This window comes from Grampus griseus (assembly GCF_964374135.1).
Source record: "Grampus griseus genome assembly, chromosome: 19".
NCBI lineage: Eukaryota > Metazoa > Chordata > Mammalia > Artiodactyla > Delphinidae > Grampus > Grampus griseus.
This window is the reverse complement of record NC_139013.1, coordinates 42,722,098-43,298,813: the sequence shown is the minus strand read 5'-3', so window position 1 is coordinate 43,298,813 and position 576,716 is coordinate 42,722,098. Positions and strand designations below refer to the sequence as shown.

Below are 576,716 nucleotides of genomic sequence, written 5' to 3'. Positions count from 1 at the left end.
ACTTGGACCCACAGTGGGAGCTATGGAGGCAGCTCAGACTCTGGCTTTGCCAAACCTCCATGTGTTCGTGCCCACAAAGCTCACAGCTGCTAAAGCCAGACCTGTCCCAGCAGCAGGAGCACTTGTCCTTTTGGCTGTTTCACAGGTGGTGAATTTAGGAGACCGTCTGGGGAGGTGTAGCTCTGTGGTTTGTGCAGCTGTGAGGAGAGATTTCAGCTCTTCCTCCTTAGTCACAGGGCTCCTGGGGCTCAGCTCTGATTTCAGCCCCACCTCTGCTTGTATTCCTTACACTGGAGTCTGCTCCAGAGGTTGCTAGAGCACAGGAGGAGCCCATCAGGCAGGAAAGAGCCAAGGAGGCAATTAGGGTGAGTGGGCCACCCGGGCTGGAGGGTGCTAGGGTAGCGATTGGAATGCACGAGCCCATCAGGCGGCAGTCGGGGTGAGTGGACTGCCCAGGCAGGATGGTGCTGGGGTAGCGAGCGGTGGGGGAGGGGGGCGGTGCAGAGGAGGCGATGCCAGTGGCATGTGAGCCGGCTACTGTGGGAGCCCTCCCTGATTGCCCATGGAGGCAGGGGCCAGCATGTGAGGAGAGAAGCTGCAGTGGCGCCCCCCCCCCCACCTTTGCACGTCACTCAATAATGGCACTTTTCTTCTGTGGCCATCCGGGCTTCCTCCACGAGCATTTCCAGTTGCAGAACTCCTCACTCCCATCCCCTTAGGCTGTCTCCTCCCAGCCAACAATGGTCCCCTCCCCGGGTCTGCTCTCCAAGTCCCATGTTCCAGCACCCCACCCCTGTGTGCACTGGCAGACACCCTTCTCAGGCTGGGGTGTGCAGGACTGTGGCACTGACGATCTGTGTAAGTCTCAGCTTGTCCTGTCTGCCACAGGCCGGTTGCTGGTCTCTCCTTCGAGCCTCTGAAGCTCCTCTTCTGTCCCCGCTGATCTCCCTGCCAGGGAGGGAGCTTCCTGAGATGCGGGAACCTCTGCTCACTTCCAGCTCCCCGCCAGGGGTGCAAGTCCTGTTCCGTTTCCTCTCCTCTTCCTCTTCTCTTCTTCTTTCTTTCATCCTACCCAGTTACGTGTGGATCTTTCTTGTCCTTTTAGGTGTCCTCTGCTAGCGATCAGCAGGTGCTCTGTTAGAATTGTTCCATATGTAGATGTATTCTTGATGCGTTTGTGGGGAGATATGAACTCCACGTCCTCCTCCTCCTCCACCATCTTGGAAAGTCTTGATGCTTTTTAAAAGTTTTCTCAACATGAAAAAGTCTGTATGAGCCTTCTTTTTTTTTTTTTTTTTATGGTACGTGGGCCTCTCACTGTTGTGGCCTCTCCCGTTGCGGAGCACAGGCTCCGGACGCGCAGGCTCAGCGGCCATTGCCCACGGACCCAGCCGCTCCGCGGCATGTGGGATCTTCCTGGACCGGGGCACAAACCCGTGTCCCCTGCATCGGCAGGCGGACTCTCAACCACTGTGCCACCAGGGAAGCCCGAGCCTTCATTTTTTATGGTTTTAGAATAAGAATACTCTTTTAACCTTTTCACTTAAAAATATTCATAATAATGAGAGCACACATAATGTTTAAGCTCAGTAAGTTGCAGGTGGCAGCAAATATATGAGAATCAATGAGTGTAAAGGAATATTTGAGATCTTGTCTCAAACTCCTCCTTTTATACCTAACATCGTGGACAGCACAGAGTTGAAGGAAAGACCACCCCCACATGGTTGGTGAAAGGGTGTTAGACCATAAAATAAATTGATTTTTTGGTTTTTGAGAAACTGAGGAGAATCCTACACTGGATGGAAGACTGGACCAAATCATTTCTAAGGTCCCTTCTCATGCTTTGAGGATATTTTGTGTTAATCGTTTGGCTACTTGAATACCTGTAAGTATAAACACAATTTGCTTGTTTTGAAATCTTTACAAAACAAAATAGAATATCACTCATTCACTTATTTCAGTAAACCTCCCCACTGTTAGAGAACAGCTCTTCAAAATAAAATATAGCAAATATCACATATAATATACAGCAAGAATATATAAAGTACAATAAGAACTCCCTTAATTTGGGCTCTAGTTGCCTTGGTGGTATGCTTGGTATTACATTATTCATTATTAGAAAGCCTAATCTTAACTCTAATTAAATTCAGAATTCCAAATATCAGAAGGATGGTGAGGTTAAAAGGTTAGACATAAGCACCTTTATCATTAATTCTTTGAAAAACTTCATGATAAGAAATAAAAAAGGGGCATGATGCTTCTATACCTGAACTGTTCACACTATTCATTATTGTCTTAGATATTTTTATAGCAAACTCCAAGAAGATACCTTCTTTATATTCCTGAGGTAACTCTGTCATAATTTTATTCTCACCCATCTGTCAGAGGCATAGTTGTCATTTCTACAGTCACTTCAACAATAGATAGTAAACTGATCATATCCACCAATTTAAAGCATAGAAGAATCTGGTTTACTAGTTTTGCTCATCTAGAATGTAATTAGTTTCTTTAGAAAGCTTCATATTCCTCAATATCCTTGTCATCCTAGATGCCATTAGTTACTATTTTAAAATTTTTATTTAGTCTGTATCGCTTCCTTAGAAACTAAGACTGTTCCCTTGACCATGAGTTCTTTGCTGCCTAGCATGTCTTTTTATCTTGAAATCTTTCACCATGTTATAGTCAAAATATTAGGAGCCATTTTGACTACTTATAGTTGAGAAGGGCTCCTGATCTTAGGTAGGGTCAGTTATCTTTCATTTTAATCATTTCCCTATTATTCTTCATTAAAATGACAGCTGTGAATTCTGGCCTTTACCAGCTTCCTGTATTTCCATCAAATAACTTTTATGATGGATTGTTAAACAAAAACTGAGCAGCAAGATGTTTGTTACAATTGAATGCAAACTTGGTTAAACAGTAGTGAAATTAAATTGTTGAACTGTTTCCTTTGCTTTTTACAGGAGGAAGAGTTTATTAGTCCATTTCATTTTGCAAATTTCCAGATTTCTCTGGATTTTCCTTTAATCTTTGTATCATGGTAGGTGATAGATTTCTCTTATTTGTTCCACCACCTGGAAGCACCTTTGAAAAGAAGTATTGAGTAGCCTTCCTGACTCTTCAGATTTCATCCTAAGACCCATTTAGCCTATGACTTTTGATCCTCTCCATAATAAACCAGTCAAAATCCATATCCACCCTCTAAGAAGTCTTAAGATTTCTCTGTGTCTTTCATTCACTCTGAAGCTTAGCTATCATTGTTCGTTTTCATCATCCTTCTTGCTTTACTTGAGCTGTCAGCACCTGTGATGTATTGATCTTTATATAGGCATGGATTGGGATAATCTCATGTAACTGGCATCTTTAAATAAACTCTATATTGTTAAAATGTATTTTATATTTGTAAACTTCAAGATAGGTTTTGGTTAAATGTAGAATATGTTTATTTCCAACATCCTTACTACTGCCAAGTATAACACAAGCTCTGGATTCTTTATAATGTGCACAAAGATGAGAAATACTCTCTTTTTGCTACTACAGTAATTCTGAAGTTGTAAAACTTCAGTCCTGACAACAGTTAAAATACACAAACACTTATATGTACATCTCTGATTTAGAAATAAAGACCTAAGAGGAAAAGGAGTTGGTATGATATAGGTCAAGAAATTTGCTGCTAGACCTGGATTTTTTGGATTCTGATGTTGGTTTTTCATGTAGATTTTGGTAGAATATGTTCCAACATTCCATTCTGAATATAATCAATATAGTCATAATGTATAAACAGGCTTTATGATATAAGTATAACATGTGACTTGCCATACTTTGTCATACCTATAGCTGAACCAGCATGGTACTCAGTTTCCAGAAGTAATGCCAAAGTATATTTGTGGGAGTCACTAGTTGTTCACCACCCTTCAAATCTCAGAAAGTTAGAGATTTCTAGGAGCCCTTATAACTTACTATGGATCTGACGTTCATGACCTGTAAATTTTTTTTCTAATTTATCAGGTCCTACTACTGCTTTTGGGTAATGAATTAAGTTTAGGAACCATAGTTATTACATAAATTTACTTTACCTTACTATATGGGTTTGTCCTAGATTCTGAAAAGTATTTTTAGGGAACATTTGGAAGATGATGGGGGATATTTTCTTGCTACTTCTATGAAAATTAAGATTAGAATTACTGATTGCCTCATTTTGTCTAGTTATTTCAGAAATTCATCATTTTAAAGATATGATTACTATTTCACTTTAACAAATAGGTAATTTGTTTTGAGTCTGGCTCTTCCATTTTTGTCTTCATCTTTTATGTTACTCAGTTGTTCTGTCTCTTCAGAGAATCTCCCTAAGAATTTTTTCCTAACTACAGATTATTGCTGCTTATTTTTCATACTTTTATTTAGAACCAAATATTAAAATAATTATGGAATTGTCCTAATTATGACATTAGATTTCCATTCTATTATTATTGTCATTCACATATTCTAATCATTAAATGAGATCTCTGCACTCTTTTTGTATTATTGTAATCTACTTCCTATACTATGTAGAAAAAAAGCAAGCAAGTATTCCAAACTTTGAGTTACAAAATGTAACACCATTTAGATCATTTGGAAAACTTCATCTACTATTTATCTTCTAATCTTTTCATCATAATTTGAATTCACTGAGTTATTGTTACTTTATAGGGATGTTGACATTTATTAAAGGTATTCATAATAGAATCTATAATATCTTTCAAATTGGTGTTCCCATTTAGATTTCTGAAGCATCCCTGAGTTCTACAAATATCTCTAAATGCCAGTTTAAAATGTTTTCTTTTTTCTTCCCAACTCATTTACTCCCATACTACTCTATCTTTTCCGCAAAATTTTGATGAGAAATTTCAAAAGAGTCGCATCTTTTCCTTGTGCATAAAATCTAGGAGTAGGATATGTGTTCCATTAACTTAAAAAAAAAGAGTCAATGCTTAGTTTAGACACTGATAAAAAGGGAAAGTAATGTAGGGTTTAACTCCATTTCTCATAGTTTTTCTATTATTATTCCTTTCACCGTAGATGACGATTCCTTATTCTTGGCTTATTAATCAAACTCTAACATACGGTATGATGAGCTTTCAGTTCACTTTCTTTTGCGCTCAGTTCATTACAACTGCATGTAATCAGGCAATATGTGACCGAAATGAAATACTGGGACTTCAGTGTCACCTTTACAGACTCTGTCATGTAGAAATCAGCCCATGATACTTTTATTTTCTTGGAATCTATTCATTATCACAAGAGGTTTTTAAAATAATAAGTCAGTATTGCAAAATACCTCATGATGTCCAAATATTCTTGCTCTCTCCATTCTAAATTGTCATTAAGTAAATTCCAAGTTTTATGAAAAGCCTATATGGTTTATTTGATAAGGATTATTTAGGAAAAATTCGGGTTGCTAGTAATCAGTTAGTCATCTTTCTCTTCGCTCTTTACATATGAATTAGCAATGAGTTTATAGTTTTCATGGAACTTATGCCAGGCTATGTAACACAAGGTTTCAAATTCTGTTACCTTGAGAATGTGGAAGTAGAATCTTTTTGTCTGTCAGTTTTTTGTTTGTCCTTTCATAATGGGTTTAACACTGGACTCCAAGATTAATTATGGGTGTTCCATAGTTTCATTCTTGAGACTACTTCATACAAAACTGTAGATTTAAATATAATTACATAAATTGTTCTTTACAATCTCCTTATTAACCCTTTAGGTTTATAGTTTTTTTCAACTTTTGGGTGCAATTGCTGGTGTCTTGTATAATGTTCTTAATTTTCTTATTATTAACCTTTTTACAGAAAGTTAAGCAAAAGAGCTATTTAACATTCCTACCAGATCTCACTTTTTGTGCTTTGTAGTGTCCTATCCCACTCTCTTCTGAATCTATTTTTAATTCCTTTTGATTTCCTTTAACTGCCATATTGAGCATTATTTTGTTTTGGTTTTTTGTCTCCTATTTTAAGTCTGCTTTCCTTGATGATTAGCATATTATGTCCTTTCATTCTCCCCTTTTCTATTTCCTATACAGTTTCTTAAATTCATTTCTCATTTATTCATTTCATTTATAATATTCTTCATTTTAACTGTATGCTTTTCAAAAAGTATACAGTTGTAACTGCAACCCTCCTTTACATCATAAATTTGATTAATTTGTGACTACAACCTCCAAGTTTTTTCCTGCCTTTAAATATGCTTTCATTTATCTTTAGAGGTTAAAAACTCAAGATTAAAGACAAGCCATGGGCAACTGATAAAAGGGAATTTATGCCAATTTGGGAGTGGTGAAAATTGGGCTAGCATTATGGTTCCTCCTAGAGCTACTTGGTGGACTTCGTTAACCCAAACAGTTATTCAGTGCATCACTTATACTGGCACTTATATCTGCCTGTGCCTTTTATCACAACTCTTGCTCTTAAAACTGAGTTGCTTTGACTTGGAGGCTCATTGTATATTCCTCCATAAGCATATCTCAACTCCTAAAGATTGCTTAAAAGGAGGAAGGACTAGAGGTACCCTAGTCATGACAAGTGGTTCAGATCTGAAAGATACACACAATTCGAAATGCTTCACTTCCTTTCTAAAACACATTTATGATCTCATTAGAAGTGGTTTCACTGAAGCAAAAATGCTTAGGTTTGCATCTCTCCATTGTTTAAGGCTAACTCTGTAGACTTGGTATCACATTATCAGTGTTCTGTCCTTGAACCATAGCAGATTGTGCTCCAGAGTCACCTAGCAATATGTTCAGCTTCTTAGCTGTTCACGTCTCCTCTTATCCTACATTTTATTTCAGGTGGGCTATATCATTTAACAAGTCTTGTTTATTATTACTTTATAGGTTCACTTTCAATTTGCAATTATAAAATAAACATTTTCGTTTACAAAAAATGTATTTACCCAGATATTTAAAACCATACTGATAATTGGGGTTTATTTTTCCAAAGAGTAAGAATTCTTGAATAAAATTTTGAGAGAATGAAAACTGAAATTCTACAATTCTATATTTATATAATACCACTCTCATGGACAAACAGAAAAGTGGAGAGAGAGAGAGAGAAAAAATAGCAGCTTTTAAAAGAATAAATGAGAAGAGTAAAGTCTGAAGAAAAGACAGAAATCAAGAACAGTTATTTCTGTCACAGTTAATCTAAAGCCTTGTAAATAAAACTGAGGACAGTTGATAGATTAGAAGAATAAAGAACAGAAATAATATTTTACAGTAGGATTAGTTCACTTGGAGGGTACCTAGTGCTTGTGGAAAGTGTAAAGGAGGTGGAAGAGAGAAGGCATAGAGAAAACACTAAATTATCTTTCAGCATTTTAAATTATTTCTGCAGATCCTATTACAGTAGAGGGTTGAAAAAAGCCTACAGAACAAATCATAAGAATTCCTGTATCCAGCTGTCCACCAACCACTAAAGAAAACTGGGAGAGGCAATAAAAGATGTATTCACGTCCCATTCATCACTATGTCACCATCAGATGCAGATGATGTTTAGCCGCACTGCAGAGCTAAAATTTGATACAAATTAGCATGTACTTCTGGATTTCTGATATTTTCCCTTCCACCAATTCAGAATAACTCAGGCTTTTCCTCTTATTTTCCTAAGGAAAACATCATCTGATACATTTTCTTTTAGACAAATTTTCAAAATGTAGGAGTGAGTTTTTGTTCTTGCACCAGAGTTAATATTGAGTTTGTGGTATAATTTTTGAAAGGCAACACCTGTTCTTCTATTCCATTGCTTCCTCTAGCTTTAGTAATAAAATGTCACAACTTCTTGGACATGTTCTTTAAACTGCCCTACTTTCATTCTTAGTATTTTGAGGGGACCAAGCAGAAAGCAATAAACTAATGGCAGAATTGAGTGTAAGCTTCAGTATAAAGTATGTAAGGTGTGTGTGTGTGTGTGTGTTTTGAACCAGAGACTGAACCATAAGCAAAAATCATCAGATGATGAGTATAAATGTCAAAGTTGAATAAGAACCCTATACCCAAGTAACAAGTTGAGTTACTAAGCAAGAGCTATTTGGGATAGTCTAATGGGCAAGAATAGAATTATCTATGTACCAATTTTCCCATTCAATTCAATAATATTGCTTTCATATTTACAAAACTAAAACTTGAAATGACATTTTTGCTAAATGAATGCTTTTCCCTTACTATCCAAGGAATGCTCAAAGCAAAATTTTGAGAGGAGAGGTCAGAAAAATGTCATTGATATAGTCTCACTCATCACATGGTTAAGGCAACAATAACTTCACTGCTTGTACTTCAAAAACAGTTTTTATAGAGCCCTTGAATTACTTTATTAGTAAGTGGTTTCTCTCTCATTTTTGTAATAAGTTCTATTCCAAAAGCACAGAGTAGGAAAAATAATTTAAATATTTTATACTAAAGAACATGCCATAAAATTAACATTTTCTGAAACATGTCTGTGATCTCCTGGAAGAAAACCTATGATAAATGTATTAGTTCATCATTTTTTTTTTCTAATTTTATTCCTTGTTGGCTTCTTCCTTTTATCCACATTTCAATCTTTATTCCGTCTGGTAGGAGTATGGATGTCTATCAAAACTTTAATTCTCAATCTTACCTTCTATCACTTCTTTTTAATTATCTTTTGGTTAGTAATCTATACGTTATGCCACAAGGAAATTGTTGTATCCAGTATTATGGCAGTAAGGAATATGGGAGTCACAAAGATCGAAGCATTAATTGTATTTATTCGTTGGTCATTGCTCCTATGGAAAAGCAGAAATGTTTAAAGGCTTGCAGATTTCTAAAATACATCTGTGAGCTCATTAAATACAATGATTTCCATATTTGGAATGCTCCATGTAAAATCCCTTTGAAAATACCATGCCAAGCTAAATGTTTACTATACCATGAAAATTCGATGATTTGATAATTTACATAAAATGGCCCACTTAAAGAAGATCTTGTATTTCAAGGATAGGAGGGGTTGTTTTTATTACTATTGAGAAATAATTGACATATAACATTAGTTTTAGCTGTACAACATAATGATTTGACATTTGTATATATTGCAAAATGATCACTATGATAAGTGTAGTTAACAACCATCACACGTAGTACAGTATTTTTTTCTTGTGATGAAAAATCTTAAGATCTACTCTCTTAACAACTTTCAAATATACAATAGAGTATTATTAGCTCTAGTCACCATGCTGTATATTACATCCCCAGGACTTATTTATTTTATATCTGGAAATTTGTACCTTTGACCTCCTTCACCCATTTTGCCCCCCCCCCCATTTTCCCCAAATCTGGCGACTACCAATCTGTTCTCTGTATCTATGAGTTTTTTTTTTAAGTTTCTTTGTATAAGTTGAATTACGTTGTATTTGTCTTTCTCTGTCTGAATTACTTCACTTAGCGTAATGCCCTCAATGTACATCCATATTGTTGTAAATGTCAATATTTCCTAATTTTTGATGGCTGAATAATGTCTATATATATATAATATATATATAAATATATATATATTATATATATATCACATTTTCTTTATCCTTTCATCTGATGATGAACACTTAGGTTCTTTCCACATCTTTGCTATTGTAAATAATGCTTCAGTGAACACTGGGGTGCGTATATCCATTTGAGTTAGTGTTTTCATTTCCTTTAGATACATACCCAGAAGAGTAATCACTACATTATATCATATTTCTATTATTTGTTTTTTGAGGAACATCCATACTCTTCCAGAGTGGTTGCACCAATCTAAATTCCCACCAACAGTGCACAAGTGTTCCCTTGTCTCTGCATCCTTGTCAATACTTGTTATTTGTCTTTTTGATGATAGCTGTTCTAATGGGTATGAGGTTATATCTCCTTGTGGTTTTGATTTGCATTTCCCTGATGGTTAGTGATGTTGAGCATCTTTTCATGTACCTGTTGGCCATCTGTATATCTTCTTTGGAAAAATGTCTATTCAGATCCTCTATCCATTTTTCAATCATATTGTTTATTTTTGTGATTGAGTTGTATGAGTTTTTTAATATATTTTGAATATTAAACCCTTATCAGATATATGATTTAAATATTTTCTCCCATTCAGTAGGTTGCCTTGCGTGGGAGTTTTAGAAAGTGCTGTATACTGTCGTTAGTGTGTCATTCTATATGCTGTCCCAAAATATTGAACACAATATCTAGGATATTTTTAAAAAGACTGAATAGAAGAAACATGCAATTTTGAGATACGTAGGCTAATGCAATAAATCAGGTTATTCACAAGTATATTATAAAGTGAGTAAAGTTGGTAGGACAAATTTTCTGAGCCTTAAGTTTCCTACCTGCTTTTACCTTATTTATTTATGTGAAAAGGGACATTTCTAAAACAAGATTCTGACTTCCAATCCTGACAATTTGGTGGATGTGTTAACCTGAAAACTACTATCAAATATTTCTGGGTAAACTATTTAAAAAATCCTTTTGAATGCCTAAATGGGTTAATATGAAAGTAAGAAAAATTATATTCCAGGGGCCCAAAACAAAGATTATAAAGAAATTGAGTAAGCATGAGCCAACATGTAGCTGCCTGGAGCAGTTTGCCAGTCTCAGTACCCAAGAGTTTAAAGTTTTAAGTGCCATGTAGGACTGGGAGCTGTGAATGGCACAGAATTGTAGCTAAGATCACCATATATAAAAGTGAAATCCTCTAAGACATCTCAGGTGAGAGGGAGGACATTAAAAAAAATCTTCTTTTGGGGACAGTAAGAGCTGAAGAAAAGTTGTCCAACTAGCCCTGGGCTCTGGATTAAGAGGATGAGGGGAGAGAGAAAGAAACAGAGAGAAAATAAATATCTAGTTTCTCCTTAGTATCCATTGCCACAGACCTACCCTCATTTTGATTTGGGATCAAATTTACCTTGCTTGCATTGTTCAGGAATTCCCAAACTAAGAAACTGTCATAAAAAGTCAACCTAGGCTGGAAAGATCCCTGTAGCACCTATAAAAATCAAAAGCAAAAATTTTGGAGAGACATACCCTCATCCAGGGATTCCCAAAAACAGAACCCCATTAAAAATGAGCGCATAACCCAAGCTTAGAAAATAAAGAAAGTAGTCCATCTTAAGAATCAACAGACACAACATAGCAGTAGCAGATGCTCAAGAATTTCCAATAATAGCATTATTAGAGAATATAAAATAACTGTTCTAAATACTTAAAGACAGAAATAATGGAAAACATGAGAAAAGAACAGATAGTATCAAATATCCAGGCAGATTTTTAAAAAAAGAACTTATAGAGATAAAAAATTAAATTGATTTTTTTAAAAGATTAAGTTCATTGAAATCAAAAGATTTATGTTCAAATACAAAGAGTCTGAAACTTCAGAGACAAAAATAATTTCCTTCTGTGTTGAACAGTGAGATTCCTAATAGACACTTTTTTTTTTACTCAAACCACATGCCATTTTGCCAATGACTTCTGGATCTTATCCATGGGACTCTCATAACCTCTGAGAGCTAACTTACTGAGTTCTAGCAAATCCCAAGCCGGCATGCCTTGTGTTAGTTACACTGAATAGCCTCTTCAAAGTAAACCACACAACAGTGATGTTGATCCTGTTAGATTAAGACAAATTAAAAATCTAATACATAGTTTTGCTGTCAGGTCCTAAAGGTCAAAGGTCAATATAGTATATTGCAATAAGGCTATAGGTTACCCATGCCCCAATATTGTATCATAATAAACCAAATAGGGATGAAACATCCAGCAGTAGCCCATAAATCTATTAGCAGTGAACTGTCAATGTCCTATATACCAGGGTAATTTGTTAATTCAGAGCTGCGTCTCTTTTTTCACTAGACCTTGTAAACTCCTTTCTGAAATATCAATAAACCATCTGCTTTGACTTGTTAATCAAAAGACTTTATTCAGTCCAAAGCAATTTTTTCCTAATAAAAACAGAGTATTTATCTCCATGGCTATAAAAGAGGATTGTTTTCAACTGTTCACTTATAGTTAAGAAGCACATTTAGTTTGGATTGATTTCCAATGCTTCAGTCATATCTTGTCACTTTCCATTTCTTACACACAACATCTCAGTTTAGCCATTTAGGAAAGGAAAAACAGTCAAATTCTGAATGTGATACAGAGCCAGTGCAAAAACAGGGGAATAAGTTTGAGAGAGAAAAGAATTCATCCAAAATAATTGTAGATCAACGTTTTAATATCACCATTTCCTTCTGTTTGCAAATTTCCTTATCATTCTAGATAGAGTATTTACACTAGCCACTGTTTCTGCCTTAACTGAGGTTCCAGATGTTTGCCTTTTAGTTAGTGTTGCTCTGTTCTGAGTCACAGGGCAGATAATGTTTATCTATAATAGAAACTTTGTATCCTCTCTTAAGCTTTATTGTGCTAGTGTAAAATAAAGTCAGTTTCAGTGAGGTGGGATCATAGCATGTGAAGATCTGCAAAGCTACCCCAGAAAATTGACCCCCTTTTCTCCCAGCCCACCAAACTGAGATAAAATGAGTATTTCTGAGGTATCCGTGGGGATATTCTCAGTGCTCTGTGAATGAGCATCTTGAGGAATCGTCACGCTTCTTGCACCCTCTGTCCTTGGAGCTTACTGCCAGCTGGCAAATGGAGCACAGTCTATGACCTCTGACCTTGAATCAGCTCCTCTTGGACTGTTAAAAATGATGTCTGGGGAGAGGTCTGGGTGCTTGAGTTATTACTGGATTCTGCCGTCTTAAAAAACAAAGAAGAAACTCATAGGTGTTCTTAATGAGCAGAGGCCTCAAAGGTAGCACAAATCATGGTGCATACTGAGAATTCTTTCTCAGGGGCACAGCTTCCTTTCCCACTGCAAGTCCCTGAGAAAAGGAAAAATACACAGCAAACAAAAAGTGTAATCAAAATGCCTCAAGTGTTTTACAGACTTGTTTTGATTCTTTTTATTTAAATATTCCTTGGTGAGCCACCATCTCATTTTTTTATGTTGGAGGTGGCATCATAGAGGCAAGGGAGGGGACAGTCCTATTCCTCTCAACCTCCTTTATCTCATTTTTACAGAGTGGAGAAAAGAAAAACATCTAAGCCTTTAATTCAAGTCTTAGGCTCTTTTTTGAGCCTAAGAAAGGAAATGTGAGAGACATATGAAATTTTATGGCCATAGCAATGGGTTTCTAACCTAGCAAGTTTTCTCAACATTTTAATTTCATTGATTTTGACATTATTCCCGTGAGATTTTTCTCTTAATACTATTTCCATAAAAAGTGTGAACCACATCCATTAAAATTAACTTCCCCTCAGGCATGAAATTTTACCAAAGTAAATATTAACTAATTTTTACTTAATAATAATGATTTCATTTATTGTCTCCTAGCCTTCACCCCAGCATTGTCTTCTCACCTAATTCACATCGTAACTAGGAAAGATTATTCTGTTAATGTTCTCTACACTGTAGTGTTCTCCCCAATGTAGGTTATTTTCATGAGGACAAGTAGAGACTATTACTGGAAATCTTGGTAAATACAGCCCTTCAGGTATGGTTGAGTGACACAATCTTTGTCTGTATGAGAGGAAATAATAGATTCTCTGACTTTAATATTGAGAAGCATAAATTGGGTTGGAATGAGAATGGGAGTACCAGGAAGTACAAGAAAATTGAGCACATAAATTAAAATGTGTTAAGCAACACAATTTTTTTTTAAAACCCACATTGTAATTATCAAACTCAATGTTGTAGATGCCCAGAAGCTTCTTATTGAGGATTAATTTATGGACTCAAGAGTAGTATTTGGGGGATAGAGAGCAGATCATGCATGATACAATTATATGTAGAATTCAGAATCAAATAAACAGCCAATTCATACAATTCATCCCAAAGCAAAATACGCTTGGCCTGAATAACTTGAATTGACCATCAGGTAGCTGGGTTGTTCTCTTTTAATCTTACTGGCTTTCTCTTTTTCCCTAGTAACACAATAGTTTGGATTTGGTGTTTGTAAAATGTTTCATAGAAAGTTTTATAAAGAGGGCAGTTACAGAGCGGGAAGAAAAAACACATTGGTTTAAAGAGGCAGAATCCCATGAGGACTGGGCAGCACAATTGAAAGTCATCTTTTTTTTTTTTTTTTTTTAACCAGCGACGAAGATTCTGAGAGGATGAGTAGAGTGCTGGGAAGTATTATGGTTAGACTGGGTTAAAAGATGAAAGACTGTGCAGAACTTTTATGAAAATGACTAAGTAATAGGTAGAAACAGATATTAAGGAAATAAAAATTGATTAAAATGTTCCTACCTGGCAAAGTAGTAATTATATGAAAAATTATATGGCATATAACTGGAAGGAATATAGTTATGTGCTTCTGTTTCTTTCAGCATGACTATACAAGAAAACTGTGTTGCATTTTGAAGATTCTCATAAAGGAAATTAATGAAACTATATTTTCAGACAATGAAGAGTTAAAAGAAACTAATATTTCAGTCAGGTTTAATAGAAGTTACTGTGTGAGGCTTGGCTAAGCAAAAGCTAAATGAGAACTGGCCATAAACATTTAAAATTTCAAGAAGAAATATAAGGTGTCTAACATGCCACTGAGGGTTATATATGTAAGAATAAAATTGTTTATCATTTCTTCCTAAACATTAAATTTTAAGCTCACCATTAGGAAATTTTAACTAAGATTCATTAGGCTAAGTTTTAACTATGTTCTATAATGTTTACCCTTACCATTTATCTTCATCTTATAATCTTTGATCTCACAATTCACTGAATAAAAAGCCCTAATTAGTACAGAAAAGATAAAATGGTTTCTGTTATTGGATAGTTTCTCATTATAACATATCTTTATCTTATTAATGAGGTGAGATTGTCTTGATTTGTATCTTTACATTTCATATTTTACACATATAGATACAGATCTCCTAATCATGTTTTAAAATAAGTTTACATTTAAATAGAAGATTAGAAAGGGAACATATTTTTTTATGTGCAAAGTTTGCCGCTATATTTGCTTACCCATTTAAGAAAGATCATTTTGAAACTATGAAAGTTTGCTTTGCATTTCTCCTTACTTTTACCTAATAACATTTTAAAGATGCAAATTATACTGGTAACTTTTGTTTAGAAGACAAATACTTCCCTTAACTCTTCTGTTAAGTAGTAGTTACTTTATGACTAGCTGGTCAATTGTCATTATATAAATAAAGGTATCTCTCCAGTTATTCATTTTTAATATACATATATTCAACAGGTACTCAGTGAACTGGGATGCTAATTAGAAATGCATTTCTGACTCAGCTAAATTAGAGAGAGAATTCAGGAATTTACATTTTAAACCAGCATCATAGTTGATACTTATATAAATGATCTGCAGACCAGTTTGTGAAAATTTACTTTGACAGTTAAATATGCTTTTAAAAAGTAAGATATGGAGTTTGGCTTCTAGTAGTAATGGTAGACCAAGTAGTTTGGACCATCTCCCCTACTGAGAACAATTAGAAAAGCTGGGTGAAATTGAAACAAAAAATCTGTTTAAGACCTTGTAATACTAACAATATAGTGGAAACGTATGAGACCAACTCAGAGTTCATTCAGGAGAGATGAATCTGGCATTTAGAAGTGCTTTTCCCCCAGAGGTGTCTGCCATTTCCTGCAGACCCAAATATCTGTCATTTCTAATAAAGATGGCTAAAAGGCTGAGAAGCTAAGTAGAGATACTCAGAATCATGAAGCCTGTGGGAAAACCTGGAGTTCAAGCCTACACAGAGGGGAGTAATACCTGATTAGCTCTAAGAGGAAGGATGAACCTGAAATAGACCAGCCTACCCAGGGACTGAAAACAGGCTTCACATTACTTCAAATCTTGATCTGATTTAGATGGCACAAAATTGCTAGTGCCCTTACCCACTCCAAGAAATAAAGTTAAGTCTTTTATAGTGGAAGATAAAATTATCCTAGTCTGTCAACTGTCTCTCTGCAATTGTTTACATACACTTATTGGTGCTCAGTCAACATAAAAAATAGGCACAGGAAAAGGTAAAACCACCTGATGGAAAATCAAGAGAAAAAACACCTAATAGAAAGAGACTTATACAGATGAGTCAGATAATAGTTTTTAGACAGAGATGTCATAATGAATATGCTTAATATAGGAGCTTTCCATGTATTCTAATATTAATCCCTTATTAGATATGTGATTTCCAAATATTTTATCCTTTTCTGTAGGCTGCATTTTTACTCTGTTGATAGTATCCGTTGATACACAAAAGTTTTTAATCTTCATGAAGTCCAGCTTGTTTATTTATAATTTTATTGCCTGTACCTGTAGTGTCATATCCAAGAAATCATTGCCAAATCCAGGGTCATGACACTTTTGTCCCATATTTCTTGTAAGAGTGTTATAGTTTTAGCTTTTATGTTTCAGTCTTTGATCCATTTTGAACTCAAAATTTTGGGATATGGTGTTAGGTAAGGGTCTAACTTCATTCTTTTGCATGTGGATATACAGTTTTCCTAGCACTGTTTGTTGAAAAGATTGTCCTTTCTCCCACTGAATGGTCTTGGCATCTTTGACCATTGTATTAGTGAGCTCAGGATGCCAGTGGCTTAAACAACAGAAATTTTCTCAGAGTTCTGGAGGCTGGAAGTCCAAGATCAAGGTGTAGCCTGGTTGGGTTCTGGTGAGAGCTTTTTTCCAGGCTTGCAAGTGGCTATATTCTTGCTGTGTCCTCATATGATAGAGAGTTGTAGTGTTTCTTCTTATAAGGCACTGAGTCTGTGAGATCAGGGATCTACCCTTACGGCTTCATTTAACCTAAGTCACTCCTTAAAGCCCTATGTCCAACAGTCACATGAGAAGTTAGGGCTTCAACATATGAATTTCAGGGGCATACAGTTCAGTCCATAGCAAGCATATATGTGAGGGTTTATTTCTGTGCCCTCTACTTTATTCCGTTGGTCTATATGTCTGTATTTTAGCCTGTACTACACTGTTAGGATTACTATAGCTTTAGTAAGTTTTGAAATCATTAGTGTGAGTCCTCCAACTTTGTTCTTTTTCAAGATTGTTTTGGCTATTAGGGGTCCCATGAGATTCCATATGAATTTTAGCATGGATTTTTCTATTTCTACAGAAAACAACATTGGAATTTTGATAGGTATTACATTGAATCTGTAGATCACTGTGGGTAGTGTTGACATCTTAATGATATTAACTAGCCAGTCCATGAACATGGGATGCCTTTCTTTTTACTTATGTCATTTTTGATTTCTTTCAGGAGTGTTTTGTGTTTTTGCTTTTACAAATCTTTCACCTCCTTGGTTAAAATTCATAAGCATTTTGGATGGTATTGCCAATGAAATTATCTTAAATCCGTTTTCAGGTTGTTCACCATTAGTGTATAGAAATGCCACTAATGTTTGTTTGTTGATTATATATCCTGCTATTTTGCTCAATTTGTTTATTCTATCTTTTTTTTTGTGGAATCTCTAGCATTTTCTACATTTAAGAGCATATCATCTGCAAACAGATAAATTCACTTCTCTGTTTCCATTTCTTTATCTTGCCTAATTGCTCTGACTAGAACTTCCAGTATTATGTTGAATAGAACTGGCTAAAATGGGCATGCTAGCCTTGCTCCTGGTCTTAGAGGAAAAGCTAATAGTCTTTCACCATTGAGGATAAGGTTAGCTGTGAGTTTTTCATATATGGCTTTGATTACATTGAGGTAGTTTCCTTCTATTCCTAGTTTATTGAGTGTTTGTTTTTTTTTTATCATGAAAGTATGTTGAATTTTGTCAAATGCTTTTTCGGAATCAATCGAGATGGTCATGTGGATTTTTTCCCCTTTGTTCTTTTGACATCATATATCAGTAGTATATTCTGTCAATTTTTTCCTTTGAATGGGCCATAGTTTCCTATTTCTTTGTATTCCTTATGATTTGTTGTTGTTGTTGAAAACTGGACAAAAACTGAATCCTATAATGTAGTAACTCTGGAAGTCAAATTCCCCCTCTTCCCCAGGGTTTGCTGTTTGTCTGTTTTTGTTGTTGTAGGCTGATTCTGTGTTGGGGTCAGACTGAGATGTAAACTTAAGGTCTTCTTCTTAGGTCTTTTCCCCTGCACCTTTCTCTGGGCCTATGCCATGACTTTCTAAATTCTGTATATACAGTTCATTTTGAATTTCCTACTCCTTAAATATGTGGCTTCCAAAGGGAGAAAAATACAGAAATGAAGGGGAAGAAAAGTATGTGAGCCCTTTAAATCACTGGCAGTCAATTCACATGGAGGTAGAGGGGCTTACAGCAATGGCTGCCTGAATCTGCATCTGTCCTTCCACTGTCAGGAGCAGCAATCAGAGCTCATGTCCCCAATATTTGGAGGACAGGTTCCTTATTGCCCACCATGACTCTCACAAACTACGTACAAGCTTCTCTCTGGGACATGTGCAAGGCTGCTTGCCATGGGACTGGGGAGTGGGGGATGGGTACTGCGACTGTAATAAGACCTGGCCAAAATTAACTGCTGTTTATTGTTCAAGCATTGATTTGGAAGTTATAAGCCTTCAAATAGATTCCATAGTTCCAAAATAGTTAACATCAGACATATTCTGTCACTGCAGTTGTTTCCTAGGTGGGGAGAAAGATTCCTGGTAGAGTATTTTTTACTCACTATCTTCCCAGAATCCTCTTGCCACAGAATTCTTTTTTTAAGACCTTATATTTTTTAGAACAGTTTTAGGTTCCTAGTAAAATTGAGAGGAAGGTACAGAGATTTCTCATATACCCTCTCCCCACGTGTATAGCCCTACCCCATTATCACTATCCCCCACCAGAGTGGTACATTTGTTACATCTGATGAACCTACATTGCTACAGCATTATCACAAAGTCCATAGTTTACACTAGGGTTCACTCTTGCTGTTGTCTATTTTATGGGTTTGGTCAAAAGTATAATGATATGTATCCACCATTATAGTGTCATACAGAGTATTTTCACTGCCCTAAAAATCCTCTGTGTTCCACCTATTCATTCCTCCCTCTCCTTCCCCTGGCAACCTCTGATCTTTTTACTGTCTCTGTAGTTTTGCCTCTTCTAGAATATCATATAATTGGAATCATGCAGTGTGTATAAAGCCTTTTCAGATTGACTTCTTTCATTTAGTGATTATCCATTTGAGGTTCTCCATATCTTTTCATGGCTTGACAGCTGATTTCTTTTTAGCACTGAATATTCCATTGTCTGGCTGTACCACACTTTATCCATTTGCCAAAGACTGGCTCTTGGTTACTCCAAGTTTTGGCAATTATGAATAAAGCTGCTATAAGCATCTGTATTACAAATTTTTCTGTAGACATGAGTTTTCAACTCCTTTGAGTAAATACCAGTGAATACAATTGAGGGGTCATATGATAAGAGTGTGTTTAGTTTTGTAAGAGTCTGCCAAACTGCCTTCCAAGGTGGCTGTACCATTTTGCATTCCCACTAGCAATAATGAGAATTCCTGTTGCTCCACATTCTTCCCAGCATTTGGTGTTGTCACTATTCTGGATTTCTGTCATTCTAATAGGTGTGTAGTGGTATCCAGAAGTCTTTTTACACCTCAGTATATAGTAATTCCTTTTATTTCAGGATGGCAGCCTTTCTACTGATTCACCTCTCTCAAAAACTGCCTGGGATTTCATATTAGATTCTGATCAACTCTATATTTGAAAAACAACACCCAAAATTCTTTTTAAAAAAAATTTCTTGGATTATAGTTGATTTACAATGTTGTGTTAGTTTCAGGCGTACAGCAAAGTGATTCATTCTTTTTCAGATTCTTTTTTCATGTAGGTTATAACAGAATATTGAGTAGAGTTCCTTGTGCTATACAGTAGGTAATTGTTGGTTATCTATCTTATATATAGTAGTGTGTGTATGTTAATCCCAAACTCCTGATTTATCCCTCCTTGCCACGTTTCTTCTTGATAACCATAAGTTAGTTTTTGATATCTGTAAGTCTGTTTCTCTTTTTTAAATAACTCCATTTGTATAATTTTTTAACTTAGATTCCACATATAAGTGATATCATATGATATTTGTCTTTCTCTGTCTGACTTACTTCACTTAGTATGATACTCTCTAGGTTCATCCATGTTGCTGCAAATGGCATTATTTCATCCTTTCTTATGGCTGAGTAATATTCCATTGTATATAAGTACCACATCTTCTTTGTTCATTCCCCTGAAGATGGACATTTAGGTTGCTTTCATGTCTTGACTATTATAAATAGTGCTACACTGAACATTGGGGTGCATGTATCTTTTTGAATTATGCTTTTCTCCAGATATATGCCCTGGAGTGGGATTGCTGGATCATAAGGTAGCTCTACTTTTAGATTTTTAAGGAGCCTCCATGCTGTTCTCCATAGTGGTTGTATGAATTTACATTCCCACCAACAGTCTAGGAGGGTTCCCTTTTCTCCGCGCCCTCTCCAGCATTTACTATTTGTAGACTTTTTTTTTTTTTTGCGGTACGCGGGCCTCTCACTGTTGTGGCCTCTCCCGTTGCAGAGCACAGGCTCCGGACGCGCAGGCTCAGCGGCCATAGCTCACGGGCCCAGCCGCTCCGCAGCATGTGGGATCTTACCGGACCAGGACACGAACCTGTGTCCCCAGCATCGGCAGGCAGACTCTCAACCACTGCGCCACCAGGGAAGCCCTATTTGTAGACTTTTTGATGATAGCCATTTGGACCAGTGTGAGATGGTACCTCATTGTAGTTTTGATTTGCATTTCTTTGATAATTAGTGATGTTGAGCATCTTTTCATCTGCTTTTTGGCCATCTGTATGTCTTCTTTGGGGAAATGTCTTTTTAGATCTCCGGCCCATTTTTTGATTGGGTTGTTTTTTTTGACATAGAGCCACATGAGCTGTTTGTTTATTTTGGAGATTAATCCCTTGTTGGGGGCTTCCCTGGTGGCGCAGTGGTTGAGAGTCCGCCTGCCGATGCAGGGGACACAGGTTCGTGCCCCGGTCCGGGAAGATCCCATATGCCACGGAGCAGCTGGGCCCATGAGCCATGGCCGCTGAGCCTGCGCGTCCGAAATCTGTGCTCCACAACGGGAGAGGCCACAACAGTGTGAGGCCCGTGTACCGCAAAAAAAAAAAAAAAAAAAAAAAAATCCTTTGTTGGTTACTTCATTTGCAAATATTTTCTCCCATTCTGAGGGTTGTTTTTTTGTTTTGTTTATGGTTTCTTTAGCTGTGAAGAAGCTTTTTAGTTTAATTAGGTCACATTTGTTTATATTTGTTTTCATTTTCATTACTCTAGGAGGTGGATCAAAAAAGAGATTGCTGAGATTTATGTCAGTGAGTGTTCTGCCTATGTTTTCATGTAAGAGTTTTATAGTGTCTGGCCTTACATTCATGGTCTTTGGTCCATTTTGAGTTTATTTTTGTGTATTGTGTTAGAGAATGTTCTAATTTCGTTCTTTTACATGTAGCTATTCAGTTTTCCCAGCACCACTTACTGAAGAGACTGTCTTTTCCCCATTGTATATTCTTGCCTCCTTTATCATAGATTAATTGACTGTAGGTTTGTGGGTTTATCTCTGGGCTTTCTATCCTGTTCCATTGATCTATATTTCTGTTTTTGTGTTGGTAGCATACTGTTTTAATGACTGTAGCTTTGTAGTATAGTCTGAAGCCAGGGAGCCTTATTCCTCCAGCTCTGTTTTTTTTTTCTTTCTTTCTTTTAATATTTATTTATTTTTTTGGCTGCTCTGGGTCTTAGTTGCAGCACGTGGGATCTTCGTTGCCACATGCACTATCTTCATTGCAGTATGTGAGCTCTTTAGTTGTGGCATGTGGGATCTTTTAGTTGCAACACACGGTATCTTTAGTTGCAGCATGTGGATCTAGTTCCCTGACCAGGGATCGAACCTGTTCCCCCTGCATTGGGAGTGCGGAGTCTTAGCCCCTGGACACCAGGGAAGTCCCAACTCTGTTTTTCTTTCTCAGGTTTGCTTTGGCTATTTAGGGTCTTTTTTGTTTCCATACAAATTTAAAAATTTTTTGTTCTAGTTCTGTGAAAAATTCCATTGGTAATTTGATAGCGATTGCATTCAATCTTCAGATTGCATTGGGTAGTATACTCATTTTGACAGTATTGATTCTTCCCACCCAAGAACATGGTATATCTTTTCATCTGTTTGTGTCATCTTCGATTTCTTTCATCAGTGTCTTATACTCCTCAGAGTACAGGTCTTTTGCCTTTTTAGGTAGGTTTATTCCTAGGTATTTTATTCTTTTTGATGTGATGGCAAATGGGATTGTTTCCTTAATTTCTCTTTCTGAGAAATTAGGAAATAGGAATACAAGAGATTTCTGTATATTAATTTTGTATCCTGCAACCTTCCCAAATTCTTTGATGAGCTCTAGTAGTGTTCTGGTATCATCTTCAGGATTTTCTATGTATAGTATCATGTCATCTGCAGTAAGTGGTAGTTTTACTTCTTTTCCAATTTGGATTCCTTTTATTTCTTTTTTTCGCTGACTGCCATGGCTAGGACTTCCAAAACTATGTTGAATAAAAGTACTGAGAGTGGACATCCTTGTCTTGTTTCTGACCTTAAAGGGAATGCTTTCAGCTTTTTACCTTTGAGAATGATGTTAGCTGTGAGTTTGTCATATATGGCCTTTATTTGTTGAGGTAGGTTCCCTCTATGGCCACTTTCTGGAGAGTTTTTATCATAAATGGGTATTGAATTTTGTCTAAAGCTTTTTCTGCATCTATGCAGATGATCATATGGTTTTTATTCTTCAGTTTGTTAACATGGTATGTCACACTGATTGATTTGAGTATATTGAAAATCCTTGCATCCCTGGGATAAATCCCACTTGATCATGGTGAATGATCCTTTTAATGTATTGTTGGATTCAGCTTGCTGATATTTTTTTGAATATTTTTGCATCCATTTTCATCAGTGATATCGGCCTGTAATTTTCTTTTTTTGTGGTATCTTTGATTTGGTGTCAGAATGTTGGTGGCCTCATAGAAAGAACTTGGGAGTGTTCCTTCTTCTGCAGTTTTGGCGGTACTTTTTTTTTTTTTTTGGTAAGATTGTTTTGATGTGGACCATTTTTAAAGTCTTTATTTAGTTTGTTACAGTATTGCTTCTGTTTTACATTTTGGTTTTTGGCCCTGAGGCACATGGGATCTTAGCTCCCCAACCAGGGATCAAACCCGCACCCCCTGCATTGGAAGGCAAAGTCCTAACCTACTGGACCACCAGGGAAGGCCCTTCTTCTGAAATTTTTTGGAAACGTTTCTGAAGGATAGGTGTTAACCCTTCTCTAAATGTTTGATAGAATTCACCTGTGAAGTCATCTGGTCCTGGACTTCTGTTTCGTGGAAGTTTTTAAATCACTGTTTCAATTTCAGTAATTGTGAAATCGTTCATATTTTCTGTTTCTTCCTAGTTCATTCTTGGAAGGTTGTACCTTTCTAGGAATTTGTCCATTTTTTTCTAGATTGTCCATTTTATTGGCATATAGTTTTTTGTAGTAGTCACTTATGATCCTTTGTATTTCTGTGGTGGCCATTGTAACTTCTTTTTTATTTCTGATTTTAATGATTTGAGTCCTCTCCCTTTTTTTTCTTGATTAGTCTGGCTAAAGGTTTATCAAGTTTGTTTATCTTCTCAAAAAACTAGCTTTTAGTTTCATTGATCTTTTCTAATGTTTCCTTTGTCTCTGTTTCATTTATTTCTGCTCTGATCTTTATGATTTCTTTCAAAGGGTTAGGGTTAGAGTTAGGGTTTTAGGGTTAGTTTTCCTTTAACTTTGGGTTTTGTTTGTTCTTTTTTCTCTAGTTGCTTTAGATGTAAGGTTAGGTTATTTGAGATTTTTCTTGTTTCCTGTGGTAAGATTGTATTGCTATAAACTTCCCTCTTAGAACTGCTTTTGCTGTGTCCCATAGATTTCGGACCATCATATTTTCATTGTCATTTGTCTCTAGGTGTTTTTTAATTTCCTCTTCGATTTCTTGAGTTATCCATCGGTTGTTTAGTAGCATGTTGTTTAGCCTCCAGGTGTCTGTGCTTTTTCCAGTTTTTTCCTTGTAATTGCTATCTAATTTCATGCAGTGTGGTCAGGAAAGATGCTTGATATGATTTCAGTTTTCTTAAATTTATTGAGGCTTGCTTTGTAGCACAGCATGTGATCAGTCCTGGAGAATGTTCCATGTGCACTTGAGAAGAAAGTGTATTCTGCTGCTTTTGAATGGAATACTCTTATAAATATCAATTAAGTCTATCTGGTCTAATGTGTCACTTAAGGCCTGTGTTTCCTTATTGATTTTCTCTCTGGATGATATCTCTGTTGATGAAAGTGGGGTGTTAATGTCCCCCACTATTATTGTGTTACTGTTGATTTCTCCCTTATGGCTGTTAGTATTAGCCTTATATATTGAGGTGCTCCCATGTTGGGTGCATATATGTTTACAATTGTTATATCGTCTTCTTGGATTGATCCCTTGATCATTATGTAGTGTCCTTCTTTGTTTCTTATAACAGTCTTTATTTTAAAGTCTATTTTGTCTGATATGAGTATTGTTACTCCAGGTTCTTTTGATTTCCATATGCATGGATTAATACCTTTTTCCATCTCCTCACTTTCATTCTGTATGTGTCGCTAGATGTGAAGTGGGTCTCTTATACATAGCATATATACATGTCTTGTTTTTGTATCCATTCAGCCATTCTATATCTTTTGGTTGGAGAGTTTAATCCATTTACATTTAAGGTAATTATTGATATGAATATTCTTTTTTCAAATTTTTTATTCTTTTTCAAATTGTTTTCTCATTCATGTTATTATAGAATAATGAACAGAGTTCCCTGTGCTATACAGTAGGTCCTTGTTGGTTATGTGTTTTAAATATAGCAGTATGTACATGTCAATTGCAAGCTCCCAATCCATCCCTGATCCCTGTCCCCCACCCTTCCCCCATGGTAATCATAAGTCCAATACAAATATTCTTATTGCTATTTTGTTAATTGTTTTGGATTTGTTTTTGAAGGTCTTTTTTCTTCCTCTTTTGTTCTCTTCTCTTGTGATTTGATGTCTACCTTTAGTATTGTGTTTGGATTGCTTTTTCTTTTTTGCGTGTGTATCCAGTGTAGATTTTTAGTTTGTGATTTCCATGAGATTTTTTTTTTTTCGGTACGCGGGCCTCTCACTGTTGTGGCCTCTCCCGTTGCGGAGCACAGGCTCCGGACGTGCAGGCTCAGCGGCCATGGCTCATGGGCCTAGCTGCTACATGGCATGTGGGATCTTCCCGGACCAGAGCACGAACCTGTGTCCCCTGCATCGGCAGGCGGACTCTCAACCACTGCGCCACCAGGGAAGCCCTCCATGAGATTTTGATATAGCTGGCTATATATGTAAAGATTGTCTCAAGCTTCTGGTGTCATATTTTCAAATGCATTTCCAATATCTTGCATTTGTACTCTCCTCATGGTTGCTGGGTTTGATATCATATTTGTGTGTCGATGATTTCCTACCTTTATTTTATGTTTGCCTTTACTGGTGTGCTTTCCCATTCATAATTTTCTTGATTTTAGTTGTGCCAAATCCCTTAGGATTTGAAGTAAAGACGGTTTTGTGGTGCTGAATTCTCTTAGCTTTTGCTTGTCTATAAATCTTGTGATGTCTCCGTTGAATCTGAATGAAAGCTTTGCTAGGTAGAGTGTTGTAGGTTTTTTCCTTTCATCATTTTAAATATATTGTGTCACTCCCTTCTGGCCTGCATAGTTTTTGCTGAAAAATCAGCTGATAACCTTATCAGGATTCCCTTGTGTGTTATGTGTTGCTTTTCCCTTGGTCCTTTTTATATTTTTTCTGTCTTGAATTTTTGTCAGTTTGATTAATACATTTCTCAGCATATTTACCCTTGGATTTATCTTGTTTGGGACTTCCTGGACTTGAGCAAGTGTTTCTTACGTTAGGGAAGTTTTCCGCTATAATCTCTTCAAATATTTTCTCTCTTCTCCCCCTGGGACCTCTATTATGTGAATGTTGGTGCATTTAATGTTGTCCCATAGATCTCTTATACTGTTGTCATTTCTTTTCGTCCTTTTTTTCTTTATTCTGTTTTGCAGCTGTGATTTCCATGATTCTGTCTTCCAGCTCACTTATCTGTTCTTCTGCCTCAGTCATTCTGCTATTGATTCATTCTAAAGTATTTTTCTCTCCAGTTGTTGTGTATTGTTCATTTCTGTTTGTTTGTTCTTTAAATCTTCTAGCTTTTTGTTAAACATCTCTTGTAATTCTCGATCTGTGCCTGTGTTCTTTTTCCAAGATCTTGGATCATCTTTACTGTCATTACTCTGAACTCTTTTTCAGGTAAGTTGCCTATTTCCACTTCATTTAGTTGTTCTAGTGGGGTTTTATCTTGTTCCATCGTCTGGAATATATTTCTCTGCTGTCTCATTTTGTCTCACTTTCTGTGTTGTGGTCTCCTTTCCACTGGCTCTTGGATCATCGCCCCTCTTGCTTCTGGTGTCTGCCCTCTGCTCGGTCAAGTAGTCCTGAGGCTTGTGAAGGCTTCCTGGTGGGAGAGACTGATGCCTGCCCACTTGTGGATAGAAATGGGGTTGTCCCTCTGGTGGGCAGGCCTGTGTCACAGGGTGTGTTTAGAGGTGGCTGTGAACTCTGTATGGCTTTAGGCACCCTGCCTGCTGGTGGGTGGGGCTGTGTTCCTATCCTGCTGGTTGTTTGGCCTGAGGCATTCTAGCACTGGAGTCTGTAGGCTCTTTGGTCTGGCAACATCTTGATGCCAAAATGGTGACCTCTGGGAGAGCTCACACTGATCAGTATTCTCTGGGGCCTCTGCCACCAGTGTTCGTGCCCCCACAGTGAGCCATGGCTGACCCCTGCCTCCCCAGGAGACCCTTCAAGATTCATTGGGAAGTCCAGCCCTGGCTCCTGTAGAATTATTGATTTGTGCTCAGTCCCAGTATATGTGAAATCTTGTGTGTGCCCTCCAAGAGTGGAGTCCCTGTTTTCCCCAGTCCTGTGTAGCTTCTGCACTCAAGCCCTGCTGGCCTTCAAATCCAATTGCCCTGCGGGTTCCTCCTCTCCATGCCAGATCCTCATGCTGACACCTGACGTGGGGCTCAGGACTCTCTCTCATGGGATAATCTCTGCAATATAATTCTTTCCTTGTTTGTGGGTCACCCACCTGGTGGTTATAGGACTGATTATGTTGTGAAAGAACCCCTCCCACTCTCTCCCTGTGGTTTCTTTTTTGTCTTTGAATGTAAAATATGTTTTTTGGTAGGTTCCAGTCTTTTTTTTTTAATTATTTATTTATGGCTGTGTTGGGTCTTTATTGCTGCACGTGGGCTTTCTCTAGTTGCAGCGAGCAGGGGCTACTCTTCGTTGCAGTGCACGGGGTTCTCATTGCGATGGCTTCTCTTGTGGCAGAGCATGGGCTCTAGGTGCGCGGGCTTCAGTAGTTGTGGCACACGGGCTCAGTAGTTGTGGCTCGCGAGCTCTAGAGCGCAGGCTTAGTAGTTGTGGCTCACGGGCTTAGTCGCTCCTCAGCATGTGGGATCTCCCCGGACCAGAGCTCGAACCCGTGTCCCCTGCATTGGCAGGAGGGTTCTTAACCACTGTGCCACCAGGGAAGTCCAGTTCCAGTCTTTTTTGTTGATGGCTATTCAACAGTTCGTTGTGATTTTGGTGTTTTTGTGAGAGGAGGTGAGCTCAAATCCTTCTGTTCCACCATGTCTTCTGGAATTGAGGGGCTCCTTTTAGCTTGGATGCTTGCTGCCTCTTTCCTCAGTGTGTGCTGGCCGTTATCCCCTTGAGTGGTACAGACATGAACGATGTACATAGTGGTGCGTGATAAAATGGATGACATAGTACTGTAATTTTGTGAATGTCTTATAATTCCAGGGAATAGTTTAAATAGAATTTCAGCTTTGGGTGCTAGCGGTGAAGTTTAGGGCTTCTTCCTTGAGTCTTAGAGAAGTGTGTCGTTCTCCTTTTCTGGTTTACAAGACCACGGTAATGTGTTATATTACAAAGTCTCTTCATTTTGGGAACTTGTTTTCAATAATGCTAGTTACTGGTATTAGCACTAAAATTGAAAGAAAGTATAAAATAGATACAGGTTGTCCGATGATGATGAACAAGTGTACGGGGTGTGCAGGTACAGTGGCCCTTGTGCACACCTGGGACAGCAGGGGCAGCGCTTGACACCTGCTCGTGGGTCTTGTAGCGGCGGCCTGTGCCTGCCCCTGGAGCCCATGATGGTGGCAGCAACTCACCTGCCCCCGGTGCTGCTTTGGGCGGTATTGTTGCCTGAGAGCGCTCACAGGGAGCTCTTATGGTGGTCTCTCCTCTCCTCATGTGCCCCACAGTAATGGTGCCTTGCCTCTCTGGTGGGTACACCCTCAGTTGCCACAGTCCAGCCTCTTCAGGCTGTCTCTGTGCAGCCATCTCCAGTCCTCTCTGTGCACTGGGATAGGACCCAGCCCCTAACCCTACCGACAGATGACTGTGTCAGGCTGGGGAGTGCAGGGCAGTGGTGCTGACCTTCTGTGCAGTTTACTCTCCATTTTTCCTTCCACAACCCAGTTGCTGCACTCTACTGCTAGGCTCCAAAGCACCCCTCTGTCCAGGTTGATCTTCCCACAGATAAGGAGACTTTCCTGGGTATGGGAACCATTTCTCCTTCACAGCTTCCTCCCTGGGGTGCAGGCCCTGTCCCAATTCCTTCTTTTTCTTTGTCCTCTTTTTGTATCCAGTTACATGGAGGTTTTCTTGGCTTTTTTGGAAGTCTGAGGTCTTCCTTCAGTGTTCAGTAGATGTTCTGTGTGAATTGTTCCACTTGTAGATATATTTTTAAAAACTAATTAATTTATTTATTTTTGGCCGTTTTGGGTCTTCATTGCTGCACACAGGCTTTCTCTAGCTGTGGTGAGCGGTGGCTACTCTTCGTTGTGATACATGAGCTTCTCATTTCAGTGGCTTCTCTTGTTGCAGAACACGGTCTCTAGGTGCTCAGGCTTCAGTAGTTGTGGGTCGCGGGCTCTAGATTGCAGGCTCAGTAGTTGTGGCGCACGGGCTTATTTGCTCCATGGCATGGGGGATCTTCCCGGACCAGGGATGGAACCTGTGTCCCCAGCATTGGCAGGCAGAGTCTTATCCACTGCACCACCAGGGAAGCCCTGTAGGTGTATTTTTAATGTTTTTGTGGGAGAATGTGAGCTCCCTGTCCTACTGCTTTGCCATCTTGATCCTCTCCCACCCCAACAATTCTTTTTGAGACATGTTCTTCTCTCCACACTTGAATTAAAGATACTCGGGTGTGCATCACATTCTTACGGGACTATGCCTTTTATATTTCTTAAAGTCACTGTTTTCCTCCCATAGAGATGATCTGCAGGGCACCTCTTCAGTTCTTCCAGAGGTCTTAAGAAAAAGTCTAATAGCCATGCCCTTGATTTGCTCTTTACTTGATACCCTGGGTTTGGTCTTCTCCCTGAAGCTGTTTCTTAATGGCTACAGCTTTTATTTGATAAGAAAATTTTATTTTCCAATCCTGAAATGTCAGGGCACTTTGTAGTCTCTTTAATTCTGCTTGCAAACAGACCACTTTTTTTCCTGAAGTAATCTCTTTCTTGTATAATCTGACCAGGTACAGCTAGAAACAAACATTTTGTACGTTTAACATTTTCCCTCAAATTCTACTCCCCAAACCTTTTATTAGCTCCCCCAAGTTTATTAAATAATTTTTTGTCAGAAAATCCCATGCAACATTTTTACAAAATGTTTTGCCATTACATGAGTCATTATTTTCCTAGTCTTCCTTAATCATTTCCTTGCCGTTTTTATAGCTTCTTATTACAGTTTCCGCACTACCTGCTTCCTGGTTTCAAATCTACTCTTATATATTTTAGGTTTTTACTACTGGAGCACCCCACTTATATCTTAACCATCTTCTGTATCTGTTCACTTTTGCCACAATAATGCCCCTGATTCAGTGGTTTAAAACAAAAATAATTTATTTCTTCTCAGACATCTTGGGAAGAGTTGATAGGCTTAGCTTGGCTCCAAACTGGAATTTGAGTAAAGGTCAGGTTTTCTTCCTTGGACCACCATTATAGTCAGGGGATGTTCTTAGGATGATGGTAGAAGCATGGGAAAGTTAAACTGAACAAGCACATTTTAAGTCTTTGTATGCAGTATAGCTACTAACATCTCAAGGCCAAAAAGAGTCCTATGACTGAGCCCAAAGGCAAAGTTCAGGGAGGTACTCTGCCTCTAGTGGAAGGAAGAGCAGTCACATGACAAAGGATGTAGATACTGGAAGGGGTGAAGAACTAGGATCAGTAATACAGTGTACCAAATAATTTAAATACTAATTGAAAGAAATATATGAATGCTATATTAAGATCATATAAAGTCATTTAAAAATATTAGTTATAAACAGTGACATTTCTTGACAAAATAATTCACCTGGAAGCTAAAATAATTCTAAATAGGTATGTACCTAATAACATAGCCTCAAAATATAGAACACAAAAATTTATAAGACAGAAGGAGAAATATGGAAATTCATTATCACAGTGGGAGATTTTAACACACCATTCTCAATGACTTTTAGAATATGCAGACAAAAATTAATAGAAGGAAAATTTGAACAACTCAGTTAACAAACTTGATTTATTTATCTTGTATGTAAAACTTCAGAATGCATATGACAGTTACATAATACCCATTATTAAATATTTTTTGTTGAAGTATAGTTGATTCACAATGTTTTATTAGTTTCAGGTATATAGCAAAGTGACTCAGGTATATATAGATATATATTCTTTTTCAGATACTTTTCTATCATAGGTTATTACAAGATACTGAATATTAGTTTCCTGTGCTATACAGTAGGCCCTTGTTGTTTATCTGTTTTATGTATAGTAGTGTCTATCTGTTAATTCCAAACTCCTAATTTATCCCTCTCACTCCCTTTCCCCTTTGGTAACCATAAGTTTGTTTTCTGTTTCTGTGAGTCTATTTCTGTTTTGTAAATAAGTTCATTTGTATATTTTTTTAGATTCTACATATAAGTGATATCATATGATATTTGTATTCCTCTGTCTGACTTATAATACCCATTATTTTTAAGTACACACAGAATAGTCCTGCCACACAGATATTATCAAAAAATGTCAAAATGTTGAAACAGTACAGATTTTCTCAGATCACTATGGAATTAGACTAGAAAAGAATATCATAAAGGTAATTAGAAAAGTCTCATATGTTTGGAGATTTTAAAATATACTGTTAAATATCCCATGTCTCAAGGGAAAAAAATCACAATGGAAAAATAGAGAATATTTTTAGTGGAAAAATAGAGAATATGAAAATATTACATATCAAAACTTGTAGGAGTATAGCTAAAGCATTCTTAGAAGAAAAATTTTGGCTTTAGATGCATATATTAGAAAAGAAGAAAAACTGAAAACTCATGACCTAAGCATCCATCTGAAGAAGGCAAAAACAAGAACAACTTAAAACCAAAAGAAGCTACAAGAAAAAAAATAAAGATAATGAACAAACATTCAACAAAGGCAAAAGTTGTTTCTTGATATAATTAAAATTGATCTTTATTCCCAGGCAAGACTCATCATAAACTCATCGTTTCTTTGAAAAGGGCATAACTAACCAAATTCAGGAATTAAAAATGAGGAACCTTACTATATATTCTAATTCACTATTTGGCAACCTATAGTAATATTAACAGTGTTCTCCTTGTGACATCACTTTTCATTGCATAAATAATCTATAATGCTCATGTATATAATTTAGAAAAAAAGATAACAAAATAAAATATAGTCCCACTACTTAGGAAAAAGTGTTTTCAATCCTAGATGCACATTGGAATCACCTAGAATGCATAATTTAAATATCAACACCTCGGCCCCTTAGAGGACCAATTAAATCAGAATTTCTAATTGTGTCCCTACATCAGTTTATTTTTTAAATTCCCCTATTGATTTTAATATGCAGTCACATTTGTGAACAACTGATATAGAAAATGATAACATTTTGATGATGTCCTTTCAGTCTTTTTGCTTACATAGACATATACTATGGAATTTTTATATAAATAGGTTCTTACTAAGCATGCAACTTTGAAACCTTTTAAAGTTTAAAATCTAAATCATTTAGATTTACCAACATGTCATAAATATCTTTCCATACCAGTGAATATATTTCTACCACTGCATTTTTAATAGTTACATAGTATTCCATTATATGGATTTATTATCACTAATGTAACTAATCCACAGTTATTGGGCATTTAAATATTCAATAGTATAAACACAGTGCTAAGAGAATATCCTTATAAAAGTGCTTTTCACACATCTATAAAAAACACTCGTTAAAAAATCATTTATTCAGATACTTTCGTACCAGTATAATGCAAATAATTTGTGACAGTTGGTAACTAAATTTTCATCTTAGATGCTCACCCAGGCATCATGTAGGTTATTTCCGTTGAAAGAGATGTAATATCTTTATCATACTAACTATATCATCTGTAACCCAGTGCCTGATATACAGGAGGCACACAAAAATATTTGTTGAACAAGTGAATAAATTTAATTCCTTGGAGTTACCTCGAATTCCTAGAGTATGTGGACCAGTCACATTCAAAAGAAAGATAACTTGGGAGCAAATCCAGTATGCAATGCCAAACTTGGAATCTGTGACCTAAAATCTTTTACTTTCTAATTAATAAGTAAGAAACAAAATAGTTATTGAGATCTTTGCTTAGTTAGCCATGACACTTTAAATACGGCCATTTCAGCATGTACATTTTAAGCTACCATTTATTGAATGTTTTATATCCATTATCTTATTTAATCTTCCCAATCACCCTGTATAGTGAATACTATTATTATCTTCATTTGAAAGGCGAGGTTCAGAGAGGTGAGGTGATATACTTTAGGTCACAGAACCAGCAAAATTCAGAACGAGGAATTCATCTCTGGTTTGTCTGGCAGGAAAAAAAAGTACTCTTCTTTTTAACCACTGTACCTCCTAGGTATTTTGGCTTTCTGATGCGTTGGAGTATAATAATTTTTGGTGTTGCAATAAAAAATAACATCCTTACAACACTAATACATGATGACGGAGAAATATTAGAAAATTCAGATAAGCAAAAAGAATACAAATTATACCTAAACTAATTCTGTTATCCTTTGGGGGGGCAGTCCTTTTTATCAATCTGAAAGAAGTACTTCACACTTCTGAAATTATTACATTCCCCATCATTCATTTTTGTTCACTGTCTATAATCTTACTTTGAAATTTGGGTACTTGACATGCATGGAAGAAGCAGGACAGCATATATATTTTAAACTGACCATTGGCTATTTCTTCCCCAAGCATTCATTCATTGATAATTCAATCATAGATTTTTATTACACTCCTGTTTTGTTCCATACATTCTGCTACCTTTTGAGAATACAACAGTGATCAAAAACAGACATGGTCCCTGCTCTCATGGAACTCTCAGTGGATATGAAGTGTGTGACATGAATTAAAAATGACATAAATAAAAGTAAACCTGCAACTGTAATAAGCACTATGCAAGAGAAGGATGTGAGTTTGTAAGAAGAGAATTTGACCTAGTCAAGAAAGGCTTTCTTGATGAAATAAGTAAGCTGATATTTGAAGGAAAGGTAAAGTAAGGAAGGAGGAGCCTTCCAAGGAAAGGTTATAATATTTGCAAAGCCCTGAGAAAAAGGAGACCTGGAAAATGAGGAATATAGAAAGAAAACTGGCATGGCTAAGGATACAGAAAGCAGCTGGAGACTGTTATATAAGATGTGGCTGGAGTGGAAGGTAGGACCTTCTAAGCTATGCAAAAGTCCTGAGGCAGGATCATACCTGGTATACTGAAGGATCAGCAAGGATTCCAGCATGGCTAGGGTAGCATAAACAAGGATGGTAGAAAATGAGACTGGAGAGTCAACAAGGTGCCAGATAGTCTTGTAATGCTGCTCAATAGCAGTTTCTGCCGTGATAGAAATGTTCTGTATCTGCTGTCCGCTGATAGCCACTATTCACTTGAAATTGAGCACTCAAAATATAGCTAGTACAATTGAGGAACTCAGTGCTTAGTTTAGTTTAATTTTAATTTTAATAGCCTCTAGCTGCAATGATGTCCAGTATAGTGGCTGTTGAACACTGGAAGTGTGGCTAATGTAGCTGGAGAAGTTAATTTTAAATTAAATTAAATTAAATTAAATTGAAATAGTCATGTGTGGCTACCATATTCTATAGTGCAGCTAAAGCCTTCTGGCCTTTGGGTTTTACTCTGAAATAAATTTAAATTGCCAGAGGCCTATAGCCAAATTTGTATTTTGTTTTACTTTTAAGCAAAGTAATGAAGTTTTCTTTTTTGATAGGATAAATGAGAAGTGAAGGTTTATGAAAACCTAAAGAAATACATCATTTCCTTGGCTCTCATTTTAAATTGATATCTTGAGATGTATTGTACCTCAGAAGGTGAAATGTACGTAATTAGAGCATATCTAACTTCTTCTTTCCTGCCTCAGCTTAAATGTCTCATTGTCATTAAAGCCATCCCTGACCCTCTGCCGATGAGGTAGGTCCTCCCAGTTAACATTCTCATAGAGCACTGCTCTTCCTCTTCATATCTTGCCATATGTTAATCTATGTAGATATTTGTATAAATATTTAATATCTTTACCACAACTCCTAACCACATATAAGATTATTATTTAGGGCAGGAACTGTGTCTTATTCACACTGATTCCACAGCACATAAAATCATAGTAGGCCCTTAATGAATATTTGATAACTGAATAAAGAAATGGATAACTATTCAGCAGTCTTTTCTCTACTAAACTGATCCATCTGCTTATTTATCCATACTATCACCCCCCACCTCTGGCCATGTAGTGTTAGGGACTCCCCTTAACCGTTTATTCATCCCTTAAAACTATCGATAAGTGTAAGTTTCAATACTATCCTAATCCATTAAGCAGTCTTTATTGAGAGACCTTTTCCTACCCAATAATAAGGAATTTAACCATCTTAGAGTAAGACCCAAAAGAATTTGTAAAAAGGTAGCTTGGTGACCTCTGTAGCTCAGAACTGAATTACTCTACAGTAATAACCCACTGTCTGTCCCTCAGCTTTCATATAAATGATAAGAGTCTATTTTAAATGAATTGCCCATTTTGAGACAGAGTAGTAATGTATATGACAAATGGCAGTTGTCTCATGGCCTTTCGCTTAGCTAGCTTTACACAATTCCATCATCATTAGGTTACTTAAGGATGTATATGCCCTTCTGTTGAGGTTGTCTTTGGGATTCAGTCTTACCAAGAACCCTCAGTTCTAGTTCTGCAGCACCTGACACTGACTTTCAGTTACTTTGGTCCGCAGTGGGACTGTTTTCTGTACTATATAAGAGAGTTGGAGGACTGTCGGAACATCTTAGTATAACTTCTGAATTGTACTAAGAAATAGAAACTTACCATTGAGCTATTTCCTCTCATGAAACATACAGTGATACTTAGGCCTGAAGTGAGCAACCAGTGACCTGGGTTTCACTCTTAGCCTGCCTCCAACTCAGTGTGTCACCTTCAATGTACTTAATCACTCTGTTCTTCAACCTAGAACCTGCAAAGAGAATCTGTCCTAATCCCTACCTTTCACAGTGATATTAGAAATAATAAAATAATTCACCTCTGTGAAGCACACTAAAATCCTACAAAACCAATTCTATGCAAAGATTGTTAAATGTGTATGTATAGGATTGCTGGTGTTTCGAGCCAGGAAAAACAGTAGCACCTACTCAGGTCACCACCACAGGAGGCCTCTTAAAAACAGGTTGACTCAGCTATGTGATGGCTTATGATTTTTATTGATACATAGTTCTCTGTTACTGACAAAAGAAAAACTGTGAGTCTGGAAGGAAGAATTAAAAGTAGTAGCTTCTTAGGAAATTAGTGCTGCAATGAACTATGACAGTTTGTTCTTTAAGCAGGTCTGGCAATTACCCTGGAATTCTAGGCCTTCATATTTTTTCCAAGTGTTTTTCTTTATGCTTCATCATTCCTGATGAAAGGAATGAAATAGTTAAGAGAAAAGCTACAGGTTGTTCTGAAAAGATACCAAGTTTCTCAGAGAAGTGGTTATCTTTGGTGGTGCTCTGACCAACAGTGCTGAGAGCCACACTGGTCCAGTGAGTAAAGCATGGCTTTTTTGAGTCATAATATGCTATACCTTTTCTATTCCCATTGCTGCTTCCAGGATTTATCTCCTGCCCTGGCAAATCATAACACACACACACACACCCCATCCCTGTAAATCATGACACACACACACACACACACCCCATCCCTGTCCAGTGCACCCAGTTGTGGGGGGAGGTGGCAAAAAAGACAAAGTCATTTATATAATGTGTCTCCCTGCTGAGCCCCTAATGGCCGAAGCTTTTGTTCTGCATTCAGTGGCTGCATGTGATGGGCAGGAAGCTGCAGTCTCCCTTTGTTCCATGGCCTTATTCAGCAATTTAGATCCATCATAAAAATCAAATATGCATGTTGCAATTGCCTTGCCTACAGCAGCTTCAATTTTCACCTTTCTTTAATTTGAACTCCACAGGGGAAAAAAGAGGAGGAAGGGAGAAAGGGAGAATGCGGGGGGGGGGGGGGGATTGTTCTGTGTTTTTGCTTAGTGGACTGTGAAAATAGGCAGTAATGAAAAAATATATTTTTAATCTCATAGATGCATCCCATTCAAAACAGCACATACCACCAAACCAGGCTGGTAGAATCCCTTCTGAAAATGCCCTCAAACCATACCAGTTAGCTAAGGCTCCAAAACTGGATGTGAAATGATGGGAAAAGAGAAAAGCATCAGAGTATTACAAAAGAGTAGAAACAGGCAGACTGTCTTTCAGGCTTGAGGAGTCATCCTTTTCAGAGAGGTGACACTACACCACTTCTAATTATGGCCAAAAAGAATGTTTTATGTTCAGCTGACAGCCATGAGTTTCTTTTGTAAAAGAAATGATTTGGGGAAAGGGTTCATAGAGGGAGTGAGAAAGAGATTACATTTAAATATATATTTCCTCTCCAAATAAAAATGAACACATTGACAGAGATGTTTTTGTCCACTTATTGATTTGCACACTATATTTAAAAATTTCCCAGGACTTCAAAGGATGTGCTCCCTGGGGTTCAAATAAATTTGCATCAGCAGCTTTGATATTGATTATTCAGAAAAATACAGAAACCCTTTACCTATTTCATTATTAGACTTAAGCAATGGCTTTACAGAGGGGTTCGTGCCCTAATATAAACAATATGGCCAATATTTATTCGATTTATTAAAAAAATGAAAGATCTGAAGAACTGTGCCTCTTTATGCCTGGTTTCACTTACAATATAGATTTTTAAAGGCTCAAGCTAAAGTTGAAGCCGACCAGTTTGAAGATTCTCTGCCTGTTCTTATAAATGGATCTTTTTTAGGGTAATTCCAGGGAGATTTGCTGGAGGCAACATTAGACAGACACTGAATATAATATAGCATGGATGCACACTAAGAGTGATCTTGGGGATCATTCAAGGTTGAAAAGCTTTTGATTGTCTTGAGTGGAGCTTCTTCTGGAAGATGTACTGAATGAGTCTGGGATCAAAACCAATTTCACAAGTTTGATCCAGTTGTAATATGGAAATCTACCAGATTCTGCTATGACTAATTAGAGATGTGTAAAGAGGGTTTCTCTTTCCCAACATTATTGATTTTCCTTTCAAACCCCCCAGTTTCACAGAGAAAAACTCTGGCATTTAAAAGTCTTCAATTTACTACAGTTCACTGATGCATGTAATCTTTGCTAACTGCATCCCATTTTCTCTGAACTTGGTTTTTCAGGCCCTCTTATGTTCTGGGTGTGTTTTAGATTTACTTTAGGTTTTAAGTGAAATCAAAGATGCACCCAGGACACACGAGCACTGAGAGGATAAATTTAATATTGAATTTTTTTTAGTTGTAATTTTTCCCTTCCCTCCATTGGAAATACAGGGAATTATCCATGCCCATAAAAAAGTGTAATTTTAAAAAGTGGATTCTACACAATTTAAGCTTACATATGAGTCAGGGGATTTATGTCTCCAATCTTATCTGTCCTGGAAAAAGTGAAAAAATTAAGATGGCTAATAGTACTTGGAATTTAAAACATTGGAGAAAATCTGTGATTGAATAGCATAACTCAGGCAAAAGATATGGCTGTATGCCACCTCAACTCCTCTCTCTCCACCCCATCTTTTAACACTGCCCCATATCTTTTAGAATACTGTGAACAGATATTATACCCTGTAACTTTTCATTAAAGTCCGGGTCATATGCTGGCATTTTATGTTTTCAACTTCTCTCATGAGGAAAGATGCTAGATAGATGTATCAGATGATAAACATTGCATATTGGAGAGTGAAGCCTTTTCTCTTTGAATTTAAGATAATTTAATATATAAGGTGTATCTTTTTTTTTTTTTTTTTTTTGTGGTACGCAGGCCTCTCACTGTTGTGGCCTCTCCCGCTGCGGAGCACAGGCTCCGGATGCGCAGGCCCAGCGGCCATGGCTCACGGGCCCAGCTGCTCCGCGGCATGTGGGATCCTCCCAGACCGGGGCACGAACCCATGTCCCCTGCACTGGCAGGCGGACTCTCAACCACCGTGCCACCAGGGAAGCCCTAAGGTGTATCTTTAATTGAACATTTTCCTCTCCTCTTTCATATGGGAACTTTTTTTGGTCCTTAGCTCTCTCTCCTTAAGAAATAAATTGTAGAAGGCACAGAGGTAAAAATTTTTTGACTATTTTCTTGACTAGTCTTCCTTTTCAGGGCACCTGGTTTACATTTCAGGTCATTCCAACTACGAACATTATTCTTACCTATGCTTTACACATAAATGTTAGATTTCTTTTCCCTCAAGATTTGAGAGTCCTCAGAGTGCCTCTTTCCCCTCGGTATTAAATCCATGTTGAACTAATGACTAGTCCCAATATATACAGTCTGTGTGTGTATATATATAAAGAGATTTTATATAGGTAGCCTGTATATAGAGCCTGTCTCTATATATACAGTCATGTAAAAGTTGAGGGTACAGCCTCCAGAATTATACATTCTCTATTCCAATTCTTTTCCATCCTTGACCAGCTCTATGACCTTGGGAAATTTAGGCCTTAGTGTCTTCATTTGTAAAATGAGTATACGAAGATAATAGCACCTAATTCATAGGATGGTGAGACTTAAAAGAGATTCTGTAAAATGTTGTTTCAGGTTGGGTTCCTAGGGAAGCAAACTCTCAGGTCAAACTTAACATTCAGGTTGTTTATTATTTATTAGGAAGTGCATTTTGGATCAACACCTGTGGGTAATGAGCTGTACTGCATCCCAACAAAGACCTCAGCCAACCCCATAGGTAAGTTTTCTCAGTGAGAGCTGACAATTGAGGGCTGTCTTCTTTTAGGACTCCCATCAACTGGTGAAATAAGTCCTTCATTCCTGAGGGGGGTCTGGGTGGCATGTTACAGTGTCTACCAGAAGTATTTAGTAAGTGTTCAAGAAATATTAGTTATGTAGTAGTAACAGTGTATATTTACCTACTAGACCATTCTTATTTTTCATGATCCCAAACGCTTGCTCCCATTATATATTTTAATTACAAGAGGCAGTATAGTGTTGTGGGAAGAGCATAGCTCTGGAACTGGAATTCTGGGTTTGAGTCCCATTTCCCCAACTCTTTGAATAGTGCCAGGCATGTGATATACGCTCTTGTGCTTATTGTTATTACTATTTTCTTTCTTCTCTTAAGTTAGACATGTAGGTACTTTGGAATCAGAGAATTCTTGGTAAAAAACCCAGCTCTATCACTTACCAGCTGTTTTGATCATGGGCATGTTATTTAATGTGATACTCAGTTTTCACATCTATAAAATAGAAATAATGATGTCCTTCATAGAATGCACCAAGAATATGAAGGAATTACGAGCCTGTGCTTCAGTTCCTTATCCGAAATATGGGAATATCTTACCCTTGGGATATTGTGAAGATTATGTGAGCTCATATATGAAAAGCACGTAGAATGATGCCTGACACGAGGTACACATTCAGTTAAGTGTTAGGTATATGACAACTGTATAAACCCCTCTACATAGTGCCTTGCATATGATAAGCACTCAGATATTATTTTTGAAGTCTGTCAAGGATGTTTTCTTTCTTCTCTCCTTTTAGCCTTTATTTCCTATTTCATCTGGCCTGCTGTGCCTTTCTTTTTGATTATTCCTTTCCTCTTCCCTCACTTCCTTAAGGTTTTTGGATGTTATATGTGGGTCAACATTGAACCATATCCTCTAACAACTTTAAAAAAGTTAAATTTTTTGTTCTTGAGACAATAAAGCTGATGAGTGATTAAACATTATCTTCAGGTACAGGAAGGCTCTTGCTACAGAAGGGATGGTTGCCCTTCCTTGTGCATCTTCAGGACAGAAGAAGAGAAATAGACTTAAATGTTGCATAAATACAATATGGATGAACAAAGAGAATGATAGAATCTCCAACCCTAAGAGAGGCTAGACACAAAGAATATTCTCAATTTACCTAGAATAGCTGTGTACATGTGTTCCCAAAGAAAAGAGAAGATTCTTTTTTTCCTATGCATAATGAAAAGGTTATTTTTTAAATTTTTAATTTAATTTTTATTTCATATTGGAGTATAGTTGATTTACAATGTTGTGTTAGTTACTGGTGTACAGCAAAGTGATTCAGTTATACATATACATATATACATTCTTTTTCAGATTCTTTTCCCATATAAGTTATTACAGAATATTGAGTAGAGTTCCCTGTGCTATACAGTAGGTCGTTGTAGATGATCTATTTTATATACAGTCATGTGTATATGTTAATCCCAAGCTCCTAATTTATCCCTCCCCCCAACCTTTCCCCTTTGGTAACCATAAATTTGTTTTTGAAGTCTGTGAGTCTGTTCTGTTCTGTAAATTCCTTTGTATCATTTTTTAAGATTCCACATATAAGTGATATCTTATGTTATTTGTCTTTCTCTGTCTGACTTCACTTAGTATGATAATCTCTAGGTCCATCCATGTTGCTGCAAATGGCATTATTTCATTTTTTATGGCTGAGTAATATTCCCTTGTATATATTTACCTCATCTTCTTTATCCATTACTCTGTAGGTGAACATTTAGGTTGCTTTCATGTCTTGGCTATTGTAAACAGCACTGCAGTGAACTTTGGGGTGCATATATCCTTTTGAACCATGTTTTTTTTCCAGCCATATGCCCAGGAGTGGGATTGTTGGGTCATATGGTAGCTCTATTTTAGTTTCTTAAGGAACCTCCATACTGTTCTGTATAGTGGCTGTACCAGTTTACATTCCCGCGGACAGTGTAGGAGGGTTCCCTTTTCTCCACACCCTCTCAGTGTACGTGAAACCTTGTGCACACCCTGGAGTCTCTGTTTTCCCCAGTCCTGTGGAGCTCTTGCACTCGAGCCCTACTGGCCTCAAAGCCAAATGCTCTGGGCACTCCTCTTCTCAATGCCAGACCCCCAGGCTGGGTAGCCTCACATGGGTCTCAGAACTCTCAGTCTTGTGGGACATCCTCTGTGATATAATTATTTTCCAGTTTGTGGGTCACCCAGCTGGCAGGTATGGGTTTTGATTATATTGTGAAAGCACCCCTCCTACCATCTTGTTGTGGCTTCTTCTTTGTCTTTAGATGTAGAATATGTTTTTTTTGGTAGGTTTCAGTCTTTTTTGTCAATGGTTCTTCAGCAGTTAGTTGTGATTTTGGTGTTTTCGTGAGAGGGGGTGAGCTCAAGTCCTTGTGCTCTGCCATTGTGTCTCTAACCCCTTGGGAAGATTCTAATGAATCTCCTTCTAGCCCCACAATCATTTGATTCTGTTTTTCCCAAACATTTTAACTATAAATATTACCTGCTAGTGTGTACCTTGCTTGGGCTATATTCTGTTGTCATACTGTCCTTCCTGGTTTCATAATAGCTGATGCCCTTTATAAACATGTCAGAAAGGATCTCAGTTTGGCACAGCCATCTGCTATTTCTAACAACTTATAAACGTTTTCTCTTTACAGTAGTGTGTGATAGTAAATAATAAGGGAGCCATAACTTTCTTTTGCACTCCAGCAGAAATAAATAGCCTGAATAAATTCACCTTATTTATACACAGAGGTTTTTTTTAATTATGTTTAAACACTGCCAAGTGTTAACATTTTACATTAAATTGTTATGTTGACAGGAATTTGATAGTATGATTATGGCCTTTACAATCAATCATGTAGAAAATCATCTTAATTAAATAAACAAAAACTTAAGGAAAAGGAACATTTTGCTTGAGTTTATTCCATAGGAATAAGAGGAAGAGTGGCACAAAATAGAAGCAGACATCTGTGGAAATAAAGGAGAAAAATCTGCAATTCTCAAAATCCTAGACTTCTCTTTTGAGGATATTATCATGTAAAGATCTAGGAAATACACATCTTCAAACATATCCATATATATATATATATATATATATATATATATATATGGGTATGTATATATAAAAGCTGTATTTTGATGGCAAAGCTATCATCTTCGTCATACTTTGAACTACTGTAGCATCTCCTACCCAGGAATCTCAAATTCCCAGAAATTCTATACATAATAGTTATTACATGTTAAATTGTATGAATCATAGACCTTTTCTTCATGCAAGTCCCTGGGAGTGTACGAATTATATCTCATTGTTTTTAGAACTTTTTCCTTGGGTTCCTCCTGATTATCTCCACTGAAGAGAGACCTGTGCCCTGTTGGTAAGTTTTTTAGAGACTTCATGGCACAGGAATATTCTCAATTATATTTTGTCATGAAGACATCATTCCTCAAGAATTTGAGGAAGCTAGATGGATTGTGGATGTGAGTGTGTGTGTGTAACGCACGAAAAGTTTATTTTCTTCATATCTCTTGTGCTTGGCATGTAGTTGGTGCTCAATAAATAATAATAGTTGAGTGAGTCCATAAACATAAGTTGTTTTTTTACAGTTATTCTTTTGAAATGCTGTATTTTTATTACATCAATGTCCAAAAGAGTTCTGGAATTGCCTTCAGACCCTGCAGTACAGTCTTTTGAATGCACTCTTTTCATATCAGTTAACATGAACTGAGTGCCTATGATGTGTGTGTGTTTATTTATTAATTTATTTATCATCATGATTTCACCCATCAGTAGTTCATTTATTTATTTATTTATTTACTTGATACTGGGAAGTTTCTGTTGTTAATATATATATTTTTTTACATCTTTATTGGAGTATAATTGCTTTACAATGGTATGTTAGTTTCTGCTTTATAACAAAGTGAATCAGTTATACATATACATATGTTCCCATATCTCCTTCCTCTTGCGTCTCCCTCCCTACCACCCTCCCTATCCCACCCATCCAGGTGGTCACAAAGCACAGAGCTAATCTCCCTGTGCTATGCGGCTGCTTCCCACTAGCTATGTATTTTACGTTTGGTAGTGTATATATGTCCATGCCACTCTCTCACTTTGTCACAGCTTACCCTTCCCCCTCCCCATATCCTCAAGTCCATTCTCTAGTAGGTCTGTGTCTTTATTCCCGTCTTACTCCTTGGTTCTTCATGACATTTTTTTTTCTTATATTCCATATACATGTGTTAGCATACGGTATTTGTCTTTCTCTTTCTGACTTACTTCACTCTGTATGACAGACTCTAGGTCCATCCACCTCACTACAAATAACTCAATTTCGTTTCTTTTTATGGCTGAGTGATATTCCATTGTATGTATGTGCCACATCTTCTTTATCCATTCATCCAATTATGGACACTTAGGTTGCTTCCATGTCCTGACTATTGTAAATAGAACTGCAATGAACATTGTGGTTCATGACTCTTTTTGAATTTTGGTTTTCTCAGGGTATATGCCCAGTAGTGGGATTGCTGGGTCATATGGTAGTTCTATTTGTAATTTTTAAAGGAACCTCCATACTGTTCTCCATAGTGGCTGTACCAATTCACGTTCCCACCAGCAGTGAAAGAGTATTCCCTTTTCACCACACCCTTTCCAGCATTTATTGTTTCTAGATTTTTTAATGATGGCCATTCTGACTGGTGTGAGATGATATCTCATTGTAGTTTTGATTTGCATTTCTCTAATGATTAATGATGTTGAGCATTCTTTCATGTGTTTGTTGGCAATCTGTATATCTTATTTGGAAAAATGTCTATTTAAGTCTGCTGCCCATTTTTGGATTGGGTTGTTTGTTTTTTTGTTATTGAGCTGCTTGTAAATTTTGGAGATTAATCCTTTGTCAGTTGCTTCATTAGCAAATATTTTCTCCCATTCTGAGGGTTGTCTTTTGGTCTTGTTTCTGGTTTCCTTTGCTGTGCAAAAGCTTTGAAGTTTCATTAGGTCCCATTTGTTATTTTCGTTTTTATGTCCATTTCTCTAGGAGGTGGGTCAAAAAGGATCTTGCTGTGATTTATGTCAGAGAGTGTTCTGCCTATGTTTTCCTCTAAGAGTTTGATAGTTTCTGGCCTTACATTTAGGTCTTGAATCCATTTTGAGCTTATTTTTGTGTATGGTGTTAGGGAGTGTTCTAATCTCATACATTTACATGTAGCTGTCCAGTTTTCCCAGCAGCACTTATTGAAGAGGCTGTCCTTTCTCCACTATACATTCCTGCCTCCTTTATCAAAGATAAGGTGACCATATGTGCGTGGCTTTATCTCTGGGCTTTCTATCCTCCTATTCCATTGATCTATCTTTCTGTTTTTGTGCCACTACCATACTGTCTTGATTACTGTAGCTTTGTAGTATAGTCTGAAGTCAGGGAGCCTGATTCCTCCAGCTCCGTTTTTCTTTCTCAAGATTGCTTTGGCTATTCGGGGTCTTTTGTGTTTCCATACAAATTGTGAAGTTTTTTGTTCTAGCTCTGTGAGAAATGCCAGTGGTAGTTTGATAGGGATTGCATTCAATCTGTAGATTGCTTTGGGTAGTAGAGTCATTTTTACAATGTTGATTCTTCCAATCCAAGAACATGGCACATCTCTCCATCTGTTTCTATCATCTTTAATTTCTTTCATCAGTGTCTTATAATTTTCTGCATACAGGTTTTTTGTCTCCTTCGGTAGGTTTCTTCCTAGATATTTTATTCTTTTTATTGCAGTGGTAAATGGGAGTGTTTTCTTGATTTCACTTTCAGATTTTTCATCATTAGTGTGTAGGAATGCCAGAGATTTCTGTGCATTAATTTTGTATCCTGCTACTTTACCAAATTCATTGATTAGCTCTAGTAGTTTTCTGGTAGCATCTTTAGGATTCTCTGTGTATAGTATCATGTCATCTGTAAACAGTGACAGCTTTACTTCTTCTTTTCCGATTTGGATTCCTTTTATTTCCTGTTCTTCTCTGATTGCTGTGGCTAAAACTTCCAAAACTATGTTGAATAAGAGTGGTGAGAGTGGGCAACCTTGTCTTGTTCCTGATCTTAGTGGAAATGCTTTCAGTTTTTCACCATCGAGGACGATGTTGGCTGTGGGTTTGTCATATATGGCCTTTATTATGTTGAGGAAAGTTCCCTCTATGCCTACTTTCTGCAGGGTTTTTATCATAAATGGGTGTTGAATTTTGTCGAAAGCTTTCTCTGCATCTATTGGGATGATCATATGGTTTTTTTCCTTCAATTTGTTAATATGGTGTATCACGTTGATTGATTTGTGTATATTGAAGAATCCTTGCATTCCTGGAATAAACCCCCTTGATCATGGTGTATGATCCTTTTAATGTGCTGTTGGATTCTGTTTGCTAGTATTTTGTTGAGGATTTTTGCATCTATGTTCATCAGTGATATTGGCCTGTAGTTTTCTTTCTTTGTGATATCCTTGTCTGGTTTTGGTATCAGGGTGATGGTGGCCTCATAGAATGAGTATGGGAGAGTTCCTTTCTCTGCTGTATTTTGGAAGAGTTTGAGAAGAAGAGTTATTAGCTCTTCTCTAAATGTTTGATAGAATTCGCCTGTGAATCCATCTGGTCTTCGGCTTTTGTTTGTTGGAAGATTTTTAATCACATTTTCTATTTCAGTGCTTGTGATTGGTCTGTTCATATTTTCTATTTCTTCCTGATTCAGTCTTGGCAAGTTGTGCATTTCTAAGAATTTGTCCATTTCTTCCAGGTTGTCCATTTTATTGGCATAGAGTTGCTTGTAGTAATCTCTCACAATCTTTTGTATTTCTGCAGTGTCAGTTGTTACTTCTCCTTTTTCATTTCTAATTCTATTGATTTGAGTCTTCTTCCTTTTTTTCTTGATGAGTCTGGCTAATGGTTTATCAATTTTATTTATCTTCTCAAAGAACCAGCTTTTAGTTTTATTTATCTTTGCTATCATTTCCTTCATTTCTTTTTCATTTATTTCTGATCTGATCTTTATGATTTCTTTCCTACTGCTAACTTTGGGTTTTTTTGTTCTTCTTTCTGTAATTGCTTTAGGTGCAAGGTTAGGTTGTGTATTCGAGATGTTTCTTGTTTCTTAAGGTAGGATTTTATTGTTATAAACTTCCCTCTTAGAACTGCTTTTGCTGCATCCCATAGGTTTTGGGTCGTCGTGTCTCCATTGTCATTTGTTTCTAGGTATTTTTTGATATCCTCCTTGATTTCTTCAGTGATCACTTCGTTATTAAGTAGTGTATTGTTTAGCCTCCATGTGTTTGTATTTTTTGCAGATCTTTTCCTGTAATTGATATCTAGTCTCATAGCGTTGTGGTTGGAAAAGATACTTGATACAATGTCAATTTTCTTAAATTTACCAAGGCTTGATTTGTGACCCAAGATATGATCTATCCTGGAGAATGTTCCATGAGAACTTGAGAAAAATGTGTATTCTGTTGTTTTTGGATGGAATGTCCTATAAATATCAATTATATATATATATATATGATATAAATATCATCTTGTTTAATATATCATTTAAAGCTTGTGTTTCCTTATTTATTTTCATTTTGGATGATCTGTCCATTGGTGAAAGTGGAGTGTTAAAGTCCCCTACTATGAATGTTTTACTGTCGAATTCCCCTTTTATGGCTGTTAGTATTTGCCTTATGTATTGAGGTGCTGCTATGTTGGGTGCATAAATATTTACAATTGTTATATCTTCTTCTTGGATCGATCCCTTGATCATTATGTAGTGTCCTTCTTTGTCTCTTCTAATAGTCTTTATTTTAAAGTCTATTTTGTCTCATATGAGAATTGCTACTCCAGCTTTCTTTTGGTTTCCATTTGCATGGAATATCTTTTTTCATCCCCTTACTTTCAGTCTGTATGTGTCTCTAGGTCTGAAGTGGGTCTCTTGTAGACAGCATATATATGGGTCTTGTTTTTGTATCCGTTCAACCAGTCTGTGTCTTTTGGTGGGAGCATTTAATCCATTTACATTTAAGGTAATTATCAATATGTATGTTCCTATTCCCATTTTCTTAATTGTTTTGGGTTTGCTATTGTAGGTCTTTTCCTTCTCTTGTGTTCTTGCCTAGAGAAGTTCCTTTAGGATTTGTTGTAAAGCTGGTTTGGTGGTGCTGAACTCTCTTAGCTTTTGCTTGTCTGTAAAGGTTTTAATTTCTCCATCAAATCTGAATGAGATCCTTGCTGGGTAGAGTAGTCTTGGTTGTAGGTTTCTCTCCTTCATCACTTTAAATATGTCCTGCCACTCCCTTCTGGCTTGCAGAGTTTCTGCTGAAAGATCAGCTGTTAACCTTATGGGGATTCACTTGTGTGTTATTTGTTGTTTTTCCCTTGCTGCTTTTAATATGTTTTCTTTGTATTTAATTTTTGACAGTTTTATTAATATGTGTGTTGGCATGTGTCTCCTTGGATTTATCCTGTATGGGACTCTCTGTACCTCCTGGACTTGATTAAACTATTTCCTTTCCCATATTAGGGAAGTTTTCAACTATAATCTCTTCAAATATTTTCTCAGTCCCTTTCTTTTTCTCTTCTTCTTCTGGAACCCCTATAATTCAAATGTTGGTGCGTTTAATGTTGTCCCAGAGGTGTCTGAGACTGTCCTCAGTTCTTTTCATTCTTTTTTCTTTATTCTGTTCTGCAGTAGTTATTTCCACTATTTTATCTTCCAGGTCACTTATCCGTTCTTCTGCCTCAGTTATTCTGCTATTGATCCCATCTAGAGTACTTTTCGTTTCATTTATTGTGTTGTTCATCGTTGCTTGTTTCATCTTTAGTTCCTCTAGGTCCTTGTTAAATGTTTCTTGCACTTTATTCTATTTCCAAGATTTTGGATCATCTTTACTATCATTATTCTGAATTCTTTTTCAGGTAGACTGCCTATTTCCTCTTCATTTGTTAGGTCTGGTGGGTTTTTATCCACTCCTTCATCTGCTGTCTGTTTTTCTGTCTTCTCATTTTGCTTATCTTACTGTGTTTGGGGTCTCCTTTTTTCAGGCTGCAGGTTCGTTGTTACCGTTGTTTTTGGTGTCTGTCCCCACTGGCTAAAGTTGGTTCAGTGGGTTGTGTAGGCTTCCTGGTGGAGGGGACTAGTGCCTGTGTTCTGGTGGATGAGGCTGGATCTTGTCTTTCTGGTGGGCAGGTCCACGTCTGGTGGTGTGTTTTGGGGTGTCTGTGGACTTATTATGATTTTAGGCAACCTCTCTGATGATGGGTGGGGTTGTGTTCCTGTCTTGCTAGTTGTTTGGCATAGGGTGTCCAGCACTGTCGCTTGCTGGTCGTTGAGTGAAGCTGGGTGCTGGTGTTGAGATGGAGATCTCTGGGAGATTTTCGCCGTTTGATATTATGTGGAGCTGGGAGGTCTCTTGTGGGCCAGTGTCCTGAAGTTGGCTCTCCCACCTCAGAGGCAGAGCCCTGCCTCCTGGCTGGAGCACCAAGAGCCTTTCATCCACACGGCTCAGAATAAAAGGGAGAAAAAGTAGAAGGAAAGAAAGATAGAAGGAAAGAAAGAGAGAGAGAGAGAGGTAGGAAGGAAGAAGTAAAATAAAATAAAGATAAAATAAAATAAAGTTATTAAAATAAAAAATAATTATTAAGAAAAAAAATTTTTTTTAAAGAAAAAAAAAGGGGACGGATAGAACCCGAGGACAAATGGTGAAAGCAAAGCTATACAGACAAAATTTCACACAGAAGCATACACATACACACTCACAAAAAGAAGAAAAGGGGAAAAAATCATATATCTTGCTCTCAAAGTCCACCTCCTCAATTTGGGATGATTCGTTGTCTATTCAGGTATTCCACAGATGCAGGGTACATCAAGTTGATTGTGGAGCTTTAATCCGCTGCTTCTGAGGCTGCTGGGAGAGATTTCCCTTTCTCTTTTTTTGCACAGCTCCCGGAGCTCAGCTTTGGATTTGACCCCGCCTCTGCGTGCAGGTTGCGGGAGGGCGTCTGTTCTTCACTCTGACAGGATGGGGTTAAAGGAGCAGCTGGATCCCGGGACCCTGGCAGTGGCAGGCTGCACAGGCTCCCTGGAAGGGAGGTGTGGATAGTGACCTGTGCTCACACACAGGCTTTTTGGTGGTGGCAGCAGCAGCCTTAGCGTCTCACGCCCGTCTTTCGGGTCCATGCTGTTAGCCGCGGCTTGCGCCCGTCTCTGGAGCTCCTTTAAGCAGCGCTCTTAATCCCCTCTCCTCGCGCACCAGGAAACAAAAGAGGGAAGAAAAAGTCTCTTGCCTCTTCGGCAGGTCCAGACTTTTCTCCGGACTCCCTCCCGGCTAGCTGTGGTGCACTGACCCCCTGCAGGCTGTGTTCACGCCGCTAACCCCAGTCCTCTCCCAGCGCTCCGACCGAAGCCCGCGCCTCAGCTCCCAGCCCCCGCCCGCCCCGGCAGTGAGCAGACAAGCCTCTCAGGCTGGTGAGTGCCCGTCGGCACCGAATCTCTGTGCGGGAATCTCTCCGCTTTGCCTTCCACACCCCTGTTGCTGTGCTCTCCTCCGTGACTCTGAAGCTTTCCCGCTCCGCCACCCGCAGTCTCTGCCTGCGAAGGGGCTTCTTAGTGTGTGGAATCCGTTCCTCCTTCACAGCTCCCTCCCAGAGGTGCAGGTCCCGTCCCTATTCTTTTGTCTCTGTTTATTCTTTTTTCTTTTGCCCTACCGAGGTACGTGGGGAGTTTCTTGCCTTTTGGGAGGTCTGAGGTCTTCTGCCAGCCTTCAGTAGGTGTTCTGTAGGAGTTGTTCCACGTGTGGATGTATTTCTGGTGTATCTGTGGGGAGGGAGGTGATCTCCGCGTCTTACTCTTCCGCCATCTTCCCCCTCGCTCCCTCCATTTATTTTTAATTATAGCAATTGACTGCCAATCTTCCATCTGTTAGTAACTGAGTGCTGAAAGGGGACAATGAAAAATAAGAAATGGTTCCACTCCTCCAAGAGTTATAATTTAGCAATGTATGTACAAATTAAAATGTATGTACAAATTCTATTTGTAGAAGTATCTGAGTGAGTTTCACGAAAGAGATAGCATCTCAGCTGGAACTTGATGGATGTGGACAGCAGGCACAGTGAAAATTGTAAGCAAGACCCAAAAGCAGAAAAGCATTTAGTTTGGTCAGAGAATGATGAATAGTAGTTAAGCTAGGAAAAAAAACAGGGAGGTAGATCTCTGGAGCCAGAATCCCTGGGTAAAAATCTCAGTAGTGAAACATATTATCTGCGTTCTTTGACAGGTGACTTGAACTCTGTGTCTTGGTTCCTCATCTGTAAAATGGGGATAATATTTTTACCTACCTGACAGGGTTGATCTGAAGAATAATATGTGTAACCACCTAGAATAGTGCTGGGCACATAGCAAGTACTATGTAAGTGTTAGAAGATGAGAGAGTGGAGAATCTTCCCTGGAAGCCACTGAAAGTTTTTGAGCAAGAGGGCAAAAAGATAGGAGTTATGCTTTGAGAAGATGATCTTGGTGGTACTGTGCATAATTGATCATCAGAAATACATTAGTTAAAAGAGAAGGGTCTTGGAAGGAGAAATGAGGGCTTGGACTGGGACACTGACTGAGGGAATGAAAGAGAAAAGATGGATGCAAGAGAATCATAAGGTCCCTAACGACACATGCATACTAACTTCTAAAGCTTTTGAATTGAGAGTATCTTTGTTTTTGAAACAATCAAGAGTCATTTGGAAATAACTCTAGTGATAAAGGTGGGAGATTTTTAGTTATATAACAAAAAAGATGAATTTTAATAGTAGTTAGGTGGATTTTGTCTATGGCTTCTGAAACTGATACTCAAGGCAATTCCAGAAGAAATTTGCTAGAAAACAAAAAGTGTATAGTACATTTATCAATGGAATAGATATGTAATTTTCCCCACTGTAAGGGAAAATCCTCACTTGGTTGTATGAATGTTAGTGTACTTATTTAATCATCAGTAATATTGTACATAATTTTTTAATGAAAACATTTAATAAAGTTTAAAAATAAGTCATAATTTATTATGATAATTTCTTGCATACATTCTTATAGAATGAGGATAAAAATACTTAAAGGATAAGGACCATAATCTGGCCTTTTATTCATTTTACTTACCATTTTCTGCTAATATATGTACCTCTTGGATGTTACCACATCTTGTTGATATTCTTTCTTTCTGTTAGTATTTGTTTTTATATTCTATTAAAAAAATACCAGCTACTTAAAATAGAAAAAGGAAGGGAGGGTGGGCAAGCCAGGATTTGTCAACTTTAGTAACGACGGAAGCTGGAGATGAGACTTCTGTTACACTTGGGTGATCTGAAAGGCTTTGCATAGCTGTTCAAAGATGCATTCTTGCACTGCCATTTTCTATATTCTATTGCAGTCCTGATAACATTGGGTTTATTAAGGGTCTCTTTACCATATTATTTGCCTTTGTGCAGTTCACTAAATGTTGTCCTCTGTGCTGATTCTATCAGCTTTCTCACTTTACACCTGCCCTGGAATGATGATAGAGGGCCGAAAGTTTCCCTGAAAGAATTTCATATGAAACATTGAACACTATGTTTTACTTAAGACATCCTTTTCAGGTAAATGAACCACAATGCAAGTTTTTAAAGTTAAATTGCCACAAGTGTTTCCAAGATAAACATACAACTTATAAATCTTTAAAAATTATCAATTAATGAATACATAATGGGATATACATTTGCATGATAATCCACAAAATACAATGATTAATAATGAGCAGTCAGGAAGGGCTCTTGTGACTGGAGACTACACCAAGAGCGGGGTTCTTTTCCACCAGATATGTCCAAGGAACTCGACATCTGTTTTCATTTCCCATAGTGAAAAAAGGTTTGAAACAATGTGTGATATCCTAAAAAAGAAACAGAACTCCTTGATGAATTAAGAGCAGAAATCTGGATGGAAGTCATTGTGAACTGTAATCTCTGCCTCTGGTTGAAAAGAAAAGACAGTAGGAAAATCCTTCAGTCATCAATTTAACCAAAAACGTCAAGACTGCCATTGGAGATACTGGAAGGAACTGGGTTCTCTTTGTCAATTCCAACATAGGATTTTCTTATTGATATTTGTTACCTAAGCCTTATTTTGCAAATGAAAACATAAAAAAAAATCATTTGGCAGCAAAAATGCCAGTAATTATTTTTGAAACATAATTGCTTCTCAGCTTAAGGTTAACCATTTGCTACCTGTATCTTCTGCCAAATCCAAATATAATGGGTTTGCCAAGCCCAGTAGTGGGAGATTGAGCGGCAAGAGACAGATTCAGGCTGCTGATTCTTCAGTATAACATCAGGCCGGTGAAACTGGAATGGGATGGAACCCATGATGGGCACATTCCAAATTCCTAGGTAAATCAGCAAAGGAAACATATGAACATCCAAGAGTGTGAGATTGAATTCTCAGCCCTGGATGCCATTCTCTCCTTGAGTACTCAGAAAATTCAAAATTAACTCTTGGTTATAAACAAAAAAAATTACCTGCTCTGACTGACTGGTTTTCATTTGTTAGCTATGGTGTCTTAGTCTGTTTGGGCTGCTAAAACAAAACACCATAGACTAGGTGGCTTATAAACAGCAGAAATTTATTTCTCACAGTTCTAGAGACTGGGAAGTCCAAGGTCAAGTTATCAGCAGATTTGGTGTCTGGTGAGAACCTGCTTGTCGGCCTATAGATGGCTGTCTTTTCTCGGTCTTCACATGGGCAAGAGGTGTGAGGGATTTTTCTGGGGTTTCCTTTATAAGGGTACTAATCCCATTCATGAGAGCTCTGCCTTTATGACCTAAACATCTCCCAAAGGCCTCAGCTTCTAACACTACCACATTGAGGGAATAGGTTTCAGCATACAAATTTTGGGGGAACACATATATTCAGTCTCTAGCACAGGATGTTATCTTGTAGCTATTCAGGGCAGCAAACTTGTACTAGTCTGAAAAGCAGAAATAAAAACTTCACTTTTTTCAGGGACATTTCTGGCCAATGAAAGTAAGAACTTTACTGTCTGTTAGAAATGGCAATAAAAACTCCAAAACTCTTTGAAATAACACATGTTGTTACTCTTCTACATTCTACTGACTGTCCTTCTTACCAGTGCTTTGAAAGGAATTTGAGCAGTAACTGGGCACAAAACCATGCCAAGAATTTAAATTGAGCTCAGGGCCTTCAAGCAAACAAGACTCCTGATAGCAAACAGAATTCCCTGGTTTATAGGTGTTTTAATATAACTAGTTGTTATGCAGAATAACCTCCTGTGGGATACTGATTACTGAAGTATATGTAAGCACTTGCTACACTGTGAAGCATCACCAAACGTATCTCCTTTAGGATTGTCCCCTTCCCATTGACGGATATAGTGGTCATTCATTCACTCAACAAATGTTTACCAAGTGCATACTATGTCCCAACTACTTTTTATAAGTAGTAGATAAATAGTAATGACTAAAACATAAAATTTTATGCATAAATATGTAAATAAAACAAAAATATGTAACAAAAATGAATTAATAAAGAAGTTGAGAAAGTGTTAAGTGCTGTGAAGAGAAAAAGCAGGCTATTGAAATAGAGTGTGAGGAAGATTGTGAGTTGTGGGCAGGGAACAAGGAGAAACATTTTAAATAGGTTAGTCAGGAAAGGTCAGTCTGAGGATCTGATAGCTGAACCAGAGCCATGGGTGTTGAGAAGTCTGCCATAAATTCCAGGTGGAGGGAACAAGCATTGTGAAGACTCTGTGACAGGAACAAACTTGGCTTATTCAAGGAATGACAAGAAGGCCAAGTCATATAGTAAGTAAAGATCCTTGGAACTTGTAATCTTATAGCCACAGCATGACAAATGAATGAGAGAAGATAGGAAAAGCTAAAATCTCTTTACTTATAAATTTTTATTTTTGCATATGTCCTTTCATAGCTAAAAAGACAAGATGAACCATTTTAAAGAACAGAATTATCTTGACTGTTTTACCACTTTCCCTTAGTGTCCTTAGAAATCTTTGCCTTCGAATACCATGCCTCCATTCCTCCTTCTTTGACTATTCAGAAATATTCTCCCCAATGATTACATTTGATAAAATTTACAGAGAAAATAGAGATTATTTCTTTTATGCCTTTTCATTATAATCTTATCAAAGAAAATGGTGGAGAGGAAAATGCTGAAGAAATACATACTATAGTAATTGTATCTTTTGAAACAAATTCTGCCTTTGTTATAATAGATTCAGGCCATTATGTTCCATTAGGTCAATGTCACATGTGAATTTGGGTAGGTTATGTAACCTCTCTTGAACCCCAGTTTCCTCATCTATAACATGTGGAGGTTGATCTCATAGGGTTGTAAGGATTACATGAGATCATGCACACAGCGTGTTTAGCATAATACTAGGCACATAGAATAGATCATGTTTATGGAGCACTTACTGTTATCATGAACATCTTCATTCCTTCCAGTCACCTCCCAGTAAACCTTTTCTGCAAACTTTTCAAGGAGCCCCAATAAACTTTTATGTTGGCTTTTCCCTCAGTTCATGCCACTGATCAAATATCTTTCTCTTCAGTGTCCAGCTGAAAGAAATTGTATATTTATGAGACCATCTTTTGGTAACAAAAATGCCAGGAGCCAGTGGTCTACTAAAAACCTAGTATAAATTCAGGCTCCTGTCAAGCTCCTGACAAAGCCTATACACACGGTATAGCTATGCCAAGGATTCCAGAGCATAGGTGAAAATGTGTGAGCATGTAGCCCTTGATCTCCTGAGCTGCATTTGGCAAGTCTCTGGTCATTCATTCATTTCTGTCTAGTTAATGACATTCCTGGCATATGGAGATCATATAACACAGAATGTGTTCATACTCCACCTGCAGAAACCCACTTTGTTCTCTACCTGAAGAAAAAAAATTGGCAACCTCTGCTTTTTGTTTCTTTATTGTGTAATTTTGAGTACAGTTGTTCTATCTTTCTCTTCTTTCCCTCCCTCTCTCCCTCTCCCTTTTTCTTTTCTTTTTTCCCCCTCCCTCTTCTCCTACTCTCCCCTGACTCCCTCCTCTTTGCCCACCTCTTCCATCCTTCCCTGTCCTTTTCTCCCTTCCTCCCTCCCTCCCTTTTCCCTCTTTCTCGCTCTCTTGCTTTTCTAGTAAAGGGAGAATAGAAGAACCTTTGTGGGGTTGGAGGTAGTCATATAATAGGAGAAAACTAACATCATCATCTGAACTGATTCTAGAAGTTTTCTTGAAACTCAAGAATAAGTTTGTTTCAGTAACGCTAATGTTACCATGGTCCTCTGAGAATACCATGACCATTCCCACTGTCACATTTTAGCATCTGCTATTTTCCTTGCCTAGATGCTTTTTTCTCTTCTCTTCTTTCATCCTGCAAGACCAATCTTAAATCTCACCCTTCCAGTAAATCTTACTAACTCTGGACTTGATTCATCTTTGTTCTTCCCCCCACTATGCTGTTAGATACTTTTTGCTATTTAATTCATACTATTGAGCCTTGCATATAAGTTTAAAGGCTTGTTTCCCCAGTTTAAGTTTTTTTTAGAGCAGTGATCATATCATAGACATTTTTAGTTTCTCATTGTTTCCATTTCTCCCCACCCAACAATGATCATGCTTTTTTTTTAAATTTATTTTATTTTTATTTTTGGCTGCGTTGGGTCTTCATTGCTGCGTACGGGCTTTCTCTAGTTGCGGTGAGCAGGGGCTACTCTTCATTGTGGTGCGCGGCCTTTTCATTGCAGTGGCTTCTCTTGTGGAGCACGGGCTCTAGGCACTTGGGCTTCAGTAGCTGTGGCGCGCAGGCTCAGTAGTTGTGGCGCACAGGCTTAGTTGCTCCGCAGCATGTAGGATCTTCCCGAACCAGGGCTCCAACCCGTGTCCCCTGCATTGGCAGGCGGATTCTTAACCACTGCGCCACCAGGGAAGTTCTGATCATGCTTTTTAAAACACCTGAACATTCCTCCTTCCAAGGAAAAGGCCATGTTAGCAAAGTTGCAGACCTTTTGAACTGAATCAAAGACAACTGTATATTTTATAGCATCATAGATACTACACAAGGCAAAACTTAGCTGTTCTTGTAAGAAACCTATCTATAATACAATAACAGACTGAGTTCAATTAGAATGCCTCAGGGCATACCTCTATACCCTGTTTCACCCCAGATTTTCAAGTGAGTTTAGAACATCTGAGTCAGAGCATCTCCAGAGTCAGTCATCTCTGGAGAAGTCATGCCAACCCCCAAATAAATTAAAAATCCTTGAAGAAAAACTAGTTTTTTTTTTGTTTCTCCTATTATATGTGTTTGATCCATTTATCTTCTCATTTATACCACCACCAGAAGCTAAAGAATGAACACCAGTCATTCACGTTTTAAATTTTTTGTTGATAGGTTTAGTGATTTGGCTAGAGAAGATAGGGAAAAGTCTGGAGTAAGAAGAAATTTAGAGACTTTGATTCTCATTTATCCATTCCTTCATTTCATCAGTTAATGACAAACCATAAAAACAGATTAACACTTAAAAGGAAGATCACTGTATATCTTCAGAAGGAAATAATACTTGTTGAAGTTAAAAAATATGGGAGATTTTAAAATAAAGAGGATGGTAGCTAGTAAGCTTTATTAGATAAACCAAAGAATATCATTGAAATCCTGAATAAACAGAGGAAGATATCTCTTCTTGGTAACTGCATCCTGCGGTGTAAGTTTAGAAAGGAAGAAGTGAAGACAGTGCTGAGTGAGGTGCCATGTATACCTGGATGTGCGCTATTAAAAGAGGTGCTTGATTGCTCAGTAATTGCAGGGCTAGGATCTTGGGGAGGACTTTGTCATCCCTCCTTGGCTGACACCAGACGATAGTGTGGCTCTGTGATAAGAAACAGAGGACTAGCGTCTCCATGGTAACTAACTGAGCTCTATATATTACACCTCATTACAAATGAGGATAGATAGTAAAAAAAATAATATATTAACACAAAGAGGGAATATATATGTGTGTGTGTGTGTGTGTATGCATGTATTGTGTTTTCTATCTAGAAAGTGAATAAAATAAAAATGTGATCGCATTGAAGGGACAAGGTTGATAGGCCTTTTTCCCCATTGCTGCAGGTAAATATTTCATTTTTCAGTTCCTCTGATGGTTTTGTTCTGAACCCACCAGCTGTAGCTTGAAAGATTAATGTTGGGCAGCAAAAGAACCTGAGAAGAGGCAGAGAGTGAATAGAAACCAGCACCAGAGAAGAAAGAGTACTGCCTGGCCTTTGGGACAAATAAATAAGGATTTACTCAAGTCTGCTAGTTTCATCCCCATAGCAGGAAAACCTGGAACCCATTAGAATGGAAACCTGGAGACTTTTGAAATATAATGGTTCTTAGAGTTCCAGCCTTGTATGGACTAGTGACAGGAAAAAAGAAAAAAAAAGAGGAAAGGAAAACCAGCAGTTTCTTTCTAATTTTCTCTTCTGTAGGTATTGATTTTACTTTAACACAACTAACTTTACTGTGTCTCCTCACATAAGACCATTACACCTATGTGTAGATCTTTATAAGGTTAAACACATCTCCTGAAAGCTCAGCCTGTCTGTGTCATGAAAAAGACCAAATTAAAGAAGTCATCAGTGAGTAAACCATTAACACGAGAAATAAAAAGTTTTGATTCAAGACACAGAATGCAAATATTTGGTCAGAGAACAAAGACCCAGGAGCTTTTTGCAACTATTATATTAGCTTTGATGTATTACTCCATCTGCCTTTAAATGAATGAGTTTAAACTCTGAAAGAAGGATCTTTGGTAGCCCAGCAGGGATGTTTGCTGATCCTTAAGGTTAGTTCCTTCCCTGCCTGTGTCTCTTTCTCAACCACTTTAACTTCTGAACAGGTATTTGGGTCATTGCTAGAAAGGGAATAAATGTATTTTTGAAACAAAATAGCTATTTCATTTAATCTAAGTAACACAGTTTTCTGCCTTTCAGTCCTTCCTACTGATTTCTTGCTCTTGTACAAGACTTGTGAAAACTCTTCATTAGACTCTTCCAAGGTAGAGGTGACAAAAGAAGGGGGGTGGTGTTGGTATATACCCGAGAGGAATCAAAATATATCTCCACACAAAAACTTCTACACAAATGTTCATAGCCAAAAAGTGAAAACAGCCTAAATGTCTATCAGCTGATGAATAGATGACTATATGTGGTATATCCATACAGTGGAATATTATTCAGCACTGAAAAGGAAGGAAGTACTGATACATGCTACAACATGGAACGTTGAAAACATTATACCAAGTGAAATAAGCGAGTCATAAAAGACCACCTATCATATTCCATTTCTAGAACATTTCAAGAACAGGCAGATCTATAGAGACAGAAAGGAGAAGAGTAGTTGCTTAGGGTTTGGAAAGGGGCATGGGGAGGTGAGGGTGACTGCTAAAGGTTACAGGGTTCCTTTCAGGGATGATGAAAATGTTCTAAAATTGTGGTGATGGTCGTAAAACTTTCTGAATATACTCTAAGAAAACATTGCACTGGACATTTTAAATAGGTGAATTGCATGATATATGAAATATATCTCCATAAAACTGTTACAGAAATAAAGGATCTAGGTGGAGCTGAAGATAGTGATCTATAACTAGGATGACCATGTGTCCTGATTTGCCCAGAATTGTCCCAGTTTTTGCCAGTTGGGCCCATGAATTATTAACAGCCCTGCTTTTCCTTTCAAAACTGTCCTGTTTAGATGGTAAATTATATGGTCATCACATATATAAAACCAGAAGTACTATGACTTTCTTCAGTGTGTCCTAAAGTTACCTAATGAAAATATCACTTGGGGTTCCTATTAAAAGTAAAGATTCCTGGGTCCCTCTGATGGATTCTAATTCAGTAGGTCAGAGGCGGAAACTGATGTTTCTAATAATTATCTAGTGCTTCTTATAAATTTTTGGCATTCACTTTTCTACTTTTTATAAAAAAAAGAAAAAGAGCTGACCTAATTACCTTTGGGGGCAAATAGAATTCCAGGGAGGTATGAGAAGGCTCTGCAGGAAACTTGCCCGTCACAGAAGGGTAGAAATGAATTCTGGCTGTGATGAGGATCAAGAGAGCAAAGGGAATAGCATACAGCACAAGTGATACTTCTAAGAAATATCCTTTTCCTCTTCCTTTTATTTTTAAAATAAAATATATGTAACATCTATTATCCTGTAAGAATGAATGAGGACAAAACTAGTAATGGTCCACCTGGAAGTTTGATCTCCAAAGTGGCCAAAGGTAGAGGAAGGTGTGTTCCAGGAAGGATATCCCTGGGTACTGCTGTCCTACCTCAGAACCTGATATCCACTGCCTTCAGTCAGACCCTTCAGGCTGGTTCCATTCTACAGCCCTTGACTCAGAATTTTATTGCTGTGAACCCTTTAGCACCAGGCTCAGAGACAAAAAGAAGAACCCTCAGGTGAGTCAGAGGTCTCAGAAACATAGGAAAATGCAAGAGACTTGAGCTTCAGGACAATTGTTTTTAATTGCCATAGACTGAAGGTTTATGGCCCCCCAAAATTCATGTGCTGGAACTTAATCCCCAGTGTGATGGTGTTTGGAGATGAGACCTTTGGGAGGTGATTAGTAATGAGGGTAGAGCCCTCATGAATGGGATTAGTGCTCTTATAATTGAGACCCCAGAGAGATTCCTTATCTCTTTTGCCATGTGAGGACACAGTAAAAAGACGGCTGTCTGTGAGTCAGGAATTGGGGTCCTCACCAGACACCAAATCTTCTGGTGCCTTCATCTTGGACTTCTCAGCCTTCAGAATTGTGAGAAATAAATTTCTGTTGTTTATAAGCCACCTAGTCTATGGTATTTTGTTGTATCAGACTGTGCAAACTAAGACAATAAAGAGGAACAAAGGAAATAGTTTTTTTTAAATCATTATGAGCACTGGGGTATATAGCACAATGTGAACCAAACTTTGATAAAAAGCAGTGTGATAATATGCATTTATATAAATGTATATTATTGAATATTTGAAATTATTTGTGATTTATCATAATGCAGCATTAACTTCTGTTTAAAATATTTAGTCTTCATTGCATGTTGTTCATATGGAAGACCTATTCACAGATTTAAAGTCTGAAATGAAGATTGTGCTGAAGAAGCCAGTGTATTCCCACATGTGCGAAATAGTCATAAAATGTCTTAGGGAGGAGGAAAAAGTCATTATGAACCTGTTCTCTCATTTGGCCAGATTGCTTTAATTCTTAGCCATTTTTGCTGCTTTAATCAATTAAGAAAAAGCTCTCCTGCAGATTCAGAACTTAGAGGAACACTCCTCCTTGCTCCTGTCCATGTCCAAGCCTCTTTATCTCCAGGGAAGAGGTTGACATCTGGGGAGATTTCTTTGTTTCACTTTGTTCCAGCAAACTGTTTGAAATATTCAGGCCTTTTACTGGAATTTCAGAGTCTTCTTTCTCTCTTAGGTGCTATCTAAAATTTTTCAGTGGTTTAAAAAGTATTCCTAAAATGTTTTTTTTTTTTAACATCTTTATTGAGGTATAATTGCTTTACAGTGGTGTGTTAGTTTCTGGTTTATAACAAAGTGAATCAATTATACGTATACATATGTTCCTATATCTCTTCCCTCTTGCGTCTCCCTCCCTCCCACCCTCCCTATCCCACTCCTCCAGGCGGTCACAAAGCACCGAGCCGATATCCCTGTGCCATGCGGCTGCTTCCCACTAGCTATCTACCTTACGTTTGTTAGTGTATATATGTCCATGCCTCTCTCTCGCCCTGTCACAGCTCACCCTTCCCCCTCCCCATATCCTCAAGTCCGTTCTCCAGTAGGCCTGTGTCTTTATTCCTGTCTTACCCCTAGGTTCTTCATGACATTTTTTTTTCTTAACTTCCATATATATATGTTAGCATACGGTATTTGTCTTTTTCTTTCTGACTTACTTCGCCCTGTATGACAGACTCTAGGTCTATCCACCTCATTACAAATAGCTCAATTTCGTTTCTTTTTATGGCTGAGTAATATTCCATTGTATATATGTGCCACATCTTCTTTATCCATTCATCCGATGATGGGCACTTAGGTTGTTTCCGTCTCTGGGCTATTGTAAATAGAGCTGCAGTGAACATTTTGGTATATGACTCTTTTTGAATTTTGGTTTTCTCAGGGTATATGCCCAGTAGTGGGATTGCTGGGTCATATGGTAGTTCTATTTGTAGTTTTTCAAGGAACCTCCATACTGTTCTCCATAGTGGCTGAACCAATTCACATTCCCACCAGCAGTGCAAGAGTGTTCCCTTTTCTCCACACCCTCTCCAGCATTTATTGTTTCTAGATTTTTTGATGATGGCCATTCTGACTGGTGTGAGATGATATCTCATTATAGTTTTGATTTACATTTCTCTAATGATTAATGATGTTGAGCATTCTTTCATGTGTTTGTTGGCAGTCTGAATATCTTCTTTGGAGAAATGTCTATTTAGGTCTTCCGCCCATTTTTGGATTGGGTTGTTTGTTTTTTTGTTATTGAGCTGCATGAGCTGCTTGTAAATTTTGGAGATTAATCCTTTGTCAGTTGCTTCATTTGCAAATATTTTCTCCCATTCTGAGGGTTGTCTTTTGGTCTTGTTTATGGTTTCCTTTGCTGTGCAAAAGCTTTGATGTTTCATTAGGTCCCATTTTTGTTTTCACCTAAAATGTTTTAAAAAGGATTCCTAAGTAGTTGAGGGACCTCCAGGGTGAATATTACCATTATTAAATAAAACAAAGTAAGCTTCTATAGTTTTCTAAGCTACTGCTTTTTAATGGAACATTCCATGTGTGCCTTTTAGGCTCCAATATGACATTGATATGTTAACTCATCAGATCAGTGTGGTGATATTAATTATCACAGGAATATTTAGATGCCCAGGTCTGGTGCTTCTGTATGATTGGACATACATCAACTGGAAAGGAAAGCAGAAGTTTAACATTGTCCAAATGACAAATATTTGGAAAGTTTTAAAAAGTTTTGACCACAAGGATTACAAATTTTAGGATTACAGTGATGCAGATTTCCTGGATCCTGATAAGCAACAGAAATGAATTTTAAAAAAATTTTTATTTTATATTGGACTATAGTTGATTTACAGTGTTGTGTTACTTTCAGGTGTACAGCAAAGGGATTCAGTCATACGTATACATATATCTATTTTTCTCAAATTCTTTTCCCATTTAGGTTATTACAGAATGTTGAGCAGAGTTTCCTGTGCTATACAGTAGGTCCATATTAGTTATCTATTTTATATATAGTAGCATGTATATGTCAATCCCAATCTCCCAATTTATCCTCCCCTCCCCTCTCTCCCCGTTACCATAAGTTCGTTCTCTAAGTCTGTGAGTCTGTTTCTGTTTTGTAAATAAGTTCATTTGTATCATTTTTTTTTTAGATTCCACATATAAGCAGTATCATATGATATTTCTCTTTCTCCGTCTGACTTCCTTCACTTAGTATAGTAATCTCCAGGTCCATCCATGTTACTGCAAATGGCATTATTTTATTCTTTTTAATGGCTGAGTAATATTCCATTGTATATATGTACCACATCTTCTTTATTCATTCCTCTGTAGATGGACATTTAGGTTTCTTCCATGTCTTGGCTATTGTAAACAGCACAATGAACACTGGGGTGTATGTATCCTTTTGAAACATGTTTTCTTCATATATATGCCCTAGAGAGGGATTGCTGGATCATATGGTAGCTCTATTTTTAGTTTTCTAAGGAACGTTCATACTTTTCTCCATAGTGGCTGTACCAATTTACATTGGTAAACCAACAGTGTAGGAGAGTTCCCTTTTCTCCACACCCTCTCCAGCAATTATTGTTTGTAGACTTTTTGAAGATGGCCATTCTGACTGGTGTGAGGTGATACCTCATTGTAGTTTTGATTCGCATTTCTCTAATAATTAGTGATGTTGAGCATACTTTCATATGCCTCTTGGCCATCTGTATGTCTTCTTTGGAATAATATCTGTTTAGATCTCCTGCCCATTTTTTGACTGGGTATTTTGTTCTTTTGAGGTGCATGAGCTGTTTGTAAATTTTGGAGATTAATTTCTTCTTGGTTGCTTCGTTTGCAAATATTTTCTCCCATTCTGTGGCTTCTCTTTTCATTTTGCTTACGGTTTTCTTTCCTGTGCAGAAATTTGAGTTAAATTAGGTCCCATTTGTTTATTTTTGTTTTTATTTCCATTACTCTAGGAGATGGATCGAAAGAGATCTTTCTGCGATTTATGTCAAAGAGAGTTTTGCCTGTGTTTTCCTCAAAGAGTTGTATAGTATCCAGTATTACATTTTGGTCTTTAATCCATCTTGATTTTATTTTTGTGTATGGTGTTAAAGACTGTTCTAATTATATTTTTTACATGTAGCTGTCCAGTTTTCCCAGCAACATATATTAAAGAGACTGTCTTTTCTCTGTTGTATTGTCTTGCCACCTTTGTCATTGATTAATTGACCATAGGTTTGTGGGTTTACTTCTGGCTTTCTATCCTGTTGCATTGATCTATATTTCTGTTTTTGAGTCAGTACCATACTGTTTTCATGACTGAAGCTTTGTAGTACAGTCTGAAGTCAGGGAGACTCATTCCTCCAGCTTTGTTTTTCTTTCTTAAAACTGCATTGGGTATTCACTGTCTTTTATGTTTCCATATGAATTGTAAAATTTTTTGTTCTAATTCTGTGAAAAATGCCACTGTTAATTTCATAGGTATGGATTGAATCTGTAAATTGCTTTGGGTATAGTCATTCTGACACTATTTATTCTTCCAATCCAAGAACATGGTGTATCTCTCCATCTGTTTTTGTCACCTTTGATTTCTTACATTGGTGTCTTATAGTGTTCTGAGTACAGGTCTTTTGCCTCCTTAGGTAGGTTGATTGCTAGTATTTTATTCTTTTTATGCAGTGGTAAATGATATTGTTTCCTGATTTCTCTTACTGACCTTTCGTTGTTAGCGTATAGGAATGCAAGAGATTTCTGTGTATTAATTTTGTATCCTGCAACTTTAACAGATTCATTGATGAGCTCTAGTAGTCTTCTGGTAGCGTCTTATGACTTCCTATGTGTAGTATCATGCCATGTGCAAACAGTGATAATTTTACTTATACTTTTCCAATTTGGATTCCTTCTATTTCTTTTTCTTCTCTGATTGCCATGGCTAGAACTTCCACAATTATATTGAATAAAAGTGCTGAGAGTGGACATACTTGTCTTGTTCCTGATCTTACAGGAAACACTTTCAGTTTTTCACCATTGAGAATGATGTTAGCTGTGGTTTGTCGTATATGGCCTTTATTATGTTGAGGTAGGTTCCCTCTATCCCACTTTCTGGGAAGTTTGTTTATCATAAATGGGTGTTAAATTTTGTCAAAAGCTTTTTCTGCATCTATTGAAATAATTATATGGTTTTTCTTCTTCAGTTTGTTAATGTAGTGTGTCACACTGATTGATTTGCAGATATTGAAGAATCCTTGCATCCCTGGGATAAATCCCACTTGATCATGGTGTATGATCCTTTTAATGTGTTGTTCGATTTGGTTGCTGGTATTTTGTTGAGGGTTTTTGCGTCTGTGTTTATCAGTGATACTGGCCTGTAATCTTTTTGTGATATTTTCGTCCGGTTTGGATATCAGGGTGATGGTGGCCTCATAGAGTGAGCTTGGGAGTGTTCCTTCCTCTGCAATTTTTTGGAAGAGTTTGAGAGGGATTGGTGTTAGCTCTTCTCTAAATGTTTGATGGAATTCGTCTGTGAAGCCATCTGGTCCTGTACTTTTGTTTGGTGGAAGTTTTTAAATCACTGTTTCAGTTTCAGTGCTTGTGATTGGTCTCTTCATGTTTTCTATTTCCTCCTGGTTCAGTCTTGGGAGGTTGTATCTTTCTAAGAATTTGTCCATTTCTTTAAGGTTGTCCATCTTATTGGCGTATAGTTGCTTATAGAAGTCTCTTATGACCCTTTGTATTTCTCGGGTGTCAGTTGTAACTTCTTTCTCATTTCTAATTTTATTGATTTGAGTCCTCTATCTTTTTTTTTGATGAATCTGGCTAAAGGTTTATCAAGTTGTTTAGCTTCTCAGAGAACCAGCTTTTAGTTTCTTTGATCTTTTCTATTGTATTCTTAATCTCTATTTCATTTATTTTTTAAATTTTAATTGGGGTGTAGTTGTTTTACAATGTTATGTTAGTTTCTACTGGACAGCAAAGTGCAGTTCCCTGTGCTATACAGCAGGTTCTCCTTAGTTATCTATTTTATGCATATTAATATATATATATATATGTCAATTGCAATCTCCCAATTCATCCCACCACCTCCTTCCCCACTTGGTGTCAATGCGTTTGTTCTCTACATCTGTGTCTCTATTTCTGCCTTGCAAACCGGTTCATCTGTACCATTTTTCTAGATTCCACAATATATGCATTAATGTACAATATTTATTTTTCTCTTTCTGACTTACTTCACTCTGTATGACAGTCTCTAGGTACATCCACGTCTCTAAAAATGACCCAATTTCGTTCCTTTTTTATGGCTGAGTAATATTTCATCGTATATATGTACCACATCTTCTTTATCAGTTCCTCTTTAGATGGACATATAGGTTTCTTCCATGTCTTGGCTATTGTAAACAGTGCTGCAGAGAACATTGGGGTGCATGTGTCTTTTTGAATTATGGTTTTCTTGGGGTATATGCCCAGTAGTGGGATTACTGGGTCATTTGGTAGTCCTATTTTTAGTTTTTTAAGGAACCTCCATACTGTTCTCCATAGTGCCTGTATCAATTTACATTCCCAGAAACAGTGTAAACGTGTTCCCTTTTCTCCACACCCTCTCCAGCATTTACTGTTTGTAGATTTTTTGATGATGGCCATTTTGACCAGTGTGAGGTAATACCTCATTGTAGTTTTGATTTGCATTTCTCTAATTATTAGTGATGTTGAGCATCTTTTCATGTGTCTCTTAGCCATCTGTATGTCTTCTATGGAGAAATGTCTATTTAGGTCTTCTGCCCATTTTTTGATTGGTTTGTTTGTTATTTTGATATTGAGATCCATGAGCTGTTTGTGTACTTTGGAAATTAATCCTTTGTCCGTTGATTTGTTTGCAAATATTTTCTCCCATTCTGAGGGTTGTCTTTTCCTGTTGTTTCTTTGCTGTGCAGAAGCTTTTAAGTTTAATTAAGTCCCATTTGTTTAGTTTTGTTTTTATTTCCATTACTCTGGGAGGCGGGTCAAAAAAGATCTTGCTGTGATTTATGTCAAAGAGTGTTTTGCCTTGGATATCCTCTAAGAGTTTTATAGTGTCCAATCTTACATTTAGATCTTTAATACATTTTGAGTTTATTTTGTGTATGGTGTTAGGGAGTGTTCTAATTTCATTGTTTTACATGTAGCTGTCTATTTTTCCCAGCAGCACGTATTGAAGAGACTGTCTTTTCTCTATTGTATATCCTTGCCTCCTTTTTCATAGATTAGTTGACCATAGATGCGTGGATTTATTTCTGGGGTTTTTATCCTGTTCCATTGATCTGTATTTCTGTTTTTGTGCCAGTACCATACTGTCTTGATTACTGCAGCTTTGTAGGATAGTCTGAAATCAGGGAGTCTGATTCCTCCAGCTCCATTTTTTTCTCTCAAGATTGCTTTGGCTGTTAGGGGTCTTTTGTGTCTCCATACAAGTTTTAAGATTTTTTGTTCTAGTTCTGTGAAAAATACCATTGGTAATGTAATAGGGATTGCATTGAATCTGTAGATTGATTTTGGTAGTATAGTCATTTTCACAGTATTGATTCTTCCAGTCCAAGAACGTGGTATATTTCTCCATCTATTTATGTCATCTTTGACTTCTTTCATCAGTGTTTTATAGTTTTCTGACTACAGGTCTTTTACTTCCTTAGGTAGGTTTATTCCTAGGTATTTTATTCTTTTTGTTGTAATGCTGAATGGGATTGTTTCTTTAATTGCTCTGTCTGATCTTTTGTTGTTAGTGTATAGGAATGCAAGAGATTTCTGTGCATTAATTTTGTATCCTGTAACTTTACCAAAGTCATTGTTTAGCTCTAGTAATTTTCTGGTGTCATTTCTATGTATAGTATCATGTCATCTGCAAACAGTGACAGTTTTACTTATTCTTTTCCAATTTGTATTCCTTTTGTTTCTTTTTCTCTTCTCATTGCCATGGCTAGGGCTTCAAAAACTATCTTGAATAATAGTGGCAAGAGTGAACATCCTGCTCTTATTCCTGATCTTAGAGGAAATGCTTTCATTTTTTCACCATTGAGTATGATGTTTGCTGTGGGTTTGTCATATATGGCCTTTATTAAGTAGAGGTAAATTCCCTCTATGCCCCCTTTGTGGAGAGTTTTTTTTATCATAAATGGTGTTGAATTTTGTCAAAAGTTTTTTCTGCATCTATTGAGATAATCATATGGTTTTTATTCATCAATTTATTAATATGGTGTATCACATTGGTTGATTTGCATATATTGAAGAATCCTTGCATCCCTGGGATAAATCCCACTTGATCATGGTATATAATCCTTTTAATGAGTTGTTGGATTCTGTTTGCTAGTATTTTGTTCAGGACTTTTGCATCTATATTCATCAGTGATATTCGTCTGTAATTTTCTTTTTTTGTAATATCTTTGCCTGGTTTTGGTATCAGGGTGATGCTGGCCTTGTAGAATGAGTTTGGGAGTGTTCCTTCCTCTGCAATTTTGGAAGAGTTTGAGAAGGATTGGTGTTAGCTCTTCTCTAAATGTCTGATAGAATTTACCTGTGAAGCCATCTAGTCCTGGACTATTGTTGTTGCAAGATTTTTAATCACAGTTTCAATTTCATTACTTGTGATATGTCTGTTCATATTTTCTACTTATTCTTGATTTAGTCTTGGAAGTTTATACCTTTCTAAGAATTTGGCCATTTCTTTCAGGTTCTCCATTTTATTGGCATATTGTTGCATATAGTAGTCTCTTAATGACACTTTGTATTTCTCAGGTGTCAGTTGTAACTTATAGGTTTTCATTTCTAATTTTATTGCTTTGAGTCTTCTCCCTTTTTTTCTTGATAAGTCTGGCTAAAGGTTTATCAATTTTGTTTATCTTCTCAAAGAATCAGCTTTTAGTTTTATTGATCTATGCTGTTGTTTTCTTTGTTTCTATTTAATTTGCTTCTGCTCTGATCTTTATGATTTCTTCTGACTTTGGGTTTTCTTTTTTCTTTCGCTAGTTGTTCTAAGTGTAGGGTTAGGTTGTTTATTTGAGATTTTTCTTGTTTCTTGAGGTAGGATTTTATTGGTATAAACTTCTGTCTTAGAACTGCTTTTGCTGCATCCCATAATTTTTGGGTCGTTGTGTTTTTATTGTCATTTGTCTCTAGGTATTTTTTATTTCTTCTTTGGTTTCTTCAGTGATCTCTTGGTTATTTAGTAGCATATTGTTTAGCCTCCATGTGTTTGTGGTTTTTACAGTTTTTTTCCTGTAATTACTTTCTAATCTCATAGTGTTGTGGTCAGAAAAGATGCTTGATATGATTTCAATTTTCTTAAATTCTCCAAGGCTTGATTTGTGACCCAAGATGTAGTCTATCCTGGAGAATGTTTTGTGTGCACTTGAGAAGAAAGTGTAATCTGCTGTTTTCAGGTAGAATTTCCTATAAATATAATTAAATCTATCTGGTCTGTTGTGTCATTTAAAGCTTGTATTTCGTTATTAATTTTCTGTCTGGATGATCTGTTCTTTGGTGTAAGTGAGGTGTTAAAGTCCCCCACTATTATTTTTTTACTGTCTATTTCCCCTTTTGTAGCTGTTAGCATTTGCCTTATGTATCGAGGTGCTCTTATGTTGGTTGCGTATATATATTTATAATTATTATATCTTCTTTTTGGATTGATCCCTTGATCATTATTTAGTGTCCTTCCTTATCTCTTGTAACATTCTTTATTTCGAAGTCTATTTTACCTTAAATGACTATTGCTTCTCCAGTTTTCTTTTGATTTCCATTTGCAGGGAATATCTTTTTCCATCCCCTCACCTTCAGTCTGTATGTGTCCCTAGGTCTGAATTGGGTCTCTTGTAGACAGCATATGTATGATCTTGTTTTTCTATCTATTCAGCCAGTCTCTGTCTTTTGGTTGGAGCATTTAATCCATTCACATTTAAGGTAATTCTTGATATGTATGCTCCTATTACCATTTTCCTAATTATTTTGGGGTTTTTTTCTTTTAGGTCCTTTTCTTCTCCAGTGTTTCCTGCTTAGAGAAGTTCCTTTAGCATTTGTTGTAGAGCTGGTTTGGTGGTGCTGAATTCTCTTAGCTTTTGCTTGTCTGTAAAGTTTTTGATTTCTCTGTCGAATCTGAATGAGATCCTTGCTGGGTAGAGTAATCTCGGTTTTACGTTTTTTCCTTTCATCACTGTAAATATATCATGCCACTCGCCTCTGGCCTGCAGAGTTTCTGCTGAAAAATCAGCTAATAACCTTATGGGGATTCCCTTAAATGTCATTTGTTGCTTTTCCCTTGCTGCTTTTAATATTTTTTCTTTGAATTTAATTTTTAGTAGTTTGATTAGTATGTGTCTCGGAGTGTTTCTCCTTGTGTTTATCCTATATGGGACTCTCTCCACTTCCCAAACTTGATTGACTGTTTCCTTTCCTGTGTTAGGGAAGTTATCGACTGTAATGTTTTCAAATATTTTCTCAGACCCTTTCTGTTTCTCTTCTTCTTCTGGGACCCCTATAATTTGAACGTTGGTGTGTTTAATGTGTCACAGAGCTCTCTGAGACTGTCCTCAATTTTTTTCATTCTTTTTCCTTTATTCTACTCCACAGCAGTTATTCCACCATTCTATCTTCCAGCACACTTATCCATTCTTCTGTCTCAGTTATTCTGCTATTGATTCCTTCTAGAGTGTTTTTAATTTCAGTTATTGTGCTGTTCATTACTGTTTGTTTGCTCTTTAGTTCTTCTAGGTCCATGCTAAACGTTTCTTTTCTCCATTCTATTTCCGAGGTTTTGCATCATCCTTAGTATCATTACTCTGAATTCTTTTTCAGGTAGACTGCCTATTTCCTGTTCATTTGTTTGGTGTTGTGGGTTTTTACCTTGCTCCTTCATCTGCAGCATATTTCTCTGTCTTCTCATTTTGTTTAACTTACTGTGTTTGGGGTCTCCATTCCGCAGGCTGTAGGTTCATAGTCCCTCTTACTTCTGGTGTCTGCCCCCAGTGGGTGAGGTTGGTCCACTGGCCTGTGTAGGCTTCCTGGTGGGGGGACTGGTGTCTGTGTTCTGGTGGGTGCAGCTTGGTTTCGTCCCTCTGGTGGGCAGGGCTGTGGCAAGGGGTGTGTTTTGGGGTCCCGTGTGAGCTTAGAATGACCTTAGGCAGCCTGTCTGCTAATGGGTGGTGTTGTGTTCCTGTCTTGCTAGTTGTTTGGCATGAGGCATCCAGCACTGGAGCTTGCTGGCCTTTGGGTGTAGCTGGGTATTAGTGTTGAAATGGAGCCCTCTGGGAGAACTCTTGCTGATTAATATTCCCTGAAGCTGCGAGTTCTCTGGTGGTCCAGTGTCCTGGACTCGGCTCTCCCACCTCAGAGGCTCAGGCCCGATCCCTGGCCAGAGCACCAAGACCCTGCAAGGTGCATGGCACAGAAGAAACGGAAAGAAAAGAAAAGAAAATGAACATACAAGATCCCAAGACAAATGGTAAAAGCAAAACTAAACAGACAAAAACACAAACACACACACTCACAAAAAGAAAAAAATTTGGAAAACAAAAAAGAGAGCGACCGAACCAATAAACAAACCCCAAAATGAAAACAAACACTAAAAACTAGACTAACAAAAATAAAAAACCAAAACCAAAGCAAACAGAGGAAGCATACTAAAAACAGGTAAAGAAAGCATACAAGAAACACAAAAATGATAAAAAGTCAAAACGAAAGTTGAAAACAAAAGGGAAAAATACAAAACAAAGAAGTAAAGTAAAAACAGAAAAATGGAAAATATAGTTAAAAAGAAGATAAAACATAAGCGAAAGAAAGGAAAAGAACAAAAAGGAGAAAATGCAATATAACAAAAAAGTGCTGTAAAAATAGAAAAAAGTATTAAAAATAAAAGCATAAAAATAAAAGTAAATAAAAAATAAAAATTCAAAGAATAATAGAAGAGCATACAGAAGATAGTGCTGCGGGAAGATGCTGAGTTCACGTCTCCCCACAACTGGGGCGCTTGCAGGCCTCTGGTGCAGACCCAGATGCCCAAGGAGATGGTAAGAACCCCCAAGTGAACCGCTGCCCCACGCAGCTTGAGGGATCTTGGTTTACGAGCCGGGGGTTGGGGCGAAGTTCCTGCCTTTGGAGCTCTGAGTCTGAACCACTAGACTAACAGAGAACCTCAGACCCCAGGGAATATTCATTGGAGTGAGGTCTCATGGAGGTCCTCATCTCAGCACCAAGACCCAGCTTTACCCAAAAGCCTACAAACTCCAGTGTTGTAAGCCTCAGGCCAACAAGCAGTAAGACAGGAACACAATCCCATTCATAAAACTGAAAAAAAAAATGACACCGCAAAAAAATATGTCACAGATGAAGGAGCAAGGTAAAAACCTACAAGACCATATAAATGAAGAGGAAATAGGCAATCTACCTGAAAAATAATTCAAAGTAATGATAGTGAAGATGATCCAGAATCTCGGAAATACAATGGAGGCATGGATTGACAAAATATAAGAAATGTTTAACAAAGATCAAAAGAACTAAAGAACAAACAGAGATGAGCAACACAATAACTGAAATGAAAAATACACTAGGAGGAATCAATAACAATAACTGAGGCAGAAGAATTAATAAGTGAGCTGGAAGAAAAAATGGTGGAAAAAACTGCCAAGGAGCAGAATAAAGAAAGAACAATGAAAAACATTGAGGACAGGGCTTCCCTGGTGGCGCAGTGGTTGAGAGTCCACCTGCCGATGCAGGGGACACAGGTTCGTGCCCCGGTCTGGGAAGATCCCACATGCCGCAGAGCGGCTGGGCCCGTGAGCCATGGCCGCTGAGCTTGCGCATCTGGAGCCTGTTCTCCACAACAGGAGAGGCCACAACAGTGAGAGGCTCGTGTACCGCAAAAAAAAAAAAAAAAAAAAAACATTGAGGACAGTCTCAGAGACCTCTGGGACAACACTAAACGCACAAACATTCGAATTATAGGAGTCACAGAAGAAGAAGAGAAACAGAAAGGGTCTGAGAAAATATTTGAAGAGATTACAGTCGGAAACTTCCCTAACATGGGAAAGGAAAGAGTCAATCAAGCCCAGGAAGCAGAGAGAGTCCCATACAGGATAAACCCAAGGAGAAACACTCTGAGACACATATTAATCAAACTATTAAAAATTAAATACAAAAAAAATTAATTACAAAGAAACAGTATTAAGAGCAGCAATGGAAAAGCAACAAATGACATACAAGGGAATCACCATAAGGTTATTAGCTGATTTTTCAGCAGAAATTCTGCAGGCCAGGAGGGTGTGGCAGGATATACTTAAAGTGCTGAAAGAGAAAAACCTACAAGCGACATTACTCTACCCAGCAAGGATCTCATTCAGATTCAACAGAGAAATCAAAAGCTTTTCGCACAAGAAAAAGTTAAGAGAAGTCAGCCACACCAAACCAGCTTTACAACAAATGCAAAAGAATCTTCTCTAGCTGGGAAACACAAGAGAAGAAAAAGATCCACAAAAAAAAGCCGAAAACCATTAAGAAAATGGTAATAGGAACATACATGTTGATTATAACCTTGAATGTAAATACATTAAATGCCCCAACCAAAACACACTGGCTGAATGGATACAAAAACAAGACCCATATATATGCTGTCTACAAGACTTAGGAACACATACAGACTGAAAGTGAAGGGATAAGATATTCCTTGCAAATGGCAATCAAAAGAAAGCTGGATTAGCAGTACTCGTATCAGATAAAATAGACTTTAAAATGAAGTCTGTTACAAGAGATAAGGAGGGACAGTACATAATAATCAAAGGATCAATCCAAGAAGAAGATAAAACAATTATAAATATTTATGCACCCAACATAGGAGCACTTCAGTTCATAAGGCAAATGCTAACAACCATGAAAGGAGAAATTGACAGTAACACAATAATAGTTGGGGACTTTAACAGCCCACTTACACCAGTGAAGAGATTATCCAAATTGAAAACAAATAAGAAAACACAAGATTTAAATGAAACAATAGACCATATAGATATAATTGATATTTATAAAACATTCCACCCAAAAGTGGCAGAATACAGTTTCTTCTGAAGTGCACATGGAACATTCTTCAGGATAGATCACATCTTGGGTCACAAATGAAGCCTCAGAAAATTTAAGAAAATTGAAATCGTATCAAGCATCTTTTCTGACCACAACGCTATGAGATTGGAAATCAATTACAGGAAGAAAAAAAAACTGCAAAACATACAAATACATGGAGGCTAAACAGTGCACTACTAAATAACCAAGAGATCACTAAGGAAGTCATAGAAGAAATTTAAAAAATGCATAGAAACAAATGACAACGAAAGCACGATGACCCAAAACCTATGGGACACAGCAAAAGCAGTTCTAAGAGGGAAGTTTACAGCAATTCAATCTCACTTCAAGAAACAAGAAAATTTTCAAATTAACAATCTAACCCTACGCTTAGAACAACTAACGAAAGAACAAAGAAAACCCAAAGTCAGTAGAAGGAAAGAAATCATAAATATCAGAGCAGAAATAAATGAAATAGAAACGAAGAAAACAATAGCAAAGATCAATAAAACTAAAAGCTGGTTCTTTGAGAAGATAAAATTGATAAACCCTTAGCCAGACTCTTCAAGAAAAAAAGGGAGAAGACACAATCAATAAAATTAGAAATGAAAAAGGAGAAATCACAACTGACACTGCAGAAATAAAAAAGATTATAAGAGACTACTACAAGCAACTATATGCCAATAAAATGGACAACCACGAAGAAATGGGCAAATTCTTGGAAAGGTACAATTTTCCAAGACTGAACCAGGAAGAATTAACAAATGTAAACAGACCCATCACAAGTAATGAAATTGAAATCATAATTAAAAATCTTCCAACTAACAAATCCAGGACCAGATGAGATGACACCAGTCCTTCTCAAACTCTTCCAAAATATTGCAGAGGGAGAAAACTCCCAAATGTATTCTATGAAGCCACCATCACCCTGATACCAAAATCCAAAAAGGACATCACAAAAAAAGAAAATTATAGACCAATATCAGTGATGAACATAGATGCAAAAGTCCTGAACAAAATACTAGCAAACAGAATCTGACAACATGTTAAAAGTGTCATACACCATGATTAAGTGGGATTTATCATAGGGATGCAAGGATTCTTCAGCATACGCAAATCAATCAATGTGATACATCACATTAAGAAATTAAGGAATAAAAACCATATGATCATCTACATAGATGCAGAAAAAGCTTTTAAGAAAATACAACACCCATTTATGATAAAAACTCTCCAGAAAGTGGGCACAGAGGGAACTTACCTCAACATAATAAAGGCCATATATGACAAACCCACAGCAAGCATCATACACAATGGTGAAAAATTGAAAGCATTTCCACTAAGATCAGAAAAAAGACAAGAATGTCCACTCTCTCCACTATTATTTGACATAGTGTTGGAAGTCCTAGCCACAGCAGTCAGAGAAGAAAAAGAAGTAAAAAGAATACAAATTGGAAAAGAATAAGTAAAACTGTCACTGTTTGCAGAAGACATGATACTATACATAGAAAATCCTAAAGATGCCACCAGAAAACTACTAGAGCTAAACAATGACTTTGGTAAAGTTACAGGATACAAAATTAATGCACAGAAATCACTTGCATTCCTACACACTAACAACAAAAGATCAGACAGAGCAATTAAAGAAACAATCCCATTCAGCATTACAACAAAAAGAATAAAATACCTAGGAATAAACCTACCTAAGGAAGTAAAAGACCTGTAGTCAGAAAACTATAAAACACTGATGAAAGAAGTCAAAGATGACATAAATAGATGGAGAAATATACCACATTCTTGGATTGGAAGAATCAATACTGTTAAAATGACTATACTACCGAAAGCAATCTGCAGATTGACTGCAATCCCTATCAAATTACCAATGGCATTTTCCACAGAACTGGAACAAAAAAATCTTAAAACTTGTATGGAGACACAAAAGACCCCAAATAGCCAAAGCAATCTTGAGAAAGAAAAATGGATTTGGAGGAATCAGTCTCCTCAACTTCAAACTATACCAGAAAGCTGCAGTAATCAAAACAGTATGGTACTGGCACAAAAACAGAAATGTGGATCAGTGGTACAGGATAGAATGCCCAGAGATAAACCCACACACATATGGTCACCTAATTTACAACAGAGGAGGCAAGAACATACAATGGAGAATAGACAGCCTCTTCAATAAGTGGTGGTGGGAAAACTGGACAGGTACATGTAAAAGAATGAAATTAGAACACTACCTAACACCATACACAAAAGTAAACTCCAGATGGATTAAAGACCTAAATGTAAGACTGGACACTATAAAACTCTTGGAGGATAACATAGGAAAAACACTCTTTGACATAAACCACAGCAGGATCTTTTTTGACCCACCTCCTAGAGTAACGGAAATAAAAGAAAAATAAACAAATGGGACTTAATGAAACTTAAAAGCTTTTGCACAGCAAAGGAAACCATAAAGAAGACAAAAAAGACAACCCTCAAAATGGGAGAAAATATTTGCAAATGAAACAACAGACAAAGGATTAATCTCTAAAATATACAAACAGCTCATGGAGCTCAATATCAAAAAAAACAACAATCTAATTAAAAAATGAGTGGAAGACCTAAATAGACATTTCACCAAGGAAGACATACAGATGGCCAAGAGCCACATGAAAAAATGCTCAACATCACTGATTATTAGAGAAATGCAAATCAAAACTACAATGAGGTATAACCTCACGCCTGTCAGAATGGCCATATCAGAAAATATAGAAACAAAAAATGCCGGAAAGGGTGTGTTGAAAAGGGAACCCTCCTGCACTGTTGGTGGGAATGTAAATTGATACAGCCACTATGGAGAACAGTATGGAGTTTCCTTAAAAAACTAAAAATAGAACTACCATATGACCCAGCAATCCCACTACTGGGCATATACTCTAAGAAAACCATAATTCAAAAAGAGACATATACCACAATGTTCATTGCAGCTCTATTCACAATAGCCAGGACATGGAATCAACCTAAATGTCCATCGACAGATGAATGGACAAAGAAGATGTTGCACATATATACAATGGAATATTACTCAGCCATAAAAAGAAATGAAATTGAGTTATTTGTAGTGATATGGATGGACCTAGAGTCTGTCATACAGAGTGAAGTAAGTCAGAAAGAGAAAAACGAATACCGTATGTTAACACATATATATGGAATCTAAAAAAAAAAAAAATGGTACTGATGAACCTAGTTGCATGGCAGGGATAAAGATGTAGACATAAAGAATGGACTTGAGGACACAGGGTGGGAAGGGGAAGCTGGCGCGAAGTGAGAGTATCATGAACATATATACACTACTGAATGTAAAATAGGTAGTGGGAAGCAGCATCATAGCACAGGGAGATCAGCTCGGTGCTTTTTGATGACCTAGAGCGGTGGGATAGGGAGGATGGGAGGGAGGCTCAAGAGGGAGGGGATATGAGGACATGTGTATACATATGGCTGATTCTCTTTGGTGTACAACAGAAACTAATACAGTATTCTGAAGCAATTATACTCCAATAAAGATGTATTAAGAAGAAAGAATAATTTAAAAAAGACAACAACAGAACAAAATGAAAAAAGAATATTAGTAGTAATAATGTTTTCCTGTGGCCTCAGCTGTCAGTGTCCTTGCCCCCACAGGGAGTCACAGCCAATCCCTGCCTCCCCAGGAAGTCCTCCAGTACTTCTAGGCAGGTCCCTGGATCTGCTGTGGGCACTCTGGGGCCAGCTCAGACTCTGATCTGGCCTTACCGCAGCATGTACTTGCCTCCAAAGTCCACAGCCTCAGTTGTGGGAACACTCGTTGTCCGTTCAGATATTTCACAGATGCACGGTTTACCAAGCCGATTGTAGACTTAATAGGCTGCTCCTGAGGCTCCACAGAGATTTCCCTTTCTCCTCTTTGTTTGCACTGCCCCTGGAGCTCAGCTTTGGTTTTGGCCCCACCTCTGTGCTTTAGGTGGAAGGTTACGTTGTTTATTTGAGATTTTTCTTGGTTCCCGAGGTAAGATTGTATTGCTGTCAACGTCCCTCTTAGAACTGCTTTTGCTGTCTCCCATAGGTTTTGGACCATTGTGTTTTTGTTGTCACTTGTATCTAGGTATTTTTTGATTTCCTCTTTGATATCTTCAGTGATCCATTGACTATTTAGTAACATATTATTTAGCCTGTATGTGTTTGTTTTTTACAGTTTTTTTTTTTTTGTAGTTGATTTCTAATCTAGTAGCATTGATGTTGGAAAAAGTGCTTGATATGATTTCAGTTTTCTTACATTTACCGAGGCTTGTTTTGAGGCCCAAGATGTAATCTGTCCTGGAGAATGTTCCGTGTGCACTTGAGAAGAAAGTGTATTCTGCTGCTTTCGGATGGAATGCCCTATAAATATCAAGTCCATCTCTTCTAATGTGTCATTTAAGGCCTGTGTTTCCTTATTGATTTTCTGTCTGGATGATCTGTCCATTGGTGTAAGTGGGGTGTTAAAATCCCCCACCATTATTGTCCCCCACTGTCGATTTCCCCTTTTATGGCTGTTAGCATTTGCTTTATATATTGAAGTGCTCTTATGTTGGGTGCATATATATTTACAATTGTTATATCTTCTTCTTGGATTGATCCAAGTGTCCTTCCTCCTCTCTTGTAACAGTCTTTATTTTAAAGTCTATTTTGTCTGATATAAGTATTGCTACTCTAGCTTTCTTTTGATTTCCATTTGCATGGAATATCTTTTTCTCTCCCCTCACTTTCAGTCTGTATGTGTCCCTGAGTCTGAAGTGGGTCTCTTGTAGATAACATACATACAGGTCTTGTTTTTGTATTCATGCACTCAGTCTATGTCTTTTGTTTGGAGCATTTAATTCATTTACATTCTAGGTAATTATTGATGTGTATGTTCCTGTTGCCATTTTCTTAATTGTTTCGGATGAGCTTTTTCTGGTCTTTTTTTTTTCTTCCCTTCTTCTTTTGTTCTGTTATGGTTTGACTCTCTTTAGGGTTGTGTTTGAGTTGCTTTTTCTTTTTTGTTTGTGTATCTATTTAAGTTTTTGGTTTGCAGTTCCCTTGAGTTTAGATATAGCAGTCTGTATATGTACAATGTTGCTTTAAGTTGCTGTTCTCTTAAGTTCAAATGCAGTTGCCATTTCCTGCATTTGTGCTCTCCTATTCTGATGGTTGCCTCTTTTGATATCATATTTGTGTGTGGATGATTTCCTCCTTTTACTGTATGTTTGTCTCTACCAGTGAGCTTTCTCCACCTAGAGAAGTTCCTTTAGTATTTGTTGTAAGGCTGGTTTGGTGGTGCTGAAGTCTCTTAGCTTTTGCTTGTCTGTAAAGCTTCTGATTTCTTCTTCAAATCTGGATGATAGCCTTGCTGGGTAGAGTAGTCTTGTTTGTAGGTTTCCCTTTCATCACTTTAAATATATTGTGTCACTCCCTTCTGGCCTGCAGAGCTTCTGCTCAAAAATCAGCTGATAACCTTATGGGGATTCCCTTATATATTATTTGTTGCTTTTCCCTTGTTGCTTTTAATATTTTTTATGTATTAATTTTTTTAGTTATGTGTCTCAGGTTCCTCCTTGGGTTTATCGTGTATGGGACTCTCTGTGCTTCCTGGACTTGGATGACTCTCTCCTTTTCCATGTTAGGGAAGTTTGTGGCTTAATCTCTTCACATATTTTCTCAGGCCCTTTCCCTTTCTCTTCTTCTTCTGTGACCCCTATGATGCGAGTGCTGGTGTGTTTAATGTCCCAAAGATCTCTTAAACTGTCCTCATTTCCTTTCATTCTTTTTTCTTTATTCTGCTCTGTGGGGATGATTTCCATAAATCTGTCTTCCAGCTCACTTATTCGTTCTTCTAGCTCAGTGATTCTGTTATTGATTCCTTCTAGTGTGTGTTTCATTTCGGTTATTTTGTTGGTCATCTCTGTTTGTTTGTTATTTAAATCTTCTAGCTCTTTGTTAAACATCTCTTGTATCTTCTCGGTCTATTCCTCCATTCCTTTTCTGAGATCTTGGATCATCTTTACTATCATTACTCTGAATTCTTTTTCAGGTAGATTGCTTATCTCCTCTTCATTTAGTTGTTCTTGTGTGTTTTTATCTTGTTTCTTCATCTGTAACATATTTCTCTGTCCTCTCATTTTATCTAACTTTCTGTGTTTGTGGTCTCCTTTCCACAGGCTGCAGGATCGTAGTTCCTCTTGCTTCCAGTGTCTACCTCTTGGTGGGTGAGGTTGGTCCAGGGGACTGTGCAGTCTTCCTGGTGGGAGGCACTGGTGCTTGCCCTCTGGTGGGTAGAGCTGGGTCTTGTGCCTCTGGTGGGCAAGGCTGTGCCAAGGGGTGTGTTTTGCAGTGACTGTGAGCTCAGTATGACTTTTGGCAGCCTGTCTGCTGATGGATGGGACTGCGCTCCTATCATGTTGGTTGTTTGGCCTGAGGCATTCCAGCACTAGAACCTGCAGGCTGTTGGGTGGGTCTGGGTCTTGGTGCCAAAATTGGGACCTGTGGAAGAGCTGATGTCAATCAGTATTCCCTGGAGCCTCTCCTACCAGTGTCCTTGCCCCCAAAGTGAGCTGTAACTGACCCTCGCTTCCCCAGGAAACCCTCCAAGACCCCTAGGTAGGTCTAGCCCAGTTTTCTATGCAGATACTCCTCTGTGGTGGGTCTTCATGCACATGAGACCTTGTGTGTGTCCTTCAAGAGTGGAGTCTGTGTCCCAAGCCCTGTGGAGCTCCTGCACTCCAGCCCTGCTGGCCTTCAAGGCTAAATGCTACGGAGGTTCTTCCTCTCAATGCCAGACACTCAGACTGTCTTGGAGGGCTATTTTTATTTGAGAACGTCCCTGTGTAACTTGCATGGGTTTAACATTTTTTGGTGCAAGGGCTGTTTTTAGTATGGATATCTACCACCTCTTTTCTCAGTGTATGCTGGCCATTATCCCCTTGATAAGGGGGTGTGACATGTTGTGGTGTCCAGAGCCTGTACTGGATATTGAGCAGGGCCTTCCATTTGCTCTGTGGTTGTCACTGACCTGTCAGGGACAGGGTGTGCTCCCTAGTTGCTGGAGTAGAAGCCCCCAGATCTGTTTCTTAGCTGTGTTTCTGATCTGCAGTACAAGGTAGGTGGGATTGGAGCCCTCCCACTGGGAGAGAAGCCACTGAGTATTCTTCCTCTGGAGGTGTTTACCTGTAAGTGTGCTCTGTTGTGTCGCCTTTCACCCGTTGTTAGAGCTCTCAGATTACACTGTTGTTGGCGCTGCTCTCAGCCCCATCTTAACTGTGAGTATGCCTGCAGTTGGCCCTGGCATCTCTCCGGCATAGTTCTCAACAGTCCACCAGTGTAGATCCACTGAAGTCAGGTCCCAGGATTGCAATAATCATGGATCTGGACCTGCTATGGGCACTTTGGAGGCAGCTCAGACTCTGGCCTGGCCCAATCCCCACGTGTACATGCCCACAAAGTCCACAGCTGCTAAAGCTAGATCCGTCTCAGCCGTGGGAGCACTCATTGTCCATTCAGATGTTCTGCAGGCGCTGAGTTTACAAAGCCCGTCTTAGGGGTGTAAATCCGCAGTTCACTCAGCCACAAGAGAGATTTCAGTTCTTCTTTCTTAGTTGCACCGCCCCTGGGGCTCAGCTGTGGTTTCAGTCCCACATGTGCTTGTGGGCCAGCCACAGGCATCTGCTCCCGAGGGTGCTCCAGAGTGCATGAGCCTGCCTGAACAGGAGTGGGCAGAGTAGGTGGCGCCTGGGGGCATGTGAGCCTGCCCTAGGAGGGTGGGGGTGGGGAAGGCAGTAGCTGGGGGCTTGTGAGCGCCCCTGCCCCAGCGGAAGCCCTTCCTAATGCCCACAGAGGTAGGGGCTGGCGCGTGGGGAGAGAGCCTGCATTGGTGGCCTTGCCCTTTGTCTCTCAACAATGGCGCTTCACTTCTATGGCAGTCCAGGCTTCCTCCACGAGAATTCCCAGTTGTGGAGCTCCTCACTCCTGTCCTGTCAGGCTGTCTCCTTGCAGCCAACAGCAGTCCTCTCCCTGAGACTGCTCTCAAAATCCCACGTTCCAGCACCTAGCTCCCATCCGTGATGGTGGACACATGTCTCAGGCTGGGGCATGCAGAGCTGTGGCACAGACCCTCTGTGTAGGTCTCACTCTGTCCTGCTTGCCACAGACTGGTTGCTGCACTCTCGTCTGAGCCCCTGAAGCTCCCATTCTCCCCCAGCTGATCTCCATGCTGGTGATGGGACTCCCCTGGGTGTGGGAACCTCTCCTTCAGCTCCCCGCCAGGGGCACAGATCCTGTCCTGCTTCCTCTCTCTCTTTTCCCTTCTTTCTTTCATCCTACCCAGTTACATGGGGAGCTTTCTTGTACTTTTAGGTGCCTAAGGTCCTCTGTTAGTGTTCAGCAGGTGCTCTGTGAGAATTGTTCTATTTGTAGATGTATTCCTGATGCATTTGTAGGGAGAAGTGAATTCCATGTCCTCCTACACCTCCACCATCTTGACTCTAGAAATGAATTTTCTAGAAGAAAAAACTATGATGAATTCCAGGTAACTGATTTCAGATGAGATCCTTAAGTAATAAAATACCATTAGGTTTAGTAGACTCACAAACATGAGACTACAAAGGACTCTGAGATAATAGGCAGATGACATCAGAAACAGAAATACTATGCAAGACCATGACCTTGAATTTTGGTTAGAGGAAGAAGGTGAGGACATTCTAGACACTGAGGGCTACAACCAAGACAAATAGTAGCAAGGCAAAACAGTTTTTAAAAATAATTCTGATGTATATTGGGAGGGACAATAGTGAACTTAACATCAGGAAATAACAATTTCTAAGATTTTATTTGTTGCTTCTGATCTTGATCTAGTACTTGAGTTCTACGCTTCTGTTAAGGTGCTTAGTAAACCCCCACAATCAACCAAGGGCCAGGCTATGATAAGGGTTTCCATTTTAAACAGATTCAAGTAAAATTGAACCGGAAAAAGAAATAAAGTTCATTTAAGGCACTGCTGTGTTTTTAGAAGGACCTGGGTTATGGTGGAAGAGCAGAGTAGCAGTAAAGAACAAAGGCTCAGATATCAAATAGACATCATTTCCTTCGCTTCCTTACTATGTGACTTTGGCTGGGGCTATGACTTCACCGATACGACCTTTGATAGACCTACAGTTAGCTTTAGTAGATATCACCAGTTTTCGAAAGCCGTTTTACTATCCTATACCCCCACCAGCAATGTCTTAGAGTTCCAGTTCCTCCACACCCTCACCAGCATTCTGGTGAGTCTGTTTTATCCTTTATATTTAGCACTTTCTGTGTCCTCTTTAAGAAATCTTTTATAACTCAGTGGCTTTATTTTAAAGTTTTTATCTTTAATTCACCAAAAATTTATTTTAATAAGAGATATGAGGTAAGGATCCAAGTCAGTTTTTTCCCAAATGCTCTTTCACTTGTCCAAAAACGTTTCTTAAAGACTTCCTATTTTAAATGCCACCTTTAGGGAATTTCCAGTCACAATGACTTCTTAAGTTTATGATATGAAACGCTCCAACACTTGGCGATGTTCAATAAAATATTAAAGCATCAAAAGACAGAGGTAAACTTCGAAACAAATCAATATCTCTGTGGACCAAACATAGAATAGAAAAGCAAAATGGTAAGTGGAGCTGAAGTCAATGTCCTTCTGTGTTGTGGATTTAAAAAACAAAAGAGCAGTATTTGCCATGAGTGTAGCTCCTGTGAGATAAGGAGTACTTCAGGTGCTCCCTCTGAACCAGGGATGTGAATCCCAGATGACAACGTGAATTGAGGGGCTGGAGTAAGCGATCTTTTCATGAAAGAAGTCTGGGGGGAAAAGTTTCTGGTCACTATGTTGGGCTGTGCCTTTCAGGAAAACTCAGGATACATTTGGAAGATGATAAATTCCATAACCAGAGCAGAACCAAGCTTCTTGTGAGCTTTGTGACAGCATCAGGGGTATTCCCCATATCAACTTCCTGGGGTAGAAATCCTAACATGCCGTTATCAGACATCATTCTCAACTGGGGAATCAGGATTTGGGTGGAGGTAAACATAAGCCTACCTGGTTAGGGATTGGATTGAACACTGAAAGAAGAGAGGTGGGATAGAAAATAAACCTCAAAATAGCTAAAAATTCCAAACAGAGGAACAAGTTTACTCATCTGAAAGAAACCAACCAAATTAGCAATCACAATATGAATTCACTCTAAACAGAATTGATTTCTTAAGGTAAATATATTTAAGGTGCTCAAGGAGGTAAATAAGGAATAATTTCAATAAAAAACAAAAGATGAAGAATGAAGAAATCACTTCTAGAATGAAGACGACCACAAAGCATAAATGCAAGAATGCAGTGAAGTGATTGTGAAACAACAGAAGGAAATAAAATATTGGTTATAATTAAAGAAGTAGAAGAAAAGAACTGGATGAAGATAACATTGAAGGGAACACAGAGTGAGTTAACATTCATAAAAGCAAATAGAAGATAGAAATGAGAAGATTAAACATTAAATAAAAATGAAAAATTAGTTTAAAAGAGTTTGAAGGAGAAAGAGGGAGATACAAGATAAAGGAGTTCTAACACATGCATGACTGTAGTCCCAGATAAGAAAGCAAAAAGAAAATAGAACAAATATTTAAAGATATAATTTAAGAAACACTCTCAAAATGAAAGTTCTTAATCTATTTCGTATTGAAAGGGCCACACTCTTTATGTTGGACAAAATTGACCCAAAATGAATTTTACCCTAGTAAAGTTATCAGATTCCAAAAAATAATGAACGAAAATAATGAACGTATCCTTCAGATAGTCAGGCATAAAGTTTATGTCACTTATAAGGAGAAAAAATATCAGGCTTACATCAATGACTTAGGTTGTGTTCCCTGAGAAGCAGTTGCTAAGATGGAGTTAGGAGTGCAAATAACACCTTGGAAAGGAAGAGGAAGAAGCTCAACTGGGCAGGGAGAGAGAGGGGATTAGTCTATGATATTGACCTGACTGAGTCTTTGTCAGCCCTATGAGGGGCTCCAGAGCAAAGATCTCCTATTAGAGGATTCCTGCATTTGTCGGGCATTGGCTAGGCACTGGTACCACCACCTAGTCCAGTCATTGCTGGGAGTGCCTGAGAAGAATATGCATGCAGCTACTGCTGCTTTGCTCAGTCATTCCCCAGGCACTGCACTGGGAAAAGCATGACCTTGATTCAAAAGCTGCAGCAGACCCTGCTGAAATTAACAGCTGGCAGTTGTCAGCTGACCTCACTGGGCAGCAGATTCTTTCATAAACAAGAATCTAAGCAGTGCATCTCCATGCCCGGCACGGTTCACCTTTTGTATTATGCCCATGAATAATACAAAGCAGCTCCTCCAGGGCTCCAGTGGGCCTCTATTCCTAAGGGGAAACTTAGAATAGGGAAATTAGCAGGATGAACTACAACCTCACTGTTACAAGTTGGTCTCAGTATTACAACGGGTACACATTGTCTCCAAATTCCACTTTCATTCTAAGTTCCTTTCACCTTCAGCTACCAGCTCTGCTTGTTTCACTGACTTGCCTGGTAGGGTGACCTCAAACAGATCCTCATTGCTGAGGGACCTGGGTCCTTGCTAACCATACTCATCTCAGGCTAAGGATTGCCCTTGACAATTAAGTCACATTTGGGCAAGAAAATACCAAGAGATGCCCAATTGTGTTACCTGAATTTCACACATGTTCCTTTTTGCCCCACTGTGTAGCAGACACCCTATTTTCTTTTGTTGTTCAAGGGGTCATTATCACCCTGACAAGGTGGTGACTCCTCTTACAAGGAGCCTAAAGTACTCATGTTGCAGCTGTAGCTTGTAGCTCCAGAATACCAATTTGAAGGAATTCTTGCTATATCTCCTGATGAGAGTGTTCTCTCTTTGAGGACCAGGACCTCTAACTCTGTGGAGCCCAGATTTGTGGAGCTGGGAAACACAAGCTCCCCTGGATTCGTGAAAAGTGATGGTAAGTGGGAGCCCCTCCTGCTTCCACTCTTTGTCTCCTGGATGCTGTGTCCTACTGAGGACACAGGCACCACATAAAGGTCTCTGATTCAGTGTGTATACCATGATCTAGAGGGTGGCTCCCCATCCTTGAAGGGTATTGCCTTTGAGGTATTGCTTTAGCTTTACCATTCAGCAGTCTTTTCCAATGATCTATATTAGGTTGGCAGCTTCTAGATGGTACAATAAATGATACAACAGGTGGATCCCATGGACCTACTTCTACACTCCCTTTATTGTAAAGTGGCTTCCCTGGCTGGATGTATGTTGTGTGGGATTCCATGCCTATGGAATAGGTATTCCTTAAGCCCTTAGATAGTAGTGCTGGCTGAGGCCCTGAGAGAAGTAAAAGCAAACCCACATGTGGAATAGGTATCATCAATTCCTATGAGAAAAAACAAAAACAAAAACCAGCCCGCCCTTCCAGGATGAAATGTACTCAACATTACATCTAGTGGCTGGTCACCATGTTGAAGGCTCAGTATTGGTGTCTGTTGCTTGCAACTTGCACATTTAGAGGCAACAGTAGCTATATCAGCCTTGGTTAGAGTCTGGGATGCTGGCCCCATGAATAGCCTCCATCTCTGCCACTCTGGTAACTTTATTCATAGGTCCATTGAACTGCATGGCCTATGACAAAAATGGAGTAATATTAACTCATCAAGTCATTTTGTTTACTTGGTGGTTTAATGCTCTTTCCATGATTGATGCTTCCTGGTGAATGCTACTGTGTGATACAAAGATCTTTACACTTCATGTCTACTCTCATAGGCCTATCCATATGCCTTGTCCTAGGGCTCCTTGTCTTTCATTCTTACCTTTCAGATCCCTGACCAATAGGCCAGGCCATTTGTCACTGCCCATTAGTCCATACATATTCTTACCATAAGCCACTTCTTCCATACAGAGTGAATGACCACTGCCTGAAGCTCTGACCATTGGGAAGATTGTCTCTCTCCACTGTCTTTAAAGTTTGCCCTTGAATGAGGCTGTAATGCAACTACCATCCATTTTGGGCTTGAGTTTAGCCATTAATTACCTCAAAGTTCAGGCTTTATCCACCTCCTTCACATGCTTTACATAGGTGTATTGTATATGGGTGTATTGTACATGGGTTGTACATATGCCATAGATATGAGCAAGGGAGGGCGCTGGTGAACTATAGTGGATGATATGGGGGTCTGGTCTACCTGCTCATGCAACTTAAGTGTATCCTTTGGTACTGCTCATGATTATCCTTTATGTCCTATTTATATCTTATAATGGATTACTAGTAGGCCAAGTTAACTTTATGACTTGGGTTCAGCAGTTCTGGATATACAGTCACTAGGTATCCTGTGGTCATATATTCGATCTGTCAGGTTCCAGTATCATGCCGGAAGGTGTTTTTTAAAAATCATGTAATTTTATGCTACAGCAGTCATGGTTGCTCTAGGACCTCAGGGTCTACGTTGTGATTCTTCCCCTAGATCTTGCTACAAACACACTGCACCCTTTATCACAACTGATACCTACAACACCCTATGGTCTACTGGACTGTATGACTCAAGTGGCTGAGCCACTTGCACTACAGCCTGTACCTTCTACAGAGCTCTTTCCTGTTCCTGGACTCATTCAAAACTGGCAGCCTTCTTTATTACCTAATGTGTGGGCCAGAGCACTATTTCTAGTCATAGAATATGTTACCTATAGAACCTGAAAAGGTCTAATAGGCATTGTACTTCCTACAAAGAATGACAGCTTTTCCTTTTCCTTTCCAGCTTTTAAGACCTATTTCTTTCTCTCACCTAATTGCATCAGCTACTCTATAATACTGCAAAATAATAGTGGTGAAAAGTGAACTGCTGAAAACTTCTTGGCTTGGTACATTTTTAGGGGGAAGAGTGGCTCTTTGATAATTAAAAAATTTTTTTCTTTTTCTGTGGTACTTAATCCATTTAGATTTGCTCTCTCCTCTGGAGGTACATTTTCATGATTTTTTCCTAAAAATTCATCCATTTCAATAATATTTTAAATATATAGAGTTAAACAAAGTAATTTGCTTTATATTTCCTCTGAATCTGTTATTTCCCCATTGTTGTTCTTTCAGTTTTATTGAGATACAATTGACATACAGTACTGCATATTTTAAGGTGTATAGCATAATGACTAATATTCATTATAAAATATTATTTCCCCATCCTAATTTTTATATTTATGATTTCTACCTTTTTTCTTGTTTAGACAACTTATTAGCTAAATGGTGTGTTGGTGCCCCCTAATTTCATTTTTTTTTTTAAACTTTTTATTTTATATTGGGGTATAGCTGATTAAGAATGTTATGTTAGTTTCACACGTACAGCAAAGTGATTCAGTCATACATATACATGTACCTATTCTTTTTCAAATTCTTTTCCCATTTAGGTTGTTACATAATATTGGGCAGAGTTCCCTGTACTATACAGCAGGTCCTTGTTGGTTATCCATTTGAAATATAGCAGTGTGTACATGTCAATTCCAAACTCCCTAACCATCCCACCCACCAACCCGTACCCCCTGGTAACCATAATATCGTTTTTTCAGTCTGTGAGTCTGTTTCTGCTTTTTTTTTTTTTTTTTAACATCTTTATTGGGGTATAATTGCATTACAATGGTGTGTTAGTTTCTGCTTTATAACAAAGTGAATCAGTCATACATAAACATATGTTCCCATATGTCTTCCCTCTTGCATCTCCCTCCCTCCCACCCTCCCTATCCCACTCCTCCAGGCGGTCACAAAGCACCGAGCCGATATCCCTGTGCCATGCGGCTGCTTCCTACTAGCTATCTACCTTACGTTTGTTAGTGTATATATGTCCATGCCTCTCTCTCGCCCTGTCACAGCTCACCCTTCCCCCTCCCCATATCCTCAAGTCCGTTCTCCAGTAGGCCTGTGTCTTTATTCCTGTCTTACTCCTAGGTTCTTCATGACATTTTTTTTTCTTAACTTCCATATATATGTGTTAGCATACGGTATTTGTCTTTCTCTTTCTGACTTACTTCACTCTGTATGACAGACTCTAGGTCTATCCACCTCATTACAAATAGCCCAATTTCGTTTCTTTTTATGGCTGAGTAATATTCCATTGTATGTATGTGCCACATCTTCTTTATCCATTCATCCGATGATGGGCACTTAGGTTGTTTCCATCTCCGGGCTATTGTAAATAGAGCTGCAATGAACATTTTGGTACATGACTCTTTCTGAATTTTGGTTTTCTCAGGGTATATGCCCAGTAGTGGGATTGCTGGGTCATATGGTAGTTCTATTTGTAGTTTTTTAAGGAACCTCCATACTGTTCTCCATAGTGGCTGAACCAATTCACATTCCCACCAGCAGTGCAAGAGTGTTCCCTTTTCTCCACACCCTCTCCAGCATTTATTGTTTCTAGATTTTTTGATGATGGCCATTCTGACTGGTGTGAGATGATATCTCATTGTAGTTTTGATTTGCATTTCTCTAATGATTAATGATGTTGAACATTCTTTCATGTGTTTGTTGGCAGTCTGTATATCTTCTTTGGAGAAATGTCTATTTAGGTCTTCTGCCCATTTTTGGATTAGGTTGTTTGGTTTTTTGTTATTGAGCTGCATGAGCTGCTTGTAAATTTTGGAAATTAATCCTTTGTCAGTTGCTTCATTTGCAAATATTTTCTCCCATTCTGAGGGTTGTCTTTTGGTCTTGTTTATGGTTTCCTTTGCTGTGCAAAAGCTTTGAAGTTTCATTAGGTCCCATTTGTTTATTTTTGTTTTTATTTCCATTTCTCTAGGAGGTGGGTCAAAAAGGATCTTGCTGTGATTTGTGTCATAGAGTGTTCTGCCTATGTTTTCCTCTAAGAGTTTGATAGTTTCTGGCCTTACATTTAGGTCTTGAATCCATTTTGAGCTTATTTTTGTGTATGGTGTTAGGGAGTGATCTAATCTCATACTTTTACATGTACCTGTCCAGTTTTCCCAGCACCATTTATTGAAGAGGCTGTCCTTTCTCCACTATACATTCCTGCCTCCTTTATCAAAGATAAGGTGACCATATGTGCATGGGTTTATCTCTGAGCTTTCTATCCTGTTCCATTGATCTGTCTTTATGTTTTTGTGCCAGTACCACACTGTCTTGATTACTGTAGCTTTGTAGTATAGTCTGAAGTCAGGGAGCCTGATTCCTCCAGCTCTGTTTTTCGTTCTCAAGATTGCTTTGGCTATTCAGGGTCTTTTGTGTTTCCATACAAATTGTGAAATTTTTTGTTCTAGTTCTGTGAAAAATGCCAGTGGTAGTTTGATGGGGATTGCATTGAATCTATAGATTGCTTTGGGTAGTAGAGTCATTTTTACAGTGTTGATTCTTCCAATCCAAGAACATGGTATATCTCTCCATCTATTTGTGTCATCTTTAATTTCTTTCATCAGTGTCTTATAATTTTCTGCATACAGGTCTTTTGTCTCCTTAGGTAGGTTTATTCATAGATATTTTATTCTTTTTGTTGCAGTGGTAAATGGGAGTGTCTTCTTGATTTCACTTTCAGATTTTTCATCATTAGTGTATAAGAATGCCAGAGATTTCTGTGCATTAATTTTGTATCCTGCTACTTTACCAAATTCATTGATTAGCTCTAGTAGTTTTCTGGTAGCATCTTTAGGATTCTCTATGTATAGGATCATGTCATCTGCAAACAGTGACAGCTTTACTTCTTCTTTTCCAACTTGGATTCCTTTTATTTCCTTTTCTTGTCTGATTGCTGTGGATAAAACTTCCAAAACTATGTTGAATAAGAGTGGTGAGAGTGGGCAACCTTGTCTTGTTCCTGATCTTAGTGGAAATGCTTTCAGTTTTTCACCATTGAGGATGATGTTGGCTGTGGGCTTGTCATATATGGCCTTTATTATGTTAAGGAAAGTTCCCTCTATGCCTACTTTCTGCAGGGTTTTTATCATAAATTGGTGTTGAATTTTGTCAAAAGCTTTCTCTGCATCTATTGAGATGATCATATGGTTTTTCTCCTTCAATTTGTTAATATGGTTTATCACATTGATAGATTTGTGTATATTGAAGAATCCTTGCATTCCTGGAATAAACCCCACTTGATCATGGTGTATGATCCTTTTAATGTGCTGTGGGATTCTGTTTGCTAGTATTTTGTTGAGGATTTTTGCATCTATGTTCATCAATGATATTGGCCTGTAGTTTTCTTTCTTTCCTACCTCTGTGTCAGCAATCATCCTGAATTAGAAACTTCATAAAGTCCTCTCAAGGGTTTTCTGAGTCTGTACCTTTCCCTTGGTCTGTACAGTGACTTTCTAAATTCCCCTTTATATGTGGTTGCTTCTGAATATTCTAGTCTTTAAATGTCTGGCTCCACAAGGTGGGAGAGACAAAAATGAAAGGGGGGAAATGGACCCACCCTTTAAATCTCCTAGAAGCCACTTAGCTGAAAGGGATGGGCTTGCAGCAGTGGTGGTGAGGGTTGCAACAGTGGCTCCCCATCTCTTTGTCTATACCTTGGCAATCAGAGGCAGAAATCAGCAATCGGAGCATAGATCCTTGATACTGGAGGACAGGGTTTTTATTGCCTACATTGGCTCTGGCAAGTTACCTGCAAGCTGTTCCTTGAACATGTACATGGCTGCCTGCCACTGGTTTAGGGAGTGGGCAATGGGTAGCTGCTACTGAGCTAAGTGCTGAAATTGGCCTAAATTATTGTAATTTACTGTCCAAGTCTTCCCATGGAAGCTGCAAGCCTTTTAATTGACTCCAGAGTTCCAAAACTTATATCAAGCAGATTCTTCCAGGACAAATGTTGTCTAGGTATGGAGATTAATTCCTGGTGCTTCCTACTCCACCATCTTACCATAACTCTCCAGTTCTGATTCATTTTTGTTTAACCATTCTTCTTTCCATATATCTCTCTATTCTCTCATTTTTATTATAAACAGCAAGAAAAAATTAAGTAGTAATCTCAGCAGATTGTTTGGAAATCTCAGGTAGGTCACCCAGTTCATTCAACACATATCCTGCTTTCCATGTTAATGAAGGCAACAGTGTTGCTAAGCTTTCTGCCACTCATTAACAAGGATCCCTCTTTTTCTATATAACCACTAACATGTTCTTCACTTCTTTTGTGCCCTTAATGGCAGCATCCTCAAAGTCCATATTTCTACTAAGAGTCTATTCAAGGCAATTTAAGCTTTCGCTAACATGCTCCTCAAAACCTTTCCAGCCTCTGCCCACTGTCTGCTTCCAAAGCCAAGGCAGCACCCCAGTTCCACAGTTATGAAAATCTGTATTATTTATCTATTGCTATGTAACAGATTGTCCCAAAGCTGTGTCTTTTTAACAATCATTTATCATGCAGTTTTTGTGGGTGAGGAATCTGGTGTGGCTGAGCTAACTCCTCAGGCTCAGAAACTCTTATAAGGCTGCAATCAAATTATTGGCTGCTGCTGCAGTCATCTTAAGGCTCAAATGTGGGAAGATCCACTTCCAAACTCACTCACATGCTGTTGGCAGGCCTCAGGTTCTCTCACTGGCTATTGGCTAGAAATAATCAGCTCCTTGCCATGTGGGCCTCTGCAAAAATCAGCTTACAGTGCAGCAGTTGGTGTCCCTCAGAGTAAGTGAGGGAGAAAGCAAGAGAGTGAATATGATGGAAGCTAGAATTATTTGTAATTAAATCTTGGAAATAATATCTCATCACTTTTGCCATATTCTTTTGGTTAGAAGAGAGTCACTAGGTCCAGCACACACTTAAGTGGAGAGGATTACACAGGGGCATCAATACCAGGAAGCAGGGATTATTGGGAGCTATTTTAGAGTCTAGTTACCTTTTTTTATTATAAAGTATTCCTTTTACTTTAATCCTTTTTTGCTCTGAGTGCTTGTTCCCCACGATCTTCACCAGTAAGGTGTATAAGCAACTTTGGCTGTAATATGTCAAGTTTTTAGTTTAATTTCTTTTAGGAGAGGTTGTGCATATTTCGTGTAGCATACTACTAATGAATAAATACCATTAGTAATTTATTTTTTCTGTTCATATCTTTGGGTAATTTTCTCTTGTGTTATTGTTTTTTAGATTGTTTTATTATTATTATCATTATTATTATTATTATTATATGAGGAAATTAGCCCCTTGTCTGTCTTGCGTGTGGTTAATATCTTTCTCATGTTGTCATTCATCTTTTGATTTTGTTCATGAGGTTAGTGCCAAGTAGATTTTTTTTTAAGTATAGTTGATTTACAATGTTGTGACAGTCTCTGTTGTACAGCACAGTGACTCAGTTATACACATATATACCTTTTTTTTTAACATATTCTTTTCCATTATGGTTTTATTTCAGGAATTGGATATAGTTCCATGTGCTGTACAGTAGGACCTTGTTGTTTATCCATTCTAAATGTAATGGTTTGCATCTACTAACCCCAAACTGCCAGTCCATTCCTCTCCGTCTCCCCCTCCCCCTCGGCAACCACAACTGTGTTCTCTATGTCTGTGAGTCTGTTTCTGTTTTGTAGATAGGGTCATTTGTGCCATATTTTAGATTCCGCATATAAGTGATATCATATGGTATTTGTCTTTCTCTTTATGATTTCCTTCACTTAATATGATAATCTCTAGTTGCATCCATGTTGCTGCAAATGGCATTATTTTGTTTTTTTATGGCTGAGTAGTATTCCATTGTATACATGTACCATATCTTCTTTATCCATTCATCTGTCGATGGACGTTTAGGTTGTTTCCATGTCTTGGCTATTGTGAATAGTGCTGCTATGAACATAGGGGTGCACATATCTTTTTGAATTATAGTTTGTCCAGGTATATGCCCAGGAATGGGATTGCTGGATCATATGGTAGTTCTATTTTTAGTTTTCTGAGGAACCTCCATACTGTTTTTCATAGTGGCTGCACCAACTTACATTACCACCAACAGTATAAGAGGGTTTCCTTTTCTCCACACCCTCTCCAGCATTTGTCATTTGTAGACTTTTTAATGATGGCTGTTCTGACCAGTGTGAGGTGGTACCTCATTGTTGTTTTGATTTGCATTTCTCTAATAATTAGTGTTGTTGAGCATCTTTTCATGTGGCTCCTGGCCATCTGTATGTCTTCTTTGGAGCAATGTCTGTTTAGGTCTTCTGCCCATTTTTTGATTGGGTTGTTTGTGGTTTTTTGTTGAGTTGTATGAGATATTTGTATATTTTGGAGATTAAGCCCTTGTTTGTGACATCATTTGCAAATATTTTCTCCCATCCTGTAGGTTGTATTTTGGGGTTTTTTTGTTTGTACATTTGTTTTTTATGGTTTGCTTTGCTGTGCAAAAGCTTGTAAGTTTGATTAAGTCCCACTTGTTTATTTTTGTTTTTATTTCTATTGCCTTGGGAGACTGACCTAAGAAAACGTTTCAATTTATGTCAGAGAATGTTTTGCCTGTGTTCTCTTCTAGGAATTTTATGGTGTCATGTCTTATGTTTAAGTCTTTAAGCCATTTTGAGTTTATTTTTGTGCATGGTGTGAGGGTGTGTTTTAACTTCATTGACTTACATGCAGCTGTCCAATTTTCCCAGCACCACTTGCTGAAGAGACTGTCTTTTTCCCATTTTATATTCTTACCTCCTTTGTTGAAGATTAATTGACCATAGGTGTGTTGGGTTATTTCTGGGCTCTCTATTGTTTTCTGTTGATCTGTATGTCTGTTTTTGTGCCAGTACCATAATGTTTTGATTACTGTAGCTGTATAGTATTGTCTGAACTCTGGGAGTGTTATGCCTCCTGCTTTGTTTTTTTCCCCCTCAGTATTGCTTTGGCAATTCTGGGTCTTTTATGGTTCCATATAAATTTTTGGATTATTTGTTCTAGTTTTGTGAAAAATGTCATGGGTGATCTGATTGGGATTGCATTAAACCTGTAGACTGCTTTAGGTAGTATTTCTATATTAATAATATTAATTCTTCTAATCCAAGAACATGGGATATCTTTCCATTTATTTGAATCCTCTTTAATTTCCTTTATTAATGTTTTATAGTTCTCAATGTATAAGTCTTTCACCTCCTTACTCAGGTTTATTCTTAAGTATTTTGTTCTTGTTGCAATTTTTTTTCTTTTTTTTTTTTTTTTTTGCAGTACACGGACCTCTCACCACCGCGGCCTCTCCCACTGCAGAGCACAGGTTCCGGACGCGCAGGCCCAGCGGCTGTGGCTCACGGGCCCAGCCACTCCGCGGCATGTGGGATCATCCCGGATGGGGGCATGAACCCGCGTCCCCTGCGTCGGCAGGCGGACTCTCAACCACTGTGCCACCAGGGAAGCCCCGTTGTTGCAATTTTAAAAGGTATAGTTGTTTTTACATTTGCTTTCTGATATTTCTTCGTTAGTGTAAAGAAATGCATCTGATTTCTGAATGTTAATTTTGTGTCCTGCTACTTTGATAAATTCATTTATTATATCTAGTAGTTTTTGTGTGGAGTCCTTAGGGTTTTCTGTGTATAGTATTATGTCATCTGCATATAGTGACAGTTTTACCTCTTCTCTTCCAATTTGGATACCTTTTCCTGTCTGATTTCCTTTTCTTGTCTGATTGCTGTGGCTAGGACTTCCAATACTATGTTGAATAGACGTGGTGAGAGTGGGCATTCTTGTCTTGTTCCAGATTTTAGTGGGAAGGCTTTCAGCTTTTCACCATTGAGTATTATATTGGCTGTGGGTTTGTCATAAATGGCTTTTATTATGTTGAGATATGTTCCCTCTATACCCACTTTGGTAAGAGTTTTTATCATGAATGGATGTTGAATGTTGTCAAATGCTTTTTCTACATTTATTGAGATGATCATGTGATTTTTGACTTTGTTAATGTGGTGTATTACATTGATTTGTGTACATTGAACCATCCTTATGAACTTGGGATGAATCCCACTTGGTCATGGTGTATGATCGTTTTTATGTGTTGTTGGATTTGGTTTGCTTATATTTTCTTGAGAATTTTTGCATCTATATTCATCAAAGATATTGGCCTGTAATTTTCTTTTTTGGTGGTATCTTTGTCTGGTTTTGGTATCAGAGTGATAGTGGTTTTATAGAATGTCTTTGGGAGTGTTCCCTCCTCTTTGATCTTTTGGAAGAGTTTGAAAAGGATTGATATGAGTTCTTCTTTGTGTATTTGGTAGAATTTGCCTGTGAAGCCATCTGGTCCTGGATTTTTGTTTGTAGGGAGTTCTTTTTTTATTTATTTTTTATTACAGATTCTATTTCATTTCTAGTGATTGATCTGTTCAAATTATCTATTTCTTCTTGATTCAATTTTGGTGGGCTTATGTTTATAGAAAGTTGTCCATTTCTTTGAGGTTATCAAATTTGTTGGCATATAATTGTTCATAGTATCCTCTTATGATTTTTTTAAATTTCTATGGTATCAGTTGAGATTTCTCCTTTTTCATTTCTTATTTTATTTATTGGGTTGTCTTTCTATTCTTCTTGGTGACTTTGGCCAGAGGTTTGTCAAATTCATTTACCCTTTCAAAGAACCAGCTCTTGGTTTTATTGATTTTTTCCCTATTTTTCAAAATCTCTTTATAATTTTTTTCCTCCCTGATTTTTATTATTTCCTTCTTTCTGCTGACTTTAGGTTTTGTTTGTTCTTCTTTTCCTAATTCTTTTTTAAATATAATTCAATGATTTTTACTTTATTTATAGAGTTGGCCAAAAGCTAAACGTTATTTTATTTTTTTAAAGTTTTTATTTAATATTGGAGTACAGTTGATTAACAGTGTTGTATTAGTTTCAGACACACAGCAAACTGATTCAGCCACACATACACATGTATCCACTCCTTTTCAAACTGCCCTCCCATTTAGGTCATCACATAATATTGAGCAGAGTTCCCTGTGTTATACAGTAGGTCCCTGTTGGTTATCCACCTTAAACATAGCAGTATGTACATGTCAATCCCAAACTCCCTAACTATGTAATTCTTTTAGGTGGTATGTTAGGTTGTTTATTTGAGATTTTTCTTGTTTTTGAGGAAGGCCTGTATTGCTGTGAACTTCCCTCTTAAGAACTGCTTTTGCTGCATCCCATAGATTTTGTATGGTTGTGTTATCATTGTCTGTTGTCCCAAGGTACTTCTAAATTTCCTTTTTGACTTACTGGTTTTTTAGTAGCATTGTTTAGTCTCCATGTAATCTTTTTTTTTTTTCTCATTTCTTTTTGTATGGTTGATTTCTACTTTCATGCCACTGTGATCAGAGAAGATGCTTGAAATAATTTCTACACTCTTAAATTTGTTGAGGTTAGTTTTGTGCCCTAGGATGTGATCAATCCTAGAGAATGTTCCATGAAAAGAATGTGTATTCTGGTTTTTATTTTGGATGTGATGTCCTGAAAATATACAGTTCTATTGTATCACTTAGGATCTCTGTTGCCTTATTGATTTTCAGTCTAGAAAATCTGTCCACTGATGTGAGTGGGGTGTTAACATCTCCTAGTATTATTGTATTCCCATCAGTTTCTCCCTTTATGTCTGTTAGTATTTGTTTTATGTATTTGGGTGCTCCTATATTAGGTGCATATATGTTTACAAGTGTAAAACAGTCTTCTTGTATTGATTCTTTTACCATTATATAGTGTCCTTCTTTATCTTTCTTTAAGGCCTTTGTCTTATTTTATTGTTTTGATTCAGTATTTGTCATTTTTTTTAACTTTAAAAATTTTTAAAACTTTTTATTTTATACTGGAGTATAGCTGATTAACAATGTTGTGATAGTTTCAGGTGCACAGCAAAGTGACTCAGCCATACATATACATGTATCCATTCTCCCCCAGACTCCCCTCCCATCCAGGCTGCCACATAACATTGAGCAGTGTTCCCTGTACTATACAGTAGTTCCTTGTTGGTTATCCTTTTTAACTCTAGCGGTGTGTACATGTCAATCCCAAACTCCCTAACTATCCCTTCCATTCACCCTTCCCCACCTCTGCCAGTAACCGTAAGTTCATTCTCTAATTCTGTGTGTCCATTTCTGTTTTGTAAATACGTTCATTTGTATAATTTCTTTTTGGATTCTACATATAAGTGATGTCATTTGATATTTCTCTTTCTCTGTCTGAATTACTTAACTCAGTATGATAATCTCTAGGTTCATCCATGTTGCTGCAAATGGCATTATTTCATTCTTTTTTTAAGGCTGAGTAATATTCCCTTGTATATATTTACCACATCTTTCTGCATTCCTTTGTAGATGGGCATTTAGGTTACTTTCATGTCTTGGTGGTTGTAAACAGCACTGCAATGAACTTTGGGGTGCATGTATCCTTTCGGACCATGTTTTTCTCCGGATATATGCCCAGGAGTGGGATTGCAGGGCCATATGATAACTCTATTTTTAGTTTTTAAAGGAACCTCCATACTGTTCTCCATAGTGGCTGTACCAATTTACATTCCCACCAGCAGTGTAGGAGGAGTCCCTTCTCTCCACTCCCTCTCCAGCATTTATGGTTTTTGGATTTTTTGATGATAGCTATTTTGACTGGTGTGATGTGGTATCTCACTGTAGTTTTGATTTGCATTTCTCTAATCATTAGTGATGTTGAGCATCTTTTCATGAGCTTCTTGGCCATCTGTATGTCTTTGGAGAAATGTCTATTTAGGTCTTTTGCCAATTTTTCGATTGGGCTTTTTGTTTTGATGATATTAAGCTGCATGAGCTGTTTGTAAATTTTGGAGACTAATCCCTTGTTGGTCACATCATTTGCAAATATTTTCTCCCTATCTGTGGGTTGTCTTTTCCTTTTATTTATGGTTTCTTTGCTGTGCAAAAGCTTTTGAGTTTTATTAGGTCCCATTTGTTTATTTTTCTTTTTATTTCCATTAATCTGGGAGACGGATCAGAAAAGATATGGCTGTGATTTGTGTCAGAGTGTTCTGCCTATGTTTTCCTCTAGGAGTTTTATAGTGTCCAGTCTAACACTTAGGACTTTAACCCATCTTGAGGTTATTTTTGTGTATGGTGTTAAAGATAGTCTAATTTCAAAAACTAAAAATAAATAAAGGGCTTCCCTGGTGGTGCAATGGTTGAGAGTCCGCCTGCCAATGCAGGGGACGTGGGTTCGTGCCCCAGTCCGCAAGGATCCCACGTGCCGCGGAGCGGCTGGGCTCATGAGCCATGGCCACTAAGCCTGTGAGTCTGGAGCCTATGCTCTGCAACAGGAGGGGCCACAACGGTGAGAGGCCCGCATACCGCAAAAAAAAAAAAAAAAAGATGGTCTAATTTCATTTTTTTTTACATGTAGCTGTCCAGTTTTCTGAGCACCATTTGTTGAAAAGACTGTCTTTCCACCATTGTATAGTCTTGCCTCGTTTGTCATAGATTAATTGACCATAGGTGCGTGGGTTTATTTCTGGGCTTTCTATCCTTTTCCATTGATCTATAGTTCTATTTTTGTGTGAGCACCATACTATTTTGATGACTGTAGCTTTGTAGTATAGTCTGAGGCCAGCGAGCCTGATTATTCCAGCTCCATTTTTCTTTCTCAAGATTACTTTGGCTCTTCGGGGTCTTTTGTGTCTCCATACAATTTTAAGATTTTTTGTTCTAGTTCCATGAAAAATGCCATTGGTAATTTTATAGGGATTGCATTGAATCTGTAGATTGCCTTGGGTAGTATACTCAGTTTGACAATATTGATTCTTTCAATCCAGGAACATGGTATATCATTCCATCTGTTTGTGTCATCTTCAGTTTCTTCCATTAGCATCTTATGCTTTTCGGAGTACAGTTCTTTTGTCTCCATAGGTAGGTTTATTCCTAGGCATTTTATTCTTTTTGATGCAATGGTAAATGGGATTGTTTCTTTAACTTCTCTTTCTGATCTTTCATTGTTAGTGTATAGAAATGCAACAGATTTCTGTGTATTAATTTTGTAGCCTGCAACTTTACCAGATTCATTGATGAGCTCCAGTAGTTTTCTGGTAGCATCTTTAGGATTTTCTATGTATAGTATCATGTCATCTGCAAACAGTGACGGTTTAACTTCTTCTTTTCCAATTCCTTTTCATTCTTTTTCTTCTCTAATTGCCATAGCTAGGACTTCCAAAACTATGTTGAATAAAAGTGGTGATAGTGGGCATCCTTGTCTTATTCCTGATCTTAGAGGAAATGCTTTCAGCTTTCCACCATTGAATATGAAGCTAACTGTAGGTTTGTCATATATGGCCTTTATTATGTTGAGGTAGATTCCCTCTATGCCCACTTTCTGGAGAGTTTTTATTATAAATGGGTGTTGCATTTTGTCAAAGCTTTTTCTGCATCTATTGAGATGATTATATGGTTTTTCTTCTTCAGTTTGTCCATGTGGTTTATCACACTGATTGATTTGAGGATACTGAAAAACCCTTGCATCCTTGGGATAAGCCCCACTTGATCATGGTGTATGATCCTTTTAATGTATTGTTGGATTCGAATTGCTAGTATCTTGTTGAGGATTTTTGCATCTATGCTCATCGGTGATATTGGTCTGTAATTTTCTTTTTTTGTAATATCTTTGTGGTGTCTATGGTATGGTATGATATCTATGGTATCAGGGTGATCATGGCCTCATAGAGTGAGTTTGGGAGTTTTCCTTCCTCTGCAATTTTTTGGAACAGTTTCAGAAGAATAGCTGTTAGCTCTTCCCTGTTTGATAGAATTCACCTGTGAAGCCATCAGGTCCTGGAGTTTTGTTTGTTGGGAGTTTTTTAATTACAGTTTCAATTTCAGTGCTTGTGATTGGTCTATTCATATTTTCTAATTCTTCCTGGTTCAGTCTTGTGAGACTGTATTTTTCTAAGAATTTGTCCATTTCTTCCAGGTTGTCCATTTTATTGGCATATCGTTGCATATAGTAGTCTCTTATGATCCTTTGTATTTCTGTGGTGTCAGTTATAACTTCTCCTTTTTCATTTCTAATTTTATTGATTTGAGTCCCTTACCTTTTTTTCTTTATGAGTCTGGCTAAAGGTTTATCAATTTCGTTTATCTTTTCAAAGAACCAGCTTTTAGTTTGATTGATCTTTGCTATTGTCTTCTTTGTCTCTATTTCATTTATTTCTGCTCTGATCTTTATGACTTGTTTCCTTCTGCTAACTTTGGGTTTTGTTTGTTCTTCTTTCTCTAGTTGGTTTAGGTGTAAGGTTAGGTTGTTTATTTGACATTTTTATTTCCTGGTGTAAGATTGTATTGCTGTAAACTTCTCTCTTAGAACTGCTTTTGTTGTAGTCCATAGATGCTTCCATTTTCATTTGTCTCTAGGAACTTTTCGATTTCCTCTTTGGTGTCTTCAGTGATCCATTGGTTGTTTAGTAGCTTATTGTTTAGCTTCCACGTCTTTGTATTTTTTGTAGTTTTTCTTTCTTCTAGTTTATTTCTAATCTCATCATATTGTGTTTGGAAAAGATGCTTGATATGATTTCAATTTTCTTAAATTTTCTGAGGCTCACTTTGTGGCCCAGGATGTGGTCAGTCTTGGAGAATATTCCGTGTGCTGTTGAGAAGAAAGTGTATTCTTCTGCTTTTGGATGGAGTGCTCTATAAATATCAATTAAATCCATCTGGTCGAATGTGTCATTTAAGGCCAGTGTTTCCTTACTGATTTTCTGTCTGGATGGTGTGTCCATTGTTGCAAGTGGGGTGTTAAGGTCCCCCACTATTATTGTGTTACTATCGACTTCTCCCTTTATGATTGTTAGTATTTGCCTTATATATTGAGGTGCTCCCATGTTCGGTGCATATATGTTTACAATTGTTATATCATGTTCTTGAATTGATTCCTTGATCATTATGTAGTGTCCTTATTAGTCTATTGTAACAGTCTTTATTTTTAAGTCTATTTTGTCTGATATGAATATTGCTACTCCAGCTTTCTTTTAATTTCCATTTGCATGGAATACCTTCTTCTATCCCCTCACTTTCAGTCTGTATGTGTTCCTAGGTCTGAGGTGGGTCTCTTGTAGACAGCATATATACAGGTCTTGTTTTCGTATACATTCAGCCATTCTATGTCTTTTGGTTAGTGCATTTAATCCATTTACATTTAAGGTAATTATTGATATGTGTGTTCCTATTGCCATTTTCTTATTTGTTTTGGGTTTGTTTTTGTAGGTCTTTTTTCTTTCCTTCCTCTTTTGTTCTCTTGTGGTTCGATGACCATCGTTAGTGTTGTGTTTGGGTTGTTTTTTCTTTTTGTGTGTATCTATTGTAGTTTTTGGGTTTGCTGTTCCCATGAGGCTTTTACTTTTTATTTTTTAACATTTTTATTAAAATATAATTCCTTTACAATGGTATGTTAGTTTCTGCTGTATAACAAAGTGAATCAGCTATACATATACATATATCCCCATATCCCCTCCCTTTTGCATCTCCGTCGCATCCTCCCTATCCCACCCGCTAGGAGGACAATAACCACCAAGCTGATCTTCCTGTGCTATGCAGCTGCTTCCCACTAGCTGTTACATATTTGGTAGTGTATATATGTCCGTGCGTCTCTCTCACTTCGACCCAGCTTACCCTTCCCCCTCCCCGTGTCCTCAAGTTCATTCTCCACATCTGCCTCTAATTCCTGTCCTGCCCCTAGGTCTTCAGAGCCATTTTTTCTTTTTATTCTATATATATGTGTTAGCATATGGTATTTGTTTTTCCCTTTCTGACTTACTTCACTCTGTATAACAGTTTCTAGGTCCATCCACCTCACTACAAATAACTCAATTCTGATTCTTTTTATGGCTGAGTAATACTCCATTGTATATATGTGCCACATCTTTATCCATTCATCTGTTGATGGATGCTTTGGTTGTTTCCATGTCCTGGCTATTGTAAATAGAGCTGCAACGAACATTGTGGTACATGACTCTTTTTGAATTATGGTTTTCTCAGGGTATATGCCCAGTAGTGGGATTGCTGGGTCGTATGGTAGTTCCATTTTTAGTTTCTTAAGGAACCTCCATACTGTTCTCCATAGTGGCTGTATCAATTGACATTCCCACCAACAGTGCAAGGCGGTTCCCTTTTCTCCACACCCTTTCCAGCATTTCTTGTTTGTAGATTTTTTGATGGTGGCCATTCTGACTGGTGTGAGGTGATACCTCATTGTACTTTTGATTTGCATTTCTCTAATGATTAATGATGTTGAACATTCTTTCATGTGTTTGTTGGCAGTCTGTATATCTTCTTTGGAGAAATGTCTATTTAGGTCTTCTGCCTATTTTGTGATTGGGTTGTTTGTTTTTTGATATTGAGCTGCATGAGCTGCTTGTAAATTTTGGAAATTAATCCTTTGTCAGTTGCTTCATTTGCAAATATTTTCTCCCATTCTGAGGGTTGTCTTTTGGTCTTGTTTATGGTTTCCTTTGCTGTTCCAAAGCTTTAGAATTTGTTAGGTCCCATTTGTTTATTTTTGTTTTTATTTCCATTTCTCTAGGAGGTGGGTCAAAAAGGATCTTGCTGTGATTTACGTCATGCAGTGTTCTCCCTGTTTTCCTCTAAGAGTTTGATAGTGTCTGACCTTACATTTAAGTCTCTAATCTATTTTGAGTTTATTTTTGTGTATGGTGTTAGGCAGTGTTCTAATTTCATTCTTTTACATGTAGCTGTCCAGTTTTCACAACACCACTTATGGAAGAGGCTGTCCTTTTTCCTTTGTGTATTCTTGCCTCCTTTATCAAGGATAAGGTGACTATATGTGCATGGGTTTATCTCTGGGCTTTCTATCCTGTTCCATTGCATTAATCTATATTTCTGTCTTTGTGCCAGTACCATACTGTCTTGATGACTATAGCTTTGTAGTATAGTCTGAAGTCAGGGAGCCTGATTCCTCCAGCTCCATTTTTCTTTCTCAAGGTTGCTTTGGCTATTCAGTGTCTTTTGTGTTTCCATACCAATTGTGAAATTTTTTGTTCTAGTTCTGTGAAAAATGCCACTGGTAGTTTGATAGAGATTGCATTGAATCTATAGATTGCTTTGGGTAGTAGAGTCATTTTCACAACGTTGATTCTTCCAATCCAAGAACGTGGCGTATCTCTCCATCTCTTTCTATCATATTTAATTTCTTTCATCAGTGTCTTTTAGTTTTCTGCATACAGGACTTTTGTCTTCTTAGGTAGATTTATTCCTAGGTATTTTATTCTTTTTGTTGCTATGGTAAATGAGAGTCTTTCCTTAATTTCTCTTTCAGATTTATCATCATTAGCATATAGGAATGCAAGAGATTACTGTGCATTAATTTTGTATCCTGCTCCTTTACCAACTTCATTGATTAGCTCTAGTAGTTTTCTGGTAACATCTTTAGGATTCTCTATGTATAGTATCATGTCATCTGCAAACAGTGATGGTTTTACTTCTTCTTTTCCGATATGGATTCCTTTTATTCCTTTTTCTTCTCTGATTGCTGTGGCTAAAACTTCCAAAACTATGTTGAATAATAGTGGTGAGAGTGGGCAACCTTGTCTTTTTCCTGATCTTAGTGGAAATGGTTTCAGTTTTTCACCATTGAGAACGATGTTGACTGTGGGTTTGTCATATATGGCCTTTATTATGTTGAGGTAAGTTTCCTCTATGCCTACTTCCTGGAGGGATTTTTTTGTTTGCTTGTTTTTGCGGTACGTGGGCCTCTCACTGTTGTGGCCTCTCCCGTTGCGGAGCACAGGCTCTGGACGTGCAGGCTCAGCGGCCATGGCTCACAGGCCCAGCCACTCTGCGGCACGTGGGATCATCCCAGACCGGGGCACGAACCCACGTCCCCTGCATCGACAGGTGGACTCTCAACCACTGCGCCACCAGGGAAGCTCCCTGGACGGTTTTTATCATAAACGGATGTTGAATTTTTTCAAATGCTTTTTCTGCATCTATTGACATGATGATATGGTTTTTCTCCTTCACTTTGTTAATATGATGTATCACATTGATTGATTTGCATACAATAAAAATTCTTGCATTCCTGGGATAAAACCCATTGATGATGGTGTATGATCCTTTTAATGTGCTGTTGGATTCTGTTGGCTATTATTTTGTTGAGGATTTTTGCATCTATGTTCATTATTAATATTGGTCTGTAGTTTTCTTTTTTTGTGACATCTTTGTCTGGTTTCAGTATCAGGGTGATGGTGGCCTCGTAGAATGAGTTTGGGAGTGTTCCTCCCTCCACTATATTTTGGAAGAGTGAGAAGCATAGGTGTTAGCTCTTCTCTAAATGTTTGATAGAATTCACCTGTGAAGCCATCTGGTCCTGGGCTTTTGTTTTTTGGAAGATGTTTAATCACAGTTTCAATTTCAGTGCTTGTGATTGGTCTGTTTATATTTTCTATTTCTTCCTGGTTCATTCTCGGAAGGTTATGCTTTTCTAAGAATTTGTCCATCTCTTCCAGATTGTCCATTTTATTGGCATATAGTTGCTTGTAGTAATCTCTCATGATCCTTTGTATTTCTGCAGTGTCATTTGTTACTTCTCCTTTTTCATTTCTAATTCTGTTGATTTGAGTCTTCTCTCTTTCTTTCTTGATGAGTCTGGCTAATGGTTTATCAATTTTATTTATTGATCTTTGATATCATTTCCTTCATTTCTTTTTATTTCTGATCTTATCTGTATGATTTCTTTCCTTCTGCTAACTTTGTGGGTTTTTTGTTCTTCTTTCTCTAATTACTTTAGCTGTAAGGTTAGGTTGTTTATTTGAGATGTTTTTGGTTTCTTGACATAGGATTTTATTGCTATAAACTTCCCTCTTAGTACTGCTTTTGCTGCATCCCACAGGTTTTGGGTCATCACATTTTGTTGTTATTTATTTCTAGGTATATTTTGATTTCCTGTTTGATTTTTTCAGTGATCTCTTGGTTATTTAGTAGTGTATTGTTTACCCTCCATGTTTTTTTATTGTTTATAGCTTTTTTCCTATAATTGATATCTAGTCTCATAGCATTGTCGCCAGAAAAGATACTTGATACGATTTCATTTTTCTTAAATTTACCGAGGTTTTATTTGTGACCCAAGATATGATCTATTCTGGAGACTGTTCCATGAGAACTTGAGAAGAAAGTCTATTCTGTTTTTTTGGATGGAATGTCCTTTAAATATCAGTTAAGTCTATTTTGTTTACTATATCATTTAAAGCTTGTGTTTCCTTATTTTCATTTTGGATTATCTGTCCATTGGTGAAAGTGGTGTGTTAAAGTCCCCTACTATGATTGTGTTACTGTCAATTTCCCCTTTTATGGTTGTTAGCATTTGCCTTATGTATTCAGGTGTTCCTATGTTGGCTGCATAAGCTTTACAATTGTTATATCTTCTTCTTGGATTGATCCCTTGATCATTATGTGGCGTCTTTCTTTGTCTCTTATAATCGTCTTTATTTTAAAGTCTATGAGAAATGCTACTCCAGCTTTCTCTTGATTTCCATTTGCATGGAATATCTTTTTCCATCCCCTCACTTTCAGTCTGTATATGTCTGTAGGTTTGAAGTGGGTCTGTTGTAGACAGCAAAGATACGGGTCTTGTTTTTGTATCCATTCAGCCAGTCTGTGTCTTTCGGTTGGAGCATTTAATCCATTTACATTTAAGTAGTTATTGATATATATGTTCCTATTACCATTTTCTTAATTGTTTTGTGTTTTTTATCGTAGGTCTTTTCCTTCTCTTGTGTTTCATGGCTAGTGAAGTTCCTTTGGCATTTGTTGAAAAGCTGGTTTGGTGGTGCTGAATTCTGTTAGCTTTTGCTTGTCTGTGAACGTTTTAATTTCTCCATTAAATCTGAATAAGATGCTTGCTGGGTATCGTAATCTTTTTTTTTTTTTTTTTTTTTTTTTGCGGTACGCGGGCCTCTCACTGTTGTGGCCCCTCCCGTTGCGGAGCACAGGCTCCGGAAGCACAGGCTCAGCGGCCATGGCTCACGGGCCCAGCCGCTCCGCGGCACGTGGGATCCTCCCGGACCGGGGCACGAACCCGTGTCCCCTGCATCGGCAGGCGGACCCTCAACCACTGCGCCACCAGGGAAGCCCGGTATCATAATCTTTGTTGTAGATTTTTCCCTTTGATCACTTTAAAAATGTCCTGCCACACCCTTCTGGCTTGCAGAGTTTCTGCTGACAAATCACCTGTTACTCTTATGGGGATTTCCTTGTATGTTATTTGTTGCTTTTCCCTTGCTTCTTTTAATATTTTTCTTTGTATTTAATTTTTGATAGTTTGATTAATATGTGTCTTGGCGTCTTTCTCCTTGTATTTATCTTTTATGGGGTTCTCTGTGCTTCCTGCACTTGATTGACTATTTCCTTTCCCATAATAGGGAAGTTTTCAACTACAATCTCTTCAAATATTTTCTCAGTCCCTTTCCTTTTCTCTTCTTCTTCTGGGACCCCTATAATTTGAATGTTGGTGCATTTAATGTTGTCCCAGAGGTCTCTGAGACTGTCCTCAATTCTTTTTTTTTTTTTAACATCTTATTGAAGTATAATTGCTTTGCAATGGTGCGTTAGTTTCTACTGTGTAACAGTGATTCAACTATACATATACATATATCCCTATATCTCCTCCCTCTAGCGTCTCCCTCCCACCGTCCCTATACCACCCCTCCCTATACCACAGGTGGTCACAAAGCACCAAGCTGATCTCCGTGTGCTATGTGGCTGCTTCCCCCTAACTATTTATTTTACATTTGGTAGTGTATATATGTCCATGCCACTCTCTCACTTTGACCCAGCTTTCCCTTACCCCTCTCCGTGTCCTCAAGTCCATTCTGTACATCTGCATCTTTATCATGTCTTGCCCCTAGGTTCTTCAGAACCATTTTTTTTATTCCATATATATGTGTTAGCATATGGTATTAGTTTTTCTCTTTCTGAAACAGTGCCATTTACCATTGCAACAAAAAGAATAAAATACCTAGGAATAAACCCACCTAAGGAGACAATAGACCTGTATGCAGAAAACTGTAAGACACTGATTAAAGAAACTAAAGATGATACAAACAAATGGAGAGATATAGCATGTTCTTGGATTGGAAGAATCAACCTTGTGAAAATGACTGTACTACCCAAAGCAATCTTCAGATTCACTGCAATCCCTATCAAAATACCAATGGCATTTTTCATGGAACTAAGACAAAAAATTTCCGAATTTTCATGGAAACTCAATTCTTTTCATTCTTTTTTTTGTATTCTGCTCTGCGGTAGTTATTTCCACTATTTTATCTTCCAGGTCACTTATCCATTCTTCTGCCTCAGTTATTCTGCTATTGATTCCTTCTAGAAAAGTTTAATTTCATTTATTGTGTTGTTCATCATTGTTTGTTTGTTCTTTAATTCTTCTAAGTCCTTGTTAAACGTTTCTTGTATTTTCTCTATTCTATTTCCAGGATTTTGGATCATCTTTACTGTCATTACTCTGAATTCTTTTTCAGCTCGACTGCCTGTTTCCTCTTCATTTGTTTGGTCTGGTGGGTTCTTACCTTGCTCCTTCATCTGCTGTGTATTTCCCTGTTTTCTCATTTTGCTTAACTTACTGCATTTGGGGTCTCCTTTTCGCAGGCTGCAGTTTCGTAGTTCCTGTTGTTTTTGGTGTCTGCCCCCAGTGGGTAAGGTTGGTTCAGTAGGTTGTGTAGGCTTCTTGGTGGAGGGGACTGACGTCTGTGTTCTGGTGGCTGAGGCTGGAACTTGTCTTTCTGTTGGGCCAGACCGCTTCCAGTGGTGTGTTTTGGGGTGTCTGTGAACTTATTATGATTTTAGGCAGTCTCTCTGCTAATGGGCGGGGTTGTGTTCCTGTATTGCTTGTTGTTTGTTATGGGGTGTCCAGCACTGTAACTCGCTGGTCATTGAGTGGAGCTGGGTCTTAGCGTTGAGATGGAGATCTCTGGGAGAGCTTTTGCCATTTGCTATTATGTGGGGCCGGGACGTCTCTGGTGGTCCAGTGTCCTGAACTTGGCTTTCCCATCTAAGAGGCTCAGGCCTGGCACCTGGTTGGAGCACCAAGACCCTGTGAGCCACACGGCTGTGTTTTATGACTGGATGGACATTGAGACTTTTACTGCTGTGGGTGTTAGGTTCCCTTTTTATTCCTAAACCTTTATGTCTTCTGGTCCCTTGAAGGCTGAAGCATAAGGAGGGGGTGAATTTCCTAAAGCAGAGGCTGGTGGAGGCTGTTTGCGCTGAGCAGGAGCTGGAGCTGGAGCTGGAGGAGGAGCAGGAGTGGGAGCTGGAGCTGGAGCCGGAGCCGGAGCTGGAGCCCGGATGGGAGCTTTAGCTGGGGTGAGAATATCTGCTTCTGGTGTTGCGGCTGCCCCACAAGGTCACCGAATTTCCCAGGAGGTTTTGATATAGCAGTCTATATATGTACAAGGTTGTTTTAAGTTGCTAATCTCTTTCCTGCTTAGAGGAGTTCCTTTAGCATTTGTTGCAAAGCTGGTCTGGTGGTGGTGAATTCTCTTAGCTTTTGCTTGTCTGGAAAGCTTTTGATTTCTCTGTCGAATCCGAATGGGATTCTTGCTGGGTAGAATATTGTTGGTTGTAAGTTCTTCCCTTTCATCACTTTAAATATATCGTGACACTCCCTTCTGGCTTACAGAGTTTCTGCTGAGAAATCAGCTCTTAACCTTATGGGAGTTCCCTTGTATGTTATTTGTCGTTTTTCCCTTGTCGCTTTTAATAATTATTCTTTGTCTTTAATTTTTGTCAATTTGATTACTATGTGTCTTGGCGTGTTTCTCCTTGAGTTTATCCTGCCTGGGACTCTCTGCACTTCCTGGACTTGGGTGCCTATTTCCTTTCCCATGTTAGGGAAGTTTTCAACTATAACATCTTCAAATATTCTCTCGGGTCGGTCCTTTCTCTCTCTTCTTCTGGGACCCCTATAATGCGAATGTTGGTGCGTTTAATGTTGTCCTAGAGGTCTCTTAGGCTGTCTTCATTTCTTTTCAATTTTTTTTTTCTTTATTCTGTTCAATGGCAGTGATTTCCACTATTCTGTCTTCCAGGTCACTTATCCGTTCTTCTGCCTCAGTTATTCTGGTATTGATTCCTTCTAATGTATTTTTAATTGTAGTTATTGTATTGTTCATCTCTGTTCTTAATTCTTCTAGGTCTTTGTTAAACATTTCTTGCATCTTTTCGATCCTTGCCTCCATTCTTTTTCCAAGGTCCTGGATCATCTTCACTATCATTATTCTAAATTCTTTTTCTGGAAGGTTTTCTATTTCCACTTCATTTAGTTGGTTTTCTGCAGTTTTGTTACTTCATCTGGGACATAATCCTCTGCCTTTTCACCTTGTCTATCTTTCTGTGATTGTGGTTTTCATTCTGCAGGCTGCAGGATTGTAGTTCTTCTTGCTTCTGCTGTCTGCCCTCTGGTGGATGAGGCTATCTAAGAGGCTTGTGCAAGCTTCCTGATGGGAGGGACTGGTGGTGGGTAGAGTTGGCTGTTGCTCTGGTGGGCAGAGCTCAGTAAAACTTTAATCTGCTTGTCTGCTGATGGGTTGGGCTGTGTTCCCTCCCTGTTGGTTGTTTGGTCTGAGCCAACCCAGCACTGGAGCCTACAGGCTCTTTGGTGGGGCTAATTCCAGACTCCAGAAGGGCTCATGCCAATGAGTACTTCCCAGAACTTCTGCTGCCAGTGTGCTCGTCCTCCCGGTGAGGCACAGCCACCCCCCGCCTCTGCAGGAGATCCTCCAACACTAGCAGGTTAGTCTGGTTCAGTCTCCTATGGGGTCAGTGCTCCTTCCCACTGGATCCTGGTGCACACAAGACTTTTTGTGTGTCCTCTAAGAGTGAAGTCTCTGTTTCTCCCAGTCCTGTTGAAGTCGTGCAATCAAATCCCACTGGCCTTCAAAGTCCGATTCTCTGGGGATTCCTCCTCCCGTTGCTGGACCCCAGATTGGGAAGCCTGACGTGGGGCTCAGAACCTTCACTCCATTGGGTGGACTTCTGTGGTATAAGTGTTCTCCAGTTTGTGAGTCGCCCACCCAGTGGTTATGGGATTTGATTTTATCATGATTGCGCCCCTCCTACCATCTCATTGTGGCTTCTCCTTTGTCTTTGGATGTGGGGTATCTTATTTGGTGAGTTCCAGGGTCTTCCTGTTGATGATTGTTCAGCAGTTCGTTGTGATTCCAGTGCCCTCACAAGAAGGAGAAGCCCTTCATTTTAAAGCCTATTTTGTCTGATATGAGTATTGCAACTCCCACTTTCTTGTCATTTCCGTTTGCATGAGATATCTTTTTCCATCCCCTCACTTTGAATCTGTGTGTGTCCTAGGATTTTGTTTTTTTATCCAATCTGCTACTCTGTGTCATTTGATTGGAACATTCTGTCCATTGACATTTAAGGTAATTATTGATGCATCTGTATTTATTGCCATTTAAACGTTTTGTAGTTGAATCTATGTTTCTTTGTTCCTTTTTCTTTTTGCTTTTCTTTTTGTGGTTTGATGATTTTCTTTTATTTGATGCTTGTGTTGTCTTCTTTTTGGCTTTTGTGGATCTGTTGTATGTTTTTGATTTGTGGTTTCTCTGTTTTTCAAGTATATTAACCCCTTCCTATATCTGCTTGCTTTGGACTGATAGGGTCAAACACACTCTAAAAAAAACAAAGGAATCTACAGTTTCTTACTCTCCTTCCCCATATTTTATGATTTTCATGTCCTTTCACATCTTCATGTTTATCCTTTTGCAGTTCTTTGTGTTCTTCATCGCTTTCACAAATAGGTTTTTTTTTCTTTTTGATCTGTATACTGGCTAATTTAAGTGATTTACTTTCCAGTTGTGATTTCCTGCTTCCTATATCTTCTTGCTTCTTTTCTATTTAGAGGAGAAATATTTCTTTCAATATTTCTTTTAGGGTAGTTTTAGTATTGCTGTATTCGTTTACTTTTTGCTTGTCTGAGAAATTCTTTATTTCTCCTCCTATTCTAAGTGATAATCTTGCTTGGTAGAGTATTCTGTGTTGCAGATTTTTCCCTTTCAAGATTTAGAATATGTTTTGCCACGCCCTTCTGGCCTGCAGCACTTCTGTAGAGAAATCAGATGACAACCTTATGGGGGGTTCCCTTGTAATTAACTCTTTGTTTTTCTCTTGCTGCTTTTAGAATCCTCTCTTTAACTTTTGCCATTTTTATTATAATATGTCTTGTTATAGTTCCGTTTGGGTTCACCTTGTTTGGGACACTCTGTGCTTCCTGTATCTGGATATCTGTTTCCTTCTTTAGGTTTGGGAAGTTTTCAGCCGTAATTTCTTCAAATATATTTTCAATCCCCTTTTCTCTTTCTTCTCCTTCTGGAACCCCTATTATGTGTATATTGGCATGCTTTATATTACCCCATAAGTCTCTTACATTGGTTTCATTTTTTTATTTGATTTTCTGCTTTTTTTTTTTTTTTTTTTTTGTGGTACATGGGCCTCTCACTTCTGTGGCCTGTTCCGTTGTGGAGCACCGGCTCCGGATGCGCAGGCTCAGTGGCCATGGCTCATGGGCCCAGCCGCTCTGTGGCATGTGGGATCCTCCCGGACCGGGGCACAAACCCGTGTCCCCTGCATCGGCAGGCGGACCCTCAACCATTGTGCCACCAGGGAAGCCCTGTCTGCTTTTTTGATTGGGTAATTTCCATTATTTTATCTTCCAGATCACTTATACTTTCTTATGTATTATTCATTCTGCTATTTATTGCCTTTAGCTCAGCTTTCATCTTGGCAAATGAATTTTCTAAGTTTTCTTGGCTCCTCCTTATAGTTTCTAGTTCCTTTTCACACTAATTTGCATTTCTTTCAATAGCCTTTCTTAATTCCTTCAGTATCTTCATTACCTCCGTTTTGAACTTTGGTGTTTATTAGACTGAAGAGGTCTGTTTCACTGTTCCTTCAGTGGAATTCTCTTGGTCTTTTTTTTTTTTTTTGGCCATGTTGGATCTTTGTTGCTGCACGTAGGCTCTCTAGTTGCAATGAGTGGGGGCTATCCTTTGTTGTGGTGTGCAGGCTTCTCCTTGCAGTGGCTTCTCTTGTTGCGGAGCATGGGCTCTAGGCACGCGGGCTTCAGTAGTTGTGGCACGTGGGCTCAGTAGTTGTGGCACACTGGCTTAGTTGCTCCACAGCATGTGGGATCTCCTGGACCAGGCTCGAACCCACGTCCCCTGCATTGGCCGGCGGATTCTTAACCACTGCGCCACCAGGGAAGTCCCTTTCTTGTTCTTTTAACTGGGAGTGGTTCCTTTGCTTCTTCATTTTGGTTTTATTTCTCTTCCTCTGTGAGTTTAGGAGAAATAATTATCTACTGTAGTTTTTGGAGGGCTATTTATACGTGGGAATGTCTCTGTGTAGCTTGTGTGGGTTTAGTATTCTTTTGGTTTGTGAGCTGTTTTTGGTTTGGATGCTTGCCATCTCTTTCCTCAGCTTATGCTGGCTGTTATCCCCTTGATAGGAATGAGCAGGTGCACGGCGCATGCATGCTCCTGGGGAGGCAGGGGCAGTGGTTGCCACCCTGTCACAGGACCCTCGGTGGTGGAAGCATTCTGCACCCACCTGTGGAGTCTGAGATGGCATCAGTGCCTCATGCCTGCCCCTGGAACTCATGTAGGCGGTGCCCTGCTGCCTGAGAGAGGGCACAGAGAAAGAAGCTCCTATGGTGGTCCCGCTCCTCTCCTCCCACGACCCCCCACAATGGCGCCTTGCCTCTCTGGTGGGCCCAGCCTCTTCCCTTACTCCTCAGTTGTGCCACACCTCACCCTCACCCCCTCAGGCTGTCTCCAGGCAACCAACCCCAGTCCTCTCACTGGGTCTGACCTCCGAATCCCAAGCCTCAGCACCCAGCCCCCGTCCGCCTCAGCCGAGGAGCGGCTCAGGCTGGGGGGTGCCAGGCAGCAGCACCAACCATCTGCGCAGGTCTTTCTCTGCTTTGCCCTCTGCAGACTGGTTGCTGCACTCTCCTCTGAGGCTCCGAAGCTCCTCCTCTGTCCTGGTTGATTTCCCTGCCAGTGAGTGGACTTCTCAGGGTGTGGAAAGCTTTCCTCTTTCATAGCTCCCTCCCAGGGGCATAGGTCCCATCCCGATTCCTCTCTTTTTTTTCCCTTTTTTCTTTTGTCCTACCCAGTTACGTGGAGATTTTCTTACCCTTTGGAAATCTGAGGTCTTCTGCCAGCGTTCAGTAGATGCTCCTTGAGAATCGATCCACATGTTGATGTATTTTTGATGTATTTGTGGGAGAAGGTTAGCTCCATGTCTTGCTCCTCTGCCATCTTGATCTAATCTATTTGCCAAGTAGATTTTTTTTTAATTTTCATGTAATCAAATCGATAAAGTAACTCTGTTTTAGTAGAATCATACCCTTGAAAGTGAAATCTATTCATGTTATTTCTTGGTAATTTATCTTTGGTATTTCACTATCGCCTTTTACTGGATAAATTTGAATCTTCTTATTCTGGCGTATAAGATTTTTTAATTATCCCACTCCTACTTAACTTTTTTCCTTTTATCTGCTGAACAAACTCCTTTTGAAAGTCCCCCTGAAGTTCCATGTTCATGCACATCAGCATTTTTGTCTGACTGCTTTACCTGGGCAGATACATAAAGGCAAGTCCTCTGTTAAAGGCAATTTTGTAAGCCCAGGGTCTTGTACAGTATCTGACATGCTTACTTTGTTGATTGAATAAATGATTGAGGTGACCAGAGAACAGTAGTTCAAAAACAAGCAAAACATAACCATCATACTATTACCTGTTCTGTTCTTCTAATTTTCACGTTTTCCAAGAAGACAGCATAGTGTGCTAGTACAGTTTATAACTTTCACAATGCCCATAGTTATCTGAAACAAAATGCTAAGCAGGTTTCTGTGGCAAAGAAAACCAGCAGCTGAAGAATTCATGTCCCAATCTCCCTGACAGCTAAGTGTGGCCAGGTGGTTAGGTTCTGGACAGTAGAATATAAGAGGTAGTAAGTACAACTTAATACTTTTAAAATGGAAGGAGCATGCCCTCCCCCACTTTTCTCCTTTCCTGCTGTGAGGACAGGAACTGGAGAAGCAATCCTACACTATATGATGGAAGCTGTGTGTTGAGAATAAGAAAGCAACAGGGGAGAAGGAGTCAGGGTATCTGAGACGATGGCCCCACCTTCTCAGCCCCACTGCTGCTCGTGCTTGAACTGTTACGTGACACAAAAAGTAACTGCTACCTTGTTTAAACCATTGTTATTTTGGCCTTTTTTACAGACATCATATTTGTATCCTAGGTAATACAGTGCCCTGGGGTATCACATCCCATCCCTGGGATCATTCCCTGCTAATCTTCTGTGACAAGTTGGTATCAGACGGTTAGGGAATTAGAAATGTGGAAAATTTGGATCAAGGAAATGGTAAGGATATAATAAAATTGAAGGAGGAAGAGGAGGAGAGAGAGGAACAAGAGATAAATGTCAGCTGAGTTCATTTTTGAAAAGCCACTTGTGATGAGCTAAGCCTGCTCTCCATGACTATGGTATAGAGTCACTCAGGAACCTTTTGAGGACCAGACAGGGATACATGGCAAATGAACATCCCAGAAGAAGAAAATGAAAGGAAGATGGTATGAAATAATACAAGGAAACACACACTGAAAGAGAAGGCTGGGCTCTAGTCTGTGGCAGTAATTTAATGAGGCCTAAAGCCTATGATTGTTAAAATAAAACAGTCAAAAATACCAATGCAGGGGGGAAAGGGCAAAAGACACAGTCCTGGCAAAATGGACCCTGGACTCCCATTTCAGGCACCTGGTTCCCATTAATCTCTTATCCCAACAGACTCTTACAGAGCCTCCTGCCTCTCCCTAACCTTGCCTGAGCCAGTATGTAAATTAAACCAACAGCTTTAATCTTTATAACATTATAGCAGAAGGAATGAAGATAGTAAAAGTCTAGGATGGAGCCAGAGTCCGTAGGATCCAAATATGTAGTAGCAGAATGCCCGAAGTAGGGAACCGGGACAAAAGAAAGAACTACCATAAAACCAGATTTTATTTCTTCTTTGAACCCCTATCTTCCCTTTACCCCTTTCCAAAATATGCATACATAGGTCACGTTAAGAAAACCCTTTCCAGTTGGCCTTTTTCCAAGACAAGGGTACAGCTGGGCCGAAGGGCCACATGTTGAAGTTATTAATATGCCTATGCCCTTCTCCCCCGCCGAGTTTACTGATCAAAGGCCCTGCCAGAGCAGCAATGGATAGCCTCGAATAATGGGAACTGAAATTCTGCTGAAGAAACCAGCTTTGCCAAAACACACTACCTTTTAAAGTGAAACATTCCATGCACATATTAACCTGATTACAGAAAGGAAGGGGGATCCTTTTTCCTTCTGTACCCTGCTAATAATTTTCTGTCAAGTCTGATTTGGCTTTAGCTGCACTCCAAGTTCTTGTGATGTGCCCCGATCACCAGTAAACTAAAAACAGAAGGTGCTGCACTAACTCTGAGACAGGATACTCTGTCCATGAATTCAGACGCTACAGAATTCAGTTCCTTGCCAACAAGGAAGGCCAGTGAATTTGCAGTCTCTGACAACCAGCAGCCTGCCTCTGATTCACACAGTCGGCGAAGGAAACACATGGAGAAAATGGTGGAAATAATTAAGGGTTCTTAGAGTTAACAGAAGCATCAACTCATTACATGGGGCCCCTGCCTCCAAAGGGAGTAAACCATTGTGCTTATTAGAAAAAACAACCAGTAACAAAGCGTTTTAAAGTCTCAATCACTTCCAGCTCCAGGTTGAAGAACTGGTTAGGTAACAGAAAAGGGAAACAAACCAGATTTTAACAAAGCAATATCATTTTTCTGCCCGACAGACAAAAAGAAAGGTTTTATTTTTATTTCACTGTATTCCAGGATAACCTGGTACCTGCACAGCTGAGAAAATTTTGTCCCCAGACAGGGTATCAGAGATCTCGATATTATGCAGCTGTCCAAATAGAGAGCCAGTCCATGAAGAGTCTGCACATGATGGTCAGCTTTCTTTCAGACACATCAGAGGACAGTTCTTGTTGGAGGATAGTCAGATGCACTACATGGCTTCTTTGGGAGCCTTAAGTACTAGAATGTGGCAGATTGCAAACTCTTCTTCATGTTTTACAATCTCTCAAATTCCAAGCTCCTTTGCATACAGTTATAAACATAAAGAAACACACAGACTTCTCTGGGAAGAAATATGTCTTATAAGGAGGATCTCCTCTGTTGCCCTAGGCCTCATCTTTGCACGAACTAGAAGGTGTGGAGCAGTTGCTATATCCTGGAGAGGGTCCAGAAATGCCCCAGGCAAATAAGAAGTAAATAAAGGGCAGCAATGGTCTAAGCTAGTCATTTTCCATTTGTATTTGGCAACTATGAAAATTATTTGCTAATAAAGACCAAGGAAGATCCTTTTCAGTGATGTCCTGCAAGACTTCAGGCAGGTGTCCTGTCAAAACACGTTAAAAACTCAAGGAGATTTTATCTGAAGGGGCCACTGGATAAGTAAAGCTCTCCTGTAATTAGACATGATATTCCATTGTCCCTAGTATACCTGCTGGCTTCCTTTTTTCTTTTTTTGGTATGTTCTCCTATTGTGAAAGCTAAGAGATTAACCCAGAGTGGATGTCCTAGATATCTTGCCTGGGTTTGGTGCTCCTATCGACAGCCCTCCGGCTATTTCCTAGAGTCCTGAAAGATCTGTTGCTTTATAGATTAGAATATCATATTAGCACTGGGGTTTACATTCTCTTCTTGGGCAATCAGAGGAGGCCATATTCTAGATTGACACTGTTCATAATTTCTTACAGTTATGGTAGAAAAGACAAGAACATGGTGGTTACTTAAAAAATTTACACTTGACCTTTGAATTTCACTTGTATCTAAACAAGGAACGACCTCTGATGGAATTCACAAACCGTATTAGTCAAGAATCTGCAGTGATTCACTTCTCGGCATTCGGTAAATAAGAACATGGCTTTAAAGTGCTGAGTCCAAACCTAAAACTGAATAAATCGGGGTGCTTTGATCTGTGTGCTTATCTTTATAAATTTTAGCTGTAATGGTTATAATTAGATACCAAAATGTAGGAAATCATTTGTAAATTCTTGCTAGAGAATCACAGTTTCTTGTATGTTAATATAGGCAGTCTTTATATCTAATGGACCTTTAAATTAAAAAAAAAAACAAACTAGGACATAAATTACTCTTTAAAAAGAAAGTTAAGAAGTGAAGTTTCAGAAAATATTTCCTTCAGTAGATTTCTTTCATTTATCTTTATCACACTATGCTATGATATGTTTTACCAAAAGAACGTCTACCAAAAGGCTTGAGCAGCATGACTACCTTACTTGAACTTTTAACTGTAAAAATATATAGAAGAAGAAAAGTATATTCCTCAGTGTATTGTAAGGAAGGGTATTTATAACCAGTCACTGGAAATGGGATCCCAAACCACATACTTGGAAGGAAGGGAGGAAGGAAAGAAGGAAGAAAGGGAGGGAGGGAGAGAAAGAGAAGATGGAGGGGGTAAGGGGAGAGAGGGAGGGGAGAGGAGAAGAAAGAAAAGAAAAAAAAACAAGCAAGCAAGCTGAGGAGTGTGTACGTGTAGTCCTCATCATAAAAGGATTTGATACAGCAAGCTGAGGAGTAGGCAAGAGATTGGAACTGGATGAAAACAAAAGATATCATAACGGGCCTTTAGGAAAGAGGATTAAGTGAAGTATTCTCAGCTATATCGGTTTTAACTATTGTATAAAATGTTCTTTCCTTCATATTCCTAGCATTAAAACATTACTGAAATTATTAAATTTTTACTAAATTACTAAACATATTACTAAATAGGAGCTTCCTTCTGATTGTCTCAATTTTTCCTCCTATGAGTATTGCCATCCAGAAAAGATTTTCTGAGTGTTTTCTAAAAAGCACATTGTAAGTCACTTATAGCAATCTGAAAGAACAAAACACTTTAAGAAAAACCTTGGAACTGTTTTTAAGTTCTATAAGTGTGGCAGCCACCTCATGATTCTGGGCACTTGTCAGTGGATTTACTTTGCCATTATATCCAAGTGATATGGGTGGGAGTAAATTGTCAGGTTTATGGGAGAGAGATGCCTTCATCACCAATAAACATCAAGATCAAACCCAAAGTAGGTCAGTGACACACTTTTAAGCCGCATCAAGTCACCTGTTTAGGTTCTGTTTTTCCCAGAACCATAGTGACTTTTTCATCACTAGTTTGTGATGAAACTCATTATGGTGTCACCGTACCAAAATACTTAAAACCAGGGATGTGAGCTGGTACTGCACATCCCAAAGAGGTAAACAGTGGCTACAAAAGAAGCAGCATTTGCATCTAAATCTCTTCTTCACTGGAGTAAACCTGAGATGAACCCACTTTCTTGGCCCACTGTAATATTAGGCTCATTTAGTATAAGATGTAATTTTTCTTTTGTTGTTCATTGTGTTTTAAATAACACTTAAAACACATTTTGTAAAAGTAATATACTTTGTATAAAATTCAAACAGTAAAAAGGAAATAAAATGAAAATTAAGTCTCTCCCATCTTTGACCCCCCAGTTCCTCAAAAGCAACCACTGTTACTAGTATCTTTTGAATCCATCAGAGATACTCATTGCACACACACACACTGTTATACATTTATATGTATAAAATAAATATATTTGTTATTTATTTCTATATATAAACTCTATTATGCAACCTGTATTGCATCTTGTATATATAAAAATCCATTTTACTGTGGAAAACATACACATATTACAGAGAAGGGCTTAAAATACTTAAAAGTACAGTTTAACCAAATCATATAAAGGAAAAACTTATCACCCAGGTTAAGAAATAGAACCCCAGAACTCCAGAAACACCTTCCTGTTTCCACATGCCCCTTTCTCATCACCACCTTTAGTAGAGATAACCACTGTCCTGGCTTTCATGGAAATTACATTCTTGCTTTTCTTTAAAGTTTTACTTTGTAAGTCTTGATCTATGAATAAAAGAGTTTCCGGTATGGGGTCTTTCCAAAAAGGGCTGCTAGAATAATGTTTTTGTACCACAAGCGAGTACCTGTTGGTGAGTTTCTTTAGGGTATACAAATAGGAGTGGAATTGCTGTGTCATATGTCATGCATATCTCTGTCTTTACTGTATAATGCCAGAGTGTTGTCCAATTTACAGCCCACATTAGTTTTTAAGAGTTTTCAAAATCAATATCAACACTTGGTATTGTCAGATTTTTAGCTAATCTTGTGGATATGTAATAGTATCACGTTGTGCTTTTAATCTGTATTCCCCTGATTACTGATGAGATTATCTTTTCAGATGTTAATCGGCCTTTTGAATTTCTTCTTTTGTGAAGTGCCTGTTGAGGTTTTCTGCCCATTTATCCACTTGTCTGTTGTTTTCTTAATGACTTTAGTAGGAGTTCTTTGTATACGGGAATACTAGTACTTTGTTTAGTTACACATGTTGCAAAGGCTTTCTCCTCCTCTGTGGCTTACATTTCATATTCTACCTAGTGTCTTTTGATATGCTGAAGAAGTTCTTAATACAGTCAAATTTAACAGCATCTCCCTTTCTCATAAATGATTTTTTAAAAAGAAATCTCTACCCTAAGTTCATGAAAATATTCTTCTATATTATCCTCTAAAAATTTTATATTGTTTTGCTGAAAGAGATTTTAGGTCTATAATCCATCTGTAGAAAATGATGCTACAGAGGGGTCCAGATTCATATTTTTTCACCCATGGATACCCAGTTTTTCTAGTATCTTTTATTGAAAGGACCATTGTTACCCTACTGCTCTGAATGTTGTCATAAGTTAAGTATCCATATATGTGTGGGTCTATTTCTGGGCTCTCTATTCTATGTTCTATTTGTCCATCTATGCATCTATTCACACTGTTTTAATTACTATATTACAAGCCTTTATATCTGATAGAACAAGATATTCTACGTGTTTATTCTTCAAGAGTGTTATGGTTCTTTTTGGTCTTTTGTATTTCCATGTCTTACACTGTTCAGGCTGCTATAAAAAAATTCCACAGACTGGGTAACTTACAAACAGAAATTTATTTCTCCCAGTTCTGGATGCTACAAGTCCAAGATCAGGAGGCCACCACGGTCAGGTGAGGGCCCTCTTCCAGGTTGCAGACTTCTTGTTGTATCCACATGTGGCAAATGAGTGAACTAGCCCTCTGGGGCCTCTTTTATAAGGGTACTAATACGATTCATGAGGGCTCTGCTCTTATGACCTAATCGCTTCCCAAAGACCCCCACTGACTAATACCACCACCTTGGACATTAGGTTTTCCACTTATGAATTTTGGGGGGAGACAAAGATTTAGACCATAACACAACATAAATTTTAGAATTAGCTTATTGAATTGGCTACAGTACAGCCTATTGAGTTTTTGATGGGTATGATATTGAACCATATACATCAAATTAGAGGGAATTGACAATTTTGATAAAGAAGAACAAAGTTAGAGGACTTACAGTACCTGATCTCAAGACTTACTAAGAAGCTATAATAATCAAGACAATGCAGTGTTGATTTGGATAGGTATAGAGATCAGTGATACAGAATAGAGTCCAGAAATAGTACCACACATATATGGTTAATTGATTTTCAACAAAGATGCAAAGGTAATTCAATGGAGGAATGATAGTCTTTCCAACAAATGGTACTGGAACAATTCGACATCTATATGCAAAAAAAAAAAAAAAAAAATAGAACCCCAAAACCCATGCTTCACATACTATACAAAAATAATAACTCAGAATGAATCATAGATTTAAATGTAAAATCTAAAATTCTAAGACTTCTAAAAGAAGATGTAGGAGAAAGTCTTTAAAAGTCTAAAGTGACCTTAGATTAGCACAGATTTCTTGGATCACAGAAAGTACATACCACAGAAGAAAAACTGACAAATTGTCTTGAAATTTAAAGCTCTGGTCTTCAAAATACAATGTTAGTAAAATAAAAAGATGGATGGCAAATAAGCACATGAATAGACAGTCCAAGTTATTAGTCATAAGGGAAACACAAAATTGCAGTGAGATACCAGTTCACACATTTTAGAATGGTTGTAATTTAGAAAAACTGACACTACCAAGTACTAGTGAGTGTGCAAAGCAAGTGGAACTCCCATTGCTGATGGGAATGTAAATTGGTATTATCATTTTAGAAAACCGGCAGTGTATTAATTATCAATTGCCACATAAATTATATACACTTAGCTGTTTAAAACAACACACGTGTGATATCAGAGTTTCTATGACTCAAGATTCTGGGCTGAGCTTTACTGAGTCCTCTGTTTAGGGTCTCTAACAAGACTGCAGTCAAGGTGTCAGTCATGCTTGGAGTCTCATCTGAGGCTCAAATGGGGAAAGATCTGATTTCAAGCTCATGTGGTTGTTGGCAGGATTTAATTCCTTGTGAGCCATCAGATTGAGAGCCTCAGTTCATTGTTGGCTGTTGGTTGCCCTCAGTTTCTTGCTAATGGGCTAATTCATGTGACATCTTACTTCATCAGAACCAAGAAGAAAGAGAATAAATAGAGGAAGTCTGCTAGCAAGACGAAAGTTAAAATTTTATGTAATATAATCATGGAAGTGACATCCTTTCACTTTTGCCATATTCTGTTGGTTAGAAGCAGGTTCCACCTACACTCAAGGGAATCGTATTACACAGGGCATAAATACTAGGAGGCTGGAATAATTGCCGCTATCTTAGAGTCTGTCTACCAGAGGTATCTTCTTATAAAGTTATATTTTACATTTACCATATAACCCAGCAATCCCATGCCTAGGTATTTACTCAAGAGAAAATAAAACATATGTCCACACAAAGATCTGCACATGAATGTTTATGGCAGCTTTATTAAAAATTGTCCCAAACTGGAAAAGACCCAAATATCCATCAGCTGGTGCATGGGTAACTAAATCAGGGTATAGCCACACAGTGGAACACTATTCCATGAAAAAAAAAAGGAACTGTTGACATATTTAACAACATAGATGAATCTCCAAAGCCTTATCCTTTAGTGAAAGAAACCAGACACAAAAGGCTACCTACTGTATACTTCTGTTTATATTACATTCTTCGCTAAAAGGTAAAGCTATAGGGAAAGAAAACAGATCAGTGGTGCTTGAGATGGGGATTGGGAGAGGACTGACAACAAAGGAGGGAACTTTTCAGGGGTAATGGAAATATCCTATATGTTGATTTTTGGTGGTGATCCAACATATACATTTGTCAAAACTCATAAAACTGTACACCTAAAAAGGATGATTTTTACTGTGCGTAGATTATACCTCAGTAGATCTGACTTAAAAATAAGTCTGTAGCACTCAAGGATTTTTTTTTTTGAAGGCGCTAGAGTTTGAGGTTTGGCTAGTGGGTGTATTTTATTTTGCTAACGAAGTTATGAAAATTAAAAACTTAAATGTTTGTTTCTCTTTCTGAATGCTGATTTTCTCCTCTATGGCAAGAATGCCTTCTCAATTTATAGACCATTTATTGAACTGATTGAACATTCAGCTCTTCCTGTGTCATATTTTGAATATTGACTACAAATGCATAAATACATGAAACTTAAACAAAGAAATTAAAACCATTCTTAACACACAAAAGCCTAATGGGGATCAGTACTTTCACTTGCTTCATGGACAATACAAGAAGTATAAAGGATTTTAACTCCATTTACCCTCTTCTGACCTAAATGCTAATGTTGTGTATTTAAATTCTATGTATTTTAAAAAATTACACAGCTATTTTTTATACCATCAGTATTCATTTATTGTTATTATTAAGAAGTAATTGGCATACTTTTTAGGTGTGCAACATAATTGTTAGTTTTTAGGTGTGCAACGTAATGATTTCATATATGGGTATATTGCAGAATGACTACCAGGGTAAGTTTAGTTAAAATCCATTACCACGCACTGTTACAGTTTTTTGTCTTGTGTAAGAACTTTTAAGATCTACTATCTTAGCAACTTTCAAATTTACAATACAGTATTGTTAACAGAACTATAGTCACCATGCTATGCATTACACCCCTGGGGCTTAATTATCTTCTAACTGGAAGATTGTACCTTTTGACCACCTTCACTCATTTCACCCACTCCTCCAGCCTCTAGCAACCACCAATCTGTTTGCTATATCTTTAAGTTTGGTTTTCTGATTCCACATATAAGTAGGACCTTATGATATTTGTCCTTCTTTGACTTATTTTACTTAGTATAATGCCCTAAAGGTTACCATCCATGTTGTTGCAAATAGCAGGATTTCCGTCTTTCTTATAGCTGAATAATATTCCATTGTATATATACATAACATTTTCGCTATCCATTCATCTGTTGATGGACATGTAGATTGTTTTCATGTCTTGGCTGTTGTAAATAATGTTGCAGTGAATAGGGGATGCAGATATCTTTTTGAGATAGTGATTTCACTTCCTTTGGATTAATACCTAGAACTGGAATTGTTGAATCATATGGTAGTTATATTTTTAATTTTTTGAGGAACTTGTATACTGTTTTCCATAGTGGCTGCACCAATTTTTAAAAAAAATTTATTGGAGTATACTTGATTTACAGTGTTGTGTTAGTTTCAGGTGTAAGGCAAAGTGACTCAGTTATACATATACACATTCTTTTTCAAATTCTTTTCTCATATAGGTTATCACAGAATATTGAGTAGGGTTCCCTGTGATATACAGTAAGTCCTTGTTGATTATCTGTCTTATATATAGTAGTGTGTGTGTGTTAATCCCAAACTCCTGATTTTACCCTCCCCCCACATTTCCCCTTTGGTAATTTTGTTTTCGATATCTGAAAGTCTGTTTCTGTTTTGTAAATAAGTTCATTTGTATCGTTTTTAAAAATTAGATTCCACATACGAGTGATGTCATATGATATTTTTCTTTCTCTGTGTGACTTACTTAGCATGATAATCTCTAGGTCCAGTCATGTTGCTACAAATGGCATTATTTCATTCTTTTTTATGGCTGAGTAATATTCCATTGTATATATGTACCACATCTTCTTTATCCATTCCTCTGTCGATGGACATTTAGGTTGCTTCCATGTCTTGGCTCTTGTAAATAATGCTGCAATGAGCATTGAGGTGCATATATTATTTCTACTTATAGTTTTCTCCAGATATATGCCCAGGAGTGGGATTGCTGGATCATATGGTAGTTCTATTTTTAGGTTTTTAAGGAACCTCCATACTGTTCTCCATAATGGTTGTACCAATTTACATTCTCACTAACAATACAGGAAGGTTCTCTTTTCTCCACACCCTCTCCAGCATTTATTGTTTGTAGACTTCTTGATCATGGCCACTCTGACCGGTGTGAGGTGATACCTCTTTGTAGTTTTGATTTGCATTTCTCTGATACTGATGTTGAGCATCTTTTCATGTGCTTTTTGGCCATTTGTGTGTCTTCTTTGGAGAAATGTCTATTTAGAGCTTCTGCCCATCTTCTGTTTAGGTTGTTTGGTTTTTTGACATAGAGCTGTGTGAGCTATTTGTATATTTTGGAAATAAATCCCTTGTCAGTCACTTCATCTGCAAATATTTTCTAGCATTCTGTGTCTTGTCTTCTCGTTTGCTTATGGCTTCTTTCACTGTGCAGAACCTTTTAAGTTTAATTAGGTCCCTTTTATTTTTGGTTTTATTTTCATCACTCTAGGAGGTGGGTCAGAAAAGATCTTGCTGTGATTTATGTCAAAGAGTGTTCTACCTATGTTTTCCTCTAAGAGTTGTATAGTGTCCAATTTACATTTAGGTCTTTAATCCACTTTGAGTTTATTATTGTGTATGGTGTTAGAGAATGTTCTAGTTTCATTCTTTTACATGTAGCTGTCCAGTTTTGCCAGCACCACTTATTGAAGAGACTGTCTTTTCTCCAGTGTATATTCTGGCCTCCTTTGTAATAGATTAATTGACCATAGGTGTGTGGTTTTATTTCTGGGCTTTTTATCCTGTTCCATTGATGTATATTTCTGTTTTTGTGCCAGTACCATACTGTCTTGATTACTGTAGCTTTGTAGTATAGTCTGAAGTCAGGGAGCCTGATTCCTCCAGCTGTATTTTTCTTTCTCAAGATTGCTTTGGCTATTTGAGATCTTTCATGTTTCCATACAAATTTTAAAATTCTTTTGTTCTAGTTCTGTGAAAAATGCCATTGGTAATTTAATAAAGATTGCATTGAATCTGTAGATTGCCTTGAGTAGTATAGTCATTTTTTCAGTATTGATTTTTGCAATTCAAGAACATGGTATATCTCTTCATCTTTTGGTGTCATCGATTTCTTATCTTACAGTTTTCAGAGTACAGGTCTTTTGCCTCCTTAGGTAGGTTTATTCCTAGGTATTTTATTCTTTTGGATGTGATGGTAAATGGGATTGTTTCCTTAATTTGTCTTTATGATCTTTTGTTGTTAGTGTATAGCAATGCAAGAGATATCTGTGTATTAATTTTGTATCCTGCAACCTTACCGAATTCATTGATGAGCTCTAGTAGTTTCTGGTAGCATCTTTAGGATTTTCTATATAGTATAGTATCATGTCATCTGCCAACAACGACAGTTTTACTTCTTTTCCAGTTTGGATTCCTTCTATTTCATTTTCTTCTCTGATTGCCATGGCAAGGACTTCCAAAACTATGTTGAATGAAAGTGGCAAGCATGTGCATCCCTGTCTTGTTCCTCATCTTTGAGGAAATGCTTTCAGCTTTTCACTGTTGCATATGATATTAGCTGTGGGTTTGTCATATATGGCCTTTATTATGTTGAGGTAGATTCCCTCTATACCCACTTTCTGGAGAGTTTTTATCATAAATTGGTGTTGAATTTTGTCAAAAGCTTTTTCTGCATCTACTAAGATGATCATGTGGTTTTTCTTCATCAATTTGTTAACCTGGTGTATCACACTGATTTGCAGATATTGAGGAATCCCTGTGCCCCTTGGGTAAATCCCACTTGATCATGGTGTATGATCCTTTTAATGTATTGTTGGATTTGGTTTGCTAGTATTTTGTTGAGGATTTTTGTGTGTATGTTCATCAGTGATATTGGCCTATAATTTTCTTTCTTTTTTTTTGTGGTATCTTTGGTTTTGGTTATCAGGGTGATGGTGGCCTCATAGAGTGAGTTTGGGAGTGTTCCTTCCTCTGCAATTTTTGGAAGAGTTTCAGAAGGATAGGTGTTAACTCTTCTCTAAATGTTTGATAGAATTCACCTGTGAAGCCATCTGGTCCTGGACCTTTTGTTTGTTGGGAGTTTTTTAATCACAGTGTCAATTTCAGTGCTTGTGAATGGTTTGTTCATATTTTCTATTTCTTCCTGGTTCAGTCTTGGAAGATTGTACCTTTCTAAGAATTTGTCCATTTCTTCTAGGTTGTCTGTTTTATTGGCATATGGTTGCTTGTAGCAGTCTCTTATGATCCTGTGTATTTCTGTGGTGTCCATTGTAATTTCTCCTTTTCCATTCTAATCTTATTGATCTGAGTCCTCTCCCTTCTTTTCTTGATGAGTCTGACTAAAGGTTTATGAATTTTGTTTATCTTCTTAAAGAACCAGCTTTTAGTTTCATTGATCTTTTCAGAAAAGACACTGGACAGATGTGATGAGATAGATGTCATCTAGTGAATGACATTAGCTAAGGCTTTAAATATAGAGGGAAAAGTACAGGGTGTGTTTGGAAGGTAGACTGGTGTTAGTGGAGCAGATCATCTGCAGATAAGCATAGTGGGAAGGGTACCCTGGAACAAATCTTGAGAATTTTGAAAGCAGGTAATGAGTTAACACTTAAGTTTTTCACTTATCATGGATGTATTATTATATTACCAATTTAAAGTAGGATCAAATTTCTACCAAAATAATAAACATAACAAACAAATATAAGTTGACTTTCACACGAATGACTAGTGTCTGCTGAGGCCAGATTTTTAGCATTCTTGTGTGTTACTTATAAGGTAAGCCTTTTGAGTGCAATGAATTCATCTCAGAGTAAGAACCACACTTCCAAGTTATTGGATTTCCTTGAGCCACATTTAGTTAGCCTGAAAAATGGTCTGCGTGAAGGACGTCATTGAAATAAAAGTGTTTCTTTTTTACTTGAATTACCTTTATGAACAGTGATAACCCTTATATCAAGGGGGAAGAGCTGAAATAGTGTTTTATTGTCAGTCATACCTCTGCTTCATGGGCTGACTTAAAACTTCAAAACCTAACAACTGGTTTTTCCACTCTATGTGGCATTATGGCAAGGCAAAAAGTGGCCAAAATTATGCATTTACCTACATTTCTTTCACTGCTCATCACTGTGATTAAGCAAAAGGATGAAGCAGTTTCAAACTTTGATCCTAAGAGTGAGTCAGCATCCGTCATGTTCAGGGAAGTGTGTTGGGGAAATCAGGCTCCTAAGTTAATCACACCTTTTGGGAAATTTCATAAGCATAGGTAGCGACTTAGAAAGGTATGCAGGACTCTTACCATATATACCTAAAAACTATATTTGACTTCTACTTTCAGCTGAGATGGAGCAATAGAGACCAGATGTACCTTTCCCAGCTGAAACAACTAAAAAGACAAGACAAAATGTATTAAAGAATGGTTCTTGAGACACTGGACACTACACAGTGAAGAACAGTGATCCCTGAGAGATGAGAACCAAATAAGGTAAGCCCTTTGATTATCCCACCCTACTGCCTTAAAGTTACAACTTAGGGTGAGGAACCTAGGTGGAATCCAGCAGACTCCCTGAGCTGAGGAGATAAAGGTGAGTCTGGGGAAAGCAAGGCAGCTAGAATTTGCAGGACAGAGTACCAGAGAAGAGAGACCTCTGGAGATCTTCACAGGGTCCTCCATGATTATTCAGCAAAGTGCTGACCAGTGCATGCATGTTAGGAAACTACTTGAGGCTGAGAAAGAACCAGCCCAAAAGGTAAGAGGGAACAGCACCTGATGCACATACAGGGTCAGAAAAAGTTCATGGAACATTTGAGTAGAGTTCTCAGAAGTTTTGTTCTTCAGTAATGGGGAATAATTGGCTCTTGGTTAGTGTGCTGGTCCTGCCCAACAAAACTTAAAAATAAGATATGAAGGGGTCAAACAGTTTTTAAGTAGCTTAAGCACATCCCAGAATAAACTGGAAATTTTTAGGAATACAAAAATATCCAGCTCTCAACAAGGTAAAATTCACAATAACTGGTATCCAGTCAAAGATTAGTAGACTTTTAAAGAGGCAAGAAAACACAATTCATAATGAGGAAAATAATCAAACCAACTTAGAACTTACATAGATTAGCAGAGGATGACAGTAAAGCAGTTATTTTAACTGTATGTGATATGTTCAAAAATTAAGTGGAGACATGGAAGGTCAAAAATGAAACACATTCATTCCCTGTATGGGCTACCAAAAAAAAAAAAGAAGCACACAGAGTAAAGAGTGCCCTGCCTCCGAAAAAGAAACCTCACCAAACCAGAGCATCAGTAAGCTATGAGTTAACTTAAAATGATCTAATACATATATAATTGGAATCCCTGAAGGTGAAGGGGAGAAGGAATGAAGCAGACAGAAAAAAAAAAAAAAGATTTGAAGAAATAATGGTTGAAGAATTTCCGATTTTGACAAAAAGTAGTACCTCACAGATCCATGAAGCTCCACAAATCCCAAACACAAGAAACATAAATGAAACTACACCAAGGCACATCATAACATGATGCGATAAAACTAGTGATAGAGAGAAAAAATCTTAAAAGAGGAAAAAAGTACATTAAAAAATAAGGATGGCAGCAGACTTCTTATTAGAAACAATTCGAATGAGACAACAGTGGAGCAACATCTTTACACTACTAAAAGAAACAAGTTCAGCTGAATGCAAATCAGACTTTGAAAAGTATTCAAACAACATCAAACTTAGAACCATATAACAAAGAAATCAAAGGCAGGTACTGTATGATAATATCCTATCTACAGGCAAAATGCCAAAGCTTCATTTATATGTTATTGTCCTCAGAGAAGAGGAAAAATGACTCACCAGTCATACTGCATAGCCTTTACCAGCCCTCTCATACCAGTACCAGCAATCTTATTTACAGTACCATCACCGTTTCTGATTAAAAATGGAGAAAGTTCACAGAGCCGTAGCTTCCTAAAGCCTGTGTCACTGATGAGTTCATATATGCAGAGGCTATACTCAAGCCTTTTCTCTGGGCTAATGTAGTTTTTACTCAGTTGTTCCCATGCCTCTTCCTGATGTTTATTTTGCAGGTTACTAGAACAATAGTATTTTTAAAAGCTCTTCCCATGTTTTGGGGTAAAACGATCCTCTTGCTGCATTCCTTTGGTGATTTCCTCTTTCAATTTTGTTTCACGTACAATTCATTCACTCTCACAGTCTCATTTTAGATACTGCTGCTCCCAACCTGTGTATTCAAACCACCTCAAAACAGGCAATGGCAGTGAGCAGATTGTCACAACCTACTCCATTTACTCTATTATGTAAACCCAGACATTTAAGTGCTCACCCGCCAAGGCATGGTGAGGCAGGAATGTCTATTCTTGCAAACAAAAGCAAACTATAAGCCATCCTTTTCTCTGACCAAATTAATCACTAGAAGTTGGACGTGGGAAGACTGAAGCACAGATTCAGTACAGTCCTCCTGTACAACTCATGAGCAGAAACACCCTGAAAAATCTCTACACCCTCTGAGATATGTACAGACAGGGAAACATCAGCTATAAACTTATGGCAAAGGCTTGATGGGACTGACTTATATAACTTATGTAAGTCCCCAAACCCTCTGTGAAGTAAAGCAAGGGTTAGAAAGCTGTGATTCCAGGACTTCCCTGGTGGCGCAGTGGTTAAGAATCCACCTGCCAATGCAGGGGACACGGGTTCGAGCCCTGGTCCAGGAAGTTCCCACATGCTGCAGAGCAACTAAGCCCATGCGCCACAACTACTGAGCCTGCACTCTATAGAGCCCCTAAGCCACAACTACTGAGCCCACGTGCCACAACTACTGAAGCCCATGTGCCTAGAGCCCATGCTTCATAACAAGAGAACCCACTGCAATGAGAAGCCTGCACACAATGAAGAGTAGCCCCCGCTCACCGCAACTAGAGAAAGCCCACGCGCAGCAACGGAGACCCAATGCAGCCAAAAATTAATTAATTAATTAATTTAAAAACAACAAAAAAAGCTGCGATTCCAAGAGACCTACAGCAAAGAAGTGGAGAGTTAATACTGACAATAATAGGAGCAATAGATATTCAGTACTCAGTATGTACCAGGAAATGTTTGAAACATTTTACAGATATTAACTTATTTAATCTTTAAAAGAAACCCGTGAAGCAGGTACCCTTATCCTCATGTTACAGTGGGAGTAATAATGCAATCCATGTTACAGTGGTGGAGCCCCGTCAGTCTGACTCGAGCCCGCTCTCTTGACCACTCTCCTAATGCTGTGTGGGGAGAAGGAACACTGGACAGAGGCTGAATGCACGGTCAGTGCCTTCTCCCCTCACTCATTACCTCACTCTCCTGACCAGCTGGGATCAATGTCACCTACTCTGCCTACTTTATAGATCATTTTGAGCAGCAAGAAGTAATTTTACAAAACTTCACAAAATATTTTAAGTGTCAAGCCAATAGAAAGCATTACAGAGGGGGTCTAAAAGACAGCAGCAATGTGTAAGGGGGCTTTTGGAAAGAGCAGTGTATTGAGCATAGGAAGGCAAGGCAGAGTGAGTGTCCAAAGCAGCTTTTGGTGTTACGGAAGCAGAGAATGTCTACTGATGCCTTTGTCACTTGCTACTCTTTGTTGTTTCTTAGCACTCATTTCTCAGGCCAAGGGATCTTGCCCCAAGAGTAAAACAGTTCATCTGAAAGCTTGCATTCTTATATTAATAAGGGATCCCTAAATTGGATTAAACAGTCTCTTTGGTCCATATAGATAAGAAATGAAGCAATCATAAAGGATAAAGAACAAATTTATTTTTCATCTGGAATTTAAAAACTCGAGAAGATAGCTTGAGAGGAATCTAAGCTAAATGATAAAAGACATTTAAAAAATATATGCCCCTAGTTAAGAAAAGAATGAAAGAGGGAAGGAGGAGAGGAAAAAAAGGAAGAAGGGAAGAAGGAAGGAAGGAAGGAAGGAAAGGAGGGAGGAGGGAAGGGAAGGAGGAAGGGAAATACCCACCATCTTTGCTGTGAAATAAAGGTAATGGAAAGCTTTGTCTATTTTAATGGCCCTGAGAGCACTAATTTTGCAAGTTTTGCCAGAGCCTTGGCTGGTCCACCCCCAGCAGAAATGTACAGAGACTGAGCAAGCACATCTGTCCTCCTGTAATTAAGGCTGCAGAGCAGCAGGTGCAAACTTCTCATCCTTCAGCTTGACTCTTAAACTGCTTGTGCTCTTGTAATTTAAAGTCAAAACTTGTTAAAAGTGAGATTTGTAAGGTCATTAGTCTATAACAGGGGCTAGGCACTCCAGACATTTCTTTAAATCAAAATTAGAAACAGCTACCCTACTAACACATATCAGCCAGCCGTACTAAGATGTTGCCGTTTCACATTTTCCGGTGGGCGGGGGGGGGGGGGGGACTATTAATTCCAAGGAGACTAATAGCCACATGAACATGATATTGAAGCCAGACTGGAAGAGTTCTTTTCCCTTTAGTATAAAGCTTTTTCAGTAACAGAAAGAGTCCCTTACCCAGCCCTCTCTCGATGTAATTTAGGTGCTTATTTTCTTGTTAAAAATTTATCTTAAGAATTTGAATTGTAGTCACCTTCTTCCAAAGAGCTGAAGCAGCAAAACCTTGCTGCAAAACTAGTTCCATTTAAAACATTTCGGTGTGATCCTGCCAGACCCTAAAATAATTATAGCCTAGAAAGGCAGATGTGGCTTTGGGTCTGAACAAGTTTTATACTGTACCTTTTCATGGGGTCAGAAGAAAGATCAGTGACATAAGTGTGTGCCAAGAAAACACATTGAGGTAGAAGCCATCTGCTTCTGCAGGAACACCCAAAAGAAAGGTACAATGCCTGGGGAAAGAGCAGGGTTTTATTAGGGACAGTGATACTACTTGTTTGGCATAGAGGTTCCAGCTACCAGTGAGGGAACCAACTTTTCCTTTCTGAGCTCTAGTAATGCCTGTACCAGTTGTAGAATTCTTTGAAATGTTGAGTTAATAGGGTCACTGCTGCTTCTTGAATGCCTGCTGCAGGAACTAAGAAAAAAGACTTGGTGGACAATGGCTGTCTAAGCCAATAGAAGAGGGTTTCAGAGCTCAACCTCTGGGGTAGAAAAGACCCCTGTTGGCTGAGGGCAGATGCTGCAGACCTTGCAAGAACACAGCTAGCTTGCAGTGCCATCCAGGCCTACTGCTAGAGTTGTGTAAATTATTTATGGGCTTTGGCTATAAATTAGAGATGAATGGAAGGCCTTTGGGCCTGATCTTGAATGTACTATTAATGAATGTCATGCATTTTCTGCTGTAAGGGAGGGTTTTTGGTAAGAGGACCAAGTCCTCTTGTATATAGGAATTACTAATGCTATTACTGTTTTGAAGACTGTTCTTATCTCAAATTCTGCTCTAACAGGGGTTTAAAAAATCCTTTGGTAGGAAAGGGAGATGTAGTCAATCATCCATTTAATTCAACTCACCTTTCATATCCTTCCGTCATAAACACTGGATCTAATTCCCATTTCAGAGAAGTTAAACTTACCTCTTTCCTCATCATCAGCAAAACTTCCTTGCTTGTGGTTGTCCCAGGTATCTAAAATTCTCATATAAACATCTGAATTAAAAGTAGAAATGCTATTAGGGCTCTTTGGGGCCAAACATCATCCAAGCTGTCAGGCTTACCCTTCTCAAATAAGCTAGTCAGCACCATCACCAAAACTTCCTGCACTTTCATGAGTACCAGGAGATACAAGGACACTTAGAATTACCAAAGAGCTTGTGTACCTCAGAGTAAGTGTCCCTGGCCACACAACCTCAGGATACTGTTCAGACTTACACCGTGCCAGCCATCAACCTCTTTCTCACACATGCACACACAAACTCTGGTGACAGAGACAAGAACTTTTGCTCATATTTTTTTTAATGTATCACAATGAGCAGGAAACATACTTGATGAAATATTTTCAAAGGAGTATATTCAATTACCATCTACAATCAACTTAACTATGACAACAAAGTTTTTGTGACAAATTTTTTCAGTTTGAAAGTTCCATGTGGTTCTGTTAGTCTCCATGTATTTTGGTACAGTTCGAGATCAGCATTGTTACAGTAACAAAAAAGCTAACAAGACTACATTATAGAAAAACACCAAGAACATCATTTTTGGTTTCACTTGCTCTATTTTTTTTTTGTTTTTTTTTTTTGTTGTTTTTTTTGTTTTTTTGTACACTGCAAAGGCTGTTCATATACCTCTTCACCTCAGGGTCACGTTCATGTATGCTTTCTTTCCTACCCAAACTTGCCCCCCTCCCCTCCGAAGAAAGTAAACAAACAAACAAAAAAACTAGTCAAAGCTTTGTTTCACAGTGGGCAGTATCTCAGCGCCAACAAACAACCAACTCAATTTATGCTTCTATTTAAAATGTTTTAATTTAATTTATTATTTAAAAAAAAATATATGTCCATGAACATCAAGTGCACTGGCTTGGGTCTCTGCCTCTCTCTCCTGCAACTTCCTGCCATGCCTGATAAACTCAGGTTTAAACACGTGCTGTCTGTGTTACCTTATTTTCAATTGTGTAAAACTTTGGCCACATTCATCTCTTTAAATAGCTTTTAATTAAAAATAGAACTTCCTAAACTTTTCCGTGTGTGTATGTGTGTGTGTGCGCGCGCGCACGCATGTGTAGGTGTGTGTATGTGTTTCCTTCTTAAGTTTCTTTTTGGAGGATGGAGGAAATAACTCCCATTCTGTGGGCCCATTTGGTGCTATAACTGATTGGTGTCTGGCACCAACCCACACTGTGGAGATTCAGAAAAAAAACAACCAACCAAAAACAAGAAGTATCAATGGAGGTGAAGAACTAATTCAAAAAGTAATTTGAGATAGCCTATTCAGCTACGGACTATGCAGCAGACAGGAGTAAATTCTCCGAGTGGGACCGATCTAAACAGTTGAGCGTTGTCGTGAATTCATGCTTTGTAAATGATACTGGTCACAGCCATGGTGGATGCCAGCCCACAGACATCTAACTAGCTCATGTTTGACCTCTAAGCTTCACCATCACCGACTGCTTTGCTACTTCTAGGTTAACGCTGAGAAGAATTTTTTTTTGAATGAACGTATATGTGGGCGGTATACTTGTAGAGGAAAGCATTAAGCGTGCAACCCACTCCAGGTTGAAACACTCACATAACCCCACTGAGGAACACTGGTGGGTGGAAGCATGCTTAGTCAGTCTACCCAACCACCTTGCTATTGCCGAACACACCCACAGGTCGAGGCATGGCATAACAAAAACACTGACAGTCACTCTGCCTCACAGAGGGAGGATGGCATGGTAGCTCAAAAAAAAAAAGAAAAGAAAAGAAAGGAAAAAGAAAACACTTTGGGGAGGGGTGGCAAAATTACAAGGAAATGAACTTAAAGTTGAGGGGGGGAGGGAAAGGGATAGAAATTGCACTATTACCAAACAGTTACCATTTTTAAAAACAAAGTTTTCAGAAAAGACCTAGCAGAATTTGACAGATAAAACTACTGTTAAATTGTTAATTGGTATCACATAGAGAACCAAAAACAAAAACAATTTTTTTCTATATGATACAGACACAGAGTAACATACAACAGTTAAATGGCAAAAAATATATATATATATATTTCATAGAGTTACAAACAAGATAAAATAATGGAAAACAAAAAACTGTACAACTTCAAAATTTAAAAATGTTCATCTCAAACACGGAGAAATACAAGAATTCTTGTTAAAAGAAATAGCTTGTTAAAACAGCAAATGTTTTGCGTACTTGTTTTTGACACCTTATGCTATGACTGGATACTGGTATGAATAGTTAGATGGTATTCTTTAGTACTTCTACTTAAAAAAAAAAAAAAATTAAAAAAGGAATTTGCACTGTGCATCAGTCAGCCTAGTTAGAAATATATACAACAGTTCAGGATCTACTCTTTCATTAAACTAAAAACAAATTCATAAAAATAAAATAGTCCCGGCTAAAAAAGAAAAAGAGAATAAAAAGAAATTCATTTTCAGATCTTGGAATGCTCCAGTCTTTTTGCAAAGTCGATGAGTGGCTTCAGCCCTGGGGAAGAAGCCTGAAAGGTGACCAGATGGAACCTGCATTCACAGTCTTCAAAGTTCCCTTTTGAAACATAAGGAAGAGAATGAAGGGGAGAAGGATTTCACACTTTCGGGGTAAGGGGAGATTTTTTTCTGTTGATGTTTGGCTATGAAGGTGAAACAGCAAAGCATCTATTTGTCTCCAAAATCTACATTATAGCAGCACAAAGGTTTCCTTTCAAAGTTCAGACCGCTTTTTTAAGATGAGAAAGGGTGTATGTTGCGTTGTGTTGTGTGTTACAGGAATACGGATATTAACATAAACACAAGTGCCTCACACACAGTTCCTTTTTTGCTCTCTGTACGTACATTGCTATCTGCTTCTTTGTTGGCTGCGCTCTGGATCACTCGCTGCTCAGACTGCCTAACACAAGGACAAAACTTTGAAGTAAAAAGTGTGTCTTTTGGTATATAGAATTGTCTTTAACAGCTGCCTCTCTGCTTGCAGAAGAAGCACATAACAACCTGGGAATCTTCTGTTTTACTCTTTCTTTTATTAAACTAAGTCTTGTTTATTTAAATCAGAAACAAATTCTCAAGTAACAAGAACCCTTTCCCTTTTTTCTGCCTCAGCAGTGAAAGGGTGTGTCTTTGGATTTTATTTAAAGCATGAAATTTCTTTTTCTGAGAGAGGAAAGAAAACAAAACAAAAACACAGAAACCAAACCCCTAACCAAAAACTTTTTTAGAAAAGAAAAGCACACAGCCCAATTACACAAACCAAAACAAATGCTTTAGTTTAGGAAAAGAATATTTGAAGCATCTACCAAACAAGGAGGGGAAAAAAAGGGTGAAAAGAAAAACCAAAGGAAGGATAAATAAAAAATAAATGTACAAGGCTAACAGACATAGGTAACTAGAATTATATGCCTTTAAAAAGTTTCAACTCCCCAACCAAAAATAATCTGTGAGGATCCTAATGACCCCTAGAACCCTTTGAAATTCTTTCTTTAGTTTTATAAAATAATTCTGCAGCTACCCTCTAAGAAACGAAGGCAGCTACCTTAAGTGGGAGATTATAGGGTGGGAGGAGGAAAGAGAAAGTGGAATTAAGGGACAAAGGGGAGAAAAGCTTAGGTGAATCAACGGATTGCAATCTATCTGCTAGGAATGAACAAGACAACATCAAGTGAGGAGCTGTCAGCTGGACCATACAAAAAGCTAAATGTACACAAAAGGGTTTTTTTTTTTCCTTTTAAATCTACCATACTGCTTCAGTTCATTTCCAATGCAACAATCTACTCAACACCAAAAATGGTCATATCTATCATAAATACAGAAAGTCAGTTTTTAAAACTTATTTTTTTAAGCTACAAGTCCTCAACACTCTGTGTGTGGGTTTGTTTTTTTTTTTTTTTCTGAAAGTGGGAGTGCTTAACTTTTCCCCTTGAAATTGGCTTCAGCAGAAAAGCTATTCTTAAAATCCCCAGAAAGCTAAAGCAGTTCACATTGTTTTTCTCAAATACTTTCTGCCCGTTTTTAAATTAACAAAACAAAAAATCTTTTCTGGAACGAAAACAAAAACCAACCCCCCCCCCAAAAATAATATATATAAAACAATGATTCTGAAAACAGAAAAAAGTGTGAGCCATTGACCTGAGAATAAAAAGACATTACATTTCTTTTTTTCTTTTAGCAAGCCATTGGTATCTGAATGCTAAGATAGCAAGAAATTTAAAACTGTAACAAGGTGGACTGCTTTCCCATACAGTGCATGCCGGGCTCCTCTGTGCTATCAACGTGGGGCATTTATTGAAAAGGGGCAAATATACAAGGGGTTTAAGCTCCAAAGACATAGGGAGGCCCTGTGGACTTGTTTCCCAGACCAATAGTACCTTCAAAAGGACACAATGTAACAAGGTTAAGTTTTTTCTTTTTTCTTTTTAATATTAGAAAAGAAAAGACAAGAATGTAAAATCACCGGCATAGATAGGTATATGGGAAAACAACCCACGCTTTTTCTTCCTTTTTTTTTTCCTTTTTTTTTTTTTTTTTTTTTTTTTGGTTAGAAGCTTTGGAATTGCAGTTAGTCTATTTTTGAAATTGGTTTGTTATTAATTTTTTTATTTAAATTCATTTGTTTGTATTGTTCATCTTCAAAGCTTACAATCTGAAGGTGTCCGTTCCTACACTGGTCAGACCACTGTCCTTGGGGCAGCTGGGGTCTTTGGGACCCTCCACCGGGCTCGCCGGTCCGTCGGACTTTTGGCTGAGATCCGTGTCAGACTCCTCCGAATAGTCGTCTGTTGGCATCGAGGGCTGAACCCCTGAGGTGCTGCATGAACTTGAGGTAACCGTTGAAGATGAGGAGAGAGGAGGAAAAGAAGGGGGCTTCGCGGCCGAAGCCCGGGAGACCACTTGCGGCCAAGACTTCCTGGAGGCGTGGGGGGAAGCGGAGGACGAGGAGGGGGCGGCGGCCGACAGGGGAGGGGGGCTGTCGTTTGAGTGAGCGGCAGACTGCGAGGTAGATGCGGTGCTAGGATCGGGGAAGCAGGCAGAGTGAGGTAATAAACTAGGGTGCTCTTTGGCGTTTCTTGCTGCTCTCGTGATTGTTCTGTGTTTGTGCAAGGCCGACTCGAGATGTTGACTCAGAGCTTCCTCCCCACAGAGCGCGCTCTCGCACGCCAGGCAGTGGTACGAGCCGCCGCCGCCACCGCCACCGCCGCCGCCGCCGCCCGTGGGGACGTGAAGCACCATCTCTTGCAGGTTCACCACAGACTGGCCGAAGAAGCAGAGGGACTTCAGGTGGCTCCTCGCCGCCTCCTCGTCACTGAAGCCCGCCTGGCACTTGCGGCAGACCAACTTGTACTGCACCTTTGGAACAATGAAGGGGTCGTAGAGGGAGTCCGCACTTTTGCTTTCTGCTTCTGGCTCTTCGGGGGGTTTCGGCAGGAGGGGGGACACCTCACGGGGTGCGTTTTTCTGCTCTTCTGGTCTGGGGGATTCTTTGGCAGGGTCTTTGTCTGGGGAAGCAGCCCCCTGGGGGACTGGGGTTTGGCTTGCTTTGGGCTGCTGCTGCACTTTTTGCTGCTGCTGCTGCAGCTGCCGCTGCTGCTGGATGGCCTCCTGCAGACTCTGCTGGTATTGCTGGTACTGCTGCAGCAGGGAGCCCGGGGACAGCCCCATCAGGGCCTGCGACAGCGCAGGGCTGTAGGGGAACAGGCCTTCCATGCCGTACATAGGCTGCAGGTACCCGCTCTGCAGGGCGCCGGGGATCTGGGGGGCGTAATAAGGAGAGAAGCCTGGTACAAAGTAAGGGAGGAACTGGCTCGTGAGCAACGCTGTGGGGTCCGAAGTCAAGGCTGCCTGCAGGGCCTGCAGCTGCGCAGGGTCCACTGCATACTCCATGGCGGGCAGCGGTGCTGAGATCGTGGCTGCGGCTGCCGTGGGGGCCTCTCCTTTCTCTTTCTTGGGGACGGGCAGGGGTTCCCCTTTCCCTTTGTGTGCCTTTTCCTTCTCCTTTCCCTTCTCACCATCTCTGTCCTTGCGTTGCTGTTGCTGCTGCTGCGGCGGGAGCTGCGGCGCGGGTGGCGGCTGGGCTGCTGGCGGCGGCGGCGGCTGCGCCTGCGGCGGCTGCGGTTGGGGACTTGGCAGAGGGGCCGTCGCCGCGGGGGCCTGTGCTGGCGTGGGGGAGCTCAGCGACGCCGAGGGTGGTTTATTTGGTAATCCAGACGTGGGGAGGCCGGGGGAAGGAACTGTTGTGCTGGGCAGACCCATCAAGTTCGGTTTAGGAGATGTTAAAGCTGAAAGGAGTGGAGACAGAGAAATCACGTGTCAGTCTGGGGTGCTGAGGCTAGTGCTAAAGATGTTTCACCTGTGTCACTGGCACAGGGTCTAAGAGCTCAAGGTTTGAACTTGGAGGATCCTGTTGATCCAACGGCTTTCCCGCCAGGCCCAGGTTGGATAGCCTGTATTCTAATCCGGACCCAGCCCTGGGTCAGCTCCCATACCAGGTAAACAACTTCCAACACCTTCCTGCCCAACGTGCCACACCCATCCCACTCGGTCATGTTTTCTCTGCTGCGCTCCCAACTCTGCCCAAGGCAATTAGTCTGGAGGCCCCCAGACAAGCTGCTGCCAGCCGGGACCCATCGGAACCGATGGCCTTCATCAAAAGCCCCACAGAAATAGTACAGTCAAGAGGCCCCACCAGAAGCTGTCTGCGGACGACAGCAAAAGCAAGAAACCCGGCCAGACACCAAGACCACCTGAACAAACACAACAGGCTCTACACATGTGCCTCTCTGACCTCCACTGCTGCAGGTGAATGGATGTGTTTAGGAGGGCACAGAGAGGAGGAGCAATGGGAAGAAATGGAAACAATCCATTCAAGGTAAACAGTGGCACTGCTTTGGCTCAGCTGATCTGCTTTAACAAATCTGCTGAAAAATGTAACCACCTAGGAATAGGATTCTGTAGTCCACCGGAAAAATGAGCATTTTCTTCTCCTGCCCCTATCTGAATGACATACGGGAGGATTAGGACTGCAGATGCTTGAGAAAGCAGCCATAGGAAGAGGTGAAGAGCAATGTCAAAGTGCTGGCACCAGCAATTCCTAAGACATCACAACCTACCCCAGGCACCACTGCTTACGGGTGGCAGACCATGTCACCAGGCGCACGCAGGACACAGCCCCATCCTCAATCACACTCAGGCCTAATCTACCACTACCTGTAAAGCCTTCACCCAGCCCCAGAGCCTGACCTCCTCCCTGACCCATATCTCCTGGGTTAAATCTTTTGTTTCAGGGTGATGGAGGGCTGCTGCTGGTTCATGAAGACTAGCAAGGTGGCGGTGAAGGACAGCACTGACCACATCCAAGACACTAGACGGTATGCGTCCCTCCTCTTCAGAGGACACCAAAATGTACTACTTTATCTGGACCACCTTCAGCAAGAAAGCTGGGGTGGGGTTCCAAACAAGTCACTGTCTTCATGAGAAAAAACACTCTGAAGCCCAAGCCAGGTGAAGACAATGTTGATTTCTAGCTCCAGTGGTGCAGTATTCCCTGGGCTATCACGCTGCACTAAAAAAAAAAAACTCAGATTTCGGGTGAAGAGAACAAGGTTGCCTCAAGTTGCCAGTCCCAGCAAAAACAGGCATTAACTTTTGGATAGCCAAGGAGGATGCCTCCCTCAGCATCACATAATATCATTAATTGACTCTTCCAAAATGGCAGAAAGGGACCACTGAAATTAAGTCATCCAATTTCCTGAATGTACTTACGGGACTGAAATCAGAGGAGAAGATGTGTCTGACTTAGAAAAACTCAGTAAAGGCTTGTTGGTTAAAGTGGCACAAAGCAGATTATGAATTCCAACTCGGGACATGGCTTTGTCTATTTCTAGGCAACAGGCTTGCTCCAAGCGTTAGGCTGGAGCTGTAGGCAGAGCCCAATGACCAGTGGGGCAGAGAAGGAAGCGCCTATTGATCTCCCCATCCCTCTGGCATCAGGCTTCCAGAGAAGAACTGACTTCCTCTACCTTGAACTGACAGTGCACAAGAGAGCTTCAATTTTAAGAAACATGTACTGAACTTCTGCTATTTACCAGGCTCTGCACTAGCCATGTGAGATAAAGTAGCTCAATACATTCTCACAATAATTCCGTGGCTTTGGTTTTCTTATCTGTAAGATCAGAACCAAAGAGGCCACTTCATCCCCCTGAGGCTGAGTCACATACTCCTGGAGTCGGACTGACGAGCTATGGACTGTGGCTGACACACATCTGCCGTGTGATATCGGGCCTATTAGTTGACTGCTTGGAACCGCAGCTTTCCACAACAGATGGATGTAGGGTTTAAATGGAAGCTCATACGGAAAGAGCTTACCATCGGGCCTGACGTATTAAACACACGTTCTTTCTTTCTTTCCTAATTCCAGATGCAGTGCTCCTGGGAGCTGCGGTACAGTCAGACGGTGGTAACTGGGGCGGGCCTGGCTGCTATGAATGATTAAGAGCTGATCTGTCTTCCTACCTGGAGTCCACTCTAAGTGCTCAGAACCTGAGTAGCACTAAACATATACCTGTTGACTGACTGGCTCGTATTGGGTGCTGTGGAAGGAGTACATAGCACTGGGAGCCCGGCTCCTACCCTAGCTTGTTGAATGGTCTTGACCTCTCTGGGCCTCAGTTTTCTCATCTGTAAAACAAGGGGAATAGATCAGACATTTTGATTCTAATATTTTCACATTATTATGAAATGTTGGGCTTTCCCAAGCCCCTCTTCCAAGGTCCTGGGCTGCAAGTGAAGTTCAGTGCCCAGCCACTTTCCATAGTCTCTTTCTTGGCTTATGTCTAGCTGACTTTAACATCATTCTGTGACATTACTTGCCAACACATGTAAGCAACGACTTCTACATCTTAATGCTTTCTTTTCTTGTTCTTCTCTTTGGATAAGAAACTGGGATCTGGAATGAGGTAGCCCTCACGTTCTGTAGAACACTGCTAAAATTATAAAACTTGGATTTAATTCAACCAGAAACCAGGGCTGCTCTGGGAAGCAGCAGAACCACTTCCACCCCGGGAAGAGGGCCATGTTTTGAAGGTAAGGAGGCACTCTGAGGGGCTCTCCTTTGGTGAATGTGTACTGGTCAACACAGGCTGTGGAGGGACCCGCTAACTTGTGCCTCCGTCTCACAGGATCCTGGAGGTGAAAGTCCAATTTAGGGAAGACAGCTGGATTCAGAGAAGACGGGTGAGGGCAGAGGAGGAGGAACAAGAGAGGTACACAGAAAGAACTGCGGCACTCCCTACAAAGTGGAAAAATAACTACCAAGTACGTGACTCTGAATTAGAAAGGGAAATGGGCAGAAGAAAACGAAGGGGTGTTACCATTAACATTTTTGTCTGTCTAAAGGACTAAAACATGTCATAATTCAGAACCACAGTGCCCAATACGAGTTCCTGGTCACTGCATTCCAGTACAAAGGCAGTCTATTTAGAAACCAGGGACTTCCCTGACGGTCCAGTGGTTAAGACTCCGTGCTTCCACTGCAGGGGGCACAGGTTCGATCCCTGGTCGGAGGACTAAAATCCCACGTGCCCCGTGGTGCAGCCAAAAACAAACCAACCAACAAAAAACACTAACATAACACTCTATTTCTGACTCGAAGAGAACCCCAGGAGTAAGGCTCTACCATATGAGAGCATCTTCCTGGTAGCATCTCCTGCCAGAGCACGTCTCTGAAAAAGGAGGTGGGACCACAGGGGAAGGCAAAGAGTTGATTTAAATTCTCTTGAACCCAAATGTTTTATATTTTCAACAGATATCGAGATGGCATCTGCATTTCCCCACAAGGACTGAATGGAAGGGTCTATAATGGAAACTGCTGTCTTGAAAATACCCCAGGATCTAGTACGCCAGAACCCTGAAGTTGACGCCTATCACACACACCCTGGTGGTGGTACTGAACACCAGGCACGAGAATGGTTTCAGGAGACTGTTCCAACCACAAGATCCCCATCCTTGAACAGGCAAGTCAAAGAGTCGTGTACACTCCAGCTCTAGGGAGACTCAGTGGAAGGGACCTGAGGTTTTATTGCTGTTAGAGAACTTGAAAAGGGAAGCTTCCTATCAGGCCAGCACTCAGAGGTTTTGTGTGATAGCCATAGAAGAAGCGCTAATTGGGCGGCTATTTAATACTGGGAGAATCACCAAGAGCAGAACCCACCTGTGTTGGATGGAGTAAAGCCTGGCAAGGAGGGGCTGTTGAGGCCGGGGAGCAACACGGGAGGAATGCCCTGGATTGCCGGATATGCCGTAGGAAGGTTGAGAGCCTGAAGAGGGGCGTTGTCAAACATCCCTTGCTGCTGAGCTGCCAGTCCGAGGACCTCATTGGCCTTTTTAATCCGGTCCAACTCTTGTTGAGCCATCAACTGACGTACAGTGGCTGGGTCAAAGTATTCTTTCTCCTTGTCCAGCTGGCTTCCAATGGTGTCTTTAACTTTGGAGATATGCTGTTGGGAAAAGATATGGTCACGTACAGACAGCCGAGCGCTGTACTTGATGCCACACAAAGTGCACTCTGTTTTGGGTCCCTCGTAACTTGTTTGGTTTATACCAAAATGCTTGGCCATGCTTAACTTGGACTTCTTTTCTTTTGCCCGGGCATTCTGGAACCAGACCTGAACCACTCTCTTTGGTAGTCCAATGTCATTGCCCAGGACTTCACACTCTAGCATGGTGGGTGTCCTGTAGTCATTAAAGCATGACTTGAGGACCTTCAGCTGCAGATTGGTCATCTGAGTGCGAAAACGTTTCTGCCCGGGCCTATCCCCACTGTCTCCAGATTTGCCTGCTGACCCACTTGCACCAGGGCTTGGGGAGCAGGGGTCTGCAAGGCTCGAGGTTTCACTGTAGTCCACTGTACCTTCATTGTCATACTCCTTGCTGTAAAAGCTCGGGGCTGGGCTGACCAGACCGGATGACAACCGATCTTCATACTCGGACATTGCCATCATGGCCGCTTTGGTCAACCCTTCACTGGGCGCGGAAGAGGATTTGGTTTCAGTTGCTATTCCCGTCGCACTGTCGTTATCCGCATTGCCCTCGTCTCCAGTAGTGGTATCTGTGATCGCTGTGTTGACTGAGGAACAGTCGTCGTTGTCCAGCTTAGTTTGGTCAAAGTTTAGATTAACTGAAGACATGGAAGGGCTTTCAAAGTCTTCAATCCCTTCCACCTTGATGGAAGAAGGGCTAAGAAGAGTTCTAGGAGACAACTCCATGGTTTTGCTCACAGGTGAGAGGGGAACACCTTGGCCATCACTACTGCTTGGGGGTAGGTGGGAAAAGCTAGTTCCATCAAAAATATCTCCTTTCATCTGGAGTCCCCCATCGCAGTCTAAGAGCATTGCAGACAGAGTTAGGTTGTAGCCAGCTCTCTTGGCTTCATGCCAATGACGGGACCGGATATGAGCCTCCAGGGCAGTCTTGGCTTTGAAGAGCGCTCTGCAAAAAGGGCATCTCCTGTGGGCCTGCGCTGGGCCCACAGCCCTGAACTGTCCTTTCCTTTCCCGGGCTCGGGTGTTCTGAAACCAGACTTGTACCACACGTTTCTTCAGACCCACCTCATGCGCAATGTGATCCAACATCTTTCGAGTTGGATTGGAGTCCAAGAGATACTTTTGGTAGAGAATTTCTAGCTGTTCTGGTGTAATAGTTGTCCTCAAACGCTTGTCTCTCTGAGGTTCTTCTCCTCCCGTCCCACTGTCGTTTTCTCCAGGGCTGGCACTGGCCTTTTCCTCCAGCTTCCTCTTGAGAGTGTTCATCGTGGAGGTGGGAGTTGAAGGGGAAGTGGCCGAGCTTGCCGGAATCTGAGGTATGGCCCCAGAGAGCAGCTGGCTTGCCAGCAGTGGGTTACTCGGGTCAAACAGCATGAAAGGCATATCCAGTGACCTGTCCAAAAACTGGGGGTGGATGAACTGGTTCTGTGCGCTCAGAAAGTGAAGCTGCTGGTGCTCCTGCCAGTGCTCAAACGACGGGAACGCCAGCTTGCACTGCTCACACTGGTAGGGGATTAGCTGCGGAGGTAGGTTGGCCAGCTGCTGAGGAGTTGACGTGTGGAGGGGCTTAAGGGGCAGGTGGGAGAGCTGGGAGGGACTGGGGCTCGACTGGGCCAAGGGGCACTGAGGGGGGGGCACTTGTGGAGGAGGCTGGGGCAACGAAGCGGGGGACGTCAGCTGCGGGAGCTTTTGCTGGGCTGCATTTGTCTTCTGCTCGGGCTGGTCTTGCTGCTGCAGCTCTGCCTTTGGTTGTCCTTGCTTTTCTTGGGTCTGGTTTGGCTGTGCACTGGGAGGTTCAGCCTGCTTTGGTTTCTCATCACTCGCCTCTGGTTTTGAACTGAAGGTGGCCAGTTCGTCAGCCTCTGATGTAAGCTGCAAGAAAGCAGCGGAAGCTGTACTGGCCGTTGGTGCCGGGGTGCTGTAAGCCTGGGAGGGCATCGGGGTGCTGCACGAGGAGCTGGTGGGCGTCAGGATTTCCATGGCGTCCATGGAATCCTCGTTTTGGCTGTCATCCTGCCCCTCCTCGTCCTCATCCTTGTAACACAGCTTCTTCTGGTGCTTGATGAGATCAAAGATGCGCTGAAACACCAGGCTGCATTTTTTGCACTGGTAGTTCAAGTTGCTCGTTCGAATATACCTATCATTTGTAAGTTCCCGCCGCTCTCCATCTTTGCCCTCTCCCTGATTCTCGTAATTTTTCCTGGCCTTCTGTCGGGCGTTTTGAAACCAGACCACTATGACTCGGGTTGGAAGGTTCAGTAAATTAGAGAGTTGCTCAAATTCATCGTCCTTGGGGTAAGCGTTGGCATCAAAGAAGTCCTGCAGGACCCTCAGCTGGTAGTCAGTAAATCTTGTTCTTGAAGACCTCTTGCTCCCCCAGTACTCCTGCTTCTGAGGTTCTGGTGAAGGGGGCCGAGAGTCGATCTTGAGCTCCTCCAGGCTGGTGATAGGAGGATTGCTGAAGTTGTAAGGGGAGTCCTTGTTACGCTGCCGCTCTTTGAAGAGAGTGTTTCTGAACCAGTGCTTGATCACTTTCTGGGGCAGCCCAGACTTGTCTGCCATCTCTTTGATCTGCTCTTCACTGGGGGAGTTGTTAATGTCAAAATACTGCCGCAGGACTCGGAGCTGGTCATCGGTGATCCTAGTGCGAGGCCTCTTGTTCTGTTGCTGGAGGAGACTTGGATTGAGCTGATGCTGGTAGAGCTGGGCCAGGTCCGCAGGCAGAGGCTCCACAGGTCCAAGCTGAGGGGGCAGCTGGGCCGGCAGGGTCTGCAGCGGCATTGTCTGCATCATCAGTGGTGAGAAGATGGGCAGCTCCATGGGCATGGAGAGCTGGGTCAGCGGCACGGATGGCTGGGCCGGTGCAATCGTGGGCGAGGTGATGGGTGGCGCTGACACGGGGATGGCTGGGGTGGAGGCCGGCGGGGGCGGCGCTGCCGGAAGCGGGGGCGGCGGCGGGGGTGGGGGCGGAGGCGGCGGCTCGGGGGTCTGAGGCCTCAAGGGGTACAGCTTGTCGTAGTGCTCTCGGTACTGTTTGGCAAATCTCTCCAGCTGTTTAAAGGGAAAGTAATTCTGGTGAACATGCTCTTGATGACTCTTTAAAATCAAGATGTTCGAGAACAACTTGCCACAGGAGTCGCACTCGAGCTTTTCCGGATTCTCCCCCTGCTCGGTCTTCCCGTTCTTCTTCTGTACCTTCTGCTTGTTCTCGTTGTACTGAATGACCAGCTCAAAGCCGAAGTTCTCCAGCAAGGCCTTGGTGGCGTTCCCTCTGGCATCCGAGGCGATGCGTGGAGGGAGCATGGAAGGCTCACAACTACCCCCTGGGGCCAATTCTTTCTTCTCTTTGGCCTTCAAGGCATCGGGAAGTGATTCCTTTGGTCCCGAGTTGCCCTCTCCCCCCTCGGCACCGTCCCTCTCTCTCTGGCTTTCTTTTTCCTTTTCTTTGATGACCAATTTGTTTTTCTTCTCGATGTGCTGGCTGGGCTGTAGGAGTGCAGAGTGACTCTGGGGCAGAGAGAGCTGGCTCTGCTGCTGCAGGACCTGCTGATGGCCCTGCTGCGGGACCTGAACCTGAGCCTTCAACTCTTCCAGCAAGCCTGGGCCCGCCCCCGTCAGCGTCAGCGCCCCGCTTGTCACTGGCAGGCTCACCTCGGGGCTGAGCTGGAACTCGGCGCTGGGGATGTAGAAGGGGAAGAGGAGATGCTGCTGCTGCTGCAGCTGCAGCAGGGTCTCCGTGGCCATGGGGAAGTGAGGAAGGAGGGTGGGGCTAAACAGCTGGGACTGGATCAGGGCCGCCTGCTGCTGCAGCTCCTGCTGCAGGTGAGCTTGAACTTGGGCCTGGGCCTGGGCCAGGGTCTGTGCTTGCTGCTGCTGCTGCCTGGATGTGATCATATCTGCCAGCTTCTTCCGATTGGCTTCCTTGGGCTCTGAAGGGGAAGCAGTGTTGGCACCGCTGGGGTTCCCCAGGGGTGGCATGCCTGCACTTTCAGCGGACACTTGGCTCAGTAAGCTGGAGCTTGGAGCAGTGCCAGCACTGCTCGGATTGGTGGTGGTAAAGGTGTTACTGCCACTGGTGCTCACAGGACTTGGGGTGGAGGAGCTCAGGGAGACACTGCTGCTGTTCCCGGTGCCATTGCTGCTGCCACTTGCAGCCTCCAGCTTGGCTGCCCGGGCCTTGGTTTGATGCAACACAGACCTCATATGGATCTCCAGCGTGGAACTCTGGCTATAGGCCACGTTACAAGTGTTACACTTGAAAGGTTTGTTGTCAGGGCTGCTGGTGGGTTCTGGCTGACCAGCTGCCGATTCTTGAAGGGCTCTCTTCAACTTATGCAGGTGGGAGACAGAATTGTAGTGCACTAGCAGGATGTTCTTCTGAGTGAAAGATTCCTTGCAGACGGTACACTTGTAAGGGCGAGAAGGGTCTAGAAATTTTTCCATGGTGAAGTTGGGGCCTTTTCTGAAAGGGAGAGCTCTCTTTGGCTCTGAGCCCGAGTCTTCTTGTACCGACCCAGAGTCACTGCCCGTCGGGCTCTGTTTATCCTCCAAGTCACTCTCTTCTTCCTTGTCTTCCTCAACGATTATGGTATGGTCCTCGGCCAGGGTGGGGTCTCCCATTGCCAGGAGGTCTCCATTGGCCAGAAGGCCACCATAAAGCTGTTGGATGTCGGCCTCACTCAACTCCAGGTGGCTCGTCTCGAGGTGTTTTTTCAGAGCCTGGAAAGTTCGGAAACTGCGCTGACAGAGACAGCACATGGTGGCAGCTCTGATCACGTGGTACTGAGAGTGGAGCTGCAGCTTTTCCACGGTCTTGAAAGCTAGGCTGCACTGGTTGCAGCGATACTTGTACACGTGGCGATCCGACACGGGCAGCTGAGGCCTCTTGGCGTGAACCTCGTTGAAGTGCGTCTGGAGAGTGGCGGAAGTTTTGAAAACCTGGTTGCACCCCTTCTTCCAGCACAGGAAGCCTGAATCTTCTCTCACAGAGCCTGGGTCAGCGGGAGAGGGTTTCACATCTCCACTGTGTTCTGTGCTGGCAGAGGGCAAGATGTTCTTTCCCAGATCATCTGAGGTTTCTGAAAAAAAAAAAAAAAAGCCCAGTGATAAAGAAGGCTTAGAGCTGTCTACCCAGCAAGGCCTCATGAACAGAGTCTCATGATGAGGGAAATAAATACCCAACCTGCAGACACACACTCTCCACAGAGCCCGACACCGCTGAGAGCACGTGTTATATAAGCAGGTGCACAGGAACAGAGAGGAAGAAAAGGAGATACAAAATGTCTCAACTGCTAGTAGGCCTATACCATAGCACAAATCTGCCTTTTAAACAATATTTGTTTGTTTCAATTTCTCAAGAACTGGCTTGAAGGGATACCCCCTTTACATGGATCTGAATTATAGAATATGTGAATTCATGCTGTCCTAAGCTGTGGGGAATTTGCAAGAATTGCTATCCACTGTAATATAAGAAATTTTGGGATATATATATTTTTAGGCATTAAATTTCTTGTTATAATGTGACTTTGGACTGTCCTCTCTATTCAATAAGCAAAGAACATTCAAGTGGCCAATTATGAAAACACATTAAAACTTTTCTCTACAGTGAGATCATCACCCGTAAATATTCTGACCCTTTTTTGGGTCAGCTGTATGCTGCCTAATATGGAAAAATCACAAGGGAGACACGGTGGGGCAGTAGTGTGGTGTAACTCTTCCCAGCTTAAACCTCAGCTGCTGACAAGGTGTCAAAGATGTAGGAGAGACTCATAAACAGAGGTCTAAGGCCCCATCCAGCTAGCACCCACCGTGGGGCACCAGCAGCATCTATGCCCACAACAGTGTTCTTTCCAAATGCACCTCTCCGCTGCCTCCCATAAGGCACTCCTGGAAGTCTCAGAGAAGAGCTCTGTGCAGAGATGACAGCACCTAGAAAGACAACTAATCCAGTGCCCTGAGGTCACCCATGTGCTCCACAGGTCCCTAATAATTAAGTCCTCAGAGAGGGAGTATTTGATGGCTTAGGGTGGTAAGTCATGGGTCTACTGGCTGACTCTCTGGTTAGTCACTTCCTCACTGTATAGTCAAGGGGACAGATGTCCACCAAAACCCCACTGGTTCTCACCTGCTTTTCTCACTTCAAACCATATGAAGTGTGTACACAAATACATGCCAAGAACCAGAGCATCAAGTAGCTGACAACGGTGCCCCTCATCCCTTGAAAAGTTACATTCAGCTTTTAGGAGTATCGTAAAGAATTCCTGGCACTCTTGCTCCATGAAAATTTTCGCCCCAGGTTTCATTTTGTTTACTCTTCTCAGGGGTCAAGAATAATGACACTAACCAGGCTGCTTTCCTGCCTCCTCCAAACTGGAGTTCCCGTCCCGATCTGGAACAGCCGCTGGGAGGAACAGGCTGCTGGGCATCACCATCTCAGGGGTAGTCACCTGAAGAGCAAGCGGTAGAGAAGCGAGGAGAGTCAAAGGGCGAGGAAAGAGACACAAAATAGGGAAATGTGTCAAAATTATTTAATAAGCAAAATTAGCCTTCACCAGTGTAAAGCTGGAGGTGTCACTTTTCATAGCTCACTGAAGATTCATGTTTATTAGACAAAGCTCACATCAGTCAAAAGCGTTTCTACGGTTACATTCTGGACATAATTAGCAGTGCACACTTGAAGAATAATCTTATTATTAATATTTTTCCTTTATGCAGAATTTTGACTTTGATCACTGACAATGTTTTGTCATGGGCTGTGAAACTTCTTGTGCAACCAATTAGGTAGATAAGTTGAAAGGCCCACCTTAAGCTGCTGAAAACATAATAAGGGCCCTAATTAAATCATACCTAGTAAAGTACACTGTAATCTTGAAGCAGGGAGCATTGTAGTACTGTTTTCAGAATGTATTCAGGCAAGAAGAGGAGGGGAATAAGAGCGAAGGAAAGGGTGAGAAGAAGAGAAGGGAACAAAGGAAAGGCTAAGGACACGCAGACACACTGGCAGATTTTTCCAGGAAACAACATTTTGTAACCCTTTACAAGCTGAGATCAAGTGCAAATGAGCATTTCTTATGACTCACTTCAGTCAGGATTTCTCCTGGGGTCTTTGCCTGAGGTACACAGCATCAGAGGGGACTTCTGGCCAGTGTCCCAGCTGCAGAGGGTGCCCCGCACCCTACGTTCTACAACAGGGCAGCCCCACCTTGGCCACGGCTGTTGTTTCCCAATACAGCAACTCCAGAATTAGCCTGGGTCAAAAGAGCTACAATTTAAGGTCAGATCTTTCGGCATTTATTTCTCCAGGCTTTCCTGCCATCTGGCCGCAAGCTTGTCCAAACAAGTTATCATCTGCCCTCCATTAACGTGATAGGAGGCCCTCAACATCCAACGTAAGGCTAAAAGGTTCTTCATTTAAGAAGCAGCAATATCCCTTTGCCTACTATAGGATGGGAAGGTAGTTGGCGATGATATTCCCAAATGAATTAGAAATCGTTCCCTGTTTGATGACAGCCTGAGAAGCAAACTGACCCTGAGGTTACAGGAACAGAAACTTACAGTCACCACTAACCTTTCTACATGGCACGCAGCCCCACCTGGAGGCATTACTTTCCCATCAAACACAACTATTGAGATAGTATCTTCACTTGCTGTTACAAAGATTGGAACGCCTAGATTACTGTTCAAAATTAAATATTTAAAATAAATTTCTATTAATTTTTAATGGTTCGAGGATCCTGGCCTTGCTCAAAATCACTGCTGACGTGTTCACTAGAATCATCAGTGGTAGGTTCCACTCCTCCTAAAGGAAACTCAGACAGCTGTCCCCATAAATCCAAAAAGGTAACTCCTCAATACATTTCAGGGTATTAGGATAATCTCAGCAACCCAGATGCCCGTAGGTGCAAAAATTAAGCAACAGGCACTACGAAGAAGGGCTCTGAGGAACCCTGCGTTTACGAAGAGCAGGTGCGTGGCAGGTGAATGTGACACAGAATCCCTGCTCTCACAGAATCTACACCCTCACACAAAGCTCGCCAGCAGCTGCTTACGGCTAGCTGTGGATGAATCGTTAGGAATGGAGCGGAGATGGCCAAACTCATTCCATCTATTTTCTTTTTAATAGAAAGCATTTCTGACCAGTGTGGTTGGGGAGTCCAGCGGGAATCCAAGAAGTGAAAGGTCACCGATTAATTTATAGTCCTCAACCGAGGGGGAGCACGAGGTTGGGGGCAAGAGGGGGAGAAAGGGAAAGGAAAAAAGACTCCCCCCCACACCTCCTTTCTCGGCTGTAGCTGCAGGATCAGTCCTTTCCTGGGATCTTTAGGAATTATGAAAAATGAATCATGAGAAGTGAAAAAAAAAAAGCCCTACAGAGTAAAAAAGAATAAAATTATCTAACACCTCAGCTGCACATCATTATAGAAAACTGTGGGCTTTTTATACACATTACAGTAAGGCAGACATCCCCTCTAACAGACTCAGTACGACGGATCAGTAATTGTTTTCATACACTTTAATTAGAAAAACTCAGATGGCTATGAATAATAATGGAAAAGAGAGACTTTTGCACTTGAAAGGTTGAAGTCAATCAAGTGTGAATGACGGCAAAAAAGAAAGAAAAAAAAGACACCAATTCATCAGCCCTCTGTTGTCTCGCCGCGACTTTAATCATAATTCCTGATTGGGATTCAAGAAGGCAGTAAGCAGCGGTTCTTTGTCTGCCTTCACCTTCCATCAATTAACTCTCCCCAAAATATAATCATCAACCTCACATGCTCCTCTGCATCTTAATCTGGGCCCCCAAACCTGTAAGTCTTGCCTCACACGTGTTTACGTAATTACTTCTATCTACCTGCATCTTCTCATCTATAGTGTTACCCAACCTCTCCCTGAAAACAAACAAAAATGTTGGGTATATAAATTTTTTTTTTTTTGCTGTACGCGGGCCTCCCACTGTTGTGGCCTCTCCCGTTGTGGAGCACAGGCTCCGGACGCGCAGGCTCAGCGGCCATGGCTTACGGGCCCAGCCGCTCCATGGCATGTGGGATCCTCCCGGACCGGGGCACGAACCCGTGTCCCCTGTATCGGCAGGCGGACTCTCAACCACTGCGCCACCAGGGAAGCCCTATAAAATCTTAATGGGCAAGAAATGCCCAGAAAGCAAAGAAGAAGACCCCTAAAGAGAATCCTAAGGATCTAGAAATTCTGGTGCGGTCTGTCTGCGCATGGGTCTGAAGAGAGAGGTTGCGATGGAAGCCTCTTTGCTGTGCAGGACGCTGGAGGGCCCCACGTCAGCTCTCGGACACTAATGTTCCCGTGTCCGTGTCCACTACTCCCTCTCCTACCAGCTTCTCAAGCTCATCACTCAAAGTTACCACGCTTTTTTGTAAAGAGCCAAAAATACGGTCCTGCCAATGGCTCTCTGAGGAATTCTGCTCACGGAAGAAAATGAAAGTTGGCCAAAGGCTGAGTTCCTTCAATACTTGCCTTGGCACTCCTTGTTTCCCAATCGTATCTGGCTGCCACACAGTGTGGAAGGTTGAGTCTATCCCAGCCAGCCTCTGATGGACGGCTGAAAGTCCGTGGGAAAGGCGGTCACTCAACAGTGCTGGGCAGAGTTCTGTAAAGACCTTCCCTTTCTCTAGGAGCGTCGGAGCATGCCAGTGTGTGAGAGGACAAAACCTGGCCACAGCGTCGTAAGCAGAGCCGCCCCAAACGTGTCCAAACCACAGAGACCCTCGGAGGACTAGATGCCGCCAGCAGCTCCCCTGTCCCGACAGCGTATGCGGCATTACACATTCACTCTCTCTGCCCCAAGCCCTCCCATCCACACACTCAAAAGCCAAACAAAAAGTTTTAGGTTTGGCCAAACAATAGTACACAATCAGTCTAAACACCTATGCTTCCTACACTGACACCCATGTAGATTGATTCTTCCAATAATCTTCCACCCATAAACACTGAGTATGTTAAGTTACATTCCCCCATAGTCTACTCATTAATATATAGAGGGGACCTCAGACTATTAAAACAGACTTTGAACCAAAAGTCAGAGTTTTTCTGGTTAGAAAATTCAATTGCTTAGAGCCATTACTGCCTCAGAACTTGAGTCTCTCAAGCTCGGCGGCCATGACCACGCAAAGCAGCTCTGTGGTGATGATCTGGATACCACATGTGCTCCTCTCAGCCAAGTCAAGCATGCAGAGTTGACGGAAACGTAGGAAGAAAATATCATTCGAACAGGCGCAGTACCTTCCTAACAAGTAAACAAGTCTCACATGTAACAAGGGAAATGTGGAGTTCTGCTCTGATGCTGAAAATCTTCAAGTTCAAGCAATTCTCACATATGACGATAGAAACAGAAGAGCTCCATGCCGGTACTAAGAATCTTCACACTTAAGCCATTCCAAAACAACTTAGTTGATGAAAAGGAAGGGCCTCAAATGACTCTGCTCATCCATTCATTTGACCATCATTCACTAAACTTTGTACAAGGTCCCCGTGCTGCACGCTTGTGAGACAGCAAGACCGGGTCCCTGTGTCCAAGAAGCTCACATCCAGAATAATTAACCTTCTAGAGATCATAAACTCATTAGAAAATCTGATGAAAGTTGCAGCCTCCTAGAGAAAATACTTTTAAAACAAACTATCGTAGATAATTTCAGGAAATCACAGGCTCCCTCGAGGGAAATTCCGGGATTCAAGTTAATTGCCCTTGAACTACTAGGAAAGGTGACGTGGGTTTGTAAATACCTAGTTCCTACCTCCTGTTCAGTTCACCATTATTTTGGATTATGACTTAACGCATTTCAAGTTTCTATGAGGTGAGTGGGCCCGAAAGCCCCAAGGACACACCTTATAAAACCCAGAGTCTTAGATGTGGGTCTGGTCCCCACTGTGACATCTGGGAGGGGCCGCTGATGTTGACTCTTTTTCGATAGAAGAAGCTGGAATTATAAGGAGCCCTCCCCACTCCTTGCTTTCTCTGGGTCATGGATATGAAATGACCAAATACCACAACTTGAGCAGCCAAGGGGTGTATACACTTTGCTGAATTCTGAACGGGACTGCTCATGCAAATTCACCTCTCAAGGCCACCCTGTCTGAGGTTAGAGCAATGCAACCAACAAGTTCCACATGCTGGAAAGCAAAGGTACTTTCTTAGAGCGAGTACTGAACTTGGTTTCTCTGAGACCTTCATCCCCACAGCCTTGGCATTGCTCACCTGAGTAGAGCTTCTTTCTGAAAGGCTCTCTATTCCAAGTGAAAGTACAGATTTGCCAAAACCTAGACTCCCAAGGAGACTCAAATCCTTCATATTTCAGTAAAAAAAAATCAAGAGAATGAAGAAACTCAGGTGGAGGGGAAAAAAGAGGGAAAAAGCCTCAGACACAGGCCTTCCTGGCACAGACCTGGCCGGTCTCTACACCTTGTGAATGAGGCATTGGTCCTGTTCAAAAAACAAGCATGGAGTTAAAAGCCAACCGCTTCCAGAACTGAGCATTCTAGCTAGTGGGGGACCCAAAGTCGACGGCGCCAGTGAGGGTCTGGCTGCTCACTTCCTCCCCTGACCTCGATGGCTGCCAGCTGGTCTCTGCACATCTGCAGCCAGCAAGCCCGGCAACTCACGGCAGCAGAGAGAGCTTCAGAGGTTTTTCCCTCCTTCCCTTTACTACCTTCCAAATGTGCCAGGCTGGGCGCTGGACCACGGAGTCGAGAGGGCTGTTTCTCTCTTTGTCTCGTTTCCCTTCTAAAATGTCTTCCTATGTCGTTGTCTATATTTTTTGTTGTTTTTTTTTAAACCTAAAACCCAAGAGGAAGAATTGTAGGGCCATATTAACAATTCATATGGGCCAGAAACAAATGCAGCCCTGAACCAGATTTTAAAATCTAAGAATGAGAAAGACTGAAAAAGGAGGTAGGTGGGAGAACAGGAAACATATGAACAGTTCACACACACATGCGCATGCGCGCACACACACACACACACACACACACACACACACACACAGTGAGTGAGGGAGAAAAAAGCTGAGAAGGGGACTGAATTGGAGAGAAAAGCTTCATTAGACTTGGAGAGGCAAGCAGTGGCAGTATACCAAGGTCACTTTTAATTTAGACCATCTAATTGGCAAACAGGCTCCAAATGGCTATCACCTCACAGGGCTTGGAATTAATGAAGCCCGATTATTTTCATTACCCTCCTCTGAGATGGAGACAAAGTGAGAGCTGGTACCCAAGTGGGTGTCACAGCCTCAGGGCCGCTGGCCACCCGAGAGCCCCCAGTGCAGGGGGGCCAAGCAGCCAGACTGATCTGGAGACTCGGATGCACAGGCACACGATGAGCAGAGACAGACGCTGACCGAAAACATCACAGGAGACAGACAGCTGGGGCGGGCTGGGGGTGGAGGGGACCTGCAGGCAGTGCAGGTCCAGGGGCAGCCAAGGGGAATCTGTGCGTGGACAAAACGTACAGAATAACTAAGGGAGTGAAGACGAAGGGCTAGAGAAAGAGGTGTTCCTGGGCTGCTCCAGAGCCAACCCCCTTCTCTGCCATGAGGTCATACTCTGTTAAGTGACTGGGGAACAAAGACAGTTTCCCCGTATTAGTGCTCCGGGATCCCAGTGGTGTGTCCTGCCACTTAGAAGGACAGTGATCAATTAGAATAATTTAAGACTACTGATATGCATTGTAGGTGGTCTTTCCCATTCTCATTTAGGGGCCAGAAACCTGTCCCCTATGCCCTCAACCCTCCTCGCCTAAAACTGTGAGACAAAGGAGGGCACGAGCAGCAGCCCCTATATCCCCACCACCAGTTCGGAATCTCGGACTTCTCGGTAAATAGGTGAGAATTCTATGGAACTGACATCGGGGGCGGGTCGCTCAGTTGGGTCTGGAGGGGCACCTGTCTCACCGCCTTAAGCTTTATAGATTTCCGTCTTTCATATGACATGTGTAAAGACACCGTTTGGAGCTCTGTTTCCAATAGGCCGAGCAGAATGAAGTGGTATGGGTGCAGTTTCCATAGCGGAGGGCCAGAGCTGCAATTGTTCCCAGTGGAGAATATTTTTCAAGCCCCTTCATCGGTAAAAAGAAGGGGGCCCATGGAAGACACAGATATGAGATGCAGAGCATAAGCAAGCAACTGTTACCATAGCAACAGACATATTAGACACTGCAGGTTCCTGAAAGCTGTCTGATAAGGTATTATTAAATGAAGCCTCCTCAAAACACTCTCCATTTACAACTGAACGGAAAGGCATTGTAGAGAAAGTAATCTATTTCCATTTATCAGGGTGGAATTTACTTTTAGAGAGACTGAAACCCAATTCAAGCCAGATCCTGGGCCCTTGGACCCAAACAGCAAAAAGTATTTCCCAGAATTTATAGCTTTAGCTACCCTGGACATACCCGGTGTCTGCCAGGAGCTGTCTGTTTGGTGGATCTTGCCAGGCTCTCCTAGTTTGCAGCCAAAGGCAGTGAACTCAGTCAATCTGGCAAGGAAGAAGATTCACTCCTCTCACTGCCATTCATCCCAGCCACTCAAGGATAAAGCAGACATAACTTTCTCCTCTTGGAGGATGAATGACTGAACACTGACCATTCCTTAATGATATGGTTTAGGAAATGCAGCTCTGATTTGAGGGGCATTTCTCAGAGTTTCCTGCTCTAGTTGGCCAGGAACAAACAGATGTATCATCAGAAAGCCTAACCAATACTTTCCCTTGGCCAATTTTCTAATAAAATTGCTGTAAAATATCCTCCAGGGGCATGATTCTAACCACAGGTTCATTATAAACACTTAGTTGTAAAACAATTGCAAATTTCATATTAACACCAAACTTTTCAGAGGAAGGACAATGGCAACTATTTAATTTGTCAGGGCAGAGACCAAGATCAGCAGTCCAGTCCTCAAATAGGATGCTGGGCTCACCCCAAGGTATGGCCACAAACGCCCCTCTAACCCTGGTTGCTCATCTTTTCCTGCTGATGCTGCTAAAGGGTCGAGGTGGAATTGCTTCATTTAGCTCAATGCAAACCATCCTCATGACTTGAGAAACCAATTCAATACTGACAGCCATGCAGTAACTCCATCTTCTCATGCAAAGACAGGGTACCAAATCATCCTTATATACACCTTTAAATCGAGTGTAAAACCCTTATGATTACATTTCCCACAACTTTCAACTGTATTTCTGAATCCATTAACTTTCTCTTGTTGCTAGCAAATGAACTTCCTATAGTCAGCACATTTCCCACAATTTGCACATTTTTTTCAGAAATATTTAGAAAACAGCTCCATTGTCTGCTATGGGCAAATGAGGTAGGTACACAGGGGTTCCTGTACAAGGTGCCAAGCACAGCCCCTTTAGGGAGTGTGTTTCTCCTCCGTAATTATGTTCTTCGGGAGTCTTCTCAAATAGGGTTTATTAACCTGTTTCCATGGATGGATTTTAGGGTATCCTTATGCTCTCTGGCATTGTACACACAATTTTGAACATGGAGAATATTTGAAAGAGTTCTTAATAGTAGTTGTCAAACTTTAGTGTGCACAGAATACCCAGTAAGGCTACTGAACCGTTTTCACCAGCGTCTCCAAAAAAAAGGTTGAGAATCACTGCTTGAGTGGGTAACACCCAGAAATATCTTAGGGATTGGTACCCAAGCAAACACAGCAGTAACATCCTCCTCTCAAAGACTCTGTTGATAAATGAAGAAGATTCATAATGACCACCAGACTTGCTACTTTGAATGTACCATACTGTTGCTGTTATAAAAGTATGACAAACAATGGATATTTGAAATGTAATTTATATAGTAGTCCCTAGGGATGTAAAAATGAAACTTACTGTCTGATGTAAACCAATCATACAGATTACTACAGGCTCACATTTCCTAGACCAGACTGATATTAAACAGGAGAAATAATCACCAGAGCAGAAGGACGATGTATTGAAAATGCCACCCTCCCCACATCTCTTCCTGTTTCTTCAGGCTCCCATGGTTCCAGGCCATCTGTGGGAAGTATGATGAGGCCTGAGGGAAATCCCCCTTGTTACTTCCAAGGCTGGAGAGAATTCCAGGGGAATTTGTAACAGAAACCCACCCATCCACAAAAGGAAGTTTCCACTTAGAACCTTTCAACCATGTTCACCAGTCTGTCTATTTGAAAATACCCATGGAAAGTGCATTTACACTTGAAATGAAACTCATGCTAGGTCACCTTAGAGCCTGCCATTGGCTGCTAAGGTCCTCTTGACGCATCATCAAATGTATGTTCCTCACAACTAAACATCATTTACAATGTTATTCATTAATTTTGCGTAACCAAGTGGAATGGGAAATGCCTAGAGGTTACACATCTGTGACCTGCATGGGAATCTTCACACGAAAAGGCAATCAAATTAACTTATTACTCCACTGTTGAAGGAAGTTAGAGGTGAGAATTTTTCTCTTTGGGGGTTTTTCCTCTAGTGATCAGGAAAGGGCTTTCCAGCAGCCCAAGCATACACAGAATGCAGGATACTGGTATCGCCTGTAGACGTTTGAAAAGTTTTCTCATTACATTAGATTTAAATCCTTATACTAATCTTTTGGGCCATGTTTACAGTGGCCACTTAGAGCCATGCCCCGCAGGTGTAGCAACATCATGCTCAAAATGCAAAGCCCTTGTTCATGACTCGCCACGTGCTACCCAACTGAGCACCTTCCTGCTTTGAGAATGAAAGCATCCACTTGAGAAACTCCCACGTCACAGGGCTACATTCTGCGAGTTTGCCACTTGCAGGGGCATCAAGTCAGCTAACCTCTCTGAGCCTCAGTTTCCTCAGCCGTCAATGTAAACGTGTCAAACTCTTTAAATAAAACAGAGTGGTTGTGAGGATGAAATGAGACATAATGAATTTAAGAGCAACCTAGAAGATGACCTGCTCAGTAAAGGTTTGGAGAATCTGAATAACAACTTCTTCATGTAAATGGTTAGCTACTCTAGGCCTCTGCGTCCTGAGGGGAGAGAGGAATGATAAGGCACGTTGAGAAATGCGTATGTATTCAGCCCTTTAGGCCACAGTCAGGCCAAGTCTAAGGTGAACAAAGGTCACAGAACTATCTTTGACATTTCCAACTCTGCACTGGCTCTCGCATCCAGCAACAGAGTCCTGTCCATGTTGCTGCATCACCTTTGACCGCTGGGGAAAGAAAAGCCCCGAGGTCCTGCTCCCAGCTGCCTTACCGTCATGATGAGCTTCTCCACGCAGTCGGGCGCCACACTGTGGAGGTGGGTGAGGTGCAGCTGGAGGTGGATCTTGTTGTTGAGCATGTCCTGGCACAGGGGGCAGCGGAGCATGGGCTGCACCGAGTGCTGCGTCATGGCGTGCACCCGCAGCCGGTTGACATCGGCGTTGCTGTACTTGCAGTAGGGACACTGGTACATCTGTGGGGAACACACAGCCACCCCTCCGGCTGAATCTTCAGTTCCCACCGCAACTGTGTCCGCCCCAAGCCCGCCCACCCGAGACTCCACTCCCCCCCTTCCCCCCAGTTATGTGAAACACTCCCCCACCAGCACAGCCCCTTCTGGCCTCACCTGCTCCGGTTTGGTCTCCTCTGATGTTTTTGGTCGCTTTGAAGAGAGAGGAGACTCTGAGCTACCTGGGAAGGAGATGCGTTTGGAGGTTGCAGGAGAATCTGTCAGCTCCTTCTCTGCTTGGCTTGATGATGCTGGAAGAAAAAGCAGAAGATGTAATACAGCAGCCAGACCAGGCCAGCTCCCAGAGGGTTTGCGTTGGGTGAAAATCAACATTCATTTATAGCACAGGATTTTCTTGAAACACCAAAATTAAAGTAGGATGAGCATCCGGACTGATTTATCAGGCATGCTAGAAAAGAAGCAAGTGTTTCTTTTTGTCCCCCATGAATTTCTGTCACTACACAACTTTAACAACTGAACACTAAGAAAAAAAGGTACAGAAATGGACTAAAAGGCTCTGAGTTGGATTAAGCTACATTCAGTCTATTCTGACCTCCCCCAATCAAGACACAATCTGCTGGCTTATGAGGGTGGGTGGGAAAGTCTCACCAATTGCTTTGCCAACCACGAGTCAACCCAAGTACCAGACAGACTCTGCTTTCATGGATGTAATAGATGATGTGCTTCCAACTTTATTGTCACAGCTCTTGAAATCACAGCACAGCACAGCACATCACAGGAGACATGATAAATGGGACGGACCCGAGAAAGGTTTACACGGACATCTGCATACAAATGCATGCAAAAAAGTCCAGTGTGGCTTCAGCAACTTGCTTCTGGGGAAGAAGTAACTGAAGAGTGGAACTAGATAGGGCGCGACTCCAACTTCTAATCGAGCCAGTGCTCCAGACACAAGAGTTTACTCAGAGTGGGTGGTTCAGAGGGAAAGTGTCCTCTCTGCTTGCCAGAAACATGCCCTCTGCACCCCACTCCACCAAAACAACAAAACACCAACGAGGAAGGAGAGTCACATGAGAGTGAAGCAGCAAGCAGTGAGCGTGGAAGTGTTGGCGGAAGGAGTTCTCTCAAGCATGGAAAGGGATCTGGAAGATTGTGATGAGAAAACAGCTGGGCTGAAAGGGTTTTAACAAGGATGAATAAGCAGGGCTCCTCCAGTATAAACACAAATCTCCAAATGGTCAGATGTGGTCATTCCAAAACCTGGTCAGTATCTTAAGGCTGGCTCTCTCACTTGTTTTGGATGGGAACTCCATTTTTCAGCATTTTGCTACAAGTGGTGAGAAGAAAAATCCTGAAAATGGTAGTGAGACAGTACATACCCACTGCCCTCCCTACCTCACTGAAAAATCATTTGACTCAGCACTGAGGTCACTGGTTTAGAAAGCCTCATGTTTACTCTTTGGTCAAACTGCTTTCTGTCTCATCCAGCCTAGTTCCCTAGCGTGTGTTTCCAGCCTTGAAATCTGTTCTGACATGGATACCCAAGATGCTGTCATTACAGGTGTGTGCTTTAATAAACAGTTGTAAAAAATCAATTTTATTCATTAAAATCGTAAGGCCACACAATAATTTTGGAAAATAAAAATGCAAAATGCAGGAAATATTCCAGGAAGTGGATGCTCTTCCCAGAATGCACATCTTCTGATCTTTAACCCCAGTATCTTGGTAACCTGGTCTACATAAGTTTGTAGAACATCTATTATTTAAAAAGTACAAGGACAAGCATATTACACACGGACTCCTCCTCCTCCCAGCACACATTCATAACAGTACTTTAATCTGTCTCGAATCGACTTCAAACCCATTTTCTTCTTAATGGGAGTTATTCATTTTCACTTGAAAGGTAATACATGACGGCTGGATATTTAATGTGATGGACTGGCTGCCGATTAACTAGGTGCTGTATGTGACATTCTAGTCTGGTTCCCACGGCCCACTTCCCATCTCCCAGCCCCCGGCAGACCTGATCCCGCGAAACCTTGCGTCGCAGGTTTTAGACCTCGGAGTGTGATGGGCCCCCTGCCTGAACACTCCCACAATAGGAGTCTTTTAATTAATGTTTTGGGGATGTAAGATCTTCCTGCCCCCAGAAGGTTTCTTATTCTCCATCGTTTTTCATTTTTGCTTACTGGTTGTCTTCTATATGTTAGCTCTTCTATAGCTTTTCAAAGGCATTCTAAAGATGGGGTGGGTGGAGACGTTAGATGATACTTCAGATGCTTATTTGTTAGAGCCATCCTCCACCTTCCCCATTTCCACCTCCAATCTGTAGGATTAGGTTAGGTTCAGGGCTTACGGTTAGGAAAGAGCTGCTCTCTGCTCCCCCTTCCCCTAGGGGCAAGCCAAGATGCAGATCCTATTCTAAACACCCATCCCCGTCTTTTTGTTAGTCTGCCTGACCTGAAACAACACTTGCTTTTACAGGACCGTGACACTGCCTTGTCAATGCCCTCAACCTGCCTCCTACCCCCCCTCTTCAGAATGATTTTCAACCGTGCAGTTGCTCAGCAGTGTGGATGAACGAGCGCGGAGGCTGAGACCGCCCGACTCATCCACTCCCTGGAAAGCAAACCCGGTGTAACCCAGTGCAGCATTAGCGTCCTCACAGGACCGGAGTCCACCCTCGTCCTTCAAGGCTGAACGCATGATGAATGGTGACGAGGTTGCAGAGGTGAGAATTCTCGTTTCAGAAGCCACTATTCTTTCCCCCTGCATGGAGAGGGGGGACTTCTATTACCTTTTTTTTATTTTTCATACTCTCAAATTGCTCTGTAATTCTAAAGCTTCCTTTGTGAGCTCAAGCTAAGGAGCTGTTCTAAAGCGTTTTAAAAAATAAAATCGGCACTTGCTCACTCATTCCTCTTTCCCTGGAGTAACACAACAGCTCTGCTATGATATGAAATACTGCATCCACTAGTGTAAAAACTTCCGGGGCTCATCTCCCTTCTATCTGGGGCAATCTGCATTTTTATTAGATCAGATCTGTCTAGAAGTGGACATTAGCCACCTGCAGCTCGCTAGGCTTCTTCTCTAAAGATAAGGCCGTGCCTTTCCTATATCGGAGTCTGTTAACACCCAGTTACAATCCCATTGTGCTTCCCTGGGTGATGTGAGGACTGCTCCAAAGAGTTAGGTTAACGAGGCTGACAGGCCCCTCCTAGCTTGACCCCAGACATTAAAACGTCAATCCCTATGAAAACATGGTACCAGAGATTTTATAAAATTTCTGTAGATGGATAAACAGTTGCGCAAGTTCTCCATCAGCAGGCTAGAAGAGGGTTTACTACTGACAATGACAGTCTAAGGTTTTCTCAAGCTTCTTCTCTCTGAACTTCAAAAGGGCCAGACTCCCAAAATCAATTCCTACTTTAGTTCTGTCACTAGCATACATTGTAGGCATAAGTAAATGAGGTTGTACGAATACCAAGAGGGAAAGTACTGTGGTTTTCTTTTTTGAAGACTTTTCGAAACTCTGACTTAAATTCCAAGAGCGATGTCACAGTCTAGAAAACATTATTACTTTTTAAAATTAATTACTGATCAGTTTAAGGCCATTACGACGTCACAGTAGTGAAACACAAATAGATGCGCTCCAGAGACAAGCCATAGTTTAAACAGTGCCTGGAACCACTGGATTATACTGGTAACAACTTCAAGGGTAACTACCTGTAGTGGCTTTTACAATAATGACAAAATGAACTGGAAACAATCTAGATATTTTACAACAGGGCACGGTTAAGTAAACAATGGTACCGCCACTCTATTGAGTATCAGATGACATTACATATGATAGCTATGAAGCAATATGGAAAAATCCTTGAGAAGGTTAATCAGAAAAAAATAAGATAACATATGCATTATAACATGATACAGCTTTGTAAAAAATAGGTATTAGAAAAAAAGACTGGAAGAAAATGACTGCTGTATTTAGGTGATAGCATCACGGACCATCTCCCCATTTTCTACGTTTGTCATGTAGTTATATTATTTTTAATACTATAATTAAAGAGTTTAGCATTTAAATTCCACTGTCCATGAAAAGGTTGATATTTGGATCCATACTGTGCAAAACATCAGGTGGTATTTTTACTTTGCTGGTTAAAGCAATTTTTCCTCATTTTGGCAGCTATGCCATGTGAAAATATGTGTTAAATCTCAATGAATCTTCCACAGGCAACATGCTGGGCTCCTGGCACTTCAAAGGGTTTAAAAACGTGGCAAGGAATCATGCGAGTGCCATCGATTACATACTCTGTAAAGCGAGGCAAGAGGGATACTGGGGCAATATCGGGGAAATGCAGGGTCAAACCCCAAGCGCAGCCCGACAGGATGTTAGCTGCAGACTCCTCGCCACGCAAACTTTCTAAGGAGTGGACAAACACTTGCTCAACTTGTTAGAAGTTCAGGTTGCCCCACTGAACTCGCTGGTGAGGCAGGAAAAGGACCGGCATGGCCTGGCTATGGAGTACAGAAAATTCGAAGTCAGCTTTCTGGGCCAAAAGCCACCATTCCACCTTAAACTGTGATGGGTTGGTCACTATATCTGACGAAGCCAAGTACTGAGAGGCAGACCTGATTCATGACTCTCCATTTCATTGTTCCTCTACATTCCAAGCAAAAGAAATTTCATTTCCAAGGGAAAGACACAGTAGTCAGTGCATGGCTTCCTCAGGAAAAACAAAAATCATTTCTGTGACGTCAACTTCCAGATATCCTTTGTTTTTAACATATTTGCTTGGGGGCATTTAACCTCTAAAAATAATTACTTAAAAATTTTCCCCTCTTGTCATATTAATTAGAGGGAGTAGGGAAGAGAAGAGAGCCAATCTGAATTCATGCCAGTTTTGTTTACAATTTTCAAGAAGAGGTTTTATTATGTTCTAAGCATATAGAATAATTAAAACAAGCCTAGTAAGGTTTCAGGTAAGAGGTGACTAACTGTAAAGAACAGGTTAAGGGGACTTCCCTGGTGGCGCAGTGGTTAAGAATCCGCCTGCCAGTGCAGGGGACACAGGTTCAATCCCTGGTCCAGGAAGATCCCACATGCCACAGAGCAGCTAAGCCCGTGTGCCACAACTACTGAGCCTGCACTCTACAGCCTGCGAGCCACAACTACTGAGCCCACGTGCCGCAACTACTGAAGCCCGTGTGCCTACAGCCCGTGCTCTGCAACAAGAGAAGCCACTGCCATGAGAAGCTCACGCGCCACAACAAAAAGTAGCCCCCGCTCACCGCAATTAGAGAAAGCCCATGTGCTGCAACAAAGACCCAACGCAGCCAAAAATAAATAAATAAAAAGTAAATTAAAAAAAAGAAGAATAGGTAAGAACAGTATAATTTAGGGGGCTTATCAAGTGGTCAAGTATGGTAGAAACACAGTCTCTTTAACTTCACCTGATAAAACCACTTTTCCTAGAACAAATTCTCACCCAATCCCAATCCTCACTAATAAACTAAAATCTGAGTCACTGAAATTTTGGTGACAGAAAACTTGAGAGCTGTACTTGCAATACCATGTACTGCCAGCAGACTTAATGCCAACACGTGCCTCATTTCTCACCTAGTGATGTGGTCATACAACTCTGAAGCGAGGGAAGGCAGGGAGTTGCTGCCTCCTGAGAAAGAAACCTGAAGAAAACTTGGAAGTGAAGTAGAAATGGAACCTTAAGGTACACAGTTTTTGGCTTTCCCTAATCATTTGCCAAGACATCAACTTCCCTCCATGACAATCGAAAGTACTGGAAGTTTCAGTTCCATGAGCAAAACTGACTTTCTCATCACTCAACACACCATTGGTGCTGTTGGCATGGTGGACATTCTCTGCCACAGGCCCGCCTTTGGCCAGAGTCCTCCCTTGGGGAGATCCTGGGCATGCGCTGAGCTGTCCACATTACTGGGAAGTTTCTTCTGCGTTTCTTCTCTTCATGGCATAGTGGCCCTCGGAAGTGGTGTTCACCAAGATGCTGACCCCCCTTCCTTCTGGGGACCCCAAGGTGAGCTCACTGAAGGCCTGGGATGCTGCCTGACATGTCATCCTTGTGGAGCGGCCAAAGGCAGCCTCCAGCCCCACTTCTCAACCATCAGACTCTGAGCTAAAGTACCACTGACAGCCCCTCCATCTAAACTTCCATCTCCCAAACCAGCAACATAATGGAGGAGCCAATTAAATGATTATTAATTCATGCTACTTTCCGTAAGCCAGAGGTTCTCATCGCCTTGTGTTCCGTAAACCAGCTTGCCACCTGCCCCAGAAATTTACAGCAATCTTTTATCTCCATTGACTAAGGAGAAAAAAAAAAAAACGTTCACACAGCTCCATACTCAGTGCTTGAGTTGGGATAATGACCCCAGCACGATAGTCACAGAAGCTTCACCATATTGGAAAGTGGTCATTCAGCTCATAATGAAAATGAGATGAAAGGGGCAGTGAGCCCTCTCCATAGCCCCTTCCCCTCAGCTTCTCAGAGGCCCGACACTCCCCTCTAGAAAGCAGAGATGCACAGTTTCCAGAGGGTCAATCTGTGCTCTGGACTCGTGACCCTCTGTGATACTGTCACTGAATGTGGAGCTGCTCTTGGCATCTGCTTGCAATTCCCTCCCCAGAGGAGAGGCTAAGATTTCGTACTCGCATCTCCTGCAGAGCTACTGCACTTCAGAAGTGGCCAGAGAGCTGGCTAAATCCTCTCCCTCCCTACGGAAAGAAACAGTTCGTTTAAAGGGTCTGCTCGGCTGCCAACTTGGTCGCTAAACATGCACGGCTCTGCCTCTCACCAAGCACTTAAAGATGATTCAAAGAGGAATCGGGGAGTCTGTGCACGGCGAAGGCGCACCCAATGGGGTCTCTACACCCTTACACACCCAGAGTCCAGCCCCATGAGGGTAAGAACCTTCTATTCAAAACACAGTCCTGGTTTCAGTTAAGTGCAGGCTACACTGCTCCTGCATGTCTCTTGAAAGCATTTTGTAGAAGTACTCAAAAAGGAGAAGAACATGCCTAGGTAGGTAGAGCGAGACACACAGGCCTCATCCACTTACCAGACATGTCTTCCTGTTTCCATGAAGGATTTCAAAGAAAACTTGAGTTATACTACAGATGGGTATTACTGATGCTCGGGGAATGGCTCATTATTTTTCTCCTCCAACTCAAAGATGAACCAGATAGGTCAGCACTTTGAAAATCCAGAAGCTCGTCAGTGTTGTTTCTGTTGTTGTTATTAGTTTGCTTTTTATTTGGAAATATAGATTCACAGGAAGTTGCAAGATTAGCACAGAGAGGTCCGTTTCCCCTTCGCCTAGGTGTTTCTTTTTAACCAGGGTTTAGATAAAGATTGCTGGGTTTCTCAGATGGAGAGATATACCATGTTCTTGGAGTGGAAGGATCAACACTGTGAAAATGACTATAATACCCAAAGCAATCTACAGATTCAATGCAATCCCTATCAAACTACCAATGGCATTTTTCACAGAACTAGAACAAAAGAATTTCACAATTTGTATGGAAACACAAAAGACCCCGAATAGCCAAAGTAATCTTGAGAAAGAAAAACGGAGCTGGAGGATTCAGGTTCCTGGACTTCAGACTATACTACAAAGCTACAGTCATCAAGACAGTATGGCACTGGCACAAAAACAGAAATACAGATCAGTGGAACAGGATAGAAAGCCCAGAGATAAACCCACATACATATGGTCACCTCATTTTTGATAAATGAGGCAAGAATGTACAATGGAGAAAAGACAGCCTCTTCAATAAGTGATGCTGGGAAAACTGGACAGCTACAGGTAAAAGAATGAAATCAGAACACTCCCTAACACCATACACACAAAAAAACTCAAAATGGATTAAAGACCTAAATGTAAGGCCAAGACACTACAAAACTCTTAAGAGGAAAATACAGGCAGAACACTCTATGACATAAATCACAGCAAGACCTTTTTTGACCCATCTCCTAGAGAAGTGGAAATGAAAACAAAAAAAAAAACAAATGGGACCTAATGAAACTTAAAAACTTTTGCACAGCAAAGGAAAATATAAACCAGACAAAAAGACAACCCTCAGAATGGGGGAAAATATTTGCAAACGAAGCAACAGACAAAGGATTAATCTCCAAAATATATAAGCAGCTCATGCAGCTCAATATCAAAAAAGCAAACAACCCAATCCAAAAATGGGCAGAAGACCTAAATAGACATTTCTCCAAAGAAGATACACAGATTGCCAACAAACACATGAAAGAATGCTCAACATCACTAATTATTAGAGAAATGCAAATCAAACCTACAATGAGGTATCACCTCACACCAGTCAGAATGGCCATCATCAAAAAATCTACAAACAATAAATGCTGGAGAGGGTGTGGAGAAAAGGGAACCCTCTTGCACCGTTGGTGGGAATGTAAATTGATACAGCCACTATGGAGAACAGTATGGAGGTTCCTTCAAAAACTACAAATAGAACTACTATATGACCCAGCAATCCCACTACTGGGCATATACCTTGAGAAAACCATAATTCAAAAAGAGTCATGTACCACAATGTTCACTGCAGCTCTATTTACAATAGCCAGGACATGGAAGCAACCTAAGTGTCCATCAACAGATGAATGGATAAAGAAGATGTGGCACATATATATATAATGGAATATTACTCAGCCACGAAAAGAAGCGAAACTGAGTTATTTGTAGTCAGGGGGATGAACCCAGAATCTGTCATACAGAGTGAAGTAAGTCACAAAGAGAAAAACAAATACCATATGCTAACACATATATATGGAATCTAAAAAAAGAAAAATGGTTATGAAGAACCTAGGGGCAGGACAGGAATAGAGACGCAGATGTAGAGAATGGACTTGAGGACACGGGGAGGGGGAAGGGTAAGCTGGGACCGAAGTGAAAGAGCGTCAAGGACATATATACACTACCAAATTAAAATAGATAGCTAGTGGGAAGCAGCCACATAGCACAGGGAGATCCGTTTGGTGCTTTGTGACCACCTAGAGGGGTGGTATAGGGAGGGTGGGAGGGAGATGCAAGAGGGAGGAGATACGAGGATATATGTATACGTATAGCTGATTCACTTTGTTATAAAGCAGAAACTAACACACCATTGTAAAGCAATTATACTCCAATAAAGATGTTTAAAAAAAAAAAAAAATCCACCTTCCAATGCAGGAGATGCGGGTTCGATCCCTGGTCAGGGAACTAAGATCCCACATGCCACAGGAAAACTAAGCCCGTGCGCTGCAACTAGAGAGAAGCCATCGCACCACAACTAGAGAGGAGCCTGCACGCCACAACAAAAGATCCCACGTGCCACAACTAAGACCCGATGTAGCCAAAAATAAATAAAATAAAATAAAACGGGGAGTTTCATACAAAGCAGAAGGACAAGGACCTCCAGATAAGTGGAAAAATCTGGCAACAGGATCTTCATTCCTATGCAGTAGCCGTGGGCTGGAGCCGATGCCCCGTGCCCTCTGGCTTGCCCCACCCTCCCCTGATACTGGGCATTCCTTCATTCCGTCTGCCAGCCTCTATGTGTTACACTTAATTTGGGAGATGGGGCTCGAGGAGGAGACAGGAGCGAAAAGAAGAATCTTAGAAAGGGCAGACGGACTGAAGAGGAGGCTGAGGAAAAGCGAGTAGGAGAAGGAGAGGCATCCACAGGGGCCCAGAGGCTGGAAGCTGATCCCAGGAAGGCTGCCCCAGGAGGAGGCAGGGGCTGTCATCCCAAGAAGAATCAGTAGCTGAACCTGGGAAAGGAAATCCTTGTTTCATTGCCTGAGTTCATTGTCTGCTCCCTGACACAGAGCCCCTAAATCCCCTGAAATTTCCTGGGTGACAGGAGTATCTTTTGTTCCAATGAGGTGACTCTGAGTGGTCACCAGAAAGACCAAGCCGTGGTTAGAAGCTTGGGATCTTCAATCTCACCTCCCACCCTTCAGGAAGGGGAGGGGGTTGGAGACGGAGTTAATGATCCATCATCCCTACTTGATGAAGCCTCCATAAAAATCCCAAAATTTTAAAAAATTCCAAAAAATTCCAGGTTGGCACACCCCAACTCCGTGGGGACGGAGACTCCTGCGCTCAGGATCCTTCCAGACCTTGCCCTATGTGTCTCTTCATCTGACTGTTCATCTGTTATCTTTTATCATACCATTCGTTAAATCATAAGCTGGTAAAAAAAAAAAAACAGAACAAAAAAACATTGCTGGGTTTTTGATCACTCTTCATCATGACCACATGTCTCCTCCTCTCCCACTCCTGCAATCCGGGATTCCATCGGCCAAGACCAGGACTCGTGCCTCTTCTACACACTTCTGTCTTTTAGGAAAGCTCAGTTCCCTCCTCACGCAGCGGGGGCTCAGGGCCTTGCCAGCCGGTTAAAGGAGACGTAAGTCTCAAACTTCACGCACGTCACAGAGGTCAGAGCACCAACATTCTCAAACTCAACTGTGAGTGAGAAATCCCCTGGAAGGCTTGCTAACACACAGAAGGCAGGCCCCACCCCCCTAGCATAGGTCTGATTCAGAGAATCTGCATTTCCAGTGAGTTCCCAGGTGATGCTGGTGGTCTGACCACATTTTGAGAACCGCTGTCAGAGCCAAAGCTTTCTGTAATTGGTAGGAACCATACCACCTTGTGGCTGGACTAGAATTAAATAAGGGGGCCTGCAGGCGTGGGCGGATCTGGCCGTCCACTTTCAAATGACTCTTGCTGAAAATGCTATTCTCATCATCTACACTCGGGGACAAAAGCCAGGCCTGGTCTCAAAGCCCGATGTTTTCCCCCTCAGGCCAAAGGTGAAAGATTAAATATGGCTGTCCCTCAGGGAACCTGCCTCCTCTAAACCAACACAGACACATTTTCAAAGCCAGAAATTCAGAAGGAATAACCTCTACGTGTTCTGTTAGCAGTGTAATCCAGAATAATGACAGACTGCCTTGCTTATGAAAGTCTCGGTCTTTCCACGTGTCCTGGAGAACCTCTGTAAAAAGGACGAACACCTCTGGGCTCTTTCCACTTTGCAGGAAGAGAAAGCCTCTTTTTGGTGCTGGCTTCCCAGGTCTTGGCACCTGCAGGCCACACCAGCCTGAGGCACCCTTTGCTTCGGCCCTGGGAAGAATGCAGAGACCCACACCGGCCCCTGTGTCCGCGAGTCGGCACTCTGGGAATGGGGGGTCAGGCCGTGCTTTCCCAGCGAGCAGCCAGGGTGCGACGGTGGGCCCATGCTGAGTGCTGGCTGCCGCCGCTTGTCTGCAGCTTCGGGGAAAAAAGTAGTGCTAAGTCCCACATCAGAGGCATCAATCTGTTGTACTAATTCCTTGTTGAAATATGCATAAGGCTGCTTAACTACACTGATTTGCGCTCCCAAAAGGCCATCCCGCAATTCAGTTTCAAGATACCTTACTCCCTCTGTGTCAGGTTTATGAATGAACCACCAGTCAAAACAGAGCCACCAGCCACCACTTCGTTTAGACCAACATCCGCTGTCGGAGTACTCGTAACTTCTAAACGTTGGGCTGCCACCCAGAAGCCAGGGACCAAAGGGGCCAAGACCCAATTCTTCACTTCGAGGTATCAAATCAGCCTGCCTGCCTGTGGCCTCTTGTCAGCTTCCCCAGAGTGTCCTGTCTTCCCCTGCAGAGCCCCTGAGCTGTGCACAGATGCCATCTGCAGCTGTGGTCACAGTGCCCGGTGAGGATGGGGCGCAGTCGGCGGGCACCTCGGGGTCTGCATTATCACTCTGCCCTCTGGCTTCATTACAGGATTGTGACAACCGTGGACTTGGAAAAAGCTAGAACAGGGAGAACCTTAGAGACACTTGAATTAACAGAAAAAAGTACAGAGGTGCGAGATGTAGGTCAAAACAAGAGGTGATGTGGGTCATGCTGGGACCAGGCTGCAGTTAATTAACAGAAGCTCATCCATCAGCTCCAATATTAATTAGGTTAGTCAGAGCCTCTGAGCCCCGCACAGCACAGGCTCCCAGAGACCAGGCGAGAAGGGTACTCTTCCAGGGTTTCCTCCACTCCAAACCTATCTTCATAAGATACTTAACGAAATTTTAAGAGTCAAATGGAACTTATGACAATAAAAACATGCAATCTGGGTCCAGCATGGTGACAGACACAAAGAGCCCTGCCCTTCACTTCTCCGCACCCTTACAAATCAGCTCTTCCCCAGGACCCACCGAGGATTGCTCTTCGCTCATGCAGGTTAGCAGGAGCGTGAGAATCTGTAATGGGCGAGAAAAACGTCACTCAGGTCCCCGGAAGGGCTGGAAAATGGGAATGACTCTCCACTTTCCCCTGCAGGTTTCAAGTACCAAGCAGAATGGAAAGGTCTCCTCTTGGAGTTTGGAAAGCACCGAGGGGGAGCCCCACACCGAGTAATGTTTACGTCAGCATTTCTCTCACCACCACGCTCCAAAGGCTGTGTTTGCTCACAGCCTGCAAAGGCCCAAGACGGCCCATGTGTGTGAAGGGGCGGGGGAGGCAGTTCGGGGGCACCACTCCTCCGTAACTCCTGTGTTTCCCTGGCCAAGTTCTCTTTACACAGAGACATCGCACCCCCTCCCCCCGCTAAGGAACACAGCACATGGCTTGCAGGGCTGCCACAACCTGGCTCAAGTCCCGGCTGTGTGACCTTGAGCGTTTCAGTTGACTACACTGGACTTTCAGCTTCCGTGTCTGTCAGCAGGAGGACCGCGTCTACTCACAGGGCTTCTGGGAGGCTAGCAAGAGAGATTAGGCACACGAAGCCCACCAGGGTCAAGCACACAGCGAGAGCTCAAACATTTGTTGCTATGGTTTCATTTTTAGAAGTGTCTCTGGGAAATAATACAGGTGCACGTGCGGCCACATAACCACAGAGTGAGGGGAGAGGCCTGGTTTCAAGGACACGCAAAGACACCCTAAATTTGCCTTTTCTGTAAATCAACGCGGAAGCATTCTACTCACCCCATGGGTTTAATATCTAAAAAGCAGAAAGTTGAATAACTTGCACTTTAAAGTGTTTATGGTTATGCTGTTTTACCAACTGATTGCTAATGAAACATCCAAACAGTATTAAGCACTTACTAGATGCTAGCGATTACAAAAATGCATGAATGTGGGGTTGGGGAGAGATGCATAGGCAGAGCACAGAAGATTTTTAGGGCAATAAAAATACTCTGTACGATATTATAGTGATGGTTCTATGTCATTATACATTTGTCCAAACCCACAGAATGTACATCAAGAGTGAATCGTAAGGTAAACTGTGGACTTTGGATGATTATGATGGATCAATGTAGGTTCATCATTGGTTATAAAAAAAAAAAAAGTACCATCCTGGTAGGTGATGTTGATAATGGGGGAGCTATGCGTGTCGGGGGCTGGGGAGCAGGGCAGAGGGTATACGGGAAATCCCTGCGCCTCCCTCTCAAGTTCGTTGTAAACCTAAAACAGCTCTAAAAAAACCAGTCTTTTAAAAAAACAAAAACAAAGATGAATGAATGCCACATGGCCCTGACCATAAAGAGGTGACAATTCTGTTTGACAACTAGAGAAACAGGATTTTCAAGTCTTCTCCAATCTTCGTATAGTAAGAGAAAGCTACCAGGTCATGTGTTCTTCAGCTTTCTAATCGGGGGGATATACCCCTGACCCAGAGGGCAAATTGCACTTTGATCACAGATCTGACACCTAGGAGTTCGATGAGTTTTAGTTCTCTAGCTGCTAGATAAAGATAATGTTGGACCCAGGAAGAATGTGAGAGCCTAACAAAAGTGCTCTGATATCCCCTGAGAAAGGCGCCATAGTATTTTTTTTAGACTTATGATCATGATTCTGATAACAGAGGTGCTTCCCCCAACAGCACAAAAGCTAAAACTGAAACAAAGCAAGAAGATCAACATGGCCGTGTAACAAGAATAATATGCAAATCTATAAGTTATTTTCTACAGCGATGAAAAATAATTTGCTCCTTAATCTACATTTTCACTGCTCCCTATCTATACCTTGATGATAATTCTCATTACACTGTTACCATAGTTATATGATTGCATATAACATCCTTTCTAGAAAGTGAGTTCCAGTTACTTTTTTTTGTATAACCCATATCTGCATTAGATATCTGCACAAAAAATATTTGCTCAACTGATGTGGTGCCTATGTCTCTTATGACTTAAATATAAATTCTCAAGGCCAAGATGGCTGAATTACTGGAATTCGGGCAAGTCCAGATACATGCCATACCCTGTATCTATTTTTGCTTCTCAACATAAAAATAGTTCAGATAGTTTGTTTTCAATTGTGAGACAGAATTCTGCCTGCAGTGACTTAAGCAGCCAAGTTATACTGAAAGTGGCCTGGAACAAAAGGAGCGTGGGGAGTGGAGGTGGGGGAAGGGAACGAGTGGACTCTGGAAAAGCCGACTTAGCCACACACTTCCCATCTGTGTGTGAAAACGTAAAACCAAAAATGCATTCCATTGGCAAGAACGGGAACAACAGAGGGGCCAAGCAGGCCAGGCTACCAGCATTCCCTCACACGTACCCTACTGCAAAGACACATCTACCTTTGGGTAAGGTAGAGAGATGGAACCAAGTCCGAAAGGACACAGAATTAGGCCAAAATGATTTTCGTAGAGGCAGTGAATGGCCTGGTTTCCAGCAAACAACGGGGCTGGGACATGGAGAGCCACTCAAAGACACCCTCGTGAGTCTCCAAAGATTGATGTCCTCATCACCGGGCTCTGACAGCTCAGTGACATGGGGCCCAGTAACAGTGGACCAGGTGAGAGCTTCAGTGTTCTGATGCCCCACCAAGAAAGGCCGTGTGGTACTATCTAACCTTCATGGAAGAAGGCTAGGGGGCCCACGGGAACTCTCCAGGCTCCTGGCCCACGCTCTCTCCACCAGCCAGAGACCAGGAACATCCTTGCAAGCTATGAGCATTCTGACCTTAGAAATTAATGTTTTCCAAGATTCTACACTACTGTACAACTGTCCCTCCTCCAATCATATTTTTAAGAAGTTCCAGAACTGCAAGAACCCATTTAGTCCAAACCTGCCACTTGACAGACTGTGAAACTGAGGTCCAGAGACCAAGTTCGCGTGGCTTATCTCAGTGGCAGGACTGGGCCCTGAGCCCTGGGCTTCTGCCTTCTCATAGTGCAGAGTGCTTCCTCTCAGCACATGCCTTGTCTTGTCTTTATGGACTCAGTCTTTTCAAAAAAGTATTGTTTCAGCCCCTTTCCTTTCTCCGCCACAGATTACATTTCAGGCACTCAGTTCCCCATACAATGGCATCGCTATTTATACAAAGCTGTAAACAACAGGGAGAAGAGGGGGAGGGGCTGGTAATAGATTTCCACCAGGACGTTCCTGACCTGCTTTTTTTCAACCTCAGTAATTAGAAAGGCAGTGGGTCTGCAGGAATTATTCATACGCAGCAAGAGCCATACACTATACATTTATGTTAAACATGTCAAACCCGATTGAAATCATGCCTGCCAGCACCATATTCCATAAACACACTTTTCCCTAACAGTTGCCCAGACCTTGCCAGCCCATTAAGACGTCCTTTAATAGCAGTCTTCCATAGATTCAGATCAGGGATGCTCTGCTGCACTAATTGCTGTGTGTTAGGTGAGCATCATGGATTTAAAAAAAATTAATAAAATAAAATCCCTTCAAGCTATTCCCCTTGAAAAGCAGTGCTCAAACTACAATTCCAAACCAAAATTTTACAAAAATACAAACATGGACATCAGTTAGGGATTTCTGAAGCATTATGTTGTCATTTTAAGTTGGAGTGTTGCCCCATCTTTGTTTGTTTGTTTTTTAAAATCCCAATACCCCCCAGGTCATCTTGTCTCAAATTAGCTTAACTAGACCCAGCCTAGTGCTCCGTGGCTAGAAACCATGGCGGCTACAGGATTTAAATAACCATCTTGCTATGATTATTTGCCAAGGGTTCAATTTTTTCCCCTAATTATTGGTGATAAAGCATTACATTAATTGTATATCACTTAATTTATAGCAATTAATGATTGACTGGATAATCACTGCATTAATTATTGTTCAGTTGCTGACACTGGGGGCTCTTCAATCTACAACACACACTTTTAAATCCACACTGCTAAAAGAGAACAAGCGATCGCTTTCACATTTTAAAAGAGAAAACCGCAAAGTTGGATGGTGGAAATGGCTGTGCATTAAGGAAGAGGCTTTGAATCAAAGACCCTTTCCGCACCCTCTGCTGGCCCACAGGAGCACTTTACACTTGCCTTGAGTAGACGTGACCCGAGGTGTCTACTAAGGACTCGTCCATGTGCCACCACGTCCCATTGTGGAACCCAGGCTGCAGCTGGTGGGTGTCACTTGTCTGTGTTCCAAGGCTCCCAGGGGCCAAGGTCATTGGCTAACTGGTGGGCTTCCTGACTCCAAATATAGAGAGTTCTTTCCACTTCACCAACCTGCTTTCAGACTGAGCATGACGCTGCCTTACTACGAGTCATGTTCGTGGCTGACAGTCCCACTCGTTTCGAACATACAGGTGGCAGTCGTGTTACTGTTTTCCACTGCACAACTTTAGGAGGGTGCTGTTCTCTACACTCAGAATGGGGGTGAAAATGGGATCAAGTGATTAGACTGAAAAAGTCCATTCTTGGAGAGATGTATAATGAACTCCTAAGAGCTTGGGCTCTGTCCTAAGAGCATGTGGAAGAGCCAGTACGCAAAGCCGAACCTGCTCGTATGTCTTTTGGCAACTCGCTCGAGCTCTCCCAGGCTCCATTCACTCATCTACAAAATGGCGGGAGGGGGGACAAGGGGGTGGTTCCTTCCAGTATCTGTTTCATGGCATTGGGGGTGAGAATCAAGTGGAATAATCGTATATAAAGCAGTGCTGCCCAACTCTTCTTCATATGGCAGCACACACAGAAAACCATAGCTAATTAGTATCAACAGATGAAGTCGCACTTGCCCCTGGCTGGAGCAGCCCCTGGCTGGAGCAGCCCCTGGCCTCCGCAGGCCAACCCAAGGGCTATGGAGATCAGTATCTGTGACCATTCATGGCACGTTGGCTGGGCAGGACAGGTGTAATCTGGCACGCAGTTACAGCTCGACGTAGCCAGAATAATAACTGGAAAGTACAATGAGAGCCGCAGACACATTCTTTCAAAGTTGGTTTTGCTCCTGCTGAGTATCTCTAGCTGCACTGGCCAATATGGTAGCTGCTAGCCACAGGCTACTGAACTTTAAATTCACTGAAATTAAGTAAAATTTAAAATTGAGCTCCTCAGTGATGCTAGCTACATGTCAAGCACTGAATAGCCCTGTGTGGCTAGTGGCTGCTGTACTGTACAGTGTAGATGCAGAACATTTTTATCAACACAGCACTGACCTATAGTAATACTGTCTGATGACCATGGGTGTTCCTGAAATACCCAGTAGAGGTGTGCGCTCCCTGAAGGCAAGGCCTGTAACCTCAAGGAACTTGTGATCAGTGGAACTCTGCCCACTGCCCCGCGTGTGGCAGGGACCCAACCACTGACCATGGGATTGATTCTCTCATGCATCAAATCACTATCCTGCTTGTCTTGCTGCCACTCAAGGTAAAAGACCTGCCTCCTAAATAAAAGAAGCCCAAAGAGGGTCCACTGCCAACAGACATAACAAAGGAAATCAGGATAACCAGGGCACCTACCAGGCACCGGTGGGGGACCACGGACACCTAAGGGGACAGGAGGAATCCCCAGTGACCAGCTTGCGGGATCTTGGTTCCCAGGCTGGAGGTCAGGCCCGAGCTCCTGTGGTGGGAGCTCCGCGTCTAAACCGCTAGACTAACAGAGAACCTCAGACCCCAGGGAATATTAATCGGAGTGAGGGCTCCCAGAGGTCCTCATCTCAGCACCAAGACCCAGCTCTACCTAACTGCCTACAAACTCCAGTGCCGGACGCCTGAGGCCAAAGAACCACTGAACAGGAATACAGCCCCACCCATCAAAAAATAAATCAAATGACAAAAAAATATGTTACAAAGGAGCAAGATAAAAACCTACAAGACCAAATAAATGAAGATGAAATAGACAAACTACCTGAAAAAGAATTCAGAGTAATGAGAGTAAAGATGATCCAAAATCTTGGACAAAATGGTGAAAATACAAGAAATATTTAACAAGGATCGAGAAGAACTAAACAGCAAACAAACAGTGAAGAACACCACAATAACTGAAATTAAAAATACTCTAGAAGGAATCAATAGCAGAATAACTGAGGCAGAAGAAGGGATAAGTGAGCCGGAAGATAAAATGGTGGAAGTAACTGCCAGGGAGCAGAATAAAGAAAAAAGAATGAAAAGAATTGAGGACAGTCTCTGAGCCTCTGCGACAACACTAAACTCACCAACATTCGAATTACAGGGCTCCCAGAAAAAGAAGAGAAAAAGAAAGGGAATGAGAAAGTATTTGAAGACGTTATAGCTGAAAACTTCCCTAACATGGGAAAGGCAATAGTCAAGTCCAGAGAGTCCCATACAGGATAAACCCAAAGAGAAACACACACCAAAACACATATTAATCAAACTGTCAAAAACTAAATACTAAGAAAAAATATTAAAAGCAGCAAGGGAAAAGCAGCAAGTAACATACAAGGGAATCCCCATAAAGTTAACAGCTGATCTTTCAGCAGAAACTCAGCAAACCTGAAGGGAGTGGCAGGACATATTTAAAGTGATGAAAGGGAAAAACCTACAACCAAGATTACTCTATCCAGCACGGATCTCATTCAGATTCAACAGAGAAATTAAAAAATTTACAGACAAGCAAAAATTAAGAGAATTCAGCACCAGCAAACCAGCTTTATATCAAATCCTAAAGGAACTTCTCTAGACAGGAAACACAAGAGAAGGAAAGGACCTACAATAACAAACCCAAAACAATTAAGAAAATGGTAATAGGAACATACACATCGATAATTACCTTAAATGTAAATGGATTACAATGCTCCAACCCAAAGACATAGACTGGCTGAATGGATACAAAAACAAAAACAAGACTTGTATACATGCTGTCTACAGGAGACCCACTTCAGACCTAGGGACACATACAGACTGAAAGTGAGGGGATGGAAAGAGATATTCCATGCATTTCCACATGCATGTGGAAATAAGAAGAAAGTTGGAGTAGCAGTTTTCGTATCAGACAAAGCAGACTTTGAAATAAAGACTATTACAAGAGACAAAGAAGGACACTACATAATGATCAAGGGATCAATCCAAGAAGAAGATATAACAATGGTAAATATTTATGCACTCAACACAGGAGCACCTCAATACATAAGGCAAATGCTAACAGCCATAAAAGGGAAAATTGACAGTAATACGATCATAGTAGGGGACTTTAACACCCCACTTTCACCAATGGACAGATCATGCAAAATGAAAATAAATAAGGAAACATAAGCTTTAAGTGACACATTAGACAAGGTGAACTTAATTGATATTTATAGGACATTCCATCCAAAAACAACAGAATACACTTTCTTCTCAAGTGCTCATGGAACATTCTCCAGGATAGACCATATCTTGGGTCACAAATCAAGCCTTGGTAAATTTAAGAAAATTGAAATCGTATCAAGTATCTTTTCCGACCACAATGCTATAAGACTAGATAGAAATTACTGTAAAAAATACAAACACATGGAGGCTAAACAATACAGTACTAAATAACCAAGAGATCACTGAACAAGTCAAAGAGGAAATCAAAATATACCTAGAAACAGATGACAATGAAAACACAACAACCCAAAACCTATGGGATGCAGCAAAAGCAGTTCTAAGAGGGAAGGTTATAGCAATACAATCCTACCTCAAGAAACAAGAAACATCTCAAATAAACAACCTAAACTTACACCTAAAGCAATTAGAGAAAGAAGAGCAAAATAAAACCCAAGGTTAGCAGAACAAAAGAAATCATAAAGATCAGATCAGAAATAAATGAAATAGAAACAAAGAAAACAATAGCAAAGATCAATAAAACTAAAAGCTGGTTCTTTGAGAAGATAAACAAAATGGATATACCATTAGCCAGACTCATCAAGAAAAAAAGGGAGAAGACTCAAATCAATAGAATTAGAAATGAGAAAGGAGAAGTAACAACTGACACTGCAGAAATACAAAGGATCATGAGAGATTACTAAAAGCAACTATACGCCAATAAAATGGACAACCTGGAAGAAATTGACAAATTCTTAGAAAAGCACAACTTTCTGAGACTGAACCAGGAAGAAACAGAAAATATAAACAGACCAATCACAAGCACTGAAATTGAAACTGTGATTAAAAATCTTCCAACAAACAAAAGCCCAGGACCAGATGGCTTCACAGGCAAATTCTGTCAAACATTTAGAGAAGAGCTAACACCTATCCTTCTCAAACTCTTCCAAAATATAGCAGACGGAGGTACACTCCCAAACTCATTCAACGAGGCCACCATCACCCTGACACCGAAACCAGACAAAGATGTCACAAAAATAGAAAACTACAGGCCAATATCTCTGATGAACATAGATACAAAACTCCTCAACAAAATACTAGCAAACAGAATCCAACAGCACATTAAAAGGATCATACACCATGATCAAGTGGGGTTTATCCCAGGAATGCAAGGATTCTTCAATATATGCAAATCGATCAATGTGATACACCATAGTAACAAGTTGAAAGATAAAAACCATATGATAATCTCAACAGATGCAGAAAAAGCTTTTGACAAAATTCAACACCCATTTATGATAAAAACTCTCCAGAAAGTAGGCATAGAGGGAACCTATCTCAACATAATAAAGGCCATATATGACAAACCCCCAGCCAACATCATTCTCGATGATGAAAAACTGGAACCATTTCCTCTAAGATCAGGAACAAGACAAGGTTGCCCACCCTCACCACTATTATTCAACATAGTTTTGGAAGTTTTAGCCACAGCAATGGGAGAAGAAAAAGAAATTAAAGGAATCCAAATCGGAAAAGAAGAAGTAACACACTGTCACTGAGATGCCATGATACTAAACATGGAGACTCCTAAAGATGCTACCAGAAAACGACTAGAGCTAATCAGTGAATTTGGTAGAGTAGCAGGATGCAAAATTAATGCAGAGAGCTCTTGCATTCCTATACACTAATGATGAAAAATCTGAAAGAGAAATTAAGGAAACACTCCCATTTACCATTTCAACAAAAAGAATAAAATACCTAGGAATAAACCTACCTAAGGAAACAAAAGACCTGTATGCAGAAAACTAAGATACTGATGAAAGAAATTAAAGATGATACAAACAGATGGAGAGATATACCATGTTCTTGGACTGGAAGAATCAACACTGTGAAAATGACTCTACTACCCAAAGCAATCTACAGATTCAACGCAATCCCTATCAAACTACCAATGGCATTTTTCACAGAACTAGAACAAAAGAATTTCACAATTTGTATGGAAACACAAAAGACCTCGAATAGCCAAAGCAATCTTGAGAAAGAAAAACGGAGCTGAAGGAGTCAGGCTCTCTGACTTCAGACTATACTACAAAGATACAGTCATCAAGACAGTATGGTACTGGCACAAAAACAGAAATATAGGTCAATGGAACAGGATAGAAAGCCCAGAGATAAACCCATGCACATATGGTCACCTTATCTTTGATAAATGAGGCAAGAGTATACAATGGAGAAAAGATAGCCTCTTCAATAAGTGGTGCATGGATGGACAGCTATATGTAAAAGAATGAAATCAGAACACTCCCTAACACCATACACAAAAATAAACTCAAAATGGATTAAAGACCTAAATGTAAGGCCAGACACTATAAAACTCTTAGAGGAAAACATAGGCAGAACACTCTGTGACACAAATGACAGCAAGATCCTTTTTGACCCACCTCCTAGAGAAATGGAAATAAAAATAAACAAATGGAACCTAATGAAACTTAAAAGCTTTTGCACAGCAAAGGAAACCATAAACAAGACCAAAAGACAACCCTCAGAATGGGAGAAAATATTTGCAAATGAAGCAACTGACGAAGGATTAATGTCCAAAATTTACAAGCAGCTCATGCAGCTCAATATCAAAATAACAAACAACCCAATCCAAAAATGGGCAGAAGACCTAAATAGACATTTCTCCAAAGAAGATATACAGATTGCCACCAAACACATGAAAGAATGCTCAACGTCATTAATCATTAGAGAAATGCAAATCAAAACTACAATGAGATATCATCTCACACTGGTCAGAATGGCCATCATCAAAAAAATCTACAAACAAGAAATGCTGGAGAGGGTGTGGAGAAAAGGGAACTCTCCTACACTGTTGGTGGGAATGTAAATTGATACAGTCACTATGGAGAATGGTATGAAGGTTCCTTAAAAAACTACAAATAGAACTACCATATGACCCAGGAATCCCACTACTGGGCACATACCCTGAGAAAACCATAATTCAAAAAGAGTCATATACCACAATGTTCACTGCAGCTCTATTTACAATAGCCAGAACATGGAAGCAACCTAAGTTTCCATCGACAGATGAATGGATAAAGAAGATGTGGCACATATATACAATGGAATATTACTCAGCCATAAAAAGAAATGAAATTGAGTTATTTGTAGTGAGGTGGATGGACCTAGAGTCTGCCATACAGAGTGAAGGAAGTCACAAAGAGAAGAACAAATACCGTATGCTAACACATATATATGGAATCTAAAAAAAAAATGGTTCTGATGAACCGAGGGGCAGGACAGGAATAAAGATGCAGACGTGCAGAATGGACTTGAGGACACGGGGAGGGGGAAGGGTAAGCTGGGAGGAAGTGAGAGAGTAGCATTGACATATATACATTACCAAATGTAAAACAGATAGCTAGTGGGAAGCAGCCGCATAGCACAGGGAGATCAGCTCGGTGCTTTGTGACCACCTAGAGGGGTGAGATAGGGAAGGTGGGAGGGAGATGCAAGAGGGAGGGGATATGGGATATATGTATGCATATAGCTGATTCACTTTGTTATACAGCAGGAACTAACACACCATTGTAAAGCAATTATACTCCAATAAAGATGTTTTAAAAAAGAATAAAATAAATGTTAGGAATGAGTGAATGAATGAGTAAGTAAGTAAATAAATAAATAAATAAATGGAAACCAGGAATCCCATTCCAATGTAAAAATAAATAACACAAAATATTTTAGTAAAGCTTATCCATTCCTGCAGCAAACCCCAAAGTCCATAATCAATAGCTGAGAAAATGCCAGTTATCCAGGTCCATTTGAAATATTATTAACCTGCATCCTGAGCAGCCACTAATCAACAGGACAAATTGTGAAATCACTATTTATTTATTTGCCGGGAGGAAGCACTCCCCAACACATTTAATCAGATAGGAACAGCTCAATTTAGGGAGTGAATGGAACCAACGCAGACAGTTTTTATAAAATACTAAGGATCCCAAAGAAAGCTCAGGAGAGGTTGCTGGCACCTAAATCGATTCCAAGATCAAATCGGCCCAAGTACCTTAATAAAGGCTGTCATTACACACTCAAACAATACAGACAAAATTATGCTTCAGGTCAAAAGAGGATCGCTTGCAGAAGTCAGGGAAGAATTTTCCCCTCGCCCTTTACTACTGTGCAACTGGCAAGATGCATCTCTGAGTTATTCATTCCCCCGCTCTCTCTCGTACAGATAAAGATTAAGTATGTTCCCTGAATGACTGAATGAGAAAGTGGAGCCTTATTAAAGACACTGGATTTTGGGGGTGCTCACTTTAAGTCTTCATGTAGTCTCCTGACTGCCCGGCATGTCTGCCAGTGCTGTGAGGACACATTCCCACTGAATTATAAACACTTTGAATGAGATTTAATTGAACCACCCCCAACAAAGCGTGCTGTAACCTGGTGTAAGGATTAGAGTAACACATACAAAGTGCCCGGCACAGAGCCTGGCACACAGTAAGAGCTCCGCAGACGGTGCTACTTCTTGTTGTTCTCTCCGTGTCCTCAGCACACAGAATGCAGGAAACACGCGCCACGTGCCACCTGCACAATCCCATGAAATCCTTCTATGTCGGTCCCCTCAGCGTCTCAAAGACACTGCCTGGCAACAGCTTTACATTCAAATGGGAGGACCCGAAGAGAAACTGCCACTAGGTTTCCTCATTTTACTTAACTAAACTGAAAACAAACCCAAAAAATCCCTCCTGATACAGAGTTACTATATGCCAGGCACTGTTCCAAGCTTCCCATATTCAAATAACCCTCACAGCAATGCCATGGAAGTGGGGGCTGTTCTTAATTCCCATCTCACGGGAGAAGACTGAGGCACGGAAAGGTACCTGCACTGAGGTCACAGAGCTAGTACACAGCAGAGGCAGGATTAGAAACGAGGCACCCGTGGGCTTCCCTGGTGGCACAGTGGTTAAGAATCCGCCTGCCAGTGCAGGGAACACGGGTTCGAGCCCTGGTCCGGGAAGATCCCACATGCCACGGAGCAGCTAAGCCCGTGTGTCACAACTACTGAACCCGTGTGCCACAATGACTGAAGCCCGCATGCCTAGAGCCCGTGCTCCGCAACAAGAAAAGCCACTGCAATGAGAAGCCCGCGCACCACAACGAAGTGCAGACCCCGCTCGCCACAACTAGAGAAAGCCCGCATGCAGCAACGAAGACCCAAAGCAGCCAAAAAATAAATAAATAAAAGAAAAGAAAAGAAAAGAGAAAGAAACCAGGCACCCACATTGTGAAAACAAAGGACGGATTGGCCTGGAAGGTGACTCAGTCTTCAAACCGTGTCTGTGAAATCCTCTTCCCCAGCTCACTTCCTCCAGGCAGATGTGTATTAAACATTGCTGCCTGCAAAGTCTGTTTAGATCTCGCCATCTTAATATTACAGCAAAGTCTGGGATCCTGATCCATGCGAAGCAACACAGGACAATCCTCCCCACACACTGAACGGCCTTCGAGCGTGGCCCTCCATCCCCTACTCACTGGTCCCACCTTCCAGATCTTCCTAGGGAGCTAGCTCACCATGGCCCTCAGTATTAGCTCAAGCAAAGGCCTCTGGACACCACAGAGCCCAGTTCAAAAAGGGGCCATGAGCAGCACAGATGGTAAAATTCGTCCAGTGTGCCCGTCAGTCACTCAGCCACCAGGATGCCCAGGAAATGCAGGACAGCGACACATCACCTGCAGGGCCGGATCCCTACCAATACTTAGAAGCTGTTACACTCAAATTTCTCTTTTCTAGGCTGAACAGCCCCAATTTCTTTCAGCGTCTTCTCAGAGGCAGCATTTCTCAGCCTTCAGTCATTTTCATTGCTCTCCCCTGGCCTCTCTCCAAGATTCTGTATCTTGTTTAAATAGTAAAGGCCAACAGTGAACATGATTTAAGAACAGTCATGCCTCGAAAAGTAACAAAGGCCCAACCAGTATGGACTCCAGAAGGTAAATATTTCCTCAAAAAACAACAACAACAAAGTATTACAATATTAATAATGGAAGGCAGTAAGAATTCGGTTGACCAAATAAAATAATTTCTGTTGCTTGTCATATCATTTCCTCTAATTATAGTCGTGGTTTCTGGGAGACTTCTCTGTCCCAATAAGTCTTCTCAGAAATGGCCTTGCTAGCACTGACATATATACACTACCAAACGTAAAACAGATAGCTAGTGGGAAGCAGCCGCATAGCACAGGGAGATCAGCTCGGTGCTTTGTGACCACCTAGAGGGGTGGGATAGGGAGGGTGGGAGGGAGGGAGACACAAGAGGGAGGGGATATGGGAACATATGTATACGTATAACTGATTCACTTTGTTATACAGCAGAAACTAACACAACATCGTAAAGCAATTATTCTCCAATAAAGATGTTAGGAAAAAAAAGACTTTGCTCCTCCTCAAAAAAGACCTAAGCTTTTCTTCTCAGTCTCAGCAATTCTTTCCCTTGATACAGAAATCCTATCATCTTGCGAGAAGGTCATTCGCCCCTTCTCTCAACACCAGCTTTTCCAGAAATAGCACTTCCTTTCCTGACTTCTTCAATTTCTCCTGCTTTTGGTAAGACATCCTCCTGCCTGGCTGTGCCGCCTGCCTCCCCTTTGAGGCCAAGGTAGGACACCATGAACACGCAGAGCTGCCCAGGCCCCCAAATGCAGGATGAAGCCCACCCTGCACTGCTGACTCCTTAGAGATTCAGGGGTGACACTGATCCAGTTCCACACAGCAAACCCCTCCGTGGGGCTTGGGAGCAGGTGGGACAGGGCCCTGGACCTTCCATGGAGGAAGAATCACATCAAGGGCAAAACAACAGCGGGGAGGAGGTGCTAAAGAAACGTGACCGCAACACCAGCAGCCCCTAGGACAGGGCCAAACACCTGGATGCTCGCTCGATAAACAAGCTGGTTTGGGGGCCATTTCAAACAACTTTAAAAATTCCTTAATATAACATAATAGGAGAAGGAAGGTGACTAATGAAAAAAAGCGAAAATGAAGTCCATCTCCCACCGACACAGAAGCAGCCCAGCTGTTCTGGGTGGATTAAGGATGCTGCGGCCCCCTGACCTGTTGGCCTCACTCCGCCAGGGGAGATGGAGGGCAGCCACACAGCCTACCTGTCCACTTGCTCTGGTCCTTCTCGCCTCCACTCTCCTGGTCTTTAGCAAGCTCCTCGGGATCAGCAGCCGCTTCACCGGGCCCTTCAACATCTTCAATGGCTTCTTCTGAAAGAGAAGAAAAACAAAATGTCAAGGATTAAAAGTAGACAGGAGATGAAGGACTCTTGCCTCCTACTGCAAAGAAGTACCAACCACAAAACACAGGCAGCCAATGAGTGTCCCGCCTCCCCTCCCAGTGGCCCCTGAGAGGCCGACCGCACTACGGACATGCGAGGTCTGGGTAAGCGGCGGGGGCTTTCCTTCCCCACTCGCTGGCGTGAGACCACAACTTGCTCTAGGTGTGCAGAAACCAGGTATTTCCAGATGGGTTCTGAATGCCCCATTTGAGCTTTTCTCATTGAAAAGCCAATCCTGTTGAGGAAATAACTCCATCTGATTACCTGAAATCGCATGCAAGTCTTTTCCACTTGCAAACGCAAAGAAGGAGCACAGGTTTGCTTCTTGCCTAGCTCCTACCACACTGCGAACTGCCATTGAACTAGACTAGACCCAATCTTTGACCCCTCATAAGGCCTCTCGGTGCCTGTGCACCTGCCAGACCGTGGCGGGAGGTTTTTACAGTCATTCATATTCTGAAGAGTCACAGGGTATCAGCGATACGATTTCATCAATGTGAAGAGGTCTAGAAAACAAACATCTGTGGGCACGCCAGGCATCAGTGGCGAGAAGCTAGATTTGTAGAGAAAGGGAAAAAAGTTTATATCAGAATCATACACCTCCCTTTGAAGTCATTCCATTCTTTACCCACCACTGGCTTAAAACGAACCAAGGAAATTCTCTCCAGCTCAACACACAGTGCTTTAGTGAAGGGAGAAGAATGGTCATTTCCAACATTAGGTTACTCACGACGTAAAATGCCACTTGCTTGCCGGAGTGGGAATGAAGAGGATAAGATTCTCTGGATGCTGAGGGAAAGGAAGTGAGACATTTCTCCCTTGATCTCCTGGCCCTCTGGATCATTATCTAAAACATTCATTAAGAATGGGCTAAATGAATGAATAAGGCAGGCAAACCAAGGTGGGTTGATGATTAAATTATTAGGAGACTTTGAAGAGCACAAATTCCTGAGTGTAGAGACACTGAAACCAGCCACCCACGTCTGTCACCCGAGGCCAGCGCTAGACCAGATCCACGGGACCAGAGGTGACGGTCCAATCTAGGTCCATGAACTTGGAATTATTCCAACATCACCCTAGGTCCCTCTAGCCCCAACTCTACTTTTCACCATTTCAAGGTGTAATACCCTCTGACCCTCCAGAAAATTTCTAAATTTCATCTCACAAAGGAAGTAAAAAGAGTTCAAAGTAAATTGACCTCAGAGGGTATATAAAACACTTGAGGAAGAAAGTATCTATGTAGACCCAGATTTTCCTAACTCTTCCCAAAAAGACACTGGAAGACCAAGAGCTGGAAAACGGAACTAGGGATTAAGGAACATGTCTTCATTACCACCAAGAGGGGATGTATGAGGCAGTCATGGGGAACATGGGTGAGAGGAAATACTGCTTATTTTCCTCTCCAACTAAGAGGCTTCCACAAATAATTTCTATGTTGCCTTTCTGTCTCACTGCACAGTCAAGTTAACATCAAGTCTCCCCACCCCTAGTTCAAACAGAGAAGAATCAGGCAACCTGGTTTGAAGTCAGTCAGATATACAGCACCATATTAACACGGTACATCCTTTAGTGGAAAAAAATATATATACGAAGGGTTAGTTGAGCTATAATAAGCAAGTTACACAATACGCTATATGTACCGTCTTAATTATGTCCAGGCAGGATGTTCAATGCACATTTTTAGGCTTTGGATAAAACTATTCAACACTGTAATTACAAAATCCATCTTTGAAAGGTTATACCAGCATTCAGTCAATCAATATCAAATTGAGTCTACCCAAAGTAGCTAGGTCTCTTAAAACATACTCAACTGCCCCAATATATCCTATGATACAAAATATCTGTATGTATCCATACATTAATCAAATGTGATTATACAAAGAGATGATTCAACGGGCCCTCCTCTCCAGGACACACACACATTATCACCCTAGATGGAGAGTCTGACACCTACAAGATAGGGAACACTCTGATGTGATGAACAGTGTCTGAGGGCGCTGCTCTGCAGAGGACGGAAAAAACTTACCCACTGGGAGGCTAGCTCCAAGGCCAGTGCCTCTCTCCTACGTATTATGTGGGCTGCAGCCACCCAAGCAGAGAGTTAAGAACTCATGGTCATTCTGGCATTGACCTCAGTTCTCTGAACCTTCCTGAACAAATCTATCCAGAGACAGAGACTGAAGAATGAGCATATGATTCATGCAATGAGCAAGGAAACCGCATGGCCCTTTGTGACTATTCCCAGAGCCCTCGTTCTATGAGCCTAGTTGGGTCTTTGCTTTCTTCCCTCCCTGCCCTGCTATAAGCAGAAAAGTGAAGGCAGCTGAGCTCCAGTGAGAGGGCAGAGGATAGAGGCTGACTCCGGAACTTCTTTTGCTTCTCTCTTTTTCTCCTTTTTTTCTTAAAGATTTAAAAATAAAGTCCTCTTTAAGTTTTTAGATTTAATATTATCATTTCTGATATATTAAACACCAAAAAGCTGTTACATGCCTGGTGGAAGAAGAAATGATCGAGAAACTCCTGGACAAGCCAGCTTCCTTCACAAGCAGATCAGTGTCCTCGCCCCCAGCTAGAAAACCAGGTCCCCTTCAGCCAAGCAGGTGCTCCCCTGCAGTTCCACACGTGACCTATAGGTGTCGCCCTCTGCATGGCGAGGCCTGGAAGGGCAGCTAGCTGCAGGAGGCAGACAGCGTCTGGGCCGCCTAACCTGAGCATGTGGAAATAATACACGTCTTCAAGTGAACTGTCTGGTCCCGGGGAAATAAAATAGGACATTCATAAGCAGTTACACCATCTGTCTTGATACCATCATCATCAACAGCAAGAGGAAAAAAATAGCTCTTTAAAATGGATGAAAGCCCAGGCTGACAGTAACCAGAAAACTGTGAGCTCTGAATACCAATAAAGGTAGAGATACGATTCAAAAACAGAGATACAAACTATGAATTCGTCTGGACAGCTTGGGCCCACAGTGCTCTGTAGGTGGGGTATGTTTTATTGGTCCCCAAAGCCTCCTGTAACCTCACTAAGACCAGGGCCTTGGGCAACCACGGGCAGGGCCTGAGTCTCCCCACGCCAGAACACGTGGGAACCAGGGGCAGGATGGCGTCCAGCTCTGAAACACTCTGAGCTCCCGCGGCTGGTTAGGTGGCCCACGTCCCCTTTAGGAATGTAGATTTGATACCCACGCGCTCACAGAGCACAGAGCAGAGGGGACCACAGAATGCATTTTCTCCCCCCGTGAAGTCAGTGGCAACTGGCTGGGGTCATTACAGAAGTCTGGGGGGTTTTTTCCCCTATAATATCAGCTACTGACAGATGGTGGGAACAAGTGAAGACCTGATGGACGACAATCCGGTTTTATCTGGAAGATCCTGTTTTTCCCTCAGAAGACAAAGTTACTTCCCTTCCCCAAGACAGACAACAGCCACTGTGCCATTTTTAAGGCCAAAAAAAAAAAAAAAAAAAAATCAAAACCCTCTTCTCCCCAAAGAATTGAACACTATTTCAGAACCCAACCGGAACACACCAGGAATGCGTTCTCAGGGGCGCAGCCAGGGCTGGGGTGAGGAGGTCATCTCTGCTCCCCACGCCCGGCCGGTTCTAGCAGGAAGCAGCAGAGCCCGCACCTCTCCGGCCGAAGGTCTGTTCTTCAGGACACTCCAGATGAGGCGCCTCACACCACCCCCACCGCAGACTCCTGCTTCGTGGCTACACCCCACAGGAGCCCTCAAACTCGGGCACCCCTCCTGTTGGGCTTTATTTTCATGGTAAAGGGTTAGGGAAATAGAAGCACATCTTGAATAATTGTGAAGTCTGGTGTCCCTTCTGCCTTCAACTTCCATGTAAAAGACCGGCTGAAGGCCTTTAAAAAATCTATTTCCATCACCACCTCTTTTTTTACAACTGCTTCTCCCATACAGCGCTCACTAGCACTCGCTCATGTCTCCTGGTTAAGGGCAGAGCCCTCAGGTGTAAGAATTTCAGCAGATAATACAATTCTAAAAGGGAAGGATTCCTAGGACAGCTTAGGTTTTGGGGGTGATGATACCACAGCTCCAGAAAATTTCCCTTCAGTCAAGGTGGTTTTGCTTACCCCAAACGCAAACTGTTCTCTTAACATACCTTACACTTAGCACGTTGGTGAAGGTGACTGCATGACTTCCCAATTTGTGGTGACGTCGGCTCCGGAAGGAGGTGTGTGTGCCAACTGGCAACCCCATGGGGATTTGCAATGATTTTATGAACAACCTGGAAATTGGTCTGTGGAAGGAGCACGAGGCAGAAGCGAAAACAGAGGTGGCATCAGTGCAAAGTCAGCACCCGCCACCACCGCGCACACTCCGAGTGCGTCACCCAGAAAAAAACGCGCCAGTTGCTAAAAAAGGATACTGTTCACCAAATAACTAGGGCTGAGGTCCGTGTCCGCTGGGCGTACTTTACAAGTCACTTATAGACGTGAAGGAAGGGGAGTCCATCAATGACTGAGATTAGTCCTAACTGTTCCTAACTCTTAACGGGATAATGTGGACTAAGTTAAACCTTCCCCCACACCTGGCAAAGCCCCCCACTGGGCTTCGAGGGCAGAAATTTGGAAATTCTCCTAAGAACCAGGGTGTCCGTACCCAGGGCTCAGGCGACCGCGTTACTTAAATAATACGCCAGTCTGGGATCCCTGAAGAATGAAATTGTTCTTTCCCTTTTCTTTGCGGGGAGCAATGTTTGAGGGCGGGGGGCGGTAAGCTAAAGTGCGTTTGCCTGTCGGCAGGCTCAAGAGCTGAGAAACATTAGCTGTCATGAACCACAATCAAAGCAGGTTTGAAATATTTAGCAGTGGCTTGGAAAATGCGGCAGTGCAGCTCTGACAGGCGAGATGTGCACAGACACCCACTTTCCATTATAATGGAAATATCAGGCCTGTTCTGAATATGTATAACCCAGAAAAATGTATTGATTTTTCATTCGGCATTAAAAAAAATGAAATAGCCTGCAGCTGTCAAAAGCCTTTTGTTAAAAGCTCATCTTTCCTGGAATGAGGTTTACCAGAAACAAGTTTTAATTGTGTATCGGACTTCTTCTTTGAAAAACAAAATAACCAATCTGCTTACTTTGAAGATAGGGTTAAAGCCCTTCCTTTCCCCATTTTCAACCTAATTAACCAAGGACAACCGCGAAGTGGGCGGGAAAGGCCCGGCACACTCTGACCAGCAGGGACACGGAGGGTGGCGGCTACTTTTCAGGAGCCTCCATGGTGGTGGCGGAGGGATTCCACGACCGTGTCTTGTTTCCTTGTTCCTGTAACTAGAGACTCACTGTAGGACACCTTGGCCTACATCGGCTGTCCTCTTGCAGTGCTGACCGTAACAACTGGAGAACGAAGGCCGAACAGTCCAGCTTGTCCAACCCTCTTGGCCTCTTGTTATCCACAGGAAACCTCTAATGGCTGGACGTACTTCTACGAAGTATGTATGCTTTACTTTGCAAATAGAGGTCAAATCAAATCCTACAATATGAAAGATGACAGCTAAGGTCTAGATCACTTATTTTGAATAAGATCCAGTGCATTAGAATTCTGCTACAAGAGTAACTTGTAACAGGATGTGATCTGCCATGGTGACAGAGAGACGGCCCTGCTGCCCCCAGCTCGTCACCCTAGTTCTCCTTCCCTCTCCAGGCCGCAGAGGGAGAGGTGAATGCGCTTGTGGCCACACCCACAGGGGTGGGCCGCTAACTGTGCTGGTCTCCCTCGTGACACTTTGGCAAGTGCGGTCTCACTGAATGGTGACTGCAGGTCCTATCAGTAGGTGACACTCCATGTGCTCTGGGCTATACCACAAACACACAGTGACTCCCAGACTCAGGACGCAATAATCTACCCCGCAACACTCTCAAACACACTTTCTCCCATGTTAATGCCGCGGTTTTGCTCCACCTTGTCTTTCCAGCCCCGATGACGTGGCTGGAAACTGCCTGAGACGTAGCTTCGAGCCATTAGGTTTTCTGAGTGACACTACCACAGCCCCAGAAATTCTCCCTTAAATCAAGGTACTTTTTGCCGACCACAAATGCAAACTGTCCTTTTAACACACCAGTCCTTAGACTTAGCATCCTGGTGGAGGTGACCACACGTTCTCACCATGCACATAAAATAGGGAACTTATACGCCTCCCTGGGAGTCCTTTATGGGTAATCCTCTGAATATTATTTTTAATTGCTGGCAAACACTGCCCATTCCGCTTCCTACATCCTAACAGGGTATAGATTAATTGAAGAAATAGTCAAATCACAACATGAAGGGCCCAGGATCCGAGTCAACACTGGTGAGCGGAACACTATGAGATACAACTCTCACAGTCCCGGCAGGAATCCTTGCAGGGGTGAAGGATGAGGGCAGGAAGGTGGGGCAGGCAGGGGCTCCAAGGCTGGGGCGCTGCTTTGTGCATCAGAAGTGTAATATTTTCCTACCTTCTCAGGATAAGATGCCATTTCTTCCCCAGCAGACATGAGAACTCCAGTGCACTAACAGAGTCCAAGGCATTCGGTGAAAAATATGCTCTCCAGGTGGATGACAGGCACTCTGACCTCCTGCACTCCCGCCTGCCCGGCCTCTCCAAACCCTCCCACAGGTCTGGGGCACAGAGCACGGGACAGGCAGAGGTGGGTCTCCCCCTCCAGGTCGCCCTTGTCTCCGGCATTTCCCACTTCCTCACCCGCCTAAGCTCTCCACCAGGCCAGGCCATCTTGCTGGGGACTCTTCCCCACCAGCTGGAGTGAACGGTCAGGGGTTAGCCTGGTAGCCCCACAGGGATCTCCTCACCCCAGGGGATGTCTGTTTGTTTTTTTTTTTTTTAAATGTGACCAAAGTGCTAACCAGTTGTTTGAAACATAACTGCCCTCTTGAAGATGTCATGTATAAAGAATTTCAGTCCTCTGAGAGGCAAGAGGGTGTGAGCGGGAGAGGAACAGGGGACTTGGAAAAGATCAGACCCACTCCCACCCTCCACTGACGTGTTCCTTTCTCACGTGGATCCCTTCAGTGATCATTTTACCACAAGAATTCTTCTCACCACTAGGTGTTCATTTACCGAATACACCCGGGGCCGCCATGCCTGGAGTTTCTGGACAGAGCGTGCGAGGCGGTGGAGGCCCGCCAGCCTCGCTGGCACGGGGCCGGGGCGAAGGCTCTGCAGGCACACGGGGCAAAGCCAGGAAAGTGGGGGGAGGGGGGCGCGGGAAGCGGCCCCTCGCGCCCGCCCTGCCCCTCCCTCCCGCCCCCACCCCACTGCCCCTGGCTTTGGCGCCAGGCTAAAAGAATCAACACTCTGAAGGCAAGGCCGGGTATTATTAAAATGACTAATTGGAGAATAGAGAACATTTATGCTTTTGTATATTTGAAGATCTTGCCACTGTTGATAGAAACAAGAAAAATGGGGCTTGTGCAGCCTGAGGGGGCCTGGGAAGCTGCAGCCAGTGTGCGCAGCCCTGCCGGAGAAAGAGCGGACCAGGAGGCACGCCTGGGAGAGCCTCTGCATCTGCCTGCCGCTCAGCTCACCTCTGCCGTGAGCGTGGGCACCAGAGAGCGCTCTGCGGGTCCACAGCCCGCCTGGGCCTCCCGGAGAAAACCGCCCCGCTCTGAGCTGTCCTCCCGTGTGCCGTTTCTCCTCTTCCGGGCAAAGCCACTGGGTCATTTGAACAGCTTGTCAAAACTGCGCTAGAATTAAGGGGGTGGGTGGGGTCACGAGAGGAGAAAAAGGGAGGAAACACCTAGAGCCGGTATTGCAAACGGTTCCATTTATCTGTGTTCTCAGCAAAAGCACCTGGGTTGCCCCCTGCAGAAGTGCAGAAAGGATGAAAGCCAATGTGCGGTGACAAAGCACAACGGAACGAAATATGTCGCTGACTCGCCTGGTGGCTATTCCCGGGAAGATTTTTTTTTTTTTTTTAAATAACTGAAAGATGGGAGTTCCAGTTTGTAAAATACAAACCCAAGCCCTGAAATGGTTTCAGAATCCACACTAAACCAGAAATCCAGCTATGTCCCAAGAATCTGAAGAACACTGGGTTCAGCGGGGATTAATTCCCTTGGATTTCTACAAAGCCGTGACTGCTGCTGCTACTTCCACACATGAAATGTAAAAAAGGCAAATTCCCCGAGCATGTTTGTAGCAGAGCGTGATGTGATTGTGTTGTCATTTATGGGAAATAATCGCAGGCCCATCTCTCCCCTTCCCCCCCATTTTCCAGTCCAAATAACCATGAAAAATTACACTTCAATGTCAGGGCGACGACAAAGGAGGTGCGCTCTCTGGGAGCTCAGCGGATTTGCAGGGGTTTTTCCTTTCTTTGGACAAAAACTACCTTCAATTGTACTTCATTTAAAACGTGATCTAACAAATGCATTTTGACAAGTCCTTTTCTCTTTTTCTCCTTTCTTTCAAACAGTATTTTGCACAGTTTAACCTCACAGCAAACTGGAATGTTCTGGAAAGAAGAGGCGAGCAAAATAGAAGGTCCTTGAAACCAAGAAGGGTGGTTCCCCACTCCCTCACATCCGTTAAAAACAAAGTCATGGAGAAAAGTACTGATTCTAACTCAGTGTGCTACTGAGAGAGAATGGAAGACGGCAGAGAGTAAATGGTGACGTCTTAACGGCAGAACATTTGATGGGCAAAGGTGAAAAAGCCAGGGCAAGCAGAAGGAGGGTCTTGATGGAAGAAGAATGGCCTCTTAAGTTTGCTTATCAGAATAAACCGCTTTGTGGATTTGAACGCATCATCTAAGGTGTCTGGATGTACGGTCAGAACTGCGGGGTCATGACCACATGGGGGTGACAAAGGGAAGCCTCTCTGGTGGGGTACCGCTTCCCCCCTCGTCCCCCCTCCTCTACAGAAAGGGACGTTTTTCAATCCAACAGATCTGCCTGAAAGCTTTTTAACATTCCAGGTGTGAGGACTGAGCAGTCCCTACAAGCATCCATCTTTCAGTAACACCCGGTTTGAAATAAACACTGCCAGGCTTCCACGGTTAGCGGGGAGAAGACAAGAGAGACAAACACACATGAGTGATAGAAAAAGTGTAAATTAAAAAATTTAAGTTTCCATTAAAGAAGGCTGGTATCACCTTCTGAGTCAAAACTGACTGTCAGAGAGAGACCTTATGCTTAATGCAAGACAAAACAAAACAAAATCTATGATGTGTTCCCTAATTTATTTATTTTTACTTGGAAAATGTTGGAAATACATAGATGAAAAAAAAAAGTCAAGGCAGGCCTATAAGTGTACTTAAGCATCTATATACAAATGAAGGTGTATGGGAAATGAACAGGATGTACCAGAAGTGATATTTGATGATGGTGATTAGAACCTAATGGGTATAAGTGAAACCTTGTGGGAGGGCTCTGGTAACGGGAACGCCAATGCTGATGGACGCAATCTATACGGGAATGATAGCAAGGAGGGGGGTAGGGGGTGGCCGTGCAGACCCGAGGTGTCACAATGCGGGGGAGACACGATACGACAGCACCGAAGGGAAAGATGGAATATTTGGGGACAGGACATGCAAAAAAGCAAACTGAAAGAGAAACAGGTAAACATTCTGTAGCAGGTAAACATTTCGCCAAATGATTAGCACTCAACAGAGAAAGATAAAATCATGACACCAGGGGTTTGAGTCACATGACACACAAATGAGGGACTCGAGTTTCTAGCCCCTCTGTGGCCTCACTGATGGCCACACCGTCCAAAGGGTCTCTAGCCTATTAAGAAAAGAGCTTTGCCCTGTGGAGCACAGGATGCATGCAGAAATATTAGTCGACTCCCATCCACGGGCCGCAGCGTGAGGGGCTGGCTGTCAGTAAGCTTCATTCTGCATGATCACAGGCCACTTATATGCACAGCTGGTAAAACCAGCTGATTCATAAAAACAAAGCGCAAACAAAGGCTTCCAATTTCCAAACCAAATCTGGGAAACAGACATCAGGCTGACTTCAGGCAATGCTGTACCCAGAAAAGCACTGGCTAACCCTGCCCTCCCTTGGCCAGACCCAAGCTACACAAAGGTTACCGCAAACGTTAACAGCCTCACACATCCCAGAATGCAGCGCTAGAAACGCACGTGAACCTGGTGGTGGCCCAGAACAGTATTACACCTCCAAGCACGCTGGGGAGTCCTCAGGTGACTACCACGTGTTCATGTTCACCACCTGGTACAAGCGGCAAAGAACCTGCCTCTGACTCGAGCATTTACGGTCACACCCAAGACACTGAAGGATGCACCTTCACGTGGAGAGTCAAAAACCGGGCCAGTGCCCAAAACCGTCAAGTCCCCAAATGCGGGCAGCAGAAGCAACATGTTTTAGTTGACACTTCCTAGGAAACCGCAGAGAAAGTGAAGCAGGAAGCTGAGGTAAAGAGAAAATCCAAAGGCTTGTGTTCAAGAGCTTTCCTACACTAATGGTAGAAAAAGCAGATGGAATTGCTAAACTGTGGTCATTTTTAACATGCACCTTATATAGCTCTTTTGTGCCCAAAGGGAGAAAGAAAATTCTTGGATCTTCTTCCTCCTTTTTAGAAACTTCCAAAGTTATGCCCATGGTTGAATATAAAGACTGTATTTTAAAAATCTGGATCCTGTACAATGAAATGGTCCTTTTCTGCGGTTTAACAAAATGATGCCACCCCTCCCCACCACCACACCTGCCCTCTCACAGCGATTTCAGCTACAGCAGCCCATCCTCAAATCTGCCAGAGCTACTAACTGTATTTTAGTCTCGGCCTTAAGACCCTGTAAGCATCTATTCAGCTTTTCCTCCCATAAGGTGTTTCTTAGATCTAAGAACAGCCTGGTATCCTTTGAAAAGCAAAGCATGCATTACACACCCCCAAGTTTATCCTGCAATAGATCTCCAGGCAAAAAAAAAGCAAAAAAACCACAGTCACAGTCAAGGCAAACAAAGAACTTAAATTCTAGACTCACACCCATTCTCTCTAATGGTGGGAACATTTGTCAACAACTAAAACATGAAACCAAAGAGAAAGAAAATGTTGTCATGAAATGAGAAAGTCATCAAGGACCTGGGCAGAAAGCGCGATTCTGTGACAAAGAGTTGGTTCTTCGGACAGGCAGGAATAAGGGAGATATACAAGTTTGTAGCCCACGTTTACATTTTAAAGAAACAACTTTGGAGGTTTAAGTTCTTCTGTGTGCACAGTGCAACTGAGGAAAGTACCAGAAGCCTCTCACAGGGAAATCCTTAAGTTAGAATCCTCCTCAAACTTTCAAAAGTGGACAATTTTTTCTAAGTGAATATGGACCCTAAGTAGAGCAAATAAGGAAAAGGAACCCTCACCAAGCAAAATTTTTTGCTTCATTTTGTAAGGCCACTATTTACAGCAAGAAAAGCAGTCAAATAAGCCAAAGGTGTGAATGAAAAGTAGCTAAAATGCAACGCAATATTAAAGATTAGATCGTCCAATGATTAGCAAGAAAAAGTGAATGATTCCTCACTTACGGAGCAACATCTTTAAACATAAAAAGGAGCAAGAGGGCTTCCCTGGTGGTGCAGTGGTTAAGAATCCGCCTGCCAATGTAGGGGACACGGGTTCGAGCCCTGGTCCAGGAAGAAGCCCTCAGACCGCGTAACAACTAAGCCCATGCGCCACAACTACTGAGCCTGCGCTCTAGAGCCCACGAGCCACAACTACTGAGCCCACGTGCCACAACTACTGAAGCCCGTGCGCCTAGAGCCGGTGCTCCACGACAAGAGAAGCCACCGCAGTGAGAAGCCCGCGCACCGCAACGAAGAGTCGTCCCCACTCGCCGCAACTAGAGAAAGCCCGTGCGCAGCAACGAAGACCCAACACAGCCAAAAATAAATAAATTTAAAAAAAAAAAAAAAGGAGGAAGAGGAGGTGGAATAAAGAGGAGGATTTAGACAGTAACCAATGAGGTACTTTCCAAAAAAAAAAGAAAAAACCCTAGGTAAGAGTGTATCTTAAATACATATTATGGCAGAAAAAATTCAAGTTTTGAAAAGAGTTAGTCTATGAACTGACTCAACTACTAAAACACTTTGGTGACAGGTTGGAAAGAACAGGAATTGTTCTAGGAGAAACGAAATGACAGAAACTGGGCCTTAAAGAAAAAGAAGTTGAAGAACGGAGACAAAAATGGATCAATGGACTAAAAAATCGAGCTGTATAAAATTTAGCTTGATACAATTAAGGTAGTGAAATCAAAAATGTGTGCTTTAGAAATTCTAAATGATATAAATGTAAATATATAAAATATAAAATAGGTAGGGTAGTCCAGACAAGGAGAAGGCATAAAAGCACAAACACGAGAAAAACAGATTTGGGAAAGAGAAATAATGGCTGTTTGCAGCAACCCGGTCATCAGAGGGATCTGCCTTTATTTTGAGAGATTTGGCGGAGCTGAAGCACCTCAATTCTACAAACTAGGAGACCAGGGCCTAAAGAAGGGAAGGGCTCCAAGGCCACACAGTGAGATAGCCCAAAGGAGGGTCTCCAAAGGCGGCCGAGGGGCACCAGCCATGGAGGGAACAAGTGGTCATGGTGACACTCACGCAGGCAGAGAAGCACTGAAAGGTGAGGCCTGGCACCCTGCTCCCTGGACGCGGGCTCCTCAGGAATCTTCCTCAATGAAAGCTGTGATATTGAGGCAAATGGATTCTAATAGTGGTACCATAGTTGTTCAAAGCAACTTCTAGTTCTGCTTTGTATTTTGAGACAAAAGGCACAGCATGGATAAAAATGGCCTCACCCAAACCAAAATGAACCAAAAATCAGCCCCTAAGAACACAGATGTGCATGCTTCTAAGCAAACAGCACCCTGTTAACTTCCTGCCACCGGCAACGTGGTACCCGAAGGAAAACCATCACGTTAAAGACAGGACAAGCCTGCCTCTCTCCCTCTCCCTCTCATGCTCTCCCTCTCTCTCTCCACCCCCTGCCTCCACACTCTTTCTGGAAGAGGGGGAATCCCAGAAGTACTGCCCCCAAATGGCTTGGGGTGGTGCCCATTAGAGATACTCTGGATCCAGGGTGAGGTCCAAGGGGCTGCTGCAGTCCTGAATCCCTGCCACAGAGAACTAGCAAAAGCCAAGTAATTGCTTTTTCCCCTTCCATTAATAAGCTTTTCAGCAGAGGAAGAATTCAGCTTCCTGTAGACAACAGACCCTTTTTTCCCTGCCTCTCCTCACTCCAAATAATCTAAAGTGACTGCAATTTCAGTCCCAGCTCTCCAGCATTCAGCTCCACTGGCTGAGGTCAGAGGGTGTCAAGTGAGGGCTCTCCATTTCTCTCTGCTCTGCCTTCACGCCACCCGTGCTTCTTTGTAACTGAGGCAACCTGCCACCCCAGGCCAGCCATTATGCGAATCACCAGCCCACTGCACACACTGACTTCAGTCAGGATTCCAGGAAATGTCTTTTCAGGCCCAGAAAACACTGGAGGAGAAGAAAAAATCTCTTCGCTGTAAACAACTGATTAGTAATGACCAGCTTCAGACGCTCTGGTGACCTGAGCCACTAATTTCCGGGTGCTGAGAAAACGCACTACAGTAGGACTTTCTGCGCGCGCGCGTGTGGTGGTTAAAACCATGTGGCTGGTTATGTGGTTTTCAGTTTAGTTTCATGCAAATGGCTTTGCTTCCTAAATTCTTTCTTAAGATCGTGCCATGTATTCCTGGAGCTGGTATCTTCAAGCCTGGCCTCGTGTAGAATCAGCTGCCGGTGGAAAATGGCTCCACCCCCTCCTCTGCCTCATTTCCCAGATGAATGAAATGCGATTTCAATTAAGAAGGGCATCACCAGAGCTCCCCCCTCTCCGTCTTCATGGAGATCTAAGCAGAGGGCGCAGACAGGACTGAAGGTGAACAAACAGACGAAAGGAGATGGATTGAACAAGAGAAAGAACAGGTGTGTGAACAGGTGCGCCACCCCCAGCCCCCAGCAGGTTCCTGTCCCTCAGGGTGATGAAAAGACTGCGCTGCGGAATGCAAGAGGCTCCAAGCAGGGGAAACAGAGGCAGGTCTGGAAGGATGCTGCTCACTGGGCCTGCAGCCAGTGCCCAGGAGGCTCTGGAAGGGAAGGAAGGCAGGGGAGGTGCACCCAGGGAAGAACATGAACACCTGGCCACCCACCCGCATACACACACACACACGCACACGCACGCGTGCACACACACACACACACACACGTGGACACTCACTTCTGGCTGCAGCCAGGCCTGTGATGGGAATCTATTTCCCGCAATTAGGTGCTCTTGTCCCCAGTCTCAGTTCATCAGCACAGCGCAGCCAAGCCAATGAAAGGCTACACGTAATGAAGTAATCACATGCACGGGGACGGCCCGGCACCTGCCCGCTGGGCTGGCGGGGCTGCAGCCACACCTGGCCCAGAATCGAGCTGACAGGGGCTCTCCAGCCTCCCCCGACTCTCCACCCCACCCCCACCTCCATGTGCTCCCACATTCCACGTCAGGTCACCCCCATCCTGCCCCAGGAGCTTTTGGCCTGCATGACATAATCACAAGTGCCCTGATTGGAAAGAGACGAAGGAAGGGACTAGCAAAGTGGGACTGACAGGCACAAAAATGCCGGCTACCTTCCTCTTCTCCTGCCTGGGTAAAATCCTTCACTGCAAAGAACCTTATCGTGAGAAGCAACAACAGGCACCTTGAAAGCCTCCATTTGCTTAAGTCATTATTATCTAATGATAATCATAATGGTAGTAGCACAGTCATCACTCAACTGAAGCAGATACTATTATTACCCTCATTTCACAGATGAGGAAACTGAGGCTCAGAGAGGTTAAAGTACTGGCAAAGGCCACAGAGCTGGTGCCAAGGCCCGTGCTCTTAACTGGCTCCCTTTAGAGCTGCCATTGTGGGCTCCCCTGGAGAAGCTACGCTTCTGCTTGTGCCATCCGTGCACTCGCCCGCCCATCGCACATCCATGGAGCACCTATTCTGGGCACTGAATACAGCTGTGAACAGGACAGGAAGAGTCCCTGCTCTCCAGGAGCAGGGGTAGGAAGAAGGCGGGGGGCAGGATAGACAAAAAGCAGCTAGACAAGTGGACATATTATGAGACGCTGATGAGGGAGCAGGACAAAATGATAAGGAAGCAGGGACAGGGGACAAAAGGAATCCCAGGGGTTATTTCATAGAGGAAGTTCAGAGAGGGAGACACTCAAACCCAGACCTGAAAGAAGTGAGGGTGTGAGCACAAGAGGCCTTCCAGGCTAAGAGGAACAGCTAGCTACCGCAATGGCCCAAGGAGGGAGGCGGGCTGGGCTGCCGGAAGAATAGCAAGCACGGAACGGGGAGGGGCTCAGAGATGAGCTCAGAGGGGCCTTAGGGGCAAGTTCCTGCAGGCCTTATCAGCCATCCTTGGGCCAGAGGCACTGCTAACATGTAGGTACTTGTGTGAAAATCGGAACAAGGGCTCCCCTTCCTCACCCCTCCCTCTGGGCAGATATAGCCCCGGACTTGCCGCCCTGTTTGTTAGGTCAGATCTGGGGTGGCCTGGGTCCTCGCTCAACCCCTTCAGCAGAGCAGGGTGCTGTGCACGTGGGGACAACCTACACAGCTTGCACAGTTGCCCTGGGAGCGCTTCCCAGGGGAAAGGCTACCATATTTCTCTAAGTATGAGTACAAGTAATATATAAATGCAGAGACAGATAAAATCTCCTTGAGCCTTTCCCTTTACTGGCGGGTGGGGAGGAGCTGACCTTGAGGTGACGAAACGCCAAGAGGAGAGAGGGAACATGGACCATCCTTTGATGCCGCAGCACGTGGACAGGCTAGACAGCCATACACCAGGAGTACCCACCAGACCACCATGGTCCAAAGCACTTCCCTGTGAAGGTGAAGGGACAGCGCCAGGACGGGGTGAAGGACTCAAGGTGCAGAAGGGCTGCAGCTCCAACCTAGAAATTTATCCACCAACCATTCTGCATGTCCCTTCTCTGAAACCGTATTGCCCTTTCACACCAATGAATTTCAACACACTTTGCAAACTTAATAACCATCTAAAGCGACGTGACCTTGACAGGGCTGCTATTACAACAGTAGCTCTTCTTAGGACAAGATGAATTTGGGTGGGGGCGGGGTGCGGGTGGGAGCTGTGCTGTTGAGGAAAAAAGTCCGCTCTACTCACCACTACCTAAGAGGTGTCTCCCCCTAGCGACCGCCACCGGCACCACCACCCTCCACTGTCGGGGCTGGAGCCAGGTAGTCGGGCATCACCTGTCTCTTCAGGCTGCCTTTGGCCCCGATCCTCAGACCAGCCATCTCAAGGTACCCCGGGAGCATGAAGGCAGAATCAGTGGTCAGGTCCTCAAGTGTTCTGAGCTTTGTTGTAAACATGAATGGGGGAATCCAGAGCAACTACAGGGTAGCTGGTCCACACACTGCTTCTATGGCCAGGAGACAACAGGAGCCGATCTGGGCCAGAGGGAGAAAGGGAGGAAAACAAAAGAAGCGAACAGGGGGCAGGTGAAGGGGGCCACCTGAAGGAGCACCTTCCAGGCCTGCTGGGGATCCACGGGAGCACCTGGGAATGGACCAGGAAGGCAAGACCTGATGCCAGAGCAGGACATGAAGGCACACAGCAGGGGAGGGTGAGTGATGGGCCAGGAGCCCAAAGCCAGAAACTGGGAGGTGAATGGAACAGGATGCAAAACGGGGCCAAACCCATCACAGCTTAAAGCGAACACGAGCTCGGGATTCCAGTGACGGGAAGCCTGAGGACGAGGCTGAGTAAAGGGAGCTGCTGCCCTGTCCTCATTTCACTCCATTCAAGCCACCGGGAGAACAGTGTTTTGGGGAAGGGGCCAGAATAATTACTGGAGCCTTAACTTGGCCGCGGCCTTTCACAGCACACTTCCCAGAATAAACTGCCCCAAGACTTCATCCACCACCAAAAAAGGCAACTATAAAAACACTCAGGGCCAGCCCTTGTCTCACAGCAGCTCAGCCGTCCTCCCCTCTGCTGGGGACGGGTGGCTGCGGGGGGCGGTTCGGGCCCCACACTAACTGCTCTCGCTGACGCCGTGCTGTACGGGGCCGTTCCCTGCGCTGAGCGGTTAGGAACTTCCCAAATCATTAACCTTTCTCGGAGTGCATTGTACTAGGAGGTGCTCCCTCTGCAGCCTGTTCAGGAGCCCTATTGATCTGCCGCGCACACTTGGTGCCTTCAAAGTTGTTTATGATCAATATGCAAATTGCCCATGGCATTGATCTAGTATTAATTTTCAATTAGGGAACCCACAAGGGGTCTCTGAGGGTCAATACCTAACAATGCAAAGGAAACTCCGCTGAGGAGTATTGGGCCTGATGCTGATAAAAGCTCCTCTAAGCCTTCCCAGCAGCTCCAGGCCCTCGGGGCTGTCACCTTCGCGTGGGCTTATTTGGTTCCCTCCCAGGTCAGACCCCTTTGGCCACCACCCAGGCTGAATCTGTGGCTGCTGCCCTGCACCCCCCGCTTCCCTGCCCCCACCCGGTGCCACAGGGACACTCCCTGGCCCGCCAATGCGTCCCCGACGCCCGCCCTCTTCCTCGGATGACCCGGACATGCCTCCACGTCTCCCCACGCCACACCCGGCCCCGGGACCACTCTCTCCCCCAGCTCCCCAACCGCACATACCTTCTTCCTCCCTCTCTCCCTCTCCCTCGTTTCTGCTTAGTCACTGAACGTCACCTTGGCACGCTGCCACGGCTGGAGCTGGCGAGCCGCACGGTCCCCAGAAATCTCAGGCAGTCAGGCAGAGCCGCCAGGCTGCCAGGTTATGCTTGGCAAACAACCCACTGATGTCATTTCAGAAAACCAGGGGGAAGGAAAGAGGCACGGCTTCAAATCATCTGTTTCTCCTTTCTTTCTTTCCTCTAGCAAAATGTTTCTTCCTGGTGAAACACGGAGGCAGGGGGCTGGGGCAGGGTGGGGGGGATGTTAGTTACTCCACCGCTTGTTCACGGTTCCCAGAGGAGGCCACGGCCCACCCTCCAGGGGCTCAGGGCAGTGCGTGTGAGCCACTGAGGGGGGCTGTCCCTGGGGAGAGCGTGCCCAGTTGGGACCGGAGTGACCCGGGGACTCAGTCATTCCATCACGCCCCTAAGAGCCCCGAGAGATTCGCGTGGGAAAGCTTTGCAGCCAAAAGGGACTGCAAGAGAAAAGTGCGTCCCGCTCTCCTCCCAGCAGGTATGGGGGACGAGGCGGACACAGCCGCGCTGCGGCCTGGGGCCCAGCCAGGACTCCATCGGCCTCCTTGGCCAGGGCGCTGAACGCTCCAGGCTCTCCTTCCTTGCTCCACTTGGAATAAACCCTCCAGAGTCTGAGGCTCTCTCACAGCCCATGATGCTGCTTGAAGGCCCAACTCCGCCCCGAGTGGGGTGGCTGCCCGGCCACTTCCGGTAGCCAGCCAGGCTGCTGGCTTATGGGTGACATTAATTACCACGTTGCTCATTAATGAAGGAAACCTTTATTGGTGCCATTGATCAGCAGGCTTGTTAGCTGGCCTCCTAACCAATGGCGGATGTAACAAGCTCTCTTATTGGCATATCAATTAATGCAATCAATTCCTGGCCAGCGGCTGCCGTCTGCTCCCCAGGCTGTTCAGAGATAGGAGACAAAGCCACGCCAGGCACCCCTTCACTCAGAGCTCCTGGTTCTCAACTCCCCTTCAGGTCTCTCTCTGCCACTTGGGGCTCAGCTATCAAGACAACAAACAAACAAACAAAATCACACCTACCCCCGGCCTCCACTTTCATTCGAAAATCACGTTTCCCTGTTCTCTGGTGACAAAAGTGCTGCTCTCCGTCAGGATACATAAGCTAGAAGGACAGGAGTGAGGGGCTGGGGACTGTCACAGCAAACAGGAGGACTGCAGGAATCAGGAGAAGTTTCTAGACTAGGCACCGATGATAGAGGCGATGAGGTCTCCAGGCTGGACACTGCACAATACTCCAGGCAATGATGGGACCAGCCTGAAAATACAAACCACCGTCGTCCGCCCTCAGCACACCTGGGGAAGCCTCCCCAGACCCCCGGTCCACAATCACACCTGCCGACCACACCTAACGGCATCCACCTCACTCAGTGCCTCCAACGGACGGACTCTGTATGAAACCACTGCCTGCCCATCTTAAATCCCAAGCTCTAGTATGGAAAGGGCTTGTCACATAGGAGCCACCGCCCCACCATCACCACCAGTAAATTTACACACACAAGTGGCATTCTGGTGTTTGCTGAAATGTGCTCAGTAAATCCTTTGAACAGCACTAGGATCACCGTCAAGTCACAGCTGGGGAAAAACATTTCCCTGGGCAGCAACATGTCTTCAGGTAGCTTGTTTCGGAAAAGGCTCCAGGATAGGGGTGTCAGGTGAATGCACAGAGCCATGGATTTAGAGCCGGGCCTCACCGATGACTAGCGACCACCGGGGCATTCACGCCACTTCAGAGGGGATGAGCTGATGTGCCTATGGCTTTGGGAGAGTACACAGGGGATACCTGACCCCCCAAGACGTGCTTTAAAAGGATTCACTGGAGCTCACCTCAAAAGGGAGCAGCTTGAAATATTCTTCCAGATTTGTTTCTGAAAGCCAAAATTAAATTAAAAAGGGGAAGCAAATCACTATTCCACTCAGCGGTGCTAGTGCTATTAATAAGCTTTGCAAGCACAAACATTTAACTCAAGGAGAGAGGGTGCAAGCTACAAGAAGTGGTGAAAAGCAGATGGGGGGTGAGGAAGAAAGCAGCTTTGGGTAGAGCAGAGACAGAGCACAGGAGGCCAACGAGGCCACGCTGAGGGACATAATTCTCAGAGTTTGAAAGCATGGCTTGGGGCTTCTAGCATAAACAGTAGAAATATTTCCTCTCATTTATAAACATAAAGTGACATTTTTCCACGTGGACCAGCAGTTCTTCCATGCTCACAGGACAGAGGCGAGTCCTGAACAGACCAAGGCAGGGGCCAGAGAGAGATGCCCCAGCTGGGTGACACCCTCTCAGGATGGAGACTGACAGAGAGCAGAGAGGAGGGGCACGAGGCTGCAGAGCGAAGGCCGAGACCTCTTCCACCTGTAAAGCCACTCTTCACACGGAGCAGAAGGCTGCATTCTACGTGGCAGCAGTCATCTGATTCAAGTGACAGGGAGACACCCAGACGAGGGACCCTTTATCAGCCGTTCCCCACCACAGTGAATTTTTTTCAGCAAGAACACCCTTAGGCTCTTCCAATGGCAATAGTCCCAGTGTACTTCTAGGGTAGATGGTGTCCTGTAGTGCAATGGTGCCTGAACTGTTCTCTGGGGAACCCCATGATGCTGCAAGGGTTCTGCAAATTCTGAATCTAGTTCCATTTTAACTTGGTTATTAAGCTACTGGTTATTATTTATTTTTTTATTGGAGTATAATTGCTTTGCAATGGTGTGTTAGTTTCTGCTGTACAGTGAAGTGAATCAGCTACATGTATACATATCTCCCCTCCCTCTTGGACCTCCCTCCCCTCCCCCCAATCCCACCCATCCAGGTCATCACAGAGCACCAAGCCGAGCTCCCTGTGCTATACGGCAGGTTCCCACTAGCTATCTGTTTTACACATGGTAGTGTATTTATGTCAAACCTAATCTTGCAATTCACCCTCCCCTCCCCTTCCCCCCCGTGTCCACACGTCCGTTCTCCACATCTGCGTTTCTACTCCTGCCCTGCACAATATCAAAAAAACCAACAACCCAATCAAAAAATGGGTGGAAGGGCTTCCCTGGTGGCACAGTGGTTGAGAGTCCGCCTGCCGATGCAGGGGACACAGGTTAGTGCCCCGGTCCGGGAAGCTCCCACATGCCGCGGAGTGGCTGGGCCCGTAAGCCATGGCCGCTGAGCCTGCGCGTCCGGAGCCTGTGCTCCGCAGTGGGAGAGGCCACAACGGTGAGAGGCCCGTGTACAGCAAAAAAAAAAAAAAATGGACGGAAGACCTAAATAGACATTTCACCAAAGAAGACATACAGATGGCCAAGAGGCACATGAAAAGATGTTCAACATCACTAATTATTAGAGAAATGCAAATCAAAACTACCACCTCACACTGGTCAGAATGGCCATTATCAAAAAATCTACTGGTTATTATTAAACACTGTAATAATAAACATACTCAAATGTGATATATGCCAAAATTTAACACACTGGAAGCCAGGGCATTAACTTGCGTGGCTAAGTTAGTTTTCGTGTAGACCTCCGAGTAAAACAACTTCTGCCATTTAGATTACCAGGCACACTGCTGAAAACTGTTACCATTTGGAACTGCTCCTCCACGTGAATGAAGATTTGTAAAATAATGGAACCAAAACAAACTACATAACAAAACAGAAGCTTAGTCCAGATTATTTAACTACCTCCCATAGCTCTTAATTTTGGTCAAAATGCTGATCGGCTCTGCTTTATTCTTGTTTGGTTTTTTTTTGACACACAAATATTACAAATCTAAACTCCTAAAATAACTATAGTTATAAAGCCTTTTTAAAAACATTATCTAGTGGGTTCAGATTAGTTTTCATTTTTTAGGAAAGGGGGCTCCACTAATAAAAGTTTACAAACCACACCGTTCCATCTTACATACAATACTAGATCAACAGTGGAGGGCCCTCTTCGGAGAACCCCTCTGGGGAAGAATGCGGAAAACGTGAAGTTTCTAGTAAGAATTTAAAAACTCACAGCTCTGAGTTGATAACGCACTCTGATGTACATTTAACCCACGAGTCATACCACCCTGGCAGGAGAGAGATACCGCGGCAAAATGGAGCGAGCTGCGCCTCGGTGTAAGATCGTAGTTGACGTAAAAGTACCGTCTCGTGTCGTGTATTTTCTTTACAATAAAAACATAAAGGAGCAGAATGACCTCTTGATGACCTTCCATGGAAGCAAAAACCCAGTCCCTTTAAGAAAGGGCCATTTGCTTGGTCTGCAAGAGTGAGTGACCCGCTCAGAGAGGCAGCTGATAACCTAACCAGAAAGAAGCTTCTGTGGCAGTTTCCCCCCCACAAACACAAGGGCTTAGGAGCTCTCTCTCTAAGAGAAGACGACTTATCTGTTCATTTAGTTATTTGCCAAGTCAGGAAACATATCCATTAGTTTGCACCTACCAAGTCCCAGACATTGTGGATCCAACTGGACAAGGAGACATTCCTGCCCTCACGGAACTTACCCTCCAGCAGACCTGCCTTGGGTGACAGAGGATGGCTGTGTTATGCCCCACCAGGTCACTGAACCTTCATGTCAACATGCATTCTGACAAGAAAATCACCTCTCTTTACTAAGGTTTCTGCTTGCTCACCTGAGGGATGGCAAGGTTGGCCAAGACTGGTGTAACTGGGCTCCCATGTTAGAGTTCCAAGTTGGCCATATTCAATACTCTCAGTGAACAGCTGGAATCTTGAAAGAATCAAACCCCACCTACTCCAAAAAGCCTCTTCGTCCCCAGGACTCTGATCCACACTGTCCTGAATCTTCACCTGGGTGATTCCGTATCAAGGTTCTTCCACACCAAACACAATAATAAATCAAATCTTATCAGAATTGAGCTATAAATCTGTGAAGACTCCAATAATTTCTAGCCAAGGGAATAACACCACAAAAGTACTTTTTAAACTAATTACTCAGATTCCAAAGTGCTGCCCTAATGAGCCTTCTTTCTGCCCAGAACTTACTAAGAGGAAAAACTACCTTCTGGTGCAGTAATTACTGCTTTCCCCTTCAAACTTCTAACTGGAGATCGATGCTGCATTTTAAGACCCATTGATTTACAATTAGCCTGGCTTTCCTGCTAAAGTGTTTTTTAAGCAGAGTTTACTTTTATTTTATTTTGAAATCTCTGAGATCTGGTTCTTGGATTTTACATCCTCATGAGAGGGGACTGGAAATCTCAAAGAGGAAGATACACATCAGAAGAGAGAGAAGTAGAGGGATGCAAATCAGACTCAGGAGAGTGGTAAGGGGGGAAGGGAAACTGGTGTGTTCACAGGATAAACTCAGAAGCAAAAATTTAAAAAAAAAAATTTTTTTTTTAAGCCAAAACTCAGACCAAATGGGAGGGAAAGAAGAAATCCAGAGAGAGGAAGCAGAAAGCAGGGTGGCAGGGAGAAAGAGCTAGGCACGCAGCCTAGTAAGCGTAGCTGCTGTCAGGGTGGCTGGAGCAGCTCTTTATTGCCTCTGCTGTTTATTAGCATCCTTGGGAAGAAAAAAAAAAGAAAGAAAGGAAAATCTCTGTGCATCTTTGCAAAACAAAGCACTAGTTAAAAATAGTGTGTGCAGCAGGGACAGTGTGCTAACCTGAGGGTCCTGGCAGCTCCGGCATTTGCACAATCTGTCCCATGAGGAGAGCAGAAGTAAGTGAAGCAATTAAGAATTTCATGCTGATTGCTTCAAGCATGTTTTTCTATGCCATAAAGATAATAGCATAAAGGCTATGGCCTTGCTTCTCTGCCCCTCCCCTGCCTGGAGACTCCTGCCTTCTGCCTTTTAGGACTCTTTCTTTCCTCCACCTCCCATGGTTGAAGAATCAAGATGCTGGTTAGCTGGCCTGGCATCACTGGATGGAATCTGTCACTTCCGGGCCTAAAGAAACAGCGGCTGTGCCTCTCCCAGTCCCTGACCCAGAGCAGACCCAGAAGCGGAGACATAAGCTGAGCTGCATTTATCAAAGTCCCAAAGACAGAAGCCGAAGAAATGGGGAAATGGCCTGTGAGGCCTGGAGTTCAGGCTCTGTGGCCTCTGTGGGCCCTTCCTGCCACTCCATTCTGGGCTCTTCACTACTGCTAGCTCCCAAGAGTGACTGGCAGAAGATGGTCCTGAGAGATGAAAGTGAAAAAGTAAAATTCCCAGCAACAATAAAAGGGGGGAAACAAAAGCTACTAACTTTTTGCTTTAAAAAAAAATGTTATTTTATAGCAAGATTGTATAGGCCAATTTCAAAGACTAATACGAAAAAAAGTGCAATTAAATCCTTGAAAAACTGACAGATCAGCAAAACAAAACCACCCGGAGGAGAGCCCGATTGAGCCTCATTAAGAAAGAGTTCAGCCTGTTTTTAAAACCCTTCTTAACACTTAGCTGGGTACCTCCCAGCAGTGAGGGCTCCCAGTGCGGCTGGCATAATTAGTGTCAGAATGGAAAGGAAAGGGAAAAAAAAAAAAAAAAATCAACCTAGGAAATAGAAATTAAAACACAAATTTAAGGGGTAGGGGGAGGTCCAAATGGAAAAACCATCCCCAATTCCAACAACAAACTTCCATCAGTCCAACTGAGAGCAACAGGGAGATAGCAAAGTACTCCACCATACACAAACATGTTCCAATTAAATAGAGAAAGGGCTGGGGCAGAGTGAGAAGGTTTATGCTGCAAACCTCCATCTTCAACCTCTCTCTCTTCCCCCCAAAATACATTCTACATTGTGGTCACATCAACTCCAGGAGGCTGGGTTAATGGCAGACGGACGACAAATTGCACCGACCTCTACATCAATTATAAACCATCACGCCTGACAATGGGGAAAATGAGGTCTGGTGACAAATTTCTGCATCTTTAGCCATCAGGATCCCCCAAAGCTGGCATGTGCACACATGTGTGACACGGTGCCTGCGCGAGAGTGCAAGGGAAAGCATTACATATGAAACCACTATCCTGGAATAAGGAGATACGGCGCTGAGATCCATTATAGAAGAGCAGGCCACTGCAGAAGGAATACTCTGGAGATGGCGAAGACGGCAGGGAGATGAAGCCATTTTATTAAATCAGGCAAATTCTAATTTATTCTGCAGAGACAGAGGAAAGAAAATGGATTCATTCTCAGTATATCCTCTGAGCCAGCTCCTATCACCTCAGCGGGGGGGGGGGGGGGAAGGTGCCGAGAGTCATCTGGAAATCAAGGGAAGGTTTCTCCTTTAAAGAGCAAACATGAAAATGTATCTGTTTCAACCCCTGCACCAGGAATACGGAAAATAATGCTTATGCCACAGAAACTTGGTGGTTTTTCTCTCTGGCTTTCTGATTATTCCAGCAGGTGAAGGGGCTTTCAAATTTGATTCACTGCAATATGAAATCAGAAAGGCAACCACAGCCGAGATAAGATGCTGACGAGGACTGACAAAAGGAACCGTGGAACGTCTCCCCCAGTGCCGAGAAACGCCACGTGCCAGCTCCCCACGGTGGGAACTTAACCGGCGATTTTCAAGTTGGAAAAAAAAGTGGGGGGGTGGGGGGAAGAAACGCTGTGCACAAAAGCACCAAGCACGGAGGTTGCCTTTCATTAACAAAAGGCACTTGTGTTTAGGCTGCAATTAGAAAACCAAGGTTTTAATTAAACAATTACATAAAGTTAGTGTGGCTCCCCATATGGGCCAACACTTCCCCAGCGTCGTGGCGTTAGCTTGGCAACAAGCGTTTAGAGCTCCGGCTGTTATGAAGGGGGAGAAACTCATGACACAGTGCACGTGTGACTATAAAGCTAGACCCTGGACCTGTCTGCCTGTGGTTCCCTGCTTCGCTCTAGAACGAAGAAGCCAGTGAGACTGACACGAGCATCTGCGCTGGGCGGAACGACCGCAAGCCGTCAGCAGCCTGGACGACCCCCGGCTGAACAGGTGAGATCACTCAACGTGTCTGTGGGGCGTCATGGGGGCCTTCCGGGGCCCCCAAGTGAAGAAGCGCCTCTCTACCAAAGCACAGGCCAGGTGCAGCTAGCTCACCGACAGGCTCCTTTTAACTAGGAGGGATTCTCAGGGGCTTAGAAACCTTCAAACTCCCAACCCACTTCTGGGAGGGGAAAAACAGCAAACTACTTTTTCGCCCGCCGCTTTTACCCTCCGGGGTCGTGGCTGCCCAGGCTGAGGGAAGGTGCATATGGGTCCCAGGGCCCAGATTCCCAGGGAAGACTGAGGTGTCGATGCTCCCTAAGCCCAGAGAAAAGTCCCCGGTGGCTCCCAGCCATCAACACTCTCCAAGGTCAAGAGCTGCGTGAACTAACCTAAAACTAGTTCTTCCAGCATCTGCAGGAGCCTTGAGAGAAAGAGGGTGGCCACCTTCTGCCGGGTCCTGTGAATGAACAGCCTGGGCCTGGTAAGGGAGATTTCGCCAACGGCACGGGGCCTGGCTTAGAAGAACAGACGTGCAGACTGACCAGCGTTCACTCCCTGCCGGAGCAGCTGATACGGGAACTCCACACTGGCACCTGCAGGCCATGCCTCAGACCGCACCTCCCCGGGAGCTCAGTGCAGCCAGTGTTCCAGAATTCCACCTTCCCCTGGCTTCCCAGCCTCCACTGTTTGGAAATGCTTCCAGCTCTGAAAATGGTTATGTCAAATGCTGAAGAATCCGAGATGGCCAGTCAGCTGACACTGATGGATGTCCTCAGATGTGCCCGGTGCGGGGCTATCTTCCAGGCCTTTCTCACCAAGTCATTGAAAGAAGCCTTAGTAACGGAGCCCATTATTGGCAAAATGCTCTACCCCATATAATACCCAAGGCTCACCGAATTACAGGGGAATCAGTACGCTCTGGGTTTCAGAATCCACCAATACCATTTTGGTTTTTCAAGAACAGGGAAGTCTCCAGACTGCCTGCATAATGGAAAAATTAAAATAACAACAACTGTAACTAACCACACTTAATTTGAGGTTAAAACAAAAAGCTGAGGAGCTCTTTTTCCCCAGCTTTAGGCTACTGTCCTGCTAGGTTTTTAAAGAACGAGGAAATTTAGGATGACTCTCAAGACTGGGTAACTGACTCATTCCATCAAAGCTGAGAAACCAAGTCGCCTTCCAGAATCCTTCATTTTCCAGACAAAGGAAGGTCTTTCTTGCGGTTTGCATCACCTGATTGTGTGAACTGCCTAGGACGGCAGGGAAGGGGACCACAGCGCTTCAGCCTGAATGCAAGGCAGCCAATCAGAACTAATCTCTACCCTGGAATTAAATTCTGCCTCTGTTCCCTGATCTGGTGCCCAGTAGGGCTCAGGCAGGGCGGGGGTGGGCTCGCTTCCCTTTATTCCCACCCCAGCCTGTACCCCAAAAACGAACAGGGAACTTTCTGGGCAATGCCCTTCAACCCAATCAGCCACGGAAGAAATTATTTTAGAACAGTTCCAAAACTAAATCCAAAGCAACGAACTTCACTTTATGACTTATTTATTTATTTCTTCCTTCACGAACAGAAGGTTAATATAAGAGCAACTCCTTGGCAAACCTTTAAGGGTAATTCAAGCGACACTGATGTGAATCAATGTTCCCTTTGTGAACACATTACTTGGCAGAAACTGGCTTTCTGTAACCCCCTTAAACCTAGCCGGCCACACGAGGAGGGGAAAAAAATGTCCTTCAAACAAAAGGATGAGGTGAAAATAAAGAGTGAGTTGACTGCACTTTATTCGCTTTCATAGAAGCAAATGGATCTGGTGCTTTTATACATTAATCAATCAATATCACTGACTGTACGTCAGCAGGGTAGCCAAGTTATGAATGACCTTTCTGGCAAAGAGGACACTTTTAATGCTCATAAGACTGCTCATGGCTTAGCAACTTTCCGAATTTATGCCTGCATGATTACCCCTTAGAGGCGAGTGGCCGTGAGTGCTGCACTATATATGGCAAGGTTTAGTCATTTCCAATTTGTGCCGAGGAAAGGAGAGACGCGGACGCGCTGCCCCGTTTAGGCACCAGCTGCTGCAACCTGGGCGAGGTAGAGGGCAGAGGCGTGGCAGCACGGTCCCTGACCGGCAGGCAGGTCTGGCTCCCCTTCCAGAAAGCTGGACGGGCCTCCCGCTCAGCTGCAGGCCAATCCCAACAGGGCAGTTCCAGGGATCTAATCTAGAAAGCTACGCCCAGCTCAGCTCCGGCCTCTGCCCGCTTCTCACGCTCGGCTCCCGAGGCCACCTCACTGGCAGGCAGGCAAGGCTGGCCACTCGGGGACCATTCCCAGCCTGCCCCCACGTGCTCTCCCCGCTGGCTTCTACCTGCACCCCTGCAAGCCCTCCACGTGCTGACTGGATGCCTCCAACCAGGCGATATAACTTCACGTTTCCAAAAAGAGAACTAACTTGCACCTTAAGGTTGCTTAAAAAAAAAAAAGCAATCCACAGAAAGGCATTTCTACCAAAAAGATGATGCTGACTTACTCTCCCTAGAAATATCCAACTCAGATGAATAAACAGTTGGACCAATCCTCTGTTTCTCCCTCTCACCAGCTCAGCCATTCCCTCCATGTCCAGCAGGCAGGAGAGTTCTCTGCATTCCATTCCTAGTGGGTGGAAATGGGGCAAAGGCCTGTCTGTGGGTGTGGGTTTCCATGACAACCATCATCGGCTCAGTGAGGCCACATGGGGGCATGAGACGAAAGCCCACCGCCCATCACCACCTCAGCTGTCTCCCTGCAACTTCCCTTCTGCACTTGTGGTGGAAATCTTTGGAAATCTGCTGGTCCATCGACGAGGCCCCACTTTTTTCTGTCTCCCATTGAGGGAAATATAGACACAGAGGGAAGTTAAAATAGAGCTTTAACTTCACACGAATTGCAGCGGACAAGACCACAGGCTGAAGCTCCCCGTCCTCCCGAGAACACAGGCGGAGTCCAGGGCAGGAGTGAGTTTTACCGACACCATTCTGCAGTCTACAGAGAGTTGCCCGGCCACACAAGAACCCGCAGGACACTGGTCAGGGACAGTTTGATTATGGCCACTTCCGGTCAGGGACATAAGAGCACATCTGCCTGGCTGCTGCTTGTTCATGGTCTTGAAGTCAGGAGAGTTTATTTCAGGAGGACCCAAGCCCAGAGGTGGGACCTGCTCCCAGACAAGAGGTTCAGAGGCCGGTGTACAGAAATGGGTGACAAGTAACAACACCAACAAGGAGGAGAGAAGCTTATTTTTGCTAAGTTCACTCTTGTTTTCCCTTTTCATCACTTGATCAATATTAAAAACTCGCCCCTTTCCGCCTCCTTCATAATTTATAAACTTTTAAGTCACCTTTGGAGCCGCCGCCTTGTGGGTCTCCCTGCCCCCGTAGGACAGCCTTTGGCTAAACCCTCAGTCACCCTTGCTTTTCAGATCGTTACCCAAGCCTGTCTGTTCCTCCGACATCTCTCAAGTTGCCTTTACAGCCTCGCAGTGTTTTCCCAAGTTACAAACCCCGCTTCCACCACTTTTCTTCACCTTCTTCTTACCTGGCCAACAGCAACTAGCCAGCGTACAGCTTGCTCTTCACTTTCCCATTCAAACGACGCAAACCCACGTCTGGCTGGCAGACACCTACGTCCCCTGCGCTGTGAACATCTACATGGCTCTTCCGGAAGTGCCTTGGTACCTACTGGTCCCTACAGCTACAGGGCTGTCTTGTCACAGACTGTTTGTCCTACAGCACCTCCCCCTTCTCCATATTTAAATCTCTCTATAAAGAGTAATTGCAGCAAAGATAAAGGGACGTTAGGTCTTTCCTCTAAGCATGTGGTGGAAACACTCACATTAGTAACAGAGCAAAGTGAACATGAGCCCCAGGACGAGGGCAGGCAGCAACTCAGACGCAGACAGGCCCCCTCACTGTGGCTGGGCACAAGCACGGCCACGCGGGCACCCCTGCAGCTCCAGACGAGAGAACGGGTCCCAAGTGGGGTCTCAGGTTAGTCCTCTGAGTCTGTAAAGCAAGACCATTCCCTACTCACATACACATTTCCTTACACCAGTGAATCCTCACACTTCAGGCATTTCAGTCTCACGAAAGCAAGAGAACAACCTGACACCCGTGAGGAAGCCCCAAACGCTTCCCTGCAAACCAGAGTCTGGGACTGGAAGATCACATCAGAGAAAAATCCTATCTGAAAAAAGTGAAGTCACCAAGGGGCAAAAGATGCAAGAACGCGGAGTCCATGTGTTTTAAAAATTTGGCACAAGAACAGATGTAACTAGTTTCTGTCTAGTTTTCTGTCTTTCACTCCTTGAAACAGTAAGCTCTATGAGGACAGGAATGTGTGACAAACTGCATACCAGGCAACCTACGGGGAAGTCCGATCACATCAGGTGGATGACTGACCTTGCAAATGGCTCCAATGTCACTGAGTCACATTGCTGGTGTCCATTAGGACCGCTAGTTCCAACAACTGTGGCCTAAATCAGATTCTGAATCAAGAATGAAAGCCATCGATCATCCACACGGCAAGCTTTTTGGAAATACCCAGACGCTACAGTTGAGGTCAGGGTCACCTCCCACCCACAACAAACGAGTGTTCCCACCGCCAGGGCCGGCTCTTCCCAATTCCACCAATGGCCCCGGGATCTCCATCCCTTGGTGGAGCCGTGTGCCCTGCGGGTCAAGGTCACAGTTATGCCATTCATGCTTGTTTGAAGCATGAAATGTGGAGCAGGGCTCCCACTGCCCTCGAGGGTAAAGGAAATGCCACCATGAAGATCCTGCGTGACTCCAGAACAACGTGAGTGGAAGAAACAGACACGCAGCTTCTCCGAGCTCAACCCCCTCCCACAGGAAAGACATGGGCGTGCGAAAGCTGCAGACCAAAAAGATAATGCGACGCTTCCGGCCATGAGATGCCCTAGGAGGAGGGAGAAGAGAAGGAACAAAGACATCATTGTGGCCAGAAAAAATGAAAATCTGGCAGGGCTCTATCCTAACAAATGATCCCAAAATGAAATGAGACTAACTTTTCTCCCTTGGCAAATGTACTATAGGCCAAGGCACAGCCGTTTTGGGGAGAGAGAAGGAGAGTGAGAGTGAATGAGAGACAGAAAGAATGTGCATCAGCTCTGTGCCAGACCTCATGGTAAGGATGAAACTTTTCTGTCTCTTCTCTCACTTAACTGTCATATGAGAATTACTGAGACAGACCCCAAATTGTGCCCGAGTGCCCCTTTTACAGATAAAACAACTGATGCTTTAGAGGTGTGCTATTGGGGGTCCCTGAAGTAGACACGCGGGATTTTTTGTATCCATGCAGTTTTTGGGGGGTGAGGGACCATCTTGTGTATCAGATTACCTGGAAAGGTCAAGAATCCCTGGATTATGTAACTTGACCAAAGTCAGCCGGCACAGAAAAGCCGGGATCTAAGCTACCGTGTGATTTTTAAAAGGTCTCGAAACCAGGTCTGATCCTAAAGTCCCCCAAGGTTTGCTGCGAGAGAAAGGAAGAGAACCTAGACGTTTCCTTGGAGTTGAGGAGATGCAGAAGCAGAGGACGTGGGCGCTGGGTCACAGCAGAAGGTCTGAGCACATTCACGAGGCTTTTTCACTCTAACCCAGAGGTTCTTCAAAGCGATTTCAGCTCTTGGAAACGTTCAGTGTACGAGAGCGACCTTTCTTCGTGGAACCCCCCCCAGTCCCCTCCTCCCTGTCTGCATCTTTGATACAAGCACAGACCCGCCGACCTGAAGCCCAGCTCTCCCTGAAGTCAGAAAATGACCGGGGGATGACAGGAGAAACATCAAATACCCAGATTCCCTAAATTACAGTCTTTCTGGAAGGAAGTTCTGCAGAATATGAATCGCCATTGTCTTTGGGGAGGGGGAGTCCCATCCTTACAGGCTGTGGGATTTCCCAACCCCTCATACACATTGCAATTTTACAAAGAGTAAGCATGTCTTGCTTTCCTTAGTTTGGAGGGTCTGGTGTCAAGTCTCACTAACCCAGCATAAGACTATCCGGTCGGCGTCCTTAGCCCCAGCCCTAAATGTTCCGGAAACCTGTCATCTGTGACTCTGCTGAGAAAAGCACACCCTTAGTTCTACTCCACACAGCGAATGACAGCAGGGTAGCATGTTATGTGATAACCCTGAGTAGTTTCACTAAATTTAGAAAAACCAGAACTTCTTAAGCAGGGTCGGGGAAAGTCGAGAATAGCATCACCCAGATAAGAGAACAAAGGAAAGGTGCACTTTATCAAATGAGAGAGGCGCGTCCTGGGTCACCCTGAGTCGGAAGACACGTACTGGCTCTGGAGTGTGTCCCCCTTCTATCCAGAGGATGGAGAGACACATGGAAAACCTTTTGGAAGACAAAACACGCCCAGCTCTGAGGGCCGTAGGAGCAGTACTGTGTGTAACGCTGCTGTGAGCTAGTGCCCCCTTGGAGCCAATGAGCAGGCAGCTCCACTCTTCCTCCATTTGTTGCTGATAGCAGTTTAAACCTGTAATCCACATTTGTTTCGGATGGACCATCTGTTTTTGCGCCTGTCGTCATTTCCTGTCAAATTTCTAGCCAAGGTGAAAAGCAGCGGACCCAGGGAGAGTACGATCTTTCGCAGAAACGAAAGAGAAATGATGTTGTACGTGACCAGGCACTTTTTTGTCAAGGTGGCAGCTTTCCTCTTCTGATGGTGCCCCCGGTCAGTGCACAAACCTGCTCAGGTGGCTCTTCTGGCGAGTTCTCACTAAAGGTCGCAAGGGGGTGAACGTTTAGAGACGCAGGAAAAAGACAGCGGCAGTGGGGACACAGCAGAGTAAGTGCGAGGGGCAGCGCAGGCTCAGAGCTGACCACAGGACCCACAGGGATCCAGCGAGAGGACACTGGCTGAGCTGCTCGCCAGCAGCACAGATCCTGGACCAGGAGCCACGCAAGCAGCATAGGACATGGTCCCTGCTCCACAGAGGTTTACAATTTTAGGGATGAACAGTCAGCAGATATTAAATAATCAGCCAGACAAGGCGGTCAAATCTTTTCGGAATATGAGATAAATAAACAGTACGTAATTATAATTATGTGTAAGACTCTGTGGTACAGATTAAGCAGTATATTCATTAAGAAAACTGGGAGACGAGGCCGATAAAGTGCTTTCAACGATAACTTCCCTTCCTACCCACACCTCCATCTTGATTTGCTCTCTCCTACTTATAGCGCCAGCACCCACCTAGGGACCCATGCCAGACACCACACAATCATCCTTAGCTGCTTTCTCTCCATGTCTCCCAGATGGAACCGCCTAAACAGAACTAAGTATCTCACTCGTACCACCATCCGCCCTCCCCAATTCCATTAGCACAGATCCTCACCTGTCACCTCACATGAGCTTCACCTTCAAACCCTTCCATCTTCCACCCAGGAGCCAGTACTGCTTGCCTAAAACAGGGTGAGGTCACATGACTCTGCTAAGTACAAGCATCTCATGGTTCCCGGTTCCGAGAGGGAAGTCCAAACTCCCTTCCTCATGGAGAACGTGGGTCGCCCCAGTCCCCCTGGGGAATTACTTCCACCCTATCCACCGGCTCACACGCCACGCACTGGCCACAGAGAACATCCCATGCCCTTTACACGCTGGCATATCAGCAGTGTTCCGAGTCCGTGTCAGTGGTCTTTTTAGGAATCTTTTCCTGTTAGACAGTGAGACCCCTTGGGCACAGAGCATGTCCCGTTCCCCTTCGGCTTCTCCGTCTCCTTTGCTCCACCAAGGGCTCACTAGACCTCTGTTCACCTAAGGAGTCAGGGAGACAGGGCCCTACTGTATGTACAGCCTTGAAGATGAAGGGAGGAATAATTCCCTCCAGAAAGGAAGACAGGTAAGCATGGGGCAGGAATTCTAAGAATGGACAGGAGAAACAGCTGACCACAATCTGATGCAAGAAGAAGAAAAATGAGGAGGCCGTATTTCCACCAGAGCCAGTAAGAGGAAGGAGTGGAAGGTGAAGAGGAAGGAGGCTGTGCCTTCCGAGACATCCCAGGGCAAAGAGGGGTCTTCTCCCCTGCGCCCCTCAGAGACAGGGCAGAAGACGGAGAGTAAAGGAACAAGGACAGAGAACTGTATTCAATTTAGCAGAGAGGAAAGGAAAGCGCATCAAATGCCCTCACTAGGGCTTACGTCAAAGTCCTGCGGGACCGGAGGAGGGAACCAGACACACTGCACAGCAGGATGCTCGCCAGAAGCCCCACGTTCCCTTCTGCACTCTGCACTCGGCTACCGACCCATCCTGCTGGAGCTTCCCACAACCAGAGGCCCACTTACATCCGAGCACACCGACGAGATCAAGAGGTGCCTGTTTTCCAAAAATAATGGAATTAGAAATGAATTAAGATTTACCCTAGTCCCAACTTTCACATTCCTAAGACCCTGCTCTTCAGGCTCTGGCCAAGCTGACGCTTATCTTCCTTCTTATACTAGAACCACTTCTTTGGTTCCTTTCAGTGTCCCTCATTCACTCTGCCATCAGGGGCATTTTTGAAAATTCTTTTCACTCTTTCAATATTCTGGATTGTCAAATTACTTAATCCTCTAGAAACTGGTAAATAATACATAAGCTTTAAAAATCAACTTTAATGACTATACTTCTTTCTTTTTGCCAAATATTTCTACCTATTGATTTTTTATTACCATACATTTTTCCAAATAATCCCATTTAAAAATTCAATTCCTTATTGAATACACTCAATGTATCCTTCCACTAGATTCTCATTAGTCACAAAGGGGAAAACAGTGACTTTACAATGGATAACTAATCACCGTAACTACTGACTCTTCACTAACGTAACAAAGTAATCACTATCTGTCAGCATATCTAACTGATCAAAGTTGACATCACCAATAAAGAGACAAATCAATACCATGTCCCTTCTGATACAATGTACTAGGAAGAACAACATCACTTTTTGGGAATTTCTACCAAAACGCAAAGCCTGATTCTAACCATAAGGAAACATCAGACACCCTCAATTTGAGGACACTCTACAAATTGACTAACCTGTACTCATCAAATATGTTGAGGCTGTAAAAGACAAAGGGAAGAATGAGAAACTGCTCTACATTACAGGACTGTAAAAAGAGATGGACGTCCAAATACAACTTGTGATCTGGGATTTTTTTCATATAAATGGTATAACTGGGAAAATTTGAAGAAGATCTGTAGATTACCTAGTAGTTTTGTATCAGTGTTAATTTTTTGATTTTGACCATTTTTCGGTGGTTATGTAAGATAATGTCCTTGTTCTTAGGAAATACACATTAACATATTTGGAGATCAAATGGCACTATGTCTGAAATATACTCTGAAATGGGCAGAAAAAAATAACAATGTGTATACCTCCGTGTGTGTGTGTGTGTGTGTGTGTGTGTGTGTATCTGACCTACATAGGTATGTAGATAGTAAGTGTGTGTGAGAGAGCAAGAGAGCCTGAGAAAGCAAATGTGCTAAAATGTTAACATTTGGGGAATCTGGGTAAAGATATATGGGAATTCTTTTTACTCTTTACTTTTCTGTAAGTCTGCAATTACATCAAAATAAAAACATTTAAAAAGTACAAATTGAGAGGTGGAGACAAGATGGCAGAGTAGAAGGACATGAGCTCACCCCCTCTCACAAAAACACCAAAATCACAACTAACTGCTGAACAACCATGGACGAAACAAACCTACAAATTGAAAATAAAATACAGTAAGATTCCTAACATCTCTAGTCCAATTATGTATATTTTTGTGTTAAATATTGGCAATTACACACATTACTGCATAAATATTTTAGATTGTATGCAAATTTCATTTACTATTTGTTTTCAAGTTACTAATGAAAATGTTAAATAAAAACAAAACTTTCACCAGCATTTGCAGTTCCCCTCAACACATATAGCCCAGAAATCAATAATATTATCCCTGCTTATTAGTCTTTCTTTTAGTCAGGGTTCAACACATGTAAACATTTCTCTTTAGGCTCAGAATCGGATAAGGAGGTTATGGAAAAGACAGTAGTTTTGATGTATTTGTTTTTAATACACCTATGATATTCACACTTGCAATCCTATCTGTCTCTCAAAGGGGCAGATTGGCGTGGCGGAGGGGAGAGCGCAGGAAGCTAGATACAAATGATGGAAGGAAATGGGTCTACAGCTGGTGGTCCTTGCCCAGGGTCCTTTGTCTGGCTGAATCGCCTGGCTCCCTGGCCCCCGACCAAACTCCTGAACTCGCCCAGAATGCCGAGAATCTTACTCTACCGGGAACAGGTCCGCTTGCTTCTTGGAGCTTCCCTAGTCGTTCAACCCAAGAATTCCTCACACCTCAGAAGGCCCAGGATCTTCAATTGCCCTGCCCTACTATCTAGTGATTACCATGGATCATCTTGAACTGTGTTAATCGTGTGTGTGTGTGTGTGTGTGTGTGTGTGTGTGTGTGTGTGTGTGTGTGTGTGTGTGTGTGTGTGTGTGTGTGTGTGTGTGTGTGAAATCCTCCCGAAAGACAATAGGCAGGGGTCATTTCTCCTATTCTTTCATACTTTTCCACAGAAACTAGTGTTTACACTAACAGGGGCTTAAACAACTGAAAAGCTCAACACGTCCCAGTTTTTCCAGAGCAAAAATGGGGGAAAGAATGGCCCCTGAGTCACCTTGAAACGATGCTTGGAGAGGATGTTGAACGTTACTGAAGTACATTTAAAGCCTCCAGAATATAAGTTTGCATTTGCACAATACAACTTCCCTTTGCAATGAGGACTGACATACATTATTTCCTTTTATCTTATTAGTATGATGGGATTTGTTCTTGATGAAGCCGTAGCACTACAGTTACTCATCATCATTCCATTATCACTACAGGTTTATAGATTTTCCCCTTTATTACTCATTTTATTTTTTCCATCAAGTATATTTCATATACGAGATAGTAATTACCAACTTCTCTATTCCTTACACTTAAAGTTTGCCTTTTTTTCCCCGATCATAAAAGCAATAAGTGCCTACTGTTGAAAATCTTGAAAATACAGAAAGTGTGAAGGAAGTAAAAATCGCCCATAATCAGTGATAACACCTCAATATATTTATATATACTTTAAAGGAAACTAGGACAATTATATATGATTTGGGGTCTTGCTTCCCTGTCTATTGAACTTTCTTTGATATCCTTAAATATTAATCAAGAACATTATTCCTAGTGGCTACCCAGATTTCCACCACATTTTCATAACACAGTTGACTTAATCCCCTCCTTATCTTTTAAAAGATGTGTGGCAGAGGCTCCTATCTGCCTTCCCAATAACTGCTCTTCCTTGTGACAGAGCACTCCTTTAATTCGGGGCGGCAATACCCCCAGTTAAAATCTGCATCTCCCAGTTTCTTCTGTGCCCAGAGAGTGTCACGTGACCAAGTTCCAGCCAATGAGATGCAGGAGGAAGTAACTGGGTGATGCTTTGGGGAAAGCTCTTTGAAGAATCGAATTCAGGTGGTGCCTGTGCTTTCCCCTTCCCGCTTCCTCCCGCCCAGAGCACAGATGGAGCGGCCATCCTGAGACGATGAGGACAGCTGTGTGGAAAGAGGGGCGGAAGCAGGGTCCCTGCTGACCCTGTGCGGCCTTCACTCCTGCACTTGACTGCTCTCCTCCCAAGTCTGCTTGTGTGAGGGAACATGAAGCCCCTAATTCATGTAAGTACTCTTGGGGTGCCTCTGCAACTCACAGCTGAATGCTGTGAGATAAAAGAAGAGATGTATTTTTGTTTCCCCACCTTCTACTGTCTTCAGAGTCTACACAGCTTTGAAAATATGAGACTAAGATCTCACATACAAACTAGAAATTCTGTGGAATAGCCAGGTCTCTCCTCCTCTCATGGAGGGCTGCCTAAACTGTGGGTAAGAGCCTGCAGGGAATGACTCGGGCCTGCGTTTGTGCATTTCTACTGTTCACACAACCCCAGCTGACAGTGACCACGAAAGCTGCCCCTCACTGGTTCGAGTCACTCTCATAAGACAATTCCAAAGTGACAGGCTGCTGCGCTGTCACTGACACTCTCCTGCCTGGACACAGCCTGCTGGGCACAACAGGTCCCTGCAAACCTGGGACAGTCTCTGGCTCGGGCTTTCCTTCTCAGAAGACCCACTTGGTTTGGGAAGCCTTCCACCCAACACAGCTCCTCATGGAAGCCCGCAGACCCCAAGGGAACCTGTATGGAGCATGTGACAGCCCACACGGCCTGCCAGGGGCCAGGTCATTCACTCATGCTAGCGGCTGGGTCGAACCCTCCTCAGTGCAGTTTCTGCTTGATTCGAGGAACTGGAGTCTCAGCCCCCACTAGGAAAGCTGCTTCTCTACTAATGAACCACCCACCACCCAACAATGGCAGAGAAAGTACTGTAAAGCCTGAACGTATCCCAGAACTTCAAGACTGGTATGTATTAAGGTTAAGTGAGCTACCTGCTTAAGTCAGGTTTAAGGAGATGACAATGCTTTCATCCCACTGCTTTAAAAAAATGGCTGAAGTGTGCAAGTCCAATTTCCAGCCTCGATGAGAACACAGGCGTGAACACAATCTCATCATTCCCAGGCCATGCAACATCCCACCTGGTCTAGGTGATGGGATTCCAAACAGTCATGCCTCCATGGGGCTTTCCAGTCACAGAGGCGAGGGAAGACTGAGCTGAGGCCAGGGGTGACTCCAGTCCACACCCAGGTGATTTGGGACAATTCACTTTGAAACAAGCTTCTTTTATTGCCCTAAACGGAAACTTAGCCAACAGTCCCATTCCTCTAGGATCCTACCTGCTCTGTTTCACCATCATGTATATAGGACAGTTTTCCTACCCCCAAAACTAAAGACTATTTTTATCCCAACTTTGCTGTTTCATAAAACACACACAACACCTCAGGGATTTTGACCTAAAGTAAGTCTTCAGAATATCCAGGTTCATACATTTCATTGTTATGATAAGGGGTAGAAAAATCTAAGCAAATTCTATTATTCTCTATAAATTTAGGCTTCTTTATAGCTAGAAATGGCTTGGGGATCCAGTCCATTTGAGAACCATGATAAAGTAAGACAAGAGTTGAAGCTTCCTCTCTCTCTCTCTTTAATGAACACCAAGAGCTCCCCATGGCAAGTGTCTGCTGGAGGGGGCCGGGAAGCTTGGGAGATGCCGGCCACGTTTCAGGGTTGTCACGGCATGCCCCGGTCAGACCACCGTCCCCAGCCACGCAGCCACTTCCTCCCCACGTGGCCGTCCCCTTAGAGAGTTTATTAACCAAGTGCTTGGGGGTTTGTGTGTATTTATATTACCTCCTCTTCTCTCCCCTCTGTTCTACCAGGGCACGTTGGGGGGAAAAGTTATGATAAACTTTAATAAAAACAAAATTAAAATGATTAAACCTTTCATATCCGTTAGAGATAATCTCTCTTCTGCTGGCTGGTCAAATCTGGAAGAAAACAAATGCAAACCATAGCTTACTGCTGCTTTTCAATCCAGGTCCCCCCTCCCTGCCCAAAAGAAACAGACAGAAAAGGCTGCCTGTGGCCAGATTTTTAAAATAAATTAGATTTGTCCTCACACACGGCAGCCAGGTGTGGCTGAAACTTTCTTTCCAAATATCCAGGATATATACCAACATCCTTCCCTCCAGGGCCCTTTCAATGCGAGCCTGACAATCCCAAAGGGACCAGGACCGCGAGCGGGGAGGAGTGACCCCCGTTATTGAAAAAGAATCACTATTTCCCATTTTAAATTTACTTAGCCGTGTAATACTGCCTCATAGAAGGGAATGAAGGCCCTGCACCTGCACACCATCTACTGGAAATACACACACACCCCAGTCTGCATTCCTGATTAAAGCAAGCCCAGGAAAAAACAGTATAGTAGGGCACAAATCTTCCTGGTCTTATGGGTTCTAAGGAAGTCTTCAGATCTGCCTGGGGTCTGGACACATGTCCACGGAGAGAAAAAATGGCTGCAGAATTAGATCAGGCCTGTCTGTCAAAGCTGGCTAGACACGCAAGTCAGAGCGAGGTCATCAGCCACCCAGGACGGGATAATGACCTCTGGACACGCAGCACCAGGGACACCAAGAGAACACAGGTGTTAGGGCACTGCACACTTTCTGGATTATGACACTAACTAGTGAAATGGAATTCTTGTCCAGGAAATACACATCACCCTCTGACACACCGAGACGCTGTGTGGAATATGAACGCCTATCAGAAGGCAGAGGGCAGGAGGAGATGGAAGGTTATTACTTCGCTCTAGTCATCCTAACACATACCCCGACCAGAGCCAGTTTCTCACTCTTCACATATGGTGTTTATGTTGTAGTAGAGACAGCTCATCCTCGAGTCCAAAGGACACGAGTCTGTCCTGTGCTTCACACTTGCGTGATGACTCACCACAAGTGGATTTTGTTTTATGAAAAAACCGCTGACCCCTGGGCTAAACCAGAGAACTCCAAAGAGCTACTCTGATCGCAGTTCAAGGTCAACGTAGCCCCTTCCACTTGCAGTCATCCTGGCTCACAAGCACCCTGCAGAGACTGCACCCTGTGGTGCCCCCTCTCCTCCCTGCCTGAGGGGCTCCTTTACTTGGGGGTGATGGGGAGGGAGACAATTCACATCTGTACGACAGTGGACATGCAAGTCAGTTTCCATGGTAACCAGAATAGTGGAAGTTGCACTGTCACTCCCCTGCTCTGACCTTTCCCATCTTGATGGGAGCAAATTCCAAATCCCCCTGCATCCTGCCAGGGTCCACAGGACCGGGCTGCTTGGACCACAGCTCCCAGCCTGCCAGCCCTCTGCCCGCCTTCCCCGCTGCTCCTCCAATCAGCCGAGGGGCTGCGCACTTGCTGGGCCCTCTGCCAGGGCCGCTCCCGCTCAGCTCCGATGTCACCTGTCACCTCCCCGGAGCGCCTTATATAACACCCTGCCCCGCCTCGCTCTATATTTATAGCACCTTGCACACCTGACATCATCTACTTGTTTATCTGCTGTCTGTCTCTCCCTTACTAGAGGGCAAAGTCCAGACTTTGCATTCTCTCCCTGCCGGCGGCTTTCCCAGAGTCTAGAGTGGCTTTCCCAGAGCCTAGAGTGGCGTGTGGCCATACTAAGGACACGCCCATGCATACAGGATTAAAGAGCTCCACTTCTGGACTCAAACCAGTCGCTTCTTCCCCTGCCGTGGTTCTCTTCTAAAGCAAGGCAGGGCTTCCCTGGCAGCGCAGTGGTTGAAAGTCCGCCTGCCGGTGCAGGGGACACGGGTTCATGCCCCGGTCCGGGAAGATCCCACATGCCCGGAGTGGCTGGGCCCCGTGAGCCATGGCCGCTGAGCCTGCACATCCAGAGCCTGTGCTCCGCAATGGAAGATGCCACAACACTGAGAGGCCCGCGTACCGCCAAAAAAAAAAAAAAAAAAAAAAAAAAGCAGCAAGGCAAGTCAGATACTGCCTTTTCCCTACTTGGGCCTCATCTTCGCCTCTTCATTTCCAAACTCTTCAGCACTTGCCCATCCTCCTGATACCTCATTTCTCTCCCTTTGTCAAAAAGCACGGCCCCAATTTTGATTTTGTTCTAAATTTAACTGCCTACACAGACTTCATTGTTTTGTTAATAATTCAAGACCCACCAACCCAAATTCCAGCTCACATCTACCGCAATATCAGCATGAAAATGTCGGGGGCGGACACAAGCTTGCCTGGTCCATGGCCGGGCCACACCCTCATCACTTCAATGCCTCACACAGCTCCCGGTACAGACTCCCACCCAAGCCCACCAGGGCAGGGCTGCCCTCGCCATTCTGTGTGGTTTCTCAGTCCTTCCTGGGTTGACTCACACAAGAAAATCACAAAAGGGTTTTGAATATTAGGAAAACCGCGCACACCATTTCCAGTTCTCGGAGAAGACCAAGGCTTAAACTCTGCTGGCTGGAGAGTCACAGATAATTGCTGCCCCTTCTCTCACCTGTCTGACGGGTTTCTTCATTTCTACCCTGAGAGGACCCGGCAGTGGATTATACTCCTTTCTGGATACGAAGAAGCCTGTCCCTGGGACAAAGCACTGCTTGTCCCTTGGATAAGGTCGTCAGCCCACACGATGGAGGCAGGACACAACGGGAAGAGCGCGGCCCTGAGCCTCTGTCTACAGCAGCACCACCCATGAGAACGTCTCGAAGGACGTTCTTCCTTCTGTCTGCACTAACACGGCAGCTCCTAGTCACACGTGGCACTGAGCACACAGTCTGGAACGGGGGGAACCTGGAGACTTGAGACCTACGATGGCTGAGAAGCAGTGAACATGCCTTGCTTTACACTCTTGCAGAGGAAGGCCCTTCTGGAGGTCGGCCGTGAAACCCTGCATCCCAGATTCGCATCTGGGAAAGCTGAGGGTTGGGGAAGAGGATGTACCTGCCCTATGGACACATGTGAGGGGTGGGCCCGAAATGAAAAGGGTGAAAACTCACACACTGGGGCCTTTATCCTGGAGGATTTGACACAGATAAGGTAAAAACCACATGGAGTCAGAGTCCTTCAGGTACTTCCGGCAACCGAAAAAATGCTTTGGATGGAAGCCCAACCAATAGACACCATGTAGAATTCTCTACCAAAGCAGGTCGTAGAAGGTGGAAAGGTCTAGGGGGCGGGGGTGGGCACTCACTCCAGCCAGGACAAAAACCAAACAGGGCCACTGAACACCACCCACAAATCCACAAGGGAGCTGTGCTTGTCCTTGAAAGCACCAGTGGGTAAAAGAGAGGAGTCGCTACTGCCATAGATCCTCCCACAAGAGCCTCATACGTGACAGCCTACTGGAGAACCCTCGACAAGGGCAAGCTGTCCCCAGGCGCAGACTGCCAAGTTTCACAGGCACGAGACTATCCCTACATGGGGCTGGCTGTGCCCCTGGGGCCCATCAGTGGAAGGTTTGAGCAGAGGCTGTGTCAGGACAGGTGAGAAAAGACTCCTGGTTCGACGAGCTCAGTGGGCACAGCACTCTGACCCCTTGCCTGATCTAACAAGGGGACTCCTCTGGAGTCCTCTGCCAGGAAGCTTGCTCTGTTTTTTCTTCACAGGCCAAGGCCCTGACCGAGGACCAAGGGCTGGGAGCAGGAAGCTACGGAGGGACCAGCAGGTCCTGACAATGCTGCGCGAGGGCCGCGTCCAGGGTCTCACCACCGCCCTCCGCCTCTGCGCCCACCTCCACCTCCTGCTCTCCTTCCACATCCAAAAGGACCACAGATAAAGAAACAAGACACTGGCCTCAGAGGTCAGAGAGTCAATGTTACGGCTTGAAATGTGTTCCCCAAATTCATATGTTGAAGCTCTAACCCCCAACACCTCAGATGTGACTGTATTTGGAGAAAGACCTTTAAGGCAGTGATTAAGTTAAAAATGAGTGTTAGATTGGATTAGGGCTCACCCCGACTGATGTCCTTGTAAGAAGAGGACGTTATGACATACAGAGAGACACAGGGCTGAGCACAGAGCAAAGACCATGGAAGAAGAGAAGCAGCCGTCTGTATGCCAAGGAAAGTGGCCTCAGGAGAAACAAAACCTGCCAACACCTTGGACTTCCAGCCTCCAGAACTGGGAGTAAATTAAGTTCTGTTGTTTAAGGTACTCGGCCTATGGTATTTTGTTATGGCAGCTCTAAGCACACTAAGGCAGTCTGAAAGGACAAACTCTGTCCTAAGCAGAGGATTTTAACCCAAGGAAAATGGTGAGAGCAAAGCACATAGATTCTTTTTGTGTCTTCATGAGAGGGCAACAGATCCGGATAAAACTGAGTTACAACAACAGGCAGGCCTGTTCCAAGAAAAATCGCATACTGTCCAATTTTTAATATTCTAATTAGAGCAGAAGTCAAGGATCTTTTAAAAGCAATAAATAGCTCTTTTTATTAACAAACACACAAAAGGTCTCAAGATATAGTCTTGAGGTATAAAACTATAAAAAAAAACTATACAAAAAAAAAAAAACTATACAAAGCCCTTTAACAACCACTCTGAAGGATACATCTTTACAAAGTCCTTCCCAGCTCCCTCAGAACTGCTAATGGATTAGGCTAAAGTGGCAAAACCCAAAGTAAGAGCCTATTTGAAAACATATTTCTCCCATACTGAGAAAAACTGAGGGGAAAAAAAAAAGCAAAAAGAGAAATGGGAAAGCAATAAAGAACACATCCTACGCAGCCCGGCAGAAAGCAGGTGGCAGGTAGGCACCATATTCTTTAAAACGGAAGCCAAAGAGTTGGAAAGTGCAGCCCAAACCCAGCCTGGACCTGCAGGATCCCAGTGGAACCCAAAGCCAGGGTAAGTGTGTCATGCGCCCTCACAGCCGGCCAGCGCTGTCCATCAGAACCTTCTGAACTGTTCTAGACATCTGTTCTGTCCACCAAGGTAGCCATGAACCACATGTGACTAAGAAGCACTTGAAATTTGGCTAGTATGACAAGAGAGACTGAATTTTAAATTTTTATTTAACCTTAATTAATTTAAACTTAAATAGCCACAGGGGGCTTGTGGCTGCCGCGCAGAACGGGCAGACAGAGAATCTGGAAAAGCCTCCTTGCTGCGCTCAAGGGATCCAGAAACCCAACGACCAAGGGACTCCGGACAGTGCTTATTCTGATTTGGGAGGCCAGAAAACTTTCCTCTGCTAGTCAATGTTCGAAAAGATCATGTGGGACTATTATAATTCTCCTAATTGGGTCACAGTTTGAAGGGGCTTCTTCCTTAACATCTGTAACTCTGAGAAGAAGGCTTTGAGCTATTTCTGTAAGCAAAGAGACAGATGCATGTTCTATTTCCCTGGCCCCCTGCCAAGGTCAGGAACAAGTTTAATATAACTAGCCCAAGAAATGGATTCTTTAGACATTCCTAAAGGCAAAACAAGTACAAATCTTCCTTTCTCTTGAAAAACTACATTTGGGCAACACAGGAGGCGTGAAGTGCTGGGATGAGGGTCTGCCCACGTGGCGGAGGACAGTAGATGATGACCGCCCCATCCTGCTACCGCCATCCCCAACCCACATGAAATCCAGGTGCACAGCCCTAACCCCAGCCCAGCGCAAACACCAACTCACTGGCTAGCTACCCATGTTCGTCTGTCAAGATGCAAACTTTCAAGCTCCTTGGATACCCCTTTCAAAGCTGACTTGGCAGAAAAGTTTCACTGAAGTGCTACTTGGTGTGTCATGACATTCTCTGTCTCCCTTGGGGATCCCTGTGTTTCTGGGCTCTCTGACATGCTCACAGCCCTAAGCAGGAGACCCCTAATGCTCACCCTCAATATCCCCCCTCCAAAAGGACCCCCAGTCTCTCCTAATTCCAGTTACCATCAGCGGCGCCTTTTTTTCTTTTATCTTTTTGCTGTGCCCCTTGGTATCACCCTCCCTGGAAGGGAGCAGCCACAGTGTTGCCACCTCTCAGAGTGGGCAGCGCAGGGTGGCTACCTACCCAAGGGGACAGCATGCAAGACAACTAGAGCCCCCAACTGAGGACAGGGCTAACCGGCAGGCAATGTCTAGCCATACATACAGCCCAATATATAGGCAATGTATGCTCCAGGGCTATATACTGAAATAAAACCAAAAAACCTCGACAGCTTTGAACCTCCCATGAAAATAAAGCAACTAGTAAATGGTGGATCCAGAGTATCAAAGGGCGAATAAATGATAATCACTGCAACTCAGGCTACTGCAGCCTGATCTCAGATAATTTCTAAAAGGTGGAATGTCTTGGTGCAGACGCTCGTCTCTTCTGGAGAAGACAGAAGGGAAACAGAGTAGGTGGGAGGTCGTAGACCCTGGACCCACTGCCCAAGGACTATCCTGGTGATGTCACATCCTCTCCAGAGGGACCCCTCCAGACCAGGAGCACGGGACAGCAGTGAACCAGCACCCCGCACATGTCCACCTTCCAACACACCAGATCATTAGCACGCTTTGCAGAGAGCAAGCAGAAAACCTTAACTGTCCTTAATTCCCCAGTGCAAGAAAGCTCCTAGATAACGGCTCTTGGACTTCTTGCCTGGTATCCACGTCATCTCCCTGACTCTGGCTTCATTATATTCCTAGCTTAGAAGCAACAGCCTCTCCAAGATGCCTCTTCATAACAGACTCTGGCGTTCCAGGGAAGACAGTGCCATCACTACAAAGCTGTTTTGTATGGAGAGACAGATCCTTAGCTTCTACACTGGCCTGGGGTGTGGGTGCCTGTGTGTGCGTGTGCACATGCACGCCTAGGCATGCACACACATGGATGCCTAGGCATGCACACACGTGTGGGAGGAGGGGAGGACACACTAGCATATACTTAGAGGAAGGACTAAAACAAGGAATACGTAATCAGAAGCCATCACAATTACAAATGTAAATGAACAGGCAATTGGCGCTGACCTTTGTAGATTGTTAGAGGACTAATTAAGGCAAATCAGGAACTCTGTTCCAACGAAAAAACAAGGCAGTATACACCCTAAGAAGTGCTCTTCATGTAGGTGCAAAATGCAAGCAAATCAGACAGTAATCAAACGACGTATACTTTATACCGGCAAACGGAAAACTTATCACCATGAACAAAAGACAGCCAAGGTTCACCCCTTGGTTTCCTGTGAGCAATTTTGCTAATAGCTCTGTCAATGAGCTCCACCACTATCTGAGCTCTTGCCATGTGCCTGACACTCAGATCCCACCCATGAAACAGCCAGATATGCCAATTACAAACTATGCTTAGAATGGTTAGTTCAAAAGCTTTAAAAAAATTAGAGTCAAACTATACCCTATTCTGTAAACTCCATTTTTCATTTAACAATATTATATTCTCTTTTCATGTCGATACATAATGATGTCCTTTATCTAAAAAAGCACACTGAAATTCACAATCCTATCCCAATAGTCCTTCATCAGCGAATGGATTTAAAACAGATAAAGTCATATTTTCTCTACTCCTCCATGAGTGCTTAAATTTTCAGTCACCCCAATTTGTTCTGACATTCTTTTTCCATTTAACTTTTCTAGTTAGAAATACTTTATCCTACTTTTTCCCAAACCCCATGGACAAGACACACAGTCAAAAGGAAAAAGGAAAGAGCATAACTGTGCTGGTTTTATGAAAACAGTGCTTCAGAACTGGCCACAACATATTTTAGTGCTATAAGAAGAATGACACTGAAATTGCATATAATTTAGCCATTTACAAAAAAAAAATGCACTTCATATTCAGAGGGCAGCCTTATGCCAATTTTGAAAAATCAAAACAAAAACAAATGAGAAAGTGGAAAACAGTACATTTTCTTATTCTCTTAAACTGTATGAGTTAAGCAGAACTCCCTGGAAGTTGGTTCAAAAAAATAACCCATCAAGTGAAGCCGGTGAGTGTTCCAGTAAAGGTTGTCACCAAAACCACATCATCACTTGGCCAGCTGTGTCTGCCTCCCTGACCCCAGGAATTCACTACCTTGAGCGCCAAAGATGTGTCAGTGAAGGAGGCCGCCGTCTTCCGCTCCAAGCAAAATATTCCCCTAAACTCTGAATGAGCGCGCCCTCTGTAAACTGAGCCACCGTCCAGTTGCCCCGGATGCCTGGGCTGGCGTATTATGCAGTGGACCCACACCAAGAGCTGAGAGGAGAGCAGCAGCTGTGCTCCCAACTCAAAGTCTCGCACACAGTAGGTGCTCAATGAAGAATCATTAAATTACTTCTGTGCGATGTTCGGAGGTTGACGTCTCCGTGAAAGAAGTAGTTAAGGCGAGGGTAAGAGAAACAGGAGGAGGAAAAGGAGAGGAAGGCTGAGGACAGAAACACAAAGCACCTCTTGTCTTCTGGAAGCCCAGGGCACTGATAGAGTGAAATTAACTACAGTTTCACCCGGGAGCCAGAAATGCCTTTTTAATAAGCAAACAGGGAAGCTGATCCTACACACGATCCACCTACGAGAGCTTTCCATCTTTCAAGAGCTTCTGGTCAACTAAGGGGAAGCAAACAGCCGAAGCCAGCACTGGGAGATATAACCCAGGGTGTGGCCACAACAACAGGCTTTCTCTTCCTTTATCTGTGTGTGGGGATGAAACAGAAAGGCTAAATCCCAACAAAGTCAGGAGAACACTTGCTCTTGCAGAAAATACACTCAAGCCACGAACTGAAAGGCCAGGTCACACACAAAACATGTGGGGATGCAGTGAACCTCATCTAGTTTGGTCACTTTCTTTTCTCTGAGATGTATAATTCCAAGACATGCTTTTTTAAGTGGGAAGGCCGTGTGTGTGTGTGCGCGCGTGCGTGCGCGCACGTATGTCTGTAGCAAGGACGAAGCCCATCACACTCGGTTAAAGACAATATAATACAGGACTCAGCCTGCCCACTGATGTAAGGGTGAAGCTTGCCCACAAGCAGGACCATGTAAGGGAGGGTGGACTTCTTATCAGCACATGGTCAGCAACCGAGACTCAGTCCTTTGGTGCAGCAGGGCAGGACCTAGACGCTTTACGTCTGGTCATGAGGCCTCTCAAGGAGTTAGAGGGCCCATGGTGGGTGTAAGTCCTGGCCACTGCCACAAGTTCTGAAGGGCAGAGGAGACCTTCACAATTTCTCCTTCTCTACACTTCCACGTGGGCTGGCAAGCTACGTGGTAAGCCTGACTGATTGGAAAACACGTGGGCTTAAGTTAACAAGTAAGATTTGAAGAAGTGATACTTCTGTCACCCACTGGGAAGAATCCATGGTAGAGTCCACTCCATCAGCCTCAGCAAGGGAAGCCCTGCCACCTGCAGAAGGCGGCAGGAGACTGGGGTCTGAGGTCCTGGGCTCAGAGAAGGAAAGGAAGTTATTTCTGATGGCTTTTGTGTAAAACTTTCTGGTATGTGGACGAGACAGGAGGAAAGAAAAGGAAGGAAAGGAGAGAGAAAACCATCGTTTAACCAGATGATGACAGAATACCAGGAACGAAAACCCTAGACAGCGCCACCGTTTATACGCGGCTTAGAGTCAGAACAGGCAGGGCTCCTGAAAGGTGCCCAAAGATTCCCTGAGGCCACCTTAAGCTACATGAATGATGTTTCCAGCTGAAGATTAGTGACCCAATCCTTACGTTCCAGGGGAGAAAACTGGGAAGACAGGCATACCTCAGAGATACTGCAGGTTCGGCTCCAGAGCATTGCGATAAATCGATTATTACAATAAAGCGAATCACACGAATTCTGTGGTTTCTCGGGGTGCATAGAAGTTACATTTACACTATACTGTAGTCTAGTAAGTGTTCAACAGCATGATGTCTAAAAAATGTACCTACCTTGATTAAAAAATACTTTATTGCTAGAAAATGTTAACCATCCTCTGAGCCTTCGGGGGATGTAATATTTTTTGCTGGTGGAGGGTTTAAAATATTGCGAGAATTACCAGAACGTGACACAGACACACAAAGTGAGCAAATGCTGTTGGAAGAATGGGGCCCACAGACTTGCTCCATGCAGGTCAGCCACAAACCTTCTATTTGTAAAAGAATGAAGCATGTGGAGCACAGTGAAACGAGGTATGCCTGTATTTTATAAAGTTTGTGTTTACAAAACTTGAAGCTGATGACTTTCAATGTCTTAACTCTACTAGGCCCACAACGTCCCTTTTCTTGAAGACGTTCTTCCAAGAAGTTTTAACAGTCAATTCCCGGCGGGAGGGAAAAGGATATATTAAAATATATAAGATGAGTTATCTTAAATGAGTTTCTAAAACGGAACCGAGTTACTGTTAATGCCAATATGAGTATTGTCTAATAATTTGTCCCTTTTGTCATTAGTAAAGAGTATAAATAAACAGAGCTAGAGCGTATGAGTGGGAGGGGCGCAGGGTTGGGAGGGAGGTGGGTGGAGAGCAAAAACATGACTCCAGGCCAAAGACAATACAAAAGGATTTTGAAATACAGAAAGGAAGTCTATCATCTAGACTAAAGTTGCTCATACACTTAGGGAGGAGGAAAAAAAAAACCCTAATACGCATTAAATGAGAGAAACCCAGAAGGCAATGGTGTAAGAAAGCAATTCCAGAGCGACTGCATAAATAGAAGTATTACATTATAAAACAGGGAACTGTTTGTTCCAGTCCATAGACCCCGGGTGAAATGGCAGCTGTACACTATTTAGTTTGGGGCACCTCATTAATAAAAAGGGAATTCTGAGCAGAGTGAAAGGAAGAATTGAGGGGCGAAAGGGACCAGCTTTTAGCGGAAGATTGAAACAATGATGTGTGCAGAGCTCGCAAAAAAAAAATTTTTAAACCCTGAAATAAATAGGTCTGAGTATATTGGCAGAGGAAAGAGAATCCTGTGAAATGACTTAATAGCAGAATAATGGGGAATGGCAGGCTCCAACAGGCCAAAATGCCCCAGTGGGGAGCAGGGACTCCCACAGCCAGATGGCACTGGCACGTCTGGGGGTGCTGGGCCCCGTCCCTGGCTCACATGCAGAGCCATGGGGTCAGACACGAAGCACAAGCCCCAGAGATTAAGACTGAACTTTAACCCAAAGGGGCATTTACCATACACATGGGAAGGCACAGTCAGTCTTGCAGCGACCTGGAGGTGACAAAAATCATCCTGGTACCCACACAGTACTTTCCCGAAGCAACATTTCAGACTGACTGCCGGGAGGACGGGCCCCTCCTCTGTGATAATCCTACACTAGCAGGGGGGGAAGCATTCTCCAATTTTGGTATATCCCACCACTGAAGAATCCGGTTTCGTTTATATGGAAAAAGGGAGCAAAGCTACAGCCAGGTGACGGAGACAAGAGCCATGGGCAGAGGGGTCCATAAGGGCTCGGGAGGGATGTCTCCTGGAGGAAATGAAGCTAACAGAGAAACTGATACAGCAGAGCCTTCGGAGATGAGAAAATGTCTGCGCTGGCAGAGAGCCAGCCATGAATTAATCGTAGGTACCTAGAAAACCAGGGGAAACAAAAAAGTTGTACAAGAAGGTAAATGAAATTATAAAACTCGACATGGCTCAGCTGTGATTAATATTTATAGAGTCAGAGTAATGAAAACACTGGATTTTAATATGCCCCCAAATTATTATTTAAGCATAATGGACGATGAAGGGAGGGGAAGACTTAGTGTGTAGGGCGCTGGGGTGTGTGGGTACCGTGTCTGTGTGTGTATGTGTATGAGAGAGTGTGCATGGATTATGGGAGGGTATGTGTGTGAGTGGTATGAGTGTGTGAGCTTGCGCAACGGCATACCAGGAAAATCCACATCTTCTGGAGTAGAAAGCCAATAGATAATGTGTACAACTTACCAAAAAAAAATTTTTTTGATCAAGAAATAGTAGTAGAAGCTCGTTAAGAAATATGGAAATAAGTAACAAAAGGAACAATTAAACTTGAAAGGTGATGCTCTGGGGAATGGGACTGGCGGGGGCTATGCCATTTTTCACAGTAAGGTTTATATAACTTTTTGCCTTTAAAAACTTCATAAAAACGTGAATGATAATATTAGGATTAAAGTCCCCACATGGCCACGACACGTGAGAGGCCGAGAGGACACAGCAGGTGATGGAGACACCAAAAGGCCTGAGTCTGCAGCCCGGCTAGGTCATTCGACAGCATGCCATCGGAAGGAGAAAGAGGTCTGCAGGGGAAGTTGTGAGCCCAGCGTGTATGAGGTGGCGCCCGTGAGAGGTCCAGGAAGCTGTCTGAAGGGCACACGTGCCAACACCAGGAGACAAAGTTTCAAGAGGCTGGGAGCCAAGGGCCAGGCCTAGTGCCCAGGTGATGACGGCACGTAGGGCAGCCTGAGGGCCATGAGCCGGGGTGCGGGGCGGGGGCGTGGGGGGGTGGCGTGGAAGACAGTCCAGAGCAACAGGAGGACAGGAGAGAAACACGTCCAGGGAGGGGCGCTTCCAGAAGAGAATGGGCAGCAATTTCAAAGACCACAGAAAGAAAAAGGCTCAGCACGTAGCCACTGGGCTCGGAAAATCCGAAGTCAGCGGTGACCTTCTCAAGGATGGTTTGATGACGGGAGGAAACGGGCTATGATAGGCTGACGTGTGAACAGGAGATGGACCAACACAGAGTGCTCTTTCAAGAATCCGAAGATGCTGTTGGAGAGAGAGAGTGGGACACAGGATGAAGTGAGGGCTTTAACCATAAATGGTTTTTAAAGAGACAGGTGACTGTCCTGTGCTCCCGACCAGAGAGAAAGGGACTGGAAGGCTAAAAAGATAAGAGGGGGGGAGATTCTACTGAGTGAGGTCCCAGTGGGAGTGAGAGTCCCATGGGGAAGGAAGGAGAAGGGGACGGCGGGTGAGAGGACAGGGTGGGAGGCGGAAGCGCGGGGTGAGCTCCCCTGGAAGGTCTCCACCCTCTTTGTGAAGTAACAGCCAGCACTGAGCCAGGAACAACTGGGTCGCTCTCAAATACAATCGCAATGTTTATAGCAAACACATGTTTCGATCTTCTTTGAAGTTCATTCTTACCGACCAGACTCGAGGTCACACAGCGCCCATTCTCAATACTGAGCAAGACACAGCTTAGCGTCTGCTTTATGTCGATCTGAACCAAAAAACTGAATCTAGAGCGCACTTCAGAAGAATGTGGCGAGAGGGGACAAAACATGGTCTGTTGGCTTTTGCTCCCTGGGCAGCGGCTTGTGACACCTGAAGAAAAGTGTGGTGCTAAGTTCCTTTAAAAAATGGGAAAAGCAACAATCCCTGCGTGTCCCTTCAGAACACAATGGTCAGCTGTGAGGCTAGTCATGGACGTGACAGCCAGCTGCCCCGAGCCGAAGCCCTCGGGAGGCCACTGCCCGGGCAGCCCCGGGCCGCCCATGCCCACGAGACCACTCACCGGGGTCGGTGGAGGGGCACCTACGGATGGTGAAGATCTGCCCCAGGTCTTCATCCTCCTCCGGAAGGCCCTTCTGCAGCCGCTGCAGCTTGCGCAGGCTCTCGCTGCGCTGATGCTTCATGGAGCGCACGTGCTGGATGAGGTTGAGCTTGGCCTTGGTGGAGTAGTTGCACAGGACGCAGTGGTAGTAGCAGCTCTCGCCCTCCACGCCGCTCTCGTGCTGCTGCAGGTGCTACAGGGGCGAAAGAGAGGGACACGCCTCAGGTAAGCCACTCCAAGCCCACCATGCCCTGGCGGCAGCCCGAGGATCCCTTATGGGGGCTGCTTGGTTTTCCCAGCGGGTCCTTCCCCCGCACTCTGTGAGGACAGGGGAGCAAGCTGACCCTCGTTCCCGTCTCCCTCACACGTGTCAGAGTGCTGAAAACGCTGACGGATCCGACCCTCCCAGTATAAAACTGGTCTTCCTGGCACAATAATTAAAGGTTCCTCCTTCCACTCTCCAAAGCGTCCTGCTTTATTTAGAACAGGGGTCGGCAAGCTATGGCCCACAGGCCAAATCCACCCTGCTGCCTATTTCTGTAAATAGGGTTTTATGGGAACACAGCCACATCGGTTAATTTGTGTATTGTCTATGACTGCTCTCTCAACACCAGAGTTCCACAGTTGCGATAGAGACTGTTTGGCCTGCAAAGCCTAAAATCTTATTATCTGGCCCCTTATGGAAAAAGTGACCAGCCCCTGTTTCAGGGGATGGCCCACATAGTCACCTTACCTGTAGAGAATCTCAGGTCAGTAACACAGAGGCAAAGCTGCTGTTTGGCTACTTCACAAGAAAGATGACTCAAGTTTTTGTATTTAGAACTACAGACTATTAGGAGAACCCAAAATTAGGTTTTCCCCTGGCTTAAAAAAAAAAAAGACAGAAAAGTAAATTTCTCCAGACTAGTTTCCCTGTCAACAGCTCAAGGTCATCTGGCTTAGTGCTCAGATGGTCAAAATTACAGTCGGTGCTGTGTTTGTGTCAACACAGTGCTCTGATTTCAGAACACGGAAGCCCCAGAGCTGGCAGAACACAGGCACACACAGGACTAAAGTCCGGGGCACAAGACAGTGGAGGCCATGGAAACAGTTAGCAGAGCCCAGACTTCTGCATTCAGGAGAAGGCCTCAAGATTATCCAGGCACAACGTTCACATCCTTTCGGGGCCTCTGAGAATATGCTGAAAGCTGTGGACCCTTTTTATTAGCAATTAGGGAATTGACACGCTCCTGGTATAGGAAGGCCGCCTCCTTCATTTCAAATGATTCATTTTAGGGGAAGAGGGAACCTTTCTATCGGGTGCACATAAAGCAGGAGAAACAATTCCAAAAAGTTTAAGTGGTTGACCCAAGGTAACCCAGCTAGTTAGTGGGAGAGAGAACGAGAAGCTGGGTCTCACATCCCCCAGCATCCTTTCGGAGGAGGAAATTCAGATCATGTATTTTATGGGCTCATGTTTCCACCTGTCCTTCCTTCTTTCTCCTCACCCTCAGCCCCACCTCTAGTCCCCAGAGCCTGGCCCAAGGGACTAACTACACAGAGCGCACGATAAATGCCTCAGCACTTCTTTGTCCGGCCCCTCTCGTTTCTGCCCACACTTGTTCTAGTTGATGCCCATGCCTGATAACTGTTTCTGGTCCTGCTTGGATATCTTCTCGTCCACGTTATGCGGTGAGACACTCAGAAAGCGCAAGAGTCAGAATGTCCTGCACTCTGCCTCATACTGAAAATACCACAGTGGCCCTGGCAGCACTTCCCATTGGATGACATGGCTCTGAGGCTCACGTGCTCACACGCACACATCCTATGTTCACGGAAAAAGTGTGAACATTCCAGAAGCACGTTTGGACCTTGCTGGAAGAGGAAATAGGAATGCAACAGTAGAGTGCCGTAGAAAAACTACACTACTATAATCACTTTTGCTCTGGGGCCAACTTGCAGATAACAGAGTGAAGGGCTTCACCGGTACCAAGAGAGAACAATCCCTTCTGTCCTCGAAATGGGTGAGTTAACACACTCAAGTGCAGAGCCTCGGAACAAAGCAATATCCTCCCTCCCTGCCCCGACCCCGTAATCGCTGTCCTAGAACACTCACAACCAGAAGGAGTTTGAAGAACTAGCAAGCTCAGTGTTAACTGTCAAATTATAACAACCGAAAATATAAAGCGACTTGTCTTGAAATAAATTTGAGCTGCTTTTTTTTTTTAATCGTTTATCTTCAATTTACTGCCTCTGACATAAGGCTCCTTACAGAGGGTTTCAGGAGAATGGAAAGCACCAAAGCAAGGTTTTCTGGAGGCTGCAACCTTGGGAAGAAGGAGAGTCTGATGGGCTAGGTGGAAAGGAAAATGATGAGCTCGTCCATGTTCCTTCTCCCTGACTTCTCCACAGGGGCCCCCAAAAGCCAAAAACGGCACCAGGATATTCCTGGGAGCAAGGGTTTGGCTTGGGATTGAGGAAGAGGAAACTTGTACAGGAGCCAGACACTGCTGCCTTGGATCACTAAGACCAAAAGAATGACATTCATTAAAGTTTCAACAAAAACTGACTGAATGAACGATAACAGGGAAAATACCCATGGCATCTACAGCAGTAAGTTCTGTCGAGGGGTTTTGGTGGTATCATAAACTATGAAATCAGAGCAAGTACCATTAAAGCCCTAACCCCAAGTTCTCATTACTTTCCCATGAAACAGGACTTCCTTGCACTAAAGCTCTGAATCTTAAACATAAAATTTTAATATGGATGTGAGGGTTCTTTTCCAAACAGCTGGGGTTTCTAGTCTCTGAGCCAGAAGAGAGGATAACATGGCCAAAAAGTGTTGGATGGGAGTTGTCAGATGTCAGATGTATTTTGTCCTCAAATCCATGGGTTCCTGGGTGACAGGGCTGTATAAACCCTGAACTAAAATAAACATGATACTGGGGACTCCTGTTTAAAAAATAATTGTATAAGGATGATGTCCCCAAACCACTACACTTGACTCATGGTGTCAGCGGCAATCTCTACTGCCACCAGGAATTCTTCTGTCTGCCATGTGAGAACCACTTTGGAAGGGAAACGGTTACATGCTACAAATGGTAGAGAAAAGAATAAAAGGAAATGAGGAAAACAGAGCCACGGCCTTTCCCACTGATCCCAGTGCAGGGAACATTTAGGGTCCTCTCTCAGAGACTTGCACAGAGGCGTGATTCAAACTTCCAAGCTTGCTTTTGCACTCCAAGTTCATTCTCCAAGACATACACACAAAAGTCCAGAATAAACTATTTCTCCATCCTAGGAAACACCTGCTTATAAAGGTTATACCCAACCCAAACTTCCACTCACAACTGGAGTCTCTTGAGGTCTACCTGCACGTGACAGCTCCTGTTCTCACCACATCTCGTAAGCTCGGTAATTCTCAGGCTGTCCCATCTCCAGCAAACGGGGGCCCAAAGCGAGCAGCAGCGTCCTGGGTCCTGACTTCCATGACTTCTCCACACCATCTGGTCATTTCCCAGGCCTTGAGTGGGTCAATGCCCTGACCTTGTTGGCCAGGCACCCTTTCCCTCCCAAGATGCCCTGGCCCATCCCCAGAATTCCACCCTTGCAACCTGCCTAATAAGACGCAGCAGGAGGGAATGGGGCTGCAGAGGCCGATGAGGACTCCACGGGGCAAGCCAGTCGGCCAAGGACATGCTTTCCCTGCAGAAGAGAGTAGATGTTTTCATTTGGAGAAAGAGGGAGAATGATTTTTCCTGTCCCAGCTAATTAGAATACCGTCAATTGGGATCACAATGTATTTAATTAAATTCAGTGTAATATACGGAGAATCCACCAAGGCACAAATCCCAGTGGAAGACTCAGCGGAGAAGCTGTCTGCCTCCTTTCAGAGTTCTTGCTCTCCTCTGCAGGCAGGAAATTCTCCTCCCACGCAGATACTGGACTCCCCCAACACTCTCCCCCTCACAAAGGTTGCCCATCCTTGGGAAGGAGGACCCAGGTCTTGTTTGCCTTTTTCCATTTATTTCTTTACTCTGTGCTCAAGATTCTTAACTGTTCACCTCTATCGGGTCAGGTGTGCAGTTGAAAAAAGAAAACAGAACAACTTCAACTGTGGTTAGTGTGGTACACGTGGACCCAAAGAAAACTGGCCACTGAGCCCATCAGGCAGGGTTTGGTTTTGGTTCAATTCTAAGTATCTACAACACATGAGACACTATGTAAACACACACACACACACACACACACACACACACACACACACACACACATACAGACTATGCCCTACCCTAGGGCATGATCCTGCAGGTAATAAGGCAGTGATGGTGGTGACTTGGCAGATAGGCCAAGGGATATAAGGAGGGCATCCCTTTAGTGTGAATACCATTGTGAGAATACACCCTCCAGCTGGACCGGTGAAAATCACTGGCTCACTCAAAAAAAATCAACACCTACCTACCAATGAACAATGAAGAAGCAGGACCAACTAGTAAATCAAGAAAGGGAGAACTACCCAGCTAAAGAAGACTGGCAACCGAGGTCCAACCAAACTCACTCGGTCCAGCCAGCCTCTCCTACAACCTCGAACACTGAACCACCTAGGGTTTCCTTGTTTTCCCCCAATCTCACTGCTGTTTTTTAAAGTGCCTGCAAAACGCCGGGTTATATGAACTGCAAGTGTACCGTTGTTTCCACCAAAAGAAACTTCTACACGTGGCAAGAGGATTTATTTCCTGAAAGCTCAGAGAAGTACAAGGACCCACAAGAAGGGAATAAGTATCCAGTGTGACTCATAAATGGAAACAGAGAAAGAGCCCAACAAACTCCAACTTCTCCAACTGACCACTATGTGGCAGAAAACAGACTGTCCTCACAGCAATCGAGTAGGAACTGGATTCACACACACTAGGTGGGCAGCACCTGTGCTGGAAGTGAGCGAGCGGGGCTCCCTCGCACTGGTCAGGGACCTTTCCTGTCCATCTGTCTGATCCTGTCGGAGCATGTATAGTTTAAAATGCTTGTCCTGTCCTGGTTTAGGTGGCGGGCGACACTTCCTGTGCGCCTGACACGGAAACATCCAATGTCCCACGTTTTCCCTTCTGGGTCTGGTTCCGAGGGAAGAACTTGGAAAAGAAAAGACCTCAATACAACAAGAGGCGCCTTGAATAATAGGCCTGGCACGTGAGGCCGAGTGCAAAAAGCAAATTAATAATTAAAAAAGAAAGGAAAGGAGCCAGCCCGCGTTATTTGTGGGATCCCACCCCACTGACATGTTGGGCTCGTCCACCCTGGCCAATGAATGAAAGTCAAAGAGACGAAAAGAGGGCTCTTGTTAGGAAATAATTCATCGTGAAAATCAAAAAAATGTGTTCCTGTTACTTGTTTCCCAGGAAAACTAACCAAGTTCTGTCAGAGGACATCGATTTCTATAAATCTGGAGGGGCCCCGGCTCCCTCCTCCTCAACAATAGGAAACTTCTAACATCTGGTTCTTCATGCATGGAATGCAAAATATTGATCAGGTTCTGTCAAAGCCTCCCCTTTAAAGGAGAAATGGACAAAGTACACTCTGACACACACACACCCACGCTCACAAATGAAAACACACGATTCACAAATGAAGGTTCCTCGGGGAATAATAACTGTTACAATGAACACACGAACGCCCACCCCGCTCACCACATTCTCCCATGGGTACAACGCAACTGTACTTGGAGGACAGCAAACGCTGAAGCTCCCTGATGGGGTAAAGCAGCCCCCAGGCATCCCTCCGGGCAAGCGGCAGACCAGACACCTCCTGCATCACAGAGAAGAAGCCCCACGGCGGGCGTCCAAAAAGGCCCCTGACACACCTGTGGTGCTCGGAAGTGCAGCCCGGCACGGGCAGGTAGAAGAGCCTCCCGATCCATAAAACAGAGGTCCCCAGTGGAACAGGTCGCTGGTGCGTCAGGCCTCTGGAGGGAAAAAACGTAACCACAGCAAGCCCGGGGCTTGGGGTAGGACTATGAAAGTCTCACCAACACTTCCAGTGAGAAGAAACAGGAAGATGAGGGTCCAGAGTGAATCTGCTAATTACCCAGTAAGATGAAATAAGGAAGGAGTAAGCAGGTGTTAATTCACCATCACACCCGTGCATGGCATTTACTGCTGAGGAAGCACCTTCACACTTTTGATTTTCTCGTGACACCCCGACGTGGGCAGCGTTTGGCTCCTGTCCTTGGAGAAACCCAGAGCTCCAAGAAGTCATGTGACTCCTTGCCCCCAAGGTCCCACAGAGCATGGAAGAAATGCGACTGGAACCCAGGGCTGGAGGCCAGGTCCGCAGCTGTCCAGCTACACTGCAGTGACCATGGGGTGCTGGAACACGAGACTCCCCAGACCCGGGTATTCACTTTGAATGCCTAAAAAAGAAATTGTTTCAGGTGTAATGCAATCCAGACGGGGGTGGTTAATTTTTTTAATCAGGGGTTGTGTTACAGTTCCAAATTTAATGTCGCATTCTTAGGAAAGCTTCTGGAAGGTCAACCTAAATATATATGTATTCTCTGTTTCATGTTGGCTTTTCACCCACTCATGCCCTCATCCTCGGCACCTGTTAATTTAGTCCTATTTCACGGCAGGAGCCCAGCAGACGGCGTAAGATATAAGCCCCAACCACCATTTACAAGAGAACGTGAAAGGAAGTAAAAATATTCCCTTAGATCAATCCATTTGCGTTGCTCTGACCTATTTTCTGGTTTCTAGGCCAGTCTCCTCACGCCCTGGAACAAGCCATGACTGTTCGCTCTCAGCACCCGAGCTCCAAGGCCACAGTCAAGACTTTCTAATCCTGCATCTCTTCGCTGGCATGAGTGATATTTCCTCATTCAAAAGTCTCAAGATGAATGTTTCTTGAGAGAAGTATAGTAAATTCTAGGGAAAAAAAAAACATAAATCTGCAATCTATAGGTTGTAGCGGCCTTGGCTTTGAAATCTTTTCTAGAAAAGTCCAAGCATGGACCCTTGCAGAATGTTGATGCCATCCCTAACAGATGTCATTTCCCTCTGTTGGGAAACCTCCAGAAAGGAGTGTGGCATAACTATACATAGAGAGGAAACTGATAAGGGGTATAGGAGTCCTCCCTAAGGAAAGGGCCCATCGGAGCCTGAGGTCTCAAGCCAAATAAGGGCTAGTTTCCACGACAGTCAAATGAGCATCTACGTAAACTTGGAAGCAACGGAGGTATGTGGTGGGGAAGACAATCAAGCGGGTCCCACAAGGCTAACATCAAACTGACTAATCCTCCAGGAACTACCCACAGCTCCCTGGATCTGAAGATCAGCCCTTCACTCAGGGCACTGGCAACAGTGAGTTCATTAAGATGTGCTTCTTCCCTCACGCTCCTTTCCGGCTCTCACAGGTGTAAGTCCCCACACACAACGAAGGCTGCCATATATATATGCTACTCAAGCTGGTCCTCATTCAGCTCCATGTCACACTGTTGTCATAACGGTGGTTTAAGGCGAACTCTGGATTAGGGCAGGCCAGGGAAAACCCTCCCTCTGTGCTACCTTCAGCAAATTACACACACGGGGCGGACCTCAGGTGCCTCATCTGCAATGTTGGAACAATAACAGAACCCCCTCATAGCACCACTGGGAGAGGTCAGTGGGATAACTCGTACAAAGTGTTCAATACAGTGCCCGATGTACGGTGTGCCTTCATAATCAACGAGACCATTATTATTACTGCCGTTATCTTTCAAACTAGTTAAGCTTTGGGGATTAGGAATAGAAATGAATGTCTACTGAATGTACCAATCTGACACTTCCCTCCTTATGCCCAAACTATCCTGCCCCCTCCCTGGGAACCACCACCCCACACCACCCCCCAGGGCCAAAGAAGAATCCCTTGTTGACAATAAAGAAACTGCGATGTACAGAAATGATAAAATAGAGGGGAAACTGCACACACACGGGCCCGCCTTCTTCCTTACAAGAGGTGCTTAATTTTTATTTTAAGTCCCTTGCCCAAGTCGTGCAGCTGGTGCAGGCAGAGCCAGGATCACACCCCAGGTCCATGTCCTTGCCACAGAACCCCATCTGCTCTCTCTGGATCTCTCTGCCCATGAGGTGTCAATACATAATGAAAATCAGAACCCTCGCTCTTTTATCACATCTGCCAACATCCCAGGTGAGAACCAGGCAAGGAGAACTTTGCTGAAAAGGCTGCAGACATGGCGCTGATTCCCCAAATCCGCTCTGAAGGATTTGCTTATTTGTATCTCCAACCCCATGACAGTCAACACAGCAGGAAAAACATACTTGTCTGGTGGTCAAAACAGGTGCATTACTTCATCTGTAAAATATAGATGTTTATACTTGCCCTGTCTTCCTTGGATGCAGTTTTAAAAACCACATGAGCAAACAAATGTGGAGACCGCTCAGAAGGTGTGAAGGGCGACCTGAATAGCTGGCACGGGCATCATCTCTTTACCTTGAGACCAGATTTCGCTTCCTCACCTCTGATTGGCAGGTACACCACCGTGGGCTTGGTGGTTAATGATGCAGACGTGTTCCAGCTCAGCGGTCCTCTAACTGGAGCGTGCATCAGAAGCACCTGGGGGGGGGCGTCATGCCGCAGAGTTTCAGGCCCACCCCAGGGGTTTCTGATTCACCGGGTCTGGGGTAAGGATGGAGAATTTGCACTTCTAACAATCTTCCTGGCGGGATGCTGACGCTCCTGGTCTGGGATCACCCTCTGAGAACAGCTGCTTTGGACAGCAACTGCCACAGAACAGAGACCTAAGTCAGAATACACGGAGACACTCTCCTGTAAAAAGGAACATTTCCAAGGCCTAACATTTCCGAACGGCCCGCCTTCTCCCAAAGAGTATTTCAGATTCTAGCAAACTGCACTCGATAAATCACGCGATGCCTGCACACCAGAATTTACCCCTTCAATGAGAAAGTCACTCGGAAGCAGCTGCCTGCTACTGGCCTGCTCCAGATACTTCATAAAGTCGGAACTGGCTCTATTCATCTTCCTCTCCCCTTTCGCACCTGCAGTCTAAACTTTCGTGGGGCTGTGGCTGAAAGCGTGACTCCTGATGGCGAGGCGTGAGGCATCACTTCTTCCTCGCGAGCCCTGCATCCTGCTGAGTGCACCTGTCCAGATGTCTTGCTGGAACCGAGCCCATGGGAGAGCTTCCACCAAATATGAGAAAAATAAAACGGTCTTTAAAATTCCTCCCACGCTCTTGAACTTTCTAGCTGCTGCTGCTGAGAGCGTGAATTTGGTGCTCAAACCTGGAGGCTTCTCTTGAGCTCCCACGATCTGCTGACAAATACCCTCATCACCTTCATGATGAGAGAAGAACACGGGCCGCCAGCATGAGATGGGCAGGGGGCAGCGAGCACGCACAGGGCTGATTTCTTCCTCATAAGAGGGGCTTAATTTTTTTTTTTTTTTTTTTGCAGTACGCGGGCCTCTCACTGCTGTGGCCTCTCCCGTTGCGGAGCACGGGCTCCGGACACGCAGGCTCAGCGGCCATGGCTCACGGGCCCAGCCGCTCCGCGGCATGTGGGATCCTTCCGGACCAGGGCACGAACCTGTGTCCCCTGCATCGGCAGGCGGACTCCCAACCACTGCTCCACCAGGGAAGCCCGGGGGCTTAATTTTTATTTCATTTTTTCCCTTGAAACAGAAAATGGGAAAGTGACCAGGCACGAGAGAAAAATTCCCTCTAAACAAATGCCTTTGATGTCGCTCATTCTGGCTGCTAAGACATTTCACCCTTTCTCCTTAAATTATGTGGATTTTGTTGAAGGTTGAGGAAGATAAGTTACACTTGTGGGAGGGGGACAAGGGACCGAGACAGGAAAGAGAAAAATGCTGCTTTGAGGAAGTGGAGCTGAGAGACCAGGAGACGGCTGGCGGCAGAGTGGACGGCCACGTGGTGAGACGGGACACAGTTTTGCGAAAGATGACACGGCTAGTTTCTCTGCCCTGCTTTCAGGTTTCCACTCCCCCCCCATAAATAAGCCAGACAAACACCCTGTACACCAGGTTTTGCTCTCCTTCCCCCCCTTTTTAAGTCTCATTAAAAGCCGATATTGTTCGGCCTCAAGATGGAGAGTTCAGCATGGATTTTACTGAACGTTAAATCAACCAGCAAGCGTAGCCAGCAAACTCTGTGGCACTTTAACTTTAAATAATGCAATAATTATTGAATTTCCTTTTTATAACTGAAGTGCTGGAATGTAAACAATGGGGCTGTAATTGCAGGAAGGGGGGATCAATAGAGGCAATCGTTTTCAGCCATGTTAATTGTAAATACAATTGCTCCAAGATGTCAGACTTGTTCTCCCTGCTCCCAGAATCATCCTAACGGATGACAGAGTCCAACTTTCCCATTACGGCTGTTCGTTCCTTTAAGAGGTTCTCAATCAGGTCTGATCAATCTGTCAAGATAATGCATGGAGTAAGTAAGACTCTTCCAAACACAGGCTCCCAATCAATAGCCCGGACCCGCTTAATGAGGTGGGGCTAAGGCCCAGAGGGAGGTAACAGCCCCCCGCTTGCACCTAGGTCTGGCAGGCTGGCTTCCTCGCAGGGTCCTGATAAACAGATCAGCCCTTAACGAGGACATTAGTTATGCGCGCTTCAGCAAGCAGCAAGGCACCCGTCCCTGGGGACAGACGGACAGAAAACAAAATAGATTAACAGAAAACAATATGGTGCCAAATTAGGTCCAACTGAAGACTTTTCCCTCCTTCTCCTGCTTTTCTTAATTGTCCAGCAGAGTGGAGGACATCAATTAATCATCCCAATGGGTGTGAGCTCGAAGCACGGGAGCACCCGTTGAGCTGGGGGATCTCTGGGTGTCTGCCCGTTTCCCGTGGGCCCTCATCCCCTCCACCCCGTTTCCAGACTACAAGAGGGGCCTCTCACAGAAGGAGAGAAGGGAGACCAGGCTGAATCTTGATTCCTGACAGCGACAATGGGGGGCCACGGACTGACGCCGGACAAGAACAAATCTGCTACTCTTCGCAGGCGATGTCAGTGTTTGAGATCGAGTTTTGGTCCTGAGAATGGGTGAGCCCTCACAGACAAGGAGGAGGAAAGTCAAGAGTCTAGAATCCCAGGGCTTTCCTGGTGGCGCAGAGGTTAAGAATCCGCCTGCCAACGCAGGGGACACGGGTTTGAGCCCCGGCCTGGGAAGACCCCACATGCTGCGGAGCAACTAAGCCAGTGCACCACAACTACTGAGCCTGAGCTCTGGAGCCCGTGAGCCACAACTACTGAGCCCACCCACCTAGAGCCCATGCTCCGCAACAAGAGAAGCCGCCGCCATGAGAAGCCCGTGCTCCTCAACGAAGAGTAGCCCCTGCTCGCCACAACTAGAGAAAGCCTGTGCGCAGCAACAAAGACCCAATGCATCCGAAGATAAAAAAATTAATTAAAGAAAAAAGAGTCTAGAATCCCACTTCACCTGTCCCAGCATCTCTGCAATTGGCACAGGCTCTGCAGGAGTTTGAATTCCCACGAGGATAACCTGGAGGGCTCCTGGGGAGTCTGGAGAGCCATCTTTTCTCCCTTGGAGGGCACCGTGTGTCTGCACCCTTGTTCCTGCTATGACTGGCTAGGGAGACAGACCACTGGGGAAGTCCTTAAGAAAGGGCCATGTAAAGGAACATTCCACCAAGAATACAGCAGTGCCTTTTCCCAGTGGCTGCATGGCTTAGATAGAGCAGGGGTTCCCAAAGTGTGGCCCCTGGACCAACAGCGTCAGCACTTCCTAGGAATCCTTCAGACCCTGTCCAGGTCTACGGGAGCCTCGAGGGTGCAGGCCGAGCTCATCTGATGCTTCCGATGCAAGCTCATTTAACAACCACCATCTTAGAGGATGAGTAAGTTAGCAAGTTGGTCCTTTCTGGATCAGAAACAGTTCAGTGCCCAAGATATATCTATAAAACCTCTATTTTCCCTGAGGTTTGGATCAGGGCCCACCACCCATCTGCTCCAGAATGCAAGACCTCTGGGAATAATGAAACCAAAGGAATGAGACCCATCTGAAAACTCCATTTTATTAGTGGGAAAAGATCACGGAGTGGGTCACACTACTGAATTTCGAAAGTTAACCGTTTCATATTGTGAATGAAGTAAAATGAGACTAACAGTCTTTTTAAAGGTCTGCGGATGAGCAGAATAAAAGAAAATAAATATACAGCTAGAGAGAGCAGATCCCTCCTTTGTGCAAAGTCCCGGCTCCCAGGCCACTCCTTCTCCGAAGCCCTTCCCAGCCCCCAGCTCCACCTCTCCCTCCTCTGGGCCGGCAAACCGCCAGGAGCATCATCCACACTGTACTCATCTCACTGTGTTTCAAACCACTGCTCCTCTGCCACACTGTCGACAGCAGCTCACAGGTGGGGAGAACTTTCTATCTCGGTACCGGGCAGAGCTCCCAACCCACAGCAGGTACTGAAAGATGGCCGGCTGAAAGTCTAAACAATCTCCTCTAAGGCTCCACTGTGGCTCTCAGTCTTCAGCTGGCCACTCAAGACCTAGCTCATTGAGTCCAATTCCCTCCCTCCATCTCAGATTTTAATCCTCCACTCCACGCCACACCCCACACACAACTAGACGGCTGGCAGTTGCCACCCTCATCCACCAACCCTCATCCTTCTGGTCCCGGCGCCTCTCCTGCTTGGAAACTCTCCCCAACACCCTCTCCACCTGCTAAAGGGCTGCACAGCCACCGGAGCAGGCAGATAGCACCTCGGCCTGAAGTCTTTCCCCATCACACCTGAGCCAGAACCCCATCTCCTCGCCTCTGGGATGTCAGAGCACAGGTGGCCCCACCCAAGCCCACCGTGAGTCATTCTTTTCAGGAAATGCTTTCCTGGACTTCCACACGGGGCTCTGCAGTCCTTGATGACCCAGATGGGACGCTGGGGCTGAGGGAATAAATATGTTTGCTAATATACGCTGCTCGTTTAAATAAGGGTTTTTGGCAGGAGATAATGACTATAAATGGCTGCATTTAGTGACTTCATTATTTCAGTATATTTCAGTATATGTTCTCCCTCCAAATCAGTCAAATGTCTCCCAGCCAGAGGCCAGCTTAGTCGGTCACTGTCATTCTATCCTCCATTTCGTCTACACCCCTTGCCGTATTTACATGGGTTTAATATCGCTATCCTCTTTTACGAGAGCTCTTTTACTATTAAACTGACAAATAACTGCAAGACTTGGAGATACTGAGAAACAGCTAGAATGTCTAGACGATCACAGAAACCGCGGGTAGAGAGCACAGAGAGCAGATGCCTCTCAGGGGGAGTAACTTGGCCACGAGAACTCCGAGGATGAGTTCACAAGTGTCCACCGCGCCTCTGTAGATAAAAACAACTTAGTACGTAGTTTAGTTCTAAACATAAGATCCTACGAGAGACAACGGAGTGAGGTGACAGTGCTCAAACATCTGGAAGGAGGTGGCCGAGTGAGCACCCCCAGAATGCACGACAGAGCAGCCGGACTGTCTCCAGATTTGAAGAATCAGGATAAGGACTTTTTTTTTTTTTTAAACACACACATACATCTTTATTTTCTTCCCGAGTTTCCTGTCCTCCTATATGCTGAGAACTGCTGCTATCTGGACCCCAAGGAACTGGTTACGTCTTACACTTTCATCAATTTTCAAGTTCTGGGACCTGCGAGGAGGGAACCATTCTCCACATGGGCTCAGAAGCTGAACGCTTAGCTGTGCCCCCCTCTCCTCCCAGTTTATGCCCAACCTCTGGGCTCGTCAGCCTGCTGACTGGCTGGTCCCACTTATGACAGACCCTCCCCAGAGTCTTCCAAGCAACTTGGTCCAGAGATGCCATCTCCCAGCTCTGCTCTCAACCTCCCAACAGAATGTGGCTGAGAGGGCAGTCAGTGAGATATATTTTTTTAACCGTATTTTTAAATGGTGAAATACACGGAGGGTTTTCATCAACCAGCCCACACTGACCAACACATCCTTTCCCCATTTTCATCCAAGTTCACTCTGGTCCGGCAGGTCCAAGAACCACTGTGAGGTGGGAAGGACCCAGAGCAGAAGACCTGCTGGAGGCACAGTTTCATCCTGGACAGACTGATGGTTTACAAAACCTGCGGGAGAACCGTGAGGGATCTTCCTCAGTGAAATCCAAGTTTCAGAAAAGTGCATCTGTAAGACCGGGAACTGGGGAAATTTCTTTGAGCAGCATGGTGGGGTTTAAGGTGGGGTTTAAGGTGGGGCTAGAGGATGCTGGAGAAAGGCAGGACTAGGGAGAGGATGGCTGGAATCCTGCCAGCCCTGGGGCACCAGGATGCTCTGGCACGCACTGTGCATGTTAGTAGGGACTGTGTGACTGGGGCACGGTGACATTTGGACACAAACCGGCCTGCAGTTGCTTCCCGGAGCTACAGTATTAAGATATGGCCACTCATTCACACCTTAATTTGTTAGGTGGCAGCTTTGTGGAATCTCAAATCCACGAGGCTACTCTGTATTCATACAGAATATAGATACTTTTTTTAGCAGGTGCTTTAAAGGCAGAGAGTATTAAAATACAGATTTTTCAATGACCTTTCCAGATTACTCTATAATAACATGAGGCCAGAGGAACCAACAGCCGGTCTGGTTTCTGGTGACACATATTTTTACGGCGGTCTTTCTTCCACCTTTGGACTCATTCATTTCCTGTTTGTCTCTCCACATTCCTGCTTCCTGTTTCCCTCACGACAATGAGAGAGACTATAAATCTTCTCTAAACATTGTTTCCATCATTCTCTGTAGGTGAGAAAGGTCCTCCACTGGAGCATCTTTTCACCCTCTCCTCTACTGCACCACACCCATCTCCAGCCAGCTCTGCTGTCTACTGACTCAGTCTCTCAGTGGCTTCTCAGGCGCGTGTGCGTGTCTGTGTGCGTGTGCGCATGCGTGCGTGTGCGTGCATGTGTGTGATACGGGTCACGCCACTCCCTCCCGTGCATACTTCCCTCCCAGCTCAGCCAAACCCTACTTCCCTTTCTGAGCATCACATCTCCGCCCCTATTTCTGTCCACGGTGATTCTTTCTCCTCTGAACTCAAAGCCTCCATCTCACAGCACGTCTGAAACCCTGAGCGACGGTTATCAGCTTTACGTACGTGGCACATTCCCCAAGAGACTGGAAGGCTCCCGAAGGCAGGGACCGTGTGTCCCCGTCCTGGGCGCACAGCAGTCAGGTCATTCCGCAGCGAGAACACAGGCTTAGGAGTTGGTAGCCACGCAAGGGAGACGGGGCTCTGACACCGCGCTCCCTCCTCAAGTGTAACGTGGAATAAGGTTGCCACACGAGGCGGGGCCGTGAGGGTCCAGAGAGTAAATCAATGTGAATGTACTTCATAAATGGTCAGGCAGAATTAAAAGAAAAAACGTTGGGTGATGAGAATCGGTTGGAGGGGGCACCTGAAGACTCAGCAAGCCTTCCCCACCATCTGATTTCATTGGGGTCCTAAGTCTAGACAACGGCGAATTAATTACTGGATCACCCGTTCACTTACCTCGCTAATGAAATCATCGGTTCTGCCGGGGAGAAACCGGTTAGGAGGACTGGCTAGCCCCTGGGTGTGAGTCCCACTGGTGCCAGCTGCATTCCCAGCGCCAACATGACTCACGAGATGACACGAATTGCCAGTGGGCTTTGTTATTATGTGACCTTCAGCAAGTCACCCTTTCCCGCTTCAGTGATGAAATCTGGATGGCAACACGAAGAACCTACTTCACAGCGTTTCGGTGAGGAATGACGATGTCGCACAGCTTGTAACGACTGGGAAGCACTCTGTCTTTGTGGAGAGCTATATTACTTAACATTTAGAATAATGCCCACTGTTTCAGGTTGAGAAAGCATTCAGATTTTAGCTAAACTGAAGGCTGAACATATCCGTTAATGAGCAGTGTCCTTCCCATAGAAACACTGAAAGCTACTCAGTCTACTGAACAAAATGACTAGCAGTACATTAGCAGGAAGCTGATGCAGGTTTAGTTACCATGAAACCAGGGTCATTGCATCCTGATAAGCAACTTCTTAAGATCACAGAAATACACCACAGCCGACAGAGCTGACAACTGCATTTTTAAGGGTGGATTGGGGCGAGAATAATTTGTTAGTCCACAATTTTCCCAGAATTCATAAAAATACAACCTCTTAAAAGACATATTTCTAAAATCTACACCAGCTGTCGGCCAACTTTTTCTCTAAATATCTGGACAGTAAATATTTTAGGCTGAGGGCCATCTGGTCTCTGTCACCACTGCCTAACCCTGCCACCAGAGCACAGAAGCAATGATGGACTGTGTTCCAATAAAACTTTATTTATAAAAAACAAATAACTGGCTGGATTTTTTCCATCTAGTAGCCATGTGCTAAACCCGGATGTAAAACTTTGAGAAAAATTTACCCAATCATTCAGAATATCAGTGAAGAGGGGAGAACACACACACACACACACACACACACACACACACACACACATACACACACACATACTTTGTTAATCAAAATAAGTTCCTTCCAACTTGTCAAAACTCAGTAAGAGCCAGACATGCAAACTTGTTATAAAAGTAAACTGTTTCAAACTGAAGGTCAATAGTAATTCAGGTACCATTTAACTCGGAATTATGAAATCACTCCAGAACAGTTAAGCTTCATCCTTGTTTTCAGGCATTTGAACGTAAGAACTTGCGTGTAAATGTGCTCTGTAGCTGGCGGTACCCGTTCTCAAGTTCCACGTCTCAGTCTATAACCACCGTGAACAATGCCGCATGAGTGAGAGTTAAGGTTATACATTTATTCAGAACTAAACAATACCTGTAACTGATTCAACTTTTAACCAACCTAATGACGGAATTACTAATGACAATAAAAATGTAGGTGTCCTCTGTGCCCTCTAGCAGATGAAAATAATCCTGTTTAAAGAGCCAGGGAGCAAAACGAAAAGGTGAAAAATTAGGTCACGATGGTTCCTGTGTATCATCCTGCACACCACGCTTCTCTTTCCTAAGCATCTCTTAAAAGGAGAATGCCAGCAATGATTCTGACACCCGACAATGAGTGATCAAGAAGTCTGGATTTAGAGAAATAAAATATTTAAACGTTCTCTCAATAACACCATCTATGTTTATATAGCCCTATAGAGACTTCAAAGGGTTTGGTCCTTCATTAGTTCAACTGATTCTCACAACTACCTTGTGAAATTAAGGGGTTACAGATGCCTTTCTTCACTGTCTTGTGGACAGAGGAGAGAGTTAAGTCGAAGATGACAAACTGGCAGCAACTGGGGAGACTGTGGGTATGAGCTGCAAAATTCTTGGAGTTTTAAAAAATTCTTGATTCATGACTAACACTTTAAAATCTGTGACTTTCCCATGCAGCTGAGATTTTCAGACTCTGTTTTACAATTATCTGGATAAGATGGGGCAGGTGCTGTCCAACCAGCACTAGCACCCATGTATGATGCCTGCACGGCCCCCGTGGGCACCTGGGTTGGTCTCCACTGGGCTGTGCCATGTGTAATAGAGAATGGGACTTGTGAGTGGGGGCCATGCAAGTTGACCCCGGGTCTTCTCATCCTGAATTGGCCTTGGTGACGCCACACTGCTACACTGTGAATAACCCAGTGCAAAGACCCCCCTGAAAACCAGCACCTCTGCTGGAGCAGCAGACCACAAAACCGAAGGCGAAAAGCTGAGCTACACCACGCTCGGGCGATAAGGGTGTTCAGGATGAATATGGCTTCGTGAGGGAAGCCAACTTAGTTCTGCCACAGGAGTTAATATTTGCTAATTGGTAGGAAAAGGTAAAATTAATGAGGACATTAACATAGCTATTTAAAAACAGCTCCATGTTCCTCCCATTGTAACACATGGAACTATCAGGAAGTAATTGAGGGAAAAGGACACTGTCAATTCTCAATTAACTGCATGAATGAAGTGCTCAGTGACACGGATAATCCAAGTCATTTACATTTGGATTTAGAAAGTAACATCTTTTTCCCTCGGAAAACTTACCTTCCTAATCACGGCTTGCCCAATGTGATGGAGAAATCAGTTTACCTTCTCTGTCAGAGAAAAAAGCTGCTTGGGAGACTACAGAAACTGCCAGGAATTTCAGACCTGCCACAGATAAGCCCAGGCAGATCAAAGAGTGGTGGTCCAATATGGTAGCCATTAGCCGCTTGTGATGACACACATTTGAATTAATTTCAATAAAATTTAAAGTTCCATTCCTCAGCCACACAGGCCACATTTCAAGTGCTCATAGCCACACGTGGCTAGTGGCTACCACGTGAGAGAACATACAGAACACTTCCATCGTCTCGGAAGTTTCCAAGGACAGCACTGAATTCTAGGTGGAGGATAACCTCTTCCTTCACGGATTAAAGAGAAAGTTGGGGGAAGGGAGATGCTATGCTGGTACCTTCAGAGAAACAAAAGGGAACTGTAACACTTGACTCTCTCAGCTAGTTTAATTTCAAGCCCAATAATGTAGACTCTTGTCTAGGGAATAACACACACAAAAATAAGCATTCCATTCTAAGTAAAATGAGGCTTTTTTTAATTAACAAGGCAGAAAAACGGGCGGATAAAAGGTGAGGCAGGAAAGCCTGGTTTTGAGCAAACATTTGCCATCTGTACCTACACCTAGTGTGGCCACGCAGCGAAAGGTAAACAAGAGAGAGACGGCCACCCCGCGGGGCCCGCCCAGGTAGGTGCCACCGGGAGCAGTGTCGGACCCAGTGTCACTTCACATCCTCGTTAATTACCTTGAAAGGAGAGGGTTAGTAAACAGCAAGTTAATTAAATTCTCCGATGATGCTAATTTGGGAGGCTTTCGTAAGACTGGCAAGGGCAGAGGCAATATAAAAGAGACCTGGATGGGTTAGAAGTCTGAGTGGAAAATAAAATTAAGCGCCGGCTAAACAAACACCGCTTTAAATAAGTCTTATGGAAGAGCCAAAATGTGCCCAAAAAGGAATCTGGAAAATTGAGGAACTAAAATGAAAAAGGTTTGCAATGTCTAAGGCATACAAGCAGAACAGGAGTAAAAGAAGGCTTTTTACAGATGTTTAATACAAACGTTTACGTGCCCTTAGAAGGAGGTCTGGGAGGAACACCAACTGTTCACAGTTGCTGCCCTTGAGAGGCGTGGCCACAGAGAACAGGAGGCGGGGAAGGGCCTTCCACTTTAACTTCACATTCTTTAAAACTGATGACTCATTTTTCAAACAACCACGTAGGATGCGTTATTTAGTTGTTTTTTGTTTGGTTTTCTAAAAAAACTTCTTAGTTTGAAATAATTTTAGATGGACAGAAGAACAGGATAGTACAGAGTTCCCACGTGTCCTCACCTAGCTTCCCCTGCTGTTAACATCTGGCGTCCTAGCATTCGGAACGTTTGTCAAAACCAAGAAATAGACGTTGGTACGATACTGTTATTGAAGAATAGACTTTATGTACTTACATCGTTTTTCCACTCACGCCGTTTTTCTGTGCCAGGTTCCAAAGCAGGATCCCACACAGAGTTTACATGTTAATCTCCAATCTGTGCCAGTTCCTTCGTCTTTGGTGACCTCGTCACCTTTGAAGAGTGCTGGTCAGGTGTCTATAGAGCATCCCTCAATTTTGATTTGTCAGATGTTTTCTCAAGATCTGACTGAGGTTACTGCATCGCATGGTGGGGGCGGGGGCGGGGAAGCACATGGCCATCAACATGACTAATCACCGGTCAGGTTAACCTTCATCACTCAGAGAAGGCGATCCTGCCAGGCTCCTCCACTGGCAAGTTACTTTCTTTCCCTTTCCATACTTGATCCACCAGAAGTGAGTCGCTAAGTCCAGCCCACAGTCAAGAGGAGGGGAACGAAGCTCCACCTTCTGGTTACTATGCTGTTAAATAAGATTAAAATATCCCTTAAAAGAGATCACCTTCTCTTCGTGCAAACAGAAGTATCTAAGGAAGATGTCTGTCTAGAAGGTCAGAGTTGTTTCTTTGTTTTCAATATGTGGATTGTCAACAACATAGATGAACAAATGTCCACAACTGCAGAGCCCTCACTCTTTGCCAGGCAGCGTCCTGCCCACTTAGACATATTAACTCATTTAATCCTCAGAACAGCCTGATGAAAGTGAGGCTGCAACATTATACTGACCGACTGGCACAAAGAGGGTCAATCGCTTGCTCCTGTTAACACAGTTATTAAATGGTGGAGCAGGATTCGAACTCTGGCCTCCTGGCTCTAGACATCATGCTGTCTAGAGAGCTCTCTGTGATCCTGCTTCTCAGTATACAACTCCCAAATTTCAGGACAGTCAAATGCAGCAGCAAAGTGTAATTCATGGAGAAGAGTGACTTGGGGCAAGATGTCAAGACCCAAATGGGGACTTCCCTGGTCGTGTAGTGGTTAAGAATCCACCTCCCAATGCAGGGGACATGGGCTCGAGCCCTGGTCCGGGAAGACCGCAGATGCCGCAGAGCAACTAAGCCCATGCACCACAACTACAGAGCCTGTGCTCTAGAGCCCGTGAGCCACAACTACTTAGCCCGCGTGCCACAGCTACTGAGCCCATGTGCCACAGCTACTGAGCCCGTGTGCCACACTGAAGCCCGCGTGCCTAGAGCCTGTGTTCCGCAATAAGAGAAGCCATTGCAATGAGAAGCACGCACACCACAACGAAGAGTAGCCCCCACTCGCCACAACTAGAGGAAGCCCGCGTGCAACAACGAAGACCCAATGCAGCCAAAAATAAATAAATGAATGAATAAATAAATTAATTAATTTTTTAAAAAGACCCAAATGGAACAGAGGCTTCTCTGAAGAGAAGCACACCCACAGTGGCGTTCCTAGGATCAACACTGCAGGGCTAAGTAGGCCCAACAAAACCAAGATGCTCTGGGGTGGGGGGTGGGGGCAGGGTTTCAACAGAAGACAGTCCTCCTTTACCTTTAGAGAGAGGCAGGGAATACAGGACACCTGAGCTCGTCAAAGGACCTCTCCGCCCACGGGCATAAAAGACGCTCAAAATCCATGGACCACAATGCTTACTGATATCCCAGCCCACGTGTCACAGAGACCAGCTTGGAACTGTCTCCCGCAATAACAAGGACTATTCCTACGCTTCTGAGGGTTCACTGTAACACCCTCAGAAGACACTTCTGGAGTCAGCAACAGAGCACAGAGGTCAAGGCTGGAGCAAGCCTGTCTGGCTGGGGAGAGAGAGGATATAAGACAGAAAGAGACCAACCGCCCAGACGGGGGAAGACACTTGGCCCATGACCTGTCCCATCTGCAACGTGGGCTTGTTGAATCCCAACCATTAACTCTTTGATATACTGACATCAGAAAGCAACAAGGAAACGAGCTGTTTCTAGAAAAACAAGAAAGGAACCAGGAACGTGTGGGCAGCTGCCGCCTTCCCCAGTAGCCCACGTTACTCAGTTCCCACACTGAACTTTACCATTATCCTTCGCCACAGAGAAAAAGGATGAAGAATCAAGCAGGGAGCGATGAATGTCCCTTTCCTGGATGCCCGCTCCACACCACTGTCCTCTCTAAATATCCCGTTCATTTCTCCTCCATTTAACTCTTGCTTGTACTGTTCTCCAATTGTTTCACCTGCAAAAATGTGCCTTTAAAATGCCACTAATACAGAACTATGTCAATTCTAACACCACCCCTATCCCATCTCACAAGTGGACGGAGGGCAGGTCTTCTGTCAATACCTAGAATTGCAGAACAGGGAACAGAAGGTACAGCCTCTGGTGCTTGTCTCCATGTAAGTTTCCCAGATCAGCGCAGTCGGCCTCTGTTTAAACACATCCATCGAGCTAGGTCTTAAGAGGAAAACAGAAACACCTCCCCTCAAGACGGAGTCTCAGTGTGCATTTTAAAAGTGCCTAGACATATTCTATTAAATGCGGAGGAGTGCTGGGACTTCCCTGGTGGCGCAGTGGATAAGACTCCACGCTTCCAGTGCAGGGGGCCTGTGTTCCGCCCCTGGTCAGGGAACTAGATCCCATGTGCCACAACTAAGGAGGTGGCGAGATGCAACTAAGCAGCCCGCCTGCTGCAACTGAGACCTGGTGCAACCAAATAAATAAATAAATAAAACAAATGCAGAGGAGTGCTGTTAACAGCGGATATCTGAATGCCTACTGTGTGCCAGGCACAGTTCTCAGGACTGTTCAAAAAAGAAAAAAGACATTCATCACCAACCCCCCTAGAGGTAACTGCATAACATTTCAATGTATTCTTTCTCATGCATTTCAAGGTTTTACCTCAGTCGGAAACAATAGAATAATATTCAAGAGGGGCACATTTCCCAATTTTTCATGGCACCAAAACCTGAAACTTATGGACTGGAGCATGATGTGCAGCAAAAACCTAAAATCACTTAAGCAGATATTTGTAAGCGACTAGAAAAGTAATGAATCGCTAGAAGTAAACATACGTTCAACTGTATTTACAAAACAGAAATGGACTCACAGACTTAGAGAATAATCTTATGGTTACCGGTGGGGGAAGGGTGGAGGGATGGGATAGTTAGGGAGTTTGGGACTGACATGTACGCACTGCTATATTTAAAAAGGATAACCAACAAGGACCTACTGTACAGCACAGGGACTCTGCTCAATGTTACGTGGCAGCCTGGATGGGAGGGGAGTCTGGGGGGAGAACGGACACATGTATATGTACGGCTGAGTCGCTCTGCTGTGCACCTGAAACTATCACAACATTGTTAATCGGCTATACTCTAATATAAAATAAAAAGTTAAAAAATAAATTTAAAAAATTAAAAAAATAAACATACATTCACCAAGTGCAGAACAAGAGGCTAATATCTTTCTTTCCTTAACTCTCCCCTTTATTTCCCCCCCAAATAATACCACTACTGCTCTTATTACTAATACTGAACTGGTGGATCAGCAAATTATTAGAGATTAATGACATCTGATTTTGTCTCCCATGATATCCTTGTGAATAATCTGGAAACAGGAGGATCTGATTCTAGTATGGTAGGTAGTATGGTAGTATTAACTATACTGAAAGGACATGAATGTGGCTGAAAGGACACTGATCTTGAATGAAAGTCCACCTGGAGGAAAATGTCTACAGGAGAACACAATGATCTCACTGGACCTCTCTTGTCTAACAGTTCCAGTAAGGTGCGAATAGAGACAGAAGTCCTACCTATCAAAAAAAACACCACAACCATGAGTCTAAAGGTCATAGAGAACAATAAACAGGTGAAATTTAAAACACTTTAAAAATATGACTGATGAAAATCATAATACTTTAACACTAGGCAGTACGAAACTAAAGTAATTAAAACAGTCCTGTATGGGCCCAAGCTAAGGCAAATTAATGAAACAAAAGAAAGTATAGGAACGGATCCAAATAAGAATTTAGAGTGCGATATGGTGGCATGTGTAAGCGCTGCAGGAAAGGATGGGTGGGTTGCATAGTAAGTGGGGCTGGGGACGATAACTAATTGAGAAAAAAATAAACATGGAGGGATCCTTGCCTCACAACATACACCAAAATAAACTCCAGATGGATTACGGAGTTTAGTGTCAAAACATGAAACCATAGAAGAACTAACAGCGAACATAAGTGAACATGATCTTGGCAGGGGAAAGGGATTTCTAAGCTTAACAAAGGGGAAGGAAGCAGAAATGAAAAGACTTCACTACATAAAAATTTGTAACTTGGGAATCTCAAAACACATAAACAGTAAAAGATAATGATAAAGGACGGATGAAACTGTAACAGAGAACAAACACGTGTTTAGCAGTTTTTATACAGAAAGAGCTCTTCTAATTTGTTTATTTACATGATATATTTACCAAAATATTATTTTTTTTATTTATTTATTTTTTTTTTTTGCGGTACGCGGGCCTCTCACTGTTGTGGCCTCTCCCGCTGCGGAGCACAGGCTCCGGACGCGCAGGCTCAGTGGCCATGGCTCACGGGCCCAGCTGCTCCACGGCATGTGGGATCTTCCCGGACCGGGGCACGAACCCGTGTCCCCTGCATCGGCAGGCGGACTCTCAACCACTGCGCCACTAGGGAAGCCCCCAAAATATTATTTATAATAGTAAAATACTGGAAACAACATGAATGTTAAGTGGAGGGACAGCTAAATAAGTCACGGCATCTTCATACAGTGGTGCACTGTGCAGTTATTATCATGCAGTATAAACACATTTAGTGACATCAAAAAAAATCAAACATTGTTAAGTTAAAAGCCAGTTACAAGATATAGCATCGTTCAAATTCTAAAAAATAATAATATCCCATCTGCACAGAAAAGGCTAAAATTACATATGCCAAAATGTTTAAAATTAAAACCATCTTTGGGATGAGATTAGGGATGATTTTCTCTTCTGTGCTTCTCTGCATTTCTAGAAGTTTTTTTTAAAAAAAAAACAATAGACAAGAAATACTTTTGAACTCAAAAATAAAAAATAAAAATAAATAAATGAAAAAATATATATACACAGAAAGAGGACAACTTTACAGTCACATTTCCAGCTATTATACACATGGGACGGTGGCCAGCACTGAGACAACACAATCAACAGGATGAAAGAAAACAGCAATAAATGTCAAGTCCTGTCCTCAGGTTTAGGGGACAGAGAGGCCTGGTTTAATTGTCAACTCCGTGAAAACAAAAACCCTGCTCATTTCAGGGGACCACAAGTTCCACAGAAGCCAAGGGTTTGATTTGGTTTCTTAATAAAAGAACAGAAAGTTAGTGATTCGGTGTCTATACCAAGGAAGGAGAAAGACTCTGTAACCAACCAGTGAGGTTCAACCGAGAAGACCACATCCCACAATAAGCATCGTCACCCAGGAGACGCATCCACAGGCAAACACGTCAGAGGCGAGTGACGGGGATGATAAGGACCTTGGAAACCATTTCATAGGAAAAATTAGAAACACCAGAGATGTGTACTCAGTTGAATGGAAAAGGGACACGCACAGGAACAAGTGACAAAAAGAGGTGGGAGCACAAAGCTAAATAAACTACAGCACCTTCACGCCGGGTTGCCCTGTACAGCTACGAAAAATCAAGTGACAGAGAAATATTTAGGGGTATCAAAGAAGCACACATGGCAAAGTTGAAAGCAGCCTGTTACGAAATGCACACAGTGTCATTTACGTTCTACAGTGAATAACAGCAGGAAGACGCTCTTTTGGGAGTGGAACAAGAAACAACTGTCTCTACCCTTGCAGGCAACCAAGCAGACAGTATCTCAACACAAAGGATTCTAACAATTCGGGGTGCCCCTAGACTCCTGTATGTAAAGAAAGTGGAAACACCCTGAGAACTCGATGACTACCGATTAGAGGTATTTCTAGAGGATATTCCTTCATCAGGGTCAGTACTTCCTAAATGCCCTTCGAGGACCAGGAGCTTGTCAGAAACATAGATCCCTCGTATTTCCCCAGCCCAGACTCAGAGTCAAACTCATGGGCAAAACTCCAGAAACTGGACTTCAAAGGATTCACCAGCCGATTCTGATACACAATCAGGTTCAGAAACCCTTGGAAAGGTGACATCTTTAATAGGTTTTTAAGAAATATCTTTTTTTAAGGCAATATTGAAAGAAACAAAAGAAGTCAAAATCACCAAATTCTGTCACTAAGATGAACATTTCTGGCCAATATCCATCTTGACCTCTCTAATCTATATGCAGAATACATCACAATTTCACATAAACGGAATAATCTATATATGTAACATTTTATACTATGTTGAGACCATCTTTCCAACTAAAAGATACATACGCACCATCGTTTTTAACAGCTGCACAGCAATGCACAGCAAGAACTTGCAGTAATGATTTTATGCAGTCCAAACGACCACTTTACCAACTTGAAAAAAAAAGAAAAGAAAAAAACCCTTGAATTAAACAACGCTGTAATGAGGAGCATTTCAAACATATCAACGACCGTAAGTCGGAGTGCCTCATAAGAGACTAAGGCCGCTTTACATTTGGGTACACATCGGCAGAAAATCACACTCAACTACATGCTCACCAACAGGACACAGTGGCCCCTGGATTCCCTCACAATTAGCAAGATGATAAACATTTAAGGGGAAAACTGCCAGTCTGTGTGGAACCTGCAGAGCAGTTTCCCCAAATGGAAGAGGACAACCTTCTTAAGTTTTAAAGAAAATCCAACAAAGATCAGGAGAAAACCTCCTTGCAGAACGCACGGGCATTCTTCGCCTCTTCACTCCAGAGCCCAGTTCTGAAGTACATACCCGGCCCTCTCCTACTCCCCCCTCTCCTACTCACACCCAGCACCAGGCTCCGACACAGGACGGTAACAGGGCAACAACCAGCAGAGCCTCCAGGAGATGCGGCTTCTAGGGACTTGGACGAGCCCGTAACAGAAGTGAGACCGGTTACTTCCCTCCAGGACTCCATGGCCCAAATGCATCCAGCTTCTCTTTCCTTCAGAAGGCACGAGGCATTGCTGGAGAAGCAGAGGATACAAGGGGCTCTTCCAGGAGACCATGGGGCAGTAGACAGAGGGGGACAGAGAGCTGAGGGGGTTCGGGCTGCGCAGGTGTGACCTGAGAAAGGCCTTAGAAAAATCATCAGAGGGAATCTCGCTGTCGTTTGGATTTAGAACTACCCTCAACCCCTGATCAAGGCATCTGAATACCAAGGTGACAGGCATGACAGAGACAGCTGACGTGGCCTGGCTTCCCCTGAATGCTACCATGCTGCAAACGGCCACCACGTGCCAAAAGGAGGCAAGGCGTCTTGAAGAAAAGGGCCAAGGCAGAGAGGCCAGTGTATCTAGATTGGCTCTTCTGTGCTTGTGATTCATGCCGGTTCCAGGCCCTGGGAAGCTGGTAGGGCCTTGTCCTAAGGAAGAAGATAGGCCTCTGCCGGTTTCCTAGCAACCCTTGCAGGCAGCAGGCAGCATCCAGGGGAAAATTAAAATGGCCACAGGCACAGATGCAAAACTGAAGCAGGCCCAGCTCCCAGTTAGGCGTGAGGACCCAGGGCCCCTGGCAACTAGCCCCCAAACCAAGCTCCGCCGAAAGGCATTTGGGGTACCACCTACGGAGGAGGTCTCACTTCCTTCTCCTTGGCCCTGCAGCACCTGCAGAGCACATTCACACCGGCAACCTCACACCCTGCCACTGTGGGATAGAAACAGCAGACCTCCTTTCCACATTTCAGGGGTGTGAAAACCAGAAGGGCACACCCCACTGTCCTTAGAACTTTAATCCCAGGCAGTGATATACAAGGCACCCACGTCTTGACTCTTCTCTTTGCAGCCCAATTCTTTCCTCTGCAGTTACTTTGACAAGCCTGCTCCATTTGGCAACACCCTCTGCTAAACAGGCTTAGTTCCCCCTCATCTCCCAACCGTGGCAGCAGCTCGGGCCCACCTGTTCCAGACACAGGACCTTCCCTTTGTGTACTTTCAACCGTTCCTTCTCTATCAGCCTAAGTTCACCACATTCTACTCAACTCATTACGCCAACGAAGGCCAAGTGGGAGGAGTGATGACTGACATGAGGACTTAGCCTAACTCTACAGCACGTATAGGAAAGGGCCAACATCTGGGCCAGCCTTGCAGTCACAGCAAGGAGGTCCATCGGGTCGTCACCTTCAGCAAAGGGACTGGAGTAGAAGCTAGTGCCAGATGAGATGGGTGCAGCCGAGCACACTTTACGGCACACACGGCCGTAGCACACTGTTACTCCAGGTGCTCTTCCATTACCTGGTTTCCATCTATGAAATTATCTTGTGTGATCAGATATTAATCATAAGAAATTTGCTTTCAATCGCTACGTGCTGTACTGTTTTGGGAACTCCTTCACATCTCTCAGAATATCCAATCCTAGTAACTCTGGGAGGCAAACAGCTCCATTTTACAGATGCTATTAAGGTACCCAGGCAGGGTCCGAGGCTGGTACATGCCTGAGCTAGGAACAAACCAGAATCCCACTCCCCAATCCAGCTTCCTGCTCTGTCCATACCAAGTCCCTCAAGTATGAGTATTAAGCCCATATATGGTAAAGACACTGTAAGGACTGATGAAATTAGGAGTACCTAAGGCACTATATCATCCATAAACATTACAGCAAATATATACACATATGTGTATTTATATGTATATCTACTTATATGTTACATACATATATGTAACGGGCATCCATTATCTATCCATCCATCTGTCCATCCATCTGGGTATCAGGGATAGAAGGGATATACTGTATCCTTGATACGGGCAAACTCCTCACTTCATTTACAAAATCAAGTATTTTGTCAATGATTTTTCTAGGGTCCCCATTTCTGTGGCCCTGATTTAGGCCGGGCAGTCAGTCTCGGGCTGTTTTAGACACGCAATAAGAAGCACCGGCACACCCAGGAATTAACACTGTCCCACAGTCAGCAACACTGCTTCCCAGATCGCTGTCCTGACCTCATCAATCTCAAGTCCCTTCTCCCTGGTAGTAGATGAAGTGGGAGCTAATGAAAAACCTAAGGAAATCAGCACCGCTAAGAAAATGCCAATACTCATTCGAAATCAACAGAAACAGTTGGCTGTTTCTATCCTAGTCTGAATTGCGTCGTCCTTTCTGGAATGCCTCCCAGGCAGGATCATGTCCTTACGCTCCATATAACGCCTGCTTCACGATGCTATTACTCATTAAGTGTCAAAATAATAATTATCCCAGATGGCGAATTCACAAGTGGGTTAGTCATCAGCGCTAACAGGGCTGGATCCCACTTGCCCCGGGCACTCAAGTTCAGCCGTCAGAATGTTCTGAAACAGACTGTTCCTTCTTCTGGTTGGTTATTTATTTTGTAACATCGAGAGGCTCCCATTTTCTCCTTTAGAGTTGGTTTCAATAGGTTAAACCTCTTGGAAGCCACATAAGACGATCTTCACTCTGCAGCTCATAACAAAAAACTGTTGATAGAACAACTTTAGATTTGACCAGGCTCTGAACTCAACTCTCCAACCCAAGGTGTCTCATATGAAGGCATCTCCAAAGCAACACCACAGTAGCTTCCTAGGAGTGTTTCAAGAAAATTACCTCTGCTTTCCTACAAGGGTAGTCACTGCTGGGAAAACTATGGTGGAGGTAAGAACCAAAGAGCTCCTAACCAACACTCGTTTTATTCCTGACTCTGCTCCCTCCATGAGAAGCAAACAGTTACAACGGCTGACGGGTTTTGCCACAAGTTGTTTCAAGTTAGCGGAGGGGATGTCGCTTCGGTTCCACCAAGTTGCACTGGGTATTCTCAGGTAGAATGGGGGGCGAGGGGTGGGCACCGATGCAGCAGACTGTGGGCTGCAGCCAGAGGGTGTAACTACAATGCCAGCCTTAAAAAGCCAACAGGCTGTTGAATGCCAAGCCTGCAATATTAATTTGCATATGACATCAATTTTGCTGTCAGTGTGTTAATGTGTGATTAATTCTGTCATGGGTTAGAGCAAGGAGAATTAGCTAATTGTCAGAAACCCTTCTCATTCACTCTCTCATTCATCCCCCGCCTCCCTCGAACGTCCCTTTTTTTTCTCTTCTTATTAAACTAACCTCCTGGGCTTTCTTCCTTGGGGTACTTCTTTCCTGCAGGATTTTAATCCCATCTCCTCCTACCCTTTCTATAAATGCATTTTCAGAAGTGAGAACGCAGATGGGTCGGGTACCGCCCTCCCCCCACCCGCCAGCAAGTCTGAACTCTGTCCAGGAAGTAGCGGGGGTGGTTTGGGAAGGTCTTACAACAGGGACACACAGATCCCATTCATGTTCGTGGTCCATTGCCAATGCCGGCGATACCTGTATGCATTGTACAATCCGCTGTTTGTGTGCTATGCAAATAACCTGTGGGGCTGGGACAAGCTGGAATGTGGAGTGAACACAAAGCCATTGCTGTGCTATAGAAATGGGTCAGTCGCTGCCCATTTTCCCCGGCTGCCCAGCGGCTGGCCGGCTTCTTCCTTCTGAGCAAGCCTCGGCCACCATCAATGCAGCTCCAAGTTCAGCTTGGTCACTGCGAGTCCCATGCAGTTTTACTCATCAATTATTCCTTCAGCTAGCTAGCTAGACTTTAAAAAAAAAAAAAGGCCAGAAAAAGAATCTTGGGGGACTTCCCTGGCCGTCCATTGTTAAAGAATCCACCTTCCAATGCAGGGGGCATGGGTTCAAGCCCTGGTCAGGGAACTAAGATCTCACATGCCGCGGGGCAACTAAGCCCGCAAGCCGCAACTGCTGAGCTCGCACGCCTCAACGAGAGAGCCTGCATGCTGCAAACTACAGAGCCCACGCACTCTGGAGCCCGCGCACCACAACTAGAGATGAGCCCCCACACTGCAACAAAGAACCCGCACACCACAACGAAAGATCCCGCGTGCCTCAACGAAGATCCCACGTGCTGCAACTAAGACCCGACGCAGCCAAAAGGAAATAAATAAATAAATAAATAAAATATTTTAAAAAAAGAATCTCGGGGCCCCAACTCTGTAAAGGGCAAGAGAGTTCTAGAGCCCAGGGGTGTCAGAAAATTTCATGGGGTATGAGCATGTCACAGGTCAGATTGAACAGCTCCAACCACAGTGGCAATGTCGAGGACACACAGCGCTGGTGAAGGATGGAGGTTCTGAGGAAGCCGGTCCCCACCTGCGCCAAAATACAGCCCACAACTCTTACCCCCTTCCTGGGTCCTTCTATTACCTTCCGCAACGCCTTGAGTTGCCCTGATTTTTGAAGAACTAAAACTGAGGAAGAAAGGACCCAAAGCAAATTCACGGATACCCTCATCTGCAACTCTACCATCACCCAGGATTCTTCTCATTTGCAGGCTGAGAAACCAACTGTCACCTTGTGGCCCAATCCATCCCAGATCAATTTTCTAGGGGGCTGGAATGGGCACCAGCCAAGGGCGGGCGGGGATCACAAGTTTTACATCTTCTGGAAGACAAGAATGAAATGAAAAGACGCACAGTCTCCCACTCCCAAGCAAGCTACAGAATACATGTCAGGTTATTGAAATGGGCCCTAAATTCGTGTCTGAAAGCATGTTTCCAACTGTTACCATATAAACAGTTGACTACAGTATAGAGGAGGCAGGTAACCGAGACCTATGTACCTATTGCAAGCAACATTTTATGATCTTTTCACAAAGCACAGGGCTCATTTTAAAGGCTGGAAGCCGCTGTTGTTGTTTTTTTAATTTGGAAAAAAACATCAATTGGAACTTTTTGATTAGCAAGGAGTAATGTTCTTATGGGCCATGATGCTTATAATGATGTCTTGTCATTTTATTTCACATATATTCTTACAGCTAAACTCTAACTAGATGTTGGACAGGGACCAAGTATAATTTCTCATGATAACCAACTGAACAGTGCTCCTAAGCGGTCTCTTTCTCTCTCTCTCTCATACACTCATACACACACACACACACACACACACACACACACACACACGCACGCACTCCCTCTTCCTGTCTCTCTCACCCCATCCCACCCTCTTACTCACTTCCTTTCCCGAGTAATAAAAGCCAGATAAATCCATGAAGGCGGCAAAAGAAGAGATCTCGGCAGCAACCGTACTTTCCAAACACTTGTTTGTATTACAACTTTTGAAAAATGAATTAAGATCTAGAATCCATCAAAAAAAAAAAACTTTTCCCAGACCTCATGGAAGTTACTGGAGAAATCAGTGAGCTGCAAGTGTCTGTGATCAACAGGAATTTGGGTCCCTTCTTCCTTTTCAGATTATCTGTAGCTCAAACTGCTTTAATATGGGCATTATTCACACATGAAACTGGAATTACTCAGCACGTGGGAAATAGGTCCCGACCACCCACGGCCATTAAAGACCCCATGACATATTTCTAAGCCAGCCAAAATGCAACACAGACAGCAGGCCCAGCAGTTGCTGGATTCAGAGGAGGAATGATTTCATGCCCCTTGTGGACAAAGCAGAAACCAACGTTCCTACTTCTGGTCCATCTTTAAGGCCCATCGATGATGTCATCCCGGCCAACCACCTCCAGGCACAACACATCCCATCTCAAAATGGCTAATTCTAACTTTTCTGAGTACTGACATTCCACAGACAAGGCATCGCCAAGGAGTCAGCTCCTCCAGGCTTATTAATTTTAAAGGAAAGTCTCAAATAAGAAGAGATCAGAAGCTGGAAAATAGGGTGTTAAGAACAGTGAGCCAGGGCTTCCCTGGTGGCGCAGTGGTTGAGAGTCCGCCTGCCGATGCAGGGGACACGGGTTCGTGCCCCGGTCTGGGAAGATCCCACATGCTGCGGAGCGGCTGGGCCCATGAGCCATGGCCGCTGAGCCTACGCGTGCGGAGCCTGTGCTTCGCAACGGGAGAGGCCACGACAGTGAGAGGCCCGCGTACCGCGAGAACAGTGAGCTGGAGCAGAGTCCTAGTACAGGGTTTCTGGACTGTTCTCACTGGAGAATTGCCTCTTAAAATCTACTTCAATATTTCTCCCTTTAGTTTCACTTTGGGGAGCCGAACATTCAGAATCTTCCATTCCTTTCCCGCACAAGTGGCGAGTCTTCCTCTTTCCTCTCTACATCTTAATCATCCTTACCTTTCTTCTTCCTCAACTTCTCAATCTGCATCAATCATTTCCTTAAAAAGCCTTGTGGAATCATTTCTCCAGGGAAACACCTGCTGCGGGTAATGCTCCCTTGCCCTCCTGGTTTGCTCTCTTATCTAGAATGAGTCAGTTCTTCTCCAGGTGCTGGGGGAGGGGTGAGGTGACACGCTTCACAAAAGGAGGAGCAGCGCTGCATGGGAACTTTGGGGAGACGCTCAGCCATCAATGCATCCGAGAGAAATACCCTGTGATTTGGTACCAAAGGCAGCGGTGGCCTTCCTGGCGCCCCGGAAGGCCAGCAGCATGGCGCTGGGGCTCCCAGCAGGGCCCGTGCACAGCCCGCCCGCCTGCCCCCCAAGCCGCCCGGGGTAGCTGCGAAAGGTTTTCCACGCCAGGCACACTCCCAGCACTGCGCGCTCCGCAGCGCTCTCTCCCCCACCAAAAACCCCGAGGCCTCCGGAGTGTACAGTAACCACAAGCCTTTCAGTGGCTCATGTATTTACAAACTGAGGCATGTCGAAATCAAAGGGGATACCACATGACATAATTCGCATTAAAATGTCAACAGGCTGACAATTTATAGAGTCAATCCACGGAAGGTGGGGAGGACTAAGACTTAGTAATTGTTTAATTCCTGCTGAAACCCATGGCTGCTGTGCCTTCGGGAAGCCGGGATGTGCTGGGGGCCTCGAGCCGGCGCAGCGCCCCATGGGGCTGGCACCAGGCCAAGGCCAGGGGACAGGTTTAACCGTTTAGGGTGCTCCACGTTGAGAGAGAGAGGGAAAGGAAAGGACTTCAGTGAAACATGGCAGGAGAGGGCGTCGGAGGCACAAGAGCGTGTCCTTCCACAAAGTGGCTCAGGGTGGTTCCCAAGAGGGAAAGGTCCCCTCTGCTGTGCCCCTGCCCCCTTCACGCCCCCTTTATTTCCCACGTGTCCAGAAGCTGGAGATCTGAATGCATGCAAAAGGCCCACCAGCCTCGGTTTCCTGGCTGCCCTGAGGCAGTGACCTGCTCACCAAGCAGCCTGAAGAAGGGGGGGAGAGAGGGAGGGAGGGAGGGCGGTAGCATCTGTACCTCGATTACACCAGCCTCCAACCTCCGGTGCCCCAACTCCTGAAGAAGCAAGAGCCAAGTCATGACCCAGACCAGACCCCTGCTCACAGAAAACCACCCTGGAAGTTTCTTCCACCTCTTCCGCCATCCCTACCAATAACACTGTTCTGACCCATAGCTCATAAAATACAAATTCTCAGTGCCTATTTCAGACTCTCAGCATTCCCCACTCACAGGTATGGTTGCTCTTAGACTTCTGAAAATGGTCTCACTTGAGTTACTTCAAATGTACTGACCGTTGGTGGGGAAGGGTCCACCTAGGGGCCTGGGGCTGGGGGATGGAACCTGGAGTTTAACGAAGCTTTCTGGCGGGGGTGGGGGGGTGGGGGGTTTGATCAATGCACTCAACTGCACCCTGAGCTCTGAGACACCTTTCAACTTCTCATCATGACACACGAGAGACACATCGAGAAGAGAGAAGTATTAAGAAGACTATCTGGTGGGACTTCCCTGGTGGCGCGGTGGTTGCGAGTCTGCCTGCCGATGTGGGGGACATGGGTTCGTGCCCTGGTCCTGGAAGATCCCACATGCCGCGGAGCAGCTGGGCCCGTGAGCCATGGCCGCTGAGCCTGCGCGTCCGCAGCCTGTGCTCCGCAACGGGAGAGGCCACAACAGTGAGAGGCCCACGTACCGCGCAAAAAAAAAAATAAATAAAAAATAAAAAGAAGACTATCTGGCGAAGCTTACGGCTCATGATCATTATCTTTCGCCACAAAAAAACATGTTCCAAAAAGGTGGCTTCGCTCTGTGGGACCCGCCCCCGAGGACGCCCAGGGCCACGTGGGCTGTAGCAGGGCTCTCCACACAAGCTCACTGTCTGTGTATAAACAGTAACACCTCGTTCTCTCTTCTACCTCATTAGCTGAAACACATTAAAACAAGTGTGCACTGGGAGCAGAAAATGAGACTGTTAAACCAAGCTGATATAATCCTCATCAGCTGTGGGAAATGAGAGCGCATCAATTACGCTGAATCAACTACAGTCAGGGATGCGCTGGGCTCCGAGACCCCCAACGTGAAAAGGGGGAGAAGATGAAAAGAAAGCGTCACTTAAAATATATATATACACATACATATTATATAACATACTTCACACCTACTCCCCTTACAGACACAGCTTCCTGTCCACTCTTTATATTATTCCATGAGAGAGGAGTGGTCTCTGATAAAGTACTCCTTTAAGATTCTTCTTAAAAATCTTTGCCAAACTATTTAGAACTAGAGGAGAACAAAGAAAAACAAAAGTAAGTTTATTTTTTAAATTGGGGGTGGGTGGGCGGGGAGGGTAATGAACTCTGTGTGATCTGCGCTTACAGACAGGCTTTCTAAGTCCAAAGTATATCTGGAAGCCAACGTAAGTCCTAACACCCAAAAGGACCAGGACACAAGGTGCGAAAGTCCTAACGCCCAAAATGACCAGGACACGCTTCAAACCTGAAATAGCTAGGAAGACAACAGTAATTCAAGCTCTCCAGCAACAAAACCAAACTAGCGTTTGCCTTCACCTGCCACTGTCAACTGGGAAAAACCGCTCAGTGTCGATAACATTTAGAAATGCCCATACAACCTACTAGGGAAGAAAACAAAGATAATGCCTGTACGCTTCCAAAATAAGGAAGGTTATGATTACACTGAAGATAAATGACAGAATCATTACCTACATCCGAGTGTGTAAGAAATGCAAAAGACTCGCATACGATAGTTATAAAATGTAAAATTTCACCCAAGGAGTAATAATTGTGTGGCATAATGATGCCCCACATCCTGCGTATTGGAATATCATAGTTAGTGGTAATAATCACATGTGAAGTGAGTGTTGCTATGCAAAACTTCCTTTTGCATTTCCTCATTTGTGTCCAAATTTGCAACCTTAGCATGTTACTGCCGTTGATTTGCATTTCATTTCGTAGGTGTTTCCAAACGTCAATGGTGGATACATTCCTTACAGGCCTCTGGACACCAGCGTGAAACTTACATTGCCCGAAACGCAGTCCTCAAGAGTAGCCATTAAATTCACCATTCAAATGACAAAAAGCTGCTCTGTTTCCCAAGTATACTTGCCAGATCCGCTCATGCTGATCTAATCATCAGGCAGGCAATGAACTTGGTGAGATTTTTCTGTTGCACATATTTTGCACATCGTTTCAGATGTTAAAGATTGTTTCACATTGTCTTGTTTCTTTCAAATCAAGGAGGGAGGCCTCTCTTCCCACTTACTGACTCAGAGCTGTAATCAGAGATCCCAGGTTTAGCCATTTAGTTCATAAAACCAAAAAAAAAAAAAAAAAAAAAATCAGCTTTCAAAAGAGGTGGGGTAGGGAGAAAACATCCATAACTTGAGTAGCCAAGGAGATTAACTTCCAATGTACAAATAAAGGAATGCACAGTTTAAAGAAAAAAAAAGTTTCAGCTGAAGAAAAATTTTGGAATATTGTAAATTAATGGATAACAAACAGTTGCCATGGAAACGTTTTACGTACTTGACTGCAGGTGTTCGCTACAGTGAATGTAAACACTGAAAGAAGAGTCCTAAGGCAATGTTAAGCCATCCATGCCACCAACACTGTGGTTTTCAACGTAAATGAACTCACTTAGGCAAGGTGGGTAAGGCAGCTTTGCAGCTCTGGCTAATACTTCATTTGTGTTCAGAGGCTGTTCCCCCTTTACGATAGTCTGTGGCATTGCCAAGGTTACAAAACGTAAACAGGCACAAATACAAGACACTGAAGAGACGCCAAAGCCAAATACACTCCCGTTTAACTAGAACGTAACCTGCACTTTTCAATCTTTGCCCTCCATGCGGTGCATTTCTGGGTTATAATTTCTTCAGAGTGAATCTGCATTAGCTTTAATCAGAAAAGAATGTATATGAGGGAAGGGGAAAAACAGAGACCACAGTTCTGAGTGTGCCGTGTACTCTGAACCAGTTTCCAAGCCCCAATTCTTACTTGCACCTAGTTTTGGTCACGCAAGGGAAATATGGGTGTATTGGGGCTTGCGGGGTAGGCCTGCTTAAAAAAATCAAATTCTGAAGTCCCCAAGGTCCCCCAGGTTAGGCAGGACAACGTTATAAAATTATGTCGGTAAAAGTAACTTCACCGCTCTTTCCTCTCACAGCGGAAGACCTGTTAGGCACGTCTCAGAGAAGGAGTCAAAGAAGGAGTAGCCCAAATAAAGCTGGACTTGGATCACTTTCTAACTTTCCTAAGTACTTCACTAGATCACTTCTCGCTGCATTCCATAGAAGAGACTGATGTATTCCCTTAAAAAAAAAAAAAAATCCTGCAGACACACACTCTTAGTGTTGAAAGGGAACCTAGTGGTCCCTCCCAGCCCCTCATTCCTCTGATGGGACCACAGCTGACTGACCGAGGTTAAATTATTGCCCAAAGTCTTCACTACACATTGGTCACATCTCTCAAGGGAAATTCTTTCTCCCTCCTGCAAACCAAAAAACCCCACCAGCCTTTCTGTCCCCTAAACAAAAAGCGTGCCAAGTTCAAAACTAATGAAAACCAAATTATAAAGTAACTTCAATTATGTGGTCTACGTAAGACAACGGAAAATCTAACGCAGGAAAGTGGCACTGTTAGAGAAGAGCAAATTGTTCTGTGCCGTGTGCCGACTGCACTGCAGGCACGTCCCAGGTAGGATCACATTTAACTCGCTCAGTAGTCCTACCAGGCAGGTCGTTTCAGGAGCCCGTTTCACAGTGGAAGAACACAGAGGGATTACGTTTCACGTCCAAAGCCACACATCTGTGAAGGGCAGGAGCTAAGATTCAAACGCAGGCAGCCTGACACCAGGAAGCCTCTCCCTCTTTAAAACCCCAAGAGCTACCTGGCTTTCCCCTAAGACACACGGGCAGCCTATCTTGAAGTTTTCTAGCGCCTGGCATCTAGTGAGCATCTGAAACTTCTGGAATGACCAACAGCCTCTTCAATTCCCACTGCCTCTCCTGCAGTGGTTGGAGACCTCTCAGTTGGGGAGGGTTTCTGCCTCCAGCGAAATATATGCATTTGCCTGAAAAAGAGAGAAGTATCTGAGCCCGACCTTCAGAGACACGACAGAACATCTGCGTGGGAAGGCAGAGGGGAGGACAGTGAGGGTAGAGAAGACACCTCACAGTGAACCTGAAGCTTCCACGTGTGGACTTCGGAGTAGAAATACCACCTAACCATCAGGTTTTAGTATTCTACACTCATGTTATATTATGAAAATGTTCAGTAATAGAGAAGAATTGAAAAAAAAATCGTATAGTAGACACTTATCTATCACCCAGATGCTAAAATACTTTGCTATATATATACACACACACACATTAGTCTGTATATGTGTATATGTATTAGTTTGTATATGTATATGTACATATATGTATGTGTACATATATATTAGTTTGCTATATATATATATAAATATAATATCCATTTATCAATGAAGCTTCCATTTTTGATGCATTTCAAAGTCAACTGCAGACAAATACGCTTTGCGCCACTCCGCCAGCCCCGCAAATACTTCAGCACACATGGTGTTAACTATAGTTCAATATTTGTTTATGGGGTACTTTTAAAAAATATTTTGTATTATTTTAACAGATGATTTGAGCAGACTTCCTTACTAATACAATACTGAAGAGGCCCCGATTCCAGTGTGTTACTAGTATGAAACGTGTGGCTCACGACGATTTCTTCTGAGAAGTTATAGTGACCACCACAGTGCATGAAAGGAAGCACCAGTTACAAAAATCAGCTTAGAATTACGGCCTCGGGTTTAGTATGTAGAAGAGATGAATCTGCCTTTGTCCGCTGTCCAGCTTGCCCGTCTATGTGATCATTCCCTCTTCAAAGCTTGCCCAAACAAACTCCAGCTTCCCTCCTTCCAGGAGGTCTGTTCTGATCTAACCAATTGGCTGTGATTTCTCTCTCCCTCTAACTCCTTCCAGACTTGGATAACTTTGGCACCGATCAACTCTTCTTTGTATCCTGCATGACAATGTTTTTCAAACTGCAGTTCCTGATCCTTCAGTGCAGTGGTTCTGAACCTGGAGCTATTAGAAACCCCCAGTCTGGGAAATCCGAATCTCTGAGGGTTGGGCCAGGCAGGCCCCTCCTCCCTGGGTAGAGAGTCATAGCATTAGTGAATCATAAAACTCACTGCCATGAATATAACCAGCATTTGTGTTAAAAAAAAAAAAAAAAAGGAATAGGATAGAAAAGAAAGTATCAGAATGCAGCACATGTAGTAAGGATAAAATGATTTTGTAAAACTTTTGTTTCAGCTATATATATAAAATATCTCTCTATATGTATGTGCTAGGTCACCAATTAAAACGTATCTCTTTTTGTATTCTAGTCGACAAAGTTTACAAAGTTTAAGACCACAGCCCTAAAGAAGCCAGTACGTTATCCTGCTCCTTAAAGGTGTTTAGAACTTCCCTGGTGGCGCAGTGGTTGAGAATCTGCCTGCCGATGCAGGGGACACGGGTTCAAGCCCTGGTCTGGGAAGATCCCACATGCCGCGGAGCAACTGGGCCCGTGAGCCACAATTACTGAGCCTGCGCATCTGGAGCCCGTGCTCCGCAACAAGAGAGGCCGTGATAGTGAGAGGCCCGTGCACAGCGATGAAGAGTGGCCCCCGCTTGCCTCAACTAGAGAAAGCCCTCGCACAGAAACGAAGACCCAACACAGACAAAATAAATAAATAAATAAATTTATTTTTTAAAAAAAGGTGTTCAAAGATGTGCAGCTTGAACGTGGGGCAGGAGGAGAGAAGGAGATTGGAGCTCCTCTCTTACTGGGAATACATTCTGCCACGTGGTTCTCCTGGAGAAAACCAGATATGGGGCTAACCAGCATCATTTAGACACAAAGAGTTGGAGAGTGAACAGAGAAGATTCTAAGGAAACAGAAGGAGTAGACTTTTCAGGACTGAACCTAATCTTTAAGTTTCTATATTTAAGATTTTTGTCCTTGGTATCAAATCTTCAACTGACACTGACTGACTATCTAATACCTGCAGGACTGGGAAGGATACAAAGTTGGATAAGAATAAACAAATCCTGCTGTAAAGGGTCTTGTAATTGAGTAGAGGAGAAAGACCACTGTAAAAATAGACTATCATAGGAAGTAGGAGGAAAGTGTCATCACTTTTTCTACCTCAACATCAATCTCTATGACTGCTGAGTGAAAAGAGGTGTGATTTGGGCTGGTGGAGTTTAGGGACACAGAGCCTAGGCCAGCTGCATGTGGGAATTTTCAAAATACTTGGACACAAGCTGCCCAGCAGTCCCAGGACTGTTTCTCAGTGGGTCAGTACAGAAAAAAGCTGCACAGAATTGATGGTAAATAACATGGTTATAAACAGCTCTGGAAAGCTCTGGTCCACACATGACATCCAGTTTGCTCTGACATGTGCTTCTGGACTCTCAATTATGTGAAGCCAAGTGTTCAGACTACACTGCTACACTAGATCCTAGAGCGGAGGAGAAACCGTGGGCACGTTCCACTAGTACGTTTGTCATTCAATAAGTATTTACTGAGCTGGTGTCAGACACTGTTCTAAATGCCAGGGATACAGCCATTAATAAGGCCACCGAGATAGTCGATCTTTTGGTAGGCAAATAAATAAATGAACGAATAAGAAAAATACATAGTAACTGTCAGTGCAGAGAAGTAAACTCAGATGGAGCTACTCTCGGTAACTAGTTGAGAGTGGGTGGTCAGGGGAAGCCTCTCTGAGGACTAGAGCTGGATGTCGAGGTCAAGGAAGCACATTCCAGACAGTGGAACCCCAAGAGCAAAGGCCCAGCAGGAGGTACCAGCTTGGCCCGCTGAAGGAACAGTAAGAAGGCCCGTGCGGCAGAAGTGTCATGGGAAGGGGAGGGGGTGTTATAAGATGAGGTTGGTATGGTGGGTGGAGTCCAGGCCACAAGGAGGTTTGTTAGCCAGGGTAGAAAGGTTGGCTTCTATTTTAAGTGGGATGGAAAGCCGCTGTTGGGTCTTTGCAGGGGAGTGATATGACCTGATTTTCCTCTTCATGAAATCACTGCACGGAGAGTGGATTCTAAGGGGCAAGAGTAGCGGCCAGGAGAGAGCTGACACAGTGAGACACAACGGGGAAGGTGGCAGAAACACACCTTGAAGGTGGGGTCAGCAGGACGTAGTGATGGTTTGGCTGCAGGGGAGTGAAAGAAGGAGGTGGCCACGATAACTCCCAGCTGTCAGGCTTGAGCAAATGGTAGACTGGCACGGCCCTGACCAAGGGAGCCGGGGGAGAAAGGGGCTTGGGAGTCACATGGCCAGCAAGACTTCTCTTGAGGCCATGCTGAGTCTGAGGAGTCAACTGTCAGACATTCAGCAGAGGGGCCCAGTACAGAGGCAGATAAGAGGAGAGCCCAGGCTTCAAGACCGTGATGCCAGTGTCACCAGAAGGGAGATGTCGTTTAAAAGCTGAACATGACACTTGGGGAGAATTACAAACAGAAAAGAGAAGAGGGCCTGCGCCAAGCCCTGGGGACTCTAGCATTTACTGTGAGTAACAGAAGCCAGCGAGGGGACCAAGGAGACGGGCCAGAGAGGGACAAGACAAACCAGAAGACTGGTGTCACAGAAGCCAGGAGGGGACACTGTGACTTCACTCACAGGCGAGCATGACCAAGGGAGGCCAAGGGGACGTCAGCAAACAGAACTCAGTCATCGCGGCCTTGGGCGGGTGGCAATACCCCCAACTAGGAACGATGCAGCCTCTGCAGGCACAGGCTGCCAGCCTACGGCCCAGGACCACCAGCGATGGCGCACAGCGCCCCCAGGCCGCCTGCACAAAGCAGAGCCTTGCATCCTGTCTGTTCCACTCATATCCCTGAGCAGGGAGGAAACAAAATCCCCACCTCCCTCCTGCTTCCTGACACCCCTCCCCCACCTCCAAGAACCCTGTGGTTGATCCATCTGTGAGTTTTTCGATTTCACCAACCAAATCACGGGTGTTCTATGCTTCTTCACCATCTGATATCAAAACGGTCCCTTTCAAACACTCTTCTGCTGCATTCATCACAAACAAACTTGCTTGCAGGAAAGACAAGGAAGCAAAGGGAAAGAAACTGGTGACCATCTCTGGGTGTCGGCTTGTCTTGTGTCGTGGTGCATTCTCGAGAGATGAACACTGGTTAAGGCAGCTGACATTCTGAAGAGGTTTACAGACCAGGTGGAGAAACAAACTAACAACGTGAGACGAGACACAAGCCTGGTGGCAAATGGTGTGACATGCACTCAGGGCAGGGACACCATCTGTGGCTGCTGTAGTGGGGCAGAGCTTTCTGGAAAACCAGGGATGTGTCACAAGAGCATAAAGGTGAGGCCGGAAATACGCTCTTCCTTAAAGTCTGATAAAAAGGACATTTCCAGTGGGGCCCGAAGCCTATCTCGGCGATGGAGATCCAAATTACAAAGAAACGAGCATTTACAGTGACATCTGTTGGATTAATTAGCTGTGTAATTAGTCTCCCCTCAGTGGAGCTGGGCTTTGTTGCTGCTGTCTGAGACTTCCCCAGGTGAGATTTTATTCCAAATGCCATGTACAGAGAGGAATAAAGAGCAGACCAGGCAAAGGAGAAAAGCATGTGACAGTGTTTGTGGGAGGCACTGAGAATGCAGAAGGCGTGTCTCGGTGACTTTTGGGGTCCTCTGGGTGCTAGAACGTCAGAGGGGAAAAAGTCAGAGAGGAAGAATGACTCAAGAACTCGCCACCTCAGAACAAACCCACAGATGCCCCGAGCCTGAACTTCGGATAAACTCAAAGTGGCGAAGGCCCAGAAATGCAAACGATCGCAGCAAGATGACGGAGGTGGAGAGGTGGGGTATGGATTCAAAGTTGGACACGACGAGACTGGACTACTTTACAGAACTCTTGTCCCTGGAGAAATGGTTTGGTCTTCCCACACTGGCAGCTGTGGCCATCACTAACAGAAACCCAGACTGGACAAAAAAATAATAATAATGAAAAATGCTTGGATCCTAATCTGAGAACCAGAAGTGAAAGAAACACACACACACAGATGCCTCCAGCCAAATCGCTCCCCGCAGCGCTTCCTAAACCACAGCTGGCCGCAGAGTCACACTCGCTGACTCATGTCTAGGACACTGAGGAAATCAGTCCTGGAACCCACGCCTCCTGGCCTGGCTGACTGGAAGAACCTAGGAATGCTCCCTAGGCTGCATCATCTTTAATGATTTCAGAAAGCGAGAGAGCTGGTGGGAGAAGGGAAATACAGAAATGGGAAGGCCAAGCAGAGGTGGGGAGATTACCCTGAAAACCACCCTGGCATGGGGGTGACCATCTGGGGTGACCCTTTATCTCCCGCCACACATACGCAGAGTGCCGGAGAAACATGTGATGCTCATCAGAGAACCTTCCTGGCCCACGATACTCAAAGGTTCACAGAGAGTCAGGAACTCAGATGAGTCCTATTTTAAATCAGCAAAACATGTTCTAAAGAGAGACGGGGTCGTGCCACCAGGACAGTCTCTGCCGTAAATAAAATCAAAGCCTCTCCTAGATCTCCAGGAGCACCGACATCCACATCTCATCTGCAGGTTCTCTGCAGGGACCCAGCCCTCCCTCGCAAGGGCCAAAGGGAACCCGGGAGCAAACACCAAATCCCAACAATATTGCTCCCACTGTCCCCAAAGCCCTAAGATACATTAACATAAAAGCCAAAAAAAGGAACTGAGTACAATCCAGATGTGTGCGCAAGACCACAAGACCAACCCCCAGCCTGGGGACACCAGTGCTCCTCCAACAGTTAAGGGGGACAGGATCCTGCCGGAAAAGGCTTGAGGTCATTTGGGATTCTGTCCTCCCTACTTGTCACAGGAGGGCAGGTATCAGCAAGGCTGTGGTTGGTTGTGGGATCTTTCCAACTTTTTGGCTGGAAGAAGAGAGAAAGGAAGTAAGGGTAGACCAGAAAAAAGTTCCAGCCCCACACAGGTATGACCTGTGTGCCACAGGTTTTGGGAAAGTGATTTTCTCCTAACTCAGAACTATACCTGGTGTCTGCTCATGTCGCCCTGGGCACTCTTCCAAAAGGACGAAGATTCAGAAGCAAGAGCAACGTGAAAGGCAAACAGACAGATGCAGGGACTGGGGTCCCTGTCACAGAGCACAGACGCTGGAGGTAAAACACACTCCCAGCGCATGCCACTCAGTATGAGCTCCCTACACAAAAGATGTTTTTAAGTAACATGTTACAAGATTTATCAGCCCAAGTCAAAAATCCTACTTCAGGGCTCAGCACAAAATCAGACTCAATAAATGCTGTTGACCCAGAGGGAGAAATCCCCTTCCCATTTATTGGTGTCCCATAGACCAAACCAGGGAATGGTGTGCTAAGTGCTGGGGTCCAAACCAGCAGCAGGAGAGCAAACCAAGGTGACAGGTGCAGGGACACTCCCATCCTAGAACCAGGGGCCCCAGGGCCCTGTCTTCTGTAGGAAAAGAAGGACAACCTGGTATGATACGTCACCCAGGGAAGTCCAGAGGTTGGCTCAGAAGCGGCTACAAGGGCCCAACAATCCTCAAGAAGGAGCCTGTGGTCAGAGAGAGAAAGAGAAGATTCAACAGAGACAGCAAGGACGTGAGAAATCCTCCCCGCAATTCCAACGCACAGGCTGACCCAGCAAACGAAATGCTGTTAAAACTGTTGACCTAAGAGACCGGATATGCTTTGGAGGCCCTCGTCCTGGGACTGGGAACCTGCCCTGCTAATTAACATGTTACAACTCAAATACTGTCAGTAGATAAACATTTCTAACCTTCTAACTAGTTTGCCTCTTACAAAATGAGGATACAGACCCTAGAGAAGGTTCCTTAATCATTCTTGATGATTAGTCCTGATTCAAACCCACTTTCAGCGTCTCCTCGGAGAGTCCTACCTGTGGAAGGGCACAGCCGTGCCATCGACAACAGCTGATGCTCAAGGGCTGTGAATTTCTACCACTTACATACAAATAACAATGAAGAAAGAGGCCCAAGGAGCCTAGCGTGAGCAAGGACAGTGGAAGCCTCTGGCAAGACTGCAACGAACTGAACTGGGCATCCTGCCGTCCGTCTCGCTGTGCAACATGAAAGCACTTCAAATAAAAGGAAATAATGAAAAAATTATTGAAAAGCAAATCTTAACAAATAGCTCTGGAGAAAATTTCAGATTTCATTATAGGAAAAGCAATTTATTTAATGTAGAAAATGTGAAAATCTGATATGAGTTTTCTATAAATAACAAAAATTGGAAATCATCACTACAGGCCTTTGTAATTTTCCTCTTTTGCTGGGACCCATTAAAAAAAAAAAACAGAGGCTTTACCAACAAGGAAGCCACTTATCTCTCTTTACGCTCCCACCGGGCCAGTTGGTAGGACACTAGGAAAGAATTTCTTCCTCATCCAGAGAAGAGTTACCAGAGAAAACACAGGATGCCCAGGTAAATGTGAATTTCAGATAAGTAAATATAATTATATTTTACGGTGCATACTTATAACAAAAAATTACTTCTTGTCTGTCTGAAATTTACATGTGACTGGGTATTTCACAGTTTTATTTGCTAAATTTGGCAACTTGACCCTGAGGTCCCTGCTGTGGGATTTTCAGTCCTCCTCAGGGTCACCAGCCTGATGTTGCTGGTTTCAATAACCTCCAACATCTCTGTGAGCAGTAGATTTTTTTTTGTCTTTAACATTTTTAACGTTCACCCTAAAACCTGGTTGCTTAAAAAAAAAAATTGCTGGAAACCTAATTTTATTAAATATTAAAGTATTAAATGACTCAGTTAGTGCTACCGAAAGGGTTTTCATAGCAACAGCCTTTCCCACCCTACACCTAAATAGCATTTAGAGTTTCAAGTTATGTTGAAAAAGGAATAAAGACTACGGTTCAGGTGCATTATGTAATTCTTTAAAACTCTTGCCTTCTGACAATGTTCCTGACAGTGCTGAATTGTTCCCTTACAAGTTCCCTTTCAAAACAAAAAACCAGAAACACCTGTTGGGGCTAAATGTATGCAAATTTGTCCTTTGAGTCCAAGTCCTGAGCAAGTCAAAAGGACTCAAAATTGGGTTTAGGTCTTTCCCCCTGCTAGCTGGCATCGCTTTCCCCCAGACAGGGTTTACCTGGAGCAACTGTAACACAGGATTATTCTGGAATGTGGAGGCAATGGAATACTTGCAGCAAAATTCTTAGGGTTACAGACCACCCTAAGACGGCAGGTGGCATTCGTGCAAAGAACTCCACAAGTAGTACGGCTTACTCCTCTCCACGGGGCTGGGCCGGCGGGGATGGATACTTTGAGACTTTTCTTTCCCAAGAAGGCCTAGGGCTTTGAGCTTAAGGATTTGTGGGGCGGGGGAGAGTGGACGTGGTAGGGTTTCAAGTATTTCGACAAAGCGGTAGTTATTAGATTTTCTGAAATTAGACGGCCCCGCTCCTCAGCCTGAGTCGGGGCCATGGCACACCTTCTCTGGAATCCAAAAGACTTGTCACCAGTAGCTGAAAACAGCTCCTCCTGGAAATAAGCGGACACAGCCACACTATCCCCCTGCTATCCAAGTAAGAGCTTCAGAAAAGAGAAATTCTCAGACTTTCAGTATTTGTTCTCTGTCTTATTTATTAAAAAAAAAAAAAAAAAAGGAAAGAAAGAGGTGAGACCCACAGTCTCCACTAAGAAACAATAAAAAATGTGGTCCCTCTCTCAAGCCCCCTTCTCTCCTGGAGACTCCCTCATCCCAGTGTATTTGAGATGAAGGTAATTAATCTAAGAAATTTCACCCTGGGGAATGCACCAGAGAGGAAGAGGAAAAGGAGAGAGGAAGAAACCTCATCCACAGGGCTTTACATGCCTGGAAAAGAGAACCGCCTGCGTGTTCCCTCTTCTTGCGTCTCAGTGCTTTCGACAAGCAATACTCTGGAAATATGCGTGGACTGACCCAAATCTGCAAAGTATTCGGGAGGTGCTCTGTAAGATCTACAGACGGGGGATGATACACAGGGCTTTTCACATAAGCAAGGAAAGAATGGCTATTTAATAATCTGTTGGACAACCAACCATCCTATCTGAAAGAAAACATGGTCCTAAATCACACAACACACAAAAACAGAGTCCTACAATGTACCATATACAAAATACATTCCTCAAAAATTAAAGTCTTAAACAGGGAGAAAGTATTGAAGAAACTATCAGTCAAGTGGTACCCACCTGCCTGGGTTTGAAGACCCACTCCAACAACACGCACTAGCTGGTGACTTGTAACGCCCTCTGCCTCGGGTTCCCCCATTTGAAAACAGGTGGGTTAAGAGAAGAGTAAATCAATTAATCCTGCAAAGCAGGTATGACAGATAGTACCTGCTTGCGATAAGTGTCGTATAGGAGCTAGCTATTACTGTTATTATTTTATAACATTAGCAGCGAGAGAGAGCCTCCCTGGAAAAAGAGAAGAGTAAGAAGGATAAAGAAACAAACATGCACATTGGACAACATACAAACGAAAAAGTTTCTGTAGGCTGAAGCACATCATACGCTAAGTGAAAGATGAATAAGACTCGGAGAAATTTCTGCAGCATCCACAGCACAGCAGGGACCACTGGCCCTGATAAACCAAGAGCTCTTGCAAACCAATCACAAAAAAGACCAAACCCCCAAATGAATGAATGAACTGAATGAATGAATGAATACAGGGCAAAGGCTATGAAAAGGAAAGCCACTAAAGAAATTCAAACAGCCAAGGGACTTTGCTGGTGGTCCAGCAGTTAAGACTCCGGGCTCCCAATGCAAGGGGCCCAGGTTAGATCCCTGGTCAGGGAACTAGATCCCACATGCCACAACTAAAGATCCCGCATGCCGCAACGAAGATCCCACGTGCCACAACTAACACCCGGCACAGCCAAATAAATAAATATTCTTTAAAAATCCAGGATGGGCTTCCCTGGTGGCGCAGTGGTTGAGAATCGCCTGCCAATGCAGGGGACACGGGTTTGAGCCCTGGTCTGGGAGAATCCCACATATCACAGAGCAACTAGGCCTGTGCGCCACAACTACTGAGTCCACGCGCCTAGAGCCCTGCTCTGCAACAGGAGAAGCCACCGCAATAAGAAGCCCGCACACTGTAACGAAGCGTAGCCCCTGCTAGCCGCAACTAGAGAAAGCCCACCCGCAGCAATGAAGACCCAACGCAGCCAAAAATAAATAAACAAATTTATTTTAAAAAAAATTCAGGACTTCCCTGGTGGCTCAGTGGTTAAGAATCCGCCTGCCAATGCAGGGGACACGGGTTCGAGCCCTGGTCCAGGAAGATCCCACATGCCGTGGAGCAACTAAGCCTGTGCACCACGACTCTGAGCCTGCGCTCTAGAGCCCACGAGCCACAACTACTGAGCCCACGCACCTAGAGCCCGTGCTCCGCAACAAGAGAAGCCACCGCAATGAGAAGCCCACGCACCGCAACGAAGAGTAGCCCTCGCTTGCCTCAACTAGAGAAAGCCCGCACACAGCAACGAAGACCCAATGCAGCAAAAATAAATAAATAAATATTAAAAGGAAAAAATTCAAACAGCCAATAAATGCATGAAAAAACGTTCACCCTATCTAACAATTAAAGAGACCCACATTGGAACAAATTTGTCAACCTGATGAAAACAAAAAAAATAACGTAGTGTCGGTCACCATGCAGGGGTTTGAGCATCACCTAATACAGGGAGGGGATAAAATGTTCTTAATAAAACTTGAAATGTTTAAAATAGTTAAAATACTTAAAACTTAATAATATTTAAAATGTTCTTAACAATGTGAATAATATTCTGACAGAGTCTTCTTTCTGAAGGGCCATTAGAAAGTACTCTGTCTACAGGCATGACACCCTGGAACCCAGCAGGCCCACTTTTTGGAACAGCTCAAGTGTAGAGACATGTATGAACACAGCTGTTCCCTACACCTCACTGTCCGTAAGATCAAAACTGCAGATAACATAAATGTACATCAGTGAGGACCTGGTCAATAAATGGAAAACTATGTAGCCACTAAAAAGAGTGAGCTAGATCAATACATAATAACCTGAAATGATTTTCAGGATAAAAAGCTATATGAGGAAAGCAAGGCAAAAGCATAGCATGTGTCTATAAAGATTTCTTAAGTGAACAGTATGTATGTGTACACACATGCACACATTATTTCTATCAGTGTAAGCACAGGAAAGAAAAAACCAAAAGGAGATAATCTAAATAACAGTGATTTGTTTCTGGAGAGCAGAGCTGGAGAGTAGAAAAAAGACTTCCATTTTAAAAAGTACTGAAAAATACTTAAAGATATAAGGGCTGAGGTATAATACTATATACATGCAGCATAATTCCAATTTTGTAAGATGACTTATGCATCTTGTGTTATGCAAAAAGAAAGAAATAAAAATATGTTGTCATATGATGGGGTTTAGGCTGATGATTATTTTCTCATACTTCCCTGGATTTTTCAAATTTTCTACAGTGAACACACATTACTCATACTAATAATTTCTACCATAAAAATAAGGAAGCCACATTTTATTATTAGCTTACACTTGAGGTAAACATGGGATGCCAGTCTTGAAGAAATAATTAAGAATACAATAATAATCTAAAGGGGTCTGATCAATTCTTTACCATCCACAAAAAGGATGCAGGGGGAAAAAAAAGAGAAAATAAAAATACTAAGAGCATTTGGAAAAAAGGGGAAAGTGTTATGGTTAATGGTTATGAAACTGGTTTTTCAACAGGTAGCATATTTACTACTGGACTTAAAAAAAAAACAGGCTCATCTAATAAGATTTCAATTCCATTATCTGGTATCTAAAGCAGGGAGCCAAAAGGTAACAATGACCCAACCTTCTTGACATGAAGGTGTGTATAATCCAGTAACCTGAGGGATCTAGGCAAAGCTTGTGCTTAAAGCCAATCAGCTGAATGAATGTGTTGAATGAAATGACACCCACTAGAGGGATTCAGGTGAAGGTGGGTGGGATAGTTCTGGAAGGAGGGCAAGACTGCACTGAGGTGCCGATCTTTCACACTGCACCCATTGGCCACACGTTGGCCACACGTTCCTATATCATATGTTGGCCATAATTCATACAGCAGTGAAGGATTAAATCTGTCCCAACACAAGCCCTGCCTCCAAAAAAGATTTGACTTTTCAACCTTCTTAGAGTCCCCTTGAAGTTATCATGTTGCCAGAAACACCGCCAGAGCCCGCCCCCGGGGCTCTCCAGTGGTGACCATAGGGCCCATGTGCATGCAGTCTCCCAGCCCAGCCCCAGAAGCTCCCCATCCCGCGAGCCCAGCCATCAAGTGAGGGAAATGAACTTCAGACACCCAGCTGCTCCAGGAGATGGAGGGCATGAAGGCGAAAGGTGCTCAAATTTACCAAAACATCTGGCCCTTCACACCTTCTAAATTAACCACAGGAAAACACTCCCTGCCTTTCATTTTTGGTTGAAAGCACCGAGGTATGGAGAGAAGAAGGCATAAGTATGCACTTAAAAAAAAGTCGACCTAATGAGAAAGCAAGGTTTGAGGGAACTGGCTCCAGAGTGACGATGGAAACCAGATGGCACCTGTACCAGGGCTTCAAACATGAAGCCACATCAGGGTGGAGAGGACGAGGAAGGAGGAGGGAGGAGAGAAGAGGGACAGCTTTTTGCTTTCCAAGCAACACAAAGGCTGCCGGTCACCATCTGTGGGCATGAAGCGTGCAGATGTGTGCCTAAGACCCCCACCCCGCGCACCCATAAAGGAGCATGAAGAATGCAAACTGCAAACCAAACCTCCGACTTGTTGTACATCTTCCAATCTGTCCATCCATCCTGTGGTGAATTTACTGCCCTGCTGGGAGAGTGAACCCCGTCAGGGAAAGAATTGAGAAGATGGATGCTAGAGTAATGCAGAGTCTGACAGAGGCTTTCTTCCTTCATTCTACCTCGAGTAATCCCAACAGCATGGCAAGCATCAAAGCCCACTACGTGGAGAATTTGGGTGAGTATCGTTCAGTCAGTTGGTGTCATACTCTACCTCCTACTTGAAACCGAACAGATCTGGCATCTCCCCCTCGGTTTGCCTAGCTGGCCCGATGCAGCTCACATGGGGCCCAGACCCAACCCTGTGGTAGACAACCTTCTTTGTGTATAATTTAAGATTAATATGAAACTTTTGGGCTGGGCCCAATCAAAGAAAACTCAGCTGGGAACTGTTTGAGTAATAGATTCTGGTGGGGGTCTTAATCTCTCTGCTCAAGTTGATGGATTTCCATCCCAATGACTCTCAAGTGAAGAAAAACATCAAAGTGAAAAACAGATTCTAATAGTTGGCAGGTGTGCACCGATCTCCAACTGCCCTTTCTGCACCCTCCTCCCCCAAGCGGAAAACACTACAGATTTCAGAGAGCTCACCAGGGAAGCCACACAGCAGGCAAGTCCAGATAAACACAGAAGAGCTCCCACTAGCTCTGAACCCACAAAGTGACTCAGGATCTGCGCTAGCATGGAGGAGAGGGGAGCGCAGTCGCTAGCAGTACCTGCTGCCCCCCTACTTAAGACAAGCAAGGACACCCCGCATCTCTGTGTGGGGAAGGAGTGGGAGACTGGGGCCTGGGAGCAGGTCCTCTAGGAGAAGAGTGAAACATCTATGTGGGAAAGCAGTAAGGTGAGGAATTCCCGTTCTGGATCTCAAGCCCTAATGAGAGACGAGTACCTTTCCCACAACACACTTCCATTCCGGCTCAGATGAATCACTATAAGCAAAAAACCAAGAGCTCAGCCTCTAAGCCTGACTGGGGCCCCTGGCCTTCCCGCTGTGTCTCTGTGTCAATCTATCACAGTGCCCATAACAGCAGCTGTGAGGGTCTGGACATACGAGCACTGGGGGCTGGACCAGAGCCACGGCTATTTAAGACCCAATAAAAAGACTCAAGGAATTTAATCACGAGCACTTCAGAAAAGTAACCTGGGAGCAAAGAAAAAAGGAAACAGCTTCCATCTGATGCCTGGGGCTCCCCAGCTGACCCCCACTTTCCTTCACTTCCAGGAGGCAGGGAGGAAGAATTCGATGAACGTTAATCTCGATTTAAAAATTGCTCTCACACAATAAGCCAAACTAGACAATTCCAGCCAGCCAAGAGAGAGTATCGCTAGTTTCTCCTTTTTGCAGGTTAGCCCAACCCTCTCTTGTGTCCAGATTAGGAATTATCTCATGCTTTCAGACAGCTCAGTCCTAATCCAGCAACATACGTGCCAGGATTTATGACACCGAGAGAAATGACTCTGGACCAGTGTGTGGTCCAAGGACAGACTGGAAAGCTACACTTCTGCTTGCATCTCCCGAGACCGCTGCTCTGTCTCCTTCAGCATGCCAAAGGAAGAGGAAGGCAAAGAGAGGCTGGGAGTCCGACGAGGAAGTCTGATGCATCACGACCACTTCAGCAGATGCAACAGAAAGCAAGTGTGGGTCTCTCGCCGACCGATCGTGAGTAATTTGCCAGGGGACCAAGATGGGGTGGGTGGCGTGGGAGTGGGGCGGGGGCTAGGGTCGGTCTTGGGGAAGGGGTTAGTGCGGAGGGCCGTGTGGGAGAAGCCGGGTGCCCTCCCGGTCAGCAGCATCTGGAGCTGTTTCTCTAGCAGACAGTAAAGAACTCGATTATATCCAGTTAACTGTGCTCTAAACTGATTATGCATGTGCTGGGCTAATGGATTACATTAGCAAGAGGAAAAATAACATGCAATCAATCTCCATTTACCACAGGCCACACCAGGGCCTAGAGAAAAACTGACTCTCAAACACCTCCAAGCCCCACCCCAAATCCGAGGACTCACAAGACCCTGTGAGAGGGACCCCCCTCGGGGGCAAGAGGAGTTTATCTCAGCCACGCTGTGGGACAGAAAGGCCCGGGGCAGGCACTGAGATGCTAAGTTTCTGGGTCACATCCAGGAGTGGGGGGGAGAACTCCCCACCCCCACAGCAGTCACGGGGACGCTCGTCACCCAATGAGACCAGACTGACGACCTTCGGCTCCTGACACGGGGGATTCGGCCCCGAATGTGGGTGGAGGTCACCCCTAAGATGCGCCGGCCAAACGCACTGCCTGGGCACCTCCCCTCTAAGCGCTGGTTCCCACGTTCTACCCTGCACCCCAGTACTTACGCTTCTACTATGCTGCCTTTTCGGGGCAGGAGTTTGCTCCATCTTCAAAAACACACACAAATACATACATACATATATATAAATAAAATGAGGAAACTAAGGCAGGGGATGAGCAACCAGAGCTAGTTCAGCAAAGCACAGACGGAAACACTCAAACTGCTTCCCTCACATCCACCCTGGAAACCACCACAGCCCGACCCTCTAGGCGTGACCAGTGCACGAGGTCCGGGGACCAAAAAGGTACGTGCTTAGCGAATCCTCCAGGTTCCAGGCCCTTCAGAAGCAAATCCAAGGGCTGGTCCACTCTTACTGGAGGCCACAGCATGAAGAGCTAATCACCACCGCACACATTTTATCATCTAAAAGGCAATGTTCTTCCTCAGGTGGAAGAGGCCAGCTTCGTGCTGCCTCTAAACAACCTCCAGCAAAGCTGCATACGACCTTCCGGGGCCACACTGGGTCCTCTGCACTAACTGCACTCAGTTGGGTCCTTTAGAAACTCTTTTCCTCCGGTTTCTCCATCAGGTTTTCCTGACCACACCGGCACCACCCTGTGGCCAATGAAAACCTCCGATTTAAAGCGATGGCGAGGAGGGTGGCACACGGTGAAGCCATCCAGGGAGGGTCCTGCTCACAGAGGGCAAGGGGTGGGGGTGCCCAGACCCTCCCCTCTGCAACGCTTGAGCCCATCCGTGCCAGAGTCAGCAGCCAATTCCAGAACATTCTATTCCCACTACCTCGTGCCTGCTTTCTCCTCCTTTCCCTAAAATGGTCTCTCATCCCTGTTACCCAGGTCTCTTGACAAGCTGAGAACGAGCGACGGTAAAATGAATCACACTTATCAATCTCGGCAGAGGCCGATACGGGGAGAGGATGAGAGTCTTCCTTACTTGGAGTCTCCATTTAAAATCATCATGAGCAGAAAGGGGATGAAAGCAGCTCAGGGTCAGGAGAAACGTGGCGCTCGCTGGCCCAAAGATGTGGGAAACGGTGTGAAAGGAAAGAAGAGAGACTGACAATAAAAGGGAGGGAAACGGAAAGAGAGGGAGAGGGCGTGGAAGGGACGGAGAGGGAGGCTGGGCAGATTTACGGCGATTTGTACCTGATTGTTCATACTAAAGCCATTATGAGATGATTAGAGAAAAAGGTGAGGCTTTAAGTCCAGTGAAAATCAATAGAAGCGTCTGGAGCGATTCTGCCATGCCAGTGAAAGGACTATTTACAGTAGCCGAGCACCTCCTCCTTGTTACTGTCTGCGGACTGAGAAAAGGAATGGAGGGGGCAGCGAGGGGTGAGGAAGGAGGGACGGGAGGGAAGGAAGGAAGAAGCAGGCAGGACAGAGTAAGAGGTGGAGGACGGGAGAAGCCCGGCAAGAAGAAGGAAAATTGAAACATGAGGAAGAGAAAGGAGGTGTAGAACACGGAAGCAGAGCGAGAAAGAACAAAGGGGCCCCTCACCCGACCCTGTTTTTCCCCATAGCATTCACTACCTTCTGGCCTACCGTCTAATTTATCCATCGCGTTCATCATCCATCCCCCCGCCCCCAAAAAGAACGGGAGCTCTAGGAGGGCAGGGACGTTTTGTCTACCTCGTGCATGGACGTAGGCCCGCAACAGGGCCTGGTACATGGTTGGGGATTAATGTGTACCTGTTGAATAAATGAATGAATGAACAAACGAACGAACAAATAAACAAAGAACACCAGGGGGCATCCGGGGAGAAGAGACTAAAAAGGGGGGAAATAACCAGATGGAAAAGGAGAACAGAAAGCCTGCAGGAGAGAGGGGAAACACAGGAGAACAACGGCAAAGCCAGAACTAGGGAAATAGCAAATGTGGGATAGGAAAAAAGTCAGTTCTAAAGACAGTGGGAGGGTAAAGGAAACAATGTGCAGTATTGGGCCGCTGGAAACACAACCTGCCCCCCAAATGAGGCACCCCAAACACAGACCCTGCAGTTCCCAGCTGAAGCCCACCACCAGGCGGCCAGCTCCCCTCCCCACGCCAGGGCGCCAGCCAGCCCCCAGCCCCTCTCTGTGTGTCCGCCCCCAGCCCTCCCCGTCACCCAGGGATCCAAACCACTCCGTTCCAGAGACAGCCTGGGCCTTACCTTGTACAGCTTCAGGCTGGCCTCGTGCCTGGAGTTGACCGTGTGCAGCCGCAGCTTCTCCAAGCTATTGGTGTAATAGTCGCAGGCGTTGCACTTGAGGTGGACAGGGTTGCCGATGGCCACGCACTTGAGCCGCCACTCGTTGGCTTTGCCGCCCTCCTTGATGTGGGCCACCAGCTGGTACTTCTGCACGTGCTTGTCTGTCTTGCAGTGCAGCTGGAAGTTGGCCTTGAGCTGGGTGTTGTAGCGGCAGAGCTTGCACTGGTACGAGTCCCCCATCACGGCCTTCCACTCGTCCTCAGGGAGGCTGCGCTCCACGTTCATGTGCAGCCCCAGCAGGTCCAGGGTGTCCGTGGTGAACTTGTTGCAGACGGCACACTGGAAGAGCTTCAGCGACGGGTCGTTGGTCTGGATGAAGCTCTCGCCCAGGTTCATCAGCTCCTCTGACACCAGCTGCCCGCCCCCGAGCCGCATGTCTAGGGGGATCTCACCGCCCACTGCAGGGAAGGAGAGGGGCAGAGAATCAGAGGCCAGGCTCACAGCGGCAGCCCTAAGTGAGGCACCATGGGCCCTCCCCCACCCTCCACCCAGGTTCCAGCAGAAAAAAGATCCCATTTCAAGCACTGCAAGGTGCTACTAACCGGGAAAAACTACAACAAAAATCAACTTGATGTGTTCGCATCTTTCCTATGGACATTCTGAAATGTGTGGAAGGCTGTATGTTTGTTTGTTTGTTTCTTCTTTTGGAAAAGAACGCCTAGAAGAATGTAGGAACCGCTTAATCGCTTGAATATTTCAATTCAGCTCCTCGCTCAGACCCAAGAAAAGACAGAAATAAAAGCATCATTCACTGGACATAACAGAATCTGAAACTCCCGTCCCCGAAATGTTGGAGATGAGTTATAGCTGCATTCTAAGACAGCACGCCTTCATGGTGAATCAGAAGTGGGCGCAGAATTTACCTCAAGCAGTGCTATCTAACAGGAACTTTCTGCGAAGATGGAAACATTTTGTATCTGCACTGTCCAATGTGCAAACCACTGGTCACGTGTAGCTACTGGACAACTGAAATATGGCTAAGGTATAACTGAAGAACTGAATTTTTAGTTTTTTTTTTTTTTTAATTCATTTACATTTAGGTTAGTGGCTACTGTATTGGACAGCACAGCTCTAAATCTGAGATTTCGGGAATGATCTCCCTATTCCTTGTCACACCCCACTGGTCAGTAGCCTACCTGCCTGTCAATGGCGCTGGCTCCTCCCACACCTCCCCAAGATACGATCATTTCCGTTCCATGAGCCCCCTACATGGGACATGTCGCATTCTCCTTTGGCGTATGTCTGCCACATACAGAGCCACGTGTTGGCCAGTGTCCCCATCAGGGTGTAGCCTCTTTAGGACAAGGGTCCAGGCTTCTCCTTGCTGAACCTCTAGAGGGTACACAGGCCCCTGCTCAGAGGCTCAAATGTCTGATGTGCCAGACAAGGTACAAAGCAGCCAAAATGTTACAGGTTTGAGAAGTTGGATCAAGATGGACAGTGAAACGCAGAGGTCCGCTCACAGCCCTGAAAAAAAGGGCCTGAGGAAGCTGTGTTCCTCCCTCTCCACCCCTGCTCTTTTTCAGTCCATCGCTGCCCTGCGTAAACCAGGGACCGGCTCTCATTCACCAGCGGTAAATTAATACTTTGAGCTCTTATTTATGCCACGGGAAAGGCCTGGAAAGAGCAGCCTTCCCTCCGTTACCTAGAAGCGAACAGTCAAGCAGAATGCTGAGCCTCGGCTTCTGTTTTTTGCCTCTCCCCTAAACATACGCACGCTTGAGCTATTACGTCTGCCCCTGTCACTCCCCAACTGATATTTAAACTTGACCTTCTACATGTGGTTGGGCTGAGGTTATTTTTTTTTTTTTAATGACTGATTAGAATCCAAGTTAGTGGCTAATCAAGGAAAAGACGTTATTATTTAAAAAAAAAAAGATTTTCTTATTTATGCTACACAAGGCACTTCGAGCGAGCAGCTCAGTACAGGCCTGACTGAGCAGAGTGGCTGCATCTGAAGCCTGTGGACAGTCCAGCGAGACACAGAAATCTTGTGCGCACGCAGGTCAGAAGACCGGGGAAGCTTTCTGCTTGTCTTCTCTCTTGCCATCTCCCCTGGTGAGAGGAGCCATAACTGTGACACTCTTTTTAGGACAAGTGAGAAAAAGAGATAGGGGAAAAAAGCCTAAAAGCTCCATCCCTCGATGGGGACGAAGGCCAGACAGCATCCATGAAACATGTGCGGTGTTCAGTGAAAGCGGAAACTGCCCGGAGGGTAGGACAAGGAGCAAACACATCTTTGTTTCTGATGCCGACCACCTGAAGCATCAGATCTTTTCCACTTTTTAAATGTAACCTCAGCACATCCATATCGCTCTAAAGAGAAATGCAGCTGTCACTGGCTGGAGGCCTGAGTGAAAATGAGAAGTCCTCGGAACACACAGAGGAAATAGGTCCCTGTTGCCATCCCAAGCTCTTAAGATGAAATGCAAATCAAAGACAGAAGCAGAGAAGCAGTGAGATGTGGGCGACAGGCAAGCCAAAACTCCCTTGAGAACTATACCCTGGAGAGACACCCCTAGGGTCTGGAATTCTACAAATCCATAGGGCTGCAAGGAACTAATTCAGCCGCCGAGAAATAGAGGAACCTCACCCAATTCTCAGGCAGGTGGGAGGAGAGCGCCCACACTGAGAACTTAGCGGGTGCCTACTCATGAATCATGCCGGACAGATGGTCTTGGAGAGGAATGGGCCCCATGTCCCCACACACCTGACTTCAAGGCTGGAAGCTGACACCCTGGCACCTGAGTCCCGCCCATGAGCACACCCTCAGAGAGGCAGAGGGATTAAAAGACACCTTCTACAATCAAAAGCAGAATCAGGGCTTCCCTGGTGGCGCAGTGGTTGGGAGTCCGCCTGCCGATGCAGGGGACATGGGTTCGTGCCCCGGTCCGGGAGGATCCCACGTGCCGCGGAGCGGCTAGGCCCGTGAACCATGGCCGCTGAGCCTGCGCGTCCAGAGCCTGTGCTCCGCAACGGGAGAGGCCACAGCAGTGAGTGGCCTGCGTACCGAAAAAACACACACGAAAAAACAAAAGCAGAATCAGAGGAGCTCTTAAAGCTCATGTAGGTGTCCTGTGGCTGGCTGGCTACTCGGGAAGCTTGTAGACGCCTTGGCAAGCTACCCAGTTTTCGGTGCTGGGCTCAACTGTAGTCCAAAGGAATGTCTGGGAGGATGTTCATCTGGCCTCAGGCCTAATATCTGGTCTACAAATGGAGGCAAATTCAACCAGACCAGAGCGAGGGTGCGGAACTTTTCCCTGAAGGCCTCTAGGAAGAACGCACCCCCAGATCAGCATCTGTCTGATAACAGGAAGGAGGAGTTTCTGTCCAAGGCAGTATGAGAACATCAACTGTGTAAGCAAGAGTGTAGTTCACAAACACTACCTCCCCGCTGTAGAGCCCAGTAATACCTAATAACGCCCACAGCCTTCTCATAGACAGCCTAAGGAAGAATCAGCTGAGCTGCAGACAGAACTGAAAGTTACGCTCTTTTCATTTGCACACGTTGGCTTCTACAGAGGTCGTGCGACTTAAATTGTGGGTCCAAGTGGATACGTCCTATCATACCCACGCCGGCTTCCGGCATAAAGTATCTGTCACCCTCACTCCGCCTCGACGGCTCTGGTGGCTTAAGGCAGGCACAGGAGGTCTCCAGAGACTCACCTCGGCTGACAGGCAGCGACACTGGAAACTCAGGGCCCTCCTTGGCTACCTGGATAAGGTCTTCAGAAGGAAGCGCTCTATTACTCTATTCTCTTTAAGAAATGAAGTCTGGATCCTCTATGTATGTGCACCTGCCATCTGCCCGGAATGCACGATGCCCCGCAGACTCACAGACAGCAGGTGTTAGAAGCAAACTATTTCTCTACCACTCAATTCAAGTCTTAGTCAGGATTACTGGTTCTCAAGGTAATTAAAAAGTCTTCATTGTGACCCAGTATGAACCCATCCATTTTCTGTGTCTTCATTCCACTTACATTATCTTTGATTTACTCCAAGATCTGCCTCCCCAAGATTTTAAATCTCTAGACGAGAAAACCCCAATTCCCATAGGCTTTAAAAAGTGAAAAGTCTTCGAGTACTGAAGCCACCCCCAGGTGTGCATCCCCTGTGGTTCACTCTGGGGACGAATAAGATGACTGAGCCCTATGCATCCATGATGATTAACCAGTGGGTAAAACATCTTCAAATTGTTTGGTAAGAAAAGATCAACAGGTCAATGTTCCAAAACAGAAAACAAGATTAAAGTAGCAAGGATTCAAATTTAAATGCATGGTAGGAACAACAAATTAAATGCTGTGAAATATCACTCATCAGCAGCAATTAGCACTGCAACACCACACAAATAAAGACGTGCCTACTGGGGAGGTTTAGCCCTCTGGCATGAACCTAAGCCATCCTAGGATAAAGGCACCTGCTCACGCTTTGTGGCCGAGAACAACTTGCTCCCATGTCAGGAAGGGTATCCTGTTTCATTCAGGACATCACTGCTGGTCTCAAGAGGTTAGCAGGATCAGGGAATGACGACCAGGCAGTGCGTGTCCGAGGCACACACAGTGGGGGCGGGAGGGGCCCAACCATCACACTGGTCCTCACGAAACTGGTTTGTACATTTTCTTGCTACAGAAGCTCTCCCCCAGAAATGGTCATGATTCTTTGTACATAAGGAGTCATGGCTTCTGCAGCAACATGGATGGACCTAGAGATTGTCATACTGAGTGAAGTAAGTCAGACACAGAAAGACAAATATCATATGGTATCGCCTATGTGTGGAACCTAAGGAAAAGGTACAAATGAACTTATTTACAAAACAGAAGTAGAGTCACGGATGTAGACAACACACTTACGGTTACCAGGGGGTGCAGGGGTGGGGGGTGAGGGGGTAGGAAGGGATAAACTGGGAGATTGCGATTGACGTATACACACTACTAGATATAAAATAGATAACTAATGAAGACCTAGTATACAGCACAGGGAACTCTACTCAATACTCTGTCAATGGGAAAAGAATCTTAAAAAAAGAAAAGAGTGAACATATGTACAACTGATTCACTTTGCTGTACGCCTGAAACTAACACAACACTGTAAATCAACTATACTCGAATAAAAAACTTTTTAAAAAATTAAACAGAAATAGAGTCACGGCTTTTGGCATTCAAATCCCATCCTCTTGGTCCCGTTCTAGCTCTATTAAGCCAATGGTAAAACGGCCAACCCATGTCTTCTAACACGGAGCCATGTTCTCCATGGCAACAAAGGCTCCGTTAACCGGGATCTGATATTAAAACTGGGCTTTCTTTAATCTACAATTTTAGAATTTAGTCATCTCTCATCTATCACACCACTCCTCACGGTGCCCCAGGGTCATCTAATTCCCAATTATACTGATCACTGGCAACTCATGCAAAGTAAGAAAGAGAAAGAACCCGTCTCTTTCATCAAGGTCCTGGTGAAAACACTGGAGAGCTCTGAGAAACGTATCTGGGTGGCTCCCAGACAGCTCGGAACCAGCCTTGGCTTATTTAAATAAGGCACACTACGGTTTCCAGTTCCTCTTCCGGAGATGACTGTCCCTATTTAAAACTCCAGCTACCGTTTCCTGTACATTTCAATAAATATTTAATGGAACCCCAAAGTTTAGGGGACTTGTGGCAATTTTTCAAATCGAGAAAGGGACAGAGAAAGGGGGAATGGGAACAGAAGGGAAAGTTGACCCGAAGCCAAAAACTAGAGGAAACACTTAAATTTTAATCCCGGCCCGTGGAGCCGGAGTGTAATCATGTCTCTGTTCAACGCAAACCATCTTCCACAGGCTCACACAGAGTTCAAGGGATTCTTGAGAAAAAGACGTGAGTGAGGGCTGGACGCTCAAGTTGAGCACAAAACAACTCTCGAGAAAATAAAGATCCCCCAGATCCACCGGACTCGACAGAATCCACCAAGTCAACACGATCTCGGCCCACTCGCAGCGTCCCCCGCTTTAACTCCCATCCTCAGAACAGACACACACGGAGTCAAGCCTCACCTAGAGCGGGCGTCACGGCGGCCATGGGCCCGGCGGGGTCCAGCTGGAATCCGCCCATCACGAACTGGGCGTCGGGGGCGGCACTGTCCACCTTCAGGTTGGGCAGGCTCATGTTCTGGGCCAGGTAGTACTGGTAGAGCTCGGCCTCGGCGGGCGAGGGCAGGCTGCCGAGGCCCAGGTGGCGGCTGTGCTGGATCTGGGTCATGTTCTGCTGCAGCAGCATCATGTTGTGCATGTGCTTCTCGCTCGTCATGTGGATGCGGAGGTTCCTGGCCACGTTGGTCTCGTAGTCGCACACCTCGCAGCGCCAGGTGGGCTTGGTTTTTGGTTTGGTGGGCGAGGGGGCCCCACAGGAGCTGCCGATGCTGGCCGCGGCGGCCACCGCCGCGGCAGCCGCCGCCGCCGCCCCAGCCGTGTGGCTGAAGACCTGCTCGCCCCCTCCGTTCTGCAGGTTCTGCATGTTGTTGAGATGCTTGTCGGACTGCATGTGAATGCTGAGGTTGCCTTTGGTAGTTGTGGAGTAGTTACACACCTCACAGCGGAAAGGCTTGTAACCACACGTGTAGCTCTCGCCTCGGGCCAGCCGAGGGTGGGGCTGCCCGCTCTTGCAGTAGACGCAGGAGCCCCCCGGCTCCGGGTGCTTCTCCTTCATGTGCGCCTCCAGCGTCTGCTGGTACTTGTAGTGCCAGTTGCACTTGGGGCACTTGAGTGTCTTGCACGAGTTGCGAGAATGCATCATAGTCATGTGGCCGCCCAGCGAGCGGGAGGAACCCAGGACCGTGTCGCATTTGGGGCACTCCACGCCACTCCCCGAGGGGCACTCCCCCACCCCAAGCTCGCAGAGGGAGCCAGCATGCTGGTGATGGGGGACGAAGCCCCCATCGTCCCCCTCTGTGCTTTCATTTGGTTCTGGTGCTGTGGCATTGTCTTTATTGGCACTTTCATCAGCAAAGTCCAGCCTCCTGCCGCCCTCTGCCACGTTGGCCCTGACGCCCTCACCGTTAAAGCTTAAACGATTCCTCCTGTTCGCACCATCAAAGACAACAAAGGAAGAAGCGGAATTAGAACTAGTAGAAGCTGCGCCCCTCGACAGGGTCTGGAGCACAGTAGGCATTAAGGGGGAGTTAGAAATGCTTTGGTTTGAGAGAGCAAGGTCCTTTTTGCTGCCACTACCTGCTGCGGCCCCAGACTCCCCGGGGGGCCTGTCCTCCAGCTCCTCGTCCAACTCGCTTGGAAAGAGCCCTTTGCAGCCCTCGTCCTCCTCGTCCTCGTCGTCCTCGTCCTCGTCCTCGTCCTCCACCTCCTCCTCGTCCTCGTCCTCCTCCTCTTCGGCCTCCTCCTCGGCCGGCTCCGCCTTCTCGGAGAAGCAATCCGGATCGCCCACTTCTTGCTTCTCTCCTTCTGCTGCCCCAGAGTCCTTGCCCTCTGAGGATTTGGTAGGACTGGAGGCCAGAGGCCCCAGGGGGACTGAGGTAATGGGGGTCTTCAGGACCGAGCTGGTGAGCCCGCCAAGGTTCAAGAGGGCGCCGGGGGTCAAGATACCAGCCTGGGGCTGCTCGGGGCCGGCGGCAGGGCCGGCTGGGAGAGCCTCCTCCCCTTCCATTCGAATGCCACTAAATTTACCATAAAAACTGTGTCCGGGGCCTATGAGGTTAGCGGTGGAAACTAAAGGGAGTTGAAAGTTTTTGTTTTTTGGTTCCAGAAAACTTACAAGGGGTTCCTTGTCTTTGCCGATCCCTTGGATGATAGCGGAGATGTTCTTGTTGCTAAGAAGTTTCCGCTCATCTTCACTCAGGGTCATTCGATGGTCGTGCACCGCATGGGTCACAAACGAACGGACGTACCCGAAGGAGAGTTTGCACAAGAAACACATCAGGATGGGCTTCCTCTTGCCATAGAGCACGAAGCCATCGAATCTGGACAGGTCCACATTGTTGGGAACATCTTTGGATACGCAGGAGCTCTTGGCAGAGCCGTCACTGTTCAGATAATCCTTGTTGCTTTTGTGTCGCACGTCAAACACGCGGAAGCTGTGCAGGACGGGGCTGAGCCCCGTCAGGGCTGAGGTATTCGGGAAAGCCTGGTCTGGGCCCTCAAACCATTTCCCGAAGGATGAGGCTATGTGGAAAGTGTTGATGATCTGTGGGTAGACGGGCGCAGCGCAGGAAGGGTCCCCCGGCTTGCCCGCCGAGGCGGGGAGAGAGTTCAGGAAGAGCGACGGGAGGGGCCCACTGCCACCCGCACCCACGCCCCCGCCCGGGGTCAGCTGGCTCAGGCTCTCGACGATGTACGCCGAGCCGTCCGGCTGGTACACGATCTCCCCGGCCAGGTTCTCCACGTCACTCTCCTCGTCCCCCTCCTCACTGCTGTCGCTCCCGCTCTCCTCCCTCAGGGGCGGCGGGGGGCGCGCGCCGGGGCAGTGATGCTCCATGTAGGTCTGGAGGCTGGCGAAGGAGGCCAGGCACTCGTTGCAGCTGACCTCCTTGCCGGCGGGCTCGGCAGCGGGCCCGGCCGGGGCGGTGCTCTCCGCGAGGCGCTCATTGAAGGGGGCCCTCAGGCCGTCCAGGGGCCCGTGGTTCTCGCTTGTGGACTGCTCCATGCTACTGGGTTTGTCGGGGAGGTGGGTGCTGTTGAGTTCAGTCCATTGCTGGTGCTGAGGGATACCGCACCCATTGTCCTTCCCCGAGACGACAGGCGAGTCACAGCCTTCCATGGTAAGGCCTGCGTGGAGCTTTCATTGCACCCAGTACGGATCGGACCTGAAGGGCGGAGGCAAGGGGGAGAGGAGGGAGAGAGGGGGAAGAGAGAGAGAAAGGAAAGAGGTTAGGAGGGCCGAGGCTAAGGTCCCACACAGAGCGCTCTAACAGGCTTCTGTCCACACCCACAACAGAGACCGCGGGGCAGTGGGGACCCCGGCCGTCGCCCCACCCCGTCGAGGCGCAGAGGGTGGGCAGCGCCCCTGGGTGTCACGGCCAGGTTGCGTGGCAGAAGCGGAGGTGGAGGTGTGGGGAAAGGGGCATCAGGAGAATCCCTCTTCGTCTTCAGACTGTTGGCAGCTCTACCCCTGGAGACCGGTTCGAATCTGGGTTCTTTGCAAGCACAGCGTCAGAGTCGGGGCCGGGCGATGAGCCACAGGGGAGGAGGAGAACGGCGTCAACTCGCCAGGCCCCGCCGAGGACACAGAACAGCAGCCCTGCCGCACGCAGATGGCAGCACAAAGGCACGCCGGCTGCCCGCACTGTCTGGGGGCCAGGGGGACGCCGGGGACGGACAGACAGGAGGAGGAAGACTTTGCAGCCCTCGAGGAAGAATCATGAACCTGAGAGAGGACACGCCATTTGATTTAGAGGCGAAGTTGTGCCGTCGCTCGTACTGACCCGATTTCTAGTTTGAGAAGTTCACGGAAAAGTGCTGAGGACTACAGGGCTCGAGGGCAAGCGTGCAGGCCTGGACAAGCTCTGCAAAGCCCCCAAAAGGGCCCACGGCTGCATTCATCCTCTCCGAGCCTGGGAAACATCGTCCCATTTTACAAGCAGTAAAACTGAGGGCCTAAATCTAAAAACGAGGCCAATGCCATCCGGGCGCCGAGAAAGGCGGATCTCCCAATTCCCATCCCCTCCCTACAACCCACAGAACACCCTTGCTTGTGACTCAGCTGGTTTCAGACTCAAAATATGTAGGTGCAAAACGTGAGCTTGATGTTTCTAAGAAGAGCCACCCCGACTCTCAACGGGCCAACTTCCCCGCCAGCGGAGAGGATCTCGCCCTGCCTGGATGAGCCTGTTCACCACCGGCTGGGTGGTTCTGCTGTCAAGGATCTTCGCGGCGAGCAGAGATGGCAGCTGGGCTCCGCCAGCCCCCGTTCCACACCTGCCTCTTAGTTATTAGTCGCTACCCAAAGCAGCTGTCCTTCAGCCCTGGGGCTTTTCCGTTTCCGACTCCAAAGCGCCACTAAGCTGAATTTGCCCTCTGAGACCTCGCGTCCCTGGGGAGGGAGACATCAGATCACCCGCCACCGCTCTGCTCCTGTGGCAACAACATCACAGGAGTATTTCTTCCGTCCGGCCCCGCTCCAACAGGCAACGCAGCGCCTCGCAAGGCCCTGAGCATTCGCTGCAAATCCCAGGCCACCCTCCCGCCACACCTCCTTCCAGGAGAACACGTGGCTGCTTCTCCACCCACCATCTCATTCACACACAGTGGATGAAGGTTTTGGCTGCGTTTGGTCTCCCTCCCCACCAACCCCCATCTTCCCACTCTTTTTTCATTGCTTGATTCTCGACTGCACAGTGAGCGAATAGCTCCCCCTCGGGAAAAGACGGGGAAGGCAGGTTGACCAGAAGTCTCAGGAGAAACAACTTTCTGGAAGGACGTGTCACGTTTTGTTTAAAACACACAAACACACACCACCTCTCAGCATATAACCTCAAACTCCATTACAACAAGGTTCCGTGTGCCTGAGAAAAGACGTATTGACTTTAAACAAAGATAACCACACCAAACCAAACAGCAAGGGCGATGAGACTTCCTCGCAAGGCTCAGCTGGGATACAGGTGAGAATTCAGGGTGGCTCTTCCTAAGGACGCACATAATTGGCTGGATGACATCTGATTGACAGCTCAGGCCAAAAAGGTTGGCAGGCCTGAAGGGGCGGGAGGGTTAACAGCCCGATCGTAAAATCAATGTCATAAATGCTTGGTAAGTTACAGGAACATGCGGGAAGGGGAGGCCACGACTGATAAAGGGGAACAGCTTTGATGCTTCACCAGGGACTTGTGTATCCACAGCAAAGCCAATCTCCTCTCCAGCCTGGACTGGGCTAAGAAACCTGCAAGCATTTACCAATTAATTGGTGGGTTTCTCTTGCTCTGCTCTCTTCTTCTTCCTCCTCCACAAATCATCCAGCTAAGGGACTGGGACTTCTAAAAACTCACCTAACTTTGTTTTCCATTCCTCAGCAAAAGGTGTCAAGAAAAGATGACCTTATAGGCAAAGACAGATGCACCCGTCGTGGTGACGCTAGCCCCATGAGAGGGGACACACAGGGGACCACTCATTTGCAGGGGCAACAGCCCACTGAGATGCTGGTGGGAAAGAAGGATCCCACTCTGGACCTCAGGCACCAGTTCTGGACTTCCTTTCAATGCTTGCTGGCCAGGGCAATCAGAAGCTCTTACAACTCTGCTAAGTCACGTGTGGTTCAGGGCCAGTGAGCTCACCCAGTGAGCCTGTGAGAAGCGCAGACTCTCAGATCAGAATCTGCATTTTTAATACAAATGCCCAGGGGATGTGCATTATTAAAGCTTGAGTGAGACACTCTCTATTTTACAACAACTTCACCAGACCACCAGCTCCTCCATGCCTGGGGCCTGCACTGCTAGGTAACCAGGCAGGGTCAGTCTTGGGCTCACCCACCAGTCCCTGGGAAGCGCAGGGATGGGGGTGGACAACAGGGGACCAGAGCACAGAGATGAAGAAATCTCTTAGCCCTGCCCCATCCTTCAGCTCCAGAACCTCAGGCCCTCTCCCACTCTCCTGCCCGGCCGGCAGCTCCTTTCACTCTGTTTATCAGCTAGTCAATAAGAAAAAGATAGTTCTTACTTAAGGAGGCAGAAGTCAACTCAGCAGGTCGATCGGCACTCTGTCTGTAAACACGGTTTCCCGTAAAATCAATGATCTTCAGTTACGGACGGCAGCCTGGGAATCCAGCGGGTCCCGGTGCTCTCACAGCCCCCATACGTGCAGCTCTGCCCCCCCACACATACTCCTCCAGTACCTCCAGGGCCAGCACACACAGCACAAACCCGCAACCCCTCCTGCAGCCTGCTTCCCTCCAGCCATTTACACCCCAAAATCCCCTTTAAACACAGACGTGCTCTACTCATGACCACCAGTGTCGTACTCAGCAAGGATATTTTGTGTGTGTGTGGTTTTAAGAATTCAGTTAGATTTCAACTGAGCACACCTCTCCAGTAAGAGAGTTAAAGGGAAGATATGGGAGGGATCTAGCCTCGCACTCTCTGCTGAGCGCCTCCCTCTGCCCTGTGAGAAGTCTTCTTGCACAGAAAAGTTCTAACATCTTCATCGAGAGCCCCCTGCTCTTGCTTCTCCCACAAGTTATAGTTTCCTTGGAACCTATCTGTAAAGCCCCTGCATCTTTGCCAATATCGGTCTTTATTTTTCAAAGATGGTTTAAAATTATAAAACTCCACCCTGTTATCCTGGGCGCCACGCCCACCCCCCCCCCCCCCATCTCGCTCTTTCAACTGAGAAGATGTGATGTGACAGCTTTATCCCATTCCCTTAAGGAGACAGAACCGGGCTCCACGCAACAGTTACAGGGAAGCTGGGGTGGGAGGTGCAGTTACTTGGAAGGGGAGGGGGCTCCACTGATGCGCCAGCTCCTGGAGAATTAAACATGAACAGTCGCACTCTGTAATTTTAAATTGTTAATTAGCACAGGGTTAATTAGGCGGTCCTTTCACAAGAGGCAGTTTGGCAGAAAACCAAGAAAGGAAACAAAGGGGAAGAAAAAAACAAAGAGAGAGCAGAGACAGCCAGAAACTGTTGCCCACCCCCCCCCCCTCGTGAATAACCCATGCAGCATCGCCAGAGAGAAGCAAACCGGAGGGCTCCCGGGGACTCCCTAGTCTGCTGGAGGGGGATTCGATGAGCACCGCGATTTGGCAGTGGGTATCAAAAGCCTCAAAAATGCACGTGCCCTTTGACTCAGCAATTCCCCCATTCCAGGAAACAATCCAAGATATGCAAAGAGATATAAGATTATTCATCACAGTGTTCATAACAGAAAAAAAAAGATGGAAATAATGTGGCGAAACAAGGTACTCTCTAAATAAATTACAGTGCATAGCATTCCATAGGATGTTAAAAAATGGCATTTTTAAAAGAAACTAGTTACGGGCGTGGGAAAATGATCACACAGGATGCTGAGTGAACAAAGCCTATATAGGTCTGCATATGGAAATACATAAGATTTCTATCAAAAAATTTTACAACGGTAATTGCTAGGGGATGAGGTTATGGGCTACTTCATTTCCTCCTTCGCGCCTTTATTTCCCAAGGCTTTTTAAAATGAAAATCATCTTAAGGGAAGTCATCACTTGCTGTGTGTGGCATCATGGTAAGGCCTGTGGGTTCAACGCCACCTCAATGCTCATAACATTCCATGAGATGGGTGCTATTTTTTTAAATTTTTTTTTGATGTGGACCATTGTTAGCCTTTATGGAATTTGTTACAATATTGCTTCTGTTTTATGTTTTGGCTTTTTGGCTGTGAGGCATGTGGGATCTTAGCTCCCCGACCAGGGACTGAACCTGCACCCCCTGCACTGGAAAGTGAAGTCTTAACCACTGGACCACCAGAGAAGTCCTGAGTGAGATGGGCGCTATTTTTATCCCCATTTTGAAGAAGGGAAAACTGAGGTTGCAGCCTAAATGACAAAACCGTAGCCTGGCTGTGGAGTCTGTGTTCTTTGCCACTCTACTGTGTTTTTCTGTAGTGTCTATTTCTCAAGGAGAACTTCAGAACATCTGACATTTACATTCAATCTTTAGGTACCAGGGACTGTTCTAAGATCATGGGCTATCAGGACTGCTATGTAATGGAACACTGCCAGTTCATACACACGCCCCTTTTTTTTTTTTGCTTGGGAGTGGTGGGGGAGGAGAGTTCAAAATGGACTCTCTTACTTGGATATCTTCATACAGGAGAGAAGGGGATAAAAGTTCTTTGCTGTTGCAAAGAACTGTACGGTAGGCCCGTTATCCTGACTTCTTTTAAGAAAAAAAAAGGCAGATTCCAGAAACTATAAATCTAGAAATGTATTCATTCATTCATACATTAACTGAACATTTACTGCACATCTATTATGTGCCTGATGCTAGAGAATCAACAATAGACAGGTCTCAGCTTACATTCTTGTGGGGCAAAGACTGCAAACAAATAAATACAATGTTAAATGTGAAAAAGCACTCAGAAGTAATATAAAACAAGAGAAGGGGAAGGAGTGATGTGTATCATCATTTTGGATAAAGTAAATATAAATATATATATTAAATTTAAAAGGATATGTTATAGATTATATACTGCAAGTTCCTCACAGTTTGAGAACAGAGTTGACAGTTGCTGAATAGCATCTGGGGAGAAAAAAGTCCTGAGGAATTAGCAATTAGCTGTAGGTTCAGTAAGAAAATTCACATAAAATAAACTGAAAAGCAGCTTCACTTAGATTCAATGATCTGAGAAATGCAGTAGAGGGTACTTTTTGATTTTAATAACGTATCCCAAAGTTTATCATTTCTTTGTATCTAGGGTAGCAAAGTGTCTTATAAAGTCTGCCTGATTTTAAAGCTGGAGGATGCCGTTACCTAAAGTACCCACTCAGGGAATTCCCTGGTAGTCCAGTGGTTAAGACTCTGCGCTCCCACTACAGGGGGCACGAGGTTCGATCCCTGGTTGGGGTAAGATGCTGCATGCCACGCAGCGTGGGGGGGGTGGGGGATATACCGTACCCACTCAAAGGTCAATGTGCCTGGGGACATGCCTTAATTCCTGCCTTATCCCTGGTTCCCTTCACTTAAATCAACAACCTGAGGGGCAGAGGAGACCAAGCACATACACCAATTTGCAAAGTAAATAAAGTCGAGAGGATTAACCAATATGCTAATTAGTGGAATCAGGACTTAAAAAAAAAATCTCCATAAGTTGGAACAACAGGCTGAAACGAACAAGATGAAATTCTGAAAGGATAAGTAGGAAGCCTTGTATTTCAGTTCAGGCAAGCAGTAAAACCAACAGAGAACGGAAGAGACCTGGATTAACAGTAGCTTATGCAAAGAAACCCTGGAGGTGTTACTTCACTACAAATTCAGTGGCAGCCCAAAGCTGACCTGGTGACCAAAGACATAAATGTGGCCTCTGGGCTACAGGGGGTACCTCTACCTGTTCCAACTCAGCAGGATCACAGCCCCATCATTTTCTCTGCCTGCATGAAGAATGTTATGAGCCACATGGGGAAATCTCGGTAAGAGGGGTACTGACAACTGAATTGTGTCTTGACCACGTGAATCGTGGCTTGACCACGATCAGCTCAAGAGCAAAGAAACAAGAGGTCCCCATTGCAGGGCAAGACAACTATCCCAAGCCATGCGAAGGCCCGCCCGCCACGTACGCGGAGGATTAGTTCCGAGTCTTCTACTTAGCTTCAGGGTTTAACTAGGAGTAATGAGGGGGAATTTATTAAAAATTAAGAGTTCAACTCAATATAAATGAAAATCTTTCTCTAGATTATCAAAGCTCCCAATGGAATGTTGACTCTGGTTTCATGAATGGAGAAAAAAGACATTTTGCCATGGCCCGAGGTTCCATCAGGCAGCCTCCTGGGTCCTTTGAAATGTGAAAATTCTATTCATTCCAAGTGATCCATCGGGTTGCTCAGGCAGCTTTATCAGCTTTAACCTCCTCCTCTGTGATCCCACAGTGTTTTGCATGTGGGGACACACTGCAACTCTGGGGTTATCGCACTGCTGTAATTATATGTTGACTGGTCTGTTTCTGCCACTAGGCTGAAAGCAACTTGAGAGTAGGTTCCACGTCTCATTCATTTCTGTACTGTCCACATCCAAGATGTAATAGATGCTTAAAAAAACCATGGGGAAAATTAAGGCATTAGGAGAAATGATAACACTTTGAGAGGGGAAAAAAAAAGATGATTCCTATACACATTCTTTCTTTTCCTCTTAGCTGAAGAAGTGTGTGGTGTAACCATTCTCCTCTAAATAGAACCAGGTCTCCTTGTAGAACTGGCTGGTTCTTGGGCTGGGGCAGGGAGAGTGCAGGATGAGCGTGGAGCATCTTTCTAAGCCAGAACATAAGAAAGTGCTCTAAGAATGAAGAGAGTGGGACCGAAGGACCCAGGAGCAGGTTGCAGGGCTCTCACTGCCTGAACCTGGGACAATTTGAGCAAGAAAGTTACATGAGGGTAAAGAACTATAACCCAATATATAACATAAGAATCCATGATTCCATACTTTTATAAATTAAAAAAAAAAGTGGGAGAAGGTAGAGTTCTTGCTTAGGGTGGAAATCCAACTAACAAATGCAGAGGGAATTACGGATTTAGAAAAACACCATTTGGTAACCATCATCATAATAGCCCATTCAGGAAAGAATCGGTGGATACTAAAACTGGTGGGTGAAAGTTTGAGTAGTTACAGAATATTTACACAGTCTCAAAGTATCTCCCCACAAGACACTTATTAACTACAGAAGAAAAAACAGTGATTTTACAGTGGAGAAACCTGGCAGACATCACCTTCCTTCACCATGTGATCAAAGCTAGGATCACCAGGAATGAGACAAATAGCCATCCTGTGTCTCCTGAGAGGATACACTGAGAAGAACACAACACCCCTTCCCTGACATGCCTGCCAGAAATGCAAAACCTGAGTCTAATCATGGAGGGGGCATCAGGCAAATCCAAGCTGGGGACAGTCTACAAAATGTCCTAGGCTCCTACTGAGCCCGCGTGCCACAACTGCTGAAGCCCGCGCGCCTAGAGCCCGTGCTCTGCAACAAGGGAATCAATGCAATGAGAAGCACGAAGAGCAGCCCCCGCTCGCCACAACTAGAGAAAGCCCGCGCGCAGCACCAAAGACCCAACGCAGCCATAAATAAATAGATAAATAAAAATAGATCTATTCAAATAACATGTCCTAGGCTCTTCAGAAATGTCAGTCAGGAGGCAGAAAGACAGATTAAAGGGGACTAAAGAGACGTGACCAATGAACATAACAGAATCTGGGTTCTCTTTCCCTATAAAGGGTACGATTGGGACAACTTGCAAAATCTGATGCAGACCTGTAGACTGGGCAGTAGTAGCAGATGAATGTTCATTGCCTGATTTTGATAACTGCAGTATGGTTATATAAGAGAGTATCTTTGTTTTTAAGACATAGACACTGATACATTTAGAGGTGAAGGGGCATGATGTCTTGATTTTCAAACTGCTTAGAAAAAAAAGTGTGAGAGTGTGTGTCTGTACAGACCTGCGTAAGTACAAACATACAAATAGAACTTAGAAAATGCTAACTTGGGTGGGGGGGGGGGTCTGGAGGAAAGGTATGTTAGAATTCTTTGTCCTATTATTATAACTTTCTTGTACATCTGAAATTATATCAAAAGAAAAAGAAAAAAGAAATTGTCCAGTGCAGGAATACTACATGTTGAACCTCCCAAAATACTTATGAACAGCCAACCCAGCCTGATTCCCTACCCTTGTCTTCAGCTGAAATCCATTCCTGGCACAGCTTCATGAAAAGAGGGAGGCTGCAAGGCTGGACGGGGAGGTGCAGACAGACAGACAGACAGAGAAAACTGGTCTTCCCTTCCTTCAGCCGAGAGGTCCTGGATAGAGCCCACTGGTTGGAGGAGACAAATGGCCATTCTAAGCCAGGCGGAATTTCAAGTAACACACGCTGGTAAGATATTTCCTAAGACACCCATGACCCTGATTCAGGACAGATTTCCCTAACTTGGTGAAAAGCAATTCTAAATATAATGGCAGGGGCAGCCACCACAGAAAAGAACCCCAGCAACCTACAGAGGGTGGGCTTTGCTTAACCTAGACTAAAACACATTAGCGAAATACACAACAATGAATAAACTATCCCCTTGGCCTCAAAAAAAAAAAAAAAAAAAGCCAAGGGCAACCTAGATTCTGAGATAAGTAGAAATCTCATTCAAGGGGCAAAGAAATAATACCCTCATCTGTTTAGCTTGGAAGCCACTGAAGAAGCACATCCAATTCCATTCTGTGCTTTATACAATAACTGTATTTGTATATTGCTGCTGCGTATAAGTCAGTAAGTGTTAAACCATAAATAGGTGAGATTCCATCCTCTTGGTAGCAATTTCCCAGTAGCCTTAAGAATTATTCTGTTACTATGGCGAGGTCAGAAAACACACACATGCTGGAACAGGTCTCTTGTGTTGCAGGAGGACCATTGCCCGGAAGGCCCAGAGAATTGTCCAGGCCCTGGGCTTCGTGTTTGCTAATAAGTGCATCTGTGCTCTTTCCAGCGTGAACATAAATCAGCCTGGAAGTGAAAACTGCTAGCTCAGTCCATTCTGCAGGGAATCCACAACTACCGTGATTATTCTGGCTCCAGTGGACTCGTGGAGGGGAAGAGGAGGGAGTCGTGAGATCATAAAGCAGAGCCAGGTCTAGGAGCCCAGGCTGTGGGTGTTGGGAGAGATGAGCTGGTATTTAGGGGAAGAGAATTTGTTACTATACACATGGACACACTCACAGTTCAAAAACAACCAAACCCATGAATACAGTAATAAAAAGTGAAATGACTCAGCTATTACTTAATTCTCTGCATTTTTCTTAAAAAAAAAAAAAAAAAGGATTTGGGGCAGTTTAACCAGCTATCCCAACACTTCGGTACTTACTTCAGTGTCTACTCTGAGACCTCTCCACCATATCCAGAGGACTACAGGCCAGCATCCTTTGTCCATCTCTGGCCTGAATGGTTCTCTCCTGACCTGGATTTATGCACCATAACACATGGATCCCCACCCCCCTCCCAGAGGTGAAGCAGCCCCTCCTTCAACTGCCCCTCCTACCTGACAGGTGCGTACCTCAGCCCCTCCAACCTCGCCCATCCCTCAGTGCTTTCCCCGCTCAACTGGATACCTTCCCCCACTGAGTCTACTACTTCAGTGCCTTCTTTTGCCAGCACCCAAAACTTTTCATCTCTGATTTCCTAAAAATTCCTCTTAAAAGATCCCATTTCTGATCTCTCTGTTTTTCCTACTGGGCTGTGGAGCAAAAGCTAGGAAATGATGTAAAATGTACCATCTGGCCCGTTACAGCTTCATTCTGGCATCTCATGTTAGACTTATTTTAAATAATTTCTTCTTACTAAAGGAGTATGAACTCGGTATTTTAAAAATTGGGGGGTATGTGCAGAAAAGCTCAATAGCTGAAATAAAAATCACCTATAATCCCACCAGCCAGAGAGCCACTGGGAGGTAGAAAATTTTTAGGTTTTTTTCTTCTATGTATCGATAGTTAACACATCTTTACCAACCTCAGATCACACTGCTCCTTAAGTGGACTGCCCCTTGAACTTAATTTAGGCATTAAACTGTTCCCATGTCATGAAACATTCTTCGTAAGTTAGAATTAATGGGTGCATACACACTGCATCCTGTGGACATAGCATCATTTCACTAAGCTCTATGACTGGACATGTAGGTAATCCCTAATATTCTGCTGTTAACGCTGCAATAAACTCTCATAAATCTTTGTGCATCTATAATAACACAATAATAAAAATAAGTAGCAGCTCTATCACTACCCTCTTAGTAGGGCCAGGCATGGTTCTAAGCACTTTTTAAATAGACATCATTTCATTTGATCGTTCAACAGCCCACTTTACAGATGAGGAAATTGAGGGTTAGAGGGTTAAATACCTTATACAAGTCACATACTAGCTAAGTCAGCCTTTGAAAGCAGGTAAGCCTTCCTTCCTACTTTAAAACCTAGGCTTTCACCCATAACATTCCATCTCTATTTCCTTAGGATGTATTTCTGGAAGTGTAACTGCGCTCAAAAGCTAGGAATATTTCGGGCTCCCCGGCACAGGCCAAATGGCCTCTAGGAAAGCCTTTCCAGCTCATGCCCATTGGCACACGAGCCTCAATTTTCCTGCACCCTCATCAATAGTGGGTATTATTTTGTTTAAAAAAAAAAAAGTATATTTGGCAGGCAAGAAACGGCATCTCATTTTAACATACATTTTTTGCTAGTGAGAGAGAACCCATCTGCAGATACTCATTGGCAATTTCTATCTCTTTCGTTAATTGCCTGTTACTTCTGCGGCAGGGGTGTGTTGCCCTTTCCATGATGGTTAATAAGAGGGCTTCATAGGGTTTTACTGGCCAACCCTCCCACTCGACCGGCCACCGTATTCCACTCCCGCGTGAGCTCCTGAATGGAAGCCTGACCACTCACACCGCCAGGCACACAGTGCTGCTCTGTCCTTCCCTTGGATCTCAACTCCTTTAAGCGAGTGGACTGTGCCCACGGCTTCACTTCCCTGACTCTAATCTTCTAAAGCCAGCTCTGTGCGCGTAGCGGGAGCTAGACCGCCTCACATCAACAGTTCTCAAGCTTTGCTGTGCAGCGCACCCGACCACAGAGCTGAGCGAAGATACACACAGACACCGGGCCCCACCCCAGAATACAGGCTCAGGCTCTCTGGAAGGGGCGCTGGACACTGCTTCGGGGGGTCAGAAGGCCCCATGCCTCCAAGATTCGGCCCTCTCTCCGAGGCCACCAATGCCCTTCTTGGGGTAACCAATAGTTGCTCCGCTTTTCCTCTCATACTCTTCAATCTCCCCTCCATTCAAAACTGCTGACTGTCCCCTTGAAACCTTCTCCCCCCTTCACTTCTCTGGCACGGTTTTCTGGCTCTCCTCCTACCTCTCCAACCTCTACCCTGCCTGCCCCTCTTCCCATCCCTTCAGCCCTCCATGGACGCACTTTTCCAGTTATTCGATAAAATTCCCTATTACATTAACCCACAGAAGTCTCTCCTCTCTGTTCTACAGTATTGAACCACCATCATTCTTTCTTCCCCCCTGGCTCTCTGCTCTTATCTCTGTACCTCAACTACCTTAACTACTTCTGTGGTTTCAATTACTGAAATTATGAGTTGACTCCCAAAACAAAAATTTCCATTCCTGACTTATCGCTTGCATATGCATCTCATACTTTCAGCAGACCACAAGATGTCTGCAAGCGGCTAGCCTTCCATCACTCCACACTCAGCGTGGCTCGACATGTCCAAGTGGAACTGCCCCTCACTGAACGCCCTGGGCTCCTCAGGGGGAACTCTCAGTACCATCTCTGATTCCAGAAAACAGAAAGGGAAGATCACTCTAGCCTTCCCGCTGTCATATTCGCCCAGTGCCTGTCCCATGCAAGAGACAGCTGATGCGCATATTCAAACCGATGCTCTCCAGACTGGTCTTAAAACGCTCTAAAATCGACCACCACACTATTAATCAATCAGCTCTCTCACTTGCCCGACAGCACCGTCTCCTCCCCATCATCACATTCTTGCCTCTGTTTCTGCAGCCCCAGGCCCCGTGGACGTTCTCTCTCTTCCTCAACATTTATCCAAACCTTGCACGTCCTTTAAGAAGCACAAGCTCCAGTTCCACGGAGGCAATAGACTCCCCTCCTGTCACTCAAACCCACAGAACTCTCTCCTCTCTGAGCTCCGACAGTAATCACCACCACACTGACACTAAAACACTCCCTCCTTGCTCCAGCTTGGTTACTTCTATCTCTACAAATGGACGATAAGCTGCTTGAAGGCAAACATCTGCTTATAATTCTGTTCATCTAGCCCAGCGCTAAGCATGTAGGATGGATAAAACACTTGATGGAGTTTTAACTTAATTAACACATGATTAGCGTGATTAGAAAGAGCACTCTCTCTTTCTAGGATACATCTTAAATAACATCAGTGGGAGCGTGTTGATCTGAACGTTACGTATAATTGATCACCGAAGACCCGTTCATCCTAATTCTGAGGCTCAGGTACGACACCTGAGTATCTCAGTATTTTGCGATTTATTATTTCCTGTTCCAAATATCCGAAAGCTCTGAAGTCTACAGAGGCGGCCCTCATTCCAGCCACCTTAAATAGTCAACGAAACAGAAATCCAAGAAGCCAAGCAAGTCCCTAAATATGATTCTGGGTTTCAAGGGGAGAGTGAGGGGAATCAGGTATGGACAAGGTTTCTGCCTCACAGAAAGAGCTATCAGCGCTAGGCTCACTACGGTAAGAGGTTCTCATGAAGTAGTTCTTGGTCAGCAGAACGTTTAATTTGAATAGCAGGAGAAACTGCGGGGGTTCAAGCTGCACAGACCCAAGAGAAACTCAGCAGAGCAGATTCTTTGTTTGCACTCGCTATTTCCAGGATGCGGGGAGAAGCAGCCACGGGCCTTAAGCTTTCTTTTGTATAGGTCTGATCTAGGCGAGAACAAATGAATACCCTGTTAGCTGCTTTTCTCTGGTCCTGTGGCAGCACCTGGGAAACCCCATCCGACCTTCCCGGATAGAGGAACTCCTGCTCTCCGCGAACTCTGCCACCTGTCGTTCAGGGATGATCGGGAAGCCTGGGAAGGGTGAGGGGAGAGGTGGCCTTGGGGAAGGACAGTCTCCCTCAGCGCGCATCTCCAAAATGACTCTCTGAGAAAGGAGTGTGTTTTCCTCCCGGCCGGAAGAATGCCACATGGCGGGCTCGCCATCAGCAGCGCACTCTGGCACAAGGCTCCGGAGTTGGCACCATGACAAGACAAACAAGGGTTGCCCTTCGAAGGCAATTAATGGGGCAACACACACACACACACACACACACACACACACACACACACACACACACACACACACACACACACACACACACACACACACACACGGCCTCTCACCAGTGCAGGCACAGCGAGGTCTTCAGATCTTCCCTGGCTCATTAGCATAAACAGCTTTTCAAGCAGCAGGGAGCAACAGGCACCACTAAATAAAGCGGGAATGGAGGCTGTGCAGCCCAGCCGTTGGCAAGTGCACCAAGGGGGATGGAGAGCCAGCGCGCGGGGTCTTCCCCAGGCCCCAGGAAGGGGGCGCCCTGGCTGACACCTTCTAGGTGCTGTGCAGCCAGCACCTCCCTAGCTCCCTAGTTGGACAGTACACTGTAGATGGCAATCCCATCGCAGAATTTCCTCCTCAACAGCTTCATTGTACTCAACTGAAGGTCTGAGAAGCACACTTCCTATTGGGTAGTCCTTAAATCCCAGAGGCCTAAGGACTCATTTTACATTTCAGTTCCCTTCCTCATGGCAAAGTGGAACAGCAGTCATGGTGACCGTGGAGGACTTCAAGACGGACTAAAGAGGGTACAGATCCTGTTCGCCCTCTGAGTGTGTTTGAAGGACTTCCAAATTCCAAAGCTTAAAAAGCCAACTAGGTGTTGGGTGGGTGGGTGTGTGGGTTGCAGGTGTGCCGGGAGTGAAACTTAATTACGTGTCCTACTCTTCACAGTCCCTTCTCCATCCTGCCTGGCAACTAGGAAGCCAATCCTTTGCACCGTTACTTTTAATCAAGAAAAACAGGTTGAGACATATTTACCACTGGCCACTTCAAAGAGTGGCCCTGGGAATGAGGCAAAACAACAAAGGAAAATTTCTTCTTCAAGTGCAAGGATCCAAGCGCTTGCACTTCCTCAACCCTCCAGAAGCCACCCGAAGACCCAAGTGACTGAGGGTAACAAAGACACCCTCACAGACTCAGCACAAATGGCCCAGGTGGGCTTTCTCCTCTTGCTGCTCCAAATGCTGCTTTGGGGTCAACAGCTGCTGTGAAGAACCACCAAGGCCACGTTCAATAGGACTTGAATTAATTACGCTTGAAAGTCTCTTATCCAAGCACTGCTAAGACCGAACAACTGAGTTTGGGAATGAGTGTGGTTACATATTTTTCCTTAATGGCTTCCTGAACACCCTGGTTAGGTCTGATCCCTGGGGGGGGGGGGGGGGGGGAATTGTCAGTTCAAGTCATAAAAAGTGATCAATGTAGATCAAGATCCTGTGCTAAGTGTCTAAGATCAGAGAAGAGAAACCTATCAGTGCAAACACACAAACATCATTTTCACACAAAATGAAAAATGCACGCGAACATCGAGAACTTCAGCTTCTCCTGAAGTGGCACCCTCTCCCCTCTCACCCCTACAGTTCGGCTCTTCCCACCAAAACTTCCAGGCCGCAGCCCTAATCCTGGACAGCGCCAGAACGAGAGCAAGCTGGCGGAAACTGTTTCTGCAGCTCCGAAAGATCGCAGAGTTAAGTCACGCTGAGATTGGGGGAATCCAACCTGGTCGGCTAACGGGGCCAATTTCTTCGGCACAATAATAAAGAGGCTACTAGGGTTCCGGCCCCATTGCTCTTAGCTTGAAATTCCTGTGAATCATGCTTGGCCAAAACCTCACTGGCTGCTCTAACGATTTTTATCCGTTCACACGACAGATGTTCACTGAGTGCCTACAATATACACAGCACCCCTCCTATCAATACAGACTCCCACTAGCTCGCTCTCATTAGAGTTCAGACACGCAAAAGAAGAACCTGGACGGCAGCGACCATCCAGGGCAGGGTGCTAGCAGGGAGAGACACAGAACTTCACGTGCTCCTGGATTCACGGTATCAACACAGTTAACCAGGTTACCACTCCCCCCGTTCCAGAGCCTCCCTGCTCTAAGGCCAGAATCTGTCCTTCTATTAATCAGATGTGGCCAGTGAGGACCTCGGATGCCCACTGCATTTAGAAACATGGCTCAACTACTGCAACGCATGGTTTGGCGAGTTGTGCCACTACCCTGAGCCCCTATGGTGCTGGGGACACCACAGTGCTCACACCTGGGTCCACCCCTACCACGACCCCCAGCCGTGCTCATCGCTCTCAAGGGTCTCACCTTCAACCTGCGTGGGAGTCAGTGGTCCATGTTTGAGATGGACCATTTCCTGATGGCTCAGGATGAAGGTATGCTGTCCCCCAAATAACTTATGAAAAAATGCCAGAACCACTGAACCGGCCTTCACCTAAGCATTTCTTCTTCTTGGACATTGTCAAGTTGACAAGACATGGTGCGATTTCACTTCTACTGGCTCCTCTCAGGTGATCCAACAGGTTCCCTCATCCTCACCCGCCCTGAGCATCCCCCACCCTGGTGTCTCTGGCCTCAGTTCCTCTTTAGGCTGGAGCCAGTGACCTGAGAGGCTCTGCGCGCACGCACGCACGCGCGCGCGCGCGCACACACACACACACACACACACACAGAAGTAGCCGAATGTTTCAGAGGCAGCGTTCACCCTCCCCCAGCCCTACCCGGAGGTGCTGGAGCGGGCCTGTCCCCACACTCCAGCTTCCACATAACCAAACATCACCCTCCGACAGAGCCTCGTGTTCACGACACGGTCCTGAAAGTTCCAGGGAATAACGCAGGGGCGGAGGGGGGGGGGGGGTCTGGTTCTTAATGGGCTGATAATTGAAGCCTAAAGTCTAGGAATTAAAATGAACCAGCTCTGAGAAGCCTGTTTACCAACTTTAACTCGGCTTCGAGTTGTCCCCCCGCAACCATGTGGTTTCCTATCACAGGTCAGTGGAAGAAGCTGAAAGTTCTGTATTTCCTTTGGTGTCTGTCTTGGGTGGGGTGGGTGGGGAGAGAGAAAAGCAAAAGCCACCCTCATGTGTGCCCATCACAGAGCAATTCTACTGACCTCACACAAAGGGCAGGGAAAACCTGCGCACAGTTTTAAACCATCCCCACCCAAAGGGTCGGGGAGAGAGTTCAGGGCAAGGAGGGAAAAAGAAGGGAGAAGAAAAAGACCGGGCATTTTCCTTTTCTTTTTTTTTTTTAAAGGGAATCTTTCCTAAACATTCACTCACCAGCCCTTCTGCCTCCGGGATGGAAAGTGTTACTCAGCTGCAAGGCCTCTTGCTAATTGTGGGTTTTTATTTTTATTTCCTATTACCCTCTCGCACGCCTGATGAGATTATTTTACCGGAACTGACACAGCTGGAAGCAGCAGGCATACGTGGAGCCTCTGAGGAGGTGATGCAATTTCATTTTCATTGATCAGAAATCAGCAGGGCAGTAAGTGATGGGAAATTCCATTAGAAGAAAACTTGCAAGCCATGAGCCTCAACTTCCTCGCCACACCTAGGAGCCCCCAGGGGTCTTGCCTTTCTCTGGACTAGGTCTGCACAGAGCAGAGGCTCGGAAGCGCCCTCCTCCACGTGGGAATGAAAGCATCAAGGCCGCGCTACTGGCCCGAGAGGGTGTCTGGCTGGGAGAGGAACGCCGGCAGGACTCCTTCAACCAACAAGGGCACCGCAGTTCTCTGCGGATGAGAGAGAAGTCATCCAGGGACCCAGAAGAGGAGCCCTCAAAACCACGCCCCACAGCCCCTCAAAACCAATGCTTAACGGCTCCCTTTCCAAGTGTCACAAACAAGCAAAGAGGAGGCCACTGGCAATCATTGTAAATATGTCTCCCAACCACTCGTAGAGATGCTCCTGAAGGCACTTACCATGTATTTATTGAGCGCCTACTGTGTGCCAGGGGCTCAACAAGCACAGACTCAGACCCTCCCCTAACGCTGCTGGAGGAACATCCTTCTCTCTCTCCTGGACAATCAAGGAAGCAGAGGTCCTGGGAGGTAAGGGAGAGAGCCAGTTGGGACCAACGACTTACTGAGGGTTAGCACAGCCTCCCTGACAGCAAAGGCAGGCTGCGTGAGAGCCAGCGAGAGAACTCGCCCACTCACGCGTGAGTCTTAGGATGAAGCACATCTGATTGCCTAGCCTGCTTTTCTCCAGGTAGAGCAGACGACTGACTGATACATCCACCTCTGTCACCCTACACATCTCAACAACAGCGATCCTTGCGTCCAAGGCTGGAACCAGAGGTGAACTCTTCAGAATGCGTAGAATGGCTACTGTTTTAGCAGTTAACACCCCCTCCCCCCAACTGTCTGCCCAGCAAATACTGCTTCACTCACCAAGGGAAAAAAATAGCAAGGGGCTACTCAAAAAGACAAGTTCTACCGACAAACAAAAACAAAACAATCATCAGCCAGGCGGCTCACCAGACCTCCTCCTTTGGCCATTCTGCCGTATAAAATGTGAATCAGAGAAGGACCAGGCCACACTCACAAAATTAATACCGTTCCAAACAACTGTCCACCACTAAAATGGGGGAAAAAATGGAAATGCGTAAGTGAGGACAATATGTCAAATCAAAATCTATCAGTAGGTTTTTATTGAGCACCTAAGCCGTGGCTCTACAAAGCAGAGACTACATAAGACAGGGACCCTGGGTGAATGAGCTGGCAGAGAGGTCAGAGTCACATGAGAATACCCAGCACACATTTATTCACACTGCTTACAAGAATATACAATACAACATGATAGCATAAATTGAGGCCAGGTCAAGAGAAGAAACAAACAACAACAGTGGAGGAAACTTTGAGCCAAAAATGAAGTTTAAAATGCATACAATAATAACCAACACATTGAGCCATAAATGTGGCTCTAAGCTTTCTGGAAGTCCAGAAGGAAAACATAATAGCCTTGTTTAAGGTACACTATTCACAATGTCCAAGAGAAAAAGAACAACAAGCCCATCGCTCAGGATTATTTAGCATCAACAATTTCTCAATTACAAAAATTGGGATAAGGACTAGGTAGCAAGCAGAACCTTCGAGGTCATAATAAGGAGGCTTCGGCTTCAGGTCATTCAGTCTCACTGCCTCTTTCTTTTCTTCCCCCCCCCCATCCCGGTACGCAGGCCTCTCACTGCCGTGGCCTCTCCCTCTGCAGAGCACAGGCTCCGGACGCACAGGCTCAGCGGCCATGGCTCACGGGCCCAGCCGCTCCGCGGCACGTGGGATCTTCCCGGACCGGGGCACGAACCCGTGTCCCCTGCATCGGCAGGCGGACTCTCAACCACTGCGCCACCAGGGAAGCCCCTCACTGCCTCTTTTGATGGACAAGAATGATGACCCCAGAGAGTGCTGGTGGTTTATCCAAGGTCAGATAGCTGGTCAGTGGCAGAGCTAGAAATAGGACCTGGGTATCTTCACACCACACTGACAGTGTCCCTTTCTACCACACGTAGCTACTCCCCAACATCCTTCAAAATCCATGGGCTGGTTTGGGGGGCACATGTGGAGGCTACAGTTGGGGGCGAGGGGGCCGAATTAGATTAAGAGACCTAAGAACCAAACACCTAAATGTACTAGGTAGACCTCATTTGTTAGACCATTCTAACAAACCAACTGTAAAAAGCCATTCTGGGGACAATCAGGTAAGTTTGAACAGCAATTTGGGATTTGACGATGTTAAGAATGTGTTAATTTTGTCATGTTGACATAATATTATTATCACCTAAGAAAATAATGAAGCATCATGATATCTTTCACTAGCTCTAAAATCAAAGCCAATGAACAAAAAGATTAAACAAATCCAACAAAAAGTGAATTGTTGTCAAGTCTAAGTGATGGGGTTCATCATATTATTTTGTTTATATAATACACTTTTTTTTTTTTTCTTTTAAAAAAGGAAGTTCTGTCTTTACCCAGTTCAGGAGCACCTTCTGAAAAAAAGAACTGCACTGGCCGGAGCCAAGCGTCTCAGCCTCGAGTTGACACATTCATGGCAAGCTAAGCCTTTTTTCAAGGAAATAGGAATTGTTCTTTCTTTAGAGGAGCTAAAGGACTTCCAAAGAAGTACTTTAGGCCCCAGCTGCCTCTGAATCTTGTTCAAAACTCACCATTTGCTGACCCCACCCTTACTCCTACCCTTAGAAGGTATGAGGCACCATCCTGCCACTAATACACGAAGAGATGATATGCATCATGCTCTGGGCACAGCCCCTGACACGTTTATACGTGGCAACTATCACTGTCATTACTGGGCAAAAATGAGCCCAATGTAACAGCCTAAGATTACATAAGAGCTTGATTTAGAGCATGGAGTCAAACTCTGATTAAGAAAAACACATCCACTGATAAGTTAAAAGCCTCCAACTGGTTGATTTAGCGGGTTAAAAAGTAATTTTAAACACTTCCAGTGAATTTACTCCCTGGCAATGTTTACAACCATTGTTTCTGAGCTCATTGTCTTTCATCTCAGTATGAATGTTTTACATAAGTCACCTTAATTGCTTTGTAAAGTCTGAACTGAGCTGGTTCCCACTGGGCTGGCTCTCTTGTGCTCATCTTCAAGGAGGATGACCCAATGATAAGTGGGCTTCTTGCCATATGTGGGCCCACACACATCCATCACCATGCTACAGCTTCCTGGGAAGTACTCTTCGCAAAGAACTTTTTCATAGTAGCATTAGCATTTGACCAAGAAAACAGTCACACCCAGCACCAACTTCCCCAGGAACAAGTAACAATGCTTCTTTGATTTATGTGGTGGTTTACACATTTTCAAACACTCTTATATTCATTTCTCATTTGACCACCAACAATCTTGTCTTGTTAAGTAGACAGACTAGGAACCATAATTCAGATTTTACAGGCTTAAAAAGATTCTAAAACATTAGAGCAACTACTATGAGTCATTCTTTCCCAAGGTCACCAGCTGCTTAGTAGCAAATCAGGAACCAGGATCCATTCTGCAGTTTCTACTCCAGTGTTCTTTTCTCTATGAAGACACCACTTCCTGAAAAAGAATCGTCTTTCCAAACCCTTCAGAGATCACATTTCATCTTCTAAATGAGAAAAAAATCTGAGTACACCAAACACCCAAAAAAAGATATTTCACTGCTCTGCTCACATCTAAAAAGCAGAGTTATAAATAACCCCAAATACTGGGTCGCTCCACACAGCCAAGAACCTTGATGCAAGGCATTAAGTCTTAAAATTTTACACAGAATGTGACTCCCTCTAAAACATTCTCTACCACGTAGACAATATTACTGCCCGAAAGTCTGACCACATGGCTCAAAAAGCTATTTGTGAAAAGAGCAAAGTAAAAAAGCTGTCAACATCTAGGAGCTCCTCGTGAATGAGGTCGAACTTAGAAGAGCTAGTATCAACACAGAGTTCGAGTTAAGACCAGTGGGGTAATGCAAAGGGTGATTTGGGCCACAGTATTACTGCCTTATAACCCAAAGTGCACAAATCTACATAAAACTAAAAATGGGGGTTTCATCCCCATCATGAATGTTGCTTATTCTGTAGGTAAGGGCCATCTGGTCTACCCTCTGCCTCTGTCACAGTGGAGCCCTTTGAGCTACAGTCCCTATCATAATGGAAAGTAATGAACTTTGGTCAACTTAACCACTGCGCACCCTCTAAGCCTAACTGATCTAACTGACACTTTAGGAAGAACATTATGCTTAAAATAAAACTTTCCAACTTGTGCAACCAAGGTAGTCTGGGCAAAGAGAGATTGAGGACAGAAGTGGGTGGCCCAGAATACAAGACAGTGATGGGGATCCCTTGACATCCCAACTGGAGAGAGGGTGACCTGGTAGGGTGGGGTCAGGAGGGAAAGCTTGCTTAAGCTATGGCCCTGGGTAGACTCTTCAACTACGTCAAGAGGGCCACCCCCACCAACTTCCCACCATTACTCACTGGGGCCATTCTCTCACCTGCACAGGCCTAGCTACTCACTGCCACCTGTGGGCTCAGCCCTGCTCATCAAGCCTGTGTCTGGATACCACAGTCATGTCTTGCTATTACTACCCTGGGCCTCACCAGACAGAGTCTACAGCCTTACATCTTGCTGCCCAGACTCTATGGTCTGGCTTCCTGACCCTCTCTTATATGGGCTCTTTTCTGCTTGGGACTTGAATCTCATGACCGGGAATCCCGTACACCTGCAACCCTCTTGTATATACCTACCTACACTTCTCCAAGTTCAGTCCACAGCCCTTGCCTTTATCACATACCTACTGGCCTCCTCCCCATCTGATAAACTTCCATTCCTGGATCCTCTTGGGTAACCATGAGGGATAAGGAAGCCAGAGGCTGCAGCCTGGCGAGAAGGGCAGGAAGGTGACAGCTGCCAAAGCAATTCGCCCTCCCTCTGGTCCAGCTATTACTACCTCTTCCTCCCCCACTCCCCAGCGACTCCATGAAACTCACCAACTTTTAAAACTGACTCCCAGATGTAGTAGCTGGCTTCTCACTAGAGGTCAAGGTCACTCAGGTTGAACAGCACCTGTGTTGTTTGGTCTATAAAGACCCCTACGAAAGCCTGCACTAAAATTGGGCCAAAGGGGTTAAGTTGCTGGATATGGTGTGCAAGCTCACCTCCCTCCCAGCTTCATTTATACTCATTTTATATATGAATACATATATACATACACACATATATATAATATATACACACACATACATACGCGTACACACATATACATCTTTCTCATTTAAAGCAAAACAAAATATAGCAGTTACAGGAGAGAAACGACATAGAAAGTCAACAGACACACAAACCACCATCACCCCCACTGCTGCTACCAAGACCTTGTCCTGAAAGTGTCTGGATGACTGTCACTTACCACTACCTAACCCTTAACTACAGGCTAGGTCTGGGGACTCCATCCCAGCTGCTCCCTAGAGCTAAGTATCCTTGTTGCCTTTGTTTCGTCAGGAGAAAAGGGAGATGTAAACGTGAACCAGACAAGAGACAGGAGATAGCCAGTGAGAGTGACATAATCTAAAGTGGCACCAAAATCCATCTCCAGCATTCTGTCATCTTATGATCGACCATTTCACTTCAGACACTCATTGTCCGGAGGAACCTGAATCCTAGAACTAGATGTCCCCAAGTAAGCGGTTTCTCTCTAAAAGTAAAATGTGGTACACAAAGCAAAGTGCTCAAAGCGTCCCAGGAATGCCTGTTCCATGAGGGCGTCAGCACTGCAGTCCTCAGTTCCATCGTGGGAAGGGTGGGGTGGAGTAGAGAGGACCCCTAGACATAGCCAAGGCAGGGAAGAATCAGGAATTTGAGCTCTTAACATTCAAATTCCCGAGTCACAGTTGAAACCCCACTGCTGTAATTGTTTTATACACTGTCTACACACACACACACACAAACACACACACACACACACGATGCCTTTTAAAAGTTGCATTAGCTTCCCTGTTTAAAACCCTTCCTTCTGTTGGGCACCTTGAGATAAAAGCTGTGTTTGACCCCCTGGCCGGCCTTCAAATTCTGGCACTTGCTTGGGCTGGAACCAGAACAGCCTTCCATCCAACCAGGGAAGGCACAGGCCCTGCCGGCAGAGCAGGGGTTAATGGAAGCTGACCGCAGCACGGTTGTTAAGGTAATCAATACCGCTGAGATACTAAAGCAGCATAAGCCGCAGTATTGATCGCCCAGCAGATGATAAAACTGTTTATTATGATAATTGCAGGGTCCCTGCAAGATGCTCCCAGTGCTTCCTAAAGCTGTTTACAAAACTAATAAAGATTTGCCATTTCAAGATCTTCCATTTTAACCACCCCTCCTCCCCCAAGCTTCCACCCCTGGCCCATCACCAAAAGGCAGAGCTCACCCCCAGGCTATGAACATGTTCCTCCCTGGGACAGCACCAGAGCCTGTCCTGGGTGTGTCATGACTCTCAGGGGCCTCTGAGGAAAGGGCTCACCTTCCACACCCTCACCCTGCCCCCAACTTCAGGAAAGGGAAGCAGGAAGCACAGCCGACTAGACCCTCAGGACGTTAAGATTTCCTCCTCAGAGCCCGCCACGTGATAATTATGGGTTTTACCGATGGAGGGGGCTGCTCAGGGCTCCTTGAGCTAACATCCATTTGTTATAGCACATTTAAGAAACCACACCACCTTGGTTTGTAATTAAAACTTCTCTGGAGAACCTGGTGGCCATGGAACTAACTGAACACAGTCAAATGCTGGTTCTAGAATGCGTTTCTGCCAACACAACTCAGGGGTGACTTTGGCTGCTAGGCTGGGCTCATGACTCGAGTTCTATCATGCCCAGTGCAGCAGCTTCATTTTATTAACAGTGGAATTAACACCTCAGTTATAAACACGGCTATCTGCCTTGAGACCCAAGTCTTTGGATTAATAGCACTGTTGATGATGACAGTGATAGTATTTTCACATGCTGTGATATTACTTTCAAGATGAACTAGATGAATGTGGAAATGTTTCTCGACAGAAGTAAGCACCTCACAGACAGCATTAATGCTCTTCAAACTGTTCTAGGGAAAACTCACTGGGTCCTGAGAATAAGTATGGTAGCTTCAGGATGCAAAGCTTGCAAATACACTAGAAGTGTGTTTTCAGAGTGTGCAAGAAGAAAAAAAGGAACCCAAGTTTTGAGAAGAAGCCAGTAGCCATTCCGTTAGCAATGGAAGCCCCCCTTTCTCACTCAGCCCTGAATAATGCTGGCTCAGTCCATAGTGACCACCAGGATTTTACCCTTAACAGAATGTGACTGGACTTGGCCTTCAAAACCACATTTGCAACTCAGGGGCACTGATCTGAGAGCTGATGAGCCAAAGAAAGATGATTTGGAGGCAGCGTCTTTCTTTTCAATCAAAGCACGGAGAAATCATTAACCAATGCTCCTGTCTTGACCTTGCACCACGACCTCAGCTTAGGCACTGAAGCCCTGACCCTCCTGATTCTCCCCCGAGTCAGCTGCCCCCAGCAGCTCTGGGAGATCACTGCCCATGGAGCCTGCCTGTGTGCGGACACATGCACGATTTAATTCTGTGGACCAGTAGAGACATGCAGCTCCTCTGTAGACACCTGTCTGCTCCGCTACTCACAATCACACAGAAATCAGGAGACTGGAGCCAATTTTATGTAGAGTATAATCCCCTTGCCAAAGACCTTGCCATGAACTCACAGATACCACAGCATGGCTGGAAGGGATGCACCGAGATTAGTTTAACCTGGTTACCCGCTCTTACAGGAAGTGCTTGGCAACCAGAAATGGTAGGAGGAAATCTGAGACTTCCCTATCACTGAGTTTCATGAACGATACACTCCTAGGCAAAGCGGCAGAGGACAAACAGTCATCAACTACTAACTCCCAGCTAGATGCCCTGCTCCCACACCAAATGCCCATGGGGCCCGTGTTCACAAACACATCCCTGGATCTGATACCAAGAGAAAGTTGAATATTAAGTGTGACTAATTCTGCTGTTACCTTTTAACCTCACTCACACACATAAGTTGTACTCGCAACAAAAACTTCAACAAAAAAATACACCCTCGGAAAGATATGGTCCACACTTGGAAACCCGCCCACAATGGCCAGCCAAGCCCGCCTAAGTGCTAAGAACCATTTAGGAGCATTGTAAACCATCAGGGCCATTAGTTCTAATTTGACCTCAACAAAATAAATCAACCCACTAGGAACAAATTTAGAAGCTTTCCAGAGTCAAGTTCCCAAACGCTGAAAGGCTCACAAGCACAGTCCATGGAAGGGAACAAACGGCTAGCCTCCGGGCTACCCTCCCCACTCCCACCTCCCCTGCAGCTCACGGATGACAGCATGCTCACCTGGGACCGGGACTCTGGATCCTCCTCAACCCACTGGATCAGAAAGCTGTGACTCCTGATGTTTAAGGGATTCACTCTTTTCCTTCCTTTGAGTTCACATCAGATATGATTTTCCATCTGTGCTGCACTAAACGTCCTCTTTCAAGGCATGTGAACATTCAGATTTATTTTCAAGATATCCTGATTGGCTTTCAACTATGCTGATTCTCAGCTCTGGGTCAGAGTTCCCCCAGCCTTTTCATCTTTCAGTCGGCAGGTATCACGTATATCAAGAACTGTGCTCCCCCACCACATTAATACATGTGTCAACACAGTAAGTAATTTCTCAAAAAAAAACTTATAACCACAGCATACACCCTAAATTTAAATTGCAAAATCGTCCTAATTTTTCATCTTTATTCTTCCCTGGTATTTACTTGCTGCAGTTTTTTCAGTGCTGCTGCACTGCCTTCACGAAGAAGCGGAAAGTAAAACCACGGCACCGCTGAACTCCACTAGCCGATGGGAGAAGAAAGTTAAGAACGTGTTTGCTCGAGGGGCAGGCAGTCCACAACCCTTCAGTTGTTAAAATATTAAGAGTGAGCAAGGACGTCACGGACGGCCTCTGCCTGCCAGGGAGCTCAGCGGCTCCGGCATCCTGCGCTCCAGGGGTCCCGGGTCCCGGAGGGCCTGATAAGGGTTGCGTCTCACGCTGCCGCCGGGAGGCGGGAGGCGGCGCAGGGCCCCTGACCTCCGCCCTCCGAACAAGGCGCACACTTTTGGCACCGCTGGTAGTCATGGCCTCTGCGAGGAGCGCGCTTGGGGAGCGGCTGCTGGCCCCCTGCCCTGTGGCTCAGGTGCCGTCCTAGGCCAGGCCTGTGCTCCCGGCCCCGATCCCCTTGCTCGCACCGCAAGTGACGGGGGAAAGGCCCCCTGACCCCGGCTGGAGGGAATGAAGGGTCACCCACGCGGGTCTGTCTCACCGACCACGGCTCCCCACCGCCAAAGGTCTGTAGGTAGCACTTTGGGGCCCAATTTTCATGCTACCAGTGTTTTATCAGTAGTTCATTGTAGTATTGTACGAAAAATGACGAAAAATTGTTAATAAGCGAGATCTCCAGAATGTTGGTTTCTATTGCTCTGATCTCAGTGGGGCCTTCATGGAATAATTGGGGCTGCTGTAGACAGGCCTGAGAGAAGACATAATTAAGATCCTCATGGAAGCTTGCAGCCCAGAAAACCCTTTTCTACCTGCCCCCAACATGTCTTAGGCAACAGTAACACTTTCTTGTTCTGACCATGTCTCAGATGCAAATAAAAGTCACTAGTCTTCCTTTCAAAAAAAAAAAAAAAAAGATTAAAAAAAAAAACCAACCACCGTATCATCATTTCCACTCAACTTCACAGGACAGAAGGAAGAATTAATAGCGAGATATTGGCAAAACAAGTCAGCAGTAACAGCAGAACCAGGACACAGCACATGCGCTGTATAAACCAAGAGTCTGGATTACTAAAAGCTGAGTAATCCTTTCCAGCTCCACCCAGCATGAGTTTCCAGGTATTAAATTATATGTTAATTACACAAATGTGAAGTTATATGAGGGGGAGTGGTGTTAGTCAGCACCCAGTGGGTGGAAGTTCAGTAAAATAGTTTTGTAAGGCATGTTTCACACGCAGGCCGGGGGCTCCCCAGGCCCAGGAAGAGAAGAGGAATCACACTGCAGAGGCCTAGGTTCCACCTCCAAACCATTGGCTGACAGAGCTTCCAGAGCCCATTCAATACCCACTCCCCCGACAGGAGAACTTTCCTAACTTACAAAATACCCGGGGTTCTTTTCCTCTCCTTTTCGTCTTTTCCTCTCTGCATATTTGTTATACAAATCAAAACATGCTGGGGCTCCTGGTCCAGGAAGATCCCACATGCCGCAGAACAACTAAGCCCGTGCGCCACAACTACTGAGCCTGTGCTCTAGAGCCCGCGAGCCACAACTACTGAGCCCACGTGCCACAACTACCAAAGCCCACGTGCCTAGAGCCTGTTTTCCGCAACAAGAGAAGCCGCCGCAATGAGAAGCCTGCGCACCACAACAAAGAGTAGCCCGTGCGCAGCAATGAAGACCCAATGCAGCCAAAAATAAATTAATTAATTAATTTTTAAAGAAGACTTTGGAAATAAAAGAAGGAATAAAACTATTAAAAAAAAAAAACATGCTGGGGCTCATTTCAGACTCAGCCAATCCAAAGAGGGGCACACAGCCCTGACCACAATAGTGTAGGGGGCAGCAGTGCCACTCAAGGTGATGGAGGGGCCCACGTGACACCTCCCAGCACCCACTGTCCTTCGACTATTTCGGAGGGTCATGATGGCACAGTGTCCTCCCGGGTCCTGGCAGTGCCACAGCCTCTGATGCTGGGGAGACACCTCGTACCTGCAGTGAGGCTGAACATGGAGTTCTGAAACTGCTCCGAAGCCCAGGGCTCGGGCTGCAAGCCCTTTATTAACGTAACACATAGTACCCCTGCCTGCCGGGTGCCCACCAACCGCATACTGATCTGGCCCTGATTTGAAGTGGGGGAGCCATGGTGAAGTCCAGGCCTGTCCCAACCAGTGAAGGGCTGAACAGACGACTGGAATGGAGCACTAAGGACCGCGCCACAGCTGCTGAGGAAATTTAGAGATCCACCCATGAGGAGCTGAACACTCTATTCTTTCCACTTCTCATGTCAAATGATTTTTATCTAATGCTACACCCCACAAGCAGCTATCAGAGAGGCTCTAAACTAACACCTTGCAGTGGGTCAATGACAAAAATCAATAAAAATCCCTATACATAGTATAGTACAGTACAGTATAGTATAAAACAGGCTCTAAGCATATGCCCTGGGCTGGCATTCCAGCACAGAGGCCATTGAAAAGCTGCAAATTCTTAACCTACTTTGGGTTCGTCATACCTATAATGGGTGTAGAGATTATATTTGCCCCATATGGTTGTAAGGATTAATAAGACACTGAAGTATTTAGCACAGTAAATGCTTAATATGTTTTAGTTATTAATCTTTATACACACACACACAGAGTGTGCATAAAATTGTTTCATTCGCATAAAATCTAACCGAGACTGCATCCTCATTTTTAAGGTTCAGAGAAGCAGGGAGACTCACCCATAGTTTCACATCTCATGAGAAAGCAATGCTGGCCTGCAAAACAAACACTCACACTTCTGGACTGGTGTCTTTCACACCATTATTTCCCAGCGTGTCCTACAAGCACCACTGGCCACAGGCTAGGTGATGCGTGGGTGAACATTTTAAATGTGAATCGTCACCTGCTTAATGTTTATTTGAGCCAATACAACTAGCCCAAACCTGTGATTCTTCTGATATCACTGCTTGGGATGATGGCTAGAGCAGGTAATTATGGTTTTAATAGGGGAATCCATGAAAAGAAAAATTTCTAAGCAAGTAATGTAATACAGGAGTAAAAAGACATAACAAAAAGGACACTCCACATTTGGGGAGCTCTCTCTTAGGCCCTACTTCCCCTCTCAGAGTTTGTGTGTGGCTGAACCAATCTCTCTAACAGAGTCAAGCATTAAAACTCAGCGGCGGGGGCTTCCCTGGTGGCGCAGTGGTTGAGAGTCCGCCTGCCGATGCAGGGGACACGGGTTCGTGCCCCGGTCCGAGAAGATCCCACGTGCCGCAGAGCGGCTGGGCCCGTGAGCCATGGCCGCTGAGCCTGCGCGTCCGGAGCCTGTGCTCCGCAACGGGAGAGGCCACAACAGTGAGAGGCCCGTGTACCGCAAAAAAAAAAAAAAAAAAAAAAAAAAGTCAGCGGCGGGCACATCCTGGTTTCCCCTGTGGATCTATCTTGCCCTCTCTAAAGCACAGCCTCTCAATGAAAGGGCTGCACCTTCCTCCAGGCTTTCTGAGGAAGGCTGTGAGAAGGGTTATCAGCCTCCGTGACCCCTTTAGGCAGCCATGGCTCTTCTCCCTCTCCCATTCCCCCCCACCCCCCAGCAAGGACCCTGCAGCCTGGAGCTGGTCCCCAGTCTTCCCCCTTAATGCCTTTTTCCTTGTACAGCTATCACAAGAGGGCTGTTTAGTGAGAGGACCTCAGGCTGACCTTTGCTGACAGGCTCCAAGCTCCCTCTGTAAACTGATCTAATGTGAGGCCGGGTAATTAGCTACCAAGTAGTAATTGCAGCTTCTAACTATGCTGGACCAAGACTGCAAAAATTCCCCCAGGGGATGGGGTGGGGGGCTGCTGGGGACCCCAACCCACACAGAGGCATCTGCTCACAGCCAAAAGGAGGGACTCAGCAACATTTCTGAGGGAGGCCAGCACTTTTCCAGGTTTTAATTAAAAGTGGGGCCCAGGGAAGGAGACAGCTACAAAAGGAAATCAGTAAATAAAGAAGAGGGGTGAAGAAAGAAATCCTTGGCTTGCCTGGAAGAGCCCATTCAGGAAAGCACCAGCTCTGGAGGCAGATGGCCCTGCACAAGAAACTTTCATTTCAGACACAGAAGGAACACAGCAAGTAGCCTTAACGAGGCAGCAAAAAGAAATGCAAAAAGGAAGGATGCACGAGGGCACCTCCACCGCTGGCTTGCATGCACTCACTCCCACAAGCGCACCCCTCAAACTTAGAATCTTTAGGTGCCCCCCCTCAAACTGAAGAACAGTCAAGGTGCCAGGCTGGTAGCCTGCCCTAAGGGTTCTGCATGATCGTGTGCGCAGATTTGGTAATTCAGCCAGACCTGTCCAACGGGCCGACCCCACTAGCAGCCTGCAAGTGTATGTAACGTGTTTCAGAGTAGCGTGCAGAGTCCCCACCGAGAACTCAAGAGGCAGCATGTCCGTGGACAGCGGACTGCCCTTACTGGGACTCTAAAAATAAACCTAACTGCACAAAAGACACCATGGTCAGAAAGACTGAAAAAGTGTCCCGCCTTCCTATACACCAGGACAGTAAGACACCCGACAGCACAAAAATAAAGGAAACCCTTTATTTTCCAACTCCACCCCATCCCCATATCCTCTATCTGCTCTGTACGAAAAAAGCCACATCACTGAACTGCTGTTGCCCGTGATAACTCCTGGACCTCTTTCCTCAGCGGAGGCAGCGACTTCACGGGGCACCGCAGCTCTTCCGTGTGGGCTAGACTTTCTGCCGATCTGAGTTACGTCACAGGCTTCCGCAAACTTCATTTCCTCTGACCCTGCACCGCCTCACCCCCCAGTAGATTCAAGGCGGTACAGACTCTCCGAGTTGAAACCAGTGACGAAAACCAGGGTAGCAGCAGCCGACTGCACCAATTCACCCTCCATTTCCTTCTCCAAACAATTAATACACTTAATAACTCCGACCCCAGCGACAGACTCAAGACACCCCTCTATTAACCCCTCCCCGCGCCAAGCAGTGGGTCTCCACCAGAATTCTGCTGTTCGCTATGACTTAACCATTCTTCAATCCACAACAAGGACTTCTCGCCACACTGTGGTTTTGTTCTCTTAATCTTTTATGAGGAACCTTATCAAAAGCTTTTAGAAAATACCAGTGAATTTTGCCTACCAGGTCATCTTTATTATTTTAAAATTCCTCATGAAGAAATTACAAACCTTAACGTCGTAAATGAATATTTAAGACAGCATGCACTCAGGCACGCAAGTCGGACTCAGGTTACATTTAAGTCGCTGTATTACCTCCCTTTTTAGAAAGATTCTTGTCTGGCTGTTGAGTAAGGAAAGATGCCCCTCCCCAACTCCCAGGTGTGGGATTCCCCCATAGACCTTCTGGACCTGCTGAAACAGAGTATGTACTGAGTACCAAAAGGATATATAGTGCAGAACACAACTTCAAACCAAGAAATAAAATGCACTGAGTCGAGGAAGGCCTGGATGTGGCAGCCCATCCCGTCTCCACCTTCCCTACCTTTCCCCAGGTGCATGGAGGTAAGCAGCACGGTTCTCTCCATCACAGCTGGTCCACAAAGGGAGCCAGCGACAGCTTCTAGACGTTGACACCATTTATGCTCCCTCCTTGCACCTGTTTGTTGTTGCTATTATTCCTGATTAGCATTCTGCCCACAAACTCAGCCCTGAATGTAGGGGCAGCTTTCCCCATGATGGAGCAGTTACAGATGCACAAGGGCCAAGGGGTGTTTCCTGGTCACCTCAAATTATTTTCTTGGCAAGTTTAAAGGTAAATCATCTAATCAAATACACATCTCTTCAAGAGTTGCCTTTGAGCAGGGTTCAAAAGCTGCAGTGCGATTCTGGAATCCCTGTCGGAAACCCTTTTCCATTGCGTAACAGAGAGAGCGCTAAGGTAATTCACACTTACGCCGCCTCGTGTTCCTGATCACCAGGGAAATCCTCAGCCTTACTGCACACACATCAGCTTCTAACATCACATCTAATCACCAAAAATGTAGGCAAGGTCCTATGGCTAGATGAGACGGGCCTCCCTCTTCTCCATAATGGTGAAATGGACGAGTCCAGAAAGTAGTCTATAGAGTCCAGAGTGCCAGGTAATTCTTTATCCTTGAGGAAGACCACCAATGTCAGTCAGGTCATAACTGGATGTCTAGTAAAAGGGTTGGGCTGCCCCGACTCTCCTCCAACCTCAGCCCGTCCTCGCCAACATGGGGCCCCCAGAGGACGGAATGGGAACTGCGGGTCCAGGCACTCCATTACAGCAAGGCGCAGTTCAGCCTGGACTTAATGAGCTCTTGCAAGGAAACAGGAAGTCTATAAAGTAATTTAAATAACTTCCAGTCCTGAAATAAAGGAAATTAAACCACTGGCACAAACCTCTCTGATGGACACCTTTTCTGACCCTCCGATCGCACTCACAAATACAGCTGTCATAGTCTTCTCCCCAAGGCCAGCCCCCATATTCCTCTCATGTGAAACACACAGAGGCTACCAGTCAGCCTTCAGAGCTCTCCAAAATTCTGCGGAAACTGTAGGCGAGGGATGAGGCGTGGTGTGCAGCAAAAACAAGAATCAGCCCCCAACCCCACGTGCAGTCCTGATGCTCCTGAGCTGCATGACCTTGGGTGAATCACATAACTTCACAGGGGCCTCAGCAGCTCACCAGCAAATACCAGGAATGTCTTGGTCAGCGTAAGGGACCTCCAAGATTGTTAAGAGGGTCAATGGGCACCTTTGAGAACAGTGCAAACTGGAAACGCAAATAAACACTGATATTATTCCAGCCACCAGAGCCCTAGGCTCCGGCATTTCACAATTTTCTGTTCAAGAGGCGCTGTGCTACCCTTGCCTTCCTCTATCACTAGGCATATTTATTCACAGGTGCTTCTGCTTCTCCTATGCCCTTAACTGTACGTAATCCTTTGTGTGGATAATTATTAGTCCAACTAGACATGGTTTCCTGGCAGGCAAGGACTGTGGCTTTTTACCTTCTGCAAACAGTGTGTGCAGACCACCAGCCAGCACCGCACAGGTTCTCAATAAAGGGCAGGAATCGACAGCCCACACGGTTACCCATTCCTTCTCAAGCACCAGTATGCTAACAACTATCCGTCGACTCTCTATGAAGAGAGACCAACCCAGTGAAAGCCTCGGGACTGGCTGTGAGTCTACAAGAGGGGTGCGGGCTTTGGTCCCCCCTCTGTGTGCAGAAATGGCCCCGACTTCTCACTTTTACAGGCACTGCCCCCCGTGAAATGCAAACCTCAGTCACTATGGCAGCTTCACCGGGTAAATCTAAGCTGCCGGATGCTAGAAACTGTTTCTGGCCACAGAGTTAAGTTTACTTTATTGATAATAATCAGGCAGATACGGACTGGTTTGACCAGTACTCTGGATGCAGGATCACAAGAAAGACGAACTTAAAAGCAGCTTAAGGTCAATCTCGTTTTGCGAGCCCTCTAGATATTACTACTGACAACTGGGATGGTGAACCCTTGACCCCTCAGCTGGTAAAAGCCAATAGCGAGGCTGGACATTCCTTGTCAGCGAGAAAGCCTCCCGGGCTCCCTCCGCGCAGGAGGACAAGACCTGGTGCTACAGAAAGAGAACTGTTGGGCCCTGCTCCAGAAGGGACCCTCCCCAACCATGCTGAGAAAGGAAATCACCAACAGGAATCTAGCTTTGCTTTACATAAAGGCACAGTTTCACAAACAGGCTGTATGTGGAACTGCTCTGGGACTCCCGTCCATGACTGGGGGGTAAGATCTTAATACCACCGAAGAATTAATCGGTGCTGTCTTGACTTGTGCCCATGTAAACGGGAACGATTGGATTCAGAGGGTCCAGAGGTTCGTGTCTTCCCTCAAAGGTCTCACCATTGAGCAAGAGCCCTGTACCCTGGAGGGCTGCTCTGGCCCTTGAGTAATCATCCTCCCCCACCTCCCCGAGGGCTCGCCACGGTTAAGGCCCATAGCCTCTGCGCATCTCACGGCACTCAGGCCTCCCCAGGTACTTGGGGCGACTCGTTCTCCCGGCCACAGCATCTGTCTCATCCCTTCACAGTCCGACCACAGCCAGGAGGACACAGTCTAAACGAATTTCTGCCTAGGACGGGTTCACCCCGAAAGCAAACACGGATAGTCTCCCGTGGCATTAGTCACAGTGCTACCAAATGAAGCCAGACTTGACTTTCCCCAAAGTTCACTGACCGAGAGCCAAAACAGCATATCTCTGGGTCTCCCTTGTTTAGCCATCCTTCATCTAAATCCCTCATCTAAAATGGGAGCTGCATATGTAATTTTAAATTTCCTAGTAGCCATGTTTAAGAAAGGGGGAAAAACAAGTAAAATCAATTGAAATATGTCTTATTTAATACCAGTATGTCTAAAATACCATTTCCAGGGATTTCCCTGGCGGTCTAGTGGTTAGGACCCCGCGATTCCACTGAAGGGGGCACGGGTTCAATCCCTGGTTGGGGAACTAAGATCCCGCAAGCCGTGTGGTACAGCCAAAAATAAATAAATAAAATAAAATAAAATATTTCCAGTGCAATCCATCTAAATGTTACTAAGCTATCTCCCCCCTTGTTCTCATACTAATAAGCCTTGCGAACCTGTGTGTGTTTACTTACAGCACAGCTCAATGCAGACCAGCCACAACTCAAGGGCCCAGTGGTCACACGTGGCTGGTGGCTACCATACTGCAGGAATCTCAAAAGCATCGCCATCCTCTGCTGATGAGAACCTAAAACAGAACTCTAATCTGGCCTCACTGTAATAATTCATACTTGTTTTTCCCAGTCACAGACTTCACAGAACTCACCCCTACTCAAGATTCTTTCCCACGGCATTTACAATTACATTTGGGTGACATGTCAAGAAGTTTAAGCTGGCTGGGACTGGAGTGAACAGATTTTCAAGGAATCGTGTACAACTTATCTGGTCAATCAGATCTTCTCTCCAGGGCTTGTCCACCATTCAAGTAAACCCCTGGGGTTCCCTAATTTAAAATCCTCCTAACTCTGTAACTTGCAGATTCACCATCTTCCCGGTGATGTGTATTTAACTCTTCGGTGCCCACATGGAGGGCTCCCTGTCCTTGTTGAGCTGTTCTCCGCTAGGACAGACCCCACTTCTAACTCAAGATCACACTGAATCATTTCTGCCCTGGTTGCACAAGATGTGTATACACCACAGATACAAAATTATGCAGAATCATCGACTGAGGGCATGTCTGGAATCCTAAGGCATAAATAGGCACAGGACAAATCCACAGGTTTGGGAATTGCCTGTAAACAGAAGGAAAATTTTCCACAGAAGATAAAACGTTGAGGCCGTGTTCTCAGCAACTGTTAACCAGAAAACTTGGTAACAGATCTGTGCAGTCCAGATCTGTGCAGGAGTGGCACAGAGCTACTTTAAGTACCATAGCTCAGAGGTGACGCATCTGTCCTGAGCGCTGTGCCCCAACAGGGCGCCCAGCCTGCGTGGATTCTCATCATGATGCAAGTCAGGTCTGGGCCAGCACGCCTCCCAGTGCCAGGGCTGGAACGGAGGGTGGGGAGGGGGTCCCACTGAGCCCCCAGACGCACTGCCCCCGCAGCGACTCCCAAATCAGCCCCTTTCCCTGCATTTGCATCCGCCCTATCCAGAGGGGTAGAGGGTTTGATCCAGAAAGCACTACTAGAAAGCTAAAGGTTCTTTGCAGGCTCATCCACCCAGATTCAGCTCTCAGAGTAGGATCACCAGGAAAAAACTGCAACATACAGAAAACAGTTCACTTCCGGCTCGCTGCTCTGGCTTCGGGCAAGAGAAGGTGCACGTGAAGCTTGGGAGGAAGGACTGGAACGGCAGAGGCCGGGACTTGTTCCAGGAGCCCCCAGGGGATGAGCCTGGCTCCTGAACCTGGAAACGCAGAGGGCTGCTCTCCAACAGGTGGAGGGCTCCCCCTCTAAGCCAGGCAGGAGGAAACAGGGGAACGCTCTCTGTCAACGCTGCTCTTGGCATCCTCCCACCCCCAAGGGTCTCTCAACCTGTCCACCCCAAGGCCCTGGGAAGAGCAGCAGGGGACGAGCACGCGGGGAGAGGAAGGAAGGAGGCGGCTCTTCTTGGCAAGCTGATGGGTGTGAGTGGTGAGCATTAATTAAAAAGCCATCCGGGAACAATGGTCTTTTCATATTTGGAGCCTGTTCTGCACAAAGCTCAGCTTGTTCTAGGGGGAGGTCTCTGCTTTGGGTTTTTTCTTCTTACTCATTTCCTAGGGCTGTGGCGATGTCTGGCACCCAAGCTCAACCCACTGGAGTGTCCCTTACCCAGAGCGGGTGCCAGGCAGACCTCCGCGACTCCAGAGGTGGTGGCATTCAGACACAAAAAGGGGCAGCCTCGGAGGGCTGTTCTGTTTTGACCCACGGGCTCCCAGAGAGCTCCCGGGCGTTCCCCCGAGTAGCTGCCTAACCCACGGAAACACACACTGGACTTTCCATCGGCCGAACACTCATTTTCCTCTCAAATTACGCTAGACATGCCACAAAGGCAGACGTGGGATGAGGAGTCATGGGTCTACAGACTGGCCAACAGACACTTCAAGGCTTCAGTGTAAGAAGACGGTGAACGGACATGAGATCGTGTAATGAGACTACCCGCCCCATTTTAACCTACTCCACTCAACCTCACAGACTATCCTTAAGAAAAGCAGTTCTTAAACAAGGGTTAGGGATGGGGGTAGGAGCTAACTCTGAGCGTCTAAGACGTCCTGACACTTTAAAAGACCACCTCCACTCTCTGTAAGGAGTCCTTACAACTCCTGGTGGGCAGGCCCCTCTGATCTCACCTCCTGGTATTCACAGCCTTGTGTAGCCCCCTCCCCTTCGGTGTGGGCTGTGCACAGTGACGTACCTCTAACCAACAGGCTACCAAGAGGTCACTTCCAAGATGAGGTTACAGAGACACTGTAGCTTCTGTCTTCCGTACCTTCCATGCTCTCCCCAACAGAAGCCAAACGCCATGCTATGTGCTGCTCTAAGGAGAGGCCCATGTGGCCAGAAACTGAGGGCATCCCCTAGCCAACAAGAATAGAGGCCCCCAATTCAACAGCCCACGAGGAACTGAATCCTGTCCACAAACACACTAATGAGCTCAGACACAGGTCCTTCCCCAGCCGAGCCTTCAGATGAGAGTGTAGCCCTGGTGGACATTTTCACGGCAGCCTCACAAGAGATCTGGAGGCACAGGGTCCGGCTAAGCCACACCCAGATTTCTGAGCCACAGAAACTGGGAGATAATAACTGTTTGTTGTTTTAAGCCACTAAGTTCAGGGGTAATTTGTTATGCAGCAGTAGATGACGAATACATCCTGCATGTTACAAATGAAAAAGGCGAAAGTTTTGGCCAGTATGTGGCAGAGCTGGGATTCTCACTTAGGCTAGACTGATGCTCTACAGGCACTGTCCCCTCACCACACAGCTTCAGCTATCAAGCTCACTTTTGGGCCCACGGAGCTAGGAAATGACAATACTCGCTGGGCCTCTCCATCACATACATACCTAAAATACATGCTTTAATATAAAAAGACACGGGATTCGTTCAGAATGCAGATCTGAAAGCACAGTGAAGAGAGGAGCTAATGTAACCTTCTCCCTTTACAGATAAAGAAACTGAGACTCACAGTCATAACGCAGCAGAGATGGAACTTGAATGCTGGCCAGGATGGCATGTGACTCTTAGGGATCTGGGAAACTTCAGCCCAAACATACTGAACATACTTCTGATTTGCTGGCTAGGAAAAGTCATCAGAAACCCTGGTCTTCTCTTTTTGGCACCACTGTTAACATTCTGTGGCAGCTGGTCCCCACTTGACATTTCCCCTCTAACCTGGAAGCTTCTCCTATGCATATCCCCCAAAGTCCTTCCACACAGTGATGGGTCACAACAGGTAGACCGTTTGCCCCTTGGTTAACGTAGGAGTTGAAAATCCTCATCCTCAGCTCACACTGAAGTGCAATCTAAGTGTACTTTGAAATTCTGTGATGCATCAGGAAGACAACGCAACATTTCAGTCAAGAAAGCTGAATAGGCAGAGGTGTTCCTGCATCTCTAGGAGGACTCCACAAGCTTGCACATCACTGACTAAGACTTCCACTATTTTTACAAACACATACTCTAGACACTTACAGTTAAGGTCATAAATAATTAAGACAAAGCAGCCTAAGGACATTTTGTGAAGCATTATTGCTGACTTTTTAAAAATCAGGCTTTTGCTAATTCGCAAGATTGAATAATCTCCAAAATATTTCTAGACATAGCCACAGACCAGTAGAATTCAAGTGATCCTACCTTCTCACTAACTTTTAGACATATGTATTTTTTATTATGAAAGTAACAGATATTCACTACTCAGAATTCAGAAAACCAAGTATTAAAAGTAGCCTGTACTTCTACTACCTGGATGTAACCACTCAAGTTAATATTGCTATAGGTATCCTTCAATCTCTCCCTTATGCATATTTTTAAAATTAAACTGAAGTCCTATAGTACACACAGCCTCCTTTCATGTAATCTAACATCACTGTTTTCCCACATTCCTAACCGTGAGACAGGAGCTTTAAAAAAACCACGTAAGAATCTGACCTATGGACGCACCACAGTTTAGATCAATCCCCTGTGAGAGATGTAGATGGTTGCTATTTTTCAGTATTATAAATGTCTGCAATGAACATCTTTATGTATAAATTCCTCTTGCACAATTGGTGATTTCTTTATTATGCATGAAGGTACTGGATCACCAGTCCTGTTCTAGACATTAGGGATAAATTTGTGAAAAAACAAAGATCTCTGCTTCCTGTGAAGCTTGTATTCTAGCAGGGGAGACAATCAAGGGTAATAAACTTAAAAATTATTTAAGTTTAATTTTAAAAAATATTTTAATAATACTAAATAGTACTATTTAGTATTTTATTAGGCAAAATAGGCTATGGCAGAAAAGATAGGACAGAGTAAGAAGAATCAGTAATTCATGGTGAGACAAGCTACAAATTTAAATACATCTTATTTTAAAGCCTTCTGATATACACTGCCAAACTACCCTCCAGAAAGGGTACACCAATTTTTCCACTCCCTCACCATAACGGGGTATTTGCTCTATAAAAGAAGTCTTGGTTGAAAAAAACCAAGAAAGCTCAATCTTGCTAGTAAACAAGTAAGTTAAACCGATGAGCTATCATTTGGTTCTTCAAATGGGCAATCTGAATACATTCTTTATATAAGGTGTCCATTTAGTATTCTTTGCTCATTTTTCTCATCTTTTTCTATCATTGATTTTAAGAGCTCTTTATATATTAAGGATATTTAGGAAAAACTTTGTCAATTACATGTGTCATCAAAATCTTTTCCCAGTTTGTCATATGCCTGTAAATCAGTCTTTTCCGTTATGATTTCTTCACCAGAAGAGTCAGGCCTAATATCCCTCCCTGCCCCATATTCAGATTAATATTCACCTATACTTTCTTCCAGCTCTTTTGTGATTTAAGTTTTACTTATACCTCTCTAATTCATGCAGAATGTATGGTAACATACACTGTGAAGAATGGCTCCAACTTAAGTTTTCCCTATTTGTTTATCTAACTGTCCTATAATTATTTACTGCATAATTGCATAATACTAGAGACAGTAAAGCACAGTGATGAAGGCCACTGGTTCTATTGCCAATCAGATCAGTGTTCAAGTCTGCGTGACTGGGTAAGCTACTTCAACTCTCTGAACCTCAGTTTCCTCATCTATGAAAAGGAACTATATGTAGTGTCCACCTCATACTATTCTTGTGAAGATTAAATGAGATGAGTTCACGTAAAAGTGTTTAACATAACACCTGGCACTTAGAAGTACTGGAAAATGTGAGCTGTTATTATTTTAATTCCTCTCACTTATTTGAAATGCTACCTTTCCCAGACACATTTCTATTTGATTCCATTCCACTGAGTGGTCTCTAATATATTCCAACCCAATTTTCCTGGTATATGAGAAAGCTAATGATTTTTGAAATTTTACTTTGTAACTGAACTCTGTACTTAATTCCATGTAAATGTGTCTTGGGTTATTTTAGGAAGACAGTAACACCTGCAAATAATTTTCATGTTTCTTTTTAAACATTATTTGACTTTGGTTTGTATATCCTGGCCAATGCAATAAGGCAAGAAAAAGAAATGAGTACAATGGGCAATCTTTGTTTTATTCCCAATTTCCTTTTGGTTCACCATTAAGTCTCCAACTGTTGGAGCTGCTGGTTTCTTCATCGAATTAATGCAATCCCTTTGTAGTAAAGTTTTTTAAAAAATTTCTCAGCAAACTAGAAATAAGAATAGAGAACTACCAAATACCTTTTTGGATATATGTTTTTCTTCTTTGTTCTACTTATACCATGTATTTGGAGAATAGACATTCTAATCTTAAGCCCCTCTTACATTTCTGGGATAAACCCTATGTGGTCATGATTTTTCTAAAATACTGTGGAATTCAAGCTGTGACTGTTTTAGTTGGCATGTTTGCATCTACACTTGTGCCTGAGCTCAATCTTCAGCCTTATTTTTGTGTAATCTTTGTAATGATGTTGGTTCCCAGAGCTGTGCTAGCTTTGTAAAATCAACTGGGATGCTTTATTTCTTTTTCTATATTCTGAAACAGTTTATTGAGCAATTAATTATTTTGTCCCCCAAAGTTTAAAAGAATTCATCCATTAAACTGCATGCATCCCAGAGCCCTCTTTGGAAGTATTATTTTTTTTTTAATGCTTAGTTTCTTCCCTAGTTCCTAGTTTAAAGACTCAGACTTCTGATTCATCTAGAACAGACATGTCAACTGAGATTTTCAAAGCTGCTGTATTTTAAGCTACTAATATTTTATTTTTATATTATAAAATAATTATTTCAAATATAACTTAATTTGTTACTCCTTTTTTCTATCACGTCAACTCACTTTTAGTTTTGTTTATTTTATTTTCTCTCTTCTTAAGACATGATAGTGGTTTAGTCTATTTCCTTGACTTTTCCCCAAATAAATAGCTCTTAGATTGATCACTTCAATGTTTTCGTCTGTTTTCTAACTCACTGACATCACTTCCATCTTATTAGGCTTGTTTTATTCTTTCCAACTTTAAGTTGAATACTTAATTCATTTACTTTCATTTTCTCTTATTTAATAATGAAAGGATTTAAAGCTATGAACACGCACCCCTGAGTAAAACTTTGGTAACAATCCATACATTTAGATACACAGAATTCTCAATATTTCTTAATGATTCTGTAACAGTACTTCCTCTTTGACTCAGGTAATTCAGGAGAATATTTCTTAATTTTCAAGTAACTGGATTTCATTAGTATTTTTAATATTAAGTATTCTATAGAGGATAAAAACATCTCTGAAAGAAGATGAAGAAACTCTGGCAAGGGGGAAAAAAACTTTTAAGCAGAAAACACTACTTAATGCTTCGTTAAAAGAAAAACAAAACTACTTATATAATGCCGTGATGGCTGTATCCAAGTATATGTGTTATAGAAGGGATATAACAGCAGGTGATTCTGGGGAACTGAGTGATTGAGGGGCAGGCAGCACAGGAAGAGAGGGAAAAGGAACTCTCTTCTGTACCTTCTGAAAATATTATGAGCAGGTACTGCCTCTTTAAAAATTAATTTAAAAAGCAAAGCCATCTCTCAATAAATGGAATGAAACCATCCCAGATATACTAAGTATATAACCAAGTAAACTTCCATACTTCGATGAAATTTAGAGATTGGTTTTATTAAGCAAGACTTGGCTCCAAGATGATAAACATCTGGGGCTAGAAAAGGGTAGAGAAAAAAACGATCTCTAATTCTGAAATCTCCAAGTTCAGAAGAAGTAAGAGCTTCAAGGCAAAGAAAGTACAAAAAAAAAGAAAGAAAGCAAAAACGTTTAGTCAGGTTTCAATCAGGCTACCATTTTGAAACCTGAAATTCCTGAAGGTACAGCTAAGAAGACAGCAGACTTCCCAGTTTCCTCTACCTCCTCACCACAGCTTTCCCATTTTAGGAATGCCCCATATTGTGCATCCTGGTTGTTGCAGTCTTATTACTTAAAATGAATTTAAATCCCAAATTAATTCAATTAAGTGATGATTTTAAGCATTATGCCACTGTCAACTCGTTTCCCACAAACTTTGCAATACCAAGTTAAAAAAAAAAAAAGAAAAGAAAAAAAAACCAACTCTGTAAATCAGTTTTCCAATTTATGTTGAAGAAATCTGTTTTCCACTTTCTAATTTCTGCAACTGGGAAATTCTGTATATTATGTTACCATATAATGAAGGATGCCAGTAAATAGAAAGCCCACACGCCTGCATACACAACAGATTACACTGTGTGTAACTGCAAACACTACCACGTTATGTGCTCCTGGGAGTATTATTACTGAGATGTTGTTATTTAATGCCTCATCTATTTAAAAAAAATTCATTCCATATGGATGAAAAATGAGTATACTAGCCTGAATATGGGGAAGAAAATAAAATGTAATCATAGATCACTTAAAATCTATACCATTTTATACAAGCATAAGATGGTACAACCAAGACTTAGGAATTCAGAGTGTCTCATATTACAAGGTATGAGCTCATTGCTAGCTACTAAGATCTCCTCCCTGGCAGTGGGACTAGAGGAGGCCAGCAGAAGTCACAGCCATCCTCTATACTTTCCTGGACCATTTACGAAATTCATAAAAGGACACAGCACCTTGGGACTTCCACTGACAGCACCCATGGAGGCGCAGCCCCGTGGGCAGGGAGCACTGAGCAAGGCCCTCTGACAGCTAAGAGGCTCTCCCTCCTGGGGACAAGCCAGCCAGACAGACAACCGCGGAGCCTGGTGAAGGACACCCAACTCCAGGGAAGCAAAGAGCCCCACCTCCATCGACCGCCCCTGTACCAAAATGGAGTTCAGGACTTTGCACGGTGCCCCACTCACTCCCTTTTGACTTGGTGAGCACAGGAGGCTCAGCAGACGTTGCTGCTAAAACAAAAGACAGATGACAGGAAAACCTACTGCCCTTTGGCCGTGCCGAGAACAGGGGAAGTGTAAAAGTGCACAGGGGGAAAGCAGGCCAGCTGCACTAATTCCTTTTTGTCCAGCAGTAATTAATAGTATAATCCACATTTAAGATGCATTAAAGCGAAAATGCTGCGTTATCAGACTGCCCGCGCATCGCCCCAAAGCAGGACCCCCGCTGCTGACCTGTGGAGCCAGGTTACCTCAGCTCAGCCTCCTCCTCTCAGGGGAACTGACTCTAGACACCTCATAAAAGGACGGAGCTGGCAGCCAGGAGTCTCAACTTGGCCGAACACTCCGTGCCCGTCTTTGGAAACCACTCCCTCCACGGGCAGGCTGTCTGGCACACGGGCTCCACGCAAAATAAGAAGTCATTAAAATCAAGTCATAGACTCTCTGGCTAACACACAGCATTTCAATGTCACAAGTCGCCCTGATGGAGTTTTAAGATTTAAGCTAACCCCCCAAAATCATGCTGGGATGATGCGAGGAGAATTAAGACGCCCTTCAACTCCATTTGGTGCGATGCCCTTTTTGGGTGTTTCATACGAATTCCAGCGGCACCAGGTAAGATTCTATCAAGGAGTAGAAGCCGGCTGCTGCTGTCAGTGCCTGAGGAGTATGCCTCTTCCACCGCGACTGAAATACTATCTTTAGACAGAGGCATGCTATTAGCTCATCAAGCACCTCAAACGTCACTGCCACTTAAAACTAGAGGCGCCTGAAGGAGCAGTCTTCTCAACCATGCTTTGAAGCCACCGCCGACTGAGGACGCGATCTCAGTTCTCCAACACCACCCATCTGGTGGAACAGGTACAACCAACAGTAGACGGAGAGCCCTGAACTCCCGTTTAACCCCACGATGCACTGGTGTCGCCATCTCAGCTCCACCTACCTCCGTACCGGGTCACGGCCCAAGCCCGTGGCAGATGTCTGACAGTGGCCACGTGCTAGGGCAGCATCTGGCCTCCATCCCGTACGTCCTCCTTGGAGCTCGGTTGAAGCCACTTATTTCTTAATCTTGGCAATTGGATATGAAAAAGAGGAACGTCAGAGAAATCATTCTGACCTCAAGTTTTTGAGATCCTGGCACGTATGACATGATCTGGGCACCTAATTACCTACACCTGTTTCAAGATTGCTCCTTTAAGATCTTTACCTAGAACCTAACACCTTCCTCCATAGCGACATTTAATCACTCTAATGTAATACAAAAAAGAGCAATTCCACACAGTTCAAACTAACACCACCAGGGGCTGGCCAAGGAATGGAGCGCCACTGGCACTATCACTTCTAGCAGAAAATGTATCCATGGTGGTTCTAGAAACATGTCCCCATTGTATGAACATGCTTCCTTCTGAGGCTGCCAAAAAAGCCACGGTCCAGTGACTAGGCACACCACCCGGGCACACACGAACACCACGCCACAGACCTGGCACGCATGTCGGGGGGGCACCCAGCCTGAGGAGCTGTGCAAGAAACACAGGTGGGTGGGAGTCCTCCATCCCACCCATCCCCGCTGCCTACTGTACCCTACGACTGACCTCGCAGTGTCGTCGGGCTCCCCTGAACCTCTGCTCTTAATCGTACATCTCTAGGATTCTTCCTCAAGAACCCTCCATAAACTCTCTCTCAAGTCCTACTCTTGGCGCCTCACCACGATCTAACAAAACAATATCACATGATTTGGCGAGGAGAGAAGCTAACAAATTTCACCACAAAGCCTCCCCCCCATTCCCCAGGGAACCTCCTTTGCCAGAACAGGCATCCTTTGCTTCAGTTTCCACAGGGATACTTGGTTGAGCTTTGCCACCTAACTCCATCCGGGTCCATGTGGGCTTCTCCTTCTTTGCTGACTGCACCAACTCCTCCAAGAACCCCTGTGGTGGGCTGCCTAATAGCACCACCAAGATGTCTCTGTCCTCATACCTGGAACCTGTGACTGTGGTACCCTAAACGGCAAGTAAGACTTTGTAGATGGGATCCAGATTATCCTGGATGATGGGGGCTGGCGCATGTGATAACAGGGGTCCCTATAACAAGGATGCAGGAGAAGTTCAGAGTCAGACTGAAGTAGACGTGATGATGGAAGCAACAGGTGGTGTGATTTGAGGAAAGGGTCGTGAGCCAAGGACAGGGGCAGCTTCCAGAATCTAGAAAATGCAAGGAAACGGGTTCTCTACTCAGAGCCTCCAGATGAAACCAGCCTTGCCAACACCCTGACTTTAGCTCACTGAAACTGATCTTGGACTCTGGACTCCAGGACAGTAAGACGATCAACTGATGTTGTTTTAAGCCATGAAGTTTGCGGAACCAATAATTTGCAATGACATCAATGGGAAACTAATACGACCCCCTTCTGGAGAAAGGGGTGACTGTGAAAATACACACACAGAACCAAGAATGCCCTTGAACTTCAAGGATGAGTCATCCTCACTGGGATCCACAAAACCTTCCTCTCTGGACTTGAAGAAGAGTCAGCGCAATCCCCTCTTTCTCCATCACCAAAAATGAGAACCGAAGGCCCCCGATGCCATAAGCAAGGGTTATGACTCGAGGGTAGCCCTCGGTGGAACATCTTAGCATTAGAAGGAAAAAACTCCCATCCTAGCCTACTGTATTTGAGATCCATAAATATCCACAATAAACCATGAGAACAACAGAAAAACAGTACTTAGAAGACTATATGTGTACCGTATTTTATCTAATAGAAGATACTGGACTAAAAAAAAAAAAAATCTACAGGGAAGGATCCCCAGATCCAAAGTTCCTTTTATCAAACGTACAGAAGCTGGGCCAAGCCAACCTCGCCCAACGGATCCCACTAGTGGGCCGGCCTGAAGTCCCACCTTGATGCCAGGCAGCCAGCGTGAAGCCTTGGAAAGCCCAGGCCCGCGCCCACTGGGCTCATGAAGACAAAGAGAGGAGGAAGGCTCGGGAAGGTGGCGGCGTCCTGCCCACCTCAGTGGTAGCCTGGGGCCACTGGATCTCACCATCTCGCCAGCACCTGAGAGGCGTGAGCCAGGCCGCCAACACATCAGAAGCTGGCTGCTGGCCGGCCCCGGCTGCCCAACACCTCTGCAGGAGCCAGCTTTCCAGGACTGGGTTGTACACACTACACAGGTACAGGCCACTGCTGACCAGATCGAGGCCTGGCGCCTTGAAGAACGCGCCACACAAAGACCGGCCTCACATGGGGAGTGGAGGCTATCCCGCTGCAGAGCAGTGAAAGGCATCTGTGATCCACCTTGGCCTTCACGCAAAGAACATTCTTCTTCACTGACTTTGCAAAGCAGGATCCCACCAGGGTCTTCCTACTCCAGTCTACCTGGGCTTGCTTTCAATCACAAGCTAGACCTTCCTTCCACTTAACCCTCCACACACATACACTACTTAATTCTCCCAATCCTCCAAGGTGTTTACTCTCTCCCAGTCTAGCCCATCTCCTTTTTGTTTAACAGGTAACACGAAGTAATGTGTTATAATGCTTAGGGTCAGGGTGACTAGGCTTCCTCAGTGGGATTTCAACATGCGATTTCAGTGCACATGTACAAGGAGCTACTTGAAACAAGGTGAAGTAGTCAAAAAAAAAAAAAAATTCACCCGTCTTCCACAAAGGATTCTCATTCAGCCTCTGCTTAGCAAAGATGCAGCTTCGAATATTCAAAGTCCAAAAGAAGGTGAATTCTGGGAAAACTGGCGTCTAATTTGCCCAAGATTCAAAATCTTTATGCTACTTGACCAGTTTCTCTTTCTTTATCTACTGCTTCTTCTGATGTCCCCCTCAAAATAAACCAGCCCTAGAAATAGAATCCCATCTTCCTTAGCTCTTATGACTAATTTATGGCCTTCTTTTAAAGCCCTTGCACCAGAGCTCTGACTCCAGTAATTTCCTCTTCTTCTATACGAATGTCCATTTACAGCCACTCTGTAACCTCTACGTGAACCGAGCATGTTCTCTGTGCCGCCCACGGATGTGAGATCACGCCCTGGCGAGGGCAGGGTAGCTCTGGGGCGGAATCTCTCCACTACAGTATGAGCTCACTTGGGACCCTACCCAATTTCAACTCCCCAGAGAGTTAGACGAATACTTCTTTTGCTTTAAAGCGCCTTTAAAAATGACAAAGGAATACCAAAGGCTGGATGGGCAACTAGCTGTGATCTCAAGACATGGTTTGGGTTCTTTTATGCTGGGATTAACAGGAGTGTGGGTGGGCGTCTTGATTTTGTTTTTATTCAGGGAGGCGGGTATGAGAAGATGTCCCAGGAAATATCCTCCATTGGCCACAGGAATACTTAGAAGGAATATCTGAAAGTGCTCCAAATTGTCCCCATCCCAAAGGTTCCCCTCGCCAAGCCACCAAAGCTTTGCTGATACTTTTCTCCACTGCGCTTCCCTGGGCTCCCCACCTATGGCTCGGCTGCCCTCATGTCTCAAGACTGCCTTTTCTGCTCAACACACTACCATGAGGCTCTCTGATATGTAGCTGACTTCTTTGATTCCAGGGTGCTAGAAATCGTGGTCCCGCACAAAGAGCCTTTCCAGCTTAGCATCCCCCAGTCAGAGCCTGTCCAGGGAGCGGCCCACCCATGCGCTCAAATATCCGAGTGGCTCCGGTGTGCCAGGGACTGCCCTCTGGGCTGCGGATGAGGTGGGCCATGAGCCCACCAGGCCAAGACTCCTGCTGCCAGCACAGAGCTCCCATCCAGTGCTTCGGACCCTCCTTTTGCCCCTACTTTTACTTCCTTCTTTTCTGGGAAGGATTTCCCCATTTTGGCCGGAAAATTCTGGTGTTTTTTAAGGGGGTTGGGGAGGGAAGACCTACATTTTCATGAGTTTTCATCTTATTTTAAAAATTGACTTTAGGCAATAAATGATGAGAATTTTCTTTAACTGAAGTGTTTAGGGGCTCCTGAGCTAAATCAACCCACGCTTGGTGTGTGCTGTCACATCCTCAATCTGAAGCCGCTCTTCGCCTTGAAGACAGAAGCCAGTCTCCGTAAATTCTAAGCGCTGAACTCCCCGATCCTCCTCTGCCATGATTTTATCCCCAAAGCTACAATTCTTCTCATTCAAAGGTTATCCTCCTCAAGCCAACCCCAAACGAACTCGGCATCCAGCTTTGCTTGCGCCCTACTGCTGGTGCCCAAGTTTCTGGCTCCACGAAGACCCTGACCGAGCTTCCCACGAACACGCACCCAGGAGACCTAGCGCTCTATGTGATCACGCTCTCGTAACTACATGTCTTCAGATGCGTCACCCAAGAGTCCTGAACACCGTCACTGGACATGAGAGCAAAACAGTAATGCATCTGGCACTTTCTCATCCTGTCTCCAGTCAGAGCTGGGATTCAATCCGCTTGTGACTTTACAAAGCGACCCCTATGAGGCAAGGATCTGGTGGCCAGTTGATCTTGGGAAGTGGCCCAATGCAGCCGGTAAATGTCTGCCTCACTCCCACTTGATCTTTAAAGACCCAGGAAAGTGGCCCTCAGGCACAACGCTAAGCCCCAGAGGGGCCCTGGAATCTTCAATCTGCACCAGCACGTGTGTGTGCGCACGTGCGCGCGTGTGCGTGAGCTGTGTGGCTGATCGGCCACTGCCACCCTCCCACCACGCCTAAACACACATTCGCCCTTCCCCACCAGTGTGCCCACCTGAAGCCTCTGCCCAGACCCCACCCCACCACCCCGGGCCCCTCCCAGCCTCACTGCAGCATGGAGCCGGCAGCACTTTCCTGTCCAAACCTGAACTGACCCCGGGCGACTGCTCACACCGCCTGCATCTGCACCCTCAGGTTAACATTTTCCTTGTGCAGACCTTCCTGCTCTAAAGGGCATGAACCTGGAGAGTGTGAGTCATCACTACTAGCAGGAAGCAACTGCTGGACCCAAGGCTTGACCCAGTTCCTAGAGAGATTTCTCTGCCCCCGCCCCCCTGCCCCCGCGCCCGGTTCTCATGGCGCTCAGGCTCACCCACCCCGTCCCCTCTCTCTACAGCCTTTTCAAGATCTCTCCCTCCAACTACCCACAACCGGGACTGCTTATTTGTTTAGTCCACTGGTAGGAAAAATGAGAGGGCTGTCTGCCATTCCTGGCAGGGCATAAACACTTCTAAAAAAATGTACGTTCCAGCTCTGCTTGGGTCGGAAACCGAGCTCTTTAACCTTTCGGAAGAGCCGCGGACGTTCTGTGGGAATTGACTATGACCACGCCTTATCATCACTGAAAGACAAAATCCACTTTGCCCTGCACCATCTCACACGGACCCTTCACATTCTTGGTCTGAGAGGTGAGCATGTCAGAGAAAGAAAGAGGACACCCCAGAAACGTGAGAAAGGCCACGGTCACCAGTACGAGAGGCACCAGCACCCCGATTACTCTACAGAGATGTCAGGATACTTTATTTTAAAGTTTAAGTAAATATAATGACCCACATACAAAAACTTTACGTTGGAAGAACATTTCCCTGGTGATCGAGACCAAATTTCAGATCAGATCAAGGGAGATTGCCCAGGGAAACCATAAAGGGGCCCAACATCACTATCATTCTATAAAAAATAAAGGTACAGTTCTGATTTCTTGCAAGGAGTTTCAAAACGAAGGGTCTCCATCTTAAATTTGGAAAGAAAAACATTCCCCACACAGCCCGGAAGGGCCAGGAATGGCCTCACCGTATGTAACAGCTTCTGCAACACACAGAAAGTGGGAAACGTAGAACACGTGGAATAAACCCCTGAGAAACCAGCCGCCCAGGCCAGACCCACCGTGCTGACTTTGGCAGCGCTGGTCAACCAGGACTCGGCAATAAAGTTATCGAAACTGAAATCAAGTGGCACTGATCAGCTCAGACCTCCAATGCTGGGCTCGACTCAGTGATTCTTCAATGTCCTACATGGGCTAGACATTTTTCCATTTAAATGCTGACTAGTTTAAGGGTAAGGTTAGGGAGTCACAGGCATGGCCATTGGTCCTTTTCTTTCTTATTCTATCTAGCTAAAAGTGGGGACAACATTAAAAAGCATGCAGTGTAACTGCACAATTAACACCTATAGCTTTATGCACCAGGAACTACAGTAAACATTCTACCTGCACACTTGGTTCCATTCTCCTGACAACCTGTGAGATGGGTACTAGCACCAATTCTGTTTTGCCCACAAGGAAATTGAGGCCCAGGGAATCCAAGTAACTTTCCCAAGGCCACACCGTTAGGGAAAAGCAGAGCACGAATCCAGTCCCTGGTTTCTCAAACACCAGAGCCTTTGAGAGCACAAGACATTCTCCCGGTAGGGTTGCCTGTACACCAGCCAACAAACCAATCGTGAGCATTGCCTGCAGCATGTCTGGTTCCTACATGAAATCGTTTCTGGCCAGAAGCTCATCTTGATCTGTCCTTCTTCTCTACACACTCTGCCAACTATGGAAAAGCCCACTCATCTCAAGAGGAGGAGTACAGCTCGTGGTTCCCTTCCTCACACAGACCCTCAGAGGCTGAGTCCCCATCATGCACTCAGGTGGTTCTGAGGCCTCCCTCTGTCTGGATTCTGAGCCATCCTGGGGTGAGGCGGCGGGCAAGGAGCAGAGACCGTCTCCCTACGATCCACCCCCACTCATCCCCCCAACACTCTTCCACTTGATGCCCTGCCTGCCCACTGGAGTTCAAAGTCAGATCTGAACCAACTGCTAGGTGATCCTCTTAAGACACTTAGCCTCTCGGTTTTTCCAAAAAAGATGACGTGTCCCCACCCTGCATACCTTACAGAACAACTGTGGGGATTAGTGGAATGGACACAGGCTCCAGGGCTTTGAAAAATGAAGCCTCTTAAATTCCTTTCCCGTTTTCCTCAGACAGATGTGACACCTCTCCCTTCTATTTAGAATTAAACAGTTTAATACTTGAGTGGCTAACTCAGGGGCCTAAACAGTGACTCCGAGTGCACATGTAGTAGCTCAATAAAACATCGATGGGGCTTAGAGCCACGAGGAAAGATGCAACCCCGCGGGTGGAGCTTGCGGCTCTGGCTCCGGGACGAGGGGCCCGGCCAAGCTCACAGCCATCCCTCCAGTCACTCAAGGCATCCCTGACTCCACCTCTCCTGCCCCACACCCCACCTTCAACATACATTCAAACGGTGACCGCCTACAGTGTCCCTCAAAATTTCATGTCCACCCAGAACCTCAGAATGTGTCCTTATTTGGAAATCGGCTCTTTGCAGGTATGATTAAGTAGAGGTCATACTGGATGAGGGTGGGTCCCAAATCCAATGACTGGTGCCCTCAGAATGGAAGAGGACACACAGGGAAGAAGGCCATGTGAAGACCGAGGCAGAAATTAGAGGGATTCAGCTACCAGCCAAAGAAGGCCAAGGACTGCTGGCATCCAGTGGAAGCTAGGAAGGACCCTTGGCTAAGCCTTCAGAGGGGCCACGGCCCTGCTGACACCTTGATCTCAGACTTGGAGCCTCCAGAACCGTGAAAAAACAAACTTCTGCTGTTGTAAGCCACTCGGCTTATGAGTCTTCGCTCTGGCAGCCACAGGACACTAACACCCCACCTCGCACCCCTGCGTGGCGAGGGCCCTGGCCAGAGCCGCCTCTTGCCCAGCTGGCTGCAATTATCTCCTTCTGGTCTCCGTGCTCCCACCCTCCGCCCAGCATAGCTGCCAGAGGGAGCCTGTCCAGTGCCAGCCTGGTCACGTCACTCCTGCGGACGAATCCCCCCCGAAACGGCCACCCGGCTCAGAGCAGAGGGGAAAGCCTCGCAGTGGCCTCTGAGGATATACCCCGTCCCCTTCCCACACCCACTCCAGCCGCGTGGGCCTCCTGCTGCCCCCCAGACACGCCAGGAGGCTCCACGCAGGATTTCTGAAGGAGCTTCTCCCCGTCCAGAACTCTCTCCATCACTTACTCCCTCCAGCCTCTGCTCTCACGTCGTCCCCTCCCGAGGCCCTCCTCACCTGCAAACCGCTGTCCTCCACGGCACTCCCTCTTCCCCTGCTCGGCTTCTTCTCCGTAGCATTTAACCTCTTTTGAAACACTGCATTTTTCTTACTAATTACACGTACTGAGGGAGCAGAGAGAGTATAAGCTCCATGGAGACAAGGATGGTTCCCTCCCCGACCGCAGGAGCGCCAGCACCCAGAACACTGGAGACGTCCTCAAACGTTTGATGAAAAAGTGGACAAAAGGTCAAGGGCAGGCAGGAGCCTGAGGCCAGAGGCGGCCTCACAGTGGAGCGCAGCCCCGACCCTGGGAGCTTCAGTGGGGCCAGCGGGCCGAGCGGGAGGGGCTGGGCTCACGGCCACAGGGCTCCCAAGTCCTTGCAGGCAGGTAGAAAATGCCAGGCATCGAGGAGCCACTGTAGGCTCCTGATCAGGAGAACGAGAGGAAGGAAAGAGGGGAGGGTCTCTTGACCTTGGCACTACCGACGCCTTGGGCTGAACAGTTCTTTATGGGGGTGGGAGGCTGTCCTGCGCACTCTAGGAGGCTTAGCCGCACCCCTGGCCTCCACCCACCAGATCCCGGTAGCATCTCCCCCCACGTTATGACAATCACAAGTGTCTCCAGACATTGTCACATGTCCCCCAGGGACCAGGGGAAGGGAAAATTGGCCCCTTTGAGAACCACTGCAATAGAGTTTCTGTGGTAATGTGTACACAGAGTGACCCCAGAAAGCACATATCTACAAGGACCAACAGGGAACAGAGGTGAGCGAGCTGGCCAGGTGTAAGGTACACCTGTGACAGGGACCCACCCTGACGACCTAAAAAGCACACGTCCTTTCTAAGAGGGGCAGTCACTGCTCTAGCTGGCTTTTGCCCTCAAGGTCCGAGAAGTACCAAATCCCCCCCCCTTTTTTTTTCCAGGAGAAGGTTCGAATCCAGATTTTTATGTTGAAATATGTCTATTTTTAAAATACCATAGGTGCTGAACAAAACTCATCTCTAGGCCAGGTTTTGCCTGCAGGCCACGACTTTGAAATCTCCAGATAGAGGCTGCCTGGAGGCAGAGGATGGGTGGACGGGAGATTCCTCAGAGCCTGCAGGAGTTCAGCCACAAAGGGATGAGGCCCGGACTCGGCCTGTGGGAATGAGGCTGAAGAAAAGGGCCACGTCCCAGAAACTCAAGTGGAAATGAGATAAGCACACACCAGGACAACTCCCCAGATGTTACTAAAACACAGGTCCTCACTGCAGGTGTCAGAGTAATAGCTGCAGACTTGGGAGAGTCTCCGGCAGATGAAAATGAATGCACGAAGTCCCACCCTTAATTCCACAAGGCGTGTGAGCCTGCACCTACGTGATCCTAAGCCTTAAACCCATCCTGGACAAGGCCAAGGCCTCCCCACCTTCACACTGGTCAGGAACCGGGATGGCCACCTGCGTGGACCTTCCCCTGCCTTTCAATCCACCCAGACCACCAGCCGAGGAACAGGCAGCTGGAGATCAACCTCCCCCAGGAATTGGGGCAACGTCACCGGGCTGATGAGAACGCTTCCTGCCGCCCCTGCCAGGTCCAGGCACCTTCCGGACTCCCTCCCATGATAATCTGGACCGAGAAGGACCCCTAAGGCATCCTTCAAGACGGTCCCTCTGTGTTAAAGAAAGCAGGGCTTAGGCGAGGGTTAAAGTGAGCATCTGAAGTTTGGTGGAATCACAGCTCAGGTCCACAACCTCAAAACCACCAGGCGCACGCACTTCGTGTTGCTTTGCCCCCACCTACGCTGATCCCAGAGCCTGGAGCAACCAGGAGGAGGTCGCTCTGACAACACACACCATCGTGTCGGTCCAAGGCAATGTGAATTCATCTATGCTAGGCGGTGACAGAAAGCAGAAGAGCTCTGAGTGACACATCCATTTCTGGACAGGCCCAAGGTTGGGGGGTGCGGGGAACGACACCAGCTTTCTGTAAACGGGGTAGAATGACCTCCTTTAAGTGCCATCATCTTCTCCAAGTTATCCTATAACAAATCATTACCATAATTAAATAGCATCGTCCGCGGCATGGGGCATCACCAAGAGCAGAGGCACAGGCTGCCTTGATCGGCGTCAGATGATGGGTCTGATCAAGGTCACTGGAGAAAAGGTAAAGAGGCCCCTAATCTCACTTCCACGCTGCTCTGCTCTGCTTGAGGTGAATGGAATAACTGAGTCTTTGGCAGAGGAAGGAGGAGGCTGGCTGAGCAGGGGAAGAAGGTAGGAGAAGGGAGGGACAAGGAAGGAGTGAGGCAGGACAGCCTCCCACGGGCGGGACCTTCCACGTGAAGGCAGCAGACTCCAGGGAGTTACTGGCCGGTCTCCACAGAGCCTCACGCTATCCCACAGGCCTGGGCCTCCTCCCCCTGCTTTCCCTCCCCCACCCACAGGCAACAGCACCCTCCACGGTGACAAGTGATAGGGTTTGAGATTCTCCAACCATCACAACACAAGCCTCATTCTCCCTTCACCCAACCAGCAAGAAGCGGCTGCAGAGAGATCCACGTAAGACACACAGAATTCTCTGGGCTGGACCCCGAGGCATGGGGACAGGGAGACAAAACTCAGTGGCACCGGCGTTCAGGGAGGCCAGAACAGCCAGTGGGAGCCGTGGGCTGGCCACCCCCAAAGGCCTCCCAGAATCCAGTTGCCCTGATTTGCAAGCTGATTATTGGGAGAAGAATCTGGGGGTGTGACGGCATCTAAATGACTTGGCCATGTAAAAACACTAAATCAAGCAGCGGTACGCTTTGCAGACACACTCCACATGACTAGTTACAGAAGGATCCCAGCAGCTCTGGGGTCACACGCCCCTCTCCCCAGCCCCCCCACCAAGCCCGTGGGCACAGGGAGGCCCAGCCCCCTGCCCCGGGTACCACGGGGTCTCTCTACGCCCCAACGTGGCACCCTCCTGGCCTTCCCCCAGATGCCCGCCCAACTCCTAAAGACACTGCTCGGCCCTCTCCCTCATATGATTTCCTCATGTACCCATTTTAAGGAACCAACTTTTTTGTGAAGAAGAGGGGGAGGCAGTTCCCACATGCAGAAAACTCACACCCCAGGGAGGAATGAAGAGGGGACCACTAAGCACTTGTTGAAAGAAGACGCGGACAAGAGCCATTTGGAAGAGAAGAAAACGTCTCGTCAGCTCTGAAAGTTAAACAGGAGCATCCCCCGCATCGCTCCCCCGCCGGCCCCCAAGGTGGGAGGGCCCCGGGAATAAGCCGAGCTCCATTGTCGTTTGCGGGAGCTCCACCTCTGGGAATGGATTTGATGTCAAGTGTCAGCAAGTAAATTGCTATTGGCTTCTCAATAAGCAGCAGTAGTGAGCTAAGTGTTTCCCCGTATTGTGCGGGCTCTCACAGACTCAATACGGCAGTATTGACAGCACAATCACACAGTAATCCAGGCTCCACTAATACCTACACTTCCTCAATGAAAATACACTTTCCACTTGGACATCAGCCCATTAGCCTTGGGCTGGAACCTCCGGCCTCCCCCGTCCCCCAACCAGCCCTGGGCCCTGGAACTGGCATCTCGCCCCCGAACGCCCTGGCCAATGAGAACAACCCAGCCAGCATATTGTCAGGGCCTAACCTAAAAGATAAACAGCCAGAGACCTACATGAAAAGGCCTGCTCTCTCCATCTATAAATCACCGGTGAGAAGGAAAGAAAAGTGATCCAACTCTTTAAGGATAAAAATCTCAGCAGTCGCTGAGGAAAACTGATGTTCCCTTGCAAAGCGAAAGATGTTCACTCTGGGAAGATGCATGTCTTCAAGTTTTCAGAGAGACAAAGAAACTCAAACTTCACCCAACACAATGCAGGGATGAGACAAGCTCTAACTACCACGCCAGGTGCTACGTTTCCACAAGGCAAGTCCCCACATCCTAGCAGTCTTAGATAGATATACACGCTGAAGGGTCTGCTAATTTAATAATAAATACCGTGCAAACACAAGCTATTTTTCAAATGCACCTCTCACCACTTTTCATTTGACTTTCAGAACATCCTGGAGTACGCAAGAGACAAGATTTTATTACAGAGACCAATGAAACAGAGAAGTTAAGTGACTTACCTAAGGTCACACAGCTAGTTAGCAGTGGATTTGATATCAGAGGCTAGACTGGAGATTGGCAAACTTTTTTCCATAAAGAACTAGGTAAATATTTTCGGCTTTGTGGGCCGTTCAGTCTCTGCTGCAACTGCTCAGCTCTGTCACTGCAGCATGAAAGGCACCACAGACAACACGTCAACGAACAAGCTTGGTTGTTTTCCAAATGTTATTTATGGACACAAGTACAATTTTTGCATAATTTCATGTGTCGTGAGATAACATTCTTTTTTGGACTCCCCCCACCATTTAAAAAGGTAAAAACCATTCTTAGCTCGAAGACCATATAAAAACAGGCGTTGGGTCAGATCTGGCCTGCAGGCTTATAGTTTGCCGATCCCAGCCCACTGGGAGACTTGTAAATATCAAGAACACCACAGGCAAAAAGGACAAATCATTCTCAGGCTCATTACAACTGTAATAGTCTCGTCCACTGAAACTGCTTGACCATCCGCCACCAAACACAAACTCCAGCCCCCAAGGGTCCAACATCAATACAGCTGCGCACCCGTAACACGCTGGCCGAGTCTTAAGACTTCCGTAGAAGCACTGCCTTTTTATGGGAATTTGTGCACAAATTTCAAAGTTAAGAAACTTTCCATAAACGCACAGGGCACGCCCAAGCCAGTGCAGGAATAATATGCTAACTGCAAAAGGCACTTATGTCCAAAACCAGCACACGTGTATTTAACAGTGTCGTTAAATACAGTGTCGGGGTGAGTGGACCCCCCCAGCTCCCAGAAGGAGTTTCCGTCTCTCTGTGTTCAGTAAGAAGAAATGTGGCCAGAAAGGGGTTAAGGCCCTTCCAGGCTGTGATCTGATAAATGGCTGTGCAGAAAGCAGGTTCCCTCACTTTGAGATATGATGTCACTAACCTTTATTGATCCACTATCAGAGAACTTTGCTTATCTCTCTCCTGTGATATACTGCCCCTCCTGTGCTCAACTAGTGTTTAATACACTGCCGGCTGCCCCGCACTCCTCATTGCTCAACAGCGTGGCAAGAGGCTGCCACGGGGGCCAATACTTTACAGCCTGGCCTCGCCAGCACAAAAGACTCCCTACCATGGTGGGGAAGGCACGCCCGCCTCCCACCTCCTTCCCAGCTGCCAGGTCCCAGGTGCACCTTGACAGGGGGCCAGGGGAGGACAGGATGGAGCAGGGACCCTCTGGGCGTCTCCTTTTTGCCTTTTTTAGAAGCACAACTCCAATCCCTTCAAACTCCAGCTCCTCTTCCTCCACTGTGAAAAGACAACTACCAGCCCACCATGTTCACGAGGCAGAACGGAAGCACCTCTAAGAAAACCTCCCGTAAGAGAAACGAGCTCCTGTTTTTCCCTTTCCACAGTCAAGACCTCAGTCTACCAGGAGCTGGAAAACACTGTCCATCGAGGTATGGGACAGTCATTCAAGAGGAATCACGCCAGGACCAAAGCCAGAGGACATACCCAGATGTGGCCAGGCAGGCTCAGGTTCTGAAAGATAACAGCGTTCCACGGCCCGGGACAGCATGATGCCGGAGCCGCCACACATGAGGTTTGGGGTCCTCCCTCCCTCCTCCCGACCCACAGCTGGATTGGGCGTGATGCACAGCTCGTGCCACACCCAAGGGTGGGAGAGCCAGCAAGTGCCAAGAGACAGGAGAAGACTGTTACGCTGAAGGGCTGGCATCAACCTGCTCCCGTCCCCGCCACCAACCTCAGACGCCTCGGCCAAGGCCCCGCCTGTTGCCCCCGGAGGAGCCCGTGGACAAGACTTTGCGTCTCCCGCCCCATCCCTGCCAACAGGGGCCATGGGCAGCCAGGGAGAGCCAGCACGCCCTTCCACTGACCTGGGGCACCCAGAATTTGCCTAATTGAACATTAACAAGTTGCTACAATAAAGTTCCTCTATCCTGAGCTAGAAACCTTTTCGGCAACAACAACAGAAGTCTTGTTCCAAACCGCTCTCAAAGCCAGGCCTCAGCCTCGACAGGTGTGAACAAGATTTAAACACCTCCTACAATACAATGCAATCCAAACAAAGGGGAAAGTCAATCCCAACCTCCTGGGGTTTCTCCTTGTCTAACATCTTCTTCACTCACTCAGCCCAAGGGAGCCAAGTGAACGCGTGGAGAGGCTGTCTCCAGGCCAGGGCGCGGAGACCTAACCAGCCATGAAGCAGGATCCTTTGCCGCCCCCACAGCGGGCCACCAGTCCAGTCACCCTCTGGCAGAAGGGGAGGCCATTAACGCCTCACACCCAGTTCCTGGGTCCCCAGGACCCCCAGGTGCACTTTCCATCCATCCCTAAGTCAGCCAGCGGATGGACTAAGCTTCCCACACCACCTGACCCTAGCTCAGCTCTCCCATGTGAGAGGTAAGCAGAGGGAAGACCCCCAGGCCCTGGGGTCTGAGCTGTTCCTTCTCCTAAAGGGGATCCAGGCACCTCCTAATGCGTCCTCCTGAAGAATGCTGGGGAAGAAATAGGACTCCAGGACTGGATTTATCATTAAAAAATTTTTGAGCGCCGCTCGGGGAAGAAACACATGAGAAGTGTGTGCTGAGGAGGAATTATCCCTCCCATTGATTTTTTGCTCCGGAGTATTAGAGAGAACACAGCATTTACCTGGAGATTTCTTCCCGAAGTCAACCACATAAACAGGACTTGAAAGAGCTTATCAGACAAATGATCTGCTCCCACCGCCATCCATCGTGGAAAGTGGGCACCCCAGGAGGGAACTCGACGAGCCCCACTGTTCCAGGGTGACTGCTTGAAGCAGTTGTTATTGTTACCTGACTTCAAACGAGTGAATGAGAAGGCAGAGAGGGGAGTGGCAGAGGGGACACCACGGGTAAGAGTGACAATGGACAAAGAAGGGAATTCTCTCTCCCCTGGGCCTCTGCTCCAATGAGAACGCAAAACGGCTACAGAACAAAACCCAAAAAAGCAGCAAGAACATACGTGGGCCTCCAGCCATTTCTGTTTTGGGCACCCCTCCTCTGTTCTCTTCCAAACTCTTGGGTATCTTTTAAAAGTGACAAACACTAATAATCCAGCTTTTGATCCTAACTCTCCCTCTCTCTCAGTGCCAAGAGGAAAGCTGTCGGCATTTTTTTCAAGTGACAGAGAGCCAGGAAACATGCCAGGGAGACCCCCAATACCAGCTACTGTCAAGTTTCTCTACCTCCAAACTTGGGGCAAAGTCAAGGGTGAGAGTGACCTGCAGACTTGCGATAAAATGTTCGTGACCACGACGATGGAATTTGTTTTCCAGAAATTTTTACTAATGAACCTTGTAGCATGAAAACCCATCCCAGGCAAGGAGTTAAGTTGGCTCACCTTCCTCCATGGTCCCCCTTCTCCCACCTGATAAGCAGGCACGCGCCCCCAGGCCCGTGGAAGGACAGCGGCCTGCTCGCAACAACAAATAAAGGTTCAAAGGCTCAAGTCCCCTTTCCAGGTAGCTGGGAGGATGTAATTGGTGAGGCAGGAGATTAGAAATATCGGCAGCCTCTAAGTAAGACTTTAATTTACTGGCAGATCAATAGAGCCGGGGTTATATTGGCAAAGTGTCTACAGCTCTATTGACTCACGCAATGCCTCTTATCAATTTATCAGAAATCTGGAAGTCAGAAGATATTGTTTGAAGGGAAAAGAAGAAAAAAAAGAGAGAGAGAGAGACAGGGAGTGACAAGAGCCCGAGCAGTTAGAAACTGGGGTCCCCAATGACGAACTTGGTACCAAGAGTTTCTACATCAACCTGTCTCCTGGAATGGAAGCCAGGATGATGTGATGTAGAGTTAACGTGACCCCCGAGATGGCCCCTCAGCCTTCTCACATGATTCCATTTTCCATGAACCTTGGATTCTGGGGGGCGGGAATCCTACCAAAGCAGAGGCCATTTGTCTATTTGTTTGTCTCCGCAAGGAGCTACTCCTCCCTTTGGGGTCAATGATTCTTGCCCAGGTTGCAGGCAACTCACACGCACCTGTTTTCTTTTCATTCTAGTGCCTATCCGGCTCCGCCTTAGCCAGAATTCTTCATTTTAGCTTCTTTTTCACCAATCTATAAAAAAGATTTGCTTACGTAAAAGGGATATCTATCCCAGCATCCCAACCCTCTCAAGGGGTCGCGAAGTATCTATCAGACTAACAGTGGCACTTGGTCTCAAGAAGCATAGAGAAAACAGACTCAAGTTCCATCAACCGCCACACAAGGATATGCAAGTTTTCACGAATAATAATCTTCATTGGAAAGGGTTTTGAAATATCCCAGGTAATGGACAAAAATGCCAGGGAAGAAAAAGGTAACCGTTAACACTTCACCAAACCTAACTACCCACACCAATGAAGGGAGGACACAGGAAGACACGAGTTCCGGAGTGTTTCTATCAGATAGCTCCAGGCGGCAGGTCTTGAAGACAGGGCTTGGAGCATTCCACTCACCAGGATGCCAAAGGGAAGAGCGATTTTACTTGGTTTGGAGGAACCACGACCTGCTTTTGACAATCCATTTTGGCTCCTGCCTCATACAACAAATTTCTGCTTAATTGCTGTTTTGCATTTCGTTGAGACATCAAGTAAACAGTACTTAAGTGTTTCCAGACAAAAACAATAACTCACTAATGACTAAGGCACTGCTAATTAAAATGCCCCTGTGATGGCGTGACTGGACTCAGCGCCACCGCAGGAACAGAACTGCCCGGGCCTTGAACGCATGAACCAGAACGCAAACGTACGAGGTGGGGGTTGGGGGGACGTTCTGCTCCTTCCTCTGTGGGTCACGACGGTCCTCTGGTTGCAAAGAAGGGAGCCCCTTATAGGAACGGGGTGGGGCAGGGGGAGTAGAGTGGGAGAAGTCAGGAGTGGGGGAGTGAAGGTGCTGGGATTTCAGAAGGAATGCCAGCTCCCTAACAGAATGTATATTCTAGAACCTTGTGGGTAAAGTGACCTGGCATGACCCTCAAGACTTTGAGTTCCCATGATCTCCTGAAGAAAACAAAAATGTATGTGTGCCACCCCAGTAGGGGAGAAAATAAGATGTGTTAAACCGACCCAAAAGATCCTTCCCTAGAGACCACCATTCTTACAGGGAGGAGTTTCCAAAAGCCTAAGTTCCCAACTATGCTTTAAATAAGAAAACAGATTCAGAAAGAATGACACAAAGATATACGATACCACCTGATTGGTGCGAAAGTATTACTTTAACCAAAGAGTCAACATTCACAAGTGCTTTTGACAAAGTAGCGGGAACACGGAAAACTTCTCTTCCTCCCCAAATAAGAGATCAAAATAACTAGACTTCCCCTTAACAGAAGCCCTTCTCTCTGCTCTCTTCAACATTCAGTCTTACAGATGGAGGCCTCCCAAAACCACTCTTTCAATCTCAGCATTCAAAACCAAAAAGACAAGAAAAAGGAGGCGCCCGGAGCCCTGGGTTTTGCAGAGGACCTTATCTTCCTCTGGGCAGGTTAAAGACCTGCTAGTTAGCAAGGGAGTGGGTGGGGACAGTCATTGAAACCGCAGGGGCCTAATACCCATTTGTATTCACACTCAGACCCTTTAGGGATATAAAATCAGAGAGGTTGAACTGTTTACATTCACCTAATGCTCGAGTAAACAGATCAGGGCCCGAGTGCAGGGGTTTCCGGGCGGCTGTGACCAGACCCCCCTCTGTGCGGGGGAGCAGGATGGGGGAGGGGGAGGGAAGAAGGCTGCCACGGCATTTCTGTCACTTCTCCTGGACTGAAGACCGGTGGAGGCCAGGCTCCCCTTCCCACCCCACCACCCCTGTTCCTCCCCACCCCCAGGCCCGCGCCCTCCTTGACCCCGTGCGGCCCCACTTTGATTCCACCCACTGAGGCCATAGAAGCTTCCAGAAAAGTACAGGGCTTCCCTTGCTCAGGACTGCCAATGGGCACAGAGGAGAAGGGGGCTGGCCGACTTGCCCCAGTCGGGCCCAGCAGAGCATTTTAAACCACAAGGCCAAGACAGGGAGCAGCCCCTCCTTGGAGAGGGGACCGTGGCCACCAGACGTCACCTTGCCTCTCCCCTCCCCGAGGCCTGCCAGCGCCTCCACACCACCCACAGTGGCCCTGGAGGGAGGAGGTCAGAAAAGGAAAGGCCTTGCCACGAGCACATGGGGAAAGGGGTTAAACACCCAGCGTCAGACCAAGGTACAAACTTCCGACTCCCCCAGGCGCCCAGTCGGGGGTAGTGTCCCTCAACAATCATTGTTACCCAAGAACGACATCTTAGAAGAGACCCTCCCACACACACACACAGCTTCCCGCATCATGGGGCTGTGGCAGAAGTGAACCAGGAGCTGACCGATGTCCTGGCGCGAGGACTGACCATATCCTCTAAAACACGTACAGTTTCAACTTGACTGGGGGTAAAGAAGGGTGGGGCGGACCTGGCACTCCTTTTAAATGCAGATTTGAACTTTTCACCCAGGGTCAGACCACTGCACTCCTCCAGCTCCAGCAGAGGCCGGCGCCGGGGCCACACAACCTCACACTTTCACAGGTTTCTTCCTGCCTGCACAGGAGGCCGGCCCGTTGAGGGAATTAGACACCTCCTTCCCTAAAACCCCAAACCCACACCCGCCTCTCAGCTTACCAGGGGCACACCTCCCACTGCCCTCCCGGAGGAGGGCCTCGGATTGGCCGAGGCTGGCTGTGTGCCCTGGGCACCGCGATGGTGAAGGAAGATTGTTCTTATCACACGCATCGACTAAGGAACGCTGAGATCAATAGTGAGAAAACCCCAGCACTTAGCCGCCGCTCAGCAAGAAGGCGCATCCTCTGTGCGACAGGTTTACAGCTGCTCTCTCTGCCAGCAGAAGCCAGGGGAAAGCCATCCTTGCTGTTTTACTCATCAGGGCTGTAATGTCAGTAGGACTCAAGTCCTCCAACTTTGAGAAGTCCCTTCAGGAGCGAACAAGAGAAACGTATGAACAGCCTTAAAAAAAAAAAGTCTAGGGTGGGACTTCTTGCCTCTGTCATATCCCTTCCCTTATCCTCACGTGCAAGGCGGTTTCTGATTTTTCCTTATCACCCTTTGCCTCCCTCTTTCTCCACCTCCAACTAGAGAATACCACTGGCCCTGGAGAGTGAAAGAGGGCTCCACTGTGTGGCATGAAGATAATGTGAAAAATCAGAAATTCGAATAAACAGTAAGGGAAGAAGAGAAGGGGTCTTTTGTTGGGATTGGGGACCAGCAACACCAGCGCCTAGGCAGCACGGGAGCCTCCAAAAGACAGGCCTCTCCAAGCAACACACCACATCGGCCCAGGTCAACCAACCAGGAAGCCTGTGTGATGTCAGAGAGGACAGTGCACTGATTACCCACACGTCCAAGGTCCCCGTCCCACCAGACTAGTAAGCCACCACGGACAGGGTGGGACGGATGGTTTCCAGAAGCTCCCTGCAGCCATGCCACTCTGAGGGCACAAAAAAGCAAGGGGTGACGCGTAAAGCAATAAGACTGTTGTAAGAAACCCACCAGAAGTCACACAAATGAAGGCTGTCCTGCCCTCTCCCACGGGGTTGGGGCCACTTGCTGCCACTATGCTGTTCTTTCTTTGGAATGGCCTTCAAAGCCAGGTGGATACTTCCTCCTCCCACCTGCGTGTCAAGAAAGAGTTTAAAAAACACTTGCACAGCAGCATCACATTTTTTGCCTCCTAACAATCCCATAAGGATGTCAGCAGACTTGGGCGATTTTTACAGAAGAAACTGTGTCGATGCAGCCTGTACCCCTGAACCCCAGTAAATGGAAGCAGCTGGTCACAAGAGATGGTGGGTGACTCAGTTCCATCCATCGAATGCCTCAGAAGAGCTCAGGGCAGCATCCTGAAATGCCAGCCCTGCCGTGTCGATAGGCAGCCACTAGCCCCTCAGGAATACTGAGTCGAGGAAAGGGGGCTAGTCCGAAATGAGATATGTTTTAAGTATAAAATACATGTGGGATTTTTTTTAAGGATGCGAAATGTCTCATTCATAGTTTTCTTTATATTGATTACATGTTAAAATGATTTCAGATATAGTGGGCTACAGAAAATATAAATAAAATTAATGTCACCGGTTTCTTTTTAATATTTTTAATGTGTATACTAGAAAATTTTAAATTATATATGGAACTCCTGTACTGTATTTCTATTGGATGGTGCTATTCTAGAAACTCAGTCTGTCTTTCAACTTCAAACTCAGCCAGGAGTGAAGTGTTCTTGAATAGGACCGAGACAGAATTTTCCTGTCGATTTTGAACATCACCCCACTAAAGCTACAACGTACAGACTCCCAAGTGAGTCTAACTGTAATTGTGCTGAAAAATCTTAGTATCCAAATCACTTACACTTGCAATTTGGCAATGGCTCGGGGGGAGGGGGAGGTAGAAGGTCAGACGTGCATCAGAAGCTGGACAAGGCCAGTGGAGTGACACACCCTCTTTCAAAATGTTATCAGTTAACGTCTAAGACCAATCATCTGATTTGAAAAATAATACAAAGTTGTTTATTGTGGTTTAATACAAGGCTTGTCTCCTCCTCCAGCTGGATTTCTCACTATGGAGAGCAGAGTTCTCTCTTGTAACTGCCCTTCCCATAAAATATGCCCAGCAGGAGGCTGGTACCCAGCCGCAACCTCGGCCTCACATACACACACTATAAAATGGGAAGGGAAGGGGAGCAAGGGGCAGAGGACACAGACATGGCCCCTCTCCTATGAGACGGTGCCCATCCTACCACACGGGATCACAGGCCAGTCTCATTTTCCATGTAAATGAACTTTTTAGCCACCTCCTCAAAGAAGAAAAGCTGCACAGATGCGGAAGGCCCATCCTGGGGCACACAATTACAGCCATTTGCATTCCTCCAGCAGCAGGATTAGCACAGGAATGTGCTTTGCAGCTTTGTGGGGGGAAAAGGAGTTTAGGAAGAAAGGAATGGGGGGGGCTATTTCTCCCCAGTCTGTCCATCCAAAGCTCTGTGACACACTTCCACTTCTCTGAGAGTCAGAAAGTGGAAATAACTGCTGCTCAAGCTTTCTAAAGAGGGGGAAGGTTGAAACACCCAGGGAGGGGGAGTGAGAAGGGGGGGACGGCGTGTATTAGAACTGCCCCTCCTGGTGCTTTGATCCCCTCGGTCGCTAGGAGAAACCAACTTTTCTCCTTGGGTTAATCAAAACCAAATTACTCAGGAATGTGGCAGGACAGGTCTGAGCTTCCAGGTCCCTTTGTCTTTAAGGATTTAAAATGAAAAAATAAAAATTTTAGAGCAGATGGCAGTGGCTTACGGGACTGGTAACATGAAAAGTCTGAAGGAACCTTAGACCGCATCACCCACCCTCAGAAAAAAAAAAGTTATCCACAAACCTACTCCAATCTACCAATCAAGAGGTTATTTTTGTAGATAGGTCCAAAACTCGGAAGAACTTCCTATTTTATCCTTGTCGCCCCTCAGGAAAGAACCCCCCCCCAAAGAAATCTGTACCTAGTCAAAGTGCAAATAATAAATAAGCAAGATTTTGCTGCAAATACTGCAACCCGATCATAAAACGCATCGTGGGGAGCACAGTGCCCGCGAGCTCAAGATCATACATTTTCCAAGAACAAAGCTTGGGAGCAGTTTCAAGGTCCTTCCTTGGGATACTGGGGTAGAAAGGAGAGCATCCAGTTGTGGGGACTTCGTAAACTTTGGGATCTCTTTAAGTTCTAAGAAAGGGAGCGCTGAGGGAATGGCTCAGTGCAGGGATCCCATCGGGTGTCGGAAGATACCCCTGGAGCACCTGCTGTCCAGAAACGGCCAGGAACTCGCCACCCAAAGCCGCCCTGTTCACTAGCAAAGCGTGCCGGGGTGTGCTGGCCGGCCCAGTAACTCTAGAGGCAACAGGAAAAGGCTGACTGACCTCAGAGATGAAAGAAACCTGGGGCTCGGGGCTATATTAAGGACTCCACACCTCCTGCCCTGGTCACATCTTGGGCAGGCTTGTGTCACCGTGCAAGGGGTGGGCCTGCACTCCGGGCTACTGGAAACTCTACAGTGCAACGCCCAGGGGACGTTATTATTTAGGGACAACAAGGAGTGACACGTCCCAACGCACCCAGGAGCAGAAATATGAACGGCTCTCTGTGCATTAAAAAATGCCACTAAGCTTCACTGCAAAACCTGACCAGCCCCCGCTGCCCTCCCCCGTCCAAAAAAAGACAAAATAAACAAACAGAGCACCACCAGTTAAGCTACAGAGCCTGGACTCAAAAGATAAAACGAGGCCAAGGCACAGGCCTGACTACCAGCTCGCCATAAATTGTAACTGGCCTCCCACCTATGGTTATCTGGGAGGTTGCACTAAAAGTAACTTTTAAAATACTCTTCACCTTATCTTTAGGCCCAGTCAAACACACACATACATCACCCGTCTTAGATCTCTGCCATTAGTGTTCCATTTAGACTTTCCGAAACAAGGTCATCCCAGTAGGCCCTTCCCCTGTTTCCGGTCACAGCTGCGGACTTTCACCCCCTTCTCCAACAAAAGGGACCTTGTACACAAAATTAACCCGAACCATTAGTTTGTGCGGTGTGAGAGAGTACACTGAGCCCTCGGAATTATTTATCCTCCTCCCAGGCCCGGCCCAGGGTGCTCCCCCACGGAGGCCGGGGGAGCTTCCCTAGAGATTAGAGGCCCCGCTCCCTCGGCCTCCACTCCACACAGCTGCATCTGGGCAGCCAAGGCCCTACGCTGCAGAGAATAAACACAAAGCCTTTTTTTTTTAAGGAAAGAAAAAAACTTTCTCCCAGACTCAGGAACTGTAGAAAATGGTTTGATCCCACAGCTGGAAAGGGCATGAATCATCCTAGATATTGTTGAGCTGTCCAATATGGTGGCAGCCACCAGAATGGTCCTAGATAGGGCTGAGCTGTCCAACATGGCAGCCACTGCCCATACACTGCTCCTGAGCTCTGGAAACGGTGAGTCCCAACTGCTGAGCTGAGAATGTTGTGGGGATACTGTGGATTGTGCAAAAAAAGACATTTTAAACTTCATTCCGCCTGTATCTTTTTACTTTTTAGTAACGTGATGCCTGGAAAGTGTACAATTACATATGGGTTCTATTTCTATGGGCTGGTCCCCCAGGGGATGAAAATGTTACAACCTCAAACACCAGCCCATGACCATGCCCTAAAAGGAAAGAGTCTTAATTGTTAGATGCTAAAAAGACCATAAAATTAAGCAAATGGCAACATATTGATATCAGCTATGTCAAATCACTATCTCAGAGGATGCCTGACAAGTATGTCTAACTTGTGGAGGTGGGAGGAATCTGCCCTCTTTTTATCCAAGAGAAGCAAATGCAATGTCTATCCCAGTGGTTCTCAACTGGGGGTGGGGGTGGGGGGGGCAATTCTGCCTCCCCAGGAGACAGTGGCAATTCCGGGAGACATTTGTGATTGGGAGTTGGGGGGCAGGGGGGCACTGCTGGCATCTGACCTGAAGAACTGAGGGACACCCCCCAACAAAAAATTATCAAACCCAAGTATCAACCGTGCCCACACACAACCGGGCAAGGACTAGATGAGGTCCACGAAACCACACCTTTAAATACTCAGATTTCCAGGGGCGGGGTGCTGGAGGGGGGCATCCCTTTGCCAAATGGCTTCTCCGCAGGGCTCAGGATTGGGAACAGGTCTCAGTGGTATTCACGATGTGGGAAAATGAAAGTAATGATAAAAATGTTAAAACTATATTCACTTTCTCACCAGACTGAGGACTGAGTTTCAAGGGCTGAAGGGTCTGGGCAGCTGTGTTTCAGGCTACTCGGTAGAAAATGGGGTTTAAAAGCTCCGTGCAATGTGAGCCTGACCCCGCACTGCACGCAGGGTGACGCCTCTCGCGGACGCTCCGAATTGGGCAAGCCACTGGCATGTCCAGTTCCCCAGCCCAGACCACAGAGGTTCCTGCGCCAGGCGGCAGAGCAGTGAGGGAGCTGTGAGCGGGCCTGCAGGGACAGGAAGGGGACAGGGCAGCGGACGGAGGAGGCCAAGACAGGAAGAGCTCCGGGATGAATGCGAACAGCCCCTTTCGCGGAGCCAGGCTGGGAGGCTGTGCAGGAAGGTCGGGGGGGGGGGAGGGGAAATGATAATTAACTCAGCAAGTTGATAGTATTTGCATATAAATGCCTCCACAAATCACGACAAACAAGCCAGGACAAGTCAGGCCTATTAGCATATACAAGCCAGCCCGGGAAGGCCTCTCTAGGTGGGTCATTGAGTGGGCTGCTCACTTCGAAGGCCGCCTGCTAGCTTGGGGGGCGGGGGGGGGGGCTAAGGGGGGGGACATGTGAGGGGAGGGCTGGGGAGGATGGGGACACTGTGTCAATTTCAGACCCTTTCACTCCTGATCGCAGTTGCAGGATGTCAAAAAGAGTTGGCTGTATTCCCAGCCCCTAAGGGAAGAACAGAAGAAACACTGGACCTTTTAGTTTCTTTCTTCCAGGGTGCTGGGAAACAAGGGAGCCAGGGCCGTCGGCGGGAACAAAAGAAACAGAAAGGAAAGGACATGCGGATGGGAACTAACATTTGTAGAGAGGCTACCGAATATGCACCGGGAAGACTTGTTTTCTATTTCATTTCATTCCCACTTTTAGGTGTGAGGTGCCCATTTTGCCCATTTTACAGAGAAAGGAAGTAATAAGGCTCAGAGAGGTTGCATGGTGGGTCCACAGTCACTCCGTCAGGCTGGAACAGAGCCAGACCCTACGCCTACGACCCCAGCAGAGGGGTCCCAGACTGGAGCAGAGTGGAGACCAGAATTCCCAAAAAGCAGGCTCATTTGATTCATCTCTGCTTCTCCCAGGACAACAGAGTGTGGACACCAGCACCCCCATTTCAAGGGCTGACTCATGAGCGGCACTCTGATCCTGACCTGAACCCTACCCTGCTGTATTTTGTCATTATCTCATTTCTTTCACCAATGAGCAAGGTCGCACCTCCTCCAATCAGACACTTAGGAGTTTGCACCAGGATTTCCTTCATCAGACAATATCTCCAATGTCTGGACAAACACTAGATTCCCCAGCAAGCGAAAAATAAACTGACAGTCCTTTCCCAAAAGGTGTAAAAGTTCTCTGCTTTCCCCAAAGATACCTCTACCTCTGGTTTCACACCTGTTGCAGGAAAAACCAGCTTCACCTCCTCTTTGAAAAAGTGGGGGAACCCTTGGAATTTTCACCCCTGCCGTCCTTTACCTGCAACTACGTTTTAAGAGCGGTTTGAAAGAAGCTGCTTTTGCAGTGACATCAGCCTTCTAACACACACTGAATCCACGGGCCTCTTCTTTAAGCGTCCACAAGTTGACCTGACGCTTTAGCAACGACACAGATGTTGCACGGGGAACCACGGCGATGTTACAGGGAAAGCAAAAACCACTCCCCCTACCAGCCAAATGCACATTAAGAACCAAGGCCCTGAGCCAAAGAGCATTTTAGGAAGAGGGCCTGAAATGGTGGAAGAGGCTTACATTGTTTCTTGAGCAGTTAAGAAAAACTGTTTAAAAGAAAAAAAAAGACAGGAAAGTTGCTGAGGAGGAGAAAAAAGACACACACGTGTTCTTTAGCCTATTTTCCCTGGACAAACGTGTCAGGAAGAGAAAAGCGGTCCAAAGTAGGCCGCTCAGAGACCGCAAGTGTGGAAAGCAAGTAAGCTGATGGCTATACATATGTACTTTTTATAGGCTTACAGGAGTTTAAACTCTTGAAAAGAGCTTTTGACATACTGAATCGAGACTTCCTATCTGAACAGGGATACATGAGACTTTGGGGGGAGGGGCGGATGCGGCCTGAACTCAAGTATCGAATTAAGCCCCCCTGTCTTCATTCAGCTCATCTGACTCTGGCCTCTCCACTAAGGAGACTCAAAGAAGACAGAGAGCTGGCTGTGAACTGGAATTCTCATATGGAAATGCAGAGCCTACAACAGAGATGTGCAAGGGCAACAGTTCTCATTCAAAATCTAGCTCAACCAATAGACTCCCTGCAGAATTCTCCTCCAGTCACATTCCTGGATAAAATCAGGCACAACCAAGAACCCAGCAACATTGCTTTTCTGCCCACCACCAAAGACCCACAAGTGGTTCAGCCCTGCTCTATGGCTAACTCACCCCCCCCACACACACACACACACTCACTCACACACACAAAGAGTAGGAGGTCTGAGCAGTCACCAACTCCTGCCTCCAGAAGCACACAAGGGGGGGCAAGTTTCACTCTCAGATCAAAGGTTTGTGGCCGAAATCACTTTCAGGACAGTGCGTGAAATCGGCAGCAGATGAAAATTCCACCGTCTTTTCACAGCGTCCGATGGAGCCAGTTTTCCCAGTTCAGAGTCTGCCTACAGATGACAGAAGATACTCCACAAACTCCCAACTGTTGCCCCAAAAGACCCACTTAAAATTAAAGACAAGATAATCATGTAAGAAAGCCTTTAAGGCCATTATGTGATTAGCAGAATAGGAGAGAGGGCTCGGGGGTTTCCCCATCTTCACGAGGAGCAGCCTGCAAGGGGGGTTTGATGGCTTCAGTTCCAAACCTGCAGCAGCCAGAAGGGGCAGCGGGTGGGAAGGGAGCACGTGTTTTGCATACCCCACTCCTCCCTTCCCTGGAAGCCTCAGACTGACTTCACGGAGGGAAGAGGATGGAAAAATCTTGGAGGCGGCACATGTGTTAATACCAAAATTCAAAGAATAAGCAGCTGAATCACCTAAGACACCCCCCCCCACCCCCAGGAGGCCAGCTAAGGCCTCTCTGGAGGGGTACACATCAAAACCTCCCGTGCATTAATCCTCGTGTTGACAAGACTGCATGGCGACCCTCCTGTGGGAAGGGAGAAGGGCTCACCCAAAAGGCAGATTAAGCCCAGGCATTTTGCTAAGAGGCCCTGTCCGGGATTAAAACCAACAGCACAGAAGTCTTATTCTGAAATGAAGTCAAATTCGCCACTTAGCAAACTTTCTGTCTCTTTCCCTATTTTTATTCACACCCTTACCCTTGCAAAAGCAAGAAATTCCAGGAATTAAGGGTGAAAGAAGGGCAGAAACATCTGACGAAAAATCACCTTTAAAAGTGACAAGTAAGCCAAGCCACCTTCCTTAGGCAAAGAATTCTCTAGAAACACGCCCGTCACTGCTAGACCACTCACTGCCTTGTCCTCACCATCTTGTCCCCTGCCCCAAAGAATGAAAACCAGAAAAAAGCATTCAGGTTGTCTCACTGCTTCTGAAGCTTCAGCACGATACTGCTGTCAATTCCCCAGTTCCTGTCCATGTAAGAGTCATTTACTTTATTAGCTAAAAACAAAACAAAACAAAACAATCCTCTAACATCTGACTGTCAGTTCACACATGTTCAAAGAGAACAATCTGGCAGCCAACTTTAAATCATATAGAAAAGAAATCTGACAGTTGTTGATTTTGTAGTTTTCCTCCTTAATCTGGATTTTGAGAGTGGCTTGCCAACGAGCCAAGATTTTTGCCTGGGTCTCTCCCTTGGGGCAGTCTGACTCAATCTTAGCTTCTGTGTGTTTGTTCCTCAATTGGAGCACTCTAAGGACTCAGGACACTGCTTTGAACAGAACAGGAACCTTTTAATATTTGATTGAGATTAGCTCCTGCAAAGGAATTCCCTTATCTGGATTCTATTAAAACTAGGTCTCCATTTCCCTGACCACAGCTTCGAACCCAGACAGAGGATGGTAGTTCCGAGCTCTGCTGTGATTTCTAACCACCACCCTTACAACCAAAATCTCATACCAGAACATTTCGAGAGCCCTCTGCAGCTCACTGTAATGGAATCTGCCTTCACGTTGTATTTTTACAGTAACGCCCCTATCCTGGTTAATTACAACAGGCCCAAGCACTACAGAAATGGGCCAGGCTAAGAGCAAGCAACCATCTTAATAACAAATGCAAGTATAAACCACAGCACATACTGTACTTCTCGAGGTTACTAACGTTTAGCATCAGGTGCATTATCTTTGTAACACAGGGAAATGTGAGACGGAGCTTGCAAGTTTCTTCAGGCCAGAATCACCACTGCCTCCCCTGTAAGAGGAGGACACAAACCCTAAGCTACTCTAAAGAGTGGGTGGAAAGACAGTTCACTTTCTTTCCCTTAGAGCTAGTCTCTACCCTTTTATAAAATGTTGCTTAGTCACTTAAACATTTACTTCTTAACATGAGACTGTTGCAACCCTGCAATAAAAATTATTTCTTAGATAAAGATATGCTTTGGGTCCTGGAGTATGTCTAGCCTCTCACACTTAACACTTCAGAAGCAAAACAAAAAACAACAAAAAAGCCCCAACGTGCAAAAGGAACAACAGCACACAGTGAACATAAGGACATGCTCTCTGGACACCACTTGTGACTAGAACTGAAGGAACCAAGTTAAATCATCACCAGTCCCAGATAAGATTTTACTAGTAGCCTGCAATCACGGATTTATTCTAATGAACTAACAACCTTTGGGTCACCCAAGGTGAGCCAGTGCTGTCCTGGGAGTGTCTACTAATCATCAGTTAAAGTCATAATGATGAAAACCGAAATCTTGCTTCGTTTAGTGCCTTGCCATTGGGCAGTCCAGTTGGCACAGAGCTGATACAGCAGTTAAATCCAACCCCAAAACAGCAAGAAGGCAGGCACGGCATTGTCCTGTTGGGAAGAGCCAGAGGCCTGCTGAGGATACTGTTTTATTTGGGTTCTTTCCACTCTCCCTGAGTATTCATTTGTGCAAATAAAAGATTTAAGGGAAAAACCAAAATTAAAGTTTCAGGTGGCTGGGGAAGCAGCTCAGATTTTTTTCTATTTTGGAAGAGTTAGCAAGTGTTTCTCAATAGTCCCCTGTCAATCAAAACTGTTCTCCAGAGAACTGGAAAATAGCAGCTCTATCCAATAGAAAATGCAGCCATTTCAAAAGAGAGTTGGCAAAGGGAGGTGACCCATGTCATCAAGACAGAAGGTCTCCAAGTCACTTAATTCCTTGTGATTCCAAAAGGACTGATTTTAAAGTGTAAAAGTGCTTGCTTCTGCATCTGCCCCATGTTGTTAAATAATACTTGCGTAATTAAATAAAAGAACAAAGTGTGACCCTAGCCCATTCTGAGAGGCACTTACACGCTCTCTGAAAACATGCTGGAAACTAAACGCAGACAATCTCCTTAGTCCTGTAATTTAAGGAAAGGGGAGAGGAAAAGTTTCTCTTGGCCTTCATAGCCACACGCCTCTGAAAGGGGGCCTTCGAGGTCTCCACAAAAGAGAATGAACACAAATACAGGTGTGCAAACATCCAGGTATGTACCTCTCTCCAATGACCCTATTCTTGAAACCCTTAAATTATTTAGAACCCCAGTCTCCTGACTTCCCTCACATTCCGCCACCTCTGTTCCCTAATTGCTTTCTGGGTTGGGTAACAAGAAGGAATCAGAATCTCATGCCGCTAGTGGCTGTTCTGCTAACAAGGAACAGGCCTGTGTTCCTGGCCTCGGCTTTTCTCGATCAGGTTACCCTGGAAGGTGTATGTTTTCCTCTCCAATGTAGTCTCTGCCCGCTCACTCAGGCTTCCCTCTCCAGCCCAGCCTACTGGAGCTCGTGATTTTTAGGGTTTCCCCTTGAAACCTATCCAGAAACCACAGCCATTAAAAGAACATGAAGGTTTGACACCTCCTGAATTTAGGAATGAGGGGACCCCAGGGGCCAACTCCACAAACACACCTGCTGCTCGACGGCAAAGAAACGAAGTTCCTCAGCTAGCAGGAGCTCTAAATTATACTCTATTTATTTAGTGACCTTTCCCCAAGGATCTCAAAGCATGGGAATGAAATAGGATGACCTGTAACTTTCTCACTATCTACCTTCAAGGCTTAAGGTTGTTTTCCCCGCTTTGCCGTGATGCATTCCACCACGCAGGCCCCAGCCTGAGGGAGAGGCCTTCTCCCTGTGCCCAAGTGGGGCCAACCGTCCTCTCCGAGGTTATCTGTCAGTGGCTTTTAGAGTCCTCAAGGCCAGTTAAAGGACACAAATGTAGGGCGGGGGGAGGGGGGAGGACCCTCTTGGATTCACCTGCTAGCCAGTTGCATTTAAACCAGTTTATATACCGTGCACCACTGTGCCAGGCAACGCACTCTTGGACTACACCAGGCATGGGCTGTGATCTTTGCCCTCTAGGCATTTTCCCATCATTATAACACAGGTATATCCAAAGCAGAAAGGACCATTTTCCAGAAAGTTCTTTTCCCTCTAGCCTTCCATGATTACTTTTTTTTCTGCTACTGACCTAACTTGGGCCTTCCTCTTCTTTTAACAGGGCAAACGTCTCAGCTCTCCCTCTTGCCCACCCCCCTCCCCACGGAAATGAACGCTGCTCTGTTTTTCCAGAGTGCCAACAGACTCAAAGTTGAGGGTGGACAAGTCGATCTCCAAAGGTGTTTTCCAGCTCCCAAACTCTGATTCTCCCTTTAATTACTCCCCAATAACCCCGTTCTTCACATTGTTTCCAACTGGCCAGTGACTTCTCTCGCGATGAAAAGGGTGCATTTTTAGGCGGAGGAACTCAAACTTGTAAATGACACCAGCACCGAAAATATTCAGAAGGCAGGAACTAATCCAAAAGCAAAATAAGGAAGGCCGGAGGGGGGGTGGGGTGGGGAGGAAAGATGGAAGGAAGGGAGGGAAGGAGGAAGGTCTGTACTCTGTGCCCAGCAGAATTCAGAGGCTCTCGCCCCAGGTCGGTTCCAATTGGAGTCCTAGTAGTTCAGGTGCATCCAGCCTGCCCTTCCCCCACATGCCCCAAGAGAATGGGAAGTTCAGCCAAGACTCGCAACACCTGCCCGCAGCTCCAGGCCGGCTGCGCGGACCCGGAGGGCGGGCGGGGGAGGGAGGCTGCACTCACCTGGCACACAAAGGCTCCGCACACCTCCGGAGGGAGGAGGCACTCGCGGGTCCGGGGGCCGAGGCAGGCGCGACAATGGGAAACTCCAGCGGCACCCGAGCCCCGAACTTACCCACCCCAGGCGGCCTTTTCCCCACCTCCCGCTGCCCCCGGGGCTCCGAGGTGGCTCTGGCTGGGTGCGGGGGGGCCCGGGGCAGGGGAGCGGGGCTCATGGTGGCGGCCCGGGCTGGCAGCCGCCCCTCCCCGGGAGGGAGGGTCCCCGGGCGCGCGGCGGAGATTCACCCACGGGGCGCGGCGCTCGCGTCCCGGTCGCCGGCCTGCCCGCTGCCGGCTCGGCCGCCCGCCCGCCCGGAATCGCTTTATGTAAATGAAGCTCAACTCGCAGTTTGCAGCGCGCACCGCCCGGGGAAGGGGGGCGGGCGGGGCGGGGGGCCTTCGGGGATCCACATTACACAGCAACAAAGCGGAAGGTTAATTTGAAACTCACAGCCCCGCCGCCGCTCCGCTCCCCGGGCAAAGCCTGACATCTACAGTCGTGCCGGGCGCAGGCCGGGTGCTCGGCGGCAGCCGCGCCCGCGGGAACACGGGGACACACACGGGCGCGCGAGGCCCAAGCACTCGGCCGCGCTCCGGGCACGGGCCTCCGGGCAGGCCGAACCTCGCGCCCGGGGACCTGAGCCCCGGGCGGCTCGGCCTGCGCCGCGCGGAGAACCGGCCCGGCGGGAACAAAGCACGGTCCTCCCCAGGCGCTGACCCCTCACTCATCAAAAGTCAGGGGCCGGCCTAGAAAACGGCGAGAAGAAAGGGACATGCCCTCGGCCACAAGAAGGAGCCTGGGGCCTCCGAACAGAAGCCATCGGTCTCTTGGCCCCAGCCACGTCACAGCCAGGCCACTCTAGCATGGGGACATTAGCCAATGTGGACAGGAATTTATTTGAAACACACACCCATCCTATTAACTGCTTTACAAAGCACTTCTGTTTTTCAGCTGCAGAAACTTATAAAAACATCCCCTGCTCTCCACTGAGAGTTTAAGGATAGAGTTTTTCTTGGGAGAAAAAAGGAAAAAAGAGACATAAAGAGAGGAAGAAAAGTCGCAGTCTGCAGTTAACCTTAGGGTCTTAAACAAGATGCCTTAAGAAGCCACAGATAACGCACAGCTCATGCCCTGCGTAGGAAGATTCTACCCCCCGGGTCAAATTTAATGCGGCTACCCCAGGTGGTCAAAGTAATCGCTGGACACTTTTGTATCTCCCCAGGTTCACCTTCTCCTTTCTGATATGAAAAGACAGCACCACAGAAATCTCACCGGAAGTCCCCTGTCCTCCCTGCCAGAATCCCACGCTCCGTCTGAATTTACTCCCGATTCTCAGCACAGAAAGGCACCTGCTTTTACCCTTTCTGAAAGCCACCCACCCAGGCTGGCCCCAGAGCCTTGAGAGTCCTTTCTGACTGCACAATAATGAACCGTGCAAGTGTTAGAAATATAATAAGCTCACGAGGCGAAGAGCTGTATGTATGGAATCGTATTAGCATTAAGCACACACTGATGCAGGAGAAAAGGATGATGAAAACTAGAAGGCATTTTGCACAATATAATTCGGGTTCAGATTAACATAACTATCTTACCTGTTGGGGAAGGACAATCCCTCTCTACATTTTAGTCCAAAAAAGAGACTCCAAAAAAATTTTTTTTTCCAGCTAGGGCCCGGGGAGAAAAGACTGCCTCTAGGGAATCATGTCCGATTAGGGACAAAGGAGAACACAAGCCACATTCTGTCACACATGAGAGAGTGACGGGGTGGGGGGGGGTGAAGATAGGAAAAGGAAAGTGGAGGATGATTTTGTAAACCAGAGTATGGCCACTGCAGAGCTGTTTCCAGACCGCCTGACTTAAGGCCCAAGAACAGGTGGTGTTTTCAAAACACTATTATTTATGTTAGCCACATGAGTCGAGAACACCTTAAAGAAAACTAATGAATAATTTAATTGAAAAAGTAACTATGAATAATACACGTAGATGATGACGCTAGCAATAAGGCAAGTAACGTGGCACACACGACTCAGAGATGTCTCTGGAAACGTCTTCACGAGAATGAAGACTCTAGGCCCCCATTCCTGCCTGGAAGCAACCCACGGCCCAGCAGATAAATTAATGACAATACGAAAATGTTTATACTCCCAGAAAATCGAATTTTGCTGCTTTGTCTTAACTTTTATTAACAGGGGAAAACCTAATCTGGTGACATCATGAACCTGGTGGGCCAACAGATAAATATTTTCAATACAATGAAAGCTAGAAAGCCCAAAGAGCCAGCTTCAAAGCAACCTGGAAGTATGTGGAGGTTGTGGGCAGAAGGCCCTGAGGGGGTCTGTCCTGAAACTGCCTGTCCCAAGGGGCAGACACTTGCATCTGCCTGCTGCACCTCAAGAGTCCTGACAAGTAGAGCTGAGCGTGACCCTGAGTCCCTTTCCTTTATCTTAATCGGACACCAGCTACAGACACAGTGAGGCCTGGTCAAGCTTGCCTTTGTTACAGACACAAATTTAACAGGTAATCCACAGGCCGGTAATCTGTGGCCTCTGGATCATCAGGAATATAAAGGATCACACAAAAGCCAAAAGCGGGTGTGTTACCTCGACCAAAACTTCTTTCCATCGCTAATCAAAACAATACCTTTTCAGAGGGGATTTGCAACTTCTGCACTTCCATATGGAATCAACAGTTTCTCTGACATACATGTTACAAATTCTGTCCCCCAGCTCTGAAAGGCCCCAGCTCTTCCCAGGGCAGCTGCCTGACGTGACACCCACGGCCTACCCAACAGTGACAGCCCGGCGCTCTCCGTCCTGAAAACTGTTGACAAATAAACCCACTCTCAGAAAAGGCAATTCTTTCCTTCCAGCTCTCCATAACTAGTCTCGTCTCATCTGGAAAGCGTAACTGGCAACAGCCAAAAGGATAAATATTTAAAAATAAATCAGGCAATGCTAACCCTTCCCTCACTCCTCCCCTTAGCCACTCTCCAAGCCAGAGGCCAGCCCCCTAATGCTTACTTAGCTGGCTGGTAAATTACAAAGATCCCATCCGAGCCAAACTGGTTCTCTCTCTCCCTCTCTCCCGCTCGCGCGCTCTCTCTCTCTCTCTCTGGCGCGCGCGCTCTCTCTCTCTCTCTCTCACTCCACATATACACTCACTCGCCGATGCTGTTCCTTTCACTTCAGCAAAGGTAAATATGATCTCTGAGCTAAGAGACAGCGAATGTCAGCCTGCTGACTTCTAGCTAAACCTGGGCTCTACACAGCACAACTGGGTTGAGGCGGACTTGTGTATTCTTTCAGATCCTTCTATTTTTATTAAATTATACATACACGTTGATTTTAAAACTAGTGCTTCAATAACCCTGAGGCTTTAACAAAGAAAAAAGCCAGAAGAGGGCACAAAACAAAAGAAAAACAAAAGTCCCTGAAATAAGCAAGGATCCATTTGGAGCTGAACTGCACTGCATGCCCTGAATTCACCCCATCCTTTATAGGCAGTTATACTTAGAAGCCTGGTACCACTGGGTGGCCAGGCCCTCCTGGGTGTGATACAGAATGCAGGCTTTCCTCAGAACAGCCCACACTCACCTTCAGAACCGCTGGAGGCTGGTGTGCCAAGGCCTAACAGATGTTTTGATTCACATTTCTCTGTCACAAACCTCAAGGCCTCCATCTCTCGCTACAATGCTAATCCCATAGATTAATTTTTACCCCCCAAATCGTAGGTGGAACCTTATGTGGTTCACTTCCCCACCCTCCTCAGCTCAGACCCTAAAGCTATCAATGACACATCTAAAAAAGACACAAATGAGGAACCATTTTTTAAAAACTGTGATAGAGAAGAGCTTTCCTCAATTTTAAGTTACAAAGGCCAAGTTTTCGGAAAGCAAAAACAAAGACCTTGCCTTAAAACAGCTTCAAGACATTAGGTAAAGAGCTTGCGCTTTTTTTTTTTAAACAAAAATATTATTTCTGAAAGGGCAAAGAGGATTTGCCATGCAAGACTTTTATACCCAGGGGGATTCTTACATTTGTGTTTCTAAACCTTGAAATTGAGAATTTTAATAAAAAGGCAGACAGATGCTTAAGGACAACATTGCAATCAGGGCCCATACATTACAGGAGAGAGGTGCTTTGTTCGGGGCCAGGAAAGAGAGGTGGACTCCTAGTCTGTTCACAGGCCATCCCCACGGTCTGACACATCCCTCTGCACCAGCCTGATGCAAACCACTACATTCTTGGAGGGGAAGCGGGTTGGAGGGAGAAGAAAGGAAAAAGGAAACGGGAGAGGAAAGAAAAGGGGGGAGGGGATATGGCCTCTCTATATAAATCGTAGTTTCAAAAACAAATTCTCAACACAGCATCAGTTCCACAGTGCATACCAGCAGTCCCCACACCGGTCCAGTGCTTTAAAACCAACACTGAAACGATACACCAATAGCACAATAACCAGAATCAGATCTTTTTTTAAATGAAGAATTGCATTTGGATTTGCAATTCCTTCCCATCAAGCGACCACTTCTTGGGGTAGGATCCTAAGAGATAAACAAAAGGTGACCCTTTTCACACTTCCCCTAAATGATTCCAGAATCCCATTGTCTTATCTTTTCCTTTTAGTGCATTTTTGTTCGAAATCGGTGCTAATCTCACTTAAGAGCCCCAAGCTGAAATTTCACATCTCCTCCAAGTCAGCCAGTGTTTTAAGAATCTGGATTTCTATTGAGGCCCTTCCAATTGCCAGTGAGGCCTATGGTAAAATGCGCTTGCTTCATGCTGTTCCGTTTGTCTCTCTGCAGACAAATAGAAACTGTGAAATTTAAAGAATGGATAAAAAAAAATCTAAAACAAAGAGGTTAAAAAAATAGGACAAATGTTTTTGCTTTTGTGTCTCCCTGGAGCAATTGTTTGGGGGAGTCTGCATTGACAATAACCATGAGAAGGCCATCTAAAGGCGATGCGCACACAAGGGGACTCCTTGCCTGCCGCCTTTGGTCTGGGAGAAAAAGCACCTTAGCTCCGTTCTCCAGGAACAAAAGGCCAGGGCAACGGAAGGGGGGAGAGGTTACTGGGGCTTTCACATGGAGCCAAGTGTCAATGCAGGTTCATTTTTCACCCGTCTTAGTTGGAAAGCAGCTCAGTGAACTTCCTAATGACTGCTTTTCCCTCTCCCCCTATTATTTCTAAACCTAAAAGAACAAAACAATAATATTTTTTTTAACCTAAAACCCATCATCCTATTAGAGGAAAGCCTTGGGGGTCTACACACTCAGTTTTTCCTCCTTCCTCTCCCCACCCTTTTTTTTTTTTTTTTTTTGAGGAGGGGGTATCCCGATTGTGGGTCACATGGAAATAAGAGACACTGGTCATTACGGTCATTTTTAGTAACACCAGGATAGCCTTTACGACTATGAAAAGGCAGGGAACAGAAAAATAAATGCAAAAGGAGAAAAAAAAAAACTGAACAGGGATAGAAGGTGCAGGGTTGCAGCGAGACTGTGGGGCAACGCCTGGAAATGTTTTCTTTTTTTCACAGCATGAAGTCCCTAAAGCCAGCTTCAGGTTTGCAACTGAATCAAAGTCATCATTACGAGATTAGGTGGTGTTTCTTTTTTTGGGGGGGGGCGTTGCATGGAGATGTGGGCAATAAGGATGTCCTAAAGACACAGACAAGGGGTGTGTGTGTGTGCGTGTGTGTGTGTGCGTGCACGGGTGCGCGCACGGGCGGGGGGGGGTGCTTCAAAGAAAGGAAGCTGAGGTGAATCACTGCATGCCATGAAAATACCAGGGCAAGTGGATGTCGGAGTGCTTAACCAGATTCGAAGCTAGAAACATCTTCCCCAGCGGGCGAACCCTAGGACGACGCAGTGACACGCAACCCTCAGCCTTTGAACCCAGACCTGGCAGCTTAGGAACGCATTCCCCCTTCCCCAGGCGGCCACAGACTCTGGCTGAAAAGCGAGGTGGGGGTAGGGATGAGAGGGCCCTGCGAAGAAGCACAATAAACAACTCAAATATGAACGGAAATGACATCAGCAAAGTGAAGGGCCTGTTTATTGCAGATCAAAACAAAACAAACTTCCAAACCTTTTGTGTATACAAGATAACTCTATAAAAAGCCCTCCTAAAATGTCACCAAGGTCGACACATCAGCATCCCGAGAAAACAGATGACAGTTACCAAGGCCCGGGGTCGGAGGGGTGGGGGTGGGAGGGGATGATGAAGGGAAGAAGATGGGAAGGGATTTAAAACCAGAAGGGGCCAAAAACCCAGCTGACTATTTCCCCCCTCTGCTGATCCTTAATATTTATTGGTGTTTATAATCTAAAAGCCATGCTCTGTGTTTCACTTAATACAAGGCCAGACAGTGCTGTCTAATGAGGCAGCATTACAATCAGCTTGTAATACTGAATTTTTAATGCTGCCAAGGATTCTGTTACATAATAATATGAAAAACAGAAGCTGAAAGTGGGCTCACAGTGACAGGACACTGGAGGTTCTAGGCAGGCAAGCGCCACAAGCCTGCCTTCCCTACACTCTGGCCACCCCGCCTCACGATGTGCAATCCGCCCTCCATCCCTATACAGGAGATGGGTATGAAAACCAAGAGGATTTCTTAGGAAATCCACTTTTTAAATTATTATTACTATACTCCCTGATCCAAAGTCCTATTTCAAGAGTTTGAATTCCAACTTACCTGGTGTCAGAAGTCTGAAATAAAAATATTTTGTGCAGGAGGATGAAGAGAAAGGGAATATAGGAGGGGGGATTTTTTTTTAAAGCAAACTGAACAGTTTAAAAAAAATCACAGAGGGGAAAAAAAGAACGAAGATGCTTGGGGGTGGAGGAGGGATGAAGTCTGCCGACCATATTCACAGCTGCTGTACTCAGTTTACATTGGTGTAATTTAAAAGCATACATATAGCCGCCCTGCTCTTCGCTGTAATACCCCAAGACTGTAAATCTATAACCACTGCAATGATTTAGTGATTAAAAACATGATAACATATTGTGTAACTGCAAACCACAGAACCCCTGCCAACTCTCCTCTAAGATAAAGGGAAAAAAATACAGAAAATGTGTTGCTTGCAGCGATCTTCCTAAACCCAAAGATTTTAATAAAAGAACCTATACAGTAGACAAATCAGAAAAGGGTGAGTGAATTCTATGTGAAGCCAGCAAAGGGAGGGGGGAAAACGGCAGCTTTATGTGGGATTCTTTTCCTTGTACTAACAAATTACGACCTAAACATGCCTTTTCTTTTCTCTCTCTTTTTTTAATAGTTTGTTGTAACTGGAATAACTGGTCCTGTGTGCTGTCTTGCATATTCAGAGCTGCTTTGTAATCGGATCTGGAGACCCAACCTTATTTGCCTGAACTCAATAGGGGTTTTCTTCCTCCCCCTCCTTCCTCTGTTTTGTTTTGGATTTGGTATGTGGGTTTTCTGTTCTTGCTGGAAGCAGACATCTACTCAGGCAGAGGCTCTGGTGCCTTTAAGCTACAGAGCAAACACCTGAGAGGGGGAGGCCCAATTTGTAACATGGCAGGAGGAGCCTAAAATATACACAAAAAAATAAAATCAAAGCAGCTGTAGGGGTTTTGGCCTCTGAGCAGCTGACCTGACCCCATTCTATATATTCTTTTATTTCCCCATTGCAGGATTCCTGCACCTTGGGTCAGATTCGAACTCAACGTGACCCTGAGGAGAAGGCAGTCACGGAGCCCTGCAAAACTGCTCCATATTTAATGGGGGCGGGGGGGCAGGGGAAGTGCTTTAAGTGCATATGCATTCAGACTCCCCCAGGGTAGACCCCCCCCCCCGCACAGTACGTACCTGTACACAAGTACACACACACACACACACACACACGCATCTGTCAGAACTGCCAGGCCTTGGGGCCAGCTCCAGCCCAGAGGGGACTGAACTCTCCTTGCAGCCCCCCAAAATCTTCACGTCTACAACTCTACCCATAAACGCACACGTGCACAGACCAACCCTCCTCCAGAGACTTTGTATGTTTAAAAAGTCCACAGATCTGAATTGCCTCCTCTCTGGACCTGAGCAGGGCAGTTTATCCAGAGAAATCAATAGGAAAGAGCATTTGCAAATATTTATATAAGCCCTGTGCGTTTCAGCATTAAGTAATTAAAAACTAGAACTCAGGGAGGGGGAAGGGAGGAGACACACAGACAGAGGAAAGCTGCTGGCCTAGAGTGGGTTTTCCTGCCCACACCTCATCTCCCCGAACGGCAATCCTTTCAAAACTGACTCCGTACACACTTTTTACGAAATCCTGTTCATGCACCATTTGCTAGACTATTTCAAAATCATCTCCAAATATGGATTCACCTACCACCAAGCTTTCAAGCCTGACTATAAGTGTCTGTATTCTCTCTCTCTCCCTCTCTCTCTCTCTCTCTCTCTCTCTCTCCCTCTCTCTCTCTCTCTCTCTCTCTCTCTCTCTCTCTCCCCCTCTCTCATGCACACACAGAGCAATCCTTACTTTTCACACTGCTTCAGTCTCTGGTGTATTACTCTCTCATATTCCTCACTCTAAATTCCTTGCTCTTGTTAAAGATATTTCACATTATAAGATAAGCAGAGGACCCCCGAAGTGGTAATTCAATAAATGAATTCCCATCTCCTAACCCCCCTTCCAATACTTTCCACTCCCAACCTATAGGATACCTACACTTTGGGGGTTCAGTACCCGAAAGCCTCACATGTAAACAGATTCACCAAAAAAAAAAAAAAATGTACAGTACTATGAAGGAGGTTTAAAATGAGACACGATCCAGCAGCTTTCCCCTATATTATTCCGGAGGGCTGGCAGTAAATTCTGCTTGTACTGCCTCTAAATCTGCTCCAAGAAGCGAGCAAGGCACTGGCGCACCCACGCTGCAGATACTGTAGAAATTTACAGTAAATGTAGCTACAAGATTGCAGCAGGCTGCCCTATCGATTATGCAGATTGTGATCAATCTTCTCCCCTCTCCCATTTCCCAAGCCTCTTTCCATAGACCTCCAAATAAGTTGGTCTGGAACTAGCCATTCTCCCAACTAGGGAGAAAAAAGTAATTTTTTAAAAAACATAATAAATCCTCAAGTGTCCCCACTGAAAGGGCTCGAGTCTTTTTTTTTAATTCCAAAGTAAATTTATGTTCTGTAATTTGCATTACAGCCAAGCGATCACCGTATGTCATATTCTTCAAAGGTACTTAACAAACACCCTTTTAAAAGTCACTAGAACTGGAGGCCAGAAAAAGGCAATCAGCCTCCTTCTTCCATATAGTCCATAGATCAAGTTTCAATAATTGAGACCAATAAAAACTGTCATATTTACCCTACTTCAAAGCAACAAGGGGGAAAAGTTAAGAGTGGGTGATTTTTGCAAGCACTTGTAATCAAAGAATTTGCCACAGTCGAAGGAACTGCACAACATTTTGCAAAAGTCAGAGTCTGAGCAACAGATTAATTTGCAAAGTAAAATGTATTTTTTCAACAGCTCCACAAACAGCCTACTGAGTCCACACACAATTTAAATACCCGGCATAAAATACACTTAGCTCTACTCTCCAATAGATATGCAAAAAGATGTACATGAAAATGCATAATGCAAAATTCAGGAACGTGATTTTTGCATCTAATGGGGAAAATACATGGGAAAGAGGAGTGGAACAGGACGAGGGTGAAAGTGGGGAACGGAACGTAAACAATCCCAGATTCGCGTGAACAAAAAAAAAAAAGAAAGAAAGAAAAGGGAAAAAAGAAGAAAAAGAAAAAAAAGAAAAGGAAAGAAACAAAAAACAAGGGGGAGGGGAACAGAAGAAGGAATCATCTGATGTCTCTCAACTCAGCTGGCCAAGGAGAGGCCGGCCAGGCGAGGTCTGGTTCCGGCCGGCGGCGCAGCCCCGAGCCCCCGAGAGCCCCTAGTGTCCAGGGCAGAGGCCCCTCAGGGCGCTCGCGGCGCTGCCAGTGGGGCAGGGCGGAGGGCGCGCAAGTAGAGAAGGTCGGGGTGCCGCCTCGCCCCCTCGCCCGCTCTCGGACCCCGGGGCTCCGGCCCGGCGGCCGCGTTCCCGGCAAGTGGAGCCCTGGCGCGGAAGGCGCCCGGCCGGCCGGCCAGCTGCAGCAGCCGCGGCGACGGCTCCAGGCCGGGTGCGCGCCCCGCGCCGCGGCTCAGCCCGGGGCCCCGGCGCCTCCCGGGGTGGGGCAAAGTTGGGGGCCGAGGGCGGGGGAGCTCGGCACCGCGGACCCCCCCCACCGACTGCCGCCTTTGTCTCGGCGCCCGGACCCCGGCCGCCCTCCCGCCCTCGGCCCGCGCCCCGGCCGGCCCTGCCCGGCGGCGCCTCCAAACTCGCCGCGCGGGCCTCGCCCCGGGCGCCTCCACCCTCCCGGGGGTCGCCGGCGGCGGCGGCGCGGGGGCCGGGGAGGAGGGGGCGGCCCGGGCTCGGCGGCGGCGGCGGCGGGAGGAGGAGGAAGAAGAGAAAGAGAAAGTTTGGCGCAGGGGGAAGGCGAGCGGGACGCAGCGAGCGAGCAGGGCGCGGGCGCGGGGAGCGCGGGCGACGGCGGCCGGGCGCGGGAGCCGGGAGGGGGCAGGACGAGCCCCATGCAAAGCAGCCCGGGCGCCCCGAGGAGCCCCGCGTCCGGGCGGTGGCGGCGGGAGGAGGAGGAGCAGGCGGCGGCGGCGGCGGCGGCGGGAAAAAAAAAAAAAAAGAGGGAAAAGTTGCCACTTACGCGGTTGCTTCTCCGGCGGCGGCGGCTGCAGCGGCGCTGCTGGCGGCGGCGGCGGCGGCGGGAGCTGGCGGAGCTTTTAATCCCGAAAAGAGGCGCTCGGGCCGCGGAGCCCATCAAGGCAGCAGCGGCGGCTGGCGGGGGTCGGCGGCGGCGGAGGACGCGCTGCTGGCGGCGGCGGCGGCGGCGGCGGCGGAGCTGGAGCGCGCTCGGCGGAGCCCGGGGCGGGAGGCGGCCGCAGCCGGGGAGCCGGAGCCGCCGCCGCCGCTGCCGCCGAGCAGCATGGTTGGCGGGGAGTTTACAGCCCCCGGAGCGGGCAGGGGCCACGGAGGAGAAGCGGCGGCGGCGGCGGCAGCGGCTCTAGGCTGTAATTGGGATGCAAAGCAGGCGGTGGCGGCGGCGGCTGCGGCCGGGAGGAGGAGGAGGAGGAGGCGGCGGCGGCGGCGGCTGCAGCGGTCGGAGGGGACGCGCTGGAAGTGGGAGCTGATGAGTGAAAAGAAAAAAAAGTCTTTGGATCTTTATTCTGCTAATTAGTTTCCTGCAAAAAATGGCTGTGATTAATTCAGTGCGCATGTGCTTCATTACCCAGGCACGACGGGAAGGGCTAATTAGCCACCTTCTGGATCAATAAGATTCAGCAAAAAAGAAAAGGAGGAGGTGGAGGGAGGCAGAGGGGAGGAAGGGAGGGAAAAAAAAAAAAAAAACCAGGGGAAAGTGATGAGCTGGGCGAGGAGAGCAGGAAGAGAGGATGGGAGAAGAGCCCAGGAAGAGGGAGAGAGGCACCAAAAGTTTATGCATGTATTAAAAACACATACACACGCGCGCGCGCACACACACACACATACACCACACCACACACACACACACACACACACACACACACACACACACCGAGAAGTGAAATGCAGAGAAGCAACAATAGGAACCTGGCTAAGATTTTTTAAAAGATTTTTTTTCTTTCTCTTTTTTCTCTTTTCTTTCTTGTTTTTTCTTTCCCCCTTTCTTTTTTTCTTTCTTTTTTAGGCAGACGCAGCAATGTTTAAATTAAATAGGAAGAGAGCATCTTCAAAGAAGAGTGCGGGGGGGGGCAATAATGGAGTGGGACAGCTTAAAGCAAAGATTTAAGTGAAAGAGCAGAGAAGCAGCAGAGACTTAGAATAGAGGCCACTTTAAATTGCAAATCGGAGATTTTTTTAAAAAGGAGGAAAATTACCTCCCCCCCCCCAAATCAGAGGACAAATGGAGAAAACTTTAACCGTACCATAGACTAGACGAAAAAAGATATAATATGTTAATTTTGTCCTCTGAAATAAGATGCAATCAATCTTCTCTGGTTCTTTAGAAGGAGAGGGGAAGGGGGGAGTGATGATTAGAAGTAAAAGGGGGAAAGTGAATCAGAACTGAAAGGGGATAACTCAAGGAAAGACAAGAAAAGGAAAAGTTGCACTTGGAAACAAGTCCAACTTTCTACCTTTCTGGACTTAAGAGAAAAGTAAAATCAATTTTCTCGTGTAAAACCTGGAAAGCAGATGTTTTCAAAACACAGGAAGCTATTTTGCCATCAAAAGCAGGGATGTAATAAAGGCAGTGAAAAATAATTTCAGACTAAATTCGTAAGAAAGAAAGCCAATATATTTAAATAGCGAGGAAAGGTCTAGAGTGTGTGTGTGGGGGGGTGGGGAATTACATACCCCTTCCCTAAATGCCAAAAAAAAGAAAAAGAAAAAAAAAGTCTTATAGCTACCTCCAAGAGTTTGGAGCAGAGTCTCGAAGCCAAAGGGCTTGAAATGAGAGGATGGGTTTCAGATAAAGACTAGGAGCGCGGTACATCCCACCAGAGCCCAAAGGAGATCCCTAGAATCAAAGACAGCAACCAGGGACCCTGCTACTGTACCGATTCCCAGTACATCAAAGCCATCACTTAGGCGGGTGTATGATACCTCCAAAAAGCAAGCAAACAAATGCAGGAAGAACAGGACTCTCTCTCTCTCTCTCTCTCTCTCTCTCTCTCTTTCTCTCTCTCTCTCTCTTTTTCTCCCCCCCTTTCAAATCCTAGCCTTACCGTCACTGCTACTGCAATAGATTTTTTTTAAATGACAAGTATGTATTTATGTAAGTTCTAAATATGAACTAGTACCATTGAAATTACAATGTCTGGAATAAAATAAAATGCAATTTGCACTTTAAGTGATCTGCACACAAATGTAAAAACAACATTTATGTTTTTGAAGGCATTATTCGTGAACTCTGTAAACATCAGGTAGAGAATACGCACTAAAACTTATTTTTTAGAGAAAAAAATTTTTTGTCCCAGCCTAGCTGGATTATTTATTTTAGAAGGAATTGGGGAATTAATCGGGAAATCTGTTTGACTAGAAGGGAATTCTTCATTTTGAGAGATTTTCCAGTGCTCTTAAGTGCATGCAGCTTCTTAGTCAAGACTAAGAGGAGAAAACCGGTTTAGGATTTTGCAGGGTTACCTCATCTAATCCTTCTGAATTCACTCTGGGAATAATGCTGTTTTATTTAGGAAAAAAATACATTTAGAAAAATCGGGGGTTTCCTCTCTATGAGCCAAATCTGGATTGCCATTCAAACTTCTCCTGGCTGCTTTCCACGCGGGACAGTAGATCAATAAAGCCAAGTCCAGCCTGGCTTGCTACAGGTTTCACCAATCAGTGCTTGCAAAACCTTTGTCATTTTCTAAAAATAAAAAAGCTAAAAGTTATTGTAGAAGAAGGGGCTTTTTTTTGTCCCCTGCACAATGTGTCTTTTGTGAGGTTAATGCCATTCTGGGCTCTCGATAGCCCTGGACAATGGGAACTCTCCAGGAGTCTGCAAAGACTCTGGCTTTTTTCTTTCTTGATTTTTTTTTTTTTTTTAAGGGAAGGATGAAACATTCCTACAGCCCAAACACAACTTCTACGTTGATTAAATAAATATTTATCTTTATTGTAGCCAACGTATATTTTTACCTTCAGTTTGTCCAGTTTCTGATTATTATTTTAAAATTTTCATTGGCAACAGTTAATCTTTTTTTTTTTTTTCCCTTTCAGTCCAAAGTGCAGGTCAGTGTAAAGTGTAGCTGACTGAAAGAAGACTGGTAAATTCTGAATTTTTCCATTATACGTCAGGTAAGGAAAATTGCTCAGACCCTCAGGAGTATATGTGCTTCCTCTTTATCTGTCTTCATGAATCTTCATAAATCTGTTAGTTTATTTTCTTAAGATGTACCAGAATTCAATTTCTCCTTGTAGATGTTGAAATCTCACTTAAATGCTATGTATTTATATTCTTTTAAAAATGTAACTAGTACTAGAAGCGAACTTGTAGCTTGTATCATATACAAAACGGCATGGAGGAAATCAGTCTCTCCAGTGGTATAGGCGATTTGAGGGAAATTCTGGATATAAATGTATTTCGTGTTGCCATATAGGAAAATGTCAGCTTAATCTGGTAAATACTTATGCTAATTTTACTGAGTGAATTCGTTATAAGGAGGACAGGTACCAAGCTCATATGATTGAATAATGCTTAGGCGATAATCCAGCATCTCTATGGATTATTTATGTACAAAATGAAAAAAGGCACCAAGAAATTCAGAATCTAAATCCTTCATTAAGCTGGCAAGAGGACAGAAAATTTGAGACCAATCTGTTTTTCAGACATTTACAGTAGGGAGGGAAAGTGGAATGTAGGCTAAATATTGCATTGATATGTATATTTCCCTGGCTCTCGCTCAAATGAATGGATATATACATAAACACAAAGATATATGCATAAATGAGTACATAAATATACATTTGAATGACTTTAGATGTCTCTGCATCTCTGTGTGCACATGAGTATATGTGCACACAAATATACAAGGTGTACATAAATGCAGGTACTGTACAGAGAGCTGTGCTCTCCGGCTGAGGGTTTCTGTTTCCAGATCTGTTTGAAGGTACTTTTTTGCAACTATAACATAGAAATGTTGGTTTAATGACGAAGATATGGATAGCAAATTTGATTAAGAATCTGCTCCCCTGCAATTTTCAGAGTCAGTTTTCAATGGGAGCAGCTATTATTTGCTCCAAGGGCTAAAACATGCGATGGGCCAGTCTTTTTTTAAGGGAGAAGGGAGATGGACGGGATCTTAGGAGATCTCACTTCCAAAGAGCCTAGCTTCTGGACCCTGGGTTCTCTTCTGCTGGGGGACTGGGGACACAAAAACAAAAAAGGGAAGAGGAAGGAAAAAGAAAACCCCGTGTGGAGGCAGGGGAAGTTGAAAGGACGCCTCTCCGTACAACTCCAGAGCTAGATCTAAGAGAAGGGTTGCAGGGTGAAGAATGTGCATTGGTCCCTTTCTGAATGTATATTGTTATTCTAAGTCTATTGTATGTACGTGTTGCTGTCCTCTCATTTGCCACGACAACATATGGATTCCATAAATGCAGACATGCCGAAGTGCATCTGTCTGGGTAGTTAACACGATCCAAACATCCCTCTTCGTTCCGCTAACTCCGGCTTTTCCTCCGGCTCCCCGGCAGCGCTCTGGGCCGCCCGGCCCGTGCCCCAGGCTTGCAGCGCCCCGCGGTCTCGCCCTTTTGTGGTCTCCTGGTGGGATCCAAGGTGCCGCGCGGAGGAGGCGGGCTGCACCGCAGTGCCGAGGTCAGAGGCGCCGCTGCCGTCGGCCCCTGAGCGCGCGGGGACGAAAGGGTTAAGCTGCTCGAGCCCGGGGAAGGGGCTGCGCTCATCCCGGAGCGAGGTGCAGCCACCAGCAGCTGTGATTTAGGGGTCAAGTCCGAGATCACCTTTCTCCTGCCTCTGGAAATGGCAGAAGATGAGGTAGGGAGGGAGAAACAGGAGAGAGAGGCAGCCTGGACCGGCAATTGGCGCTCCATACATCCGTTCCCTCCCCGCGCCCCCCAGCCCACCTCCTGACCCCCAGACAAATCGAACAGTTCCCCCCTTTCTCCTAGGGGTGCAGGGCGAGGTGCTTCGGAGCGTCCAGAATTGCTCCACCCGCAACTCTGTCCTACGGTGAAACCACCGCGCCCTGAGCCTCAACCACCAAATCAGAAAGTTTGCTCTTCATGCACCAGACGGTGAGCAGCTAGGTCTGGGTAGAAAATGCTCCCTGTTTGTAGAAATCAGGGGCGCTCTTGGCAGAATGGGGGACTTTGGATGCTGGCACCAGTCCCTCAGACTCGGGTTGCACACCTCACAGTCGAGAGCGGATGTACACAGTGGTGTCCATTACTTGCAGCTTCTTGCTTTCTGCCCATATTCTTGGTCAAAAGCTTCCCCCCCACACACACATCTAAGGCAGCCTGAAGAATACTTTAGTGAAAATATATTTCATGCCTGCAAGAAAACCAAATTCAGATTTGTTTCTGAGGCGTTTCACTGGAAAAGAGAAAAGCGACTGAAGTTCCCTTTTGTTTTGGCGCTGGGCCGGGTGAGCCAAGTTGTGGGTCTCAGTGCCCAGGTGATGTCCTAGGGACTGCAGGGGCATGTACATGGTGCCCAGAGAAGGAGCTTTAATTGAGAAAGGGCTTCCCGGATCCACCCCCACAAGGTTGGACTTCAGGACAACGACAGCTCTTTTGGAAAGTTACTCCAAGAAAAAGGAGTTTCTGGTGGGAAAAGAACTGGCTCGAAATGACAGAAAGGGAAACTAGATCCCCGGGGGACAGTAGGCAGGTGGGGGGTGCCGAGAGCAGAGAGGGAGAGGAGGGAGCTAGGAGGTCCACATACAAGAGGCTCAGCGTCGCGCTCCCCAGACGCTCTCTCCAGCTGCCAGGGCGAGGGTGAATCACCCCGATTTCAGCTTCTGCTTCCAGGGCCAAGAGCGGACCAGCTGGTCCAGGAGGCAGCTGAGGTCTGTCTTCCGAGCCCCGCCGCCCTTTACCCCACCAGAGCCTCCAAACCGCGGAAATCAAACCAAATTGGCCGCTAGAATCTAGAGAGGTTTCATCGCTGGGGCAAGGGGGAGGGAACAGACTTTTTTTTTTTCCTTTTGAACTCCCGATTCAAAAGAGACCACAACCTACTCTTGAGTGCCATCCCCAGTACATGGATTGTGGGTATATTTCATTCTTTCATTCTTTTCTCCCTATTTCTCAGAAGTAAAACCTTTAAAGAATTAGCCCCAAACTTGGAGCGCCCAGGTCCTTGAAAGAGTTCCAAATGATAAAGCCTGCCCTTCATTTCGAATACATGGCGCATTGTGAAAATGCAGGGCAATTAGTCAGTTCCAGGGTTTGAGTCAGATTCCCAGTTTCCTCGGCTCCTTTGCAATAGAAATCTGAATTCCAGCCTTGGGGCAGGAGGCGCCTCGGAGCTGGTGGCTCTCCTAGGTTCCGCACCGCCCACACCACTGACGAGCGCTGGCTCCCCTTTTGGTGACCTGGTACCAGAAGTTTGCACTACATCTAAAGCCTGGGGCGGGTGAAGCAGAGAGAGAACTAACCTCATCTTAACGTAACAAAGTGAACAACTCGAGGACAGGAGACCCTCGGTCAGGCTACATGCGCTTTAGGGAATTCCAAGGGCTACTTGGCGGGGAATGATCGAGGCTTCCGACTTGCCAGGCGGAGGCAGAAAAAGGGATCCTTGAGAGGCACGGGCGGCGGCCTGGGGAGCAAGGCGGCGACCGCGTAACTGGGACCTGGCACCCATTTGCTCGGAGCCTTCTAGGGCCGGCGTGGGGAGTCGGTGCCCGTGGTAGCACGTGCATTGTTGACACGCAGACACGCAAGCTTGCGCTAATGGAGGGATGCGCGGCTGAGCATTCCCCCGATGCCTGCGTTTCTTGCAGGCTTGCTTAATAGCCAAGGAATTGAGTGCCTGATATCCCCCCCATTTTTTTTTTTTTTTTTTTTTTTGCTGAGAAATGTAAAAAGGGACCTATACCGTGTACATATTCTGAAGAAACATGTGCATTTTTTTTCTTGAGAAATACCTAGCGCCATAATATTTCTGATTTAAGGGGTGAGGGAAATCTTTGAAGTGAGGGAAATCAGTGGGGGACGAACCATCTTTTCCTGATTTTTTTGTGCTTCTCCTCAAAGACAGTAATGGGATTTAAAATGAGAGAGTCCCAGCCCTCATGCTCCCTCCCATTCCATTTCACTCTCTTTGCCCCAGAAAACATCTGCAGCAACCGACTGCACGTCTAAGGGGACGGTTTAAAGAGAAACAAGGTTTGGGACGCGCATCAACTTTCTTTTTTTTTTTCAAACGAAGCTGGAAAAAAAAATCCAAGGACAATTTAAGCACCGAACGACATCGAACAGATATTTTTCCAAAGCAAAAATTTTCCAATTCGTTTGTTTCCTATTCTTAGAAATAGAGAAAAAGGCAAACCCAATCTTCCTGCACACGGATGGCACGAAATTTGGAGCCGGCGCTTGGTTAAGGCCGGCGGGCGGAGAATCCGGCGCGGCCCCACGGGCTTCGAAGAGTCCGGTGCACACCAGGCCCGGGGGGCTCTGGCTATAGCTGGACTCCCCGCGGATGTCCTGCGGGCCCAGCCTGTGCCGGGGCAACGGGCAAAACAGTGGTCCCCTGTGGGCGCAACCACCTCCCTGTTTAATTCCAAGGCCCAGTGGGGCAGCAGGGACATTCGACGCCACCTTCCTCTGGCCCGGGCATAGGGCGCACGCTTTTCACCGCTGCCCTCCTTCCCCCAGGGCTCGGTAGAGACCTTGCGCTGTTCCCTCCTTCCCATGAACCACAACCTCGAGGATCCCGACAGTTTCCCGAGACACTGACCGCACAGTTCACTGAGCCAGGGCTCGCGTCCCTAAAGTCTGGCACACCCAGTCCCATTTCGGGAAAGCTTTATTCTCCCGCCGGCTCCGAGCTCCCGACAGGAAGCCCGGGCGCTCAGGCCCCTGGAGAGGCCAGCTGGGGAACTTAAGCCGGCGCAGAACCGCTGCCCTGGGACCTGGGGAACCCTCACAGGTGTGCGCAAAGCACGGCGGCTGGCTCTGGGGGGAAAATGACCCCACGCGGAGCAACTGGAGCTACCCTGCGGGGCGCCCCCCCCCCCGAAAACCACCACGCCCGGCGCCGGCAGCCACCTGGGAAGGAGAGGGCGTGGCGGCGGCGGGCGCACGTCTTGCACTTGGCCTGAGATGCCCAGGCCCAGTGCCTGTCCCCGTTGCATCCCACTCCCCACCCCGGGCCGCCCGACGGCATCCTTTCTCCACCGCCCACGCCAGACTTCCCAGCTTCTTTCAGGACACAGGTGCCCCAACCCCAACCTGCGGGCCACCAAGCTGGGGACAGTTGGGGGCCCTGAATCCAGCTGCAGAGAGCAAGGGGTGGTGTTCCCAGACAACACTCCCAGCGGAGGCTTGGGGGGGCCAGAGGGTGGTTGTGAACCCCACAGCCCCAGGAGAGCTGGGAGTGGGGGACCCCCTGGGAGACACTCAGGCCTGGAGAAACAAGACTGGCCAAGGGGATGGGACTGGATGTTTAGGGTTAGCGAGGGCCCGACTTGAGCAGTGCCTGTGTCTGCGTGTTTGGTTCTGCATGTCTCCCTCCCTCTCGTTTTGTCTGGGAAGAAAAAGGAAAGCGGGTGGATTTCTGCCGACCCCTCTTCCCGCAGTCTGGGAACGCTGCAGCAGGAAGAATTGCTCATAACGACACTTAAGCTCCGACACTTGAATGCTAAAGGTTAAACTCACAGTCTTCAGGGAAGGGCTTTCTGCCAACTGGAACAGTGGTGCTGCCATAGGCTCTCCTCCACCCTGCCCAGCCCGCGCTCCAGGTACAGCCAAAGTCACTGGCTCTTGGCCTTTGTGCCCTTCAGGGAGAGATGCCCCTGGGTGGTGGCTATTCCCATCCCACCCCCACCTCCAGGGAATCTTCTTGCCTCCTCTCCCCATCATTTATGCCTCAGTTTGCCCTCAGCATCCCTGACGTGTGCCGGTTCCACCTGGTTCACACAGGTGGATACTCTGGGAGAAACCACACTCATCCCTTTTCCCTTTGCTCTGGGTACTTGCTGGCCCCTGCAACCTGGCGCAGAGCTAATATATTGAACATAATGCCTAACATTGGAGGGGTCTGCAGGGAGACCTTGGTTATAAGGGGGGCCGGCGTGGGGGGAAGACAGATCCTTCAGGCTGGGAAGATTTCCCAAAAGGAACAGCCACAGGGGTCTCTATCCCAGGGACCCTGTGCTGGTGTGCTGAGAGGCTGAGTCCAAGAGCATTTCTTTGCTTCCCGCACCCACGCCCCCCAACAAAGGATGGCGAGACTCATTTCAGCAGCCTTAGAAAGGGCATCCCCGTGGGAGATGGATGGTGTAGTAACGGAGATGGAAATTAGCTCTTAGGAACCTGGCAAAATGGCCCTTTCCTCTTCCTCCCTCCTCCCTCCCTGAAGGCCTGCCACTTATCGAGCACCTACTACGTGTGGGTCCCCTGGAAGGCACTTTATAGGTTATCGTATTCAATTCTCCCAGTGGCCTTGGGAAGTGGGTATTATTAGTCCCATTTTATGGATGAGAAAAATCAGACTCAGGGATTAAGCTCGCACAGCTATTCAGAGCTTAGCTTCAATGTGAACCCAGCTCCATCTGGCTTTAAAGCTATTTCTATTATACCATCTGCCTCTTGTTAAGATAGGGGAACCAGGGACTCAAGAGAAAATAAAAGAGAGATACGAGGTGCCGTGGGCTGAGGGGAGGGAAAGAAAAATACTGTGGGATGGGTTCTTTGGTTTTGGTATGGATTCCGGACTGGATCCAAGGCGAGGAGACGGGCTACTGAAGGTCATGGAGGATGTTGTCTCAAGGCCAAAAGACAGAAATGACAATGAAACACAACAGCATGAACAAGCTCCCAGGAGGATGGCAACATACTGTCACCCTGAAACAGCTGCCCAGCGTACCCCTGGATTTGTAGGCCTACGTTGGCCACACCAGGAGAAGTTCATACCTGACCTTTTTTTGTTTTACTTTGTAAATTTTCTTACTGTGTCTGAAGCTCAGACACATTTCTAACTTCTGTGAGTCAGCAGGCTAACAGGAAGGGACGATCAGAAGACCGATTACTCATGAACAAGTATGAGGAAATCCAGAAGACCGGGAAGAAGAGAGGGCAGCGACATCCAAATGGCAGGCCTTCGGAGGGTCTCCCAGTCCCTTCAGGGCTGGCCCCAGGAGCTCAGTTTTGCAGGCCTTGGTGGGATGGGTGGGAGGGTAGGTGCGGGGCAGGGTCTGTGCCGCAAGCCTGCTATGTGCATATGGAGGTTTGCCATGGGAGAGTCCTCCCCCAACTCTGGCCACCAGCCACTGAAACACTCCTTCTAGGGGCTCTACAGCACGGGGACCCGGTGAGCAGGTCAGCAGCGAGGGCTGATGTCTCCTCACTATGTTTCACTGGGTTGACCTGGGCTGAAACTGCACAAGAGTGAGTGTGTGTAATTGGGCAGGACTGGCCAGGCCCCCACGGAGGGGTTGCTGAAAGCCTTGTTAAGGAAGTCCTCCTGACCAGGGAATCCAGTTACATAATGCTGCAAAAATAACTCTGGGCTGGGAGTCTTGTCAGAGTGACGTATTTTGTTAACGGAGAGGGGTATCAAATATCTATCTTTCAACCCAAGGGCTGAAAGTACACTTGTGGCACTGATGGACCCCTCCTCCCCCTCCAATGAATGGGGGAAGTGGAAGGCAGGGAGGAAGCAGAAGCAGCAAGGATGAACCTTTTCTCCTCCCTTCCTTTTTCCAGGGGTAACTAAAGCCAACTGTTCACCTCAGCCGTATTCTGCCGGCTCCCAAGTCCGAGTACGCAGTCACATACCCTCAAATCCGTCTTGCAGTGGCAAGTTGAGGGGAAGGAATGATGGGGGAGAGAGGAAGAAATGAGTAGAAAAAGAGTGAAAGAGTTCTGTTTTGTTTGTTGGTGGAGCAGGGTGGGGACGAATTATTATTTCTCTGTGCACTAGACTAGGCCTCCCACTACCATGACCAACTGGTCCCACTTTGCCCAAGACTATCCTAGATTCCAAACTGCATCCCAGAAGTGCCCTCAACCCTGGAAGACTGTGGCAGTTGGCCACCCTCCCTCACGCAGGCTTTGGCCAAATTCCCACAAGGACTTTGAAAATGATGACCAAAATAAGGTAGTTCCTTTCAATCCAAAATTATTCAAAGAATGACCTAAATAAGCTACTGCAACATGACGCAAAGGCCCTGTTTCCAGGAATTTGAAGAAAGAGCCATGTTCTCCCCACCCCTACCATTTTGGATTCGACAGCCTTCCAAGTGGAAGGATTACCTGTTCCATCCACTTTTCTTTTCAGATAAAGTTTCCAGACATGCTTTTGCCATTCTAAAATGCTCTGCCCTGTTTGGGTTGGGAACCGTCATTTTGGAAAACAACAACAACAACAACAACAACAACTCTGTTTGGAAGTCACAGTAACTTGTCTTTTTTTCGCCTCATCTCTTTTGTGGGGTCTCCATTCCTCCTGTGGCACCATGGTCACTACTGAGCTGTATCCCACTCCTTTAATATATTCACCTTGAGTCTGTTAGCATTTTCTTTTTCCTAATCTTGATAATCACAGCATCTGATCCTTTCATTCTAAATTGCAGCCTTCCTATCCACCCTTCATCGAGACCCATCTGACCCTCTTCCAAAGGAGACAAATGAGGATAAGCAATCCACTCCCCGAGACACAGCATCTGAGCTTAAATTTACATTCACCCCACCTCTGTTCTTTTTTAAAATCAAAATGTCTCGTAACTCCTTGAGCTAATTATAAAAGCAAATAGCTTTCCCTCCCTGAGTCATGTTCCTTGGCTCGTAAAAATGCAATTCCACTCCGAGACCACCTTGTCACAAACATGAAAAAAAACGGCTTGTTCAGGACGCCACAGCGAGGAAAGGGTGAAGTGGCAGGGCCTCCCACCCTCCCCCAGCAGGCTCGGCCTTTATGGAGTCTATTTCCAGTCTGTTTACCTGGCAAGGACCATGTGACCAATCCAGAAGGAAATGCTGACATCATTGTCTTTCTCTCACACATGTGCAGCCTCCCTCCCTCCCTCCCTCCCTCCCAGCTCGGCAGCATTCCGGCATCCATGCTGCCCGCCTCTCTCCGCCACCGGCCTCCTCCCCCCACCACTCACGCCTGCTCCCACTTATTTCTCTGTCTTTCTCGTGTCACACTTCCCTTTGTTTTCTTGTTCCTTGTAGGCTGTCTCCTAAGCTGTCTTGGACACACACACACACACACACACACACACACAGACACTCTTCTGTAGGCCCTTTTCCTTTCCCTTCTTCCACAAGCCTTTCTTCCCCTTTCATTCTCTTTCAGATCTGTGGCTACTGAGTCTTCACTCTGTTTTAAAAATACACTTCCTCTTTCTCTATAGGTTGGAGAGTTCTTAAAAAAAAAAAACAGTCTGTAAGGCCTAGAAAACCTTCTAGACCAAGGATGGGGGAAGGGCAGAGCAAGGCTGCTCTGTCCAGCCACTCAATTTCCTGCTCCAGTGGGCTCAGAGATTTAGGTGTTGGGGGCCTTATTTATTTATTTCTTCTCTGCCTGTCCTCTCCCACATTTACACCACTGCTGCAGGCAGGGGCACCCTTCCCTCCCCACAGCCGGACCACAGGCCCCAGCGGCCCTGCAGAGCGGGCGCCTGTACCTGGCTCGTGCTCTCTTCTCGGCGCTCCTCATTTTGCCAGGGGCCCAGGAGGCTTCTCAGCATCCTTCCAGCCCAGGACCCAGGGAGCTCTGAAGACCCAGGAGTCAGGGAGGAAGGGCGGCGATCAGCGCAGGTGCCTCCTGCCTGCTCAAAGGGCTATTTATACGAGGAACCGTGTGGCCGGGCTCTGGGGTTCGGCTGCTCCCAGAAAGCTTTCTTGGTTCATGTGGGCACACAGCCAAAGCATGCCGTTTAGAGGAAATGTTTAATAAAGACACGAGAGCCTCAAACTGTTTATTTATCCTCACAGAAAGGTGGAGACGTGATGTCCCTGGAAACCGCCTCAAAGGTAGACCTCGAGGTGGTGAGGCCGGAGGGTAACACAACCGGGGCGATCACAGGGAAGGGCTGGCCTGGCCAAGGGGCAGAACGCAGATCCTCACCTGCCCTTTTGCTCCCACCTTCCACCCCAGGCTGTTCTCTCCTGAGCTCATACACGTTAGAGTTCGGGATGGGGCAGTGAGGTAGAAGCGGGAATGGGACGGTCACACGAAAGTGAGGTTATTAAGCAATCATTACTTAAGGTGAGAACTCACAATCCCCAACACACATGAAGGTGGGACTCTAAGGGAGGACATGCTTTCGCGGGCAAGTTTACCACCAGGTTATAGAGAAAATCAGAAATACAACATCCTGTTGGAGGACCCTAGCAAAATCTAGAGAAGGGACTTTCAACGTTAAAAGAGTACTGGTCTTCAGCGTTCAGATGCATTCCTGTTTCCTGAGAAACACTTCCAATACTGTAACACTGGCCCTGGTAGCCAGCCAGGAGCGCATTCAGGTATCATGACGTTACCTTCCGGAGGCCCTGTCACAGATCAGTGTACAATACCGGCAGAAGGGTCTGGTTCAGTAGGTCCAGTTATAGATGTGTCTCTTCAGGCACGTCAGGATCTAAATCCTCTTCAGACGTGCTGGAAATCCAGAACTTTCGATATGTTGTAGAAGTTCTAATTTTAACTTCCAAATGTTACAGGCCAAGGACCTGCTGTTTTGAGTTGTCAATTAGGCAGATAGCTCTGTGGGTCAAGTCAATGATTTTTGTGGTTTTAGAACCTGCATAAAGTGGTGCTGAGAGCCTCAATGCCATTCTTATCATCTCCATGAATATTTATGGAGCCCTCCCTGAATTAAAGTACAAACGAATAAGATGGAGCGCAGGTTCCCAGCCGTGGGCTGGAGAAGCCTGTGGCACGGACTTTACACTACCCAAGCGAAGCCCAAAGTGGTAGAGAGAGGTGACATAAGGCGATGGGAATTATGCAGAAAACATAAAAGTGTTCTCGATCTTTCAATATGGCAACTTTCAACTTGGAGGGATCTGCGAAAGGATGTGTGGGAAGTCCTTTCCCCATCCTTGAGTCTAGCTCAGGCTCACGTCCTCATGGGGACCCCGCCCCCTGGCCCAGTGCTGAAGTCCACGTCATCTAGTTTCTCGTACTCAGCTCTCTGGGTAGACTTCCTGGATTAGTTTATACAGGCGGCAAAAGAGTATCCAAGATCCATTTGTTTCACTACTCAATACCTGTGATGATGTGAAAATACACATGCATTTATGAACAGATTTGTATTCTTGTTACGGGTCAGCCCACCTGCTTCCCCCAAGGGTAGGCACCATATGGTGCTTACACTGTACACATCTCCATAAATGCCCACAGCGCTAATTGGTACTCAGTGATGTGCCCATGGCGAAGAGGAGAATAATGATAATGTTGATGATGACGACAATGACGATGACAGTGATGACACTGAATTGCTAATGATTCCAGGATGAAAACAGTTCTGGGCACAGAGATATGCTTAACAAAGACAGAATGAACGAATAACGTTGAAGACTTCCACTGAGTGTTTTTCTGAGATCTGGTTCTTTATTTTTATTTAAAAAAATATTTACTCTAGTATTACTTATTAAAAGAAACAATCTCAACTGCTGAGCCTGTGGGCTGGGCCAAAATGGCGTAACAAGAACACAAAGTGGATTGACAGTCGCTTTTTATCATCAGCCTATTTTTAAAAACATGATTTAGTTACCTAATACTTCTCGCTCTTAAGGCAAATGACCACAGAACAGAAAGTACTTTGCTGGTACCTAAACCATAGAAAGACTCTCTCTCCTAATCTGCTCAGGGCAGGTCATCAGGGAGATGATGCTGGTAGCTCAGGACAGATGTGCCTTATGGTCAAGGCATGAAGAAAGATGGTGAGCTAGAGAGGGATGCACGTTGCAGTGATGTACACATAGAAATCAATAAACAGATTTAAAAGCATACAGAAAGGTAAACACATATGAGAAAGAACTCCTTAACTACCTGGAAGAATCAAGATCTTTTCTTAAAATGTAGAGAGTGGAAAGATCACATAAGACTTGGGTCCTAGTCCCAGCTCTGCCACTAAGGGTTGGATGGCCTCCAGTGAGTCACTTGATCCTCGTGTGTGTTTTCTCCTGGTAAAATGGAGATCACAGCACACACCCGACAGGGTTGTTGGAGGATTAAATGAGATGGTACATGTAACACGTCTAGCACAATGCCTGACACATGGTGTGTGTTCAGTACACGGTAGAAATGCTGAACGTTATCCCAGTACTATTGACCTGTCTGCACTGCTGGGTTGGAGTGTGAAGATCGAACGATGGTGAAAGTGCTGCATAAAACAAGAGGGCCCTCAACAAAGCTAAAATACTCTTCTTAGGCATTATTGGGCGCTGGGTTAAATCTGTTAGCATTGGGAAATGAGGCAGAGATTAAGATATATTATCAAGGACGAACTTTCTCCATATACAGGTATCTGATATACCCAATTCCGGCCATAAAGTTACTGAAATATGAGGAGCACAGGCACCCACCAGACTCCCTCAGGTGGGGCCTTGGGAAGATTAGTTAAAAATGACACAGGTTAGGAAGGTACTTGGGTTCCCTGCAGCAGAGGGCATATGTAAATCCGAGCAATCATCATCAGCATAATATCATCACCATTTCTAGCAACAGACTCTTTCCTAGGCTGGAATAGAACTTCCAGAAGTATTTTTCCCTTTCGGAATTACAGAGTCTGACAGATTTATTTCCACACATCTCACTTGCTTTCAGAGTTATTGTTTCCTCTTATTTTTTCCCCCTCCTCTTTGGTGACAGAGAAGCCTGAGAACCAGTTCTGTCAGGAAGTTCTTGGGGAATTTTCAGAAGGATGTACAAGCAGGGCATATGAATGACTGTGCAGCCAGCATCCATTTTACTTGATAAAAATATATATATTCATAACTGATCTTCTGAGCATATCTACACGATCAAAACCACGGATGACGAACACATCAGATGCATTTTTCAGGACTCAGAGGGTCCTTTTGGAGTAAGCTGCCATCATTTCTTCCTCTCAAAGCAGATCAGGTAACTCCTCCCCTGTCGCAGAGCCTCTCAAAAGGGACGTGCCGTTCAATCCAGACCGCAGGATAGGTGATCAGTTGCCCCCTGGACATCTAATGCAATCCCCAAATCTTCTGAATTTATCGACCAAGATGTTGGATGGAACAGGTTCGAGAATCTTGCTGAATAAAATATAGATTACATTTATCATTTCCCCTCAATCTACTAAAATCTTGTTACTCTTTCATGGCAGGAAATGAAACAGTTTGACAGGACTTATTCTGTCAAGTGACATAGGTTCCCAACACTGTATTCACTACAGATTATTCTAGAAATGGTTTGGTGATTCTTTTTCAGGTAAAGTTCCAGATTAGGACATTATGAACTTCCCTTTTGCTTTTTAAAAATAGAGGCATTAATCCTGCTTCTTTTCAGTCCTGCCAAGTTTTTAAAAACAAAGTTACACTCCCATGATTTTAGCCAATAATGAGATTCCCTCATAAAAAACGTCTGCCCTGCGAAGAATTTACTTAAAAATTAAAAAAAGAAGTGTTTCTACCAGTGTTTAAGGACTATTTAAAAGTTGACCATGAAAAAACAACAAGGAAGCAAATGGTCAAGGCTTAAGACCTCTACTTTGACAGGCCTGTTTTCAGTTTTCCCCCACGGATTTAGGTATTATCTGAAAAGATTTCTGAATTGAATGGGTTCAAGGCCAAAGACAGCTGTGGTGAATTTCCAATTGTGTCAACCTTGCAAGTTTCAGGCAAGTCAAAGCCATTATTTTCCATAAATATATTGCAAATCCACTAGAAGGTAAATGAGAAAAATAGAAGACAACATATAAGAAGCCTCGTAGCTTACACCTCTTAACACAAATTACAGTGGCCACAGGGTCTGCACACTCCCTAAAATCTCAGGCCTTAGTAAAAGCCCCACATTTCTAGAACACACGCTGCGTGATACCATCTCAAAGTCAGAACAGCCCCAGTTCTGTAAAGACCAAGATGGGAGCACAGAGGTGACATTCTTCAAATGAAATTCAAATATCTTGAGTACTTCTGAGTAAGCATCTCTAGAGTGTAGAGTTTCTACGTTTCGTGGAGATAGATGCTTCAGAGGCTCTGAAGAAGAAAACCCCATTGCCCTTGACAGGTCAAAGCTTGGTATTTACCAATTTTTGTGAGCCTGAAATTTAAGTTGTTTTTTTTTTTTTTTAATCATTTCTTGGGTCCACCATGCCACTTCCCAGCCCATGTTACCCCCAGCTGCTTGCTCTCTTCACTTAAGCCTTTGGATTGATCAACACTGTCAGGAATGCAAAGAACTTGAGTTGGATGTACCCTGTTAAAAGTTCTACAGTGCAATAGCCAATCACGGATGGCTGCTGGCTTCTCAACGAATTCCACAAACCTGCTACCCCACACTTCTTCCACGTTCCTCAAGCCCTCACCAACCCTACTCTTTCTTAACTCTGGACAACACATTTCAACCCCTTGTTTCTTGAAACCATAACTGGAATGAACTTCAACTTGCCCGTTGCGTTACTTTAAGGTACCTTGCACAGCACCCCCTTTTCCACTATAAAATGCCTTTGGATCCTCAACCATTACCTCCTTTCTTCTATTCTGCTTGCTTCCACTGCAAATCTTCCCTGGGCTCTAGAGCCCAACCCTTCTAGGTCCATCCAATGCCCTGCTTCTTCGTGTATTTACCTCTCTCTACTCCCGTCCCCGCCATGTGCCTGCCCCCATCCCACTCCTAGCTTTCTTTAGTCCACCCATTTTTATTTGGAAACCTAAACATGCTCTATTCTATTCTCTCCTGCTAAAAATGAAACAAAACTTCCCTCAATCCTACCACCTATTCAATGTCCCACTCTTCCTTTTACCACCAACTTCCTAAAAGAATCATTTCAACATATTCTCCAGTCCATGCTTGAACCCCTCTAGCCCTGTGCACCTCTGCCTATTGGAGAAGGATGGTCACTCTTTTGAGCCTAACTCGATTCCCCTGTAGCTGCTGCACACTGATTCTAGTGTCATTCCGTGAGGCCTCACAGAGCAAATTTACGCAGAGCACCTTTCTCCGGTTCTGTCCTCTTCTCTCTGATCTTTCTAGGCACTGTCAGTTCCTTCAATTATTCTTTGCGTGACCTGGTTCTGAGTCCCTCTGCCTCCCTGTTTCTAGTTTGATTCTCTTCTTCAAGGGTCACGGCCCAAGATTCAATGTGAATTATTCACATCTGCTCTGCCTAGCCCAGTAGAGCAGGGTTCTCACCTCCTTTGTTCTCCTCATTACACTTTACTCAAAACCATTGTTGAATTCCCTTCCTATCAACTCAGACCTCTACGACAGTGGTTTGCAAAGTGTGACTTACAGAGCTTCTACCACAGAATGGCCTAGGATCCTTAATAAATGCAGATTCTTGGGCTCTACCTCAAACTTGTTGAATCTCACCATCTGAGGGTGACACCTGGGAATCCACACTTTAAACAAGCATGCCAGATGATTCTTTTTTTTTTTTTTTAATGTAAATGTATTTATTTTTGGCTGCATTGGGTCCTCATTGCTGCGAGCAGGCTTTCTCTAGCTGCGGCGAGCAGGGGCTACTCTTCATTGCGGTGCGCGGGCTTCTCACTGGGGTGGCTTCTCTTGCTGCGGAGCACAGTGCGCGGGCTTCAGTAGTTGTGGCTCACGGGCTTAGTTGCTCCACGGCATGTGGGTTCTTCCCGGACCAGCGCTCAAACCCGTGTCCCCTGCGTTAACCACTGCGCCACCAGGGAAGTCCCCCAGATGATTCTTAATGCACACAAAATCTGGGGGAAAAATGCTTTCTCAACATCTGTTGCCAAGCCTGGCCCCTGCCCCTCTCTTCGTGCAGATGGGTTTTAGGATTCAAGACAAGCCCTTCTATTTCCTTGTTTTACGTTTTATCTTGTTAGATCTGGTGCATTGCCCCAACTTATCAAAATCTGTTGAGTTCTTCATCCTCAACATATGACTTTATGACAACCACACACGGATCAGGATGAAAAACCTTAAAGTCATAGCACAGGGAATCTCTCTTCACATTGACACCAATGACGACAGTCAACCAATTACTAACAAACTCATACTTTGTCTTCTTTCCCATGAGATAAATGGACAACTTGTCATTTGCCAAGTGCCTCAGGAAAGCCCAGCTATTTTTTGTCTTCCATATTTCCTTGATCCACTGGTCTATATTAACCCTGTCCGGGAGGGAAATGAAACATTCTCACAGGCCATTTACACACGCATTTTAGAATCTGTGGCCAGGCAAAGGACTGCAGTGTGCAGAACCCACCTTCTTTTCCTATGACCTTGTTCTGAACACCTGTGGCACTTAGGTTCTAGGACCCTTGACTTGTACTGTGAATGTTCTTGTCCACAGTTGACTCTACTACTAGGCAAAGAGCTCTGGAACTCTGCAGCTGTGCCTTATGTGTCTCTAAATATCTCACAGTAACTAGCACAGCGTCCTACTTGGTAACTTTTCTTTGAGTGAATGAATGGATTTTACATTTTATTCCCACTGATTCACTTTTTGTGCAAGATGAAAGGAGACTCTGCAGTGAATATTGGGAGACTATGCTTCTTAGGCACAAAGGAAGTGCTGGGCCTGGACAGATCTCCACAGGCCCAGTTGTCGCTCTCAGTCACTGCTCACTCAAATGAGCTTGTTAGAATAAAGGCTGTCTTTGAAATGAAGTGTGATGTAAACACTAAGAAATGATGACACAGTTTCTGAAACATCACAACTTTACTAGAATCTGTGGCAATGGCCAAATGAGACACAGGAAAGGGCATTTCAAAAAACCCTTGGCTTTACTGGAACCACCAAAGTCAGCATAACAAGCAGATAAAGTTTCTTAGGGGCTTTCTAACAAGACCTCTTGTGATGACAGAGACAAGTGTTTCCATAGGACATGAGATGGCTGGACAAGGAAATCTAGCTTCTCCCTACATCACAACTGCTAACACGTCTGAGTAATTCCCTGATACATAAGATGGTGAGGGTAAAAAACTATAAATGAATGGTGGAAAATCTTGCAGTTTCCTTGGGTCAAGTGACTTCCCTCGTGGTCAGGTCTTGTCTTTCCTGTTTCTTACAGGCCAGAGATGATTCCACAAATACTAGGGAACATTATTCCACTGGAAAAGCCACATAGCCCCACATAGCATGAGGTCTAGAGCAGTGATTCCCAACTCGGGGGTGAGTCTGTCTCCCTACCCCAGGGACATTTGGCAATGTCTGGAGACACTTCTGCTTGTCACAACTGAGGGACAGGTGCCACTGGCATCTAGTGGGTAGAGGCAGGGATGTGGCTAAATATCCTACAGTGAACAGGACAGCCTCTCTCTACCAACAAAGAATTATCTGGTTCAAAATGCCAAGAGCAATTATCTCAATAAAAAATTTCAGGATTGATATGTATACATTACTATATTTAAAATAGATAACCAACAAGGACCTACTGTATAGCACAGGGAACTCTGTTCAATATTCTATAATAACCTAAATGGGAAAAGAATTTGAAAAAGAATAGGTACTTGTATAGGTATAACTGAATCACTTTGCTGTACACCTGAAACTAACACAATGTTGTTAATCAACTGTACTCCAATATAAAATAAAAATTTTTTAAAAAGCATCAAGAATACCACTACTGAGAATCCCTGATCTATAGCTATGCCTCTAGGCCCAAGTGTGGAAACACTGGTTCATTACAAAGGGTCATGTAATCACCTGTTGTGGGTCTGCGAAGTAACCCACAGGTGACAAACACTATAAGGTACTTTGCAGTTCCATGGTGAGGTGAGGGTACCAAGGCTGGAAGCCCTACCTAGTGCACTGGTTTGGATGGCAGCCTGAATGGAAGTAGAGAGGTTCTAGAATGCTCCTGATAGCTATAGGTTTGACCTCGGAGTAGCTTACTGGAAAGACCCTTGGTGAACCCCACTCAGAGGGCAACTTCCTTCTCTGCAGATGGAAGAATGAAGGCTCAGTAGAATCGTGCAAGAAGCATCAGTGAGCCACGTTCATGGTCATAAAAGGGCTATGAACAGCAGCTAATAAAGACGTAACTGGACAACGGAAGGCTCCAGGAATGTGAGGTGGACTTGAAGCAAATGTACCAACTGCAAAGTGTGCTGGGTTTTTTTTGCTGACTGCAGCAAAGTCTCAGTTCTATAGGAATGAAAGGGGAACTCATTTTATCTGAAGCCCTTAGATGACAGATACATTTACCCCAACTTCCTAGTATTTTTGATATGGCCAAGGTTTTAAACCTCACCAGTTTTATAATCATAGGGAAGCTGGCAGATTTAATGAAGCCTCCAGCTGCCTCTTGAGAGATGATTACAGTTCTAATTAAAAATGGAGGATGACAGACAAGAACCCCACGGGACTCTATAAGCAAATGGCATTCATACACCTTCTTTCACGGACAAGATTACTTTGTTCATGTCAAAGTAATCTTTGGGCTCTTTCCAGTGGTAAGGGTCACCAAATTCTAATAACCTATGAGATTTAATGTGGTTCAAAGATCAGAAAATGTTTTAAGTTGTAAGGGACAAGAAAGTTTATTGGCCAAGCCAGACTTTCATTTCTTTTATTTCATATACCTGTACTTACCATCTCCATGATTACATATAGCCTGGAACACAAGAGGAGTCACCTAGATGAAGTCTGTCTTAGTGTCAAGTCTAGGCATGGAGAAGCACAAGGGAGAAATGAGTGGGGCAAATGAGGATTAGGGCTCAGAGTAGGTTGTGGGACCACAAATCCCGGTAATCACACGAGATTTAAAACATTAACGAGGAGGTCTTGAAGTTCAAGGCCATCCAATGTATAGGCTCAGGAGGTCAGGGATATTGAGACAACTGTTTCAGAAGATAGAACTGCTAATAGGAGCTTGTCTTATCACAAGAAGGGTGGTCTTCTAACCCCTAGCATGCTGGCCACGTTGGCTAGTCACTGGAGAGTCTTGGCCGGGCATAGGTCCTGAAAGGGAGGTCATTCTACTTAATCTCTACGGGAGGGCTGTGGAGGAGGGGTGTAGGCAGAGAGAGCTGGAAGCGGAAGGGTGTGGCTCATGGGAAGCCTTAGGCTTGGGTGGGGCCTCTGCCTATGGATATAATACAGCCTGGATCTCAGGAGCCTGCACAGCCATACACCTACTTCCAAAGGCAAAGGCGCTGTTTCATCTTTACATACGCGCTTGCATCTCTTCAATCAATGCATATCTTTTACCAAGGAGAAATCAAAAAGGAGGGAGTTACGTCAACATGAAATCAACTATATCATTGAACAAAGGGTCTATCCAGAGAAAACCATAATCTGACAAGATACATACATCCCAATGTTCGTTGCAGCACTATTTACAATAGCCTAGACATGGAAGCTGCCTAAATGTCCATCAACAGAGGAATGGATAAAGAAGACGTGGTACGTATACACAGTGGAATATTATTCAGCCACAAACAAGAATGAAATAATGCCACTTGCCACAACGTGGATGGACCTAGAGATTGTCATACTAAGTGAAGTAAGTCAGACAGAGAAAGACAAATATCATGATATCACTCATATGTGGAATCTAATATAAGAAAAGATACAAATGAACTTATTTACAGACTTACAGATATTGAAAACAAACTTATGGTTACCAAAGGGGAGGGATAAATCAGGAGCTTGGGATGGACGTACACACACTACTATATATAACATAGGTAATCAACAAGGACCTACTATATAGCAGAGGGAACTCTACTCAGTATTCTGTGGTAACCTATATGAGAAAAAAAATCTAAAAAAGAATGAATATATGTATAACTGGATCACTTTGCTGTACATCTGAAACTAACACAACACTGTAAATCAACTACACTCTAATAAAACTAAAATTAAAAAAAATCAAAGGGAGGGATGCAAGAAACATCAAGGACTCCACTGCGATTAAATCATGGGTGTGGGGCACACTATCAAGGGACCCTGCATTGACTGCACTGTTAGGAAGCAGGGCACAGGTCTCAGAGGTCCTCTGGCTCAAGATTCATTCCTGGATAGGATGCGTGAACCAGGCAGAGCTCCCAACCTTACAGACACAGAGCCTGAGGCAGGATGTCACCCTGAGAGACTGAACTGCAGGCTTTAATAATGATCATCAGGTGTTTTTTTTACCAATGACTGGAAAGGTTTGGAGATTCTCCCCCACCAATGTCCAGGCCTCAATTGTCTGCAGGGTGTAAGGATGAAGAAATATTCCCGAACCCAGGCTGTGGTTGCTTTGAGGCTGCGGATCCCTGAACTCATCTCCAGCCTCGATTCTTGCCTAAATCCCGGATGTGACCCACAAAATATCTACCCGTGATTTCTAAATAGACTTTGCTGGGAACGCCCTCTCCCTCTCTGTCGACACCTGCCCAAAACATCTCCTCTGAGACACCCTCTAGGCTGAGCCACTTTCTCCCTGCTCTGTGCTCTCCAAGTTCAGTGTACGTGACTCTATTTAAAATATATCGGTGATTATTTGTCTGCTTGATTCTCTCACTCGTGAAGCAGAGAGTACTTTGAGCTCAGGGACCATTCGTTTAAGTACATGAGTACTGTGTGCCTTACCAGTGCCTACCACGTATAGTATATGTTCAGTCAATGCTGGTGGAGGGAAGGAAGGAAGGAAAGAAGTAGGTTAAAGAAGCAGTAAAGACCTCTAAGCAGGCAGACGGTAGTGTCAGGCTCTTCCAAAAGGGATTTTGGCCAGCCAGCCTGGGACAGACCATCCCGGGAGATCTACAAAGGAGTGGGCCATGGTTGTTAGTGGCTACAGGGCTGTGATTCCCAGTGCAGCTACTGGCAGAACCCTGGGGAATCCCTCTTTCTTGGCCCAGCTAGTCACTTACCTTCCTGAAAGGCCAGTGCACGGTTCTGTGCTGGCGACACTTCTGCAGAGCCAGCCAGCACCAGCCCGCGGTTGGCTATGCCAGAGGGCTCCTAGCATCCCAGAGGCTGGGCCTTGCTAAGTTCCGTCACTGTCCTACCAGCTTCCTCTGAGGCCTCCGATATGTGATATTATCGTTATTTGATCATTATTAATAATGAAAAATAGTTAACCTTAGTTTTGGTGAATTGCTTTTATCTGTTGGCTATTCCTAATCCAGCGAAAGAGTTTGCAGAGCTGGGTCCTCATTCAGAAATTCCTCACTATGTAGCATTTGAAAGTGCTTCTTAATTCTCCAGATATTATCCATTGGCGACAAAGAGTATTGTAGCTGACAACGCTGAGTACAACTATAAGGATGTTTCAAGATCTCAGAACTTGACAACACAGATCTCTTCTACTTTCCACTCCTTGCCATTCATTTCTGCAAACCACTAACTTCAGTATTCAGGAGATTCAATAGAACATTCAGCACACATCCTTGACTGCTCTTAGAAAATCAGTTCTGCCGATGGATAAGCTATTCAGAGAAAGTGCTTTTAAGCTCGTCGTTGAACATGGTAATGTAATATCTTGCAATCACAGAGTCAAAGTATGTTTGAACGAGAAGGGATCTTGTAGGTAGACTTGTCTGAACTGAGGACGCTAATGCCCGGCTGGAGAGGGTAAGTAAGTTGCCCAAGGACACACAGCAAGTGAGTGGCCGAACCTGGCTTGAACGTAAACATGACGATCTTAAACCACCTTTCTGCCACTAAGTATTGATGGTATGTGTATATGTATGTTCCTATCTATGGTAATATATATGGTAATACACACACACACACACAAAGTAGAAGGAGCAAGTCTTGCATCACATAGTCCAAATTGTCTATAGAAAGCGACAGCCCTGCTAAAACAATAACCCATTTAAATATAGGGCATCCTAGTCAGGAATAGGCCCAGAGCTTCACCAGCCCTGGGCCCTGATGGAAAACAGGGCATTGTTTCCATCCAAACCTTGCACTGAAAGGCAGTCTGTCAGCTGGCAATGACCTCGTGAGACAACTTTGGGGAGAGCAAAGGGCCGAGAAGAGAAAGGCCTCATTCTCGCTGCAAACAGGAAAAGGAAAGAGAAAAAGGAAGCTCTGTCTCCACACAAGGTTTGCTGGGCTGGCTATGAACTGTTCCAGTACGTTCCATCAAATAGACGCCTTCATAGAATCAAGCCAAGCGCGAACAGCGGGTCTGGGACTCGCATTCCCCGGACGCGGGCAGGCCGGCTCACACATGCTCCCGCTCTCTCGCACCCTGGGAGCGCACTTATATGGGCTTCATGAGGCTAAGTAATAAACACTTTGTCTTCACCCTGCTATTTATGGGTTGCTTGGGGCACCCTTACCCGGACAGTTGGCTCCCGCAGACCCCGCATTTAATAAGGGACGGCAGTAAATGCAAAAGGCTCTGTGTGACCCCAGCTCCTGTTTTCCTGACCACCCGTGCTGACTGCACAGAAAGGACACTCTGCATCCATCCACCTATCCTCCAGGCTCCCCTCCTTGAGGCTAAATCCGTTCCCATTTTTCCTGCCTTCGAGACATTTCACTAAGACGTCTCTCTCAGATATCTGTTTCTATTTTACCACTGCCAGGGATTCTCTCATTCTTCAGCGATGGAACAACCATCTTGGAAAACAAGAGCAGCTCCGAAACTTGTAAGCCACCACCATCGCCTCCCGCGGGGGGCCGGGGTCGGGGGTGGGTGGGGGGAGGTCTCCGGACGGCCTCGCACGCGCGGAGTGAAGAAGCCAATTCGTCCTACCTGTGGCTGACCTCCAGGTGCACTTAGAAGCCTTGTGCTTCCCCTGCGCACATGGTGTCGGGGTTGGTTGCAAAGGGGCGGGAGGCCCGCGTGAAAGCAAGAAGCGCGTCCGGGCCGACAGGCTGTGTGAAGGCTGCGGAGGAAGACGGCCGAAGTGTCCCCCGGATGCAGGACCAAGGCCCGTCACTTTGGGGGCCTCTTTCACTCCGCTCTTTTGGGGGTTTCAGGGCTCTCAAGGCTGATGGGTCCTGCATGAAGAGAGTCACGGCTGCATCCTGTCCGCCCGTGGGCCGTCACACAAGCCCCGAGCCCGGCCGCCTCTCGGCCTTGTCTTCATCTTGGGCTAACCCCTTTGTATCCTGAAAACACACAAGACAGAGAAGGATGCGTTAACTCGCCTTCTCCCCACAGAACACAGTTCACCATTGCAGCACTGATTAAATACAGGACATTATCTCACCATAATGCCCTCCTGGCGGCGTTCCCAGGAAAATTCTAACTAATCATAAAAATAGAAAGAAAAACGCAACCTAAATTCCATTCCTCCTCTTAAATGAGTGATGTGTTCATTTTTATTTATTTTTCTGGAAGCGAGGCGGGAAAAGAAAATGAATTTTAGGGCTTAGGAAAACAAGCTACTAATAGTACTAAGTAGAGCAGGGCAGTGGTGCAGACAGTGTGGGGATGTAGCCGGCAGGGCATGGGCGAGTCCCGGCCCTACCCCTGGCTGTAAACTGCGAGTTTTAAACTGGAGCACCTGGCAGGGCAAAGCCAGGATGGGGCGAGGAAGTCGGGTGGTTGTGAGGCCATGTGTAGACACATACGCACACACAGACTCACACGCCCACACAAGCTAGGCACTCAAGAGCATTTTTAAGGTCCTGGCAGGCAAACGCGCTGCCGATACTCCTTTTACGCGGGGCCTGCATGCTTCTCTAGCATCATCCTTTCTGGACACTCTGGCACGGTTTAGCTATTCCCTGACTGGAAGGGTTTTTTCCTGCAGGTTCTGCTAGCTAATTTCTACTCACCCTTTAGAGATCAGAGCAAATGGTATTTCCTTCAGGAAGCCTTCTCCAAAAACCTCTACCCTGCCTCCAGTCCAGGTGCTGGAGCTCTAAGCCTGCCCTTTCTGGCAGTCACGTGGCTGTAATTAAGGCACTAATTGCATAGCGGGTTGTTTAAGGGCTCTCCCCTCCCTTAGATCTAAGAACGTGTTGGTCTCATTAACCATTTTGCACATGCCTGCCTGGTAGGCAGTAGTTGTTCAATAAATGCCCATGTTGGATGAGGGCTGATGGGTTGGCCCAGCCTGTGAATGGTCCCCTGTGTCACTGGCAGGTCCCAAGTTAAGCAGCAACAAGCAGATGTGGAACCAGATCACGGTTTGCAACACTAAGTACCATGCCCCTCCCAAGTAATTTCTGCTCTTTCCTGCTGGGAAGACTTCATGGGAGAGTTCAAAATCCTGAAAACCAGCTTCGGAGATGCTTCTCATCTGCCCTGAGTGAAAAGAAAATAAAGGACCCCCACCCCCACCCCTCCTGCCTCTACCTGCCCCCGCTCCTGGCATTAGAATCCCAAAGCTGCCATTCCCCATCATGGCTACCGCTGCAGTAATGGGCACTGCTACTTGATGGCAAAGTTCTAGCTGGGCTAATTAAGCATACTGAGCTAATAACCTTCCATTTTGGGACCGGTATTATTCATAATTTAATGTATTGCTGCTGAAACATTAACCTTTCGACAACTGGCATGCTGCCCACAGCAGCCCAAGTGCTGACCATCTTTCAGTAAAATGAGTATTATTGTTAAAACAGGTATAAATCATTCATGCCTGCCGCTTTTGTGTCAGACCCTACGTGAAAATAAGCAGTAAGCTGGGTAATTTATTTACCTTTTGGTGATTATTTTTTATGATTTTATGATCATATTCAATGATTCATAAACATTGGCCCAGTGCCATTTTGTAATCATTTCACATTTTAAATATTGTGTGGCTGTTCTGCTTTTCATCTTTAAAAATTTCAGGATTCATACCAGGCAACTTAATCCAGACACAAATGCAATTTCATTTGAAAGAAATAGGGTGGGGAGGGGGGAGAGGAAAGAGTCCCAGCCCCATTCATTTGAACAAAACCATTTTCAACAGAGCTGATTGGAGCTTGCCCTTGCTACAGCGTTGCACTTACTGTAGCAAACTTTCTTTGAAGTTTAACACGCAGAGGGTGCCTTGAAATCTGGATAAAAGCACAGGAAAACAGTTAACAAGCTTCTGGTTGGAAAGATGATGGGAAGGACCTCAAGGGTGGAGGGAAGCCTGGAAACTCTGGCCTCCGGCCAAGAAGGTTGGAAGCCACAAGCCTGCCTGCCAGCACCTGGTTGGAGAATGCGATTACATCCCCCGGGAGCTGGAAACTTTACTGCCCGCCCACTCCCGCTGCCCGTGCTGTGTTTGGGCTCCCGGAACGGTTCCAGAAATTAGCCTTTTCTCCTTCTGGCAACAAGTAGGAACTGGAGGCTGAGAGGCAGGCAGGTCTTTCATGGCCCGAGAGCTCAGGAGACCTCCCCACCTTCCACAGGCCGTCTCCCGGGAGCCCTCTGTGGTTCTTCAACCAGTGAAAACACAGAATTCCCAGCATGTAGGAGCTGAAGCCGATGTTCTGATGGTGGGAAGGAAGCGGGGCCAGGAGCAGGCAGAGAGTGTGACATTGTGTTAGCACTGTTCCTCCAGGACGTCCAGGAGTAAGCTGGCTTCTGGAGCCGCATCTCACGCCAGGCGTGTTGGCACAGAGGAGCGTGCAGCCAGACGCCGTCGCCCCAAGCGTGGGAGATGAGGTCTGGAAAGGCGGCCACGGGTATGTGCTGTAAACAAATACCCACGTCCACCGGGAAGCCCAGGCAAGAGCAAGATAAGAGAAGTGCTTCTTTCTGGGACAGTTTGAACCGTGTAGCTCTGAGGTGGCTGCGTACTGTGTTTTCTTCCTTTAGTCTGCTTAATTTCCCGTGTACAGCTTTCATGGTTTTTTTTTTTTTTTAAATTGACTGTCTGGTTTTAGATTTTACCTGTAGATATATATACCTATATCTCCACAATAAAAAAGTAAATAATTATATATTAATTAAATACTTCTTAAAAATGCTGCTAGCTATCCTAATGTCAGGAGGTTGTAAGCATTAGAACCATAGCAGACCCCGTGACCATCTGAAGCGGGGCTTATTGCTTCCCTCTGTCTGTACTTAGAAGTTGAGAACACAACCCTCAACCTCCTGACGTCAGGAAAGCAGCTTTTTAATAATATCTATTAATTAAATAATTATATATATAATTATTTAATTTCTGATTGTGGTAAAATATATATAGCATAAAATTTGCCACTGTATGTGTTTTTAGTGCACAATCCAGTGGTGGGAATCACTGGATTACATTCAAAATGGTGCACGTCTCTCACCAGTAACTATTTCCAAAATTTCTCATCTCCCCCAAAAGAGACTCTGTACCCATTAAGCATCAACTCCCCACTCCCTCCTGCCCTTAGCCCTTGGAAACCTCGAATCTACTTTCTGTCTCTGTGGAGTTGCTTATTCTGGATATTTCCTATAGATAGAATCACACAATATTTGTCCTTTTGTGTCTGGTTTATTTCACTGAGCATAATGCTTCCAAGGTTCACCTATGTTGTGGAATGTATGGGAACTTCATTCCTTTTTATGGCTGAATAATATTCCCCTGTATGGATATACCACATTTTGTTTATCCATTCATCTGTTCATGGCCATTTGGGTTGTTTCTAGCTTTTGTCTATGAGCATTGTTTCTGGCTTTTGGCTGTGAATTGGTCTATAACAAACTGAGTCCCTAGTATACAGGGACTGATATATTTTTTCATTAAAGGTCATTGCCCATTATACACACTGATCTACTTTCATCTTGAATGCTCTGCTTGTTAGCTTGGCAGAGCTGGCCTGGACACACATGGCAAAGCCATTCATGCCTGGTAATTACTCTCCAGCCATCCTGTCAGCACTGCCACCTAAGAGCACTTCTTGTAGTCACCTTCTGGCGTCACTGAGGCTGGTGCCAGTTGTGAATTCTGCACCAGTAGGTTCCAGTCTCTATATTGGACTTGATAAAACACACTGCTTCTCAAGTATGATGAAGAACAAATTAAGAAACAGAATAATCTGGCATGAGTGAAATTCCCTTTCAATCATGTCAGCCAGAGCGATGTTGTCATGAAATTTGATGTTATGGATTTACTTCCTAATATAAAGTCTAAGAGGGAAAACAGCATAAGAGCTGAAATGTGAATTGGACATGTCTACAGAGTGTGAATTGGATTCAACACAAAATATTGTGAATGGTTAATAGGGTCAGTCTAAGTATACTTGCTGAAATAATCTCTTGGATATGCAAATATTCTGAGAACTACACTGTCAAATATCTATTGTATCCTCTTACCTATGTGTTCACAGAACTGCTACATGTTATAACAAATGAAAAATGTGAATTTAAAAAATAATGTCACCCTAAAATAATACTTTACTTTGAATAGTAATTTTTGTTGTCAGCGTTTTTTTTTTAACTTTTGTCACACACCAGCCAACCAGGTTCTTAAAACAGCCTTATTTGGAAATAATAAGAGGTGAACTTTGTGCATCCTGTTCCCAGCAGATACAGAAGTGGGGTTGGGGGTAGGCAGGGAGTGGGAACAGGTCACATGCTCAACTTGATCTGGGTCCCTCAGTCTGCTGTTAGCATCTGCCATGCCTTGGTATTATCGCAATGGACCTTTTCCTTCTACTATCTGGGGTCCCTTCAGTGGAATACCTTTTCCTGGGAACACTGTCTTGAGGACTTGAGATGTTAGCTACATGTTCACCATCTCACTATAATAATCAGCCCATTACACCTGAGGATGGGGGCAAGGAGAATTAGGACAAAGGACACTTGGAGAGAAGCCTTTGGTTTCACTGTTGGTAATTTCCAGGATTTCACCATCAAACTGCTCACTAAAACCCTTAGCGAGTCACCAAACTGTGAGCTTCATTTAGTTTCTTTCCCTCTCCTTTTCCTAATTTCTGCGAGTTGGGCTGGTGAGCAGGAAGAAAAAATTAAAAAATGGTCAGCAGATGGATGGCCCTCACCCCCACCCCCCACTCATGTCCTACAGAAGTTCCCTCCCCCCTCCCCTCTTCTCCCTCCCCCACCAGTTTGCAGACACTTACTCATCCATGTTTCCCCAGCACTTTGAACTTCCCTCTGTGATAGCACTTCTCATGTTGCATGACAGTTCATTTGTTTTTGTATATGAACTCCTCAGGGTGGGGATTAGGTCTCATAACTCTTTCTGTCCCAATCACAGTGCTTGGAAAATTCTAAGAGCTTGATGAACATTTTCTGGGTTTGATGAAATAACAACTTTTGTTTACAGAGTTTTTTTTTTTTTTTTTTAACATAAGATCATCTTCCTGGATCTGAGGACCAAACTAGGGTTGTTCTGGTGGATACTGTGAGAAAGACATAGAAACCAAGACCAGGAGTTTAGTGATTTGGCTAAAGTCCCGAGGTAACTGGGGGGTCTCCTGATGCCTCTTGTCAAACCCCTTGTCTCATGGCTTCTCATGGAATATTTGGTGATGTGAACTCAAAGGAAGAAATGGCCAAGTCTCTTTGGGACAAAGTCAATTGATAGGGGAGATTATGAAAGACATCTGTCTCCACCTGGAGCATTAGGTGGGTCTCCAGAGGACAGCCACTGAAACTATTTCCAAAATAATGGGGCAAAATGATGTGTTTAGTTTCCACACCTTGGAATTAGGTACTACCTATGGATTTAAATGTGACCATTCGGGCAAATCTCTCAATGAAGTGCTGAGGACATTTTCTTTTTGAGGGACTCTGGAAAAATGCTCACCAATTAAGGCAGGCTGACTTACAGTTCATAGACTTAGCTATATAGACAATGTAATATTACTCAGCCATAAAAAGGAACAAAATTGGGTCATTTGTAGAGTTGTGGATGGACCTAGAGTCTGTCATACAGAGTGAAGTAAACCAGAAAGAGAAAAACAAATATCATATATTAATGCATATATGTAGAATCTAGAAAAATGGTACAGATGAACCTATTTGCAGGGCAGGAATAGAGATGTAGATGGAGAAGACGGACATGTGGACACAGGAGGGGGGAAGGGGAGGGTGGGACAAACTGGAAGATTAGAATGGACGTATATACACTACCATGTGTAAAATAGACAGCTAGCGGGAACATGCTATAAAGCACAGGAAGCGCAGCCCGGTGCTCTGTGACGACCTAGATGGGTGGGATCGGGGCAGGGGGAGGGAGGTCCAAGAGGGAGGGCATATAGGTATACATATAGCTGATTCACTGCATGTACAGCAGAAACTAACACAACATTGTAAAGCAATTATACTCCAATTAAAAAAAAAATTAATGGGAACAAACAGAGCATCCAGAGAACAACTGCTTCTGGGCTGCAGCTGACTTGAGGTGTTGACCTGCTCTGCACTCTCTCCACCTGGCTAAGTCCCAGTCAACTTTCAACACATAGCTCAAGTCTCACTGACTTCAGGGAGCCTCCCTTGGCCATCCCTTCAATCCTGCCCTCTGCCCCCCAGTGTGCTTCCACAGTGTTTCACGTTCATTTCCATCATTACACTGTGGAGTTTGTCCCTCACTCGACTGTGTGCTCCCTGAAGGCAGCGGCCTGTCCAATATGTCTGTCACTGGGCCATTCTGAGAGCACATGAGATGATGTAAGTGTCCTGCAGAGGGACCGTGACCACCAGATATCAGCTTACAATACCCAGCCATTCATTGTGCTTGGTGACATAAATTCTTCCATAAATATATGGTCGGCTACTGCTTTTTTTTTTAACAATTTCTGTCTGCTAATTATACAAAACAAAACAAAAAACAAACAAAAACACTTCCCTGGTCTTCTAGGTCAAAATTTGTTCTCGTGGCCTTCAAGACCTTTAAGATTGAGATTTCTGGGGCTTCCCTGGTGGCGCAGTGGTTGAGGGTCCGCCTGCCGATGCAGGGGACGCGGGTTCGTGCCCCGGTCTGGGAAGATCCCACATGCCGCGGAGCGGCTGGGCCCATGAGCCATAGCCGCTGAGCCTGTGCGTCTGGAACCTGTGCTCCGCAACGGGAGAGGCCACAGCAGTGAGAGGCCCACGTACCGCAAAAAAAATAATAATAATTGAGATTTCTTTGGATTCAGTCTACCCGCTGACTCCTCATCTCTCTCACTTCACCATGTACATGCTGACCTACCATCTCCAACCTCTGTGCTTTTGCACACACAGTCCCCTCTGCCTAGAACACCAGCCCCAGAACCAGGAGAATCCCCTCCATCATCCAAAACCCAGATCACATGGCCCTCTGAAGTCTCCCCAGACCCCTTTCCCCAGGTCATGTTAGGCTCTTCTCCTCTTGGTTCCCTGGGCTTCTGCTACTGCCTGACCTTTCTCATAATGCTCTGATTATTTGTTTCCTTTAATTAGAGTGCAAGCTCTCTAAGGCCAAGGATCTTGTTTTTTTTCCCGCACCCAGTGCTAGGGGCTAGGTGGCTGGATGAATTTTTTTTTAATTAATTAATTTATTATTTTAAAAAAATTATTTATTTATTTATTATTTATTTTTGGCTGCGTTGGGTATTCGTTGCTGTGCACAGGCTTTCTCCAGTTGCGGTGAGCGGGGGTTACTCTTTGTTGCGGTGCGCGGGCTTCTCATTGCGGTGGCTTCTCTTGCTGCAGAGCACAGGCTCTAGGCGTGTAGGGTTCAGTAGTTGTGGCATGTGGGCTTCAGTAGTTGTGGCTTGCAGGCTCTAGAGCGCAGGCTCAGTAGTTGTGGCGCACGTGCTTAGCTGCTCCGCGGCACGTGGGATCTTCCCAGACCAGGGCTCGAACCCGTGTCCCCTGCATTGGCAGGCGTGTTCTTAACCGCTGCGGAACCAGGGAAGCCCTGGATGAATGTTTGTGAAAGAAGAATCTGTATAATTTTCCGTTTAATGAAGTTGAAGTTCTTTACCAGCTCTGAGAAGACTTTAAATGTACACTGGTTTTTGTATGGTGTCAGCTTTTGGTTTCCAGGACTTTTGTTCTAACAAAAGGAGAATGAGAACCCAGGAATAAGCAAGTTGCAAATGTACAAACTTTCCTTCCATAAAAGTTTGAGCACTGAGACAGCTGCCATCCTGCTGTCCAATTTCACCCTGTTTATTGTAGTCTTGGGCCTAATCAAGATGGCCGATGTGACATTTGCAACTAGTTTTACGCAAGATGCAAAATCTTGTGCAACAATAACCAGAAAAACTGTTGCAATTCTATGCAAATTGGAAAAAACTGGGGGTTGATTTGGCCTTTGCAGATGTGACTTCATTTCTTTGTCTCCATCATTCATCACAGAGGCCCTGCTTTGGAAACTTTAAGTAATTAAAACATCTATCAACCATCCATCGACAGCGATGGCGATGTGCCTGTGCGTAGTCAGTCGGTTCCGTTCCAAGGGTGTTCTCATGTGATAATTATGTAACAACACACTTTGTCACTATGTGGGTAATGAGAAATGGTCATGACACTGTTATCTTATCAGGCATTATTAAGTTTTGCTAATGGATGAGACTTTCTATCTCACTTTAGTTCTATCTAACTTTCTATCTCACTGATTGGCCAGTAGAGTCACTTGCAACACCAAAAAGCAAGTGTTTAAATATATATTTTTAAATTAATTACTACTTAGTTTTATTTATTTATATCCAGCCTTACAAAGAAAGAAAAAGGATTTAAGGAAGCTTCGAAGACACAGAGAGGTCCATGTTACAAGCGGGTGTCTAAATGGAAGTCCTTTAGGCAACCAACAGACGCTGTCACGACTACATACTATGAGATATCACTTTACTGACACATTTGTCTTTCCTGACTCACCCAGCAAGGGTGATAATTCCTGCCTCTGTACCAGCCCTGTGCCCTGAATAAACCTATCCTGTAGTGTAGCTCCTATCATATTGCAAGTCTTTATACCCATGTCTGTGAGCATCTTGGGGGCAGGACTCTGGCTTATTTACTTTTGTACCTCATGTACCTAGTACGGCTCTTCAATTAAGCAAGATGATGATGACGATGATGTGTATTATTGGGTAGACTCAGTTTTAGATGTGCCCTTTCCCCCCAGATTCCCTTTTCAGCCCATCCCTGAGCACACCCACCAGTACCTCTCTGGCTGTCCCTCCTACTTCCCCATCAGGCCCTGTTCGCAAGGGGCACAGTCCTGCAGTGAGTCTAGTCATCTCTGCTGTGGTTATAACAGGGTTAAAGTTGAGGTTTCTAATCGCTCCCATGAGGTCTTATTACCTGTTGATTAGGTCCTTTTGGGATCAGCATCAAACTGACAACAATAATAAACACTCCCTTCTTGGAACTCAGTAATGACCCTGCCTGCCCCACAGGCCTGGTGGCTGTGGGGAGGGGCACTGTGTGGGCCTGGAAGTGGCAGGCCATGCTAGGGGGCATTTCCTGGAGATTTGGTGGTGCAGGCGCAGAGGTGCAGCTAACAAGCTGACGGGCACCAGCTTGAGATTTTTGCCTGGCTGGAGGCGCCTCTGTTGTTATAGCACAAGGTGCTCAGAGGACCCTCCACAGCCAGCCCAAGGACTTGAGTGATGGAGCTGGGTGGTTTTTCCACAGGACTTGAGGAATTTCTGGAGAATGGCCCTGTAACTGTTTCATGTGTATTTCATGTGTAAACTTTTTTCTATGTGCATATAAATGTGAATGAGTGTGTGTGTGTGTGTGTGTGTGTGTGTGTAGTTTTAGTGTTCTTATTATAAAAATGCAATCATACTAAACATTTTGTTTGGCAAATTGCTTTTTTGTTCACCCAACCATCTCTCTTGGACACCTTTCCCTATCAGTGCTTAAAGTTTTGCCTCAGATAATGTGACCTACAAGGGCTTAATTTCCAAAACACACAAACAGCTCGTACAATGCAATAACAACAACAACAAAAAACTCAATCAAAAAATGAGCAGAAGGGCTTCCCTGGTGGTGCAGTGGTTGAGAGTCCGCCTGCCGATGCAGGGGACGTGGGTTCGTGCCCCGGTCCAGGAGGATCCCACGTGCCACAGAGTGGCTGGGCCTGTGAGCCATGGCCGCTGAGCCTGTGTGTCTGGAGCCTGTGCTCCGCAACGAGAGAGGCCACAACAGTGAGAGGCCCGCGTACCGCAAAAAAAAAAAAAAAAAAGAGCAGAAGACCTAAATAGACACTTCTCCAAAGAAGACATACAGATGGCCAACAGGCACGTGAAAAAATGCTGAATATCGCTAATTATTAGAGAAATGCAAATCAAAACTACAATGAGGTACCCCCTCACACCGGTCAGAATGGCCATCATTAAAGGTCTACAAATAACAAATGCTGGAGAGGGTGTGGAGAAAAGGAAACCCTCCTACACTGTTGGTGGGAATGTAAATTGGTGCCGCCACTATGGAGGTTCCTCAAAAAACTAAAAACAGAGTTGTCATATGATCCTGCAATCCCACAACTGGGCATGTATCTGGAGAAAACTGTAATTCGAAAAGATACAGCACCCCAATGTTCATTGCAGCATTATTTACAATAGCCAAGACATGGAAGCGACCTAAATGTCCATCAGCAGATGAATGGATAAAGAAGATGTGGAATACATACACAATGGAATACTACTCAGCCATAAAAAGGAATGAAATAATGCCACTTACAGCAACATGGGTGGACCTAGAGATTATCATACTAAGTGAAGTAAGTCAGAAAGAGAAAGACAAATATCATATGATATCACTTTGTGTAGAATCTAAAATATGACACAAATGAACTTATCTACAAAACAGAAACAGACTCGTAGACATAGAGAACAGACTTGTGGTTGTCAAGGGGGAGAGGGGGTGGGGGACGGATGGATTGGGAGTTTGGAATTAGTAGATGCAAACTATTATATATCAAATGGATACACAACAAAGTTCTACTGTATAGCACAGGGAACTATATTCAATATCCTATGATAAACCATAATGAAAAAGAATATGAAAAAGAACATATATATATGTATAACTGAATCACTTTGCTGTACAGTAGAAATTAACACAACATTGTAAATTCAACTATACTTCAATAAAATAAATTTTAAAAAAGCTTTGCCTTAATGTGATAAAGAACATTACAATAATCCAGAATAAGAACAAAGCAAAATACATTTAACCATTCTCTTGTTGTTGAACATTTCAACCATCTCCAATTTCTCGGTATTGCAAATAAAGCTACAATGGCATCCTTGTACATTTTCTCACGTACTTGTGCAAGTGTATATTGTGAATGGTTGTGTCTATTTGCCCACCTAACAGTAATGTCTAAGTGTGTCCTTTCTGTGGCTCCTGGTTAGTATAATTTTACTTATTTGTGACAACTTAATTGTAATAAAATATATCTCAGTGATATTTTAATTTGATTTTCCCTGACATTGCATTTATTATGGAACTAAAAATATGCAATTCAAACCTAAAGAAAAATTATAAGAATAATCCAAAGAATTTCCATGTACCCTTTATACAAGTTCACCAGTTCTTTACATTTTGTCCCATTTGTTTTAGTATTTTTTTTCTCTTTCTATATCTGTGCTATCCAATATGGTAGCCACTAGCCACACATAGCTATTTATACTTAAATTGAATTAAATTAATAATTCAGCTCTTCAGTTGCATTAGCTATATTTCAAGTGCTTGGTGGTCATGTGAAGCTCTTGGCTTCCGTATTGTCAGAGCAGGAATAGAACATTTCCATCATCATGGAAAGCTTCACTGGAAAGCTCTGAGTTATATGAATGCATACTTTTGAGCCATTTAAGAGTCAGTTGGAGAAATCATGTATATTTACCCCTAAACACTTCAATGTGTACTTCCTAAGAACACAAACATTCTTTTACACAACCACAGTACAATGATCTAAATCAGAAAATTTAACATCAGTATGACATTAATCCACTGACCCCATTTGAATTGCATCAAATGTCCCAATTTTTTTCTTTATGGCCATTGTTTCTTCTGGTCCAGGATCAAATCCAGGATCAGACTTCGCCTTTAGTTGTCATGTCTCTTTATGTCATTGCATTTTAAGAATTAAGTATTTAAGTATTCAGTCCACACTATGAAATCCTCTGGGGTATGTAGCAGGTCCCATTTATATTTCCGTGCCCAGCATTTAGAGCAGGGCCTAGAACGAAATCAATGATTGGAACAATGAACGAATGAGTGAATTTCTGTGCCACCTCTTATTTCATTCTAATTCTAATCATTCTAATCATCATACCTCCTCATTCCCTGAAATCAAAACAGAGGAGGGCAACAGATGATTATTTTGGAAACATATTTTCAAGAAGACACCTAAGAAAAGGTATTAATGTAGGGCTGTAGACTGGCACCACCATCTTTGGAAGACATTGTGGCAATCAATATTTAGAAGAAGACGTCTTCTTTGCCCTAGCAATTTCACTTCTTAGGACCTACACCAGAGAAATCCACGCATATGTGCACAACAAAACAAGCGTAAGGATGTTCACTGCAGTGTTGTTTGTAATAGGAAAAAAAGAAATCGCCTAAAGTCAATCAGTAGGGGAATGGTTAAAAAATGTATGTGGTTATATCCATGTCAATTCATGTAAATGTTTAAGAAATAGTTGTAACTGTTAACATAGTAGTAAAACACCTACTATGTAACAGGTAATGTTAGAGATTTAAGGGACAAAGAAATGAAGACAGCATCTCTTATTGAGCCTACATTTTAGTAGAAGGATTATGGAACGCACAGCAGCAGGTAGAAAAAATGAGATGGGGCTCTGCATAATGACAACAAAAGATCTCCAGAGCATTTTAAATAGTAAAGAAACAAACAGGCAAGTTGCAAAATAATAACAGTCAGGATATCTTTTATGTTTAAAATCACAAAATAAATCTAGACATTTCTGTATGTACACATATGCATGTGAATGAAAGGTTTTCCTTTTGGTCTGAACGGACACATGCCAAGCTGTTATTACCTCTGGGACTGAGTTTTGTTTTATCCTATCTTCCTTGATTTTGTCTTTTCTATGAGAATGCTTTCATGCATTGCTAGTGAAATTAAAAATAAATAAATAAGCACACTAATGGGAAGTCTAATCATCATGCCAGCTAAGGGAAAACAGCCACTATCTAAGCATTAAAGAATCGAATGCAGTTACTACAGCATAACCAGAATAAAAATTGACCTGTAGACTCTTGCCATTCATAGGAAACAGCACCAACCAGTACATGAAATGCTTTGCTCTCAGCACTTCAAGTACCAAGCTTTATTATTTATCCTAAGTCTTAGCAGTTTCAATATTCTCTAGGAGGAAAGGAGGAAATTAATATTCACTGTATACTTAACACCTTCCAAACACTCGTCCTATTTACTATTTCATTCTGTGCCGGGAACTTCAGAAAGTATTACTATCCCTCCATTTTAAAGATGGAAAAACCAAGGCTCAGAAGGTTTAACATGTTTGTGCAAAGTCTTGAATACACCAGCTAGCAGGTGATGGAGGCTAATTCAGATTCAGTCCTTCCCAACCCCCGAAGCTCACTGACTCTGCCTTTCAAGAATCCCTTAAGGATGGCTGGAGAGCGGGTTTGCAGCTTCAGGATCTCAGTGTCTGTCCTGGGTGTCTGTCTCCTTGTCCTTTTCCTCGATTTTTAGGGATGCTCTAGAACAAGCTTTGAGTAATGCCCTGGGCATGTTTGACACACTTCTCTCCAGAGTACCCCCATTTTTCTCGGTTCCCATTTGCCCATGGTATCCCATCTCAAGAGAGAGAAATAAGGAACAGTGTCAATGAAGAAGAGAGGATGAGATAGTCAGAGAAAGAGAGGCAGGAGACCACAGAGGAGTCGATAAATAGAAGACAGAGAAAATGAGCCGGGGAGGGGAGGGGTTGGACCTGTGATACAACCAACTATGGGAATCTTGGTCTCATGAATTACAAGGATGACAACAAAGCCACGCAGGAAGGATTAAAAAATAATAAACACTTTTACTTGCGGCTTCCCTGGTGGCGCAGTGGTTGAGAGTCCGCCTGCCGATGCAGTGGACGCGGGTTTGTGCCCCGGTCTGGGAGGATCCCACAGGCCGCGGAGCGGCTGGGCCCGTGAGCCATGGCCGCTGAGCCTGCGCGTCCGGAGCCTGTGCTCCGCAACGGGAGAGGCCACAGCAGTGAGAGGTCCGCGTACCGCAAAAAAAAAAAAAAAAAATATAATAATAATAATAAATACTTTTCCTAATAGGATGGGAAGGGGGAGGTTAGTGAAGGGTGGAGAGGAGAGAAGCGCCCCAGACACCACCCACTTTCCTTCTGCCTTGAGGGGAGCTGGTGGAGGGTCCCCAGATGCTGCCCTGGGGCCTGGCTGACCAGGAGGGAAGTCTGCAGCCCCTCTGGATTCGGGCGTGGCAGGTCCCCTCCACACCCTGGGAACATGCTCCACACTTGAGGCCCAGACACCCGCAGAAGACCTGCACCTTTTATGTTACTGTCTTAGGGATTTTCAAAGTTTGCCCTTGGCCTGAAAGTCTCTGGGCATCCATGCAAAATGATAAAACAAATTAAACAGTGCAGCAGCAAACCATGGGAGAAAGGGTACGGGGAGAAGAGAGAGAGACAGAGACACACAGAGGGAGAAAGAAAAGCAGTTAGGACAAGAGACAAACTGGAAGGAAGACAACGGGAGAAAAGAGGAAAGATGACAGGAAAAAGAGATGATAAGAAACAAGGAGAGAGGGAGAGAAGCTGGCAGACAGAAGGGAAGGGGAGGGAAGGGAGGAAGGAAGGTGTTTTATATTCCTAGGAAGGAATGTATAATAATATATAAGAATAATATACAAGAATATAAGAATAATATAAGACTGTTCCCCATATCCTGAAGGTCAGTAAATCTGGCTGGGAAATAAAGAACAAGTTCTAGTTGAGGGTTAGCAAAAGCCCTGAGGAAGTACGAGAACTTCTGCCAGCTTCCACAGAGCTGCCTCCCAGAAATTAAAAATCCAGGGCCAGTCATTGTGCACATGGCCCACGTCTATCCATGCTCATGTCCACATTACAGCCTAGAGAATGAGGCTTCAGCCAAGGTGTTGCTTTAATGTGAGTAATTACAATTAAGCAAGAACTCGCGTGGGATATTACCACATACATCTACTACGTGAACTACGGGGGTGAGGTAAGGAGGCAAGTGCCACAAATACACAGGAAGGAATGTTCCAGAAGAGATAACAGGCAGTGGAATCAAACATGGATGGGAGGTCTTGATTCCTACAGATGGGCTCCATACACAGAAGCAGGGAGGCCAGAGGGCTCCCAGGAGATGAGACTGGCACATGGCGAAAATGCTGACCCACCTCACCCTAGGCTCTCCTGGCACATCCTGTTAAACCGTCTCTAAGAAAGGGAGACTCACATGCTTTGTGAAATTGTATGTGGTAGCAGTCTAAGGGCTAGAAGAAATGATAAGAATCTCTCCATCCAAGGCTATTACTTTTATTTGCTTCAAAGCAGAGGCTAAAATGAAGGGGGAGGCCTTTAGACTAGGCCTCAACTAAGGTAGTGCTTTCAAACTCTGGGTGTGACCCATTCGCGGGCTGTACAATCAACTTGGTGTTTTGTGACCAGCTTTTCTTTTCTTCCTTTCTAATAGAACAGAAAATATCGGCAAGCACCTCGTGTAGTGAGGGTACATACTGTTGCATGAAACTTTTGACCTGGCTATATATGCATACATATTAATACACATACATGCATAATTGCATACTGGGTTGTGAAGTACAGTTCATTTCTTATCATGAGTTGTGGCCTAAAAGTTTTTGTTTTGTTTTGGCCACGCCACACGGCTTGTACGATCTTAGTTCCACTACCAGGGACTGAACCTGTGCCCTTGGCAGTGAAAGCGTGGAGTCCTAACCACGGGACTGCCAGGGAATTCCCTATGGCCTAAAAGTTTGAAAGCCAGTAGTCTAGATGTATCAATGAAGCATAGAGGTTTTCGGCTAGAAAATAGAAATTTCCAGGTTTGAAATGCATGATCAAACAGAACCTCTGGCTGTGGTTGCTGTCCAATGGAGTTGACCAGAAGCAAAGGATGGAAAGCCCATTAACTTTTCTTGAGGTGTGTCTGTCACAGAAACTCCATGAATGGAGGACAGTAGTTTGCAATTGCTCAAATCTTAGGAAAACTTTAGGATAATTCCTAGTGCCCAAACTTGCACCAAGCGGTTGTGAACTGCTAAAGCAGTATCATTCCCAGAGAGCACAGCCTTCCAGCTCCTTTCTCAGATATGCTCACAGAGGACAAACGGAAAGAGGCGATCCTCCTTGCTCTATGCTGGATACCAATAATTCTTTCCACTGCCAAGAGCCTTAGTTATTTCTGTTCTGTAGGATATGCTATGCTCTTTGCCCTGTTTTTCCAAACAGACTTTTTCTTGTACACATCCTGTTCTTTATCCGCTGTATTGGGGGTACTGGGGGTAGATAACTTATCATTTAACCACAGGTCACTGAACCACAGGAGCTACCTCTAGATTTCAAGGAAAGAGATTTCACAGGATGTAGTTATATGAACCTTTGGGTTCTTTCCATTTGAGTTGCATGAACTTTGATGTGTTTTATGGGCATTTGGGAAAGTGTTTCTGCGGAAGATGGGCATGAATGGGTGTTGAGTGGGCACCCAAAGGGGTGGACTGTAGTTGACATTTGTCAGTTGCTACCGGGCATCCGTGTCCTCCTCTCCCACCTTAACAGCATCTAGATTTTCCTCTGGATAACTGCACCCCCATGCAGCCTATGGACTTTGTGGGCTGTTCCAGCCGTGAGCTCTAATGACTTGAGTCAGTCAGCACCTTTCATTTCCCTGATTACAGTTGTTCCTTCAGGGGTGGACATAGTGTCCTGGGATGGTCCCATCAGGTGTATTTCAGGAATCCTACTTGGAATGATGGTATGAAACACTCTCTACCACTGACATAAATGAGGGAACATGGGGCTCCAAACTTGGCCGGCAGGCATCCTAAGACTCCAGGGGGAACAGGCTTTAGGACAAGGTCAACATTGTGGTTGACAGAGTGGAGGGGAAGAAGAGCTCTGGCCCTTCTTTATACTCTTGAGCACTTGAACCAACCAGCCACGTGGCCTGCCTTACCTCTGGACTGTTCCGGTGAGCCAGTAAGGCCCCCTCACTGAAGCATGCTTGAGTTGGCTTCCGCTGGGTGTAGGAAATACATACTTCCTCCACTCCATACTTCGTTTTGCCAAGCTCCATCATCTCAGATGTGGACTTGCTGAGCCTCTGTCCTAAGCTTCCAGGAGGGTGGTTTCCTTCACAGTAGGGTTTAGTGGCCTCAGCCAGGGCCTACACCTGAGACTCCTCTCTGTGCCCAGCTTCCCTCATATATTAAGTACATTCCTATGAAACACATGATCCTTGATTCTTTTGGAGCACTCAAGGCTCATTTGACTGTCTCTTGCCTCTTCCTCCACATTTAGCTCATTTCCCACCACTAGCCTTGCCCATTATGCCACAGTAATACTAAACGGCTCCGTCCAAACCCCATACAATTTTATATGCCTTTGCTGACACTGTTTTTTTTTTTTCCTGCCAAGAATGCCCAATCCTCTCCACTTTCTTTGCTTCTCATCTATTTATCCTTTTAGACCTGTGTTCTCCAGTATGGTAGCCGCAAGTCACACATAGCTACCGAGTTCTTGAAATGTGGCTAGTGGAAGTGAAAAACTGAATTTTTAATTTTATGCTATTTAAATTAATTTAAATTAAAAAAGAATATATGGAACAATATAAAATATGTTTCTATTAAACACACCTTTATTGCTTTGATAGGACTACATTTTACTTTAACTGTTGAGAAGTTGGTGTCCAAATTGAGATGTTCTGTAACTATAAAATACACACTGGATTTCAAAGACTTTGTACAATAAAAAGAATGTAGGGCTTCCCCGGTGGCACAGTGGTTGAGAGTCCGCCTGCCGATGCAGGGGACATGGGTTCGTGCCCTGGTCCGGGAAGATCCCACATGCCGCGAGTGGCTGGGCCCTTGAGCCATGGCCGCTGAGCCTGCGCGTCCGGAGCCTGTGCTCCGCAACGGGGGAGGTCACAACAGTGAGAGGCCCGCGTACCGCAGGAAAAAAAAAAAAAAGAAAAAAAAAGAAAAAGAATGTAAAATATCTCGTTAATAATTTTTATATTGATTAGGTAGTGAAATAGCAATATCTTGGATATATTGGTTTTAATAATATATGTTAAGATGATTTTCTCCTGTATATTTTCACTTTTTAAATGTGGTTACTGGAAAATTTTAAATTACATACATGGCTGGTAGTATACTTCTACTGGGACAGCACTGGACTAGACCCTACCAGGTTTCGTCTTCTTGAGAAACCCTTCCCTAGTCACCCAGGCTAGGTGCAGTGGCTTCCTGGCTTCTCATGACACCCTCTTACATAGTACTTATGTCATTAACCAATACGGTCTCTTCATGTGTCTGTCTCCCTCCCATCTATCCCCAGACTATAAGTTTCTCAAGGGCAGGGACCATGTATTATTTTCCAGGGCCTGCACAGTGCCTGGCACACAGCAGGTACTCAGTAAATACTTGTGAAATAAATTAATGAGTGGCTAACCACATCAAGTTCATGATATCACAGGTATTTCAAAGTGAACTTTCACGTACAACTACTTTCTAGATTGATATGCTATCTTAGGGCTTCCTGTAGGTCCCGTCTTTTGGCTGAGTCTCTTGGTTACTGTGTGCAGTGCCCAACCTGGGGGGCTGTACAGAGCAGCCCTAGAGGCTAACCTTTCAGCCTTTCCTAGAACCCTGATCCTGAGAGGGTACCAGATGGGTGCAGAGCAGGAATGGGCAGACAAGGATGAGCTCCAAGAGGAATGGAGGGAAAAAAAGAGGAAGTGAGGAATGCAGGAAGCAAGCCTTGTCCCTCTGCCTTCTGTGGCAAAGTGAGCTGAGCATTGCTGCCAAGCAAACAGTGGTGTCGAAGGCCGGGGAGGAGAAGCAGGGCTGGCTGTGGTATGCCACTGGGTGGAGTTAAAATTTATAACAAGGGAGAGGCAACTGAAGAAAAGAAAGATTCTTTTAAAAATTCTGCTGAAGCCTAATTAGAAAAAAATTCCATTCCCTCATGCTAAGTTTTAAGAGACTTCCCTTTCAGAATTATTTTCAGTCTGGTGGTAACAGGCAGGAAGAGTGTCAGATGTTCACCAAGCTATAAAGCGGATACTCCCCACCCCCTAAACACAGAACCTGCCCATATTGCTTTTCTGACTTGGGTTATGAGGATACAGGATATGAAGTTGTCAAGGCATAGATCTTTCCAGATAGGAATGTCCCTTGTGGTAGATTGAAAACAGAATGGCTGAAGTATTTTGCAGCTGTTCCCACCAAAGAAGTGGAGTAGATTTTGCCAGGCCTTGAATCTGGGTTATACCCATGGGACATTAGACAGCCTGATGCAACCAGAGGCTTGAAAAGTGCTTGAACACTGAGGCTTGCCCTCTTTTGCTCTTTTTGGAACCCAGCCACCATGTGAAGAAGTCTAGGCTAACCTGCTAGATACTGGGGACATGTAGCTGGTTACCCCTGTGGATACCCCCTATATGCTAGACATGTATGTGACACCACCAGGGACCACCAGGCCTCAGAAAATCCTCCAGCTGACTGCACCATACAAGCAAAACTGGGCAAATCCAGCAGAAGAACTTCCCAGCTGAGCCCAGCCCAAATTGCCACCCCCCAGAATGGTGGGCTACTAAATGATTGTTGTTTGAGGCCTCTAAGTTTTGGGGTGTTCTTTCATGTGGCAAAAGCAAACTAATATATTCTGACAAAGAGGTGTGGAAATCCATAGAGAAATAGCCACCTTACTTACACCTTATTATAACAGAGTGATTCAGAGTACGGGCTTTGGAGACAGGCAGATGTGGTTCCAACACTCGCATGATGTGCTCTCGGGCCTCTTTGGTAAAAATGACAGTACCTACTTCATAGGGTTGTAATGAGAACTGTGTCACCCAGCGTGGCACATTGGAATTAAGATAATTTGGGGATAGTTTATAGAGGAACAATTGTATTTACAAAGGTGTGGTCAGGGTTCAGGGACCCACAAGGGAGAGTGCAGTGCCCTGGGGCCATGTTATCACCGCAGGTGTGAAGAGACAAGGAGGTGACCAAGAGCTGGAGACACAGCAGGCAGGATCAAGAGGGCCACCTGGCAGCAGCCATGACCTTGAGTTGAGAGACGAAGCTGCTCCGCAGTGACACGTCTGAGAAGGAGCTGGAGGAATAAAAACTCTGACCCACGCTTTTTCCTCCTTATTTCCTGCCAGTGTTCCTTGTTGGCCAAATCCAGCTGGGAGCCACTGGACATACAGATCAGCCTCCTGTGGCAAAAAGTAAGGTGACGAAGGAGGGAGAGTAGATCTGGGGCGAATAATGTGCATCAAAGAACTGAGCATGTACCTGACACCCAGTAATTATGATGAATTATCATTCATCTATAAACAAGGTCTGTAAGAGGCAGAAAAGGAAATAAGTATCTTTTGCTAGGGTGACCTAGAGAATGTTCATGGACAAGATATGCTTTGGAGGGATTGGGAAAATAATAACAAAATGATAAGAGCAAATATTTATTTGGAATTTACTATGTGCAGGTACCATTCTTTACACCTTATGTATGTTAATTTATTTAATCTTCATAACTATCTTATGGGGTAAGTACTATTATTATCCCTATTACACAGGTGAGAAATTGAGGCAGAGAGAAGTTAGATAACCCAACTGAGGTCACACAGCTAATAAGTAAGGGAGCCAGGATTTGAACCCATTTCAAAGGCAGTGTGGGGCGTGACTATTTTTTTTTTTTTTTAGGCACAGAGCTAGAAAACTCTTATAGAGGAAGTAGGATGTTATCCAGATGGACTAGAGTGCGGGGTTTCTGCCAGAGGATAGCAAGAGACAGTCTGGAGAGAGCGAGGTAAGGACCAGACTACTGGAGACCAGAATGATAGGCTGAGGAATTTGCCTTTATTCTGATGAGCGATGGGAAGCCACTGAGGATTTCTGAGAAGAGAAAGGCAATCACAGCAGAGTGCAAGGAAGATAAATCTTTGTGCGGCATGAAATTAACAAAGCAGGGAACAACGGGAAGCCAGGCAACCAGCTAGAAGATACTGCAGTAGTCCAAGCACCAGGAGATGAGGGCTTGAATAAGATGACAACATCGAGATGAAGGGCAGGATGTTGGAACTGCACGCAAGGGAGGGCTCAGCAGAACGAGGGGACTGAGGAGCTGGGTGTGTCAAGTGGTGGGGGTGCTGGAGAAAGAGAAACAGGACAAGAGGTTTGGGACCCAGGTGAAAGGGTCATGATGGTATCAGATGGACCACTCAGCCACACTTAGTGTACAAGTTGAGAAAAAAGTGTACGTCATCCAGTCTTGCGTTTTTTCTAGTTATAACACAAATGCCATGAAGTTGTACCAACCCCTAATCAATTGCAAAATAACAACTGGTTTTGCAATATCAGCTCCTGGCAGATTCACTGGTGAGGCCGGAATAAGGATGGGGAGGAATTCAAGGACTGCCCCCTGTAGTGGTAAGAGACCAGGGTTGCAGGATATTGTGAGATTCGTTCTGGGGAAGCTGGAAGGATGCTTGGTTGCCCGGCGACAATGCTGTCCCCACGGCAGCCCTGGGTTTCCTGCAGTCCCAGATGTATCTTATTAAAAGGAAAGAGGTGGCATTTTCAATGTCCCAAGTCTTGGTAACTTGTTTATAAGTGGCACTTACAACATACAAGGGAATGGGGAAAGTGGGGAGAGGAAGAAAGTTCTCCTAGGGTCTCGAGCACATGAGGAGTTGATCTTGACTCTATGATTTCAGCTCGTCTAACAGACACGGCGTGCAGAGCCTCCTTGAAATCCACCTGAAATGAATTAGCCTAAAGTAAAAGTAGGTGTTTATCTCAAGTCTTTGCCTCGAATAGCTGACTACCTGTTGGAAGAAGGTTCTGATCGATGCAGACCAGAGCAGCCGTGCGTGAGCTGTTACACAGCGGTTAGTATTGATCAGAGCTAAAGGCTGCCGATAGGAATGTGGAGTGAACTGACAGGCAGAGAAGAGGGAAGGAGGAGGCAGTCTTCGCTGGTGGCAGCCGTACAGAGGAAAGCCGATAAAAAGTCAATTCCACTTAACTGAATGGCTGCTAACTAAATATTTTTGGGGCTACAGCCTTCCCAGGTAGCAGCTGGAGCATCTCTGTTCCAGAACTGAGATATCAAGCAAGAGCTGGGCATCGACAGGTGAGATCACAGGGCCCTGGTGATGGATGGGGGAAGAAGAGAGGCCCCCGAACAGAGGGATGGGTGGCCCTGGTCTTGACTGAGCTGACTGGGTGCACTGGAGGACAGCCATGGACCACGGAATGCTGCTGATGGGAAGGAAAGGGACAAGGGCCAGTCTGGGATTTGTGACACAGTCTCTGATTAATTAGTTCATTTAAAACCTTGATTCTTTTCTCTGCACTTAAGGAGTATTGAAACTAACTGCTGCAGAAAGAGAGAGTTGACCAAAGGCTGGTCCGTTCACAGAGAGAGGCAGAATGGTGCAATGCTGAGCTGCTAAGAGACCGGCTTTGGGAGATTCGGTGCTCACTGATAACTTGTTTTCTGAACTTGCACGTGCTCAGGATTGCGCTTCTCTTTCTTGAATTAGGTATGACTATGTAACTTGTTTGGGCCAATGAAATGTGTGTCCCTTCTGGGTGGACATTTAATTGCTAGTGAATAACTTTCCTGCTCTTCGCTTGCCACTGTGATCATAGGTGATTGTGTTCATATGGATAAGAGCAAACCCCCTGGAATGTTAAGCTAACACATGGATAGTTGTCCAAAACTGCACTGGATTTTGTGTGAGTGAGGAATGAACTTCGATTACGTCATGCTGCTGAACTTTTGGGCCTGTTTGTTACCCAGCATAACCAAACCCTTTCTGACTGGTACAGGGGGATTTTGGTTTTTAGAATCCTGTGTCTACCAGTTGCTAGTAGTTGTGTGATTTGGCCCATTGCTTAATCCACCCATATCTTGGACTATGTATATAAAGCATATAAAAATAGTAACAACAACAATAAAAATTATGATGTATTGAATGCTTACGAGGTATAAGCATGGCATAGGCTCTGCTTATATTAATTCGTGTAATTCTCAAAGCAGCCCTGCAGTAGGATCTATTATTATCCTCATTTTACAAATGTGGAACCCAAAGCTCAGAGAGGTTAAAAGACTTTCCCATGGTCACACAGCTTGTAAATGACAGGCTACAATTCAAGCCTAGGCAGATCACTCCACAACACTTTTTCTTAACCATTTTCCTACCTATCATTTTCCTGGACCTCAGCTTAGTCGCTTAATATATAACAGGTCTCCCAGTATAGGCTCGGGAATAAATTTACCAGTTGGCTCACACTCAAGCATTCTGTATGGGAGGAGAAGAGAAAAATGTGGCTAGTATTTCTTTCGCTCTCTCACTAGTCTACTAGTCTACATGTCTACACCATGCCTTCCCACAAGTCTCTGTGAGGTCTGAGCCTGTCTGGAATAACCTTCTCCATTTTTTCCCTCAATCTTGGGTTTTTCTAAGGCTCCAGATCAATTCCCTACTCATTCATGATACAAACAAAGAAACTCCTTATCAGTGGAAGAGACTGAATGGACTTCTGTCAAAGGATGCCATTCTGAGGAGTTTCTCATGTATAAAATGGGGGTAATAACCCCCATCTCACTGGGTTGTTATACCATTTTTTCATCTGTTTTTTAACATCATATTCTAGGTTCTAGACACTGTGTTATGTGATTTTATATGTGTGTGTTTGTACACACACACATAAAAGATCTATCTGTTTATCTATCTATCTACCTACCTATCTATTTATCTACTTACCTACCTACCTACTTAACGATCTATCTTTTAATCTTCACAGCAATCCTAGGAGATAGATAACATGTCCATTTTACAGATGAGAAAACTGAGGCTCAGAGAATTTAAATACTTTCCCAGAAGTAACTCAGCTAGAATGAAGGATGGGGAGCTAGTTCAAATTATAATCCCAAAGCCTGGTCTTTTTTCTGTTAAACTCTAGTACCTTTCTCCCTCTTGCGTAGTTAAAATAGAATAAGAAGTTAAGATTCTCTTAGAGTACAGGGCCTGGCACATAATAGCAACTCAAGAATTGGTAGCACGAATTACGGTTCATTCATAAACATTTATTTATTTATTTGTTATTTTACTTTCCTTTATTTTTTTGCTGTGTGGCTTGTGCAATCTTAGTTCCCTGACCAGGGATTGAACCCAGGCCATGGAAGTGAAAGCAATGAGTCCTAACCACTGGACAACCAGGGAACTCCACATAAACATTTATTGAGCAGCTTCTATGCACTAGGTAGTGTGCTCCAAGAAATTCCTAAAGGAATTTTTCAAGGAATTTGAAAACAAACATATAAGGAAATCATTTCTTGTCCCTACTGCCTTTCAAGACACTCTTGGGCTGCCCACAGCGCCAACTCCTTAGAAAGCACCCGAGGGGATCCCAGGCCAAATGAGTGATGGGATACAGGGAGTGGCAGCAGCCCTCATCATGCTGGTGTGCTTTCTGAGTGGGTCTGGGTCCATAACCTGCCTGCAGGCCATCCGGGTAGCTGTGTAGGGGTGCGTGGAGTCCCTGGAGAGCAGAGCAGTGCAGAGCAGCTAAGATCCTGCTGCCTGCTGGGCACCTGCCATTCAGCATCGCAGTCATGCCTCACAACAACCTTTGGGATGGCGATGAGAGTTGCCTCATGTCCAAAACAGGACCGAGTTTACCCATGACACCACCCTGCCCTTTCTTTTTTTTTTTTTTGCGGTACGCGGGCCTCTCACTGTTGTGGCCTCTGCTGTTGCGGAGCACAGGCTCTGGACGCGCAGGCTCAGCGGCCGTGGCTCACGGGCCCAGCCGCTCTATGGCATGTGGGATCTTCCCGGACCGGGGCACGAACCCGTGTCCCCTGCGTCGGCAGGCGGACTCTCAACCACTGCGCCACCAGGGAAGCCCTCACACTGCCCTTTCTTTATGACCTTAGGTGAGGAGAAAAGGATGGTGACGGAATTCTCTTTGATCATAGTTAGAATTTACCTGGATTGAAATGTAGATTCCAGCCAGCCCCAGGGGGAGGAGAAAGAGTGCTCATATTTCATCAGCTGAACCACCATGAGATCCCCAGGAACAAGGGGCCTGACACTACCTACCTCCTGCCTTTGTGCCGGGGATCATGCCAGGCTATCTCCTTATACCTTCCCCACATCCTCCCATCAATCACTGACCCCATATGATTGACGAGAAACTGTCTCAAAGAGGTTAAGCGGTGCCTAGGATTGGTCCTTATTTTCTCCGTGCCCTTATGACAACATTTAATAATTTTTCTGAGTAACTGGCCCTTCTAAGTACCTTAATTAGGGAGGTCATCTTTGCTCTCTGCTTGTCAAACGTTAGTTACTTGAGAAATGCCTTCCATTTATTGATATATCAATGTATTGGGGGGTGTGTGTGTGTGTGTGTGTGTTCATGTGTGCATGCGTGCCACCTCTATGCTTGGGTTCCTCTCAACCAATATTTTGGGTATATGCCGAGGGGAGTGTGCTCAAGCTATTTTGAGTTTCTGTACTTAACTCCTAGCAACTTTAATAAACTTCATTCCTTTAGGTAGTAGACTTAATATTTTAAGTATGGTTTTAATTACCATCCTTCTCATGTTGAAGGAAAAACTGGGAAAAGGTGGGGGGAAAATCTAACCTATGCGCATTGCCAGTGATTTCACTCTTTGTGAGAACGAAGGCCAGAATTCCAGAACAGAGAGGCTAGAGTCTCTCTAAATTGTTTCTTCAGGCATGGGCACATCATGCTTAAATCATTTTGAATTTCGCTGGGTTCTATTCTTCCAGCACAGGCTGTAAACATTTATCTTTGGGCTTTCCCAGAAATGTGTCTTATGGAAGGGATTAGCTGTTGCGCATTTAAAGTTCCGAAGGTGAACTCCTCTAACCTACCCCACATAATTAAAGTGGAAAATTTCTGGTGGAGAGAAAAAAAAAAAACATCAGGGAAAATACCATGTTTGGGAAGAGAGCTGGACTCCTACGGTCTCAAGAGATGGCTCTGCATTCTCGGGCACTTAATTATAACCCATCTCGCTGGGCGCTCTAGTTCTTCCCTCTGCTCTGTCTTATCTCTGTGTTGAGATGATCAGCAGCTTGAGGGCGTGGCATTGGAGTGGGGAGAGCGGTTGGTTTTATGGTATAATATTTAAAAATGATTCAATTTTTAATGTGGAGTATACAAGGAAGAAAAGATCAAGTAACAAAACAGAGCAATAGTTTAATTTTTTCCGATAAATCCTGTCGGTATAAAACAAAATCAATGTGTGGAGCTGGGTTTGAAAACTCCAATAATACAGAAAAAACCAAAATGAACATGAAAACCCCCACTCTCCTCACCCGCGTTTGGTTCTGCTCTACAATAACTATCACTGTTAACATTTTCTTGTGATTCCTTCCTTCAATTTAAAAAATATATTCATCGGGGCTTCCCTGGTGGCGCAGTGGTTGAGAGTCTGCCTGCCGATGCAGGGGACACGGGTTCATGCCCCGGTCCGGGAGGATCCCACATGCCGCGGAGCGGCTGGGCCCCGTGAGCCATGGCCGCTGAGCCTGCGCGTCTGGAGCCTGTGCTCCGCAGTGGGAGAGGCCACAACAGTGAGAGACCCGCGTACCGAAAAAAAAAAAAAAAAAAAAAATATATATATATATATATTCATCATATAATTTTAGCAGCACCCAGAAAGCCCTCGTTTCTACCTATTGTCTGTCCTCTTTGCTATAATGGCTGATAGTTCATCATTACAGATTCACTGCTTTCCATGTGTATGCTTAAGGTACTTCGTTTTTTTAAATTTTATTTTTATATTTTATTTTATTTTTTTTTGCAGTACGCGGGTCTCTCACTGTTGTGGCCTCTCCCGTTGCGGAGCACAGGCTCTGGACGCGCAGGCTCAGCGGCCATGGCTCACGGGCCCAGCCGCTCTATGGCATGTGGGATCTTCCTGGACCGGGGCACAAACCCGTGTCCCCAGCATCGGCAGGCGGACTCTCAACCACTGCGCCACCAGGGAAGCCCTGGAGCAAAATTTGAACCAAGGAAGAGGCAGTCAGGTGCTCTGAGTGGAAGGCAGACTGCTCCTGGGCTAATCAACCTTGGTTTTACATGAAAAGAACCTGGGGTGCTTTAAGATGTTCAGAGTACTGAATCCCACCCACAGAGATTCTGGATGTCCTGGTGTAGGGTATGGTCTGAGCACCCCCTTGATTCTAATATGTAGCCAAGGATGAGAATTACTGGTCTGCTCAGAGTAGCTCTCGGTAAAAGCATCAGGTGTGGCAAATTTACTTTGGGGGTCCTTGTACTCCAACTTCTGTTTTCTCTGTCTCACTGTCTCCAGGACCCTTTCCTATATCTCATCCTGCTGGAACCTGCTTTCAAAGTGTTCCCCAACAAGGTATTAGTCGATAAAAACTTCAGGGTTTAGACCTTCCAGAAGTACATGCATTTTCATATGGGATACTTAAAGTCAAAATGACCTGGAGTAATCTAGCTATAGAGGGGTGAGAAGGTGGCTGAGATGCATTTGAGCCAACAGCTTTCTAGTCATCATCACTGTAGTAATAGTCAATACGTATTATGAGCAAAACACTGTTCTAAGTATTCTCTCTCCATATATAAATACATATCTTCACTCACTGAATCCTCCCAATAGCCTTATGAGACAGGTGGCTTACATTGGATAAACAAGACACAAGAGGGTTGAGTAATATATACAAGGTCCTACAGCCAAGAAATGGTAGAGCCAAGATTTGAACTCAGGAAGTCTGACTCCGGGTACCATCTTTTAACCACTCACTGCTCAAATGACCTCAATGGTCCCTACCAAGGGCAGAATGGAGTCTGAGGTCTAGTTTTGTTTCTCCAACAGGAGATGCTGGGGAGCTTCCCCTTATTTTTCCCTTTCAAAGTCCCTGAGGCAGTACCCTCTATGGGAGATTTTCATTGTTCCTAAATGTCGCCTTTCCTGTGAGAGGGTAATACTTCTCCTGCTTCGTCAACATCAGGCTTGGCTATGCGACTTGTTTTGGCCACCAATAAAATGTGAGAGGAAGTGATGTATGCTACTTCCGAGCAGAAGCCTTAAAAGTCATCATGTTGTTTCTTTTCTCCCTTCTAGCAGGATATTGTTTTGAAGCAAGGGAGGAGCTGCTCCTTCAGACCAGGACTCAGCATAAAGACAAAGTGGAGCAAAGATACAACCATGTAATTTAGATGAAATGGAGCAAGGCGAAACAGAGGGATTACTTTCATGTAATTTTGTACATGAAAAATGTATCTTCATTTTAAGTCACTAAGGCTTGGGGATTGTTTGTTTGTTAATGCAGCATTAACAAACATTGTTTGTTTGTTAATGCAGCATTACCTAGTAAAAACTGACTGATATACCTGCTGAATATCAATATTTTTAAGCTCAAGTGCCAGAAATGCTATAAGGATAATATCCTTAAATAAGCAATAAAATACATTATAATTTTTCCAAGAAATATTGCAAATAGGCTCAAAACAGATTTCCACCTTCCACGAATACTTTTTATGCATTGACCCATCCCCATCTCAGAATGCTGAGAGATCTGAAGCATTCGCCTAGCTCAGTACATCCAGAATTCATTCACCAGCCCAATACTTACAAAGAGAATCAGAAAGAAAGGATGAAGTAGATTGAGTTATTTTAGGTTTGAGGGCATTGGATAGCATGGGAGAGAAAAAGTGTCTATTTTCCTTTATAGATGGGAATTAGCGGCAAGACTTGATGAAACTCTCCCTTATCTGAGACAGAGAATGAAAGAATCCTTAGTATAAATTCTGTGTTCCGTGCTTCAGAATCTGTTGCTCCTTTTAACTCCCAACTTCTTGCTTCGGTCTCATACAGTTTACAAACTTATGGCCCATGAGCTGAATGTGGCATGTTGAATCTTTTATTTGGTTTGTATGTTGTGTGGGTATTTATATCAGATTGATTGCCAACACTCAAAATTTGAGATATTTCAAGTAAAAAAATTGATATTTCCAGCTTCTCTTGAAAAATCAAAAATTCTGGTTACATTGGGCCTGGGAACCATTGGCTAGAGTTAAGCAGCAGCTGCCCTTAAGGCTGGGCGTGTTCTCCATAGTCCCCACCTCTCTTTATTGCCTTATACTATTCCCACTTCACTTATTTGTATTCTTTGCTTAATCCATGCAGCCACAGGAGTTTGCTTCTCTGGGGGTCAACTTCCTTCTTTTTCTTCTCTTCCCTTCTCTCCCCTTCCCTCCCCTCCTCTCCTTTTCTTTTTCTTTTCTTTTCTTTCTTACTTCTTCCACAGTAAGGAAGGAGATCTCTGGGAGCCCGTTTTTTTGCCGCCCTGAGGACACTACTCTCTGCCTTGTTCTTAGAACCTGAAGTGACCCAAATTTGACAGTCCAGCTGTTTGGGTCCCAAAGAGAGTCACCTAAACTATCTAAGACCATTCTGGGGGTGGAGGGAATAGATGCTTCCCTCTGGAAATCCTGACTATGCTTATTCAATGGATTCTATAATATTTACTGATTTGCATACTTGTGTAGCTTGAAGGTCTTGAAGAAGCATAAACCTCCTGCCCACTAGATAATTCTGTTGCTTAACAAACCATAACAGCTCTGATTACATGCAGAATACTAGCAGTAAATGGTTTGAAAATGATTTTACTATTTTCTGTTATGGAAAACTCACTTGTAGGAACATTACGGAACTGTTTTGAAATATCTTTAGCCTTCCAAATGTAAAATCACTAGACTTTGATATTTTAGCAAGTCCACGTTTAAAATATCAGAGTTAATGAGACCTGCATCTGCTTTATTGACACCTACACTGGAGAAAGTCATCCAACACCGTATGGATGAAGTAGTCAGTGGGTGGGCATTTCCAATCCTCTGGCACGCCCTTTTCTTTTTCTGCACCAAATTTGTTGCTAGACCAACTTCTCACTGACTAAAACTTCACACCAAGGCTCAAGGATTATACACCTAGGACTAGGACTGTGCAGATTGTGGTATGGACTGTGGGCATCAAGATGTACACTGGGTTCCCAGTAATAAAGTCATTCTGAGAGCTCTCACACCAGCACTCAGCTAGCAGTAACCGTCTCCTGCATGCCTTCTAAGGACATTAAGACTGGACATTTTATTTTGTTTCCGTTTTAGTTTATTTGAAGGTTTTATGATGTCTCAGTTGATTGACTTCCAAATAAACACGCTGCTTTTAAAAATGGCAAGTTGTTTTTATTTATTTCTTTTAGGTGCCCAGTGGCTTCAGGGTATATTAGGCAGCTTTGAATTATAATTAAAATAATAACTGTGGACCTAAAACAATAATAGACATTGAATTATGTGAACACCAAATTAGGATGTTCAGAAAATCTGTCTGAAGGAAACCAGGGTAAGCATGGAATTTTAAAAAGTTATCTTTGTGGCAATGTGACCAAAGGAAATTTCTAACAACAGCCTTGTTATTATTTTTTTGCCTTGTTTTGCCTTCCTACAAGGCTACTCAAATTTTTATTTTTTGTGTTTGCTGGACTTGGGGTGCGTGTAGGGGGTATCCAGTTCTTTCGGTGACCTTGTCATGATTTTACAGACAAGAGAAAATAATAAAACCTGCTTGTCATCTGAGAAAATCATTGCTTGAAAATTGCTCAAGTCCACGGGCACAAGCAGTAGAAGCTGGCATTGTGCTTCACTGAATGCCAAATCCTCAGAGCGCTTCTGAGTTCCTCTAAGACACACACATCTGCCTTCCTCCATCTGTCATCTTAGCTCATCTTCCTCTCCCAACTGTTCTTAAATTAAATGACTACGTCTAAAGGGAGATTTTCTCGGGAAAGCTTATGAGAATTTGTCCAAAGGCAAATTAAAACATTGCAAGGTAATCACCCAACTCAACTCACTGCTTGGTGGGTCTCAGTGCCTTTTCTTACCCAAAGGAGTTCATCAACCTTTGGGCCCCATATGGAGGAAAGCAGGAAGAAAGGGAAGTCAAGGGAAAATGGAATCCACTGGCTGATGGTCAGAGTGTCAGGAAATGAAGAGTGTGGCAGACAGGGCTGTATCATATGCAATGGATCCAAAGGCCAGGGCAAGAGGCATAGGAGGTAAGAAGTAAAAGAAAGCAAGCATCTAGTTCTAGACCCTCCTGGCATGATGCTTAATCTCAGGGATATGAAAATTCACCTTCTCTCACCCCCATGTCCCCAGAGATGAATGGATAAGAGTTCCTGCAATCATCACGGGCCACTAGGATTGACAGGACTCTTCAGCTTGGCTGGTCATTGCCCTTTTATTCCCTCGATGCTCCACGTGAATTCTTTCTTAACATTGGGTTGAAGGGGACAGCTTTCCCAGAAATTACAACTGTGGGAATTTATCCTAAGGAGACAACTGGAAAGATTCATCAAGCACAAGGATGTTCATTAGAGTATTGTTTAAGATAACATTACTATCCATCCGTAGGGGATTAGTTAAATGACTGACAGTACATCCAACACTGGAATGCAACACAGTCATTCAAAAGGAACATGCAAATCTGTAATGCACTGGTGTGTTATGTGTTTGGACAACATGTATAATATGATACCACTAACATAAAATAAGACAAATATATGTATATGTCTGAAGACCAGGCATCTGATAGGATGCCTTTCAGGTTAACAGTGTTTGCTTCTGGGTGGTAGAGTTTTGGGTGATCTTAATTTTCTTTCTGCTTTGATCAACTGCTTGCACTTTAAAAAGAGATTATATATATATTTTTATAATCAGAAAAAAGCTTAATGTTAGGTGTATATTTGAGAGAAAAAAAGAGAGCAGCCTTGGTTAATGGCATGTGAGTATCTGTGCTGCTCCGCTAGTGTCTCCCAACGCCCCCAAAAGTCACAAGGAACTGAATCCGGAGAAAGAGGTTTGGCTGGGTCATGATGGGAACAGAGAGTTGGCTGCCACAGTGATGCTCTAACTCTTTATTCCCAGGCTACTACAGTCTAATCTGATCATCACTTCCATTGGAACTTTATGCTCCCCACTAAACACTCAAAGTGCTTCTTCAGATCAATGCTTTCAGTTCATCCTCAGGTGACCTCTGTAAGGCAGAAGTGGGCAAGGAACATGAAGTTTCCTAATCTGGGGACCTGAGCCACTAGTGCCTACGGGACTCGAGGGAAACCATGGCACTGTTGAGATCAGCGTTCTGGTCCTTGATCTCTCCATTGAGTGCTTCTTTGCCTAACCCATAGTGCCTCACCTTTAGCAATGAAAGGTAAAATGTTTGAAAGAATCTTTTTAGTAACTCAGGAGATGGAACGGAAACTTTCTGCCCTTTTGTGCATTGAGATGTTCAAGAACTGGATTATATCTGATGAGAGTGCCAGTTAGGAGAAATGTTTTTGGACCTTGGAAGGCTATCAGTGGTCCTGATTCATTCTGATGTTGCAGAGGAGGCTTCCTCCTGGACGTTTGGAGCCTGGGATAACAGTCTTATCCTACTATGAACCACTGCAAACAAGGCAAGGGTTAACTTGCCTGGGTCTCAACCTTTTTGTACATAAAACAAAGGGGGAGAGTGGCATCAGTCTTACCTGCCCCTAGGCATTCTTTGAAGGATCAAGCGATGTAACAGATATGAATGTCCTCATCTCTTTGACTTCTCTCTGACCTTCTCTAGAAGAGTTGGTTGCCCCCACCCCTTGCCATGTTCTTGTAATAGACTACCAGTTATTCTATAGGTCTTGATATCTCTGCCTCCCCAGCAAGGCTCTGAAGAACAAAGTCAAGAATGATTCTGATTCAATACAACCCCATCCCAAGACCTAGCACAGCGCTTAGCACGCGGTAGTTTTCAATTAACGTTTGTTGACCAGGTGAGTGGTACAAAAGTTTGAAACGCTCCTCCAGTGGGAAGCATTAGGAATTGCCACTGTGAAACAGGTGGAACTGTCCTCTTACTGAACAACACACAATTTACTATCCATTTTTTTAAAAGCCCCACACCTTCTCTCCAAGACTGTTAGAGCACGTGGAATAACAATAACAACTCCTGACACGTGAGTGATGATTTGTGTCAGGCACCGCACGAAGCCCACTAGGTGAACTTCATCATCTCCTCCTACCGCCCGCACTTTAAGGTAGGTTCTGTTATCAGTTTTCCAGATAGTGATGCTGAAGCTCAGAGCATAGTTTGCTTGGAACCCAGAGAGAATCAGTCTGGAATCCATTTTCAAGCCCGAGCCCTTGACCACTTTTCCTTACTGAGTCTGAAACCAATTTGAACCAAAGATCAGGCTGGTTTAGTACCTGCTCATTTTCATTTTAACTTGGGATTTCTGTAGAGTTAGCCTCTTTCAAATGCTCTTGCAACCAGTCTGTATTCAGCAGGTAAAACTGAACAAGGCCACGGGGAAGGCTTAGACGGGCTGTGTTTCGTCCCCTTGCCTTCTGACAACAACAGTGCACCTTCAGAGCCTCAGCTCAAATGTGGTCCTTTCCTTTGTTCCTTAAATGTCCCCATTTTCTTTTACTTCCCTCTCAGTTTCCTCTTAACCAGCTGAGTGACAGAAACTCAATGCTGACCACTTCATTAGTCGACGACCTTGTCCCTCTGGCCTCCTGCCCCGCTGGCTCTCCTGGGCAGGTTGCCTTACGTCATAAGTCCTTGCTAAGGGTCAGGACCTTGGAGCCATCAGCACTGGGCATGTTGTTTTAATATATATCTAGAGAAATCAGGCCTGTCGGATCACATTAGGCCCTATTTGTGGATCGTACGCCAATCCCCACAGTGGAGATGAACTGTTACCTTTGAAATACAATCATGGCTGGTTAGCAGTGAGTACAGAGCATGGATTATATTCCATCAGGGAGGCCCTTCTAATCTGTCTCTCCCCTCATTGGCAGGGCTGCCCTTCTTCCTGTACAGAGAATATCCTCATAAACAGCAGTGTTGGAAAGGAGCAAGGCTAAGAGATACAGCATGTTTCTAAAACCAGATGTGTTAATGAGCACACAAGGGTCAGTGTGGTATGTGATAACTCAGTGTCACGGGAGCCCAAGGTAAATGGGTGAGTTGTTGGTATGGCGCTAAAATTGCAAAGTTAGTAGCCACCATCGGTTGAGGGATTACCTTGTGGCAGGCATCGGGTTAAGCATTTTATATGCATTAGCCCGTTTGGTCCTCATAGAAACCTGGAGGTCAATACTACCATTAAACCCATTTTATGGATGAAGAAATTGAGGTTCAGAAAAGTCCAGTGCTTTGCCCAAATTCACAAAGCAATTAAGTGATGGGGGGTAGGGGGCAGATTCCAAAGCTGCTTCCAACCACAAGGCCACCATGATTTTGCCATGATAGTATGTGGTCTCTTTGGAGTGGGATTTTAGGTGGTGTTTCAAGAGAACCATAATGAAATTCCCCTTTCTATTTAGGGAGGGGCCCCAAATATCTCACTTGACCCAACAGAAGATTTGTTTTAAAACGGAGTCTGGGACTAAGCCAACCTCCCTTTTTTTTTCTTTCTTCTCTGGGATTGGTTTTAAACTCATTCCTACATCCCGTGGGAGTCTGGCTGGACAGATCCCTTGACAGGGGCTAGAAATAGCTCTCAAAGCCTATTTTTAAGGAAAATGTGATGTCAAAAAATGAGGCAGGAATGGACACCAAGAAGAGAAAAGAATACACCAGAATGGAGTTAAGGAGTGCTTAACCAGGAAATGCTCAGAGACAGGAAGAGTAGCAAGGCTGACAAAAAGATGAAAATTGGCAAAGATGCACTGGGGGGATGGAAGTGCTTTCCTACTTGGGCAGTGTATTTCTGTCATATTCCTGTGTTCTGCCCTTAGGAAGCTCAGCCAGGGAAGGTAAGTGCCATGGTTCTGCTACAAACCCACTTTTCTATCTAGAAAAACAGGGCCTGACAAAACACATGCAGAATCGCCTGCTTGCCTCTTTCCTGGAACCTCAAGGCACAATGCAGAGGTGTCTAGTAACACTGCAATTTCCTTTGAACTGTTTGGTTTTGTTTGGTACCGTTGTCTGGAAGGTTAGTCTTTTTGACTGCGTTAACTCACCTGGTATAACATTTTCTTTCACTGAGAATCAAGAAGGCTGGAACTCACCTCTCTGACTCGGGCAAAGCTGGACATCATCCAATCATGCGTGGCTAGACTTCTGGAGGCTGTAAACGATATCTTCCGAGCTAAGGAAGAGAAGAAAGAACAAAAACACTGTTGGGGAGACAATTGGTGAACGTTTGTAGGCCAACTGGTGAATGAGAGACAGGATGAACCCATCCTTCTTCACTTATTTTTCTTGGGTAAAATTTGCATTTAAGGGGGGCGTTTATTAAAGTCACCCCCACCTAGGCCACTATCACCAGCAAATGTTCCAGCTACCTGTGTTCATTCCATGTTGACAGAGCTGGAGAAAAGCACATTCTTTAACTGGAAAAGGAGTCTTTACAAATGCAACTCAGGGCGGCCGACCTCAAGACAGCATCTGATATTAATTAGAAATTATACAATGCTCTAAGTTGAACTAAAGAAATTTTGGTAGAAGGATCAGACAAGAATGAGGAAAATCGAAAGTGAAATCCTGTGCTGATTGAAAGAGACTGCAGCTCCCGCATCTCTCGCCAGCCACCACGTTACTACCTGTCTATCCCAGGGAAAGTGTTCCAATGGTGTTAACTACTGAACACTTGCCTCTCTTTCCATTCCCCTTTCCCTGTGTAGCTGCGGTGAGTTGGCTGCCGAGATGTAGCCCTGAACCTATCCATCAAGTCTAGGGAAGAGAGAGTTAGAAAGGCAAACATTATCTGGGATCAATATCTTTACAAATCCGAAGGAAACCCCAGCTCCCGAAGGGTTAAGCCAGGGAAGGAAAAGCCATCAGGCTGTTTAGTGAGTTAATGTCTTTATTGATGGGGGAGGCCTTTAAGTCCCTAACAGGAAAAGTGGGGAAAGCGGCAGATTGTTTGGCCGGGGAGAAAGGAGGAGGGAAGAACATTATCTCTATATATGCACCATGCTCTCATTCCCCCTGCATTTAAACCCCTGAAATCCATGTAATGCACAAGACTTTCTGTAACCTTGAATACTATTCAGTACAAGGTGTTTTTCTTGCTCTTATCCCCCTCCCAAAGTGGAATCCACATCTTCCCCTAACAATTTTGCTATAATGCACATCTCAGACTAATGCTTGCATTGAAGAGCACGTCTTAATTTAACAACTGTGTTATAAAGCACATCTCAAGCTAACTTTCCTAGGATGATCCATATTTCAACCTAACTACCCTGGCATAACACTTCAATCTAATTCCCCTACTACAAAGTACATTGCAATCTAACACCCTCATATAAGGTACATCTCAGTCCATTATTTTGTATTTTGTAAGCCATATTTTGGTATGTCTTTTCCATTAAGGAGCAGAACTGTCTGGAGACAACAGCTATCCCTATGCTGAAAGCTTCCGTGGTTCTTACATCGTCCTTTGGTGACAGGCTGCTGATGGATATGCTTCTGAACTTTCACCTTTGCCATCTTGGGTTCAACTCTGGCTTGTTTCCGTACTTGAAGGCTTAAGCCTCCTGTTGGGAACAGGGGTGACCAGGGAGCCCTTCCTGGCCCTGATGGACCTTCTCTCATGCTAACCAGCAGGGCGGGCCACCTCAAATGATCAGAGTCTACCTCAGGAGAGGGACGTCTGAGGCCAATGTCAGGGTCAGGGGTCAGGGTGTAGCTGTTGGCTAATAGAGTGTGAGCTAACACTGTTGTCAAATTGCTGGGCTGAACGACAATGCCTGCCTCCTGCTGATGACCTTACCCCAGGGGAGGGGGCTATTGGCTTTATTGGAAATCTGCCAGTCTCAGAGGTGATGGAAGTGGCCGATCATGGCTAAAGACTGTTTGATTGTAGATGGAGAGCCAGTTCTGTGGTTGGTCCCCAACTGAAAGGTTTGCAGAGCTGCTTATTGATGGCTGAGTTTTCCACATATGATGGATTTCTCTTCTGTTTCACAAGCAGCTGTGTTACCGTTCAGTTGTGGAGGTGGGCTACAGTGGCTCGCGGACATGGGATTTTCCGGAATCGAGAGCCATGACAGGCGATGCTGTCACTGACTTCTGGGACGGCACCAACCTCCTATTGCTGGTTGAATGGGTCTGATTGGTTCTTGAGAGGAAACCAATCCAGAATGAATTGACAATAGATGTAAGAGGTCCTTCTGTCCCACGGCATTTTGGTGAACATGAAAGAAGACGACGAACATGTGTTCTAGAAGACATTTAGTATTCCAACCATCAACATCTCAGCCTCAAATTTTCAATCTATCCCATGCAAGAGGAAGACATTAGATTTACCTACTGGTGGCATATAACCAAGCTAGTAGTGCCATTAAATATTTGAGGAAAAGGAGTTACTGAGGACTCCTGAAGTGTAGTATGAGTTCAAGAGAGACAAGTACAGGAGGCAGAGAACAAAGTTTAGAGATAAAAAATGATCTTTATAAAACACATATGGATCATGGAGGATCACCAGCTAATACAAACCCCCATTGCAGCCTGCTAAGATAGACAGCAAAAGACTAGAAAGCATAAATGGGAGGACAGCTTATTGAAATTGCAAGGTTATTCTCCTCTTGCGTGATACCTTGGGAAAACTCATATAGATATGGCAGCACTAGTCTTTAAGTCTCTAACAGAGATGGTAAAGCATGTGGGGGGAGCAAAGTGAGGTTATGAAGTGAACTTGAAGGGTTTTTCCTAGAGAAGAATCAACTGAGGGTGACTTATCAATAACCTTCCAGTCTATTACATGACAGGACAAGCAATGTGACTTTAATCCAGGTCAACATGGTATAATCGCATAGAGTGAGACTCTGGCTTGACTCTCGTTACTATTTTCACATCTTCAAGTCTCAGTTTTCTTCTTTGTTGAGGGGAATCCTGCTCTTCACCCTCCACAGTTACAAGGAGGATTAATTCAGGTGTAGAACCATTAGCAGAGTACCTGACACAAAGTTCACATTCAATACATGTTAGTTTTCTTTCCCTTAAACTGTGGCATGGGCTTTCTGATAACGGGCATTAATAAATATGGGGAACTTGGACAATAAACCTTCCCCTTATGAGTTAGCAAGACAACCGGTATTTAGAAAGTTTAGGTTCACTTGACCACAGGAGGATGACCTAGATCAGAGGTTAGCAAATTATGGCCTACTGCCTACTTTTATAAATAAAGTTTTATTGGAACACAGCCATGCTCATTCATTTACACATTGTCCATGGCTGTTTTTGTACTACAGTAGTAGAACTGCGTTGTTGTAACAGAAATGGTGTAGCCTGCAAAGCCTAAAATATTTACCATCTGGCTCTTTACAGAAAATGTTTGCTGGCCCCAAACCTCTGACACTGGAACACTCTTTCTCCCTTTTGTACGAAAACAAAATGCCATGTTGAAATCCAATATGCCAAGCAGGTTCAAGCAGCAGATATTTCCCGAGGGAGCTAAACTCATCCCTGCTTGACACAAATACTTTATTGTTGGTGGAGCTTCTGAAGGTCCCAAGGTTCCATGGACCAGTTTGAAAACTACAGACTGGAAAAATCCCAGGATATTTTTTAAGGTCCTGGAAACTCAGTGATCTCTTCAGAGATTAGAGAATGGCATAGTAAAAATAATAATAATAATTTTTTAAACTAAATATGTGATGTTGGGCAGGTTACTTAACTTCTCTATGCCTCAACTTCCTCATTTAAAAAATGAGGAGGGCGTCCCTGGTGGCGCAGTGCTTAAGAATCCACCTGCCAATGCAGGGGACACGGGTTCAAGCCCTGGTCCAGGCAGATCCCACATGCCACGGAGCAGCTAAGTCCGTGCACCACAACTACTGAGCCTGCGCTCTAGAGCCCGCGAGCCACAACTACTGAAGTCTGCGTGCCTAGAGCCCGTGCTCTGCAAAAAGAGAAGCCACCGCAATGAGAAGCCTACGTACCCAACGATGAGTAGCCCCTGCTCGACGCAACTAAAGAAAGCCCGCACGCAGCAACAAAGACCCAACGCAACCAAATAAATTAACTAATTCATTAAAAAAAAGGATATTTGCCTCACAATTTGTTGTCAGGATTAAATGAGATAATATATTTAAAGGACTTGAAATAGGGCCTGGCTCATAGCTAGTGGTCAGCAAATGTTAATTACTATTGCAACTGTTCTTAATATTGGGGGCCTTCATTTGCACCGTGGAGTCTATCTGCATATTGCTCTAAATAACCCTAGCGACATATTCTGCCTATTAGTTAATTCAGTTGTTCGCTCGCTCAACACGTATTTTGTGTGCTGAAGTCATCATCGGTAAATGAACTCCAGTCCGTCCAATGCCAGCTGCACTCCCAGTCTCCTCTTGCTCGGTCTCTTTTGGCAACTCACATTGGTATTTATTGCTCCACATCTTCAACGGAGTTCCACAGTGACACCACCACTCAAAACAACTTCCTACTCCTCCACCTCCGATGGCTCCACAATTAATTCTTCAACTAGCAGTTTGGTTTCAATGCCTACGAAGTAATTAGACCTTAAAGGCTCTTTACTGGGATTTTATCTTGTCAGCGAATGTGAAAGAAACAATAATTATTATTTAATATTTATCGAGTGTCTTCAGTGTGATATGTAGATTCACGGAGGTAACCTGCCTCACTGTTGAAGACGACAGCACAGTACAGTCAAGTGTGTCTTAGCAAGGAGTCGGACAGTTCTAGAGACCCGAAACAGGAGGCCTGAGTTCTCAAATCCTGCTGTTTGTCACGCTGCTCTATCAAGTGGCACATCCTGGGGGCTGAGAGCTTCCTAATTTGTTATCCCTGGGTGCATCCTCTAAAGTCTGATTCCAAAATGGTGAATTCCAGAGATGACATCCAGTGATTTCTGTACCAAGCAGAGGGAGCTCTTTGAGGGGGGAGGTAGGTTTTCCATCACTATCAAGAGAATAATGGAATGGACACAACTATGGATGCCATAGGATGAAGATTTGGGACTCTAACTTTATCCTTTATCCCCAGAGATTATGTCAGGGTGCCCAGACCGAAGTGCAGAGCTGCCTGCTGGGGTGGCAGGTGGACAATATCATCTACTGGCTGCTAAGGATGTCCTCCATGCAGCTGGGGGCTAGTGTGGTCCAGAGACCACCCTTACCAGAAGAGTGACCTTCAGCAAGTTGCTTGATCACCCTGAGCCTCAGTTTCTCCATCAGCAAATGGAAATAACAGTAGCTACCTCACAGGATTGTTTTGCAGATCAAATAAAATAAATATACAGTAACCGGTAGTTGCTATAGTTATCATTAATACTATTATAATAGAAAAGAAATAGAACCCATAGATACTGTTTTGGGGCAGCTTACAGAATAGCATGGGTATAAACATAAAAACGCAACTTGGAAAATATTAATATATTTATCTAATTAATGTACATTAAAATATTATTTGAAAGCTAAAGGTATCAGGGTGACTCATGGACATGGTTTGCTCTCATGATTTGATGTACATCGATTGTAAACTCCTGAATGACAAGGGTTGCACCCAGTTATCTCTCTATCCCCAGCAATTTGTATCTGTTGAACTGAACTGAACTGGATTTCTTTGTAAGTTCAGTAGAATCCTACCAAAAATAATCACTGGAATGATTAAAGGGTGCACAGATGGGAGATGTGAGGGCCACTCAATTCAGTAAAGTACTAAAATCAACATCACTAAAACAAAAACAGAACCCAAACTCTTATAAAGAATGGGCAAAGAGAATGGAATATTATTTGGCAATAAAAAGGAATGAGGGGAGGACTTCCCGGTCACGCAGTGGTTAAGAATCCGTCTGCCAATGCAGGGGACAGGGATTCAAGCCCTGGTCTGGGAAGGTCCCACATGCCACGGAGCAACTAAGCTCATGTGCCACAACTACTGAGCCTGTGCTCTAGAGCCCGTGAGCCACAACTACCGAGCCCGCGTGTCAGAACTACTGAAGACCACGCGCCTAGAGCCTGTGCTCCACAGCAAGAGAAGCCACCGCAATGAGAAGCCCGCGCACCACAACGAAGAGTAGCCCCTGCTCTTCTCAACTAGAGAAAGCCCGCGTGCAGCAAGTGACCCAACAGAGCCAAAAAAGAAAATAAATACATAAATTAATTTTTTTTAAAAAAAAAGGAATGAGGGAATGCTACAATGCATGGATAAATCTTGAAAACATGCTAAATGAAAGAAGCCACTCACAAAAGACCACATATTGAATGATTCCATTTATATGAAACGTCCACAACATGAAAATTCAGAGAGACAGGAAGTAGATTAGTGGTTGACAAGGGCTGAGGGGGTTTGGAGAAAAAAGGGAGTATGAGTGACTGCCAGAGGGTGTGGGGGGCTCTCCTTGGTGTGGGGGTGATGAGAATGTTTTAAAATTGAATGTGACGATGGTGGCGCAACTTGTGAATATACCCCTAACCATTAAATTGTACACTTTGAGTGAATTGCTTGGTATGTAAATTGTATCTCAGTAAAGCTGTTAAGAAATTTTAAAAAGAATGGGCAAACATATTGAGATATCTTTGGAATACTGGAAATGTAGGTATATCCCCTAAGCTTATTCAATTATACATTTTAGGATCTAAAAGTTTACAGACAACGAAGTTTACAGACTTTTCAAGAGAGAACATAAAATACAAAACTCTTATTTTTGTTTAAGATGCATATAAAGTTCAGACACACACTATATATACTCTTTTCTATGTATAATATATAGATATATGATCAGCTTATTAAGGTATAATTAATATATAAGAAATCATGAAATTCACCCACTTTAAGTATATGAATTTTCTTACAATAAAAAGAAGTATTTCATAAAAAGAGAAGCATATGCAGTAATATGTACATCCTAATGGGATTATTAAATCAATTTAATTTTCTCATTTTTGGTGTATCTATATTTTCTAAAATTTCTATAATGAGTTTATATTACTTTGGAAAGAGGTAAATGTTATTCAAATAAAGTATACAGCAAAAAGTGGTGAAGGGCATAGAGTCAGTTAACTGGGGCAGCCATCTTAGGGGGGAATGGAGGGTGTGTGGACTGGAAAGTTTTCTGGATGGGAAAGAAATGTCACATGTGGAATATGGCAAGTGGCTGATGTAACAGGGGGTCTTAAGAGGGATGAGCCTGGTGAAATGGTCAGAGGCTCGTTGGAAGAAGGCCTTGAAGAACTATGTGAAGGCTCTGAGTCTGGTATAATTGGTTCTGAGTGGTCAATTGAGTCCTAGAAGATTATCCCAGCCACCCTACCTCCTGGCCCAAGTGACTGAGGGATACTGAAGGAAATCCACAAGAGACAGACTTTCTGGGGCTCAGGAACAGGAATGGGGTAGCTCCTTCTGAGCAAAGGTTTCCAACGTGTCGCGTTAGTACTGGTGATTTTGGAAGCTACAGTGATCAAAGGGACCATGCCCTCTTTCTGGAATTGTTCCCCACACCGTGTCCCCATATAATCAAGAACAGGAATAGGAGCCGCAGCAATGTACAAGGTAGGCTAAAGGGGAAAGCTAAAAGCCAGGAGATCAGCCAAGAGTCTCAGGGCCCAGCAGGAATGGCAAATGGCTTTCAACATGTGTCCCAAATTGGATCCATAGCAGGTAGTTTTGTGATGAGAAGGATATAGCGCCTGCCTCCTGGCTCAGTGGAAAAGGATGTTGTGATTGATTAGTGATGTCTGCCTTGGGTATAGGAGTGGAAAGTGACAGTATCCATGCCATGTTTTTTTCCATCCCTGGAAGAGGGGTGCTTCTTGGATTCAGCCTAGCCTCATTTTATAAGTCCCCAAGAAATCAAAACAAGTCTTAAGTGTCGAGGTCTGACAAAATAGACTTGGAGGTCTAAACTGAATTCCTTTGAATTCCCATGAAAATATTCTAATCCCCATGTGCTCCTTGAATCAAATCCAGGAAGAATTTCCTTGCTAACACTGGTCTTGCCTGGGGCCTACCCAAAGCAATGTAAACTTTCTATATCCAGCGCTATACCAGTTAATAGGCTGAAGAATGCAAAAATGGAAAGGACGGGTAGGAAGGGGCTGGAATCTGTTAGTGAGTACCCTTTCTGTGAGTGATGGATGCAGGTTGCTACCTCGGAGAGACAGCCTTCTCTCACTCCAATGGGAGATATTTTTAGTACATCCTGGGCACGAAATAACTGTTCATATGTTCCGAGTGATGATGAATTCATTCAAACAACAAGTCAAGACCCTGGATATCACTCAACTCCAGTCAGTCATAACAGCTGACAAATATAAAATATAACACACACCCTGTTGGTCTTGCTTCTCCTTTTCTTCAATATGCATATTCAAGAATCTCATTTCATTCCTGGCTGTCAGAGACGGTGACAGTTGTAGGGGTTTTCTAGCTTTATCAAGGGAGATTATTTTTTAACCTAAATTATTTTCCATTGTAAACGTTTAAATCCATATTAAGTCCAGATTAATGCAGGAAGCAGCTTCAAAGGATGTTGACTGGGGGAAAAATAATAATAAATGAAACTGCGAAGGAGGGAACCCATCACAAGGAATATTTCCAGTCTAGAAAAGAAAGTTGTTTGGATTTAAAAGATATCTAAAGAAAATATGTTTCCCAAGGATTGCTGGTCTTTTTTATAAACACTGAAACTTTGTATACAAACTAGGGCCTAGAGTACTTTTTTTTTCATGACTGGAATTAATAATGCAGATAAACCCTAAATAAATCAGGATTAGTGTTAACCACATCTTGAGGTTTAGGATGTTATAGGAAAATGAAAAGAGAGGAAAAAACATTGGTTGCATTAAAAAAAAAACTGGGCTACTGGGTGAGGTGAAGGGGGCTGAGGGAGGGGACCTGGGAAATACAGAGAAGGGAGGACCAGCTGAGCTGAGCAACCAAAGACCCTCTAATCACCACAGCTCTGGAGATGTGTTCAAAGGCTCTTTCCTGACCGCAGGCTGTGCAAGATCACAACCGAAATGCAGTTGCCTGGAAGGGGGAGGGGTGTCTGGGAGTTTTGGATGGCGCTGCTATCAGGCTTTGTTAAGAGGAGGTCAGCTGGACCATCAGATTTCAGCATCTCCTCAGGAAGCAGGTTCCACTTTCTGGTTGTTAGGGAGTGATCGTTCCCCCTTCTCCCACACCCCGCTTGCCAAACCAGCAAGGAAATGAACAGATCAAGTGTGGCTGTTTGTTCCAACCTGGGAAAACAATCAGCACCACCGTTTCTCCCGGAGCTCTGAACTTGGGCATAGGGATCATTTTTAGACAAATAACTGCACCTTGGGACGAATTTTAATGAAACCATTTAGATTTTTTGACGTTTCTGCCTTGGAGGGGGGTCACTGAAAATGATCCCGACCCATTGATTCCAGACTCTGCTCCCTCCTTTCCCTTACATGAGCCCTAAAGGCTGTAGATGTAGAAGACTGAGTCCTTTTCCTCTGGCCATCATTACAGGCTTCATTCCTAGTAAATACCTCTGAATTCTGGGTAAAGAAAGAAGTATTCTTGGGCTGCCCTGGTGGCGCAGTGGTTGAGAGTCCGCCTGCCGATGCAGGGGACACGGGTTCGTGCCCCGGTCCGGGAAGATCCCACATGCCGCGGAGCGGCTGGGCCCGTGAGCCATGGCTGCTGAGCCTGCGCGTCCGGAGCCTGTGCTCCGCAACGGGAGAGGCCACAACAGTGAGAGGCCCGCGTACCGCAAAAAAAAAAAAAAGAAAAAAGAAAGAAAGTATTCTTAACCCCAAATCACATGGTTGCAGAGATTTCAGCCTTCAATGAAGAGTTAGAATTGAGGCAGTCATTGCAAGAGTGGGAACCTGCTCCACAGCTTTTGGCCCAAATTAACTCAGAATGGTCCAGCTTTCTCACTTCCCTTTGGCGCTGCTGCTGCGCTGTGGCCAGTTGGATTTCGTATCCACGTGACACGACTCCCTGCTGCGCCTGCTTCAGCCTGCCTCTCTTCGGTAAATGCACAGACCTCACTTTGGTCCTAATCTTCAAGCAACCAGGCTGTTCTGAGGTTTTTCAGAATTTGGGGAGTTTTGAGAGATCACGTCTCCCATCTGTTTCCTGTTCCGTTTTTCACCACTTCCTCTTCTCTCTCCTGCACCACGGACCGGGCACACACAGCCCCTGGACAGTCTCTCCATGTCTGTGAAATAACAAGAAGAGTCTGTACAGACGATTTTATTCTCCTCCAAGGTTTGCCATTCAATCTCCCCCAAGACACACTAAAATGGAAAGAAATGAATGACATGGGGGTGGGCGGCTCCTTTCTCAGCCCTGGATGTAGTTGTTACGTAATCTCTATGGTCATTTGCGGTGACTTCGCCGTAGGTTGAGTACAGAAAAAGCAAATACATTTTTCGGACCTCTTGATAGTTACCACGGTAAGTTGAGATTTTGGTAAACAGGAATATGTTCTGGGGAAAAGCTGTAGGTCAGATACAAAACGTTCAACCTTCAGAAAACATTGTAATACTAAAGACAGGTGAAGAATGGAAGAAATATGGTTAGTGAAAGTCTTTTTAAAAAAAAAAACTAAAAGGAAAGCTTGTGGAAATGAAGAAGGATGAATAGAATTCCAGCATAAAAGTAAAGAAGGACTTCTTTCTTCAGTTGGCACATATACCCTCAAAACAGTTCCACTTGCTCCAAAGCAAAAACAGCACACATTTAAGGGTAAATAATCCTTGGGCTTTAGGTTTTAGTGGTCAATACAAAGGATGTTATTCCTACATGAAACTGGGAGCATCTCCTAGACACAAGGACTCTGGTTTCCAAAGAGGAAGCTGGGTGAAAATAAAGTTTTTACCCTAATCTCTCAACCTTCCATGTAAACAGAACTGCCAGTGGTGACAAGATGCAGCCCATTTCAAATGGATGCCAGTGATAGAATGAAACACACACATATTTCAGATACATGTTGTTATGCCATCATACAGAGTATACATACGTACACAAACATTTCTTTATTTATTTGTAACTTTCTTTCCTGGAATGCAAAAGTCAGGTTCATTTTATGAACTACTTGATACGTAGGTGAGTAGATCCCACTTAAAGAAGTGATTTGGCTATACCTATTTACATTACATAAATTGGTACAGTCACCATGGAGAACAGTATGGGGGTTCCTTAAAAAATAGTATGGAGAATAGTATGGGGGTTCCTTAAAAAACTAAAAATAGAATTACCATATGACCCAGCAATCCCACTCCTGGGCATATATCAGGAAAAGATGAAAACTCTAATTCAAAAAGATACATGCACCCCAATGTTCATAGCAGCATTATTTACAATTGCCAAGACATGGAAGCAACGTAAATGTCTACTGACAGATGAAGGGATAAAGAAGATGTGGTACGGGCTTCCCAGGTGGTGCACTGGTTAAGAATCCATCTGCCAATGCAGGGGACACGGGTTCGAGCCCTGGTCTGGGAAGATCCCACATGCCGCGGAGCAACTAAGCCTGTGCGCCACAACTACTGAGCCTGTGCTCTAGAGCCCATGACCCGAGCCACAACTACTGAAGCCCATGCGCCTAGAGCCTGTGCTCTGCAACAAGAGAAGCCACTGCAATGAGAAGCCCATGCACCACAACAAAGGGTAGCCCCCGCTTGCCACAACTAGAGAAAGCCTGCACGCAGCAAAAAAGACCCAACAGAGCCAAAATTTAATTCATTAATTCATTAATTATAAAAGATGTGGTACATATTAATATATACAACGGAATATTACTCAGCCATAAAAAGAATGAAATAATGCCATTTACAGCAACATGAATGGAACTAGAGATTATCATACTAAGTGAAGTAAGTCAGACAAGGACAAATATCATGATATCACTTATATGTGGAATCTAAAAAAATGATACAAATGAACTTATTTACAAAACAGAAATAGACTCACAGACATAGAAAACAAACATGGTTACCAAAGGGGAAAGAGTGGGGAGGGATAAATTAGGAGTTTGGGATTAGCAGATACAAACTACTGTATATAAAATAGATAAACAACAAGGACCTACTGTTAGCACAGGGAACTATATTCAGTATCTCGTAATAACCTACAATGGAAAGGAATAGATTTGTATATATTACATACCTATATCTGAATATATATATATATACACACATACATACCTATATCTGAATATATGTACATATATGAATATATACGTATGTATCAGAATTACTTTTCTGTACACCTGAAACTAACACAATATTGTAAATCGACTATACTTCAGTAAAAAAATATGAAAAAAAAAGTGATTTGGGACACTAAAAGAAAACCATTTTTTCTTTTTCAAAGATGATCATTAGAGACAATGAACTAGATTGCAAAGCATACTGGAACAGATTTTCAGAGAACTGCTACCATGAGTCCATCATTATTTCAAGCTGCTATCTCCCCCGTTGGCAGGGCTCTCTTGAAGGAAGCCTTTGCTCAGGGCCCAGCCTTCCCAGCAGCTCTGTTTCTAAAGCATGGCCAGGAGTGCCTGACTCTAAAGTCTAGCCTTTCACAGGCAGGAGGACAAGTCATGGATAGGCCGCTTTAGAAGCCCCTAAGGTGCTGCAACACCCATTCCCTTTCCTCTCCCAACAGATGGTGCAGAAATAGCTCTAAGTTTGGGTTAATGGCAACTGCTAAGTCCTGGATTTCCCGTGCCAATTCTTACTTAAAATGCCCTCTGCCATTGTCAAAGCTTGCGTCAGCCGAGCTCTCAGACATGGACTTTTGTTCTGGAAAGGACAGTCTCTATGGCCAAATCAGACATCAGGGCTCATCACAGGTTAACTTCATTCTTGCTTGATGATAAATATGGAGAAATTGACCTGGGTGATTTAGGGAAGTTTAGTAAAGAAATGGCCAGTTAGCAATAGAAATTTTATCAGGAAGAGGTAACAATTATACCACTTTCCTGCTCTCTCTTAAAAAAGGAGTCAATTCACCATTCTTCAGCAGTAGTAGTTCATTATTTCCAGTTTCACATAATTGAAAATTAGAAAGTTCTTAAAGTTTGAACAGTGGTAATTAAATATGAATTGGATGTGATACTTGTAATTTTAAATGCTTGAATTCTGAGAGGAAAAACTGTGTAATGTTGTTGGCCAAATGGCCCTAGTCATTAAGATTCCTACGGCATTATTTAGTTAGTTGGCTTTTTATAACACCATGAGGTTTGCTGTGGGATGAAGAAGAAGCCACTGGCCTCACAAGGAGGAGAAGCATTTTAGAGAAGAACCCCGAGTGAGAGAAGCAGCCCCGAAGTTTCTACTAATAGTTCGCTTTAGCATTTCTGGACTCATTGAGATCAAGGAACTGAGAGATGAGTCGAGGAAAATGAACAGAAATAACTGTTTTTGTGAGGCCAATGGAAACCACGTTCAGATCCAGGAAAAGAAAAATGAGACAGGAAAGGGAGGGTCACATTTTTTAAGGAAATCATGCAGTATTTTAGTAATCTTTTGTTGATGAAAAAAATAGCGCATTAATTATGTCCTAAGAATGGGGCGTGGCTGGTCTTCGGTGTTTCCAAGGCTGAGCCTGCAGTCCAAGCATTTACCACTGGAATGGAAACTTGGGCTTCTCCTCTCTGACAGGGTCCTGGTCGTACACCGCCGAGCACCTCCGCAGAGGCAGAAATCTGTCCCACGCAGGAGTTCAGGAGAGAGGAGGCTATCTTACAAGACAAGTGATGACAGCCAAATAGTTTAGGGTCTTTATAAGACTGGTAGTGTTCGGCCAATGCAAAGTAATGAAATTGGATATGCCAACAAAGATATCTTTCTCTCTCCTTCCTCCTGTCTTTCTCACTTCCTCCCTTTCTTTCTTGCTTCCTTCTTTTCTTCCTTTCTTCCTTCCTTCATTCTTTTCTTCTCTCTCTCTCCTCCTTTTGAAGACTTTTTTCATCAGTAATATATATTTATTAATTTCTTTCACAGTAGTACAAACATTCACGTTCAGACAAGTATAGTGTAAGCCCAACACCAACCCTTAGCCTTCCAGATCCTTTCGGCAGAATTAAGTAGAAAATTGCCACTTCCTTTAGAGGTGCAGGATATATTAGCCATACGTCGCTGTGGTAGTAAAAAATGGTCACACACACACCCCCGCCCCACCTCCTTTTCCCTGTGCTCTTGAGCAGTGCCTCACAGGTGTGGTTTGGCTGTGTGGCTTTCTTTGACCAAAGGAACAATAGCAAATGTGACATAGCAGAGGCTTGAAAAATGCTTGTGCATTAGGGCTGGTTCTCTTGCTGCCCTTTGAAACCCTGAGGCCACCATGAGAAGAAGCCGGGCTAGCCTGTTGAAGGGTGAGAACACCACTTCAGTTGACAGTGAGCCTCCTGCCAGCCATGAGAGTGAGGCCATTCTCGTTTGTCCATTTCAGTGAAACCAGCTCCAACCAGCTGCATTGTCTGGCCAACCCACAGAATTGTGGGAAATGGTTGACTGTTTGAAGCTACTAAATTTTGGGGTGGTTTGTTATATGGCAAAAGCCGTGTAACAAACGAAAACCAAGCTCGTTATGTTTCTCCTTAAAGCTCTATTATTAGACATCTGTCCTTAAATGTAAGGCATTCTTTGGATATACGATTGTTAACTGCTCCCCAATGCCAACCCTCCCTTTCAGGTTACGTATCTTATTAAGTTTTCCTGAGTTGTCATTGTGGTCATTTGTAAAGGTTGCTTCTAATGTGCTTGTGGACTCGTTTCACGGGAAGCACTGTTCCTTATCCTAGTGATGAGGGGCAAGGTCCTAAGGGTGAGAACTCCAACAGGGCTCAGCGCACGTGGTTTGCCACCCCTCCTCTTCCTTAGCCCACAGGCATTTTTCCTACTCTCTGAGGCTGGTTAAATCCTTACAGGCTCCGGACGCGCAGGCTCAGCGGCCGTGGCTCACGGGCCCAGCCGCTCCACAGCACGCGGGATCCTCCCGGACCGGGGCATGAACCCGTGTCCCCTGCATTGGCAGGCGGACTCTCAACCACTGCGCCACCAGGGAAGCCCCCTTACTTCTATCTTCATGTCCCTTATTATTGTTATGGTCACCTCACTCCCTAATGGGCTCCTTCAAGTTGGCACCTCTCTTACCACGAGTGCACAGAAGAAAGGATATTAATATTGCTTTTCCCTTCTAAGTAAAGTAGGTATTAAGTAAAATGGGAATTCTGTCATGGCATGCTTATTCTTTTGGGGGGACCGTGCTTGTTCTGGTGTGGGGGGCCAATCCTAGCCCCTCCAAATGGTTCTCTCATCCCTAGGCTCCCTCCTGTTCCAATCCCTTCTGGATTCTACCTCCATCGTGCTACTGCTCCATTATTTATGTGTCATTTCATTCCAAAAATGCTCCCAGTGACTTATTATCGGATTAACCCTTTCACAGCACTGACCTCAGAATGCCACTCTCTGTTCAAAGTTCTAAGTGGGTACCCAGTCCCAGTCCCTTGGCCAAACCTTTAGGGCCTTCCAGAATTTGCCCTCACTCTACTTTACCAACTGGGCCTCTTGTTATTCCACGTATAAACACACTATAGCCAACTGCTCTGAGACAAGTCTCCCTCATTGTCTGTTCCAGATTCTTATGTCTTCCTCTTTACAGTCACTGTTACCTTTTAAGGTTAGGCCTGAGGGACCCCTCTCCTCCGTGACGTTCTCCACCACCGGGGCCGATCGAGCGGTTCAGCTCTTCTGAGCTCTTCCAGCTCTTTGAGTGTCCGTCACTCACCGGTTATTGATGACACCCAGTGTGTACAGTCAGTTATCATGCTTGTGTCTTCTAAGCCTTCCAGACTTGACTATGTGTTCCTTGCAGGAGACACTACATGTCTACGTATCCCCTGAAGTGCCTAGACAGTGCTATGCTTAAGGCTGCTGCTTAATATACAGCCAGAAATGCATTGGTTTCCGAACTTTGCGATCAGTATTTCACAAAGTGTTGCTCCTGCATTCTTGCACAGAGTAACTTTGGGTGCTTGTTAAATACTCCGTCTCCTGGGCTCCTCAGACCTATTGAATTTGCCTTTCTGGGCTAAGGCCCAGGAATCTGCATAGTCAACAAACTTCCCCAGGGGATTTTTATGTTCATAAAAATTTGAGGCTCCTCTTTTTTCTTTATTTTATTTTTTTTTGGCCATGCTCTGCAGCATGCAGGATCTTAGTTCCCCGACCAGGGATCTGACCCTGAAGTGGAAGTGCAGAGTCTCAACCACTGGACCACCAGGGAAGTCCCTGAGACTCCTTCTTTTACTGCAGGTCCTCAAGGGAGAAAATGCAATCCATATATGTACGGCCTGGTGGACCTCTAAACTTCTTTATGTAAAACTTAGGGATCCTGAGCTTATTTAAACTTCTAGATTCCAGAACTGAGATTTTCTGGGGGTGGTGTGCCCTTGGAGAGAAGGGATTGAAAAGGCATGATGATAAGATGATAATATGATTTATATTGGGCAAAATCGCATTGTTCTTATGACATAAACTACAGAAAACTGGACCATGACCAAATCATCTTGGTTGGTGTGCTGTGCAAAAAACTGCTGAGCTATAAGGTTTGTGACTCTAGGACCTTATTTCTCCTATGTTCCTATGTCCAAGGTAATGTGCGGCACACAGCAGACCCTCAACACATAGTTCTTGACGTTGAGTAATTCTTATAACTAACTGGCATTTATAAATGAAGGTTATGTATATATGCCCTTGATAAGTTCACTTAAACACTGTGGATGACGGGAGTTCCCTGGTGGCTTAGTGTTTACGATTCTGTGCTTTCACTGCTGTGGCCCGGGTTCAATCCCTGGTCAGAGAACTGAGTTCCCAAAAGCCGCGTGTGGTGTGGCCAAAGAAAAAGAAAAGAAAAAAACCACACTATGGATGTACGAACTTCACTAATAACTAAGCCATTTTTAAAGTGTATCCCTACAACTTGCCTGGCGGTCCAGTGGTTAAGACTCCACGCTTCCAATGCAGTGGCTGTGGGTTCAATCCCTGGTCGGGGAACTAAGATCCCACATGCCGTGTGGTGTGGCTGAAATATGTATATTTTGGTGTCAAATGCCTAAACTATAAACTTCTAGTTCATATCAAGGGAAAAGACGGTATATACTACGGATTATTTTTTGATAAGGATAAGTTAATTTACTTTTTTTAAGGAAATGCCTTTAAAAAATTAACAGCTTTATTGAGATATAATTTATATACCATAAAACTTATCCTTTTAAAGTGTCCTTAGTATTTCACAGAGTTGTACAACAGTAACCACTGTCTATTTTTAGAACATTTTCATCATCCCCCAAAGAAGCTCCATTCCTATTAACAGTCACTCCTCACCCTTCTCTACTCTGCACACCGCCCTCCCACCAGCTCCTGGCAACCACCAATCTACTTTCTGTCTCTATGTATTTGACTGTTCTAGACACCTCATATAAATGGAATCATAAAATATGCGGTCTTTGTGACTTGCTTCTTTCATTTAGCATAATGTTGTCAAGGTTCATCCACGTTGGAGCATGTGTCAGTACTTCACTGCTTTTTGTGGCTGAATAATATTCCATTGAGTGGATGGACCACATTGTGTGTATCCATTCAACAGTGGATGGATGTTGGGGTCATTTCCACTCTTTGGCTATTATAAATAATGCTGCTCTGAACATCTGTGTGCAAGTTTCCATGTGGACATAGGTTTTCATTTCTCTTACGTATGTGCTTCATAGTGGAATTCCTTGGTCATATCTTTAAAGAATTATCTTTTATTTCTTTGACTTGACTGCTGCTACTACTGCTATTACTGGATGTTAATAATTACTGGACACTTATTGTGTCCTGAGCCCTATACTCAGTTCTTCATATACCTGTACTCATTTAATCCTCACAAAATTCCTGTTTCACAGAAGGAAACATTGAGGCTTAAAGAGGTTAAGCAACATACTCAAAGGCTCATAGATTTGAATTAGGTATCACTCTAAGCCCTGCTGCCCTAAACCACTATTGTACTTGCCCCTGGAGTGTCATATTTCCACAAATAAAAATATTTATTTTCAGATGAATCTAAGTGGGAAACAACAGTGAAGTTATTCTAAACTCAAGAATAATAATAAGAATTGCCTCTAAAGAATGTCTTTGCGTTCATTTATAACTGTGTCCTTAGGAAAGACTCAGGCTACCCATGTTCCTGGCCTTCTACGGCACTACTTATGCACAGAGCTCAGATTCCAGGAACATGTGGTCTTCAGGTATTTTCCATAGGTTTTCCCTCAGGATTTGACAGTGATCAGTAGACAACGTTTCCCCTACATTCGTGTATTTGACGTGCAGATGGCCACCTCTCATTCTGTTAGGACTACGTGTCTTTTCTCCTGATTTAACTCTTCAGGGCATTTGGCCTGGCTTGGTTACCTAAGTTCATCTATTCACAAGAAATATATAATTTTCCCATGTGATAGTTTAATCTAACATGTATGTACTAAACCAGGTGCTGGGCTCAGAGAAGTGGGCAATAGGGCATTACAAACACCTAACAAAGACTCTTGTCCTTGAGTGATTCAAGTATACATATACAGTATTTATTCCTTTTCAAATTCTTGTTCCATTTAGGTTGTTATATAATGTTGAACAGGGTTTCCTGTGCTATACAGTAGGTCCTTGTTGGTTATCCTTTGATTAATTTTTACACCAACCTTTCCATTTTCTGAGTCTCCATGTCCTTAACTAACACCTGGCTGTGAGAGGTTGAGTCATGGGTTGACTATCAGTTTTGACGTAAGGTTGTACTTAAATGCTGCCAAGTGAAGTACAACCTGAAGACATAAATGTGCTCATCCCTCATCCCCTTGAGAGCTTGAACATCTTAGGTCTTTGAAGGCCCAGTTCATCTCAAACCAAAAACAGCTAGGGAGTAGTTGATACTCCTTAGAAAATCTGGAGTAGAGCCAACACTTACTGAGGGCTTGCCATGCGCCAAGCGCTCTCATTAACCTTTATGTGTTTAATCCTCACAGTGACCCCAAGAAGGAGGTACTATTATTCCCTATTATACAGATGAGGCAAATGAGTCATGAGGGTTAAGTTAACATGCTTGAGGTCAGATAGCTAATAAATGGCAGAGCTGGGATTTGAACCCAGGCGGTCAGGCTTCAGGGCTTACTACGTTCTTATTCACTGTACTATAACATACCGCCACTCACCAACAAGCGTGGGGGTGTGTAATTTTGAATCATGCTCCAGAAGATAAACCAAAAACTGCTCTGCATAAACTTCAGGGAAAATGACCGTTCTCTTCAACAGGGCTACGGTCAGATTTAGAAAGCTGTGAGCACAGGCCTCAAAAGTTCCTAACAGGTTCTCATGCCTACAGGTATGTCCGAGGGAAGATAGGAAGCACAGGAGAAACGTATGGTCCGTGATGGAATTGCCTCAGCCTGGAGGCAAAGTGTGACAGCATCTCAGAGGAGAAATGGGGATAAGTTCTTATTTGGGAACCGAGGTGAGAAAAGGCGCAAGTGCAGAAAGGTTTCAATAGGCCTCCAAGAACGACTGCACAACTACGCCACAGCCCCCGCATTCTTCACTTACCACACTCAGCCCCGCTGAAATCAGCTACGTGCAACTCAGCCTGGCGCCCAGTCTAAACCCACATGCGTCCTGGCCTGGCTTTTGCTTCTTTCTGGAGTTGTTAGGGAAGAATCAGATATTGATAAAATAAAATGGCAGACTTGGGTCCATGGAAAATGCAATCAGACATGGTTAGAAAGCAGAACGCGCCCACCTCTCTCAGAGCAGTCTGGGTCAGTCCCGTTAATTTCAAGTCACTGGACTGGACTCAGTGAGTGGCAACCCACTAGAGTCTTTTCTCTCCACTCCTCATGACCAAAGTATGAGCTCAGCTCTGGGGCAGGGCTTTGCATTTCATTACCTCTCTTGGGCAAATCTTATGAACTGAGCCCCCTAGACAGTAAGGTTTGAGAATAGAAAGAACTGCCTAAGATATCAAGGAAAAAGTGAAAGCCATTTAAGAGAACAGGACATTTCCCAATAATGACATGTACAGTAGAGTCGAAGGTAATTATATTTTGCACCAGATTGGGGATAATAAAGAAGAGTATAGTACAATTCAGAATGCCTGGAAGACATTAAGGCTGTGGGCCTAGTAACAGGCTTATGTAATTTAATGAGCAGAAATATAAGTTATAAAACAAGGAAGATAAACTAAGAAACAGGAATATTCCTGAAGGGCTTGGGATGGGCTTTTGAACGATGAGGTAGATATTGCCCCAAATAGAGGGCTGTATGGAGCCTAGTAAATTATTCTCACTCTTGTGCAGCAAATATCAAGGTTTTATCTCAACACTGCACTCAGTTTGAGCTACTTATTGTAAAATAAAAATGGACATATTAAAATGGTCAGAAGCCCACTCTAGAAGTCAGCACAACATGCAGATTTACAGGGATTCCAAAGTTATGAACAGCCTTGACTGTAGTCCTCCAAAAGGAAAAGATTCAGAGTCGGAGTCAAATCAGAAGGTAGCTGGGAATGATTGTAATGACATTTTCCCCAGTGACAGTATAAAGTATAAAGAACTTGACCCTGGCAATGACTTGGAGAACATTTTTTGATACTTTAAAGAAGTTATATAAGGACAGAGCCACCAAGAAGGCAATCAACTCAGTGAAACCAATGAACAGAAAGATCTGGAACTGGGCAAGAGCTTTGGAGCAAATTCACCAGGAGGGAAGCTGGAAGGTGGCCTGGTGCCCGACTTTTAGGGTTAATCTCCTGCATGCTCACTCCGATTTGGGGGAAACTCAAGGAGGATGTTTTCTCTTTCAAACATTTGAAAAAGCTATTTTCAGCTGTTTTTAGGAAGGGAGGAACAAGAGAATTCCTCTCTGAAACCACAAGAAACCTTCATGAATATGGCCAGGAATTGAAAGTAAATTTGTTATTATGCCGCTTACGTGATTCAGGCCTTTTCAGAGTCACCTGACGACCCTTCAGACAGGGAAAATCTGGACACAATAAAAGTCCCCTTAGAATGAAGTACCTCCGAATGTTGCCTACCTTAGTGTAACTGATGAAGCAATGCAACGCACAGCACTCCCATCATGGTTTTAGCATTTAAAATATAACGCTGAATTAGATCAGTTTGAGAAATTAGCTCCAAACTATAGCCACAGTCGCTTGCCCATTGGAAGAATTTCTAGTAGCTGTTCTGTTCTCTGCCTTATAAAGACTCAGCTATGAGGGTCCAGGACTGCTGTAAGGGGAATGTTTTGTTGTTGTTCTTATTGCTAAATTGGGGAAAAGAAAAACTGGTTTTGTAACCGTACTGGCCTTATGAATTACCTGATAAACAACTCTGAGTAGTAAGATTGGAAATTCTCTTAAAAATTTTTGCACATTATTTGGTTACAGTCTCCATATGGCAAAAAAGGCGAGGAGAGAAAACCTTCCATTCCACGTCTCCACCCGCCCCCCCCAACCACATATTTAATCCATGCGCTTATGTCAAACTTAATTACAGGACTTTTGGCATAAAATAACAGTCCACATCCTCAGAGAGAAGAACTTAAGCAGTTAATATGTGCGATTGAGCGAAATTGCTTTGCTGAATGTTTATGAGTAAAACCCAAGACCAGTGAAATGTGCTGATATTTTAACCCTTTCAATGCTGAACTTGTGCCAAGAGGCTGCGGAATTGGAAAAAAATACTAATTTCTCCTGAGCTGCTGTATATCGTATTTCCTGAAACTGAGAGCGTTAGGTAAGACAATTTTACGGCGCTTTCACAAATAGGTTTGTGGAAGAAAAACCATAAAGCTAGAACAATGATGGAACTTGTCCTCATCTCAGGTAACTGCAGGAATTCAACAGAGGAGCACCAAGTTTAAACCCATGTCCATTTCTGCAGAAAATCTTCTAGAACATCACAGCTCCCTACAAGAGGCAATTATTTTTGCCTTCAGGTTTTTTCCAACCCCCTTGAAGCTTTTCAGACATTTCCCTTTTGCATTCATCCCCTGTTTAATGTGAATGGTTTTAAAATGTAGAGATTTTCCGACCCTAAAACCACTTTCTGTTTCCCACTGCCATCGTTGATGAAATACACTACCTCTGTTTAAACTTTCTTTTGTCTAAATCGTTCACGGTAAGACTTGCCTCTTTTAGACTAGAGAAACCTCTTAAAATAAAATCATCTGCTTAGTTTTCTTCTTTATCCAATGTCCTTTCTTAAGCCAGTGAGATTTGGAGCTACTTCTGACTTCATACTTCTTCTCATTACCTTTGTTTCAGAACACGGCCCTATTACCTACCACCTGCACAGTAAATGCCAGCCTTTTAACATTCTCTTTTCTGAAGCTTCTCTGCACTTAAATGTTCCGCAGAGCCTGAATTCTCTCCAAACCCAATTCCCCCACCCCTAAACTTTTTTTAAAAAATTAATTAATTAATTTGTTTGTTTTTGTCTGTGTTGGGTCTTCGTTGCTGTGCGCAGGTTTCCTCTAGTTGCGGTGAACGTGGGCTACTCTTCATTGCGGTGCGCGGGCTTCTCATTGTCGTGGCTTCTTTTGTTGCGGAGCACGGGCTCTAGGCACGTGGGCTCAGTAGTTGTGGCTCGCGGGCTCTAGAGCGCAGGCTCAGTAGTTGTGGCGCATGGGCTTTGTTGCTCTGCAGCATGTGGGATCTTCCCGGGCTCGAACCCGTGTCCCCTGCATTGGCAGGTGCATTCTTAACCACTGAGCCACCAGGGAAGCCTCACACCCCTAGACTTTTAGGGGCGTATCCAACACATGTCCCAAGGATGACAGGATGCAACTGCATCATCTTTGCCTACAAAACATTCTGTGGGCTGCTGAAAGAGCTCCAGGTTTTAGCAATGCTGCCCACCATTTTGCCTCACACCTCCTCTCCCTCTAAAGCCTCTTTCTCATCCCACTTTCATGACTCTGTGGCGCATTTGTAGCTTTTCATTTCATTGGCTTGCATCTGTGCTTGCTATTTCAAAATGCCCCTGGAAGTGCATCTGCTGCCTTATCTGCTTCTCCAAACTTCATTTGGGTTATATTTTATACTTATTTTCAGAGCTCTTGTTTGGTTTGGCACATTAGAATCCCAGCCTTGAGATGGGTACAACAATGTTATGGTGTTGAAATTAGAGGATATTTGTGAAAGTACCTGGCACAGTGCCTGATCCATAGAAGACATCCTATAAAAGTTAATTCATGGGTTCATTGATTCCTTTGTTCGTTCATTGGATACTGAGCACTTAATGCATAAAACACTACATGGTAATAATACTTTGAATCATGCTAGCTGCTGGGGATTCAGATATGAGAGACCCTACATTTGCTAAAATAGTTCCAGAGAGGTGAATGCCATGCTCTGATTACTTTCTACATTTCAAGCCCTGCACTAGGAACTTCACACACAACTAACAACCTAGAAGTGAGAGATTATTACCTCTTGCATTATTTTTGATGCAGATTATCAATATGTAGGTTTGAAGGTCATACCTCCAGAACTCTTCTAGTCTCGAAGTGAAATATTTGAGTAATGCATAAAAGTGATGCCCAATATGGTGGAGACTCGTGGACTCTATATAAATGGACTTCTTTGCCTACTTCCTATTCATCATTCAGGTCCTAGATTAACGTTGCTTTATTAGGGGGGCTTTCCCTGACTCACCCAAATAGAAATTAGTCCTCCTTGTACTTTCTCCTACACTGTGCACTTTCCCTTTGTAGGTACTCACTACAATCTGTAGTTATGGATTTATTGCGAGATTATCCCTTTCGTGTCTGTCTCCCTCGGGACGCTGTAGGTAAGCTCCAGGAAGGCAGGGACCTTATCCCTTTTGTTCAATACTCTATACACAATCTCTAGCACAGTGCCTGGCATGTAGTAAGTGTTCAATAACATTTGGTGAGTGATTATTAATGTCATAATAACACTGATTACAAAAGTGCAGACAGTCCACGCACTGTTTATTTTTCACTTTGGAATCAGCCGCCTAACTTTTTGAGGCATCTTTCCCTTACTCGTGACTTCTATATGGCATATTATTGAACCATTTGGCGGCTCCAATGGCTGGCTGTGGAGAAGGGGACAGAAGCAGTTGGTTGCTTTTACCCCCAGGACAAAAGCTGATGGCAATGGGAGAAGAAAGGCTGAGCTAGGAAAGGTCAAATATCAGACAAGTCCGGGAGGTGGGGAAAGCTGGACTTGGGAAGAGAGTGACCTTGGTGTCTTCCTGTCCTTACTTCCCGTCTCCCCAGGAAGTGTCAGTCAGAGATTTTCAGGAAAGGGTGTTGTCATGGTAACCTGAATTGGCTCTTCCCCTCCTGGCTGTATGGGAACAAGTGCCCTCGTGTGCCCCGGCTGTCCCCATGCTGGGGGGAAGGCAGTCACTTTGAGGTTTCAGATGCATCATGGAAAATCCAGAGCAGACAAGGTCTGCCACGACAGACCCAACTGCAGCACGTGGCAAGGATTCAAGCCCAGGATGCAGTAGAGTCGGTTCTTGAACTAATTAAAATTTAATCCACTAACGCTATTTTCTCGACAATTTGGGAACCCTCTCTTGACTTTTGCAAGTTCCAAAGAGCCTCTAAAATAGAGGACGCTATATTTTTTGCACCTTTCTCTCTGTGTATTAGATTTCAGACCCAAAAGAGCACTTCGGAAAGAGGGACTCTAGATAAAGTAATCGTAGAATTTATTATCCAAACTGGGACAGCTTGGAGAGTGGAAAGCACTATTAATAATCGCACTGGGACAACAGCTATCAGCTGGGCTGTCCTGGGCAAAATGGGATGTGCGGTCAAGAAAACTCTAGGGTCAAGAACAGATTAAATGCATTCCCGGGGTTGAAAATCCTGGCAGTCAGGGCTATGTCTGTGTGACCCCCCGCCTCAGAGAGTGTCTGGTATACAGTAGGTGCTCAAACTTATTAATCGAATGAGTAGATCCAAAGTTGTCCTCGGTGTGCTTTCTGAACAGAAATTGATATGGGGTCCACGAACCTTGGTCAAATAGACCCAGGAGTGACACTACAAGGCGTGGTCTGTGTTCTCCCCAAAGTAGGCAGGTACCAATGCATAAGTAGATGTGTATTCTGTGTTTACCCATCCCTAACTGTTAGCAGTTAATTGCCTTCTGTTGACACACCCTGGGGGGAAATGGGAAGCAGTTCTCGACATCTGCATGTGTGCACTGTCTGCCTACTTACTTTGCTAACACGCATGCATGGGTCCCCATTTCCTAAAATCCATGCGACTGTGCCCTGATTTTATAATATATACGTAACGGGCGCCATACTTTGGGGTCTGCTCCGCAAAAATGGGCTTCTCAGGATTCCCTTCTGCGTCAGCCAGAGATGCCGGTCGCAGCCTGGGGCCTGCCCAGACTTGCTTGGCCACTCTTGTTCCCACCCCTCCTCCACCAGCCTGCCTGGTTCTTCAGGGAGAGTGCAATGGTCCACTGACCTCTGGGGAGCAAAAGGGCATGTTCAGCTTTCTTAAAGGTTATGGACACTCTGAATGACAGCAGAGCCCATGCTTCCAATGGCAAGGCCAGCAGTCCTGGAGAACAGGGGCGAGGCCTGGACGTGCCTCCTGGTCCGCTTTTAGCCTTGCCCTGGAACTGACCAGAATCGATGCCCTCCTTCCTCAAGGCCTGCCGAGCGCTTCGTCTTCTTCCCATGTCTTGGGAGAGATCCGTCTCCTCTGACAAACTCAAGATTCCAGGCCGAACTTTCCCATGCCACCGTCCCTCAAAATAGCCCAAGCTGAGCTGTATTTATAGCCGTGTGAGACTCTAATGGGCCAATTTGTTTGAATTTCCACTGCTTTTGTGTTGAACATACCCCTCACCCGTGGACGGTCTCTTTAGGCTTTTATTGATGGGGTGTGTTAGGGTAGAGGGGGCCATGTTCAAGATGGTAGCTGTATAGAGCATGGGGGCTGTTTTGCATATTTACTGTTCTTTCAAGCCAGTTTTTGGAGAGAGAGAAAGAGACAGAGAAAGAGGTTTCTGTAAGTAGCCCGGACAATGAGAACAAGCCCGGCTGTATGCCAAGCACGGGATCCCGGCCAAAACACATATCATTAGCTTGGACCAGCTATAAGCAAGGAAATGAGAAACATATGTTGGAGAGCAAGGTTAGGAGTGAGAGACTATGGGTCAGTGACAGTCACCCTAAAACTTTTCCCTTGTTCTTCAGCTGTGGCCTGGCGGTGTCAAATGTCATTTCGACTGCCTTGATTTCTCATGGTGGGGCTGCCTGAATTTTGTTTGGTTTGGTTTTTTTTTTCTTCCTCCCCCTGCCGTTTCCTGATGGGAGTTCTTTTGGGGAGGGAAAAAGGCAGCAGGCGGGGAAGGGCTGGTGTGATAGTTTTTCTCAGTTCTGGGAAAATCACAACCTTGTTTCCCGTGATGCTCTTGGAAATTCCTCACTTTCTCTGAAATTACGGTGTCTCTCGGTTTGGGATTTGGACTCGGTTCGTGAGGGAAGAAAGAGGGGAGGGCTTTGAAAGCATTTCTTGCTGTTTCTTTCTTAAATATAATTAGACGTGCCTCATTACCTCACACTGAAGGACTTTTGTACTTTTTCCGAGCTGCGTTTCCTGAGATCTTCGATGGGCCGCGGCTTGTCGTATCCTCTGTCATTTTATCATCTTAGCAGCTATTTTTTCCCCCCCGACACGTCTGTCTTCTCCTCTGGCTCTCCCTGAGCTATCTGGACTTGATTTGCTGGTCTGGAGGCCACGCCTGGGGAGTCTGATGGGGCCCCGTGCTGGGTGACAGGCCTGTATTCCTTCAGCCCTTCCTGGTTTCCCTGGCCTCCACCGCATTCGTTTTCCTTAAAGTTTTCCCCGGACAGTTTGCTAACAAGGCTGTGCTCTCTTCCATTCCAGGGTCAAGACTCCTGTTCTCTATAAAACCCAGATGAAGAACTGTATCACATGAAACTCAGAGGCGGTCTCTGGAGAACCAACTGTGGCTACTGTTCTGAAGCCAAGGACGGTTCCAGGCGGCCGCCTGGAAAACTCACCAGACTCTGACGCCCAGTTTTGGCTACAGTCACAAGACAGCCATGGGTACGCCCCACCCATCCTGCTAAGGAACTGTCATGCAAGTGGGTGCGTGGGGCTGGTGCAGTGAGCTGGGGGGAAAGGGTCCCCCGTAAACCCTCCCGGCCATTCTTTCTAACACTTGGGGAATGGTGTTGCGGTGGAAACCATTTCAAGTAATTAAAACATTTGGTCCCTGTTTATCCTTTGCTTCCTTCTTCAGGCCTTGTTCTGAAAATAAACTTTGCTCTGAGTTTCCGGGCTCCTAAAATTCCCAAGTGTGTGAGTGGCCTTGGGCAGAGCTAATGATTGGCTTGAGGTTAGCTGGTCCTGCTTTCCCCAGGTGAGCTGTCTTCACATCTTAGTTTTCTCCTTCTTCTTTTTTTTTTTTTTTTCCTCTCTCTCTCTTTTTCTGGGTAGCAGGTCTCTCTCCTCTGCATAGAGACAAGCCTTACTTGCTGACTGTTCCTGAGTGCTCAGCGGATCAGTGGTGTGTGTGTATGTGTGTGTCCATTTGACAAAAAAACAAGAGAGGAATTAGGGCGGCCAAACCACAACATGCAGGCAAAGGGTATTTAAGTCAGATTGACAGTGAGTCGGGATCCTGGTTAGGTGCCTGAAAATCTCCCAATTTCCAAGTCTCTCTTTCTCAGCTCTCTCTCCCTCTCTCAAATGTCAACACAGCAAGAACATGCCTCGAAGCTACGACTTCCCACCATCTCCTCTACCACCTGCCTGGCCCAACCACATCCATGCTTGCCTGGAACCCGAAGCCCTTCTAAATGGTCCCTCTGTTTCCTCTTTTGCCCTGTTTCAGTCCACTCATCAATGAACAGCCAGAGGGATCATTGGAAAACCCAAATCAGATGAATCCCATTGCCCTGCTGAGAACCCTACTGGGTGGGCCCTGCCCACTTCTCCAACTTGATACTGAGCCATCTCTCTTTGGTCCTTCATGCTCCAGACACGCTAGCCTCATTTTCCTCACCAATAAAGTAGGAACAACAACAATGTCTACTCAAAGGGTTGGGAGGAGTAAATGCTTTAACACACAAAGCACCTAAACCAGGGTCTGACTGTGACAGGGGCTCAGTAAATGGAAGTGCCGCTCCATTTACCTCTTTGAATTTGCCAAGAACGTCCCTGCTTTGAGGGCTTCACAAACACCCGCCATTCATGTTTTTATATCTGTAAGGCTGTTTCTTTCTTAGCCTTCAGGTTTAAGTTTAAATGTCAACTCCCCTAGAGATCTTCTCTAACCAGTCTATTCAAATAGGTTCCCATCCTTTTAACCCCTCACCCTATTATTTTCTCCTGTAATAGCCTATTTGTTTCCCTCACACCACTTTTTCCCACTTGTCATTACATATTATTTGTTTACCTGTGGGCAGGGTTAGGTCTGTACATCCTGATCTAGGACAAGAAACATTTGCTGAATCAATGAGTAAAGGAATGAATCAAACTCCTAACATTTCCTCTTCTGATACCAGAGCCACCCTCAAGCCACCTTGTCTCCTGGGCCACACTCCTCTCCAATTCCTATATTTATTTATTTATTCTCTCATCCTTTTGCCAGTATTGACCCTGGGCTCTTGGCGACAGAAACTCTCTGAATCCTGCAGGGGCTGCCACATCCCTCCACCACCACTCCATTCTCTTCTCTTGCCTGTGGGCCAGTTTCTCCAATGAAAGGCTCACACTTTCATTTATATGTAAATAATAAATAATAGAATATGCAATGCCCAGAGTGAGTTCTATGACTAATAACTCCTCATCGGCCAAGTTAGAAGGGTTTGGGAATGAATTAACTCATCGTCTACCATTAAGAGATCAATGTCTATGCAATTACTCCATGAATACCCAAGATCAGGTATCTTACCGCCCCACCTGAAAGCCTAAAGTGATAGTAGGAAACGATAGTCCCCATTTTTGATCCTTCTCACCACTCATTATGGGTGTCCATTGTATTATATAGAAACTGTGTAACGTGAGCTAAGACGCAGTAACCTGACCTGTCCTCGTGAATCTCACTTTCTCTCTCATAGCCAAGAACACTAAGAGGAAAATGTCCTCGCCCAAAGTTTTTATTGTTTATTGACTGATAGCCTGTCTTTTTTGGTTGTTGTTCTTAAGCCTCCGTGCACTTTACTGATTACTTCTCTGGAAATCTTTTTACTCTACCATTCACCAGATAGCTGCCACCTTTGGGAAAGAAGGTGGCAGTGTGATGGAATGTAGGCTTGATACAAACTGAGCTTCCAGAAGAGTCTTCATATTGAAGCGCTGGTGCAGCCCCACCCTGCAACCTAACGCGCTACGAAGGCAATGATGTAATCATAAGAAATAGCACAAGGCTGCCATCAGAGGCATTCTTTTCATCCAACAGAATAAGCCTGAGGACAACTGTCTTCATCATTTCATTCCTGGCCCCACCTGCATTTGCACCATTGGTGTGACTCAGTCGTGGAAACACGTCTACCACCACATTTGAGAGACTCTGTTCCCTTAATGTGACCTGAAGGTGAAATCTGTATATCCCCCAGACTAAACTATTCAGTGATTTGAGTTGTTGAGAAAAGTCCAAATAGTTATTAATTCCCTTAAGAAGAAGAAAATAAAGATCTCTTCCATTATACGCAAAAGAGATTCCACTGGTTTATATTGTGTTGGCCGAAAAGTTCATTCGGTTTTTCCGTAACACCTTACAGAAAGCCCGAATGAACTTTTTGGGCAACCCAACATATATGTTTGGATGGGTAGCAGATAAAATGATTTTACTGAAATGAATTTTCTAGAATTTCATAGTGGGAACTTTGGGAACAAAAAAGAATGCTGATGGTAAAGAGAAAGAAGAAAATGTTTCTTTAGTGTGATATATATCATTATAACGGCACCTTAAATTCAGAGATTACCTCTATTTGAAAGAATATGAAACATTATGTACACAGTATTGTAAACCTCAAGAATACAAGTATCCTTACTTTAAAGATGGGAAGAATGGATTCATAGATGAGTCTTCCCCCAGATACAGAACTTTGGAGGAAAGCCAACACGGCTATATTGCCATTCCAGAGCCCTCTGTGTTTCCACAGATCTCAGGCTAGACCAAACAATTTTTTTTTTTGGTATTAGACTTGAATCAAAGAGGCAGCCAGGTTGTAGTTAACTCAACAAATAAATGTTGATTAAGTGTCTACTATGTATAAAGAATACGAAAGGCACAGGCCTTGTTCTCAAGGAATTTGTAACTTAGTGAAGGAGACAGACGTATAAACTAAATGTAATATAAAGCACTATTAAATTAAAGCCCTGAGAAAGGAGTATTGGCAGCTAGCTGTGGAGACATCATAGGGATGGAGCTGCTCCGGTTGGGGGCTGCTTATAACAATCAGAAAGAGAAAGAGCCATTGGTAGAATCAGGCCACTTCCCTAGTAGGCACCAGGGAACCCTTCTGACTGGTGGAGATTTCCTCTTTGTTCTGAGCTGAAACCTACCTGTCTGTAGGTAGATATCTGTAGGTATCCACCATGTGCTTCTAGCTGTATCCTCTAAAGCAATGTAAATTATTGTAATCCCTCTCGTATGTACCTGCCCTCACAATTCTAAATCTGGATGACATTTCTCTCCCCTTTCCCAGCGTGCCTTCCTTCCCAAAGACTCCTTTGCCTTCTATTTCTGATTAAACGTACCAATTTCTTCAACTCTTTCACCTAGGGCATGATTCCCAAATCTTTCACTATCTGGGCATTCTTCTCTTTACACTTTCTACTTTATTCATGTCCATCCTTAAAATTGGCATTGAAAACTGAACACAGTACTTTAGATATGTGTTGACCAGTGGGTCGCTTTCTTCCCTTGTTATCCATCCATCCATCCATCCATCCATCCATCTATCCAAATGACACTTAAATAAGCTTCTGTGATAGGAGACACTGTTCTAGTTACTACAGGGGATAAAAAGATGAAAAACTTCAATGAAAGTCAAGTCTAGTGAGATGATGACTGGAGGAAACCATATTCCTACCAACACAGCCTAAGCTTTCATTAGTACTTTGGCAGCCGTGGATCACACAGTTAGCATCTACTGAGTTTGTGGACCCCTAAATTTCTAACAAAGTCTCGCAAAACTTACTCTTAAACAGATTGCCCTTGTTCAGTGCATTGGCATTTGATTTTGGGAACTAAAGTTCAGAACGTTCCATTGATTCTGGCCTTTGAACTTTCAGCCCGTTATTTCAGTTTATTGAGATCTTTTGGGAATCTAGACCCTGTCCTCCAAACATCAAGCCTTTCCTTTTAGTTCTAGTCCACCTACGAACACCAGTAGCTTAGTCCGGAACCCTGGAGCATATCAAGCCAGCTTTGAATCCATCCAGCTCTATGACTAGCAAGGCCTCATTTCTTTATCTTGGCTATCAAGGAGATCATTTTTGGTCAAATGTGATATTGAAATCAAAATACAGTGGGCCCAAGGAATTTTTTTTTTTTACCAATTTACTAGTATAAATACTAAATAAATAAATGCATTAATAAAAAGTAGAACTGAATACCAGGCCTTTTCCAACCCCGTGTTTACAGAGCGATCAATCCACTAATGTGGAAATTGGCAGCTCCAGAAGGTTTGGGATAGAGGATCTCCCTGTTCAACTCAGAGATACTAAATCAGCGGATTAAGTCTCCAAACTGTCTCTGGGCCTAGAGAGGATAACAGTGTTCTTTATAAGCATCTTGAATTTCTACTTTAAAAATGAAATCCACTGGGTCCTATTAGTCTGTGGTTTGTCTGCTCTGGTTTTTGCAAACTTGAGATGGGCTTGCATCGTGATTGGTTACAATATTCTGCTCTTTGGAAGGGGGAACCCACTGACCCCTGACTGCAGCCGGTCATACAGAGAGTATCAGAGGCGGACCAATTACCTAAGAGGATGGAGAAAAATCAAACAGAGGCCGGGCACAATGAGGGGAAAAAACACACAGCAGGCCCAGCTTTAGTTCCACTGCTTGAATTACCACTGTGTCAATAGAAGGTGATAAATCAAGGGAGATATTTACTGATTAAAATTACATACTCCTACGGGAAACTGTATAAACAGATTGAAGAACAAAGCCTTCAGGGACTGAGCTAGCTGAATCCATCCAGGCTTTGGCCAGTCGTTTCTGGCTCCAGCCAACTCTTGGACCCAGGGGTCATCGAGAGAGCAAGTTGCTCCATGAAATCAGACTTGCTATGCACAGATCCAAATATTTGTAGGGAAGATTTAAAGCCACGTTGGGAAGAGATTCAGGACCCAGATCCATTCACAAGGGATCCTCTTATTTCATTCTTCTTTTTTTTTTTTGCTTTTACTCTCAAGTCTGGTCTAGACTCACTAGAAGGATCCAGATCACCTGGTCTCTGTGCCCTGCCTGCCAGCGGAGGTCATGAGGCCACAGATGCTGAAGGGACGGCATAGGAGACATGAGTGGGCATGAAGCCCACTCCCACAGGGAGACTGGGGGTGGCAACCGTTGCTAATAAGCTTTTTTTTTTTTTTTTAACATTTATTTATTTATTTGGCTGCACCAGGTCTTAGTTGCAGCATGCGGGTTCTAGTTCCTTGACCAGGGATGGAACCTGGGCCCCCTGCATTAGGAGCATGGAGTCTTAACCACTGGACCACCAGGGAAGTCCCAGCCAATAAAATTTTTCTGCCAACCCACCCCATCCACCCTTTTGGGCATATTCATATTGGTGTTGCCAGGGCAACAAGAGCTCTGGTCTGCCATCCTGGTCTCCCCAGGCGCATTGCATGGTCAGTGTCATCCTGCTTCTTTATATGGGGATCTTCTTTAGTGAGAGAAGTGCTTATGGGAATGTCTGGAGCAATTTGTGTAAGGAGGGCCTAAAGCGAGGTTGCAGTTTCGTTTTCAGAGCCATCTCTTTATGCCAGCTCTTCCTGTGGGAGTGAGACCGTCACCCCAAACCCCTCTGTTCTGATGGGGGCAGCACAGGTTTCCACCTGATGGATGGGGAAGCCCTCAGGGGGCTGCTGAAATCACCACTGGCTGCGTTATCTATGAGCAGTGTCGGGGTGAAATTCTGCCCTTCTAACCCAAGTTCCATTTCTTTCCTTTTGTGCCCTTGGCTGTGAATATGCAATTATCACTCAAAGGGAATTGGGCAAAACTGCTCTGGGATAAGTAGGCTTTGATGATTGGGGAGGAGGGAGGTGATCATCTATACGAGGTCAATATGTCACAGAAGTGTGTTGGAGGCATAATTCCTATTAGGGCCACCATGCATGGTTGGGTGTTTTGTGGGTTTTGTAAACGTGCCTGGCTGAGGGGACAATTGGGGGCTGAAACCAGCTGATGTTCTATCTGCCAAGCTGTCTCGCAGAGTGCCCGGACACAGGGCGGTGTCCAGATGGAAGGGCAGGTAAATTTATCTTCATACACGGGAAAAGTTGGTCCTTCAGGCATGCAGTCCATGGGCTTTTGTCTACCCAGTGTGGCCACCTTTTCCTAACTACAGCATTTAGGAGTTCATACTTTGCCTTTTAAAAGGCAGCGGTGGCTAATAAAACGCCTGTATAATTACCCTGGCTCACTCTCTTGTTCTTTCCCAACTGGGTTACTGTAAAGTGAGGTGAGCGCCCCTTCGTTTTTTTCCTCCCTGAAGGGATTTGTCAAGCATTCCCTGTCCGCGTGAACTCTATTCCTGGGGTGTCACTGAGCCCTTCTCTTTCTACCGGCCTCCAGAGATGGTTGGTGTTACAGCTCAGACATCACACACCGTCTTAACTTCTGGAAAACTCTGAGACGTCCTTTTATTTTCTTTGAAAAGGAAGTTATGTTTATAGCCGCTGCGCTTGACTGCTCTGCCCCTTGGAGCCTCCTCTGAATGGTTTCCAGTGTGTTCGCTTATCTCCAAATGGAAGTACGTTTTGGAGATGGGGAGAAATTAATAACGATTTCCCAAGCTGAGGAGGTGAAGTCGGCTGTCGCAAGCCATGGGGGCGCTCTGATCTCGTTCTTCTGCTCGGCTTGAAGAAAAATCTCTCTTTGCCCTGGAATACCATGGCCTGGAGGCCTTTAAATTAAAAACAGTTGTGAAACTGGCAGCAATTTAGAACTTATGCCAGTGCATGAATCCGTAAAGAGCAGGGCCTCAGGGATGCAGGTCATGTGTCTATAAAGAGGCCTGCTTTGTATCCTTGGTTGTTACTAAGGCAAGCCTTTGGCCTACCACTTCTTTTCTCTCACAGGGGGAATGCTGGCTCCTTGGGGTTGTTTCCCACCCTTCCTTCTGACTTAACCTCCCGCCTGGTCCCCGTCCTGGGGTTCTAGGGTTTGCCCCGTGCATGGGGGTGCCGTCAGGGCCTGGTGTTTCTCAATGTCTCCCAGGTCAGGGACAGAAGCGTCCAGACAGTGGTTGATGCCTCCCAAGAACACAGGGTGACCAGGAGACAGCATGGCAAGGGCTAGAGAAGACAATGTAGCTACAGAGGAAGCCCCCGCGGACAACGTGAATCCAAGCCTGCAAAACCAAACACCGTTTTATGGAAGATATTTTTGTTAACTCCCAGAGAAGGTAGCGGAAATGCCAGACAATAAAATAGCAAGTTGAGGATGGGCCAGTAAAATCCCTCCTTAGTGTTTACGGCCTGACTGCTTTGAAGCCAGGAGGTGAGCTTGGTCAGAGGAAGGGGTGTGAGCCTCGAGGGTGGTGGACAGACAGAACCTTAACTCTTTTCCCCACAAAAATCTTCCCACTGACACTTTCTCTAGCATTTTGCCTCCTCCAGTGCGGTGTTCTTGTGCAGAGGGTCCCAGAACATCCTAAGTTATATGGCATCATTAATTAAAAAGTGAAATCCACCTATAAGGACAAAGAAGCCCAAGGACGCGATATCAGTTAATCCTATTTGGCAGAAAAAGAATTCACACTTAAATCTGAAAACATAATTATTTCCTTAAGTCACATTCAGAGTTGTATTCAGCAGGTTATGCTGACAGTCATTGACTGACTGTCTCATATGTGTGGTAGCAGGGAATAGTTTGGTGGGGTCAGACATTACATACAAAGATAAGGGATCTGCATTGTTTCTTGTAGAGAATTGATTTTCTTTTTTTTTTTTTTTTAACATCTTTTGCTTTACAATGGTGTGTTAGTTTCTGCTGTATAACAAAGTGACTCAGCTATACGTATACATATATCCCCATATATCCTCCCTCTTGTGTCTCCCTCCCACCCTCCCTATCCCACCCCTCTAGGTGGTCACAAAGCACTGAGCTGATCTCCCTGTGCTACGCGGCTGCAAAAATATGGAACGCTTCACGAATTTGCGTGTCATCCTTGCTTCAAGTAGCAGGGGCCATGCTAAGCTTCTCTGTATCGTTGCAATTTTAGTATACGTGCTGCCGAAGCGAGCACGAGAATTGATGTTTTAAGGCAAAGGGATGCCTGAGCAGAGCTGTGCTTTAGAAGAGCCATAGTAGAATAACTTTGAAGATACAGGTAATAGCTAATGTCTCTTGAACACTTACTGTGTGCCAGAAACCGGGTTATTTTATTACATGCATTCTCTTCTTAAATCTCCATACAACCTATGAAGTAGGTACTACTCTTGTCCTCATTTTACAGCTAGGCAGCCTGAAGCTCAGGGAGGTCCAAGGTCACACAGCTTGCAAGTGGTGGAGCAAGGATGAGACCCAAGTCTCAACAACTGCAGAGCGCACCCTCCTAACTACTATAGATCAGGCCTAGTGTGTACATTGCTCATTGCATCAAGTGTCCAGGAAAACTTGTTTCCTTCGTGTAGAAGAAGGGGCAAACCTCTAGATTTGGGATTTTGAGATACAGATATCAGGGGTGCCAGATTTAGCAAATAAAAATACAGAACGCTTAGTTAAATTTGAAAAGTAGCTGTAACAAGCTTTTGTAACTTATTAAAGGTAGCTGAATACAGGACATTTAAGGCACCCTGCATAAAGATGCAGGACAAAAGTCACTACATGCTGGACACGGCCTGTACACAGAGGACGCTTAGCAGCCCCACCAGGTGTGCACCCTGGGTCTGTCACGCCACTTCTCTGCCATCTTGGGCAAACCCACCTCTCTTCACCTCATTCTTCTCAGCTGAAAAATGTGGATAATAATATCTAAGTGAGATGATATAAAATGTCTGGTAGAGTGCCAGGCATAGAGTAGGTGCTCAGTAAATGCTTTGTTGGTGAACTGGGCAACTGCCTAGTTTCCAGAGAAAGTTTTTTTTTTTTTTTCCATTCAGAAGAACACTTAACTCTTACTGAGTATTTTATTCATCAAAGACTTGGCCTTTTCTTCATGAAAAATATATCTTTTAATGGGGGTCATTTCTTGATGTTTCGTGTAGCCTGTATTTAAAAACATTAGCCATTTCCTCTAATAGGAAAGTTGCTACACAAGTGAAAAAAAAAATAAGGCAACAGAAACAATGCCCATTATATTATCTTCAAGCCTTTATTATGTAGGTATTAAATTTGAACTCAGAGGTCGTCACACTCTGAAAGTGTTTCCATCTGGGGCGCTCCATTCTCCATTCTGTCGGTTCAATTAAGCCTGAGAATTTAAATTATCTCCCTAACTCTAAAAATATGTATAGATACTTCTGAAAGTGGAAACGATTCCAGGGCTTAGAAGAAATGCTGTGGAGTGAATGTGCTCACAGCTCTCAGGCCAGGAGGGTTGACCCTTCCAGATCTTTGAAAGGTTGTGGAAAGACCGTAAAAATCAAATCAAATCAAGTCAAAATAGACAGCCTTTCTCTCAAGAAGAGCGTTTGGAAAAGAGGTGGAGGGATGGAAGACTCGCGTGTGAAAAAAACATACACACTCAGTGGGAAACATGTTTGTCTAAAAACATTAAATTAAAAACTCTGAGTGACAGCATTTCTTCCTTTCTTTCTCTCATTTCCAGTTCATTCTTATCAGAATTCTGTCAGCTCTCAAACTGACATTTTCCTGTTCTGATCTTTTCTCAGATAGTAAAGAGGGATTTTTATTTTTTTTATTTTTTTATGGGGCTGATGCAAACAGCAGATCCATCTACAGAGAAACGTCAAGGACGGTTTGGAGTCCTAAACCCTGACCCTCCTGCCCTCTCCTAACTAGCTATTGACATTGAACTTAAAAAAAGCGGCAATGCTGAGATGAGATAATGCTTTAAAGTGGAAGAGAACAGGGCTACAGGGAGGAAGTGGGGGGGGGGGTTGGCAAGTGAATTTGCTGCTGGACCAAGCGTCAAACTTCAGGCTTTGAAAAGTTCAGTTTTGCTTCAAGTATCTGGGAAAGAAAATGGGCCTCATCCTTGAGAACAGGTATGGGGTTAGAGAGTCTCTTTGGAGGAAACTCTTATTCCAGGAAGTGTAATGTGGTCCCGTTCTCAAGATCTTTGGGGTCGATGAGCTGTCACATTGTTTTTTTGTTTTTTTTTTTTTAATTTTATTTATTTCATTTATTTATTTTTGGCTGTGTTGGGTCTTTGTTGCTGCACGCGGGCTTTCTCTAGTTGCGGCGAGCGGGGGCTCTTCATTGTGGTACACGGGCTTCTCATTGTGGTGGCTTCCCTTGTTGTGGAGCACGGGCTCTAGGTGTGCAGGCTTCAGTAGTTGTGGCGCACAGCCTCAATAGTTGTGGCACGAGGGCTCAGTAGTTGTGGCGCACGGGCTTAGTTGCTCCGTGGCATGTGGGATCTTCCTGGACCAGGGCTCGAGCCTGTGTCCCCTGCATTGGCAGGCGGATTCTTAACCATTGCGTCACCAGGGAAGTCCTTGTCACACCGTTTTTGCACTGGACCCGTGAATGACTCCCTTTGCTCGTGTCCTGTAACAGAGTTGGGCTTTACAATGCACGCGTTTGGAATTTTTGATGTGAATATCTAAAGGGACTTTCTCCATCGTCTCAAAACGGAGAAGTAGAAAGAACACGGCTTGCATTCGATTCTGATCCCTTTGTTCTCTGGATTCTATTAGCTTTGGCTTCTGTTTACCCTCATTTAAAGAGTCTTCTTCCACCTGAAATGTGAATGTGACCTGCTTCCTCCCTAGCTGGGAACAGAGATAAAAAGAGAAATGATTTCTCAGAAAAAACTTGACTGTGCTATTGTGAGCCATCTGTTCTTATTTTCCTATCACTGGGTCCTGAATGTTCTAGAATAAAGCCCTGGCATCTCTGAAAATGTTTCCTCCATTTCACCACTGGTTAGAAATGCGGTTCAGTGAACCCATGACCGACGCAGAATAAAATTTGTGAGAGAGAAGCTTGGATTCCTTGGGGGTAGGGTTTATTTCATTTTAAAATGAGTCCTGGTACACCTGGATTCTCTCTTCTCACCTTACGGCAATTTATTTACAGAGAGCCTGGTGCCTTGATACTTCCGAAAGGCAGGGTGTTACTCTGCTCACACAGAAAGAAGTGAGGAGTTCTCTAAATGTCTCCACTTTCTAGAAGCTGCTGGTGTCTTCTGGGCCGAGCCCTGGGGAATCCAAACCCTTTCCAGGCATGCCAAAGGCCAGCGAGCAGCACGGAGGACTCTAATCACATGATCATTGTTCACGGCCATGGGCAGACACCACTATCTCTGTCTCCTTTATGTTCATTGCTTGAGACACTTGAAATTAGGCCTGACACAGCGCTAACAAATGTACTACAGGGAATGAGCCTGCACTGGGCCCTAGGGAATGATCTAGAAGGCTTAATAGGTCTTTTCCATCTTTAATTTCCACAGTTCTAAATATGCTGGCTGCTTAGAAAGCAGTAGATTGATTTCCGGGCAGACCGGTTGGTTTTGAAAGCACTTAGTGGAGAGGATTTGGCTTTAGGTGGCCATACCCCTTGACCTTGACTTCAGTTTGGGCCTGGATTCTGAGAGCAGCCCTCAAGTAGCTCCTTTCACCTCCCTTCGGCGGAGAGCGAGTGGGCAAGGGGTGGTCCTAGGCTGCCCCCTGAGCTCATTAACCAGCCGCTATCATCCCTGTGCACTGGGGACTATGTCTTGTCTCTCCGGTTATGTATAAGCAGATCAGGGCACGGAAGCGGTGTTAGCTTGGCTCACCACTGCCGCACACCCCTCTGAAATAAGCCGAGCGTTCAGGTTGGATGGCCAGCCTTCCTTGGAGGAAGCCTTCTTGTGTCTTCTGAAGACGTGGTGAGTGCCACGATCACTCCTTGTCTAAGGTCAAGGGAACAAGTCTCACCTTAAAGAATGTATTGATAGCTTTCAAAGCGGGAAGCTGCTGAGATGCGCGGTAGCGTGACTTCATATCACGACGCAGCTGGTGGACTCATTTTGGAAGTGGCCGGTTGGGAGGGAAACTTGCTATTTTTCTTTTGGTAATTGTTCCCATTGGTTTACCCTACCCCCATCCTCACCATGACGCAAGGAAGCAATTACAGGCAATAAAACAGACACAGCTAAGTCTAGGGAGAGGGGAGGGCCCTCGGAGGTTCCAAATTTTCTTTGAGCTCACACACAGATTGCCTTTTTCTGGACATGGGAAATAGGAACAATCTCAGCTTTTCCATCCATAAGACAGGGATCTTAATTATTGCTTGCATCACAGGAAACGTTATAAGGACTAACTAGCTAACATTTTTACCGTGATATGGAGATAAATATATATGAAGCGCACAGGATCTTTCATGATGGCTAAAAGTGCTCTTAAGAAGGAAACCCAGGCATTCACTCCCTTTGCATTTTCCATTTCAGGGTGAAATATACAGCTGGAAAAGCTACTTGTGACTGACAAAATGCTGGGACTAATCTCACGCTTTGAACTATTTCATCCAGAATTAAGGAGCCAGTTCCCAATTATTCCAACCTCAAGGTCACTCACTGAACCAGTACTTCAGGTAGAGGAGGATTACGTATGGGTGAGAGAAGAGAGGAGGCATGAGGACCACAGGGCAGAGGAAGGGAAGGGAGAAAGAGAAAGAACAGAGGAGTGAAGAGGGCTTGCATTACTTTTCTTGTAAAGTATCTGAATTTGAAATAATCATGGGTCAGGCTTGGTCATGCAGAAACGTGCCAACTCCTAGAGTCCTCCTCTTTGGTGTGCCACCCCCTACAGGAAGGAAGCAAATCCTGGAAAGGATCTTGCCTGCCTTGTGCCTGTCTGGTGGCTCTACCCAGCCTAGAGGTCACATTGAGAGGCATGGAAGAGGCAAGTACCTCTTCTTCCACCAGGCGTTTCATCAGGATTCTGTAAGCTTCAGATGTAACCCCTCTTAAAAATCTGAAAATGAAACGAGACACATTTCTGAGGTTGTCAGCAGGTAGATCCACTGGCTTGTGGTAAGTAATCTCTCTGGGAGGAAGTCTTGGCTCTGATGTCTGTGTTGAACGTTCCGTGGCTCCCCCCGGCCGCCCCAGCGCAGGTCTATTCTCTGGGCGAGGAGGTGGTGATGATATTGCTTCTAACGACCAGACTGAAGCGTAGCCTCAGGCTGTCTTGCAAAGCCCCCTCCAAACAGCCTCTAATTAATTTTTATCCTGCCATCCCAATGAGTCCCGGGAGTGCAGCAACCCAACCCAAAACCCTCATCAAGTCATTTGGAGAAAGCTTTGACGTAACACTTGCCGATTTCAGATCTCTGAAAGAGAAACTGTGGCAGAAGAAACCCCCAACCCTCCCCTACACTCCTCCACCCTACTTGTTTCTTTTCTTTTCTTGTTTTCTTTTCAGTTTCTCGTCTTTTCTTTTACAGTGGCCATAAGTCAGACCTTTCTCTGGCTCCCTCCAGCCCATAGTTCTTTCAGCGAGAACCCTTGAGATATACATTTCTCCTGCTGATGGAGGAGAAACCCTAATTCTCTGGGGCCTGGGGCTGGTTCTCCCTCTGGGCTGCCCCAGGGATCCCAGCCACCTTTGGAGGGGAGGCTTACAGCCTCTCTGGCTTGCAGGGCGGCCAGGTCTCCTCTGGGCTGCGAAAACAGTCTTCAGTAGACATAATGCTGGAAACTGAGGGAAGGTTCCACAAAGAGGAATTTTACCCACTGAGCACATTAAAGACACGGCCTTCTACCCTCCCCCTTTGGAAGCGCTGCTGGCGGCAGCTCAGTGGCGCTGGCCGGCTGTCCATGCCGGGGGTCTGTGCAAAACTCCCGAAGGCCCCTGTTCAGGTGGCCTGTTTCAGGGATCAGAGACAGAAGGGCCCCTTCCGCCCTGGCACCGGCACGTGAGCCTCACTTGTTGCCTTCTATCCGGCTCAGAGTCCTTCCCAATCACCTTCTCCCACCAGCCTTTCAAAGCCCTCCCGGCCCCTCTGTTCATTCAGGATGCTTCTCCTGGGAACTCGGAATGAATGAAAATTTAGGAAGAGCGGCTGTTTGAAATGATGCATTCAGAGGTGCTGAAACCCAAACCACCCGCCGTCTGGGCTTCCTGGGTTTTCAGGACAAAAAGGTTGAGTGACTGTTCCCTTCCTGAGGTCTCAACAGAGGACAGTGATCTGGTGCCAGCGGCTCTGGTGTTAATTTCATGATCCCTGGGTGCCAGAGAAATTTCCTCAGGACCCGCTTGACTCGACAGCCCCTGAGAAATGGGGCCATTGTTTCTAATGAGCTTCAGCAGTCTGACTCCTTTAAAAGAGTTAATCACAGAATCACAGGCCTAGAAAGGACTTCTCCGGCGGCTCCTCTGTGCCAGGTCCAAGTGGGTGAGAGCCGATCCTATTTTTGAAGATGCCCATGGAGCCCCACTCCAGTGACGGATCACTCGTAATTGTCCTCTTTAATTTTGACCCCATGCGCTAGTGTTTGAAACAGATTTCCGTCTGTGCAGTCCTCGGAAAAGGTAAAAAGCCTTGCTCATCATGCAAATGGGGCTGTCCATTTCCTACTCCTCTGCTCTTTCCTGCCTCCCTGGATGGTGGCATGGCCCAGCGGTGAAGAGCAAACACTGGGGAATCGGACATGCCTGGGTATGATGTCTGGGTTTTATAATTGACAAGCTGTGCTACTACGTCTCAGTTTCCCTGTGTGTGAAACTGAAGAAATAATAGTCACCTCACTGGGTTGTTTTCAGGATTAAATGAGATAGTGAAAGTCACGTGGTTGCCTTGGGTCAGGGTAGGGCTTACTCTGCGGCCACAGATAAAAAGGCTCCCACTGGAGCGGAGTTGAGTGCATGTGGATTCTTGCCTGTCTGGTTGTTCTGTTGAAGATGCCAAGGGATACCTATGGGCCAGGCAACAGAGAGCCATGGAAAGAGAACCGGACTGCGGGTCTGGAGACCTGGGCCCTAGACACCGCTCTGCTGTAGCTTAGGCCGTGACCACTCTGGGCCTCAGTTTTCCTGTCTGTGAGATGGTCTCCACCTGTCTTCCTGGCAGGGCAGTGGGGAGGGGAGAGACGCGGCTATGGCTTGTCAACTGGAAAGTGGTCTTCAAACGTGAGGCGCTAAGGGCCCCGAAGGTGGATGACTGACTCCTCGGGCCCGTAGGCCTGCCTGCTGCCCTCGGAGGCCTCTCTGGCACCGAGCAGTGCCCTGGCATTTTGCTAGCCTTGCCCTGAATTGCTAGTGTCCTGGGAACCTGGAGGGGGATGAGGGAAGTTGAAGTTGATTTCCTCACTTCTTCGTGCTCACATTTCCTTAGACTCTCAGTCCTGTTTTGTTTTGAAAGGGACAGCCCCTGTCTGGGAGGACCCCTCAGTCAGGAGGCCGCATGCAGAGTGGCTAAGCATCGGCTAAGCCCAGGGGCTACAGGGCCAGACCCGGGCTCTGTCTTAACTCTGCCACTTTCCCAACTTGTGTCCATGGGCAAGCTGCCTACCTGTCTGTGTTTCAGCATTCTCCGCTATAAAATGGGGATAAGAGTAGTTTCCACCTGATAAGGTGAAATGACTACACAGAATGTGCTCACAACAGTGCTCTGGGACGTGGAAAACAGTAAATATTAACGGTATTATCATTAATTGAAATTTCCTAGTCCATGCAGTGATGAAGCCTGACCAGGAGATTCCTGACTCAGTCACGGAACACCTCACTCAGAGAAGACACTCAAGTCCAGTGGGTTCTTAAGCTGCTGGGGTAGGGGGGCACATGGCATGTTGGAGGAAATGATAAATGTTGTGGACTCCCTCCGCAGAAAGTTAATATGAGTCCCAAATTTCACATATGTTTTTCCGAGGATTTCAACACAACCAAACCACGGAATTACTGGGGTCCACAGACCCTCGGTTAGAAACTTCTGTTTTATCGCCTTCTTGTTTATGAGCTTATCAGGATTATCCAAGTATAGCTTTGTATGCAGTGAGGATGTTTATCTGATTCAAAAATTAAATTATGGGTAACATCAACTGGAGAACCAGAAAGAAAATAAAATGTATGATATAACTGAACTGGAGCTAGACTTTATACAATCTCTTTCTTGAGCAGTGTGCTTTTGACGTATGCTGTTGCAATTTTTGTCCAAGCCCGCACTGCTCTGAGAGAGCCTTGGAGACATTCTCTCTCTCCTTCTTTCCCACCCTTTGGCAGCTGCAAAGAGCCAAGGGTCACTGTGTTAAGAATTTCCAGTTCTGGAGAAATGGAACGTCAAAGTTGTGAACCTCTTAGTTAACAATGAAAGTTTCCTTATTTCAAGTGAGATAAAGAACTCTCTTATGTATGGTGTTTATAGGCTAGAGTTTGGAAGAACTTAAATTAAAAAACAAATAATAGCAAATACGTCCTTCGATATGATTATACCCTGGACGGCTCCGTTGTAATTTGCTAGGAATTAAGGGTTGGACCCACAAGAGTTTAATTTTCAGATTCAACAGAAGCATATTTCAAGTCTCCCCAAATACCTTCTTAAAAAACACCAGTCTTGGCATGGTTTTGATTTATTTTTCTACTTCTGTACCATTGGCTTTGCAAAATTAATTTGCTGCATAGAAATATCTTAAATCACTTTCCCACTAAACCATGGTTGCTGTAGGGGAGGAAAAGGGGGAATCCTCTGTTTTCACTATTAAGGCATGATAACCCACAGAAAGAAACTGACTGAAAGCTACACACAAAAATAAAAGTAATATCAACATTTTTCTTTCTTAGAGAAAGAAAGGCCTGATAAGGAAGAGAAATGCAAACTGCAAAATATATTTCAGTTTCTCCACAGATATGCACAGTGAAATGGGCTAGAGACAGGACAAAAGGCTGGGTGAAAGTAACAGTCCAGAATAATATGAAATGCTGAAGAAAATACGAGACCATGACTGAACAGGGTGGGAGGGAAATGGTGGATGAAGAAGGGATGTATTTGGGTAAGACAGCTGCACAAATGGTGGGGGCAGGGAAGAGAAAGCCATAGTAATCACTAGTTACCTTCTTTGCACATGTATATCTTTCTATCTCCCCCATTGCCAGACACATGCCTCTGCATATTAGATACTCAATAAATAAAGAGAGACAAAGAGAACACGTAAAAAAACCAGAAGCTTTGAAATTAATTTTGACTTAGATGTGCACTTTATCCAGGCTATGAATTTACCATTATTATCAATTGCTATCTGTTTCCCTTGCAATACTGATTTTTTTTGGTGTGTGTATATGTTTGCGTGTATGTGGTTTAAATGCTGTTCACAGATCATCAACTGCTTGCATCCTAGCCTTCAGAAGCTCTACGCCAAATGAGATAACTAGAGTTTCCTACTTATGATGGTGGGGCGGGTAGCACTATCCTTAGGACTAAAATAGGAGTAAGTGGAATCGTATCACTATGAGGTTGGGGCCTCCTGTGGATCTGGGTCAGCAGTCTCCCATTCTGATTCTAGGGACTGTGGTACAGCCTGGTGATAACGTATCTGTAGATTATAGACAACTGCTTAAATTTCTTCTTTGGAGAATAGTTTCTGAATTGGGGATTGAAAACATAAAGAGATGAGAAGCAAAGGAAGAGAGAGATTAATGTTTTAGTCAACACTCAACAGAATATCAATCCTGCCAAGTAAAAAAGTATTGACATGGTTTGAGAGACTCAGGATTAAGCAGAACATCTGAAATGTCATACTGTGCAGCTATTGAATGAAAATGTTCTACATTTGGTTAATTGGCCTACACACCCCTTATAATTATCTCTAGCCCCAAATAATGGATTGATACACTTAGGTGGCCCTTAAAAAATGTCATTCACCAGAAAGAGGCTTAGAGAGGACTCTACCCCATTGTTTCAGTGGTGCTTGAAATAACTGCAAAGGGTCACACGTCATGAACGGTAGGCACTGAGCAACATTCCTTGAATAAACAGGGAGCCAAGAGCTCCTGGATGGTAGGCTCTCTGGAGAGCAATGGAGCCTGGACACTGGTATTAATATGGTGACCCCTAGTGTTTCATCGTGGTAGCACCACTTGGAATCATACCAGCACCCTGGCCTATGTGGGGCTTCTTCATAATCTTCCGATTGAGGGAGTTATTGCCCATCATAATTGTTTACGTCTTTAAAACCACCATGTTAAACAAAACCCTCTTCAACTTTAATGCATTTTCCTGCACAGTATCCATTTCCAACCCCTGCCGAATAGAGTTGTCTTGACATTGTTTTTTCTTAGAATGTGTGGCCTCCTGTCTAAGCATTTCAAAGATCAAGACATATCAATTCATTACTGTGGTTGCAGTGTCATAAACAGTGGATAATGGCATCAACGGATGAATTGTTGGAGGAGGTGGGTATTGCTCTGCTCATGGTGTGGAACATGGCCAGCAGGGATTTACTAGGAGTACAGCACGCAGTGGGCAGACGAGCAAGCTGGGTGTGGTGAGTGGCACAAGTACTTGTCTGTTGAATTTTTCACCTTGGCACTCTCATCCAGACATGGCAGAATATTATGGGTACAAAGAAAGCAATCTGATTCTGTATGTTCATGTAAGGAGAAGAGGAAAGTCAAACAACCCAAGCTACCTACATTGCTTCCTTATTATTTATCAGAAAGTGTTTCTCTGGACCTGATTTGTACAGATTTCTATTAAATGTGATATATGTCTTCATTTCCCATGCTACATAATAATAGGTAGACACAGCCTGAAAATAAAAAATAATAATTAAAACTAGTTCAGGGGACGGGTGGGTAAAGGGTGAAGGGGATCGATCATGATGGATGGTAACTAGACTTACGGTGATCACCACTTTGGGGTATATACACATGTTGAATTATAATGCTGTATAACTGACATTTATATTAAAAAATTAGCTCATTAGTTATCAGGAAACATACCCGACATATCATAAATGGTCTGGGAATAGGCTGGCGGTTGGTTCACATCTCAATCCTTTTCACTCGATGGTTACTGCCCTGTTTCATCAGATATAAAAGATTCTGCTTGTCAGTGTTCCAAGTGTACTTGGGTGTCAGTAAAGGGAAAGGAGATAAGTAGAATATTTTATTTGGTGTTTTAAGACTCGAGTCACAATTCACCAAGACTACAAGTCTTTTAATTGTACAAACACTCATGGCTATTTTTTTCTCTTCCAGGTGGGTATCTTTTCAACTCCCATAGCTAGAGTGACACCAGCTGACCCAAAATAGAGCTTGAGGACCAGTGTTCATTGTTCCATTGATAAACAAAGGACAGAAGCTACATAAACATACACACACGCACACACACACACACACACACACACACACACAGAGACAGCAAATGTAATCCTGTCATTTCAATCAGTTCCTGGGTAACATCTTCATGGTTCCCTTTTTCTTGATCTAGACCTTGGGATTCAGTTGGTGCCTGGCTCATCTTTCTCTACAGATAGCTTCATTTATATACCAGATGGATATGTAAGGAGCAAGGGGCATTATCACCTTGGAAAGGGCAGAGATAAAAGGGGACCTTCATCTGTCAGCAGGAGGGAAACACGTTCTCCCAAGCAAAGTTGACTGCATCGGATCCCTCCCACTACCTACTTCTTTGTGATACTCAAATATGCCACAATATCTTTTTTTATAAAAATCAGTTCTACCATCTCAAAACAAATCATCGATATCAAAAATATCAACATGATTTCCTTTCAAATTTAAAAAGAAAGAAAGAAAAAGAAGCAGCAGATTTAATTATCAGCTCAGGGACTCTTAACCATATGAATGTTCCTTAGACTACAGAGCTCCAGCCTCCAGGCCATATGTATCCAGAGTCATCTGTGAATGGGTGGGAACCCTTGGGAACTGATGTTCAGATTCAACCACACCATCACATTCTTGGGAAACACTGCTAACGTCCAGTCAGAAAGGATGAGGATGTTTTGTGGAGGCAATATGGATGGTCCGTTATAGAATGCAGGAAATGGGGTATACTTGGGTATCCAGGGGACAGAAAAATTATGGTGGGGCAGACACACAAAATGATGATGAAAACGCCGTATTTATTGCTTAACTGCAATAATAAAATGCATGGTTGTCTAAAATAAAACCGTTGTACCAACAAGAAGTCCACAGTCCACTGCGTTTAGTGGCGTGTTGGAGTGACCCTCTTGCCATCTATGCCAATAGCCTCTTGTTTCCAAGGAAGCCTGTTTTATAGATACACATCAGAACATCTTCTTTTACCTTTTGACAAAATGAAACTGTGTCCTTGGGAGTTTCCCACCCATTGCTCTCTTGGCTACTTCACTCCAGTACTATTTCATTACTTATTGATTTTTCAATGCCTCTCTGCATGGCTGTAATTTACACAAGTCCTTATGGCCCTTAGCAATTCTTAACACCTCAAGGTAAGATCACCGACTCCACTAGAGAGAGACAGTCGGCTACTGTCTTTTCTGGAATGAGGAAAAATTGGTGAAACACATCGCTAAAACAAGTACCTTTGGGAGGCCTTGGTGGATGAAAAGGTAGCTTCACAAGAGTTCAGATGCACAATGAGAGCATGAACAATGCTAACTCCAAAGTGAATGTTGTCACATTCTTGATGTGCTGCTGAATTCTATGCAAATTTTATTTCAGAAATGAGGTAAAGAGTGTTCTGTAGATTGGCAGTACTTAGTTAAAAGAAAAAAAAAGGTCTGTGAAATAACCCTAAAGCTGATAAATGTGTATCTATTGTGATTTTTAAAAAAGAAGAATCACTGCTCTTGTCAATTTGTGAAACAGATGTTTGCCTTTTATTGTAATCAATGTTCTACATGGAGGAGATGGAAATGAAAGGACATGTGTGCATGATGGAAAAAATAGAATAGAATAATAAATAACTTTGTGAGAGGTTTTGTTTGAGTAAAACACACCAGTGTTAAAAAGAGAAATAAACAAAAAAAAATTGTATTTTTTTTCCAGACAGGTAGAACTTAGGCTCATAGTAATAAATCAGATCAAATTGGTAGAATTTCTAGTCCCACATTTGGACTTTATTATTTGGCTTTTTAAAAGTTCATAATTAAAACTTAATCAGCTATATTATTATTAGGGAATACTTTTTATTTTACCTGTAAAATTCCTTCATGAATTTCTACTTCATATATTTAGAGTTATGGTGAGAATGTGATTATAAATTTCAAGGAAAAATTTAATATTATTAACTAATCATACAAAAAACGGTGTGATATATTTTCACCCAAATATAGAGTTGAATTCTCTCTTCGTTTCTTTTACAAAGTGATATTAAATAAAAACATCCCCTGAAGGAGTATATCTTAGACTGGTCTTGTAGGGAAGCCATCGTCTGAAAAAACCTGATAAGTGTCAGACCATTTACACAGTATCATGTACTTTACCTAGCTATGTGACCCGAAAGCCATTTCTAGATTGTTCCAAAACAATGAACTAATCAACCTAACCAATACATAGAATTATAGAATTTTTTTTTTTTTTTTTAGCTTAAAGTGAGCTTAGGAATCAACTGGGTCAATTATAGTTTAATTTTTTGAAGTCAGTGAAAATACTCCGATCAAAGGAGCTATTTGGCATTTAAAGATTAAAAAACCCCAAATACTTGATGACATATTTTACTTTTCAATTGTCTATTGCCACTTACATTATTATTATTACTTTTTGGCTTTATGTCCTTCACTCGACTGTACCACCTGTTTTTCCAGTACACTAGAATTTACTGAGGCAATTGTAATGGACAATAGTTGTTGTTTGCTCTCTTCCCTTTCTGTTGGAACATGTACTCTAAATTTCTTTGCGGCGGGAGGTACCTTACTCTGTTCTCAGTCCATTTGGTTTGGGTAGGGCTGACCCAACCCCAGGTTCAGGGTTGACCCAAGCCTGGCAGTTGGATACCATACCACTGTCCACAATGATGGACCCAAGTTGAGACAATGAGAGCCCAATCCAGGACTTTGCTGGAGCCTTTGGCAGTGAGAGGCTCTCTCCCCTCGGAGTGGTAATGTTGGTAGATGTGAGTCTGGAGCTGCCAGGGACTACCACATGCAAATAGTCCCCCTGGAAATGAGGCAAACAGAACCTAGGTGCGTGTGGGAGCAGGGAGAGAAGGGAAGTGAGATCGATATTACTGTTTGAGCTGGTGAATTGGCTGATCCTGAAGCTACCTACCCCAGGCATTTTGGCATATGAAGTAATACATTCCTATTTTTACTTGAGCTAATGTGAGTTTAGTTCCAGTTAGTTTCAACCTAAAGAGCCTTATTAATTAGGGCAATTTTGTCTATGAACAATATGCATACTTCAAATGGATTTCTTTTTGCTCTGAAATAGGAACGTGTAGGCAGGTTCACTGAATTCAAAGGGGTTTAATGATTTTGTTGTCCATTTGAGAAGAAAATGTTGCTAAAACATCTTAGACTTGACCCTGCAAACTGCCTTGGTCTGAGAAAGACTCTTCGAGAGTAAGAGAAGAGTGTAAAAAAATCCTTAAAAATCATAAGAAAGAGGAAGATTTGCTACTTTTGCTTTGTTTTGTTTTAGGGAGTACTGAATTATACAAAATCTCCTCAAATGTACTGTGTTTCATTGACATCTACGACAGCAAACAAAGAGCTAGGTGCAAACTAGGCATTTTGGGGGCTAAATTTATTAGAAAAAAGTTCTGACAGTTATTAACGCTTACTATATATATTAAAAAAAGTGAAAGGCACTTATGGCATGCCAGTACTTCTGAGGAATTTAATGCAATCTAAAAATGATCAGGCTGTTCTCTGAAGACTGACAAAATTCCAAGAAAACACCAAGAACATAAATCAATGGGAAGAGTCTCCTTTTTCTGTGGTTCACATGATCATCTTTGAAAAAAAAATTTGAATGCAAAGATTTAAGCTCACTATTATTCATTCTACGGCTGCTGTAGCCCATCACTCACTCCTTACCTCAGGACGATGTGTAAGAACGCAAACCGTGTTAGAATACATAGACGTGGCCCAAATCTGGGAGAGACCCAATATTTCTGAGCCCTTGAAATTCTCTGGAATAAGTACTGTTAAAAGAATGCCTTCAGGGACTTCCCTGGTGGCACAGTGCTTAAGACTCTGCATTCCCAATGCAGTGGGTCCAGGTTCGATCCCTGGTCAGGGAACTAGATCCCACATGCATGCCGCAAACTAAAAAAGATCCCGCATCTGCAACGAAGATCCCACGTGCCACAACTAAGACGTGGTGAGGCCAAATAAATAAATTAATTTAAAAAAAAAAAGAATGCTTTCATTTTGAACCAACTATCTCTTAGGCATTTATTTCCTAACCATCTTTTTCTGATGCTGTTGGCTGAAATGGGAGGCCAGTCAAAAGCCACATGGAAGAGAGATCTGAAGAAAATATAAACATTACTCAGGGCAAATGGCTCAAAGAGTTTCTGTACTAAGGCAGCCCAGCCATATGGCCAAGTTGGCCCAGAATCAAAATCAAAGTCATAAGACCATTGGTATGGCAGGGGAGGGTGTTAGGGCTGCTGGAATCAGAATGACTATACTGTACCACTGAGAACTGGGCCAGCCACATGGTGCTGAGGGAGCCAGACAGGAATTCCACAGGAGGAAGGTGGGCTTTGCCCCATTTTACCTTTCCAGACTCACCTCTCTTCCAGCTATGCCACCTGTTGGCCTTCTTTCACGTTAATTTCCTTTTTGCATCTCTGTGCTTGTGATTATGCTGGTCCTTCTGTCTGGAATTGTTGCCTCCTTTGCTCCCCTCCTGCCCCGTTTAAAGACCTAACCATCCTGCCTACCTTACTCTGCTTTCGTTCCCAGCCCGCCTGCATGTTCTGAACTGCCTGGGGTGCCGTAAAGCTCCAGCCCTTTTCTTGCTTCCGTGTCTTGACCTAGCTTCTTTCTCTTTTTCTTTCTTCTTTTCTGTCCTCTTCTTGACCTCCTCAAACTATCGTTCAAAACTTGCCTCAAGCATCACCTCTTCCTGAAAGCTCTCCCTGATCTCTCATTCCAGTTCAGAAGGCTCTCCCCTGGGCTCTTCTAGCGCCTCCTAGAGCCTACTTTATGAGCACTTACTCCACTCTCCAATAGCCATTGGCCTACACCTGTATCTCTTCCGTGGAATGACCGAGACAGCTGAGATCATGCAGCCACTGACTTGGCGGTCCTATCACTTAGAGCCTGGTGCTTGGTGGGAAGGGCGGAGAGACGGTTGGAAGGAAGGAAGGATAACTGAACCCTTAATCCTTCCCATATCCTGCTGCACTTACACACATACATAATGTTAAAAAAATTCCCCCGTTTGACTTCCCTAATGAACAGGCCCCACCCTCTCCTTCAACAGAGTATAAGGTCTTTGAGGTGAGGATTCAAAGCTTCTTCATTTTTGTATCCCTCAAGATGCCTTGTCCACAGGGTGTGCACATTTGTTTCTGTTCCATAAACATTTATGGAAAGTTAAGTAGTATCACTAGGCCATAAAACTATGAATGCCATTCAGAAAAATCTCATACTGGACCAGAGAATCTTTCTAGCTTTGGACATTAAGAATGCTGATCCAGCAGACATAACTAGTCGGGTGGGATGGGAGCAGGGTAATACTTATATCAACAATACTAGCTGACACTTACTGAGCACTTACTATAGGACACGTGCTATTCTAAGAGCCTTATGTGTATAAAACCGCCACTCAATAATGCTCCATGGTACGTGAGCACGACCCCTGCTGGAAGCAGTGACAGCTGTGCGTCTGTAACTCGGGAGAGAGCTGGATCTGGCGAGCTTCAGCCTCGTCTATGAAAGCTGAGATTATGCGGATTGTCCCGAGAGTCAGCAGAGAGATTCATCAATTGCTCTCTGCCCACACTTGAGTATTTTAAGCCAAAATTATTTCAAATTCTGTTAAACTGTAATTTTGCAACTTGAATGGAAAAGATTCCTTTCTGAATTCCAAGATGTTTACAGTAAATAAACAGCAGGAAAGAAAGACAACCGTGGTGATGTTCTCTACTGTATAGTATCCTAATAATAGTGAGTTACCACATAGCATCATAATAATAATGAGTGTAGATCCTGTACTAGGAGTTCTATACAGAGACAACCCCCACCCCTGGCAAGGCTGTGGTGTGGATTAATAACAGGAAGGAGTATAAATAGCTAGTCCCAGAAAACACTTAGACAGGGACCTGTTTCTACTCCAACACTACCAACAACCCCCGAAGGATAAGCATCAGTTCCCTCACTTTCAGAAAGATGACAGTGTTTCAAGAGATGGTAGGCAACTCCAAAGTCACACCATTAATAAACGGATGAGGACTTCCCTGGTGGTGCAGTGGTTAAGAATCCACCTGCCAATGCAGGGGACACAGGTTCGAGCCCTGGTGCAGGAAGATCCCACATGCCGCGGAGCAACTAAGCCCGTGAGCCACAACTACTGAGCCTGCGCTCTAGAGCCCACGAGCCACAACTACTGAAGCCCGTGCGCCTAGAGCCCGTGCTCTGCAATAAGAGAAGCCACCGCAATGAGAAGCCTGCGCCCTGCAACGAAGAGTAGCCCCCGCTCGCCGCAACTAGAGAAAGCCTGCACAGCAACCAAGACCCAACGCAGCCAAAAATAAATAAATAAAATAAATACTTTGAACCAATTTCTATTTAAAAATAAATAAATAAATAAATAAATAAATAAATAAATAAATGGCTGAGTCAGAATGAGAATCTAGGTTTGAGTCTGTGTTAATCATTAACTTACAAGGGAGCTTAATCTTACTACTACTAAATTGTTTTATGACCCCTGGAAAGTGATTTCCTCTCCGCATTTATTGTGGGGGAAGAAATGAATAAATGGAGTAATGGATTTGGGCCTGGTAGAGATTCTGAGTCCTAGGACTCGAGGTGACCCTGATCAATGGTCTGGACCATACTCCCGACTTGAGGGCTGAGTCCCAGAATGTAGGTGTCTAATGAAATTTCAGAGGCCTTTCAAGAAAGGGTGTATCTGACCCACCTTGTGATCTCACAGGGTTGTTACCAGGAATAACTAATAAAAAAGCCTAAGATGTGTCCAAGTGCCACAGTGACAGATGTGACTATACATAAATTAGTCTTGCAGAAAGCTACTTGCCTGGGGTCATCGTAAATTTCCGATGGTGCAACACAAGACTGATTGTATTTACTTTTGCTCTCTGTCAGGTAGAGAAGTGTGATAGGCCAGTAAAACAATTTAGTTGGCTGGTAAATTATCTGCAAGACTGATTAAAAATAGGAAGCAAGCAATTGGTAAATTGTCAATGCACAGAAAAGAATACTCAATAACTAGATCCAGATATCAAATTAATTTAACACAGGGGCACCATTTCAGGAGGATGTTTCACTGAACATTGAACTCTTCTGATATTGTTTGGACTGAAATTACTCTGTGTGTGTGTGTGTGTGTGTGTGTGTATGTGAGAGAATAAAGCAGATGTGTAACACGGTGCTCATCTTGGCTCTCAATTCAAGATTAGGAAAGCAGTAAAGATAATACACAAGGGACAGCCATCCTTAGTGCTCATCATTCTAAAAGAGATCATTTGGTGGAAATTAGAAAGAAAACATCAGCCATGTAATAAATTACTCTGAGTATCCCAAGAATTGGAAGCTCCCTGCTATTGTTCCCTCTTCTCATAAATGATGTGCCTAGATTATACCATCACTCTAACATGATTACGTATGCAAATGATGCAGACAGTTATACAATTTACAATTTGGCTGAAATTGTTAGAGAACTGGCAAATGGACTTTGACAAATCACAATTTGAGGCTTTAAAAATGAACTTTTATCACAGAGCAAGAAAACAATGGATATTCAGCTGTGCTTATGTAAATTCCTCGAGCGACGTACAATAGAGACGCAACTGATGTATGCTCAACGACATTTAAAAACTAGCATCAACTCTTCCTTGTGGTTGGAAAATGGATGACTCAAAGATTGCTCTGGTCGAATAAAATATTGGATTAATAGGGAATTATCATCTATACCCCACATGGATTACCAATTTTAAAAGAATTAGACCACAACAAAATACATTTAATTTAATATTTCTTTGATGAGTCAGAGGCCACTTCGAGATCTTGCTCTGCCCTCAGGTCATCATTATGAACCACTATTGATACTGGTGAGGCCTGGGAGATAGTTAATAAAGAGATCTGGTCAACAGAACACAGGGAGTCTGCTGTTTTTAGACATTTATGTCAGGGTGTTTCCCTTTCAATTTTGATCCCTTTATATCCCTAGGGAAGCTTACAGTTCACTATTGCCTTTCCTGTCAAGGCCATAGCTTGGTTACATCATAAATAGGGTTTCTCAAGGTTTTTCATTCAAAGATTCTTATTGGCATCTGGAGTCCTCTCCTTTACTATCATATATTCAGTATTTTTTTCTATTAAATATATTTACAACAATTTTTCTCCCCAATCTCCTTCTTTCCTCCCTACATGTGGCCGCAATCTCAAAATACAAACAAACAGAACACTTAGAAAGGATCTATTTGTGCAGAATTATAAAAAGAGAACTAAACACCACCTTTGTCTTTAGATATGTTGATACACATCCACAGAGAAAGGATGTTCAGTCATTCAAGAGACTTCAAGCCAGAGGAAAGAGCCAGCAAGGTACTAGAGGATATGCACTAGTTTCCCAGTTAAATAAGACCCATTTCAAGTTTACTCTTCTGTTACTGCCCTTTTTTGAAGTATAAATGATAGGGCCTCAAGTTAGACTGAAGTGGGGTTATTGACCAGTGCAGGGTCTAATGAGAGGTTACTTGTGGTTTCAACATTTTATGTTTCTGGCCAGAGATATTTCTAACAGTGGCATTTGATTGGCATTAGTTCATTTGGTTAGCAAATAGGTAATAATGAATCCGAAAGAATGAATTCGGAATCCTGCAGACCAGTTGGCTTTGCCCATTTTCTAACTACAGACTAGGGATATGAAAGATTGATTCTAGCGCTAGTCAGCCATCTTGAAAATAAAAGCGACTCACTGAAGAGGCACAGTCGGTGGCCAGCAAAGAATATTTGGAAAACCAATTTCTACAGCATTAAAGATCAAAATCATGCAAATTAAAATAAGATAACATTTTTCCTGTTAAGTTCATTTGGAAAACATAGGAGAGCAGAGGGGAGAGGAGGGGAGGGGAGGAGGGGAGAGGGGAGGATGAGTAAGAGACAAAGGGAGAAAACCCAGTTGTGGCATGGATAAATAAAACAGCCACTCCAACATGGCAGATGGAAATGGAAATTAGCACAACTTTTTGGAAAACAGTTTGGCAATAAAGAGCCAAATGTATGTTCAAGCTTTTTGGCCCAGTAGTTCTACTTCTAGGAATCTAGCCTACAGAATTAGGGAAGCTGCCCTTTTCTTCTAGAACATTCTCTCTACTATGCCCTATGCTTTAACACTATTAGTGGCATACTTGTGTGAAGAGCCTCTGAGTTGAAATGGGATGATTCCATTTTTGAGAAATGAGGTGAAAAGACCTCCAGTAGAGAAAAAGATGTTCACAGCAGCCTTATTTGTGCTTGTGAAAAAGTGCAAACAATAGAAAAAATAATGGAATTGTTAATAACTAATGTTATATCCATATGATAAAATATTCTGTAAACCAACTATGACAAGTTTTCCACCGATACAAAAAATGTTCATCATATGAAAAAAAGAATATAAAACTGTGTAAACGATATGATATCAAGTGTGTAAAACATTATGTGTAAATACTGAAAAACACAAAAATCATAAGCATGATTATTTTGGGTGGTGACGTAGAGTACTTTAATTCTTTACAATTTTCTATATTTTCAAAGATTAAAAAAGTTAGCATGTTAATTTTTCTAATCAGAAAACATATTTACTTTTTTAAATGAAGAGATTAAAATAAAGTGGGAAATGTTTATATAATAGTGTTAAAAGTAGGATTCAAGATAGAAAAATACAGTACGTTCTTATTTAGGTAAAAATATGCCTAGAAAACTGAGTGAAAGTAATATGTTGGTAAGAAAGCTCCACAGGAAGCTACCTCTGGATGACGAATTATGAATGCCCATTCTAGTACTTTTCTGTACTTCTACTAGGTCATGTATTACTTTTATAATCAAAGTTAATGAATAAAATACTTAGAAAAGAAAAAGTTATTTTACAAAAGGAACCTGGATAAGAGCGTGCAGACAAAGCAGTGAACTCTTTTACCAGCATTGCCCAAACAACTCTGAAATGCCAAAGCAACTGTAACCCATCTGGTAGATTAATAATAATATCTTTTTACTAGTTTTACTACAGGAAATAACCATTTTTGTGGGCAAATAACAGTAACATGCTGGCAATTTCATATGATTCAACCCTGTATTAGGAACAGCACAACTGCTTACTTGTAAAGTTAATTACTAGAGTGTCTATTTTTATTTTTACTTCTGTCTGTTAGTATTGTTCAGAGAAAGCCCGAAATCTTATGAAGTAGCGATTCTCAAACTTTTTTGGTCTCAGGGCCTAATTACACTCTTAAAAATTATTAAGGATGCTAAAGAGCTTTTGTCTGTCTAGGTTATATCTATGGATATATTAGAGATTGAAAAAGAGAAATTTAAAAAATATGTTTTAATTCATGTAAAAAATAAAATAAGAAACGCATTATACATTAACATAAGTAACATCTTTTTATAAAAATAATTATATTTCCCAAACCAAAATAATTTAATGAGAAGAGTGCCACTGTGTTACATTTTTGTAAATCTCTAATGTCTAGTTTAAGAGAAGACAGCTGGATTCTCAGATTTGCCTCTATATTTAATCTGCTGCAATATAATATGTTGTGTAGCCTCTGGAAAACTCCACTGTATACTTGTGAGAGAGTGAGAGTGAAAAATAATGTCTTTGCATTCATATGTAAATTATTTGACCTCAGAGACCACAGGAAACCCAGGGGTTCTCAGACCACACTTTGAGAAATGTTGCTTTAGAGCTATGATTCATGTCCTTTTCAGGGTCATGGTTCTTCCAAGAACCATGCATGTTCTCCCTTCTCCAAGAAAGGAGCATGCACACACATGTGCACACACGCACGCACACACACACACACACACACACACAGTAGTTTCTAAACAACTTTGGGGATTCCCTAATACTCTGAAGTCTATGGGCACCCCAGATTAAGAATACTTGGCCTGGGGGCTTCCCTGGTGGCGCAGTGGTTGAGAGTCCGCCTGCCGATGCAGGGGACACGGGTCTGTGCCCCGGTCCGGGAAGATCCCACATGCCGCGGAGCGGCTGGGCCCGTGAGCCGTGGCCGCTGAGCCTGCGCGTCCGGAGCCTGTGCTCCGCAATGGGAGCGGCCACAGTGGTGAGAGGCCCGCGTACCGCGAAAAAAAAAAAAAAAAAAATACTTGGCCTGAAAGGAAGGTAAGAATTATTCCAGCTACTTTTGCTTTTTGCTTTTTAAATGCCCCGGTTCAGGACCATGCTCAGTTAAGTACGTGATAAATACTGTTTCACAAGAAGAAATAAAATTTTCTCAGTGAAGTTAGAGAAATATCTAAAATCACCCAAAGACTGAATGAAATTAAATAGTAAACAGCTAGTGGATCTGGTTAGCTGTGCTCTAACAATGAATCAGCAAAATGCCTTCCCATACAAATGGGAAGAAATAACTGCAAACTCCATCTTTCACTGCCCCCCCCACCCGGCCCAACTTATCTTTTTCAAGAACTTAATTGGTTGCAATTCAAAGACACGTTGAAAAAAATATAAATATATATATTTGGGAAGGGGGGGTAAAAAAATCCATTAAAAATTTTAATTGCATTGAGTTGCTTATCAAGGGTGTGTGAATAATGCCAGGAAAAGATACTTTCCTGAAAATCAATAAGTTGAAAGTTCTGTTTTAGGGTTGCTGTAGTTGTTGCTTGTGTTTCAGAGTTCTTCCTGTTGAACTGAATTCAAAAACAAGGTATTGATTTATACAGTACCTTCCGTAAATAAATGTACGTTCTTTTGGCTAACCCTAATAACCTGTAGCATGCAGAACGAGATTTCAGCTCAGCTCAGTGGACTTGAGCCCACAGTGTCACAATCCTTTCTAAGAGTCACGAAGCTACGCTTATGTGGGGTGTGCGGGAACAGCAGAGATGGCAGACAAGAGAGCTATGAAAAGAAGGAAGTGGTAGGAATATCTGGGCTTCTTTTTCAGAAAGATTTTTTTTCAAATATTTTTTTGGTTTCCTGAACGGTTAGGAAGCAAAGGTAACAAGACAATAGCTCTCCAGTGATTGAATGATGATTCACCCAATTCTTAGGGATCTACTCAGCTTTCCTCTTGTGAATGAATGATAAATACAAGCAGAAAGATATCTCTTTCGTTGACTGTTGGGTTCATTCTAGAGAAATAGAGGATGAAGCTTAGATTCGAAGTCCACATAAGGGCAGTCTTGAGGCTTGATTCTGGTCTGTCTCACAATGCCATTATTTATCAGCCAAAAATGTTGGTTGTTGGGGACCATATTGCATTAAAAAAGCAACAACCCAGTTTTCTTACTTTTTTATTATGTAAGTTTCAGATGTACAGCATTGTAATTTGACATCTGTCTACTCTACACAGTGATTACGCAAATCTAGTTACCATTCATCGCCATACATTTGCCCTCCATTTTTCCCAGCCCCCCATCCCCCTTGCCCTCTGGTAACCACTAATCTGATCTCTGTATCTGTAAGTTTATTTTTGTTTAATTTTCTTTGTTCATTTCTCTTGTTTAAGATTCCACATACAAGTGAAATCATACTGCATTTGTCTTTCTCCATTTGACCTATTTCACTTAGCATAATACCTTCAAGGTCCACCCATGTTGTTGCAAAGATCAGGACTTCTTTATGGCTGAGTAGTATTCTATCGTGTCTATACTTCATCTTCTTTATCCACTTATCCACTGATGGACACTTCGGTTGTTTCCATATCTTGGCTATTGTAAATAATGCTGCAGCGAACACAGGGGTGCATATAATCTTTTCAAATCAGTGTATCTGTGTTCTTTGGATAAACAACCCAGTTTTCTTTAAAAATCTTTTTCTACCAATTGCAATTGACTTGCCCCTTGATGGGGCAGGTAAATATGAAAGCAAGCTTAAACAAGGGGTGGGAGAGTAGAGTTTCTGGGCGTTCAGCTTCTTTCTGGACTCTTCTTGAGGTTCAATGACACTTAAGGACAATATAGAAATGAGCAGAAATCAGACAGTAGGAGTCAAACTACAAAGAAGGGGACATTTCCCTGTATCTGTGATAAAGGCATCATGTTGGATGCAAGGAGGCTGCCTCATGAATGAACCACCTGGCGACCCCCCTTTAGTGCCCATAGAGCAGGATCTGGCAAAAGTCTATGCATTTAAATTTAAATTACAAAGAATCATTTTTTTAAACCATCAAGTTTTCTATTATTTTTCTCAATTATTATTATTTTGATTATATATATATATATTATTCCTTCCAAGCATGTTTTTCAGGCTACCATGATTCTCCCGTAGTGGTCCAGGGCAGCATTTTGTGAACAAGGCCCACTTAAGAATTGGGGAATTGGGGTGGTGAGGAAGGGGGCAGTAACTGGGTGGTGGGATCTGGGCCCGACATCTGGCTTCAATCAGAGAAGTTCTGTTTGATCTGCTTTTATATATTGAAGCTATGAGTTAGATTTTATTAGCAAAAGAAATCTGCTGCTAAAAACAATGACAGTGAAAGGTTGAAAGTCACTGGTCTGGGGAAACTATGTTTGGACTGAAATGGAACCTGAACGTTAATAATTCTTCCACAGGAATTCAACAGGTGACTTCTCTTTATAAAAAAACTTTCAAGTCATCCATGTTCATTATAGAAAAAGGATGGAGAAAACAGACAAAGGAACAAAAAGCCGCCTACAAGCCCATTATCCTGACAGCTGTACACATCTGGTGACTATTCTCTAAGCCTGTCTCTCTCCCTCTCTCTCTCTCTCTCTAGATCAATCTATCTATCTACCTCCTTTTTTAAAAAATGAAAATGAGATCAAACTCTACATCCTGTTTTGTCACTTGACTTTTTTTTACGTAATATATCACGAACATTTCTCTTCACCAGCAAATATACCTCTATGTCAAACCTTGTAAAGGCTCCCCAGATGTTAGCATATGGACTTTATCCACTTCTGTTATGCATCTAGTCTATCCAAGGCATTCGTTCTGATATTGTAAACAACCCTGCTGTGAACATCCTGAGAGCTATAGAGAGCAGAAGCTCCAGTCCGGTGTGCCACGGCACATGGCACATAGAGCAAATGGGCTCCAGTGTGGGCAGTATGGAGCCACTCAGCCCACTGGCTGCTCTGTCCCCACCCCTATGCCTGCGGCTATGAGCTACCTCCAGGGTTTACCTCAATATACTCTATAAATGGGCTTTTCTCTGTGACCCGCGACTCTAAAATTCTTAGAAAGCATCAAATAGAGAGTAGGAGTTACAAACAAGCCCTCTCCAGCCAAACTAGCTGGCCTTGAACCTCAGTGCCGCCACTGACGAGGTGGGGGGGATCTTGGGGAAGTGACTTTCTGTATCCCCCAATTCCCTCATTTCTTAAGTGGATGTAATGATGATACCGAGCTCATGGTTATTGTGTTATTGAAATAAGTTAATACATGTAAACACTTAGAACAATGTCAAACAGATGGAAAGCAATCAAAATGTCAATGAACCTTGTATATATACCTGCACACTTTGACTACTTCAAAGCTGGAATGTTTCTGATCAGAGAGACAGAATGTTACACTTGGGGTCTGGAAGCTCTAGTTCTCTGTACGGCCTAGGACAAAGCTTCCCAAGCAGTATGATGAGATGGCGATTTGTTTGCCCTCAAGACAGTACGGCAATGCCTGAGGGATCAGAGAGCCCCTGAGCTGGTAGCACCCAAGCTTTGACTGTCCCAGGGTGCTGAACAAATAGGATCATTTTTGTTGTGTGCAAAGACTCGAGAAAGGATGGGAAGCGTGGCCACGAGCTTCATGTTTGTTTCCGAATTCACTGTAAGACACCCTGCCTCTGCTCTGCAAATTTTGCTTTCTCCCTCTTTTCTCTCAACTCTAAGGACCAATTATTTGACAAACAATCACACTTAACCAGACTCTCAGCCTGACCTGCGTGTGCAAGGAGAAAGAGACTGTTTTCAATAGTAGTTTCCTGATGTAACTTCAATAGCATATTGCAATATAATACGACAATTACCACTTTTTAGAGAAAGGAAAACAAGTTAATAATCCTTTACCTACGTATCATGTGACTCTTTTGTTTTCTAATACTTGGCTAGTCTCTACACTTTGGGGACATTCAAGGGGTAAATACGTGATACTGAGAATTGTATCCTGCTAAAACCTGAAGGTATATTTAAAACCTTGCTGACATTTTTGTGAGCAACCATTTTTCTGTCTTTAATTTTGGTCGCTCTTTCTCCTAGTCTTTAGGTTTCGAAGTTTATAGTCCTCTCCTTTGTGGGCCTGGGTCCCATTTTTGCTCTCGTTGAGCACAGATACGTGTATCAAATTCTGGCTGAAAACCAGCTGTCTTCTCGGCTTTCAGAAGATGGCTCTCCTATTCCTTCCATAAGCTCCTTTAGCCTTTGTTCTTTGGTCCAATCTGTAAGCCATCTGCATCCTTTATTATTAAGAACATATTTACTGAGATTTCACAACTGTTTAATAGATATGTATCTTATTACATGTTTGATACACCTCATTAAACATACTATTCAATTGGTATTTATTTAACATTCAGTAAACACTGAGACCCTTTAGCCTCGATGGGGGCGGCGGAGGGGAAGGGGGAGGACCCCAGCCCGGCATCAATGCTTTCCTTTGTCCTGTAGGAGCTGCTCCTGCCGCAGTCTAGTTCTTCATCTTTAACCCTTCAACACTCCAGCTCAAATGGACTTGGGCAAAGAGTCAAAGTCAGCTTTGAAGCCGAAACTGCAGCTCGCAGCTCAAGCTACCACAGGGGCTACCAGTCTGGAAGCTGTCCACATTCCCCTGGTGCCCTCTCAACAGCAACGCTGACTGTGAGCTACGGGCTACCCTGTCTTTCCAGATCTGCAAGTGTGACTGTGATTTTTTTCAAAGTGACTTATGGTGTGGCCATCAATACAACTCAACAGGGGGAGGATGCCAAAAACCTCGCAGCTGCTCTCCCAAACCAGACCAGATGCATCGGGAGCCCTATGAAACAAACCAGAAGTAGATCAGGATGTTTTCTGAGTCCATCGGGCTGCTTTGGCCTTCACTTGCCTAATCTCCAAGACCCTTGGTTCCCGGCACAGACCTCTCCTCACATATCCCAGCTCCTTGAGTTCACTTCTCGTACACTCAACATTCCTTAGTTGTTTTAGAAAAAAAAAAAAAAAATACACCTGAGTACTGCATAGGGGGGCAGCCAAAGATAGAAAATGTGACCCAACACAAGAGTCTTTCTTGAAATGGAACTTTTCTGGCATGACTTTCTCATCCCTGCCAGCTTCACTTTCTGCTAAAGCAGAGCTTTAGACAAACATTACTCCATTTAAATATTTGAGGCTTTTTTTTTTTTTTTCAGGGTTTCCAGGACTCACATAGGAAGAAATTCAAAGAAGTTGCAGCAACTCCTCTGTGAGAAAAGTTTTCCTTTAAGAAGGCCACACGTCTTAGCCAAACAACTGATTACAAACTGTGGGACTGAAATGCTTTCTGAGAGGGGGGGAGGGAGGCAATTTAGTTCTTAGGTCTTTGCCATAAATAACGGATTAAAAAGCTTAGCTGATGCTATAAATTAAAAATGTGAAACTAATTATACCAGCGCCATAAAAGCATAACAATCAATTCATAACCCAAGTATGGGATGTGACAGCATCTACTGTGTGCGACAGCTCAAGAGAAGCAGAGGGGACCCAGTAATCCTACAAGAATCTGTCCTCCAGTCCAGAACCACAGGCCCACTTCCATGTTGCAGAGTGAAACAGTAGTAGCTTTCTTGTTCTCTCTACCCGTTTTTCATGACAACAGTTTCATCCTTCTCTTCCCCGTCTCCACCCCTTCCATGCAGGCCCATTACTCAAAAGAAAGGCTCACCCATACCAACAAGCACAGCTGCAGTTTTGCCAATTCAAACCAGATGGGTCTGGAAGGCAGCTGCAGCGAGACTATAATTCAACCAGGAATTCCTAAATGTTTCAACCAAGCATTTAATCATGTTCTAGCTGGAGTTTTCTCCCTGTTCTGATTAGATGGGGGAGACCAACTTGGTTGGACTATGCAGGTTCAGAAAAGTTCCGTGTCGCTCAATGGATTGTTCCCTTCTGTTTCACATAGACCATACTCCACATAAGCTGCCTGTGGTCTCTCCATAGGTGCAGTGGAATGGATCACTGTTCACAGTTCTTCATGCCTTCTCTGTATCTGGATTGTACACCTACACCCTTTGCCTTGTGACTGTGAGGTCCCTTCCACTAAAAGTGGAGTGTATTTGCTCATTGAATTAGTGTGTGACTCAACCATGTGAATTTATCTGACTGATGGAATGTGAGTGTGTGTATGTGTGCGCGTGCGCACATGGGTGCTAGCCCTCGATTGAGGCCCAAGAGGCACTGCATTTTTCTGTTCCCACTCTTATGCTCTGTTGATGTGCTACAAGAACAATACGCCCTAGATAGTGACTGGTCTCAGAATGACAAAACACTCGGTGCATGTGTCTGACTTGAATGCATCTTACAACCTGGAGCCAAGCTCAGCTGATCCCAGACAAGCAGAGTGGAGACAAAGCTGACCTATAGACATACAAGGGAAACATAGATGTTTGCTGTTTTCAGACACTATGTTTTGGGAAAGGTTTGTAACACAGCAGTATAGTGGAAATAGCTGACTGATATACTGCCACCTGAGTTATCTTTCTAAAACTGCCATGTTATTATGTTAGCTTCTTGCTTCATGGCTCCTTGCCATGTATAGGGTAAGTTCAAACTCTTTGCCATGGCACTCAGAGCCTCTCCCAATCCAGCTTTGGCCTGAGGGTCAGTCTTTCTGCAAAGCCTTCCCAAACTGAATTGGTTCCCCTCCTTTGGGTTTCCAGAGCCGTCCCATGATCTGCTACAACCATAGTCGCCACACTGGATATCACTAGTATTACATCTATGTCCCTGGAAAGACTGTGAAACTTCAGAGTCAAGAGTCAGTCTGTTCATCTTTGTAGTCTCAGCACTAGCTTATGGCAAACAAATTGAAATTTTACTTTTACTTAGTAATGATTACAGCCCGCCTGCCCTTGACAGAAAACATTGACAGACCATTTGCTTACAACAGACTCAAATGTCATCTGAACATTTTCTAAAAAGTAACTTCGACTCCACAGTTTCCTAGGTCAGGAGTCTAGGTTTACACAATGATCTGAGTTTCAGTAGGAGGTAGATAGTGGTGCAAATATCACTGAAGGTCATAAAGATATGTTCTGAAAGCAAGGCCATGGCCTACTTAAGTTCTCCCCTTGGGATTCCAGCCTGATCCTTGCTCTAATGTTGACCCATGGCCATTGCCCAAATAGAGGGAGCTGAAACCGGGCTGCAGTTTGATTTTCCCAGTTGATTTGGTTGCAGTTTTGACTGTAATAATGTTGCTGTTTTCCCCGGGCTGACTGTTGCAGATGAGTCAGATGGAGCAGGGCTGTAGCCCTGGGATAGATCGATGTTATCGATCCTCAAGGATCCATGTCATTTCCAGGGGATTTGCTAAAGAAGCTACTTATGTTCCTTTTTCATTTTCCCCGACTCATTACCAGCTGCTGCTTCCTTCATACAACTCAGCAACACCTGGAGGAGTGGAACACGACCGTCCAGTTGGGGTTCAGACACCTTCCTTCAAAATTAAACACAAGACAACATGCGACCCACCAAAACCTGAGCCACATGAGGAAGTCAGGTCACACTGGCCCACAGGGGTTTGATATTTTTTGTTTTGTTTTAAAAAGGGCAGCCTGGCCCTACACTAAGCAATTGATCCCCCAGCTTAACTTTTAAATTAAGACCATTGTAAATTTGGGAACTTGAGAGGACATAGAGAGGACACCCATAATACTTTGCAAATGTCAAGTGCCTCTTGGCGTTGGTTACTTTTCAGAGGTAGCTAGGTTACAATGTACCGTGGTAATGAAAAAACCCCGTCAGGCCCACTCTACAGGGTTTTAGTCAATATACATAATATTATTGGGCTTTGCAAGGATTAAAGGTTGTTTCTCTCACAGCCTCACAATAGGACTATTTTTCCTACTGAAGGCACAAAAGAAGCCTCCCTGTTTACAGAGGAGCCCAGGACGTTTTGGGGCCCCAAAGCATCCTGACATCGCTTTATATACTTCCCCCTGCTGGTGGCTTTGTAGTTAACCTAAAAAAAAAAAATCCAATTTCTTTTAACCTATAGATGCCAGAACTTAAAAAAAAAAAACTGATTGGTGATTTATATTGTCCATGAGTCATTTCTAGAGTACAGAAGTGACTGTTGCCTCCAGTTTTATTCTGGGAGTGAAAGCTTTTATGTCACTCCATCCTCTCCACCAATTCTCATGTCTTTTCAATTATCCTATATTTAGTATAGTTTTGGAATCACTCATCCTGCAAAATGGGGTTCCCAGAACAGAGCATAATAAAAGGTGTGGCCTTACTGAGATTTATATACGTTAGGAGGCCAGAGACAGCTCACTAGAAAATTCTGTAATGTGTCATAACCATGACTAAATAAGAAAAAGGAAACTGCTCAGTATGCTTTGGCCCACTCGATTAAAAGGAATTCCAATCTGAAAACCTCACAACGGAGGGGCAGTGATTAACCTGTCCAAGGAAACTTTTTGGACAAGGATCACGGCGAATAATCCTGGGCTGGATCCAGGGCATTTCCCAACTAATACTTTTAAGCATCTCTACAACACCCAGAACCTTCTTAGAATTAGTTTGATTTTTTAAAAAATTGTGCTAAAAATACATAACATAAACTTTATCATTTTAACCTTCTACAGTGTACAGTCAGTGGCATTAAGTTATTCACAATGTTGTGCAACCATCACTACTAAGTCCAGCACTTTTTCACCATCACAAACAGAAACCCTGTACCTATTTGCAGTCACTCCCCATTCCCGCCTCACTCCAGCTCCTGGCAACCAAAAATCTGTTTTCTATCTATCTGTGGATTTGCCTATTCCGGATATTTCATATAAATGGAATCACCCAATACGTGGCCCTTCATGTCTGGCTTCTTCTACTTAGCATAACGTCATCAAGTTTCATTCATACTGTAGCTACAGCGGTCCCCAACCTTTTTGGCACTAGGGACCAGTCTCGTGGAAGGCAATTTTTCCATGGACGGGGTGGCGGGAGGGGGCTGGATGAGGCAGTAATGTGAGCGATGGGGAGAGACGGGGAGCGGCAGATGAAGCTTTGCTCGCTTGCCTGCCGTGGGGCCCGGTTCCTAACAGGTCCATGGCCCGGGGGTTGGGGGCCCCTGCTGTAGCATGTATCAGCACTTCACTATCTTTTCTGGTTGAATAATATTCCATCGTACAGATGTACCACATTCTGTTTATGCGTTCATCTGGTGATGGACATTTGGCTTCTTAGATCTGATTTTTGCTTCTCTTCGTGGTAACAGAAATTCAGAGAAACAACATACGGATCTACTGTTGTTGCAGTTGTTTTTAACAAGTCAGCTTGTTAACATTTTACTCTCAGTCACCCGTCAACATGTACTGGCACTAGAGGCACTCAGTCAAGACTGCTTGATGAGTTCATGTCCTTGAAAGAATTCTGCAAAATAATTAGTACAGGCGGTCTATGGATGTGTCAACCAGGAAGATATCAGGTGAAATCTGCTGGCTAGGGCAGAACAGGTACCCAAGATGTGCCCTGTTGGACTGTGAGACCATTTGTCTGAAGGATATTGTAATTTCCTATCATTGTTTGGACAAATGGTTGGTGGTAAGAGATCCTGAACTAAAGGGAATGGCCCATAAGACAGAGAGTAGAGAGGGCTGTGCTGGCTTCTCCTGGACTGGCCCTATCCAGAGTTCAGGTGGATGAGAGCTTGAAGGCTGCCTTTCCTGGTCAGTAGGGTCTCAGGAAACCGGGTAAGAGTTCCTCTGCAAAATATATTTGGGGGAAAGCTATGTGAACTGTAAACCATAAAAAAAAAAAAAAAAGGAATGGGTTTCACTGACAAGTAAGTCTGAGAAATATGGTCAGAGGTTAGGTTAAAGGAAGTCAAATAGATCTCGGTGTACAGGTCTTGGCAGAGAGTTTTAATACACGCATGTGCATTCTGAAACCCCAAGAGGCCAGACGCAGTATGCAGTATTGTCTAAAATTCATTGACTGTGGAATCCCTGTGCACTGTAAAGGATGTGCGCTGTGCTCCGCCTGCCAAACTAAGGGTCTGTGGGGCTGTGTTCAGCCAGAGGACTTGCGTTCTTGTTTGTCTTCCAAGAAAGGTCTCCCTTTTCTAACCTTCCTAAGTGTGCTCTGTAGGTAGCAGAGTCCCTGAACCCTTTTTGGTAGAGCACTGGGGATGGATGTGTGTGTGTGTGTGTGTGTGTGTGTGTGTGTGTGTGTGTGTGTGTGTGTGTGTGTGTGTGTGTGTGTGTGAGGGAGATGTATGCAGGGAACAAACAATTCTAGGGAATTGCTGGGCATATCCTAAATAGGGCAAGGCTGTAGCCCTGGGAAAGACCAGTTACTAAGAACAAGGCAATTTCTGTAGACTGAATGCTTGTGTTCTCCACAAACTCACATGTTGAAACCTACCCCCAGTGATGATATTAGGAGATGGGGCCTTTGGGAGGTATCAGGTCATAAGAGTAGAGTCCTTATGAATGGGATTAGAGCCTTCATGAAAGAGATCTTGGAGACCTCACTTCTCCTTTCCACCATGTGAGAACACAGTGAGAAGAGGGCCAGCTATGAATAAGAAAGTTGGCCCTGACCAGACCCCAAATCTACTGGCACCTTGATCTGAGGCTTTCCAGCCTCCAGAATTGAGAAAAATAAACTCCTGTCGTTTATAAGCCACTTAGTGTATGGTATTTCTCTTATAGCAGCCTGAACAGGGAAAGACAGTAATCCAAGGGTTGATGCCTAGAGCCACTTCACCTTGGAATTCATTAGGGATGAGCAGTCTCGGGAAGCATGGCAGAACCCTATTGTTGTAATTGAGCCCCTATATCTGAGGTCCTAAACTTGATTTAATTCTGACCTCCCTGAAGACTGAACTTGAGGCTGTGCTTTCTTCTTTGGTCAGGAGGAAGGTCTTAGGAAGTCCAGGATGAACGTCTGGGAGACCAGAGGAAGGGAAGGAGCTGACAGAAAGCCCATGGCTGAGGTACATCCTCTAAAAGCCCCAGAAGTCAGAGAGGAAGCCATCAGTGGGATGCACAGTCCAGAAAGTCTTCAGGGAAAAGTTGAGCTGGGCATTGAATCGGACACAGCTATTAACTCTCACCTCTGTGCTTCCTCCCCTCAGAGGTCATTGATGTTCAAAATGAAAAGAATATTGGAGCACTAAGGGATTATGAGATTCCTTTTGAATCAACTCGGGATGATTAACTTATTTTTTATATTGCCTAGTTTCATGTATTTATATTCGAATTCTCTGAAAACTGGTACTCCATGTGGGATAGTTCTAAGAAGATTTGACTAATCACAACATCCCAAACCATGGCCATGATCATAATGGAAAACAGGGTTTACTAGATAAACATGCTTCTAGGATTACAAAATTGGTGGCATTAAAGCCAAATGGCTCATAAATAAAAGTAATTCTGTACGTCAGGTTGCTGTCTATTTCTTGCCTTGTAATAAATATATATATACACATTGTATATCATGTGTTATTTTTTTCTGCCTATAAAAGATATGTGACCATTGTAGAAAATTTGGAAAATAAAAAAACACAAAGAAAATAAAAACAACCACTGTAATACCTTTGTTCACGGTTACAATTTTGGTGTATACATTTTATACACCTTTATATATAAGTATGTATTTTATTTTTATAGATTGTTTACATATGACTATACATTTTATTTTAAAAATTTCATTTTAATAGATTTTAAAATAAAATTGGGATCTCTTATCTATGCTATTTTTAATTTAAAAAAAATCACTTATTAATGTATTATATATATTTTCCCTGTCTTTAAATATCACTTCACAACATGGCTGCACAGTGTACCATTATATGGACAAGCTATATTTTATTTAATATACCCCCATTGTTGGATATTTAGGTTGCTTTAAATTCTTCTCTTATACATAACTCAGTGATGAACCTCTTTTTTCCCACATCTCTGATTGTTTCCCAGAAGCCTCTCACATCTTTTTCTTATACTTCTATAACACTATAAACCCTACAGTCATCACTGCTGTTTATAATTATTTTCCAAAGATGAACAAGATACTTACCAGGTGTGAATAATCTCTCCTCATGTGAATGTCATATACGAAGATCAGTAACACAAAATGGCATGTTGAAAATACTCGGCTTTAAAGTATTACATCCCCATGGGACTTCCATGGTGGCGCAGTGGTTAAGAATCCGCCTGCCAATGCAGGGCACACGGGTTCGAGCCCTGGTCCAGGAATATCTCATATGCCATGGAGCAACTAAGCCCATGAGCCACAACTACTGAGCCCACGCTCTAGAGCCCACAAGCCACAACTACTGAACCTGCGTGCCTATAGCCTGTGCTCCACAACAAGAGAAGCCACGGCAATGAGAAGCCCACACACCAGCAAAGAGTAGCCCCTGCTCACTGCAACTAGAGAAAGCCCGCGCGCAGCAACGAAGACCCAACGCAGCCAAAAATAAATAAATAAATTTAAAGTATTACTTTCCCTTACAACATAAGAAAATGCAAAATAAAAAGTGGATTTAGCAGCACAATATGTATATAAAATACTCAGAAAATTTTCTTGTTCGAATCAGTCACATACTGAGCTTCTAGATCACTTCTCTGTGGTTCTGTCAAGTTTCTTGACATGGAACTTTCCCAGGACAGAGTCATGAGGAGCCGGCTGACCTCACCTAAGCAAGACGAGCCCAGTCAAAAAAGCAATATTCTTTTTTTTTTTTTTTTTGCGGTACGCGGGCCTCTCACTGTTGTGGCCTCTCCCGTTGTGGAGCACAGGCTCTGGACGTGCAGGCTCAGCGGCCATGGCTCGCGGGCCCAGCCGCTCCGCGACATGTGGGATCTTCCCGGACCGGGGCACGAACCCGTGTCCCCTGCATCAGCAGGCGGACTCTCAACCACTGCGCCACCAGGGAAGCCCAAAAAAGCAATATTCTTAAAGTGCTATTTCTAAGTACCTTGCACCATATCTCTAGGTGTGACCTGTGCAGAAAGAGCCTGTGCAGAACTGTGGCAAACAGAGTCTTATTTACAGGAAAAAGGACTCCATGTTGGCAGACTGATGAAAAGGCTGCACCAACCCCCTAGAATTGTTTGCTTAAAAGAGGTCTCTCGGGGCTTCCCTGGTGGCGCAGTGGTTGAGAGTCCGCCTGCCGATGCAGGGGACACGGGTTCGTGCCCCGGTCCGGGAGGATCCCACATGCCGCGGAGCGGCTGGGCCCATGAGCCATGGCCGCTGAGCCTGCGCTCCGCAACGGGAGAGGCCGCAACAGTGAGAGGCCTGCATACCAAAAAGAAAAAAAAAAAAAAAAAAAAGAGGTCTCTCAGGTGTCTTGCTTGATGTAAACCTGTGAGTGGAAGCTCAACTGTTTCACTCAAATAGACAAAAACAGCAAGGCACAGAAAACACAAAATCAAGACGGTGAGTTGCTTCACATGAGCATAACAACCTATGACTTCCAGAATCTTCTACTTGAAAAATGAATAGTAGAGTGGCTGAATTGTAGAATTCTCAAACTTAGAGATATCCCTCAAAGCTTAAGCTGGCTTTCCTAAACTTCAGTCATTTGATTATCATCTTCATGATTCTGTCCTATTCCTACAACACCTCCACTGTGACTAAATATTTTTCTCTCAACGGACTCACAATTTTATTGAAAGAGATTTAGCCTCATCCTAAGAGACAATATGTATGAAATCATGAGATTACGTGCTTATTATATTTTTATAGGTACATAAATGTTAAAAAAAATTGTTAGTATACCTCCAAACATGATTTTCCACATCCCACACGTGAGGACATACTGGTTTAAGGAAAGCTCTTTCAGGACAAATGCAGAAAGTGCGACTGTCTATAATAGAGAGTAAACATTTGAGACCTGTTTCTCTGAAACTCTTATAGACTATAAATGAAGCGAGTTTTAAGAAGATTTAAATAAATGTCTAGAGGTCAGAACCACAATGAGCTGTTCAATTAGCGGTATTAAAGACACTAACTTGACTCTCTGACGGCAGATGGACCCATTAACACTGTCCAACGTCACATAATCCTAGAACAAACTAAATATTGGCCAACATGGTTCTCTGTTCTGACCCAAAGTTACATTCTTTGTCTCTGGGCTCACCTTTCTGTTTATGAAACTTCACTAACTAGCTGAACTGACAGTCACTCTCCATGCCTTCTGGAAATCCTGCTGACTGAGGCCCATGCACTCAGTGTGGTCCCAGGTAATAATCTACACCCTGGAGCACCTGAGCAGTCCTGGCCCCACCAGCTGAGCTATACCCTTCCTAAGAGTTAGTTGTGTTTGTCCCCAAGCCTGTTTATGGAGGTTGTTCTTGTTCATGAAATTCATAACTGAATTAAATAAAGTATAAACCAGAGATACATGCGTGCAAAAAGAGTTGTTTCTATGACAGCTAAACTAACTCTGTGAAAACATTCAGCTGAGTTGCTGAAAATTGCCGTGTGGGTAGGAGAAGTGTTAACTGAAGGATTCTGCACTCTAAGCGCCTCTTGGGTGCCTTAAATTCTCCCCTTACTTCAAAGATCGGAAGCTGTGGACAAGCAATATGGCGCTGGTTCACGCAAAAAGATGTATGTTGTTTTAAGTTTAAGATGCTTAAAGTACATGTGATCATATATACATTTATGTTTCCCTGCTTTAGACAAATTTTAAAATTAACCAACCAACTCCTGTTCCATTAGAGCTTTCCTAAGGGCATACACGACAGCTGTTCTCACTGCTGGGCCTGAAATACTGTACGTCGTACGTGTCTCAGCCTTGGCCTGTCTCATGAGATGTGAACTCTCCAAGGACAGGGCCTCTATCTTAACCATCTTTGCTGATTATATGTAGCTAAGGCCTTGCAGCTACTGATCAATATTCTTAGAACTGAATACAGTGTCTTTGTTCTCGTTAATTTGAATTCCTTCAAGTTGACTGTACTTCCCACCTTGATCCTGAGTCATTTTTCCTTATGGCCAAATAACTCAGTGCGCCTGGGATGAAAAAATGCCTGTCATTGAGCTGTCCAATCTTCCAGGATTGGCTAGTAGGGGGAAAGCAGAGGAGGGGACTTCTGGCAGCCTGAGAATGACTGAGGTATGGCTTGGCCAATTAAGTACTTCATACTAGAATATTCCATGAATGCTATAGGATGGTGAAGTAATTCATCACATATATTTAAAGTTGAATTTACTGATATTTTATGGTATTGGATATTATTTCTATTAACATTTTATGCTGAAATTACAGAATGATTCGTGAGTACTGAATTTTTGATTGCTTTTACACTTGCTGGGACACTATTAAACTTGATTTACGTTAATAGCACTGTAAGAAGATATTAACAATGAAATTTCCAAAAGCACTTAGCATCTCATAATTGGAGTTAAATGACAAAAAAAATGAGGGGATAATAAAGTAAAGAGAAAAGGAGAGAGAAAGTTTTGACAATATTCTTTTTAACCTGTGGTTCTTAATAAGATTTTTGCAGGATTGTTTTAGGTTAGGAAAGAATCAAATCTCCGACCGAGAGAGATGATGCTGATTTATTGGAGGAGTTTTATAATACAGAATAAAGACCTAGCTCCAGGTAGAGAGTACAGAATTTGCTACTTCTGGGAGAGAAAATTTCTTGATTTCCAGAATAAGGAGGACATTTCAATTAGCAACTTTTTCTTCTGTCTATGGTAACTAGAAGACATTCTAATTTTTTTTAATAAAAAAATTAATTTAGTCATGGCTGCTGAAATTAGGAGAGGTAGACATTTAAAACAAAGCCAAAACAATCATAATAATAACAATTAATATAACAAGTTTCTTTGAGCCCTCGTTACGTGTAGGTTCTATGCTAAGCAATTTAAATATACAATATCATTTAATCTTGACAGCATTCCTATACATTAAGCACTATTATCTCCACTTTACAGCTAAGGAAAGTGAGATTGAGAGAAGTTAAATGGCTTTAACAAGTGGTGGTGCCAGGATTTGAACCCAGGAAGTCTGATTCCTGAGCAGGTCCTTAACCACTGCACTCTTGTGAGCGTAACTAAGTTATAAGCAGCTGGTTAGTGTCAAAGCCACATTCATTGGCTCTGGGTGCTTTTGCCTTCATGGGCTTCTTTCTCCCTGAAAAATTATTCAAACTTCTATTTTCTAATTGCATTGGCATTAGAATATATTAATACATATTAAAAATGTTTGGACCAAAAAGTTCACCTTTTTGATGATTTTAAAAGAAATTAAAAGACTTTCGTGGCCCCCTCAAAGTGTGGTGGGCCCTAGGCACTGCGTCTACGGTTATCTCGCGAAGTCAGCCGTGGTTAGCATGACAAAAAAGCCAGGACTAGGACGTGAGATCATGGAATCTCATCTCTGATTACAGCCAAGTCCACAAAGCTATGGCAATGGAACGAATGGAAATAACATGAGAAGAGGAATGAGGAGGTTTTCATCTCCTTTTTTTCTTGGAGGACACATGGCTTGGGTCCTTGCCGGTTCTTTGAGGATGGCAACTTCGGAACTGATGAGGTCTTTATGGGCTTTACCTTAATCAATATACTACGGCTTAGTTAAAAAAAAAAAAAATGACAAAAAGAAAAACAAACTTGGATCCTTAATGGACAGTACTGCCTACAGATTAATAAATGTTAGAGATGACCAGTGTTGTCAGAGACATGATCGACTGCTCTATTAGGATTCTGACCTGGGCCCCCATTTGGGAAGTGATTCCCTAGAAACACAGAAAAAATTCAGCCAAACCCCACAGTACTCATAGCAACAAACTGTAGTTTCTGTCCCCAGTGCAAATGAGATTCATCCACTGACGTTTCCTCCCAACCCAGTCATGCTTCATGTTCTTAAGAGCTAATAAACTAGGGGTCACTCTGAGAAGGTGTTGACTCTCAAGTGTTGGCCCCAACTTGAATATATTCTGAACAAAAGTAATGAGGAAACCAGAAAAATCTATTTTTCGTTCCCAAACTGCTACTCGACTCCCAGCCTGGATACAAGAAAGATTCAAACATGTCTGACCACATTACCATGTAAGGGTTTAGTATCTGTTTTGCTTTATGATAAAAGTAATCTCAGGTTAGCTCTAGCTGAATTGGATCACTTTCATGAGGTCTCTCAGTGGTAGATTTAACAACCTGAATGAGATTTATGTGTAGACTTTATGTGAAATTCCCCTCTTTTAAAGCCATGGTAAGTAAGAAAAATGTACCAAGAATCCGGGATAAAATATCTTCCTTGTAGTTTTTAACACATTTAAAACTGTATGATTTTACTGACTTACTTTTTTAGTTGACAAGACTCTTTTAAACTAGAGAACAGATAACCAAGTACATAGCATGTACAGACTTCATTTGGAAACTGGGCATTAGTTACCTTAAAAATGATTGAGAATGTTAATCTGGGATTCTGTTAAGATCATAGCTAACAAAAGGCACAAAGTAAAAAGGTAGCTGATAAGCAAATGATAGATGATTGAATGGCTAGATACACGAATAGATTAATGAATAGATAGAAAAACAGATAGATGGATAATACAGATGAATGAATTAATAGAGACACAAATGGATAGACAAGTAGATGACAGATAATAGAAAGATATTCATAGATCAATACATGGTTAGAAAATGGATAGCTAGATGCACATGGATGAATAGATGACTGGGAAATAGAATAAATAGTTGATATATAAATGAATATAGAGAGATGAATGGAGAGATAGATGCTAGAGATTGATGAATGTAAGGATAAATTTGGAATGAAATTGTAGATAGATGCAAGGGTACAACGATATCACAGTTGTACCCAACTGGAATGGAATAACAATGAAGATAATGTCATTTCTCTCCATGGAGCTACTTTAAATAGTTTAACTCTTTTGGGGGAAGTATAGGCTGGAGGCAGGAAATTAGTCAGTGTCTAAGAGCTCTGAAGTTTCATAATAAATGTGTCAGTGATAGGGAGGAAATGCACAGGTGTTCCATGCTTTAGCCACTTCTGAATCCTCTGTAATGCTCGCTTGGCCTCTTTGATACACACTAGAACAATGGGAGATGCGCAGAGTGGAGGGTGCACAAGGCAGCCTTCGTGCATCCTTGGTGATACACAAAAGTCATCGCTTTTTGCCTCTTCTTTAATTCTGATATTCATATATACCTTTCCTGGTAGATCTACTCGGGAAGGCTTGGCGCTGTAATTAATCTACGTCACAGGAAGATGTACTATTGGCAGAATTTAAGAGTGCGTTTGAGCTGCTGTGATGAGTAGGGGCACCTCAGCCTGTGTGATATAAATTCCTCTGCTAATTGGATTGCTGGAGCTAATCAGAAGCCAGAAAGGGAATAAAAAAATCCGTCTTCCCGCTGCTGCTGCTGGTTGATAAAGCAGACCGCTCCTTTCAGGACGGGGGGTGCTGGAACTGAGTCCTCATGTGGAGGTCTTACTCTAGATGGCTATCTCAAAGGAGGTGCATCCCTTCTGTTGCCAGGCCAGGAGGAGACAGCTAGAGCAGTGAGAGAAGAGAGCAGAATGATCCCAAAGAGATTTTACTACCGAATCACAGAAACAGAGTAAGTGGGGGAGAGGTGAAAGGATAGGAAATCGAAGACGGGGGGACCATCCAATGGCCTGAGAGAGCTAGAAGCTTTTCCTGACATAAGGTGCTACTTCCTGGGACCCGTGAGCATGCCTGCCATCCACGTGGGGGCATAACTTCAGGAGGCCTCATCTCTGCAGCCAGGACTCCAAGCACTCAGGAGAAAGTCACTCAAAGCTTGCGTTTAGGTTGACACTCCTGTACCCACTTTTCTGAAGGTGAAAAAGCCAAGGGGAGGATGAATTCCATTCAATACTAGGGCAAGTGCAGTTCAGGAGACTCCGTTGAGCTGCTCAGGCTGTAGGGAAGAGGGGAAAAAAGACCAAGGTCTGAAATGTCTCGCCTGCTGGAAACATTCCATCTGCTCCCATACTTTCTAGGTTTTGGATGAGGCAGAAAAAGCAAGTTTGTGTTCAGCGTCCTGTGTACCTTTTCCACCAAAGATAAATAGTGCATTCCAGCTGGAAGAGTGACACGTGTATACCATACAGGGCACTGGTTAGACCTTGGTGGTCTTTATATCTTCTTTGCTTAATAAGGCACTACCACTTCTCCATAGAGGAAAACGTATCCCTAATATTTGGTTCTACCAAGCTGAATTCCCTGCAGTTATCTTTCAATCCCTCTCTTCGCCTCTCCTCTATTCTTTTCTCTCTGTGATTACCACTTCTTTGCCGGTATTTCTTCTGGAGCCCTCTACATACGCTAAATCCTTAGCCATGATGAGTGCAGCGAGCTCCTCTTGCACACAACAAAGACTTCTATTTCTTTTTTTTTTTTTTTATCTTTTGGGCGACACGATAAAAAATAACCCTGTATTTATGCAAATTGCAAAGTAGCGTGTGATAATGAAAACAAAACAGTGCTGGCCCGCAGCCAAGGCATGGCACTGACGGGGGCTCCCGACCATTCGGCTCTTGATTCTTCGGGGGAAGCAGCTGTAGAGAAAGGGGAATACAGAACACCGGCGTCACCCGCGCACTCACACGCGCGCACCCTCGTTCGCACGCATTCCGGTACCGTCACCTCGGAGCCAGCCAGCCTTGGGATCCAAATCCAGTTCGGCTGCCTGCCGCCACCAGCACTTCAGCGTCGTCCCCCACAAGCCTCCCTGCCCCGTGCTCCTGATTCCCTTTCAGGAATTTACAAACATTTTCCACAGATCAATATCTGTATTGATTATTCATTGTGAGGGAGTCGTGTGTCTTTGGTGATCCGGCTCGCAGAGGTAGCAGCCAAAGCCTGCTGCAGGGGAAAGAAACAGCAGAAGGCGAGAGGGACCCAGCTCTTGCTGGGTCTGCGGCTGTCGGCAACACAGAAAGGAAGAGAAAAAGAGGAACGTGCTGGGAAACGAAGGAATGGATGAGGGTGGAGGAGAAAGAGGGAGCAACAGCAAGAAAAACCAAGCGCTGGCTGCACATCTGGTTGCAGGGCTCCTGGTGGCTTGGAGGAAACCCCCATCTTGGGTCTGCTGTTCCGTGCATCCTGCCCTGGACTCCCTCTGCTCGGGGAGCCAGAAGTGACTCACAGTTTTGGTATCTCCTACGTAAGAGCTTTGGGGGGATTCCTTGGCTTGCTGACAGGAAAGGAAGAAAGCAGCAGCCGGGAGGTAAAACACGATTACTTCCAACCGCCTGGCGGAGGACATGCAGTCTCTTGGCTTGCCTGGAACAGCTCGCAGCTCTCTGATGGCACGCGGAGGGAGAGTAATTAAAAAGGCCAGCATCACTTACTAAGTGAGTAAATACAAAGCCGTTCCAAACGTGCTCTCCGGCTAATGAGAAGCTGTAATTTCTTAGACTTCAAGGCAAAACAAGACAGTGATGGGGCTCAGTGGACTGTGTGTTTGTGTGGAGATGGGGTGGGGGTGGGGGCGGGGGTGGAGATAAATCGACTAATTGTTGGCCATGTTTAAAAAAGGGATTACTGGAAAAGACAGTGAAATGATGACAGGAAAACATCTTGGACCAGAGCCAAAAAAAAAAAAAAAAAAATCCGGTCAAATCAAGTCTGCAGCTCAGAGAAAACACCCATCACTCCTGTTGGAGGCTCCCACAGGAACTGCCCAGTGTTCCTCAGCCGACAATGGAATATTATGTGGGCACCAGGGGACAGAGCCAGGGATCACAAGAACATCCAGAGGAAAGAGCCATGGCATGCCAGGTGACACAGTTATGTCATACTTTGAGAAAACAAAACAAAACAAAATAATAAAGACCAACCTGTCCTTTTCTTTTAGTGGGAGCCCCTGCTTGCTCAAAATAGCTTCTGTCTATTGAAAGCAACCTCCAAGTGTGCCTTCTGGTAACAGGAGCTGCTGATTCTCTGTTTGTCACCAGGAAGCTGCTGCAATATTACAGAAAGATGCTGGGAAAAGGAGGTTGAGGAAATTCAGTTTTCCCTTGACCGGGCTTCTGGCAAAACATGCCAGGTGATTGTCTTTGACATCTGGACCATCATGTGGGAGTTAGTTTGGGATTCGTCTTCTGTTGTCACCCAGCTGTGACTTGGTGAGTCCAAAGCCAACCATGATGAATTAAGACTCTTAACACAGGGTTCCAAACACACACGACAAAGTGGGGACCCCAAAGAATAAAATGAGCTGGATCTTCCTTCTTTCTGGGCGTTCAGTTAACTGAGCTGTCTTGTTCCCCTACAGATGAGTGGAGTTGGGTTTTTTTGTTTTTTTGTTTTTTGTTAGGATTTCCAGGACTGGAAGGTCAATAGAAAGACATGCTCCTTCTCACAGGGGATTTACTCTTCATGTTGCTTCCTTATTTCAGACACCCCAGTACATTGCAAGTTTCCTGAGCAGGAGAAATATATCCTGCAGAAGTGTGCCTTGGAGACTCAAAGGAGGAGGAATTAAGCCAGTTGTGGATGGCTCGGGCATCTTAAACTGCATTTCTTCAGCATTCATAGAGACCTGTGTCTATAGGGTCTGTGTGTGTGTGTGTGTGTGTGTGTGTGTGTGTGTGCACGTGCACGCGTGTGTTTGCTTGCATGTGTATGGCTCTGTGTCTGTGTGTCTCTCGCAGAGGGAGGAAGAGAGTGAAGTCGGAGCAGACGGAATATTTGGGCATTTATGTAATTCATGCATTGAATGTTCAATGCTGCAAGGCAGACAGCCATCCATCCCTGGACTCTGACACTCTGGAGGGCCTGTACAGACCTGATCTGAATGTTAAATGCAGAAGATGAAATTAGCATACTAACCAAGGATGTCAACCCCTCCTTGCAATCAGTAAATGGCCGTCTCCTCTCTTTAAAGCCGGCATCGCTACGCGCGAGCCACTTAACCATGTCCTCTGGCAGGTCCTTTTTTGTGTTTGTTTTTTTGTTTTTGTTTTTTGATGAAAGACTGGAAATTCATTAATGAGGAGGGAAGGAATGGCTTCAAGGGGCTGTAATGAAAACAAACGATCCTCTTTAAATCTCATGTCGGCCAAAGCTGGGGGTGGGGGTGGGTTGCTTTCTGTTCTGGCGCTGGAGAATAGGAAATTCCACAGCCAACAGACCCCTTGATGAGAGCGCAAGAATGCATTGCCTGGGAATTTCTTCTATGTGGCAAAGAACAGCCATGGCCAGTATGTCTGTGTTAATAAAACTTAGAATGAGCTTTATCTTCCGAACTGTAAAGTGTGGTCTACCAGATGTCTTTCCATGCCGTCACAGGTTATCAAAGTTTCTTGACCTTGTGAGGCTAGGGAGAGCCTTCTGGAATCTTTTGGCCAGTTGCCTCAGCTTTTGAAGTAATACAGATTTTTCTTTTGGGCTATGCTTTGGCCTTTCCCAAAGGAAGTAGTTGCTTTTATTTTAATCTCTATCATACAAAGAAGTACACAAAGGAAGAAATTTAACTTCCACTCCTGTAGAGCCCCATACTAAGGCAGACAGAATGCTGCCTAAGAGCTAAGAATCAGGCTCCACCCCAGGTATTTGGGCTTCCTTTTTCTTTATCTTAGCCACTGTATCATTAGAAACAAACTTCTCCCCTTCCATTGTGTTGTACTGGTTTGACTTTAAGCCAGGGGTCACACACTCTGAACTCTCCAGGGATCTGTGGGTACCAGCCTGAGGAGGCAATAGGGAGGAGTGGGGCTTGGGATGAACTTCAGACACAGCCACTCACTTTTATTTACGGGAATAAAGGCCCTGCCTTGTGCCGCCTGACCTTTCAATGTTCCAAGAGGTAATAGAAATTGGTATGTTTAAATATAAAAAATATCAATTTTGAAATATTGGCTCAAAGTGTTATTTTAAAAAAATTCTACAGGTCAAATAAAGCATATTTGTGGGGACAGCCTTGGCCTATAGCATGACAGTTTGCAGTCTTCATTTTAGTCTAAAATAACTACCACAGGTGTTTTTGTTAATTTTGTAATTTTTTAAACACTCAGTCTTTCTGTGAAATATTTTAATTAAAAAATATAGATATTAGCAACTGCATGGCAAATATCATGGGAGTGTGTGTTTTGTTGGACCAAGAGGGAAGTGCTAATTCAAAACAATCAGGCGGGGAAGGAAATAGATATCTGCATGGCCTGCTGGTCTGCTGGTCACTGGCATCTTAGCAGGCAGTGTCTAATGTTAGCTTTATCTAAGGTAGTGATTGAGCCACAAAGATTTTTCACAAAGGTTATAACTGGGAGGATTAACTATCTAGAAAGGAATACGTTTGAAAATTTTTCATGTGTATCTCCATCAATTTTTAAGACAATTAGTGATTAGTAGTAATTTAACATCAAAAAAATTTAAAAACATTTTTCTTCTTATTTATCAACAGAACTCTTCATCGCAACTGAGTAGGAAAAAAAGATAGAAATCCCCAGGAAAGAGAGATCCTGCCTTTAGTTTGGAAGAAAGCTTTTCCACGGCACCTGAAATAACTTCAACAGGAAAAAGCACCTCAGCAAATGGTGAAGGGCAGCAAGAGAGCCCATCTCCTCACACAACTGTACAGGGCTTTCCAATTTCCAGGGTGCTCTTCACACATATTATCCTGTCTAATTCGCACTACAACCAGGCAAGATAGTTAGTATTTAGCTGATTTCATAGATGAGGATCCTAGGCTCAGAGAGGTGATGAAATTGCCTGAGGTTGAAAGCTACTAAGAGGCATTCACGGGTCCTCTGAGTCTTCATCTGATGCCATTTTATTATTTGTCATAGGTCTCATAAAAAAAAAATCCTCTTCAGAACCCCTGACCCAATGCTTCCCATATTCTTGATCCTCTATCATTCCCCCACCTCACTCCCTCACTATGAGATTTGCATCTTGTAGTCTGTGTAATTTGTAGTCATGTGCAATTTGAAAATGCTCCCTGTACCCCGACAGCAATTAAGAACCACTGCTAAGTTCCAACTGGCAGTGGCAGGAACCCTCCTTAACTTTCCACTCTCTGCTATTTGCTCCTATCTCTTTCCTTCCCCTGAAAATCTAGTTTAGCCAAAGGCTCGTCTACATGTGCCATGTCTTTACTGCTTCACCCCCTTTTGCATCTCTACACAGAGCACTCTGTTTTCATTTCTACTTCCCCATTTAACTGCTCAGGTCATTAATGCCCAATTAAACTGTGCTTTCCTTCCTGGCATGGTTGGATTCCACTGACCACTCCCTCCTCCATGGCACTCTTATCCTCTGTCACTTCTGACACTATTCTATGCTAGATTTTCTCCTTCATTGATGGTGGTGTCACCTCAGACATCCTTCTTTTTAGTCCCTTAAATATTAGTGCTCCCAAAGAGGGTTTCTGTGGCTCTCTTCTAGTCTCAACTGTACATACTTAGCTTTGTGCAAGTGTAAGCCCCTGGCTTCAGTAGTCATATGAACCAGTCATCAAATTATAACCTCCAGCCCAAACCACTTTCCTGAACTCAGCCCCAGATATCTGGCTGTATGCTGACCTCTCCTTGGGTTGGTCCATGGCATCCCCGACTCAGTACACCCTGAACTGAATTCATCATCATTCCCAAATCTGTTCCTCCTCTGCATCCCTTTTCCCTCTCCCCCGGCCCCACCCCATTGTCAACTGCTCTTCAAGTTCTTTCAATTCTACTCTCCTAACTGCTTTCTAACCTCTCTCTTTCACTACATTCCTACTGCTCCTCTCTTGGCTTATTTCCCCAGTGGCTTTTCTAACACAGTGCATTCTCTGTACTACTTCTAATTAATCTAGAGAAAGTGCAAATGGGATTATTTTGCTGACTTCTGTGAAATCCTTCAGTGGATTCCACTTTCCTAATTTGGCCTTCAAGGCGCCTCATGATCTGGGTCTTTCCTCTCCCAAGTCTTCTCTCTTGAACCTCTTCCATCTCCTGCTCTATGCTCTAGGTCATTCAATACCTACCCATAGCTCTTTCATGCCTCTAGGGTTTCACATGGTGTTCCCGCCTCCTGGAATGTTCAACTCTACTTTTTTCATCTGGCCAATTCCTTCTTCACCTTCAAGACTCTGTTCCAGGAAGAAGCATTATCCACCCTCCCAAGTCTCTCACTTTGTGTCATGTGCTGCCACAAGCCCCCTACCCTGCCTCCCTCTCTCATGGCATTTACCCCAGTTTTACAACAGTGAGTTTCTCCTATTTGACTGTGAGACACTTAAAAGCTGTATTCCCAGCACCCAGAACAGGTCCTGGTGTACACTGTGTGCTTAATAAATTAATATTACTATTTTTATTCTCAGTATCATAAATAATATTTTTTTAGCTGTACGATTACAGGTCCCCCAAATAATCAAACTGAGGGAAATACAGCAACCACTTCCCATAGTGAAAAAAGGATTTCCTATGGTGTAATTCTCACTTACATCAGTTTTTTGACTTTTGTCAGGTAAGAAATGAACACTGGGGTGGTCTTTAGGTGTTTGTGGATGTGGTAGAAACTTTGGAGTTAATTAGAAGCTCTGGCCAAAGCTGAACTTCCTTTGCAGAGTTCCTGGGAGGAAACACTAAATTAACAGTTCAAGGTTACTATTAGAAAAATAGCCTGTTTCCTTTAGGCTATACCTCCGAGAGCTTGTTCTCTTCCCTGCCATTTCTAAGATGTTTCCACTTTCCTTTTGACCTGGCTGCACCTGCCACCTTAACCCTGGTCTTTGCAACAAAGGTAATCTTACCTAACCCTAACCCAGAGGTCAGAGACTGCTAAACGTGTCTTTTGCATATCTTCCAGCAGCAGCACATTCTGGAGCACTCAATTAATACCGGTTGAGTTGAATGGTGAGAAAAGATGTGCACCACAGAAGGAGGAATGAGGATGGTTTTGTAAGCCCCCATCTCCCATGAAGCAGAAAATGGCATGAAATCACTAGTACCATAGCCTCCGGGCAGTCCCCAGAAATATCTCAAGACATCGTCAGGAATTCCTAAATTTGCAAAGACAGTTGGTTCTTATTATTCTTGGTACTTACGTTCTATAAAGTCACCAAAGAATTTGAATTAGCAAAAACTGAACCATTGCTCCTAGGGGAAATACGGGGTTAGGTTCCTTTGAGCTTCTGGTCACAGTATTTTTGTCAACTGGTCAATACATAACCTTGTTTTATGTGTGTTATTGTTTAAAGACACCTTATTTAATATGTATTGTTAAATCATTAGCATTGAACTCATGTTCAATAGCACTGAAACTCATGCCTGATTGAAGCTGATCTAGTACATGCGTTTTCTCTCTAAGGCACATCACAGCCTTTTTGAGCTTAAGAACACAAGTCAGCACTTCGGTACTCTGCTTGGAAGCCATTTTAAACAGTGAACCAAAAGCACAATAAGTGAAAAACAGGACACTGAATAGACAGTGAAAAGAACACTAGTTTACAGCAGAGTTGAAACAAGGTGGAGGGTTACCTCATTCAGCCTTAGTTGGGATGTGCATATTAGATGACTCAAAATTTTGCCTCTCTGTACATGTCCACCAATTACTATGAAAGTGCTGCAAGTATTGATTTAGGATTTACAAATAAATTTAAGTGAGTAGGTGAATTTGCAAATACAGAATCTGTGAATAATGCAATTGACTGTACTACTAATATATATTGATGAAACAGAAGAGTTTTGCTTATTTGCAAATAGAGATTAGGATGACCTTGTTCACAGCACAGTTCTGACTTTGGAGTCCATTCTTTAATTTGTGCAAAACTTCTTTCTGGCAAAGGGTCACCTCACCTTCACTTTCTTGGAACCCTTCATATAAGTAATTGCCACTTGCTAGAAGTTGTCTGATTGTTGCGGTTGGGGTGGTGCATTTTTCTCAAAGGAACAAAATTGGTTTGCTGTGATGAGATGCAAAGCCTGGGAGAGCATTTAAACTCTGTCACCAGCTAGGAGAAGTCTCCCACTGCCACCTCCCGATGTTTATTATGGCCTCAGCAAAACTAACATTGACTCATGTTAGGCATCTCTGTCCATATGAAGAGGACTTTACATGACTGTCTCTCTTTTTTTAAATTTTTATTATTTTATTTTTATTTATTTATTTTTGGCTGCACTGGGTCTTTGTTGCTGTGCATGGGCTTTTCTCTAGTTGCCGCGAGTGGGGGCTACTCTTCGCTGTGGAGCGCGGGCTCTAGGCGTGTGGGCTTCAGTGGCTGTGGCACAAGGGCTCAGTAGTTGTGGCTCGCGGGCTCTGGAGCACAGGCTCAATAGTTGTGGCACATGGGCTTAGTTGCTCTGTGGCATGTAGGATCTTCCTGGACCAGGGCTCGAAACCGTGTCCCCTGCATTGGCAGGCAGATTCTTAATCACTGCACCACCAGGGAAGTCCTTACATGACTGTCTTATAAAGCTATTCTTTTGAGCTAAATCTTGGCCTCTCTGGGTCATATCTTCATTTACATTTCATACTGCAAGCAACTGCTTAGAAATTTGTTTTTGCTGTTTTCTTATTGATCCCCATCTTGGTGCAAAGAATGGATGCAGAACTCTATGCTAAAACTACGCTACTCTTTCACACAAGCCAAAGACACAGACATGCATTTGAGAAGCCAGGAAAGGGGATAAATTAAGAATTCAGAGTATAAAGAAAAGAGAAGCATGGCAAAATTTCAGATAATGGGAGTGATAAGAGAAGGGTCTGGAACTTCTTACTATGTCTTACAAGGAGTAAGTGTGGAGTCGGTTCCACAGCAGGATTGGAATCTCTGTTATTTATTATTATGATCCTAACAAAATTGGGTAATGGTGCTGAGAACTGTTCCCTCTTCTGTGAAGTAAAGAGCATGATACCAACCTTCAGAAGTGTCTGTGAGGATTAAATGAGGTCATGTATGTAAAGTGCTGAACTCAAAGTCCAGCAGAAAACACTATGAAAATAGAAGGTGGTAATTGTTGCTTTTGTTACAGTTTTCTAGCTTCCTAACTAACCATCTGCTCTGACCTCTGGGTAATGCATATTCATGGTGTCATAGAAGACTGGAGTTGAAAAACCTTTCTAGGTCCACCACCTCATTGTGTAGAGGAGAAAATCGGCTGAGTACGATTCAACCAGTAGAGCATCACATAGCTAGTTGGGACAGAATCAAAAGGAGAACCCAGCTCTCTGGAGCTCAGTTCACAACTATGCAGTCAAGTCCTGCGTGCCCAGATCTCCCTTCTAGAACTTCTTTCCACAACTATCAACTGTCTACCACACCCACCTTTCTCACCCCAATAGCCCAGAAACCATTGCTCTGTGGATTACTATCTTCTTTGGCAGAAAGTCTCAGTGCTTGCTGTGCATTAGCCAAGGAGAGTATTTTAGAGCAGGAACTATTGAGCAGGATTTCTTCATTTTTTTTTTTTACCACAAATATAAATAGTTATCAAGGAATAACATTCACTGCATATCAGTGTAAGACGGAGCAAAAAGGATCATAGAAGCTACAGAGGAATGCTCTTTTTAAAAAGGATCAAGTATTTCTGCAGATCTACGCAGTAATTTGCAAGATGCTCTCTCGGAAAAGTCCACAGGGAAACGCTGCTGGATGTATAACCCCCAAAGCTTATAACTGATCATGCAATGATGGGACAAGAGAACTGTGCTGGACAAACTGTATGGGGCTGGTTAATTTCCACCAAGCCTGTCTTACTGAGTGGTGGCTCAAAGTGGGCTGTTCCAGGAGCCAGCAACCTTTCCATTGGTGTGGGGTGGGAGGTGAGACAGGGCAGTCCAGGGGAAGCCCTTGCAGGAACTGGCTGGCACCATGAAATGATGGGGATTTTGTGGCATTCAAGAGGGAAGTTGTATGCAGCAGGACAGCAGCATTAGCAAGACAAGGCATGATGTATGCATGAGTTTAAAGGTGAAGCTGCGGTCAGAGTGTGGAGTGTGTGGTCAAACGAGAGAGGGGTCTACTACTGTTGAGTTCAGCTAAGGGAGCTGGTGCCCCAAATAGCTACAGAAGCACCAAGCTGGAGTCAGCATCAGAGCACAGGCTGGGCCCACCTCTGCTCAGCTGAGTTGCGCTACCCAAGCAGGTAGCAAGATTTAGAAGTGGTGAGGCAGGCCTGGTGAGAATTGGTGGATCCTCACCTATTTCATCACCTAAGAGATAAATCTTTGCTACAAATTGCTGAGATTTATCCTTGAGCCAATAATAACATTCCTTAGTGGGTAGGGAAGGTCTGTGGGGCAGATCCTCCTATTTTTCCATGGCTGTGTCCCACTCAGTCTTATTCCTCACTCATTTGTGTTCCCATTCTACTCATATCCAATTGAACTGATGAGCCACAAAAGCTGATATAAGATGTAACTTCATCAGAATATCTTCCTTGCAAAAGATCTGGAACTGTATTTAATCTGCCAAGGTAATAGGTTTAAGTGAAACACAGCTGACATATCCGGTCCACAAAGCTATTATATTTGCATTTTATATTGAACATGCCTGTAATATTCTCTTTGGTAGATGGAATTGACATTTCCATATGATGGTAAATGCTACATGGTGAATAGCTTTCATCAGGGTTCTGCTTCAGCAATTCCATCATTCTATAGGCATAGAAAAAGATCACAATGGATACACAGAAGCATCTAACACAATGTGCTTTTCGGCTACAGTCTGTTCAGTGGTTTAATCTGGATTTATGCAACATCTCACTCATCCAGAATCCAACTGTTAGCAACTACCTTACTTATCTGGAACTAGTTAAAAAGAAAAGCCCTCTAGGAGCCAGAAAAGTTGCCGCTGAAGTGGCATGCACGGAAGCGCAGGATGTTAGAGTCCCTTAAGCACTCAGTCTCAGCTGGATGTGAAGCCCCCTCCCTTCAAGTACCAGGTTTGAATGCTACGCTCATGGCCAGGAGCTCTTAGAAGTAACTGCACCATGCAAGGCTGCCCTCCCTTGAAAGAAAGGGTGATGAGGAAGGGTATGGGCTCTTAGATCTTTTTCTGTGTGGGTCACTCATGAAGGCTACCTTGGATGTGTTGGTCCCTGTGGGGAATGGGAAGTGGTACCATTGGTCCAATAAAAGTTGGTGCTTCTGGATCTGCAATACTTCTTGGTTTCTGGGAACTCCCCATTATTAAGTTGCCTCTTCTTTAGAGGGTACATGAGAATATCTGAACTGATAAGTGAAGGACCCCAAAGAATACCGGGAAACATTGTCTGTCCATGAACAGAGCTTACAATTTTTTTTTTTTTTTTTTTTTTTTTTTTTTGCGGCACGCGGGCCTCTCACTGTTGTGGCCTCTCTCGTTGTGGAGCACAGGCTCCAGACGCGCAGGCTCAGCGGCCATGGCTCACGGGCCCAGCCGCTCCGTGGCACGTGGGATCTTCCCGGACCGGGGCATGAACCCGTGTCCCCTGCATCGGCAGGCGGACTCTCAACCACTGCGCCACCAGGGAAGCCCTAGAGCTCTACAATTTAAGAGCAGTATCCCACAGGGATTCCCACACTTCTGGGATGGAGAGCTGTGGAAAGCTGTGCTGGGAATATTTTTGAGTGGTAGATGAAGGAATCTTCTAGAAAAGTATTCATCCCAAGGAGAGGGTCAGGCACATAAAGTTTGACTCAAGAATGACACGGTCATCAAAGGGGTGGGTAGATGACCCTATGATCTGGGACATGGGATACCTCCAACTGTGAAGATGAGCCTTCTCTCCTCCTTCTTGCAGGCCAAAGCCCAGGACACAGGGCTAAGTCCTGGTGACAAGTGAAAGGTTCAAGAATGACTTTCACACGACGCCTTTTTGAGTGATGGGACACGGTAGCTAGGAGCATTTGGGATGAAGGTGATTAAGTGTGGAATAAAAGTGAAGGAAAGGGATTCTCCGTTGGCAGTGTGGTTGTTTCCAGGTGATGGCAATGGCAAAGGGTAGAAATGGGAAGGTAGACCTGGGAAATTTCAACCTGAAGTAGGTCCGAGTGCTCATGGTCTTATCAGCTCCAGTTTCAGGAGGTTCCCCTAGTGACTGGCACAGTGATGTGGGACAGCGCCAGCTTGGGCAGCAGGGAGAAACTGGCAGACAGCAATGCCACCAGCTTTGGGAATGACAGGAAATAGTACTTTTGCAGGGACAGCAGCCATGTGCCCTCATGGCAGCCTGGACAGTGGCAGGACGAGGCACACCCATAAGGAGACATACGTGGCAGAGGACTCAGAGACCAGTGGAGGCTCAGAGGACTTATGTGAGCACATGTGGCATCCCCCTCCCTGGTTACTTCCCACCTGGGGGAAACTGTGAGTGAGTATGGAGGTCCTACAATTGTAGGTAGAGGTCAAAGCCACCCACATCAACATGATCCTTGGTCCACACTGGTGTGACCTGGAGTAACTGGTTAGCTCAGGGATCTATCCCTGGAAACCTTGGGAAGAAAGGATGGGTGTCAGGAGCACGACACTGTGGGTAGTCAAACGCTACTTGTGTGGACATGATAACCGATATAGAAGCTTCTGTCTCCACTTCCCCCAGAGCCAACAGCACTTGCCGCTTTGTTCCCTAATTGTTGATTTACTCATCTGTCTCCTGCGAGCTGTAAGCTCCTTGAGGGAAGGGAGTATATTTAATTCACCTTTAGATTCCTATTCTCAGCACTGTGTCAGGTAAGCAGCACGCACTTCACCAATGTTTGTTGGATGAATAGATAAATATGTGAATAGATCAAGAGATGTCACAAATGAAATGACCGTCTGAGATGAGGTTATGTCAATAAGCAAGGATGTGTTCAAGGCCATTGCAGAGAAAGAGGTGGAAGACCCCATTCAGAACTCTCCCGGGGCAGAGGCAAGTTCGGGGGAATAGGTACAGTCCAAAGCTGGCCCCTACATGGGCTCTTTCAGAACCTTCTGGATTACACCCTCCTGATTGTAGCCTTTAGTGATGATCTCAGTGTTCTAAAACAGGTCCCCAGAGCTCTGCAATGAGCAGGCAGGTGGTAGTCTCATACCCCAACTACTCTGAGGTCTTGAAAATTGAAAAAGTGAAAGGGTAAGAAGAGCAAGGTCCTGCAAGGTGAGAACTTAGGACAGATGAACTTGTCCTGCTTCTTTAGATCCGTGGACTTCAAGAGGGTTGGATCCTTGGGGTTGGAACATGATTGGAGATACTTCAGGCAGCTGAAGGCTGGCAGACACTGTGACTGTGGCACGGGGGTCACTCTCCTGTCTCCTCCAAGAGTATAGTGAGAAGGCCCACGTCCCTGTGAGCAGTCCTATGCTTCCCAGCCAAGGTTCTTGGTGATGGTCCTGGTAAGCAGGGCACCTTGGCCAGGGGGCCTTCCCAGGCTGACAGGTTGTCATTTGTCTCTTGATTCCAAGCCCCAGAGTTGTGACATTCAAAGAGAGAGCTGGTCCACAGTGGTCCATGGAGTGCCCAGAAGTAAAGCGCCCTAAATATGAGGCCCTGCTGGCAGCATCCAGTCCTCATTGGGGCCTGGCTCCCTCCTCGTGGCCAGGGTCTTGGAGGAAAGGGCATGGCCAGTGGTGGGCTCCTAAGTCAGAGGTGAATCTGTGTTCCCTAGCAACATCTCCCCATCGAGGTTGGAGCTGTGAGCACAGGGCCGAGGACAAGAAGTCTGGAGGTAAATGCCTTGGGAATAGAGTCAGGGATGACTGGGTCCATATGGAACCAGCTGGGCCATTGCCACCCACTGAGCCCTGAGGTACATGGGGGTGGGCAGTGAGCAAGCTTTAGGAAGCAGCTTGATTACGACTTTTATGGAAGGGGGGGTGGTCTTTCCCATCTGAGCAGATCTCTTAATTAATCCACACTTACTGTTTTTTTAAAAAAATATTTTATTGAAGTATAGTTGATTTACAATGTTGTACTAATTATACATACTGTTAATACTACCTTATTTATGTAAGAGAGTGAGGGCAAGACCAAGTGAGCAAGAAAGACAGAGAGAGAGAGACAGAGACAGAGAGAATGAATGAGCACGTAGGCCATAACAACATCTTTCCTTTTAAATGCTTGTATTTAAAGCAACTCTATATATTATTCAGGCATGACATCCTTAAAATAAACAACAATTTGAGGTAAACTTTCCCTCTCTAGCAACTAACTTCAGTTCCTAGATAATTAATTTTTACACAAACTAGTAATTCTAAAATGGCTCCTTTGTTCTTGACTGGTTGAGAAACTGAGTGTTATAAATGTTTTCAAGATACAATATTTAGCGTTTTCAGAGTGGAAGATGTATCCCTTTATGCTAAATTGATGTACATGCATATTTGTTTCAAGTATTCTAGGCACAAACTGTGTGCGTGTGCGTGTTATGTGTGTATATTTAATATACGTGTGTGTATGTGTGTTTTTGTGTGTGTGCGTACTATGTATATAATGTGTCTCTGTGTACATTTGTATGCGTGGAGTGTGTGTGTGTGTTTTTCATGGGTTGAGGGAGGCTATAATATGTATCATTATTCTGTGCTGAGCATGCACTAGAATGAAGTATCAGCTTTTCTAGAAAAAGATGTTGCATTCCATCCTTATGTTGAAATGATGTTTTTTTTTTAAATTGAAAAAACACGTTTCTATTCCAAAAGACTGAGTAGAATGATACTTTAAAAATAATTCAGCCATTTAAATTTAAGACCCTGAAAAAAGTTGCATCCGTGGTCCAAATCTATTCTCTGGCCCAGAGCCCAAAGCATTTTCATTAGATTGAGAGTTGCATACAATTTCATTCACTTTAAGCTTTTGCTGCTCAGAATTCTGTTCTTCAGAGACAAGCTAACAAGTGTCGATGGCCATGTTGGCCTCAATAATAGGTCTCCTTTCTTTGAATGATCTATTTCAGTTGCATTATTACTGTTTAAAGATGGCCTTGTGCTTACAGACACATTTTCAGTGAACGTATGAAGAATGCTGATATTTCTTCTATGTGGTTTTGCCTCTACAGTCAGTAGCTTGTTTGGAGAAAAAGTCCTTAACTTATTTCTTTCAAGCCATTTGCAAAAGAGAGGCTACCTAAAGAATTCTCTTCTGTACCTGCTCCTCCTATTACTAAAGAAGATATTCAACGATACTAAGCTTTCCTTATGTTTTAAAAATTAATGAAAAAGTTTTTGTGGCCTTTTCAATTAATAGTCCTGACATATTGGTAAGAAAAAGACAGACAGATAATCCACAGAAAAATGGGCAAAAGACTTGAAAAGGCACTTCACAAAAAAAGAAAGTGAAATGACCAATCAATGTTCAATTCACTGGAATTAAGGTAATGCAAATCAAAACCACAAGGAGAGAAAAGGTCCATAGCCACCAACTTCGCAAAAATTGAAGTCTGATAATAATAAGTGTTAGCGTGGGTGTAATAGAACCATGGAACACATACACTTCTGGTAGGAATGTCAGACACTACCTTGGAAAATGGTTTTGCATTAATTAGTAAAGCTGAAAAGATGCACATCCCTTGATCCAGCAAATCCCTTTCCATAACTTGAAGTAGTGGTTCTCAAAGTGTTGTCCCAGCCCTGGCTGGCAGTATCAGCATCACTTGGGAACCTGTTAGAAGTGTAAACTCTCAGATCCCACTCCACTTCCACTGAATCAGACACTCTGAGGGTGAGGCCCTGCCACCTGTGAACTCTCCGGGTGGTGGTGATGAGCTCTCAAGTACAAGAAGCACCACCTGAGAGAAATTCGTGACCATGTCTACAGGACACATAGAATGTTCAGAGCAGCAACCATGTAACCATCAACAAGGCTACTTTGCATTCTGTTTGGACAGTGAAATATTACAATGTAATGAAAATAAAATGAAGCCAGATGAAAATGAAAAAACACAAAACAAACAAACTAAAACACCCTGAAGAAAAGCAAAGAAACGATTGCCGTAAAATCCAGGAAAATGTCTACCTCTATTGGAGACGGAGGTTATGATCAAGAAGGAATTCACAGTGGGGACTGGGGTTTCTGAGGGGTGGGCAATATTCCATGCTTTGAACTGGGAGGTAATTTACATACTTGTTTGCTTTACGATTATACTTTAAACTGTATATATGTACTCTTCCAAATACATATTACATTTTACAACAAAAACAAATTATTGTGTCTACCAAAGTTTTTCATTGTTGCTATATCAAATCAAGTTTAATCAAATTATAGCCTGCCCAGCTTCATAACTCTGCTTTATTCTTCTTCCCACTATAGGAAGTTGTCTGACTTCAGACTATACTACAAAGCTACAGTAATCAAGACAATATGGTACTGGCACAAAAACAGAAACATAGATCAATGGAACAAGACAGAAAGCCCAGAGGTAAACCCATGCACCTATGGTCAACTAATCTATGACAAAGGAGGCAAGGATATACAATGGAGAAAAGACAGTCTCTTCAATAAGTGATGCTGGGAAAACTGGACAGCTACATGTAAAAGAATGAAATTAGAACACTCCCTAACACCATACACAAAAATAAACTCAGAATGGATTAGAGACCTAAATGTAAGACCGGATACTATAAAACTCTTAGAGGAAAACATAGGAAGAACACACTTTGACATACATCACAGCAAGATCTTTTTTGATCCACCTCCTAGAGTAATGGAAATAAAAACAAAACTAAACAAATGGAACCTAATGAAACTTCAAAGCTTTTGCACCTCAAAGGAAACCATAAACAAGACAAAAAGACAACCCTCAGAATGGGAGAAATTATTTGCAAATGAACCAATGGACAAAGGATTAATCTCCCAAATATATAAACAGCTCATGCAGCTCAATATTAAAAAAAAACCAAACAACCTAATCCAAAAATGGGCAGAAGACCTAAATAAACATTTCTCCAAAGAAGACATACAGATGGCCAAGAAGCACATGGAAAGCTGCTCAACATCACTAATTATTAGAGAAATGCAAATCAAAACTACGATGAGGTATCACCTCACACCAGTTAGAATGGACATCATCAGAAAATCTACAAACAACAAATGCTGGAGAGGGTGTGGAGAAAAGGGAACCCTCTTGCACTGTTGGTGGGAATGTCAATTGATACAGCCACTATGGAGAACAGTATGGAGGTTCCTGAAAAAACTAAAAATAGAATTACCATATGATCCAGCAATCTCACTACTGGGCAATATACTCAGAGAAAACCGTAATTCAAAAAGACACATACACTCCAATGTTCATCGCAGCACTATTTACAATAGCCAGGTCATGGAAGCAACCGAAATGCCCATCGACAGACGAATGGATAAAGATGTGGTACATATATACAATGGAATATTACTCAGCCATAAAAAGGAACGACATTGGGTCATTTGTTGAGGCATGGATGGATCTAGAGACTGTCATACAGAGTGAAGTAAGTCAGAAACAGAAAAAACAATATCGTATATTAATGCATATATGTGGAACCTAGAAAAATGGTACAGATGAACTGGTTTGCAGGGCAGAAATAGAGACACAGATGAGAACAAACGTATGGACACCAAGCGGGGAAAGCGGCGGGGGGTGGTGGTGGTGGTGTGATGAATTGGGCGATTGGGATTGGCATATATACACTGATGTGTATAAAATTGATGACTAATAAGAATCTGCTGTATAAAAAAAAAGAAAAGAAAAAAAAAGAAGCTGTCTGTTCTATCACTACTTTTGCTCTTATTCTTTTTTTTTTTTTTTTTTTCCTGTCTTCCAACTGGGGAAAGACAACTAGGAACAGACTCTAAGATGATCATTTACATCAGCCAGAGTCACTGACCCTTCCTCTCCCTAAATATGTGGAAGAGTTCAAAAGCAACCAGGAAGTTGTACCAGTTCTCAGTGAGTGAGCTTGATGCCACCACATGACCCAAGGATCTGCTGTCACTTACGAGAGACTTTGTTGTTTATTTGCACTGCTCTTTGGTGATTGTTGCTAGACTGAATTAATGCAAGGTTAGGTGGGAAAAAAAGAACACATTGGTTCTTTTATGCATCATAATGCTAATATAGGAGCTAGTTGGCTCATTCTTCAGTGTTTAAAGCAGAAGATACTTTTCAAACAATTTTGAAGCTAATTTTTTCTTTTAACTAAGATAGATGTCCTTTGTCCACAAGTCTGTGATGACTGCATTAATGTTCATTTACTCTTTCGTGTATGATATCATTCTTTCATTAGTAGTAATAAAGAATTCAGTACTAATGCATAAAAAATAGCTACTTATCATAGTATTATGTGCCAAGCATGGTGTTTATAAACAGTAGGTACTTAATGAACACCAAGCTGACATAAGCATCTCTGTCATATGGAAATACATTTCTCAGATAAAAATAGTATTATAAATTTTAGCTGTCTAGCTTTTTTGGTGTGTATATTGATTACTTTTTTATTATGTAAAATATATATAACATAAAATTTGCCATTTTAATCATTTTTAAGTGTATAATTCAGTGGCATTAATTACATTCACAATGTTATGCAACCACCTACCTCAACAGTTTTAACCCTCATTTTAATGTCTTTGTTTTTTAGAATCAACTTCTATATTTCACACTGCTTTTTTAAAACTTCCTCTAAGATAGCCCTTTTTTCTTCCTACAGTTGGTCTTTTGCCATCTTTGCCAGGTCCTTGGTCTCATCTACAATCTGAGACATGTGTGTTACCTCACGTGTGATGAACCAGAGGTTTTCTGTGTCAGCAGGACTTTCCTTCCTTCTTCAGTTCAACTTCCAGCTCTCTAGCTGGGGAAGCTGCTATGTTAAACTACAGACAGATAAAACTCAAAAAAAAAAAAAAAGTTCATTCTTACTAGGGAAAATGTAGGCTCTTGATTTCAGGATCCTTTGGGACCCATCATGGGTTATCTAAAGTACCAAAAATTATTAGCCTGATGTCTTAGTGGAAGTACTCAGGATATTAATTCACCAGTTGTGTATAATTCCCAAGTTAGTCTCTTGTGCCAAACAGTGAATAATTAAGCTGTAGATAACGTCATGCTGCAAGTGTGATAAAACAATAACGATGATGAAAATAACAACAGCTAACGCTGAGCACTGCTAGGTGACAAGTGTGGCTCTGAACCTCTTCTGTGCATTACCTCATTTAGTCACCATAATAATGCTATGGCAGACATACAATTATTAGCCTGTTTTATAGGTGAGGAAACCAAGCCTCAGGGAGATAAATTACATGTTCAAGATGACAGGATCTGAACCCAGGCAGAATGACTCCCGGAGCCTCACTCTTAGCCACACACCATGAGCCCTATTTAAGTGCAGAACCCAACAGAATGTTCTACTTTACGTCCCTTCTGGGAGACTAGCTACTCCAGGTGAAAACACACAGGAATAAGTTAGAAACAAGAGTAAAACACACACACATCTTTATTTCTTTGGAGGTCAGTGAGGGGTAGGGAAATGAGCTTACAGAACTAGTTGGTTAGTAATCAGTTAGTAATAAGTACTAAAAAAAAAGATATGTAGAGAAAAAAACAAACAAAACAAGGCAGTTTAGTTGGGAGGAGATTACTTTTAGCTCCTGGGCAGGAAGGAGTCCAATACTCAATGTAGAGCCATCAAAGGTTTTTCAGCACAAACGGGACATAATGAGAGCTATGCTTTTAGGAAAATAAAATTGCCATTGTGACTATTACGGCCTGGAAGGAGAAAAGACTCAAGGTGGAAAGGCTGATTTAGAGGTGTCGATAGGACCACATAGACAGGCAGCGAGGGCTGGAGCTGAGCAGGGACTGTGGGCACAGAGAGGCTGGGAGAGACTCTGTGGAGGAAGGACAGACAGAGTAATGGATATGAAGGGCCAAGTTGATGCAAGATTCCAACCCGAATGACAGACAGAATGGAGTCTCATTAAGAGAAAGAGCAAAGCCCAGAGGAGAAGAGAATACAGGGGGGAAGTGCAGGCACAGAATTTGAAGCTCTGGCAAGATGTACAGGGACCGTGTCTGGGAATTTAAGCTTGAGAGGGAATTAGAGCTGGCGATGGAGAGACTCTGCAGAGCATGGAGTGCTAATCATGAAAATGGCAAAGAATGTGAAGGGAGAGAAGGTGGAGTCACAGCAAGAGTGATGAAGAGAGAATCTGGGGCAACATTAAGAGATAATAAGAAGAGAAGTCAGAAATGATGAGGTCAGAAAGACAGGAGGAGGCATGAGGGCAGCATGGCCTAGAAGCCAAGGGAAGAGAAAAAGTGGAGAATGAGGGGTGACAGACAAGGTGGAAGGGGAGACCCAAGGCAAGGCATTGGGTTCAACAATACAGACCTGTGAGGAAGCAGCTTCAACTGACTGGTGGAGAAGGAGAGGGGTCAGAGGATGTGTGTCTGGTCAGAAAGGGGAGGAAGCAGCAGGTACAGAAACATCTCTCAAGAGGTTTGATAATGAGGAAAGGAGAGCTGTACGAGGACAGCTCAAAGGGATAGAAGGATCAGGGGAAAGTTGAGTTTAGAACAAAGGAGCCAATGTTCATAGACCCAGGGGAAAAAGCCAGTGGAGTAATCAGTTTCTCATTATGTTTCTCTTCACCTCACAGATACATTGATCTCATCTTCATTGCCAAAAGCCACTTAAGAAGAAACAGTTCCCTTTCTTCCAGGTCAGCCAGTTCTATAACCACAACGTTTGTGAAATGCATAAATAAAGCCATGGGTGGAGGGACAAACAGAAAATTACAGATGTTCACTGACGAGAAAGCCCTCCATCCATCCATCCATCCACCCATCCATCAACTCCTCCATCTATCCATCCATGGATGTTTGCTAAGCGTTTCCTAAGCGTCAGGAGCTGGACACCGAGTTATGAGGACACTGACATCAACACAGCAGCAGCAGCTACCACTCCTCTGCCTGGGCTCAGGTGCAATGAGGAACCAGAATATATAGTTGTGGGGACTTCCCTGGCGGCGCAGTGGTTAAGAATCCGCCTGCCAATGCAGGGGACACGGGTTCGAGCCCTGGTCCAGGAAGATCCCACATGCCGCGGAGCAACTAAGCCTGTGTGCCACAAGTGCTGAGCCTGTGCTCTAGAGCCTGCAAGCCACAACTACTGAGCCTGAATGTCACGACTACTGAGCCCGCATGCCTAGAGCCGGTGCTCTGCAACAAGAGAAGCCACCACAATGAGAAGCCCGCGCACCGCAATGAAGAGTAGCCCCTGCTCGCCGCAACTAGAGAAAGTCCGCACACAGCAACGAAGACCCAACGCAGCCATAAATAAATAATTTTTTAACAAAAGGAAAAGAATATCTAGTTGTTTAGGGGACAAAAGGATATCCAGATTTGTCCTGTGATCATTTCCACACAGGCAGTAATTCAAACGGTAGCAACCTTATGCTCAATGGCCAGGATCATGCCTTTTTACGAGTCATTGTAAAGCAGCAAGTGCATTGACATATACTTCATAAACGCTAAATAATAACAAGTCAGTGAGCCTAGAAGTATTGGATTCAGTATTCGAGACATTAAACCCAAGTTATGCTGTTCTAGAAGCAAGGCAAACAAATAAATCAAACCCAAATCAAATAAAGCCCACCTCCATCCGCAGCCAGCAGTGGTGTTGTCTGGAACACTCTTTATGGGCCAGTGGTTCTCTCAGGAAGGGGTGCTTGTTAGTACTTTCCCTAACACATCACACACAATGTCTTGCCTGTGATTTGGGAGGAGAGTTTTACGTCTGACTCACAGCAGACAGCAGCGACACTGCGTTCTTAAACTCCAATTCCCTTTATTTGATGCCAGAAAATAGCATCTGCTGAAGCTCTAGAGAAGAGCAATGGTCACCCCACTGAGAAATTAGTCTGATCCTGGTGGGGAGTCTCTGTAGGCAGTATTGGGAGACCCTGTTTGTATGTCAAAGCCAGGATTTTGTTTTCCTTTAAGACATAAGTCTCTTTAGGGGTGCCTGTGATTCCTTGAGGATTTAGGCACACAACACAGAAAGCCTGAAATGGCACATACCCTGTATCGGCAACAGAATCAAACTATAGCACAGTCTGAATGCTTTTCTGATTCATGGTCCAGATCTCTGAGCACAGTCTGGTACTATCTCATGTGGGATCTCTGGACCGGTGCCTTCTCTCTAGGAGTCTGCCACCTTGGTTCCACATACAAACATGGCTCAACCCACATCCACTCAGTCATTTTACAGTGATGACACCCTTGGGAACAAGATGAACGGCGAAGCCTATCGCAAATGAGGAAGTGATGACCATGAAATCTCTGGGAGCGAGCAGACTGACAAGATCTTGTTTTAATAGAGTCTAGGAGCACATTCTATCCTTTTACCATCATTTCCTAAAGGATTTTACTCTCATTCAGTTGCAGCCAAGGTGAGGAGAGCCAAGAAGCCTACACAAGACACCTGGATCTGGCCAATGAACCACTGAGTGGAGGACTGTGCCAGAGGGAAGGTACGGAGTCAAGAAACAAAGGGTGAAACAGCCATCAGATGCTGCCCTTGTTAATGCTACTGCAAATACAAGACGATTCCAGCCAGTTTCTGCCTGGCTCAGAACTAGCTCATCACGTCTCCCAGAACTGAATGTACATGTGACCAGAATGATGCTTTCAATAGTTAGGGCAATGACTGTCGAACATTACTGTGCATCCAATACACCTCAAGAGTTTGTTAAAAAGACAGATTTCTGCTCTTCAGCCTCAAGATTCTCACTTGGTAGATCTGGAAGGGGCTTGGGAAGGTACATTTTTAGTAAACACTTCAGTGATAGAAGCAGAAGGATTGCCCGTCATATTTTGGAAGTAACTGCTTTAAATCAGTGCTTTTCAATCTCTACATGAGTACAATATTAAAGGGAAATACCTTCAGAATAATCCAGCCCAAATTTCTCATTTTGAAGATGAAGAAATTGAGGGATTAAGTAACTTTCTCAAGGTCACACAGCCAGTTATAAGTGGAAAGTTAAGACTAGAAGCAAAGTCTAGTCTTAGTGCCTTTTGTATTCACTATACTATGTGGTTTGGTCACTTTCTTCTCCTTCGAGTCCTGTTGGACACATATGCACATAAGGAGAAACTAGAACATGTCTGGATTATTTCGGAAATTTTTAAACCTTTTGAACCAATTGGTGGAGAGCTTCAGGGATGCCAAAGCAAACATTAGAAAAAATGAGTTCAGAAAGAAGCGGTACTTACCCTCTCTAAAACTGACGATGAAGAAGATGACAGCAGGGATTCAAAGTCGTCCTCTGAGCAACCACAGTGTCTGGGTTCCCAAATCGGTGCCTAGGATAAAACGAAAGGAAAGAGTTGCGAGAAATTGTATGTAGTCCTGATGCTTCATCAGAAGAATAATAAGTGCTTTCCACAAGCTGTGCTAGAATCAAGTCAAATTTAAGTGTCATAATTACTCTCATCACCTTTCGGTCAATTCCTCACTTTACTTTGTGTGGCCATGATCAGTTGAAGCTGAAAAGTTGTGTATCTTAGCAAATTCCAGAGGTGTCCTGACAAGGACCATTGGAAGAATAGCCCAGAGTTGTTAGAGGACCCCTCTGAGATGGGCTACAAGGCTCTGAGAACTTCTGACTCATTTGTTTTTTGGTTCTTCTCTTTATATAAGAAAATAATAACTGAGCAGGTCCTCATTTCAAATGAATGGGAAATAGAGAAATCATGTCAAGAATAGTGACTAGATCTTCACGATTTAAGAGGTTGCACTCATTCATTAAAGGACTGATTGACTCATTCATTCAAAACATATTTATGAAGACCTTCTATATGCCCAGCCTTTGTTCTACTCAGTGACATATGAAGTTTTACCCAATGTGAAGCTGATTGGCTAGAAGGAGAGTAAATATCCATCACCAGTTACTCTAATAACTTAATAGAAAGATCACGGTCTAATAACTGTATATGTTTTAGAGGCAAAAACATTCAACTCCACTTGAGGCCTGGTTCAAGTTCTGGATGACCCTGGGCTAGAGCAGGGTTTCTCAGCCTCAACATTATTGAGATTTGGAGCTGAATAATTCTTTGTTGTGGGAGTAGGGGGAACTATCCTGTGCATTGGAGGATGTTTAGCAGCAAACATGGCCTCTACCAACTAGATGGCATTAGCATCTCCCCAACCCCGTATCTGTGGCAATGTCTCCAGACATTGCCGAATGTCTCCCAGGGGGCAGGGACTGTCCCTGGTTGAGAACCACACTGAATTACAGTAATAACTACTATTTTTGAGCACCTATTAGGGGCATTATGCTGGGGCTTTATATACATCATCACATTCAGTCTTGACACCAGCCTTTCAAAGCAAGCAATATCATTCCCATTTTACACATGGTGAGACTGAGGTCCAGAGATGTTAAGGAAACCACCTAATACTACACAACTGTAAGTGTTGGAGGAGATTTGAACCCAGGATTATTTGACTTCAAGGCACATGTTTATTATTTCCTATTCTTTCTTTCCTATTGATATATTCTAACCAATCAGAAAAGTACACAGAATAATCTAATAAATACCTATGTACTATGCAACCCAATTTTACAATTTTTAATATTTTTTCATCTCTGCTTTATATTTATTTTTTGGCAATAAAATGTTACAAATACAGATGAATCTCCCTTTTGGACTTTTTTTTTTTTTTTTTTTGCGGTACGCGGGCCTCTCACTGTTGTGGCCTCTCTCGTTGTGGAGCACAGGCTCCAGACGCGCAGGCTCAGCGGCCATGGCTCACGGGCCCAGCCGCTCCGCGGCATGTGGGATTTTCCTGGACCGGGGCACGAACCTGTGTCCCCTGCATCGGCAGGCGGACTCTCAACCACTGTGCCACCAGGGAAGCCCCTCCCTTTTGGACTTTTTAATTCCTGTTCCTCTCACTTTCTTCCCCCAAATAACCGTTCTACTGAAGCCATATCTTCCCTCGGAAAGATTTTATACTTTCTTATATGTATGTGAGTATGTTCACCAACAATTACATAACACTCTAAAAAATACACAGAAAGGGTACACATTCTTCTGCAGTTTGCTTTCTTTAGTCAACATTTGTTTTTGAGCTTTTTCTATGTTGAAATTATAGGTCTAATTCTTTGTTTTTAATTATTGTATTGTAATAAACAGATGGTAATGGATCCAAGCATTCTTCTTTTGGTGGACATTTAGTTTGTCTCCCATTTTTCACTATCACAAGTCCCACTACTGGGAACACGGCTGTGTGTATGTGCGTGTCTGTGCACACACATGTGTGAGCCCTTCTCTAGGACATACAGCTGTAAGTGTAATCGCTGGCTTGAAGAATGTGCACGTCTTCAATTTTGTTAAATATTACCAAATTGTTGTACAAAATGACTGTAGTAAATTATACTCCCTCCAAGGGATTATGAGAGCTTTCATTTCTTTACATCTCTGCCAATGCTCAGTATTTTCAAACTTTATAATGTTTGCCAGTCTGACTGGGGTGAAATAAAATATAATTATTGTTTCAAAATCCTGTGTTCTTAACCACTAGTCTTACTGTCTACACTTCAGTTATGTAAACGGGAGAAAACACCTTTGCCTATTTCCTGGAGTAGTAATAAATTTTTCCGGTGCAATGTGTGAATGTATTTTGTAAATATCAAGTGCAACATTGCTAGTGGTAGGAGAGGATATTTATACAGTTTCTAGAGCAGGTAATTTGACAGAATCTATCAAAATTTCAAATCCACGTATATTTTCTTTTAACTTAAAAAATGATTTCAAAATTACAGAAAAGTTGTGAAATTAGTAAAAAGAATTCCAGATTGTCAAAATGTTCCCACTTTATCACATTTGCATGACAATTCTCAGCCTCCCTCTTCCTCTCTGTCCCTCCTCTCTCTCTTTCCTTCTGTGTATATACATACTTGTATCTAGATCTATATGCATCTATAGATATTTGTACCCACATACTACCTTTCCAATGACTTCTGAAAATTTTCTAAAAACAAAGACACTCTGTTATTTAACCATAGAAAAGCTGTCAAAGTCAGGAAATTAACATTGACATAATATTATTATCTAATCAACATATCTTATTTAAATTTCATCCACTGTCCTACGAATGTCCTTCATAGTAAAAGAAAAAAAATTGTTTTTCCTTTCTAGGCCCCAATTTAAAATTGTCATATCTCTTTAGCCTCCTTTAACATGGAGAAATTCTTCAGTCTTTTTCATCTTTTCAGGGTATTTTTGAAGAGTACTGGTCTGTTATTTTGTACAGTGCTCATTTTTGGTTCATCTGATATTTCCTCATGATTAGATACAAGGTATGCATTTTTGGCAAAATTCCCACAGAAGTGATATTGTGTCCTTCTCAGTACATCATATAAGTATACACTTGATGTCAGTTTGCTCTGTTACTGGTGATGCTATTTTTATCATTTGGTTATGGGGTTATCTGCCAGGTTACTGTTTTTTGCTTTGTAATTAATAAGTATCTTTTGAGGACATTATTTTGTGACTATGGAAATATCCTATTTATATCAGAATGGACTCATGGATTTAATAGGCCATATTGGTTACTATTATTATTTATTTTGATGACCAAATCATTTCAGATACCCTTTTAAGCTGACTTCTGGGTCCTTTTGACATGTCTCCATTATTCTTTGAGCACTTCCTTACTTTCTGGAATAATAAAATGTTTCAGGTTCATCTCTTGCTTTCCAAGCTCCTGTCCTGGAACTGACTGTTTTCCAAGGAGTCCTGCTTCCTTTAAGTGGGGAATGGTATTTAGAAACCAAGATCTGGTTGCTAGGTGTACGCTTTGTTACTGCTGTCCCTTAGTTACTGCTACAACCTAGTGATTTCTCTTTCAGAGATCCCTGCAACAGATATACCCATACATTTGTTAAAAGATTTATATATAAAGTTATTAATTGTAGCACTATACAGTTGAGAAAAAGATGAGACAAAACCTAAAGGTCCATCAGTAGGGGACCACTAAAATTATTTACATCCCATATACTGGGATGGCATGTATCCATAAAAGACTGAGGAATTATTTCCAAAATACATTGTTGAGTTAAAAAAAATCAAAATATAAAACTGTGTGTCTGGTCAGCAACGGAAACCATCAACAAGACAAAAAGACAACCTATGGAACGGGAGAAAGTATTTGCAAACGATGTGATCCATAGGGGTTAATATCCAAAACATACAAACAGCTCATACAACTCAATATCATAAAAATAAACAACCCAATCAAAAAATTGGCAAATACCTAAATAGACATTTCTCCAAAGAAGACATACAGATGGCCAACAGGAACATGAAAAGATATTCGACATTGCTAATTATTAGAGAAATGCAGATCAAAACCACACTGAGGTATCACTTCACACTGGTCAGAATGGCCATCATCAAAAAGCCTACAGATAATGCATGCTGGAGTGAGTGTGGAAAAAAGGGAACTCTCTTACACTGGTGGTGGGAATGTAAATTGGTGATTCCCTATGTAAAACAGTATGAAGGTTCCTTGCAAAACTAAAAGTAGACCTACCATATGATCCAGAAATTTCACTCCTGGGCATATATGCAGAAAAGATGAAAACTCTAATTTGAAAACATACATGTATCCCACTGTTCATTTACCATAGCCAGGACACAGAAACAACCCAAGTGCTCATCAACAGACGATTGCTTTAAGAAGTCATGGTATATATGTATGTATGTGTGTGTGTGTGTGTGTGTGTGTGTGTGTGTGTGTATACATACACATATACACACAATGGAATATTAGCCATAAAAAAGAATGAAATTTGCCATTTGCAGCAACACAGATGGACCTAGAGAATATCATACTAAGTGAAGTAAGTCAGACAAAGATAAATATTATATATTTGTATATATATGTATATATATCTGTATATGTATATGTGCTTGTTGATAAATGCATAAAACAGCTCTGAAAAACCATACAAGAAACAAAAACCATTTGATTGTTGATGGAGAGGGGAATTGGGCAACTTGGGGAAAAAGGCTTTTACCATAAACTTCCTTGTACCTTTTAAATTTGGGACTGTATGAAGTATTAAAAAATAAAATACCATAAAAGATAAAATATAGTGTCATTTTACATAAAGTATTCATTAGTAACTCAAATATTGGAGAAGAAAATCCATTTTCTGGAACAATAGGATAGTTAAAAGCATAACTGCAATTTGATCACCAGCCCCTGGTATAAGTATGTATAAACAACCTTATGATCCTTTTATACTTTAACTTCTCCATCTGTAATATGGGCATAATAATATATAGCCTATAAACCAGAGGAAATGAAATTGAAGCAGGAATAGAGAGTGAAACAGTCTGAAAACAAAAATTCCAGGCTACTGTGACTATTAATAATGACACCTTTTTACACTTATGTGAATTTAATAAATATTTGTGAAGAATGGATGGATGGATAGATGGATAAAATTATGAAAGAAGAAAGATGGGGGAAGAACTATGTTTAACCACTTTTAAAAGCACAGGAATACACTTAAGGAGCAGTCCTAATGTAGACAGATCATCTTTAATGCATTGTTGTCATTCAATACTTCGTGGAAGAACTGTGATACTCCAGGCAGGCAACAGAGGCTAGCAGATATGACCATGGGTTTTGGAGTCAGGGAACTCATGTTCATACTCTGGCTCTGCCTGTGATTTGGGGCAAGTTATTTAACTTCTTTCTGTCCCAGTTTCCTCTCCTGTAAAATGGGACTTCTAGGATCGTTGCAAGGTAATTCTATGTAAAACACTTAGAACCATGCTGACACATGGTAATCACTCAATAAATATAAGCTATAATTTGTTTTTAGTTCATTTTCATTTATTTTATTATTAAATGGTAAGAACATTTGTGAGATGTACTCTCTTAACAGATTTTAAATGTACAATATTGTTAACTTACAGGCACAATGTTGTCCAGCAGGTCTCTACAACTTACTCATCCTGTACAACTGAAATTTTATGCTCATTGATTTGTCCCTCTCACCAGCCCCTGACAACCACTGTTCTGCTCTCTGCCTCTATGAGTTTACCTATTTCAGATACCTCAGATGAGTGGAATCAGCCAGTATTGTCCTTCTGTGACTGGCTTAGTTCACTTACATGTCCTCCAGGTTCATCCACATTGTCACATATTGCAGGATTTCCTTATTTTTTACAGCTGAATAAGAATTCCATTGGATGTACATACATACCACTTCATCCATTCACCCAACAATAGACATATGAGTTATTTTTTCATTTCTTGACTATTGGTGAATAGTGCTGCAAACAAGATGGGAACGCTAACATCTTTTTGAGATCCTGATTTCAATTCCTTTGGATAAATACCCAGAAGTGGGATTGCTGGATCATATGGTAAGTACTATTTTTAATTTTTTAGGAAGCTCTACATGGTTTTCCAAATGGGTCGCACCATTTTGCATTCCCACCAACAGTGAACAAGAGGTCCAATTTATCTACATCCTTGCCAACACTTGTTATCAAACTATAATTCTTACTATCATCAAATTGTAGACCTTGAAGGGTGCTCAGAGATAGTCTAATCCCTGTCTCTTATTTTCCAGATGATGAAACAGATAAAAGTAGGGCTTGAGGAGATAAAGTGGCTACCCAAGCGGGCACAGTCAACCAGAGCAGATTCAAACCTAGAACACTGGTGGTGGGATTGCTAGCTGTGGTATATTGTTAGTGGCCACAGATTCCTTGTAGCTCCTCCCATCAAGAGGACAAGTTGATTTCCGCACTCCTTGAATGTAGCGGAAAGGAGGCTGCGTGAGATATGAGTCTTGGCCTCAAGGAATCCCGCAGCTTCTGCTCTCACTCTTTTGGATGCTGCTGCCATGGGAAAAGGCTTGAGCTAATCTGTGGGAGGATGAGAGACCGCGTGGAGTGGAGGCGAGAAGTCCCAGTAAAGGTCCTTCTCGACCAACAAACTGGCCAACTGCTAGACACATGAGTGAGACCTCCTTTCCCCCATCCTCCCTACCCCCAGATCACAGAGCTCCAACACAAGCTCCAGTCAAGCCACCAGCAGACCACAGAAATCAACAGACTTGGTCCAGACCAGAAGAGCTGCCCTAGCTGTCTGGCCATCCCAGTCGTCCCATGGAGCCATGAGCTAACTAATAAATGCTTGATGTGTTAAGCCACTAGGTAGTGGAGTGGCTTATTATACAGCAAAAAATAACTGATAACGAACCCAGCAACAGCCTCTCTTCAATGAGACCACATTTGGAATTCATTTCTAGGATGTCTGGGGTGACAACTCTTCACCTAGACTGACTCTCTCCCCCTGCCTATTTGTTGCCTGGTCCATGTCCCTCTGCTCCCAGGGACACCCCCTGACTCTGCCTGCAACCCTAGCAAGGGAAGGAAAATCCGTGTCCTTCAGAGCCACGGACCATAGTTCTGTAGTAACAGCATGAGCGAGCAGTCCAGGACGCAGGGAGCTGCTAGCTGCAGAGCCCTTCTGTTCCACCTCTTCCTTTACAGACTCCAGACCCCGGTTATGGGCCACACAGATACACTGTTGTCAGATTATTCCTATAGGATTGAAAGGGAGGGGCCTTGGCTGGCACTGGCTGGGGGGTGCTGGGCAACAGCAGAAGAACATCCTGTAAAAATGAGAACTAGGGAGTAATTTTCTTGAGTCACATGATTCTAAGTTTTCACTCACCATCCTCCTTTTCTCCTTCATTTCCCTTTTACTTGGCTTTTATTAATAGTTCCACATGCCCCCCACCTCCGCTCCCTCAAGGTGCTGTTTCCAGAAATAAATTAAGGGTTTCTGGGTTTCTGCTAAATTTCACGGCTGCATCTTTCACCCATTCCCCTTCCCACCAAGTTTAGGTATCTTCTCAATTTTCTCTTTTACAATTTTCCTCCTAATTGCCCACGTGAAGATGAGCCTAGTGATACCAGGCTCCTGATTAAAGTCTCATGGTTCTCCAGATCAGAATCTTTGGATGTTCTGGCATCTCTTTATTACTAGGAGACCAAGTGCATATGGGCAAAGGGAGAACCTGTCTTTGGAGACAAGGGTAGAATCAGTCGGGGACCCGGAAATCAAGAGGGGAGTGAGACAGTCCTGGGACCTGGGATCCTTTGCTGCAGTGCTGCAATACTTGCATCTGGACAGACCTCTCCTTGAGCAACAAAATATGAAGAAACTATATGGGATTAAAAATAACTATGTGAAAAAATTTAAAAAACAAAACAAAACTGCATGCATGCACAGTTGGGGCAAATTATGGACAAAAAGACACAAAAGACCAAAAAACTTCAACTGCCACTTCTGAAGAGCTGGGAACAAAGACAGGGTGTTGGGAGCAAAAGCAGGGTACTGAGCATGCCCCCCGCACTCAACACCACCAGATAGGTGGGCAAAACACCTAAGCCACCCCTCTGATGTGACCCCTGGACCCACCCCTACTCTCACCCCATATAAGGAACAAGTTTACCCCCTCTCAGGGAGCTAGCGAGCAAAGGAACATGTTTCTTGTTCTCGTTGCCCCCTGCTGCAGCAGGGGCCCCAGTAAAGCCTTGTCTGAATTTCTTGTTTGGCCTCTAGTCAATTTCTATTGATTGGGGAAGGCCAAGAACCCTGGTGGGTATCAGGAGGAGACGACGAGGGCAGAAAGTGAGCTGGGGTCAGTGGGGCTTCTGTTTCCTTCTCACCAGGGCTCTGCTTCCCTCGCTCCTAGCTTGGTGCTTCACACAGCTTTCAGAATTCCATCAACTTTGAGACACACAATTGTCTTCTGTGAATGGCAAATTTCTTCATAGGACTCAGAATAGACTGAGATGCTTTGATCATGTAGGTTGGAGGAAAGTGGTTTTGACCACTCCCATCAGCCTGTGGGGTATTTGGTACTTTTAAGAGGTGCTTTAGAAGAGAGATGAGGAAATCTCCGTGTCATCACCCTGGAAACTCTGGTCCATTACCTCATCAGCCCTTCTGGAATTTCCCTGGTCAGTTTTCTGTCCCAAATGGAGATCAGCCACTTTATTGGAAGTTTCTGGGCATTTGTATAAAAATGCTTGCAAGTGATTTGTAGCATTTTGACTGGCAACATAAGTTAGTTCAGGTTCTAGTCCTAGTGGAAGTTAGAAGTTGATGTTTGCTGGCCAAAGCACAAATTGCTGAAGGGAAAATCAAGAGTTCCTAAGGACAGTGATGCAAATGTAAACAGCTTCTGGGTGTGGGTGTCATATGAGCTGCTTCAGTTTTTCAGCAGGAATTTCCCAAATCTGACCACTTTCTCAATTGCTAATAGAGACGGGAGAAAACATGGCAATCAAGTAGTCAATTTTGAAAGCAACCCGCTTACTCTTTACAGCAAAGGGAATGAAGTTTTTCGAGAGAAAGATCTAGCTGCTCTCCAATTTATCAAAATGTGACAGGGCAGTGATTACAAATGCAAATGTAACCTTTAGGTCCTATAGGCAAAGACAGTACTCAACAGCATTGAACTTTTGGACTGTTTCCAGGCTGCACCCAGTAGGCAGTTCAGACTGGGTTCTTTTCTGAATACCAGGGTTTTTATAACCTTATCATCACAAATTCTGCAATCTTTTTTTGTTTGTTTTGGTGGGAGGATGTATCTAATGTACATTTTAACAAATGACTATACATTTCCTTTTCTGAAGCAAACTTATATACAAGATAATATCTACACTTTTCCCTTTGAAATTCAAGAAACATATGAACAACTATGAGGTGCCAAGCATCACGAGAGCTGTTCTTACCTAGAATTTTCACAAGGCTTTCAGGATGAAGAACTATGCATCAATGTGTCCCCATTTTACAGATGCAAAGACAGACTCCAGGAACTATTCATGCCCTTTGTGACACTATGCTCCTCTGCTTCTAGTTGGAGAATGTCATCTTGGGTCCAGGGGCACAGGGTCTTGGGGGGTCGTCTTCCTAATCAGGAAACACATGGCTTCCATACGACCACACCTACCCAAACAGCTATGCAGCAGCTAGGTTTCAGTGGGGAGGATAATTCTGACTAGGTTTGGGAGAAGTGGAATTTGGTCATATAGAGTAGTCCTTAGTGATGACACCAGGCTCAGAGATCTATATTTACCTAGCATCCCAGCCTTGATAATGGGACATTCACTAAAACATGGGTCATTCTCATACAACGCAGATAAGCCTAGATGACGTCAGATGGCGGCTTCACGGTTACAGGATGGCTTTTCCCTCCTGAGCCCTGACCACCTGCCCTGACACCTTTGCACTTGGCATCCCTTCTGCCTGCCAAAGATCTCTGTCAACAGGCTTGGTCCAGCCTGGGGCCCCTTGAGGGAGTGCTGGGCTAGACTCTTAAGATCAGACCTCGTCCACCCCAGTAGATGCTGAAAGAACTAGTATTGCTGTTTCCATTCATCTTTAAGGTGATAAGCAAATTTTCATTAAGTGAACTTTTTCCTCATTTTATTTTTTCCAGAGCTTTATTTTTAACTATAGGAAAAGTAATTAAGAACCACAGGAAGTGTATTCATTTTTTCAATTCATGAAGTCCCCTCATCACCACCTCTGGGTGTATCTGTTGATAAAATTGGACGGTGATATTATCTCTTTAATTGACCTCCATTACTATACTTGGAAGATTTCAGAAGACTTGGTTTATTAGGTAAGTCCATTTCCATATGTCTATGGTGACTGCTGGGAAGACAAGAGGAGCATGAAGAAGTAGGATGTGCTCATATTTTTTTCCCACAATAAATGACACTGAAATCTGTCATTTTTCCTGGACTTGCATTTTTGAAGAAGTCTAGCGTATGAGTTAAACCTGGCCCGCAATTGGCTTTGCTTGGAGCAATCATTCCCTTACTGAGGACACTTCATATACTGCAGAGTTTGTGGGGGGAGATGCTTTGGAATTATTTCCCCATCTATCTCTATGTAAGTATAAAGAACAGCACTGAATGCAAGTGCTGACTGTATTGCAGGGGAGGAAGAAGGGTGTGCCCACTTACCCAACCAGAATTGTGCGGGATTCCAGGCTCACTTCCCCACACTCTACCCACAGGAGACTGACATTTAGACAAACGTGTTCTCAGCTACCGGCACAATGCCTGATGTGGGGTATGGCTCTGAATAGCTTTGGCATCTCTTTTGTCTTGCCTCATGCCCACATACTGGGGCTGCTTGTTCTCATCCAACAGCAATTAGTACCATGGTAAATGCCTTTTACCCTGTGCTAATTCAGAAGAATAAGTATGTCACACTGCCAAGAATTACAGCTAATCACAGAGGGCTCAGGGCACACCTGCCCTTTCATTAGGCTTTTGTTCTAAAACGAGGGGTTGGTGCCAACTTGAAACACTGCATTCTTCCCCTGGTTAGGGATAACCGTGGGGACCCAGGGGTACGTCTGGAGTGTGACTTGGTTGTCAGCCTTGAAGGCACGCTTCCTACAGAGGAGGACGGAGGGCAGCAGGGAACCCAGGCAGCTACCTATGGGGTGGCAGCCGCAACAGGGTCCAGAAACACTCCACGGACGTGCTGAAGCCCAGCTTGGAGCTGTGCCCAGTGCTGGAAACTGTTCAGAAACCACCATGGATGTGATACAGGGGGACAAAGGCCTGGACTGACTGCACTTTTGGGGTGAAAAGCTCTTTAGTTATTGCTTTCTTTTAGTCTCATATAACCTGGCACCTGTCCTTATTCTAAGAATGTACCCTTTTATCCTAATTTGGTTACTTAAAAAAAAAAATGTATCTATCGATCTACCTACCTACCTACGTACCATCTTACAAGTTAGTCTTCTTAATGTATAATTTACATTCAGGAGAATTCACCCTTTTAACCTATACAGTTCTATGAGTTTTGACAAATGTGAACAGTCACATAAACCATAATCATGATCAGGATACAGAACAGTTCCACCACCCCTAAAAATCCCTTCTTGCTCTTTTCTTGTCACTTCCCCTTTCTGGGCTCCAGACCAGACAACCACTGATGTTTTTTGGTCCCTATTATTCTGTTGTTTTTTTTTTTCCAGAAGGTAATATAAATTGGATAATTCAGAAAGGAGTTTTTTGTTAGTGGCTTCTTTCACTCAGCATCATGCTTTTGAGATTCATCTGTGTCATCCTGTGTATTAGTAGTTGGTTCCCTTTGATTGGTAAGTGGTATTCGACAGGTGCACCACAGTTGATGCTCCAGCATTAGCATGTTTTGGTTGTTTCCACTTTTTGCTTACTGTGAACAATGCTGCTATGAACATTCAGGTGCAAATCTTTGCGTGGGTATATATTTTTACTTCTCATGGCTAGATGTCTAGGGGTGGAATTGCTTGGTCCTTGGTCATATATTTAATTTTATAAGAAACTGCTCAAATATTTTCATGAACGGAGTTTGCATACCATTTTGCACTGCCGTCAGTGGTGGGTGCAAGATGTAGTCGCCCCACTTCTCCGTCAGCACCAGGGATTTGCCATTTCTATAGGTATCTACAAGATCTCACTGTGATTTTTAAATTACATCTTTGTAATGATGCTGAGATTCATGTCGTAATTCATTTAAAAAATCACTTTGAATCCACTCTGCCCAAATTCTTGTTGAAGCAAGCCCTCATGCACCTCATTTTAGCAGAGATTTGTCAAATTCCTCCCAAGGACCTAAAAAATGTACAACCCAGGAAAGGCAAAACACAGCAATGCTCTTCGTTAAAGTTTCCAACATGCTGAGCTCATTTCGGGGCAGAAATTGAGCCTTTCCATTCCCCACAGCACCCAGCTCAGGGCCAAGCACACGCAGGTCCTTCAATAAATATTTGATGATTGACGCAGGCAGGATGGTGGCTCATGTTCCAAGCGGACATGACTAGGGTGTGCACATATGTGGTGGGAGATGTTAAAATCACACAGGGCTGATCGGTCACTTACTAAGAGTTTCTTATGTCCTGTGGAGTGTGTTAATGCTGGATGGAGATCAGTGTTCCTCTATCAGGCTGCTCATTAGAATCAGGTGGAGAGTTTATAAAAAGCTGCCTAGGACCAGGCACAGACTGTCCTTGAAGATAGTGAGGCTAAAGCCCAGGCCTTTACGAGTGCCTGCTACCCCATGAGTGCTGGCAGGTGCTGGGAGTTATAGAGTGTGCTAGATGGGGAGGGAAGAAGACAGGCTGCAGTCAGGACACTGGCAGAAATCTCAGAAGCAAGGGACCTGTATCTCAGTAATTTGTAAGATTTCTGTCCTCATTTTAAAGAAATACTCAGCATGGAATTTTGTTGTTGATGATGATGGTGATTTTATGTTCTTTTTTTCCCAAGAAGTTCTCGTGAAATCTGATCTGTCCCACCGGGCTTCATCCAAGAGGCTGCGATTAAATTTTTCTAGGGTGTGGCCCAGGCATGGATGTTTTTAAGAGCTTGGCATTGAGTGGAATGTGTCCCAGAGTTGAGCTATGTGGCTACAACTGCATCCATTAATGACCAAGTCTAGGCTATAAGCCACGAGGAAAGATCCTGAGCACACGAGTGCTCTCATCATTCTAAGCAGAACCGCTTCAACCAAATGGGTGCTTTTGGTTTCCCTCTATACCGGTCTTCTTGCTTTGAGTCCTTCCCTATTTCACTGTATTCCATACGTGATCTTCCTGTGCCACCTCCTTGGGTAGGTAGGTCATGCCCCTGTTCACTTCTTGGTGGCTTTTCCTGTCCTACTGGCTAAAGCCCGTACTGCTCTATAGCGCAGCAAGGCACAGTCAAGGGCAAAGGGCAGATGTCTGGACCCACATTGTGGCCTGGCTTCTGAGTGAAAGAGAACTGGATCAGAACCCCACCTCTGCCAGTGACCAGCTTGGTGACTGTAAAATAGGAATGACAACAGGAACAGACACAAAGTTTTGTTTTTTTTTTTAAGTATAGTTGACTTACTATACTTAAATTAGTATTATATAATTATAATAGTATTATACATTAGTTTATATTATATTATAATATATATGATATAATATTATAATTACTATTATATTAGTTTTCAGGTGTACAACATAGCAATTCAATATTTTTATAGATTATATGCCATATAAAGTTATAACATATTGGCTATATTCCCTGTGGTACATATTACATCCTTATACCTTATTTATTTTATACCTAGTAGTTTGTACCTCTTAATCTCCTTCCCCTATCTTGCCCCTCCCCAATCCTCTCCCCACTGGTAACCACTAGTTTGTTTTCTGTATCTGTGAGTCTGTTTCTGTTTTGTTATAGTCATTCATTTGTTCCATTTTTTAGATTCCACAGATATGTGAACACATAATATTTGTGTCTGTCTGACTTATTTCACTTATTTCACTAAGCATAATACCCTCCAGGTCCATCCACATTGTTGCAAATGTCAAAATTTCATTCTGTCTCATGGTGAGTAATATTTCATTGTATACGTATATACCACATCTTCTTTATCCATTCATCTGTTGATAGCACTTAGGTTGCTTCCGTAACTTGGCTATTATAAGTAATGCTGCTATGAACATTGGGGTGCACATATCTTTCTGAATTAGTGTTTTTGCTTTCTTTGTATGTATACCCAAGGGTGGAATTGCTGGGTCATATGGCAGGTCTATTTTTAATTTTTTGAGGAACCGCCATACTGTTTTCCAGAGTGGCTGTCCCAATTTCCATTCCCACCAACTGTGTACTAGGATCCACTTCCCCACACCCTCACCAACACTTGTTATTTCTTGTCTTTTTGATGATGGCCATTCTGACAGGTACAGGTGGTATCTCACTGTGGTTTTGATTTGCGTTTCCCAGATGATTAGTGATGTTGAGCATCTTCTCAAGTGCATCTTGGCCATCAGTATATCTTCTTTCACAAAACTTTTAAAAAAAATTTTATTTATTTATTTATTTATTTTTGGCTGTGTTGGGTCTTCGTTTCTGTGCGAGGGCTTCTCTAGTTGCGGCAAGTGGGGGCCACTCTTCATCGCGGTGCGCGGGCCTCTCACTATGGCGGCCTCTCTTGTTGCGGAGCACAGGCTCCAGACGCGCAGGCTCAGTAATTGTGGCTCACGGGCCTAGTTGCTTCGTGGCATGTGGGATCTTCCCAAACCAGGGCTTGAACCCATGTCCCCTGCATTGGCAGGCAGATTCTCAACCACTGCGCCACCAGGGAACCTCCTCACTAAACTTTTGAATGGGGATGACATGAGATGACTGTAAAGCATCTGACATGGGCCTGGTACACAGTAAGCACCTGAAAAAGGGTAGCATTCCATCCTGGCTCACTCAGACTTGGTTACGTTCTGGTCCGCCCAGCCCAGTCTCCCCTGACTCCGCTGCACTGCCTCCGGCCTCTGGCAACACCTTATGCCTCTCATCATTCATATCACTCTTGGGGGCATTTTCTCATCACCTGCTTCTCTTCCCAGTTACATGCTGAGTTCTTAAAGGGAAGAAAGGAAGTCTTATGCTTCCTCTCAGCCTCTGTAGGGGCAATTCCAAGACAATAATATCATCATCCACAACTATACTAATAGCGAACATTTACTGAATGCTTTGTGCCCAGAACTGGTAGGTGATTTACATACAGTACCTCATTTAATCCTCATAATGACCCCAGATCCAGGCACTATTACTGCCCTGTTTTACAGACAAGCAACTTGAACCTCAGGAAGGCTGAGGTCACACAGCTCCTGGAATAATATTCACCCCTGATGGAGTTTTCATCAATTGAAGCCAAAAATAAGAAAAAAGGAGCGCTAACTGTATTTATTTAAAGAACCGTCTTTTATTCTCAGATTATAGCTTCCATTGATTGACTGATTGATTGATTGATTGACTGTTAAATGCCTTTTTATTAATGGCACAGTAATGATAGTAGATTGTAGTAGATGTTTTTAAATGACTTTACATGTAAAAATAAAATATTGGGTAGCCTATATTTGTCTCTCCCATTATGTGGGTGAGACATTACTAGCCTGTGAAGTGAAGAAGTCTGAGAGCCATTACTCTAAAGAATAACTATGTATTAAAAGATACACAATATACATTTGTTAAATCAATGAATATCACACTTTATCTTCCAGTGCAAACGTGTTGCCAGTGGAAGGAAGGAAGAGAAAGAAAGTCCTTCAGCTTCTGATTTAATTTCTTCCACCAACAGTTATTGAGCATCTAATTTGTCCTAAACACTGTGCTGGAGTCTCAGGAAGGACACAAAACAAGTAAAATATAACCTCTGCCCTCACTGAGCTTAATGTCATTTCCAATAGTTAGTTTAGGAAAAGTAAAAAGAAGCATGTCTGCTAGAAATATCAATATTATCAATATATTACAAAAACATTCAACCAATATTTGTTACCTTTTTGAAACAATCCCACTAGACAGCGCATAATATTCCTGTTCTATGTAGTCCATCAGCCCCTGATGAGGCTACACTAATAAGGGTGTCCTGACACTCATGTGGTCATAGTTTTGAGGTTCACATACTACAAGGAGGTAGTGCAGAGAACAGTAGATATAACGGTTGTGGACCACTTGAAATACATTTATTAAAATATGAAGACTATAAATGGCTATAAACATACTATCTAAAAACCCCCGTTGGATATGAAAATTAAAAAGTCTACAAATAACAAATGCTGGAGAGGGGTGGAGAAAAGGGAACCCTCCTACACTGTTGGTGGGAATGTAAGTTGGTGCAGCCACTATGGAGAACAGTGTGGAGGTTCCTCAGAAAACTAAAACTAGATTTGCCATATGATCCAGCAATCCCACTCCTGGGAATATACCCAGACAAAACTATAATTCAAAAAGATACACGCACCCCTATGTTCATAGCAGCACTATTCACAATAGCCCAAACATGGAAGCAACCTAAATGTCCACTGACAGATGAATGGATAAAGAGTATGCGCTATATATAAACAATGGAATACTACTCAGCCATAAAAAAGAACAAAAGTGTGCCATTTGCAGCAACATGGTTGTAACTAGAGATTATCATACTAAGTGAAGTAAGTCAGAAAGAGAAAGACAAATACCATATAATAGCACTTATATGTGGAATCTGAAATACGGCACAAATGAACGTATCGGCAAAACAGAAACAGACACACAGACGTAGAGAACAGACTTGTGGTTGCCAAGGGGGAGGAGGGTGTGGGAGGGAAGGACTGGGAGTCTGGGATTAGCAGAGGTAAACTGTTATATATAGGATGGATAAACAACAAGGTTCTACTGTAGAGCACAGGGAACTATATTATCCTGTGATAAACCCTAATGGAAAAGAATATTCAAAAAAGAATGTCTATGTGTGTATAACTGAGTCACTTTGCTGTACAGCAGAGATTGGCACAGCATTGTAAATCAACTATACTTCAGTTAAAAAAAGTATTTTATCACACGTTTAGAAAATCCAACACAAAAATAGGATGGCATAAAACAAAAATAGGTTTTTAGTCCTCTCAGCTGGTCAGTTCCATGTTCATGTTCAGAAGTAATTTTCCTGCATATATGATCAAAATGTATGTATAAAATATACATAATGCAACATATATAATCCATCCACCTTTTCCTTTCTTTACTCAAAGGGCTCAGTCTACACCACTCCCTCTTCACTTTGTATTTTTCACTTGACAGTGTATCTTAGGGATGTTCAGATCTATTTCGTTTTTAAAGGCCATATAGCATTCCATCATGGGTTATATCATACCTCTTTTATCTAGTCTCCCATTTGCCAGCTACAGTGTTTTTTTCTACTTAAAAATAATGCTTCGATGAGTGTCTCTACATATGTATTTTGGTGTACTTTTGAGGCATATTTGCAAATTCTGTGAGTACAATACTGGATAAAAGAATATAAGTATTTAAATTTTTTATAGTTATTACCAAATTGTCCTCTAAATAGTTGCACAAATTTATATTCCTACAAAGAATGAGGGTACAATCCCCTGCCAGGAACTTGTTTTCCCAAAGTTTGCATTTTTGCCAATATGATAGTTTACTTTGATATCACAATGATGTTTTTACACTGCTTATTTTCATATTGGGGTGTTCCATTTTCTTTATTGGTTTGTATGTACTTAAATGCATCAATCTCTTCCTTGATGGCTTCTGGTTTTCATATTCTTGGAAAGTGTTCCCACTTCAGGATACTAAATTCACCTATGCTCTCTTGTATACCTTTTGTTGCTTTAAAGACTTTGATCCATTTGGAATTTATTGGGTTTGTTGATGTCACTTTATTGTTTTCCCCAAATGATTAGCCAATATTCCACATTATTCATTAATAATCTGTCTATTCTTTACTGACTTGATATACTCTCTTCATTTCATGTTTAGGACTACTTCTGCATTCTGTCTGGATTCTATCCATCTATTTCTTTAGCAACACCAAATTGCCTTAATTATTGTTACTTCTTAATCTGTTTTGATAATTTGTTAGGGATAATTGACTCTATTACTCTTCCCTACCCTTCTCTTTGAAATATCCTAGCCAGCATATGCTGTATATATAATGAAATATACTGTATATATATGCATATGTACAAACTGTATGTGTATATATATGTGTATGTATATGTACATGTATACATATTTTCACAGTAATTACCAGCATCATTTTCTTAATTTTCTCTACATTCCTCAAAGAAAATGACTCAAACGAAAGTGCTATAAGTATGATGTTTGCTGTATATTTTGATAGGTATCTTTTATTGGTTTAAGAAACATTTGTATGCCTAGGTTGCTAAGAATTTTTATGTTGAATATGAATTTATTTGATTAAATGATTTTGCTCTATCACATGGTACAATTCATTTCATTTGTTAATATGGTAGCTCACAAGTCTTGATTTTCTGCGTTTGAACCACTTTGCATTCCTGAAATAACTCTTCTCCATTAATATGAATTTTTATATTTTATCTACTGCTGAATTTATTTTGCTAGCTTTCGTGTATTTGCTTGCTTATTTAGGACTCTTGCATCTAGATTCATAAATAAGTTTGGTTTCTAATTTTCTTTTCTTGTTTTGGTCCTGCAAGATTTGGTGATTATACTAGCCTCATAATACAAGTTGGGCAACATCCTTCTTTTTTCATTCTCTGAAATGGATTATTAGGGATTTTACAGTTCCCTAAGTCTTCTTTCTTTTAGTGTCTTCTGTGGTGAGAGATTTGATTATATATTCAAATTTTTAACTGTTATTATCATTCCCTCTGGAGACAATGCACTGTACATTTTCTCTTGATAACTATATGTTTCTTCTAAGTTTCAAATTTATTGGCACAAAATTATGACTATTAAAATCTTTAATCTGTCTGTAGTTAAGTCCCTCTCCATGACTAGTATTTGCTTTTTTAAAACTTTTATTTATTTTCTTTGTCGATTTTTGCCAGAGAAAGATTGTCTGTTTTCTCAGCTTTTCACAGAACCAATTTTTGGTCATGTTGCTCTGCACTGGTTTTGAACTATGGATTGCATGTCTCTTGTTTTGGAAATTATACTTATTTTTTAAACGTAAACTTAACTGTAGATTTTTATAACAAAATATATTTCTATCATGTTCCCGAGTATGGTAGAATACTTTACACACTTTATCCTTTAAAATCTTCCTTACTCCAGCTTGTCATTATTGTCTAATATTTTAATTAAAATACAAAAATTTTTAATAAATGTAAACAATTACATTTATTGGCATGTTTTACTTCTTCTTTTTTTCTTACTGATGTTTTTTGACTCCCTTCTAGGTTCTATTAATAGTTCTATTAGTGAAGTTCTGAGAGTGTTTAACTCCTAATCTATATACAACTAAAAAGAACTTTATTTTGCAATTAGTCTCAAAAAATAGTTTAGCTGAGTATTAAAGCATATGTTGGCAATTTTTTTAAGCATTCTGATTGTCTCTGGTATCTCTTGCTATTGCTGGGAAGTCTGTGCTCAATCTAATGCTCATTTCTTTTGAAAATAATTTGCCTTTCTCTCTAACAGCTTTAAATTTTTTTCTTACAATGTTTTATTACATTACAATTATTCTTAATTGTTTTATTACAATGTGTGGAATTATTTTTATTTAGCTTCCTTTAAATCTACAATGCATTAACATAAGAAATTACATTTTAAATTTTGGAATATCCAGCATAATTCTATTCTCTTTTTCTGAAATTCACAGTTAGACATATGTGGGTGCCTAAGATAGACAAGCTATCTTAGGAATTAGTAATTGTGTGCGTTTGTGTGTATCAAGTGTAGAGATCATTTTCATAACAACTTCAAATTTTTGACTGCCAGGATTTCTAATTGGTTCTTTTTCATATTCAACAATTTTTGTTTTCTTTCTACCTATTTCTAGGTCATAGTTTCTCATTTGTTTTAAAAAAATAGTCTTCCATGTTCATCTTCAATGGATATAATTCTTGTTAATCTTTGAATATCTTAAACACACTAATTTAAATTCTTTGTCAGACTATGTCAGAATATTAATCTATAGAAAATTCATGCTCTAATTGTGCATTTTGTTTGCTATCTTTACTAACATTGGATTTCTTCACGTTGTTTGGAATTTTGGTCTGTAGGAAGAGGTTTTATTTTATTTATTTTTTTTGGTGGTGGTGGTTGTTTCTTTCTCTTTAAGCTCAGTCATTCCTTGTTTAGTTTTTTTTTTTAACTTATTTATTTAATTTATTTATTTTTGGCTGCATTGGGTCTTCATTGCTGCACACAGGCTTTCTCCAGTTGTTGCGAGCAGGGGCTTCTCTTTGTTGTTAGTTGTGGCGAGTGGGGGCTACTCTTCATTGTGGTGTGTTGGCTTCTCATTACAGTGTCTTCTCTTGTTGTGGAACATGGGCTCTAGGCATGCGGGTTTCAGGAGTTGTGGCTCATGGGCTCTAGAGCACAAGCTCAGTAGTTGGGGCTCACGGGCTTAGTTGCTCCATGGCATGTGGGATCTTCCCGGACCAGGGCTCGAACCTGTGTCCCCTGCACTGGCAGGCAGATTCTTAACCACTGCACCACCCGGGAAGCCCCCTTGTTTAGTTTTATATATGTCTTTCTGCCCAGTCCTTGGATCATCAGCCCAGGACCAAGGCATTATTTTAATAGCACTTTGGGACTTTTGCCTCACTGCAATATTGGGAATAGCATAGGTCCAGTCACTGAAATTGCAGATAGCTTGGCTCCATTTCTCCAGAAGCTATGTCTTTATCCTTTTACTTCCCCATGTCTACCGTTCCCTATAAAGCTTTATCTCCAGGCAGTGGCAGTTAGCACTTTTACTTTTAAATTGTCTTCTTTTTGAAGCCTACCATAGACTCTGGATTCAAGCACAGAGGCTGCTAATTCCCCATCTTTCAAGAAGAACATTTAGCCTCTATTACCCCACAGATTGCCACTGTCTATTTCCAGTTGGAGAGTCTGGTGGATCCATGGCTTTAGCCCTGCTCATCACTTTTTATTTCTGTTCCAGTTTTGGTCCATGGGGAGATCTACTGTGCTTTTAAGTCCAGCTATATATTAATTTTTCTCTTTCTATACTTTATATGTTGGAGCAACGGAAGTGAGTCAATGTATGAATTTACCATGCCATCTTGATAGGAAATCCTCCCACGTGTGTGTGTATGTATGTATGTATGTATGTATATATGTATCTCTCCCTCCTCTTAGGTTTTTAAAGGGAGAGTCTCAGAATTTACAAGCATAACTATTATTCGATGAAGTCTCAGGTGGTTATGATTGATGGGTACTCAGGGACAAGTTCACATGTCATCTCTTACTGGGAAATCCTGTGGAGGTTTATTTCTACATCTAGAAAGTACAACTTGTTAAACATCCCATGCATAATCCAGGCTTTCACTATACGTTTTTGCTTAGTAATGTAGTGAGACCTTTGGAGGATATGATCTACAGATAATGTCACTTGTTCTATACCTAACCCTAAAGTCAGTTGCAATAAAGAGTGATGGGTGGGGACAGGGGAAGGATAGTATTGGAGATTTATTAGATGATAAAGCATCCATGCCCCATTTTTATGCTCTTTTCCCCTTAACACAGCAGACTGTGTAATATGTATTCTCTAATCTAGTTGGTTGTGCTGTTTGATTTAGGAAACCAGGCATTGGCATGGTAATTGTTTTTCAATGGCTGTATTTCTTACAGTATTATTACTTACATGGTGCAGGTTTGCATAATATTGAAATCAATAAACTGTAAGGGAATTATACCCCTCCTTTATTCCTTTGGTTCTTAAATGTGAAATCATCTTGCCACACTTCTGTTGTGGTTATTTCCTTATTTTTTAAAAAGTAGATGGTACTTTTAGTTTCTCACAGGGGAACTACTAAAGACAAATGTCAAATTTTCCCAGAGTGTGGGAACCTATTGTTTACATGAGAGGAGAGCAGGTTTTTGGGGATGGCACAGACATTCCATCATATGGGCAAAATCAAGGTTATTTTCAGAAACTGAGAAGTCAGTCTTTAGGACTATTCTCTATCATTCTCCTTTCCATCTTCCAAGGTTTAGGAGGAATGTCTGATGATTAGAACAGGTCAGATATGTACAAAATACCAAGCTTAAAGGAAGTATTCTACAGAAACTGAGAAATTGGTGAAATTACACAATGTATTTTTGGGCATCCTGAATTGTTTTCATTAAACATACTGGTATGATCCTTGAGTGATCATGCCTCATACTTTTTGGCATTTCTCAAAAGGACTTGCTAAGGGCTTGACAAATATTTGTTGACTTAAGAAACACTGTTGGTACAATCTCAGCATTTTAATCATGCTAAATCTCAGGGCCGACAAACTGCATGTTGATGTCCTTGTTTTCTGTCTAATGAAAATATTTAATTTTCATAATAAACTGAAAGTCACCCCAGATTGCCTTAATACCAACCTTGCCTAAGATGACAAATCATTCCCAAGGGCAGCACTGTGGCTCCAGAGTCCCAGAGCAAGGCCACTCTCTGTGGCTTTCAAGTCTCGGTGGCATCCTATTTGTCTTTCCTTCTTTCATTCTTTTTATTTACTTTATTTTTGGCTGCATTGTGTCTTCATTGCTACACACGGGCTTTCTCTAGTTGTGGTGAGTGGGGGCTACTCTTTGTTGTGGTGCGCGGGCTTCTCATTGTGGTGGCATCTCTTGTTGTGGAGCACGGGCTCTAGGCACATGGGCTTCAGTAGCTGTGGCACGTGGGCTCAGTAGTTGTGGCTTGCGGGCTCAGTAGTTGTGGTGCACGGGCTTAGTCACTCTGCAGCATGTGGGATCTTCCCGGACCAGGGCTCGAACCTGTGTCCTCTGCATTGGCCGGCAGATTCTTAACCACTGCATAGCCAGGGAAGCCCCTATTTGTCTTTCTTATTGGGCACATGGAACCTTTATTAAAATCCAGAAGTATGATTATGTTTTCCTTAGGTTCCACCATTTATAAAGGAGAATAACTCTCAAAACTGTAGGATGAATTAAATTTTCACGGCTTTATTCACTTTGTAGCTGTCACCCAATGAAAGCACTTCTGTCTGGAGGCCACCAACGTGCTTCATAAAAGCTGGGAAAGCAATCACTGAGCCTTTTCTGCTTCACTCTACTTTAAATTCGTCTTCCATGCTTACTTTGAAAAGAGAGACGTGTCTTTCAATTTTTGTGTCCAGAAGAAAACATTCTCGGGTGCTGTTTTCTTTTCTATTAATTTGATAAATGATTATTTAAATACAATGAATAAATTTCTCAAACTGAATCATGATAAAAATATATGTCTTGATATCCTGCTCAGTTAGAATAAGGTGTTGGTTGTTGTTGGTGGTGGAAATCTCGTGCTAAGCAACTTTGTCATTACCGTGTTGTAATCACGGTCTCAGACAGTCAAAAGAGTAAGTCGATCTCAGCATTCTTTTTTTGGGGGAGGGTAAATCTTCATACTGATGGAGGAAGAAAGCTGTGATTGCTTGTTCAGAGGACACTTCCAAGATTTTTTACCTCTCTTCTATTTTTTCCTACCACTAAGTGGGGAGGGGGAGACAATCCCACACCTCTTAGTTGATTATAATACAATTTCTTTTGCAGTTTTAACATCCCTGTCTATACATCCCATTTATAATCTTTACACATTTAAGACACTAGTCATCTTACCTTACAGATTTTTTTTTGTTTTGCTCACTTTATAGTTAATTCACGTTGCACAAATGTTAAAGTAGGACAGAAGTTGTAACCCCAATGAACCAGTCAAAGGTATTGAGAAACATTCAAGGAGTTTTCAGAGAACTAAGTCCCACATAGTAATCATGTTCTTGTTACCAGACATCAAAAAGATGCATATATCTGCCATAAATAAGCCCAGTGGGTATACTTTATCCTACTTGGAGTCAGCACTATACAATGTATTTATAGTTTATCACATATTAGTGATCTGAAAGTGATATACTATGTTATAGCTACAAGGAAGAAAAGGAAGAGTTCATATTCAATAAAGCATGTGTCTTTTACACTGAGAAAATATTTTAAGACAAAGATGATGAGGAGCCCAGTGGAAATTACTGTTGAACTCTAAGGTATCAGTAATGAATGATTCCTTGTTGCTACATTTCTCATAGTCTTATACAACATAATAAAGGCAGCCAGACCTTTTCATTCATGTGGTTTTTGGATCTTCTCAACAATGGCATTATTCCTTGTAGTTAGAAACTTGGCAGGCCCTGGAAGCTATTTCTCATGCTCAAGGCATGAGGACATATAGCTACAGCTTAAAGGAGGTTGCATGAAATATTAACCCCACTCCTCTTAGAACAGAGTCCTGCAGCTGATCCAAAGAAGCAATCACCAGATCCACAAATAAGATACTACAACTAACTTAAAAGTATCTAAGATGCTCCTGTAATGTGCTCTTAACAACTATGCATGCTAGGAAGGCTTGTGGAACACACTCATCAGACAATATAAATAGTAAGGCACTGGGGCGTTGGAGGGGCACCCTACCTGATTAAGTGGTCTGATTTGGGGCCAGACTTGGAGACAACCAAATGAGAACCCATGGGACTCCCAACACAATGATGCCTCAAAGAAATTCAGCAGATATGCCAAAATGAAGCATGAAAAAGCCTAACTGCAATTCTAAAGAAAAATTTTGAAGTCCATAGATTGTGTCTCTTCTATTTTTCTAGATATACACTTACAAACTAGGTAAACTTATCCTTTGTACTTTTTTCCCATTCTGGAGTCACAATTTCTTTTCCCCATAATGAGTAGACATCATTTCATGTCTCTGTCAATGAGCATTGCTTTGGTCAAGTCAAAGGCTGTTGGATTCCCATCCCATACACTTGCTGGTGACTTGCATTTTAGGTTTTAGAAAAAGTCCATTTATCTTTGTTTTCAAGGTTCAAAATTTTAACCAGGATACAGCTCAGGGTTTGTAGTTCTCTACCAGTCTGTAATTAATTCACTTTTTATTCTCAGTGCTGTTATTTCTCATTTTAGGGAATTCTTTTGACTACTCTATCTTTGAAATAATTTTCATTTGTGGGTTCTCTACTTCATGAACATTAATTATCTTTATGTTGGATCAATTTTGAACTGCCCTCATATTAACTACATTTTCTCTGCACTCGCCATGATTAATTTAAGCATTTTCTTTAAATCAGAATTTTATTTTAGCTAGTCATATTTTAGTCTTGGCTATTTTAATTTACCTATGAGTTCTATAATAGGGTTTTTGTCCTCAATCTCTTTAACTTTTCAGTCTCCCTTTCCTCCTTGTTTTATGATCTTTGATCTCCTTTAAAACAACTATGTTTGTATTACATTCTTTAAAAACATGATACAATTACAAAGAATTGTCTTCCTTTCCTTGGCATATGTTTTCCTCCAGATGAAGTCCTTCATTTGTCTTTTTAATGCTCAGTTTCA

At 44.0% G+C, this 576,716-nt stretch overlaps 1 protein-coding gene across 2 annotated transcripts; it reads right to left on the bottom strand.

Annotated features, from left to right (window-relative positions):
- Window positions 1–135,968: 135,968 nt before the first annotated feature.
- ZFHX3 (zinc finger homeobox 3) lies at window positions 135,969–379,158 on the bottom strand. 2 transcript variants are annotated; one of them, XM_082676097.1, is made up of 9 exons: window positions 379,087–379,158; window positions 295,318–295,814; window positions 240,214–240,445; window positions 187,488–187,595; window positions 160,937–161,070; window positions 160,583–160,783; window positions 150,694–150,796; window positions 144,020–149,428; window positions 135,969–140,090 (listed from the first exon to the last, which is right to left on the bottom strand). In XM_082676097.1, the coding sequence occupies exons 2-9, from the start codon at window positions 295,789–295,791 to the stop codon at window positions 138,451–138,453; spliced, it is 8,301 nt and encodes a 2,766-aa protein (XP_082532223.1). In that variant the 5' UTR covers window positions 295,792–295,814; window positions 379,087–379,158; the 3' UTR covers window positions 135,969–138,450. The 2 variants fall into 2 exon arrangements, with proteins under 2 accessions (XP_082532223.1, XP_082532222.1); XM_082676096.1 differs by lacking the exon at window positions 379,087–379,158 and adding an exon at window positions 301,445–304,199.
- Between the last annotated feature and the right edge of the window lie 197,558 nt (window positions 379,159–576,716).

Coding starts and splice junctions, on each gene's coding strand:
- ZFHX3 (XM_082676096.1), bottom strand. CDS start 304,157: ATGGAAGGCTGTGACTCGCCTGTCGTCTCGGGGAAGGACAATGGGTGC. Junction 187,596..240,213: donor GTGCCCCTCCACCGACCCCG/GTGAGTGGTCTC, acceptor CTTCTCTTTCAG/AAGAAGCCATTGAAGATGTT. Junction 150,797..160,582: donor TGGAGAAGCTCATCATGACG/GTAAGGCAGCTG, acceptor CTTGCTCTTCAG/GTGACTACCCCTGAGATGGT.